The 576,716-nt window shown below is 43.5% G+C and overlaps 2 protein-coding genes and 3 long non-coding RNA genes across 10 annotated transcripts; 3 read left to right on the top strand and 2 right to left on the bottom strand.

The window, feature by feature from the left end:
* Window positions 1-47,757: 47,757 nt before the first annotated feature.
* Window positions 47,758-80,395, bottom strand: LOC129486847 (uncharacterized). Its single transcript, XR_008659117.1, has 3 exons — window positions 78,707-80,395; window positions 48,377-48,473; window positions 47,758-48,057 (listed from the first exon to the last, which is right to left on the bottom strand). It is a non-coding gene; the product is annotated as an uncharacterized lncRNA (long non-coding RNA).
* Window positions 80,396-83,572: 3,177 nt separating this feature from the next.
* Window positions 83,573-97,503, bottom strand: LOC129486846 (uncharacterized). The gene is made up of 3 exons (XR_010121956.1): window positions 95,566-97,503; window positions 87,998-88,091; window positions 83,573-87,862 (listed from the first exon to the last, which is right to left on the bottom strand). It is a non-coding gene; the product is annotated as an uncharacterized lncRNA (long non-coding RNA).
* A 223-nt stretch (window positions 97,504-97,726) lies between these two features.
* LOC134737085 (uncharacterized) lies at window positions 97,727-124,827 on the top strand. Its single transcript, XM_063642414.1, has 3 exons — window positions 97,727-98,086; window positions 121,199-121,314; window positions 124,541-124,827. Exons 1-3 carry the CDS (start codon window positions 97,727-97,729, stop codon window positions 124,611-124,613), a joined length of 549 nt encoding a protein of 182 aa, XP_063498484.1. The 3' UTR covers window positions 124,614-124,827.
* Window positions 124,828-124,943: 116 nt separating this feature from the next.
* Window positions 124,944-135,670, top strand: LOC134737255 (uncharacterized). 2 transcript variants are annotated; one of them, XR_010121955.1, is made up of 3 exons: window positions 124,944-127,488; window positions 128,695-128,743; window positions 130,374-135,670. It is a non-coding gene; the product is annotated as an uncharacterized lncRNA (long non-coding RNA). The 2 variants fall into 2 exon arrangements; XR_010121954.1 differs by having other exon boundaries at window positions 124,944-128,743.
* Window positions 135,671-217,612: 81,942 nt separating this feature from the next.
* ZFAT (zinc finger and AT-hook domain containing) lies at window positions 217,613-453,155 on the top strand. Of its 5 annotated transcripts, none has more exons than XM_055287329.2 (16): window positions 217,613-218,333; window positions 273,592-273,768; window positions 293,750-294,001; window positions 321,169-321,354; window positions 322,968-323,118; window positions 328,901-330,378; window positions 331,188-331,420; window positions 342,190-342,277; window positions 344,140-344,289; window positions 348,270-348,443; window positions 366,871-366,959; window positions 399,950-400,088; window positions 411,945-412,063; window positions 420,416-420,542; window positions 423,296-423,426; window positions 452,222-453,155. In XM_055287329.2, exons 1-16 carry the CDS (start codon window positions 218,315-218,317, stop codon window positions 452,459-452,461), a joined length of 3,753 nt encoding a protein of 1,250 aa, XP_055143304.1. In that variant the 5' UTR covers window positions 217,613-218,314; the 3' UTR covers window positions 452,462-453,155. The 5 variants fall into 5 exon arrangements, with proteins under 5 accessions (XP_055143304.1, XP_055143306.1, XP_063499632.1 ...); XM_063643562.1 differs by lacking the exon at window positions 217,613-218,333 and adding an exon at window positions 218,697-219,082; XM_055287327.2 differs by lacking the exon at window positions 217,613-218,333 and adding an exon at window positions 234,543-234,712.
* Window positions 453,156-576,716: the final 123,561 nt, after the last annotated feature.

The following is a 576,716-nucleotide window of genomic DNA, read 5'->3' as shown; positions in this document are numbered from 1 at the left end:
CTTCTTGGCTTTTTTCTCACCTCACATACCCTCCCACAATTCACACTCCCCTCCACCTCTGTGCCTTTGATAACCACACTTGGAGTTCCTTTCCCCCTCATTTCTGCACCTCTATAACCTACCCCTCCACCTAGACTCAGAACCAATGGTAGTTCTTCAGAAAGCATCCCGCATAGCAAAGACAGAAATAACCAATCTCTTCTCAGCTCTCATGATGAATGAGCTCCCTTATGGCTCTGGGCACTCTCTTCCCTGTATTAGAATCATTTATGCCTGTTACCTCTCCCAATCCCCAACTACCTACTGCGTGGAGCAGCAGGGGCTTGGTAAATATTCATAGAATGAGTGCACAAAGGAAGAAAGGGATAATGTTTACTCTGTGTAGCTTCCAGTTTCCTCTGACCTGTCCCCGTCATCCTCAACTCTGCCCAAACCTTCTTGCTCAGCCAAGAAGCACCATTCACTCACTCTCCTGCAAGCATCTGCAGACTCACTCTCCTGCAAGCATCTGCAGATGTGTGCTTTCAAACCCACTATATGCCAAGTCCTGAGAGGGAGGTTTCAAAGGAGAGTCAAAGCTCCAGCTGGCCTTGCCTGAATGAGAAAGAAGGAGTAGGGCAGAAGTGAAGGGTGCAAATATGTACATTGATGGGTCAGGGAGCTGTCGACACAGGCACAGACTGCAGAAGTTGGAGTAATGGAAAATAAGCCAGAATTGGCTGGCTGGGCCTGGCGCGGTGGCTCATGCCTGTAATCCCAGCACTTTGGGAGGCTGAGGCAGGTGGATCACTTGAAGTCAGGAGTTCGAGACAAGCCTAGGTAACATGGTGAAACCCTGTCTCTACTGAAAATACAAAAAATTAGCCGGGTATGGTGGTGTGCACCTCTCGTCCCAGTTAATCAGGAGGTTGAGGCTGGAGAATCTCTTGAACCCAGGAGGCAGAGGTTGCAGTGAGCTGAGATGGCACCACTGCACTCCAGCCTGGGTGACAGAGCAAGACTCTGTCTCAACAACAACAACAAAAAAAGACGAAAAAGAATTGGCTGACTGAGGTCAGACCATGAGGCCATGAGGCTCTTGCTAAGGAAATTAGGTTATGTTCTATAAACAGTGTGGAGTCCATGAGGATTCATTGGAGATGATTTCTAATAAAGTTCTGAGCATGATGACTGACAGAGAGTGAGTGTTCAATAAATGTTAACTATTATCATCATTATTAATTTAATTGACATCTTAGGTCTAGGGAGGTAGCCATTGGATGCTTTGAAATGAAAATATCCAAGTAATTATACTCAAGTCCTACTTCTTCCCCCAACTCACTGTATGACCTCATGCAAGTCTCTCGACCTCTCTGAACCTCTCTGGGCTCCAGTTTCCTTATCCGTAAAATGAAGAGGCTGCACTTGGTCATCTCCGTCTTTGTGAACACCAAAAATCTGAGACAGGTCTCAGTCAATTTAGGAAGTTTATTTTGCCAAAGTTAAGGATGCACACCCATGACAGCCTCAGGAGGTCGTAAGGACATGTGCCTAAGGTGGTCAGGGCACAGCTTGGTTTCATACATTTTAGGGAGACATGAGACATCAATCAACATACATAAGATGAACATTGATTTGGTCCAGAAAGGCAGGACAACTCAAAGCAAAGGCAAGGCAACTGGCAGGGAGGGGGCTCCCAGGTCATAGGTAGATAAGAAACAAATGGTTGCCTTCTTTTGAGTTTCTGATTACCCTCTCCAAAGAAGGCAATCAGATATGCATTTATCTCAGTGAGGGGTGACTTTGAATAGAATAGGAGGCAGGTTTGCCCTAAGCAGTTCCCAGCATGACTTTTCCCATTAGCTTAGTGATATGGGGCCCCAAGATTTATTTTCCTTTCACATCTTCCTCCTTTAACAATCCCTGATCCTGAGACTCAGCTTCTCCTGCAGATCTCGCTGACCCATCCTTTCTGTGAATACCCCTTCCTGGGCTGTGCCACACACATCTATGCTCTCTTGCATCATTCATCATTGTTCCAGTTTCCAGAGATTCTGATCCACCCAGAAACCACGTCTGTATTCAGATCTTCCCATCAAGACCTACCAAACAACTGAGCACCCAGAACATTCCCAATAGCTATTGATTTAGGACGAGTCACAACATTAGGAAAACGAGGAGTCAAAATTCAGCCTTGTCTTAGCAATAATAATGATAAAAAGGAGGGGGACCAGCAGGAGGAGCTAATACTAAGTGTCCAGCCTGAGCCTAGCTATTCAAAGCATTTCACATCTGTAGCAGACATGGCTGTCAGTCCAAAGAGTCAGATGTGTAAGGTCCTTGGAGCAGGCTGTGCTATGGTCAAGCTATTGTAACCCCTGTGACCCACAGGTACACATCCAGAAAGTCTCCTGGAGTCAGAAAGTCTGGGACAACGAGAAAACCACAAAAGAAGAAACACAGCTAGTTCCTGTCTTAGCTGATCAGCCAACCTTGCGACATTCTACCATTGTAACATGCTCTACCCTAAGTGATCAGTCAACCTCGTGACACTGTGCTCTGTGACCCCTCCCACCTTGTGATAATGTGCCTTGTGACATTCTTCCCCTGCCTGCAATAAAGGGCCCCTAACGGTAACTTTCCACTGCTTACCCCTAACCTATAAAACTAGCTCCAATCCCACCACCCTCCACTGACTCCCTTTTTGGACTCAGCCCACTCACACCCAAGTGAATAAACAGCCTTGTTGCTCACACTTAGCCTATTCAGGTTGTCTCTTCAATTATGAAGGTTGTCTCTTCAATTATGTTATGTTAAACATAACAAGATGTTTAAGAAATATGTATCTTCTTTAAACTCAACATAATTTCAGCATTGTATCCCTATCCCATGTGGGCTATCAGAAAATCCCTTTTTGATCATTTTTTAGGCCCCTTCACTTTTTAAGGTGGACCCAGTCCCAGGAATCCCATGTGGTTCCCACAGGGCAGGGAGCAGCTTCTCCTCCATACTCATTCCTGGTTGCCAATGCCACTCTCATCCTCCAACCATACGGTGGCCCCTCAGAGTCAGGTGGCTGCAGCTGCACAGCTTGGGCATGGGGAAACCTTTGATGACATCAGCACCCCAAGACCCAGGGCCCCATTTTTCAGCATCCTTTCTTGTCATTCTGCTCCTCCTCCTCTCCAGGCTCTGCTTGCACTGTGAGAACACTGGCTGTGGTCCTTCCTTGGTCTCTTTGATATGCTGGAGTCATGGGCCACACCTGTTTTCCCTCACCCTCTAGGAGCCTAGACCCTTAGCCCTCCTCCTACCCCACCCAGCCCTGCTCAGGGAAATCTCTGAGTCTGGCAGGCAGAGTCCTCACCTCTTCTTGCTCCCAGAAATTTCTCCTCCCTCAAGTCCTGGCCTCCTTCTTACTTTTGCACTTTGATTACTCACTACTCCTAGAGCCTAAACATTTTACAAAAAAAAAAAAAAAAAAAAAAAAAACCTTTCCTAGAAGAAAGCCTTCTTCAGATTTCCTAGAGGGTGAGGGGAAAATGGGTGTGGTCCATCATTCCAGCACATCAAAGAGATGAAGGACGTGCCCCAGCCAGGGTGCTCTTGAGGGCCATCTGAGAGCACGGGCCTGAAGCACAGCATCATGGACAATAAAGAAATAGACATGGGTGTGTGCCAATAAAACTTTATTTATGGACACTGAAATTTTCATTTCATGCAATTTTCACATGCCACAAAATATTATTCTTCTTTTGACTTTTTAAAAACCATTTAAAATGTAAAAACAAATCTTAAAAATGTTATTAAAAACAAACAAAAAAGTGCTCACAGGCCTTACAAGAAGAGGCAGCTCAACAGACTTGGCCCAGGGGCCATAGTTTGCCAATCCCTGGTATGGAGGAACGAGCACCGGATATGGAATCCGGCAGCTGTGTTCCATTCCTGCCTCTACCTCATCCTGGCCCCAAGACCTTGAGCAAGTCATTTCAGGTTTCTTGGTTTCTTTTATCCTCAAAAGGCTTGGAATATAATAGCGCACTTGTCATAGGACTGTTGTGAGCTTTAACTGATATACAGTGGAAAGGGCTATTAGGCACAAATACCCCAAGATTATAAAGGCTAAGTTAGGGCAGCAGTGACCCTTTCTTATTATGGAAGAAAAACCTGGCATCTGGAAAGTATGAAATAGCAGGGGAGAAATAGGTTTTGGAATCAGAAAAGTCCCAGGTTCCAGCCCTGACCCAGCCACTTGTAACATATAACCTTGACAGAGTTACTCAGACTCTCTGAACTTCAGTTTCTTCATCTATAAAATATTGTTAATATGCCCACCTTATAAGCTTTTTGGAAGATTATTTCAATGGCATAAAAAGTACTTGGCATATAGAGACAGAAAAAAATCGCAGCTATTATTTATTCCAATGCTGTCTTGATCTTTTTTTAATTTCAAATTTCTGTTTTTCAGAGATGAAGCCAAAGTTCTTTATCAAAAGCATGCCTGCTCCCTGTCTCCAAAACATCTCTTTTAATGGTTCCCCTGGGCTTCAACACAACATGCCCCCTTCCTCCCCAAGGGAAACCTTGTTGCTGGAAAGTGGGTCAGCCCTTTGAACTGGCATTCTGTTTCCACGCTGAGAAATAACACCGGGCAGCATGCTGGGAGTATTTTGTTTCCTATCTCTCCTCCCTGGAGTTGCCCTTTCTGGGTCTGAGGCTGACAAGGGACTGGCAGGGGGAGGGGCTGCCCACTGGCATGGCCTGGGGAGGGGGAATTGTCTGCTCAGGACTCGCTGCAGCTGCAGGGGCCTCAGGGCCCTGCCGGCTTTGGGGTCAGGCTGATTATGTGTTCCAGCCGGCTGTGTCTTTGATCTGACACAAACAGGCCTGGGACGGACCAGGCTTCTCTTCTTGCTGAGAAAGTTTCTGGATGTGTCATTTTGGTGGAGGCCTGTTTGGGGCTAGAAGCTTGACGTGACTAAAGGATTCATGATGCTTTAGTAGAGGAGAGGCTGATGGAAGAAACTCCTGGTTGTCTGATTGTCCTGGTCTTCACAGAGAGATGGATGGGCCCAGGGCTGGGGTTTGCAGCCAAGAAACTGGAGTCAGGATAGAGGCCAGGATCAAGAATAGCCAGAGTGACATGAGCCCCAAGAAAGCTGTGGCCAGAGAAAAACAGAAAGCTGGGCTTAGGCACTGACTCCAATGAATGAGCACAGAGCCCAAGGTCAAGGCAAAGTCCAAGAGTTGGGTGCCTTCAGTCCATGTGGGTCAAGCACCTTCCCTTCCCTAGAGGCTGGGACAGGTCCTGGGACTGTGTGACGAATATGACTTCAGTCACCTGAAGAACTTGCTTTCCAGGCAAAGAGGTGTTCACATGTAGGCACCAAGATGTGTTCCCTAGCCCATCTCACTGTATTCATGGGCACACAGCTAATCCTTGTTCCCTAGCTTATTTGCAATGTGAGCCATGTGACTGAGCTCCAGCCAGTGGATGTAGGTGATGGGGATGTGGTCAGGCCTGGCCCACAAAATGCACCCACAGCCTCTTCCTCCTTTGGTGGCCAAATGCAGGGTCTAGCAGAGGGCCCCCAGGCCCAGGGCGAGGACAGAGCCGCAACATGGGAGGAACCTGGGCCCCTGAATGACCCCATAAAAGACCACCTGTGGCCAGGAGCATCTGCAACAGACTTGGTGAGAATAAGAAATAAACCTTTAACTGGTAAATCCCTGGGATTCAGGGGTTGGCTTGTTACAGCGGTTAACCTATCCTGACTAATAATCATCGTCTAAAAATATATAATAAGAGCCATGGTCATGGTGCTATAGAACAAGACGACTGAAGAGAATAAAATCCACCTCCTTCCAGCTGCAGAGTTTTAAGATTTCAGCATTCTCCAGGCCCTAATCCAGGATGTTCTTGGTCAAACCTGAGCTGCTGCTGGAATTAGTCTCTGGGTACCCCGTATATTCAGCCTGCTGTCCACTCCTGATTCATTCAGCCCCCACAGGTGCTGGCTGCTCCCACAGCTCCTAGAGGTCCTCGGCCTGTTTCTCCAGGGTCTCTGACAACTGTCCATGATGATCTTCCCTAGGCAGAGTTGTGCCTTCTTCACCACGCTGTGATCTCCTTAAGGACAAGGACTGTCTGCTTCTCCAGTATCCAACTGAGAACAGAGAAGAAAGCAAGGCTTGTCTCTCTGCTTGATTAACAAACAGATGGCATGCTTCCATGTCCTCCAGAGCTGACCAGGTGGATGACTATCATCTTGCACTGTTCTCCACATCCTACTGCCTGCCCTGGCCTACCTATCCATGCTGTGGTAGCTTGCAAGTGGCCATGCATTCCCTGCACTTGTGCACATGCTCCTTTGCAATGGGCCTCAGCCACTCTTTCTATCAAATAGTGGGATTTATTGCTCCCACCTTGAATCTAGGCATGGCCATGTGACTTGCCTTAGCCTACAGGACAACAGCAAACATAATACAAACTGACACTTGAAAAGCATGTGTACATTGGGATCTGCTCTTCTTTGCTCCTCAGGAAACTTCTGCCATCATGTGAACAAGCTTGGGTTAGCCTCTTGGAGGATGAGGCACCATGTGGAGAGTCCCAACCATTGCATTAGAATTAGAGACCCTGATAAGAGAGCAAAGCCATTCTAGAGCACTAAAACATAGCCACACCAGCTCAGAACAGAAGACCACCCAGCCAACCCACACAATAATAAAAAAAAGAAGAAGAAATGCTTGCTATCTTCCCTGACTACATTTGGCATGGCTTGTTATGCAGCAAAAGTTAACTGACACACGTGTGCAGTCACCCATGACAGACCTTTTTGAGAATTAGGAAACCGAAAGCTGTCATGGATGAACTCCAGCCATCCCCCCCTAAAGCCCTTCCTTCCTGTGAGCCTGGGAAAATGAAAATGGGAAATTTCCTCTTTTCTTCTACCTGCATGGAGTGCTGTAGGTGAGAACTGCCTTGAGGTGTCCACTAACCCTCGTAGGGTCAGCTCTCACCAAAACCTTGAGTACTGGAAAAGAAGAAAAGGTAACCAGTGGGCTTCCATTTGCCCTGCATACACCCATGCACACACATGCACATATACACATACACACATGCCCATGTTGCATGCACACACATGGACACATGCACACAGTTTTTGCATCACTGGCAGCAGAGCAGAACAACTCCAATTCATTCACAAGCTGGGAGGACCTAAGATGGGAATCAGAGGTGGAAAATAAAAGCAGGAACAAATGAGTTTGTCTTTAAAATTCACTTTCTGAAATCCTAATGCACTGTTCAAACTGGAAAAGCAAACTTTGGAAATGAACACTTTCTCCAAGTTTGTCTTTCCTAGGCAAGAGTCTCTGTGCACCAGCAAATGCATGCCTGGTACTTATATTATACTATATTATGTCATGTTATATTATATAAATTAATAAATATAAGTATAAAATATATTTAGCCTAATTACTTCATGTTTCAGGGCTGTGCTGGGGCCTGTACATAAATAAATAAAATAGAAATAGTCCCTACCTAAAAGAGGTGATTATCTAGTGGCTCTGTAAAGTAGTTCTTCAACGTCCCAATATTCCTATATGTGACCATTATTTATTTAACATATATTATGTGCTACTCCTTGTGATACAGCGAGAATAAGACACAATGCCTGCTCTCATTAAGTTTATATCTGGTGAATATCCTCCGGACCCATATGCCAGTGAGGAAACCCGAGCTCAGAGAAGTGTGATAACTTGTAAGTCACACAGAACAGCTGAAATTCAAGCCCATGTCTCCTGCTTCCATCTGGGAGTGATCATTCCACACATCTCACTGTAGTGAATCCAGAGGGAAGGAGGTCATCCCTGTCTTTACTTTGGAGCAGGTGGCAGAGACTCTCGCTCTTTTGCTTTAGCTATTGGTTGGTGGAATACAGCACTAATGGCAGTTAATTGCATTATAAGGGTGAGACTGTATTAGCATTTTAAATAGCAAGTATAAAACAATGGTGCAAGTTAGACTTTGTTGGTTGCAAGCAACAGAAAGTCCATCTGGCTAACTTTAGGGAAAAAAAAATAAACTCATGGAAGGATATGGAGTAGCTCTAAGCATCTGCAGCAAAGCGGAACAGCCTGCTTCAGAAAGGTCAGCAAGGAGAGCAGCTTCCAGGTCCTGGGCACCACCAGGAGAAATAGCTCTAGCCATTTATTGTTTCCCAGTTTCTGCTTCCTGTAACTCCACTCAAGACTCAAATTCTTGGAGGAGAGAACCTGACTGGCTAAGCTTGAGGTTCCTGCCCACCTTTGACAGTCCCACTGAAACTTCACATCCCAGGGGAGCAACTCCCAAATGGGAATCAGGGTGCAGCTGCCAGAAGGAAGTAGAATGGCTGGTGAGCAGGCAACTACAACCCTTGTCCAAGAAAATAATCACTAGAGACCTTGTGGGTACAGGAGCCAAGAGTCATGCAAATGGTGGGATGTAGATTGTGCTTTCCAAAGATGGTTGCACCAATATAAATATCATCACATATACTTTTCTTACAGTGTGACGCCCCTTCATCAAGGAGGATCTCTGTTATCTTCCCTTGAACCCAGGCAAACTTTTGTAACTCCCTCAACCAATAAAATGTGGCAGAAGTGATGCTGCATAGTAGGTGTCCCCCTGGCTCACCCACTCTCTGTCAGGATGCAAGCCTTTGGGAGCTGTGAGCCACCATGTTGAATAGGACATATGGAAAGGTTATATGGAGACACAGAGAGAAGTCCAAAGAGCCCCAGGGATTTGAGTCTCCCTGGTACTTATATACTCCCTGGTACTTGCCCAGTTACCAGTCACATGCGTGTAGAAGCCTTCAAGATTGCCGTAGCTTCAGCCTATCTGGCTGCAACCTCATCTGATATCTCAAACCAGAACCACCCAGCTGAGCTGCTTCTACATTTCTGGCACACAGAAAGTATAAGATATAAAGAAGGATTATTGCTGTTTAAGCCACTGAATTTTGAGGTGATGTTTTACCCAACTGCAGTAACTGGAACAGGCAGTACTACGACTATTACTTTTTTTTTTTTTTTTTTTTGAGACAGAGTCTCACTCTGTTGCCTAGGCTAGAGTGCAGTGGCATGATCTCAGCTCACTGCAACCTCTGCCTCCCAGGCTCAAGCTATTCTCCTGCCTCAGCCTCCCTATTAGCTGGGATTACAGGCACGCGCTACCACACCTGACTAATTTTTGTATTTTTAGTAAAGACGGGTTTTCACCATGTTGGCCAGGCTGGTCTCAAACTCCTGACCTCAAGTGATCCACCTGCCTCCACCTCTCAAGGTGCTGGGATTACAGGCATGAGCCACCGTGCTCAACAGTACTATGATTTTAACAGTGAGTTAGCAATCATGTTAGGTGATACTCCATCCATTAGTCAAATATTTTACAGTTCATAAGGCACTTTCACATGCATCCTATCACTGGGAGGATCTTCTTCCAAATCCTCCTTCACCAACCATTCTCCTCCACATGCATATTCCAAGTGCTCCCAAGACCAACCCTGGGCCCTGGTCTCTTGTTCCTTCACTCATTGCCTCCAGAGCTCAAAGGGCCTACATTCTAGCATGAGACAGTGATAGCCTGAACCATGGTTATGGCAATGGGATGGAAAAACTTGAACCCATTCATGAGATATGAATGAGCTAGACCCTCATAGTATCTACCAAAGGGGATACAACTAACATTTGGGATAGGACTGCCCCACACATGAAGGAACGTTCAGCATCTCTGACCCATGCCCACCAATTGCTGGTTTCACTGTAGTTTTTGTGACAACCCATAAAAGACCCTCTAGATGTTCCCTGGGTGGCAGCACTGCCTCCCTGGAGCTGGGAGCACTGCTACGATGATCAAAGTTTGGTGGGTGTTTGGGATTCAGAGCTAAAACGTGCTTCCAAGGTTCTGACTTAGGCAACTTGGCAGATGACGATGCTTCTTGCTGAAACTGGACCAGGAAGATAATCACTTGTGGGGTTGCAGTAGCTCACACAGTGCTGGAACCATTCAGTACAGAATTAGATACATGACTCTGAACCATGAACCACTGACTCTGCCAGGCCCTGGTAAACAGGACAGACAAGTCCTCTATGCTCCCTAATTTATATCCTAGTTGGGGAGGCAACAAATAAGAATGTGTCCAAATAAATCAACAAGATCAGATTGTGCAAAGCACTACAGAAGAGATAAAGGTGACAAGCTGGAGCCTCTTCTTTCAATGGTGGGGGGCACGGTCAAGGAAGGCCTCTCAGGGAAATAATTATGGTGAGATTTGAAGGGTAAACCCAGTCATGGGAACTGCTGTGGCAAAAGCACAGGCTAAGGGACCAGCAAATGTGGGGACACAGAGACATGAACGTGGCTGAGACCTTTGGGGACAGAGTTTGAGATAAGAAGAGAAGAAGCATATGAGAGACTCTGGTAGCCATGAAGATAGCAACATTTCAGAAGGACAAAGGAAGAGGAATCCAATCAAGATGGAACTGGGCAGCCAAAGTGGCAGGAAGAAAACCAGAAGTTTACAAAGTCACAGAAGCCAAAGCAGCGGTGCAGCATGAGAAGATAGAGATGGTCATGAGGGCCAAATGCTGCAGGCAGAGACCAAAGAGGAGGAGAGCTGTAGCATCTATTGCTCTGGCCACAACAGGGTCATGGGGGACACTTGGTCCAGCCATTCCTGTGGGTGGTATAAAGAACAGTGGGCAGGAAGACGGACACTTGGTTCTAATCCTGGCTCTGCCTCTAACTCCTAAGGAGTCCCCTCCCCTTTCACAGTCTGGACTGTTATATGGGAGATCCATTCTAACCATGCAGTCCATGATTCTGAGGACTAGGACTCAAGCCTTTCACTTGTATATCCCTCATGGAACAACTTTATTCATGTCCTCGCATACTGGCTAAGCTTGAGGTTGATACCCACATTTGATAGCCCCACTGAAACTTCACATTCAGGGTGAGCAAATCCCAAATGGGAATCAGGGTGCAGCAGCCAGATGGAAATAGAATAGCTGGTGAGCAGGCAACTACAACCCCTGTCCACGAAAATAATCACTAAAGACCTTGTGGGCACAGGAGCCAAGAGACATGCAAATGGTGGGATGTAGATAGTGCTTCCAAAGATGGTTGCACCAATATAAATCTCATCACATATACTCTTCTTACAGTGTCATGCTCCTTCATCAAGAAGGAGGATCACTGTTATCTTTCATTGAACCCAGGCAAACTTTTGTAACTGCCTCAACCAATAAAATTTGGCAGAAGTGATGCTGCATGGTAGGCATCCCCCTGGCTCACCCACACTGTGTCAGGATGCAAGCTTTTGGGAGCTGTGAGCCACCATGTTGAACAGGACATTCAGAAGGATTGAGATACTAGCTATATGACAGGCACTATGATAGATGTTCTCATGCTCATGTTTTAATGCTCATAACAACACCGGGGATAGGTGGCATTATTCTCTCACTGCAGGAAAAATAAAAATAAAATTAAAAAACCATGAGACTCAGACAGGAAGAGATTTGCTAGGATTGATACCCAGGTCACTCCTGACTCCAGAGATCCTAAGTCTTTTTTTTTTTTTTTTTGACCAGTAACTCGACCTGATTCTCTGATGACGTTTCTGTTTTCTAAAAGCACCCCATTTATGCTGCCTAGTGAAACCAGCTGGAGGTAGGCTTGGAAGGCCAGGGATCAGGACCCAGATCTGCCCTGAAATCACTGTACGACCTTGACCCCACTCTGAGACCATTTAATCATCAAGAGGGACAGCAAGCCTGGCTCTGAGACCTTGCAGAGGTGGAGTGGGGATCAGATGTGTTTCCAGATATAAAAATGCTTTAAAGAGGAAAATGGCCCAACCAATATAATACAGTACTTCTCCTGCGTGCATCAGATCTTGCTGAGAGCAGAATTCTAAAACCGTCTGAACTCTCTAAGCATTCAGAACTTGTGGAGAGGAAGAACAAGGTGTATAATTTTTTGTTGTCATTGCTTTAGAAGCTCAAAGTGGGATTGGAAATCGTGACTTCTAAGGCTCACAGCTTTGAGTTTCTGCGGACAGCTGGGCCTGGAGATGATGTCATCTGGCATGAGTGAGAAAGCCTCCCTTTAGCAAAAAGTGATTTGCAGGAAGGGAATTTCTGCACTCTGCGTGTGGGCAAGAGATGACCAAATGTTCCCTGACATTCGTGCTTGATTACCTGTAAAATGAGACCCCATCCTTAACCATCCATGGGGAGAACGGAATATCAAACCACGGGAGACCATGTCCACTCTAACCCCAAAACTGAGATCCTGCATGTGAAAATACTTTGAAAACAGAATATCGAGAAAGAATTTGAAATATACATGAAGATTTACAGGCATGCTCATCATGTCACTGTTTACAATATAAAAAGTAGACAGAGCCTGACACTTCACATGAGTGAATTGATTAAATCAATTTTATGGTATATCCATGTATTATAATATTGAGATGCTACTAAAAGGATGTTTGCAAAGACTTTTTAATGGGTTGAGGAAATGTTAATTATGTTGAAGGTAACGTCAGGGGCCAAAGCTGCCTGAGCATAATGGCTGAGCTCCAGACATACACGAGTAACTGATTGGGATGAGAAAGAACACAGCCAGCAGACAGGGTTAGGGAGGAAACTGACTTTTCATCATTCATCTTTTAGTAACTTTTGAATCTTCAGATGGAGAAGAGCCATCGATGCCTAGCGCAGTAAAGTAAATAAGACCCACATTAAGACAAAGTATTCTAAGATCCTACGAACTTCCACATCAAGAAACAAAGTCATGTACAAAGAAACTGGAATCAGAATACCATCAGACTATTTTCAACAGAAGGATTAAAATAAAGACATTTGCAAATATTTGCAGTCAAGAACTTATCTTTTCTGTTTGTTTGTTTTTAAGAGACAGGGTATTGCTTTGTTACCCAAGAGTGCAGTGGTGGGATCATAGCTCACTGCAGTCTCAAACTCCTGGGCTCAAGCAATCCTTCCACCTCAGCCTCCCTAGTAGCTAGGACTATAGGCGTGAACTACCACAGCCAGCTAATTTTTTTCATTTTTTTATTTTTGTAGAGACAGGGTCTCACCATGTTGCCCAGACTGGTCTCAAACTCCTGTTCCCAAGCAATCCTTCCACCTTAGCCTCCCAAAGTGCTGGGATTACAGGTGTGAGCCTCCACACTCAGCCTAAGAAGTTACCTCGTTATCCTGTATGCACCTTTTTTTGGAAAGCTACTGGAGGTTACACTGGAGCAATACAAGAAAGTAAGTCAAGAGGAATATAGGAAATGTAATGCAGGCAAAGTAAGGATCTAGATAGCACAATATCCAGGCCTGGAGGAGCCCCACTCTACATTGGGGAAGGGGCCAAAACATACCTCGAAGAAGGTCTTCAGGCAAATAAAACGGGTTGAGGGCATTTGTGACATTAGGTCATGTAAAAACGGTAAACAGTAGATCCTTAGAAAACTAAATGAAATACATGACACAATTTTTAACTATAGGAAAGTATAGTACACTCCTTAACTCAGAGTTGGAAAACATCTACAAAGTATCACGAAGCATGTGTTAGCTGCGGTTCTCTGAGAAGTGTATGCTACAAGAGGTAAAAGAGATGTGTTGGAGAAAACACCTGTAAAGGAGAAAAGGGAGGGAATGTTAAGACCTGGCAGTTCTGATATTTTGGAAAAAAAGAAAGTTAACAAGAACATTTTGGATAGGCCAATGGGGAGTCTTCCAGCCAAAGTTCCTCATTAAGAGTCTCACACCTAGAAGAAAGGGGCCAGAATTACTACCCACACATTGGGTACTAATTGACTGGGGACAGCTGTAGGAAGCCTGATGTGGGGCAGTTCCAATAGGACAGCAGCTTGGAACCACAGCAAGAGATTGGAGTGGTGAATCTTCAGGACCACTGTCATGTAAATACTGAGTATTGATATAAACAACTAACACTGAAGGACAGGAGAGGGGAAATTGGAGGTGGTGTTTCAGAGAGAGGGAGCAATCACAAGACTCCTCCAGGTGACCCCCTACATTTCTCAGCTTCACGAGAAGTAAGGGTAAGGCCATTGACAGGACCACAGGCCATGAGCAGAAGTGGAATGTGTCCCTTTCAAGTGAAGGAGATAAGAACCTGAGGGCTTCATCCATCATGCTCTTTCCCTGGGCAGTGAATTTTGCAGCCACATGTTGCAATGGTGATGGCACATGATGGAGTTAAGCTTAGGTCATTCAGTCACTAGAGGGAGGGCAGCCCCTGCACCCAGATGCACATTCATCCCACCTACCTGCCTCCCCAGGACACAACTTGGCCACTTAAAGAAGACCCTGGCACTGCCCTCCTTGCCGCATCTCCTAACACCAGCAACTGTCCTCAGCATCCCCCATGACACCCTCTGCAGCGGGAGCCAAAGCACCTTGGGCATTCAGATTCAACCAGAACAAGCCCAGGTCTGGCCCCCCAGCCACTTCAAGATGCAGGATGAAGGATTGTGCTGAGTCATGGAGTCTTGTTTCTCCATCATCCCCCAGAGCACCTGCATATCACATCCGGAAAGTGCAGAAGAGTTAACCCTCCTGGAGCAAACTTTGACCAATGAGAGGCAGGAGATGAGAAGGAGCTGGCAGCTATATACTGTCCCTTCTTCCCTATGATGGATTGTTCTGAGTTGTGGTACACTAAGGACACCCTACATGACCAAGTACCCGAATGTGTTTTGCTTTTTTTTTTTTTTTTTGAGACGAGTTTTGCTTTTGTCACCCAGGCTGGAGTGCAATGGCATGATCTCGGCTCACCGCAACCTCCTCTTCTTGGGTTCAAGCAATTCTCCTGCCTCAGCCTCCTGAGTAGCTGGGATTACAGGTGCCCACCACCATGCCCAGCTAATTTTTGCATTTTTAGTAGAGACGGGGTTTCACCATGTTGGACAGGCTGGACTCAAACTCCTGACCTCAGGTGATCCATCCACCTTGGCCTCCCAAGGTGCTGGGATTACAGGTATAAGCCACCATGCCTGGCCCCCAAACGTGTTTTCTTGTGGAGTTGCAGTAGCTCCGTGATGCATTCTTGCCTTCGTTTTCTCCCCGTCTACTTTTCTTCTGTTCACACTCTCTTGCTGCCCTGGGCTTGCACCTCACAACAAAGCCCTGGCATGTAAGCATGTAAGCTTTGCCTCGAGCTCTGTGTTCTGTGGCCAACACGCCTTTGGAGGATACTTCTTGGGTCTTTGGGAAACAGGGAGGTTCAAGGGGAAGAAGTGACTGAAGATAGGAAGAGGCCAAGCCCTGTGCGTAGGAGTCAGAAAGCAGAGCATAAAATGGACAGAATTTCTGAATAGCTCAGAAAGGGAATAAAGAACCACAAACCAAGAAAACAGCTGAGATAACAGCTGGGACGGGAGAGTAATGGGAGAACACTGAGCTGTAGGACACCTCATGATGGCGTCTGAAGCAGGACAGCGGATGAGGCCCTGGGCCTGCAGAATGCCACACACCCCAGTGATGAGGACAGGAGCTGCAGTGCCTATGAAGGGCTTCATTAACACTCTGGTATGAGAAATGGCATATTTTCATGTATTTTTAAATAAAAATAAATTTATGTCAGCCTCATCAGCCAAGATTGGCAATGAACCCATTCTCAGATAATGAGTGGAGGGATCTAGGAGAATGCCCATCTCCCTGGAGACTCTGAAATGATGCAAATAGTTAGCACATTATTGAGTGCTTACTGTATACCAGCTGTTGTCCTGCCCACTTCATGTGTATTAACTCATTTAATCCTCATGACAACATTTTGGGTTAGGCACTGTTAGCATTTCCATGCAATTGATAAGGAAACTGATTAACTTACCCAAGGTCAAAGTAGTGATAGAGAAAGATTTCAACTCAAGTATTGTGCCTCTAAATCTCGTTATTAATGGATACACCATAACACATGTGATGTGAGGCTTTCACAGTCAAAAACATGAGGAAGAGTCTCTGGTCTATCAAGGCTGCCGTGGCAGCTCCCAGTTCTCCTTGTCAAGTACTTTAGGGTCCATTTGAAGGGAAAGGCTTTGTTGGGGACCACACTCCCCCTAAACCTGGAGATCTTTACCAGGAGAAGTCAACCAGAGCCCACACCATGGCACAAGTGGGCTCAGTCCACCCAGAACCTTCCCACTGTACCCCATCTCAAGGTCTTACTGCCTCGTCGTCTCCCTCATCCCACCCTCCCATACTCATCCTTGTGGCTCAGGAAGTTCAACGCTCCTTTTCCAGGGTTGAGCCTGTGTCCTTCTCTCCTCTGGAAAATCAGCTTCCACTCCCACCCCAACCAGGAAAGGGCTGAGCCTCCACCCATGGGTCAGTTCCACCCTGGGAAAAGGGAGAGCAGTCCCCCAAAGACATGAAGTCTTCCTCTTCCTTTTAGGAAAAGGAAAATAGTGCTTTGTTTTTTTCTTAAGTGATTCGGGGTGGCGGGGAACTATTGTAGAGGTTTCATACTGTATAACCCTAGAAAATGCTGTTCATATTCACAGTCATCATAGGTGTAACTATCAAGAGCATCTCCAGAAGACAAAAACAGAGTACCTTGAGGGAGGGAAGGACTTTGTAAATTCATAGTGAGGTATCTTTAGGGCTAGAGGTGGGGTTGGGAGGAGTCTATTACAAAGCAAAAGGGGGAAATTCAAAACACCATTAATTTCTCAATAAGACATCCAGTTATGGAGTTAACATTTATTGGGCACCTCCTATATCCAGGTACATCTCTAAGGATTTTCTATTCATTATGTCAATCTTCAAAACAATCCTGTGGAGCAGGCAACATCATCACCACCATTTTACAGATCAGAAAACCAAGAGAGTTGTTTGTCCAAAGCTATACAGCTAAGAAGCGGAGAAGCTGGGATTTGAACCCATGTCTGCCCACCTTGCCAGCCCTCACTCTTCTGTGGATGACAAAGGTGCACCAAGACTCAGCCTTGTGCAAGAAGCAATCAAAGAAGGCCTGCAACAATAGAGGCACATAATTTTTGCATGAAGCCACAGTCTTACCAATGACTCTTTTCATGGGGCTTCTTGATGGTAGGATCATTCATGTGGAGGCTACATGCACAGAAACCTAATCAGAGACCAGTCCTGCCAACCGACATGCATGACTTTGGACGCACTGGTTAACATATCAGAGCCTCAAGTTTCCTTCCCTGCAAAACTGGGGCTGATGCTCGTTTTCTTGCAGTGTGAGGGGGATTAGAAAATGTATCCTATATAAAGTGCCTGAAACTTTAACAAATGTAACTTTCTTTACCATTACCAACTCTCCTCATTCTTAAATTCCCTATCATTGCGTCTCTAAGGAATCTGCCTTTCCAGTTAAATTCCGAGAGTGAGCTTTTTAAAAAGAGAATTGAGCTGGCTTTTATTATCCGATGCTGATAACATTTTTGATGTGTATCAATCATTTTCATTTGTAAGGTGGGTGGATTTTATATATCCATATCTAGCTGCTCAGAGAAAAATCTTTAAAGCTTCAAGATGGGATTTTTAAAACACCTTTAAAAAGAAAAAAAGCAAAAGTTTAACCTTCAAGGAAAATAAAAGAGAACATGAAGTCTATACTTGAATACACACAACATTAAAAAAAAAAAACAAAAAAACCCGAGCCTGAAGTTGCAAATGTATGTCCTTGACACCAATTGTTTGGACAGTATAAAAAGGATGGTTTTCATCTGCATTGGTAAAGGAGGCAGCCTAACACGCTGCATGAGACTATAAATTCTTTCCCTATGGGCAGCATTGCCGTGGGGCCGGAAACGCTGTTATTACAGATGTCCCATTCATTCATTTATTCTTTCTGTCATCTATTCTCCTCACTCATTCTTTCATCTCAAAATCTCTTCTCAAGTGATTACCATGTGCCAGGCACTGTGTTAGCTGCTGAGAGTATGGAAATGACTGACAGTCCCATTATAGATATCCACTTTACAGATAGAGAAACAGGCATGTTCAGATAATGACAATATAAAGTAAGTTTTATCTATGACATGCTAAAAGAGCAGTAAAAACAGAAAAAATAAGACTCAATTCAAAGACAAACACATGACAAATATAATTTTTGTGTTGTGAGGTGTGATGAAAAAGTACAGAATCAAGAAGATTTCACATCGGCTGAGGGTATTAGAAAAAGCTGGGCACTAGGGTCGGAGGGGGTGGGGTGGTCTCAGAGCTGCAATAGTAACTCTCTACCAGACCAGGAAAAGAAAGTGTCCTGGCATTTTTGTCCCCTGGAAAAAGATGAATTATGCTGCAGGAGTAATCCAGGTCATCCCGATTGCCCATTTGTGTACTTGCTTCTGTATTCTTCAGTCTACCTGATTAATTTCCAGGTTAAGGCTGTAAAGGTGTAGAACACAGGAAAGGTTGAAGTGCAGCGTGGAAAAGACCTGATGTGGTGCTATGGTCTGGATATTTGTGTCCCTCCAAATTTCATGTGTTAAAACTTAATCGCTAAGATGATATCATTAAGAGGTGTTGCTCACATAAACAGATGTATGATCATACGATCATCTCAATATACACAGGGAAAGCATTTGATAATATTCAGCACCCCTCGATTGAAACCCTCAACAAAATTATCATAGAAGGGACATAAAGTAATAAAAACCATCTATGACAAACCCACAGCCAACATCATACTGAACGGGGAAAAACTGAAAGCATTCCCCCTAAGAATTGGAACAAGGATGCCCACTTTTACCACTTCTAGTCAACATAGTACTGGAAGTCTTAGCCAGAGCAATCAGACAAGAGAAAAAAAAATTAAGGGAATCTAAATTGGAAAAGAAGAAGTCAAACTGTTACTGTTCACCAATGATATGATTGTATACCTAGAGAAACTAAAGACTCACCCAGAGAGCTCCTGAATCTGATAAATAAATTCAGTAAAATCTCAGGATACAAAATCAATGTACAAAATCAGTAGCACTGCTATACGCTAACAGCAACCAAGCTGAGAACCAAATCAAGAACTCAATCCCTTTACAACCACTGCAAAAAATAAAAACGAAATACTTAGGAATATACCTAACCAAAGAGGTAAAAGATCTCTACAGGGAAAACCACCAAACACTGCTGAAAGTAATCATAGATGACACAAACAAATGGAAACTCATCCCATGTTCATAGATGGATAAAACCAATATTGTGAAAATGATCATACCACCAAAAGCATCTACAGATTCAATGTAATTCTCATCAAAATACCATCATCATTCTACACAGAACTAGAAAAAAAACAATGCTAAAATTTATATGGAACCAAAAAAAAAAAGAGGCTGCTAGCCAAAGCAATACTAAGCAAAAAGAACAAATCTGGAGGCTTCACATTACCAGACTTCAAATTATATTACAAGGCTATAGTCACCAAAACAGCATGGTACTGGTATAAAAATCGGCATGTAGGCCCATGGAGCAGATAAGAGAACCCAGAATAAAGCCAAATACAGCCAACTGATCTTTGCCAAAGCATACCAAAACATAAAGTGGGACAGGACACCCTATTGAATAAATGGTGCTGGGATAACTAGCAAGCCACAGTAGAAGAATGAAACTGGATCCTCATCTCTCACCTTATACAAAAATCAACTCAAGATGGATCAAAGACTTAAATCTAAGATCTGAAACCATAAATATTCTAGAAGATAACATCAGAAAAACTTCCAGACATTGGCTTAAGCAAAGAATTCGTGACTAAGAATCCAAAAGCAAATGTGACACAAATAAAAATAAATTGGACCTAATTAAACTAAAAACTTCTGCACAGCAAAATAAATAATCAGCAGAGTAAACATACAACCCAGAGAATGGGAGAAAATATTCTCAAACTATGCATCAGACAAAGAACTAATACCCAGAATCTACAAGGAACTCAAACAAATCAGCAAGAAAAATGCAAATAATCCCATCAAAAAGTGGTCAAAGGACATGAACAGACAATAAAAAAGAAGAAATACAACCAGCCAACAAACATATGAAAAAATGCTCAACATTACTAATTATCAGGGAAATGCAAATTAAAACCACAGTGAGATACCATCTTAGTCCTGCAAGAATGACCATAATTTTAAAAATTAAAAATAATAGATGTTGGCATGGATGTGGTAAAAAGGGGACACTTTTACAGTGCTAGTGGGAAGTATGGAGATTCCTTAAAGAACTAAAAGCAAAACTACCATTCAGTCCAGCAATCCCGGTAATGGGTATCTACCCAAAGGAAAATAAGTCATTACATGAAAAAGACACATGCACATGCGTGTTTATAGCAGCACAATTCACAATTGCAAAAACATGGAACCAACCTAAATATCCATCAACCAATGACTGGATAAAGAAAATGTGGTATACACGCCCCATGGAATACTACTCAGCCATAAAACAAAACAAAATAATGGCTTTTGCAGCAACCTGGGCAGAGTTGGAGGTCATTATTCTAAGTGAAGTAACTCAGGAATGGAAAACCAAAAACCGTATGTTCTCACTTATAAATGGGAGCTAAGCTAACAGGATGCAAAGGCATAAGAACGATATAATGGACTTTGTGGGCTCAAGAGGAAGGGTGGGAAGTGGGTGACAGGTAAAAGACTACACATTGGGTACAGTGTGTATACTGCTTGGGTGATAGGTGCACCAAAATCTCAGAAATCACCACTAAATAATTTATTCATGTAACTGAAAGCCACCTATACAAAACCTATTGAAATATAAAAATAAAAATACATTTAAAATTTTTTAAAAATGAGATGTTACCTTTAGGAGCTGATTAAGTCTTGAGGGCAGAGTCCTTGTGAATAGGATTAGTGACCTTATAAAGAGGTGCAAGGCCATGGAATGCTATGCAGCCATAAAAAGGCATGAGATCATGTCCTTTGCAGGGACATGGATGAAGCTGGAAGTCATCATCCTCAGCAAACTAACACAGGAACAGAAAACTAAACACCACATGTTCTCACTCATAAGTGGGAGCTGAACAATGAGAACACATGGACACAGGGAGGGGAACATCACACACCAAGGCCTGTCGGCGTGAGGGAACGGGGGCGGTGGGAAGGGGAGGGAAAGCATTAGGACAAATAGCTAATGCATGTGGAGCTTAATGCCCAGGTAACAGGTTAATAGGTGCAGCAAACCACCATAGCACACATTTACCTTTGTAGCAAGCCTGCACATATCCCAGAACTTAAAGTAAATTAAAATTTAAAAAATAAAAATAAATAAATAAAAAATAAAGAGGTGAAAGGGAACTATTTGCCCCTGCCACCCTGAAAGGACTCAGCAAGAGGCCTCACCTGTAAAGCAGAAAAGAGCCCTCACTAGACACTAGATTTGCTGGTGCCTTAATCTTGGAGTTCCTCACTTCCAGAACTGTGAGAAAGAAGGTTCTATTATGTATAAATTACCCAGCCTACGACATTTTGTTCTAGCAGCCGAATGGACTAAGATAAGCATCATCGGCTCTAACCTTGTCTTTTACAAATCAGTGATTTTAGGCCTAGAAAGGTTAAGAGATTTGCCGAACACCGCAAGGCAAATCAAGACCTAGAACACAGGTTTCCCAGTTCCTCGAAGGGCCTCCCACTTGAAAAGCATATCACAGCATAGGAAGAGCCTCACATACCCTGACAGAGTGGCTATTAGTGTCCCTGTCTTACAGAGGAGAATACAGAGGCCTGAGATGGGAAGTGAGATGCCTAAAACCACACAGTGCCAAGTTCCGGGCAGAACCAGCACTAGCTAGAACCGAAGGCTCCACAGCGCTTTCCGTTATGCGACACTGCCGCCTAGGGGCAGTCTAGAGCAAGGGACCCAAGGAAGGCGGGCTTTGTCTGGGCAGGTGGCAGGGCCACAGTGGGGGAAGAGGGATGCTAGAAGCAGCCTCAGAGGCGACTTTCATCTACTTCCGGCCTAGCCAGGGGTGGCCACAGGTCTGCCTCCCGCTGCTGCCCACACATTTAAAACGTCCTGCACACCCCTCCAGGGACACTCTTCTAAGTTATACAATCTAATGTTGCCAAACTAAAATTGAGACTGAAAATAGGTGCAGCTTTCGCTAGAGGGATCATTTTTCATCCACCTCATGATGAAGCATATGGAGCGAGAAAGACATATCCCTTTGAAATAGTTGGCAGCAGCCTATGGGTTCTCACAATGAATCTGTGACTCACGGCATAGGCAAGGTAGTGGTGTTCAGTCCTGCAGGTACCATCACGCAAGAACAGGTACAAGGGAGGTGGAATGCAGCTAATCATCTGCCCTGTGCACAGATGCAAAATGCATTGATCATTTTTGTGTAACATTATACACAATAAGTCTAACTGTTGGTTCCACCACCCTTTTGAATAATGGATCATCACAGAGCAGATAGAGGCAACAGAGGGACCCTACTGCAGACCAATAGCACAGCCTAGTGGCGATCTAAGAGATGGCAACTTCATCTCCCCATCATCACAGACTCACTCATAGGAAGCACAGGATATCCTCATTTTTGGTGGGACATCGAATTCTAAAGAAAGGCTAAGCTACTCAAGCTTAACAGTTCTACCAACATTTTTGTCTTTTTAAAATTTTTTTATTTTTAATTACTGTGGTTACATAATAGTTGCACATATTTATGGGGTACATATATTTTGATACAAACATGTAATGTGTAATGATCAAATCAGGGTAACTGGGGTATCCATCACACCAAGCATTTATCATTTCTTTGTATTAGGAACATTTGAAGTCTACTCTTTTAGTTACTTTGAAATATACAATAGATTATGGTTAGCTACAGTCTCCCTATTGCACTACTGAAGCTAAATCTTATTTCTATTTAACCGTATTTTTATACCAATTAACCATCTCCTTTATATCCTCCACCTCTACTACCCTTCCCAGCCTCTGGTAATCATCATTCTACTCAATCTTCATGAGTTCAATTTTTTTTAGCTCCCATAAATTGGTAAGAACATATGATATCTGTTTTTCCATGTCTGGCTTATTTCACTTAACATAACGTCCTCCAGTTCCATCTATGTTGTTGCAAATGACAGGATTTAATTTTGTATGGCTGAATAATATTCCATTGTGTATATGCACCACATGTTCTTTATCCATTCATTCGTTGATGGACACTTAGGTTGATTCTATGTCTTGGCTATTGTGAACAGTGCCACAATAAACATGGAAGTGCAGGTATCTCTCCAGCATTTTAATTGTCCTGCTCTGTGCCAGACACTGACCCAGCCTTCAGAGAATCAATAATGAACAAAACGTAGTAAGAGATGAGACTCGAATTATTTGAGAAGGATCTGAAAGAAACTAGAAGAGCGAGGTCACAGTGCCTGACCTACTCAGCAGTTCATAATCAGGTAAACAAATCTTTAGCAATTCTGCCCCTTTTTTGGGGGGTCACACATGCAAAATTATCTCCTCTATGTAACAATTCTGAAGAGTAAATTATATACATAAGCGTAATCCTTGATATAATTTTAATTACCTGAAGGAGTTGTCCTTAGCTCTTCTGAAGTCACCTACCCTCTGAAAGTCTGATGAAATCTATGGATTCAGTCCACCAGAAAATGCACCCACATAATATATAGCTAAATGCTGCATACGATTCAAAAGTTTTTCAGAAACTATGATGCTTCTCCAAGCACTCAAGTAACAGTTCCTATTTGAAAGGGTTTTTCTCCCTTGATCACTTGGAAAGCTATGCTTTTTTTTTGCTTTTTTTTTTTTTTTTTTTTTTTTTTTGAGACAGGGTCTCACTCTGTTGCCCAAGCTGGAGTGCAGTGGTGTGATCTCAGTTCACTGCAGCCTCCACCTCCTGGGTTCAAGCAACTGTCCTGCTTCAGCCACCCAAGTAGCTGGGATAACAGGTGTGTGCCACCATGCCTGGCTAATTTTTGTATTTTTAGTGGAGACGAGGTTTTGCCATATTGCCCAGGCTGGTGTCACACTCCTGAGCTCAAGTGATCTGCCCACCTCAGCCTCCCAGAGTTCTGGGATTACAGGCATGAGCCACTGCACCTGGCCTGAAATCTATGCTTAGAGAAAAAATGGCAACATTTTCTACTTTAAAGTACTATGACATTAACTTGAAGATAAGTGTAATTCATTAATTAAATAAGAGAAATTATCAAGCACCTGCAACATACTCAAAGCTACTTGTAGAGTTGGCAAGGGATGCAGAAGTATAACCTCTACGCCCTCCTATAGAGAGTCTGGATAAGACAGATGTTCAGGGCCCAGGCTGTGGGTTCACATTCTTGCTTCATCACCAGTACAACCACTCGACCTCTCTGAGCCTTGGTTTTCTCATCTGCCAATGAAAGTGATGATTACAAGTCCCTCACCAGGCTCTTGTGGGAATTGATGTAAATCACAGTGTCTGGAAGACACTTAAAGCTCAATCAATGGCTTTTTATTGTGAACATTATAATTAAGATGTATTGATGATTTAATCCACCCAATAACAATTTACCTATGGCCCACTGTTTACCAGGTGACTAATACTAAGTGTTGGGGATACAGATTTGGCCAGGTGTCTGATTGCATAGCCAGACCCTAGATTCTGAAGCTTAGTCCAAGGACAGGCACCAAGGTTGTCACCCAGAAGCTTGTTAAACATGTGGGATATCTCAGGCCCATCCCCAGAACTACTGAATTTTAGCAAGATCCCCAGGCAATTCACAAACACTTTAAAGTTTGAGAAATCCTGCAGTAGATCTTGAAAAAAGAGAGACTCCCTCTGAAAAAGTGGCCTTGCTTCCTGGTCTAGATGGATTCAGAAAGAGCTTGAAGGAAATCCTCTTTGTTCTACAAATGGTCACTTTTGTGGCCCCTCTTTGTAATATAAATGTGTCCCTGGAGGAAAAAATATAGCAGGACTATTTGGTGACATCACAAAGGTTGTCTCTCCAAGTGCCCCTCCTCTGTAGACAAGGCTTGAGAGAGATGCTCGTTCGCCAAGAGACAAGGAGACCAGAAATTCCCACACATTCCTTTTGAAGAGTCAATGCTATTGGAATCTCTCTTGTAAACTAAGGTGGTCACAAAAGGTCCCCTGGCAGGAAACAGAACCACAAGGAAGCCCAGCACAAAGAAAGAACTGGGACAACCTGCTCAACCCCAAGGCCCAGGGGAGGTTCTGGATTGAAGGACCATGTCTGAAGAGGCCAGAGGTCTAATCTCAGGCTAAGACAAGAACAATGAGAGAACATGCAAAGTCAGACTAAAGAGAGCATGGAAGAGCATGCTTGGTGGAGCTGTAGGGGGTAGGTCATCTACCTTGTGACACCCTGTGCCCCCACAGAGACCTGGATTCACAAAGAGGTTATTGCAGAAGTGGGCAAGAATATGCCAGACTTGGGACCCACCGGCAGGGTAGCAGGAGCAAGGTAGCCAAATGCCATGGCCCCACTGTAGGTTAATCAGTCTTCAGTTCCCTTTCTAGCTGGCATATGTGAGCAGGACAAGTTCTATGGGAATAAATAAGCACCTGGAGTTTAATCAAATCCAGACTCTGCCTCAAGATCCCATGGTCTAGTGGGGCTGTGGGCATGTGAATACAAAAATGAATCCTTACAACAGGGGCCATTACCCCCATATCCCAACAAGGACTTGCAGCCTGGAAGAGGTTAAAACCCTTGAAGGAGGCCGCAGACAGTGTAGGTGGCAAAGCCAAGAGTGACATGTGAATCAATCCCAAACTCTGCTTTTTACAAACTATCCACCTACTATACAGGGTCCCTCTGCTGAGGAGAAAGCCACAACATTTTTGTAAGTATAAATTCAGTAACCAACAGAAAGACTACCAACATTCTCCAGGAACACAAAAGAGGAGACCAAGCTGGTGTTGGGACATCAGGAAAACAGGCCATTCTTTGCACCATGCCTTGAAGAATTGGAGCAGCCAGGGAAGGAACAGGGAACAGGACTTAAACCCGGGTTAGATCGAGCTGAAGCTTGAGGATGAAGTGAGCATGAGGCTACAAAAGCAGGTGAAGGCCAGATCTCTGAGGAGCTGGAGGACTGTCTTATGAACTTGAGCTTAGTTGGGCCACAAAAGGAAGCAACTGGGGCTTTGGGGAAGAAGCCCTACTTGGGCCTTTGTTTAAGAATGATCTCCCTGGGGGGCCGGGTGTGGTGGCTCACGTCTGTAATCCCATCACTTTAGGAGGCTGAGGCGGATGGATCACGAGGTCAGGAGATCAAGACCATCCTGGCTAACACGGTGAAAACTCGTCTCTACTAAAAAAAATACAAAAAATTAGCCGGGCATGGTGGCAGGCGCCTGTAGTCCCAGCTACTCGGGAGGCTGAGGCAGGAGAATGGCGTGAACCCGGGAAGCAGAGCTTGCAGTGAGCCGAGATCGCACCACTGCACTCCAGCCTGGGCGACAGAGCCAAACTCCGTCTCAAAAAAAAAAAAAAGATCTCCCTGGGGACCACAGGAAAGATGGTTTGAGGTAAAAGAGAGATTGAAAGCAGGAGATTCCATGAGAAGATATCCCCAGGACTGAACTAGACAGTTGAGAAGAGGAGAAACCCTTGGGAGACATTTTGAGGGAAAACAGATAAGCCTTAGTGACTCAGAGGAGAGGAAATGAGCAGGAGGGGAATGAGTATGCCTCCAAGCTTCAAACCTCGTTAGGTTCGAAGCCAGCTGAAGAAGAGGAGCTGTTGGGAAAAAAGGGAAAAGTTCTGAGGGCTGGCCCCTGAAGCACTCTGCCTAGTGGCTTGTCACTTTCTTTCTTTTCTTACGTTGCATTCTCCTGGCAGCCCAGCAAGAAAATACCCTAAAACTTGAAGCACCCAGAAAAGTCAGAGAGAGCAGGCAAAGCCAAACGAGCAGGCATGTTCCATCAGACTGAGACATGAGGTATCTTCTGCTAGAGTCCACAGGAGCAGAAGACCAGAGAATAAATCCATCCTATCTCTGATACCATCTTTATGTGGTTTCAGCACACTTCTGTTCAAAATCAAGCCAATTCAATTCAGCAAACATTTTGAGTACCAGCTATATGCCCCGGCTATGCACTGAGGGTATGCAGATGATAATAAAAAGCTCAGTACAGTAGAATGAACAACGTGTCTGCAAAGTTCATGTCCACCTGGAACATCAGAATATGAGCTGGTATCCTTACAAAAGAAGAAGACACAGAGACTCACAGAGAAGAGACTATGTGAGGATGAAGGCAGAGACTAGAGTGATGCGTCTACAAGCCAAGGAATGCCAGGGATTGCTGGGAGTCACCAGAGCCAGGAAGAAGCAAAGAAGGATCCTCCCCTAGAACCTTCATAGGGAGTGTGGCTCTGTCCACACCTCGATTTAGGACTTCTAGCCTCCAGAACTGTGAGAGAAAGTCTCTGGTTTTAAGCCACCCAGTGTGTGATAATTTGTTTTGGCATCCCTAAGAAATTAATATACCCAGCATATGGAGAGAGGCCACCTTCAGAACAAAGCCAAGAAAAGACATGGAAAGAAAGAGAGCTCTGAGGGCTTCAACTGGACCCCTGGATCTAGCTGTGCCTGAAGCTAGACCATCCTTGGACTCGGCAGCTACAGGAAATGCTCTGTTCGCTTCTACCTATATATTCTCTTAGTTCTCTATCAGGGCAAATCAAAGAGCCCCTATTATTCATTCTTTTGCTCCTACTACTAATGGTTCTGAGAAGCTGAGCTTACTACCAATTTGCCAAGAAAAGAGTCAGCTCACCAAACACTGTGGCAAGCCACATAACATTCCCGCAGTGACAGCAATGAGGTCTTTTGAAAATGTTATCAGAGCCAATTTCTGCCATATACTTACTTCATTCAATTTATTAAACAAATTTTACCATCTCCGAAAAGGGTAGAAATGAATTTTCCTCAGCTTTTATGTTTAAAGTTTGATTAAAACTAAAGTTGTACAACCAGACACCACAAATGTTGTTCTCTAAGAATCTTAACGAGAAGCTGTTAACCCAAATCCTTTTGAAAACTTGAAGTGCTGGATTAACCTTTACCTTTTATTTAGGAAAAAAAAGACAAAGAAAAAGTTTGCAAATATTTATATAGCAATTATTGGAGTTAAGTTAAATTTACACTTTTTTGTAGCTGAGTCATCAGGTTACATTTTTACCTATACATATTTACCAAGGAATATTATTTCCAATATTGATTCCGATAATGATTCCATGGGTCATTGACTTGTAACCTTGGGACTATAAATATTTGTTATATGAAGCTACATGTGCTAGAATGCTTAACTATAGAGAACCATGTTCATTCACTTAAAGCTGTCATCTGTGTTTGCCATAAGTAGGCGAGTCCCGTAAATTGCCATAAATAGGAAAGTCATCCTGACCAACTTTGTGATAGTTAACCCATTGCCTATGACCTCACTCTAGTAGTATAAAGATGATGCAGATTTTATTAGAATTAGGAAAATATCTACAGGAGTTTCTTTTTCTAAAAGTTATCTTCAAGTAAAAAGTGTAATAAATGACCTAAAATATTAACATTCAAACAAGACAGAATTATAGGCAAGACTCAATGAATGCTAAAACTAGTGGTAAAAGTTGAAGGTAACAAGATAATTACCTAAGTTTCTAATAATTTCCCCAGAATAGCAACTTTGGAGCAGACACACTTGGCAGAAATTGCCTTAACCAAGTGATCAAAGTTAACATCCCCAATTATAGAAAAAAACATCATCATGTGCCTTCTGATATGAAGCACAGTGAAGAATAAAGCATCACTTCTGTGGTCTTTTTTTGTCAAAAAGAAACCTTAATCTAATCACAATGAAACATCAGATAAATTGAGGAAAAATCTACAAAACAATTGTCTTGCACCCTTCAAAAATGTCAGTGTCAGTCTGGTGCAGTGGCTCATGCCTGTAATCTCAACACTTTGGGAGGCCAAGCGGGGGGGATAGCTCAAGGCAAGGAGTTCAAGACCTACCTGGGCAACATAGCAAGACTCCTTCTCTACCAAAAAAATTAAAAATTAGCTGGGTGTGGGGGCACATGCCTGTAGTCTCAGCCACTCGGAAGACTGAGATGGGAAGATTGCTTGAACTTAGAAGTTCGAGACTGCAATGAGCTATGATCGCATCACTGTACTCCTTCAGCCTGGGCAACAGAGCAAGACCCTGTCTCAAAAAAATAATCATTTTATTAAAAAAGAAAAAAAAGTCAGTGTCACAAAGACTTAGGAAGTGTCCCAGATTGAAGGAGGCTACAGCGATGTGACCACTGAATGCAATGAGAGATCTGGATTGTATTTTGCTACTAAGGGCATTATGGAGACAGTGGATAGAAGAGTACAATGATAGCGTTGCATCAATGTTAGTCTTCTGATTTTGATGTTTACACTGTAGGTTATGTAAAAGAATGCCCTGATTTCAGGAAATGCAAACTGATATATTCAGAGAGAGATAGGCATTGTATCTACAACTTACTCTCAAATGGGTCAGAAAAAAATATAATAGGAGAGAGGGAGACAGCAAGAGAACTTCCTATATTCAAATTTCCATCTCAAAGCTTGATTCCTAAATGACACACTGCTATTCATATAAGGGGTGATCTAAGAAAGCAGATTCTAAAAGGAAACTTTGAATCTGTATCATCTGCTGGCCAAGAAAGAGGACCCATTGCTGGTAGCAAATGGAACACCCATGGTTTCCTGCAAAGTAGCCAAGCAACTGTGAAAACATTTGCCAAGGGTGAAATGGAATTCTGGAGAGCTGCACCGTTCAATATGGCAGGCAGTAACCACATGCAGCTATTGAGTACTTGAAATGTGGAAGGTGGAAGGAGAAGAAATCAAAAGGCTCGTATAAATGGACATGCTAGAGTATATATACTATTTAAGACTAGAACCCCACCAGATGACTATGCATCATTGGAGGGCCTAAAAGACTCTCCATTAGAGGAACAGCAGCATCATTACAAAGCTCAATGGTGGCTCTCCTCTGTAGTCCTGAAGGTATGGCAGAGGATAGGAAATGCTGTTACATATCTGGGCTCCCTGGCAAAATGGAAATAATAGGATCTTGAAATAACAGGGGCTGGGTGGTTGTACTTTTCCACCAGAAGCAAGTTGAGCACAATTGTCATGATGAGTGGCAAAGTCACATGACAGCCAAGGAGACAACAAAGAATATTCATTACAGATGAAGCACTAAACAAGCAGACAGAATGACTCAGCCCACTGATGTCATTCAGACTACGTTACCAGCCATTCGTTAATGGAACAATGAGTACCTAAGTGAAGCAGTCATGGTGGCAGTAATTATGGCTATGAATGGGCTCAATTGTATCTGATAGACTCACCAATCTGATAAAGACATGGACAACAGAGAACAACATGGAACCCCTGATACATCATCATTCCTCAAGGAAACCAACCAGCCTCTTAATGGCAAATTGACTATATTGGACCCCTTCCACTTGGAGGGAACACCAATTTATCTCCACTGGAATCAACACACATATTCCAAGTATGACTTTACCTGTCCTCATAAGTCAATACCACTCAGCCAATAACACTACATGAGGACTTATAAAGTATTTGATCCACTGGCATGTAAACCTGTATAACATCACCTTGGACCTAAACAGATACATTAGTAGGTACTAACCACAAGATCTGCCAGTCCTATTATATACCACATCACTTTGCAGCTGCTGGTCTGACTGAGCAGTGGAACAGCCCGTTTTAGATACCAACTTGGAAAGAATGTCCCTTTAGGACGAGGCACCATCTCCCAGAATGCAGCATGTACTCTAAATTAACAGTCTTATACAACTGGAGTCCCAAACCATAGGTCTGGAAACCAAGAGGTGGAAGGATGAGTGACCCCACTTACCATCACTCTCAGTAACCTACTGGGGGTTATGCATTTCCTGTTCCCACTGTTCTGGAGTCTGTGGATTGGAGATCTTGTCATTCAGAGAAAGTGCTTCCACCACACAGTGACAGTCTCATTAAATTTTATGATTTGTCCACCACCTAACACTTAATCTTCAACAGGCAAAGAAAGGTGTCATCATCCTGGCAGGCGTGTCATTGGTTATAATCATTAGAAGGGGTAGAGCTGTTGTTATGCAATGGGAATAGGTGGAAGTAAACTTGGCACCCAGATGATCCACTCAGAGTTTCCTTGGTACTCCCCAAACCCTATGTTGATGGTAAATGGTTAACTGTTTATGGTAAATGGCAACAGCTACAGCCTGAAAAGAGCTTGGTGACATGGTGACTAGAAGCTCAGAATCACACTGGTGAGGGTCTGGGTCTTGTTACCAGGTAAGTCATTAGCATACAGACAGAGGGTGAATGATTCTGATTGTTGTGGTTTGGATTTGCATCCTGCTCAAATCTCATGTCGAATTGTAATCCCCAATGTTGGAGGAGCGTGACTGGATCATGGGGACGGATTTCCCCCTTGCTGTTCTGGTGATAGTGAGTGAGTTCCCAAGGGATCTGGTTGTTTAAAAGTGGGTAGCACCTCCCCATTTGCTCTATTCCTCCTGCTCTGACCACATAAGACCTGCCTGCTTCCCCTTCCACCATGATTGAAAGTTTCCCGAGGCCTCCCCAGCCATGCTTCCTGTACAGCCTATGGAAACATAAGCCAATTAAACCTCTTTTCTTTATAAATTACCCAGTCTCCAGGAGTTCTTTATAGGAGTATAAGAACAGACTAATACACTGATTGACATGAAGAAGTAGGCTTGTTCTACTATGGAGGCAGGAAGCTGTGCTTCAGGAATTCATTCGAAGAGGAGGGAGGCAGGTGGGACAATTGGAGGTCTTGGTGCCTCCAAGACCAAGAGTAGCTGCAGAAATCCCACCAACCAAACCCTGATGAGGACAAAGCAACTGAGGACCTCAGTGCTATGGAGATGAAGGTCTGAATCACCCCAGCAGGCTGACTCATATATGGTTTTCTTCACTAATCCTTGTGTATCTTTTTTAGACTTGTCTGGACACCAAGAGGAATGTGGGAGCCTTTGGAATGTTTAGAGCAGAGCAGTGACATGGCCTGACTTAAAATTTACAGGACATAGGTGCTGGTTTACAAATTCACAGAAACTGACTATGGTGAAGAGAATAGACCGGGGGGGGCAAAGGCAGAGGCAAGAGTTGGCTGGGGGCTGTGGCAAGCATCTAACCAGAGACAGTGGCAGATAGCCAGGGAGTAGCAGTGGAAGCAGAGGCAGGAGACTTTCCTGGCCGATTAGGTGTGGAGTGTGAAGAGAAAAGATACAGCAAGATGACCCCAATGTATGGAGCCTGAACAACCAGAAGGATGGTGGTGCTAGTAAGTAAAATGGAGGAACCTATGGGTGAGGCGAGGTGAGGAGGATCGGGAGTGCAGTGTTGGCCTTGTAAAGTCCATGTTACTGGCTCCTGGGAGGACTCCTCCTCTTTTCTGAGTGTTCCTGGTGGGCTCATCAGTCATGGTACGCAACAGCAAAGGCAAATGACTCAGTCTGATGAAGCCTCAGCTATTGGTTCAGAGATGGGTTGCAGCCCAAGTGGGGCCAGTTAGATTCCTCCATGGGGTTGATATGCAGACAGAAAAGTTCTTTTCCTATGATGTACCTAAGCTGAGAAGCCATGAGCCTAGAGCTGCCAAAAGCTGCCTAGCCCGACTCATGGGAAAGAACTGGCCTGTGAAACGAAATCCAGAAAATACAAGTGGAACAAAGAGGTGAAAAGAAGGTTTATTTATTATGTCTTTAAACTACCCTGGATCCAGCCTTACCTGGAGGTCACGAATCCCCACTGATAACTGTGCCAATCATCTATCTATTGCCTTTCAGCATCAAGTGTCTTTTCCATTACCTACTCTGCAAAAATAGACCTGGATCTTTTCAATATCCTTCTCTTTGCCAATTGGTATAACATTAAGATTTATCAGTAGAGGGGGTTGGAGAGACACTACAGGAGGGAGTGAATTTTTTTTTCCTCCTGGTCCCAGGATGCAACTTGGGCCAACTCCTAGGACACACACAGCTTCCCTCTGGGTCTAGCTCTGGCAGCACAGATGGCTCCCCCAGCGCCTGGCTCCTGCAGGGCGCAGCAGCATCCCTTGGCAGCCCTCAGGTGACTTTGCAGCACAGTGCCGCTGGTGAGACACCTCCCTGTGAGCACCTTTCCTTGAACCCCTGAGAGCAGAGATTTCTGACAAGCTCTGGAGGGCTTGTTTCCAATAACACTGGCATGGCAGCACAGCAACTTTCTGCTCTTCAGCAAGCTTCAGCCAAGCCACTTCCAACCCAGTTCTGATCTCAGCCTCAGGAGTGGCAGCTGCTCCTTATATCAGCTAGCGCTATATCCTTTCAGTTCTCTTGTTTTTTCCAAGCCAGTGCCTCATTACTCTAATCCCTTGTTACAATCAACGCTTCTTTATATCAAAGTGGCCCTGTTCATGTGTATTTGTGGATTTCTGTCTCTTTATGGTAGCCTAATGCAACACCATTTACATGATAAAGCCCCTCTTTGCTTAAGCTACTTTATTTCTATCCCCTACAACTGACAGAGTCTGAAAACTGATGCACAAGTAAAGAAACAATTAAAATTAATATTGCTGAGGCCTGGCTGCCATGAGCAGTCAGGGAGGATTCTTAATTCATCTAGAGAAGCTGATGCCTGAGCTGAATTTGAAGGCCACACCACCCACCTCTACCCCCTGTCTACACTATAAAGCCTGGGCCACTGAGGACTAGCTAAGAGGGTGGTTTGCTCCAGAAAATGTTCCCAGGGCTCTCAGTTAGAAGTCCCCCCTCCTCACTCAGAACTTCCCACCAACTTGCCCATGATCCCTCATAGGACACTTGGTCCCTCCAAGCTTGCATCACAGCCGTATATATGCCTGACTTAGGTGGCAGAGACCGCTGGTATGCACCAGCATCCGTGCTCTTTTCTTCTCCCAGAGCACAAAAACTGCATTTCCAACCTCGCTTGCAATTCAGTGTGTTCATATGACTGAGTTCAGCCCACGGGAATATGATCAAGTGAAGTACACATCTGAGTTGACCCACTGTGCCCTCCCATTCACAATTCTGACTTCCTTTCCCTCTTTATCAAACTGAATGGAGAGAATTCCAAGGACCCAGAGAAGAAGGGAGCCACAAGGTTGGAGGAACCTGGGTCTCTGAATGTCTGCAAGGGACCCGCCCTGACACACCCTGCATCTGAAAGTGATGTGTGTGAAAAATAAACATTGGTGGTGTTAAGTGACTGAATTTTCAGTGAGATTTCATCTGTCATAATCACATATCTTTATTTCTCCACTAAGCCAAGAGGTGTTCAAAAGAAAACCCTGTGTTGTACTCACCTCTGGACACCAAGTCCCTGGCTGCAGTGTGTACTCAGCAAATATTCTTTTGGCATATTCCAAGATATCTGCCTTATTCTCAGTCTTTTGAAATTTAAGTGAAATGTGTTTAAGCTTTACCTCCATTGCAATCTCTTTAGGGACTTAGGAGAAGAGTGAGGGAGAGAAGTAAAGAAGAGTTTTTGTTTTCCTCATTGTCCCTGGCTCTAAGTTCTTACTTTCCTGCTTCCTGTCCCTGTTTTATACCCTCCTGCCCTAGATGGGACTCTTGACTCTTCCTCTTGATTTGTACAAGGAAACTTACTTGTATGAGGTATGTGACTCTCTGGAGGAATTTACTGAATATTTGAGGAGAGAAGAAAGGGAGTATTACACACAATGCAAAAAATGCAAGTTAGTTGTTCCTAAAAATTATTTTGGAGGATGACATCAGTGGCAACGGTGAGGTAAGGACCTCAAAAAATCCACTCTTCCATAAAAACCACAAGAACACCGGCAAGAATTGCCAAAATCAACTTTTTCAGGACTCTTAAACAAAGGCTTGTAACAAGCTGGGAAGCATTTACTCAAGTAAAGTGGCTGAATCTTATTATTATTTTTTTAATGTGAGCCATGTAGAATCTTAACCTGCCCTATTTCCATTCCCCCATTCCTGTGCCCCATACCACGCTTGAAAACCAACAGCCCTAAATCACGGTGAAAAACAGTGGCCCGCAAGCCACTGGAAGGCAGTAGAATGGGACGGAAGCTCTTCCAAATGCTCATTTTGAAAAGACTGAGACTATTTGGCCTCTGTGGTATTTCACTGGAAAACTTTATTTGCAGGACTTGTCTTTATTTGACTGACTCAGAGCTTTCCCAGTGGGCATCTGTGAAAAATATTTAGTGGCAATTGTTAAACATGGTAGCTGCGTGAGGCAGTAATCACAGTTGGGACAAACAATAGGGTGACCAACTTAAAAAGGGAAAATAGGGGAATGAGATGTCCAATGGGGGCTTTGCAAAGTTCCTGGGAATCTAGAAGGTCACATGCATGTGTGGGGCTGTGCTCATGCCCAGGAAAGACCCAAGTCGGCCCTAAGCTCTCACTTCTGACTCACATTGAGGTTTTGTGCAAACAGGAAGTAAAGGCTAAGGCAGAATTGTAAGCTACTTAAACGAACATTGAATGCATGTCCCAAACACACAAAGAGCCCTTTGGTATAGTCTAGGAGACTCATTGGTCCCAGGCATTAAAGGAAATAACTCTCCGATTATTCACTGACCACTAAATTAATCAAGTGGAGATGGCAATGGCCACAAACAACAAAGAATAGAGACTTTATATAATTAGTTTAGGGAAGTCACTCAGCAAACCAACAGCAACAATAATAACAATAAACAATAATGGTAGATACAGTGGCTCACGCCTGTATTCCCAGAACTTTAGGAGGCCGAGTCACGCGGATCACGAGGTCAGGAGTTCAAGACATGCCTGGTTAACAGGTTAACATAGTGAAACCCCGTCTGTACTAAAAATACAAAAAAAAAAAATAGCCGGGCATGGTGTTAGGCGCCTGTAATCCCAGCTACTTGAGAGGCCGAGGCAAGAGAATCGCTTGAACCCGGGAGGCAGAGGTTGCAGTGGGCAGAGATCACGCCACTGCACTCCAGCCTGGGCAACCGTACAAGACTCCATCTCAAAATAATAATAATGATAATAACAACAACAACAACAATATGGTCACTAAACAACAACAATAATAAAGTAATTAAACTAATAAGCAACAACAAACAACCCTGGAGAAATGAAAGAACCTGACAAATGACATATTATTTTAAATGTCCGATTTTCAACGACAACAAAAATATGAAGCATAAAAAGAAACAATAAACTATGGCCTACACACAGGATAAAATGTAGTCATTACAAACTATCCCTAAGGAAACCCAGAAGTTGGAATTACTAGAAAAACACTTTAAATCAGCTATTTAAAATGTGCTTAAAGAACTAAAGGAGGCCAAGTGTGGTGGCTCACATCTGTAATCCCAGCACTTTGGGAGGCTGAGGCAGGCAGATCACCTGAGGTCAGGAGTTCGAGACCAGCCTAGCCAACATGGTGAAACCCTATCTCTACTAAAAAATACAAAAGTTAGCCAGGCGTGGTGGTGGGCACCTGTAATCCCAGCTATTCAGGAGGCTGAGGCACAAGAATTGCTTGAACCTGGGAGGTGGATGTTGCATGAGCTGAGATCATGCCACTACACTCCAGCCTGGGTGACAGAATGAGGCTCTGCCTCAAAAAAAAGAACTAAATGAAACAATGTTAAGAACGATAAAGAAAGTACTTAGCCACATCTTGCCAAGTAAGTAGTTTTTCCTTAATCGCAGTTTCGCTTTCTGCAGTTACAGTCATCTATGTCAATTGTGGTCTAAAAATATTAAATGAAAAATTCCAGAAATAAACAATTCATAAGTTTGTTCATCTTTTTTGAGACAGGGTCTCACTGTGTTACCCAGGCTGGAATGCAGTGGCACAATCACGGCTCCCTGCAGCCTCAGTGTCCTGGTCTCAAGCAATCCTCCTGCCTCAACCTCCTGAGTAGATGGGACCACCGGTGCACACCACCATGCCTAGCTAATTTTTCATTATTTGTAGAGACAAGGTCTTGCTATGCTGCCCAGGCTAAGTTTTGTCATCTTAATGTCACCTTTGGTCACAGACTGCCACCAAATGGTATAGAAGTCTTTTAAATAATGATGGTGATGATGATGATGGTGCCTATGTTACTGTGCTATTCATGGAAATACCTTAGGTTTCACTTTCCACAGTTGTAGTTATCCAGGGTCAACTGTGGTCTAAAAATTTGTGAAAAATTCTAGGAATACACAATTTATAAGTTTTAAATTGTGCACCTTTCTGAGTAGCACAATAAAATCTCATGCCATTCCACTCCATCCCACCTGGGACATGAATCATCCCTTTGTCCAGGGTGTCCACACTGTATGGGCTACCTGCCCACTAGTCACTTAGGAACTGTCTCATATATCAAATCGATTCTGACAGCACCATACTGCTTATGTTCAAGTAATCCTTATTTTACTTAATAACAATTCATCTATGCTAAAGAGAAGGTGTATACTGTTTCCTTTAAGTAAAAAGGTGAAAGTTCTCTAATTAATAAGGAAAGAAAAAAGATGTATGCTTAGATTGGTAAGATCCACAATACAAACAAATCTATCCAGGAAACTGTGGAGAAGGAGAAAGAAATTCATACTAGTTTTGCTGTCATACATCACACTGCAAAATTTGCAGCTACAATGTGTGCTAAATGCTTAGTTAAAACGGAAAAAACATTAAATTTATGAGTAGAAGACATGAACAGAAAACATGTTCCAATTAAACATCATTCTCAGTAAACTATCGCAAGGACAAAAAACCAAACACCGCATGTTCTCACTCATAGGTGGGAATTGAACAATGAGAACTCATGGACACAGGAAGGGGAACATCACGCTCCGGGGACTATTGTGGGGTGGGGGGAGGGGGGAGGGACAGCATTAGGAGATACACCTAATGCTAAATGACGAATTAATGGGTGCAGGAAATCAACATGGCACATGGATACATATGTAACAAACCTGCACATTGTGCACATGTACCCTAAAACCCTAAAGTATAATAAAAAAAAAAAAAAAAAAAAAAAAAAAAAAGAAAACATGTTCCAATTGATGACAATGTGTTGTTCCAGAAAGCATTGAGCCTGTACAAAGACTTCAGCAAGGAGGTCCCTGAAACAAGTGGCACCAAGGCATTTACAGCAAGTAAGGGATGGCTACATAGATTAAGGAACATAGAAGGTCAATAGTAGGCTAATGTTACATCTCAATGCCTACATCATTCACTTCACTTTATCTCGTTACATAGGCATTGTATCATCTCATCACAAGAAGTGAGTGAGTACAGTACAATAAGATATTTTGAAAGAAAAAGAGAGAAACCACATTCACATAACTTTTATTACAGTATATTGTTAGAAGTGTTCTATTTTATTGCTGTTGTTCATCTCTTACTGTGCCTAATTTATAAATTAAATGTTACTATAGATATATATGTAGAGAAGAAACATAGTATATATAGTATTTGATGTTATGCATGTTTTTAGGGGTCCACTGTGGATCTTTAAATATATCCCCTGTGAACAAGGGGGGAGGTGGTGTTATTCTATCAAAAAAATGAGATACAAATTATTTTCTTAAAAGAACCAGATAGAAATTTTGGAGATGAAAATGATAATAACTGTCCCAAACTTCAGAGATGTAGTTTAAAAAAACAAAGCAAATGAAATGGAAAATTCACTAGAGGGATTCCACAGCAGATTTGAATAGGCAGAAGAAAAAATTCAGCAAACTTGAAGATGGATCATTTGAGATTATCCAATCTGAGGAACAGAAAAAAAAAAAAAAAGAATGGGCCAGGCACGGTGGCTCACACCTGTAATCCCAGCACTGTAGGAGGCCGAGACAGGTGGATCACGAGGTCAGGAGATCGAGACCATCCTGGATAACACGGTGAAACCCTGTCTCTACTAAAAATACAAAAAATTAGCCAGGTGTGGTGGCAGGTGCCTGTAGTCCCAGCTACTCGGGAGGCTGAGGCAGGAGAATGGTGTGAACCCAGGAGGCAGAGCTTGCAGTGAGCCGAGATTGCGCCACTGCACTCCAGCCTGGGCGACAGAGCTAGACGCCATCTCAAAAAAAAAAAAAAAAAAAAAAGAATGAAGAAAAATGAACAGAGTCTCAGAGACCTGTGGGACACTATCAAGTGTATCAACATGCACATAATAAGAATCCCAAAAGTTAAAGATAAATAGATGAGTGCATTAAAATATTTGAAGAAATAATAACCAAAAGTTTCTCAAATTTGATTTAAATACATTAATCTGCACCTATAAGAAGCTCCACAAACTCCAAACAGGATAAATTCAAAGAGATCCACACTTACACACATCATAATCAAATTGTTCAAAGCCAAAGAGAAAATCTTAAAAGAAGTATAATTAATAATATAATGAATTAATTAATAATTTTACTTCTATTAAGATTTCTCACCAGAAACTATGAAGGCCCGAAGGAAGTAGGGTGACATACTGAAAGAGAAAACTCAAGAATTCTATCTCCAACAAAATCCTCTCATGATAAAAACAGTTAACTAGGCATAGAAGGGAACTTCTTCAACTTCTAAAGGCCATCTACAAAAAGCAACAGCTAACATCATACTTAATGATGAAAAAATGAAAGTTTTCCCTTTAAGATCTGAAATAAGAGAAGAATGTCCATTCTCCCCACTTACGTGAGCATTGTACTGGGAATTCTAGCCAGGACCATTAAGCTAGAAAAGGAAATAAAAGGCATCCAGATTGGACAGAAAGAAGTGAGTCTATCTTTATGCAGATAACATTGTCTTGTAAATAGAGCTAATACATGAGTTCAGCAACGTTGCAGGATATAAGATCAATACAAAAATCAGTTGCATTTCTTTCTATATGCTAACAATGAATCATCTGAAAATGAAACTAAGAAAACCAGTTCACTTATGAGAGCATCAAAATAAATTAAATACTTACGAATAAATTTTTTAAAAGAAGTGCCAGATTTGTAAACTTAAAAATGCAAAATATTGTTGAAAAGAATTAAAGACCTAAGTAAATGGACAGCAGTCCATGTTCTTAGATTGGAAGACTTAATATTGTGAGGATGGCCACACTCCCCAGTAGGAGCATACTCCCCAGAGCAGCCTACAGAGGGAATGCAGCCCAGTTAAATCCCAGCTACCTTTCATGTTGGCAGAAATTAACAAGCTGATCCTAAAATTCATACTGAAATGCCCAGAACCCAGAGTTGCCAAAGCAATCTTGAAAAGGAAGAACAAACTTGGAGAACTCACACTTACCAATTTTAAATCATATTACAAAGCTATAGTAATTAAGAGAGTGTAGTACCGGAATAAGGATAGACATGCAGAAGAATGGAACTCAGAGCCCAGAAACACACTCTTAAATTTATGATCAATTAATTTTCAGCATGTGCCATGATAATTCAATGGGGAAAATAAAAGCCTTTTCGACAAATGGTACTGGATATCCACATGCATGCAAAAGAATGAATGTGGACCTTCACCTTACACATATATAAAAACTCACTCAAAATAGATGAGAGACCAACATATAAGAGCTAAAACTACAAAACACTTGGAAGAAAGAAAGAGATATACATCTTCATTACCTTGGATTAGGCAATGACTTCTTAGATGTGATACCAAAATCACAAGCAACACAAGTGTGAAAAAATTGGACTTCATCAAAACTAAAAACTTTTGTACTTCAAATGACACTATCAAGAAAGAAAAGCAACAACCCACAGAATGGAAGAATATATTTGCAAATCATATATCTACTAAGGGACTTGTATCCAGAATATATTAAAAAAAAAAAACTCTTACAAGTCAACAATAAAAAGATAAATAATTCCATTTTTAAAGGGTAAAAAATTTAAGTAGATATTTCCACCAAGAATATTTGCAAATGGATAATATATACATGAAAAGATAATATTAGTTATTAGAGAAATGCAAATCAAAACCGCAATGAGGTATTACTTCACACACACTAAGATGGCTATAATTTTTTAATTAAAAATAACAAGCATTGGCCAGGAGGTGGAGAAATTACAACCTTCATGCACAGCTAGTGATAATGTAAAATGATGTGGCCACTTTAGAAAACAGTTTGCCACTTCCTCAAAAAATTAAACATAGAGTTGCCATATGACCCAGCAATTCCACTCCTAAGTATACACAAGAGAAGTGAAAACATATGTTCACACTAAACCTGGACAGGAATGTTCATATTAGTGTTACTTGAACAGCAAAAAAGGAAGAAACAATCCAAATGCCCATCGACTGATGAATGGGTAAACAAAATGTGGTCACTCCATGCAGGGAAGTATTACTGAGCCATTAAAAAATGAAGTACTGATCCATGCTAAAACATGGATGAATTTTGGAAACATTATGCTAAGTGAAAAATGACAGACACAAAAGGCCACATATTGGTGATTCCATTCATAATGTCTAGAATAGGCAAATGTATAAAGACAGAAGGCAGATTCATGGTTGCCGGGGCCTGGAGGGTGAGGTGGGGAAATAGGGAGTATTGCTAATGGGTACAGTGTTTCATTTAGAGACACAAAAATGTTCTGGAATTAGATAGAGCTGATAGTTGCACAACTTCGTGAATACACTAAAAATCATTCATTTGCACAATTCAAGAAGGTAAGTTTTTTGGTGTGTGAATTATATCTCAATTTTTTAGAATGTAAGCATAAATTATTTAGTATTTATCTCCCCAAATACTAGCCTCTTGCTGCATTGCCTACTTTCCCCGCTCCGTTCTCTTCTTCTATCTCTCCTCTACCACCAGCAACAACATCAAATAACTATTTCATTCATCTGAGCAATTCATCTCTCTCCAGCCCATACCCCATGACTTAGCTCTATCTGCATACTTGCACCCCAAGGACTCACCAATATGTTCTAATATTATGACCCATGTTCTTCAGTCATATCAGCCAGAAAAGAGGGGTGCAGAGGGCAATTCTGTAATCAGGCACTGTGTTCAAAGATTGGCTCATCCCTTGGGCAAGCTCTTGACCCCTCTGTGCTTGAGTTTCTTCATCACATGGTAGGCCTAATCATAGCAGTATTTCAGTGTTTTGTTGGGCAAAGTAAATGAGATGGTAAGATTAATATCTTACATTTATTTCTTCATGACATGTACTGTTATAGTAATTTAATGCTTATTGGGCTATTCATATATGCCAGGCATTATCATCATTACTCATCACAACAAGATAGCTATTTTTGTTGTTAAAATCCCGTAAGCCATAGTCACTTTCAAGGAAATGGCAGAGCAGGATTCAGACACAGGCCCCTCTTAACCACAAGACAGCATACTCAGCAATTCGGCTAACTCTTGCATCGTTCTCTGTGCACTAAGAACTATTATCCCCATTTGATAGATGAATAAGTTGAGGCAGAGAAAGGCTAAGCCCTCAGGCCTGTAAGCACTCAATAAATGTTAGCTAGCAGCAGCATCAACTCATAATGATTTCTTATTCCAATTCTGTGTGAATTGTTCCACACACACACACACACACACACACACACATCCCTTTTGAAGGCACTACTGGCCAGCCACCTTTGCTTTGGTTCTAATTAATGTTATTCCTCCTCTATTAAACACAGAGAGTAATATATCAGACTCGGTGCCTTCCAGAAGCTCACAGTGTACCCAGGGAAGACAGATGTGTCCTCCCAGATAGTGCAAATGTAAGGCAGGGGCTGAAACATAATATCTGCAGGTCCTGCACATAACAGTTTCTCAGTAGACAAGTGAAAGTTGGGTGGATGACCAACGATAACTGAGAAGGCAGAAGTTATTTCTAGATGGAGATACAGGAGAATATCATGGAAGATATGGTGTTTGCCAGGTGTGTGAATGGAAGGTACATGGAGTGAAGCACAGTAAATATGTTGATTGCTAAGTAAACAGTGTAGAGAACAATGCAACATTCTGTTTGGGAACTACTGGCTTGTCATTTTGCATGTAGCCACTAGAGGGAAGTCCAATACACGTTGGCATTTAGAAGAAAGCTGGTTGTGGTTTTAATCTTGTTTCTTTCTTTACCAGGCCAGATCTTCAACAAGGTCTTCTACGTTTGTAGCATCCAGGGATTTGATTCATTCTGAGCATTCCTAATATCCCTGCACATTAAAGGGTCTTGGCTAAAATGTTCATTTGTGACATTCGTATGAAAGAATGACAAAGATATTTTTTTCTAAGCATGACCTGCTCCCTCTCCTCCCCACTCCCGTGCTCCAGTAAGAGGATCCAGAGCACCTCCTCTTCTTCCCCGAAGCTTTTCTCACCCTAACCAGCTTCTACTCATTTCACTTCCCTATGAGTCTCCTCGAGCAGAGCAGACAAACTTAATTGTTCCATTAATATTTATTACATTGTGCTGTAATTGTATTGTCTTAAGATTTCTTCATAGTTAGAACATTGCTCTTATTTTTGAATGTATCTCATGTGCATTTCACAAAAGGCTGGAGGGCTTGATCTGCCTGTGTCTTTTAGCCATCGGGGAAACCAACTGTCACACCCCTGCTGGCCTGTCAATCGTTTCCCTGTCTCACCCACAGGAGGGGCACTCCTGGAGGCTAGGGGTGTGTTACCCCACACTGCTTGGTATCCTCACTGCTAGCTAGCAAAGTACCTGTCACATGATCAATGCCCCAACACTGTTTGCTGGATAAAGAACAAGAGAATGAATGGAATCGCGATTCTGATCCATGACCAGGGCTCTAGCTGTCAGGACTCACTATCTTGCCATGAGGTTTTTACCTGCTGGAATGCCTAGAACCAAGGTCAAGGGGCTAGTGTCCGTGGAATGGCAGCATCTCAGCAGATCATGTCCCTACTCCATCTTCCAGCCTCCATGGCTTCCTAATACACCTGGAATAAAACTCTGACTCCTCCTCATGATCTACAGGGCCCTACATGATTATTCAGCCTCCTCTTTTATTTCCTTTCCTACTACCCTCCCCACCCCCATGCTCCCAACTGCACGGCCTGTGTCTTCAAACATGCCCTGCCTGTCCTGCTCCTACCTGGGCCTTGGCACACACAGGTTCCTCTCCTTGGAACACCCTTCCTTCCTATGATCCCTGGGCTGGCTCTGTTTTATTATCCAGATCTCATTTTCAGTGTCACTTCTTTGTGAGGTCTCACCTGGTCATCCAACCCAAAATAGACACTCATCATCGCTACTCACAGCATCCAGTGTTAATGCTCTGCATAGCATCCACCTGGGTTTCCATGTGTTGGTTTGCTTATTGTCTGGTGCCCCAGCAAGACAGTAAGATCCAAGACAGCAGGGATCCAAGAGAACAGGGACCCTTCACCGGCACATCCCTAGTGCCCAATACAGAGCTTGGTCCACAGCGGGCCCAGATTTCTCAAACAAATGCTCCCAGGATGAAGCCTGAAGCTTCCTCTGAATCAGTGTCTCTGCCCTCCTACCCCACACCCTGCTGCCTCCAGACCTTGCCCTTCAACCACAACAAGATAAGACACACAGAAGGAGGCAAAGTTTCCAAGAAGAAGTGAGGTTGGGGGAAAGGGTGCTGGGCTGATGGAACAGGGATCTGGGATTTAAGAGCCTGCAAATGCACCTCTGGAAGCTTTCAGATGTCTCTGCATTTTCAGAGGTCAGCCAGAGAGCAACACAGCAGCACAGAGCAGGGGCAAGGGAACTAGAGAGCCTTGATTTGAACCCCAGCTCCTCTACTTACTAGGGATGACCTGAGACAAATTATTTCACTTCCCCATGCCTCAGTTTCCTTGTCTGTAAAATGGAGATGATAATTATAATACTTACCTTGAAAAGTTTTGGTGAATGTCATTTACTTAATGCTTTTACAGATTATGAACAAATTTTAGCTGTTATTATTAATACTTGCCCTATTATATCAAGAGGGCTATTTGTGAATGTGTGTGTCCCTAGAGGAACTGTCAATTCTAGTAGGAAAAGGATGGTGACTGTGTCCTGTTCTTCCCGAGTGCCCAGAACCTTCTACCATGTGTGACACATCCTTTGATCAACGGGTCTCTCTTATCTCAGTTGAAAACCAAGAGTTCTGGGATGCAGGAGCCTTTGAGTCCTCTTGCACCTGGCAGGAGCTCTGTTCTACTTGGACGTGCTTCTGTTTCCTCGCCTTTTAATTTATCTACCTTTAACAAGCCATGGACAAGTTCCCTCATTTTCTAAAAGGAGCCACTTTGCAAGAGTGGGCTGGACCCATATGCCAGGAGATACAGCTATGCCAAACATTGAAATAGATGCCTTTCCTTTCAGGTGATTTCAACTTCCCGCAGCCCCTCTTGAACAGCATCACTCCATCTCAAGACCCCACAGAAAATCTCTCTCTGAGAGGAATGTAATGTATGTCCCATGAAACTGCCAATATTGCAGCCAATTTCCAAGGAAAATTGCCTCTATCCATCAAAGCAGCCCTGAGCCAATGTGCATTAGTGAGGAAGACCCGGGCCAGACTCTCCGGAGGGTTGTTTCAAAGGCAGTGGGAAGAAAGCCCATCGCTTGAATGAAACAAAATAAGATAAGAAAGGAAGGAAAAGAAGAACCATCCCAAACCAATAAAAGTCTCCCCAGGTAGTCCCTTCACCACCCGGGACAAAACCAGGGCCAGACAGTGTCCTACAGTCCAGGCAAGTGGGTTTTTCAGCCACCTCCTCCCAGGTGAGAAACGGGAGTAGTAAGACAGGTCAGGAGTTTAGGAGGCTGCAGGACCATCACTGCATGGGTGTCTGCCCCTAAGCAAGTAGACTCTGGGCCAGGCTCCTGCAGGGAGACCATCCAGACTGCTCTTCCCTCTCCTCTCATCCATCAATTCCAAGCCTGCCAGAGAGGGGCGATGCAGACATCCCTCCAGAGAGATCAATAATGAAGAACACAACCAATAAACACATTCCTCCAGAATCCATTCGGGCGTTCCCTCAGGGTTGATAGGATAACCCAGTGGTAGTCTTGAAACTATGAGACAGCTGAGAGGGGCGCCTGAGCTTCTGTCGCTCACAAGATCTTCTGAGCTGTGAGAGCAGTGACTCTGCCCAGCACCAAGCTAACCCCTTTAACACCTGTCCCTACCCATGGAACCTCACAACCACTTACTTATATTTACAAATGACTCAACAGAGGCTCAGAGAGGCTGAGAAAAGTGTCCAAAGTCTTAGGATTTGTGGCTAAGGTTTGAACCCAGGTTCCCCAGAACCTTTCCACTCCAATGCTCTGGCTCCTCTCTCTGGGCCTCGATTTCTTTGTCTGCACAATGGGAAGAACATTGCTCCTGTCACAGAGTTTGTCAAAGATGATTCAGGTCATGAAAGCATCTGGCAGCTGACATGAGGCTTCATACAGTGTGAATTCAGAAAAGGAATTGTCTTTCATGCTCATGTTGGGCGACTCAGCCACAGCTTAACACAGACAACTCTGCTTTGGATTAACTCTTCCTCTGCTGGGCCAGATATTGTGCCCTCCCTGAGAGAAGATGGCCCCACACTGACTTCCACATCCCTACTACTGACACAGTGCTTGGATACAATGGTGCACGATTACTGTTTCTGGGACTGAATTGCATTCACTGGCCTTAGCCTGAATGGGGAAGATGAAGAGATTGAAATATTTTCCGGTGAGGCTTATAATAAGCAATAAACTCTGAGTCTCCTTAAGCCCAGAAGCAAAATTAAAAGATGAAGCCAAAAAGGATCCTGCTCCTCAAAGCAATCAGTGCATTCCAGCACTTGATCTGTTCAGGTAGCCCAGCCACAGTGGAAGACACATTTTCTTTCTTTTCGTTGAGAAAGAGAGCGGCAATCTGGGCCTTGGCTGGAATGAGGAGCCTCTCCGTTTACATGGCTGTTTGGATGGAAAATTTGGATCAAAGCTGCAAGGCCCTTGCAGGCTACCTCTTGAGTGAGTTGGGAGTTTAAGTGATCAAATGACTTCCAGGAATGGATATCCCCAGTTGGCCAATGATGAAAGCCAAGTGCTTCCTGCAGTCACCCAGAAAAACTGCTGGAAAACAAAAAATCGTATTCACTATTCTCATGTGCACAACCTCAGCTTCATTGAGGAAGCACTTACAGAGCTGACTCTTAGTACCTTCAAGGAACTGAGCTAAGTACTGAAGGGAAACAAGAGGCTGTGATAGTACAGTAGAAAGGGTGTGCACTTGGAACCTAGAGTCTGCGTTTAAATTCTAGCCCTGCCACCTTGCCATAGAATGACCTTAGGTAAGTCACTCCAACTCTGAAGACCTAGTTCCCTCTTTGGCAAAGTGAGTCGGGAAGATTTGGGCAGTCACAGTTAGATATTACACGTCATACGATTCCACTGGAACAGACCACAGACAAATGATATATACTCTCAACTCTGCTCTGCAGATCCATCACAATCTTGGAGAAAGAAGGTGAAACCAAGCAGGTTTGCTGGGCTGATTTTACGTATTCTCATTTCATCAAGAATTGTGTGTATGATAAAGAAGAACCTCTACCATATAGGATGTTCATTTCCTAATCAGCTTTCTCTGACCATTTGCCAGCTGCCTCCTCTTCATTCAGGTTAACCATACCTGGTTCAGCTTAAATACACCTGTCTTAGGTTAACTAAGGAGGCCCTTTTATTCAGAAATATTTAAGAAAATAAAGAAATCATTGAGAATGGCAGAAACTAAGCTAGAATGAAACATATACAATTTGTAAAACAGCTAAAATACAACATACCACCACATTTGGGATTTCAAAATATCAGTACACAGAAGTATTTTGGCAACATTTTGGAAACAGTTGAGAGTGTTCATGGGATTCACTCCAGTGCCTTCTCCCTAGAAGTGGGGAAAGCCTCAGCTATGCAGGAAGATGGGAGATTTTTCTGTCCCTCTCCTGCCCAGCTGCTTTTCTTCATGCATCATGCTATGAACAAGGCAGATTGTTCTCTGAGAGATAGTCTTCTCAGAGACAGCATGGCGGTGAGGCAGCTAGGGGTGTTTGAAAAAACATGAGTGGAGAACCCAGACCAGGGTTTAAATCCACATCACATCATCTGAGGTTGTGTGGCTCAACTTGAACCACAGTTATCACATTTATAAAATGAGAATAACCATACCTAATTCATAGGGTGATAGAGATAATTCTAGGCAACACACTGGTAAAGCACTCAACACACAGAAGCTCCCAATATATGATGACGATTCTTATGATCTCTTAGTGGAGAGTCCTGCCAAGCATATGTTAGTCTATTCAGGATGCTATAACAAAAATGCCACAGACTGAGTGGCTTAAACAACAAACATTTACCTCACACAGTTGTGAAGACTGAGAAATCCAAGTTCAAGGTGCTGGCAGACTTGGTGTCTAGTGAGGGCTTCCTGGCACATAGATGGCCATCTTCTCCCTGTATTCTCACATGGTCAAAAAAAAAAAAAAATGAGATTTCTCTCTGGGGTCCTTTTTCCAAGGGTAATAATTCCATTCATGAGGGCTTCATACTCATGACCTAAGCACCTCCCAGAGGCCCCACCTTCTAATAACATCACATTTGAGGGCCAGGATTTCAACATTTGAATTTTGGGGGGACACAAACATTCAGTTCATTGCAAGGGGATAAGTCTGGTCAGATTTGCAGAGTCAGAAATCAGATTGTATCATCCCATGGAGAGTTTAAACCACACACCTTGAAGCTGAAACAAATAAAAATGTTAATTTACTCATTTATACTGAGAAATCACTGCTCTGGTGTATTAGTTTCCAACAGCTGCTGTAACAAAACCACAAATTTAGTGGCTTACAACACCACCAGTGTATGATCTTACAGTTCAGCAGATCAGAAGCCTGGCATGTGTCTCACTGTTGGCAGGACAATTAATTCTGGGGGCTCTAAGGGAGGATCCCTATTCTTTCTCCTCCAGCTTCTAGAGGCCTCCTGCACTCCCTGGTTCATGGCCCCTTCCTCCGTCTTCAAAGACAGTGACAGTGGGCTGAATCCTTCTCAGCTTACATCCTTCCAACCTCACTCTTCTTCTGCCTTCCTCTTCCACTTTTAAGGACCCTCGTGATTACCTTGAGCCCACCCAGATAATCTAGAATAACCTCCCTAATTTAAAGTCAGCTGATTAGAAACTATAATCCCATTTGCAACCTTAATTTGCCTTTGCCGTGTAACACAGCATAGTCACAGTTCCCAGGGATGAAGATGTGGACATCTTTGGTTCCACCTACCACATATGAGAACAAGAATACTTGAGTCCATTTCACCACTCCATGATTTCCCTGTAGGCAGGCTTACCCACAGGCTTGGTGAGCATGCAACTGGAGCCTAGGTGGTGTCAGGCTTACACAGTCAATGGTATCTACCTCCACCATGGGCATAACTTGACCAATGGACCCAGAAACCAGTATGACTCCCACCCTGATGAAAGCTGGATAGGGTCTTGGCGATATTTATCATTTGTGACTCCCTTTGCCATCCCTCCAAGTCCGACAAACCACCACTGACACCACTAGCCAGTGCCAACTTCTGATGGTCCCACTTTCTCTATTTTTTTTCTTTTTGAGAAGGAGTCTCATACTGTTGCCCAGGCTGGAGTGCAATGGTGCGATCCCCATTTTCTCTTTAAAGGTTAATCCTGTGTTAAGTGGCTGTGTACTAAATGTGTCCCCTGCCCCCTGCCAAAAATTGATATTTTGAAACTATAATTCTCAATGTGGTGGTATTTAGAGATGGGGTCTTTGGGTGGTAATTAGGTCATGATGGTGGAGCCCCAGGATGGAATGAGTGCCCTCAGAGGAAGAGTAGGAGTTTGCTTCCTCTCTCTGTGCCGTCCACCATGTGAGGACACAGCAAGACGACAGCTGTCAGAAAACCACAAAAAGAGCCCCCAACAGAACTCAATCACACTGACACTCTGATCTAGAACTTCCTAGGCTCCAAAACTGTGAGAAATATTCTCTGTTGTTTAAGCCAGCCAGTCTATGATAATGTGTCATAGCTGCCCTGGCCAATCAAGACAGGTGGCCTGAGTGTCTTCATGCTAAAATCGCTACATTTTGCACCACTCTTTTCTGATCCACTATGTGTGGAATTTAAAGTTCAACTCTCCATGTGTAGATGTATGTTTCCCGATTCTTACGAAACTTCTAACTATGACCCCTAAGTCCTCACAACATCATTGATTCAATCCTGTGCATACTCATGGGAGACTTCTTTATGTCAAGCACAGTGATATATCAGGGGGTGAATCAGACATGTCCCCATCCCTCAAAAAGCTCACCCTGCTTTGAGCCACATAGGACTGCACAACACTGATCATACAAGACATACCATATCACAATCTTCAAGAGGGGAGAGACAACTGTAAGCAAGGGCGAGCGGGGAAGAGCCACTAACGCCATGACGTGGCCATTTCAACACTAATTGAGTCATTTGACTGTGGAAGGCTTTGTATTGTGACCCATTTTTATAATGCCCAGATTTCAATTGTGGGCAATTTTCCCTTAATTTTGAATACTAACTAAAAGGAAAAGAACAAATGGTTTGTTCTTAGGATCATACAATAGGTATGAAACCGTATGCTATATTTTTTCAGTTGCCAAGTTCTTAATTATGTTCGTTATGTTGTGCATAATGATGAGTATCTATTGTGTGTTTTTAGGATCACTAGGCAGGTATTATCTTTTATCAGGTACCAACAACAGCTGACATTTACTGAGTGCTTACTTCTTGCCAGGCGCTGTGCCTAGCATTTTACATGTCTCTCATCACTCAATCTTCACAACAATGCTACGAGGTTGTGCTGTTATCTTGACTTTGCATATAAGAAAAACGATGCTTACAGAGATTAAATGAATTTCCCAAGACCACATAGCTGGTCAAGGGTAGAGTCCAAATTTGAACCCAGGAAGTCCAACATCAGAGGCTCTGAACTTACAGACTTTACAAACTCCATGCATCACTTACCCTTAAATATAGGGTCTTACTAACAAAAGATAAACTGGAATATTAAAAAAAAAAGACATGTCAGCAAGGAGGGCTACTTGGAGAAAGTAGCTTAAAGAACAATAAGGCCAGGCATGGTGGTTCATGCCTGTAATCCCAGCACTTTGGGGGGCCTAGGCGGGTGAATCACCTGAGGTCAGGAATTCAAGACCAGCCTAGCCAAAACGGTGAAACACCTTCTCTACTAAAAATACAAAAATCAGTCAGGGGTGGAGGCATTTGCCTGTAATCCCAGCTAGTCAGGAGGCTGAGGCAGGAGAATTGCTTGAACCTGGGAGGTGGAGGTCGCAGTGAGCCGAGATTGTGCCACTGCACTATAGCCTAGGCAACAAAGCAAGACTCCGTCTCAAAAAAAAAAAAGAAAAAAAGAAAAAGTAGGCTTTTTACAGGAGGATTTGCACTACCAGTAGAAGAGACAGTAATCATAGTCTGCATTTATTTATTTATTCATTCATTTATTTTAATTTTTTGGTTTTTTTTGGAGACAGTCTCACTCTGTCACCCAGGCTAGAGTGCAGTGGTGCAATCTCGGCTCATTGCAACCTCTGCCTCCTGGGCTCAAGCAATTCTCATGCCTCAGCCCCCCAAGTAGCTGGGACTAAAGGTGCGCACCATGATGTCGGCTAATTTTTGTATTTTTAGTAGAGATGGGGTTTCACCATGTTGTCCAGACTGGTCTCAAACTCCTGAGCTCAGGCAATCCACCTTCCTTGGCATCCCAAAGTGCTAGGATTACAGGTGTAAGCTACTGTGCCCAGCCATAATCTGCTTTTTAAAATTGTGGTTAAAGTACATATAACATAAAATTTACCATCTTAGCCATTTTTAAATGTACAGTAAATAAATTCACATGGTTGTGCAATCACCACCATCCTTTTCCAGAACTTTTTTCATCTTACAAAACTGAAACTGTACCCATTAAACAATAACTCCCTACTCCTCTCTCCTCTAGCCCCTGGCAACCACCATGCTACTTCCTGTTTCTATGAATTTCACTACACGAGATACCTCATAGGAGTGGAATCATACAGTACATGTCTTTTTGTTGCTGGCTTATTTTACTTAGTATAATGTCCTCAAGGTTCATCCACATTGCAGCATGTGTCAGAATTGTCTTCCTTTTTAAGGCTGAATAATATTCCACTGCACGTGGATGTCACATTTTGGTTATTTACTCACCTGCTGATGGACACTTGGGTTGCTTCCATCTTTTAGCTGTTGTAAATAATGCTGCTATGAACATTCATGCACAGACTTTTTTTGAGATCCTGCTTTCAATTATTTAGGGTATATACCCAGAAGTGGAATTCCTTGATCATACAGTAATTCTATTTCTAATTTTTTTAGTAACCTCCATATTGTTTTCCACAGCAATTGCACCATTTTACAGTCTCACCAACAGTGCCCAAGGGTTCCAATTTCTCCACATCCTCTCCAACATTTGTTATTTTCTTTTTTTTTTAATGGTTGCTTCTAATTGATTGCAAAGTGTTATCTCATTGTAGCTTTGATTTATATTTCCCTAATGATTCGTGATGTTGAGCATCTTTTCAGGAGCTTTTTGGCCATTAGCAATCATAATATTGACGTCCTCATCAACGTCTACAATGAAAATACTGATTAGACACAAACCCTCATTCAGGGCTTCTTTGAGGATTAAATGAGAAAGTAAGCATGGAAAAACTAACATGATACCTGGCAAGAAATGGGTATGCAATGAATGGTAACACTGTATCCGTTATCTGTTGACAGCACAGTACTGCATAAAAATCACCTAAACTCAGCAGCTTAAAAACAATAACCACTATTACTGTTCACAAACTTATGAGGTACCTGATGATTCTAGTCTTGACCAGGCTTTCTCACACATCTACAGTCAGCTGCAGGTTGGACAGGCAGCTCTGATTTTGGTCAGACTCTTTCTCACTTTTGGAGTTTGACTGGCTCTAAGCTGGTCTAATTTCAGCTGGAATGGCTCAGCTCTCCTTTACATGTCTCTCACTTTCTCTAACAGTAGATTAGCCCAGGCATGGCCTCAGGGCAATGTTGGGGCCCAGCAGAAACCTGCAAGCACATTTCTGCTAAGTTTGCCACTTCCCACTGGCTAAAACAAGAGTGGTAGGAAGGATTCTAAGATGAGCCCCCAACGAATCACACCCATGTATAATCCCCTACTCATGGATACAGGTGGAACCTAGGACTTGCTTCTGGCCAACAGAATACAAGGGGACCTTCAAAAAGTTTATGGACACAACATATTTAAGAAAACTATGCATGGACTTCAAAATTTTTGCACCAAAATAAAACCATACTACCTTGTTATAACATGTGAACAGGATTTCATCTGAGACACTAAGAAGGATAAAACATCAGTTTGAAAAGAGCCCCTATCAGAGCAACATGAATTCTGTTAAAAATGAAGCAGGAACAAACATCAAATTTACAGTGAAGCTTGGATGAAAGAATGGTGAAATCATTGATGTTTTATGAAAAGTTTATGGGGACAATGCCCCTAAGAAATCAGCAAATTACAAATGGATAACTTGTTTTAAGAAGGGAGGAGATGATGTTGAAAACGAAAGACCACAGTGGCAGACCATCCACATCAGTTTGTGAGGAATAAATTAATCTTGTTCATACCCTAATTGAAGAGAACCAACAATTAACACCAGAAACAATGGCCAACACCATAGATATCTCAGTTGGTTTGGCTTACACAATTTTGACTGAAAAATTAAAGTTGAACAAACTTTCCATTCAATAGATGCTAAAACTGTTGCACCCAGATCAACTGCAGACAAGAGGAAAGCTTTCAATGGAAATTTTAAACATCTGGGATCAAGATGCTAAAGCTGGTTGGATAAAGTGGCTCACACTTGTAATCCCAGCACTCGGGGAGGCGAAGGCAAGAGTATCACTTGAGACCAGGAGTTTGAGACAAGCCTAGATAACATAGTAAGACCTTGTCTCTACAAAAAATAAACAAAATTAGCCAGATGTGGTGGTGCATAACTGTAGTACAGTCAGGAGGCTGAGGTGGGAGTATGGTTTGAGCCTCAGAGGTTGTGGCTGCAGTAAGCCAAGATCATACCACTGCACTCCAGCCTGGGTGACAGGGCACAACCCTATTTCAAGAAAAAAAAAAAAAAAGACCCTAAAGCATTTCTTTAAAGAATTTTAACAGGAAATGAAACATGGCTTTACCAGTATAATCCTGAAGACAAAATACAATCAAAGCCATGGCTACCAAGAGATGAAAGTTTACAGTCAAAGCAAAAGTGGAGGGGTCAAGACCAAGGGTCATAGCAACAGTTCTGGGTTATGCTCAAGGAATTTTGCTTGACTTTCTGGAGAACCAAGGAGCAATAATGTGCTTATTTTGAGAGTGTTTTGAGAAAGTTAGCCAAAGCTTTAGCAGAAAAATGCCTGGGAATGCTTCACCAGAGAGTCTTTCAATAGTGCTGCTTCTCATTCTTCTCATCAACCAAGGAAAATTTTGCAAGAGTTTTGATGGGAAATCACTAGGCATTCACCTTACACTCCTGATCTGACTTCTTTTTGTATCCTAATCTTAAAAAAATCTTTAAATGGCACCCATTTTTCTTCAGTTAATAATGTTAAAAGACTGCACTGACATGGTTAAATTCCCAGGGCCCTCAGTTCTTTAGGGATGAACTAAATGACTTTTTTTTTTTTTTTTTTTTGAGACAGTCTTGCTCTGTCACCCAGGCTGGAGTGCAGTGGTGTGATCTCAGCTCACTGCAAGCTCCACCTCCTGGGTTCACGCTGTTCTCCTGCCTCAGCCTCCTGAGTAGCTGGGACTACAGGCGCCCACCATCACACCCGGCTAATTTTTTGTATTTTTAGTAGAGATGGGGTTTCACCATGTTAGCCAGGATGGTCTCGATCTCCTGACCTTGTGATCTGCCCGCCTCGGCCTCCCAAAGTGCTGAGATTACAGGTGTGAGCCACCATGCCCGGCCATGACTTTTATAATCACTTACAAAGGTGTCTTGAACTTGATGGAATTTGTGTTGGGAAACAAAGTTTATATTTGTAAATTTGCATCTTTTAATTCCGTGTTTCCGTGAACATTTGGAAGTCCCCTCATATGGTATATAGGTGTTGGAATAGTCACTGTCGTGATCGCATTGTGTTCTGTAAGACTCCATCATGGCGAACGTAAATAAGAGATTCTCCTGCTGGCCTTGAATAAGTGAGCTGTCACAGTGTAAGAGGGCCATGTGGCAAGGAACAACCAGTGACATCTAGGAGCTGAGAGTCGTCCCCAGCTACCAGCCAACAAGAAAATGAGGACCTTAGTGCTATAACTGCAAGGAACTAACTTCTGTCAACAAACGATGTGACCTTGGAAGAGGAACCTGAGCTGCAGAAAGGAAGGCAGCACAGCTGATTCCTTGATTGCAGCCTCGTGCGACCCTAAATAAAGGGCCCCTTTAACCCTGCTCAGATTCCTGACCCACAGAAACTGTGGGAAATAAGAAAGATACGTTGTTTTAGGCCAGTAAGATCGTAGTAATGTGTTACACAACATAGACATCTAATACAGCAGTTGACACTATTAATCCCAGAGTCAGCATGGGAGAGCATTACCACAAAGTAGAATAAAAAGAGGCATGAATAATCGGGGCTATTAATGCAATCAATCCATCATACTCTCTACGCGCTGGTGGTGGGGGCATCCCTTTGTTAAAGCAGCACTGCACCATCATGTTTATATGCTCGACAGACTTGGCATCACTGTTCTCTTTCTTATTTTCCAGCACTCATAAATAACCTGACTATGACAACTGCAGACTCAAAAAAGGAGTGATCTTAGAAACAGAGTCAGTAGACTGCATAGGAGCAAGAACTCTGGAGCCAGATATCATGGGTTCAATTCCCAGCTCTTACACTTGTCAGCTGTGTGACTCTGGACAAGTTCCTTACTCTCACTGTGCCTTAATGGTATCAATGAAAAAAATATTATAATACTATCCACTCTCAGGGTTTTTGTGGAAATTACATAAGTTAATTTAATATATGTAAAACACTTAGAACAGTGCATGGCACACTGTAAATACTACATTTGCCACATTATTCTAATTATTTTCAAATGATTAGCCAATATAACGATTACAGTCACTCCAACAGAATATTCAATTAAGGAGAAACCCTATTCCTTGATACTACGGATGAACACACACATTCTTTATGCACTTCAAAATACAAGACATGGCCAGGCGCGGTGGCTCATGCCTGTAATTCCAGCACTTTGGGAGGCCGAGGCAGGTGGATCACGAGGTCAGGAGATTGAGACCATCATGGCTAACACGGTGAAACCCCGTCTCTACTAAAAAACAAAAAATTAGCCAGGCGTGGTGGCGGGTGCCTGTAGTCCCAGCTACAAGAGAGGCTGAAGCAGGAGAATGGTATGAACCTGGGAGGCAGTGAGCCGAGATCACGCCACTGCACTCCAGCCTGGGCAACAGAGCAAGACTCTGTCTCAAAAACAAAAAAAAAATACAAGACATACAGAAAAATATACAACTAAATTACTTGCCCCTAAAATATATAACCAATAAAATGCCTTATAGAGAAGAACAAAAAATAAACGAGAGCCTACACAATTTTCACAGTAAAATTTTTTTAGTACTGCAAGCCTCATAGAATAATCCTATTTTATTGAGATTTTGGAACTTATCATGAAGATTTACTAACAAATTCTATTTCTTGCCCTTTCATTTCCAAGGAATATATCATTTAAGGCATAGTCTTTATAATGCTTGTAACAGAGCACACAATTGCCTCATTTTTGTAAGTCAAGGTGGGAGTTCTGCATTTTTCCCTTGGAATTAGGACAAGCAGTCAGGATTTGGAAGGACAGGCAGTGCTCTTGGAGTCAAAGAAACTGGAGTCCTTCAGGCTCCACCACTTGCAACTTGAGAGAACTTGGAAACATGGCCAAAGCTGCCTGAGCCTCAGTTTCCCTGATAACATTAACACATCCTGCTTCACAAGATAAGAATCAAGACCAGAGGAGGCAAAAGGATGCAAATGGGGCTTTTAAAACAGCATGTCTAGTTAGGGTCCTATCAGGAGACAGACACTCTACCAGTTATTTTAACAGACAGACCTTGATACAAAGAATCATTTACCAAGTACTGGGTAGAAAAAAATGGGGAGCACTAAGAAGGGTAGTACAAGAGCAGCAACTGTCAAAGCAGCTCCCAACCCAAGGGCAAGAAAACAGAAGAAAAGTTCGGGATTATTAGAATTTAGAATCTCTGAGGAGGGAGGCCCTCTGGAGCTTGAATGCAGATGTCTAAAGAAGGGGCTCCAGCTGGTAGGTACTGGGGGTGCAAGGAGGCTGATCCCAGAACTGTGGAACGCCTGCAACCTGAAACCAAGGGGACTCTGGAGTCCACTGTTGCTGCTGGGGTCATTCTTGGACAGAGGATGCAGAGATGCCCAAGGCTTTCTTCCTCTCTCACACCCCCATCCAAGAACCTAAATTCAGAGCCAGTGGACAGGATAGAAATGTGGTTTGCAGAGTCCCAGCCCCAGCATCATAAGTCAGAGTAGCAAAGGGTGAGTTTGGAGCTGAGAGTCAGTAACTTAATGTCCAACACAAAAAGATAAAGTATTAAACCTGTAGCCAGAGCCAGGTGTGGTGGCGTGCTACTTGGGAGACTGAGGCAGGAGGATCGCTTAACACAATAACCTCATTTTCACAAGTCAAGGTGGGAATCCTGCGTTTTTCCCTTGTAATTAGGACAGGCAGTCAGGCTTTGCAAGGACAGGCAGTGCCTTGGAGTCAAAGAATCTGAAGTCATTCAGGCTGCACCACTTGCAACTTGAGGAAACTTTGAAACATGGCCAAAGAGCCCAGGAGACCAGGGATATAACGCACTATGAGTGCACCTGTGAATAGCCACTGCACTCCAGCCTGGGCAATATAATGAAACTCTATCCCTAAAAACATTTAAATACATGGTCAGCAACCTCCTGGTTACAGTGGCAAGCCTCTGCTCTCTGGGCCACAATTTTGTCTGCAAAACTGGAACGCTGGACTTAGGCACTGGATGATTCATCTCTAACACTGGAGCTTCTGAGAGTGTGACCCTTATAAAAACTTCAACAGGCTTTCAGGTTCTCCATCTGGAAGGGAGCCTTTCCCTGGTTTATTTTTCTTTAAAAGAGAAAGAGAACGAGAAAAAGAAAGACACACAAATGGGTTTCCTGGAGACCAAGCTTGGATCAGAAGAGTCCACAGGTTCCTTGGATCTCAGGAACCAAAGACAGAGCCCATGATTTCCAGGTGTGGGGATCACAAGAAGGGGCCTGGCCAGCCTGGGGATAATCTCCGGGTCTTGTGTGGACGTGCCAGGCTTTCTCAGGGGCTGACCTCTGAAGTCCTCACCTGGACCACTGGTGCCCAACTGTTGTGCTCGTCCATGCTAGCTTCTGACTCCACCCCCCTACAAAATCCAGCCACATGGACCTCCTGCCTCTTCCTTACACTTACGGAGCCCCCACCCACCTCAGTGCCTTTGCACAAACCTTCTTCTTTCTGTCTGGAATGCCCTGTGTCAGATCTTTGCAAGCCTCTCTTATAATTCAGGTCTCAGTTCAAATCACCCTTTCTCTGACAGACACCCACCCCTGCCTTCCACCTCTTTCCTACTCTCTGACATTTGACCTTGCTTCCTTTCCTTCATAGTAAGTATCACCATTTTACATTTATGTAGTTGTTCACTTGTTCATCTTCTATTTTTTCCCATGTAGGATTAAGACACCGAGAGTGAGCCAGACGTGGTGGCTCATGCCTTTAATCCCAGCACTTTAGGAGGCTGAGGCAGGCAGATCTCCTGAGGTCAGGAGTTCGAGACTAGCCTGACCAACATAGAGAAATCCTGTCTCTACTAAAAATACAAAATTAGCCAGGTGTAGTGGCGGGCCCCTGTAATCCAAGCTACTCGGGAGGCTGAGGCAGGAGAATTGCTTGAACCCGAGAGGCAGAGGTTGTGGTGAGCCGAGATTGTGCCATTGCACTCCAGTCTGGGCAAAAAGGGCGAAACTCTGCCTCAAAAAAAATAAAATAAAATAAAAATAAAAATAAATTTTAAAAAAAGACACTGAGCGTGGCAACCTTATCTGTCTTGTTCACAATTCACCGTGTATCTTGTTCACCACATCCAGTACTATGCCTGACTCATGATAGGTGCTCAAGAAATATTTATGGAATGAATGGATGAATAAGTAACATACTTTCAACTGCTTGAAGGTGGGCTCTGAGACCTGACTTTCAAATTCCTGAGAGCATGTAGCAAGGCATTGAGTACACACATGGCACTTAATAAATTCCTGATTGAAGTATTCCATCCAGCAGCTCTCTCTGTCCCTCTGGAACAATGTTGATGCCTTCACAACTTCAGACCAGCCACTCGCTTTGGGAATGGGGGAGGAACAACGAGACCTGATCTCCAGGTTAGGGAAGACAACTAACTTGCAGTCTAGTGGTTCTTACACACGAGTTCACATAGAGTCACCTGAAGGGTTGGTTCAAACAGAAATTGCTGGGTCCCACCCTCAGGGTTTCTGATTCAGTAGGTCTGGGGTGGGACTCAAGAATTTGCGTTGTAAACAAGTGCCCAGGGATGCTGATGCTGCTAGTCCGGGGACCACACTTGGAGAATCACTGTTTTACAGCTCACCAGGTAATTACAGGGGCAGCCAGAGTGGAGAAACACTGCTGCAATTTGCACCTCACAAAATTGTTGTAGAGATCAAATGTAATTATTAGGCAAAGTGTGTAGTGCCATGCCTGGTACCCAGTTAGTGCCAAATGGTGTTCTCTCGCACCCTTACCTCTTACTTGGAAAGCCAAACAGCCTCCCAGCCATCTGTTTGCCTCCACTTTCTTTTTTCTTTTCCTTTCTTTTTCTTTTCTTGAGACAGAGTCTCACTCTGTCCCCTAAGCTGGAGTGCAGTGGTGTGATCTCGGCTCACTGCAACCTCCACTTGCCAGATTCGAGCGATTCTCATGCCTCAGCCTCCCGAGTTGCTGGGATTACAGGCATGTGCCAACATGCCCAGTTAATTTTTGTATTTTTAGTAAAGACAGGGTTTTCCCATGTTGGCCAGGCTGGTCTCAAACCCCTGGACTCAAGTGATCTGCCCACCTAGGCCTCCCAACGTGCTGGGATTACAGGCATGAGCCACTGTGCCCACTGCCTCTACTTTCCTCTGTGCAGTCAGTTTCCTCACAACACCTCCAGAAACATAGTCCTTAAATGCAAATCTGACATAACTGCTCTCTTTAAAACACTGCAATGCTTCCCTAATGCCTATAGATTGAATCCAAATTGAATCCATGAAATAGAAGGCTTTTCACAATTTAGAACCTTTTTCTTCTTCTCAGTAACTCTTACCCAACCAACCCTAATTTGTTGAGAGAAACCTGTTGTGGTATTATCTATCAAGTATTCAGACTGGTATGGGGGAAGGAATGGAAGCTGTGTGGTTAGGTGGCTGTGATTCATATTCTAGCTCTGCCCCTTCTTGCTGTGTGACCTAGAACACGTTAGTTCACCTCTCTGTCCTCCGTGTCTTCAGTCATGAAGAAAGGAGAAGAGCAATCCTTTCCTGGTGCATTGTTAAGTGAAATAATCTATGAAAAGCGCTTAGCACAGGGCCCAGCATGCGCTAAGTATTCAGTAAAATGTTACTATCAGAGAGTGCTAGAAACGGAAAAGATAAAAATGACCACTGATGTTATCAGCAAAGTACAAGAGAAGACTCGAGGTTGGACATAAGAAGGTGGAAAGATCCATGCCTCAGAGTGGATTAGGGCCTTCATCTTCCTCCCTTGGCTGTTACATACACCCCATCCCAGGACAGAGTATCTTCATATACTTTTCCTCCTAGATCTCTCTTGTTCTCTAAACTATGATCTCCTTGTGGCCAAGTACTATGTCTTACTCACCCAAAGAAAGGAAATTTCAAAGAGCTCTCCTGTATGAGAGAGACCACACTCATTCTTTAGCTCCACTGAATGAAAACAAACAAGATGGTTGTCATGGTTCGGGGGAAGGGGGACCTAGGAAGAGTCATCCCCAGCAAGCCTGCTCTCCTTTCCCACAACTTGAGTGGTCTTCTCCCTATTGGCCATGCCTCCACGAGACCCCTGAAGATGAGTGCCCAGTGTGGAACCTGAGAAAATCTTGCCTCTACTCTCAGCCAGAATTTTCCCTACTCCCTTCCCCTCTCAAGCTCTCCATCACATTTCTTTTTTTATTTCAGACAGGGTCTTGCTGTGCTGCTCAGACTGGAGTGCAGTGGCGCAATTATGGCTCACTGCAGCCTTGACCTCCTGGGCACAGACAACCCTCCTTTCTCAGCCTCCCAAGTAGCTGGGACCACAGATGCATGCCACCAGGCCTGGCTAATTTTTGTATTTTTTTGTAGAGATGGGGACTCACCATGTTGCCCAGGCTGGTTTCAGACTGCATTTCTTATTTACACATCTCCCTTCCTAGAGTTGAGGCTGTCTCTATGAAGTGCTATTAAGATAATGTTATCTAACCTTATAACTAGACATAAACAGAAATAAAACAAAAAGTAGTACAAGAAAACACAAGGAGTATTGGTACATAATTCAATATAAGGACAAGCTTGAAAACTGCTAAAGCTGTCAACAGAAGCAAGGATTGTTGTGGAGGGAGTGAGCCCCTGCATTTGGGGTCTGCACATAGAAGCTGCAACCACCTATTCAGAAAGCTCTGCAGTGTCTTCTGCAAAGTCAGATGTCAAGTTGGACTAAGCACTAGATGTCTTCTCTGGCTCTTCCCAGTAAAATATCCTGTGTACCAGGGTGAAGAGTTCCCTCTCTGAATTTCCAGTTCTTTTGTCCACACAGAAAGGGGTAGAGAAACCTGGGAAGCAGCCATCCCAAGTCAGAGGATCCCCAGCCTGGTCTGCTCCACTATCCCTGGATACTGCATGCTGGTCGGCTCCTTGGGCCTGGCTGACCCTCACTCAGGACACAATCCTAGGCCGGCTCCATAGAAATGCCAGGTATGTAATCTCTTAATTGGAAACTTGGCAGAGAATAAGGGCAATTCATTGGCTCCACTGCCTATGCCTACAGGTAGGCAGGCAGGGGAGAAAAGAGTATCTGGCCAGAGCAAGGAATGCCAATTTCCACTTGGCAAAGGGGACAGATATTTCAGAGAGGACCACGGGGCAATTCTAACCAGCTATCACAAAAGCCAGGCATTGTTCTAACCCTTTACCCCCGTGTGAACCCTCTTGTCTAGCCAGGCCAGTCTGACCTGTCCCCTGAACATGCCGTGCTTACCTCTGCCTCCACCCATGCACACGCCGTTCCCTCACCTGCAGCGCTAACAACCCACCCATATCCTACCCATCCTCCAAGCCCCATCTAGAGCCCAGCCCCTTTCTGAAACCACCCAGACCCATCAGACCACAGGGGTCTCTGCAACTCCAAGACCACCTACTGGCTATGGTAATAAGAACAACCACAGCTGTCATTTGTTAAGCTCTTAGTATGTGACAGACGACAACGTGGTGGACACTTTACACACATCTTGCCCATTCTCAAAACAAACATGCAAGGACAAGTGTCCCACTTTAGAGACTTCACTATTTGCTAAGCTAGTACATGGTAAAGCCAGGGTTTCCTGGCCCCAAATCCCATATTCTTTCTATGCCAAAATCAAATGTAATTTTTTTTTCTTATAGGCTCCCCTTGCCCATGGGAAAGAGCACAAGCTTCTTGAGACCTAGGATTATGTCTTCTTGTTATCCAATGTTCCACAAACTGCTTAAAGTCAGGTATGGGTAAAATTTCACCTACAAAATTCCCCTTGCACCTGATCTATTTCAAATTAGATTTCTTGACACCAAAGAGTCGTAGAAAATACAATTTGGAGGTTTACTTCTTACTGTACAGCCATCGATTCTTGAGCAAGAGTGGGCCTCAAAAGGTCAACTAGAGTGAGTAATAAGGCTACAGCCTGGGCATTCTCATATGAAGGAATGGCTGTGTCTGTGCAAATGTCCAGCCCAGGCATTTGAAGGACTTAGGGAAATAAATGAAATTTTCTCAAACTCTTTTGGGAAAGGTATAGAGATATATATTTAGAAGGCATGTTATGCAAGAACTCTCAGGGCAGCTGGACCATGAGAAAACATCATTTTAGTGCCATTCAGACTGCAAGTCATGCAATTAGCCAGACAATGTTGTTCCTCTCACTGCTCCGTCCCACTCTGTGCCAGCCCCACCCTGTGATTGCTCCATACCAAGCCTGTCCAGCATTTTAATTAAGAATCTTGGAATGTTTCGCCTCTGTGATGCACATAAACTGCCTAGCATTATGCCTGACATGTGTTAGGGCCCAGTTGGAGGAACATATTGGCATTCATGTAAAGAGACCTAGAGACCTTGAAGAGCATCTAGAACAAGGTCTAGAAACTCCAAGGTCTCCAGGGGCCTGGTGGGGTTATATAGAAGAGTGAAAAACCACCATACAAGTTCAGTGATGACTGGCAGCTAACTGCAACCTCCGCCTCAGGGAGACCACACTGAGTAATGGGAGCCTCGCAGTGGGCAGCACAAGGGCTTTCCCTAGCTAAGGACACAGTGGCTCCTCCGTCTGCCTGGTAGCTACCAGATAAAGCCAGGCCCAGAGTTGTTGGCCTGACTTCAGGGAAATTTTCAGGGAAGCCATAAATCCTCATTTTTTGTTTGAAATCTGCCAAATGTTTTATATAATTTTTTTTTTTTTTTTTTTTTTTTTTTTTAAGACAGGGTCTAGCTCTGTCACCCAAGCTGGAGTGCAGAAGCAAGATCTCAGCTTACTGCAACATCTGCCTCCCAGGCTCTAATGATGCTTTCACCTCAGCCTCCCAAGTAGCTGGGACTACAGGTGTGTACCACCATGGCCGGCTAATTTGTATATTTTTTGTAGAGACCACGTTGCCCATGCTGGTCTCAAACTTGTGAGCACAACTGATTCGCCCACCTCAGCCTCCCAAAGTGCTGGGATTACAGGTGTGAGCCACTATGCCTGGCCAAAATCTGCCCATGTTTTAATATTGGCAATTATTTAAACCATTTTGTCAATGTTGCCTGGGTCAAACATACCTGATTGTGGGTCAGACCCTGACTGAAGACGGCCAGTTCGTGACCCTTCCATAGATGCAGGACCTGAGTCCGGAGAGGTGAGACAATCCACCAGGCCCACAGCACAGGGCCAGCACAGCACCAGAGGCAGCACAGGGACCAGAGCTCCCGCTGCCAGGCCAGGCCACTTGACACTCCAGCCCTTGCTCTGCAGCATCTCAGCAGGCACAGAGCCCTCACCAGGGTTGCTCCACTGAGACACACCTGAAAGGTCACTAGAAGCCCACACCTCTGCCAAAGTCCCTGAACGTCACCTCTCTAACCCACAACTCTTTGCTTCCTGGAGTCGCACCTAATCTTCCGGGCTGAGCATAGCCTTCTTTCCCTTCCACCATGCTTCCTCCAAGGTCATTATGGAAGCTTTAGAATTTGACTCATTTATCTGGCAACATGTCAAGAGCAGCCAATCTATGCCAGGAACTGCACTCAGCCCTGGAGACACAGAGTGAATCAGACCCAGGCTCTGCTTTGCAGAGCTGTGATAGTTAATTGTTATGTGTCAACCTGGCTAGACTATGGCACCCAGACGTTTGGTCAAATATTGGTTTAGATGTCACTGTGAGGGTATTCTTTAGATAAGATTAACATTCCAATCAGTAGACCTTGAGGAAAGCAGCTTATCCTTTATAATTGGGGTGGGCCTCATCTAATCAGTTGACAGGCTTAAGAGAAAAAGACTGAGGTCCCTGAGGGAGAAAATTCTGCCTTTACGCTGTCTTTGGACTCTAACTACAATATCACCTCTTCCCTAAGTCTCCAACCTGCTGGCCTGTCCTGCAGATTTCAGACTTGCCAACCCCAAGAACTGCAAGAGCCAATTCCTGAATATAAATCTGCACACATACATTCTATTGGTTCTGTTCCTCTGGAGAATTCTATTAATAATATAGAAGTTCATAGTCTAGTGAGCTTCTTTTTACCACTTCTTTTCATCATGTTAAATCATGTTGGATATGAAGGCAGATGAAGCAATGGGTGATTCTTCCCCCCAGACTTGTAAGCAAGATTTTGTGTATCTGTGCTGTGTGGATTTTTCTAAGAAAAGTGTCAAAGCATTTTGAAACTCCACAAAATTCAAGGAATACAAAATTTCCTAGTCTTGAACAGGCCTTCTAGCTCTGGTATTCTGTAATTCTGTGGGACATAAAGTGTTTCTGTGGTTTGTTTTGCTCTTCTTGGCCAAAGACCTAGAAAGTTTTGGTGTTCATTCCAAATAGAACCATTGAAGAAAAACAGAATGAGCCCCATATCCAGAATGCGATGTTTGTGGGTCTAAATTCTATCTTGGCTATTTGCTAGCTCAATGATCCAGGGCATGTCACCTCTCTGAGTCTCAATTTTCTCTTCTGTAGAATGGAAATAATACTACCACTCCACAGTTGCTGTGAACCTTAAATGAGATGGCAAATGTGACTTTGGCCAGCACAGGGTCTGACCAACAAAGGTATCAGTAAATGTTAATTTACTCATTTATGCATACAGATACCTGCAAGTCTTGGGGAACTACCATCCTCAGCTTGCAGCTCTTCAGCACAAGCCCTCCAGGGTCAAGCTGCTGTCCTCTCAGTCATAGACACCCTTGCACCCTGACTGGGTTTGATCCCAAAACCATAAAGAAAAAAACATAATCCATATGCTCTTTTAAATATAAAACAAACTTTCTTCTTGTAGAGGCAGCCTCACTTTTCTTGTCTGTCAATTGGAGATAATCACACTTCCCCTAAAGAATTGTCACAATGCCAGGATGCAAGGTTCTTACAAATGCCTGTGTCTTTCCTTCCGCAAATCCAGAAGGCAGAGAGAGAGTGGCAGCTTGGAGCCTGATACATAGAGAGACTGGACTGTGCCTGACAGCTTTCTGGTTCCCAGGCCCTGGTTTGTCCCTATATAAGACAAGGTTGATAAAACTAGGCACCTCAGTAGCTGAGCTCAGTGGCTCATGACTGTAACCCCAGCAATCTGGGAGGCTAAAGCAGAAGGATTGCTTGAGCCCAGGAGTTTGAGATTAGCCTGGGCAACATAGAAAGACCCTGTCTCTAAAAAAATTTTTTAATACAAAATAAATTAGCTGAATGTGGTGTTGCACATCTGAAGTCCCAGCTACTTGAGAGCCTGAGGCAGGAGGATCCATTGAGCCCAGGAGTTACAGGCTCCCGTGAGCTGTGGTCACACCACTGTACTCTACCCTGGGAAACAGAGACCCTATCTCTAAAAAACAAAAAAAAAAAACAAAAAAATCCAGGCATCTCAGAGTTTGCAAGGATTTAATGAGACAAGTCATTCAAGGCTTAGGGCCCCATCTAATGCAGTTATAAGCAGGATTATTATTTTTTGTTTGTTTGTTTGAGACAGAGTCTCGCTCTGTCACCCAGGCTGGAGTGCAGTGGCGCAATCTCGGCTCACTGCAAGCTCCGCCTCCCGGGTTCACGCCATTCTCCTGCCTCAGCCTCTCCGAGTAGCTGGGACTACAGGCGCCCGCCACCACACCCGGCTAATTTTTTTGTATTTTTAGTAGAGACGGGGTTTCACTGTGGTCTCTATCTCCTGACCTCGTGATCCGCCCGCCTCGGCCTCCCAAAGTGCTGGGATTACAAGCGTGAGCCACCGCGCCCGGCCTAAGCAGGATTATTATTATTATTATTATTATCCTCTGTTTTGCAGGGAAGGTGGGCACTAAATTGCTCAAAGTTCTTGCTATGAATTTATCTTTTGCCTAATCTCTCATGAATTGACATTCTATTACCTGCCACCATGAAAGTCCTGGCAAATGCCTTTTGAAAACATACTTCTCGCTTTACATCTTATTTTTTGTTTTTGTTTTTGTGGGGTTTTTTGGTTTTTTTTTGGAGATAAGGTCTCACTCTGTCACCCAGGCTGGAATGTAGTGGCATGATCACAGTTCACTGTAGCCTCGAACACCTGAGCTCAAGAGATCCTCCTACCCCAGCCTTCCAAGTAGCTGAAACTACAGGTGCATGCCACCACACCCCCACCCCCGGTTTTTTTGTGTGTGTGTTTGTTTTAACACAGAGTCTCGCTCTGTCGCCCAAGCTGGAGTGCAATGGTGCAATCTCGGCTCACTGCAAACTCCGTGTCCTGGGTTCAAGTAATTCTCCTGCCTCAGCCTCCTGAGTATCTGGGATTACAGACATCGCCACCACACCCGGCTAATTTTTGTATTTTTAGTAGAGACAGGGTCTCACCATGTTGGCCAGGCTGGTCTTGAACTCCAGACCTCAAGTGATCCACCCACCTCAGCCTCTCAAAGTGCTGGGATTACAGGCATGAGCCACCATGCCCAGCCCACTCCCTTAAATTTTTTTTTTTTTTCCTGTAGAGACGAGTCTCCCTATGTTACCCAGGCTGGTGTCAAATTCCTGGGCTCAAACAATCTTCCCATCTTGGCCTCTCAAAGTGCTGAAATTACAGGCATGAGCCCCTACACGGGGCCTTCACTTTACGTCTTGGATTATGGAGCTGGGCAGGCAATTAGGTTTCATCTCCAGTTCCAGATGGAACATTTGTGATCCAAGAGGTGAAGCCACAGCTGGGTGGGGCACAGCTAGGAGGCAGTGGAAGAGTCAGCCCCGCCCAGTTGTTTCTGCTTCATCTTGCTGACAGCATGACAGTCAGCAGCAGCAAAGAAACTTGGCAAGAGCTGCTTGGTCAGGGGGTCACAGAGCAGGAGAAGGCATGGGAATTCTATCCTTAATTGTATCCTGTTTGACTTGGCCCTCCCTATAGCGGGCAAAGCCAAACTGCCAGCAGAGCTCTTGCCCCTTGGTGGAAATCAGGAATTTTGACTTCTAATTCTGGCTGATTACTTTGGAGAAGTTGCCTAGCCTCTCTATTCCCACCTTCCCATTAATAAGTCTGGGATAATAATAGCTTCCTCTCTTTGGGGGACATTTCAATGGCTTTTTTTAAAAACAAGATTACATCATTTGTTCTCCTTAATTTGCTGTGTTTGGATAGGCAAGGAATGGTTTGAAGCCAGCAGCCAGTAATCACTAATAACACTGACAATTTGTAAAAAAATGAACAGCTAAATGCATTTCAAGACTAGATCTCTATTTCTTACTGAAACAGTCCCCTGGGAGTGGGTCTAGCCTATGTTCAGTTATGATATGGCTGTGGTAGAGGTTGAACTTGAAGAGAAAGAGCCCCTTGGACGGAGAGTTAGAAATCCCCCAGGTGAGGCTGGGAGACCTTGATGAGGTCATTTTATCAATCTGAGTCTCCATTTCTTCCATTATAAATCAAGAAAGTTGTACTGATAGACTTTAGGGTCTTCCTCAGTGATACTGCTCAGACTTTCCTGTAATAATCATTTAATGAAAGGAATTCTCAGTAGCCCTGGCCCCTCTGAACCCACACTCTTTCCAGTCACCCTCCAGGCAGCTACCAGCACAAATCTCATCATGTCACTCCCTGGTTGAACAACTTCTGATGGCAGAGAAAGAAACATGAGAATCATTGTGTATCCATGCAAAGGTATAATATGCAGCTATTTAAAATGATATAGAAAACAGAGTTTTCAACAATATGAAAATAAAGAGTTTATATCTGGTGACAAAGTCAGAATACAAAATCATGCACTAGTACCTCAATGGTTGAAAATGATAAAGACAACAGCTAGAAGGAGATATCACAAGATGTTAATAGTGGTTCATTGACTCGACCTACTAAGTGCAAAACCAGGACTTGAACCTGAGTCCCTGTTTAGAGAGGATGTGGGTAAGTTGTTCGAGAATTTGCATGTGATAGTAAGTGCCCAAATATCCTGAAAAGTTCAAAGGCAAAGGAGTATTAGAATTGCGACATGGGCCTAGAGAACCTATTTAGAGAAGTCACCTCTACTTTGCGTCCATGTACTTTACCATGGACTTTAATAGTTAATGCCTTTTTTTCTAGATCATTCATTTTATTCCTTTTCCTCAACAATATTTCTGCACATAATAAGGCAGCATGTTTTGTTCTTCCTTTAGACTCATTCTCCAAATATCTGTGGAAGTTGAGCAATACATTTTTGTTAACTTAAGCAGTGAATCTTTTTTCATTAGATAACTATTAGAGATCCTAATTTGAGAGTTCAGACAAAAGTCATGTCCAGTATCTTTGGGCTAGACCACTGTTTTTAAAATTATACTCTCTTTAAAATGACAAGTTATGTATTCCGGTCTTAGCATTTCAGAAAACCTGAGGTGCTCCAGGGCACCAAACCTAACAACCCCTCTTCCGCTAATCACCTATGTTTTCTGGACACAGGAATAATTGTCACACTCATTGGTTGCAGCCATGTCTCTTGGGCTGAGGTTCACATACTAGGCAACAGGGGCTAATATGATCTAGATAAGTATAGTCATAAGAGGTAGGCAAAAATCACTGGGTGTATTATTCTCTTAAAATAAAAAGGTCAACTTTAAACAGACAAAACTACCCCGTTTCATCAGATGATGGGTTACAAGGCCTTGACGCTAGGAAAGCACTTTCACCTAAATGATCAAGGAGGAACCATTCATTCAAGTTAAACAGTACTCTATAGGGTGAACCTCTCAAAACAGAAAAAAACAGGACAGGACACCAGGCAGTATTTTCTTGGAAGCAGCACTGTGTGTGGATTAGGAAGCCTATATTTGAATCCCAGCTCTTATACTTCCTCACTGTGGGGTTTTTGCAAATTTCTAGCCCCCACAAAGCTTCACTACTGCCATCAAAACAAATGGGCTTAACAGATCTAGCACATAACTGGCACTCCAGAAGTGAGTGGAATATAAAATTAAACATGGAAGGAAAATCAATAGCTCTTCTTACATATAAATTTTAAAATATTATATATATTACAATATTGATATTATATATAATTATATATTATATACAAATGTCATATATATATATCCAAAAACTTTCAAAAATAAGAACACCATGCTTATCTATCATTGTACATTACTAAGAGCAACTTCAGAGTTCATGGATCCAGGTGTTGTCAATCTGGGGCCACGCACCTCTTTGGGTTCCATAGATGTGCAGCCTTCCAAGGTAAGATGTTATCTGTATCCTTGCCTTCCCAGTATTTATTACTCTGTCTTACGGTAACAATGGCCTAATTTTCTTTTGGGAAACCACCCCCATTCTGCTCTCCACCGAGATCAACTGGAGCCCACCCACTCCATGTAATAGTGACAAGCACGGGGCCAGCCGAGCGTCCAACCCCCTACCCACAGGGGTTGTGTCAGGGCTGGGCCAGACATTTACCAGGACCATAAAAAAAGGTTGTGCTCTTTCTATTGGGGTTGCTAGGTGGGTAGAATACCAGCCTGTGCTGCTGATGGACATCTTTGCCATCACTGGGAGAGACCCTTCCTAAAAAGAAAGCCAAAAACTCAGAGAGCAGAGGCAAGATAGAGACCTAAGTTCCTCCTTGCATCTCTGAGCTCCCGGTTCCAGCATGTCTAGGCCACTTCTACTCCAGGATTTATGAGGACCATGAACTATTACATTGCTTTTTGGTAGGTGCCAATTTAAGCTGGGTCTCTGTCACTGGTGAAGAAAAGAATCCTAACCAACACAGGAAATTTCATCAATTCCTTGAAATATATGCAAATTTTGCATAAGTATGCTTATTTTCCTGGAGAGAAGGAAAACCCATTCTTAATGGGCTTCTGAACTAGAAAAATTAAAACTGCCTGTTCTAATCCAATGCCCTCATTTTACAGATAAAAAAGCCAAGACTGCGAGAAAGAGTCATTGCCCCAGGTCACATAACAAGTGGGTGCCACGGACCGGAACCCAGTTCTACTGACTGTTGTCCTCACCAGTGGATCCCAACATCGGACCACCCAGCGGCATCACTGGGATGCTACTGACCATCACCTGCTCAGGTTCTCCCCTAGATCAGGTAAGTCAGAACATCTGCAGAGCAGATTTGAGCACTAGTATTCTCAAAATCTCCCTGGATGACTCACATGTGCAGTTAGGGTGAGAACCCCTTCTTAAGATATGAAAACAAAGATGAAGAAACACAATCCAACTGATCCAATACTCAATTAAAATTAAACAAATACCTAACATAAATATCTTATACCACTTGAACACCGAGCTAGGTGTGGGGGTGCAACATTGAAAAGGACACAATACCTGCCCGGAAAATAACTTCCTCTCTTGTGTAAAAGAAAGTAAGAACCATCCATCAAAGAAAGTGCTGCATTTCATCAGCCGCAGAATGGAATTCTTGGCAGCCCTGCCTTCAAATCTCAGCCACCTGCCTCTCTCTTCATCTCTCGAATTAAGTAAACAAGTCCTTTAAAAGACACAGTCAAGTATTTGCGTCTGTTTGAAATAGTCCCCTTTAGGGAATGTAAGGCATTTAAGTATATTTACAAAAATTCCTCTTGAGGAATGCAGTATATAGATAAGTTCATTCCTATATTTTTCTAAGGAGATGCTACTGTCATGAGGTCTTTTTACATCACTCTCCCTGAACTGTCTCACTCTACTTCCACTCCATTTTCCACCTATTATAGGAACTGTCATGTATCAAGACTTCAACCCCATAAGTATTTACGAATCCCCTCCATGTCCCAAGCTCTTTGCTGAGTGCTTGGGGATGGAAAGGATAAACAAGGATACCAAAAGGAAAAAAATAAAGTTACTGCTTTCAAAGAGCTAACAGTCAAATGAGGAACAACATGTTAGTATTCATTTCTAACAAAAGCAAGCTGTGATAAATGTTTAATTATGGTTATAACTCCACTTACCAAGTGTCTGCCATGTGCCAGGCACCTAAGTACTTTACATACCTGATGACATTCCGTTCTTATGACCCCACTGTTGGGTAGCTGTCATCTATCTGCATTCCACAGGTAAGAAAACAGACTTGGAGCCACCTACTCATCTACCCAGTCTCAGCTAGTTCGAAGCAGAGCCATGATTGGCTGTTGGGTCTGCTTAATTCCAAACAGGTCCTGAGTGCCCCCAGCTGAGTACAGACTACATCAGGATCCAGGAAAACCAGGTTCATGATGGAGCCTCACTGCACATTTCTCCATACTGGAATAGAGACGTGAAGATAAGAAACAAGATTCCTGCCCTTAAGGAGTTCATGTCTAGGAGGGAAACTCAAACAACAATTTTAGGGAGTATTAATCACTTTTTAAATCAAAGAATTGGTATCATAGAAAATAACTGGTACTGGGGAAAGCATAAGAAATCGTATCTGGGGAAATTTTTGGAGTCAAGATCAGCAGAAATGGATGAAATAAATAAGGTGAGGGATCTAGAAAGTGGGAGGCGGTTGTAGCTAACAATGCTGATACCTCCCACCTGCAGCCTTCTCCAGAGGATGGCCCTTGGACAAACTGGAGTCATCTCACCTGGAGATCACTTTGGCGCAAAGACAAAAGACACCCCTCCCCTCAACCTATAATAAATACATGACTGAGTCCTATCAAGGTAAAGTAACTTGTCCAAGGTCATGCAATCAATAGATGGTGCACCTGGAATTCAAACTCCCAAGCTGGGCCAGCACTCCTGGGACACATTTGTTCCTCAGCCTGCCTTGTCCCATTGTATTTGATAAAGCCACACTTGAGACGGAGTGACATCATCTAAGCCATGGTAATATTTCTGGAGCCCATGGGAATGCCTGAATCCTGCCCCACCGATTACCCTTCCTGAGTAAGGAAGTCCTGAAAGATAGATCTACAAGAAACAGTGGTCATATAGGAAACAAACAAACAAAATACCTTTTCATTATTAGCTGAGCCAGCAACTGGCACCTGAATTCAATCTTCCTTGGTACAGGTGAATTAAAACACACAGATTAGACCAGAGGCTAAGTGTAGCCTCTCTCGCCCCCACCCCCCGCCCTGGCCAAAAAAAATCCAATTTTGACTCTTCTCACTCTCTCCTCCATATTTAAGGAGCAAAAATGTGGGCTGGTACTACGTTAGAAGGAGCTTAATTAATACTGCTCCCCTAAATGGAAACGATAAAATTTGTGAATGAAGTTGCCTGCCAGCCTTTTCTATCTGGCACAGCTTTGCTGTCCAATACAGGAGCTATTAGCTACATGAAGTTATTTAGATTTAGGCTTAAATTAATTAGAATTAGATACAATTGAAAATTCAAGTCTTCAGTCACATTAGCCACATTTCAAGTACTCAAAAGCTGCACACAACTAGTGCCTTCCATAGCAGACAGTGCAGATGTAGGCAATTTCCACCACTGCAGCAAGAGGACACGAGAGAGAGAAAGAGGGGGGAGAAGAGTCTCAGACCCTCTGTCTCAGAGGGTCAGGCAAAGCTCAGTTTACCCAGCCAGCTCTAGTTGCAAAAGGGAAGTGTGAAGAGGGACATGAGAACCAGTCTCTACCCTTCAACACACAATGAACCCACCCAGTGGCACTCGTGAGTGTAGCCTAATCTGTACTTCAGGCTCCAACCAATAAATGCACATTTCCCCTCAAGGAGGAACAGAGGTAGGGCAGGCAGCAAAGGATCTGGTACTGCTTTCCAGGTGTATGTGACACTCCTATTAACCAAAAAATCAAATTTAAGAAAAAGGAATGATTTGCAGCCTGGAGTAAGTCCATTTGCCATCCAGAATAAATACAAAATTCTAGAGAAGACTGAACTGACTGACCCCGTTAGGATCAGGTGCCCAGCTTTGGATCAGTCACGATGGCAGGGTTTTAAGAACCTGGCATCCAAGCATGTGGCTGTGTGATTGAATCACGGCTGCTATTTACGGCGTTCCCTCTACAACAGGCAGATAAAAACACAGGGACTGCTACACTGAGGCCTTATCCCTCACTTCCCTTCTTATGTTTGTAAGTCAGCCCTGGCTGGTTTTTCCCTGGCCTTTGAGATTTTTGAGGACAAACATTCTGTTTCCTTCACTGTGCCCAGCATAATACCTGACTCGTAGCCCTTCATGCTTCTCAATAAATGTTGAACTGCATGGCAGATGGCATTTACTGAGCCTACCTGAGGCCGGGGACAATGCTTCTGATATGGTATTGATGTGTCACCACCTGAATCTCATCTTGAATTGTAGCTCCCGTAATTCTCATGTGTTGTGCGAGGGAGCCGGTGGATGATAATCGAATCGTGGGTGTGGTTTCCCCCATACTGTTTCTGTGGTAGTAAATAAGTCTCACGAAATCTGATGTTTTTATACTGGGTTTCCCCTTTAGCTTGGCTGTCATTCTCTCTTGTCTGCCACAATGTAAGATGTGCCTTTCGCCTTCTGCCACTATTGTAAGGCCTCCCCAGCCACAAGGAACTGTGAGTCCATTAAACCTCTTTTTCTTTATAAGTTACCCAGCCTGGGGTATGTCTTTATCAGCATCGTGAAAATGGACTGATACAGCTCCATACACATTGACTAATTTAATCATTACAGCAAACCTACGGGGTGGATTTTATTCACCCTCTTTTCCAGACAAAGAAACAGTCTTATCAAGGTAAAATAACTTGCTCAAGGGCACATAACCAGTAAGTGATGAACTTGGAATTCAAACTCACATCTATATGACTTCTCATGATGCTAAATATTTAAAAATGGATGAATGAATATTACCAAAATTGATTTGATTAAATATCAAAAACTACTCATAAAATAATTGTTTAAAATTTTATTCAACTGGGCACAATGACTCACACCTGTAATTCCATAATTTTGGGACTCTGAGGTGGGATGATTGCTTGAGCCCAGGAGTTCCAACACCTGCCTGGGCAACATGTGAGACCCCATCTCTACAAAAAAAATAATTTTTTAATAAGTCAGGCCTGGTGGCACACACCTGTAGTCCCAGCTACTTGTGAGGCTGAGGTGGAAGGATTGCTTGAGCCTGGGAAGTGGAGGCTGCAGTGAGCCATGACTGCACCACTACACTCCAACCTGGGTGACAGAGCAAGACCCTGTCTAAAAAAACACAATATGCTATCAAAAAGTGGATAAATATGAGGCTATGTTCAGAATAACTTTTGAGTACTGCAACGGATGTCTGTTTTCTGTGAAGACAAAGCCATAGTCCTACAATATTTAAGGAGCAAAAATATGGGCTGGTACTACATTAAATACAGCTTAACTAATAATGATGTTCTAAATGGAAATGATACAAATATGAATAAAGCTGCCCGCTGGCCTGTTCTATTTGGCACAGCCAGACTATTCTTAGGCTCTTACCTGTTTTCATTATGTAGTTGACCTCGGAATGTCAATGACTTACGGTATAATTGACACATAATTGGCATCCAGGGTTCCCTTGCAGTTTATATTTCTTTGCTGGAACCAGTAGCTAAAGAATAAAAGCTACCTCTAACTTCTTCAAATTCTTTGTTTCCTAACTCAAACCTTAGCTCCTACAATACTCTTTGACAAGTAGCCTATATTTTAGGCTGCTCACTAGTCCTAAGACAGGTTTTGCACACTCCTTCTTCTATACCTTTCCTCCTGCTATGAGTCCTCACCTAGGACTCATTTAGCCCTATACGTTCTTCAAGACTCAATTAAACCCACACAAAGATGAATGTCAACAGGTTCAAATATTCCTCTCCTACCACTGCCCTAGGGAATATTTAATATTTAACATAGAAAGTGCCAAGTGCTGCAAAATGTGAGCTCTAGTTTCATTTTGGACTTTGTATCAGTCAGCTTTTGCTGTGTAACAAATAAGAACAAAAAAATCTTAGTGTCATATGACAAGACGTTTACACATCTACATGACAGCTGGAGTTCATCTGATCTAGCTGATTTAGATAAATAAGGCATGTTATTCTCATGGCAAAAAAAAAAAAAAACAAGGGCATGAGAGCAAGCCTAACAATACTGGCATATTTGAATCTTCCGCTCATATCACCTCTGTGAACATCCTACTGGCCAAAACTAATCACGAGGCCAAGGCCAAAGTTAGGGAGTATAGAAAGTACTTTCCTGCCACAGGGTAGGGGAAGGAGAATGAATATTTACTGAACAATAATCTAATCTTTACAGACACTATCATATATTTTAAATGTCCCTTTTTTTGCCATAGCAGGCTAGAGAATGCAACTTAAATGAGAGGAGAAAACCATCCAAAGCACTTAGATCTCAGAGAAATAGAGCAGAGCTGCTGCACACACAGCCTTTCATTGGGTAACGAGTAAAGTAGATGAAACACTTGGAGAGCAAGTTGAAAGGCAGCAAAAAGCTTCTCAGCAATAATGAGTTATTAGCAGGGACTTAGAGGGAACCCTAAGCTGGTGGTGCCATACACAGATGATGGGAACATAAATTGATGAAAATATTTTATAGGGGAAGTTGACAGTATGTATCACAATCTGTAAATGCACATGCCCTTTGATCCAGCAATCCCACTGCTAAGAATATGCTCTATGGATAAAATCAAGTAAGTATACACAGATTATACTCGTTTGCTGTAGCAAAATAATTTGAAAATAAAAATTAGTAAAAGCATAAAAGAAAAATTGAGTATCCATCTCTAAAGCTCTGGTTAAATGAATGATGGTATATCCATGCAACATATTATAGTCATTAAAAATAAGTCTATACATGCTAATTTGTTCATTCAAAAATATATTTACTGTGTGCTCACAATATACCAAGTCCTGTTCTTGGCACTTACAATGTAACAGAAAATGAGATATTCAGGATCCTTCTTCTCAAGGAGAGAGAGTAGTGGGAGATGATTAATAAGTCCATACAAAAATGTGATTATCTCAGGAAGTGATAGAGCAAAAATATAACAGGATAGTATGCAAAAGGGAGCCTAGGAGAGAGATCACCTTGAATGGGGGTCTGTGGAAGACCTCTATGAGGAAGAGATGTTTGTACTGACTCCTGCATATCAAGAAAGGAATGCCAATCCCTCCTCAAAGTCCATGAAGACATAGGGGAAGAACATTCTAGAAAGAAGAAACAGCAAAGTCCCTGAGGTGAAAACGAGCTTGTTTTATTCAAGGGAAGGACAAAAAGTTAGTGTGGTTGGAGCAGAGTGAGTGGGAAAAACAGTAGTAAAAGATGAGGTAGGAGAAGAACTACGAGATCTATGTCTCTGTTCCACCGCCTACATTTTTGTCTTCGGTTTCTTCATCTGTAAAATGGAGTTATTAATCATTGACAGCTTTTATCTCTGGGATCTCCACAAGAAGTTCTGTGCAATAGGCAGGGCAGGCATTATCATTCCCACTTTACAGATGAGGAAACCGAGATTCCAAAAGTTTTGTAACTTTGCCCCCAGTCACATCGTTTGTAGTCAGCAGAATCAAGACTCAAATCCAGATTCCTGATGGTTATCACGGCACTCCTTTTGCTGCAGCACAATCTATCCCACCTTGTTTGTGTATTTCAACACACAAAAGCCCTAAATTCGGCTGTGAATCTCTACCATCTCCAATTCTTTTATTTTTTTTTCTTTGAGACAGTGTCTCACTCTGTTGCCCAGGCCGGAGTGCGACGGCCCGATCACAGCTCCCTGCAGCCTCGACCTCCCGGGCTCAAGCAATCCTCCCACCTCAGCCCCCAAGTAGCTGGGACTACAGGAACATGCCACCATGTCTGGCTGTGTGTGTGTGTGTGTGTGTGTGTGTGTGTGTAGAGATGAGGTTTCACTATGTTACCCAGGCTGGTCTCTAACTCCTGAGCTCAAGTGATCCACCTGCCTCAGCCTCCTAAAGGGGTGGGATTACAGGCATGAGCCACCATGCCTGGCCTCCAATTCTTAGTAAGAAGGATTTAACCCCAGTGTTATGGATAAACTGGGTTTTCCCATCTGCAGCTTAGAGTTGCCCATGGGTTTTATTTCCAATACAATTTGTTGCTTACATATTTATCTCTCCTACCAAAATATGAAAAGGCAACATGCTGGAACTGCCCATGTTGTAGGACACAGATGGACAGAGAAGACACAGGGTTGAAGGTACACAGAGGAACACCAACGGTGCCTGCACTATACATCCAAGATCAAACAGCTTCTAAATTGTGGGACTAGGATTTGAACTGCTATCCATCCAAGTCAAAAGCATGTGCTTTTTTCAATCCTTGGGACAAAGGACCATGTGAAGTACCTGATGCATGGAACTAGCTTGATTAACTTTAGCTGCAATTGTGGTATTGCACACTGCTTTCATAGAAGGGTCTCTCCCTGGTCAGCAGTCATCCAGTATGATGGCAACGAATCCAACTAAAGGATCCACGGGATTAAAAAGGTCAGATTGTGTGGATTTCAGATGATTCTCATGCCATCAATCCTCCTGCCATAATTTGCACAAAAGCCTGGCAGTCTTGCTCCACTTCTCAGAGCAGAATCTGCTGGGGACCAGGAGATTAATCAGACTACATTAATTCTGCAAAATAAACCGTGACATGTTTACCCGTGCACTTAGAGGCATTATCATAAATCACCAAAATTAAATCTCACCTGTCTAAGTAGAGGAGAAACCTGCAACAGAAGGTCACAGCATCAATGGCTTCTTGATGGCTTCATTTCTTTCTGGGGCCTTCCCATGACCAGCAGGACCAGCTGCACTGTGCTCCAGTTTGGTCATTAACAGAATCATGAACATTATTAGCCCAGTGGTTTTGAAGAGACTCTAGTGTGTGTGTTTATTTTTGCATAAAGACTAAGCTACATTCAGAGGAGACTAGAATTTTGAGAGGCAATGATTTGTTTTTTCATGCCATAGCTTCTTAAAGCCTGCATATGCCTTGGAGATCTCTAGAACAAACCAGAGGCCCAGAAGAGGCTAGTAATTTGTCCAAGGCTGCACAAGTCATTCATGGCAGGTCTGGGACTAGAACTAGGGACTTCTGATTCTTAGTCTGGGGCTCTTTCCATTCCAATGCATCTGTATAGTGACTTGGGGTAGATAAGAACATATTCGGAAATATTTACTCCCTCCTGGAGGACTACACTGCCTAGCTTTTGTCTTGGCCATGTGACTTCCTGCAGTCAAGGGAATGGAAGCAGACCCACTACAAGCAGCAGTGAGATGTGCTTCTCTGCTTTTGGCATGAGAAGGCTCTACCCTGGTAGGCCCACAAGTCTGAGGAAGATGGAGAACCATGCAGCAGACCCAGACCCAGCTGTGGCTTGGAGGAGTCCAGTCAAGCCCAGCCTAGAGCAGCTGGTCTCCAGTTGACTCATAGATATGGTAGTAAAATAAGTGTCTAGGTCTCAGTTTTGTGGTTGCATAGCATGCAACAGTAGTTGGTTGATTCAAGGCTCATCCTGCAAACAAATGTGGGATTCCTGTGATGTAGAATGACGCATTAGAAGCCTGGGCTTTGGCAGGGTTGAGTTTAAATCTTGGTTGGGGCATTTAGTTGCCGAGAGATCTCAGGAAAGTCACTGAAGCTCTCTGAGACTCAATTTTCTGAACACAGAAATGAAAGAAATAATACTTACCTGTAGAGGGGTGATCAGAATTTGAAATTCAGAATTTTATTGGAATTTCCTAGCCCATTGCAGGTTTTAGATTGCAAATCTCTGGCTGGAGAGTTGGGAAAGATTTCTTGTAACATTAAAAATCAGTAATGTCGGAAGTGCATTCTCTTCTGCCTTGATCAGAAAACCTTGATTTTTAGCTGGATATATGACACCCCAAATAAAAACTATATTTTCCAGATTTCTTTGCAGCTAATGTGATTTGTGAGGAAGTTTTGGCTAAGAAGATGTAAGTAGAGTGTCACATACAACTTCTGAGATATGTCATTAAAAAGAGAGAAGACATCCTTTCCCCCTTCCTCTTTCTTACTGGTTTGAATGTGGACATGATGGCTGTAGCTCAAGCAAACATTCTGAAACATGCATAGGAAAACAAATGCCATTTAAGGCAGGAAGGAGAGGAGAAAAAGCCTAGGTTCTGAAACCTTGGTACTAGGCTGGACTACCTGCCTACAGACTTCAATATAAGAGGGAAAAAAACCTATTATACTAACTTGACTGAGCCCCTATTATTTGTGGCAGCCCTATTCAGCATCACTTGGGAGCTTATTAGAAATGCAAAGTCCCCACTGCAGACCCACTGAATCAGAATCTCAGGTGAGGGGCCCACAAATCTGTGCTTTAACAAGCTCTCCAGGTGATTCTTATGGTCACTAAAGTTTGGGAGCATTGATTTAGAGTTTTCCAGCACATACACCTCACCTGATAACTGATAGAGCCATCTTAAATTGCAGGTTTTGTCAAGAACTTAGTGAAGGTTTAAAAGATGAAATAAAGCCAGGAAGGATGGCAAAGCCAATAACTGACAGTGTCAAGATGGAAAATGATTCTGACAGGGTGGAACACTGGACCAAAGCCAAGCAGATGAAATTTAATGGGGATATATATATATATAAAGCAAATAAAAAGGTTCTTTTTTATTGAAGGAAATATAAAATGTTCCATTCTTTGACTTCTTAAATTAAAAGGAGAAAATGTAAAATTACATATTTTAAAATACAACAAATAAAGCTATAAATCAATCCCAATTATGGCTAGTTAAAGGAATGAGAGGAGGAAGATCAGGAAAGGAAAAGTGAGAAAAACCCAAAGTAATAAAGAGACACAGAGTCAATGACAGAAAGGAAGAGGACTGGGAATCCACTTTTGAATCAATCTGTGGATCCTGAGATGATCTTCACACCTAGAGGGACCCATAATTACAAGTCAGATTTTATTGAGACTTACCATGGGGCCAGGCACGACATTATGTGTGTTACGCACGTTTATCCTGTGAGGAACTCTATTATTATCATTGTTTTTCAGATGTAGAAACTGAAGCCGCCAGAAGTTGAGTATGTTCCCCAAGGCCACACAGCTAGCACAAGTGGAAGCAGGATATGAACCCCGGTGGCCAGATTTCAGGGCTGTGACGTGCAGCTGCCCTGGTATTTTCTACTGTCTGGTGCTGCTTCATGAAGCATGCTTCACGCTTGATACTGATCAGTTTCACAGAAGCTGGTTTTCATAAGAATAAGGAAATCGATTGCCTCACATAACATTAAGTCCAGAGTTAAGAGGCATCCAGGTGCAGTATAATTATCAGTTCAAAGATGTTATCATAGACATGAGTTCTTTCCATTCCTGTACTCTGCAGCACCTGGCTTCATCCTAAGGCTGGGTCCCCTCATAGTGCCAAGACAGCAGCTAAAAAATCCGTGGTCTTAAAGCTTTGTGCTCCATGTTCATGTCAGCAAGGGTGAGAAATCTTTACCTGAAGCATGTAAAATACTTAAGTATATATCCTTTAATTTAATCTTATTGTATCGATTTAGGCAAATGACCATGCTTAAACAATACGAGACATTAAGAAGAATGCTATGAGCTGATTGGGATAGATGACTCAGGACTTAATGCTGCAGTCAGGGATGGGGTCACCAACTGGGGCTCTCTGGTACCCAGAACAGATGGGCTCTGTTACTAGTTATAGCGATTCTCTCTCTTTTTTTCTCCAAAACAAATCAAGTTTCCTCACTTGTTTGAATCCTACAAAATTATCAAACAGTAAGAAAAATCATAAAATATTCATTAGAAAGCACTTTGGATATAAAGCAATAAACCCCTCTTTACAACTCTTCAACAGCCTACTACACCTTTAGAAGTATCATAAGGGAAGATACTTTGGGGCAGTAAACCTTGTGCTTCGCTTTGACAAATAAAATTCTAACTTGTAAAAGGGGCCAGCCTGTAGTGGTGGCAGACGCTGGAGGAGGCAGGCAGTCAGCATTTGCTGAAAGTCTATGTGCCAGGAATAATGCTACATTCTTGATTATTTTAATTATTACAGAGAGTTACTATTGACGCAGGATTTTTTGGATGTCGCTTCACCAGCTGGTGACCTCTGCAGCCAGCGATGCCCCTGCCCAGTGCCACACTTGGCTCTGGGCTCACCACAGGAGGTACTCCACACTTGGCCCGGCAGCTGTGTTTGGCTTGCACTCCAGGCTGTGGGTGGGCCGGGCATGTCTTGACCTGCTCCCACCTTCGGCATCAGCATCTGGACAAGGGGAATATGGTGGCAACTGAAAAACTCCAGGATGCCAGCTACCCCAAAGCCCCTAAGCGGGTATTACAGCATGTTAACAGTTATTTCAGTCCTGCCCCAACAAACTGGGGCATGTGGCACCCAGCAGCTCCCTCTCCCATTGCTTGGCGAGCAGGAGGGGAGTGCTACAGTGTTACAGCTCTGTTCACATTCACCAACTGGCGGCTCCTGAGTTCTTGTCCCACACCCAGGAAGAATGAGGTTATGCTAACAGCTGTTGGGTGAGCAAGATGAAGAGTTTTATTGAGTGATGAAACAGCTCTCAGCGGAGAAGGGGATCTGAGTTGGCCTCCCCCTACCCAAAGTTGGGGAGTCTCACCCACCTGAAGGCGGGAGGTCCTCCAAGTGTGATTGAGTCTAGGGCTTTTATGGGCTCAGAATGGGGGAGTGCATGCTGATTGGTTTGTGAGTATGCAAAAAAAGGCTGAAAAAAGGCACCACTCAAGGATGGGCATGACAGTACAAATAACAAATTAGGGAAGGGTAGGTATATGTAAAATAGGTGAAGGGTGGGGATCAACCAGAGGAAAGCACACCAAATAGGAAGAGAGGATCTCAATCCAGTCTGTGGATTTATCTGAGACTTGTAGCTTGGCTTTCAGGCTTTAAATTCTCTTTGGTTTGAAGGTCCAGTTTCACCAGGGACCTGCCCCTATTTTCCTAGGCATTTGACTGCCTCCTGCCACTATCACTATTATCCCCATTTTATAAGATGAGGGAACAAAGCCTCAGAATTGCTTGCAATTTTCTCATTGTCATTCAGATGGCAAAGTGGCAGAGCTGGACTTCAAACTCGAGTCTATCTGACTCTATGACCCAAGTTCTATCCACCACATCATATTGGCTCCATCCTGGATCCATTCTATTTGCTGAAATTATAAGTATTGAACTTTTAAACTGTGAAATCTTGGCTACTTCTTACTTGCTGTCTGACCTATGTTAGTTACAAGAGCTACTCTCAGATTATAATAGATTTTATTTTTTAAAGTCTATTTATTGAACACTTACTATGCACCAAGAAATGCTTTACATATATAATCTCAATTTATCCTGCCAATAACCTTGTGATGCAGTTTATTACAGAGAATGTTTTTAGGTGATTAAATCGGAAATCAAACTAGTTAAAGTCAGAACCAAGAGAGGAAAAGGGAATTTATTTCTCAGAAAACTGGGAAAATGGGAAAACCAGGGATGCAACAACTTCAAGCATGGCTGGATTTGGACTTCCAGTGGAATTATCAGGGATGTCTCCCTCTGATCTCTCTGCTCTGCTTGTCTTAATTTGGCTCCATTTACATTGGGTCTGGGGACTCCTAGACATCAATCAGGACTGTCTTTCTTGGTTTTCCTTGGCTTCATTCTCCATATAAGGTCTCACTATGTAGTAGACAAGGTGGCTGCCAGAAATCTCAGCATCTCCTCTGCATAGCTGAGCATCCCAGAACAAGAGCCTAAGCCAGTTTTCAGTATTCTTTGAAGTTTGAAAATGCTGAAATCCTAGGGTGTCATTGTTGTTGTTGTTGTTGTTGTAATATAGTCTACTGGTTTTTAAAATAACTTATGTCTTTAAATCAACTATTCAATTTACATTAAAATGTGCAGATTACAAATCTGGACAGGTCAGTGAGTCATCATAGGCAACCACATTGTATATTATCAAGGTTCCATGGCTTACTCTAGTTCGAAGACTCTCCAAAGAAGGACAATATGGCTGTGACAGCATTGAAATTGAGATGTGTCTCTTTACATCAGCATTTTCAAATATCCATGATGAAAAACCTCTGAGAAATGTTCCTAAAAACAAACCTAGAGATTGAAATTTTTAAAAAACTGATGTCTGCCCCTTCTATTAAAAAAAAGTTTCCAGCTTCATCCATGTCCCTACAAAGGACATGAACTCATCATTTTTTATGGCTGCATAGTATTCCATGGCGTATATATGCCACATTTTCTTAATCCAGTCTATCATTGTTGGACATTTGGCTTGGTTCCAAGTCTTTGCTATTGTAACCATCATTCTCAGCAAACTACAGCAAGGACAAAAACCAAACACCTCATGTTCTCACTCATAGGTGGGAATTAAGCAATGAGAACACATGGGCACAGGAAGGGGAACATCACACATCAGGGCCTGTTGTGGGGTGGGGGGAGGGGGAAGGGATAGCATTAGGAGATATACCTAATGTTAAATGACGAGTTAATGGGTGCAGCACACCAACACGGCACATGTATACATATGTAACTAACCTGCACGTTGTGCACATGTACCCTAAAACTTAAAGTATAATAAAAAAAAAAAGTTGTTCAGAAAAAGACCCTCAAAGTTTTCAAACAGGAAATGAAACTGTTTTAAAGTTGAAAATGTCAGGGTTAACTATCTGTAGTCAGCTTATGCCTCTCATTGCCCTTGCCCCAGTCCGTCGATGGGTACCGCAAGAAGTAGCCATCTTAGCTATGTGAACTTTTCCCCCAACAAGTACACTCATGATTCACAGTTGTCTGAAACCCACCCTGGTTTGTAGAATTCACCTGAAATATTTTTTATCTGGAATATATCTGCCACCCCATTTTTCTAGTTTTTTTTTTTCTTCATATTCCCAAATCTCTAAAGATTCTAGAGAACATTTGCTGAGTAGGTTGCATATACCAGGTGCTGTCCCAGGTCCTGGGAATACAGATGTCTTCATCTGTTTTGTGTTGCTAGCTAAGCAATTCAATTCTGTTGAATACCTAAGACCGGGTAATTTATAAGGAATAAAAAGAGGTTTATGGAGCTTCCAGTTATGCAGGCTGGGAAGTACAAGATTCAGCAGCCCATCTGGTGAGGACTTGGTGCTGCTTTGACTCCCGGTGGAAAGCAGAAGGAAGGGGGAGCAGGAGCGTACAAAGACACCAAACACGAGAGGCAGCCTCACTTTGTAACAACTAGCTGTCACGAGAACTAATTCATTCCCAAGAGACCTAATCCAGTCTCTCCAGAGAAGGACACTAATCATCTTAATGACCTAATTAAAGTTTGGTTGAAGGCCTCACCTCCCAACACCCATTACATTGGCAGTTAAATTCCAACATGTGTTCTGCATGGAAACTCATGCAAAGGAAAAAAAAAATAACACATCCAAACTACAGCAACAGATGAGGACAAAATACAGGCATGTCCTGCAGTGGAGGGGAAGACAAGCAGCCTAGTGAGTAGCTCTAACTACCTGTATCATAGAACCTGCAGGATATTGTGGGAGCAAAGAGGAGGGCAGTTCCCAGATTGCTCCCCCAAGGCTGGGCTCATTCTACTTTTCCTCAGTGGTAAATGCACCATCCTGGAGCTGCTATCACTCACAGGACACCACCTCAAGCTGGAGATGTTGTACCTCTGTGTGACAGGGTATTAGGTACCAAGTGGATCTTGTTGTTTCCTCTTTGGGCCCACAGTGGAGAACCCAGGTCTTTAGTACCCCATACTCTGAGTTCAGAGAACAGGCAGAGAAAGGCCTGGTTGCTTCCCTTCCTGCCTTTGCCTCCTGCCCTCCCACTCTCACAAGCCTGGCTGAGCAGAGTCATTTCAGCAAAACCAGCACCCCCACCCTCAAAGACAAAATAAGAAGAGTGTAGGGAGGGAGTAAATCGTTACCGCTAGCTGGAGCTGTGTGAGGGGGTGGTGAGCACTACCCAGTGGATTTCTTCTCCAAAATCAAGGAAAGAATTTGTAAGGTTTGGGGATGCTTTGTCACCCCTCCTGCACTTCTCCACACACGTTCTCCACTGACCTGGAGACTGGTCATCAGTGGTCATCTTTTGGGGGTTGGAGAATGAGGTGAGGAGATGGCACAGTGAGGTGGTGAGGAGGACGATGACCAGGTCAGGACTGCCCCCAAGTTGCAATTCTCAAGACCTACAGGAAGGGGATCCCCAGGGGATTTTGAGCCCTGGAGTTGAAGAGCTTGGGAAAGCAAGTATTTTTGGAGCAATGGCATCCCTAGGGACCCATACAGCAGAAGGGGAAGGAGGACCGTACAAGGCCCACAGAGGAATACACATGGTGCCTCCTGCTGGGGGACCCCAGAGTCTGCTCCTGGTGAGGGAGGCACTCCAACCCTCATGAAGCTCAGTGGACAGGAACAGCAGTCATGGCCACCTAAGGTGAGGACAGCAACTATACCATGGACATCCACGTGAGGGAGCATCTGTCTTGCTTTCTTTCCTCCTCTGGAGGAGTAGAGACAAGTACAGACTGGGCCCCCTCTGCCACTTGAACTTCCTATGCCACAAGTTCCACCTGTCCTGACAGGAATGGAGAGGGTCAAAATATTAAAATAGAGGAACTAGAGGCAACTGTTCCTTTGACCAGAAACAACAGGAAAGTTATGGAATTGAAACCAAAGTTGCTATGGAGAACAAGAGTAGTAGCAACTACTGGAAAAACGAAACCATTTTATGTTTATACCCCCAATTAGTTAATACTCCTCACTAAACCAGGGAAAGTGTTTTATTGCCTTTGCTAAATTTAAAATAGGCTCTTACAAGAGTTACTGATGAAAAGCACTTAGAACCATACTTGGAACATAATAAGACCTCCAAAAATATGAGTGAATATAGGAAGTACTAGCAGTAGTAATAGTAGTAGGGTATTTTCATCATATAACTGGTGTCTTAGTTCAGTCTATCATAATAAAGTACCATTAATTGGGCAGCTAGTGAACAGTAGTTTATTTGTCACTAGTTTGGAGGCTGGTAAGTCCGAGATCAAGGTGCTGACAGATTCCATGTCTGGTGAGGACCTGTTTCCTGATTCTTACATGGCTTCTTCTCACCATGTCCTCACATGATGAAACAGGCAAGCTAGCTCTCTTTGGGGCTTCTCTTATGAGGGGTTTGTGCCAATCACCTTCTAACAGCCTTACCTCCAAACACCATCACATCAGTGATTAGGTTTCAACATATAAATTTTGAAGAACCAAACATTCAGCCTGTAGCAACTGGATAGAATTTTCAAAACATATATAAAGGATTTCCATAACCTCTCTTTCATGTGATCTACAAAAGAACCCAGCAGAATAGGTAAAGAGGGTGTTATTATCCCCACTTGAAGATGAGGGAACTGAGACTCCTTGAGAGTATGTGAGTTTTTTCCAAAAAATCTCATACATATGAACCTAGAATCGAAGCCTTCAGACTCCTATGTTTTTTTCCATGACCAGCTTTGTCAATCACAGAGAGAAGAAGGAGAATGAGATGAAGGAGAATGAAAAGGAAAGATTGGAGAGGGAAGGATGAAGAAAGAGAGCTATTCATTTCATTGACCATGCACCATGAGCCCCAAGTATCCTGGGATTTTCAGATACTCTTTTTTTTTTTTTTTTTTTTTGAGGCTAAGATCACATACATTTCCATGTATACATAGAAACTTGTTGTATTAGTCAGTTTGGGCTGAGTTGTGTTGCAATAATATCCCCCAAATCTTCAGGGCTTACAACAATAATGGCTTCTCTCTGGCTTGTGTTCATGCCCTTTGAAGATCAGCTGCAGCCCTGCTCCATGTTCTCTTTATGCTAGAATCAAGACCAAAGGAACAACCTTGAGCTGCGGCATGCCAGAATCGTGGTAGAGGCACACGAGAAATGTCAGAATCAGAGGATGGCACTTAAAGTTTTTATCTGGAAGCAGCAATTATCATTTTCACTCACATAAAGTGGACCAAATCCAGAAACATGGCTAATAAGCCTGATGTCAATGGAGCAGGAAGAATACCTTCTCACAGGGAGGGCCACCAGGCAGGCCCTAAAAAAAGAAGAGAAACAAAGTTTTGGATAAATAGTGCAATCTACCAGAATTCTGCATCATGAGTCTCCACTTTCCTCTATTTGTAAGCAAAATACATCTATTCTTTCCCATAGGGATGCCAGATTAAATACAGGATGCCCAGCTAAATTTAAATTCTAGATCAACAATGGGTAATTTTTTAGGATAAGTATGCCCAAAATATTGCACAGTGAGATATACTAAAAAATTATTCATTGTTTATTCGAAATTCCATTGTAACTAGGCATCCTATATTTTAATTTACAAAATCTGGCAGCCCTACTCAAGAAAAATAACCTAAAGATTCCATTCGGTTACAGCATCAGGCTTGAATTCCATGATCTCATGGAGTTCTCTACATCAGGCCCAGATGTTCATTCTCTTGAGAGCAAAACCTGTGGATCAAAAAGACAAGTTATCTGCCTCTCTTATGCCCAATGTATCATGGTGAAACAGGATACGTAAAACAAACACTCCCATTCAGAAAGTGACAGGAGAAGAGGAACGCAGAAGTCACTTGTCCATGGCAATTCCGAAAGTCCCTTGGGCAGAAGTTGCAGACTACCTTCCACCGAGACTGGAAACGTTCTTTGATTAGGACTTGATTCTGGACCTAGAACAATAACACTCGATCTATTGTTCTGCATGGTGCTTGGCACTGTCCTCCGGGAGGTTTTTCCTTTTCAATTGTTCTCCTAAAGCATTTTTTGTAAAGGACAATATGTCCTCTTTGGAAGCTGGCCAGGCTTCTCTGTCTTCTTCCCACATAAAGTTGGAAATCCAAAGGTCATTTCAAGTCTCAAACAGTTATAATCTATTTTAGTATGAGCCGGTGACTCTTTTGGCAATATAACTTTCTCACATTCTTATCTATTTGATTCCAAACAGCCTCATGTGCCAATGGCCACATCCGTAATTCTTTTCTAGTTGCGACTTTCCCTCTAGACTTAATTGCAGGTAACTTAAATTTATCTGGCTCCAATGAAAAGAACTACACTTAGAATCTCTTTTCCCTAAGTCATTTTGTCCAACTGGAAGGATTTAATTGGTGCCACTGTAATCAGTTGAGAGGTTTTAATAGAGGAACAATACCTTTGATTGGTCCTTGCCACAAGGCTCAATTTTAGTCAGTCTTTGTCACTTAAAGACATTTCCAGTTTTATCTTTTGTTGTTTGGAAATCAAAATGAATTACACCCTCTAGTCCTCTGAGTTCTGAAATTTCTGGACCCTTTCTACTCCCTTTGATCTCCCCGAAATGGACAATTCCTACCTAAGCTCAACTTTCATATCATTTCACTATGTGCAGCCCACAGCAACTTAGGCATGAGAGTAACATTCCGTTTCACAACTTTGCCTAAAGCCATAAACTCATTTAGTCCATTATCTGTCTTCCTAGGGATTAAAGGTGACAGTTTTACCTAATACCTTGCCACTAGATAACATAGGTTGCCACTTTTCCATCCAACAATGTTATTTTTTGCTTCCCACTCCCAAGCCTCAGAATTCATGCAACATAATTTAGGTTTCCTACTATGGCAGCAACTCATTGATAAGTCTTAATTGCTGTATCAATTAGCTTAGCCTAAGTCGTGATGGAGTAACAACAAACACATCCAAAAATCTTACAATAAGAAAGATTTATTCCTTGCACATGTCCATGTCCTTTACAGGTTGGCTGTCATTTTGTAACATGCCGTCCTTTTCTAGGACTTAAGACTGAAGAAGCCGACATTATCTGCGACATGTTGGCTTGGGGCAAAGTAAAAAGTAAAAAAAAAAAAAAAAAAAAAGGCACATATTCCTCTACTTGGAAATGGCATATGTACTTCTGGCTACATTCCATTGATCAAAGCAAGTCACGTGGTCAGAATTAACTTTTTTTAATTTTTTCCTTCTATGCACTTTATTATTTTTTTTTAATTTTCCCATAGCTTACTGGGGTACAGGTGGTGCTTGGTTACATGAGTCAGTTCTTTAGTGGTGATTTGTGAGACTTTGGTGCACCCATCACCCAAGCAGTATACACTGCACCGTATTTGTAGTCTTTTATCCCTCGAAGATGGGTGAAAAATATACTAGTCTCACAGGGAAGAGTAGCGGGGAGTAGACCCACAGTGAAGGACAACAGACACTTTTGAGCAAATAATAGAATCTACCCAGTAATGTGCTGATAAATATTTAACAACTGCCTCTCTGGAGGAACAGAAGCCCTGATTTGTACATTTGTCAATTTCCATAGTATAAATACTCTCACCGTGGCCAATTTCAAGTCACCAGTGTCATGTCATCAAATGCAAAATTAGGAAGAGACATGTACAATTAGCTCTTGTGAGCCACTATGAGCATGCTATAGCATACCACTGAATCAACCTCAGTTTAAATCAATTATTTGCTAAACATAAGATGACTTATGCCTGTTCCACAATATGAAGAACCCCTGCAGTCCTGCTGTGGATTATAACAAGCGAGGAGACTATTATGTGACTCAGCATAAACCTGCCTTAAACCTAAACTGAGGATTTGCAGTAGGGATGAGGAGGACTAGACAACTCAAAATTAAGTCTTCATATTATTTGCTATTTCAGCATTAATTGGAAAATTCAAGGGGACAGTAAGAATGTGAGATTGAAATAAAAATAGTATTTTGCCTCTATAAAGAAAATTCACCCCAGGCTCCTCTTTTGCAGAAATTCTTATTAAGGACTTGGCTCTCCTCCAAGAAAAATAAGGTAGAAATCATTCAAAACCCTTTACTTCCAAATTATTCCTGATAGGAGCTGCTTGATGAGTATAGCTCTCTAGTTTTGTATGTTTACAATTTTCTAATAAAAGCCTTGTTTAAAATATCCCTGAGCTAGGAAGTAGCTCTTACATACTTAAGTCTTAAACCTTTTTTTTTCAAAAACCATTCCTTTTTTTTTTTTGAGACTGTATCTCTCTGTAGCACAGGCTGCAGGGCAGTGGTGCAAACACAGCTCACTGCAGCCTCCACCTCCCAGGCCCAAGTGATCGTCCTGCCTCAGCCTCCCATGGGAACTACAGGCGCCCACCACCATGCTCACTAGTTTTTGTATTTTTTTGTAGAGACAGGGTTTTGCATTTTGCCCAGGCTGGTCTCAAATTCCTGGGCTTCAGCAATCCTCCCGCCTTGGCCTCCCAAAGTGCTGGGATTAGAGGCGTGAGCTACCATGCCTAGCCCATGTATTCTTTAAGTACACTGACATCATCTCTGCGGGTGGTAACACTGGGCAAGTTGCTTATGTGTACTGAATTTCTGTTTCTCCAGCGATAGGACGGGATAATAACATCTACCTTACAAAGCGATTATGAAGCTTAAATATCTGGCATACATAAAGTATCTAGCAAAGCACTTGCACATGGTGATCACTCAATAAATAGTTATTAGCATTCACTAAAGAGAATACTGATTAGAATTATCATGATTATTACTGAGCCATGAAACTAGAGGTTTTAAGTTACTATTTAAAATAGTGCAAGACTTTATTCAATAGCCTCAGAGCATTTGGCAGGAATAATTTGGCTGTTGATTTTGAGTGCATCTGACAGGAATGACTTTTGCAGCTCCCCTGGATGCATGGATGTTATTGTAATTTAACAAAACTCACCTCTCTAGTTGCTAGTGCATTTTGTCTCTTGGCCTCAAGCTTGGCTCAAATTGTCAGGCCAATGGAAAGACTGAATGCTTTGCCTCCAGGCAAAACTGTGGCCTGCAGAGGGTGGACCCTGCATCGCATCTCAGCGAGAACGGAAAGCTCACTCAGCATGCTGCAGTCTTTCATACTGATTCTGACACAAAACATCAGGCAGAAATTCCACTTCTGACTCTGCAGTAATTGTGGAGGAGCCAGAGGGCCATCCAAACACAGATGTCTGGCATGATGCTGCACGCCTCATGAGGTCACAGGACAGACATTGCAGAGGGATCGTGATGATCATGTATAAAGGAGAGCCCACCATCTTCAGGGGGCAACTCATTCATTCTTCCTCCTTCACTGTTCCTGAGTTACTGTGAATAGTCAAGATTACTGTTTCAGACTTTTTCCAATGTCTTGACTTACAATGGCGAGAAAGATGTTGATGCTGGTAATGATAATAGTAAAAATGGTGAAAGTTTTTCCAGAGTTTCAAATGATGGAACTCTGCATCCTACTATTCTGTAGCATGTGTGAGTACGTGTGTGTGTATGTGAGTACATGAGTGTGTGTGTGTGTGACTCTACATATGTATGTGTGTATTGAGTCCTCCTGACTAGCCCCCCAACCCTTTTTTTTTTTAACTAAGTATATCAGCTTCTGGAACTGCACGTAACAGTTTTCCAGCAGTGACACTCATGCATAGCACAGCCATCAAAGACCTGGAAGCCATGTAATACAGCTGACCTTTGAACCAGGGGAACAACCCCTGTATGCGCAGTCAAAACTCCAAGCATAACTTTTGAGTCCCCAAAAACATAACCATTAATAGCCTACTGTTAACCAGAAGCCTTACTGATAACATAAACGGTCGATTAACCCATATCTTGTTTGTTACATGTATTATATACTGTGTTCTTACAATAAAGTAAGCTAGAGAAAATAGTGTTAATGAAAAAATCATAAGGAAGAGAAAATATATTTCCTCTTCATTAAGTAGAAGTGGATCATCATAAAGCTTTCCATCCTCACCGTCTTCATGTTGAGTAGGATGAGGAAGAGGAGAAAGAGGAGAGGTTGGTTGTTGGTTGTGCTGTCAGCAATGGCAGAGGCAGAAGAAAATCCAAGTATAGCAGCCCAACGAAGTTCAAACCGAGTGGTTCAAGGGTCAACTGTAAAGACTACTAGAGGCAGAGGCTCACTTAATTGCGTGTTCAGAAATTAACAGTTTAACATTATTAGAATATGCAAAGGCATACAGAGTGACATAACGGACTTTATATCATTTATATATAATGGACTCAGAAGCAGGAGGGTGGGAGGGGGGAGCCAGGGATAAAAACACTACACATTAGGTACAATGTACACTACTTGGGTGATGGGAGCACTAAAATCTTAGAATTCACCACTATATAACTCATCAATGTAGCCAAAAACCACTTGTACCCTAAAAGCTATTGAAAAAAAAGAATTTAAATTGTTAGTATGAGCAGCTCCACAAATTTGGGGTGCAAATATGGTCATATTATTTACTTTTCCAATTAATTCACTGAGTAAAGCTTGCTGCTATAACAACAACAACAAACAAACAAATTTTCAGTTATTTCTCACTCATATAACCATCTAAATTAGATGTTTCTGGTTGGAGGGCAGCTTTCCTCTACAGAATGATCCAGGGCTCAAAGCATAATTATACTCTCTTTTCTGGCCAGTGGGGTCTTGCACCCACTCTACTAAGGTAGCTTTCCCTAGGGCTCCCAGGAGACTCCTAAAGAAGCCAACTTAACTTTGTTACGTCTTCTGATAACGCCAGCAGGAAAAAAATATGTAAAAGCTTTATATTCATATTGACTGAGGCATCCTACTATACTGAATTGTCTGAAATGAAAGAACCAAATGTCATCTCCAGATTTTAATAGATGATTGTCTATGAAATAAAGAGGATTTAGAGGCCAGGCACGGTGGGTCATGCCTGTAATACCAGCACTTTGGGAGGCTGAGGCAGTCAAATCACTTGAGGTCAAGAGTTCCAGACCAGCCTGGCCAACATGGTGAAACCCCATCTCTACTAAAAATACAAAATTAACCAGACACGGTGGCAGCGCCTATAATCCCAGCTACTCAGGAGGCTGAGGTAGGAGAAGTACTTGAACCCTGGAGGTGGAGGTGGCAGTGAACCGAGATCGTGCCACTACACTCCGGCCTGGGCGACAGAGCCAGACTCCATCTCTAAAAAAGAGGATATAGAGGACATCTTCATATTATAAAATGGCATAAACTGAAAAAAACATAAACGTAACCTGATATTTTAAAGAAATCAGTTAATGGTGTTTCTAAGATTTGTAGTTGGTGCTCAATACATTTATAGAACCAGGCTTTTGAATCATGCCTGAAACTTAGCAGCTCAATTGTCATTTTTTAGAACAAATAAATGAATGGTAATGACATCAGTCTAATAAGCATTTTGAAACATGTGCAAATCTTTAGATATAAAATTTGTACATTAAAATAAGTTTTTGAGATGACAATTGGTAGATATCCCATAAATGTTTATTTCTATTATCGAAGATATCATCAGTATAATTTAGATTGCCAAAGTAGACAGAGACGCGCCATGTACATGTCACTCAGGACTGCTACATATGTTCATAGAGGTTGAGCACTGCACAGTCCCAGAGGATGCCATTCACAGACTCCCATGCAAATAGCTTCCCTGGGTTTGTGCAGTGCATACTGTGCATGCAGCTGCCTAATCTGAATACATCAGTCCTAACAGGCTGTAAGGGTAGAGCAGCTGATTCACCTTGTTCATCACCAGGACTGACTGAGCTGGTCTGGCTGAGTACCGCGTTCTCACTTCACGTCCCCACTGCTTCCTCGTTTACCACCTCCTCCCACAAGCTTACGTTCTTGGAAAGATATTGGCCTTCCCTGATAGAAGTGCCCTCCTGTCAAGGGTGTGCTTATAACCTCACCTGAGCCCATGCACACTCCAGAGGACTCTCAGTAATCCTGAAACAGGAGAGCCCCTAAGATGGGAACTGAATGTTCTTTCTCTCTTAGTAATAAGGTACTTAAATACACACACGGTGGCATTTTTTTTTAATCCAACTTTTTGAGGATTGCCTATTAAATACCAAGAGACATCTTAGCTCTCTGCTAATTCACAATGTCACTAATTCAAAGATGTTCTCACTGTTTAGCCTCCAAAAAAGCCTTAGATGGGTCCTTCAGATCCCAAAGGCCAATTTTAAACATCTTATCCTTATATGTTCAATATTTATATTCTAAAACATAAAATGTAAGTTCTAAGTCTCTTTAGAGTCTGGGGTGTGTTGAAAGTTGGGATAGATGGGCCTAAGATGAGGCAAAAAGACCAGTTAGGAAGGAGGTTTTGGTAAGAGTCCAGGTGAGAGATACAAGGGCTCACCCTAAGGTAGTGACCAAGGGCGTGGAGGACAGTTAATTGCTGTCACTACCATTTATGACGAAGACTTTATGGGACTTGGAGGCTGACAAATAAAGATAAGGATAAACTGCAAATAACTTCAAGATCATGCTACTGGGCATTTGCTCCTGCCATAGTATGATGAGGGATAAAAGGACTAGGTATGGTGAGGACTTGCACATGGAGAGAGTTAAACAGCCTATCAAGAGGGGAACAATACTGGAAACAAGCATACCACCAGGCTTTCCATTTTTGTGTCAAATTAGACAAAGGGACAAATAGTACAAGTTCAAAGTAAGCAAACGCTGTTTGATTTCAAAATTCCTCTTTGAGCAACATCACTTACATACCTTGGAGTAATCTGTCTCTCATTCTTAACAACATGTGGAAAGCTCTCATCCTAGATCCGTAGTGGCAGCTGTTGAAAACATTACGACTTCTTCCTCACTGCATTTCCTACTTCTGCTTGATGTCTTGTGCTACTGCCAAAGCCTTCTTTCATTGCACGAGTGTGACCACGTAATTTCTGGTGCATTTTAGAGTAGTCCAAGATTTATTGGAAATTCTTAACTTCCCAGAAAATTCCTGGTTTTGAGATATAAAGTATGCCCCTAATAATTTTATAAGATAGGCAGGGAGCTCACTCAGCCATTCTATAGCTAGTTGTTGAGTGGTGTTGTTACTGAGGAACAGGCTGAAAATTCGATGTGGAACTAGATATGGTTCCTGCTATTCAAGAGTTTTACAATCTGAAGGGAAAGGAAAATAAATCAAGCCTTAAAGGAATGGGTAATAAGTGATATATTGATCCATATGAACAGCCAACTCACACATGAATGTTAGAGAAACTTTTTGTAGGTGATAATATGCATAAATAGTAGAACACAAGACTAGAAACAGTGTCTAAAGCAAGGTAGCTGCCAAATGCTGTAGAAAAGATACTAATGTATTCCAACGATGCAGACTACCAAGATTTTTTGGAAGAGATTGCATTTAACTTGGGAGGGTCAAGTGAATAATTCCTGGGACATGGGAAACTTCAGGGCTTATTTAAGATACTGGGTGACATCCTTTACCAAGATCAAGTATAGGTTTGGGGCTACAAGACAGGGAGACAGACACATACTTTTTAAAAAAGTTAACAGCATAGCTAAAATTACATAGTACTACAACATTCAAGAAATACTGCCTGGCATTAAGTGATTAAGAGCTAAATTAGAGGAATGGGCTGGAAGCCTAAGTGTGTCTGAATCCCAAGGTGCCTGCCTGCACAGCCCTGAGGTCACAGGCTCCTTGCCGGCTGGCAAAACCTTACTACTTGGTGGATGCTGGGTAAATGCTGGTTAATTGACTTAATCTTTCTTCAGCTAGTTAGAGACGTGGAGGACCTGGAGCTCCTTACTGTTTACACTTTAACCAAAACTTTAGAAGAAATGTAGGGGCCCCAAGGGAATTGAGGAAAGCACCCCACCTTATTGCTCGTTCAGATGCAAATTCAGAAGCTGAACAACTGCCCTTCAAAAGTTGCACCGAGGCCCTTATGTCCAGCTCTAAACCTTTGCGGGGATGGGAGGGAAGTGGGGACAATCAAGTGATCCACAGATCACAAGCGATGCTCTTTAAGGTGGAAATGTTTTATTACCCCTGCTTAAGCGAAGGCTTTGTAGGACAAAGAGTATTTAACTTGAAGCCTGGGTCTCCACCACTACCTGACCTTGAGCGAGTCATTTAGTTTTTTAATCTCTTTGAGTCCCGTGTTCCCAGTTGTAAAATATGGAGGTTGTGGGCTCCATAATAATAGCTAGGCATTTAGGATCTATAACGTGCCAGGTGAGGCGTTTTCCGTGTTATCTCTTTTGATCCTCACAACCACCTTGGTAGACTTCACTAATCCCATTTTACCCGAGACGTTCGGTTGAGAGCGCTTTGATGGCATGCCCAATATCACGCAGCGAGAATGGCGGATCCAGATTCCACTTCAACGCTGCCTGACCCTAACACTACGCAGACCCAGTTTGATCGCAGGTAACCTCCTCTGAGATTTCCCTCAACTGCCCGCTCGTTTCCTTCTCCGTCTCTCCTCGCTTCACTCGCGTCCAAAGCGCCCCTTCGGGAACCGGACATGCTCAATAGCTCAGGAAGACTTTTCGCTCTGCCTGGGGAAATTTTTCACGCCGCTCCGGGAGCCGAGCCCGCCCCGCCCACGGCTCCTCCTCACGGGATTGGTCAAATTCCGGGAGGCAGCGAGGGAAGGGAGGGAGGCGGAGGTCCCAATTACCTCCCAAACCCCAGCGCTCTGGGCGCGCGCGCCCCGAGAGTGCGTGCATGCGTGCGTGCGTGTGAGTGAGCACGTGAGGGCCCCAGAACGTGCACAGTGGGCGGGGACAGGAAATGGGAAGCGAGGGGCGGGGGTTGCCGTTGCCATGGCAGTGACGTCAGGCGTCGGGGAGCGAACCCGGCCCCTTCCCCACGCGCGCGCGCGCGCGCGCGCACACACACACACACGGAGACATGCACACGCGCGCGCACAGCCGCTCTCCCTCAGACACACTGGAGGGAAAGGTCAAACTAAAGGCGAGGGAGCAGAGAGACCGGAGGGAGCCGCTGCCGCCGCCGCGCGCCATGACGGACGCGGCGGAGGCTGCTTTCTCAGTGCGGACGCCGCCAAGCCCCAGCTCTCGCCGCGCCCCCTGCCCCCCGCCCCTCGCGCGCCCCTCACCCCGGCGCTGGCGCGTCCCCGCGCCCCCTCCCCCGGCCGCTCCAGGCGCGCCTCGGGCCCGGGGCGCCGGGAGCGGGAGGGTGGGGGCCGCGGGGGGCGGGCGGCCTCGTCGCCCGACCCCCCGACCCCCCGACCCCCCGACCCCGGGCCAGGTGAGTGCCTTGGGGCGGGAGAGGGCGTCCGGAGCGGAGAGGACACCGAGCGCTCAGCCCCCCGCCTGACCCCCTTCCGGGGCGCTGACAGGCTCTCAGGACACGGCCTCTGGGGGGCGTCGTGGGGTCACTTGTGTCAGGGGGTGCTTTTTTGGCGCCCCCGTCCCTCAGGGTCGGGCGCCCGAGTCGTGGGGGGCTCGGGGCCGGAAAGTGGGCGCTGCGGTGCGGCCCCGGAGTGCAGCCGCGGCGACAGGGCATGGGGCGGGCGGCGGGAGGCAGGTGGGCCCCTCCCCGGGGCTCGTGAAGTGGGGGGACCGGGCGTGGGGGCCGCGGGAAGCTTTCGGGAAATGTTTGTCCGGCAGTTGCAAGAAACTGCCCTCGGGACGAGGCGCCTTGGTTTTTGCCGGGGCCAGCGAAAGTGGCGGATTTCACAGCAAAACTCGGGTGAAGCTAGGCTGGACCGGCCGGGAGGGAGAGGGGCCGGGAGCACCCGTCTGGATGGGGACCAGAGATGAACGAATCCGCCTGTGTGTAGCACCAGGGCATGATGTGTGCACGTTGCCATGCCAGTGTTTAATGTTTGTTGTTTATGGTTATTTTAGGACTAAATGATAAAAAAGTTACTTGGGAGAGAGGGAACTGCTTGATTTGACATGAGTTTTTCACTTGTGCATGCAGGAAATACATTAATCTTGTACACACACAACTGACTTTATGTCCAGTGGACTTTACAAATAATATACACAAAATTCTAAAGCCCCGAAGCAAGGTGATGTGTGTCTGAAGAGTTTCAGGTGTCAGGCTCCGTGTTCCGTGGGAACAAAATAGGAGGACACCGAAGTACTTGATATACCCAAGCAGTAATCTTTTTGTAATAAGCTTTGGATCCCATCAAAGTGGAGTTTAGTTGTAACTGCCAGGGTTAAGTAATCGCATTGACCCGGTGCCACCCACCAGTTTGGAGCTTCTCTGATAGTAATTTACGAGACAGTCCTGTGCTGATTGTGAATAACCAGCGCTTTTGCTGATTTTTTTCCTTTTTAATTTTACACTGTCATAATGTATGTGTATGCTACCTGTTTACCAAACGTTAGAATGAATTATCCATAGTTAAACTCTCCACTAAATCACTAAATCAGGTACTAGCTGTGGCATGTCTTTAAAAATATATATATTTGAATGTTATCTGGAAATTACCGATATAATGGTTTCAAGCTGATAGGGATTTTTTGAACTTAAGTCTAGCATAAACATTATCCCCAGTGGATGTGTTTTAAAATTTAAATCTCATCTAAGAAAACTTCCTGGTTTGGGAAAGGTGCAGGATTGTGATGACAGCTGAGGAAATGCTAGAGAGAATTTTTGGTAGAGAATAAGAGAACAACCTGTGAATTTGGTGTTAACCAGCAGTCTCAGCATATACACACTTGCTCCTTACCTAAGCATTTCTGATATGTGGGTGCTTTTTCTGTTGATTATGTATCTTTGGTTATTTGTCATTTTCAAAAAGTTTTCTCAACAGAGGACCCTCACTTTGAAATTGAGTCCTTGTGGCATGTAGCCGGGATACCAAAAGTTTTCAGTACCAGATGCAGAGAGAGATCAGTCCGTTTGGGATCTTGTTAATTCTTTCTGTGCAGCTACTTTTGTGCTGTGAGGTCTCTTTTACATCTTGCTCCTATTGGCCATAGCTGACATATGTCTGTATAGAGTCCTGTAGTGGGGTACTTAATTGTTACAACCTGAAAAGATTATTTCTTGTAATATATAAATAAATTTTTATGTTTTTTTCTCTTCTCTCTCTTTCAAGGGAACTGTAGAACTGGACAAATCAACACTTAGCATATCCCCCTCCTGTAGGTCTTGTTGACCTTGGTGGCATCGTGGAGGTCATATGTTCATGGAGATAAACAGTTCTTGAACGGTTTACTCCAGGTGGTAAAAACACATGGGAAAGTGATTTGGGCTGTGCGTATCTTGGTTTTTTAAAAAATCATTTTTATCGAGCGTTTATTGTGATTATGGCCAAAAATAAAATAATTCTTTGACTTTTTTTTGAAATACTATACACACATTTCTATATTACAGTTTTAAGAATTGCTTATTTTTCTATTTTTCTAGTATTTCTTGTATATTCTACCACAGGTGAACAACTCATTTTTTGGGTGACATTGTTAGAGCTTGCTTGAGGGGCACTAGAAAGAAGGGCAGTAATGTGATGTGAATGTTTCAGCTTATGAAAACAGCTGTGCTCTACTTTAAGAAATTTGACATTTAAAAGTGTAAGATTGCAAAACAAATTAATTACTAGTTGGTTATATTACGTGAGAATTTTACAAAAGGGATTCACTGAAAGTTGCTTTCAAATACTTAATCCCTTTAAATGGTATTTATCAAACGTGATTTGATTTGTGAATAATCAGTTGGCATACAACAATTTAGGAACAAATTTTTGGCATATGTAAGGGTTATCAGTGTGTTCTTTGAGTTCTCTCTTTACCAAAAGTGTTTGGGGACAAAGTTAAATTCAGTGTTGTTCCACTTATATGCCTCCTATAATGGTTTAACTGAGTGGGAAAATTGTCATCTGATTTATCCCACATCATTTAAGGCAGCGGTGTCCAATCTTTTGGCCTCCCTGGGCCACATTGGAAGAAGAAGAATTGTTTTGGGCCACACATCAAATGCATTAACAATAACTAATGAGCTTAAAAAATTGTAACAAAAATCTCATCATATTTTCAGAAAGTTTACACATTTGTGTTGGGCCTCATTCAAAGCTGTCCTGGGCCATGGGTTGGACAAGCCTGATTTAAGGAGTACATTGCAGCCTAATTAAAATGCTTTTCACCATTGAGTAAAATTTTAAGATCAGGTTTGTCAGGAACCTCATCCAAGGTAGTTTAGTTAGTGGAGTATCAAAAGCACCTTGTTGTCAGACACTCACTAGAACAGTGGTCCCGCAGCAGAGGCCAACAAGCAGTTATACCCAAACTTCAGCAAAATCAAAATAAATAGATTGGTCTAAAGTCCACGAGCAGTAAAAACCGTTACCTTGAAATTTTCTGTAGGTGCAAATTATTCTTCAGAATTAAAGGCTTGATTTTCCTAAGCTGTAATTCTGTTTGAGTCACTTGTGAAAAATGCTATTTTGGTAAAAGAGCAACTATGTATTCTTTCAAAGGAGTTTTTTTTTCCCTTTGTGTTAATGGATTTGCGTTTATTTGGAATTGCAGGAGATGATGAATGAAGTACTTGGGAAGTTTAATTCAGAACTCATTTTGCTTTGGTTATGTAGAAAAAAAAGGAATGTGAGTTAATAGGAGAACTTATTTGTGGGTTAGTTCGTACTTCATGTGGGGATAAGGAGGAAAGGGAGGAAGTAGCTGCAAACTTTATTAAGGATAACTAATCAAGTTTCATTTGATTTATACTGTTCATTGCCTGGCTTGGGTAACAGTGACGCCTTCACCTTTTCCTAGTTTTCGAGAAATTTTATTCTTAGAGAAGGGGTTTGAAGGATAAGAGCTAAGCATCAGGGCGTACAAGAAGTAAAAAATATCTTCAGAATGCTTAATAGTATTTTGTTTTGTTTTTATACATTAGACAGAAAGCAAGAAATTATTTTAATACTGAATATGGGTCAAAAGCCCAACTTTGGGATACTGGGCACAGTTTCATACCTCTTAGCATAATTGAATATTATAAAAATGGAAGGAACAGCTTGAATGGTGCCATTGATTTTTTTAGTACAGGCTCTTAGTTCCTCAGTTGAACAAATGAGTAAAAAATGAAGATTAAAGAAGAGATGATATTAAAAGAAGTGTTTTCCATTTTTTAAAAAATCCCAAGGGACTGTCTCAAATGATTGCTAATTTCAGAACATAGATTAAAAAGTACATTACATTGATTTATGATTAATGAGGACACAATTACAGTTTTTAAAAAATACATGTAAAAAAGGTGAGTATACTACTTCAGTTTACAAATATTTGTGCCAAGATATGTGAGGCTAGCGGTAATGATTAGAAATTATAATTGGAAGTTAAGACTGATTTATGTTCTCAATTTCATTATTTAAGCCAATGTCACTTTTAAAATGTCACTTAATTTTTCTGTTCCCAATGTTCTTTTCAATAAAATGCAATCATTACTGCACCATACCTTATGTAAACTGGGGTTTCAAAATAATATTAACTAGACTTTTTTTTTTTTATTCAGAGTCTCACTCTGTCGCCCAGGCTGGAGTGCAGTGGCGCGATTTTGGCTCACTGCGACCTCCGCCTCCCAGGTTCAAGCAATTCTCCTGCCTCACCCTCCCAAGTAGCTGAGATTACAGGCACCCACCACCATGCCTGTCTAATTTTTGTATTTTTAGTAGAGACGGGGTTTCACCGTGGTCTCTATCTGCTGATCTTGTGATCCGCCCGCCTCGGCCTCCCAAAGTGCTGGGATTACAAGCGTGAGCCACCGCGCCCGGCCGAGTTCAGAGTTTTAGTCATGGGTGATCCTGTAAATTGCAATTTCTTTTTCTCCCTAAAGGGTTTTCTTTCACTATTACATGTTTGTATTTTCCTGATTCCACTCATGCTATTAGGTGTTGGATCATCTTACCTATAGCGTCAATACAAAGTTCATTTGTAAAAACTGTTCCGTTTATTTTCTCCTAGCTGTTTCATATGAGAAATTGTTTGAACTTCTGTTGCCGAATGTAGTTTAATCGGTTACTCTAAATAGGTTATTGCAATTTTCACAAACTAGGGGAAATATAAATTTATCTTAAGTTTATGAACATTTTTATATTCATGTGGGGACAACTAAGCACAGTATGTATAATTTAATATCTCTATTGGCATTTGTTCTAAGTTAAATTTATTTGCTGTATTGTTAAAATCAATGTAGTAAGGTGTACAGTCTTTTAAAAACAAATCTATTTGTCTGTGGAATATTTTTCAAAAGGACCTAAAAAACATGCCTTTAAATAGATGGAGTGGAAATTTTACTAGTAAATTGAATATATAGTTAAATGTGTGTTACTGGTACTGTTTTGATTGTTTTTATTTTACATGTGAGGATTTTTTACATGTTTCTGTGGAACTACTTTTAAGTAGGTTTTAATTTTGATTTATAAACAAGCTTCTCTAAAAGAAAAAAGTTGTTTTGTTCTTCGTGATTATATGGTAGTCCTCAGACTTTTGTAGTTGAAAGAAGTAGAAATGAGTGATTTATTAAGCTGTTTATCTAAAATGACTAGTTGGAGCATGTGATGTAATTTATTTTTACTATAATGTGCGGAGATGTCCTTATCCCAAACAAATTTATAGCTGAATCATTTGCTATTTTTTGCAAATTTAGGGAATCTGGAATGTGCCCAGAAATGAACTGTTGATTGCCAAGTGTTTGATTGAGTAAATATCATATGGAAATGGTATTTTGCTTGTAATGGCATACTGTTACTGATTAAGGACCATTTCTTTTTTTTTCTTTCTTTCTTTTTTGAGACGGAATCTGGCTCTGTCACCCAGGCTGGAGTGCAGTGGCGCAATCTCGGCCCACTGCGAGCTCCGCCTCCCGGGTTCACGCCATTCTCCTGCCTCAGCCTCCCGAGTGGCTGGGACTACAGGCGCCCGCCACCACGCCCAGCTAATTTTTTTGTATTTTTAGTAGAGACGGGGTTTCGCAGTGTTAGCCAGGATAGTCTCGATCTCCTGACCTCATGATCCGCCCGCCTCGGCCTCCCAAAGTGCTGGGATTACAGGCGTAAGCCACCGCGCCCGGCCTAAGGACCATTTCTTAAGTATGCCTGTAAGTAAATATACTACACATATTGGTCAAATGATGTATTGACAGCTTTAATTTGTAGTGTATGCTTCTCTCACTCCTTTCTCCTTTTAGTAATTGTCAGTAGTTTGTCTTCAGCCGTATTCTGTGAGTGAACTTTTAATGCGCTGATAGAGTGCTCCAGGGTTGTTGTTTTCTAATGTTTTATCTGATGGAGTAAAGAAATAACTATCTGAGATCATTATGTAACTCTTATTGTGTGTTAAACATTGTTTTGAACATTTCTTTTCAATCTGTTGATTATAAAGCAGATGATTCTTTAAAAATTCTTAAGACTGAGTGATTATGTTCCCCACAAATGTTAGTACTGGGAGGGAAGGGGGTAAAGGTAAAGAGAAAGATCATAGGGATTAGTTTAGATTGTATAAAGTAAGTGTAATTGTTTCCTTCTAAAACATATTGAGTTAATCATTGTATGCCTTTTTCCTGGGATTATAACCTTGATTTTTAATTCACCCTTCTCACTGTGAAGAGTCAGGAGTAGTGAATTGTAAGAGAGGCATATGTACCTCTTTAACCAGTTTTATCGCTGGGAATATTAGATGGCAATAGGGAATATAAACAGTTTCACAATGATGATCATTTTTAGTAATCACATTTAGATTTCCAAATTTTGTGAGGTGGAAGAATAGACGCCATAACTATAGTGGAGAAGGGCTTTTAGACAGAAGGTCATTGTTAGGAAAATTCAAGTTTATCAATCTTGGAAAAAAAATTACAGTTATGCCAGTTACATTCTATGTCTTACAGCACTGCACCGTACCAGTTTTGAATATTCTGTGCCCATAAATACACTAGTATTTGTCCAACCATGAATTCTGACTTTTAGGTTAGAAAATGTGTTCATTTAAATTATAGTTTTAACTTGAGTGAAAAAGCTGATAATTTTTATCTTCCTTTTTCTGTATTATAATTTTTTGTCATTAATTTTGAAGATCTCATGCTATGTGATTAGTTTTATATATGACTATTTCTGCAATTGATGGACAACTATTAGAATGAATTATTGTACTTCAGCAGTTAGAATCATGTCAGGAGAGGCATGAAGTAAGTAGAATATATTTGTGTAGAGATAGTAATTTTACTTTCTAAAGCAGTGGTTTTGAAACTCTTCTGCCGAGAGTGTGCTGGAGGAAGTCAAGCATTTCATCCCGGTTTCAACCAGTGCTGTTTTATTTTGATTAATTTTAAGCATGGAAGTTTGCATGGTATTTTAGTTGAGCAAGGTTCTGTTATTTAAAAATACGATAGCCTCTATTGTTACCATATTTGATCTTATCACTTGCCTGCTTAAATCCTTGCTTTTTTTTTTATTGTTATTACGACTGATAAGACTTTTCTTTCCCTAGCTCCAGCTTTATTCTTTATCTCTGATCACTTTCTTTTCCTTTCCATGTAAACCCTGCATTCTAGTTCTACTTAAATTGTTTGATGTTCCCTGAGAGGAAAATGTTATTTTTACATCTGCATGCCTTCGCACATGGAACTGCCACCATTCTCACTTGAGCTAGGCAGCACTCAATTCCCTTGGAACCTTGGTCATCTTTCCATAAAAGCGGTTATTACATTGTTTTGTAACCGTGGCCTCCCTTGAGAGCAGAGACCATCTAATTTATCTTGTATTCATACTACTTGGTGTTTATTCAGTATTCAAATGTCTGTTGAATTATTGCATTTAGAATTTGAGAAGTAGTAAAATTACTTTAATAAACACTAATGTGAATAAAATATCCCAGATCTAGTTCTGTGCAAAAGAGTTTTAGTGACAGTGTCAGACATTACGCTAAATATATAAAAGGCACCCATTTGCACTTATCATGAAGTATAATAAAGCCAAAATATTTTTTAAAATTATATTAGGTTCTAGTGGCTTAAGTGATATCTTAGATTCAGTCATCTGATCTTAAAAGTTGATTGTGAAAGCATTTTAGTAATTCTATACAGCCTTGGCTGCCTGTGATAATATTTCATATGTGATTAAAGCTAATAGACTTAAAGGGGCCTTCAAGTGTCAAGATATATAATACAGCAATACCAACTCTAAAGGTAGAATGAAACCTGGAGCTATCCTGCCTAAATTCCTATCACTCTCCTGTCTCTCAGTAGCTGTGTTGTCTTAGGCAAGTTACTTAACCATTCTATACCTCCTTTTTCTCATCAGTAAAATGAAGACAATGATAATATTACTTTATATGGCTGTGGTGAAGAGTAGCCAGGAATTAATGTATATAAAGCACTTAAAAGAATGCCTGACAGAAAATACTCAATACATGTTAACTGTAATTAATTTGAAGTGGCTAAATCAATATTTATTCTGCATCATTTTCATCTTTTAAAGATAATTGCTTTAATACTTGAGCATCTAATTTTTTTTTTTTTTTTTTTTTTTTTTTTGAGACAGAGTCTCGCTCTGTCGCCCAGGCTGGAGTGCAGTGGCGCAATCTCGGCTCACTGCAAGCTCCGCCTCCTGGGTTCACGCCATTCTCCCGCCTCAGCCTCTCCGAGCAGCTGGGACTACAGGCGCCCGCCACCACGCCCGGCTAATTTTTTTTTTTTTTTTGTATTTTTTTTAGTAGAGACGGGGTTTCACCGTGGTCTCGATCTCCTGACCTCGTGATCCACCCGCCTCAGCCTCCCAAAGTGCTGGGATTACAAGCGTGAGCCACCGCACCCAGCCTAATTTTTTTAAAACTTAAGATTTTTAGTTAGTTACTGTGTTTTAGACTGGCAACTGTTTCAGTACTTTCCAAAAGTACTATCTCTACTGAGGTATTGTCCTGTCTGCCAGTGGAATGTAGGCTGTTCCCGTTGGATGGATTGACATGGGAGATTTGAAACTAGTTCTCCTGATTTCTGAGCTTATCATTGAGTTCCCATGACCTGCACAGGTGTTGGTAGTGTCCACAACAGAGCAGGAAGAGAAATAATACAGAATTCCAGTGGCAAGTTCTTAAGCCTTAACCTGTACTTTAAGTCAGTGCTAAACTTTCATATTCCTTAGTAGAGAACAGAATAGATTTTTTAAAAACCTGAATTTATATTCCAAAAAGGCATGTGCAAGTTAATTTTCCTAAGTCAATGAAGCCGCTTTTTAATCTTACTTTGTAAGATGCATACCTGCAGTGAGAGAAGTAGGTAGGGCTTTAGTAATTTGTGTCAGGAACCATGTCCTATTAAATCCTGTGAAATATGCACATGTAGTACACAAAGAAAAATTTAAGGGAAGAAGAGTTTTTTCCAAGTTATTTTATAAAGTATTCTTTATAAAAGTATATTTCTTGTAATAATCAATCCCCCATCTGTCCTTCTAGCCCACCTTTACTTTCTCACACTTATGCTCTCATAACAATTAAAATATAATCAAAGTTATTTGAGTAACTTAAAAAATTTTCATTATAGGAAGGAAATGTGTTTTGAAAATCAGAAATTTTTCAAATTTTAATAAATTTTAGTGTTTTTTATGCCAGCTGTGAGTTGAAGATGAGGGGCTAGGTTATACAGCTAAATCAGGTACTTATCTTTACTACTTATGACCTACTAGGGTGTCCAGAGTATGCAGAGAACATATGGGAATTTGGAAGCTGGGAATGGAGACTGGGAAAGTGCTGGATTTTGAATAGTGCCAGGAAATAAAGGAAGACTTAGCAAGGGATCATTTTTCAATGCCAATGACATGCTGTGTAATAGTCTACCATGGGAAATTTGAATGCTTATACAATTAGTCGATAGACTAATATTGTCTTGTAATTTGAACACTAAATATTAACAAATTTTTTCTCAACAGCTGTCGTAGGAACTTTTAAAATAGTTTTTGCATTTCCCCTGAAAATGGTGAGTTAGGTCATATTAGGAAAAATAAATTCTAGAATAAATACGATTTTGATTAAACCTGTTTTCTCTGTAAAAACCCAAGACACTGTATCTATCTTTAATGTTATCTATTGTTAAAATTTCATTTCCCTCAACAGCACGCGTTTCCATGTTTGTTAGACCAAACAACTTCTTGTTTTACTTCTTACCTTGGTTCTTCTTTGTTGTTATTTAATTAGAAAAGAAATGCTGTTTGGGCCTTTTCATATGCCTCAAAAATGTTTGGTTACACAGAGGAGTGAGTTAGATTTATAGGACTCACACCCAATTTGATCTCCTCAAGTGCATTTCTAACCATGTTTTCATCCACTTTTCCTTGTTTTAGGTTTCTTATAGAAATAGCTTTTCATTGAGCTAAATGTATTTCCTCTCTTAACTCGTTCTTGGAAATCTAGGACTATATATGTGAAACTTCTTATTCTTGTACACAATAACTCTTAAGTATTTGAAAATGACCGTTCTACTTCAGTCTTCTTTTTTGCCAAACTGAGGGAAAAAATTCTTTTTTTTTTTTTCAAGCCACATGCATGTGACATGGTTTACAGACCTTTCCCCATCCATATCGCTCTACTCATGACAAAGTCTTTGTCAGTTTACCTCTGAAAATACAGTGGCCAGAACTGAACTAACTACTTCCGATGTGGTCTGACCATTGCTGAATACAATGAAGCTATTATCTAGGATACTGTGCTTCTATTAATGTAGTCTGAAATTTGCATTGCATTTTTTTGGCAACCACATTACCCTTTGATCACATTCAGCTTATGATCAACTAAAGCCTTGTCTTTTTTTCATGTGAATTGCTGTAAGTCTAATCTTTGTCACTCTTTACTTGCCAGTTGATGCTTTGAAAGTAAATGCAGGATATTATGTATTGCATTACTATAAAACTTTAAATGAATTTATATATCTGAAGATATCAGCTAACATTTGTATAAAATAGCACAGTTTTCATGGTGTTTTCACATCTATTTAATCTTCACAGCAATCATCTGAGAATCAGAAAAAATGACTTTCCACTAAGTCTAGAATTGGCACATGTAGAACTTCATTGCAAGCTTTTTAATTCCAGATCTCATGCTCATCTCGTTATTCCTTCACTTAATATGCATTTAGTGTGTCCATTCGTATATGGTAGGCACTGTGTGGTGCTGGTGTGTCAGGGGCGAGACACATTACAGTCTCTATCCTTGTGTTTATGATCTGGTGTATAAATAATTACTACCAATTACTAGGCACTTTTCATAAGGAAGGCACTGTGGTAGACTATTATTTCAAAAATATTTATTGCTTCTCTCTATCAGGGTTCTTTGTGTAGTCGGATTATACTTCTCATTCTGTTGACATCAGGTTTGACCATTTGGCTTTCCTTGACCAATAAAATGTTAACAGGAAGTGACATGTCCCACGTTTGAGCAGATATTTTTCATCTTGTGGTTCTGCCAGTGGCCCTTGGCCCTCTGTCATGGAACCAGCATGACTTAGCTATGGCTGGTCCCAGAATAATGGAGCAGAGCTGAAGCCAATCTGTGATAAGTATATAATTGTGAGATACATATTGTGCTGTAAGGCACCATGATTTTGGACATTTGTTACCACAGCAGAATATAGTTCAAGCGATGATACTGGCATCACTCAAGGTGCTATATGATGATGATAAGACTTGGGCATTGTCCTAAAGGAGCTTATAGTCTTGGTAGATGTATTACATTTCCACAGGTTATTGGGAGTTGAGGAAAAGAAGAGTAATATTACGTAAGGATCTTTGAAGTTGAGGATCTTTCGTGACCTCCGTCTCATCCCTAGGCTGAATCAGTCAATATGTTTTAAACCCTGGGTTTGTGATTCACTACTCAACTGTCACAACCTCTTATTGTCCAAAATTTGATAGGCATATTTTCTATGCCCTCATTCAAATCACCTTTTTTAAAACAAACATTTAAGAGGATGAACTTCTACAGAATTGTGATTATGAGCTTCCTTCATAAATCTATTAATCAGCATTTAATAGCAAGCTAAGAATATACCCAGTTAAACTGTTTCTCTATTATCCAGAAAGATATCATGATGTCCTAGATTCTATGTGAATTTTATTTGTGAGCATTTAAATTTCCCATTGCCATGTCTATGTGTGCTTCTCACTGTGCATGGGATTTTAAAGAAACAAAGCTTTGGCTGGGATTCCAAAAGGGATCTTTTCCCCCCCCCCCCAGAGAAGCTAAGGAATACATACATGGCCAGGGTTCAGAAGAGTTTTGAAACCTTTGGAATAATTACATGTAAAATTTTATGTAAATATACATTGTTCTGGTCCCTAGCTTTCATCAGATTATCAAAGGAAATCAAAACCTTCCCTGGAAGGTTGTAAACCCTGTTGTAGAGTGAGACTAGAAGTAGAACAAGGATCTGGAGAGCACCAATATTTAAGGGACAGGTGGAATGGGAGCCCAGAAAGAAGTCAGAGAAGGTGTAGTTAATTAGAATATTTGAGGAGCGGGAGCAAATGTAATGTCAGAGAAGCCAGTTCCTTATTAATCAGAGCTTTTGTGGTGTGTTGGGGGGCGGGGGGGTGGGGGGTAAATCGGGCAGTTCTCATGGCATTTCATTGTGATTCCTTGGAAATTACCAAATCTGCAGATACATTTAATGACCTGGGATAATATTTTTCTTGACCTATAAACGTGAATTTAATTTTTTTTGCTGTCTCCTTCCTATCTTGAACTTTGATTTTTCTTTTAATCCCTATCCTTCACAGATTAAAAGATGATTCTTTTTTTTTCCTGTTTTTTTTCCCTTCACCCCCTTCATCTTCCCCTTCCCATTCCCAGACCGATTCAAGGCAGGAGTAAAACAATTCTTTAGGTTATCTGTTAGCAGTTTTGTTGCAAGTAAGTAACCTGGCTTTTGTTTGTTGTTGTTGAGAATGTATTTAAGTCTTTTTATTGTCCTTAACACTTTTGGCAAGTCTCTATTTTTATTGAAACAACTTTATTGACATACAGTTGTTATACAATAAATGGCATATAATGTGCCGTTTGTTAAGTTTTGACATGTTTTTATCCATGAGACCATCACCACAGTCAAGACACTAAACATACACCCCCAAAAGTTTTCTGATGTCCCTTGATAACCCTCCCCTGCATTCTCTAGGCAACCATTATCTGTTTTCTTTTACTTTACATTGGCATGCATGTCTTAGAATACAATATGCACTCCTTTCGTCTGGCTACTTTCACCCAGCATTATTTGGAAATTCATCCATGTTGTACCATGCACCAATAGTTACTCTTTCTTATTGGTAAGTAGTATTCCATTGTATGGATATACCACATTTTGTGTATCCATTCACCTTTTGATAATCTATTTGGGTTGATTCCAGTGTTTGACTTTTAAAGTAAAGCTTCTATGAATATGTATGTACATGTCTTTGTGTGGACATAAACTTTTCATTTCTCTGGGCATATACCTAGGAGTAGAATGGCTGAATCATATGGTAGCTATATGTTCTATACCTACCTAGTTTCTTCTTAAACTGCCAATGGTTTTCCAAAGTGGCGATACCATTTTACACTCCCACCAGCATTATGCTAACAATTGGTGTGGTCAGTCTTTTTAACTATTGCCATTCTAATTAGTGAGGAGTGGTGGTTTTAATTTGCATTTCTCTAATGACTGCTGACGGTTAGCATCCTTACATATATTTATTTGCCATCCCTTTCTCTTTTGGGAAGCATCTGTTCAAATCTTTTACCCATTAAGAAAATCTGGTTGTTTGTTTTCTTACTGCGTTCTGAGGGTTCTTATGTATAAATCCTTTATCAGATTTATGATTTGCAAATATTTTTCCAGTCTGTGGTTTGTCTCTTCATTCTCTTAGCAATGTCTTTTGAAGGGCAAAGGTTTTAATTTTGATATCTAATTTATCAGTTTGTTCTCTCATGGATTGTACTTTTGGTACTGTATCTAAAAATGTTTGTTTGCGTAATTCAAGATCAATAAAGGTTTTCTCCTGTGCTTTGTCCCTGTAGTTTTAGGTTTTCTATCTAAATATAGTGATCCATTTTGAGTTGAGTTTTGAGTATAGAAAACTTTTCTATCTGGATATTCTTAAAACATCATTTGTTGAAAATTTATCCTTTTTCTATTGAATTCCCTTTTCCCCCTGTGAATAATCAGTTGACTTTATATATGTAGTTCCATTTTGGACTTGATTTTGTTCCATTGAGGTATTTGTTGATCTTGACACCAATGCTACACTGCGTCAATTATTCAGTGTTGAAATCATGTAGTCTTCCAGTTTTCTTTTTTTCAAAGTTATTTTTGCTAGTCTAGGTATTTTACATTTCCTTATGAATTTTAGAATAAGTGTCAGTTTTTTTAAAAAGCTTGCTTGACGTTTTGATTGGAATTGCAGTGAATCTGTAGGTCAATTTGGAAAGAATTGACATTTTAAAATTATTGAGTCTTCCAACCCATGAACATGGTATAGCGCTTGGTTTAGGGCTTCATTAATTTCTCTCAGTAATGTTTGGTAGTTTATAGGATGCAAGTCTTTTATATTTTGGTCTCGTATATACCTCTGTAAGTTGGGTTCTCCAGAGAAACAGAATCAATAAGGGTGCGTGGTGTGTGTGTGTGTGTGTGTGTGTGTGTGTGTGTGTGTGTAGAGTGAGAGACAGACTGATTTTAAGACATTGGCTCATGTGATTGTGGTGGCTGGCAAGTCCAAAATTCATAGAATTGGCAGGCAGGATGGAACCTTAGGCAGGATTTCTCTTACAGTCTTGAGTTAGAATTCCTTCTTCCTTGGGTAATCTGTTTTTGCTCTGAAGGCCTCATTTGATTGGATGAGGCCCACCCATGTTATGGAGGAGAGCTCTTTTTCTTAATGTCAACTGATTGTTATCATTAATCACATCTACAGAATAGCAATAGCTAGACTAGTGTTTGATCAACTGGGCAGCATAGCCTAGCCAAGTTGACACATTAAATTAACTATTAATATCATTGCAATCCCTGAATATTTCATATTTTAAAATACTATTGTAAATGGTATACTTTTTTTTTTTTTTTGAGATGGAGTCTTACTCTGTCACCCAGGCAGGAGTGCGGTGGCGCGATCTCAGCTCACTGCAACCTCCGCCTCCTGGGTTCAAGCCATTCTCCTGCCTCAGCTTTCTGAGTAGCTGGGATTATAGGCATGCACCACCATGCCCAGTTAGTTTTTGTATTTTTGGTAGAGACTGGGTTCCACCATATTGGCCAGGCTGGTCTCGAACTCCTGACCTCCTGATCCACCCACCTTGGCCTCTCAGTGTTGGGATTACAGGCGTGAGCCACCGCGCCTGGCCAGTGGTGTGCATTTTTAAGCTCAGTTACTGATTGATGCTAGTTCACTATTGCTTTTTAAAAAATACTTTAGCCTTCTCTTCATTATTCTTAAATTCATGACTAGAAGCCTTTTCATCTGAAATTAGGATTGCGCTCTATTTTTAGACATATCCTTTAAAAATATGAATTTTTTAAAGAAAAGTCCTAATGTTGTTACTTAATCTCTCACTTTTTTTTTTTTTTACTGGAATCATCTGACAGAAATGGCAATTTCATTTTAAGAGTCTTGTCTTATTTTTTTGGGCCATTTTCTGGTTATTTTTTTCATCACAGGATTGTAACAGTCCTTAAATATTTTAGAGATCAAAATTCTAGGTCAATTTAGAGCATAATTGGCAAAATAGACATGTTACCAAAAACAGAGATATAGGAAGTTTGGGAGAGAAGTTAAGGTTCATATTTTAGGTATCACCTTTATGCTAGTCTCCTTCTTTGATAAAGTCATTTAATTTCTTTGAGTCCTAGTTCCTCATCTGTAAAGTAGAGTAATACCCACTTCCTGTGGAGTTGTCATGAAGTTAAATGAGATGCTTTGTGTAAAGAGCCTGGACTAGTGCTGCTAAATAGATGCAGCTCCCATTACTATTTTTTTATTTGTTCAGTAAATATTTGACACTCACTATATGCCAGACACTGTTCCAGACTCTGGAATTATAGGAGTGAAAAGATAGGCAACATTCCTGTTCTTACAGAGCCTCTATCTTGGCCGTTCTGACAGAAGAGGAAAATGATAAACAAGGAAAGGAATAAACAATTTCAGATTGTAGTAAGAAGTGTAAAGAAAATCAAAGAGTGCGTGGTAATAAAGAATTGCTGTGGTGAAAGCCCACTTCAGACTGAGTAGTCAGGGAAGACCTCTTTAAAAAGGTGACATTTGAGTAGAAATGCCCTTAGGATTTTGGAGAAACTAGGCACGTGAAGATCTGAGTGTAAAGTTTCCTGGCAGAGAGAAAAGATAGTGCGCAAAGCCTCTAAAATGGGAAAAATGTGACAAATTGAGAGGACTGAATGAAGCCTAGAGGCACTGATTGCAAGTAGTGGAGAAGTCAGAGAGGACCAGCTAGGTCTACACTAGCTGGTCTTACAAGCCACAATAAGAATGGATTTTATTCTAGGTGCAGGGAGAAGCCACTGGAGGGTTTTAAAACAGAGGTGTTGTGATCATTAGATGGAAATGTTGCTGTGGTCTTTCGGAAATGAGAATTTAGCTGTGAAACGTTAGCAAACTAAGTACTAGCAACTTGGATTTCTAGTTGCCCAAGAAACATGAGGGTAAACAACTTATTTTCCCTGATAAAAAAATCCCAGCAAGCCTCTAGCAAAGGCAAGTCTAGGTTATCTAGAGCAAATAGCATTTTGTATCTTTTTAATTTTACTAAGACTTGTTATGCACTTATAGATGTTACAGATGTTTTCAAAAATAGTGCTTTGTGGATTGTTTTCCTTTTATGAGTCCATGTGGCAATTGACTAGCATAGCAGTAAAGAGTACAACTGTGGTTTCAGATATGAGCATGATGATTGATCACATAGAAGCATTAAGTTAATATTAACAAGGATCTATTGCCAGAATATATTTCATTATAGGATTATGAAATTATTTAGCTGAATGGACCTTAAGAGTTGGTCTTTTTTCCTTTATAGAAGAGGGAACTTAGATTCAAAGGGGTTAAGTGATTCACATTATTTAAATATTTAAAAAATAAACCTGGATTTTACTATTCGTCTAGTTGTAGGATGACAGGTTCTTGAGGCAAAATGTGGAATGAGAGAAGATAGTGACATCCGTTGCTTTGTATCTGCTGCCTTCTCTGTTGCTCATTTATTTTACGTCTATGCTGTTTCACAGTTATCCTTGGACTTAGGTTATTGGGATGTGTCAAACAGTTGCTCCCTTAGTGTGGAAACAGACAAGTAAACACACAGTTGCTACACAAGTTGCAGGCATCATATGATAAAGGAAAGCTTAGTGTGTTGTGGAGGACGTGATGGGTGTGTCTGTTAAGTGTCCCTGTTTAGAGTCTGTTTACCTATAGAGTTGAATGTCCTTGGCTCCTCATTTCAATTTAATACATATTATATTGCCTTGGCTGTTTGGCCTTTCTTGCACTTGTTTGCCTCCCAGCCATAAGCCAGTTTGAAGGCCATGATCCATCAGGTCTAGTGGGTTAATCCATGTTTGACCAGTAAGACCTACCTATCCTGACAGTCACCATGATGACAGCATGCCTTATTTTAAATAGAAACCTGGTTAGAGACTAATGTAAGAATAGTTGGTCTTGAATAGATATATTCCTTCTCTTAAGCGATGCAGGTTTTATTAAGCCTTGTATTTTGAAAAATCCTGAAAGGAAATTGAGAAACAGCTATCATTTTGTTAATTTTGGCTCCTTTTACTGTATTTTATTTTGAAGTATAGCCATTCCTAAGAACACTAGCACATGAGTTCATTGTTGATGTTATAACATATTCTGAATCTTAAAACAAGGTACCAAAAATACATTCATAGAACAAGTAGATAAAGTAGCACTGCTATAATTAGGGAAAAATGGTAGTTTTCTTGTAAGCCCTTTCTCTTTCAAGAGCTTATAATTTTCTGTAAAAACCAAACATTATTCTTTGGGCACGTGTGTTTTATTATTTCTCTTGATTCTGTGTTATAAAGTTTGATTAAAAAGGAAAGATATTAACTTTTTGTCTCCCACACAAAGAATGTTCATAATTGTAATTTTTGGGTATGACTTATTGCCATACCCTTGAGCCTCCCTTTGTTTAATCTACAAAGAAGTATCTTTGACATATGTGTGTGTGTGTCTGTGTGTGTAAAATCAAAATGGCATACATTTTTGAGAATATTCAGTGATTCCTGAAGACTGTATTATAGTTGTATAAATAATTAGATGGCAGGCTGGGCACGATGGCTCATGCCTCTAATCCCAGCACTCTGGGAGGCGGCTGAGGCAGGTGGATCAACTGAGGTCAGGAGTTGGAGACCAGCCTGGCCAACGTGGTGAAACCCCGTCTCTACTAAAAATACAAAAAAATTAGCTGGGCATGGTGGCCCACACCTGTAATCCTAGCTGCTCGGGAGGCTGAGGCAGGAGAATCACTTGAACGGGGAAGCGGAGGTTGCAGTGAACTGAGATTGTGCCATTGCACTGCAGCCTAGGCAACAAGAGTGAAACTCTGTTTCAAAAAAAAAAAGAATTAGATGGCAATAGTTTTAGCAATCTAATGTGGTAGGTGATCTGGCATTATCTATCTCTTTGGTCACATGAGGATAAGGCTGCCCATCTCGGTTATCCATGTCCTGGGCCTTAGGAAGAAGGGAGCCAGAATCTTAGAAATTTGAACTGAGAAAATTGAACTCAAGTTAGCAGCCTAAAATATAAAACCGATATAAAAATACAACCAGATTATGTATGAATTATTGTTTTCTCATCTTTATTTTGTGCATTGCAGATCAAGAAACTGAACTATGCAAGTATTTTCTATGAAAGGGTGAATAAGCTATCCAAAGTGAGTGATTTTAGCCTGTGTAGAAAACATCTCCAGCTGTATTAAATATAAAGCTGTCAGTTCTTTGAATGTCTCCTTGCAATAATTAATCATCCTTCTCAGTTAACAGCACAGACAGTACAGCACAGGTAAGAGAGTAGGCTCTGGAGCCAGTCTACCAGTGCTCTTGTGATTCTGGGTACATTGCTTTCTGTCTCTCATTTCTCATTTACAAAAAGAGGATAGATAACACTAGTACCTACCTACCAGTGTTGTTATGGGGATTAAATTAGTTAATATATATAAAACACTTAGAACATTGCCTCAGACATAGCACCATGTAAGTATTTACTGTTTGTTGTTGCATATCTGTAATACGATTGATTGATTGATTGATTGATTGAAACAGTCTTGCTCTGTTGCCCAGGCTGGAGTACAGTGGCACGATCTTGGCTCACTGCAACCTCTTCCTCCAGGGGTTCAAATGATTCTCCTGCCTCAGTCACCTGAGTATCTGGGATTACAGGTATGCGCCACCATGCCCAATTAATTTTTGTATTTTTAGTAGAGACAGGGTTTCACCATGTTGGCCAGGCTGGTCTTGAACTCCTGGACTCAAGTGATTTGCCCGCCTTGGCCTCCCAAAGTGCTGGGATTACAGGCATGAGCCACTGCACCTGCCTGTATAATACATTTTAAGTGGCTGGTTTTATTAGTTAAGTTCTCACAGAGAATTTGGCATTTGAACTGGTCCTTGAAGGATAAATAGGATTTGTAAAAGTGAAACATAAAGAATTGAAAATGGTAAAAGCTATGTGAATTAAGTTGTTAAGAGGAAGTAAAGAATCTTTCTTTCCATTTATTGCATACTAGCTATGTGCCTGCCTCTGAGCTTAGCATTTGATGATCATTACATTATCTTATTTAATCCTCATAATAACCCTCCAAGATAGGTATTTTATTTTATTTTATTTTATTTTATTGATACGGACTCTTGCTCTTGTCGCCCAGGCTGTAGTGCAGTGGTGCGATCTCGGCTCACTGCAACCTCTGCCTCCTGGGTTCAGGCTATTCTCCTGTGTCAGCTTCTCGAGTAGCTGGGATTACAGGTGCCTGCCATGATGCCCGGCTAATTTTTGTATTTTTAGTAGAGACAGGGTTTCACCGTGTTGGCCAGGCTGGTCTCGAACTCCTGACCTCAGGTGATCCACCTGCCTCAGCCTCCCAAAGTGCTGGGATCACAGGCAAGATAGGTATTTTAAATTGTCATTTAACAGATTGCAAATAGCCACAGAAAAGTAAAGCCACTTTTTCAAACTCACAAAGTCAAATGTTTGGCCTAGTTCTGTCAGACTGTAAAGCCCATGCTTTTAATTGTTATCTAATACTGCTTTCCTATCAGTAGACTATCAGATTATCATTGCTAAAGATATTTAAAAGAATGAGTGCTCTAGGGTTGGAGTTCAAAACATTAATAGAATTATACTATTAAGGATGCATGTGATCACTTTGCTGCTGTGAGAGACTCTGGATGCTGTGTTTGCTGGTCATTTCAAAGGCTGAAGAGAAACAGACATGCCTGTCCTTGCCAAATACATTGTTTCCCCTATCATTCTGTCACTATGGAAGTACTTGTTTTTTCTGACCTGGGAATAATGGTATTGTGGTTATTGGCGTTTTTGTTATCTTTCTTACTAGAAATTAAGCAGATATCCCCAATTATATCCAGATGCACACCTTAGATTCCAAATTTTGTTGCCTGGGATTGACTGAGTACCCTTTTGAGTTCCCTGCGTCAGAGAGGTGTTTACAGTTGTGCTTCCCAGTCTTCAGCATTTATGGTTTCGTGTTTGTCAAATTTGTTTGAAGTATAAAAACAATAATCTTAATTCTGTTACTGATCATTCCTTCATTCTCTAGCTATTTGTCACATCATCTTTCTTTTGAAATGTTTAGGGAATTAATAAATTAATAATTGCATACTCATTCTTTTTCCACTCACATATCTCACTGGCTTTATTCAGAATTAAATTTTTTTTGGTCCCTGTGTACTACTTCCTTCTATTAATTAACTGACGGTTGTTTCTCTCCTCTGTGTTTTTGATGCCTTTTTTTTTTTTCTTTTACTGTTTAAAACTTTTTCAGAAGATGTAGCTAGTGACTCAGGTGCTAGCTAGTGTTACTGATTTCCCCCCATGTTAGTTAATACCATGTCAAATATAACTGAAGAACTCTGTTGTACTCACAGATTATGCCCCTCATGATCAGCAGACTATTCAGATACAGACTTTCAGGGGAGAAAGTTTTCAAAAAAGTGTGGCTGCAAATCTGTAAATGCTTTTAACATCTGCACATTGCATTACTGTTTTCAAATGTTTTTATACCCACATAATTTTATTTAATATTCACAACTATTCTGTGAGAGCTTTATTCTTTTATGTTGTAGGGTTTTCTCATTTTACAGATTGGGAAACTGGTGTGGAGCAGTTAAATGACTTACTCAAGATTACATAGCTAGTTATAAGTGGAAGGACAAGGATTTGAAGGAACAGGTGTGGCCTCTTCCAGGAAACAGTATAAATAGTCAGACTTTATGAAGGATAAATTGGTAGGAGAGTCATTCATCTCACTTGTCTGTAAAGAGGATTCTTTTTCTCAAGTAGAGCGTGAAGTAGATTATTTACTAGAAAAGCTTGAAAATGCATTTCAGAAAATTAAAACTGCTTTGAAATTAGGTGTATAATAAGAATTGTTTCAGAGCCTGGCATCCGTTGGACATTATACACATATTCTCTGTCAGTGAGGTTTAGAGTTAAGGTCTCTTCAATCCTTATTTTCTGAAATCTCTTTTTGCTTATATATTGAGACTGAAGTTAGCAATTTTCCTCCAGGTGTGGACTTTGAAAATTAAATATACTTATTGAAATGTAGGTTGCATTTATATAGTGCTACCCTCCAGGATTCTTGGAAATTTAAATGTATTATTGTATGTATGAATCATGGAATGCACTCTAGAATCTATAGTGGTTATCACTTTTGTTTTGGGTGTAGTTCATGGTGTTCACTTAAGTCTCTAAAGCAGAGTTTAGAATCTCTGCATTTCAGTTACCTGAGTGCTGTGGGGCTACATACCCACGCAGGTTCTCTTGTTCTAAGTGGTCTTAACACTCAGTTAGCTCTGTGTGTTGGTGGTGACAAATTTTACTATATTTATAACCTAGGTCTTTGAGTGGGCACTGTTTCAAGAATCTAAGAAGGTACTGGCTACTATTCAACTCACTGTCGGTTTCAATTATGGTCAGAGAATTTTGAAAACAAAAACTCTGAATGCCCTATGGTTTAATAAAAAGTAGTTGATCCTTCTGTTCAAAGCACTCTCCCACTTCACTTCCCCTCTAGGTTTGAAGCATTCCTATGCAGACTGTTTACCGACATGATAAATGAAATTATCCATTCATGCATCCTAGGATTTTAATGTTACCATCGCCCTCCACTCAAAATGCTATATGCATTTAGTCCGTAATGGCGTCACTCCATTTTAAGTGAATAGTTGTTTCAGCTTTGATTTGTAATCACAATTAAGGTAAATTATCCTTGCTTGCCTAGGACTGTCCTGGTTTTAAAACTCAAAATATCTTGTCCAAGGAACCCTCTCAGTCCTGGACAAACCAGAACTGTTTCTTAAAATACTATTTAGGACAACTGGTCACCCTAACGGCAAGGCTGTGTTGTTGATTAGGCTTTAGGCATGTTATTGAGACTATAGACTAAGCTCAGATCAATGGTTTTGAAGATTCTGCATGGGTCAGGATTACCTGGAGTACTTGTTAAACAGACTGCTGGCTCCCATCCCCCTAATTTGGATGGAGTAGGTCTGGGGTGGGGGTCTGAGAATTACTTTAGTAACAGTTGCCTAAGCCATGCTGACGCTGCTGGTTAGGGGAGTGCATTGAGAACCACTGGCCTGGATCAGGCTGTGTACTGTGTGAGAATATGATGATGCTTGGTTTAGAATTGTGGAGAAAGGGGAGCTGTGTTTCTCTGCCTCACAGGCCTAAGCACCAACAACACCAAAGTGTATTTGTGTCTGAACTGTGCTCATACAGCACAAGAAGAGACGTGCTCCTGTTAGAGGTGACAGAAGTAGGGGAAGGGTTAAAAACAGTCTAGCTGCCAAATCCTTCATGGTATGGATATATTTTGATTGTTTATAGTATCTTAGGCAAACTTTGATTTGACAATTAATTTGAGTCTTACAGTCACAATATCTGAAATGGATACTTCAGAAAGCAGATATTCATTATTATAGCAGAACTGATTATAGCTGGGTTTAGCAGGGATAATGGTACCCATCTTGCCTACTTCTCAGTTACCGCTATAAAAATCTAGTTACATAAAAGGTGTGAGCATGCTATACAAATAAGATGTCATGGTGATGATTAAAGTGTACTTTGTTATTGGACAGTATGTTTCACAGTGCCTTCATCTTCATGTTCCATTTGGTTGTTTTCAGGTGTCTTCAGAATTCAGGAAAGTAGATGGCACTGCAGACATTACCATTCCCTGTGACTCTTGCTACGATCTTACAGACTTCAGTATGCCAGACTTAGATGTCTTCAGGGTCACCAGGTACTTGGTTGTTACTAGATAGTGAGCCTGCCTGATCAGGATTTGGTATGTTTGCCCACTGAGTTAAAATTGTTTTGCCTAAACCTCATTTTGTGTGTCAAGAAAATAAAGGCAAAAGAGTAAGTGCTGTGCTCCTAATCCACAGCTAGCTGGAAGTCAGCAGCCTGGGAGGCTGAGTCTCTGGTCTCCTAGTCTCAACCTTCTAGGCAGTGAGCATTGTTAATCACAGAACAGGCCCTCCTTGGACTCCTTCGCTTGCTCGTCTTTCTCCCAGGGCCTAGTGTTCACATACATACACATACTACATACGTTTCTGCATGTGTGCATGTGCATGTCAGGGAAACCAGAATTTGTTCTCAGCTCCTTACTCATGTGAGCTTAGCGAAATCGTTTCTCCAATCTGTACCTTCTTCTTCATCTGTAAAATAGAGTTATCATCTGCTCTGCTACTAACCTTGAAAGTAGTTACTGCATAAGGATGAGAAAGTGTATAGAAACACTTTGAAGCTTTTGTTACAAAGGGCAGTTAGTAATAATGAGTAAATGATAAATAAGCCTTATAGAACAGGAAGCCTTTTCATCTTTCTGTCCTGAACACCTTTCTATTTTATAAATTTTTCAAGTGGATTAAGTTTATTAATTTAGATAGTGTTTTCTTTTCCGTCTCTGCTCTGTTTATTTAACATTGGATATATAGAGAATGGTAATTATTATTTAATGGATTGAAAACAAGAATAGAGTCTCTTTGGGAGTATCTGTGTTTTTTTTTTTTTTTTTTTCCATGTAATTGGAGGCATTTTCTGCTCCATGGTCGGTTTCCAGTGGTTTGTGAATTCTTGCCTTCTGCCAAGTGTTTTCTCCCTGTCACCACCTTGCTACTACTCTTTGTGTTTACCTTCCCAGCTGCCCTGCCTTATTTCACAGTTCAGAGTCAAATTGTAGCCAACCATTTCTGAGAGCCTTCCTAGACACCACTGAATTTCAGCTAATAGATTTAAGGGATGCGAAATCTAGGCCAATTCAGAATTTTACTTCATTTGGGGTTTTTTTTTTTCCAGAATATTTATCTTAAGTTACAAAATGTTGTTTCCTGTTAATTGTTTTCTTACGTATTCTGGTAAAATTTTATAAACCCAGTAAAACTCTCTTGTAACAATACTCTTGGGGGATAATGGCTTGTATTCGTTCTGGATTGTCACATAGAAAGAGATGTGTTTAGGTATCTAACTTGGTTTCAGCATTGTACTTGAGACATCTGTGGTAGGACAGAATCTGTGGCAAATGTGGCATGGCATACATTATATATGGATATTCATAAACTGCCTTTGATAGATTGACAAACATTTCCAGTTACTGAACCAGTAGCACTATTTCAGTCAGTAGCTCAGTAATATCCATTTTTTGTCTATACAGCAGATTGTATGTTTGCATGTGTGTTTTGCCCATTTTTATAAAAATGTGTTAAAAGTAAAATGCTAATGCTGATAGAAAATTAACCCTCAAATATGTAATGTTTTTGACAAAGATGGAAATCATAAAGCATACCAAAAATGGTAAACCTTTAGCTTCAGCTATCCTCTCATTAGACTTTGCCTTCTTACTGTGTATTATTACAAAGATTGTGTCTACAAGATATTTTATAATGATAGAAGGTATTTTATAATAGGGTTTCTTATCACATATACTTAATATTCAACTTCTGTACATTTAATTTTCATGTTTCCTCAAGAATATATTATACAAAGTCACAGCATTTGACAAATTCCTTCATAACTCTGAAGAAAATATTCTATGTTTTGTTTGTGTGAGCTAAATACAGTGGCTCTGATAAAAATGTCTTTTGATCAGTCTTTAAAAAAATTAAACTGAAAACAGGAAGGTAAATTAAAGGGGAGATTTGGAGACTTGTGGTAACTGGTTTATTGCAACTTAATGTGCAGCATCCTCATTAGTCAAGTATCATGTGCCTACCTAGGCATGAAATAGCTATTTTTTTCCTAATTTAAATCTGGAAAGTTTCAATTGTAGTACAGTTTGAATAGTTGTTGTTGTAAATAGCCACTGGACTTTTTAAAAAAGTATTTGTCTTCAAAAACAATGAAGGTCGTCTTGTATCCATAGAGACCACATGTACTTTCCTCATTATTTCCAGCATTATTTATATAATGGGTAGAGTTATTTACAACATGAAACAAAAAGTATTTCAGAGAGCAACTGTTAAATATTATCACAGGGTAAATATCAGCAACTGAAATCCTTTTCTCATAGTTTCTTAAAAGACTTGGTATTAGGAAATTAGTAGCCTCTCAGAATTTGTATATTGGTTTTTTCAGTAGTTATTCTGTAGAGTGTGTGTGTACATATGCATGCTCATGTATGTATGTATGTTCATTTCTTATAAATCACTGTGACTTAATTGTGGACTTTAATTGTTTTAATAGTTTTTTTTTTCCCAAAAGAAAGTTACTTTACATATTTTATTTTATTTTTATTTTTATTTTTTTTGAGACAGGTCTCATGCTGTCGCCCAGGCTGCGGTGCAGTGGCATGATCTCAGCTCACTGCAGCCTCCACCTCCCAAGCTCAGGGATCCTCTTACCTCAGCCTCCCGAATAGCTGGGACCACAGGCGTGCACCACCACACCCAGCTAATATTTTGTATGTTTTTAGAGATAGGGTTTCGCCACGTTGCCCAAGGCTGGTCTTGAACTCCTGGACTCAAGCAGTCCACCCATCCACCTGCCTCAGCTTCCCAAAGTGCTGTGATTATAGGCATGAGCCACCGTGCCTGGCAATTTTACATATTTTAAATTAAAGCAAATCTTGGTTTTTGATGGAATGCAGATTTACTTATATTTCACTTAGTCTTTTTCCTTTCTTTCAGAAAAGTGGTGTGGAAACAAAATGGTTTTAGTATATTGCCTTATAAACAAATTTAAGATCATGAGTTTCTTTTATTATCCTCTTTGCTTTGCTCATTTCCTTGAACTGTACATCCCTAACCTAAATCAGCTGGAGATAGGGGAAGAAAGTGTTAGATTCTTACTCAGTTTAGATCCTCTGCCAGGAAAACCCACTCTATTCATTGTCAACTAAATTAACGCTTTTTTAAATAAAAGGAGTCATTTTGAACAATAATGTCCGGCCAACAGGCATCCATGAGATGTATGGTCACTCCGATCATTAGGGTTATCATTCTAATGTGTTTATTATTTTGAAACTCTAGGGAGAAGAAAACAGAAGAAAACTTATTTTGCATATGTTGGAAAAATGTATCCTCATGTAGGATATCAGGGTAATATCTTTAATGTTTCATACTTACCAAGATAAATTTGTAATGCATATTTTCTTTTTAAATTGGATTATTTAGGAGAAATTGCACTTGGTGAACCACTTTTTAATTATTAGCATTAACTTTATCATTTTTATTTCAAGATGTCACAGGTATTGTTCAGCACTAGAAATTATATAAATTATTAGCCAAAGATGATGACTGGCAACATTTATGTCTGTTCCTCCTCTTAAATTTCTTGTTCAGAAAGTCTGTTGTTGTAAACATCCCCGACTGGAAGCTGTAAGACACAGTTAAGCTTTCAGTCAGATGTTTGCTGCTACCGGCTATTCACAGACATCCTCTCGATATAATTCTATCCCGGAGTGGAGTTGAGGAGGCTATAAAATGTGTGGGAAAACCTCAGAAATCTTTAGCTGCATTCTTTTACTGCACTGACAGTGCACGTATTATGATAGTTGAATGTAGGGTGCTCTCCTAATAACAGGATATGCCGTCTCGAGCTTCCCAGACTTAGCGTGCTGCTGCTGGGCCTTAGAGAATTTAGTTAAATAAAAAGTTTCCCCGCCTATTCCTGTTTCTGCCCTGTCAATGAAATTTTAGTCTTTATAACCTTTCCAAGTAGGCTGGAGTTTAACTTCCCAGCAGTTCAGGAGACTGATTTTCTCCATTGTAAATTCTGTAGAAGTTCTGGAGAATAATTTCATCACTACCACCCAGCAGTAAGCAATCTAGAAATTTCAGCTTTCCCTATACTTAAGAGATGTGTGTGCAACATTTTTCTCTGTCCTCTTAGCCCCCCACTTCCTGTTCCCCTCTCCCTGAGTGATGTTACAGCTCCTAATCAGAACTCTCCTCTAAGAAAAACTGCAAGACGTCAAGCCACTAAGCCTGTTTACATTTGCTAATGGGTATGCATGTCTTTTTATATTAATATTTTTCCTAAGTATTTTCAGATTGTTGCTTTCAGATTTATTGCTTCCTCTTTAAAATATAGCTGCCCTGGAAGCAGCTGTATTGTATCTATTTTTTGTGTTTTCCCACAGATCTGAATAATCCAGGGCTTTTCTCACAGATGACACTCAGTGTGGACTAATTGATAATGTATAATTTTATAACAGCTATTTTCTGAGTTTTAAAAAATTGTTATTTTATTTCTGTTAGTCTTTTAGACACTGGAAAACATTTCTATTTTATTAGCATTTTTCTTTTCAATAAAGCATTGGTTTTTTAAATCATTTATTTTTATTAAACTGCTAAACATACTATGTTAGGTTCAGTACATGATTAAACCAAAAGATAAAGGTCTTGCCAATCTAATTTTTTTACATGCTTATTTACTTTGATTAGATTATAAGCTTTCTGAGGTCAGAGACATTAAATCTTGATAATTCTATTTTTTCCTGTTATAAACAGCAAGTAAAGCACCTTGCATGTATAGTACTTTAGTAATGATTTTATATTATCTTATTGCAGCAGTGTCTACTGTTTCCTTTTATCTTTTATCCAGATGAGCAAATGACAGTTTTGGTCATAATGTAGTTACCCCAGATGTATTTGTGCTACAGCTTTTATTTTTTAAATGCTCTTTTGTTAGAGTAGTAGTTTATAAGACTTATTTGGGGATGGGGGTTAGTTGCTTCAGACTCAGGTGGCTTTCCAACTTGTAAGTACAATTTTCAGGCTGGATGATTAGCATGCATCAAGCATCTCTTCCTATAAACTCTAAATAAAGCAGATTTATTGCATATTCTGTGGCCCTCTGTTTTAGCACATTGGAAACCTTAGACTCAAATAGCAGTGAATGGATAGTTATTACTGAGCTCAGAAGTCTTCCCTGCCAAAGGTAGAATGTAATGTGTTCTCTGGTAATAGGATTATTTTGTTTGACCAGGTGACACTGTTTATTTCTTATGAAAAATTTTGATTACAGCTTTAAAATTTAGTAAGATGGATGCATAATTTATACAGTGAAATTTGAAAGGTTTTTCAAAATGATAAGGCCAAACCTAAGCTAAACGAGGGGGTAGGCATTCTTTATAAAAAAGCTGTTATACTCTGCCCAGCTAGGCCAGTTATTCCTAGATGCTGCAGATTAATGGGGCAATCTGTGTTATGTAACATTTGTTCTATATTATTCTGCCTCTAATGAGGCGAATCAAAGACGATGTCAGTTTTAATTCTGGATGCCCTTGCTTCAGTGTAGTATAATACATAGGTACAGCCTTTTTTAGTAGTTTTCAGATGGCTTCTTTATGTTTTTATATTGAAGAACCACTAACTTCCCATTGGCCTATAAGGTTAGCAATTGATTATTTATAGCAAATGGCTTGAGATGTTAGATCATCAGTATTTGTCAATAAACCTGTAATAACTTGTTTCCCTAGCCCTTAACTTAGTATTGAAGAAAAAAATTGTGGTATTCATTGATAGGACTTAGAAAGCACAGAAATTATTATTTAAGATTTGTTCTACCAGTTGATATTTAAAGTAAAACATTTTTAGGTACTGAACACCATTCTGCAAATGACAGTATTTTATCCGGAGTATATGGTCCGAAATCACTTAGGGACAACTTTTTAAAGCAAATAACTAATTACAAAATTCGGTCTTCCAATTTATTTCAAATTACATACTTTTGTACAAATATTCTTAGTTAGAAATAGTCATATAAATACACTGTTGGACATGTTCTCATTGATCTCCACGCCTCAGTTCCTTCTACATGAGTCATGGGCTTGAGGTTACCCAGAAATGGACTGTGAACCTATAAACCCCAGCATGCATGTGGTATTGCATCGAGCATGTTCTGTGATTCCCTTCTACTCTTGTTACAGCTTTATTCGTTGGATCAATGTGCATTATTTGCTGTGTGTGCTCAGGTAATATTTTTGTTTCTTTTTTTTTTTTTTTTAGTTTGAATATCAGTTTGGGCTTAGTTACTTTTTAAAATAAGGCCGTTTCAGATAGTCTCTGCCACACTTTGCCTGGCCTGGTTAATTGTGAGTGGACCCATGCTACATGTTTTGGCATTGCCTTTTTCTTATCTGTACCATATTACAAACTTCCTAGTAATTTGACATTCACTGCTGTCTTTGCTTTAGCTTTCCAACAGATTTGGTGAAACAGTCCATTGCTTTTCAATATCAGCTTGCATCAGAATTACTCGGAGGGCTTATTGATTAAAACACAGATTGTTGGGCCCTGCAAAAAAAGTTTCTGATTCAGTAGGTCTGGGGTGGAACATGAGAATGTGCTTTTTCCCCCACAGTTCCCAAGGACTGCTGATGCTGCTCCTCTAGGCCCATGCTTTCAGAATCACGGAGCTCATCTTACATTCTTTTCTTGCTAGATATTATGCCCAATTAATACATGAAGTAAAACAGAAAAATCCTTAACTTAAAAACATGTATTAATCCAGAAATTTGATTATAAAAAGGTTTGTTGAAAATGTGAGACCATTTTTTCTCCCAGAGAAAAAGTATATTAATTGTCTAGCCGGGAGGGGTCTGTTTGAATGTGTTTTCAGAGAAAAGCAGAAGAAAAAATATGGTTGTAATAGAAGTAGTTAAAACAGAAAAGCAGTATGGTTGTAGAGTGGGTTGGCGGGGAGGTGTATGTGTATTTAATCTTGAGAACCGATACTTCTGGAAAACAGCCCGAAGGGACAAGAGACTAGGTAGAGACTGGCGAGGTTCCTGAAAGTCCTGGGTTGCCTATGAAATGCCAAGGATTTTTAAAGTTTGCCGGCAGTGGTTATTATATGTAGTTTTACTTCCAAATTTGAAGATTTCCTCTTCTTTGATGCAAGTGTATTGGTAGGACCACTGATAATAGTTCGTAGAGATATTTGTGGGAATATATTTTTAATCAGAAAGAATGCAAAAAGAGGGGGAGACATTTCTCTGAGACACCTTAATGACACTGGGAACAGTAGAAGGTGGAAAGAGATCAGAGTGTGGGCAAGATGTGCCTGAGATGAAATTATCTGAATTCTCAATGTGGGGGAGAAGATGAGGAGAGGGTTGAGGGGGAGGAGAGATGACTAAGCTCCTCACAGTGTTTCATTAACTGTCTTTTACCTAAAGGAGGAATCTTCTTAATGAAGATTGGTTGATGCATCATACTGGTCATCAAGTAAGTTCTTATAAATGCAAGTTTGATTGTTTTGAAGGGAAGGATATAGGAAGGCTGGACAATCAGCTACATTTAGATATGGAACGCTACAGGATGTCTGCATTTATTGTTGTAAATTCCTTTGGTGAAAAGCATTATCATTTCTTTGTGACTAGCCTGGGCAATATAGTGAGACCTCGTCTCTAAAAAAAATTTTTTTTTAATAAGAAGAATTAGCCAGGCATAGTAGCATGCCTGCAGTGCCCCTCACCGCCCTGGACACTCCCCCGTTTCCAAAAAAACAAGCACCCAACTCACTTCTGCCTTTTCCTTTGATTCTACACTTTCACCTCAGGATGTCTTTCCAATTGAGTCTTGCCTCATTTATGTGAATGCTGTGCCTGTTCTTTTTTTCAACAGAGTCTTACGTAAAGGACCATACAAACTTAGTACAGAGTTTAAGTCCCGCTTTAAACCAAGTTTCAGTTCATGTAAACATCCTACACTCAGCTGTAATACATGAATTGGCTGGGAGGTGGATGTTTGCTTCAACTGACTTGGAATATCAACCAATTAACATTGATAAAAGATTTGGCAAGAATAGTATACAGAGGCTTGAATTTTTAATGTAATTAATGTAATTAAAGGTTTGTTGGAAATGTGAGACCATTTTGTTCTCCCAGAGAAAAAGTGTGTTAATTGTCTAGCTGGCAGGGATCTACTTGAATATGTTTGCAGAGAAAAGCAGAAGAAAGCATGGTTGCAGTAGGAGTAGTTAAAACAGAAAAACAATATGCTTATAGAGGAAAAATTACCCTAAATTTATTAAAAATTTATTAAAATTCCTTTAAATTTGTTACTCAATTTAAATTTTTATTGTATCTTTTCAATTTTGCTATTGCACTAACATGACATAAGGCTCTGGGTATTGGGACAAAAGAATGCCCTTGTTTGGTAGTTGGGGTCCGGTTTGTACTATTGCAGTGTGCTTTAACAAGCATGGGCTTTGACATCAGACATTTATTGCCATCTGGACTCCACAAGTGAATTAGCTACAGGATTTGGAGGAGGGAAAGGCACTGTTTCCATACCTCAGTGGTTTTCTCATCTGCAAAATAGGTATGGTGGTTGCATGGATTGACTTATATGATGAGTATAAAGTTGTTCATTAGTACAGTACCTGTCATATTAAGTACTCAATAAATGCTAGCTATTATTAATGCTGTGTTTTAGGTGTTCAGTAAATAGTTGCCATAATGCTTAAAGCAGACGTAACTTGTTTTTATTTTAGCAATAAAGATGATGCCAACTTTTTGGTTTAATGGAAATGCTTTGAATCTTTGATGTTATTGTAATATAGTGGCAAAGAATTTTGAAGCCCAGCTTCTGGAGCTCATATCTTGATTCTGCCAGTTACTTTGCTATGTTACTTTGGGGGAAGTTATAAATCTCTCTGTGCCTCAGTTTCCTCAGTTCCACTAAATTGAAATTATGATAGCACCTACCTGATAGGATTGTTGAGACTAAATGAGGTAACAATTTAAAAATAAGCTAATACCTGATAATTAGTTCTATATATGTATTGTTTGGTCTAAACGTTATTTCCATTTTCATGTCTTTACTTAAAATACTGAAAATTAATTTTTTATAGCTTTGTTTTTCAGTTCCATGAAATCAGCCTGCCTTTTCTTTTTTTGGTGATGCATCCACATTCTGTATAGGTAAAAAGCAAAACAAACAAGTATAAAACGAAAATTATGTAAGAAGTACACACATCCTAGCAGCTTGGCAAGTGTCTGTATGCTCTTGCCTGTGCCTAAATCCAGAATTAGAATTCATGTTTGGTGCTCCTGTGGAAGATGTCTAAATGTTATGAGAAATACATGATTAAATAAAAATGTGAAAGGAAAGCATGGAGACTTGTTGAAGGTGAGTGCTGTTTTTCTAATTATATATTTTATTTGTTTAATGAATAATTTGTTATTTTCTTTGTCATTACGAGAGAGCTGTTTTATTCTGTACTTAGGTGCAAAGCATACTATGTTTTAGTGAGCTCCACATGTTAATTTGAAACTTGCCAAATTCTTACATTATTTTATAATTTATAGTACTTTGAGAAACATATTGCAATACATTACAAAGCATATAATATACAGGTAGTTTTATGAAGTGTTTTTCTCCCAAATTAAGCATATTTGGGAATTGCCCATCAATTTGTTTTTGAACCTCAGTGCACAAAATATAGAATTTTTCTTTCATATGCTAGATGTGAAAAATACTCAGCATATGCATGTGGTTTAGGCTACAAAATAGCCTGTAGGTTAAATTCCTAATTCTAGTGTTTAATTCATTGCCTTTTCTCTTCTTGTTTAATGGCCATATGTTTATATCTTTATATTACATATGTTCCTGATTATATAATAGGGTCTTTGATCATGTGGGCTATCAGATTTGCCTCACTTTGTCTCTTAGAAGAAGCTATACCTGAAACTATAGTTGTACTTAAGTGAAAATTTGAGTATTTTTCTTGTTTGAATTGATGCAGTGAAACATTCCACTTATAGTTAGCGTCTCCCACCCTTACAGGAAGGTACGTGCCTTCATTTTTTAAAACACTGTATATTTATTGGAATTGTTACAGAATTTTAGTAAATATATTCTAATCACGTATTTTCTGATTAATGTGTGCTTATCAGTTTTAAATGTTATGAAATCTGGATATATGTTAAAATGTCTCAGTTTTCCCCCCTTGTTTACCATATTGCCATTTGGTATTAATAGATAACATAACGTAAAATTGGATGTCTTTGATAATTTTGGGATATGTTCTGAAATTAAACTTGAACTTTTTTCTGTGAATTTTGAAGATTTGGTATCTTATAATTATTTGGTCAGCATTTGTCATGAATTATTTAGCTTCTCCCGTGTTTATGATTTCTTTCTCTTCTCATCGATTTCCAATAGGAAAATGTTATGGAATGTCTCCTGTAGACTTCAGTAATTGAAAAATGTCAGTTAAGATGGAGGAAATCTGTAATATATAATAGAGTTTATCTTTTAGTTATGTTCATTTCCACTTTTTTTAATGATTTTTTTTTTTTTAGTAAATGTCAAAGTGTTAGTGCAACATATTATGCAATATTATAATCAACTAACCTCTTCATTGATAATGACTTCATGTTGAGAGGTTTTTTAAATCTAGAAATATTCTTGTTTTAAATTCCAGGTTAAAATTTAAAGGTATTTTAATTTTAATTCTTCACAAAGCTACTAGTACATTATAAAACTGACAATTTCACATTTAGAATTTTTATATATATATAAATTAGGATTATTTTTTAATATTAGCCTTAACTTTCTTTAACTTTTATGGAAAAGAACTAGTCCCAAGGGTATTTTTACTATTTAATATACATTATTCCTGTGATTCAAAATCTTAGCAGTAGAACCTGTTGAGCTACTTAACTTTCTGTCTTGGGACTATCCAGGTGCAGTTATAACTGGTTTCAGAGTTGTGACCTTTTCCTTGCTTGTTTCAAAATCATTCCTTAAAATATGTTCAGTATTTTTCTTTTGTCAAAAAATATTTAAAAACAGGATTTGTGGGTTGTTCTGTTTTTTAAAATTAGTTTGAGAAACTTCCTTTGCCACTTGTTTTCTGTGCAAATGTTTTAAGAGCTCAAATTCCCTGGGGGCAGGGAGGACTTTTATAAGGTTTTTTTGGTTGAAGGGTATAAAAGGCACTTAAAAGGTATACAGTTACTTTTATTTAGATATCCCAGTCATTTTGACATTATGATAAGCTTTCCCCACTTTATAGGTTATCTGAAAATTTGGTGGGGGGTGGGTATCTTATTTATACTTAATATAACAAAATTATTTTCCTATGTGTAGTCAATAGCACATACAAAAAATTGTCTCCTGTTTGTAGTCAATAGCACAGTCAGTATTCACCAAAATACTGAGTTATTTTTCAAGTAAAGGTGTGAGTATGAATGAGAAACAGTTTGTGGATTGGGTATTGTCAGTACTTCTTTTTCAGATAACTTTCTAAATGGTCATTCAATCTGTAATCTTACACTTTTTTAATGTTATAAATTCTTCAAATCAGTATCTCTGTATTAAATGCAGTGACCAGACTATGTCTTCAAAACTGATATAATATCATGATTAGATGTGCAGAAGACTATGTTACATGGATGATAAATTAACTTTTAACATATAGAAATTAATATCAGATTAAACTAAAACATTAAGCAAAGTTAATATATGCTTGCATACATATATATTTATTTATTAATGATATATGGAGAATCTTTGTGCTTCATAGTCACTAGACCTAAAGTAGAAGCAGTTGTCAAGAATGTCCGACTGCTATTCATCTTCGTGGCCAAAGTAAATTTCAAATATTTTTTTCATAATGGTTTTCTTTAGTCTCTTTATTAACCCATCATCGTGACAAGCCTGTCAAGTGACACATGTGAAAAGCAGATGTCCTTTCTTATTCCTGGTGCTTCCTGAGGAGGCAGTTCAATGCAGGGGAAGGAACATTATTAGAGATAAAGGAAAAAACCAGAAGTGCTTTCTCCTCTCACATTCCACTCAACACTTCTCTCACCAAATGTGTGTGGGGATTTCTCTCCACCAACAACCAGCCGTTCTTTACTGCAGATTCTCCAGCGGATACCAGCCAGGTGTCCTCTAATCCAGTCAATTTTGACATTATCTACTGGGAGATAGTGTCAGATCCCGCAAGTGGAGGGCTCAGTCCTACAAGACTACCCCTTACTTCGGATGTCAGTCACAAACAGTTAGCTGTTTGTGATTCTGACCAACTGGCTAGAGATCCCCCTCCTCAAGTGTGATTAATTTGCTAGAGCAGCTCACAGAATTCAGGGAAACACTTCATTTACATTTACCTGTTTATTATAAAGGATATTATGATGGATACAGATGAACTGCCAGAAAGACAACGAGCATAGGCAAGATACTGAGAAGGGTCACAGAGCTTCTGTGCCTTCTCCAGGTGCACCACCCTCTGGGAATAGTCATTTCACGTGTTCAGCTATCTCGAAGCCATTCAAACCCTGTCCTTCTGAGTTTCTGTGGAGGCTTCATTATGTTAGGGTTCAGAAATCAATACCCCAAAATATGGGGCTTTGACATGCTGAATTAAAGAAGCAGCCTCAAGGCCTCTTGACCTTCTCCAGCTCTCCTCACCCAAATCCTGTCTCTCCCAAAGCACAGGATGAGGCTGTTCACCAAAGTTCCCTTATTCACCTAGAAACTGGACCTCAAAGAGGAACACAGTTGCCTGCGATTCCGTCCCTGTAATTTCATTAACCAGAGAAGATTAAAACTTACATCACAGAGGAAGAGACTGAAAATTAAACACCACACCTGGAGCCCAGATGACCTGTCCCAATCTATTATCTGTTCGCCAGTCCCATTTAGTTCCCAAAGGGAATCATTACAAACCATTGTCTGATCTTCAGGCCCACTTATTTACAGCTCCTCCTTTTTCCCCAATGAAAAGGATATTTAAGTGTCGGCCATCTATCGGCTCTTGGAGTTTTCACATTTTGTATGACTCCTGTGCACACATATGCATGTAATAACTTTGTTATACTTGTTAACTTTTTTTCATTTTAGGGGTAACCACCATGATTATATATGATGGGGAGGAAAGGGATTACTCCATTTCTGCCCCTGCAGTCTGTAGGCATGATTGATTACATCATTGGTCGCCAGTGATTAACTCAATCTTCAAGCCCTGTCCTGTCCCTGGAGGTTGGAGGGTGGCACTGAAAGCTCCAACCATCTCATCATGCTTTGATCTTTCCGATGACCAGACCCCACCCTAAAGCTATCTACGGGTCCCCAGCAACATTCATTTCGTTATCATACAAATGACATTCTTACAATTTCAGAGATTCCAAGGGCTTTAGGAAGTGGAGATGAAGAGCAAATATATATTTCACAATATCACAAACATACCCTTGGGAATTAGACCTCTGATCTAATCTAGGCTCCCTCACTTGCCATTCTTGTGACCTTGAACAAGTTGTTCATCTTTTCTGGATAGTTCTCTGTTTAAAAAAAAAATTAAAAAAAACGGTGGCTATCAGGTTGTTAGGAGGACTAGATAAGAGAACTATGTCAAGGACCCTGCACAGTGCTAGCAACAAAGTTGTTTAGTAAGTACTGTTTCAATTTGTTTTGCTCCCAAGCTCATGTGAGCTCCCTCGAGTGTGTACCACCAAATCATATGATGTGTATCCCAGTCAAATCTTAAAGGTCATCCACCTTGAATCTTTAAGTTAATTAATGTGTGTTTTTAAAACTGCATTATAAGAATGTTAGGGTTTTTGTTCTGATCCTATGGAAGTTAAACTTTTTACGCAAGCATTCAAATGTTTAGCTTCAAACTGAACAGATAAAGAGTCTGTATTATTTCATTATGTATGAAAAAATGATTAAGCCTGCCTCAGGCAGTTCAGACAAAGCAGGTAAAAGATTATCAAGGAGTAACATTAGAAAACACTAATCAGAGTGCCTAGAAAGCTTTACGCGGTCCAGGTTATACAGGGATGTTAGAACAGTAAAACAAACAAAACATTACAAGGTATGAAGCGTTCGAGATAGGTAGAACAGAGCAGGTTATATTAGAGAAGTCTCTTCTAAAATTGTGTTGGCTAGCGTGGGATTTGAACTTATGCTTTGTATGTATGTCCATGTGTAACAGGTTGAACATGCAAGAAGCAGTGTTCATAAAAGGTGGCAAACTTGTTTTACTTGTTTCTCAGTCTTTTCAGAACAGTGCTTATAAAACACTGATATTTACAGTAAATATATTAAATATTAGCTAACCCTATTAAATTGTGTGTCCTTGTGCTGCAGTCATTTAATGACCTCATTCTTTGGTAAGTTGGCATGTGATTTGAGATAGCTGTAAGTGCTAATGGATTGTTTGAAGGAGTTAAAGGCAAAACCAGGAAGAGAAAACTATTTTTAGGAAAAAGTGATCATACAACAGGCCTTAAATAGAAGAAATGAGATATCTCTATCTTTACTATGTAACCTTTAACTAATTCCTTACACATTTTGACTTCATATTTTTTGTACGTAAATGAGAATTTTATAGTCTTGTAAATTCCTTTTCCTCTGTGACTACATTCAGTTATTTATTTTATTGTGTGTTTGTGCATGTCGGTAGAGCACAGTATTTAGTAGAATGAGTTCTTGGTTAAACCACCTGGATTCATTTGTAAAATGGGGCCACTTATCTCTTAAATTGTAATGAGGATTTGGTTAGATAATCTAGATAAATCACTTAGCACAAGAGTCTCCAGCCCCCGGACTCTTGACTGGTACTGGTCTGTGGCCTGTTAGGCACTGGGCTGCACAGCAGGAGGTGAGCAGGGAGCAAGCTAGCGCTAGGGCCGGAGCTCCGCCTCCTGTCGGATCAGTGGCAGCATTAGATACTCATAGGAGCACAAACCCTGTTGTGAACTGTGCATGTGAGGGATCTAGGTTTCGTGCTCCTTATGAGAATCTAATTAATGCCCAATGAGCTGAGGTGGAACAGTTTCTTCCCAAAACCATCTCATGAAACCCGTCCCTGGTGCCAAAATTTTGGGGGACCTCTGATGCAGCACTCTATCTGGCACATACCAAGCACTCAGAAAATATTCCATTTCTCAAAACTCAGTTCCAGTGTCAAGTCTTAAGAGTATATTGACCTTGGAACTCCAAGGTAGTTGGTCCTCTCTTTGTGCCATAAATGTGCCTTTTACTCAGTAGTGCTAAATTGCTATCACTAGTGCTAAATGTACTACTCATTTATCTGTGTGTCCACTTCCCTTCTTAGATTGTGAGCCCCTTGAGGACAGAGATGGGTTTACTCATATTTATAAATTCATTGGCATGATAAATATTTGCTGAAAGAATAAAATCGTATTCTTATTTTTAAGCAGGGTCCCCTCCACCTCTGAGTGGAAGATAGTCTGGGAGCAAAGGTGACAGGTCTTCTAAAAAATCTGGCCACATTTTCAACCCACCCCACCCCCGCTTTTTTAAACAGCTATTTAGTTGCCGTTGTAATCCTAAGGATTGGATCAATTTTTCACTTCCCTTTTTCACACTTTTTTCCTTTTACTAAGAAAATAAAGTAGTAAAGTGACTGCCAAATGGAGAAAACTGTCCACTAAATATGAATTAATAAGTGCTGTGATCAGAAATTGTGTAAAAGCAACATAATGGCATTATAAAAAGGTATTATCTTAGAATCAAAAACCTTGGGTTTATATTATAGCCCTGCTACTTTCTAGTCATATGACAGTGATCGAGCTATATTACCTCTTTGGCTAGACAAAATAGGGATCATCTCTATTTCTCGCTTGTTATGATTGATGTGAAATATTCATACAAACTACCACTGTGCCTGGTAAGTAGAAGACACTTAAATATGTCTTGGAGTTGCGGTTAATACTGTATCATTTAAATTTGAGAAAAAACAACTTTAAAAAATCACATAGATACAGTTGTTTACTGCTAGAAATTTTATTTAAATTAGTTGATACTCTTGGTTAGGTAATGAAAAACAATGGTTTTATCTCCATTATGCTGTGATAGGGAAGAGTAACAGAGTTCAAATGGCAAAGGCATACCTGACAATTAAGATGCATAGTTAAAGGCTAATACTTCCTGAACACAAGAAGACAAGTCTCTACTTGATACTACTCTCCACAGTTAAGTCATTGATACTTCGTGCCATACAGTGAAAACAGAACCATCTAGGTATTCACGGATTGTATTTTTCCTTATGAAAGGTAGAAGGTTAGAGAAAATTATTCTCAATACAATTAATACAAATAAAATTCGTTATTAGGTGCCTTTTAATTAGGCAGTAAGGGCATATGAAGCTTCATTACTTATGAGAATTTTGTCAAAATTATTTCCCAGTTACCATGTTTTAAAACAACCTCTCAAAATTCCCCACTTCTAATTTCTCCTTTCTATTCTACCAATTTCACACCATACCTTTTTGCTAAATAAACATTTTCTTCCAACTGTGAGTTTGGTGTTGTTTTTTTTTTTTTTTTCATTTGAACTGCTCTTCAAAGTCTATCAGCTAGTGATTGAATTAGGCTGTGGTGTAACAGAGAACTCTAAGACAGTAGCTTAAACAAGATTTTTTTTTTAACCCGTAAGTCTTGCTGCCTTTTTCACAAAGACAAAAGACAAAGCTTTTTCAGAAACTCCCAGCTTATGTCTCATTTGCCACAACTGTGTCACATGGCTATCTTTTAGCTGTAAGAGATGCTGAGAAACAGTTTTTTTGCTGGGCATATTGTCACTCAGCAAAATCAAAGTTTTATTTGGATCATTGTACTTACAATTAACCTTTTGTGGCAATTGAAGTAGTCATTTATCATAGATTGGAGGATTTCCTTGAAGGGTGAAGAACTTCTATATAGGTTACTTATTCTGACTAACATAAATTATCCTACCACTACCATCCCATAACTCTAAACTTATAGAGATGTCATAGAAAACAACAAATATACATACAGCTAGCCACAAAAGAAAAAGGAAATCCCAGCTGCCAGAAGTGAAGAAAAAACAAAGCCAGAATAGTGAACTCAGCAGCTGAAGGTACACTGACCTAGGAGGATGATAGTGTTGGCTGTGGGTCTCACCAATGGACCCTGAGACCTTAACAACAAGAGATATGGCCTGACTATAGAGGGAAGCTGGGACTGAGACCTCTACACAAAGCCAAGACCCTAGAAGGTGCTCCAGCCTCAGGAAGGAGGATGAGCAAAATTCTACACAATAACCCGGGGAAGCTACAAAGTTGTCTGAACCCAAGACTTTAGGGTGGAGAAAGGAAGGTGTCTGTGAGAAAGAGTTGAAGTTTACATTTCAGTTTTTGCTCTCAGAATATCCTTGCTTAGCTTAAAAATGTCACGCACATTAAGTTACTGGCTTTAATAAAGCAATGAATAAGATGTACAGAAGTATGTGTTCTCTTGGGGCCTCTTTTAAAGTCTTCAGGGGAAAGAATTTGCATATATTCAGACACATTTGAAGAACTTATATATTTTTGGAGATGGAGTCTTGCTCTATCGCATGGCATGATCATGGCTTACCGCAGCCTCAATTTCCTGGGCTCAAGTGATCCACCTAAGCCTCCCGAGTAGCTGGGACCACAGGCGTGTACAACCATGCCCAGCTAGTTTTTAAAATTTTTGTAGAGATGGAGTCACTGTGTTGCCCAAGCTGGTCTTGAACTCCTGGGCTCAAGTGATCCTCCCACCTTGGCCTCCCAAAGTGTTATGATTACAGGCATGAGCCACCATGCCTGGCCTGAAGGAAAATTTTAAAACGGAATAAGCTAGAATGCAGCACAGAAGAGGTAGAAAATTGAAAGTAATTCATGGAAGATCCAATATACATATATATTTTAGGAGTTTAGGGAGAAAACAGAAGATGTGAGGCAGTTCTGAACTGACCTAAGAATGTGTAGTATACAGCTCTTGGTAGATAAATGGTATGCACTGAAGTTTTTGAGGCGTGGGGGACAGGAAGCTTCCTTCTCTCACGCGTACTACTGCCGCCAAATTACCCCCTAACGGCTACATTATAATGAAAACAGTTTCATGCCAGCTTCTGTTATAATTATATTAACTGAGCAAGAGAACTGATCTTAGCATGTTCTGCAGGCTAAAGGAAATTGCCCTCGGCCCATTTAGGTGCTCTAACCACTATCTTGCCTGAAAGGTTCCTTTAAGAAGCAGAATTCTATTACCTTAACAAAAGATGTGTTCATGGCTGGACAAGAGCCTTTTAGGGGGTTAGACTAGGACATCATCCCAAAATATAAGGGCTACAGGCCATGCTGGATTCTTATGGCCTCTTCTTGCAATGGTGGTATGTGTTACTCTGCTATTAGTCAATCTGAAAACCTTCAATCTCACCATTGGAGGCCCATTTAAAAAATTATTTTAGCAGGTCACTAATTAATAAAAATTTCTACCATTTAGTATGAAAATCAAAACACTGTATGTTGATCAAGATGCAGTCAACAATACCCACAATAGCTTCCACTAGAGTATGCATTCTCTGATTAGAACACTAGTTCATCTTCCTAGTGAACTGTTCTATCAGGATGGTAGCAAGACTTAAGCGATGACTTTACATAAGTTATGTGTACCACACTGTATACTGGAGTATTTCCATGTGAATTACAGAAAACAGCTATACTGGAAGCAATAAATGGCCAAGAAATTTCCAGAGTTGACCAAAGACATCAGGAATGATACTTGCTTCCAGAAAAAGAACCAATGTAACATTGGCTTAAACTGTTGTGCTTTTGCTTTTCTTTCAGATGTAGGCTGTCCAGGTGTCCAGTACTATAACTCCACAAGATCAGTAGGGCCCCAGGCTTTTTCTGTTCTTTATGATCCACTCTCTACCATGTAGCATTTGTCTTCAAGATCAAAAAATAGTGGCTGTAGTGCTCACATTCCAGATAAGGAAGAATGGGCAAGAAACAAAAGATCCACTCCAAATGTGATGGCAAAATTAAGACTTTTGAGTGAAAAATGGAAATTTGTCTTCAGTACATACACACTGAAAGAAATGTAGAAGAGAGTTCTTCAGGCAGAAGTTGTATTTCTATATATCAGAAACAAATTGATAAAATGATACCATTTACACTAGCGTAAAATAAATACCTACAAGAAATTTTTTAATCATTTAAGAATTTTTTTAATTATAAATATATGGATATACCATGTTCATGACTTCGAAGTCAATTTTGTAAATTAATCTGTAACTTCAATATATGATATTATCAAAATCCCAACAGTATGTTGGAGAAATTAACAAACTGAAGAAACACAAAGGACTGAGAATATCCAAGATAAACTTGAGCAACAAAACTGAAAAGTGTTCACCAACAGACATAAGACCTGTGATTATAGAAGTTGTAATTAACACTGATGTTGGCTGGCGTAAGGATAGGCAAATAGACCAAAGTAACAGACTACATAGAATTCTGTATACATGGTGATCCACACATTTAGTTCATCTGTGATTTATGAGAAAGAAAAACTATTGTAATGGTACAGTCAATTAGATAGCTGTATTGGGGAAAAAAGTAGACCCCTTCCTTGACACCATATATACAGAAAAATCAACTCCATATGGAATATGGTTTAAATGCGAAAGGAAATAATGAAACAGGAGAGTGTCTTCATGCTTTGGGGTAGGCAACATTTAAAGGACATAAAGCACAAAGGAACATTTTAAACTAATTTGTGGTGATAGAATCAGGGTAGAGGTTATCACTCGCCTGGCAAAATTGATCAATAAGAAAAGACAACTTAGCCAGACACAGTGGCTCATGCCTGTAATCCTAGCACTGGGAGGCTGAGGCATGACGATAGCTTAAGGCCAGGAGTTCAAAACTAGCCTGGGCAACATAGCGAGACCTTGTCTCTACAAAAATTTTAAGAATTAACTGGGTGCAGTGGCATGCACTTGTAGTCCCAGTTACTTGGCAGGCTGGGGCAGGAGGATCATCTGAGCCCAGGAGTTTGAGCCTTCAGTGAGCTATAATTGTGTCACTACACTCCAGCCTGGGCAACAGAGCAAGACCCTGCCTGTCTAAAATTAAAAAAAAAAAAGACAACTTGATATCAGGAAAGAAATAAGGCATGAAAATGGATAAAATTAAAATTATTTGATTTAGAAACTGAATTTATGTGAATAAATTTGAAATTTTAGATATTTTTTGATGAGTGTTGCCAAATATGTATTAGTAAATAAGTCTGAATCTGTTTTTTAAAATCTACTCTGAATAATGCACAAGCTCTGGATGGTTTATTAAAATACATTCATTGTGACCAAGTAAGGATTAGATCCATATGGGAGAATGATTTAACACTGGAAACTCTTTTCACATAGTATATACCATGTTAATAGGTTAAAGAGAAAAGGCATGTTACTATCTCAGTGAATGCAGGGGGTTGGAGAGGGAGAACCAGCAAAATGCAAGTTATGTTCACTTAGGATTTTAAAAATAAAACATCCTCTTAATAGATGAATAAACGTATTAGTATGATAAATGATAGCTTACCAAAACCCATAGTTATTGTTACAAGTTAATGGTACAACTTTAGAGATGTTCCTTAATGTCAGCAATAGTACAGGAATGGGCTATTGTATTAATACATCTGTTCCATGTTGCACTGGAGATCTTGGCCAGTGCAGTGGGACTAGAAGAATAAATAATAGGCATAAGGACTGGAAAGAGAGAATCAATTATGGTTAATGGGCAAGATCATTGTTTATTTGAAAGTCCAAGGAAAACTACTAAGTAGCAAAACTAATGTGAGAGTTGAGAGATTTTGGATGTAAGAGCAATCTGCAAGAATTAGTAGTGTTCTTTTCCACTTCAGTGTGTTTGAAAGTGTATTATTTGAAAGAATTTCATTCACAATTAAAACTCTAAGGGGACCTAATAATACATCCAATAAAAATATGCAAGATTTTGTAAAAGTAGACTAAAATGAATGGAGCAATATTTTATGTTAGAGAATGGGAAAAATCAGTACATTAAAGTACCAGTTCTCTCCAAATCTATAAATTCACTGAAGTTCCAATCAAATTCTCAACAAAACTTTTTATGGAATTTAATCAACCTAACCTAAATGTGGAAAGACAAAGCTGAGATTTTTTTTAAAAAAAGGGAAAATAGGGGAGTACCTATCATAAAAGACAGTAGGGCTTATAAAACTATAGTGATAACACAGCCCTTGTGATGCCAGGATAGACATGTAAATCTATGGTACAGAAACATACATGAGAACGTGATACGTGACAGAGTGCAGAAATTAGTAACTTTTCAATAAATGGCACTAGGACAATTGCATGTCTATATGTGAAAAAATTATGTACCTTTCTCACACCATATTTTTAAAAACTGGTAGATTAAAGACCTAAATGTGGCGAGGGGGGAGGGGGGTGGGAATACCATTTTAAATATTTTAGAAGGTAATACAGGAAAAGTTGAACCAATGTAAGGAAGGAGTTGTTGGATGTGACTCAAAGTGGGAACCATGAAGAAAAAGAGTCACACATCTGACTATATTAAAACTAGAAACTTAAGTATGACAAAAGACACTGAATATTAGAAGGCCAGCCACAGACTTGGAAGGTACTTACCTTGCAATTGTCTACCAGTAACTGACAAAGGAAGTGTCCAAATTACATAAAGGACTACTTAAGGGGGGAATAAGTGAGCAATATATGAGACAAAACCAAAAGGCCAATTAACAGAAAAATGTTTTAGCTCACTAGTAGTCAAGGAAATGCCAGTCAGCACAGTTAGATACCATTTCACATCCAGTCAGAGAATATCAGGGATTGGCAAACATGTTGAGAAAATAATTCATACTTTAGTAAAGTTGAAATTACACATTGCTTATAACAGCAGTTCAACATCTGTCTTTTTACAAGACTAAAGTTTTGCATCATATTTAGTTATAGAAATTGTCAGAACACTTAAAGTTTGTAGGCATTTGTTGCAGGGAGACAGAAGACTGAATTGCTTTTTTCAAAAACTGGAAATCACATTGATGTGTTGTAAAACAGAACCTTAGCTTTAGAGAGGGAAAAAAACTACAGTATTTTGTTAAATTTATCTACATTTAAAGATATTAATGAATGCAGTTTGTGAACTACCAGTCTCCTATATTGGTCATATTTTGACAAGTAAGGCTTTTTTTTTTTCATAACGTCGATATTCATACAGAGGTTACAGTTCAGATTAGGAGAACATATGTGTAGTAAAACAATTAGACTAAAAAGTTCTTTTCTCTTTATATGAAATAGCAGAAAAGCAACAGCAGTTTATTGCTTATGACAGAATACATATGATACTCAAATTGAATATTTCTTGAGATCTTTGCTTAAATCTACTAGTATCTAATACAAAATTTTTATGTTTAGTTCCCTAGATTGTAAATTCAGTTTTCTTACTAAGAAAGACTGAAATTTATTAGTAATTTTGGGGTTCTAGTGATTAGCATTAGAGACTGATTTGCTTTTAAAGAGAACCACATATTTTATATATTTCCAATTTTACATACTTCTGAAAGAGCATACCTTTGTCATTGTTAATATATGGCTTATGTATACAATGCAAAATGTACAAGGATGTTTCTTACAGCAGTTATAGAAATAGCAGGAAGAAAAAGGTAACTTAAAACACACTTAGCGCTAGAGTCTCCAGTCACATCTACTCCCTGGCCCCTGAACTAAGAACATTTTTGACGTGTGTATGAAAGGAGTGACTTAATAGATCTGGCGTGTTGAAACCCTGCACCTTTCAAAGAAAGGTCTAGCCCTCAACTTGCTCCTGGGAGGTCACAGTGCTAAGCCCCTGGAATATCCTGCCTGACACAAGGCCTTTGTTTACCTGGGGCCTTGGATCACACCAGATAGTTTATGCTACAGATTTATGGTGAGGGCATTGCACCTTGCAGTATCAATTTAATCTCTGGGGGAGGTGGAAACTGAATAACATCTGCCATTTCTGTTCTCCATGCCTATGTGACTAACACCCAATAAAAACCTTGGACACCAAGTCTCAGCTTCCCTGGTTGATAATATTTCATAAATGACCCACATTCAGAGAGGATTAAGTGCTGTGCATGCATCTCCTGTCAGTTGGGACAACTGGAAGCCTGTCCCTGCTCTCTTCTGAACTCTTTCCTATCTGCCTTTTAAAACTGTACTGATTTTAAACTGTACTTTCGCTCTAATAAACTAATTGTCAACATAACGTTTCTGAGTTCTGTGAGTCATTGAACTGGACAGTGGTCTTGGGGACCCTGCCATAACTGTTTAAAGAACTGTTTTTTAAAAATAATATTTGATAGAGACTGTATGTTCTGCAAATCCTAAAATATTTGCTATTTGGTCACTTATAGCAACAGTCCCCAACCTTTCTGGCACCAGGGACCGGTTTTGTGGAAGACAATTTTTCCATGGACAGGGGTAAAGGGGGAGATTTCGGGATGAAACTGTTCCACCTCAGATCATCAGGCATTAGATTCTCAGAAGGAGTGTGCAACCTAGATCCCTTGCATGTGCAGTTCACAGAGACCACTGCTGATCTGACAGGAGGTGGAGCTCAGGTGGTAATGCTCACTTGGCCATCAGTCACCTGCTGTGCTGCTTGGTTCCTAATGAGCGTGGACTGGTACTGGTCCTTGGCCCAGGGGTTGGGGACCCCTGACTTACAGAATACTTTTACCAACCCCTGCAGAAATATAATGAAAAAATAACTTTGTTTCATACATTGAAAACAGCTAAAATGGATGAAATTTTAAACTTTTAACTGGAGAAAAAAGTAACAGAAGGTTGATATAGTGTATTATTTATGTGACTTAAAAACAATTATGAAAAATGTATATGCATTAAGAAAATCACAAAGGTTTTTGTTTTCAACATATATATGTTGAAAATAAATGTGTGTGTGTGTGTATATATATATATATTTACGTATTTGCTCATAACAATAGTTTGAGGATGTCCACAAACTTAAAGCTTGGGGCAGGGGGCAGAAATGGAATGGATGATAAAACTTACTTTTCTCATTTTTGTTTCTTAAAAAGAGATGCAGGGTGTATTAGTCCATTTTCATGCTGCCGATAAAGACATACCCGAGACTGGGTAATTTATAAAGAAAAAGAGGTTTAATGGACTCATAGTTCCACATGGCTGGGGAGGCCTCATAATCATGGCGGAAGGCAAAAGACACATCTTGCATGGCAGCAGACAAGAGAATGAAAATCAAGCAAAGGGGGTTTCCCTTATAAAACTGTCAGATCTCGTGAGACTTATTCACTACCATGAGAACAGTATGAGGGAAATCACCCCCATGATTCAGTTATCTGCCACCGGGTTCATATCTCAGGGAAAAAACAGACCTTGTAAAACAAACGAAAAGGTGGTTATTTTAATGAATATTTTCATGTATTTCCTTAAATCAACTTAGCTTAGAACTATAGAAAGTCAGAAACAGGCCTTGGTAGGTAAATTGCCCAAGTCGTGGTGAATTCTTAAAGACGGCATTCTATAGGAAATATTTTAGTGCTGGCAGATTTAGTTATTTTGAATGGTGGAAACTTGAGATTTGATCTTTGAAATATAAAGGAATAAAGATATAAGGACTGTACTGTACATTTTAGAGACATCAAGTTCTCTTCATTTTGTGACTCTACGTTGAGAACATTGAGAGATTACATGAGTAACAAGAATGAGAAACTTTCTGAGAACTCAAAGCTACCTCTTTTACAAATAACAAAGCATTGCCTTTGCAGGGGTTAGTCTTCTTTAGGCTTGGGGCAAGACATTAAATCCACCCCTGGTTTACAATGGAGGCAATATACAGTTGACCTTTGAACACCGTTGGAGTTGGGGTACCAATCCTAACCCCCACCCTGCCACCCCCTGAAAATCTGAGTGTAACTTTTGACTGCTCTCAAACTTAACTACTGCTATTGACTGGAAGTCTTACTGATAACAAATAGTCTATTACACACACTTGGTATGCTATATGTATTATATACTGTATTCTTTAAGCTAGGGAAAAGAATGTTACTAAGAAAATTGTAAGGAAGAGAAAATATATTTACACTTCATTAAGTGAAAGTGGCTCATCATAAAGGTCTTCATCCTCCTCGTGTTCACGTTGAGTAGGCTGAGGAGGAGAAGGCAGAGGGGGGTTGGTCTAGCTGTTTCAGATATAGTAGAGGCAGAAGAGGTGGAAAAGGAGGCAAGAGAAGCAAGGCACGGTTGGTGTAACTTTTATTTTTCAAAATCCACATATAAGTAGACCTGTGCATTTCAAACCTGTGGTGTTCAAGCATGCACTGTAACCAACTGGTATTTTCTTAAAAATAAAAAAAATCTTGGTTATTTGTAGCAGCCACAAAAAACAGATCACACCAAGTTTAGTGTCCACTGATATCTGGAAGACTTTAAAGGTATTTCATTTTAAGTGCTATTAGGATCTTGAGTAATCATCAAATAAGAAAATGGGTATTAAAATGCTTTGTAAATTGTAAGTTAAGGTAAAAGTGGTATTCCTGATGTTAACCACTCTAAACTGAACTAGTATATACCAGCTTGGGTGACATAGTGAGACCTGGTCTCTACAAAAAAAATTTAAAAATTAAGCATGGTGGCACATCTCAGTCGTCCCACTTACTCTGGAGGCTGAGGTGGGAAGATTGCTTGAGCACAGGAGATTGAGACTGCAGTGAGTCACAGTCACGCCACTGCACTCTAGCCTGGGCAACAGAGCAAGACCCTGTCTCAAAAATAAGTAAATAATAAGATTTCTAGTATATAAAGTTTAATGACACCTTCCCTACCTGCATTCCAAGAGTTACTAGAAAAATCAGATGAGACAACGTTCAAAGAAACCCCACAAAACCTCACCTTTAAAAATGATAAAATACTATGCAAATTAGTCTTATAAAAAGTATTACTAGTAACCTGACTGTGATGACACTCATGCGGGTAATTATAATTGCAAAGGGAAAAAAACATTACTCACTTTGGTTTCCTGAGACAAGAGGTGAGCTATAAATAAGGAAAAATAACTAATAATCATATAGGTCTTTCCTTGTAGGAATTTGGTAGGTATAGGAAAATAGGCATTGCTAGCAAGGGACAGTGATAGCTAGAGTTACCATTTACTGAGTTACCTGCCTAAGTGAGCCAGTGCGTGTGTCTTGGAAGATTAGAACATTTACACTGGTTGCCTCTGGCAACCATTTGGTCCCAGGACAAGAAATAGGGGCAGGTAAATGGGAGAGTCATTAAGAAAGCATGTAGAATTGAAGATACCTGGAAATAATGGAAGATTCTAGTCATTTTCAGAACTCAAGAACAGGCCCAAGGTCTGGGTAAAGCCTGTAACATAACATACATCATTTTGTAAACACACCACATCAGATAACTACTTAAAGATGTTTTGGACGGCAGCTGATTCTTTAAAACTCATTTCAGAGTACTAGGTATTGGAGGGAGGGAGATGGGGGTTGGAGAAACAGTGGAGGTAGAATTCAGTGGACCAGGATTCTATACCTTTTCCCTTAAGGCAATTCCTGATTATATGTATTTATAAGAATGTATTGAGCCTCAGTCACCACATTTATCCTACCTTCATGGTTGCAGGTATAAAATGATGAACATAAAAATACTTGGAAGATATAAAGATTGATGTAGATGACAGGTTTTATGTTCAAGCAGCGTTGACATTGCTACTGTGAAAAGAGTATAATAGGGTTTATCGTAACATGCTGTAATATGGTTTTAATGGCTTTTTTCTAACTTTGAAAGGTTTTTAAGATAGATACTTATATATTTTTTGTCTTTTGGCAACGATTTTTAAGGAGAACTAAATCATTCTTGTAGCCAAACTTTGCAAATGAAAGAAAACAAGCCAAGGGAACCTCACTTTGGATATAAGACACTCATAAGCAGGAGTGTTGCAACTGCCCAGTTGTCGTGTTTTTAATAACACATTTAAAAAGTATAGACGGTGAATTCCCACTAAGTGTGTATTCTTTGCTCTTTACCAGGGTCAGGAGTGTACATGAGCTGTGAAATAAGTACGTTTCTGCATCTTCAGCCTGTCTGTCCCACACTGTGGTTACCTGTTTGGCAGTTTTGCAACATTTTAACCCATAATCCACCAACCAGTTTTATAGGGTTTTGTTTTGTGTAGTCTGTATTGTTAAGACAGTATGCAGTTTTTTCATGATCTAAATTGTTAATTTTATTATTTTTTCAAACTCATTCTCCTCCTATTGAGACTCACTGTCCTGCGGGGAATGAGGAAAAAAACAAGACACTTTCTTTGTCTCTCAGTCTGTTGAACATCGATTTGAGAATTAGGTTCAGATTCCCTGGCTTAAGCACAGACATTTAATTAAGCCAGTAGTTTTCAAATATTTTTTTACAGTGGAACCTGCTCTTTAAAAGAAATCATTCACCAAAGCCCACCATGTAAAGCACATGAATGTGAACCCACCTGCTAAGCTGATTCCCTGGTTACCCCTTTTAGCACCTGAGGCACACAATTCCAAGACCACTGAGTTAAGCCCACCTTCGTTGTTATCCTCGTCTCTGGCCACTAGCCTGAACAGACTCTCCAATAAAGCCATTTTAAACCACGTTTAGTTCCCACCATGTCCTGTTTGTAATCCTGTGCCTTCATATGTCCAGTGCTTCCATTGCGAATGCTTCCTCATCCTCCTGACACTTTGATATTTAGTTGTCCTTGATATAATCTTTTCCTAGAAATCTACCCTGATACCCTTGTCTGTGCTTCCTTTGCATTCATTTCATTCCTCTATCATAGACTTTGCTACACTGTAATAGGTAATTTATTAGTCACACTCCCCACACTGCAATAGTGTTCGTTTTGGAACATGTTCTTATTCGATATTCTGCCTCCAGGGCCAGGCCCATGGTTGGTAATCAGGTATGTTTGATGAATGGATCGACAGACGAGCAGACGGATGGATAAAGGAATTTGCCAGCAGACCAAGTGAGTGAAGTGTCCCAGTGCCTTGAACTGAGAAAGGACATAGAAGGAATGGAAAAAAGAGAATTCTCTTCATATGGCCGGCTGGATTAGGATTTGTCTGTGGGCTAAGAGTAGACCTGACATACTTCCCAGAATGCAGTCATCGCTGAGTTAGCCCTAGGGAACAGTCCAGCATGAGTCATATGCCTTCTCTCCGTATCTGGTGCCATATATTTATAGCTAATGCTGGTGGGTTTTCTCTTGTTAAACAGCAAAAGAAAAATGATTGCATGAAGGCCAAACAAAAGACTAATGGAAGTGGTTTTAATAATTAATTTTTAAAAGGCTTACAAGTGACAATTCAGCTGGGAAGTTATAGAAACATTTTAGCTGAAATTTCAGCTACAGGATGCAGCTCTTTGGATTGTTCTTCTGAGGTTAAATGGGGGTAATTTGAAAGCTGGCAGGAAGAAGTCCAGTGATACTTGTTTGTCTACATTTTTTCTTTTAAACAGCGAAATAGCTCCTTGGAAAGAAGTGTGTTTTGCATTTGAGTGATACAAGACGGTCAGAGTCACTGAAATGTGGAATGGAATGAACTGGAAGCTGCACTAAATATATATTGATTGTATAACACAGGTTTCAAAATCATTTAGATAATATTTAGGTTTCCTTTTCCTTATACCCTAATTGTCATATTACTGCACCCAGACAATTATCATAGAAGCAGTAAGTTCTATGGAGGTTTTCTACCTAAATTTTCCTTTCTATATATAATTTTATTGAAGGGTCTAAATGAATTCTCAATAAACAGTTGACAAAATTAAATTTATAAGGGCAGCAATTCCCCTATATGAGACAGAGAACAGAACTTGCATTTATATAGTATCTACTATGTCCAGAACACCATTAGGCATTTTTTTATGAGGTATCTCAGGAAACCTTCCCCATTACCCTAAAAGGCTACCCCCATTTTAAGACAGAGAAACAGTCTTAAAGAGGTTAGGCAATGTTCCCATCCACACAGTTTGGCCAAGGAACGTGTGACTTAGTTATCTATTCTTCCTCCTTCATTACCATGTTGTGTTCCAATGGCCATGCAGTAAGAAACCTTATTAACAGAGTCAAGTATGTTACAGGAAGCAAGAAGTACCCTGAGTTGTTAATTTCCTCCCCTCTAATTCTCTCTTTCCTCTTTGGAGAAGATGAGCAAACCTGCACCCCCTGTTCCCTCTTCACTAATCTCTATTCAGTGCCCAGATTGATGTTAGTTTATAAAAGATTACAATTTTCATTTCAGTAGCAATTTAAGAGTTCATAAAAAATTTGCAAAATCTTATTTCATCCTCATTTTACAAAGGAGAAACTAAAAATCAAGATAAGTTTGTGATTTGCCCCAGGTTACAGAACTAATTATTAGCAAAGGGCTTTTCCCCTCCCAGAATTTCTGATTTCACATACTCTTTCTACCGCATCCTCAAATGAGAATATGTGGGGTTTCTCTGTAAGGATGGAAGAGAATTTCAATCTCCAGAGTTCTGTTTGTTTCTTCTTATATCTTGAGAAAAGTTTATCCTTCTAAGGCATGAAATGTACTAAGTACACAAAAGCCTCTCCATATCCCACTGTAATTATCTGAACGTGCAGATACCACTCTGCATCTTGGAAGACTGCACAAATGGGTGTGGGAAAACACATGCAAAAAGTTAACCACTGTTATTCATTCCAAATGATATGAAGGTGGTCCTCAGCACAGTAGAGAAAGAAGGCTTAGAAATCTTCCATTAAAAGGAAGCTTCTAGCGCAATTTTATTCCTGTGGCTTCTTACGTAACTGCTACAAAAGCCCATCAGCTATGCAGGCCTAGCTATTTTCCAGATGTCAGAGCAGGAGGGGGGAACTGTAGAGGTTTTGTTGTCTCATCTCATTTTACTTTAAAAAACAACAACAAAAAACGAAGCCTCGGCAACATGGTGAGACCCTGTCTCTACAAAACAATAAAATAACTAGCTGGATGTGGTGGTGCGTGCCTGTGGTCCCAGCTACTGGGGAGCTGAGGTGGGAGAATCTCTTGAGCCTGGGAGGTCAAGGCAGCAGTGAGCCATGACTGTGCTGCAGCACTGCAGCCTGGGTGACAGAGCAAGACCCTGTTTCAAAGAAGGAAAAGCTTAGGGTGGAGGGGTGACTTTGAAATTGAGCAAGTAAACCGATAGAATAGGAAGAACATTGGCCTTTGATCACAGAAGCTGGAATTAGAGCAGTCTACTTCTTTAAGCCTCATTTTCCCTGTCTACAAAATGGGTATTATAATACCACACAGTGTTCATCATGTTAATCAGATAATATGTGGACAGAAGATCTTCTGTTTTATTTAAGAGGACTTACAGGTTGGAAATGGAAAGAGCTGGAAACAGCATTTACCATAATGCTTCATTCAAGTGTTATAGCTTTGGCTATTATAAAGATGAAGATGGCAGTAACAAGGTGAGTGTAAAATCCAGTATTTCCTTTCTTCCAGGCCATGGATCCTTTCACTTCCTTTTGTTGCCCTGAATATTGAACATGCATACTCTGATGTACAGTTTTTATGCCTTTATTCTATAAAGAACAGTTCTTTATCAAATAATCTCAACTATTATGGAGTCTGGGAGGAAATAATAGTGGGGTTTTCTCTTCCTGGTAGTGGAAGTCTCAATAATTTGGACCAATATTCCTACATCAGACAACCAAAAAACCTGGACCAAATACAAAAATTTTTAAAGCAAAAAATAAAATAGTGAGAAATTACCAACTGAGATCTGAGAAAAGGTGCAAACTAAGAATGATACACCCAGCACTTGCAACCACTTTTGTCTTGGGAGTATTTGCCAAGCTAAAGAGAAACACAAAAGATCAGAGCTGCATATTCATGGCTCTAGGGACAAGGTACAAAGTCAAAAGGTCAGGGCTTACGAAGGTGGGTACTCTCCTTGTTAATTCCCCCATTTTTGCCTGGGACCCAAACCGCAGAAACATGAAGGAACCAGAAATAAACCAGCCATCCTTCTGTTTAACCAGGCTTTATGTCATATGAGTGGCCAAGACAGAAAATCTTGAAATTTGTTAGCACTCTCAGGTGTCTAGCAGAAGCAAACAAAAATCCTTATGCTTCAAATTATTTCTACAAATAAATTTTCAATTGTAATATACAGCACAGAGATAATCAGGCCCTAAGGGGACAAGACAGTATAAGAGAAAATAACAAAAATAGATCCACAGGGACTTCATATATTGGTATTATCAAACACTGAAAACAAGTGGACTGTGTTTTGTTTTTTTTTCTGTTTTTTTTTTTTTTTGTTTGTTTGTTTTTGTTTTGAGATAGAGTCTCTCTCTGTCACCCAGGCTGGAGTGTGGTGGCACGATCTCAGCTCACTGCAAACTGCTTCCTGGGTTCAAGCGATTCTCCTGTCTCAACCTCCCGAGTAGCTGGGACTACAGGCATACGCAACCACGCCTGGCTAATTATTGTATTTTTTAGTACAGACGGGGTTTCACCATCTTGGTCAGGCTGGTCTTGAACTCCTGACCTCAAATGATCCACCTGCCTCGGCTTCCCAAAGTGCTGGGATTACAGGCATGAGCCACCACGCCTGGCCGACTGCGTTCTAAAGAAAGTTCATTGGAAGGGTTTAGCAGCAGATTAGATACAGAGTTGGTGAATGAGAAGATAGGTTAGGAAGAAATTATAGGCATTCTTTGGAAATATTGTGGGTTCCATTCTAGACCACTGTAATAAAGTAAATATTGCAGTAAAGAAGGTCAAGTTTTTTGATTTCCCAGTGCATATAAAAGTTTACAATATACTGTAGTCTGTTAGGTGTGCAATAACATTATACCTAAAAAGTGTACATATCTTAATTTAAAAATTATTGCTAAAAATGCTAACAGCCATCTGCGCCTTCAGAAGTCATAATCATTTTCCTGCTGTGGTGTCTTGCCTTGATGTTGGTGGCTGTTGATTGATCGTGGTGATGGTTGCTGAACGTTATGGTTGCTGAACGTTATGGTTGCTGTGGCAATGTCAAAAGAAGGCAACAGCGAAGTTTGCTGCATCAATTGATGCTTTCACAAAAGATCTCTGTAGCTTAGGATGCCACTCAATACCATTTTACCTACAATAGAAATTCTTTCAAAACTGGAGTTAAGCCCAGGTGTGGTGTCTCACGCCTGTAATCCCAGGACTTTGGGAGGCCGAGGCGGGTGGATCACCTGAAGTCAGGAGTTCAAGACCAGCTTTACCAACATGGTGAAACCCCGTCTCTACTAAAAATACAAAAAATTAGCCGGGCGTGGTGGTGTGTGCCTATAATCCCAGCTACTCGGGAGGCTGAGGCAGGAGAATAGCTTCAACCTGGGAGGTGGAGGTTGCAGTGAGCTGAGATCGTGCCGCTGCACTCCAGCCTGGGCAACAAGAGTGAAATGCCATCTCAAAAAAAAACCAAAAAAAAAACCGAGTTAATCCTCAAGCCCTGCTGCTACTTTATCAACCAAGTTGATGTAATATCATAAATCTTTTGCTGTCATTTCAACAATGTTCATAGCATCTTCACAGGAGTAGTTTCCAACTCAGGAAATCACTTTCTTTGCTCATCCATAAAAAGCAACTCCTCATCTGTTCAAGTTTTATCATGACATTGTAGCAATTCAGTCACATCTTCAGGCTCCTCTTCTAGTTCTCTTGCTCTTCCCATCACATCTGCAGTTAATTCCTCCACTGAAGGCTTGAACCTTTCAAAGTCATCCATAAGGGTTGGAATTCACATCTTCCACATTCCTGTTAATGTTTTGACCGCCTCTCATGAATTACGAATGTGCTTAATGACATCTAGAATGGTCACTCCTTTCCAGAAAGTTTTCAACTTACTTTCCCCAGATCTATCAGAGGATCACTATTTATGGCAGCTATAGACTTACAAAATATATTTCCTAAATAGTAAGACTTAAAAGTCTAACTTATTCCTTGATCCATGAGCTGCACAGTGGATGTATGTTAGCAGGCATGAAAACATTCATCTTGTACATCACCATCAGAGCTCGTGAACAACTAGGTGCATTGTCAACAAGCAGTAGTGGTTTGAAAAGGATCTTTTCATCTGAGCAGTAGGTCTCAACACTGGGCTTAAAATATTTAATAAACCAGGCTGTAAACAAATGTGTTGTCATCAAGGTTTCATTGTTCCATTTATAGAGCATAGGCAGAGTAGATTTAGCCCTAGGATTTTCAGAGTGGTAAATGAGCATTGATTTCAACTTAAAGTCACCAGCTGCATTAGTCCCTAATGAGAGACTCAGACTGTCCCTTGAAGCTTTTTTCTTTTTCTTTTTCTATTTTTTTTTTTTTTTTTGGAATTGGGATTTTGCTCTGTTACCCAGGCTGGAGTGCTGTGGTACAATCATAGCTCACTGCAGCCTCAAACTCCTGGGCTCAATCCTCCCACACCTCAGTCCTCCCAGTAGCTGGGACTACAGGTATATGCTGCTATGCCAGGCTAGTTTTTTTTTTTGTTGTTGTTGTTTTGTTCTTTTTGTTTGTTTGTTTTTAATTTTTAGTAGAGGTGACATCTCACACAGGCTGGTCTTGAACTCCTGAACTCAAGTGATCCTCCCATCTTGGCCTCCCAAAGCACTGAGATTACAGGTGTGGGCCACCACATCCACCCCTTTGAAGCTTTAAAGCCAGGCATTGACTTGTCTCTCACTATTAAAGTTCCAGATAGCATCCTGTTCCAAGAGAAGGCTGTTTTGTTGTTTAATGTAGCCACCTTTTCATCAGTGATCTTAACTAGACTTTCTGGATCACTTGCTGCAGCTTCTTAATCAGCACTTGCTATTTCACCTTGTACTTTTATGGTATGGGGATGGCTTCTTTTTTTAAGCTCTCATTAACAAACCTCTGCTAGCTTCCAACTTTACTTCTGCAGCTTTCTCATCCTCTGCCTTTATAGAATTGAAAATAATTAGGGGCTTGCTCTGGATTAGACTTTGGCTTAAGCGGATACTGTGGTTGGTTTGATCTTCTATCCAGACCACTAAAATTTTCTCCATGTCAACAAAAGGTTGTTTCCCTTTCTTATTTGTGTGTTCACTGGAGTAGCACTTTGAATTTCCTTCGTGAACTTTTCCTTTGCATTCACAAGTTGGCTAACCAGAATGAGAGGCCTAGCCTTAGGCCTGTCTTAGCTTTCAGTATGTCTTTCTCATTAAGCTTAATCATTTATAGCTTTTAGCTTTAAGTGAGAGACATGTGACTCTTCCATTCATTTGAAACCTTAGAGGCCATTGTAGTTATTAATTGGCTTAATTTCAATATTGTTGTGTCTCATATAATAGGGAGTGATATGGTTTGGCTGTGTCCCTACCCAAATCTCATCTTGAATTCCCATGTGTTGTGGGAGGAACCTGATGGGAGGTAATTGAATCATGGCAGGTTCTCCCCATGCTATTCTCTTGATAATGAATAAGCCTCATGAGGTCTGATGGTTTTAAAAAGGGGAGTTTCGCTGCACAAGCTCTCTCTTTGCCTGCCTCCATCCACGTAAGATGTGATTTGCTCCTCCTTGCCTTCTGCCATGATTGCGAGGCCTCCCCAGCCACGTGGAACTGTAAATCCATTAAAGCTCTTTCTTTTGTAAATTGGCCAGTCTCTGGGTGTATATCTTTATCAGCAGTATTAAAACAAACTTAATACAGTAAATTGGTACAGTAGAGTGGGGAGCTCCTGTAGATACCTGAAAATGTGGAAGCAACTTTGGAACTGGGTAATAGGCAGGGATTAGAACAGTTTGGAGGGCTCAGAAGACAGGAAAATGTGGGAAAGTTTGGAACTTCTTAGAGACTTGTTGAATGGCTTTGCCCAAAATGCTGATAGTGATATGGACAGTAAAGTTCAGGCTGAGGTGGTCTCAGATGGAAATGAAGAACTTGTTGGGAACTGGAGCAGAAATGACTCTTGTTATGTTTTAGCAAAAGACTGGCAGCATTTTGCCCCTGCCCTAGAGATCTGTGGAACTTTGAACTTCAGAGAGATGATTTAGGGTATCTGATAGAAGAAATTTCTAAGTAGCAAAGCATTCAAGAGGTGACTTGGGTGCTGTTAAGGCATTCGGTATTGGGGAATCTGCCCCGATATTCACGTAGGTTCTTTTCTATTTTCTTTAAGTGTCAGTCAGCTTGAGAAATAAAGGGACAGAGTACAAAAGAGAAAAATTTTAAAGCTGGGCATCCATGGGAGACATCACATGTTGGTAGGTTCTGTGATGCCTCCTGAGCCACAAAAACTAGCAAGTTTTTATTAGAGATTTTCAGAAGGGGAGGGAGTGTGCGAATAGGTGTGGGTGACAGACATCAAGTACTTAACAGGGTAATAGAATATCACAAGGCAAGTGGAGGCAGGGTGAGATCACAAGACCACAGGACCGAGGTGAAATTAAAATTGCTAATGAACTTTCGGGAACTATTGTCATTGATAACATCTTATCAGGAGACAGCATTTTTGAGATCAAGCGGTCTGACCAAAATTTATTAGGCGGGAATTTCCTCTTCCTAATAAGCCTGGGAGTGCTATGGGAGACTGGAGTCTATTTCATCCCTGCAGCCTCGACCATAAGAGATGGCTATGCCCAGGGGGGGCAGTTTAGAGACCTACCTGCAGGCACACATTCTCTTTCTCAGGGATGTTCCATCCTGAGAAAAAGAATTCAGCGATATTTCTCCCATTTGCTTTTGAAAGAAGAGAAATATGGCTCTGTTCTGCCTGGCTCACTGGCGGTCAGAGTTTAAGGTTAGCTCTCTTGTTTCCTAAACATTGCTGTTATCTTGTTCTTTTTTCAAGGTGCCCAGATTTCATATTGTTTAAACACACATGCTCTACAATTTGTGCAGTTAATGCAATTATCACATGGTCCTGAGGTGACATACATCCTCCTCAGCTGACAGGATTAAGAGATTAAAGTAAAGACAGGCATAGGAAATCACAAAGGTATTGATTAAGGAAGTGATAAGTGTCCATAAAATCTTCACAACTTATGTTTAGAGATTGCAGTAAAGACAGGCATAAGAAATTATAAAAGTATTCATTTAAGGAACTAATAAATGTCCATAAAATCTTCACAATCCACATTCTTCTGCCATGGCTTCAGTTGGTCCCTCCGTTTAAGGTCCCTGACTTCCCGCAACAATTCAGTTTTATGAGGGAAGTAGAACATAAAAGTTCAGAAAATTTGCAGCCTGACAATGCGATAGATAAAGAAAATCCCATTTTCTGAGAAGAAATTCGAGCTGTCTGCAGAAATTTGCATAAGTAAGGAGGAGCTGAATATTCCCCAAGACAATGGGGAAAATGTCTCCATGGTATGTCAGAGACTTTTGTGGCAGCTCCTCCCATCACAGGCCTGAAGGCCTAGGAAGAAAAAGTGGTTTCGTGGGCCAGGCCCAGGGTACCTGTGCTGTGTGCCACCCAGGGACTTGGTGCCCTGTGTCCCAGCTGCTCCAGCCATAGCTGAAAGGGATCAACATAGAGCTCGGGCTGTGGCTTCAGAGGGTGCAAGCCCCAAGGTTTGGCAGCTTCCACATGGCGTCGAGCCTGCGAGTGCACAGAAGTCAAGAATTGAGGTTTGGGAACCTCTGCCTAGATTTCAGAAGATGTATGGAAATGCCTGGATGCCAGGCAGAAGTTTGATGGGTGGGAGAAAGGGGGAGGCAGGGCTCATGGAGAACCTCTGCTAGGGCAGTGCGGAAGAGAAATGTGGGGTCAGAGCCCCCAAACAGAGTCCCCACTGGGGCACCACTTAGTGAAGCTGTGAGAAGAGGGCCACCATCCTCCAGACCCTAGAATGATAGATCCACCAACAGCTTGCACCATGCACCTGAAAAAGCTGCAGACACTCAATACTATCCCATGAAAGCATCCGGGAGGGAAGCTGTACCCTGCAAAGCCACAGGGGTGGAGCTGCCCAAGACCATGGGAACCTACCTCTTGCATCAGCGAGGCCTGGATGTGAGACATGGAGTCAAAGGAGAAAATTTTGGAACTTTAAGATTTGACTGCCCCACTGGATTTCAGACTTGCATGGGGCCTGTAGCCCCTCTGTTTTGGCCAATTTCCCCCACGTGGAATGGGTATGTTTACCCAATGGCTATACCTCCATTGAATCTAGGAAGTAACTAACGATTTTCATTTTACAGGCTCATAAGTGAAAGGGACTTGCCTTATCTTGGATGAGACTTTGGACTGTGGCCTTTTTTGGGGGGTGGGGGTACTTCAGATGGAGTCTTGCTCTGTTGCCCAGGCTGGAGTGCAGTGGCATGATTTCAGCTCACTGCAACCTCCACCTCCTGGGTTCAAGCAATTCTCCTGCCTTAGCCTCCTAAGTAGCTGGGACTACATGCATGCACCACACCAGGCTAATTTTTGTATTTTTGTAGAGATGGGGTTTCATCATGTTGGCCAGGCTGATCTTGAACTCCTGGCCTCAAGCAATCTGCCCACCTCAGCCTCCCAAAGTGCTGGGATTACAGGCATGGGTCACTGTGCCCAACCTTTGGGCTATGGACTTTTGAGTTAATGCTGGAGTAAATTAAGACTTTGGGAGACTGTTGGGAAGGGACGATTGGTTTTGAAATGTGATGACATGAGATTTGGGATGGGCCAAGGGCAGAATGATATGGTTTGGCTGTGTCCCCACCCAAATCTCATCTTGAATTCCCACATGTTGTGGAAGGGACCTGGTGGGAGGTAATTAAATCATGGAGGCAGGTCTTTCCTGTGCTATTTTCATAATAGTGAATATGTCTCATGAGGCCTGATGGTTTTAAAAAGGGAGTTTCCCTGCACAAGCTCTCTCTTTCCCTGCTGCCATTCATGTAAGGTATGACTTGCCCCCTTTGCCTTCCACCATGATTGTGAGGCTTCCCCAGCTATGTGGAACTGTAAGTCCATTAAACCTCTTTCTTTTGTAAATTGGCTAGTCTTAGGTATGTCTTTATCAGCAGTGTGAAAATGGACTAATACAGGGAGGCCTGAGAAGAGGGCAAGAGGTTGGGGAACAACTGGTCAGGGGAGCAGTCAGAACACACACAACATTTATTAATTAAGTAAATTGTCTTATAAGAGTCTGTTTTGTGATGCCTTAAAACAATTGTAGTAACATCAAAGATCATTGATCACAAGTTACCATCACAGATTTAATAATAATTAAAAAATGAAAATGATGTGAGAATTTTCAAAATGCGACACAGAGGCATGAAGTGAGCACATGCTGTTGGAAAAAATGGAGCTTAGAGACTTGTTCAACAGAGGGTTGCCACAAACCTTCAATTTGTAAAAACAAAAAACAGTATCTCCAAAGTGCAGTTGAACAAGGTATGCCTGTATACAGAATGAAGAATGAAAAGACAAAAAGATGTGGGATAGAGAATAAACAGAAGAGAGAGTAAGATCTTAAATAATACAGTGGAGAAGATCTGTTATATGTTTAACTGGAGTCCCAGAGGAAGGAGAGAAGAATAAGGTGGGATCAATTTTGTAGAAGATGATGCCTAAGAGTTTTCCAGAACAGATGAAAGGCATTAGTCCACAGATTCAAAGACCATAGAAATGTCAGGCAAGATAAACAGAAATTTACAACATAGTAAAAATTGTAGATAACTAAAGACAATGAGAACATTTTAAAGGCACAAGATAGTGCTTACCTTTAAAAAAAAAAGTGAGAAATGGACTTCTTAACAGCAAAATCGAAGCCAAAACATAATTTTTGTAGAGACAGCATCCCATTATGTTGCCCAGGTTGGTTTCAAACTCTTGGGCTCAAGCAGTCCTCCCACCTCAGCCTCCCAAAGTGTTGAGATTATAGGTGTGAGCCACTGAGCCTGGCCAGTTGTGTGCTACTTAATAGGTACACCTAAAGCCTGTGTACTAGGTTGAAAGTAAAATGATGGAATTAAGTTATACCATGGTATTATCATGTAAAATAGTTTGAGGCAAATGGCATTACAAAGAGTAAAGAAGCACACTTTGTAATGATTAAAAAGTCCAGATCACCAGCAAAGTATACTAATTCTAGATTTGCATCTGCAAAAAAAGACTCCAAAACCCATGAAGCAAAAATTGACACATCCAGGAGCTGGTTTTTTGAAAAGATCAACAAAATTGATGGACCGCTAGCAAGACTAATAAAGAAGAAAAGAGAGAAGAATCAAATAGATGCAATAAAAAACGAAAAAGGGGATATCACCACCGATCCCACAGAAATACAATCTACCATCAGAGAATACTACAAACACCTCTATGCAAATAAACTAGAAAATCTAGAAGAAATGGATAAATTCCTCGACAAATACACCCTCCCAAGACTAAACCAGGAAGAAGTTGAATCTCTGAATAGACCAATAACAGGTTCTGAAATTGTGGCAATAATCAATAGCTTACCAACCAAAAAGAGTCCAGGACCTGATGGATTCACAGCTGAATTCTACCAGAGGTACAAGGAGGAATTGGTACCATTCCTTCTGAAACTATTCCAATCGATAGAAAAAGAGGGAATCCTCCCTAACACATTTTACGAAGCCAGCATCGTCCTGATACCAAAACCTGGCAGAGACATAACCAAAAAAGAGAATTTCAGACCAATATCCTTGATGAACATTGATGCAAAAATCCTCAATAAAATACTGGCAAACCGAATCCAGCAGCACATCAAAAAGCTTATCCACCATGATCAAGTGGGCTTCATCCCTGGGATGCAAGGCTGGTTCAACATACGCAAATCAATAAATGTAATCCAGCATATAAACAGAACCAAAGACAAAAACCACATGATTATCTCAATAGATGCAGAAAAGGCCTTTGACAAAATTCAACAACCCTTCATGCTAAAAACTCTCAATAAATTAGGTATTGATGGGACGTATCTCAAAATAATAAGAGCTATCTACGACAAACCCACAGCCAATATCATACTGAATGGGCAAAAACTGGAAGCATTCCCTCTGAAAACTGGCACAAGGCAGGGATGCCCTCTCTCACCTCTCCTATTCAACATAGTGCTGGAAGTTCTGGCCAGAGCAATCAGGCAGGAGAAGGAAATAAAGGGTATTCAATTAGGAAAAGAGGAAGTCAAATTGTCCCTGTTTGCAGATGATATGATTGTATATCTAGAAAACCCCATTGTCTCAGCCCAAAATCTCCTTAAGCTGATTAGCAACTTCAGCAAAGTCTCAGGATACAAAATTAATGTACAAAAATCACAAGCATTCTTGTACACCAATAACAGACAAACAGAGAGCCAAATCATGAGTGAACTCCCATTCACAATTGCTACAAAGAGAATAAAATACCTAGGAATCCAACTTACAAGGGATGTGAAGGACCTCTTCAAGGAGAACTACAAACCACTGCTCAATGAAATAAAAGAGGATACAAACAAATGGAAGAACATTCCATGCTCATGGGTTGGAAGAATCAATATCGTGAAAATGGCCATACTGCCCAAGGTAATTTATAGATTCAATGCCATCCCCATCAAGCTACCAGTGACTTTCTTCACAGAATTGGAAAAAACTACTTTAAAGTTCATATGGAACCAAAAAAGAGCCCGCATCGCCAAGTCAATCCTAAGCCAAAAGAACAAAGCTGGAGGCATCACGCTACCTGACTTTAAACTATACTACAAGGCTACAGTAGCCAAAACAGCATGGTACTGGTACCACAACAGAGACATAGACCAATGGAACAGAACAGAGCCCTCAGAAATGATGCCGCATAGCTACAACTATCTGATCTTTGACAAACCTGACAAAAACAAGAAATGGGGAAAGGATTCCCTATTTAATAAATGGTGCTGGGAAAACTGGCTAGCCATATGTAGAAAGCTGAAACTGGATCCCTTCCTTACACCTTATACAAAAATTAATTCAAGATGGATTAAAGACTTATATGTTAGACCTAAAACCATTAAAATCCTACAAGAAAACCTAGGCAATACCATTCAGGACATAGGCGTGGGCAAGGACTTCATGTCTAAAACACCAAAAGCAATGGCAACAAAAGCCAAAATCGACAAATGGGATCTCATTAAACTAAAGAGCTTCTGCACAGCAAAAGAAACTATCATCAGAGTGAACAGGCAACCTACAGAATGGGAGAAAATTTTTGCAACCTACTCATCTGACAAAGGGCTAATATCCAGAATCTACAATGAACTCAAACAAACTTACAAGAAAAAAACAAACAACCCCATCAAAAAGTGGGCAGAGGACATGAACAGACACTTCTCAAAAGAAGACATTTATGCAGCCAAAAAACACATGAAGAAATGCTCCTCATCACTGGCCATCAGAGAAATGCAAATCAAAACCACAGTGAGATACCATCTCACACCAGTTAGAATGGCCATCATTAAAAAATCAGGAAACAACAGGTGCTGGAGAGGATGTGGAGAAATAGGAACACTTTTACACTGTTGGTGGGACTGTAAACTAGTTCAACCATTGTGGAAGTCAGTGTGGCGATTCCTCAGGGATCTCGAACTAGAAATACCATTTGACCTAGCCATCCCATTACTGGGTATATACCCAAAGGACTATAAATCATGCTGCTATAAAGACACATGCACACGTATGTTTATTGCAGCACTATTCACAATAGCAAAGAGTTGGAACCAACCCAAATGTCCAACAACGATAGACTGGATTAAGAAAATGTGGCACATATACACCATGGAATACTATGCAGCCATAAAAAATGATGAGTTCGTGTCCTTTGTAGGGACATGGATGAAACTGGAAAACATCATTCTCAGTAAACTATCGCAAGGACAAAAAACCAAACACCGCATGTTCTCACTCATAGGTGGGAATTGAACAATGAGAACTCATGGACACAGGAAGGGGAACATCACACTCCGGGGACTGTTGTGGGGTGGGGGGAGGGGGGAGGGACAGCATTAGGAGATACACCTAATGCTAAATGACGAGTTAATGGGTGCAGGAAATCAACATGGCACATGGATACATATGTAACAAATCTGCACATTGTGCACATGTACCCTAAAACCCTAAAGTATAAAAAAAAAAAAAAAAAATTGACACATCTACAAGACGAAATATATAAATCCACAGTCATGATGAGAAATTTTAACATTTTATATGCATATAAAGCTGAACACATGACTAACAATCTAGTGGATGTGTATAGAACCCGACAATTGCAGAATAGACATTCTTTTCAAGCACACATTGAATATAAAAACTGATCATATACTGTGCCATAAGTTTCATCTCAGCAAATTTCAAAGTTTTGATGTCATGAATGAAATGAAACTTGACATTTCAAAATTATAAACACAATATGCCCTGGAGTAACTTGTGATATTGTTTGGGGATGAGGAGAGCCATCTAAGTAGTGTTTTAAGGAAAGTATCTATTCATTGATCTGGGGTAACAGGGCAGGAACCATTCTAATGCAGAACCTTTGGCTAAGCACTTGAGCATTCAGTAGTGCATGTAAATTCCTGTGTGAAGGCTGTGGTGTCATGGCTAAAGGCATAGCCTCTGGAACCAGATTGTCTGGGTTCAAATCTCAGTTCTGCTGCTTAACTCACTGTGTGATGGTGGGCAAGTTGCCTAACCTCTGTGTTTCAGTTTCTTCATCTGTGAAGTGGTAGTGTTCTACCTCAAAGCATTGTTGGTACATTAAATGGTTATAATTTATAAATGTATGGTGGCAAGTTCTATAAAAGTAGTTGTACAGCACCACAAATGTCTGCTTGCTCTTGTGGAACCCAGTGTGTAGAGTACAGTAGATGAATGTATCTACTTAGGATATATATGTAAATAATAAATTGAATAAGTGAAATGCCCTGGCATTGCTGGGATTGGAAAGGCAGACAGGTTTGGATGGAGACACGCATGAAACAAGAGGGGCGTGACAGATGATTGGCCATGAGTTAATGATGGTTGAAGCTTTACAATAGGTACATGGAGACTTGTTGTACTGTTTTCTCTACTTTTGTAAACATTTGAAATTTTCCTTATTAAAAATACTTTTTAAAAAACTGTTGGCCTGCAAAATCCAATTAGGAGCTCATTTCAGTTCACCTTTGCATCTGACCATTTAGTTGTCCTGGAGGTTGTTTGCCTCATATTCACATTTTAGAAAGCATTTGATTCATGAAATATTTTCATTCAGTCATGTTAGAAAGGATTTTTCCCAACTCTTTTGGTCTCAAGTTGTGTTCATCATTTTAAATGTTTATTGATAACTGAATGAGGGAGAAAGTAGATAATTGACAATGAGAAGAAAATGTGATTAAATTTCAAGTCAAATGTAGGAAATAGTGTAACTTCTATACAAACACAAAGGTTTGCGACTCAGGTAGAGACAGGGTCAAGGCCTCCAGTGTGCAAATAGCATTATTTATTAACAAATCTTTTAAAGTTAAACAGTAGCTAAAATATCTTAGCTGTCATGTTTAATGATTAGTTTATGTAACCTCACAGCACTAACCTGGAAGCTGAACTCATTTATTTTTCTTACACATTGTAAGCAACAGCACCTGTGGTTCAGGACTGGGATCTCACATGAGGAGTTAATGAAGCTCAATCAGTAAGCAGATGTTTCTAAAAACTGTGCCGTTTCTTGATTTCACACTGTACTCAGGTGCAGGCAGCCATAGACTTTTTTTTTAAACAAAAACATAAGTGCAATGTTGGTGGTAAAGTATTGGGAATTTTATAGTCTAAACGTTGTAACTTACTTCTAATTTTCATCAAAGTAAAGTACAAGGTCTGAGACAGGCTTGGGTCTGAATCCAATTTGCACCATTCACAAGCTGTGTGGTTCTTGGCAAGTTTCATAAGCGTCTGAGCCACATTTTTCTCATTTGTAAAGGGGAGTAATACTAGTCTCCAGTGAACTGGTAAATGTTTAACAATTAGCTGTCAAGGTTAGCCAAAATAGGGTTTGCTAATTTCCATAGTGTAATTATTCCCGCTATGGCCTCTTTCAAGCTACCAGTGGGACATCCCTGAACACAGAACGGGGAGAGAATGGTGGCAGCAGCACACCATGACGTGGGATGTCCACCAGGGAGATACAGTAGGCCTCAGTGACCCCAGAAGCCAAGATGATGGTTCAGTCTAGTGAAAGCACTAGGAAGCAGTGTGTTTTAAGTATTTATTACTTTTAAAAATATATGTTATTTAGTGGTAAGTTTATATAATTTGATTTTAAATAATAATGGGGTATAAAAACCAGCTTGCCAAATTCCTGAAAATTTAACAGTTGGCCCATTTGAGCTGTATACATCCTACCTAGTTCAAGCACATTGCTTTCCATCTCCAGCTCCTGGATTTCTTAAATAACACTACAATGAAGATTTATCCATGATGCATACCCAAATCACAGGCTGTGAGACTGGAATGTGACTGAATATACTGCCATGTTCTTCTCCAGAATGGCCAGGCCAGCTTGATTTCCTACTAGCAGTGCCTGTGGGTTCCCACGCTTCCCTGACGAGGTGCATAGACATATAATAAAGTGTAGATGGACACAGCAGATGGGTGCTGCCATACCATGTCACACTTGAAGCAACAGTGAGGCCTCCAACTTGGAAAGTCCACTGATAAGCATAGTGCCTGGTGATAAAAAGTAAAAGCAGAATTAGATGTATAGTACAATACTGTACATTTAAATGCATACAAAACAATAGACTTATTCAAGAATATTCAAATTAAAAGATGCACATCAGATGTATTTGAATGGTGGCTCATGGAGGGAAGTGATTTATTATATCAATGAGCCACATTCAAGCTTGTATTCCTATTGTCTCTAATAAATCTGTGAAAGTTTACACGTTTATCTAATTTATTTTCCAGGAAAACCACATGGAACCTATATTTACTGTATTTGCATAGTTAAGCAATATTTCCAGTATAGGAGCTACATACAGCAATCATTAAACTTAAAACCATTCAAGCCAATTTATCTGTTTATTGGTAGGATTTATTATAACACTTGCAGAACTACAAGCAATTTAATTTCTGTCTTATGTATATTATCCCACTTAACCTTCAAAACAAAGATTTGAAGTCTAGAGGAGCTAAGTATTTTACCCAGAATGAGAGAACTAGCAAGGACAAGGGCAGCAGCTACTTAGCAAATACGGAAATTACCTGGCAAGGAAAAGAAAGATGGACGTGGACTTTGCCGGGTAAATGTGAGACCACTGGGTTCTACATCTTCATTATTTTCTCAGGCATTCTTTGCCCCAAGGCAGAAATCAAATATTATAACAATGATTATCTTGTAAGTGTGAATTATTTTATATTTATTTAAATAATGGATCTTCCAAGGGCCTTGGAGATTTTAGAAAATCCCTTGCTGTTACATACATGATCAGTATAACAAGGCTTAGAAAATGCAAGTTTTCTAATTTGTCCCCTCTGTTTTGGCCAAAGGTTACACGGAAAATTTTCTAAATATCCAGGACAGGAAACCTGATTTTCTAACTCTCGGGCCAAGTGTGGTTTAATAGAATCAGATAGGCTTTTTAGATTCTGGAAAGATAGGACCATCATCTAACTATAGAGCTTAGACCAGCTGCCGGACATTCCCAAGCCACTGTTTTCTGTCACGCAATAGGAATAATACCTGACTCGGATAATTGCGGCAAAGATCATTCATTCGTGCATTTATGCATTTATTGAACAAATCTTTAGGGAGGCAACTTCTATGGGCCAGGCACTGTTCTAGGCACGAGGACATAATAATGAGTATATAAAAATTCCTGTACTTGAGGAGGCTACATTCTAGCAAACTTATATTCAAATGGCTGAATAAATCAATCTGTAAATCAATCAATCAATGAGTGCTATAAAAAATAAGGCACGGTAACGAAGTAGAGATGAAGAAGGCTGAATTTTTAGTTAGGGAGGTCAAGTGCATGTCTTTAAGAAGGTAGGATTTGAGCTGAGACCTAAAAGAAATGAGGGAGCAAGCCATTCTAAAGTCTGAAGGAAGAAGGATTATGAAAGGAAACAAGAAAAAACTCCAAGGTAGTAATAAACTTGTCTTGTTCCAAGAAGAACTTTGTAGGGGAACCGAATGAAAGAGATTAAGTGTAACAGGAGGTGAATTCAGTGAGATAAGCAGATTACGTTAAGGCCTTATAGTTGATGGTAAATAGAAAACCATTAGGAATTTTGAAAGATAATTGACATCATTATACCTGATATACATTTTTTATTTGTTTACTTTATGACGATATTATTTTTATTTCTATCAGAAGCCCCTTCACATTTCTTCTTTCTAATGCAGAAGACTTTTCAGTCTGATTTACGTTTTTTAAAGATTACTCTGATGAGACTGTAGGGGACCAAAGGTGCTAATAGGGAGACTGGTTAAGAGACTGCTGTGGTAGTCCATATAAAGAGATGGTGGTGGCTTAGACAGGGGAGGTAGTGGTGGAAGTGCTGAGGAGCAGTTGCATTCAGGATCTATGTTGACCTGAGCAATGGGTAATTCATTATCTATTTATCCACTTGGCTAAATGATGCTGCCATTTACCAGAGAAGGACTGGGAAAAAGCAGGGTTTTCAAGGGTAGAGAGGTATGGGTAGGGGAGCAAGTATTCTGTTTTAGACATGTTAGGTTCAAAAAGGTTATTGGATATCCAAGAATAAAGATGTCAGGTACGCAATTGGATATATTTCTCAGTTGCATGGAAGAGGATGAATCTGAAGATATAAATTTGAACATAATCCATGTTTACAGGTGGTAAGTGAAGATACAGATGGCAAGAGACACAAAAACCAAATCCCAAAGCACTTCAACATTTAGAAGTCAGAAAAAGAAAAAGAAACTAGCAAACAATGCTGAGAAGAGGCCAATGAAATCAGGAAAATCAGGAGATGATGGCGTCTGAAACCAAACGAGGAAAGGCTACAAAAAGGGATGAAGAGATCAACTGTGTCAAATTCTCCTGAAAGGTAGGCTAAGGTGAGAGGTGACCACTGGCAAGATAGAAGCCATTGGCAACCTTGACAAGAGTAGTTTCAGCTGGAGGTTGGGAAAGAAAGATGGCTTAGAGTGTGCTGAATGAATGATACTGTGGATACAAGCAATTCTGTCACAAAGATTTTATTTTAAAGAGGTGCAAAGAAGTGGGTGACAATTAAGAGGGGTTTGTAGAGACCAGGAATGATGTGGTAGATTGGATATTGTTCCTAGTTATTTACTGCCCCTCTGATTTGGGTCCTTGCTATATGTGAGAGAGGGTGTAGCATATGTCTCAACCTACTTGATGTTGGACTTAGCTCATGACTTATTTTGGCCAATGGAGTGTTGTAAGATGGGCCACAAACAAAGGCCTTAAATGTATTTGAGAAGTTTGGCTTGGCCTCTTGTGGTCCTTTGGAAAGCACACATTTGCGCGCGCGCACACACACACACACACACACACACACAGAGAGAGAGAGAGAGAGGGAGAGATAGAACTGAATAGCTGCTGGTCCAGAAAAAATGTGAAGACATGTGGAGGGGATCTGGCCCTAATATGAACCTTGAATCAAGTTTAACCAGCCTGCGACCTGAAGTGGAGCTCCCCAAAAGATCAAGGGCTGATAAGTGAGAAAAATAAATGCATATTGTTGTGACTTATTGTTGAAAAATAAGTGCTTATTGTTGTGACTTATTGTTGAAAAATAAATGCTTATTGTTGTGATTAATTAATTAATTTTATTTTACTTTTTTTTTTGGAAATGGAGTCTCGCTTTGTCACCAGGCTGGAATGCAGTGGCACAATCTCGGCTCACTGCAACCTATGCCTCCCAGGTTCAAGCGATTCTCCTGCCTCAGCCTCCCAAGTAGCTGGGATTACAGGCATTTGCCACCATGCCTAATTAATTTTTGTATTTTTAGTAGAGATGGGGTTTCACCATGTTGGCCAGGATGATCTCGATCTCTTGATCTCGTGATTTGCTGGCCTCAGCATCCCAAAGTGCTGGAATTACAGGCGTGAGCCACCATGACTGGCCTGTTGTGATTTATTGCACAGAAAATCCAGATTTGGCTAAGCTCCCCTACTATGTGCTTCCATAGCCCTCATTCTTCCACTGTCATAACTCTAGATGCATGTATCACAAATGCTTGCTCTATCTCCCATCATACCCTCAGTCCTTTGAAGGTCTTGGTTGTGCCTGTATCATTCATAGTTGTATCCTCAGTGCCTCATGCAGTGCTCAGCACATAGTAGGGGCTCAATAGATATTTGTGGAGTGGAAAGGATAAAGTACAATGATTTAAGCTTGAGAAACACCAATCAGCAGGGCTTTCTGTACATACCAGGCTCTTTGTCTCACTATGGAGAGTTGTGTGCACTGTTGACGTTTGCTATAGGGAGTTTGTCTCCTCTAAGATAAAAGGCCAGGAAAGACTGTAGCATGTGATCCCTTCCAGTGTCTGCTCATCCATACTGTCAAAATCCTAACCATCCTTTAAGACCAAGCTCAATTCCCACCTTACTTAGGAAGGAAGCCTCTCCTGGATCCCAGATCCAGCTGGAATTTTTCCCCTTAGTATTTACAGCAGTTAGCACCTGTCTTATAGCCTTGATCAGACGTTTATTTAAAATTCTTGTATGTTCTTATTGTAATCCCATCCCCCTCCTTCCTTCACCAATTAGACTGTTTTTCGAATAGTATCCCTGGAGCCTAGCCCAGTGCTGCACACATAAAACATCTCAATAAATGTTTGTTAATGAATAGTTACTGAATAAATCAATGAATGGATACTTTCATTCACACTTTTATTCTTCCCAGCATTTAGTACTGCTTTGCACATTGTAGGTACTTGAAAAATCTGCACACTCACACCCCCACTCACCCGCCACTCCTGCAACTTCTCCAATATTTGGGAGAGGACTGACAATTTTATCTAGTCTTCTGGGTGATTCCTGAGTGATTCTCCAACAGAGAACAGATAGAAATGAGATAAGTGCAGTCCTCTCTCATTCTAATCCCTTGTAATCTGGGCCTGCCAATAGAATTGTTGTGTTTACCAAATCAGTGGTCTGGTTCTGGTTTTCTTCCCTATGGATGTTCTTTAGCATTTTGCATTGCTTATAATCCATAGGAAGATGTTTGTTTGTTTTTTGTTTGTTTTGTTTTGTTTTGGTTTGGGTTTTTTTTTTGAAATGGAGTCTTGCTCTGTTGCCCAGGCTGGAGTGCAGTGGCGCGATCTCAGTTCACTGCAAGCTCCGCCTCCTGGGTTTATGCTATTCTTCTGCCTCAGCCTCCCGGGTAGCTGGGACTACAGGTGCCTGTCACCACGCCCAGCTAATTTTTTGTATTTTTAGTAGAGACGGGGTTTCACCGTGGTCTTAATCTCCTGACCTCGTGATCCGCCCACCTCGGCCTCCCAAAGTGCTGGGATTACAGGCATGAGCCACCGCACCTAGCCTCTTTTTTTTTTTTTTTTTTTTTGAGATGGAGTCCTGCTCTGTTGCCCAGTCTGGAGTGCAGTGGCATGATCTTGGCCCCCTGCAACCTCCATCTCCCAGGTTCAAGCAATTCTCCTACCTCAGTCTCCCAAGTAGCTGGAATTACAGCGCCTGCCATCACGTCCAGCTAATGTTTGTATTTTTAGTAGAAGTTTCACCATGTTGGCCAGGCTAGTCTCAAACTCCTGACCTCAGGTGATCTACCTGCCTCAGCCTCCCAAATTGCAGGGATTATAGGCATAAGTCACCACGCCCAGCTGGGAAGTTGTTTTAAAAATTCAATTCTAAGTATGAATTCAGTTGTAGAGTTTCCTGAAACTCTTCAGTTTGTTTCTTGATTTTTTTTCCTAAATGAATAATTACGTTCTTTGCCTATGGTCATGTACTAAACCACAACTCTCTTTCAATACCACCATCCTCCCTCCACCAAAGGTTTGATTTGCTATAAACCATCAATATTGAATTAGCAATTTACTACCGTTCAGAATTTTGATGTCCCAGATAATAGGAATCTTGGGGTTCCAGGCCTTTCAGTGGTGGAAGAAGAGGTAACCTGGGATTTACATCAAGGTAGCTGTCTATTCGTGGGGGTCCCAAATCTACCTGGCTGACTAGGAAGAATGTTGGCCCAGAATGAGGCCTGACCCTTCCCTCACTTAATGATTTCTGAATCCCTCTTGCTGGATCTACAAAATGGAAATTCGACTTACCTCCCAGGTCTGTTGTGAGGGTCAAATAAGAACCTGGGTAAGTTTTCATAAACTTTATAGTGCTATACAAATATATAGCATTGGTAAAGCCACCTCCTCTATCAATGAGTCCTGCCTCGTGTCTGAATTCTAGCATTCAAAATTTATACCTTTCCCTAAATAATGACTTTCATGAGTTTTGGCAGACAGTGTTGTTTGTTGCTCCAATAGTTAGTCCCTTCTCCCTTGCTAATATGACTGCTTTTATTTGGTGCATTGACGTGCCGTGGATCATGGATCCCTCATGATTCATGGCACATCATTGCCCCAAAGGTGGAGCACCACGTCACTGGTTCCCTGAGGTGGAGCACCAGTGGCACACCACCTTGAGGTGGACCACCACATCATGCTTTTTTATTTGGGGCAGTGATGTGCCACGGATCAGGATGGATCATGATCAGTATCAGTCAAAGGAATCCTTGATGGAACATTTGCTCTTCCAGCGCCCCCATGCAACTAAGGGTGGTCTTGTAACCCAACCCTGGCCAATGAGATATAAGAACACATTCGCTGATAAGTTGCCAGAGACAAGTTGTCTCCTAGTAAGAGGAAAACCAGCTTTTCCATTCCACGTCTTTCTTTTCTTTCTGTCTTGAACATGGTTATATGTAGACACAATGGCCAGGGCCATGAAAAGCCATTTTGCAAACATGAGGCAACAAGCCCAGGGATAGCAAGCTTAGGCAACAAGCCTTCTCTGCCTTCCCCAAAACAGAACCAAAGATTGGAGCCAGAAAAGCAAGACGCTTAGTGCTCACTCTTAAACCAAGCACAGAGAGGTTAAGTAATTTGCCCAGCATCACACAGCTAGTAGGAGGTAAAGTGGAGAGTTGAACCAAGTGTTTTATTCCCAAATGACTGTTTTGTTTCTTCTACTGCATCTTTTTTCTTACCTGTAGTCCTGGTCTCTTCCTACACTCATCCTGGGTGATCATACACAGGATCATACTTTCTAGCAAAGAACTCCAAATTACATTCCTAGCCCCAGGCTAGTAAGAGCCAATCCCCCTCACATTTCTGCTGGATGGTCTCAGGCTATCTTACTAGTACATCAAGCTCCTATGTCTAAAACTGAACTCATTTATCCTTGCAACTTCAATACTTTTTCCTTCTCTTGATTTAGTTCATTTGAGTTCGTGGAATCTCAAGTCTCCTACTCATCACGTGGTGTTGAGGACAGAATGTAGGTTTTGAAATCAGAAGATTTGACTTCAGATTGATCAGAAGTCAGTTGCAGAATCATTGAAAGGGTTGAAGAAATCGATCTCTGTTGAGCTTCCAGGAACAATAATCAAAGCCACAATGCCGATCTGAATTGCCAAGAGAGCTGTTCCTGTCTCTGGTCCCCTCGGGACCATGACTGTACTAGGGAGAGAAACCAGCATCACCAGGAGGCAGCCACTGCCACTGGCAGCTCCAGCCCCAGGACATATCTGCTACAATTCACCCCAGCAAAACAGGATGGGATGTCTGCCACTTATCCTGAGTCTGTTTTTATCTCTTTCCATCAAATCATTGGTACCCTGCAAAAGCCCTCAATTCCATTTTCTTTTTAGGTACCATTCTTCTCTAGTACCAGAAGTATACCAGGAGACAGGAGCATGTCCCCTGTCACCAGTGTCCCATCCCAATTCACTGCCAGTGACAGCGGGACATTGCCAATACCCCACCCACTACAAGTGGTGGAACCTTCACTGCCAGCTGGCCAGCAAGTAGTTCATCCCTAAAATCCCATTTTAGAGTGTGCTTCCTAGGATCACTTCTCTTACCAACTGCCTTAGACAGGAATCCCTGCAAACAGAATCTAAGCTGGAGAGTGGAATGCAGAAAGTTTACTCAAGTGCTTCAGGAAATATGCCTCTAAAGAAGGAAGGAAGGGCTGGGCGCGGTGGCTCACGCCTGTAATCCCAGCACTCTGAGAGGCTGAGGTGGGTGGATCTCCTGAGGTCAGGAGTTTGAGACCAGCCTGGCCAACATGGTGAAAACCTGTCTCTACTAAAAATACAAAAATTAGCCGGGTGTGGTGGCAGGTGCCTGTAGTCCCAGCTACTTGGGAGGCTGAGGCAGGAGAAGTGCTTGAACCCAGGAGGCAGAGGTTGCAGTGAGCCCAGATTGCGCCACTGCACTCCAGCCTGGGCGACAAGAGTGAGACTTTGTCTCAAAAAAAAAAGAAGGAAGGAAGGTGGGAATGGGCACAGGGAGAAGCTGACTTGTGATTTGGTTGTAATTGAGGCCTTACTCAACCCAAAGCCTCCACTCACAGCATTCCTATCTGCCATAGAGGCTTTACGTACCTTCACATCTGCTGGATTCTGTGGCGAAAGTGGAAGAGCAGCTTGCACAGCAACTGCGCGTGTGGAGCTGCCTCTCACTCCAGGCGTCCCAAACCTGGCAGCTTTCAGGATCCTGCAGGGAGCTCTGGAGCAGTGCTGGCCCTTCACTTGTCCTAAATTGAAGCAAGAAGATCAGTCACTGGCCGTGGGCTGCCCCTTAGAAGGAAGCAGAACTGTAGGTGGGGCATCCCCTGCCACTGACCACAGTTCCCAGAGAGGGGTGCAGCTGTGAAAATCGGCAGGCAGTGTGCCCAGCATCTGGAGGACAGGGCACCAGCCCTGAAGAGGGATTGGAGGTGGAGCACCACAGCATCCACTGCACGTGAGCGTTTCACTCTAAATGAAGGAAACAGCACCATGCTGGAGAATGGGGAGGGCAGTGAGTTTGGCCCTGGGACCTGTGTTTGTGTCCCAGTTCCCAAACTTACTCACTCTGTGACTGTGTTTAAGTAATGTCACATTCCTGAACGTTTGATTCCTCATTTGAGTAATGATTATGATCACAAGAACACCTTGCCCTGCCTCTGCACATGGCTAAAGTCAAACCAAATGAGAATCTGGAGGTGAGAGCCCATGGTAAAATATTGTATGAGTGTGAGGAGTTCTGATTAATAGGGTCTGATTTCAAAGAAGTGTGCACAGGGGATGTTGAGGTCTAGAGCAGAGCTCACTGAGGCTTATGCCAGAGTCTTAGCTGGCAGAGTTTTACAAGGAGCTGGAGAAAGCTGCTTATCTCTGTGCTTCCAGGAAAAGAGGACTAGTAGGGAAAGAGCCCTACAAGAAGGAGGAAACTTGGTGAAGAAAGTAGAATCGAAGAAAAAAGAGATGGAATCCCAGTAAGGAAGACAGAGAAGAAAGTGAAGTCAACATTTGTTAAACAACTACGATGTGCCAGGTGCTAGGCTTGGCACTTGTACCTGCATTATCTCTCCATAAAGGAGGTGATTCTCAGAAACTTTCGATTGCAAGTGAAAGGAAATCCAACTATCTTTTTCTTTTCTTTTTTTTTTTTTTTTTTTTGAGATGGAGTCTTGCTTTTGCTCTGTCGCCCAGGCTGGAGTGCAGTGGCGCGATCTCGGCTCACTGCAACCTCTGCCTCCCGGGTTCAAGTGATTCTCCTGCCTCAGCCCCCCAAGTAGCTAGGATTACAGGCATGTGCCACCACACCCCGACAATTTTTATATTTTTTGTAGAGACATGGTTTCACCATGTTGGCCAGGCTGGTCTTGAACTCCTGACCTCAGGTGATCTGCTCGCCTCAGCCTCCCACAGTGCTGGGATTACAGGCATGAGCCACCGCACCAGGCAGGAAATCCAACTATCTTAAGCAAAAAAGAACTCAGTAAAATCCCAGAATTCACCACTATATAATTCATCCATGTAACCAAAAACCACTTACACCCCAAAAGCTTTTTTTTTTTTTTTTTTTTTTTGAGACGGAGTCTCGCTCTGTTGCCAGGCTGGAATGCAGAGACACGATCTTGGCTCACTGCAACCTCTGCCTCCCAAGTTCAAGCAATTATCCTGCCTCAGCCTCCTGAGTAGCTGGGACTATAGGCACATGCCGCCACGCCCGGCTTTTTTTTTTTTTTTTTTTTTGTATTTTAGTAGAGACGGGGTTTCACCATGTTGCCCAGGCTGGTCTTGAACTCCTGCGCTCAGGCAATCCGCCTGCCTCGGCCTCCCAAAGTGCTAGGATTACAGGTGTGAGCCACCGCGCCTGGCCCCCAAAAGCTATTGAAATAAAAAATGAAAGCAAAAATCCCTCACACTTGCTTAGGTAAAACAAACACCAACAGAAAAAAAGGAATATAAAAGGTAAGGCTGGCTTCAGGAATAACTTGGTTCTGCGATTTTTGCACTATCTCTGAGACCCGCTTTCTCCATCCCCATCTCTTGGCTCTGTTCTTTGACTGTGTGTGTTGGCCAAGATGGAGGTCATGGCAGCTGAAGCCAGTGGCGAAGAGGACTTGCTGCATCCTCTGTCATTGCTGAGATCTCACCCCTCAGCACCTCTCATCAGGTCCCACATCCTTCCTGACCCAGCACCCAAGTTCCTGAGAATATGATGTGCTCATGGGCTCAGGGCCTATTCAGAGCCCATGGGCTGAAGGTTGGTGACAGATGGCTCTTCTGGTGTTTTGGAGAAGGGTGAGGTGGGTGGACAGCTACAGAGGACCACAGCAGAGGCCTCGTACTATTTTACAGGTGAGAAAATTGACAGCAGGCAAGACTGAGTGACTTGTTTGAGACACACGTTGTCTTAATATCTGTTTGAGGGAATGCTTGATTAAGACATAGCTGGGAAGGGGCAGTCCTGGAGTTGGACATGCAGTCTGTGTGACCGGCAGCCCATGTTTGTATTCCCATGCTGTATACTGACTGGAGGACCTTGGCCTAATCCACCTACCCCTGTTGACCTTGGTCCCCTTATCCAGCTCTAAAATTTGACAACTCTCCTTTGAGGAAACTTATTACTAGATGAGCTACAAATCCGGTAATGTCATAACTGTTGCCAAATACCTGCTTCTCTTTTTCCTCGGTATTTGTTCTAAGTGAGGGTAAACACCGTTCTGCTCGGGCATCTTCTGATGGTTTAGGTTCTCTTTGGTTTATTTATTCACAAGGACTCTGTTTCTCATCCTGCCTGTAGGCAATAATGGATGCTTTGGCCTGGAGCGTGTAGTTCATTTAGCAGTTCAAATCCTCTTCCTTTTTCACCCTGCTTCCCCAGTGACCATTGTTCTGGGCTTCATTATAAAACAAATACTTCTTTCCACTATATTGACCCCAAATATTTCATCAATTCACTTGTGTTACTGAAAGCCAAGTGTTGATTCAGGCTGGGACAAACAAAGGCTACTTTGTGAGGCTGTGCTGCAGACAGACCAGCCAGATTACCTTGTGCAGGACTGGTTGTTTTTTCATTTTCAAAAAGGCAGTGTCTTTTTAAGCATAATATCTTAGTGGCACATAATTACGCCACCGTAACAAATAGTCTGTTGTCATTTTAATCTGTATTTACTTCTAGTGTTGTCTATTTTTTCACTGTATTTATATAGTTGTAGTGTTATATAGCTATGCTTTAATTTTTTTTTATTTTACTTCATAGATTTTTCCATTCTGTGAACCTGGACTTCACTCTTTTCATTTTCACTTTATACTCAACAAGCATTTGTTGGTTCATTCAGAAACTCTTTAGCTAATAACTACTTAACTATTCCACTATGAGTTACTTCCAGTTTTTGTCATCATAAATAATGTAATAAATATCTTTGGATGCATACCTCTCCTGATCTTTTGGATTATTTTCTTAGGATAAATTCCCAAAAATAAGGTCATTAGATTAGGGGGAGAATTTAAATAGCTGTTAAAGCTAACAGCCTATCATGTGCGAGTGTGTCAGTGAACCTGTTTCCTCATGATCTTAGTCATTCATGAGTTATAATTCACCTTTTTTTGGTAACTACAGGACCCCTCCATGAACCGGCTTTTGCCTGTCTCTCCCTCCTAATTTCCCAACAATCCCCAACTTTCTCTTCTATTCCTACCACCCTCCCTCTGCCCCCCCAAAATAGATAGGTTTGTTGTTGTTGTTGTTGTTGTTGTTGGTTGGCTGGTTGGTTTTGTGTTGTTTTTTAGAGACAAGGACTCATTCTGTAGCCCAGGCTGGAGTGCAGTGGTGTGATCACACCTCATTGTAACCTCGAACATCTGGGCTCAGGCGATCCTCCCGCCTCAGCCTCCTGAAAAAAATAGGTAGTTTTTTACACACAGAATACCTTGTTTTGAACATGAACTTCCTGATACCATAGGTGCTCTACTGGAGCAGGACACTGGATACCAAAAGTCACGATCAACCATAATCCCTTTGCTCAGTGTTATGGGCTGAATTATATCTTCCCCCACCCCCAAATTCATCTGTTAAAGCCCTAACCTCCTGTGTGATGGTATTTGGAGATGGGGCCTTGTGGAGGTATTTGGGTTTAGATGAAGTCCTGAGGGTGGGGCCCTTATGACTGGATAATAAAAAAGAAACACCAGAAGACATACATGCTGGTTCATGTGCATGCCCTCCCTCTCTGCTATGTGAGCACGCTGCATAAAGATGGCTGTGCACAAGCCTGGAAGTGAGTTCTCACCGGACATCAAACATGCCAGTACCTTGATCTTGGACTTGCCAGCATCCGGAACTGTGGGAAATAAATGTCTTTTGTTCAGGCCACCCAGTCTGGGATTTTGTTATAGCAGCCCAAGCTGACTTACACACTCAGGATCCATCAGTCTTAACATTTGTGATGTTATTAGATAATTAGTTATCTAACTAGATCATTTATAATTTGTTTCCACATTTCTTATTTGCTTTTCATGACAGCCTTGTAAATATCCCCATTTTATAGGACAATAACGGTCAATAGAGACATCTGGAGAACTCTAAGTTGTTCAAGATGGCTCAAGGGCGGGGGTGCCATGTGAGGTAAGTCACTGGACAGAAGAGAGGACTGCAGAGGCTGGCACATGTAGGGCCTTTTGTGGCAGGTTCAGGAGTTTGGCTTTTGGCCCACAGAGGCTGGTGTTTGAACGGTTTTAGGAAACGAGTAACGTAGACTAAGATGTTAGCGAGAGCTCAGAAAGCAGTGTGGGGTGGGCAAGGCAGAAAGCTGGGGTCCCAGCTAGGAGATCTGCAAAAGTGAGCAGTGATGAAGGCCTGAAAGAATGCAAAGCACTAGGAATGAAGGAGGACAAAGTTAAGGGAGATCTAAGAGCTGATCTAGCCTAACCCCCTCATTTGGTAGAGGAAGAAATTGAGGATTGAAGAGAAAAAAATAAATGTGTCCAGGGCACTCCAGCTAGTTCAAGAATTCAATAAACATGTATTAAGTCTACCATGAGCCAGGTGGATTCCCTGGTGTGCAAGGGACATGTTCTCATTTCATAGTTTAATTGAGGGAAATGGTCTTCTGTAGCACTGGGCTTTGAATGAATCAGCTTCCTCTGAAAAGAGCTGGGTTAGGCTAATGCGACCAAACTCATGCTACTTCTCTCTCTCTTATTTTTTCCAGGTCTGAGCTTCAAATCATGTCCAGGCATTTTAAGTTTTTCAGGCAGCCCAGTCGATTTCAATCCCCCACTGTCTTCACATTCCCCCACCTGGTGCTACTTGATCTGTCTTTGCAAGTACAGCCCTGCTTCTAGCTCCTAAAATCAATCCTCATGTGAGATAAGAGATTTAAGTAGCTCCAATTACATCTCTCTGGGTCACTTTTACTATTTTTCAGATTCTGATGTAGTGTTCTGTTCTAATAACTCATTTTACTGTGGTTCCAGTGTTGGTCACAAGTTCATGCTGCTGTCCCAGTTTTGGACTGGGTCTCTGCCTTGTTCTTGTCAGTTCCCTTCCTCCTGCCCCAACCCACGTATCCCACCGGTGTCCTGATCCTGCACTTTTAAGGGTTCTGAACCTGCTGAGGACCTTTGTCCTTGATGTTATCTGTCCATTACATTCCCCAGCACTTGGTGTTGGAGCCGCCTGACCCCACTGAAAAGTGCTTCCAGGATGGGAACCTGTTTTCAGACCACTTGAATCCCAACTCAACTACAGCCTCCTTTCAGCACTTAGAGTGGGAGGGAAGTTTCAAAACCCTGTTTGGTCATTTTGAGTAGGTATATTTCAGGTCCCATCCACCCGTGTTCTGCTCTTTCCTGCTGCAGTTAATTGTTTAAGTCTGGAACCTGAAAAAAAAATGTATTTAGCAAGTGTTAAATAAAAATACATTTATTGAAAATAAATTAATGTGATTTGCCACATTTACATGCTAAAGAAGAAAACTAAATGATCATCTTGGTTGATGCAGAAAAAGCATTAGGTGACATTCATTACATATCTCCTTTGCAGCTAGAAATAGAAACTCCTTTAATTTGATAAAACATATCAACATAAAATTATCAGCAAATCTTATACTACGTAATAAAACATTAGAAGATTTTCCTTTGGTGCATATGTTAATAAGCCTGATTTAGCCGTTCCACAATGTATATATACATTTCTGTTTTTATGTTTTTGACACAGGGTATCGCTCTGTCACCCAGGCTGGAGTGCAGTGGTGCAATCATGGCTCACTGCAACTTCAACATCCCAGGCTCAAGCAATCCCCTCACCTCAGCCTCCTGAGTAGCTTGGACTACAGGCATGCACCAACATGCCCAGCTTTACATATTTCAAAACAACATATTTTAGATGATAAGTATATACAGTTTTTTATTTGCCATTTAAAATATATAAATAATTATTTTTTAAAAAAAGATTTCACTTTGAGATTAGGAGCAAGTCTGTACTTCTAGTCAATGTTGTACTGGAGGGCCTATCCAGTGAAATAAGGAAGACACATAAATCTAAGGCACAAGAGTTGTAAGGAAAAAAACTATCATTTTTCTTAGATGCTATTATATATACATTTAAAAATCCAAAAAACTACAGCTAAACTATTACTGATAACAAAATACCAGTATACAAAAAACATTGTATTTCTCTATTCCAGTAAAAACCCAGTTAAAAGTAGAATTTAAAAAGAGATACCAATCGTAATATAATTTAAAAAGCAGTAATTACTTAGGAATAAATCTATGAAAAGATGCAGAAGGCCTCTAAAGGTGAAAAATTAAAACTTACTGAGAGACATTTTTAAATATCCAAATAAAGGAGTTATACCATGTTCATGGATTAGAAAAATGAATATTTTAAAAATGTTTGTTCCTCCCAAACTGATCTGTAGATTTGACACAACCCCAATCAAAATTCCAATTGATTATATTTTGTAGGATTTAAGAAGCTACTTTTTGAAGAAAAAGAAAAATGTAGGAGGATTTGTTTTATCAGATATCAAGATACATTATAGTATTTTAGTTATCAAGATGATGTGGTATTTATGCAAAGATTTTAAAAACAGGCTGCAAGTAGTTCCTCTAGAGTATAGAAAATGAGGGGAAAAATATAATAAAATAAAAACTGACCAATGAAACAGAATAGAGAACTTAGATCTCACATACATGGGCTTGATCTATGACAGAAGTGGCTGTAGGTAAAGGATAACATTTTAAATAAATAATAATGGAACAACCGGAAATTGTTCATATTGGAAACATTGAGATTTTATTCCTTCCTCATACTGTATGTAAAATCAGTTCCAAGTGGATTGAAGACTGCTTTGGTCTGAATGTTAGTGTCCCCCCAAAATTCATATGTTGGAGCCTGATACCCAATCTGATGGTTTTGGAAGATGGGGCCTTTGGGAGGTGATTGATGAGGGCTTTACCCTCATGAGTGGTATTAATTCCCTTATAAATGAGGCTTAAGCTTCCTTGCCCCTTCTACCATGTGAATACATAGAAGGCACTGTCCATGAGGAACAGGCCCTCACCATACACCAAACTTGTTGGCAACTTGATCTTGGACTTCCCAGCCTTCAGAACTGTGAGCAATAAATTTCTGTTGTTTATAAATTACCCAGTCTAAGATGTATTGTTGCATTAGCGGAATGGATCAAGACAAAGATCTACTGTGAAAGGCTAAATACTAAGCTTTTGAAGGTAGTATAAGAGAATATCTTAATAATTTTGGAGTAGATATCTTATGTAGAGAGAAAAAACACTAAACACAAAGGAAAAGTTATAAATTGGTTATAGTAAAAATTAAAATTTCCATTCTTCAAAAGATGCCACAAAAAGAGTTAAAATACAAGCCACAGAGTGGGAGGACATTTTTGTAACATATAATTTTTTAACCCATTTCCCATTTGCCCTGAGAAATGAGCACTGGCAGTAGGCTGCACTTTTTTTTTTCTAAACAAGAAATAGGTTAAAAGGGCTAGCATACAGAATATACGAGAAATATTAAAAATAAATAAGGCAGAAAACCTGATAGGAAAAAAATAGGCAAAGACTTGAACATGTACCTTACAAGAAGAGATATTCAAATGGCCAAAGAACATAGGAAAAGTGCTCAACCTCAATGTTAATCAGGAGAATACAAATTAAAATTATAACATACTACAACTACACACCTGTGATTGGTAAAAATTAAAAAGACTAACAATACTGCATGTTGGCTAGGATGTGGAGATTTAGAAACTCATAATCCTGATGATAAGAATGTGAATCAGTAAACCTGCTGTGGAAAAGAGTGTCGCGTTGTATAGTGAAGTTGAATATTCCATGTTTTTTAGAGATACACATACGTACTAAGTGTAAAAGGATGTCTAAAGCAACATTTGTTTTTTGTAATTACCAAAACCCAGAAACAAACAAAATGCCCATGATATGGTATATTCATACTGTAGATTACAGCAGGAAAATAAGCAAATCAGTTTTAATGCAACAATGTGATGAATCTGACATGTTGAGGAAAAAAATTAAGTTTCAAAGAATAATACAATACAGTTCCATTTTTAAATAGTTTAGAACCAAGTAAAACAAATACACACAGTTTAGGGATGCATCCTCAGGCAATAAACCTACAATGAAAAGTGAGGAAATTATTACTATAAAAGGCAAGTGGTTACTTCTGGAGGGTGGAAGGGGGGTTGTTATTATAGCAAGGAATAGAGAGAGGACCTCTGTGGTGCTCTTAATGTTCTGTTTCTTGGCCTGGGGGATGATTGCTTGGGTCTTCACTTAACTACCATATGTTAAACTGTACACATAAATTTTATGCACTTGTCCAAGTAATATATCTTAAATTAAAAAATACTTTAAAAACTACAAAAACCCCAGATAGTTCTGAAACCCCAGATATTTCTGATATTATGGACAGATCTAACTAGCTGAACAAACTGTGCACATATATTATCAGAAATAAGCTTTGATTCTTGTTATCCACATTTCATTAATTCTGGACTTCATCAAGACCAAAGCCCAGGTGGCTATTCACTAGCCCAGAGACCAGAGACGCTTCAGATTAATTTACATCTTTGGTCTACTCAGACGGTAATATGATGATGATGCCTTCATTATAATAAAAAAGGAATTAGATACACAAAATTACAGGGCTGTAAAAAAAGGGAGAAAAAGATTATCTCAAAATAAGAACAAAGAAAAACAAGTGGCTTAGATTCCATCACAGCTGACCTGAAGGTCATGATTTACCTAAATTTGTTCTTCACAGTTACAAGTTCTATAAATGTATTTCACAGGCTTGTTATGTGTATTTGGCTATGTTCTGGAGGGATGTGAGTAATAAATAATAGTAGTTAGAGACATTGTTAGGACCTTGCTTATTCGGTATTTCGAATTAAAAGAATAGTGTTAAATGTCTTTAAAAAATCTATTAGGAAAAATATTCATATAAGCCAATTAATAATCTGTATAAGATTTCAGAAAGGATGCTTAAACAAGGTTTTCAAACACTCTAAAGGTCTTTAGAGGCTGAGTGCAGTGGCTCACACCTATAATCCCAGCACTTTGGGAGGCTGAGGTGGGAGGATCATTTGAGTCCAGGAGTTTGAGACCAGCCTGGGTAACACAGCAAGACTTCATTTCTATAAAAAATTTTAAAAATTAGCTGGGTGTGGTGGCATGTGCCTGTGGTTCTACCTACTTGGGAGGCTGAGGTGGGAGGATCACTTGAACCTGGGAGGTCAAGGCTGCAGTGAGCCGTGATCATGCCACTGCACTCCAACCTGGGCAACAGAGCAAGACCCTATCTCAAAAAGAAAAAAAAAAAAGATCTTTAGAGAAAAGGTATATTCCAGGAACAAATTATGATAGTATCAATCCCTGACAAAACATTAGGCTATGATTTTTAACAGATAGTTTATAATCATTAGTAGTGACTAAGAATCAGCATAGCTTTTCTAGGGAAAAATTGTTCATCATTAATCTCATTTCCATTTTAAGGAAACCACTAGGTTCATGAATAAAGGGAATGTCGCAGGCATATTATAGCTCAATTTTCACAAAGCGTGGATTCTAGTTCAATTAAGGGATTAACAATTTTTAATTGTTCAGTTATTTAACTTGTCATAACTACCTTAAATAACTCTACTCTTCAACTCGTCCACTGTAACCCTTGATTGATATCTGGCTGAAGAGCTAGAAAACTTACTTATAAGCTGTACAGATGACTCAGCACTGGGGGAAGAACTAAGACATTGCATTGAAGATTCAGACTAACAAGGATTTGAACATGTTCCAAAAGAGGGCAGAAAGGAAATGAAAACTAGGTTAAAAAAAAAAAAGTTCAGCAACACAAGGTCAGTATTGAGAGGCTGTGGCTTGACATTAGTTTAGCGGAGAAAGACCCAAAGTTTTAGCCAAGTTCTGTTTAAATATGGGCCAACAATGTGATTTGGCTGTTTAAAAAGCTAATGCGATTTTAGGGTACATTAACACAGGCATGGTATCCGTATCAGGTGGGTGATGGTCTTGTGGTGTTCTATGCATTAGGCATAGCACAAACAGTCTTCAATTTGGGGCATCTTGTTTTCAGCAGAAAATGATAAAGATTAACCAGAGGGCGAATAGAATTACAGATGATCAGGAAATCAAGTCATGTGAGGAATGGTGAGAAAACCTATCAAGATTTAGTCCTAGAGGGAACGTGAGAGCTGCCGTTAAACATTTGAGTGTCTTGCAGAAGGAGGAGGTTCTTTTCATTGACTGGTTGGTTGGTTGCTTTTTCAATGTACTGCAAAGAGTGGAATTGAGAGGAAATCAATAGAATGGTAGATTCCAAATTAAAGAAGTTTTACACTCAGGGACAGTGAAACCTGGAAGCGGCTTTCTTGTAAAGTATTAGGCAGAGTCCCAGAGAGCAGGAAGAGCACAGGCAAAGGGGCTGATGTGAAAAACTAAGAAACTGCCTCATAAATGGTAACCAGCAAAGGCTTTGGAGCCAGACAGACTGCAGCCAACCCCATCTTTCTATACTAAACAGCTGTGTGACTAAGCAGGTTACTTAACCTCTCTGAGCTTCAGTTTCCATACTTATAAAATGGGAATAATAATAATAATATACTCATCTCACAGGATGTTTTGGATGAGTAAATAAAGTAATGCTATTATTGGCAACCCTTGAGGAAATCCCTTCAGTGGGGCCTTAATCGCAAACCTGCAAGGCAGCAAGCAAAATCCCGAACCTTGGCTTTTTATGATCTGATAAAAGCTCCTCTGCCTAGAAATCACATTTGCACATGTTGAACATCACTGTGAAACTGGGGAGTCTATGGCACTTTTTGCTAACCAAAATAGGTCAAAGAACATTGTGATTTCATGTCTTCACTAACTCCTCTTTTCCCTTCCTCTGTCATAGAGAAAGTAATAAAGTCCTAACCCAGCTTTGACCATTACCTCTCCCACCTCCTTATTGGAACATTCACCCAGCTGTGGACTCAGGGCAGAACCTTTCTGCATTCAAAACCAAGCAAGCTAGGCCAGCTTTAGGGTCCAGGACTGTCTTAACCATTGCAGAATCCCACCCAGCAGATGGCAAGAAAAGTGCAAGGATACCTGGATCCTGCCTGGCATTGCACGTCTCAAGGACTTAGACCAGGGAAACGTGCTAGACAGAATTCCAAGCTCCTCCACACCTGGCGAACATGCCATATAATTCCCTTCCCTCAAGCGTGAGCAGGGCTGTAAATGTGGTAGATTTCATTCCCACAATTAGGTAAAGGGGTGAAGGGATTTTGCAGATATAATTGATGTACCAAATCAGTTGACATAGGGTTAATCAAAAGGAGATTATCCTGAGCAAATTAGAAGAGCCCTTACAAGACAGTAGGCCCTTCCTGGCCGGGCGCGGTGGCTCACGCCTGTAATCCCAGCACTTTGGGAGGCCGAGGCAGGTGGATCACGAGGTCAGGCGATCAAGACTAACCTGGCTAACATGGTGAAACCCCATCTCTACTAAAAATACAAAAACTTAGCCGGGCCTGGTGGCGGGCACCTATAGTCCCAGCTACTCGGGAGGCTGAGGCAGGAGAATGGTGTGAACCCAGGAGGTGGAAGTTGCAGTGAGCTGAGATCAGGCCACTGCACTCTAGCCTGGGTGACAGAGCAAGCCTCTGTCTCAAAAAAAAAAAAAAAAAAGTGTAGGCCCTTCCTGGAGGAAGAGATTTGAAGTACAAAAGATTTTCCTACTGACTTTGAAGAAGTAAACTGCTTTGTTGTGAGGAGGCCTGTGTAGACAGCAATGTGACAAAGAACTCTTAGCCTTTAGGCTGCGCACGGTGGCTCACGTCTGTAATCCCAGCGCTTTGGGAGGCTGAGGCAGGTGGATCACTTGAGGTCGGGAGTTTGAGCCAGCCTGGCCAATGTGAGGAAACCCCATCTCTACTAAAGAGACAAAAATTAGCCAGGTGTGGTGGCAGGTGCCTGTAATTCCAGCTACTCGGGAGGCTGAGGCAGGAGAATTGCTTGAACCTGTGAGGCGGAGGTTGCAGTGAGCCAAGATTGTGCCACTGCACTCCAGCCTGGGCGACAGAGTGAGACTCCGTCTCAAAAAACAAACAAATAAGAAAACTCTTAGCCTCTAGGAGTTGCTTCCAGCCAACAGCCAGCAAGAACAACAGCCTGCAAGAAGATGGGGGCCTCAGTCATACAGTCATAAGGAAATGAATTCTGCCAACCACCAGTGAGCTTGGAAGAAGACCTTGAGCCTCAGCGGGGAATGCAGCGCAACTACCCCATTAAAATGGTGAGACCCTGACTAGAAAATTCAGTTAACTCATGCCTGGACTTCTGACCCAAGGAAAGTGTGAGATAATAAATTTGTGTTGCTTGCAGTCACTAAGTTTGCGGTGATGTGTTATGTAGCAATAGAGAACAAACGTAGGAGCAAGAAACCTGTTTGGCCTGTCCTTGTCACCATCTCGTGATAGCCACATATTCTATGCCATTGCAATAAGAAACCAGTGTGTCCTTTTGGCCAGAAAGGAAAGGCAGTCTTAATTCTGGCAGCCCTGGGTGGAGATTTGCCTCCCCAGGAGCCTGGCAAGTAGGAAAAGGTGGATAAGTGGGTTCTCTTCTCGCTGTGACTGTGCAGGCTGGTGCCCAGGCTGAGGAGAGACAGACACTTCTGGGGCAAGGCAATCTCCAAAGCCCCATTCCCCTCCCCAGGTAAGACTCTGTGAGGTTGTGAAAAGCACTATTTTACAGATAACCAGCAGGCTGATTACAAAGACTTAGCTGTTCCCTAAAGTGATTCTTCCAAGAAACACTTTGCTGCAATAAGGTATGTCACTGATAACAATAAGTTGTATATATTTTTAAAGTATAATGATATTTTCCTTCATTTATTTATTTTTATTTATTTTTATTTTTTTCTTTGAGATGGAGTCTCACTCTGTCGCCCAGGCTGGAGTGCAATGGCATGATCTCGGCTCACTGCAAACTCCGCCTCCTGGGTTCAAGCTATTCTCCTGCCTCAGCCTCCCAAGTAGCTGGGATTATAGGCGCCCATCACCAGGCCCAGCTAATTTTTGTATTTTTAGTAGAGACGGGGTTTCACCATGTTGGCCAGGCTGGTCTTGAACTCCTGAAATTAAGTGATCCACCCACCCTGCCTCCCAAAGTGTTGAGATTACAGGCATGAGCCACCACACCTGGCACATTTTCCTTAATTTAGATTGGCCTTTGCCACAATTAACCCAAACCAGTGAGGCTTTGCAGTCAATTGTGATGAGACCTGCAAGGGCATAGAGATGGTTTCACCACGTGTTTCAGTCATGGATCGGCCACTTTCTGTGTAGTCTTGATTATGTGTCACTCTTTCACACCTGTCAACTGGGGTGAGGCAGTTGTGACAGCCCGATGGACTTTGTGAATGGGAAAGTCTAACGTGTACCTGAGACAGAGGCACACTTGGGGCATGCACTGAGTGGGTGTCGGGCTCCTGGACCTCTGGGTGAGGTGGTGGCGGGAGGGCCCTCCCCTTAGAGCTTGCTGGAGGGGAGCTCAGCTCCTTAACTGCAATCGCCACCTAGGGCCAGAAGTGGAGAGCCTGATGTGCTATGTGATACCCTAGCCCAGCCCCAGAAGATCTGGGATATGGCATCGGAGCTGAGACCGGAAGGACTAGAGCAGGAGTTAGCTCCAGGAAGAGAGGGAAGGGAGCACAGGGAGCCAGAGCTCACAGATTTGCAGTGCGAGAATGATGAGCTCAGGAATGAAATAAGTGTGTGGCAGCAAAGAGCCAAGGAGCTGGGTGGATGCGAGTCTGGAGAAAGGCGGGAGCCAGGTCCTGGAAAGTCTTGCCACTGTGCTCAGGAATCTGATCAGAGGATAATGGGTGACTTGGAGCATTTTAAAAAGGAGATCAATGTGACCAGATTGAACCCCGAGGACGGTGATTTTCACACAGTTCCCCAGAGCCCAAAGTTTCCTCTGGGGTGGGAGAGAGGAGGGGACGAGGGCTTCATGATGGCACCTGCGGTGCGTCTCCAAAGCATTGCTGCTCTCACCTGGTTGACCCAGCAGTTCTGGGAAGGCTTAATTTACTAAGACAGGTCTCCTTTAAAAATAAAGCTTGATGTAACCTAGATGACGGGTTGATAGGTGCAGCAAGCCACCATGGCACATATATACTTAAGTAACAAACCTGCATGTTCTGCACATGTATCCCAGAACTTAAAGTAAAATTAAAAAATAAAAAAAAATGATCTGAGACGGCAATAAATAAATAAAGCTTCAAAGACCCTTTTAAGAAAAATTTCTCTGGTTCTCCTCTCTAGGGGACTGGATTGGAAATAGCAAGATAGAGGGGAGCAGAGAGAGCTTGGTTAGGGCTGTTCCCATGGTCCCAGAGGAAACAGATGAGGCACAGTTCTTAGGAGTGGGGCTGGGGAGAAGTCCGCAGATGGAGGGGTGTTTAGGAGGGGAACTCTGAAGGACTTACTGATCAGGGAGAGGGGATTGAGGAGGCAGAGAAGTGAAGATGTAACCTTGGTTTTTTTTTTTTTTTTTTTTTTTGAGTGTCTGGTGGAAAGGTATTGCCATTCTACTGGCATCAGGGCTGGAGCATGAGAGGTAAATTTGGTGCAGATGCTGAGTGAGATTTGGGTGTGTTCCTTTTTGGGTGTCAGTGGCACAACCAAATAGGCAGAGTGTATGAGTCTGGAGCTAAGAAGGAAGGTCTGGATTGGGTGTGGCTTTAGCAGGTCTCAGCGTGTAGATAGATGGTAATTGAATCCACGGTCTGTGTCTCTGTTACCCAGGAAGACTGTGTATGGTGAGAACAGAGACATGGGAAAAAGTCCTGGGAAGCATCCACATTTAAGAAACAGCCAGAAAAGAAAAGGCTGGCAAAGCCAACTGAGGTGGACAGTCCAGGGCGTGGAAAGGAAATGTGAAAACAGTGATGTCATGAGAGCCAAGAAAAAGAGTAAAGAATAGAAGAGTATTCATACCCAATAAGAACCCAACACTGCCGAGAAGGCAAGTACAATCCAGACTCCAAGAAGTGTTTATTTAAGGACAAGAAGGTTGTTGGAGACCCTGGCTGAAGCAGTTTCAGAGAAGTACTGGAGCAGAAGCCAGAGGAGAGGATTTGAGAGGTCAATGTGAGCCAATGTGAAGTTAAAAGATCATTCTTTCAAGAACTTTGTCTATGAGGGGTGGGGGCAAGATGGGGAGTAGGAGCAGGACAAGTGGGTTTGTGTTTTTTGAGAGGTAAGAACTTGGGTATGTTTGAGTTCTGATGGGAAGGAGTCAATATAGGTGGAGGGGCTCTGAATTTAAAACACAAATTATAGTATGATTTTTATTGATTCACTTCAGAACTTTCTTGACCTCTTACCCTTTGCAGGGCTTGGGTTCTGTTGGTTATGGTAGAGGGAAAAGGGAGGGAGAAAGGGCGCACATCAAGTTTAATGACTTTCCTACCTGCTCTCAGAAACATATTCAAAGTGGTGTTGACAAGCTGGATCTGGTAGATGAAATGCCACAGCCCCTTTCATCCTATGTTATGGGGCTCAGTCTTCTAGACATTGTCTTACTGATTAGCTTCTTGAGCTTGTTGGTTGGCTGTACCAGAGTAATGAATAGGCTGTGCCTAGCCCTGCTGAGGGAGAAGCACATGAGCTCTGAGTCTTTGGCAAGCTGGAGGCCAGAGGTCCTTCCAAAGGCCAGAACATTCCATGGTTCTGGAAGCCTAAGGCTAAATTCCATGTGAGCGGCCCTTGTGCTTTGTTTTTTCTCTAGGTTGACCTATCCTGGAAAAGACTTGGGACAAAGCACCACTTATTTTGCTTGTGGACGTGACAACAGAAAAAAAAACATGCGTAAGAAGAGAACTAGGTGTTCTAAACTGTGGTCAAACTATCTGTAATAAAGCTTTGCTTGTTTTGTTTAATTTCTAATCTGTTGCAGGCCAATGCTTACTCAAACAGAAAGTTTGAGTAATTAAACCAGTAATTTATTGTTTAGAGACAAGCATTTGTTCCAGGACCACGCTGTGGGTAGCACAAGTTCACTTCCCCTTCCATTGACAATGCTAATTCTGGCTCCATACCCATGTCTAGCACTTGGGATGGTCAAGTGTGTTTGCCTTCAGGCTCTCAGGAGCTCAGTTCAGATGCCACTCCTCCTACGGATTCTACTTCACTCACTCTTCCTAGGAGAGATTGGGTGCCTGCCATCTGACAGTGGATTTCCCCAAGACAAGGGTTTGAGTGTTAGGAGTTTATTGGGAAAGAACCCCAGAAAGTATTGGAAAGGGAGTGGGGAGATGAAATGAGAATGGGAAAAGTCAGTAAGGGATCAACTGAGCAAGTCATCTGGTAGACAACTGACACTTGGTTCTGCTGGGGGGATTCTGAGAAATAGGGTGGAGACACTTACCTTGGAGTTAGCTCCCCCAAGGCATGAGGAAGCTGGGTATTGATACACCATGGTCATTCATAAGGAGACAGCTGCTTAGCAGGACATTAATTCCTCCTCACTACCAGCCTGCAGGGCCAAGTGGTCTCCAGTGGCCAGAGAAAGCCCCCAGGCAAGAAACTGCTGGTACCTTCAGTTGAAATGGTGGGAGTACTCAGCCTCTGCTACAATCTGCCTCCATCTATAGTCCTATCAGACCCTATAGTTTCTTTCTGCTCCATGCCCATCGCATTGCTTTGTAATTATCTATTTCCTTGTTTATTGTTTATCTCTCTTCCTAGAGTCTAGGACCTAGACTGGGAGCTCCTTAAGGGCAAAGGCTATATCCTGTATCTCTGCATCTCATTGTAGAGTGTGGTATTTTTCATCCCAGAAGATGAAAGAATGCATGAATCTGGGCCTTCCAACACTTCGGCATGGACTTGCTTTTATCCTCATTTTAAAAGTTAACAGAATAAGACAGAGAGAGGCTATGACCTGCCCTAGGTTATGAAGCTAACTAGTAGCAGAATCAGAACTCCCAATTCCAAATCCTGGTTCTTCTCATTGATAACAGCTGCCTGCAATTTTCTCTTCCATTTCTTATTCCCATATCCCGGTTCAAGAGCATGCACAAGGACATGTATGTGTACGCACACACACACACATCTCTAGACACACCACTGAGTGCTTCTCTATAGAGATATCTGTAGATACTTGCTGCTTTGTTTTTTCTTTTGGGCTGGTGGCAAGGTGGAATGAAAAAGTGAGAGTGGTCTTCTAATAGATATTTACAAGTTGTAAACCCAGCTGGGGTCTATGGCATTATCCATTCTGAGGTGATATAGAATGGCCCCAGATGGATTCACAAGATAAATGGAAGGGAAGGAGGGTGGCCTCAGCTCTGTCGTCTCAAGCTGACCTTAAACTCTGTCACCTGGAGTCCTATGCCATCCTGTATCTCCTGAAGGTGTTGCTGATTTGGGGTGACTCTCAGCAGCCTCAGCTGGTTTTCCCCTTGAATGGTTTCCTAAAAGGACCAGGGAAGCTTGCTTCCAAGCGCAGGTTCTGTGCCTTGCCTTACCTTCTCCCCATTGTTCTCTGCTCCACAGCCAAATTGGGCTTCTGTTATTTATTATTTCCTTAACCATGCTTGGCTCTCCCCTGGGCCTTTGCACATGCTGTCCCCTCTGCCTGGAATTCAGCCCCTCTGCTTCCTCCTAGTTACCTTCCCCTCCTTGTTCATTAGCTCTGGTGTCCTTTCCTGAGTGTGCCTCCCCTCTCTGCACCCCTACATTCCTCCACCCCCTACACCTCACACCCTCTTACCTGGAGCCATCCCACCTCCTTCGTGGCATTGATTCCAGTTTGCAAGTATACACATTTACTGAAGTCATATCTTTTCAGGACAACCTCCCCTTTTACAGTCTACATTTCTGGGAAGAAAGAGCTGTGTCTGGTTTTGTCTAGTACTTCTCTCTTGTACATAGTTGGTACTCAAATATTTTGAATGCATGAATGGATTAATTATCAAATGAAAAGCTAAGCCTCACAAGCTCCTCCCAAGATAACCCTTACTCATCTTCGTTTATAGATAATGAGATGGAAGCTCAGAAGACTTGGGCTTGCCAAAAGCCCAAGAGCTCATGAGTTGGGACAGCCGCAGAATTCCACCCAGTGCTGCCTGATTTCAACCCCAAGCTTGGTGATATTGGGAGAGGAGGCTAGGTGGGGCCATTCAAGGGAAACTTGAGTCCTATGATATTTGTTTTCTTTGTTGATGCACACAAAATAATTTAGGTCTCGAAATCATTTTATGTGCATCAACACAAAAAGCAACACTAGACTACAGGAACTGAGATGATGACAAGGTGATTTCAGCCTTGGTATGTCAGTCCTCAAAGGGTCGTGAGATGAAGTGAGATGCCCCATGTTTACAATTAAGAGACCTTAATGGTAGCACAATGCAGAGCAATCTCCAGACACAAAAAAGATCTCCTGGTCTTTTTGTCTCTCTCTTGAGGAAACTTAACTTCATTGCTCAAATAATTGATGGGATATAAATTAAGCAGGATTGAAAAACCCACCAATCTCATAGACACTTGGATAGGAGCCAAGAGATAGAGTCTCTGGTTGTAGCTGTATCAGACCTGCCTTATATCGCCACCCATGATGCTACATTCATCAACTGATGGATTCCCAGGTCCATCCTGATTTGAGGTTAAAATTAATTCATTAGCCTTGGCTCCTCACTATCACATTCAGGGTACTCCCCACTGCAACCCCTGACCCAGCTAGGCAGTCCTAAGTTTTACCTGCAATAAGGTCCTAAAGATGTGTCCTGAAAATCAAATGTGAGAAAGGTTGCTGTATAACTTAATTACTCTTTGCTTTGTAGACACATGCTTTGACCTTCCCCACTTTTTGTATCCCTTGAACTTTGTCCTCCCAGCCCCCATGACTGAACACACAGCCCTGGCTTAAGTTTGAAGAGCACCAGCATTTGGGCTTAGGAAGCTGCTGCTTTTGACCAGCCAGCATCTTATATTCATGCCAGTATTTTCATTCCTTCACTCCATTTATTTTCATAAAGTAATAATTGTGGCGAGTATAACAGAACTACATTTTTATTTTTTATTTTTATTTTTATTTTTTTGAGATGGAGTTTTGCTCTTGTTGCCCAGGCTGGAGTGCAGTGGCGTGATCTCGGCTCACCACAACCTCTGTCTCCCAGGTTCAAGCGATTCTCCTGCCTCAGCCTCCTGGGTAGCTGGGATTACAGTCATGTGCCACCACATCCGGCTAATTTTGTATTTTTAGTAGAGACAGGGTTTCTCCATGTTAGTCAGGCTGGTCTTGAACACCTGACCTCAGGTGATCTGCCCACCTTGGCCTCCCAAAGTGCTGGGATTACAGGCGTGAGCCACCACGCCTGGCCAGAACTATGTTTTTACATTTTAAACAAAAGTTGGTCTAACAGCAGAACTTTTTCTTTAAATGAAAGCCTACACAGAACCTCTATATACAAGCCAATAAGAGAAGAATGGCTCAGGCCTGGCATGGTGCCTCACATCTGTAATCCTAGCACTTTGGGAGGCTGAGATGGGAGAACTGGTTGAGCCCAGGAGTTTGAGACCAGCCTGGGCAACATAGCGAGACTTTGTATCTAGAAATTAAAAAAATTAGCTGGGTGTGGTGGTACGCACCCCACTACTCAGGAGGCTGAAGTGGGAGGATCACTTGAGCCTGAGTGGTTGAGGCTGCAGTGAGTTGTGATCACACCACTGCACTCCAGACTCCAACCTGGGTGAAATAGCAAGACCCAATAGAGAGAGAGAGGGAGAAAGAGAGAGAGAATGGCACATGTTGAAAGGCTTTGGGGGACCTGGAGCCCAGTCTAGGCAAACCTGGCTCTGTGCAGCTGTGTGGAAGCCATCACCATCAAATAATACTTAATTTTGCATTCCATAATGTTTGTATAACAAAGATGACATCTTTGTTGAAATGGAGCTGTCAGACGGCAGGCAGGGCCACCATGTCGCACCCTGGTGTGTTTCGTTGCATCCCCGAAACCTCTGATATGTGAACATATCTACTTTGCACATGAAAGGTCATCATGAGGGTCACTTATAACTCATGAAGAAAGGGCCAGTCAGCAGAGGGGAGAATAAACAAGGCCACCTGCAGTAGGTTGCTGGGGTGTGGTCATTTTTATTTATTCTCTATCCCATCCCTTCTTCATTCCCTACATATGTGCTTCCACTTTAGTAACTGGGGCCCATGGCTGGCTCCCCTCTCCCTGCATCTCCCTGTTGATGGACTTCGGTTCTAACATTTGGGACCCACTGAGCCTTGATCCCTACTCCTTGGCCATCTTTTAGGGCTGCTGAGACCCCAGTTTCCCTCCAGGACAGGTGGCTGGGCCTTAACCTTGCCTGCTCACCTCTTTGGAGCTGATGTCCTGCCACTTGAAATGATTCTAAAGTCTATATATCCATGATGGATTTACAGGTAATATTCAATAATGTTAGACTTTTTTTTTAATTCTAAAAAATCCCAACTTGTGCTTTATTTTGCATAACACTAGCATTAGTGAAAAATATATTTTAACCTACTGGGCTCATGGGGTCAGCTTTGCTTGGGTGGAAATGGTATAATAATGTCATAGTGAAGTATAAGCTTATATGCATTTAAATCTCTATTAGAGGCCTCATGAGTGATTTAATTTCCTTTTATAACAAAAACAAAAAATGAAACACAATCCCACTCACTCAGATTGCACTAGTTTCTCAGCATTTCACTTCTAGATTAAGGTATCAGAGGAGTCCCAATGGGAAGTCAAAAAAGGGAATAAAATTGAAAACACACACACCTACTTAAGAAAAAGCCAGTTGGAACAGCTGTTATAATGGAAATACCAAATAGTCAAGTACTGTCAAAGATGACCATTTTTTTCTTTCATTTTGAATTTTTGTAAATAAAGTGTTTTGTAAAAGGAAATCTTCATTTGATTGGACATAGGATCATCTATAGCCTGCCCTCCAATCCCAGTGCTAGCCTCAATGCTGCTACTTCCCATGTATAAGCTTTTGGGGAAAAGACTTCAGTGACTCTTGGGAGGATTTGGCCATGGCTCCAGTGTAAAGGGTCACACAACCCTTTTAGGCTTAGAGGAAAGCTTGGGAGTTCTTGCTAGGAAAAACGCCCAGATCAACAACATTTTGTATATAATTTTGGAGTGTTTTTATATCCCCCAAATCCATGGACCCAGATTTTCAAAACCCTCCTGTAAAATCTTTCCAACATTGACACGAAAAGATTATTAAGGCCCAACTCAGAGTGACATTGGCCTGTGAAGGCACACAGACTGGACAGCCTACCCTAATAAATCATAGAGTAGGAACAGGTGACAAGCAGACACTTGCACCCACACCGAGCACAGAACAAATGGCAGGTGTGGTTCATGGCCCTGGAGGCTGAGCTGTTGACAAACTTGAGAGGAATGGAGCAGCAAGTGTGGAGGCAGGACAGGGCTATGCAGATCTGATAAGAGGATTAGGTTACACTGCCCTTCCACTATTCCTAATGCCCTCAGATTGAGCAGCTGCACCAGCTCGCTCTTTCTCAGTCAGAAAAGTCTCTGTGGGAGCAGTAGCTGTGGGCCAGCACTCCCTGCTCCCCAGCACCTGCCTTTCCCAGAACTCATGGTGTCAGGAATGCCACCCCTCTGGTCCGTTCCTGCATGCTCTGCAAGACAGCTCTCCTCTCAACTCACAGGAGCCACCAGCCTAATTCTGGGGGTGGTAGTTTAGCTGCTTCTCCAGTGCTCCCCTAGCACCCCGCCCACCCCTCTTTTACTGCACCCACCACACTGTGCCACGAGGGTTTGTTCATGCAGCTTCACCAACATAACAAAGACTTGCTCTGTGCACAGTGTCAGGTACACCATGACTGCTTTTTAAATGTTTGTGAAATGCTCTCAACTGTGTGATATATGGCCAACCCACTGAAAGAATGTGACCTATATGATGCATGCAGGATGCAGACACTCTGGGGAGCCCCAACATTCATGAAAGCATCTTTCCTAAAAATAAAGACTGGTCACAAGGGTATAGGAACAGCCTGAAGTGGAGGGAGCAGGCTGAAGCGACAGGAGCCGCCGGAAGTGGCAGGAGTATCCTGAGGTTGTGAAAGCAGCCTAAAGTCGCCAGAGTATCCTGAAGTGGTGGTGGGAGTTCCCTGAAGTAGGGAGAGCAGCCTGAAGTGGCAGAAGCAGCCCACAGCAGAGGACAGACGACGCCCCTACTGAGCATGGAGGCAGAACACTAAGAGCAGTGTCATGGCAAAAACTCCTGAATAACGGCATCCTAAAGCAGGAAGGTAACCACACTCTAACCAGGGTGAGCACTCGGAAGGTTTAAGGGTTTCATCCAGGGACCTCATTTTCAAAATGCATCCCACAGACCTCATGTTTGTTAGGCCTCTGTGCTTTTATTTTCTTTGAATTAAACCTTTTGGCCTTCACCCTGAATGAGAGGGCCTTTGAGGAGCTGGGGTGGCCGCAGGACAAAGCTTGTCCAGTAAACAGGGCAGTCTTGGATGATGGGAAAGGAATGTTCCATGCACAAAACATCCCTCAAGCCATTAAGTCATGTCAGGACAGGTGATGGCACGGTGACCTATGAAGGACGAGACAAAGATGGAAAACTGGGTTTCTCATAAAGGAACTTCAGAGGGACAATCAAGAGACACAGCACTGCCTCCACCTACAAGCAACCACATTTAGCTAGTCATTGTCCTCCTCAGCCTCAGTTTCCCTGTCTGTTAAAGGAAGGCATTAGAAGTTGCACGTGTATTTTACCCACAGGCCAGTTTGTTGGGGTGAATCTTATATGATAAGTACAGTAGGTCCAGCAGATAAAGAAGAAAGATCATAAGTAGGGCCCAGGGCCTAGCCCATGCACCCCCATTCCCTCTCTGGCCTCAACACCCCGGGGGCAGGAAACTTTCTCAATAACCCAGAAAACCATTGCATAAACTGCTCGTTTTACCCCAGGGAGTCTCAAACTCCAATGACTGAAGCCGGATGGTCACATAAAGCATGATGTTGACTCATTTTGGCCATGGAGGACTTGGGGACTTGAGAAGCTGGTACTTCTTCCCCAGGAGCGGTTGTTGCTCGACTCTGGCAGCCCTAGGAATATTGGCCCTATGTTCCCAGACCAGATTTTTGCATGAAGACAGAAATCCAGATTTTTTCCTAGAATCCACCTAATTTTTATAGCATTAGGAGATGATTTTTTGGAGCAGTTTTAAGATTACAGAAAAATTGAGTGTAAAGTATAGAGAATTTCCATGTATGCCCTCTTGGCCTCAGTTTCCCCTCTAATGAACACCTTATATTAGTGTGGCACATTTGTTACAATTGATGAACCAATGTTGATACATTACTACTGACTGAAGCCCATAGTTCACATTTGGGTTCACTCTTTGTGAGGTATCTTCTGTAGATTGTGACGGGGTATACTGACATGTACCCACCATTATAGGATCCTACGGAATAGTCTCACTGCCCTAACAAGTCTGTGCTCTGTGTGCCCATTCCTCTCCACTCCTCACACCAGCCCCTGATCTTTTTGCTGTCTCTATAGTTGTGCTTTCCCAGAATGTGATGTTCCTGGAACTGTAAAGTATGTAGCCTTTTCAGACTGGCATCTTTCACTGAGTATATGCATTCCTTTCTGAAACCCTCCTAATTTTTAACTATTGAGAACTAATGAAAATTGTCACAAGACATTCAAAAGCAGAACTTCACCCTACCCCATTCTCTGAGTTGGATGAGTAGGTACCTTTCTCTTTCTTTCTACAACTGGTATTGGGAGCAGGGGTTGTTGAGGGTGAGGGAGAGAATCTCAGAAGTAGAGTTGGACATGAGGGGCAAGTGGCTTCTAATAGGGGAATGGTCTTAATTTCCCCTTTGGACTGGCCCCTTGTGACAAGCCCCTTCCCCATCAGTCCGCCTGCCTTCTGGCCTCTCCTGGCTGCAGAACCTGAATCATCCAGCAATTTGCCCACCCTTGCTTCTCCCTCTCCCCCTCATCCCCCTATGCTTGCTTCAGTGAGGAAAGCCACAGTAAAAAACCTGCAGAGCAGGCCTATGTCCCAGCTGTGCCCATGGCCAGGGCTTGCCCAGAAGCAGGGGGCACAGCCTAATAAGATTTAGCAGCCCTGGCTGTCAGCAGCAGAAGCCAGTGATAACTGGATAATATTTCATAGTGTGGGGCTCACGGTTTATTTTTATACACATGCAACGTTCATGTAAGAAATGCCATGTTTGCGTTTCAAGCCTGTGGAGGAAGCTTAAGAGCCTGGGGTCAGGATCAGACAGAGCTGGGCTCAGATGGCATTGCTGCTCCTGATGAGATGTATGATCCTGGCTAAGTCTGTACCCACTCTAGGCCCCTGTTTTCTCATCTACAAAAATGAGCATAATAATGCCTTCTCTGAGAGTTATTATGAGGAATGACTGTGACAAGTGCCTTGAATACTGCAAAGACTCATAGGTATGAATTCCCTTTCCTTTCTGGGAGCCGGAGGCCTGAGTTTCAGTTCCAGTTTTGCTATTATCTAACTGTTTTATCTGGGACTAGCCGCTGAATCATAGACACACAGGCCAATAACTGCCCTTCCCCTATTTGTTTTTAAACTTGTTTATTGAAAACCCTTTTTAAAAAATTGAAAACCTTTTTATATACATTCAGAAAGTACACATACCATAGCTGTGCACCTTAATGAATTTTCAAAAACTGAGCACACTTTGTATTCCATCTGCTTTTGTAAATTAAGGTTTTTTGAAACACAGCCATGCCCATTTATTTCTGTATATGTCTATGTCTATGGCTGCTTTTGCATTACAATGACAGAACTGAGTGGTTGAGATGTAGGCCATATGGCCTGCAAAGCTGAAAATACTATCTGGCCCTTTACAGAAAAAGTCTCCTGACTTCTGTATAATATTCCATTGTGTGAATATACTAACATTTATTTATTCATTTTACTGTCGATAAGCAGTAGATTGGGTAGTTTCTAACTTGGGGCTATTATGAGTAACCTGCTATGAAGATCGCATATATGTTTTTGGCGAAAAATACATATGTGTTTCTGTTGAGTCCATTCCTAGGAGTGGAATTGTTGGAACACAGGGAAGATGTCAGTTTAACCTTATTAAAAACTGCTAGTTTTCCAAAGTGGTTGCACCATTACCTCTCCCAGATGCAGTGTCTGAGGGTTCCCCTTGCTCCATATCCTTCGGACACTTGCTATTTTCTGTGTTTATCATTTCAGACATTTTTTCTGCCCCACACTTTGATGCTTCTCCTCTCTCTAAGCTATTTCTGTTTGTGCTTGGACACCTCTGGCAATACAGCACTCATGGCCTCAAGGGGCAACCGTTTCATCTTTGGATACTTCTGATCTCTTACGAGGTTTTCTGCGTATAGTAGCCCTTCAGATGTTTAAAAAATCAGTGCTCATATTCCCACGGAATGCTATCTTCCCCAGGAAAAGAAACCAGAATATTTCTAGCTTCTTTAAAGTTGCTCAAAAGACATGAATTTGCATGCCTTCATCATCCTGGCTGCCTGATTAATATGTTTAGTTTCTCTGGGCTTCAGGTCCCCTGTCTGTAAACTGAGGGAGTTCAATGAAAAGATCTTTAGTCATTTGAACTCCAATAATTTGTGTTAAATGTTGTCACGGGGACCCTTGAAGAGATGTCCGCACACATCTTTAAACAGGAGATCACACCAAAATGCTACTGTTAATGTCTACTGGCCACCTGCTGACAGTAGAGAATGGAGACGTTTATTTATTCATCTTTTCCTCTAACAAATGTTCCTGAACACGGAGGATGTTCCACGTGCTGCCCTAGGAATCCAGGATGATGGGACTGATAAAGGTCTCTCTTGTGACAAATACAACTCTGGCAGGAAGGGGGGGTGGGGAAGTGGACTGTGTGCCTGGGCAACTCTGTAGCATCCAAGGGAGGCTGTAACCGTGCCACGTGCACCTTTAAAATGCGAGAGTCATGGGAAATGTCGAGGTTGATGCAGATCACTGCAAGCTGCAGGGTAGCTGGCTAGCTAGGCGAGGGAGGAGTAGGTTGAGCCTTTGCCTGGTCACTGGGGGCATTTGGCCTGGGGCATTGGGCCTGGGGCATTGCTCCCCCTGGAGATGAGGAGAGTGCAGGCTTCACCCTCGGTATTCCCAGAACTTTCTTTGTATCAAGAAATTCCCGGGCCAGACTTCTCTTCTGCTTTCTCCCTGACACAAGTGGGTGCAGTGCGTAACAACCAAAGGCCAGGTCACCAAATCCAGATGGCAGGCAGACACCAGCCTAATCTAACTGACCCAAACACTGTCAAAACGCAAAGGCAGGGAGGAGAAAATGAAAATATTAGTTAGGTTTGCAAGATGCCATATTCCACTGAATCTAATAGGAGCACAGCTTTGAATATTGTAAAAGAAAAATCCAGTTATTGTATATTAATTCATGTAAGCATCAGGACAAGCCCATGGAGTGGATACTCTTAAGTTTTGTTTTACAAATGGAGAAACCAAGACATACAAAGTTTTAGAATATGCCCAGGACCCAAGCTTGTAACAGCCCGTCAGGATTACAAACTCAAGCAGTCCAGCTTCAGAGGCATTGCTCATAAGGACGATGCTACTCAGGTGTAGTAACGGAGCTGCATTTGGGAAGAAAGCCCTCACTGGCAGTCAGAAGTGGGACCTGACAGCTTGGCCAGCTCTGGTGTTAGAATGGTGAGGTGAGGCCGAGGCGGGCGGATCACGAGGTCAGGAGATTGAGAACATCCTGGCTAACACAGTGAAACCCCATCTCTACTAAAAATACAAAAAAATTAGCCAGGCTTGGTGGGGGGCGCCTGTAGTCCCAGCTATTCGGGAGGCAGAGGCAGGAGAATGGCATGAACCCGGGAGGCAGAGCTTGCAGTGAGCTGAGATCACTGCACTCCAGCCTGGGCGATAGAGTGAAACTCCATCTCAAAAACAAAAAAACAAAACAAAACAAAAGAATGGCTAGGTGGATGAAATCCCAGGGGCAGCCCAAATCCAGCCATCTTCCAATTTTACAGAGGGGCCTAGGAATGAGGGTCCCAGGGTCACAGAGTTTACTAAAGTAAATTGTAGTGTTAAGAGTGATGTAAAAAATCATCCTGGTCGGGCATAGTGACTCCGCCATTCAGGGGTCATGTCTATATAGGCCAGCGTTCTTTACAAAGGTGTTAGTTAGAGATGAAGCTATTAGTTGGAAAAGATATGCATTCTTTCCTGATAGTATAATTCTCCTAAGAATATTTAAGGATTATTTTAAACTTTTGAATGTGACAATTAGTGTATAGTATATTGCCACGATTTCAAAATTGAAAATAAAAAGTCATATATTTTCTTTCACTTTCCATTAAAAAAAAAAATCCAGGATGAGTAACTGGAAAAAAGGAATGAACTCTCCAAAGCATCAAAAATTTACTACAAGAGGAGAGAGATATGTTATGTAATGTATAATTTACTTTAAAATGTTTTACCATAAACATTCTTATATACGTGTGTGCAAACTGATTTTAATATAGACTCTGCAATTTTAACATTTAGAAGCCTTGCTCAGAAATGCAAACTTCAGGAGTGCTGCTATAAGTTATCAAAACTTTTTATTAGATCCTTGGCTAATTTTTCACCAGTAGTAAACATGGTTTGGGATCTGGGGTTGGGTGTGCATCTTTGCAGGCACACGTGTCCTGGCGTGGATAGATGCAGGAGCCCGCTGAGCCCAGCACGCTCACACCCTCCAGAGTGGTGCCCTGGACTTGCAGCTGGGGATTTTCCAGCCAGTCCCTCTAGAAGATTAGCTAAACCCTATTGCTGAATTATGGGTGTATCTGCTTCACATGAACCTTTCACGATTTAGTAGACAGTCTAAAGGGCACAAAGCAGGGCCTCACAGACTTTTAGGAAAAGCTTGCATGCCTGTTTCTATATCTGCTTGCATAGAAATATTTTGCACAATTCCATTTGAGGCTTGCCTTCCCTGTACATGCTACCTAGCAGAGATTGCCAGTGGGGTCTTTCCGGCCCTCACCTTCCTCCCCGTGATCATGGAAGGCTGCCAATAGCCACCGGGACCAGTCAGTTGTGAAGAGTCAACTGGCTTAAGTTTGGCCTTAGGAAAAATATTCCATAAACTTAAAAAATTTAATATTGGAATCTTAAATTTTTAACAATAGAATTGCACCACTGGTAGTATATCCAGGTGAGGTATTATAGATTTCCTGTACTCCTCTGCTCATCACTCACGTTGTACCTGGTACAGCATGTCTGCTCAGTACCAGGAGACAGGGGCACCCAAAAGTGGCCTGTTTGCTTGGCCCATAGCTAGTGCTAAAAGAACAAGAACTGTATTTTTGATAATGATATTCATCATTATGATAAGTAAATTAGGGATTGGCAAACTATAACCTAGGGGGCAAATCTCACTTCCTACTTGGTTCTGTAGATAAACTTTTATTGGCACACAGCCACAGGCTTTTATTTATATTCCCTTTGGCTGCTTTCACGGGGCAGAGTGGAGTAGCTTTCAGTAGACACTCTGCAACCTGCAAAACTGAAAATATTTACTATCTGGCCCTTTACAGAAAAAGATTCCCCACCCCCCGACATAGATGGATAGCCTTAGTTTCTCATCTCGTGACTTCTCAGAAAAAAGCCCTATTTATTTTGAAGTCACAAAACTGGCTTGACATGTAAAATAGGTGGTACTTTAAAAAGCATTATAATTTGCAGTATGTTTTAAAATTTGGTTTTATACTTCAGAGTTTGTAGAAATCCCAAAAGGGCAGTTCCATGAGAGGAGGAGAGACAGGGTCTTCAATGATCAGAGACAGAGAAAGGCAAGTAGAGGGCACAGTGACAGGATCCTTTCCTCTGCCTACGAATGAACCTGCCCCACAGCCGTTCTTCTGCTCCTCAAACACAGCAGTGTTCTGACCTCAGGACCTTTGCACTAGCCGCTTCCTCCATCTAGATCACTTTTCTCTCAGGTGTCCACCAGGCTGGCTCCTTCTTATCACTCAGGTTTCAGCTCAAATGTCGCCGACTTGCAGAGACCTTTCCTGCTCGCCCACTCCAAAGATTCCTTTGCTTCCTGCAGACACATTCTAGAAAACATTACTCCTTGTTTTTTTTTTTTTTTCACTTCGTGTCACTCCTTAGATGAAATTATCTTGTGCTTGTTTAGTGTCAGTCATCCTGTTAGAGTGGGTAGCAAGGCAGACATGAGCAGGGCAGGAAAGAGTCTCTGCAAGGAAGGTTAGGCAAGCATCAGGTGATGGTCAGATGGTTGTTAAACTGTCTCTCTAAAATAATAATTGATCACAGCCAGTGCCAGGGAAAGGCAGTCTCTCAATAGATAGAAAATATCCAGCCCGATGTGGTGGCTCCTACCTGTAAATCCGAGCATTTTGGGAGGCAGTGGATTGCTTGAGCTCAGGAGTTCAAGACCAGCCTGGGCAAAATGGCAAAATCCCATCTCTACCAAAGTACGAAAAAAAAATAATAAATTTAGCCAGGCATGGTGGCATTCACCTGTGGTCCCAGCTACTCAGGAGGCTGAGGTGGGAGGACTTCTGGCTGCTTGAGCCCGGGAGGTGGAGGTTGCAGTGAGCTGAGATCGCAGCACTGCACTCCAACCGGGGTGACAGAGTGAGACCCCATCTCAAAGAAAACCCCCCAAACCCTGAAGCTGGTGATCAGCAACTTCCCAATAAGACCTCAGGAGTTGGACTCAGGACTTGAGTGAGTGGGCTCAAGCACGTGCATTAAGAGGCAAATTGGTGGCGTTTAACTGGTATATATGACCTTCTTCTAGGAACACGTGACTGGTAAGGGGAAAATGCCTCAAGTGAGCATGTGCACAATTTCAGTAAACACACTGCACATGCGGCCCCTCCCAGGTGCTGGCAGGCCACTGCTCATGCAGTCAGCTTGCCCGAAGGAAAAATCAAGGGAGGAGAGATGCAAAACCGTGGAAGCATGCCAAGGCGTAAAACCCCAACTCAAAGGTCAAACAGGGCACTTGAATCTCTCACGTTGCCCACTTGGCCCTCTTCCAAGTTTACTTTACTTCGTTTCCTTTCCTGCTTGTCCTGAGGAAGGATCCTTCCTCAGATGAATTCTTTCCTTCAAGAAGCAAGAATCAAGTTGCTGCAGACCCATATGAATTCCCCACTGTTAACAATTCCAGACCCCATGAAAGGAGGACTCTTGTCTGTTTCACTCATCATTGTACCCACAGAGCCTAGGCAGTGCCTGGCACACCATGGGTCTTAAAGGAAAAGAATGAATTAATGGAATAAGTTAATGGAATGAGTTAAGTCCACTAATTAATTCATTCCACCAATTCATTCACTGATTGAATGAATGAATGAATTGAATGGATTAATGAACAGTTAACCACCACACGGTAATTACTGAGTCCTAGGTCTCTGCTTCTTTCCCCACCCAGCCTGGCTTCACAGTGGTGAGCTGAAGGCAGAGCTTTTCCTGTTTATAGGTGCATAGGACCAATGACTTAATTAACTTACCAAAAAGGGCTCTGGTTTGCCCATGCCACTTTCTTTAACTCCTATCTAGTTGCTTTATTCATTCAATATGTATGGGAGGCCCACTTGATATAATTTGGCTCTGTGTCCCCACCCAAATCTCAGGTTGAATTGTAATCCCCAACGTTGAGGGTGGGACCTGATGGGAGGTAATTAGATCGTGACGGTGGATCCTTTGTGAATGGTTTAGCACCATGCCTTTGGTGCTGTTCTCGTGATAGAGTTCTTATGAGATCTGGTTGTAGAAAAGTGTATAGCACCTCTTCCCATCCCTCTCTTGCTCCTACGCTGGCCATGTAAGATGTGCCCATTCCCCCTTCATCTTCTGCCATGATTGTAAGTTTCCTGAGGCTTCTCCAGAAGCTGAGCAGATGCCAGTGCTATGCTTCCTGTACAGCCTGTGGAACGGTGAGCCAATTCATCCTCTTTATAAATGGCCGAGTCTCAGATATTTCTTGAAAGCCATCTGAGATCAGACTACTACACCACTCTTTGCCAGGCACTTGAACTTGTGCACTGAGGCAGCTTGCAGTTCTGAGGGAGAAAGTAGTTTAACAAGCCATAACGATATGTGGGATGGGGCAGTACAGTGTGCCCAGGAAACAGGCAGGAAGGATGCTAGCCTTAATCTGGGGAAGCCTTCTCTGTGTAGGTTACCTCCAGCCCAGAGAGCTCGAGGGAGATCTGCAAAGAGGAGCAGTGGTAGGAGCAGATGGGGGACTGTTTTCTCAAGCAAGGCCCCAGGGAGGTGCTTTAAAGAACCTGCAGAGGTGCCACTGGAACTGAGCTTGCAGTGGAGAGCACAGGTGGAGAGGTGAGCTTGGTTGCCAAGGACTTCCGTGGGTGAGAACTGCTTGGACTTCAATCAGCAAAGGGAGAAGCGCTTTAACTGGGGAGTGTGGGGTGAATTCCCCCAGAGCCCATGGTGATCTTGACTCTGCAAGGGGAAGGGAGGCGAGTTTCTCCCCCCTTGCTATAGACAGCTCCCGTTTGAGAGCTTCTAGCCTGCACTGTAACCTGACTGGCAGGTACCATAACTGAAAGAATGATACCCAGGGCAGGCTAAAGAGGTTCTGGGACTTTTAGTGACGAAACCAGGAAAGGCCCAGACCACCCGAGACCAGTTGGCCACCTACCAGCAGGGCTGCTGTTCAACCCATATACATGAGTTATGGTCATGGTGGTTATTATACTAATGAAATCTTTCCCTATTTAGTGATTTAGTAAATACCACCTCTTTAAGCTCTGGCCCTGTGTCCCCATACTCTTGCCAGTATAGCCCACTGGCCCCAAACTCCTAGGACCTTCTTTCTCAGGTTCTGAAATTAAAGGAGTAACCCCTGGCACATCAGGGGCATGCGTTCTTTCTGATTAGCCCGTGTCCACGCTGTATCTATTGACAAATGTCACCCTGGGTCACCCGTGTTCCATTGTCCTTCCTTCTGCTATGCCTTGACTGGGCTTGGAGCTCACTGCATCTCCCTGCCTCTCAAGATGCACACCCAATAATTTACAGGGCAGCTGCCATCACCCTCTGGGTGGGCAGCAGGGGTGTGGTAGCCAAAGATGGTGACCAACGCACAGTCCCAAAATTTCTTTACATGTCCACCCTCTGGAGTTCCTATGCAGATGGCACCTGAGCCTGCTTATAGAAACTGGCAGAAGATTCTGCATCAAGAGATGCCCACCAAATGCCACCCCTGACTCCTAAGAATGGAAGTGAATCAAGTCTGGCTGTAAAGTGTAAAAGTAGCCGCGTAGGTTTTTGTCCACGTGGATAGCTTGAGGCAGCATAATGAAAGAAACTAATCCATCACGTCTTTTATGTGAGACACTGTTTTTAAACAATGGGAAATATTTGAGATTTCCATGGACACTTTATTTTCAGGGTTATCAGTTTTCTCTCAGCTGTTACAGCAGCATTTCTCTCTGAGCCAGTTACCGCGGGAACTTCATAAATGTGCTTCTGAAGAAGGGTTCTGCTTGTCCACCTTGTTACAGGTTGAAATGTGTGTTCATCAAGTTGTTCCTCATGCAGGAGGTTAGGGAGGTGACTGATCCCAGAGGCTCAGCCCCCATGGTCCCAGTACAGTGAAGGGGTCCTCAAGGGGTGTCTTCAGGTTGGCTTCAGACAAGGGGAGACTCTGGCAGGAAACTAGAAGGGCAGGAGAGGAGTAAGGTCTGGGCATTTATTCCTCAGTCTCCTTCTCTAAGTCGTAGAGTATTGGTGGTCCGTCTTGCTGAAGGTGGACTCCTTTGCACAGGCCCTGTCCTGGCCCTGGGTTCCAGCGGGCATTCCCTCCGCATGCCATGCCTGCAGGCCTGGGGTGAGGGGAGGATGCAGAAGGGCTGCATCATTCCTCTCTGACCTCCCTAAACCCTGCCCACGCCTTTGTGAAGAGCCCCTTCATTAAATGCTTCTCCAATTGCCCAGCTTGATGGTGACCTCTGCCTCCCGCTGGGGGTCTGGCTGCCAAGGACCCAAGGTGGAGCGATGTGATAAGAGCGAGGTCCCAGGCGATCCTGGGGGATGGGGATGCTAACAGCACTGCCTGCAGTCAGGCAGCTCACAGGAATCCCTGTTACTCCAGGGGCTCATGAGCAGTGTTCACGTCTGTTTCTCAAGGGTTGTGTACTAGGTTTCTGTGACTGCTGTAACAAATACCACAGACTGGGTGGCTTAAGCAACAGGAATTTATGTCCCCACCATTCTGGTGGCTAGAAGTCCAAGATCAAAGTGTCAGCAGGGTTGGTTCATTCTGAGGCCGCTCTTGTAGAAGGTGGCTTGTAGATGGCCACCTTTTCTCTGTGTCTTCTGTGTGTCTCTGTCTGAATTTCCACTTTTTTTTTTTTTTTTTTTTTTTTATTGAGACGGAGTCTCGCTGTGTCGCCCAGGCTGGAGTGCAGTGGCGCAATCACGGCTCACTGCAAGCCCCGCCTCCCGGGTTCACGCCATTCTCCTGCCTCAGCCTCTCAAGTAGCTGGGACTACAGGCGCCTGCCACCACGCCCAGCTAATTTTTTGTATTTTTACTAGAGAAGGGGTTTCACTATGGTCTTGATCTCCTGACCTCGTGATCCGCTCGCCTCGGCCTCCCAAAGTGCTGGGATTACAAGCGTGAGCCACCGCGCCCAGCCCCGAATTTCCACTTTTTATAAGGACCCTGGCCATATTGGATTAGAGTCCACTTATATGATATCCCTTTACCTTAATAACCTCTTTAAAGGCCCTTTCTCCAAATGCAGTCACATTTGGAAGTACTGGGGGTCAGGATTTCAACATACAAGTTAAGGGGGTCACAGTTCAGTCAATAATATGTTGTAAGCCCCTCAAGTTCAAGGACAGTGTCCTTTGCAGCTCTGTCTCCAGGTGCCTGATTCCTGCCCTGTCACTCAATGCTTATCCTGCGGTGTGACCTTAGACAACTCCCTCCCCTCCTCTGCTTCCTCATCTGCAAAGTGAGAGGTGGGCTCTCAGCATGTGCTTCAGTGATTTTGAGGCACTCAAGGTGACACCATGGATCGTTTCTTATTTGCCTTTTGGGCCAGCTGTGTTACATCTCATGATCCAAGCAGCTGTCTTGGCAATGTAAGCTGCCAGTCACGAGGGCCTGGCCAGGTGAGAGCTTGTACACAGTCCTCTTTTGTCTTCGGTGGAGGATGCCGGGAACAACTCAAAACAGCCACCTGAATGATGCTGGCCAAGATAGCCACCCTTGAATGCAATAGGGAAAACCTGGTTTTCTTATACTCTTGCCTCCCCTTATGACAAAATTCCCCTGTGCCTGGCATGCTATTTCTCGCCTAGGCTGTCCCTTCTGCCTGAAGCACAGTTCCCAGGGACTCTCTACCCCTCTGAGGTGTGCCTCCTACATCTTCCCAACTCCTTGGGTTGGCTCTGTCCCCTTGCCATTGCTCCAGAGCTTTTTTCTCCCGTGAGTGGTGTGCTGTATGACACTCACCCTGTTAGGCATCACTTCCTCCACTGGGCTGTGAAATCCGGATCTGAGGACAGATCCTGTGGCCTCACCTGTGCCTCTTTGGAGCATACTTTGGGCACCTGGTGGGCACTCCATAAATGCTTAAGGAATGAATGAATGGCCTGATCCCTTTTTCATAATGAAGTCCCCCAAATGTTATTCAGTGAACTTGCTGACAGTTTTTTAAATTTTCCTACACCAAATTGTCAGTTTCTTACCAACTTCTTCAACCCGTGAGGGCTGAGGTCGTCTGCTGGGAGAAGGCACAGGGAGGTGAGTCCGTCCCTGCTGCTGGCCTGCAGGAGTCCCCTGTTCAACAGAGAACCAAGTATGTTACAAGACATGGTACAATATGTAAGAATCATGGAAAGGGGCTACGGGAGCCATTAACTTGCCTGGGAAGAAGGAGGGTTTCACAGAGCAGGGACATTTAGTCTGAGTTTTGAAGGATGGAAAGGAGTCCAGCAGGTAGAGAAATGTGGGTAAAATGTTCTAGACACATGCAGAGGCTCAGAGTTGTAAGAAGGCTTGGCATCTCTGAGAAATGGCGAGCCATCAGGTGCAGCATGGCTTGTCTGGTTTGAGATGAATCATGTATGTGCACTACAAACACCGGAGTGCAGTTGCCTCTACTCCTTGTCATCCTCTTCCATCAACCTGTGAGCTCCTCAGTTTGAAAGGCATGCATGAGAATTCTGTTAAGACAGGAATCTTCTTCATCTTACAGCAGCATCAGTGGTGGAGGCTAGGCAGAGGCTGGCAGGTGCAGCAGTTGGCACTGGTAGAAGGAAAGCAGCTGACCATTTCACATGGGGCCTGGGTGCTCAGCAGCATGCTGACTGGTTGCTCAGCAGAAACCCTGGGACATGCGGCCCGTCCTGGGTAGAACACAAGCCAGTGGAATGAGTGGGCCAGGCAGCTAAGGGCACAACGTTGTCACAACGGGGCTTCTTTCCTGTGGTTGCTCTCACCCCACACTTCTCACTAAACACACACAGGGCTGGCACCCTCCCTGGACCAGTGGATGGCAGAGGCACAGCAGAAAAGCCAGGATGGATGAGCTCATGTTTCTAGGCCCCAGATTGCCGCGTGGTCTCACAAAAGTCCCTCAGCCCCTTTTGTTCTCTGTTCTTTCATCTTCGGGAGGAGGCTTCTTATTCATGCCCTCCCGGCCCTACAGGATGGTGTGAAGGCTATGTGAAATGAAGGGCATGGAAAACTCTAGAAGACTGGGCCCATACCACCATTATTATTTTATTCCGTTTGATTTTTACTCTCTTTGGCAGCAGCAAGAAGATTCACTCCCATAGCAGCTACTTCTGAACTCTACGGTGTATGTGGTCTGACAGTTGCACAGGTTAACGGAGAGCAGAACAGAGTATTTGCCTTTGGGATTCTTCTGGAAAATGCCTGCTTATTGCCAACTGTGGTACTTTCTGCAAGGTGCCCTCTTGCGGCCAGGCCTGCCCTGGATTGTCCTCCTTGGCACTGTTTGCTTCTGTGGCTTCCTACTTTCAGAAGGGCCTCCTGGCCTGTCTTCCCTGTTCCAAATTCTCATCACACTTCAGATCTCAGCCAAGTTTCTCTTTTTTTTCTTCAGTAAACTTTCTTTGGTTGAAAGACGCTTGGAGTCCAGCCAAAGGTCTGTTTATCTCATTCCCCTTTTGCTTCTGGGGAAGTAAGCTTAAGACTACATCCTTCCCCCAAATGGACTCAACAGCTCTCAAAACCCTCCTTGAAACTGAAAGCCTGGGGAACCAAGCTTAAGACTGCATCCTTCCCCCAAATAGACTCATCAACTCTCAAAACCCTCCCTGAAACTGAAATTTTAGCTTCCCACAATACTAGTTATCTTTTGCTGCCCAAAAAACTACTCCCACACTTAGTGGCTTAAATCAACAACCGGTTATCATGTTTTGCAATCCTATGGGTTGACTGGTTCAGCTGGGTAGTTCTTTTGCACAGTGCAGGGTTGCCAAGGTCACCCATGTGGCTGCATTAGCTGGGGAACAGCTAAGACTTGAATGCCCATGAGGACTTCTATCCTCCGGGTTTTCTCTCCATGTTCTCTCATCATCTGGTAGTTTAGCTTGAGCTTCCTTACAGCATGGAGGCTGGCTTCCAGAGGTGGCGTTCCAAAGACCTAGTGTCCAAGTGCTTATCAAGTTTGTGCTTGTGCTGTTTGTGTCCCATGGCAAAAGCAAGTCACATGGTCAATCCCAAAGTCAGTGTCAGAGGGGATTACACTAGGACATGATTACAAGGAGGCATAGTTCATTGGGGGCCACCATTCTACAGACTGTCTAGGTACCTCTCCTTTCTGTTGGCCTTTACAAAAACAGCTGAAAGAGTGAACATTTGCCTGACACCAGGGGCTGGGTGATTTAGGTAAAGAGACCACCAGTTTCTCCTTTCTGCAACGTCCTCTTCCCCTCTGCACATTTGCAGCTGGAAGCGATGGTTCTGTGCTGCGAACTCCCTTGGGGGCTTTTTTTCTGCCTCTGTTTATTGCTCTGAGTCATTTCCAACCAATATTAAAATCATGTTTTATGTCTGTTTTTAGCTGAAGTGAACCATCTAGTGTAATTGCCACTCCCCACCGATGCCCTTTTACAGATGAAAGAATTGAAATCTGGAGACTTTAAGATCACTTTTTCGAGTTCTGTGGCTGGCTGGCGGCAGCCCTTAAATCAAACAGCACACTGTATGTTGGCTCTCACTCTCGCTGCTGCTGCTGCTGAGCTTCTTTGGTCCCCAAAGGGGCTGAAACCACTTGATTCGCCCCCACCCATGGCACTCAACTGCATTTTCTGGTCCCATTTCCCTTCCACCAACCCCTGATGTGGGGCTCAACACCTTCATTGCCCAGAGAAGGGAAGCACATTGCAGATAAGTAACTTGTCCAAAGTCAAAGCTACTGAGTAATAAAAGTAGGACAAGACCTGGAGATTGGGCTTCCAAATCCTCCCCTTTCTTCTCTGAAAAGGCAGTATATGCATATGGTTAAACATCCCAATATTTCAAAAGGATGTTCAGTGAAGTCAGTCTCCCTGTGAGCCAGATCTCCAGGCCCAGACATTGTCTCCAAAGCTGTCTGATCTAGCCGGTTTCTTTCCACATTTTCAGTTTTTCTGTGCAGGTACAACCATGTTCACAAGCAACAGTGTGCTCCTGATGCTGTCCTGCACCTGGCTCTTTTCACTCAAGGATGCACTGCAGAGCACACCCCGGGTCTCTGCACATGGCACTCTCATTCTTTCAAACTGCCACGTCATATTTCCCCGTATGGCTGAACCATCCCTTTAACCGGCCCTTTAGTCATGGACACCAGATGCCATCCTTTATTTGAAATAGTTTTTCTTTCTTCTGAACTTCCAAAGCAGTGCTGTTTACATGACAGCTACACATAAATGCTTAATTACATATTATTCCTTTTCCTCAATCCCTCACTCCATCTTCCCCTCCCTCTACCCGTTCTCCTTTTCTTCAGCAACGGTTTATTGGGTCCCAGCTGTGCACCCAACAGTGCTAGGCTCTGGTAGCTCTCCTGGTTTTCCTTTTGATTGCTGGGATCCAAACCCCACTCCCTGCCCCTTTTTTCATGGCCCTGTTACTCTTATTCGTAGTTGATTTAAAGAAAATTGATTATAAATATAGTCACCCTTTTCCAAAACTATTTTTTTTTTTTTTGGACAGGTCTTAATCTGTCACCCAGGCTGGAGCGAATGGTGCGATCTCAGCTCACTGCAACCTCTGCCTCCTGGATTCAAGCAATTCTCCTGTCTCAGCCTCCCAAGTAGCTGGGATTACAAGTGCGTGCCACCACACCCAGCTAATTTTTTATATTTTTGGTAGAGATGGGGTTTCATCATTTGGGCCAGGCTGGTCTTGAACTCCTGACTATGTGATCCTCCTGCCTCGGCCTCCCAAAGTGCTGGGATTACAGGTGTGAACCACTGTGCCCGGCCTTTTCTAAACGATTTAAATACAACTGATAAATCAAAACTTAAAACTTTCAAAATAAAATTTTCCTAAACATTTACACAGTCAAATTATCTTGTCTCGATGTAATTGTCGAATGTAACTTCGAAATGCTTCAAATATCTTAACATTTAACACAAAAGTTTTTACTGCACCCATACCTAAACCTACTGCACCCATACCTTAACTTTGTAAAAACAGTTGTTATTACGCTGGACATGGAGGATCATGCCTGTAATCCCAGCACTTTGGGAGGCTGAGGTGGGCAGATCACTTGAGGTCAGGAGTTCGAGACCAGCCTGGCCAACATGGTAAAACCCCTTCTGTACTAAAAATACAAAAATTGGCTGGGCGTGGTGGCGAGCGCTCGTAATCCCAATTACTTGAGAGTCTGAGGCAGTAGGCCTGAATCCTGGAGGCGGAAGTTGCAGTGAGCTGAGATCTCGCCACTGCACTCCGGCCTGGGTGACAGAGCAACTCTGTGTTCAAAAAAAAAAAAAAAAAAGAGTTGGCTGGGCCTGGTGGCTCACGCCTGTAATCCCAACACTTTGGGAGGCCGAGACGGGTGGATCACGAGGTCAGGAGATGGAGACCATCCTGGCTAACATGGTGAAACCCCATCTCTACTAAAAATACAAAAAAAAAAAAAATTAGCCGGGCGTGGTGGCGGGCACCTGTAGTCCCAGCTACTCGGAAGGCTGAGGCAGGAGAATGGCGTGAACCCAGGAGGCAGAGCTTGCAGTGAGCCGAGATGGCACAACTGCACTCCAGCCTGGGCGACACAGCAAGACTCCGTCTAAAAAAAAAAAAAAAAAAAAAAAGTTGTTATTGACTTGACCAATTTCTTTATCATCTCTACAAAACGTATTTTCATACCTTTTCAGGACTGCCCTTATTGGACCACAAAGAGAAAGATGATCTCCTTCCCAGGTGCACTGAGTGGCAGCCTTGGGCCTGGACTGGTGGGTTCTTGGTGGCAGTGGCATTTGCTGGTGGGGGCTCCCTCAGACCATTGTCAACTGTTATGTCAACAGGACTTACAGCAAGTTCTTGCAATCTTCACTCCCATGTGCATGAAGTCTTGGGTACGTGATGTTCTGCCACAGTTTACAATGACCTTCATTATGCATCATTAGCATTTCATTAACATTAGCAGGGCCATATAGCAGTTTAATCTATCAGCTACTCCCTTAGGACATCTGGCTAATCCATTAACTTGCAACATAAATTATCGAACCCCCCTTTTACCTGGTTATTTATGAGACCACTGGTCCTGACCTGCCCTTCCTCATTTTGGCATGGTTCCTAGTCTTGTCTTTGAGTTACTCTTAGTAAACTTATCTGCCCCTTGAAACTTACACAAATATACCATTTCATAAACAGACATACAGAACTTCAAGTAAGAAATAGGACCCCATATCTACCAAACCTGTCTCTTTACTAAAATATCCTATTTTGACACTTTCTTTGAATTGTAACTAGTTTTGTAATTACACAGTTATATGTCTATTTTTGTATACACGATGTTAACTTTTTATCAGTGAAGCCTCATGGCTTAACTTGTAGATCAACAACCATAGATCTACAGTTGTTGTGATACGCAAATTGTCACTGCCTGTTCCTTTGTCCTTTCAGCACTAACCCAGCATTTTTGGAAGGAACCTGGTTTTCTGAGAATAGCAATATGTTTCAGGCCATTCTGATGTTCCCTTACTCCCACACATGGAATTAGCTTCTCTGAAGGGGCTCTGGCTACTGCTAATGAAAACCACTCCAGAGATTAATACTTGGGTACTGAGAGTACACACAGGTGTGCACAGGCAGACCGGGGATGCGATGGCACTCCATGGCCACTGGAAAGACAGGTGGGAAAGATGCTGTTTCCTAAGCTTGTAATTATGTTCATAGTGAGATTGCTCATACAGTTCTAGCATTACTACATCCTTCTCTTTTATATGATTTTTAAGTGGATTATTTTCTACAATGTGCCTATTTAGATTTTTAACTCTTAACCCAAACTGATTATTCCCACCTCTAATTTTATCATTATATGTGTGTGTGTGTGTGTGTGTGTGTGTGTAAATTTTAGGGACAGGGTCTTGCTTTGTTGCTGCCCAGGCTGGAGGAGTGCAGTGGCATGACCACAGCTTATTGCAGCCTTGAGCTCCTGGGCTCAAGCAATCCTCCAGCCTTGGCCTCTCAAAGTGTTAGGACTACAGGTATGAGCCACCATGCTCAGCCAAGATCCATTATTTTGAGGTCACCTGTACGTATCCTTTATCAAAACCTTATTTCAAGAAAGCATCTTGTGAAATTATGTTCTTAAGTTATTGTTTTCATGTAAATGTCTATTTCTCATAAAGATATTGGATATAATGATAAAATTATTGACACGAATATACTCAGTTGTGCAAATTAATTATATTTCTTATATAACTAAATGCCATTTCATGTCAATACATTTATTGACACAAATTAATTCACATACTAGCTTCAAGAGGCCGACTGCCACCAGTGGGCAGCTGGGAAGCTGCTCTCCTCTAGGAACCATCACCGAGGCAGGTTGCCATGAATTATATACTTTTGAGTGATTTACATCCAGTTCCACAAATGTGTCTTCATTAATTGAAGGCATTTTGAAATACTACTGGCAAATAGAAAGAATAGAGATGTTTGCTGATTGAAAATGTGCAAATTACATAGTAAGGCCATGGAAGAGCCAGCTGTGGACTCATCTCTCCATTTACGAACCTGGATTCCCCCACAGAAAGGGGCCATCTCTTAGTCATTTCCATCTGCCTATGGCCAGGACAGTTTCCAGTAATAATAGGTGCTCAGTAACTCTTCTCTGAATGATGAATGGGTAGGAGGAAGAAAATGCCATGGGACTATTGGAGAAAATCATAGCTTTCCAAATAATTAACCCAGAACCATCATCCACAGTCCACAATTTCTTCTTTTAATTTGTCTTCAGCAGTCTGAGGTAATTGGGTTTTGAGACAAATTTTAAATTGTTTCATTTCCAAAATTCGTTTGGTCACAACATCTAGGAGCAATCCATCTGCTAATCAATAAACAACATTTAAATGCTGCTGTCAGAAAGGCAGACCGGCACAAAACCAATACTGTCAGCAACCCAGGACAACTCTAATTTCCTGACAGAAATCGATTCACAGCAAAATAATGATTATTGTAAATATTTATAGTTCTAAAAGGAAACGCTCATCAATGCAGCTTTTTGAGCAGTTCATTTCCAAATAAAGATTCTGATGGGCCCCACCTAGCCATGTATCTTGTGGTGGAGGACGTGGTGGCTGTGCAGCGACTCTGTGGCTGTCTTCTAATTGGCTCTCTTGGAGGCTCTCCTGGAGGCTCTCCTGGAGGCCTGGGGGGCAGTTTGGGTACATTTCAGATGTGGTGGGGGGAAGAACACTGGGCAATGGAGAGGCGAGGTCCACACCTGGCTCTTCACTATTTTGCTGTGTAATCTCAGAAAGCCATTTGACCACTCTGAACATTCCATTTTCTCATCTGGAAAAGAACAATAATCATATTGCCCAACTTAACCTTCCAGATTGCGAGGATGAAATGAAGAAGGGGGGAGGCTATATCTGTGAGCATATATTTAACGGACTGGACAACTTTAGGGTCTTTTCATGGTTCCGTATTTCCCAAGAACAGGGTTAAGGAGCAGGCAGGAAGGCTACTGAGAAATCAGATGAGTCATCCTGAAGCTCAATGCCCAGGGGAGTTTTCCTCCTAAAAAATAAGTGACCCCAGAACGAAGTGTTCATTCAGTAATATGACCATGCAACAGGCGCTGGGAAAACAAAATGAAAAGGACCTGTAAGCACTGCTCAGGAAGCTCGGTCTAGTGAGAACGAAGGCTGTGCAAACAGAGAAGTGGGGGACGGAGCTAGGCCAGTGCGACCAGAGCTGTGGGAACGTGAAGTGTGAGCTTCAGGGCTGCCTGAGAATTTCATGTTGAGCAGCAACCAAAGAGGGTTATTCCAGGAAAAGAAGAACAGGCAAAGACTAGCATTTCAGGGGAACCATGAACACAAATCAGTTTCCCAAACTTCAGTCTCTTGAAGTCTGCTTTTACAGTTTTTTGGGGGTGGGGTGGGGTGGGGCATGTCTTTGCAGCACGTACACCATTTTAAGTTGACTGATTTTTGAAAATGTAAACAATTTAAAAAGAAAACTTTATGACTACTGCAAGTGAAAAACGTTATGTCATAAACAGAAAATGACCTTAGAACATGGACCACATCAACTCATTACTCATGAAATAAATGTCAGGCTCAGTTTGTTTCTGAGGCTAACGGGGTGACCAAGACAGAGGTGAGAGAGGGAGATAATGTCAGATAGGAATGGATGCTACGTAGAAAATATGAAGTGTCTTGGAAGGTTACTTTAGATGGGTTTCGCGGGGTGAGGGTTAGGGGCTGGAAGATATCATTTGAGCCGAGGACTACAGTGTTGGAGCTAAACACCTTCACATCAAAACAAAAACAAGGTCATTAAATTTCCACCAGACTCAGATGCCTGCCGAAGGCTGTGCCACAAGCAGAGAAATGAATGAGCGGGTGTTGGAGGCGCGCACACCCAGCGCAGACTTGTTGCGGGACCAAAAGAGACCAGAGAGGAGGAAGTCGCCTTGTCACGTGTGATCTTGGGCCGCTCAGTGCTCTGTAGCCCCTAAAACCCAGCCGGGTGGCTCAAAGGAAAGCACCCCACGCTTCGAGAAACGCCGCAGTTTTGAGCGGGATGCAGGTTGGGAGCACCCCGATGGACACATGAGTAAACTGAGAGCAAGAAAAGTTAATTCGCTGCCCTAAGTTAGGTAGTGAGAGGTAGAGCTGGGACACAAAGCGCACCCAGAACTCTCCTTGCACGCCCAGACCGGCGGCCCCACATGCCGCGGGTCTAAGGTCGCGCTAGCAGAGGCCTGGCACAACCGCCAGACTCCTGATCCCGAGATCCGCGCTCCGGACCTCCCGAGGGCCCCTCCCTGGGCGTGGCTCAAAACGCGGCGCGGCGGAATCCGCGGAGTGGGATAAAAAGCACGGCCTCCGGCTGCGAGCATGCGCGTTAGCTCGGCCCTGCAGGGCCGCGCTCGGCGCCGGGGGAGGGTCACCCGAGGCGGACGTCCGCTACGCAGGCGTCTGCGCCCCGTGGGGAGGAGGGCGAAGACTCCATCCGCCATGTTGGATGCCGCAGATTCGCCATAACCTCGCCGGCTCTTTTCTTAAAAAAATAAAAATAAAAAGCGAAGCGTCAGCAGGGCGCCCCGCCCCCTCGGCCGGCACGGGAGGGGGCCCAGAAGAGCCCGAGGCTTTTTTTTCCTCCGCGGTGGGGGCGTTGCCATGGAGACGCGGGCGGCCGGTGAGTCGGGCTGGGGGTTGGGGTGAGACTGGGTGGGGGTGGGGCGCGGCGCGGCGCGCGGGAAGCCGTTTCGAGCGTCGAGTCGGGAAGCAGCGCGCCGGCCGCCGGCCGCGGAGGGATCCGGGTCTGGGGAGGAGAGCGAACGTAGTTGCGTCCTGCGGCTCACGTTCAGTCGCTGGGGTATCCCGCCGCAAAAAAAAAGCAAGGAGGGAGCGAGTGAGAGAGCATGCGCCCAGCCGTTTCCACGGCAATGGGTGGCGTCGGGGCGCGCGCCAGCGACGGAACGCAGTGGGCGCGAGGTTCGAATCCCGGCGGTGCCAGCTCTTTGACTGAGTGGACCTTGGCGGGGTTTCCTTCTTGCCTGGTCTCAGATTCCTCCTCAGCGAAATGAGTACCTCCTTGCAGGCTTCCCGGCCGCCGGCTGGACCTAATAGAGTGACAGATGTGCCACTTCACACCCGGTGCAAGTCATTTAACCTTGAGCTTGGGGTCCTTCACCTGTAATTACCACAAGGTTCCACATTTGGGCACTGACTTAACACGTTTTGCTGCTCAGCTGTCTTGAGAACTCTAAATTGTAGGTCATTTATTATGAGGAACAGAAGTTCAGCGAGGTCAACTTTACAGAGTTTAAAAACGACAGATCTGGCGCTTTAAAAATTAACTTCCTCCAATTTGGGCTAAAATCCAAACTCCTGCGTGCTCGCCTGACTTGTACCTCCATCTTCTTAGAACAGGGCTTGGCTCATGTAAGTGTTCAGTATATACTTAGTGAATGAAAGAACGAACGTGCTAACTGATCACGCCTGCCCATCAGTCTGGCTTTTTTTGCTGGAGTCCAAGTGACCTTTTGGAGATGCAAACGTCGTGTCACTGGGACTTACCCTGCACCGCTGCCTCTCACCAGCTTTATCTTCCGAGCCTACCAGTTCATCTACTGAAACATCTGTAGTGTGTGTCCCCATGCTGAAGGAAGTAGCGTGTCCTACCTCTAACCCCCAGGGACACCTTTCCTGACTTTAGTTCAAATAACAGCTTTGCAAGGAGCCCCTCTGCACGCCAGGCAGGGGTAAAGAGCAGTCCCAGTCGCAGTCCTGCCTCCACTTGCTGCGTTGCTAGATGTGGGAGAATGTGTCCTGGAGTGACAGAGGGCCCAGAGCCGAATATTGGGTCAGGAGACCCGAACTATATTAGGCATGCTTTTTTTAAATTTAATTTTTTTAATTTTTTGAGACAGAGTTCCGCACTATCACTCAGGCCGGGGTGCAATGGTGCAATCTCGGGTCACTGCAACCTCTGCCTCCCGACCTCAAGTAAACCTCCCGCCTCAGCCTGCCAAGTAGCTGTGACTACAGGTGTGCTGATTAGCTGTGGTGCCCAGCTAATTCAGGTGTGCTGTCTTATGTCAGCCTAAAATGAGCACCGGAGAGACCTGCTCTCCAAATACAGGTTGAGCATCCTTAATCCAAAAATCCGAAATCAGAAATGCCCCAAAGTCTGAAACTTTGAGCACTGACATGAGGCCACAGTGGAAAATTTTCTATCTGACCTCGTGAAGGTTCTCAGTAGAAATGCAGTTCCATAGCTGGGCGCAGTAGCTCACGCCTGTAATCCCAGCACTCTGGGAGTCTGAGGCGGGAGGGTCCCTTGAGTCCAGGAGTTCAAGACCAGCCTGGGCAGTGTCGTGAAACCCCATCTCTATTTCTCTCAAAAAACAAAACAAAACAAAAAAACAGTTGCACAACTGTAAAGACGATGCTGTTGACACTCAGAAAGAAATGCAGGCTGAACAGCAGACTTAAAGCCAGCCGTTGTTTATTGTTCTGTTGTTTAGCAGCTGATGCATGTGTTCTGGTGATGCTGCTGTGCCGCTTAGGTACCTTGAACACCTTGTTTTTCACTGTATTAATGGTGTGTCGTATCTTTTTAGTGGTAAGGACTTATGTGTAAATAAACGTAAGAAAGTGATTGTCTTACTGGTAGCATAGAAATTCAGAGTCGGGAATGATGGCGATGCCAGACAACCACAGATTGCCCATATGCGTGGCTGAGATGGTGACACCTTTGCTTTCTGATGGTTCATCGTACACTAACTTTGTTTCATGATCAAAATTAAAAATATTGTAAAATTACCTTCAGACTGTGTGTATAAGGTGTGCATCAAACATAAATAAATTTCATGTTTAGACTTGGGTCCCATGCTCAGGTTATCTCACTATGTATATGCAAATATTCCAAAATCCAAAAACATCTGGAATTCTAAAACTTCTGGTCCCAAGCATTTTGGATATGGGATCCCAAAACTGTAGTTTATTTGGGAATAATAGGGGATTGCAACTTAGATACGTGCGCTATGCTGGATCATAGGTACATCCAAAGAAGTTAGGGCAAATGGAAACTTTTAAGACCCAAAAGGGAAGTCCACCTAAGCGGTTTTGAAACAAAGACCATCGGTTTCAGAGGCTTATTGCAGGAGTTGGCATTAGTCCATTGGAGACAGGCGCACGAGGCAAGTGTCCTGTGCAAGCAACAGGCTCTAAGGAATTCCTGGCATAGTTCCTGTCATAGGCATACTAGCATGAGGGCCCTTCCTTCATATCCCCGGCTCCATTTTGTTAGAGTTTGACATGAGTGACTCCATTTTGATAAACGTGAAATATCTTCTCGATTGGTGCCTTCCTTCTCCCATGTTGTTGCTTATATAGAGAGAATGAGTTGCCCACTTCTCCACTTCTGGAATTTACCCAACAGTTTTAAAAAAGAACCCTGGACATATGTTGAAGTTTCCTTCAATTTCCAGCTGTACCAAATGAGAAAAGATCATATTTTCAAACGTGTTACTGTCAACTCATGGTCAGCTAATTTCTGAAAAGAGTTTCCTGTTTTGGTTGATTTAGGAAAGGGAGTACAATGAATGATAACGAGGTGGAGTTGCATGTGGTCTACAGGGCACAGCTGTAGGTGGCAAATGAGCTGAGATGGTCATTGTGTGAATTGGAGCCCTCTTACCACAGTGCTCCCTTCTCAGTGGGCTTCTCATTTGCCTCCGGTGAAAGGATTCCTGTTTCTTTTCTCCCCATACCTTGCAATTTACATAACTTTTCCAAGATAGCTATCGTTAAGTAGAATTAAGCTCTTGCCTAGAGCAAGGGCAGTCAAGAATCAGATATATTAAAAAGTCTCCTTAATTGCATTTCCCTTTATAGATAGTTTCAAGCATACAGCCTCTGAAAAAGTCTGCACCAAGATGGGCTGATTTAATTATGTAAAAGAGATTTAGCCTAGAGTTAAGTTTTCCCTCTCTTCTCAGCTGTTTACCCTGTTAAAGTTTCACTGTTTTTGCAGTTTCTCAAGGGCAGGCATCAACTTTCAGGGCTGGAACATTTAGGAGGGTAGAAAGAGCACGTGCTCTGGGTCCAGAGATCTGCTTCTCACCAGATTCCTGACCTAAGGGAAGTCACAGAACCCTTGGGACCCCAGTCCCTTCACTGGCAAAGGAGACACAAGCCTGCCACAGGTGGCTGCTGATGGCATTCAGGAAATGGGATTTGTCTCTTCCCTTCCCAGAACCAGACTTCGCAGTGTACAGCTCAGTACATTGTCATCCACTCGCTTCTTGAAAGCATTTGTGGATGGAAAGGCAGAGCCTCCCAGGCTCAGGCCATCCTCCCACATCAGCCTCCCGAATAGCTGGGACTACAGGGGTGCACCACCACACCTGGCTAATTTTTGTATTTTTTTTGTAGAGATGGGGTGTCACCAGGTTGACCAGGCTGGTATTGAACTCAGCCCAAGAGATCCACCCGCCTGGGCCTCCCGAAGTGCTAGGATTATAGGCTTGAGTCACTGTGCCCAGCCAAGTAATTTTTTTTTAAATGTCATTTTTTAAATTAAATTAAATTAATTTAATTTATTGACACCGAGTTTTGCTCTTTGCCCAGGCTGGAACGCAATGGTGCGATCTTGGCTCACTGCAACCTCTGCCTTCTGGGCTCAAGCGATTCTCCTGCCGCAGCCTCCCAAGTAGCTGGGATTATAGACATGCGCCACCATGCCCGGCTAATTTTGTATTTTTAGTAGAGATGGGGTTTCACCATGTTGGTCAGGCTGGTTTCCAACTCTTGACCTCAGGTGATCCGCCTGCCTCAGCCTCCCAAAGTGCCAGGATTACAGACATGAACCGCTGTGCCTGGCTGAGTAATTTTTTTTTAAAAGAGAAAAAAAAAAGGCAGAGCAAAACAAAATAGACATTTTAAACATCTTACAGATTTAAAGTTCCCTCCTTTTTTTTCAGGGAACACAAAATATCTAGATAATTGAGTTTACTTATAAAGATAATGCTTGGCATATTAATATAAAAACAGGGACTTAAAATTGGGTAACAATTTTCTTTTTTTAAATTAAAAAACTGTAACTGGACATATTTGTTTCTTTATGGGGTATAATGTGATGTTATGATTTATGAGTATAATGTGGAATAATTAAATCAAGCTAATTAACATATCCATCACCTCAAATAGTTACCATTTTGTGGTAAGTAAACATTTAAAATTTACTCTTAGCAAATTTGAAATGTACATTATTACTATATATTCACCATGCTGTGCAATATGTCTCAAAGAAAAAACTATTCCTCTTGTCTAATTGAGGCTTTGTACCATTTGATCATCATTTTTTCCTACACCCTCAGGCTCTGGTACCCACCATTCTACTCTCTGCTTGTTTGAGCTCCATTGTTTTACAGTTCACATGTAAGAGAAAACATGCAGTGTTTGTCCTTCTGTGCTGGCATATTTTACTTAGCACAGTGTTCTCCAGTTTCATCCATGTTGTCACAAACGACAACATTTCATTTTTACAGCTGAATAATATTCCATTGTGTATATGTTCCACATTAAAAAAATCATTCATGTGTTGTTGGCCACTGAGGCCGATTCCACACTTGGCTGTTGTGAATAGCACAACAGTGAACATGGTTTAGTCATCCCTTTCAGTATACTTGTTTCAAATCTTTTGAGTTCTTTTAAGTCATGTAATACATGGAACTGCAGAAGGTGGAACTCTGGAATCGCGTGCCTTTGTGTTCAACACAGTCTGATCAAGGCAGGATGGGTGGGGTAGGGACCTGGCCTTACAGGATGCCAGTAGAAGCTGCAGGTTGTCTGAATAAGAAAGGGGCAGCATCCCTTACTGGGCAGTGGGGGAAAAGAGGATCAGCTCAGCCATGGGACCTGGAGCCAAGGACCAGGAGAGCTTGGGGTGTCCTGGCATCGCTGGAGGGCATTTTAATTCAGCCCCAAGGCTTCTTGTAGGGCCCTAACTGGCTTCCTTCTTAGTGTTAGATATTCTCCTTGTGTCCCTGCTGGTGGGCCTCTTCAGGAGTTGCTACCATTTCTCTGCCCCTTAGGGTTATTATTACTGCTTATTAATTTTTTTTTTTTTTTTACTATCAAGCTGGTCATCAGTTTACCTAGATGTTTATGCCAAACTTTGTGCTGTTTGCTAGGGATGCAAAGTCCAATATGACATGTTGTTTTCTCTTGAGGATTTCATGCAGTCCTGGTAGTGGAAAACGGATTCCTTTAGGAATGGGGCTAGGTGCTATGATGGAAGTAAGCCTTGAGTATTGAGGCCTTCAGAGTGGGCGCATCTACCCCAGCCCCAGGGATTGTGGGAAGGCTTCCTGAAGGAGGAGATGTTTTGAGCTGGGTCTTGTAGGGTGAGCAGAGGTGCCCTGTAGAAGGGACAGCTGGTGCAGTGACACAGGTGTGACCCACTCTTTGTGACCAGGTGAGCACTGAGTTTGGGGAGGGGCATGGGGTGCTGGAGGTCTGTGATGAAGGGCCTTTGAGTAGTGGGAAGCTGTCAGGACTTTATTTTGGAAACTTTGAGGGACAGGAAGATAACAAGGCTGGCTGTTTAGCCTTTCAGAAAGAAAGATCTCTGGCAACTGCCAAGAGACAGGTTTTTTTGTTTGTTTGTTTGTTTTTTTTTGGGTACTATGTATATGCTGAAATGCATAGACCTTAAGTGTAGAGTTTGACCACTCACATAACCCACACTCCTAACAATATACAGAACTTCTTCATCAGCCCAGAAAGTTTTCTCTTGCCCCTTACTATCCCATCCCTGCTCCTCACCCCAAGCAACCACTAGTCTTTTTGTTTGTTTGTTTGTTTGTTTGTTTGTTTTTGAGATGGAGTCTTACTCTTGTTGCCCAGGATGGAGGGCAATGGCACGATCTCGGCTTACTGCAACCTCCTCCTCCCAGGTTCCAGCAATTCTCCTGCCTCAGCCTCCTGAGTAGCTGGGATTACAGGGGGATACCACCACACCTGGGTAATTTCTGTATTTTTAGTAGAGATGGGGTTTCACCATGTTGGCCAGGCTGGTCTGGAATTCCTGACCTCAAGTGATTTGCCCACCTCGGTCTCCCAAAGGGCTGGGGATTACAGGCATGAGCCACCACTCCCAGCCACAACCACTAGTCTTGATGTCACCATGGGTGAGTTTCTTCTTCTATAGAACATCATATAATTCTTTTGTGTCTGGTTTCCTTTATTCAGCATAAAGCTTCTGAGATTCAGTAGTTTGTTTCCTTCTGTTGTGTGGATATAGCCATAGTCTATTTCCAGTTTTTCGTTATTGGGAATAAAGCTGCAGTGAATGTTCCTGTACAAGCCTTTTTGTGGATATTTATTTTCATTTCTTTTGGGTTAATAAGTACATAGGAGTGGAATTTCTGGGTTATAGAGTAGTTATGTTTAACTTTTTAAGAAACTTCCAAATAGCTTTCCAGAGTAGTTTGTATCATTTTACATTCCCATCAGCAAAGTCAGAGAATTCCGCTCGCTCTCTGTCCTGACCAGCATTTGGTGTTGTCAGTCTTTCATTTTGCCTTCCCTAGAGGATATGCAGTGGTATCTCCCTTAATTTGCATTTCCCTGATGACCAATGATGTTGAGCATTTTTTCTTGTGCTTATTGGTCATTTGTGTCATCTTTAGAGAAATGTCTGTTCAAGTCTTTGGCTTATTTTAATAAATTGGGGGCTGGATGGTAGCTCACGCCAGTAATCCCAGCACTTTGGGAGGCTGAGGCGGGTGGATCACCTGAGGTTAGGAGTTCAAGAGCAGCCTGGTCAACATGGTGAAACCCTGTCTCTACTGAAAATTAAAAAAAAAAAAAAAAAAATTAGCCAGGCTTTGTGGCTCATGCCTGTAGTCCCAGCTATTCAGGAGGCTGAGGCATGAGAATCGCTTGAACCTGGGAGTGGAGATTGCAGTGAGCTGAAATCGCACCACTGAACTCTAGCCTGGGCAACAGAGTGAGACTTGGTCTCAAAACAAATAAAATAAAAAATAAATTGGGGGCTGGGTGTGGTGGCTCATTCCTTCAATCTCAGCATTTTGGGAGTCTGAGGTGGGAGGACTGCTTGAGGCCAGGAGTTCAAGATCATCCTTGGCAATATACAGCGTAGTGAGACCCCACCTCCACAAAAAAAAAAAAAAAAAAAAAAGCTGGGCTAATCAGGAGGCTGAGGTGGGAGGATTGCTTGAGCCCAGGAGTTCAAGGCTTCAGTGAGCTGTGAACATGCCACTGTACTCCAGCCTGGGCATCAGTGAAACAGTTTGTCTAAAAATAAATAAATAGATAAGTAAATACATAAATAGGGGTTATTGTCTTTTTGTTGCTGGAATGTAAGAGTTCTTTATATATTCTGGATATTTGTCTTTTGTTGTATATATATGTGTGTGTGTGTGTATGTTATGAATATTTTCTCCCAATTTCTGCTCACCTATTTGTCTTTTATCTTTTGATGAACAGAAGTTTGTGATTTTACTGGAGTTTTATTTGCCATTATTTTTACAATTATAGGAAGTGCTTTTTGTATCTTCTCTTAAGAAATGTTTTCCTACTTTAAGGTCACCAAGAAAAATCTCCTTTTTTTTTTTAGAGGTTTATATTTCTTGCTTTTGTTAGGTATACTGTCTATCTCTAATAAGTTTGTGTATGGTATGAAGTAGGGATGGAGAATGTTTTTTTTCTTGCATGTGGATATCCAGTTTTTCTAGCCTCGTTTGTTAGAAGAACCTTTTCTTCCTCCATTGAATTACTTGGGCTCTTTTCTTGAAAATTATGCGTCAGTTCACTCCTGAACTTTCTGGTCTGTTCCATTGCTCTATTTGTTTATTCTTTATCAGTACCACACTGCCTTGATTACTACAGCTTTATAGTAATTTTTGAAGTATAAAGAATAAGCAAGAGAACACTTTTTGAAGGGACAAAAATGCAGGCAGGAGAGTTTCATTAGGTGCTGTCCTAGTGCAGTCCAGGCTGTAGGGATGAGAAGGGACAGATTTAGAGAACTAGTTCAGAGAGGAAGCCCCTGGGACTGGTGAGGGCTTGACTTTTACCTTAGGGACCTGCAGGTATTCCATCTGTGTTTGTTTCTAGGGAAAGAGGAATGGTGAACATAACAGGCTCAGGGACACGAAAACTCTGCAGGTTTCCTATGTGCAGCCCTGGGTCTGTAGTCTTCAATTTCCTCCTATGGTGGTAGAGAGAAGCATCTTTTGAATTCTGCCTGTTTTTGTTTCTGAGTTGGTGCAAGGGGCTTGTTCAGGGCTAGCCAGCTTCCTGGAAGCACCTTGGGAAGACCCTTCCTCGGGGAGAGAGCCCCATAGAGAACCAGGCTCAGGTAATGCAGGGAAAAGGGGCCCTGCGGGGAAGCAGAACTGGGTGGAAGTCCCGGTCCTGCTGTCTAACAGCCCCGGGACCTTGGCAAGTATCTTGAGTCACCATCGCTTCCTGTATTATATGAAAATAGTCCCCACATACCTACTCGGTAGCGTGCTTGTGGAGTTTTCATAGAGGAGGATTGGGAACATACCTGGCATATGGCAGGGGACTTTATTCTTTTCCACCATCCGTTTTTTCCTTCTTTCCCTCTCTTCTCTTCCCCTTCCATTCTCCCTCTGTCAGTCTTCACCTTCTTTCCCTGAACATTTTATCACTTTTAATAGTATCTGGGAGGATTAAATGCATGAGGAGGGATTGGATCTAATCCCTCATGCAGTTGCAGGGGCATAAGATAGGTCTTGGTCCTAACTATCATTTCTGTAGACCTGCTCAGTCAGGCGCTTCACACCCATTCTTTAGTTTACTCTTCACAAAAGCTCTGCAAGGTGGGCTGATTATGTCTGCTTTGCAAGCGAGGATACAGAAGCTCAGGCTGGTCCCTGTGGCTGTCCAGCCCCACTCAATCTCTCCCTAGTGCTACTGGCCATCTGCGCTTGCTGATGTGGTCATAAACATCTCTGAAGTGCCTGCTGTGTGTGAGGCCCTATCTGGGCTGCATGCAATGGCCAAGGCATGAGCTGTTAGGTGGCTCCACAGGACTGCTCACATATCCTCTATGGGAATGGTACTCACAGGAGTTAGGCATTGAGGGGTCCTTGAGAGCTGTTCTGAAGGAACTCACAGTCTGTAAGGCAGACAAAACTAATTAAAATGAGCAAAAGGTCTGAAAGATACTTTAACAGAAGAATGTATAAAAATGGTCAATAAATGTATGAAAAGATGCTCAATATCACTAGTTCCTAGGGAAATGCAAATTAAAATCACAGTGAGACACTACTACCTACCCACTAGAATGGTGAAAATTAAAAAGACAATCCCAAGTGCTGATAAGGATCTGAAGCAACTGGAACTTTGATACGTCATTGGTAGGAGTGCAAAATGGTACAGCTACTTTGGAAAATAGTTTGCTGGCTTCTTACAATGTTGAGGGTATACTTATATATTAGTCTGCTTTCATGCTGCTGATAAAGACATACCTGAGACTGGGTAATTTATAAAGAAAAAGAGGTTTAGGCCAGGCACGGTGACTTACGCCTATAATCCCAGCACTTTGGGAGGCCGAGGTGGGCGGATCACAAGGTCAGGAGATTGCGACCATCCTGGCTAACACGGTGAAACCCTGTCTCTAGTAAAAATACAAAAAATTAGCTGGGCGTGGTGGTGGGTGCCTGTAGTCCCAGCTACTCAGGAGGCTGAGGCAGGAGAATGGCGTGAACCCAGAGGTGGAGCTTGCAGTGAGCCAAGATCGCGCCCCTGGGCGACAGTGTGAGACTCTGTCTCAAAAAAAAAAAGAAAAAGAGATTTAGTGGACTCACAGTTCCACATGGCTGTGGAGGCCTTACAATCATGGCAGAAGGTGAAAGGCACGTTTTACTTGGGGGTAGGCAACAGAGAATGAGAACCAAGTGAAAGGGGAAACCTCTTATGAAACCATCAGGTCTCATGAGACATACTAACTACCACAAGAACAGTATGGGGGAAACTGCCCCCATGATTCAGTTTATATCCCCACTGGGTTCCTCCCACAACATGTGGGAATTATGGGGACTGCAATTTAAGATGAAATTTGGGTGGAAATACAGCCAGACCATATCAACTTACCATAAAAGGTAGCAATCCTATTCCAAGAAAAATGAAACCTATGTCTATCTGAAGACAAGTATGCACATGTTCATAGCAGCTTTATTTGTAATAGCCCTGTCTTAGTCTGATTTCTGTTGCTTATAACAGAATACCTGAAGTTGGGTAATTTATAAGGAAAGGAATGTATTTCTTATAGTTCTGGAGGTTGAGAAGGCCAAGGTCAAGGGGCTGCACCTGGTGAGGGCTTTCTTGCTGGGTGGGTACTCTCTGAAGAGTCCCAAGGTGGCACAGGGTATCAATGGCAAGGGGCTGAGTTTGCTAATGTACTATGATCAGGACTCTCTTCCTCTTATAAAGCCACCAGTTCTACTCCCATGATAACCCATTAATCCATTAACTCTTTAATTTATTCATGAGAGCAGAGCCATCATGGTCCAATCACATCTCAAAGGCCCCACCTCTCAACAATGCCACATTGGGGATTAAGTTTCAACATGCATTTTTGGAGGGAACATTGAAAGCATAGCAAGCCCCAAACTGGAACCAGCCCAAATGCACATTAGCTGGTGAATAGCTAAACAAATTGTGGTATATCCGTACAAAGGAATACTACTTGGCAATGAAAAAGGATGAAAAAGTGATGCAGGCAACAACCTGGACTAATCTCAAAGTCATGTTAAAGAAGCCAGACACAAAAGACAACACACTTTGAGGATGGGAGAAATTAGAACCTTTGTTCACTGTTTGTTGGAATGTAAAACTGCAGCTGCTGTGGAAAACAGTATGGAAATTTCTCAAAAAATTAAAGATAGAATTACCATGTGATTCAGCAACTTCACTTCTTGGAATATATTTCCCAAAATTGAAAGCAGAGTCTCAAAGAGATATTTGTATACCCATGTTCATAACAGCATTATTCATAATAGCTAAAACTTGGAAAAAAACCAAGGGATGAAAGGCTAAGCAAAATGTAGTGTATACATAGAATAGAGTATTATTCAGCCTTAAAAAGGATGGAAACCTGACACAGGCTACCACATGATGAACCTTGAGGCCACGGTACACAGTGAAATAAGATAGTCACAAAAAGACAATTACCAAATGATTACCCTTACATGAGGTTCCTAGAGTAGTTAAATTCAAAGAGAGAGAACGTAGGATGGTGGTTGCCAGGAGCTGGGGGAGGAGGCATCCGGAGTTAGTGTTTAATGGACATAGAGTTTTGGTTTTGTAAGATAAAATATTTCTGGTGATGGATGGTCGAGATGGTTGCACAACAACGTGAATATATCTAATGCCACTGAACTGTATACCTACAAATAGTTAAGATGGTACATTTTATGGGTATTTACCATAAACACACATTTACGTGGGGGTGGGGGGTGAGGGCACTGACTGAAGAGGCACCGGGAGCTTGGTGGGGGTGCTTGGGACTGGTTTGTGTCTTGACTGTGGTGATGGCGACACAACCCTGTCTCTCGATTTAAACTTACTCACTTGTACAAGGGTCCCTTGGACAGTGCTAGAAGCTTGTACAAGGTACAGTAGGGGGATCAGTGACATGGTCACTGCCAGTCACTTCTGCCTGGGCTGGGCAAGGGGCTCAGGAAAGCCACAGGGTGATGTTTGAGCAGAGTGACCAGGCCAAGGGGGCACAGCAGGGGGCAAGGCAGGGAAGCATGAGGGAGCCTGACAAGGTACGCAGCCTCTGCCTCCCCCTGGACTGGCCAGAGCTCCTCTGAGGTGGGGCAGTCACAGCCCACAGTCTGACAGTGAACCTCCAGGTCTTTGTGCGTTCTTTGTACAGGGGTCAAGGCCCGAGCTGCCGAGCACCGGGGTGGAGGGAGGGGAGTGTGCTCAGCCGCCCTCTCTCCTGCTGGAGGTGCCAGCACTCTGGCTGAGCCATCCAGTAGCCTCTGGCTTGCGAGGCCCTGCCCACGTCCTGAGTCTCTGCCTCCATCAGCAGGGTCAACTCTTCATTCATCTAGCCTGCCTTTCTCTCCTCTCCTTGGCCTTGCTTCTTGCTGAGTTGGGTGTCTGTGGGGTCCCCCACCTCAGAAATGTGGGCTCTGGGAAATAGCACCGGCTTTGGAGTCCCAGAGACCTAGCTTTGCATTTTAGACCTTGTGACTTCTTTGAGCCTCAGTTCCCATTACTACAAAATTGTAGCTGAACATGTCTTCATCTGAGGATTTTATTCTCTGAAGAACCAAATCAGGTGAGGTACACACTGGACTGGCTGGTGCTCAGGAAGTGTTTTTGAGGTGATCTTGAGAGTTCTTTCTGAGCAAGCCCATGTTGAACTCAGCGCCTAAGACTCCATCAGAGGCAGCTTGCGGCTTTTCAAAGTCTGTCGGGGAGTATCACTGCCTGATGATGCACAGGACTTGCAGCTGTCCTTGGCCCCACTGCCTGTATGCCACTTAGCTCCCCACGGGTGCGTGCCAGCCTTCCGCCTGAGCCAAGGCTTCTGCCCTGGTGCCTTGTCCATCCCAACAGCGTGAAGCTCCAGCACTCACATTCTTAACCACCAGAGAGGTTATCTACCATCATAGCTTCCACCGTGTCCCAGTGCTGTGTGAAGTGCTCTCCAGCCATTGTTCTCTGCCAGCATAACTGCAGTTCTCGCATGTTGGGATATTATCTTTGATTTACAGACAAATAAACGGAGGGGCAGAGAGGTTTGGTCACATGCTGGTAGGTGGTCCAGCCAGGATTTGAGCTTTGGGCTGTCCAATCCCAAACCAAACTGTGCTCTTTTCAGGCTACTGAGTGGACTCCGTCACATTTCTTGAGCACCTGGGCCGTGAGCACTTCCCACCCTACCTCATTTAATTTAATGAGGACCCAGGGAGGCAGATGCTGTTATTGCCATTATACAGATTAGGAAACGGGCTCAGCAGGGCAGAGTCATGGCACAGAGTCCACTCCTCACTAGGAGTGCAGCCAGACTCACCCAGGTCAGTGTGGTCCCAAAGCACAGGTCTTTATACCTGCAGGCCGTGGGTTACCTCCTTTTATTTCCTCTATTGTCATTGCTTTCATGTCTCTGTTCCTTTCCCTCTTTGGGCCTTATTGTTCCTTAGAGATTGATGGAAGCATTTCATACTTTGGGGTTATTAACCCTTTCCTGCCAGAGTTTGCTGTTTGCCCTTGTGGTGGGTTTGACCTCCTCTCAGGTGTGGACCCTGGCTTTATCCTCAGTTCCTTATGCAATGCGGGGAGGGGGTGAGGGGCAATGATTAAGATCACTGGACTGTAGGGAAATGTGGGAATATAGAGATATAGTTGCAGAAATACGAGGTGCCCTGGAACACTAGGCTTTGATTCTGCCTTTTTAATGTTGATCTCACTCTCCTCTTTCTCCTGCTCTAAATTTTTAGAAGACAAAGTAATCAAGAAAAACATTCTGTACTTTTCCTTTTTAATTTTCTTTGGTCTTTGCTGTCTAATAGGAAGACTGTGTAAGAAATGCCCACAGAAGGGCTTGAATTGGGAAAAGAGTTGGTGATGGGAACTGATGGCTAGACATCAGGTAGGCAGGAACATTGATGGGATTTGGTGACTGCTTCTTGGTGCCCTTCCAGGGGAGGAGTCAAAGGTGAGAGGGTGGCCAGGAGGGTGCTGTGCCCTGGATCCCTGGGGGTGTCCAGGAGGCTGGTTCTGTTGAGTGGGAGGAGAGTTCCTCTTTGGGACACAGTGGCTTTGATGGTTCACCTGACCTTCTGATGCTTCTCCAGAATGTCCCAGGGAAGAGGGGCTCAGGGCATGAGCGATTTGGGTGGGGCATGGTGTTTGGAATTCTTGGATGCAAGGAACATAGATATGATCAGGGCATTCTTTATTATTGGTCTTATTATTTTAGTTCAGAATTCCTTAGCAGGCCTACTGGAGTGTCTGAATAGTTGGCTGTCCTGTGCTGTCAGGTTTCCCCGCTCCCTCTCCTGGGCACGCTGTCTATCTCTTCTGCCTTCCCTTTCCTCCTTCTCCTGCTGCTATTATTTAGGTCATTCTTTTTTTTTGAGATGGAGTCTCGCTCCTTCACCCAGGCTGGAGTGAAGTGGCGTGATCTCAGCTCACTCAGCTCCACCTATTGGGTTCAAGCGATTCTCCTGCCTCAGCCTCCAGAGTAGCTGGGACTACAGGCATCTGCCACCATGCACAGCTAATTTTTTTTGTATGTTTAATAGAGACGGGGTTTTGCTGTGTTGGCCAGGCTGGTCTCGAACTTCTGACCTTAGGTAATCCACCTACCTCGGCCTCCCAAAGTGCTAGGATTACAGGCATGAGCCACCGCGCCTGGCCCCAGTTGGGCCATCCTTCTGCGTGTTCCTGACTGGCCCTGGTGGCTCCCTTATCCCAGAGCTTTTGGAGTTTGCTCTGTGTGCAGTCTGAGCAGGTAGGAGGGACTATGTGACATAAGGGTCTGTTGCTCAGCACTGGGCGTGTTAAATATTGTTGTGCTGGCTGGGTGCGGTGGCTCACGCCTGTAATCCCAGCACTTTGGGAGGCCGAGGCAGGTGGATCACTTGAGCCCAGGAATTTGAGATCAGCCTGGCCAACATGGTGAAACCTTCCCCGCCCTTTTTTTTTTTTTTTTTTTTTTTTTTTTTAGTTTTCAGTTTTTTGAGATAGAGTCTCGCTCTGTCGACCAGGCTACCAGGCTGGAGTGCAGTGGCGCGATCTCGGCTCACTGCAAGCTCCGCCTTCCAGGTTCACGCCATTCTCCTGCCTCAGCCTCCTGAGTAACTGGGACTACAGGCGCCCGCTACCACGCCTGGCTAATTTTTTGTATTCTTAGTAGAGACGGGGTTTCACCGTGTTAGCCAGGATGGTCTGGATCTCCTGACCTTGTGATCTGCCCACCTCGGCCTCCCAAAGTGCTGGGATTACAGGCGTGAGCCACCGCACCTGGTCGGTGAAACCCGTTGTCTACTAAAAATACAAAAAATGGCTGGGCGCGGTGGCTCACGCCTGTAATCCCAGCACTTTGGGAGGCTGAGGTGGGCGGATTACAAGGTCAGGAGTTCAATACCAGCCTGGCCAAGATAGTGAAACCCTGTCTGTACTAAAAATACAAAAAGTAGGCGGGCATGGTGGCGGGTGCTTGTAATCCCAGGTACTCGGGAGGCTGAGATGGAGAATTGCTTGAACCAGGGAGGCGGAGGTTGCAGTAAGCCAAGATCGTGCCACTGCACTCCAGCCTGGGTGACAGAGTGAGACCAACGGAGCGAGACTCCGTCTCAAAACAAAACAAAACCAAAAACAAACCAAAAAAATTAGCCAGATGTGGCGGCGGGCACCTTGTCCCAGCTACTCTGGAGGCTGAGGTGGGAGGATCGTTTGAACCTGGCGGGCGGAGGTTGCAGTGAGCCGAAATCGCGCCACTGCACTCCAGCCTGAGCGACACAGCGAGACTCGTCTCCAAAAAAAAAAAAAAAAAATTGTTGGATGAGTTTCCTGACTGAGGGCAGCTCAGAACCTTTAATATGCCTGAGAGAGATATGTAGAGTCCAAGTTTTTCTAGACGCCGGCGCTTCTCGCCTGCAGCCTCCTGGGACTGGAGCGGGCTCCCAGAGACCTAGGAGGGCCCCTTGCTGGGCGGGGGTGGCTACCAGCCTCAGGCCACACCCCCTCGGAGTGCTGGTTGGTCTGTGGATGGTGTCATGTGCCCATTCTGGGCCAATCAGAGCCTTCTGTGGCGGCAGGATGCCCTGTCCCACCTGGGTAGGGCTGTGGCCTTATTGGAGAGAAGCGCGGGTGGGTGGCGCCAGCCAGGGATAACTAGGATGGTAGGACTTCCTAGGAGAGTGTGCGAGTCTGAGAAGGAAGGGTGTAGATGGAGAGGCGGTGGCCTCACCTCTGCATGCTCTGTGGGAAGCAGCGGAGGCGCCCAGCATCCCTCCTACTCTGCCCTTGGTGGAGGTTTACGAGGTAATTCTCCCGATGCGAGTTTCCACTCTGAACTTTCCTGTTGATTCCTGGGTGGCTTCAGAGGTGTCTGGGCTGTTCTCTACTCCTGGTCGCCTATAGCAACTCCTGGCAGGAACGCCGTGCTGCTTCGCAGGGTGGCCCGGGACTCAGGGGCTGTCTTGGTTGGCTAGAGATGCGGCCTGGGCCTGGGGGGCCTCCTTGTTTAGAGATGGCCCGCGCCTGGGGGTGGCACCTCCTTGGTTAGAGATGGGGCCAGGGCCTGGGGGTGGCACCTCCTTGGTTAGAGATGGGGCCAGGGCCTTAGGGTGGCGCCTCTTTCGTTAGAGATGCAGGCAGGGCCTTAGGGTGGTGCCTCTTTCGTTAGAGATGCAGGCAGGGCCTGGGGGCAGCTCCTCCTTAGTTAGAGATGCAGGCAGAGCCTGGGGGTGGCACCTCCTTGGTTAGAGACTTGGGCGTCTGGGTGGTGGCACCTCATTCGTTAGAGATAGGGCTTGGGCCTGCGGATGGGCTCCTCCTTGGTTAGAGATGCGGGTAGGGCCTGGGGGCAGCGCCTCCTTGGTTAGAGATGCTGCCTGGGCCTGGGGGTGGGTGGTGCCTCCTTGGTTAGAGATGCAGGCAGGGCCTGGGGATGGCGCCTCCTTGGTTAAAGACCTGGGTGTCTAGAGGGTGGCACCTTATTCGTTAGAGATGGGACTTGGGCCTGCGGATGGGCTCCTTCTTGGTTAGAGATGCGGGTAGGGCCTGGGGGCACTGCGTCCTTGGTTAGAGATGCCGCCTGGGCCTGGGGGTGGTGGTGCCTCCTTGTTTAGAGATGCAGGCAGGGCCTGGGGGGCGGTGCCGCCTTTGTTAGAGATGGCCCAGGCCTGGGGGGTGGCGCCATCTTGGTTAGAGATGCAGGCAGGGCCTGGGGGCAGTGCCTCCCTGGTTAGAGATGCCGCCTGGGCCTGGGGGTGGTGGTGCCTTCTTGGTTAGAGACGCAGGCAGGGCCTGGGGGCGGTGCTACCTTTGTTAGAGATGGCCCAGGCCTGGGGAGTGGCGCCACCTTGGTTAGAGATGTGGGCAGGGCCTGGGGGCAGCGCCTTCCTGGTTAGAGATGCCGCCTGTGCCTGGGGGTGGTGGTGCTTCCTTGATTAGAGATGCAGGCAGGGCCTGGGGGGGCAGTGCTGCCTTTGTTAGAGATGGCCCAGGCCTGGGGGCTGGCGCCACCTTGGTTAAGGTAATTCTCCCGATGCCTGGAGGGTGGCGCCTCCTTGGTTGGAGATGACCAGGCCTGGGGGCGGTGCATCCTTAGTTACGGACGGAGGGCACGGGCCTGGCAGCCGGGGAGTGCCTCTTGCCTTTCAGAGACAAAGATGGAGAGAGCAAGGGGTGTGGGATTTGCTCAAGAGCGTGGCCAGGTGCCCTACTGGTAGCAGAGCCAAGGCTTCTCACTTCTCAGAGCGTCTGCGAGGGCCTTCCTGGCCGGGGTGCCTCCCGGGGAGGATGTGGACGCAACCCCCTTGCCCTGGGTCTGGAGTGAGCTCCTCCACTGCAGCCTGGGCCATGGTTGCTTTGTCCTCCTCTGGCTGCTGCCTTCTTCTGGGTTCTCTCTGCCTGTCTCCCTCCCCTGAAGCCCTGAGGCCCATCAGTTTGCGGTTCGACCATCCTGCTGTGGGCATGAGAATCCTCCCTTTCCCAGGTGACTTCATTTTCGTGTTTTTTTTCAATGTGGAGATGTCTTTTGAGAACTAATTTTCCAACTTTAAAAAATGAAGACCTTAGATATATAATGAGGCAACATTTAGGGAATTGTAGTTATCACTATGGTATAATACCGTAGTGATAACTACGGTAATGGATTTGATTGCTTTTTCTATTTAATACTCCGAATGTCTTCTAGGCTTTGGTTACATGGACACCTTTTATTCTTTGAGCCAGCTTGATTTGAGGATACCAGTGGGGAGGGGGCACAGGAACACACGAGAGCTGAAGTTTCTGCAAGTAAAAGAGCATGGATCTGGAGCTTCTGGAGCGTTAGAGGCAGGGAAGATCCAGCGATGAGAAGGAGAGGCAAATGAACTAGGAGGATGGCTAAATGGAGCCTGTTGTGTGTTGACCTCTCCTTGAGATGCTCAAATACCGAAGGCATGTTGGATGTAGGGTTTGTTCTCATTTAACCTGTTATTATGACATAATTTATACTTACAGAAGAATGGAGAGAGTAGTACAAAAACGTTTCATATGCCCTTCACCCAGTCTCCTGAGTGTTAGTATTTACCTACATTGCTGTGTCCTCTCTCTCAGCCATAGGGATACAGTTACAGAGCTGATGCCCCTTTGCCTGTTCCTAAGTATCTTTGGTGTTTATTTCCTAAACACAACGACATTCTCCCATATAACCACATTTCAGTTATCAAAATGACAAACAGCATCAGTGCATTGTTCCTCTTGAGATGTCACTGATTTTCCCAGCGACACCCTTTATGGCGGAAGGACACCTCAGCTGCGCTGCGCGTTCCAGCATCATGTCTCTTCACTCTCTGAATGTGGAGCGCTGCCTCTGGCCTTGTGTTCCACGACATTGATATTTTTGTGGCGTATAGGCCAGTTATTTTGTAGACTCTACCTCCCTTTGGCTCTGTGTAATGCTTCCTCATGAGTGGATTTAAATTCTGCACTTCTGGGCAGGAACGACGCAGAAATAATGCTGCGTTCTCAGCACACCATAGCAGGAGGCATGTGATCATGATTTGTCCCATTACTGGTGATGCTACATATTTGAGGAGGTCAGGTTTCTTCACTGTAAAGTTACTGTATTTCCCCTTTGTAATGAAATGCCTTGTGGTGAGCTATTTGAGACCGTGTGTTTATCCTGCTACTCCTCACTCCAAGGACTTCCTTCATTCAGTAGTTTCAGCACCCATTGATGATTCTTGCCAGAGTTGGTTATCATCAGGATGGCTGCTACGTGATGGGTGTCTAATTCCGTCATTTCTTCCGCATTTACTAGTTGTCTTCTCCCACCCCCCCCACCCCGTTTTATTGAGGTGTATAATTAACAAAAATTGTATGTAAGGTGTACGATGTGATGCTTTGATACAGGCATACATTGTGAAATGATTATTACAGTCAGCTAATTCACATAGCCGTACCTCACATTGTTACCATTTTGTTTTACTAGTTGTCTGTGTAAGCAAGAACGTTCTCTTTTCCTTTATTTATATTTGTGTAGACTCGGGAATGCTTATTTTAGTCAGTGGTCTGTAATCTTTTCTCATTGTTTAATTTGGTGCTCAGATTGCCCCATATTTGGCCAGTTGTGTTAAACTGGGCCTTTGTGTTCCTTCAGCATGCCCCCGCTTTTATGAGGACTTCCTTACTTTCTGGTACAAGATATTCTGGGCTCATTTTGTGCTTTCCCTGTTCCAGCTCTGGAATCAGCTATTTCTACAGGGAGACCTGGTTTCTTTTAGTGGAGAGTGGCATTTAGAAACGGAGATCTGGGAACTAGGTGAGCTGGGTGTCATTGCCTCTCCGCCCTCTCAGAAACACAGCTAGGAAACAGAAGTATGTATGTACATATATGAGACATACATGTATCTAAACTCAAGACACACCTACACAATCTGTATTTCCTTCTTAAAAATCATTGAGTTCACATGGATTTTTCCAGTTGTAATTCAACAACACAGTGTATTCTATCCTCTCTCCTTTCCATATTGATAACTCCCTTCTCTGACAAAGAAAAATCTGGATCTCACTATCCATAATATAGTTACTTATTTGCTCAGTCCTGGACTATACTAAAAATAGTTTCAGAACCAGGAAACCATGTCTTTGTGAAAAAGAAGCCCGCTACCTAGAGTTCAGTATTTAATTAGAGCTCTTCTTCTCTTTAGCCCGAGGCATCTAGTGTAAACAGCAGCTTCCAAAGTTACTTGGGTTGATCGTCTCCTATTTCAGTGCAATTATGGTTATTCATTTGAAGTATGGTTTTGTTCATTTGTTTGTATTTTGTTTTAAGATTTCCTCCCATACTTGTTTATTGTATTTACTTTCCTCCTTTGACTAGGTGAATTTTGGAGGTGAGCGTATTTCAGTGAAAGGACTGAGTTTCGCTTCTTTTTGTTTGTGGGGCATGAACAGAGAATGGCAGAGGGCTGAAGGTGTAAGTTTCCAGGAAGGAGTAGAAGTCCTGGGCGGCCGTGGCCCTGAAGGGACTTACCCCATTGAGGTAGGGCTGGGGCGCACCTGCTGACACCTGGATTCTGAAACCCTTCAGCGAGAGTCTGTCTTCCAGTGCTTTGTCTTGATTCTGGTTTCTCTTCCTTCAAACCACCATTCTGATTTGCATTTATTCCCATTTTGTAGATGAAGAGTCAGAGGGTCAGAGAAGTTGTATTTTCTCCTCTACTGGGGATTGGACTGGGGGCTTTCCCACCCTGAGCCTGATCTTTCTTCCTTGGCACACCATCTTCTTTTTCTAGAAAATGAGCGTTAAGAATGACTTAGTTCAGGCCGGGCACGGTGGCTTACATCTGTAATCTCAGCACTTTGGGAGGCTGAGGTGGGAGTTAGAGACCAGCCTGACCAACATGGAGAAACCCTGTCTCTACTAAAATACAAAATTAGCCAGGTGTGGTGGCTCATGCCTGTAATCCCAGCTACTTGGGAAGCTGAGGCAGGAGAATCACTTGAACCCAGGAGGGTTCGGTTAGTTCAGTTAGTTCAGATTATTCTCAGGGGTTCTTAAGTGAACACTCTGGAAATGTTCTGGTCTTCATGATAAAGGAAATGCAGGTAAATATCTTTTATAGCTTTGACATTGATCTTTTAAAGCACTTTACTATATTTTGAATTAAATGATATTGATGATTTTGGAGCTTATAGTCTATTGAGGGAGACAGGTTAAACCAATAAGCACAGCATTAAATACATAATTACAAATTGTGGTCATATTACAAGGCAAATAAGCAGGAGGGAGTACCAGAGACCTCATTAATATTGAAGGGGATTTACAAAAAGTCTCTCTGAGAAAGCTAGGATGGAGCTGAGACTTGAAGAATGAGGTTCCTGAATTAATAAAAAGTCTGAAAACCAGCGAGCAGGTGCTTGCTTACCCTTCCTCCTCACCTTGCAAAATTGCAAGCCTGCAGGCCAGAACAAGCTGCCCTGTGGCCAGAGTTTTTTGTCTTTTATCGCCCCCTAGGGGACATGTGTGTGAATGGACCTGCTACAGGTGGCTTGGGAGACACTGTGTCTGTGGAGGCCCCCGCTGCAGCGGAGACTGGCCTCCTGGCCACCACCACAGTGCAGGCCCCGCCCGAGCATGGGGCTGAAGGGCCAGGATGCCAGGCCTGCAGGAGAGAAGACCCAGGGCCACTGGATAGCTTGTTCAGATGCTTACAGCACTTGGCTATGGGAGGGACTGGCCTTGCCAGGGACACCCTGAGGCTGTACTAGCCTAGTGTGGTGAGAGAGAAGGGGGGCAGCCTTTCTGAGGCTCCCAGTGGTGTAAACATAGGTGGCAGCTGCCCACAGTGATGCCTCTGCATCGAGGGGAGAGCCAGGTAGGACTTTCTGACCTTGTTTAGACACCGGCTGGGAACCGGACTTGGACACTCTGTCCTTTCCAGCAGCAAGAGTCTACAAAACTAAATATAAATAACACCACAGTCCTGTAAAATTATTCTCATGAACAAAATGGAATTGCTTATTTATGTTCCTGGAGGGGAGGGTCTGTGTCTTCCTCATTTCTGATTGCACCTAGCATGGTGAGTGACAGATGTCAGGCATTCATTTAGTGTTGAATTATGAGGCCAACACACATAAATTAAACGAATTCTGCTTTTTTCTCCTAATAAAAACTGAACAGCCCAGACATTTGGAGAATACATTAAATTTTTTTTTATATTTTGGTTACCAGGAAAAATGGGCCAGATCATTTTGGTAGGCTGGGGATGGGTTGAGGGGATGGTTTGGAGAATTCTTCTTTTCCCAGTGACTCTCCTTCCCTAAATTTAAAGCTCTATTCTGGAATTTGAAAAGACCCTAGACACATGTAAATACTAAGGGGAAGTTCTTTCTTCAGGATTTAATTTGAAAATCAGAACATTTTATATAACTGAGGCCAATATAACTTAGGCCAATCTCAGACTTTCATAAAGTGGACATTTGGAATTGAATTTGTATGTTTTCCACATCTGCCTCCAGTTCCTGGCCAGCCTGTTATTTTATCTCCTTGATCAGGACCTCAGGATCCCTGAGCACACAGTCAGCTTTTAAACCTGTGACAATAATAAATGAAAATGTTCGTCCGTCATCTGCTTCTCCTGTAACCGTGCAGACAGGGACTCGGTCTGCAGGTTCTAAGTCTGCTAATTCTTTGTCTCGATTTTCCTAACTCAGTGAATCTCAGAGTTTGAGGGTGGTGGAAGCCTTCTCGTACCCTGCTGGAGGTCAGGGAGTAGAACCTGTGTACTACATTTCTCTCGTCTGCAGGGAAAAAGGTGCCTGGTATTCTGGAAATAATGTGAATACTGGGTTCGTGCCTAGTCCAAACTTTGATGTGCTGTAGGTGAAAAATAACACATTGGCTATTGAAGACTTAGTACAAAAAATTTAAAATTTCTCATTGATCTTTGAAAATGGATTATAAGTTAAATGATTCTATTTTGGATATACTGGGATAAAGAAAGCATCATTAAAATTATTTTTTCTTGATTATTTTTATTTTAATATGGCTACTAGAAAAGTTTAAATGACATCAGTGGCCACGCTGTTTATCTGTTGGAGAGCACTGGCCTGGACAAAGCATCCAACCTCTTGCCCTGTTGCTTTCACAGGCCTGGGCTGGAGTGGGTGTCCTTGTGCAGAGTCCCACATCTGTCTGTGTCCTCCACTCTAGGAGGTGTCCCTGGCAGGGGCCATCTCCAGGATCAGTGCCTAGTACCTTTTGAGAAAAAAGTAGCTGTTGACTGAATTCGGCCTTATATATTGTTTTCAAGCCTGTTTCACCTGGTAGATTGAATACCTTGACCGCTGGAAATTCTACTTGTTTTTCTCTTTCGTGGCTCCCTCTGCTCTCTGTCGTAATATGCGAATCACATCTTCGTTGAATTAAAACATCCCTGAATTAGGGGAAGGAGGCTGAGTAGAGTCAGCATTTCTAAGGACTTGGGTTTTGTCTAGCAGGAATTCTCACCCACCATGGTGTTGATGCAGGGCAGGTTCTTGGCTTCGCTCAGGAGGGAATTCAAGAGTGAGCTGCTGGTGGTCGTGGAAAACAGCTTTATTGAGGCAGTGACAGTGTTACCGCTCCTGTGGAGCAGGGCTGCCCCGCAGGCAGAGCGCCAGGAGCAGCAGTGCTTTGCAGCCAAGTTTATACCCACTTTCAGTGACTTGCTAATTAAGGGGCAGGTTATTCAGAAATAGCTAGAAGGCGGGTGGTAACTTCCGGTGTTGCCATGGCAAGGGGCGGTAACTATTGGGTGTTGGCATCGCAGTGGTAAACTGTCACGCTCTGGTGGGCGTGTATTATGGTGATAGGCAGTGAGAGGTGCTTTAGGCCCCTCTTCCCAGTTCTGGCCAGTCTTCAGTCAGGTCTGGAGTTGAATCCTGCCTGCCTTGTACCTCAGTGTGATGTTGTAAACTGCTGAAACAGGGAAAAGGGCAGGCGGCACCTTCATCTGCTGTGTGCCAGGCACTGTGCTTGGTGCTTCACTGGAATAAACTCCTGCATCTTGAAGACCCCAGGAAGCAGAGTGAGGAAACCATGGCTGGACACGTCTAATGAACAAATGGGTTGAATCCCACCTCCTGCAGCTCTCGGTTCCCTGAGGCTGCAGCAAGCTCTTATTTGGTCCCTTCCTCCTCTTGATGGGTTGAGGATGAGATGGGATAGAAAATGCGGGTAGAATTTGAGGCCCCTGAGGGAGAGGGTGGAGGTCGAAGGTGGCATGTGTGGGACCTTGAACGAGTGTTGTCTTTCCAGAGCTGGAACTGGGTGGCAATTCCCTGCTCCCTCCCAGAGCTCCTGACAGCTCCTCCAAGCACCTGCTGTGGCTCAAACTCTGGAAACCCAAGTCCTGGCTCCTTTTCTTCCTTTTGTTTCCTCCACCTTCCTTCTCCCCTTCCTTGTGGCTCTTTCTCTTCTCAGTTCTTGGGATTTGGATCCCTGATTTCTACTTTCTGTCATTATTGTTGCTGTGTTGTTTATATTGTCTCTCAAAAAGCTTCTGAATTGCCTGTGTCCTTGGTTTCCCGAAAGAAAGTATGTGTATGTTTGTGTGCGCATGTGTGCTGTATGTGCATTTGTGCATGTACACACATGTTTTGTGGGTGCATGTGTGCACATGTGTATGCTAAAGAGAACAGACAATTTTTTAAATCCAGAAATGTTCAGCTGGATAGCTAAAGCTACCTACTGGGTCCCTAGTTGCTTATGCTGTCCGCTAACACACATCTATACAAATACACATACACACACATAAAACATACACATGTGTGTCTGTTCTCTTCAGCATTGACACCATCTTTAGCAGTCTACAAAGCCCTTTTCCCAGTATTCCCCTACATAACACCCCCACCACAAGATTCCCCCCACCGCCCATCATTCTTGCCAGGGCAGCTGTGGTTATCTCCATTTTTGAGTTGACTCCCTACAGATTCAGGAAGGGAAAGGTGGCTCCAGTCACACCGAAGTGGCTGATGCCATGGGGTTTGAACCTAGGGCTTCTGACCCAAGCTCAGTGCTGAGGCTGGCTTTCAGGCAGCCCTTTACTTCAGAAACAAGACGAGAGGCAGGCCGGCCCCACGGAGGAACAGAAATACACTAAAGCAACGCAGACCAGCAGCTGGCAACCCGGATGTGCGGTGGTGATGGGCATTGCTATTTCTCCCCAATACGCTAGAAGATGGGAGAGGATTTTGCTGCTTTTACTTTTGATGTGGAAATGACCACAGAGACTTGGTTACTTAGAGGCATCACATGAGAGCTGTGGGTAGGCGGCTCTTCGGGGCCACCTCGTCAGTTTGCAAATGGGGAGCTGTGCTGTCCAGGGTCTGCAGCGGGACAGGGGATGTTCCTGTACCCTCAGCGCTTCCCACACATCTGCTCTCGGGGTGGGGGGCTGTTCCTGTTTATGTAAAATGATTTGTGTTGCTTTCCTGAGGGCCACATTTTAAAGCTGTGATTATCGTGTTAAATGTGAATATATTCCATTGCCCAGGGGCTCTCATTTTGAGAGTGCTTAAAAATAACTTAAAAGAATTTATGCCAAGTTTCAACATGGAAGAGATGTGTATGCATAAAATTATAATGCAACTGTTGGCCCAGCCTTAATTATAGCTGATGCTGAGTATTTCTCATTTTATTTTGTTAATCCAGCTTCAGCAAAGAAACACCCACGGGATTTCTCTCTTGCGTTTAATAAACACGTTAACTGTGTGAGCTATGGGAGTTGGCATGTTCGTCAGCATTTTATGAGATGCATGATAATCATTTCACAAATTAGGGGTGTGCATTTATTGGAGCTTCAGTCCACTGAGCATCAGAGCTGGAAGGGAGGCACCTTGGAGATGATTTATGGGCAGGGGAGCAGCAGGAGGCAGGAGGGTTGGTTCATATTGTGTCCCTGCAGGGTGGAGGGGAGGTGGGTGCTGGTGGGTCTGCCCCACACCCTTGCTTTGGTTCAAGATGCTCTCTCTGTCTCTCTGCACTTTAGCCTCTGCATAAGGCTTGAAGACTACGTTCCACTTTCAAACACTCCAAGGCCACTTTTAATTTGGGCTGCTCCTCTTTCAGAAGAGACAATGAGGGATAAAGAAATTCAGAGACGTATGCAGAGTCCATCCATTGGAAGTGTGGGAGCCACTTAGTTGCTGGGAGGCCTGGGCTCCTGACCAGGCAGGTACCCCTTATGATGCTTCATGTAGAATGGTGCCTCTGAGGGGCCAGGCACTAAGCTAGGCACGTCGTCTTCGTGATGTCCTGCCGTCCTCTCTATAGCCCTGCGCAGAAGGAAACTGAAGCTCAGAGAGGCCAAGTGTGTGTGCGCAGGGTCACGCAGCTACGAGGGCCAAAATAGTGTTCCAATCTATGTTGTTTTAAATGAGAGGTTCACTTGTGAATCAGAATACCGTTTTTTTTTCTATATCTTTTCCTTTAAAATTTGCTGTTCACATTTTCTTAGATTAACGTGTAACATACATGTAGAGAAGTATGCATAGGATAAACAGCTTAGTGAATGTTTGCAAACTGAACTCACTGCATAACCAGTGAGTAACCAGTATCACATCTGGAAGCAGAACTCCCCTGCACCCCAGAAGTCTCTGGTCCCAGCCCCCAACCCTGGATAACCAGGACTCAGGGCAGGGTGGTTGTGCCTTCCTTGTAGCCATGTCAGTGGAAGCATGCCACCTGGACCCTGGGTTAGCCTTATTCCTCTCCGTGTCATTTCTGTCACATAGAAATGTGGGCATACACGGGAAAGCCCATAAGAGTTGAAAATAACTTACTCAGGTTGAGAATTGGCCAGGTGGCGGCCAATCTGTGGTCAGAGTTGGTCTGAGTTACCTGCTGGGGCTGGCCAGGGCACCTGAGCTGTCAGGGCAGCTGCACCCCATCTGGGGACCAGCAGCAGCAGCGAGTCCACCTAGGAAGGGCAGCAGGGTCTGGTCCTGGGCCAAGGATGTGTGTTTGGGTTGTAGCCCTGCTGTGTGCCCACCTGCTGTATCACCTTGTAATCCCCTACTTGGCCCAGTCAACTCATCTTAAGATGGGAACAGCAGCCCCTCACTTACGGGGTTAATGTGAAGATTAAGTGGGGTGACACGGAAGGCACAGGCCAAGAGTTAGGCAATCAGTAAATACTAGCCATGTTTTTAAAAATTATGGCCTAGTCAGATGTAGTGCCCTGATGGGCCACCGGAGGGTGACGTTAGCACGTATATGTCGCCCTCCCATCGATGAAGGTCTGTGCTTTCTGCCTGACAGTAACTCCCAGTGTTGTTTTGCTAAAAGACTGTCTGCCTCTTACCTGGTGGTCCGCTGTTCCCTGGTTCTGGACCTGCTGCCAACCTGTGCAGTGGGCATGCTCATTAAGTATGTGGTCTGGGGTGGGTTGGTATCACTTACATCTGGCATACTGTTATTTTCCAGCTGTTGCTCCCCGAAATGAATTGCTGTAGTAAATTATAACACAGCAAAGTCCCCTTCTCCATGTAGCTACTTTTCTTAGTTGTAATTAAGCATTTGAAATGTCCCTCTAACCATGACGCTGGCTGTGGGCTGGGGAGACCAAGACTTGCATTCCTCGCAGTATTGCTCCCTGTGAGCATTATAGGAAATAACAAGCGATTCCCCGTAGCAGGGGGAATCGTACTACCAGGTGGGTGGGCAGATGTAGTGGTCGACTTGGAGGGTCTTGGTTAAGTTCTGGCTTTTTAATTGATCTGGCTGGAGGCTCTTTGGCAGCTCACTAACCTGAGCCCCAGGTATCTCCTCTGTAAAAAGGGGATGATGACTGTGGTGGTGGTGATGGGGATGACACCATGTACTCAGCTGTTTCACAGGACAGCAGGGAGGGTCCAGTGTGGTCACTAATAGGAACGTCTGTGTGAGCAACAGGAGGCAGCGTAAACACCTCCTTGCAGCTGACGGCTGGGGCAGGGGAGGGTGGGGGTGCCATGAAGTCTTGATGTCTTCCCCTCCTTCCCATGGCTGACGCGTGGAAACTCCTAGAACACCAGCTCTGGGAGCTCCTGTGCCTTTTCCTGGCTGGCCTCCTCTAATCCTGGTGGGCTGTCTGATCACCTGGGCACTCCTCGCACCCAGCCCACACATTTGTAGCTCTGGAATCTGGCACTTTGAGGCTAGGCTGCCCACACCTGCCACACTCACCAAGTTTCTCGTTGCAATGAATGAAACTTTTGTGCCAAGAATGCCTTTTCCCCACGTAATCTAAATCTGTCTTGCTACTGGTTAAACTAGTTTCCTGTCTTCTTTTATTTTTTGGGTCATTTTATTAATCAAACATACCTTTATTACATAAAGGAAGGGAGAAGTGTAAGACATATCCCTACCCTGTCCAGTCAAACGTCTAATCAGTGTCAAGGAGAAATACCAGGAACCCAGCAGCTGTGTCTAGAGCTGGCGTGTCCCTATGGTGTGGGCAGCCCTGGCCTTGATCTCAGTCTTGAATGAGTGTTTGGTCCTGACCAAGACAAGTTGACGTGTCTGAGGCCAAAGCTGTCTGGGGATCAGTAAGTCTTCCTCCCCTGAGAGGGAGATCTTATTATTTTGTCATTTGCTATCCCTTTATTTCTAACACCCACATAAGTGTTTTTTAAAATTTAATTTTTCTTGGATTACACATGTAATTCCTGTTGTGGAAGATCTGAAAAACTCAGAGAAAATCTCTAAACTAGAAAATTAACACTAATTGTCATCCATCTATCCAAGCCAGGCACTGGTATGGGGTGTTAGGGAGCTGAGTGGATGGGCAGAAGGTGCTGGGTCCTCTTCTCTGTCCCTCTCAATGTCCCTCTCTCTCTCTGTCTCGTGGTCTGTGTGTCTCTGTTTTTTTCAGACCAGTTTCCTTGGCTTTTCCCCTGTAAGTTAACAGCTTTCCCCTAGTCACCCAAGTGGAAAGCCTTTTATCAGAAATTGCAAATTGACAACCTGAGGCCAGACCTAACTTGCAGATTTGCTTAGTTTGGTCTGCAGAGGCTGCAGAGGTTTTTTTGTTTTCTTTTTTTCTTTCCCAGAAAAATCTTATTTGATGGCCAGTGCTTAAAAATCAGGGGACTCCAACTACAAATTCAATATTTGGGCCTCCATTGACTAGAACTGGGAGGCAGCTGCCCCATCAGACAGGGCAGGCTTTCTAAGTGCCCCCACCCCCTGTCTCCAGACCTCCGGGATGGGCCTCCTGCTTGCCGGGCAGGAGCTTCTTGCATCCATTCCTGGCCTGGTACTGGTCTGGGGGGGGCGGGGGGAGCTCTTGGTGGAGCCGCCGCAGCTCTCAGTGTGCCTGCCCTGCCTTTAACCTGTCCTCTTTCCACACTCAAGGCTCTTCCAGCAGGCAAGCCTCTTGGTTCTGCCCCCTCTGGCTGCGTGGCTTCCACTCCCTTCTCCTTTCCTTCCTCCAGCTGTCTGGCCACCTCCTGGAGCAGTTCAACTTCCCCTTTTCTGACAAACCTCTTCCGGGTGCTCCAGCCACAGGGATGTCTGCCTTCTCCACACATGCTCCTGTGGCCTGTGGTTAGTATGTTCATATGTAGATGCGCACACATACAACCTGCTTTCCTACCTAGTTTTTAAGCTCCTTGTGATTCATCAAGTAGCTGTGGAACTATACAAGCCTGTATTTCATTCTTAGGCAAGTTACAACTTTCTCATTTGTAACGTGGGATAATCATATCTTTGTGTCTGACACATTAGCAGAGCTACTGTGTACAGCTGTGCAGGTTACACACTGCACAAAGGAGCCACTTCTTTTTTTTTTTTTTTTTTTTTGTATCCTCCATGCCCCCAAGGGAGCCACTTCTAAGGGGGCTCATTTCGCATAGTGAATTTGTATGTTTATTATGAGTTTTCCACAAATGGCTGCAAAGTGTCTTGTTCCAAGAAACTCAGTATATTATAACCATTTTCTGACAGGGGGTGCTAGTGTCTTAAGGAAGGGTGCGTTTGTCCAGTTCTCACAGAGGTGCCTTAAGGGCAACCCAGCTCATCCAGATCAAATGTGAGAGGGAGTGCGAAAGCTTCTGGTACTCAGGAAATGTTTATCTCCTCTCTCTTGAAAGTAGGGTTGTCATTCTGGCATAGAGGTGAGCTCAGAAGCCGGGCTTACAGCTTGAGTGTGTACGGCGTGCAGAGTAGGGAAAAAGGGCCTCACAGGGGAGGGAGCCGGGGTTGGGAGCCAGGCTCTCCCCAGCTCACATCCAGCCTGCCCAGCTATATGGAAATGTTTCTGAACTTCATTGATTCAAATACTTTTTAATTTAATTTAATTTAATTTAATTTAATTTAATTTAATTTAATTTTTGAGACAGAGTCTCACTCTGTCACCCACAATGGAGTGCAATGGCATGATCTCTGCTCACTGCAACCTTCGCCTTCCAGGCTCAAGCGATCCTTCCACCTCGGCCTCCCAAGTAGCTGTGACCATAGGCAGGTGCCACCACGCCTGGCTAATTTTTTGTATTTTTGGTAGAGACAGGGCTTCGCCATGTCCCTTAGGTGGTCTCAAACTCCTGAGCTCAAGCGATCCACCTGCCTTAGCCTCCCAAAGTGCTGGGATTACAGGCATGAGCCATCATGCCCAGCCAGACTTAGATTTTAGCATCTCTAAGATCAGGAGGTTGGTGTGGTGAGAAACTAGTGTCTCTGAGTTTATTTGGCAGCGTTTTTATCTTTTTAGTGGTATGTAAAATATCCATGCTCCCTAAAGTAGATGTCTTAGATTTGAGGAAATACAATAATAAAACCTATTTCACAGGATTGTCGTGAGAATTAAATAAGCCTCCTATGAGCCTCTGGTGGTGCCAGCTCATGGTGAGGGTTTAATTTAACCTTCGTTCTCATCAGCTTCTTCCTCTTTCAATGCCATTGTTTTGGTTACAGCAAGTTTTCCCTAAGTATGATGATGGTAATGAAGTTGATGACGTAGTTTATTCACAGCTGATTAAAAGTTCTGCAAGATGAGCTAAATGTAAGGAAAATGTTTGTTCTAACCTGAGTCTCTTCCTGAATATATAAAAAAGATATTTTAAACTGTACTGAGCTGCACATATGAGACTTTATTGATTCCGTTGGATGTGGCAGCAATCCGGCTTTATGTTGTTAAAATATTTCCATTCCTATTGGGAAGCTGCTGGCCCTTATTAAATTAATAACTTAAGGGCAAATGAAAAACAAGAAAACAAAAGTATAACTCAGAAAGAATTTGCCACCCTACTCCTCTCCTCATAAGATAGATAATTTAATAGGATCTTAGTTTTGGTTGTTGTACTCTCTCTAAAGTTAATAAATACAAGTAAAAGATAGTTACAAAGCAGGGAGGATGATTTATACTAATCAAGGAGAAGAAGTAAGAGATTTTTAATCTAGAGCTTTTAAACGGAGTAATGTACTAGTCTCATAATGTAGCATTTTGTCTTCTTGAGGGCATTGATAAATGGTTAATCATTTTGTAATAATAAGATCATCTAGTACTTATTGAGTGCCTACTGTGTCAGCAGCATCATCGCTAAGGGGAAGCTGGCATTGGGCTGGTGAGGCTGTCACTGCAGGTAATGAGTACAGGTGGTATGAAAGGCAGTGGGCAAAGGTGTGGCAAAAGCCAGCCCTTCAGACCCTGCCTCTCCCCACCAGCTGGTGTAGAGGGTACTGGGCCTAGGTGTGGGGTCCACAGCCAGCCCTTCAGACCCCAAACCTCCCCACCAGCTGGTATAGAAGGTACTGGGTAAAGGTGTGGGGTCCATAGCTAGCCTTTCAGATCCCAAACTTCCCTCCCAGCAGAGATGGGCACATTCACTGGGCTGCATTCTGGGTGTGTCTCTGGGAGCTGCCTGCCTCTACCTTTCTGAGCCTTACGTGTCTTCCAGGGTAGTTGGGATTGACTGGGATCATGGATAAGCCACCTAGCAGTGTACATGATCTTCTCAAAATTATTGTTTGTTCCAGAAGGTCCAGACTCTTTTTGTATGCCACAGTTATTTTTTTAAATGTGTATTTTGAAATTATAGATTCACAGAAAGTTGTAAAGATAATACAGAAGTCTCACGTACCTTTTACCCAGTTTACCCAAAAGAGGTTTACATTTAAAAAATAAATATAAAATATAAAATATACACAACACAACACAAAATTTACCATTTTAATCATCTTTCGGTAGACAGTTTAGTGGCAACAGGTACATTAGTGTTGTTATGTAACCATCACCATCCTTGATCTCTAGAACTTTTTTTTTATTATCCCAACCTAATGGTTACATCTTATGTAACTAACTATCATACAATATTAAACCAAGAAATTGGTGCCGGTGCAGTGTGTGTGTATAGTTTGAATCCATTTTTATTGTGTGTAAGTTTGTGTCATTACTCCTGCAGTCAAGATGCAGCACTGTTTGTTACCATTTGATCTGTGTGAGCGAAGTGTAGAAAGCTTCCCACCATTTACATCCGTTTACCCTCCCTCATTTTTTTTAAAAGGTACTCAAATATGTTAATTTTACTCTTTCTCAATACACACATTTATTTGTACTGAAAATTGTAAAAATAGCACAAAGTTTCTTTTTTTTACAATCCAAATTTTTGAAAGCCAGAAAATCCAATTATTATGCTCTAGCCAAACTATCCAGTGCTTTCTTTACATTCTTTCCCCACAAGTGACTTTGCTTCAAATTCTTTTTTTTTTTTTGAAGTGGAGTCTGGCTCTGTCACTCAGGCTGCAGTGCAATGGTGCGATCGTGGGCAATCTCCGCCTCCAGGGTTCAAGCGATTCTCCTGCCTCAGCCTCCCAAGTAGCTGGGACTATAGGCATGCAACACCTTGCCTGACTAATTTTTTCTGTTTTTTTAAATTACACTTTAAGTTCGGGGGTACGTGTACAGAACGTGCAGGTCTGCTACATAGGTATACATGTGCCATGGTGCTTTGCTGCACCCATCAACCTGTCATCTACATTAGGTGTTTCTCCTAATGCTATCCCTCCCCCACCCCCAACCCCCGACAGGCCCCAGTGTGTGATGTTCCCCTCCCTGTGTCCATGTGTTCTCATTGTTCAACTCCCATTTATGAGTGAGAACATGCAGTGTTTGGTTTTCTGTTCTTATGTTAGTTTGCTGAGAATGATGGTTTCCAGCTTCATCTGTGTCCCTGCAAAGGACATGAACTCATCTTTTTTTATGGCTGCGTATTATTCCATGGTGTATATGTGCCACATTTTCTTTAGTCTATCACTGATGGGCATTTGGGTTGGTTCCAAGTCTTTGCTATTGTGAACAGTGCTATAATAAACATACATGTGCATGTGTCTTTATAGCAGAACGTTTTATAATCCTTTGGGTATATACCCAGTAATGGGATTGCTGGGTCAAATAGTATTTCTAGTTCTAGATCCTTGAGGAATCGCCACACTGTCTTCCACAATGGTTGAACTAATTTACACTCCCACCAACAGTGTAAAAGCGTTCCTATTTCTCCACCTCCTCTCCAGCATTTGTTTCCTGACTTTTTAATGATCACCATTCTAACTGGTGTGAGGTGGTATCTCATTGTGGTTTTGATTTGCATTTCTCTAATGACTAGTGATGATGAGCATTTTTTCATATGTTTGTTGGCTGCATAAATGTCTTCTTTTGAAAAGTGTCTGTTCATGTCCTTCACTCACTTTCTGTTGGGGTTGTTTGTTTTTTTCTTGTAAACTTGTTTAAGTTCTTTGTAGATTTTGGATATTAGCCCTTTGTCAGATGGATAGATTGAAAAAGTTTTCTCCCATTCAGTAGGTTGCCTGTTGACTCTGATGATAGTTTCTTTTGCTGTGCAGAAGCTCTTTAGTTTAATTAGATCCTGTTTGTCAGTTTCGGCTTTTGTTGCCATTGCTTTTGGTGTTTTAGTCATGAAGTCTTTGCTTATGCCTATGTCCTGAATGGTATTGCCTAGGTTTTCTTCTAGGGTTTTTATGGTTTTAGGTCTTACATTAAAGTCTTTAATTTATCTTGAGTTAATTTTTGTATAAGGTGTAAGGAAGGGATCCAGTTTCAGCTTTCTGCATATGGCTAGCCAGTTTTCCCAAAACCATTTATTAAATAGGGAATCCTTTCCTCATTGCTTGTTTTTGTCAGGTTTGTCAAAGATCAGATGGTCGTAGATGTGTGGTGTTATTTCTGAGGCTTCTGTTCTGTTCCACTGGTCTATATATCTGTTTTGGTACCAGTATCATGCTGTTTTGGTTACTGTAGCCTTGTAGTATAGTTTGAAATCAGGTAGTGATTTCAAAGCCTCCAGCTTTGTTCTTTTTCTTAGGATTGTCCTGGCTATGCGGGCTCTTTTTTTGGTTCCATATGAAATTTAAAGTAGTTTTTTCCAATTCTGTGAAGAAAGTCAATGGTAGTTTGATGGGGATAGCATTAAATCTATAAATTACTTCGGGCAGTATGGCCATTTTCACGATATTGATTCTTCCTGTCCATGAGCATTTTTCCATTTGTTTGTGTCCTCTCTTATTTCCTTGAGCAGTGGCTTGTAATTCTCCTTGAAGAGGTCCTTCACATCCCTTGTAAGTTGTATTCCTAGGTATTTTGTATTCTTTGTAGCAATTGTGAATGGGAGTTCACTCATGATTTGGCTCTCTGTTTGTTATTGGTATATAGGAATGCTTGTGATTTTTGCACATTGATTTTGTATCCTGAGACTTTGCTTACGTTGCTTATCAGCTTAAGGAGATTTGGGGCCGAGACGATGGGGTTTTCTAAATATACAGTCACATCTTCTGCAAACGGAGACAATTTGACTTCCTCTTTTCCTAATTGAATACTTTTTTTTTCTTTCTTTTGCCTGATTGCCCTGGCCAGAGCTTCCAATACTATGTTAAATAGGAGTGGTGAGAGAGGGCGTCCTTGTCATGTGACAGTTTTCAAAGGGAATGCTTCCAGGTTTGCCCATTCAATATGATATTGGCTGTGGGTTTGTCATAAATAGCTCTTATTATTTTGAGATATGTTCCATCAATACCTAGTTTATTGAGAGTTTTTAGCATGAAGCACTGTTGAATTTTGTCAAAGGCCTTTTCAGAGTCCATTGAGATAATTGTGGTTTTTGTCATTGGTTCTGTTTATGTGATAGATTATGTTTATTTATTAATGTATGTTGAACTAGCCTTGCATCCTAGGGATGAGGCCAACTTGATCCTGGTGGACAAGCTTTTTGATGTGCTGCTGGATTTGGTTTGCCAGTATTATTGAGGATTTTTGCATTGATGTTCATCAGGATATTGGCCTCAGTTTTTTATTTTTTTATTTTTTTTTTGTCTGTGCTAGGTTTTGGTATCAGGATGCTGCTGGCCTCATAAAATGAGTTAGGGAGGATTCCCTCTTTTTCTATTGTTTGGAATAGTTTCAGAAGGAATGGTACCAGCTTCTCTTCATACCGCTGGTAGAATTTGGCTGTGAATCCATCTGGTCCTGGACTTTTTTTGGTTGGTAGGCTATTAATTACTGCCTCAATTTCAGAACTTGTTATTGGTCTATTCAGGGATTCGACTTCTTCCTGGTTTAGTCTTGGGAGATGTATGTGTCCAGAAATTTGCCCATTTCTTCTAGATTTTCTAGTTTATTTGCCTAGAGGTGTTTATAGTATTCTCTGATGGTAGTTTGTATTTCTGTGGGATTGGTAGTGATAGCCCCTTTATCAATTTTCATCGCGTCTATTTGTTTCTTCTCTCTTTTCTTCTTTATTAGTCTTGCTAGCAGTGTATCTATTTTGTTGATCTTTTCAAAAAACGAGCTACTGGATTCATTGATTTTTTTTGAAGGGTTTTTTGTGTCTCTGTCTCCTTTAGTTCTGCTCTGATCTTAGTTATTTCTTGTCTTCTGCTAGCTTTTGAATTTGTTTGCTGTTGCTTCTCTAGTTCTTTTACCTGTGACGTTAGGGTGTCAATTTTAGATCTCTCCTACTTTTTCTTGTGGGGATTTAGTGCTATAAATTTCCCCCTACACACTGCTTTAAATGTGTCCCAGAGATTCTGGTGTGTTGTGTCTTTGTTCTCATTGGTTTCAAACAACATCTTCATTTCGTTATTTACCCAGTAGTCATTCAGAAGCAGGTTGTTCAGTTTCCATGTAGTTGTGCGGTTTTGAGTGAGTTTCTTAATCCTGAGTTCTAATTTGATTGCACTATGGTCTGAGAGACTGTTTGTTATGATTTCCATTCTTTTGCATTTGCTGAGGAGTGTTTTACTTCCAATTATGTGGTCAATTTTAGAATAAGTGCAATGTGGTGCTGAGAAGAATGTTTATTCTGTTGATTTGGGGTGGAGAGTTCTATAGATGTCTATTAGGTCCACTTGGTCCAGAGCTGAGTTCGAGTCCTGGATATCCTTGTTAATTTTCTGTCTCATTGATCTAATATTGACAGTGAGGTGTTAAAGTTTCCCACTATTATTGTGTGGGAGTCTAAGTCTCTTCGTAGGTCTTTAAGAAGTTATTTTATGAATCTGGGTGCTCCTGTATTGAGTGCATATATATTTAGGATAGTTAGCTCTTCTTGTTGCATTGATCCCTTTACCAGTATGTAATGCACTTCTTTGTCTCTTTTCATCTTTGTTGGTTTAAAGTGTGTTTTATCAGAGACTAGAATTGCAACCCCTGCTTTTTTTTTTTTTTTTCCTTTCCATTTGCTTGGTACATCTTCCTCTATCCCTTTATTTTGAGCCTATGTGTGTCTTTCCACATGAAATGGGTCTCCTGAATACAGCACACTATTTATCTAATTTGCCAGTCTGTGTCTTTTAATTGGGGCATTTAGCTCATTTACATTTAAGGTTGATATTGTTATGTGTGAATTTGATCCATCATCATGATGCCAGCTGGTTATTTTCCCCGTTAGTTGATGCAGTTTCTTCATAGTGCCGATGGGTTTTACAATTTGGTATGTTTTTGCAGTGGCTGGTGCCAGTTGTTCCTTTTCATGTTTAGTGCTTCCTTCAGGAACTCTTGTAAGACAGGCCTGGTGGTGACAAAATCTCTCAGCATTTGCTTGTCTGTAAAGGATTTTATTTCTCCTTCACTTATGAAGCTTAGTTTGGCTGGATATGAAATTCTGGGTTGAAATTTCTTTTCTTTAAGAATGTTGAGTATTGGCCCCCACTCTCTTCTGGCTTGTAGGGTTTCTGCTGAGAGATCCACTGTTAGTCTGATGGGCTTCCCTTTGTGGCTAATCCAACCTTTCTCTCTGGCTGTTGCCTTCATTTCAACCTTGGTGAATCTGACGATTATGTGTCTTGGGGTTGCTCTTCTTGAGGAATATTCTTATCGTGGTCTCTGTATTTCTTGAATTTGAATGTTGGCTGGCCTTGCTAGGTTGGGGAAGTTCTCCTGGGTAATATCCTGAAGAGTGTTTTCCAGCTTGGTTCCATTCTCCCTATCACTTTCAGGTGTACCAATCAAATGTAGATTTGGTCTTTTCACATAGTCCCATATTTCTTGGAGGCTTTGTTTGCTTCTTTTCACTCTTTTTTCTCTAATCTTGTCTTCTCACTTTATTTCATTGAGTTGATCTTCAATTTCTGATATCTTTTCTTCTGCTTGATCGATTCAGCTATTGATACTTGTATATGCTTCATGAAATTTTCGTGCAATGTTTTTCAGCTCCATCAGGTCATTTATGTTCTCTAAGCTGGTTATTCTAGTTAGGAATTCGTCTAACCTTTTTTCCAGGTTCTTAGCTTCCTTGCATTGGGTTAGAACATGCTCCTTTAGCTTGGAGGAGTTTGTTATTACCCACTTTCTGAAGCCTACTTCTGTCAGTTTGTCAAACTCATTCTCCGTCCAGTTTTGTCCCCTTGCTGGTGAGGAGTTGTGATCCTTTGGAGGAGAAGAGGCATTCTGGTTTTTGGAACTTTCAACCTTTTTGCGCTGGTTTCTCCCCATGTTCGTTGATTTATCTACCTTTGGTCTTTGATGTTGGTGATGCTGATAGTATTCCATTCTGTTTGTTAGTTTTCCTTCTAACAGGCCCCTCTGCTGCAGGTCTGCTGGAGTTTGCTGGAGGTCCACTCCAGACCCTGTTTGCCTGGGTATCACCAGTGGAGGCTGCAGAACAACAAAGATTGCTGCCTGTTCCTACCTCTGGAAGCTTCGTCCCAGAGGGGCACCTGCTAGATGCCAGCCAGAGCTCTCGTGTATGAGGTGTCTGTTGGCCCCTACTGGGAGGTGTCTCCCAGTCTGGATACACGGGGTGGGGAGGTCAGGGACCCACTTGAGGAGGTAGTCTGCCCCATATCAGAGCTCGAATGCTGTGCTGGGAGAACCGCTGCTCTCTTCAGAGCTGTCAGGAAGGGACGTTTAAGTCTCCTGAGGCTCCACCCACAGCCGCCCCTTCCCACAGGTGCTCTGTCCCAGGGAGCTGTGGTGGGCTCCACCCAGTTGGAACTTCTGGCAGCTTTTGTTACACTGTGAGGGTAAAACTGCCTACTCAGGCCTCAGCAATGATGGATGCCCCTTCCCCCACCAAGCTCCAGCGTCCCAGGTTGGCCTCAGACTGCTGTGCTAGCAGTGAGAATTTCGAGCCAGTGGATCTTAGCTTGCTGGGCTTTGGGGGTGGGACCTGCCAAGCCAGGCACCAGAGAAAATCTCCTGGTCTGCCGATTGCGAAGACCATGGGAAAAGCTCAGTACCTGGGCTGGAATGCACCGTTCCTCCCGGTACGGCCTCTCACGGCTTCCTTTGCTAGGAAAGGGAAAATCTCCCGACCCCTTGCGCTTCCCAGGTGAGGCCATGCCCCACCTTTCTCTGGCTTGCCCTCTGGGGCTGCACCCACTGTCCAACCAGACCGAATATGATGAACTGGCTACCTCAGCTGGAAATGCAGAAATTACCCACCTTCTGCTTCGCTCTCACTGGGAGCTGCAGACCAAAGCTGTTCCTATTCGGCCATCTTGCCAGCTACCTCAATTTTTTCTGTTTTTAGTAGAGACAGGATTTCACCATTTGGCCAGGCTGGTCTTGAACTCCTGACCTCAGGTGATCTGCCCACCTCGGCCTCTCAAAGTGCTGGGATTGCAGGCGTGAGCCACTGCGCCTGACTTGCTTCAAATTCTTGATGTTGAGTTTCCTGTCACTGACTTTAGGCTTCTAAAATACATGGGAATACTTACGTCCTTTTGGTGCTTTTTTAGGTCAAATCAGTGAGTAGAGCTAAAATATACTGAGGTTCTTCAAATACATTCAAACTACACAGATCACTTATAAGTAACTGGTATCATGGTAGGAAGGAAAAGATACAAGCAGACAGAACACATCATAGAATTCATTATCAAAATTATTGGTATATAGTCTATTCTAACTATATATCCTGGTATGTAAAATTACCAGCAAGAAAGAAAAGTACAAGAATAAGGTTTACGGCTGAAGTGACTTGGTGTCATAATCCCCGATTCTAGCATTCTCAGAAGGATCCTATTTGTTAAATATGCGGAAACTGCAGCAACATTGGAATGGGTCACTTCTTCATTCATTCTGAAGTCCTTTAAGCTAAGTGTTTGTTAGTTCTCTTTCAAGCCTAGGAACTGTGCTGAGTAATGGGTATCTCAATGTTGCCATTCTTTCTTTCTGCACAGATAGCAGTGTTTTTACTCCTCTCCTCTTGTAAAGCAAGTCATCTCTGATTTACTTGAGGATTGTTGCTCTTGTATACTGTTGTTGGGGTGTGCCTGTAGTAGAAGGGAAGGGAATTCAGTACAAGGGTTGACAGTGAAGTTATGAAGGTTATCAACATCTCAGAGCAGAAGTTTGAGAGGACTCCGTCCCTCATTCATGGTATAATTGTTGTATTTCTTCTACATACGTTGTGAACCACTTCCCACAGAGATAGACTTTTTGTTTCAACCGTCAAACATAATTTAGGAAACTTAAGAAGAAAATCTGGTGTATTTACCCATATTTTTATACTTTCCTTTCTTGTTTCTTTCTTTTTGATATTCTAAGGTTGATTGTTTTTATATTTTCTTCCTGTTTAGGGAACTTCCTTTAGCCATTCTATTAGGTTATATCTACTGGTGACAAATTATGCCAGTTTTTCTTCCTTTGAAAATGTCTTGATTTCCCCTCCATTCCTGAAGGATATTTTCACTGGACATGGAATTTTAGGTGGAGAGTTCTTTTCTTTCAACATTTGAAAAATGTTGTGCCATTTCTTTCTGAGTTCCATTGCGTATGATGATAAACCTGCTGTCATTCACATAATTTTCGTCTATAGACTTTTTTTCGTTACTTTTACATTTTTTCTTTGTCTTTAGTTTTCAGAGATTTGATTATGATGTGTCTTGGTGTGGATTTCTTTTTTTTATTATTATATTTTAAGTTCTAGGGTACATGTGCACAATGTGCAGGTTTGTTACATATATATACATGTGCCATGTTGGTGTGCTGCACCCATTAACTTGTCATTTACATTAGGTATATCTCCTAATGCTATCCTTCCGCCCTGCCCCCACCCTATGACAGGCCCCGGTGTGTGATGTTCCCCTTCCTGTGTCCAAGTGTTCTCATTGTTCAGTTCCCACCTCCAGCTTTATGCCTCCAGCTTTGTTCTTTTGGCTTAGGATTGTCTTGGCAATGTGGGCTCTTTTTTGGTTCCATATGAACTTTAAAGTAGTTTTTTCCAATTCTGTGAAGAAAGTCATTGGTAGCTTGATGGGGATGGCATTGTATCTATAAATTACCTTGGGCAGTATGGCCATTTTCACGATATTGATTCTTCCTACCCATGAGCATGGAATGTTCTTCCATTTGTTTGTATCCTCTTTTATTTCATTGAGCAGTGGTTTATAATTCTCCTTGAAGAGGTCCTTCACATCCCTCGTAAGTTGTATTCCTAGGTATTTTATTCTTTTTGAAGCAATTGTGAATGGGAGTTCACTCATTATTTGGCTCTCTGTTTGTCTGTTACTGGTGTATAAGAATGCTTGTGATTTTTGTACGTTGATTTTGTATCCTGAGACTTTGCTGAAGTTGCTTATCAGCTTAAGGAGATTTTGGGCTGAGATGATGGGGTTTTCTAAATATACAATTATGTCATCTGCAAACAGGGACAATTTGACATCCTCTTTTCCTAATTGAATACCCTTTCTTTCTTTCTGCTGCCTGATTGCCCTGGCCAGAACTTCCAACACTGTGTTGAATAGGAGTCGTGAGAGAGGGCATCCTGGTCTTGTGCCAGTTTTCAAAGGGAATGCTTCCAGTTTTTGCCCATTCAGTATGATACTGGCTGTGGGTTAGTCATAAATAGCTCTTATTATTTTGAGATACATCCCATCAATACCTAATTTATTGAGAGTTTTTAGCATGAAGGGCTGTTGAATTTTGTCAAAGGCCTTTTCTTCATCTATTGAGACAATCATGTGGTTTTTGTTTTTGGTTCTGTTTATATGCTGGATTACGTTTATTGATTTGCATATGTTGAACCAGCCTTGCATCCCAGGGATGAAATGCCTGCTTGATCATGGTGGATAAGCTTTTGGATGTGCTGCTGGATTCAGTTTGCCAGTATTTTATTGAGGATTTTTGCATCAATCTTCATCAGGGATATTGGTCTAAAATTCTCTTTTGTTGTTGTGTCTCTGCCAGGCTTTGGTATCAGGATAATGCTGGCCTCATAAAATGAGTTAGGGAGGATTCCCTCTTTTTCTATTGATTGGAACAGTTTCAGAAGGAATGGTACCAGCTCCTCCTTGTACCTCTGGTAGAATTCAGCTGTGAATCTGTCTGGTCCTGGACTTTTTTTGGTTGGTAGGCTATTAATTATTGCCTCAATTTTAGAGCCTGTTATTGGTTTATTCAGGGATTCAACTTCTTCCTGGTTTAGTCTTGGAAGGGTGTATGTGTCGAGGAATTTATCCATTTTTTCTAGATTTTCTAGTTTATTTGTGTAGAGGTGTTTATAGTATTCTCTGATGGTAGTTTGTATTTCTGTGGGATCAGTGGTGATATCCCCTTTATCATTTTTTATTGTGTCTATTTGATTCTTCTCTCTTTTCTTCTTTATTAGTCTTGCTTGCAGTCTATCAATTTTGTTGATCTTTTCAAAAAACCAGCTCCTGGATTTATTGAGTTTTTGAAGGTTTTTTTTTTGTGTGTTTCTATCTCCTTCAGTTCTTCTCTGATCTTAGTTATTTCTTGCCTTCTGCTAGATTTTGAATGTGTTTGCTCTTGCTTCTCTAGTTCTTTTAATTGTGATGTTAGGGTGTCAATTTTAGATCTTTCCTGCTTTCTCTTGTGGGCATTTAGTGGTATAAATTTCCCTCTATGCACTGCTTTAAATGTGTCCCAGAGATTCTGGTATGTTGTGTCTTTGTTCTTATTGGTTTCGAACATCTTTATTTCTGCTTTCATTTTGTTATGTACCCAGTAGTCATTCAGGAGCAGGTTGTTCAGTTTCCATGTAGTTGAGTGGTTTTGAGTGAGTTTCTTAATCCTGAGTTCTAATTTGATTGCACTGTGGTCTGAGAGACAGTTTGTTATAATTTCTGTTCTTTTCCATTTGCTGAGGAGTGCTTTACTTCCAACTATGGGGTCAATTTTGAATTAAGTGCAATGTGGTGCTGAGAAGAATGTATATTCTGTTGATTTGAGGTGGAGAGGTCTGTAGATGTCTATTAGGTCTGCTTGGTGCAGAGCTGAGTTCGATTCTTGGATATCCTTGTTAACTTTCTGTCTCATTGATCTGTCTAATCTTGATAGTGGGGTGTTAAAGTCTCCCGTTATTCTTGTGTGGGAGTCTAAGTCTCTTTGTAGATCTCTAAGGACTTACTTTATGAATCTAGGTGCTCCTGTATTGGGTGCATATATATTTAGGATGGTTAGCTCTTCTTGTTGAATTGGTCCCTTTACCATTATGTACTGACCTTCTTTGTCTCTTTTGATCTTTGTTTGTTTAAAGTGTGTTTTATCAGAGACTAGGATTGCAACCTCTGCCTTTTTTTGTTGTCCATTTGCTTGGTAGATCTTCCTCCATCCCTTTATTTTTGAGCCTATGTGTGTCTCTGCACATGAGATGGGTCTCCTGAATACAGCACACTGATGGGTTGTGACTCTTTATCCAATTTGCCAGTCTGTGTCTTTTAATTGGAGCATTTAGCCCATTTATATTTAAGGTTAATATTGTTATGTGTGAATTTGATCCTGTCATTATGGTGTTAGCTGGTTATTTTGGTCGTTAGTTGATGCAATTTCTTCATAGCATCGATGGTCTTTACAATTTGTCATGTTTTTGCAGTGGCTGGTACCAGTTGTTCCTTTCTATGTTTAGTGCTTCCTTCAGGAGCTCTTTTAGGGCAGGCCTGATGGTGACAAAATCTCTCAGCATTTGCTTGTCTGTAAAGGCTTTTATTTCTCCTTCACTTATGAAGCTTAGTTTGGCTGGATATGAAATTCTGGGTTGAAAATTCTTTTCTTTAAGAATGTTGAATATTGGCTCCCACTCTCTTCTGGCTTGTAGAGTTTCTGCCGAGAGATCCACTGTTAGTTAGATGGGCTTCCCTTTGTGGGTAACCCGACCTTTCTCTCTGGCTGCCCTTAACATTTTTTCCTTCATTTCAACTTTGGTGAATCTGACAATTATGTGTCTTGGAGCTGCTCTTCTTGAGGAGTATCTTTGTGGCATTCTCTGTATTTCCTGAATTTGAATGTTGGCCTGCCTTGCTAGGTTGGGGAAGTTCTCCTGGAGAGTGTTTTCCATCTTGTTTCCATTCTCCCCATCACTTTCAGGTACACTAATCAGAGGTAGATTTGGTCTTTTCACATAGTCCCATATTTCTTGGAGGCTTTGTTCATTTCTTTTTACTCTTTTTTCTCTAAACTTCTCTTCTCGCTTCATTTCATTCATTTGATCTTCAATCACTGATAGCCTTTCTTCCACTTGATCGAATCGGCTACTGAAGCTTGTGCATTCGTCATGTAGTTCTCGTGCCATGGTTTTCAGCTCCATCAGGTCATTTAAGGACTTCTCTACACTGGTTATTCTAGTTAGCTATTTGTCTAATCTTTTTTCAAGGTTTTTAGCTTCTTTGCGATGGATTTGAACTTCCTCCTTTAGCTCAGAGAAGTTTGATCGTCTGAAGCCTTCTTCCCTCAACTTGTCAAAGTCATTCTCCGTCCAGCTTTGTTCCCTTGCTGGTGAGGAGCTGTGTTCCTTTGGAGGGGGAGAAGCGCTCTGATTTTTAGAATTTTCAGCTTTTCTGCTCTGTTTTTTCCCCATCTTTGTGGTTTTATCTACCTTTGGTCTTTGATGATGGTGACATACAGATGGGGTTTTGGTGTGGGTGTCCTTTCTGTTTGTTAGTTTTCTTTCTAACAGTCAGGACCCTCAGCTGCAGGTCTGTTGGAGTTTGCTGGAGGTCCACTCCAGACCCTGTTTGCCTGGGTATCAGCAGTGGAGGCTGCAGAGCAGTGAATATTGCTGAATAGCAAATGTTGCTTCCTGATCATTCCTCTGGAAGCTTCGTCTCAGAGGGGTACCTGGCCGTGTGAGGTGTCAGTCTGCCCCTACTTGGGGGTGCCTCCCAGTTAGGCTACTCAGGGGTCAGGGATCCACTTGAGGGTCTGTCCATTCTCAGATCTCAAACTCCGTGCTGGGAGAGCCACTACTCTCTTCAAAGCTGTCAGACAGGGGCATTTAAGTCTGCAGAGGTTTCTGCTGCCTTTTGTTCGGCTATGTCCTGCCCCCAGAGGTGGAGTCTACAGAGGCAGGCAGGTCTCCTTGAGCTGTGGTGGGCTCCACCCAGTTCGAGCTTCCGGTGGCTATGTTTACCTACTCAAGCCTCAGCAATGGTGGGCGCCCCTCCCCCAGCCTTGCTGCCACCTTGCAGTTCGATCTCAGACTGCTGTGCTAGCAATGAGTGAGGCTGCATGGGCATAGGACCCTCTGAGCCAGGCGTGGGATATAATCTCCTGTTGTGCCGTTTGCTTAGACCATTGGAAAAGTGCAGTATTAGGGTGGGAGTGACCCGATTTTCCAGGTGCTGTCTGTCACCCTTTCCCTTGGCTAGGAAAGGGAATTCCCTGACCCCTTGCGCTTCCTGGGTGAGGCAATGCCTCTCCCTGCTTCAGCTCACACTTGGTGGGCTGCACCCACTGTCCTGCCCACACTGCCCGACGAGCCCCGGTGAGATGAACCCGGTACCTCAGTTGGAAATGCAGAAATCACCCATCTTCTGTGTCGCTCACACTGGGAGCTGTAGACTGGAGCTGTTCCTATTCGGCCATCTTGGAGCTGCCCCCCTCTTTTTTTTTTTAATTTATTTTACTTTAAGTTCTTGGTTACATGTGCAGAACATGAAGGTTTGTTACATAGGTATGTATGTGCCATGGTGGTTTGATGCATCTATCAACCTGTCATCTATGTTTTTTTTTTTTTTATTTTGAGACGGAGTCTCGCTCTGTCGCCCAGGCTGGAGTGCAGTGGACGATCCCAGCTCACTGCAAGCTCTGCCTCCCAGGTTCACGCTATTCTCCTGCCTCAGCCTCCCAAGTAGCTGGGACTACAGGTGCCTGCCACCACGCCTGACCAATTTTTTTGTATTTTTAGTAGAGACAGAGTTTCACTGTGTTAGCCAGGATGGTGTTGATCTCCTGACCTCTGATCTGCCCACCTTGGCCTCCCAAAGTGCTGGGATTACAGGCGTGAGCCACCGTGCCCAGCCACCTGTCATCTATGTTGTAAGCCCTGCATGCATTATCTGTTTGTCCTAATGCTCTCCTTTCCCTTTCCTCCCAGCCCCTGACAGGCCCCAGTGTGGGATGTTCCCCTCCCTATGTCCATGAGTTCTCATTGTTCAGCTCCCACTCGTGAGTGAGAACATGTGGTATTTGGTTTTCTGTTCCTGTGTTAGTTTGCTGAGAATGATGGTTTCCACCTTCATCCATGTCCCTTCAAAGGATATGAACTCATTCTTTTTTATGGCTGCACTTGGCGTGGATTTCTTTGGGTTTATCCTGTCCGGGGTTTGCTCAGCTTCTTGAATTAGTGGATTTATATCTTTTGTCAAATTTGGAAAGTTTTCAGCTATAATTTCTTTGAATACTTTCCCACTTCTACTCTCTTTTTCTTTTTTTGGGACTCATATCACAAATATTAATCTTTTGTTATAGTCCCACTGGTCCTTGGGGCACTGTTCTTTTCTTTTTCAATTTCTTTTTTTGTGTTATTTTTCTCTCCTTTTCATTCTGCTTTGAGCCCTTCCTTTGAAGGTTTTGTTCTTGCTGTATTTTTCTGTTGTAAAATTTTTATTTGGGTTTTCTCTTATATCTCTGATTTCTTTGCTGAGACACAATGTTTTTTTGCTTGTTGTAGACAGGCTTATCCTTGATTGTGAAGTCATTTTTGTGATGGTTACTTTAAGCCCTTGCCAGCTAATTCTGACATCTGTACCACCTAGTATTGGTGTCTGTTAATTGTCTTTTCTCATTACAGTTGATATTTTCCTGGCTCTTGGAAAATCACGAGGAATGATTTTTAATCGAATCTTGGGCATTTTCAGTCTTATGTTAAGAGACTCTGGATCTTATTTAAATCTTCGGTTTTAGCAGGCTCCACCTGACACTGCTTTGGTGAAGACAAGGGGGTACTGCCTTGTTACTGCCAGTGGGGGGTAGAAGTTTAGGTTCCCCACTCAGTCTCTTTGATGTCTGGAGAAAAGTGCACCTCATAACTGGTGGATGGGGGTGGGAGTTCAGGCTCCCAACTGGGAGCCTGCTGCTGATACCAATGCTAGCTAGGAGGGGCAAGGGCGCCTTAGTACTACCCTCCATGGGGCCTCCAGTGACACTTCAGTGGACGGTGATAGCTTCATTACTGCTGGATGCTGGTGAAAGTCTTGGCTCTGTACTAGGCCTTCTCTGACACTAGCCCAGCTGGGAATGGGAAGGGGTGCTCTGTTACCTGTTGGGTAGTGTATTTTGAGTTTTTACTTGAGGCCCCTGAGACCCTCCATGTCAACAATACCAGCTACCTCCTCTGTCGTCCTTCTGTGTCAAGCCCAGCCTGCAGGACCTCAGGGGAGGCAGAGGGGTATGGAGGGGCACAGGGCTCTGGAGACCCCAGTGGGGAAGGGTTTGTACAAGGTTTTGCTGCTGTGAAGGTGATATTCATCCCCCTTCTCTTGTCCATCTCTCTCTGTCTGTGATGCACAGCAAAAGGTCCGGAAGGATACAGGCACCACACTATGCTCAGTGATGCTCTGACTCTCAGAGGGGATGCTCGGGGGCTGTCTGTATTCTATAGACTGCTGTTCTGTTTACTGTTACCATGAGCATGTACTCCTATGTACATTTTGTAATAAACAATAATGGAAATATTAAAAGCCAGTGTAAGGGCTGGGGGACCCCATAAAGCCTGAACCCTGTCTTGTTCCACTCATCCTGCCCTTGACACTCCCACCAGGTGGATGTACAGAGGACAGCAGCAGCAAGAGGAGGACACTCTGCCTCATGTGCAGGGTGCCAGAGCATTCTGTGAGCTGGCTGGATGTGAGCTGGCTGTGAGCATCCGTGACTCCAGCTCAAGGCCCAACTGACCCTCGTCACCCCTTTCCTTGAGGGCCTGAAAGTTGGGGAGGGGTCCCTCAGAGTAGGCCAACTCCATCTGATCATGTCTGCAGCCCATGGTCAGAGAAGTGGCCACCTCCTGCTGCATCCTGGAACCCTCCCTAAGTGCAAGGGACTCAGTCTTCCCCTCAGGGCCTATGAATTCATATTCCAGTTCTTAGCTGCCTTCTGGAAGGAGTTGGGTCGAAACACCTTGCTTGTCCCAAGGTCCCAGAGCAGGCAGGGAGGTCAGAGGTTGCAGACAGAACCTGGCTGTTCTTGGCTGGGAATGTTTACAAGTCAGAGATCAGAAATGAGGACTTATTAGTACAGTTATTTTAGGATTTTCCATTTTAATAGTACAGAGTAGCTGGCTAAAACCTGGCAAATGGTTACTAGGAATTGAATGCTCAAACCCCAAACTTTCGTGATTTTCTTTGTGCTGAATTTGTCATTTTCCCTTTGAATTCTTTTGATAAGGATGAGTGCACAGTAATTGGGCCTAAAAATGCATCCAAATTATAGCATCTTCATCAGGATTAGCTGACAACATAATTATGAGTATATTTCAGGGTGCAAGATATATTTTTTTCATATTAGTCCACTATAGAAAACAAAAGTGGCTCCTTTGTTGTTATTTTGGCGGATTAACAATTCTTAATATTTGGGGGATGCAGCCTGACCCGGCGCCTTCTCTGTGTGCTTTGGCATTTTGCCATTTATACGCTGCTTTATGAACGTCCCCAACGAGTGCAGCTGCCCTCCCCGTGGGAGGCCTGGGAGGCACTCGTATGTTCTGTTGAAAAGGGAGCACCATGCTCTCTGCTCTGGGCTTTTGGAACAGGCTGCTTTTAAATATGAGATTGCAATGGTAGGAGCAGCACAGAGCCCCCTTGGGGAGCCTGGCTGTCAGGACCAGCCCTGTGTCCAAGACCTCTGCTCCCTTGGGGAGTTTTGTGGTTTTGTGGGCTCTCTGTGGCCATACGTTCTTCACTTGCGCTGACCCTGGACAGGCCATGTGGCACTGTGGAGCCCTGGGCCTGGGTCAGGCAGATCCGGGTTCTGCTTGCCCCTGCACTTCCCTGGCTGAGGGGAGGTCAGCCTCTCTGACCCTCTGTCCTGTACTGTAGAGTGGGGATCATGGGCCGGCCAGCAGAGAGGTGGGGGATTGAATGAGGGAGTGTTCGGAGGGGTGGGGTCGGGGGTAGAGCCCATGCCTGATGCATTATGGAGTCTGGGAGCCCCTTCTGTGACCTCCTGTGCAGGTCTGGCTGCTTTTCAAGATCCATTCAAGTGCCTCCCCCCGTAACTTCCCAGGCACTTCAGCCAAGGCTTTCCCCTTTCCTCTGCTCACGGTCTTCATGATTTGCAGCGTGCGACTTAGCTTCCTCATTAGTTGAACACCTATCATGTGCCAGGCTGGGGACATGGACTTGAATAAGACACTATCCTTGCCTGAGCAGCTTACAGTGGATCCTCCTGAACCATGTTGGATCTGCTGTGTTATCCTTTACCGTGCCTCGCAGTGTTTCCGATTTTTAAATGTTGTTTAGACTCATTGTAGAAAATACAGATGTTATTATTTTTATTATTATTTTGAGACAGAGTCTTGTACTGTCACCCAGGCTGGAGTGCAGTGGCATGATCTCCGCTCACTGCATCCTCCACCTCCCAGGTTCAAGCAATTCTCCTGCCTCAGCCTCTTGAGTAGCTGGGATTATAGGTGCATGCCACCACCCCCGGCTAATTTTTTGTATTTTTAGTAGAGACGGGGTTTCACCATATTGGCCAGGCTGGTTTCGCACTCCTGACCTCGTGATCCGCCCACCTTGCCCTCCCGAAGTGCTGGGATTACAGGCAGAAATTATTTTTTAAAAAAGTTTCACAGTGAAAATTTTGGTATATTTCCTTTAATCCTGGCCAGCTCTCCTTCCTTCCATCTATTCATAAATAATATCTATCCATTAATAACAAAATTGTATTCATACCAAATGGCTGAGTATTCCATTCTTTAAAACTTAGTGTTCATTAGGAGCGTTTCCCTGTGCCATTCAGTATTCTTTGAAATATGATTTTCAGTGGCTGTATCATAATTTGTTTTGTGAGTGTCAGGATTTGTCCACTGCTGAGCACTTCGGTTGCTTCTGGGAACTTGCTTGTGTGTTGAATATCTTAGTGCATAATCCCGGTTCTAGTTTTGGATGATCACGAAGGCAGGATCTCAAGGAGGAAAACCACTGGTCAGAAGTTATGAGCGAGTCTTTGAGGTTCTTGGCCCCTTTGCCATGGCAGTATTCGTTCATGAGAGCAGCAGACTCCACCACCCTTGTGTGTGTCTGTGCGTGTGTGTCTGTGCTGCAGAACAACTTTGTAGGGAGAAGTGGTCGTGGGCATAGGGCTGGTCCCGAAAGCCAGACTCCCTGGAAACCTCTGAGCAGTCCTCTGTGGGCGGATGACCCAAAAGAGGCTGCCTTGCAGGCCAGAGAGATGTGGAGGCTCAGGACACACTGGGCTGCCTCCCCTCTGGCCTTTTCACATGCTCTCTGCACACTCTTTCTGCACGCTCGCCTCCCTGCTGACTAGACCTCTTATTATTTTGTAATTTTAACATAGATGCTGGCCTTTTACTCAAAGGCTTGGAAGTCCTGGAAAGCTGGTGAAAGTCATTTGTCCAGTGTAGCCAGTGCTTGGCGGTAGCCATTGTCACTCAGCCGGCCAAAGGATGCTTCCTTTTGTTAGAGCAAACCTTCCCCAGGCCTGATGAGGGTGCCTACTTTCTGAATATCCCTGCCTTGATCTCAGCCACCTTGTGCGACTCTGTGGCCATGTTAGGGAAATCTCACTTTTTGAGGTTACCAGTGTCTTCCTCTTGGCTAGATCCAGTGCCTGCCCTCCCCATTCTTGCTGCACTTTTCAGGAGCAGCCCCTCTTCTCTTCCACCTTCTCCCTAAAGGCTTTCTCTGTCACTAAGGACTGGGTCTTCTGTTTGTTGCTTGCTATGAGCTGAATGTTTGTTTCCTCCTAAAATTCATAGATCAAAACCTACCCCCTAATGTAATGGCCTAGCAGGTGGGGCCTTTGGGAGGTGGTCAGGTCATGAGGGTGGGGCCCTTGTGAATGGAATTAGTGCCCTTATAAAAGAAACCACAAAGAGCTACGTTGCCCCTTCCACCATGTGAGGACACAGCAAGAAGGCGCCAGCTATGAACCAGGAAGCAGCCATCACCAAGCATTGATTCTGCCAGTGCCTCTATCTCAGACTTCCCAGCCTCCAGAACTGTGAGAAATAAATTTCTGTTGATAAGCCACCCAGTTGTGGCATTTTGTGATAGCTACTCGGATGGACTGAGACAGGGCCTTTGGAAGGATTTGGCTTCTTGACACTTTCCATCTTTAGGCTTGATGTTCCTCCTTGCATGCCGACTCCATTTCTCTGCCCCACTGTAGCTGAACCCCACCCCGTCTTGCGCTGCCTGCTCCTAGTAGGCATCTGCATGCTGATGTCCTGCCCAAAACCACCTGATCCTGCCCATCAGACCTGTCCTTGCTCCCTTGGGAACACATCTGCCTCCCCTGTCTCTGTTGTTGGCCATGTCTAGTCAGTGATGGTGTCATGACTGCTTGGCCTGACTCCTCTGCAGACCTGTGTCTCAGGCCATCATCTCTGCTGTCATCCCTGGATAGGCTGTTTGCTGTCAGTCCCACCCGTCTTGGGCCGATGTACTCCTTCCTTCTCCCTCCCTCTTTCCGCCATGGCCACTTGCTGTCCTCGAGGTGCACCGAGGTGTCCAAGGCTAGCCAGATGCTGTTTCCAGTGACCTCACATTCTAGGGGGAGCCATGTGATGGGGCCATGCGGAATCCAGGGTGTGGACACGCAGAGGAGCTGGCGCAGCTCAGGCACGTGGGGCCTCTCCTTTGGGGCCAGCCCCTTCAGACACAGTTTCTCCTTGCCTTTGCTCTGCTGGCCTACTCCTGGCTCTCTCAGGAGCTGCCAGTGCCTGCCCAGTGACTGTGCTGGGGATCTCTGTCCCTGTGGGCACAGGTCCCTGTGTTGTCAGCAGATCCACTCATTTCCTTACCTCCCGCCTCCACGGCACTTTGTGTGTTTCCTCCCTGAGCCTGCATGTCTCCTGCCCACGTGCCCTTCCTGGGGTTTCACTGCCCTGCAGCACTGAGCTCTGGTTGTCCCTCGGCTGAGAAGCCTCTCCTGTCCATGGCAGCCTGTCCAGATCGGGATCACCCCACTCTTATGGCCCACGTCACGTGGCAGAGCCTTCTGTTATGTGAGAGTCGTTCCAGGTTGCTGTGTTTGTCTCTGTCTCCACCTTGGGAGCTCCAGGTCCAGTTTCCCTGCCTGAGAGAGCTGAGCACACAGACATGTGTTATGCAAATTCATAACAGATGGCCAAGGCCAGGTGCCACCCAGGGTCCTCAGACCTTCAGGTGGTGTGGAATAGCTGAGCAGTAGTTTATTTCCAGTAGTCTCCAACACTTTGTCATATACACATGCAAAATAGTTTTATTTATGTAATCTCTAGGCAGTGCTTTGTGTACCTTTGAACTAGGAGACCCGTTGTAATAGCCCTGTGGTCCCCAGAAGTTCAGCTCTGTTACATGTCACAGAATTCCCATTTTCCTGAGAGCATCCCAGGAACCAAGAATACTTACAGGTATTGGGAAATAATTTCAGTAAAAACCATTACGTGAGATTCTGTGACATGTCTATGAAATAATTTCAGTGCAAACCATTAAATGAGATTGTTCTGTGACATGTCTATCTATTCAGTGAGATGGTGGCCTCCTCTTGTGGCAGGGCCTGGACCTCATGCCTGATTCATCTCTGTCTCCAGTGTCTGGGCCCACCTGTGGTTACTGCTCAATGGATGCTGAAATGAACACATCTGAAGTTGACATGTGCTTTGGGGATTACGCTCTTTGCTCTAATGAGTTTTATTTCAGATGCTGCTGGGTGTAGAGTCTTAAGTATTTTAGCTATAACTTGGAGGAACTCAGCTCATGGGCTGTAGCCAAACATAACTCGTGTCAAATGCAGGTAGGAGAGAATCTGGTCCCTGCCTCTTGCCCATAATGACTTGAGCAAGTTGCTTTTCCTCTCTCGGCCTCAGTTTCCTACCTTTGCACTGGGGATTGCAAACCCCTTTCCGCCTAAATCATTGGATTATTGTAGGATTAGCAGGAAGCACATTGGAAACAACTTGGCCTCCTATGAAGAAAAATGTATTACTCTAATCTCTTCTTGTTCGGGAAGCATTTTGGGTTTCTTAGGAATAGAACGTTTCCTGGAAAAAGCAATATCAATTGGCAGTATCTGTGAGAGATTTTCATTGACGAAGCAATGTTCTGCTTTGTTAAATTTTGATTTCATGTGTTGTTGGTAGGAAAGAATTCTCTTAGGTTGTTACCTCCCTGCTAGTTCACAGAGAAAGTCTTTCTGTGAACCCAGGGAGGGGCTCGCTTCCGGGACTCCAGTGCCTTCCAAGGGCTCCACCTTCATGCCAGCAAGGCTGGGTTGGCCTATTGCCTTTCCTCCTTATTTCCTCTTTCTGGTAGGAGAGTTTTACTGTAAAGAGGAAAGAAATGGGTTGGGGGAGTGGGGATCAGGAGATATTTTCATTTTAAGATAGGAGAATAAGAGTATGCTTATAGGCCAATGGAAAGATCTAGTACAGAGGGAAGAATTGATGACCTGGAGAACAATCATCAGAGAGAGTGAATTCTGCACACACAAGCCATCATGCATGCTTTGTCTAGTAACCTTCTCACACAGGGCTGTGGGGGCATCTTCCTGGGTGCAGGCAATCAGGCATGTGCTATCTTTAGAGAATTTGAAAGTAATGATCACACAAATGAAGTGTTGGTCTGCTTTTAGTATCTCCATGAACCAGCAATTCCAGACAATATCAGAGATATGATAACCCTGCTCTGGGGTGGGCCACTGCCCTCACCCGCACACCTTGTGTCCCCCTCACTATGCCCACCTTCAAGCCAGCAGGAGGGAGGTGGGGAGACAGCTGAAGACGCAGGCGGGCTGGAAGGGGTGGCAGAGGCAGTTTTTTTTCTGGCTGCTTCCAGTGAGATATGAAGCAAGGTCAGCTGTTGAGAGTGAGCAGCGAGGAGGGTGAGATACTTGCTCACCATCACCAGGGAGCACAGAGCTCGTATGATTGCCATGTATTTGTCCAGCATCGCCAGGCAGTAAATGGCGTAGAAGTTGCACGTGATTTCCAGGCAGTATTGAGACTCCCCAGGAGGCTGGTGAGGGGGAGGCCGAGGGGAGCCGCGTGTGGATTGCCAGCCATCCAGCTGCTGGGCAAGGGCATGCCATGGGTGCAGAGTTGTGCCGAGTCAGTGTTGTGCTTTCTGAGTGTCTGCTGGGTTCTTGCTGCTGAATACGCATGTTCCATCCCCAAAGTTCCTATGGATTGCAGCAACTGACAGATGACTGCTTCTCTGAGGTCTCCAGCTTTCCAGCATTTAGGGACGGGTTGGGAATTTAACCTGGGCCTTTTGGCTCCAAAGCCATTGTCCTTTTCAGTGGACAAAGCTACTTCCTTTCAGTCTAAATGTAAAAATAATAATACAAAGATCTGGCTTTTGTTATTGAATCTGAATTTAATATTTTGCATATACCTATAATTATTTTATCAGTCTAAAAAGTGAGTGTTTTATTTCCCTTATTAGGTCTTCCTGCCTAGTATAATGAGATGAACATAATGAACTACTGCTAAATTTTTTGAACAATGAGAATGCTTTAAACAGGAATTCAGTGGCTTTAAAGAGGCAACAAATTCCCATCGTTTCATTGAAAGGTGCTTGGCTCTTGAGAAATGCTATTGTGGTCAATTTTTCCTTGCACCTAATTTGAGAGAATATAGCAAGACTCCTTAATTGCCATCAGTGTGCAGTTCGTTCACTTGAGGGGTAGGATTTAGTTTTTTAAGTTGCATTTTTTTTTTTTTTTTTTTTTTTTGAGACAGAGTCTCGCTCTGTTGCCCAGGCTGGAGTGCAGTGGCACGATCTCGGCTCACTGCAAGCTCCACCTCCCGAGTTCACGCCATCCTCCTGCCTCAGCCTCCCGAGTAGCTGGGACTACAGGCACCCACCACCACGCCTGGCTAATTTTTTGTATTTTTAGTAGAGACGGGATTTCACTGTGTTAGCCACGATGGTCTTGATCTCCTGACCTTGTGATCCGCCCGCCTTAGCCTCCCAAAGTACTGGGATTACAGGCGTGAGCCCCTGCGCCCAGCCACATATCTGTTTTTTACTTAGCTGTACTTATCCCGGAATCTGGGCTGATAAGTAGATTTGGGTAACAAGGAGGTTTATATTAGACACTATCCAGAAGGACTGAGGGTTGAGATACTGAATAAAGAACTTTCTGGCCCCTGGAGCTCCCTGAAGATGAAAGTGAGTGGCCTGCTGTGGAGGTGACTGCCAGAGGGACACAATCTGGTAGAGGCTGGTGATGGCTCAGAAGGGCAGCTTTCGGTATTTACTTTGGCAACTGGAAGTAATAATTGTTTATGTGGAGATGAAATAACATATTTTCCTTTTTTTTTCCTTACAGAAAACACGGCCATCTTTATGTGTAAATGTTGTAACCTTTTCTCACCAAATCAGTCGGAACTCCTCTCCCACGTTTCAGAGAAGCACATGGAAGAAGGGGTTAATGTTGATGAGATTATTATTCCCCTTAGGCCTCTGAGTACACCTGAACCCCCCAACTCAAGCAAAACCGGAGATGGTAAGGGGGCTGGGGGGCGGGGTAGGATACCTTCTGACACACTTGTTGATGTTGATTTGCTCCGTGGACATAGCAGAAACCTAGAAAATCCACATTTCCAAACCAGAAGTCACAATAAGTGTCCAGTTTTAGATATGCTCAAATGAGATTGTGTCTTTGAAATCCCATACCTGGCCCCCTGTAGGTGTCGTCCAGTGTCTGGTTGGCAAATGAATGAGTGAATGAATGAATGAAAGGAAGTGGCAGTATTCAACAGTGTGAAAAACATGAGCTCGTTGTCAGACAAGTGTGGGTTTAACCCAGCCCTAGCACCTACTGGCTGCATTACCTGAAGCCAATGATGTTACTTCTCCAAGCCTCACTTTGCTTATCTGGACAAATGAAGAGAAATATGCTGGTTACAAGGGGGTCTGTGAGGGTGAAGTTAAAGCATATACTTACAGGACCTAAGATGATGCCTGGCACACAGAACATGATAAAAGGAAGCTGTTGTTCTAACATACATGATTAATAAATAAGTCTATAAACAGCATTTTCCAACTATTCCTATAAACCTGGAACAAGGATTCACATTGCAAAGCTTTGATTTGCACAGAATCCTTTGGGTTCACAGTCAATGTGCAAAGTGAGATGCATCTTATCTGTAGTGTCCGGACATCTATCACTGTGTGGTTATCAGATGCAGCAGGTGCACGGATCAGAGAAACCATCCAGGCACTGTAATTAGGTCCCCACAGGCAGAGAAAACATATAGCACATGAGGAACCGCTGCAAAGATCCTCACAAAACCCTAAGATAAAGGACAGCAGCCGGGCACCTGTGCAGAAGCCCAGTGCATAGCAGTCAGTGTCCCATTGCAGAGTTCATCAGCCACACTAATAATTCACTGGCTCTTTCCTGGGAATATTCAGACTGACATTTCTAAATAGGCTGGCTATTCATCATCTGTCGGACACCATTAACAAGGAGAGATTCCAGACAAAAAATGTTTTGGTTAACAAGTCCCTCTGGTCATTCCCAGGGTTCTCAGAGAAACATGCCTGACAGAAGATTAAGTTTTTGGGAAGTTAGGAAGTTCTGAAAGTTACTGTTAGTGGCATAAAGTGAAAAACGAAAAAGATGCAGCACCCGAAGCTAGTGGTGGGTGAATAAGGAGCAGCAGTTAGTATTTCTTTCTTTTGTCACCACCGTCAGCTAATAGGGTGTGTGTCCATGGCATGCTCCGCCCCTCACAGGCCTCATGAGTGGACCTGTCCTCTCCCCATTTAGAGGAAGCAGGAGTGAGGAAGAAAGTTAGATGTAATTGCGTCTCAACCAGTAGCACACACTTGAGACCCTTTGCTTTGGGGTAGAGGAGGAAAGTTTACATGGGGCACTGAGAGTCAGAACCTGCTTGGTGCCAGGGGCCTTGCAGTTCAGCGTCCTCCCTCTGCCCACCCAGGCTGTGTGAGTCCTGACCCCGGCCAGAAGCTTTATGACACCCACACTCTCCATGGCCCACTTCCCTGCTGAGCAGTCAGTGCCTTGCCTTCTAAAGAGTATAGCTTCACAGAGAGGGCTTTAATCAAGAACTGTGTTTAGTCACCTCCGCCTTTTGGGCTCAAGCATTCCTCTCACCTCAGCCACCTGAGTAGCTGTGACTACAGGTGCCCGCCACCACACCCAGCTAATTTTTGTATTTTTTGTAGAGACAGGGTTTTATCTGTGTACCTGCCTCTGGGGTTGAATGTATATGGACTCAGAAAAATGGATAATGTCTCTTGTCCAATTCATATGGCAGATAGAAGCCATGTGGATCAATGTGGAAAGAACTTCTAGACTGGCTCTTGCAAAGCTTTTAGTTCTTTGCTTATTAAGATTCTCTTCTTTCTAAATGAGATGTAGATAAGAGAGAAATTTTAATTTTTAATTTTTTCATTTTCTTTTTGAGACTGAGTCTCACTCTGTTGCCCAGGCTCGAATGCAGTGGTGTGATCTTGGCTCACTGCCACCTCCACCTTTTGGGCTCAAGCGTTCCTCTCACCTCAGCCACCTGAGTAGCTGTGACTACAGGTGCCCGCCACCACACCCAGCTAATTTTTGTATTTTTTGTAGAGACAGGGTTTCACTATGTTGCTCAGACTGGTCTCAAACTCCTAGACTCAAGCAATCCACCCACCTAGGCCTCCCAGAATGCTGGGATTACAGGCGTGAGCCACTGCACCCTGCCTTTCATTTCTTTTATAAATAGGGAATGAATAAATGCTAAAAAAACAGAATTCACATAGAATTATGAGTGTCAGTGTTGTAAGGTGCATTTTCCGACTCCCACCCTTCCACGCCTAACCAGCATTAGTGAGAGACAGTGCCATTCATGTAGGAGCCGGCCCTGAGCTCCTGCCCCTTCCCGGAGATTCACCTCCCTCTCAACCGTCCCCCATGCCCCTCTCCTCCCTCTCGTCACTGATCTATAGCCACGGGCCCCCGGCGGCTGGCGGAGGAGCAACTGAATGCAAAGGTCACCTCTTCCTGGGAAGCCTCTTGTAGGTGTTCTTGCTGGTTCACTCCTGCATGTGGCTGGGACTCACTCAGCTTGGGGTCACCCTGAGGAACACTTCTTTGGCCCCAAGTGGGGCTGCAGGACCTTTCCCTGGGCTCCCAGAACCCCACAGCTAGACTTGTTTCAGTTCTGTCTCACCTGGGTGTACTTTCATTTGTCTCTGTGTTTCTCTTGCTTATCAGGAAATGTCCCAAAGAAGGGATTTGGGCTGTTCAGCTCTTAGCCTCAGGTCCTGGCATGGGGCTACAGCCCCTTCCGTGTGTGTCCAGTGAATGAATTACTTTTTGTTGTCCTTGCTTTCTTGCCTTGGGCCTTGCTGCCCTCCCTCCATCCCAGCTGTCACCCTTTGCTCAAGAAACTTCACTGGCTTTCCCCACCCAAAGCAGGGCTCCTCAAACTCATTTGACTTGGGGATTCTTCTGACTAGTATAAGACCCCTGCCTTCTGTGGAGTGCCCTTGGCAGCATGGGTTCACTGGTGGGGCCGTTCTCTTAGTACTGTAGGCTCCTTCTATAGCCGAACAGCTGGAGGTCTTCTAGGCCCCCAGCTCCCTTTTCCCCTCCGTGGTGTTGCAGTGAACCCACACTTGTAAAACTTCCTTTAACTCCTCCAGGTGGACTTTGGCGCTTCTTCTGGGCAAATATAATATGTGGGTAAACCCATCAAAGCAATTACACTTTTACTTTATACTTTTTTTTCCAATTATAAGAGTAATTTTTTTTTTTTTTTGAGTTGGAGTTTTGCTCTTATCACCTAGCTGGAGTGCAATGGCATGATCTTGACTCACTGCAGCCTCTGTCTCCCGGGTTCAAGTGATTCTCCTGCCTCAGCCTCCCAAGTAGCTGGGATTACAGGTGCCCATCATCACACCCAGCTAATTTTTGTATTTTTAGTAGAAATGAATTTGCCATGTTGGTCAGGCTGGTTGGTCTCGAACTCCTGACTTCAGGTGATCCACTTGCCTCGGCCTCCCAAAGTACTGAGATTACAGGCATGAGCCCCCGTGCCTGGCCCTGAAATCTTGCTGTAAAAGAAAACTAAAGCAATATAATATGGGGAAAGCACGTTTTTCTAACTGCTCTCCAAGTTCTAGAAATAATGGTGCTAACAAGTGTGCTTCCAGACTTTTTCTCTGCATATGTAAACATAAATACACTGTTTGTTATTGCTTTGTTATTTAATAAGAAACAAAAATGGGATCATAATATATGTTCTGCAGCCTTGAAAATGTCAGCAGTATGTACTGGATATTTCTTCATTTCAGTACCAACATGTCTCCTAATTTATTTTTTTAGTTTTATTGAGGTGTAATCAACAAACAAAAATTGTATGTATTTATGATGTATACCTGATATTTTGGTGTACGTATACATTGTGAAGTCACAGCCAAGCTAACTCATTTATCTATCACCCTATGTAGTTAACTTTTTTATGTGTGTGTGTATATTGTGAGAAGATCTGTTCTTTTTCGGCTGTGTGTGATGGCTTACGCCTGTCATCCTAGCATTTTGAGAGGTTGGGGGAGGAGGATCACTTGAGCCCAGGAGTTTGAGGCCAGCCTGGGCAACATAATGGGACTCTGTCTCTAAAAAAAAAAAAGCCCAGATAAAACGGCATGTGCCTGTAGTCCCAGCTACTAGGGAGGCTGAGCCAGGAGGTTGAGGCTGCAGTGAGCTGTGATTGCACCACTGCACTCCAGCCTGGGTGATGGAGTGAGATCCTGTTTCAAAAAAAACCCACCCAAAACCCGACCTCCTCTTTTAGCAAATGTCAAGTACACAGTACTGTATTATTTGTATGTCCTAATTTTTTTTAGTGTCTGTATGGTAATTACTTCTATGGATAATGCATAATTTACTCAACCTTTCGTTTCTTTTTTTGATGACATGTTTTCTCTCTAATTTTGTGCTATTATAAATGTTACAATAAATGTTGCCACGAATATCATTGTACATTGTGCATTCATGTTGGCTATATTCCTAGGACAACTGCTTGTGTAGAGGGTATGCTCATTTAAAAGTTTGCTAGGTTTTATCAGAATGCTCTCTAGAAAGGTTTTATCCATTTATTTTCTCACTAGGATCTAAGATCTTCTGTTTTCCCATATCCACATCAACCCAAGGATATTATCTTATTTTGAAGAGTTTTTGCCAATTTGATAGACAAAAAATGGTGTATTATTCTAATTTGCATTTTGCTGGTCACTAGTGAAGTTGACCATGTTTAATGTTTAATTAATTTACACATCTGTGAATTACTGTTCATATCAGTTGTCTGTGTTTTTGTTTGCTCTTTATTGAGTTGTAGGAGCTCTTTGTATAGAAAATATTAACACTTGTCTTTAGAGCATCTGTATATACTCATTTTAAACCTCACAATGCCTGATAATGATTATTTTATACAGTAAGTGTTCATTTAGATTTAGCTACATATTTACGACTCTCTGGCTCTTCTGTCCTTGGATCTCCATCCATTCCATCTCCATCCATGGATGAGTTTTTTTCTGCTATAGAATACACTTTAGATTTCTTTGTAAAGAAATCTGAATGGAGCTGCTGATCATGAGCTCTCCTGGTTATTGTTTATCTGATGTGGTCCTAATTATTGCCTTTATTGTTATTATTTTGAGACAGAGTCTCGCTCATTTGCCCAGGCTAGAGTGCAATGGCACGATCTTGGCTCACTGCTACCTCCACCTCCCGGGGTCAAGCAATTTCTGGCTAATTTTTATATTTTTAGTAGGGACAGGGTTTTGCCATGTTGGCCAGGCTGGTCTTGAACTCCTGACATCAAGTGATCTGCCTGCCTTGGGCTCCCGAAGTGCTGGGATTACAGGCGTGAGCCACCGTTCCCAGCCTATTGTCTTTATTTTTAATATATATTTTTCTTGGGGATAGGATTTTAGGTTGCCTTTTTTTTTTTTCATTTCAGCACATTGAAATTATTATTTCATTGAATCCCGGCTTTTATTGTGGTTAGGATGCCAGCTGTCAATCTGACTTTAAGTGCTTTTATTCCCTAGTCTCTTTGTTTTTGGTTTTCTAAAGTTTTACTGTGATGCATCCAGGTAGGATTAAGTAAATTTTTACATTGATGTTGGTTGGTCTTCTTAAACCTATAGATTTATGATTTGTATAAATTTTAGAAGAATATAAACTGTTCTGCCTTCTGGTATTGCCTCTGCTTCATTATCTTTCTGTAACTTAAATGTTTGTTAGTCCTTCTCTATACTTTTACCCTAACTTTTGTGTTTTCTTTGCCTTCATATTGTGCTGCATTCTGAGTATTTACTTCTGATGCATTTTCCAGTTCACTATTTTTTACCTGTTATTTTTAGATAAAATTCATATGAAACAAAAGTTGCCATTTTAAGAATTTTAAAATATAAAATTCAATGGTTTTATTATGTTTTCAAGATTGTACAACTTCTACAACTACCTAATTCCAGAACATTTTCATTACTCCAAAAATAGCTCTGTACCCATTAAGCAGTCATTCAAGATTCATCCATATTGTAGCATGTATCAGTGCTTCCTTTTTTATGGCTGAGTGATATTTCATTGTATGCATATGCTACATATTGTCTATCCATTCCTCTTTTGATAGACATTTGAGTTGTTTTCACTTTTAGGCTACTGAATAATGCTTCTATCAGCATTTGTTTACAAGTTTTCACATGAATATTTGTTTTCATTTTTCTTGGATATATACCAAGGAGTGGGATTGCTGGGTCATATGGGAATTCTATATTTAAGTTTTTCGAGGACGGTCAAACTTTTTTCAATAGGAGGTGCACCATTTTAAAACATTTCAGTCAACGACGTGTAAAGGATCCAATTTCTCCACATCCTTGCCAACACTTGTTAATTTTCACACTTTGGTTTGTACCCATCCCAGTGAATGTGAACTGGTATTTCACTGTGGTTTTGGTTTGCATTTTTGATGATTAATGATGTTAAGCATTAAAGTCTTCGATCAATTTTAAGTTAATTTTTGCATATGGTGTGAGGTAGGGTTCCAAATTTGTTCTTTTACATGTGGCTATCCAGTTGTCCCAACATCATTTGTTGACAAGACTGTTCTTTTCCCATTGAGAGGTTTTGGCACCTTTGTCAAAAATCAATTGAGTACAAATGTATGAGTTTTATTCTGGACTCTTAATTCGATTTCATTGATCAATATGTCTCTTCTAATATCAGTACTATACTGTTTAGATGGCTGTAACTTTGTAGTAAGTTTTGAAATGGGGAAGTTTGAATTTTCCAACTTTGTTCTTTTTTATCAAGATTGTTTTGACTTTTCAGGGTCTTTTGCAGTTCCATATGAATTTTAGGATCTGCTTGTCTGTTTCTTCAAAAAAGACAGTTGGATTTTTGATAAAGATTGTATTAGATCTGTATTAGTCCGTTCTCACACTGCTATGAAGAAATACCAGAGACTGGGTAATTTATAAAGAAAAGAGGTTTAGGCTGGGCGCGGTGGCTCACGCCTGTAATTCCAGCACTTTGGGAAGCTGAGGTGGGCAGATCATGAGGTCAGGAGTTCGAGACCAGCCTGGCTATTATGGTGACACCCCATCTCTACTAAAAATACAAAAATTAGCTGGGCGTGGTGGCACGTACCTGTAGTCCCAGCTTCTCGGGAGGCTGAGGCAGCAGAAGAATCATTTGAACCCGGAAGGCGGAGGTTGCAGTGAGCCGAGATGGCACCACTGCACTCCAGCCTGGGTGACAGAGCAAGACTCTGTCTCAAAAAAAAAAGAAAAAAAAAAAAAAAGAAAAGATGTTTAATTGACTCATAGCTCTTTGTTGCTGAGGAGGCCTCAGGAAACTTACAGTCATGGTAGAAGGCAAAGGAGAAGCAGGAACCTTCTTCACAGGGCAGCAGGACAGAGTGAGTGCAAACAAGGGGAAATGCCAGACAATTATAAACCCAGCAGGTCTTATGAGAACTCACTGTCACGAGAACAGCATGGGGGAAACTGCCCCAGTGATCCAGTTACCTCCACCTGGTCCTGCCCTTGACATGTCGAGATTATGGGGATTATAATTCGAGGTGAGATTTGGGTGGGGACACAGAGCCAAGCTGTATCAAGATCCATTTAGAGACTACTGCCATCTTAACAATTTTAAACCTTCCAGTCCATGAACATGGAATATCTTTCCATTTATTTAGGTCTTATTTAATTTCTTTCAACAATGTGTTGTATTTTTTGACGTACAAGTCTTATACCTCCTTGATTAATTCGTAAGTATTTTTTTCTTTTTGATGCTACTGTAAATAGAACTATTTTCATAATTTATTTTCAGATTGCTTATTGCCAGTTTATAAATACAACTGTTATTTGTATATAGATATTTTATCCTGCAATTTTGCTGGACTTGCTGATTAGATCTTGTGAACTTGTTTATTAGTTTTTAAGAAAAACTTTTAAAAACTTGTTTATTAGTTTTTTAGTGTATTCCTCAGGAGTCTATACATATAATCTTGTCATGTGTGACTAGAGATAATTTTACTTTTTCCTTTCTAATCTGGATTCTTTGTATTTTATTTTCTTGCCTAATTGCCCTGGCAAGAAGCTCCAGTACTGGGTTGAGTAGAAATGATGAGTGGATATTCTTGTTCTGATACTATCTTAGAAAGAAAGTATCCAGTCTTTTACCATTAAGTATGATGGTGTATGTGTGTGTATGTGTGTGTGTGTGTGTGTGTGTGTGTGTGTGTGTGTGTGTGAGATAGATGTTCTTCATTAGGTTAAGGAAGCTCCTTTTATTCTTAGTTTGTTAGAGTGTTGTTTATTTTTTAAATCATAAAATGGTGTTGGATTTTGTCAGATGTTTTTTCTGAGTTTGTTGAGATGACTGTGTGGTTTTTTTCTTATTTGTTGTATTAATATGGTATATTACACTGATGTGTTTTTACATGCCAAGATGCATCACTCTTGTAATTTTTGGATAGATCTCATTTGGTCATGTTGCATAATCCTTTTGCTGTGCTGCTGGATTCAGTTTCCTAGTATTTTGTTAAATATATTTGCATTTATATTCATAAGAGATATTGGTCTAGAGTCTTTGATGTCTTTGGTTTTGGTTTCAGGGTAATAGTGGCCTCATAGCATGACTTGAGAAGCGTTCCCTCCTCTTCTATTTTTTGGAAAAATTTTTAAGTATTGGTGTTAATTCTTCTTTAAACATTTGGTAGAATTCACCAGTAAAACTATTTAGTCCTGGGCTTTTTATTTTTTCACTGATTCAATCTCTTGTTATAGGTGTATGCATCTTTGCTATTTTTGAATTAGGTTCAGTAGTTTGTCTTTCTAGGGAATTTTCCATTTTGTCTAGATTGTCTAATTTGTTGACATATAATTGTTCTTAATATTCTCTAATAATTATTTTGATTTTTGTAAGATTAAACGATAATGTTCTCCCTTTCATTATTGATTTTAGCAAATTAGGTCTTGCTATTTTTTCTTGGTAAGTTTAGCTGAAGGTTTGGCATTTTCTTAATCTTTGAAAAACATTGGTTTTGTTGATTTTCTCTTTTCTTTTTCTATATTTTATATAATCTCTTTCCATTCTAGGCATTATTATTTCTGTCCTTCTGCTTGTATTAGATTTAGCTTGCTTCTGTTTTTTTTTCTTAAGTTGGAAAGGGTAGGCTATTGATTTGAGATACCTCTTTTATCTTTCAGATCCTTCTCTTTCTCCAGCTTTATTAAGGTATACTTGACAAAATTGTGTAAGTTTACAGTGATGATTTGTTATACATGCATATTGTGAAATGATACCACAGTCAAGTTAGTTAACACATCTGTTACCTCACATAGCTACCATTATTTTTGTATGTGTGTGGTGAAAACATTTAAGATATGTCTTAGCAAATTTTAAGTATATAATACAGTGTTGTTAGTTACAGTCACCATGCTTTACCTTAGATTCCCAGGATGCATTGAATCTGTAGGTTGCTTTTGTTAGTATGAACATTTTAACAATATTAATTCTTCTGATCCATGAATGTGGGATATCTTTCCATTTATTTGTGTCATCTTCAATTTCTTTCATTGATATAGTTTTTAGTATACGGATCTTTCACCTTGATTATATTTATTCCTAAATATTTTTTTCGACGCTAGTATAAATGGGATCATTTTCTTTTTCAGTTGTTTTTGTGTAGAAACACAACAGATCTTTGTATGTTGATTTTGTATCTTGTAACATTTGTAACTTTATACATTATCCAAAAGCTACTAGAAGTATAACCTTTCAGGCTTTCTATATCTAAGATTATGTCATCTACAGAGACAGTTCTACTCCTTCCTTTTTACTTTGCATGCTTTGTATTTTTGCTTACCTAACTGCTCTGGCTAGGACTTCCAATGCCAGGAAGCATATAAATGGTGAGAGCAGGCACCCTTGTCTTATTCCTGATCTTAGAGGAGAGCTTTCAGCTTTTCACGTTGATTATTATGTTAGCTCTGGGTCTGTCGTTTGTTGAAGCATATTCCTTTATTATGTTGTGGTACATTCCTTGTTATCTAGTTTTTTGAGAGTTTTTATCATGAAAGGTTATTGAATTTTGTCAAACTTTTTCCCATACTTATTGAGATGATCATGTATAATTTTTGTCCTTAATTCTATAAATGTTATATATCACATTTATTTATATGCATATGTTGAACCAGCCTTGCATCTCAGCGATAACACCCTCTTTATTGTGGTGTGTAATTTTTTTAATGTGCTGTTGAATTTGGTTTGTTAGTATTTTTGAGTATTTTTGTTTGTCAGGAATATTGGCCTGTAATTTTCTTTTTTTTTTAGTGTCTGTCTAGCTTTGGCCTTACAAAATGAGTTGGGAGGTATTCCCTCCTCTTTAATTTTTTTGAAGAGCTTGAGTAAAACTGGAATTAATTCTTTTTTAAATGTTTGGTAGAATTCACCAGTGAAACCACCTGGTCCTGGGCTTTTCTTTGTTGGGAGATTTCGATTACTGATTCAGTCTCCTACTTGTTATTGATCTATTCAGGTTTTCTATTTCCTTATGATCCAGTCTTCGTAGATGGTGTGATTCTAGGAATTTATCAGTTTCTTCTAGGTTATCTAGTTGGTTGGCATATAATTGTTGATAGTAGTCTCTTATGATCACTTGTCTTTCTGTGGCAGTTATAATGTGTCCTTTTTTATTCAAAATTTAGTTCATTTGTGGCCTCTCTCTTTTTCTCGGTTAGTCTAGCTAAGGGTTTCTCAACTGTGTTTATCTTTTCAAAAAACAAGCTCTTTATTGATCTTTTTTATTCTTTTTCTATTTTGTTTATTTCTGCTCTACTCTATTATTTCCTTCCATCTGTCCACTTTGGGCTTATTTATTCTTCTTTGTCTAATTCCTTGAGTTGTAAAATTATGTTGTTTGAGATTTTTCTTTTTTTCTAATGTAGGCAATAAACTTTCTTTTTAGAACTGCCTTTGCTATATCCTATAAGTTTTGGTATGTTGTGTTTTTGTTTTGTTCATCTCAGAGTATTTCTAATTTCCCTTATGATTTCCTTTTTGGCCCAATGGCTATTTAAAAGTACCATTTAATTTTCATAAATTTTTGAATTTCCCAAATTTCTTCCTTTTTATTTCTAATTTAATTCCACATACTTGAATGATTTCTGTTCTTTTTTCTTCGAGATGGGGTTTCACTCTTTCGCCCAGGCTGGAGTGCAGAGGCGTGATCTCGGCTCACTGCAACCTCCGCCTTCCAGTTTCAAACGATTCTCCTGCCTCAGCCTCCTGAGTAGCTAGGACTACAGGCGCCCGCCACCATGCCTGGCTAATTTTTCTATTTTTTTTAAGTAGAGACAGTGTTTGACTATGTTGGCCAGGCTAGTTCTCAAACTCCTGACCTTGTGATCCACCCGCCTCGGCCTCCCAAAGTGCTGGGATTATAGGCGTGAGCCACTGCGCCTGGCCCAGTTCTTTTAAATTTATAGAGACTTGACTTATGGCCTAAAATGTTGTCTGTTTTGGATAATTTTTCATGTGGACTTGAGAATACTTTGTATTCTGCTGTTACTGGGTGGCGTGTTCAGCATATGTATTATAATTTGTTGGTTTATATTGAGAATACTTTGTATTCTGCTGTTGCTGGGTGGCGTGTTCGGTATATGTATTATAATTTGTTGGTTTATAGGGTTATTCACATCTATTTCCTGGCTGATGCCCAGATTTTATAATTGAGGAATATGTGGCTTAGAGACTCAGAGGAGTTAAAACAGCATGTTCGAGATTACCTATTTAGTAAGTGAGAGGGAGGGATTTAGGCCCAGCTGATTTGATGTTATTTGCATGTTATGGTGGTAGTCCAGGAATAATCAAGTTCTTATCATTGAGCCTACTTTTATAAATTATTTTCCTTTATTAAATAATTTACTTTTGACAAATTCTTCTTCAATGTGTTTTCTTTTTTGTGTGTGTATACTAAACTACTTTTGTCTGTGTAGTTTAATTTTAAAACGCATTAATTCCTTGGTTAAACTCAGCCTCTTAACATGACAAAAATTTTTAAAAAGTCTTTCATTATGAACTTCAAGTCTTTCCTTTTCTCTTTGTGAAAGTTCATAAAATTTGAGGCTTGTAGAGGCTTAGTTTCTCTCTAATGATTTTCATTCAGGTTTAACCTTCACAATTCATTTTAAGTTGAGAGATACTTGAAATGGTTTAATTAAACCTTTAACTGAGTAGTAATTGATGTATTATTTTGGTCTCTCATTATAATGTGAAGCTGCTGAAATCCTCTGGTTTATTTTATAGCCTTTTAATCTTTTTTGCTCATGTAGGAAGTGGTCTGCAGAAAGACCTTTCATTTTCCATCTCTTTTCCTCATCAAACCTCTGGCTGTGATCCAAGAAAAAATTTCCTAATGGACCAGGCTCATTCTCGTGTGTGTGCTCCCATGTGCGTGTGAGTGTGTGATATCTCTGTGTGTATGTGTATGGGTGTGTTTGTGAGTGCACATGTATGTGTGTATATGGGTGTGTTTGTGTGTGTGCATGTGATTGTGTATATAGGCACGTTTGAGTGTGCACATTGTGTGATTGTGTATATAGATGGCGTGTGAGTGTGCATGCGTGTGATACTGTATGTGTGCACATGTGAGTGTGCATGTATGTGATTGCATATCTGGGCACATTGTGAGTGTACGTGTGTGTGTGATTGTGAATATGGGCACGTTTTTGAGTGTGCTGTGTGTCGTGGGCATATGTGTAAGTGCACGTGTGTGTGGCTGTGGGCACATGTGTAAGTGCACGTTGTGTATGAGATTGTGTATAGTACATTTGTGACTGTGCACATGTGTATGTGGTTGTGTACATGGGTTGTGTATGTGGTTGTGTACGTGTGTGAGTGTGCATGTGTGTGTGGTTGTGTGTATGGGTGCTTGTGTATGTGTGTATGATTGTGTATATGGATATGTGTGTGCACGTGTATGATTTTGTATATGGGTGTGTATGAGCATGTGTGTGTGAAAGTGTGTGTGCACACGCATGCATTCATTTACCCTGATGGAGGCTGGGGCAATTGAGGAAGAATGTACATGGGTCTCCCGAGAGCCTCGTTTTGGCTCTCCCGTCTTCTCTCTCATTTCAGACTCTCTGCAGGAATTCTTCCTTTCTTATCTTTCCTTTCTTCTCCCGTCCCTCTTTCCATCTCTTTAGTCATTAACTGTTTATTGGGTGCCTGCTGTATGTCTGGGTGCTGTGCTAGGTACTGGGGCTGCAGGGGGGGCCCCACAGGCTGTTGACTCTGGCCCCCTAGCTGGTGAATGGCAAATAGGCAAAAAGGAAGTTTCAGTGCAGCAGGGCGAGTGCCTCTGCGCGGTTAAGTTCAGGCTGCTAAAGACGTCCTCTAATGTGAGGGTAAAAGGAGGCTTCCCAGGGGAGGTTGATGTCTATGTTTAAATCTGTATGTTGTCTCTTCTGGGCGTTTACCACAAATCCAGTCATTCTGAGTGCATGTACGAATGTGGAGCACTCTGATCTGCCCTGGTTAGCAGCGCAGTGTAGTGGAAAGGGCACGCGTCTTGGATCAGACTTAGGCTCCATTCCTGGAGCTTTCATGTGATTGCTGGAGCCTTGGCTGGCACGCAGGGACCTCTGTGCAGATTACAAAAGGTGCCCTCATTCTGAGGGGATGAGCTAGTAACAGGAGCTCTTTCTGGATGAACAAACATAAAACGTGCTCAGGGCTGATGGAGCCAGTGCTGGAGCACACAGCTTGGCTAGTGGAATTTGGCCCTGGTGAGTCTTCAATCACCGCCTCACACAGGGTACAGCCTGCAGCACAGCCTTGAGGCTCTGCTGGGGACTTAGACAAGTGGCATGGCTGCAGCTTTTGTCATCTGTCAAAGAGAGAGAAGATATTGGCCTTTTTCATAGGTTCTGAGACAAGTGCATGTTCATACCTGATGCCTTAGTCCATAGTGACTGCCTGATAGACATTGTACCCTCCTGTAGCTTACATCCGTGTACTTTCCAGCCCAGGGAGTGGGGTCACACTGAAGCTTGTCACTGCATGAGACTATCATCATTTTCCTACAGAACTTAGTGAAGAGGTCAAAGTGTGTTATTTCTGTGCTTAGATATTAATTGAATTGTCCAAAGGACTTGCTATGACATGGGTATGAATTTCACTGACTTTGAGGCAAACAGGTCTGTACTCAATTCCTGATTCTGCCATTTATTAATTCTCTGACCTTGGAGCAAATTAGTTAATCATCTTAAGCCTCAGTGACCTCGACTATATGATGGGGATCATACTAATGCCTCTCTTGGGGATTAAATGAGGACATGCATGTGAAGTGCTTAGCATGGTGCCTGAGATATATGTGCTTAATAATGATTAGTTATCACCATTATTTACATGGCATTTCCACGATATGGCTGGTAAAAGTACAAGGAGCAGGCTTGGGATGGCTTCAGCCTCCCTGGTGCCTGGCATTGTGGAACAGGATGCAGTCTGTCCCTGCAAAGGGGTTGTTGCATTCCTCATCAACCTAACAGGCTTGTGTTCCCTTATTTATGATAAATAATTCATTGTCTCCCCTATTACTTCCTGAGCTTTGGAAATAAACGTCAGGGAGATTGACTGTCAGGGCCTTAAAATGTTAGTCTTTCAGGATTTTCCGAAATTCTCAAGTTGGTGTGACTAGAGATTGAGCTGCCCTGTGCGAGTGCTGGGAAGCTGGCCGTATCCAGGGTTTTAGGCATAATAAAATTCGTGTGCCTTTAATTCTACGTTGGACTTCCTGGTGTGAGAGCTATTTTAAAATGAAGAACTCAAGGAAAAAATGCGTATTGAGTCAGAATGAATGAGAATGCATGTACATCAAGAAATCACATTATCTAACTGTGGACCAGGTGGGAGGATAATAGTTTCTTAAAAGAGATATTCTAAGTCAGAATCTTAATGACTATGGCCATAATATTAAACAGTTGGCATTTATCAGTCACCTCCTGAGTTCTGTGCCCAGCATTGTAATGGATTGCTTTTATCAGTAGTGACTGTATAAAATAGAGGCAGTTTTGTGTTTATTTTTCGCATTGGAAACGGAGGCTCAGGGGAGATTTGAACTGAAGTTGGTCCAGCTCCAAGACAGCATTCTCTGCACAGTGCAGATTGTCTCTATTAAAGTGTCTACTGCTGACCTTTTCTTCCCCATGCTTCAAGGGTATATGATTCTGCAGAAACATTTTTGACTGGGAATAAGGAAACCCAAATTCCAGTTCTGCGTGCTCAGCAGCTGGTTCTGGAAAACGTGCCAAGCCACTTGAACCGTTGTGTCCCTTGTTTCTTTTCATACTGAGGACATTGTGTTTGCTACATCCATCTCTTAAGGTTTTTATAAGGCTAAAATGAGATAATAGCTGGGAAAGTGCCTTGCAAACTTGAGTGATGCACAAATAAAGGGCTTACATTATTAAATTTTTGATAACGTTGGGCTATTTTTTTCATAATGTTCATGTTGTGTTTGATCGAGTTAGAAGAAATCCTTTGGCTGATTCTCTGCCCTTTGCCAGATTTTGGCCTTGGATCTGCAAGGATGATTTTCTGACTAAGAGGAAGTTGTCCCCAAACTATGGATTTAGAGCAGGGTTAAGAGGCACTGTGGCTCAGCCCTTTCTTCCTGTTGGAAACTGGGGACACAGGAAATGGCTTCTTTTCCAGATATTTCTTTTCTTATCATCAAACAGTGGATCAGTGTGTACTTATTAATTGTATCTACTCCACATCCAGCTGTGTTCAAGACCCTGTGGGACCCAGGAATTAAAAGGCCAGCTCAGACCTCAGGGTTTGTCATAAAAGGTGGGGAGAAATAGAAAGAATCAGGGAGTGGTGTGGACGCATACGCACCCTACGTGTGTGTGGCTCACACTGTAATCCACAGCAAGCCGTGGGGATAGTCATCCTGCTCACTTAGCTGGTGACACCTCATGGAGGAGGCACTGAGGTCTTAACTGGACCGGACACGTTAGGATTTGAACTGGGGCTGGGTATCTGATAGGTAGTGAAGGAGGTGGTCACAGGTGGGGAGAATAGTACAAGTAAGTGAAAAGAGACAGGGATTCTCTGTGTATATTTGGAGAGGTCTAGAAAATTGCCCTGAGCAGTCAAGGGGGAGGAAGAAGGAAGTGGGGGCACTGCGTGTGTGTGTGTGTGTGTGTGTGTGTGTGTGCATGTGCATATGTGTAGGGTTGGATCACGTGCTAAAGGACCTTGAAGGCCAGGCCTGAGAGTTGTGGGCAAAGTCATCCCAAACAATGGAAGGTTCTAGAGTGAGGGAATGACAGATGAGGGATGGAGGCAGAGAAAGCCCAGAGCAGGAGGCTGGAATCTGGACACCGTGTGCAGGCATCTGGGTGGTGAGGTTGCTGTGTGAACAGAGAGGGGATTTACTGGACAGACATCTTTAGGGCAAAGTCCATAGAGTTTAGTGACAGATTAAATAAACGAATTCAGAGGGAGGAAGAGGAATTAAAGCTACCTCCATTGAAATGTTTTGATTTAGAGGTTACATGATTTTCCTTGCCCAGTCCCAAGATTCTCAGCTCTGCCATAAAATGCGAGTAGTTGACAGCAGCAACTCATTTTCAGGGCTTAAATTATTCAAGTTCATTTATGAATATTTCATTTTTAGCTAGCTAATTGGTCTTGAGGATCTGAATTATGGATGCAGCAAGCTGGAAGATTAGTTTTGTCACCATCATGTTTGAGGTTTTCCAAAGCTTTCAGGCCGATTTTATTTCTTCTTTGCCCTGGAATTAATTGTGCATTGCTCATCAGTTTAATTCAACCAGATTTGCTGGCTGCCTGCTGCTCAGGGCACCAGGTTAGGTGCTGAGGGGGATAAAAAGTAATCAGGACAGGGACTCTGCCTTCGAGGAGTCTCCAGTCTGGGGGAGCGGAGACTCACGATGGCTGCTGTACCGCACGCTGTGCTGTGCTCCAGCAAGTGCAAACACTGTGGCTCTGTGTGCTCCACTGAGTCTGCATGGAGAAAACACTGGCTACCCCGCAATAGTAAGTTTGCCAAACTCAAGCTTAAGGGCACAGTTCTCCTCAAGACGACCAAGTCCACCCAAGACTCCTGATACCAGCCACAAGTTCGGAGGGTCTCCTGGACCACCTTTACTTCTTTCTTACTACTACAGATTTGGAAGGTCCCTGTGGCCTCTCTCAGCTTTGATAATTTGCTAGAATAACTCACACAACTCAGGCAAGCCCTGTCCTCATGATTATAATTTGATTATACTCAAAGGATGCACATCAGAGAGCCAGTTAAAGGGAGAGAGGTGTGTGGGTAAAGTTGCAGACTGGGAAGGTTCCAGATGTGGAGCTTTTGCTCCACCCATGGAGTCCTGAGCAAAGTTACCTCTCTCCCGACTACAACTTAGGACAGCACTCAAGAGTATTTCTCATCAGGGAAGCTCACTCGAGCCTTGGTATCCCGAGTTTTTATGAGGGCCCCATGACACACTGCCCACATGCCACCTTTTAGTCCCTGTCCCTCCTGTAGGTTCTGACCGATGCCTTTTATTTTCCAAAGTTCCCATCATAAATCCCATTGTTTGTCTGGTGGCCAAAGTCCCTGGGTAAACAAAGATGCTCCTATGAGGAGGGACATCCAGGGGCCTAGAAATCACCCCCCTGTAGCCAAGGGCAAAGGCCAGACTTCTCTTTGGGTAAAGTTAATTCTTCACTCACAATCACATCCTCATAGAGTGTTTCAGGGGAGTGGCTTGTGTCTGCGGGATGGCAGAGTCTGTCACTGGGTTTAGAGCTGGGCCGCAGACTTCAATAAACTCTTAGGCACCCTGTTTCTGGAACTCAGCTGACATGACATGAGGTGGGTGTTTTGTAACCTCTCTGCTAATTCTGCTTCTCTGATACGAATTACTGCTTCAGTAGGTTGTGCAAGTACACGTTGTTGTGAAGAAGAATAAGGAGAAAAATTTTAAAGACTCCAAAGGAAATGGTTTCTTACTCTGTACCTTCTATTTCTTTCCTCCCATCTCCCTTGCACACGGGCTGGTTCTCCTGTAAACACGGCCTTTGTTCTCCTTGTTTAAATCTAGGGAGGGCTCCCAGGGCCTTCTGTCCCTTGTTTTATCTGGTTTGCCTTCTTATCATTAAGTACCTTCTCCTCCTTTGTGCTCCCCTGCCCACCATGCCCCAGGGAGATAGAGTGAAGGCAGGAATCTCTCTGGTTGCCCTGGTGCAGGACTCTGGTTTGGATCTTTCAGCCAAGGCTGACCCACTCACCAGTGGCGTTGCAGTTTGGTCGAAGCTCTGTTTCAGCAAGGGCCCTCCTTTCCCAGGAAATCTCTTGCCTCATTCTGGTGCCAGGTTTCCCTGAGGTCTTGGATACCCCATACCAAGGCAGGCTCCTTTGTCCAGATTCCCTGTGGTCAGGCTGTTGTGTCCCTGCAGACTCTGCCCCAGACTGTTCTGCCCATCTCTGCTCCCCTTTGCCCCTGTGGCCTCCCTCTCTGATCTGTGAGCACAAGTGACTTACTTAATGGGTCCTCATGGTAATAGCAGTAGATAAAGTGGCTGGTGTCCTGCTGTGCAGAGCAACAGCTTTAGAGAGAGCAGGAAGGGACCTGAGAGACATTCTACAGATACACATGTACCCAAGATGGTGCCAGAATCTAGGACTCCTCCTCTACCCCAATGTTCAGGTTCAAAGAGGGTTGCTGAAATGCCACGCCTCTGCCAGACAGATGACTGGCATTGGGGATGTCAGCCAGCCTGCTGGTGGCTCTCTGCTTGGTTTCGCTCAGGGACATCTCCCAAGTCTCATCGTCGAAGACCACACCCCTCCACCTTCACCACCTTCACACAACTGGATGAGATGCTCTGCTCCCTGCCCTGCTCACCCATCTTTTTTTTTTTTTTTTTTTTTTGAGACAGAGTCTTGCTTTGTTGCCCAGGCTGGAGTGCAGTGGTGTGATCTCAGCTTACTGCAAGCTCCGCCTCCCAGGTTCACACCATTCTCCTGCCTCAGCCTCCTGAGTAGCTGGGACTACAGGTGCCCGCCACCACGCCTGGTTAATTTTTTTTTTTTTTTTGTATTTTTAGTAGAGACAGGGTTTCACTGTGTTAGCCAGGATGGCCTCAATCTCCTGACCTCGTGATCTGCCCACCTCAGCCTCCCAAAGTGCTGGGATTACAGGCGTGAGCCACCACGCCTGGCCCCCGCTCACCCCTCTTAATTCCCACCTTCATTCTGGAGATGAATGCCTTAAAAATTAACACTAATTGAGAAGAAACACAAGTTGTAAAATGATTTTAAACTTGCTCTAAAGCAGCTTGATCATGCCATTGAAAATCACTAGGTCACTAGGAAATTGGAAAAATATTGTTATTGTCTTTAGTGCTATAATTTTTGGCTTTAGATTGTAATTATTTTTTCTTTTTCTTGCCAGGACAATTTGACTCTAATAATTATGACTCCTTGAAATAATCTGAATAGTTGTGTAACTCATTAAAGGCATGACAAGCTCAGCAGCCTTTGAGAACACTTTGCAAAGAAGTCCCTAAGCAATTTCTGAGAACTGGATTTCAGTGGAAATGGTGCTCAGCAAGGGGCAGGATTTGTGAACGGGGGGTTGACAGCTGCAACTTAAAATCCTCCCAGCATTGCTGGAGAAAGATGTACAGAGATGCTGATAAACTGATTGTCTTGAATCACAACATTAGAAAATTGATTACCCATTAGTACACAGATGCAGTGATATTAGTACCAACAATGATTGTTTGCAGCTGTTAATTTCTGGAATCACCTCAGATTTTTCATTTTTAATAAAACGTGAAACCTGAACATATCCTCACACTTGGAGGGTGAACGTGAGCCCTACACTGCCGTCTCACAAGACTCCATTGTGCCCTCTTGTTTCCTCTGTAGAGTTTTTGGTCATGAAGAGAAAGAGAGGCAGGCCTAAGGGGTCCACGAAGAAGTCCAGCACAGAAGAGGAGCTGGCAGAAAACATTGTGAGTCCGACTGAGGACAGCCCGCTGGCTCCGGAGGAAGGGAACAGCCTGCCTCCAAGCAGCTTGGAGTGTAGCAAGTGCTGTCGGAAGTTCTCCAACACGCGCCAGCTGCGGAAGCACATCTGCATTATCGTGCTGAATTTGGGTGAGGAGGAAGGAGAAGCAGGTAAATGCTGCCAAAGGGCTGAACATGTCAATTTCTTATGAAGAGGTGTATCTGTTAATATCAAGTTTCACTGGGTCAGTTATTACTTGGAAATAGCACATATTTATTCAGCTCTAACCCATCTGGAAAAGTGCTTATTTTCCTAATGATGACTGACTATTACTGTAAGTAGTCTTTGAGGCGAATGTGTCATCTGGGAGTTGATGCCCACGGCATGCAGGTCAGGGGACTGCTTTGCTAGATGCTTTGAGAGTTGCAGGGATGGTAAAACACAGCCTTTGCTGAGCTTATGTTCTGAGAAAGAAGACAAGGTTTTAAATGCATCATGTTAATGGATAACAAATTGTCAGCAGGAGAAAGCATTCTGATGGAAAGTCTGGAGTGAATCTGGTGTCACAGTCTGGGTAGCACTGAATTAAAGGAAGGAAGGACGTCTTAGTGGATGGATGGGGCCATGTGGGCCGAAGTGCAGAGATTAGGATCCTCAAGGCTCCTGTGAGGCACCTTGATGGGCCAGCGTTGGCTGAGGACTAGATTTCGGGGGGCATTCTTGAAGAAAATAAAGACTATCAGTTGCTTCCTTCAGATACGTTCTTGACTAGGCTTCAGCTCTGAAGCAGCTTCTAAAAGAGGCTGACAGGCGGATAAATGCGATCAGGGAATGAAGTCGCTGTGGGGTAGTGTGTCTGCAGATGGCCTTTGTCGGAGGAATGAAATAGCAAGGCTGCGCTGGAGTGGTTAGGGCCTCTGCTGTGGGTTCTGTTGTTGTTGAGTCCTTGCACCATTTTTGAAGCCTTCAAACTGTACTCCATGTTTAAGTTCTTTCTGTTCTGTATTGTGCTAACCATGTTATGTGGGAAGCAGTTCTCATTAAGAACGTAGGCTCTGGATTACAGCTGTCTGGGTTTGCATCCCAGCTTCAGCACTTATTAACTTCATTTTGCCTCAGTTTCCTCATCTGTAAAATCGGGATAAAAGCAGTACTGTCTCCTATGGTTGCTTTGACAATTAAGTGAGATAGGACTTGTAAAGTGCTTCCAGTAGTACCTGCTATATCAGAAGCATTGAGTGAATGCCAGCTATTACAGTGAGCCGTTCAAAACCACATGGATACAGTACTGTTGTCATCCTTCCTGTTTCCTGGATAAGGGCGTTTAGACTCTGAGAGATTAAGTAATTTGTTTAGGGTCCTTTAGTTAGTAAGGGGACCTGGCCTTTGAACCCAGGCCTTCCTACTCTGACCCCTGTTCTTAAATTCCTCACCATAAATGCCTCCCTACAATAAGCAAGACTCTTGGTTTGCAAAACCCTATCATAGTTCGGGTGAATTATTGAGTAACTCATCAACTAATATTTATGGAACATCTAAGTTGGTGGCCAAGGCTCATTGCCAACATCTGTACAAGTTGTAGAAAATACCAGACACTGTTCCTCTCATAAAGAACTCTCAAGGCAATGATGTAAAACCTTGTGGGGCTGCACGGTCTCATGAAAATAACCCATGAGGATCAAAGGAGGTGGAGCTGTCTCTAAATGGAGCCTGAGTAATTGCCGTGTGAGAGCTGTAGGCCGGGAGTGCTGTCATTTCAGAAGAATCCGCATCGTGTTTCAGAACCTAAAGTCCTTTTGGGAAATAAAGATAATTTTAGAAATGAGATGGTTGAAAGAGGAAGGATTAGGATGGACCTCCCCTGAACCCGAAGCTCTGATTTCCAGTGATTTGTTAATCACCGGATTTGGGTTACAGAGTCTTTCCCCCACCCTCTTGTGCGTGCGTGCACACTCTGTCTCTCCTTGTCTCTCTCTCTGTCTCTCTCCCTCTCTCCCTGTCTCTCTCTCTTTCTCCCTCTCTCCCTGTCTCTCTCTCTCTGTCTCACATGCATACATACGTATGCCCCCTGCTCTGGCACAGCTAGGTAACGGTGTTGCATTTTAATCAGTGCTAGCCATCGAGGCAGCTCTGCTGTCTGTAGTTTCTGCACTGCCTGAGCCCTTGAGAGAATCCAGTTCTCTCCGATCATTTTCTGCTGTCTTCTCGAGAATCCCTTTTGTTTGTACCTTCACAGGGTATTTCCTGTCAGGTTCCTTCTGAGACACACTCCTGGACTTTCTCCACAATTATGGCTAGAAATCAGAGACTTCGCTCTTTGGCAACACTAAATTTTTCTGCTTTCCGTTCTTCCAGACCTCAGGTCAAGCTCTGGGTTTGAGGCTCAAAGTCAACAGCACAGACCCTGGAGGCCCAGAAGTTCAATTGGGTCTGTGGCTGCACTGCCCTTAGGGTCAACTCCATAAAACAGGGGTTCCCAATCCCTGGGCCGCAGGCTGGTACCGGTCTGTGGCCTGTTAGGAACCAGGCTGCACAGCAGGTGAGTGGTTGGTGAGCGAGCATGACCACCTGAGCTCTGCCTCCTGACAGATCAGCTGCGACACTCGCTTCTCATAGGAACATGAGCCCTATTGTAAACTGCGCATGCGAGGGATCTAGGTTGCGCACTCCTTATGAGAATCTAATGCTTGAGATCTGAGATGGAACAGTTTCATCCCCAAACCACCCCACCCCACCATCTGTGGAAAAATTGTCTTCCGTGAAACCAGTTCCTGGTGCCAAAAAGGTTGGGGACCGCTGCTCTAAAACACAGTACCTTAGTGTCTCCCCATCACAGCAGAGTGCAGAGTCTTTCCCTGCATGTTCAAAACCCTCACCAAAACCCTCTTTCCATGTGGCTCTGTGGCATCATTTGTCAGTGCCATAAAGTATTCTGTTTTTTGTACCAACCAGGGTACAATTGATGAAAACTTAGGTTTTGATCAGTTTTTCACTGTTGTAAATACTGCCTTAATAACTATTCCTAAATACGTGTGTGTGTGTGTGTGTTAATATGTATACATATTCGTAGACTTGTGTTATGATTTTTGTAGGATAAATTCCTAGAACCAGATTGCTGGGTTGGAAAGTATGTTAATATTGCCAGATTTCTCCCCAGAAAGCTCACATCAACTTAGATTCCAGAAGTGTCTGAGAATGCCTATTGGATATTATTACTTTTGTTTGTTTTAGTTTTTAATACCTATAATGAAACAGAAAATACTAAGAAAGTGAAAATGTTCCAAAATTTCACCGCCTGGGGTCAGTGACTGTTACACTGAAAAAGAGAAGGCCCTCCTCCATTCTTTGTACACCCATATGTATTTTTCAGAACTGAGATTATTCATAATATTCTGTGATCTTTTTTCACTCACTAATGTGGCAGATAAATTTTTCATGACAATATTTTTTATGTAACAAGCTGTTTTCTAGCGCTTTTTTATGCTACAGTTGCCATTCTCAGTGTTTTACAACTGATAGTCATTTTAATTTTCATGGTAGCTTAAGAGGTAGGCACTATTTTTGTTGTTGTTTTTTTTTTTTTTTTTTTTTTTTTTGAGACAGAGTTTTGCTCTTGTTGCCCAGGCTGGAGTGCAGTGGCTCAATCTCAGCTCACTGCAACCTCTGCCTCCCAGGTTCAAGTGATTCTCCTGCCTTAGCCTCCCAAGTAGCTGCAATTACAGGCATCTGCCACCATGCTCGGCTAACTTTTTGTATTTTTAGTAGAGATGGAGTTTCACCATGTTGACCAGGTTGGTCTTGAACTCTTGACCTCAGGTGATCCACCTCACTTAGCCTCCCAAAGTGTTGGGATTACAGGTATGAGCCTCTGTGCCTGGCCAAGGTATGCGCTGTTGTTATTCTCATTTTATAGAAGAGCAAACTAAGGCACAGATGTTTCAGCCGTTTGCTTTGGTCACACAGCCCATAAGTGGTGGAGCTGGTTGTAAGCGAGGTGGGCTGGCTCCAGGATCTGTGCGTTTCACTGCTTTGCTGTGTGTCCTTACCGAAAACAGTGTTGATTGTTGTCATTTTTAAAGGCTGTACAGCATTTCTTCATATGCATGGGCGTACCTCATTTTGCTTCATTGGTCTCTAGTTGATGGGCATTTAGAATTGTTTTAAAATTTTCTCTCTCATCAAAAAGCACTACTCAGGTGAACAGTCCTGAGCATGCACTTTAGATTTACTATTATTATTTTATGCACTTGTGCCATTATCTTAAATGACTAATAATGTAATGCTTGTTAAGTTTTTATGTAACGAGCTGTTTTTTAGTGCTTTTTATTTTGCAGTTGCTGTTTCTCAGTGTTTTAAGCTAATAGCTCTTTTAATTCTCATAGCAGCTAAGAGGTAGCCACTATTGTTATTCCCATTTTATAGAAGAGGAAACAGAGACACAGGTAGTTTCAGCAGTTTGCTTGGATAGATCACACAGTCTGTAAGTGTATCTTTTAGTTTCCTTTGTAGCATTGCTTTTTTTTTTCTTTTGCATTAGGAAAATGGAAATAGGGCATATTTTACATTTTGACACACATACATATTGTCAAACTGCCCTGTAGAATGTGCATATCAATTATTTTTCCGTCATGGGCCATGTCCTCAGATCACCTTTATCCTTTTTATCCTGGGTTGTGTCAGCCTGTGTCCTTGCCAGTCTCTTTTGTGAGCAGTTTGCTTTAATTGTTTTAATTTGCTGCTCCTTGGTCACTAGTGGGCTATCTCTGTTACAGTTACTAGTTATTTGTGTTTTTTGTGTGATTGGGGGCATTCCTTGTTCATGCACTTTACTTATACCTTTGAATGATCATATATGCTGAAAATATTTTCTGCAATTTGTTATTTGCCTTTTAATTTTCTTTTTAGCATTGCTTTTTTTCCTTTTGCATTTTGCTGGAGTTTTAAATTTCTGTATTGTCACCACTGTTTGTATTGTATTGTCAAATGTATCTTTTACATTTTTTGCCCTTTTATCATAGTTTTCAAAATTTACCTCATATCCCCTCCAATTTTAAAAAAAATGCTTCTATTTATTTCTCTGTTATCTGTATGGTTTTATGTATATCTTTGCTTCATTTGGACATTGCATTTTTGTTTTCTGTAAGTTGTGAAGTAAGGCAGTTATATAGTTGACTTTTTAACAACGTGGGGATTAAGGGCACCATCCGACTGTCAACAGTTATTTTCAAGTATAACTTTTGACTCTCCTCAAACTTAGCTAGTAATAGCCTACTGTTGACCAGAAGCCTTACCAATAGTCAATTAACACATATTTGGTATGTTATATACTATTTCCTTATAATAAAGTAAGCTAGAGAAACAAAAATGTTACTAAGAAAGTCATAAGGAAGAGAGAATATATTTACGCTTCATTAAGTGGAAGTGGATCATCATAAAGATCTTCATCCTTGTTCTCGTCATGTTGAGTAGGCTGAGGAGGAAGAGGAGGGGTTGGTCTTTCTGGAGGGGTGGGAAGAAATTTCAGTATAAGTTTACCCTCGCAGTTCAAACCCATGTTGTTCAAGGGTCAACTGTATATATTTGACCAATAAATCTAGGGAAAGGAATTGTCTTAATAAATACAATTCAGTAGATAAAATATTTGAAGTCATAGGGTCCACGGAGAAAATACAGATCTGGCGGTTCAAAGTCTCAAAAACCCCTTAAAAAATAAAACTTTGTGTTTTGAAAGAATTATGAATTCACAGGAAGCTACAAAGGTAATACAGAAGAGTCCCATGTGTTCCTCAGCTGGTCTCCCCCAGAGGCTACACCCTACACAACCCTAGCGCAGTATCACCAGAATCAGGACGCTGGCCTTTGAGTGCGCGTGGCTTGCTGCCAATTTGCCACTCACAAGTATGGCCTGTGCTCACCGCCAGGAGGCAGAACTGCTCTGTTGTCACAGGGCCATGCACCCTGTCCCTCGATTGTCACCCTCGCCTAGCAGCTGCCAACCTGTTCTCCAACTGTGTGATTTTGTCATTTTGGGAACACTGTGTAAATGGACTCACACAGTATGTGACCTTTTGTAGTTGGCTTAAAGAACTCCCCTTTTAGACCTAAGTTCTAATTTTATGACTGAGGAATTTGAGATGCAGAAGTGATGATGATCAGGTCACATGACTCATTTGGGGCTGGTTGGGGCCCGCATCTCCCGACTCCTGCCCCATTACCAGTTTGCTCGATCGTGTCTGTGCCTTAAGACCACTCTCATTTCTACCTCATGGATGGAGATTTTCTCCAGTTCAGCATATCTCTGTCATATTTTTCTCTAACCTTATAAGCGATGGAAGTGGCACCCTGTGTGGATTCCTGATGCTTATTTTCTACTCTGTAATAATTAGGTAGTCTCTTCAGCAACGGCAGACAGACAGAGTCCTTTCTAATCAGATTATTGGCTTCCTCCAGGAATAGCTGTAGAGAAAATGGCCTCCTATTCCATTGATTTGAATGACCTAAATTGACTTTAATTTAACAAATACCAAGTAGAAAGGTAGACGCTCTGGGTGTTTTTTCCTTTCTGGCCACTGTTGAAGCTCTAAAATATGCAGAAATGACCTTATGCCCAGCTGCCTTGTGGCTGGCATCCATGTGATCGCACCGTGTTCCCTAGTTTACCAAGCACAATGTTACAATTTGGAAAATTCTCGAGTAATTGTTTTAATATGTGCTCTGTCAAGAGCAGTCTAGTGACATTTCAAACAACTGACCTTGGCTCTATAGCTTGTTAAAACAATTAGAAGAAAACGAAATAAGCTTTTTCTTACCCTGAACCATGGCAAGTTAAAATAACTCTTTTGATATGTTTTCAACATTTATTTATTTTATTCTGCATTTGAATGGTAGAAGAAACCAGGAAAAGAGATTTTTTTTTTTCCTGTGGTTATGTAGAACAGCTGGTGTTTTTAAAATGTTTTGCAGCCTACAGAAATCAGTATGTCAAATTTATAAAAGTGACTTGTGAACTTTTCTAAGCTTGTTATTTCTGGGGTCATTTTATGCAAGGAGAGTTGTGAGAATTTCCTCTTATTCTCGTTAAATTCTTCCTGTCAAAGACAAGCCATTCATTTTATGGTCTTAAGATCCACCTGTAATCTTCATGATGATTTTTTATTACAGTGTTTCAAGCCTCTGCCTTCTACTGTATTTGTGTTAGCAAAACAGCTGGCTTGATAAATACCTGCCATGACTGAAAATGGTTTTGAGTGAGTCATATTTGAAAATTTGCAGGTGAAAATGTGTTTCCGAATATCCTGCATTTCTCTGTGGAAAGATGGATAGTGGTAATGTCTGTTTCTTTTTGCTGCCTGTAAACTCTCATTTTTTCCCTCTGTACTAACTAGGTGAGTGGAAGCCCAGTGGTCTCCAGCCATGCTTTGTCTTGGGCGTACTTGTGAGTGTGGCTTCTGCATGGCCCAGTTCATGCCACTGCTCCTGCCTGCCTGCTCTGTGAGTGGCCCCTCTTCTGCCTATCGTGTCACTGTCCCTGATTAAGGGGAGACCTGGTTACATCTGATAGCAGAGCTACCCTGAGTGACAGTGGCTCAATATTCCTGTGCTTGCTTTCTTGTTAGTGTTGCAGGTCCTCAGGGGCTCTGCTCACTCAGGGACCCAGCTGGAGTGAGCAGCCACCATCTGGTCGTGCTGGTCATGGTACAGGAGGGAAGAGAGCCCTGGGTGGTTTCACCTTGGCTCAGAAGAGCATCTGTCATTTCTTCTCTGCACTGTTCACTTCCCAGTGTGTTAGTCCTTTTTCACACTGCTATAAAGAACTACCTGAGACTGGATAAGTTATGAAGAAAGGTTTAATTGATTCACAGTTCCACAGGTTTAACAGGAAGCATGACTGGGAGGCCTCAGGAAACTTACAATCATGGCAGAAGTTGAAGGGGAAGCAAGGACCGTCTTCATATGGTGGCAGGAGAGAGAGAGTGAATGAAGGGGGAAGTGCCTCATGCTTTTAAACCATCAGATCTCATGAGAACACACTCATTGTCGTGAGAACAGTAAGGAGGAAATCCACCCCCATGATCCAATCACCTTCCACCAGGCCCCTCCTCCAATTCAACATGAGATTTGGGCAGAGACACAAATCCAAACCATATCAGCCAGCAGGGAATCACATGGCCCCACCTGACTTCAAGGGCCCAAGAAGTGCAGTTCTGTCCCATTCTCGGGGAAGGGGAGCCCTGGAAATGCTTGGTGAACGTCACTAGTGACAGCTGCGTGGTTCTTATCCATTTACCTGATTCTACCACCAGCTGTGTTCTCATGTCTTGCAAATATCTTCCTTGCCCATGTTTCAGTTTGGGTGTTCCCCAGGCAGTTTAAGTTATGCAGCGTGTTCAATCCTAAACTCGTCCAGCTCCCAGCTGATGATCCTCCTCTATTTCATCTTGGTGACTGGCCCGCACCATTCAGCCAGAAACATCCCCGTCACGTCCCGACACTTACCGTGGTCAGTTGACTACCTGCTGAATATCGCTTCAGTCCTTCCCCCATCCCTGCTCTTGTCCTTGTGGGTCCATCATCTTTTCTGTGGACTCTGTGACAGCTCCAGTCTGTCTATTTACCCCAATTCATGCTCTGTGTACACCAGTGGTTTGCAGATATTCTGGGGGATTTATCCCTATTAAATATTTATTTAGTAATAAGTTGCATTTTTAAAATTGAATAAGCATCTATAGTGTTCTATGGGCCTGCCTGTCTTCTGAGTGTCTTACAAATATTAATTCATTTCCTCTTCATAAAAGCCCTATGAGGTTGTTACTGTTTTTATTCCCATTTCATGGATGAGGACACTAGGGCAAGCATCCTATCCAGTGTCACCCCGTAGTAAGCGATGGACCAGGGATATGGACTCAGGCCTTTTGGCTCAGATACATAGACTGCTGTATTAATATGCTATAGGTGTTATAATACACACATAAATGGTAAATTTCAAAGGGATGAGTTAAGAAAGGTAAAGAGGAATTCTTCTTTTTTATTCCCAAATTTCGGTGGATTTTCCTAGGCATCCCCTGGCTGTATGCCTTTCACCTTCCACCTTGACTCCCTAACGTTAAGCATCTTTACGACATAGGAACCCATCTTCTCCTTACTCTGAACGCACCCCTTCGTGACACCCATTGCTGTTCAGGGACAGCCTAAGCTTCTTAAGAAACTGCTATGTCACTTAGGACCTAGCCGCTGCCCGCTCTGCACCCTGACTTCTTACCCTCTCCCACTTTGCCCACCTCTGGATCTGCAGTGAACCTCTGAAAGCCTCCAGTGTCCTGTGCCCTCACCATCTCTTGTACATGTCATTCTTTTTGCTTGCAATGTCCGTTTGCCGTTTTCCCTCTGAATATGCTTAACCTTCAATGATCCTGGCAGATGCACAAGCCCCCTGAGCCAGCAGGGCCCCATCCCGTCATCTGTCCCTTCTCTATGGAATGCCACAACCTTCTCCTGTGCCAGTGATTCCTGCTGGTCTTCAAGTCACAGCTTTATTTCCCCTTTCCAGCACCAGAGTCCCCTCTCTTGCGCTCACCTTCCTAGCAGATCCAGGCTTTTCATTGTGCTGTGCACATGCCTCGGTGTGTTGGAATCGCTGGTTTGTGTGTTTATCTCCCCATCAGCTGATAACTGAGAAGGCAGGAGCCCACACTTGCACCATGGCCTGGTTCCCTGTGGACAGAATAGGGACACATCTCTCTTTTCTTTACCAAAGTCCAGGGCCAGACTCTAGTCCTTGGTGGATTTGGCACAAACAGACCAAGTAACTTGTTCTGTGTGGGTATGTCACTTCCTGGCTCTGTCTCCAGCTTTCAGAACAGTGCCGGGCACACAGCAAGTGCTCAGTGAATATCTTTTGAGTGGAAATACCAATTCTCATAGAGCAGACACAAGAACTGTGCAATATCTAATAGGTGGGAAACCCAAAGTTAATTATTTTATACCTTGCATTTGTATTTCTCTGTGGTGTGGCCCAGTGACTCGGATGAGGCCCTGGGTAGGTACATGTTGTGGCTGACTGGCTGCCATCTATACTTGCTCCCATGTATTTCCGAATCTGAAGCTGCTTTAGTTCTTTTTCCTCCTGCTCTCCTGCTTTTCACATTTCGGCTTCAGCCATCAATTTTTTCACTGGTACTTAAGGGTTATGTATGGAAGTTACCTCTTGTTTGCCGTCTAATGCAGCCATTTGAATTGGAAACCTTGGAGCCATCTTGAATTCCTCCTTTTGTCTCATCTGCAAATCTCTCAGTCCCTAGTCCTGCCAACATTTCTTCCTTCCTCCCATTGCCCCAGGTCCACTGTCATCACCTCTAATGCAGACAGTTTTGCAACAGTCTTCAGACGGGCCGCTCTCCTTCTGAATCTGCTGCCTGTAAGCCCACACTCCCAGAATGGTGTAAAATACATGGGGTCATGCTGCTTCCTGCCGGTGGGCCTCCCGTGGCCTCGCCTCCCCTGCTTTGCTGGGCACGGATGGATCTCACCCTGTCCTGGGACTGCTTTGTCTTGGGCCACTGCCTCTGTATGCCATTGGCCCCACTGGTCTTATGGATTCTTTTGTGCAGGCAGAGCTTTCTTCCTGGAAAGCCCCCTCTACCCTCTAAGCTGGCTAATGAATTCTGTCTCATTCTTTATGGCGTACACAATCCCTCAATGTAGGCAGTCCCGGCAAACATCTGCCTGGTGAAAGTACCTGTGTATGACCTTTGTTACTCCAGTAGCTTCTTATACTTTACATAGTTCAGATAAAAAGTTCAGATAAATGATAGTAAGCTACGTTATCAGAGTTGTTTAAAAGAAGAAAGTGTGGGCCCTAGAGCCTTGAGCCCATGGGGAGCTCCAGCATGCCCAGAGGTGGGCCGGATGAGCAAACTGCAGTGTTAATCAGGCTGCTGAGTTTTACATACTTGTGTTTACACACTTCCAAACTTCCCCAAGCCATCCCCTCCAGAACTTCCCAGAGATCCTTGGAATCCCAGTTCTTGGCTCAGCAGGGATTGTGAAGCTCACCTACCCCAGCTGGGCTCCCCAGCGACGCTGCCTCCTCTTCTGTGTGACCATCTGCCTCTGCTGCCGTGTGGGTCACTGTGTCTCTGCTCTGATTCGACCACCGGGGCAGGGCGCCATTCTCTTTTTTAGATGAAGAAGCTGAGGCTCTGCTAGGTGAAGGAAGTTGCCTAAGCCTAGCTAGAGAGTACCTGTTGGAACAGGGATTCTAGTCCAGGACCCTTGGACTTCCTAGCTCAAGCTCTTGCCACACAGATCCATCAGTCTTCAGGGATGCTGCTGCTGATTGGGTGGTCCTCCGATTTTCCATGCTGCCCTGCTTCAGAGTCGTGTGAATTCAAACCTCCAGTCCTGGTGGCAGTGATGTCTTCTTGAGAGACGTGTCAGATAGAAACAGGGCTGACACTGCAGCCCCCTCTCTCACTGCTGCTTACTGTGACTCTTAATGACCAAAGGGCACTCGGCCTTTTGCAGGGGCAGAATCCCCCGCCAGCAAAATTGTGAAAGGAAGACTTTCTTCCTCAGCATCTCGGAGGTCACCCTGGGGCTGCTGGCTCCCAGGGACTACGTGGTAGGCTGGTGTCTGGAGGCAGAGGGAGTGGCCTCATCCTAGAGTTGCTGTCTGAAGTTCAGCGATTCTCAGTGTGGAGGGTCCGCGATTGATCCAGTGTGATGCAGCCCATGGCACAGGGGGCTTTTGCTCTAATTAACGGTCTCATGGTGACCATGCCCGAGGCTGGAGAAGTACTGGAACGTGTGGCTCACGGCTCGTGCCCAGCAGTCTGTAAATCTGGACATACTGCTGGGGCCGAGGCTTCCCATCTCAGGGAGACTGGCTGAAGCCAAGGGCTGAGTGAGACTCCTGCAGCAGGCAGAATCTCTTCTCTTTTTTTTCTCCTGCTTCCTGAGCTTGTACTATTATTGGGCACCAAGTCAGACTTTGGGGATCGAAGTTGAGTAAGACGAGTCTATTCCCTTGAGCAGCTGAGTGTCTGGGGAGGAGGACAGTGATGTAAATAGACAACTAAATGTGGTAAGGTGAGCCATCTGCAGAGGGAGCAGGGCAGGACCACGCGTCTGCTGGAGCGTGTCCTGGGAGGCTTCCTGGAGGAGGAGGTAGCCCTGAACTCCATCTCTGAGGATGACTTGGGACTGGGGGAGAAGGTGGAGAAGGAGATGGAATAGGCATTTCTCTCATGATGGTTCATACAAAAGCCTGCAGATAGGGGAACGCGGGCACATTTGAGGAGGTCTGGGATGATCACTGCAGTTAGTGTATAAGGCCGCCATGGGTGACCTGTGAGACATGGCCTCGCGCCCTTCACAGGTTTATTTTCCTGGCAGTTTCTCTTTATTGGGAAGAGCACATGCTGGAAGCAGGTGCCTGCCTGTTCTTCCCCTGTAGTAAGAGAGATAGGAGGATGCAAGAAAGCCTAAAGGAAGAGGGTGAGGAAGAGCACATTCAGCAGGTTTGAATCAGTGTGGGTGTAATAAGTGCTTTAAACTGCTTTATTAGCAGTGTGGAGTGAATTGGTGGCAGAGTCCCAGAATATAATCCCTTATCAGTCTGCTGTTCTGACAACTGTTCTGGGCTTTTTATTAATGTGGCTGATAACACTTTACTCTCTGGGGCATTCTGAGATTTAATTAGTTCTTGGGCAATTTAGAATAGGTACTTTAGAATATTAGTGCAGTGTTAATTATAAATGAATGCGTATGAACTAATTTCTACAAATATGTGATTGCATTTACATTCAACTCTTTAGTTGCCTGCTTCCAATTCAACATACTTTGAATTACGAGTTACATGTGAGATACTCTGTTCTGTGGGGAATTCAAGGGTGAGAAATGCAGACACAAATCCTGCATTAACATTGTAGGGCTGGAAAACAAAGCAGGACCCCTCCTTTTTTTTTGAGACAGAGTTTCGCTCTTGTTGCCCAAACTGGAATGCAATGGTGCGACCTCGGCTCATTGCAACCTCCACCTCCTGGGTTCAAGCAATTCTCCTGCCTCAGCTTCCCGAGTAGCTGGGAATACAGGTGTGTACCACCCTGCCCGGCTAATTTTTTGTATTTTTAGTAGAAACTGGGTTTCACCATGTTAGCCACGCTGGTCTCAAACTCCTGACCTCAGGTGATCTGCTCGCCTTGGCCTCCCAAAGTGCTGAGATTACAGGTGTGAGCCATCACGCCCGGCCACAGGACCCCTCCTAAAGAAGCACTTCTAGAAGAGGTGGGATGGTAAACAAAGAACAGGAAGATTTTGAGGTAGAAGGAACTTACTTGAGAGATTTTGTATCAAATGGGCTTTGTTTTTCTTAGTAAGGTGTGGGAAGCTCATCAGAGTTAAGGGTGTGTGTGTGTGTGTGCGCGCGTGCGCATGTGCACATGTGCCTGCACGTTAGGGGCTGAGAAGAATGGGAACTTTTTGAGCCCTCCTGTGGGTCATTCATGAGTGCATCAGAGGCACTGAGTGCCTACTGTTTGTGTACCAGCCGTGGGGTGGTTGCTGACTACAGGATGTTGCATGAATGGAGGTCTGTATGGTAGTTTCTTAGAGTGTAGTGGGCTGGGGAGAAATGACTCCGACACTCTGAGGTAAGTGTGGGGAACAGCTGGTGGGGGCTCCACAGGGTCTTGGGGGAGCTTGTGGAAGGGGCTTCTCTAGCAGCCTGGAGAGCAGGTGAGGTGGGTAGCTCTCTGGTGACTCGCTGGGGCAGAGAGTTGAAGGCCACATAGATGTCGAGCTCTGAAGAGTGGGGCTGGGGGTAGAGGAGGGCAGGGAGAAGAGGGGAGGAGAGGAGGGGAGTACTGCCTCTGCAAGAGGAAATAGCATTTGCTCAGACACAGAGGAGCCACTGGCCACACAGAGGAGGCTGATGCAGTGATCCTGGGAAGTGTTCTGTGGCATCTGAATCCAGCAGTGGGAGTTGAAATAAGGGGACATATTGTGGAGATGTTGAGGAAGTGCAATTCACAGGACCTGGTAGAGTTCGCAGAGGGGAGCTGCCTTGGTTTTGGCTGGTGGCCAGGGTGAATGGTGGCATCCCTGCCAACCTCGAGAGTCCAGAGGAGATGCAGATTTGGAGGAAAAAGGGTGAGTTAGTTGTGGCCACATATTGATCTGGGGGCAGCATGATGCACGGAGTCTAGCATGAGGTCCTCAGTGGAGGAGGGGCATGAGTAGAGACTGGGTGGAAGCAGAAGAATAAACCACCAAGGGCAGCCTCCTAAGGCCCCCGCAGGGGAGTGTCCAGGGATGGAGAGCAGGGAAGGCTGCCTTGAAGGAGGAAGAGGATGGGTTGAGGATGGTGAGTGATGCAGGGAGTTCAGTGAGAGGAAGCTGGAGTGAAGACTCCATTGATTGGGGGTGTGCCTCGTTGCTGACTTGAGTGGGAGCAGTATCAGTGGAAGGGAGTCAGTGGGAGATGCTTGTAGTGGGAGGGAATGAAAATGGGAATGGAGAGAGGAGTCATCCAGAGATGACTAAGAGGATGGCTTGGGGGAGCCATCAGGATGCCAACAGGAGACAGGTGGCATGCTCAAATGGGTGACTTGAGAAGCTAAGACCCTTTGTAAAGGTATGTTCTGGTCTAGGTACAGCATCAAGTCATAGTGTACCTGCGGGACTGAGGGCAGCTGGGAACAGCAGGGTAAACACGCAAGAGGGGAGAGAAGTCACCAGAACACTGAGGGAGAGAGCTGTGGCTTTTGGTAGAGGATGAGGTCAGCTGTGATAACCTGGCAGGGAGGGAGCCTGGAGAATAAACACTGCCCCCCACCCCCCGACTTTCTCCCTTTCCCCCTTTCTTTTCGTCTCCTGCTGGTGCCTCCACTGGTCAAACCCAGTTGGAAGCCACAGAGCAGTAGGACCCACTGTGTGGTCCTTACTGGTCAGCCTTGGGAGCTGGGTGGACAGCGGGGAGGGGTGACCTGGAAGGGCAAGCAGGACCTCACCAGAACTTCAGGGGACTCTGGGTGCTTGCTCATTCCCTGCCCTTAAAAGGGACACACTCAGGTCTCTGTTCCTTAAGTAATGGCCCCCTCCAGTTTACATCAGAACATCCCGCTCCGTGGAGGGGCGCTAGACCCTGTTGTCATAGAAAGGGCTTCAGCCCCGCGGGGCATGCACACCATTTGCCAACATCTGCTTCCCTCTTTAAGGTTTGCATTCCACACTGTGCGATGTCATCGCTTTTTCAAATGCCGTCTTTTCCAAAGGAAATGAAATATAAAGAAGTATGCTAATGTGCTAGGGTTGAAGAGCAGTGCTGCACAGTAACAGTTACAGTTCTTGGAACATCAGCACCTGGGGAAAACGCACAAAGCTAGGTGGTAGGGGGAGAAAGGGGCTCGGTCGCAGCTCATGATTAATACAAACCGAAAGAAACCAGAAAGAAGTCGTCATCCCAACCTCAGGCCTGAGTAGGACTTTCATGTATATAATTGGGCGTGAAGTCGACAGACTGGCGTGCGGCCAGTGTTTCCTGAAGGCCTACTGTGTGTGCTCACCATGTGCGAAGGTTCTGCATCCGTTCCCTCATGTGAACCTTACAGTGACTCATTCTGCAGACGCAGATAAGTTTAGAGTGTTACAAATTCATCCAGCTGAAAGGCAGAGCCTGGATCTTAGCTGAGATGCCTTTAACTCCAAATCTTGTGTTTTTCACCATGCGTTCTCAAAACAGTGACTTTCTGTTAAAGCCGTATTTCACGTAGTACACTGTACCTCTTAATTCAGTAGTTTTAATACTGTTTCCAGGGCTCTTCAGAGATGCTTAGTGGCTGGGGCTAGAAGGATACTGAGGACAGGTGTGGGAGGCTGGCAGGGAGCTCATCCACTTTAATCTGAGAGATTGTACTTTTTTTAGATTATTTATATTGAAATTGCCTAAAAAGCAAGAAAAAGGTCCTGCCAGTTAAAAAAATTTGAAAATTACCATCCCAGTGTGCTGACAATCACAACTGAATTCAGACAGTGATGCTGCATGATGTAAAACTTGATGGACAAGGGGACTTCAGCTAAGGGCCTTGTTTTCTGGAAGAGCACATTTATAAGAGCCTTGGAAAAAAAGTGAACCATTAAAAGACTGGTTAAAAACACACGCCATGTACATAATAGTAGAGATACAGGTGCTAGTTAATGCTCAAGACAGTGCTTTGCAAACTGTCATGTGCCACTCAGAAGATAAGGTATTGTTATTATTATAGTATTAATAGTATAGTTGATCTCCCTTCTGTGATATTGACTAAAGGGAAAATACTAGACAGGCATAGACTGCTGTTAGAAATTTCCATTTATACCCACTGTTGCTGATGGAATTAATGCTGGCCTCCCTTCCTGTGATCTGTCTTACCCAGGGTCGGGCCATAAAGAGCTCATTGGGGTTTGATGTCATCTAGTCTGCTCTTCCTCTTAAGCATCTCAGACAGATTTCAGCTATTGATCTCACTAAAATTACATTCTGTTTTCTCTTGGCTAAAGAGTCTTTTCTAGAGCTCAGTGAAGATATTTTTAAACATTCAATACAATGAAAACAAAATACTACCTTAGAATTAACTGTGTAATTAGCGCATATACATGAAGAAGCAGGATATTTGAAGAGGGTTCATTTTGAAAATGGCATCTAGAGGACGTGGAGTTTGACCTGGGTCACCCCAGCAAGCCCGGAAACCCCTGGGGCTCCCTTCAGTGTCCTAATTTTCCACATTAGGATGTGTTTGTTAAAAGACATCTGCTTGCCAACTGTTCTCTGTCAAGCACCCTGCCTAGGCCCAGGGACTCAACCGGATTTTCTCTGAAACAAGTGTTAGTAAATTATCCAAAATTCCCCGTCAGCATCCGCTAGGGGGCTTGGATTTCAGCGGGGGGTCTTTGACCCCGCACTGTATCCTACCATCTCGGAAGAGTGACTTTTAGCAGCCGTGCTTATTGCCAGAAGGTTCAGTGTATCTCAGTGCAAGGGAGATAGGCATTTATTTGTTGAACAGAACTCTGGCTTTCTTCAGTCCCCAAGAATTGCCTCTTCATAGCACAGAGAATCACTGCAGAGCTGGAAGAGCTGGGCACACCATTGACAAGCCAATAGGGGACTTTAAATGCCTGGGCCTGGATGGCAGGCCAGAGCAGCAGCCTGTTGCACCCAGGAGCCAGCTGTGCAGTTGACTGTGCAGCGTGCCTTCTCAGGCTGGAGTGGGGTGGTTCATCTGCATGGAGTGATTAGGAGCAAATGGCCTCTTGCTGTGTATGGGTGCTTGGCTGAGGGTGCACAGAGCAAATGCCAGCCTTACTTCGTCTACCTCAGCCTTCAGCACAGCTGGGCCCAAGCCCCGGGTCAGAGAGAGGTGGGTGAGAAGGAAAGGAGCGGTGTTTGGATGCTGCGGTGCCTGAGCTTCCTGTAAGCCTTTCACACCTCTGCCTGTGGTGAAAGCAAAAATGCTGTTTATGGAAACCACTTATAGTCCACTAGCCAGGCCCCTCTGTTCTCTCCAGCACCTTAACACAGTATTACACTTTGCCATTTGACCGTCACCTCATCTCATTGTGGAGCCAGGTGTTCGGCTGGCTCGTCTCTACACTCTTTCTAAACTTGCGCTCCTGCAGAGCGTCAGAGGCAGGAGGGGTTGTGGGAAGCACTCACCTTGCAGTCTGCTGGACTTCAATGTGATGCTGGGTGTACCACTCATGGGGACAGTGTCCAGGCTCAGTCACCTCTTCTCCTCACTGAGCTTTGGACTCCTTATCTTTATAAGGGGCTTGGGAGCAGTCCTGCCTCACCAGGATGGTGGAGACTGAGGGAGACCGTGGCATGTGCAGCGTCCTGAGTGGCTGCAAGAGGCCTTCCCTTGCTATTTGTTTAATGACTGGATGACTTTCCCACTTTGTGAGGTTGGAGGCCCTTCCTCTCTTTCCCCACTTTACTGAGTATCTATGATGTTTTGGGCACGGTGGAAGACTTCCAGTGAAATAGGCTAAATCCTGCCAGGCCTTTCTGAACTTACATCCACCTAGGGGAGACAAACAAGAAACAAGTAAACAAATACGTAGACAAGCCACTCACAATAACTGTCCTTATCAGTAGGGACTGTTTGTATGAGATGTGTTTGTTAGATGTGTTTGTTAGATCAGAGCGTAGAGCACTAGATCACAGTTGCTGGTGGTCCACAACTGCAATGGTTGGACTTACGGTTTTTCAACTTTACTATGGTGTGAAAGTGACATGCATTTAGTAGAAACTGTACTTTGAATTAGAAATTTTGATCTTTTGACTCCGTCTCAAAAAAAAAAAAAATTTATCTTTTATTTTTATTTCTATTTTTTATTACCATAAAATTCATATTATTTTTATAAAATAGGCTTTGTGTGAAATGATTTTGCCCAACTCTAGGCTAATGTAAGTGTTCTGAGCACATTCAAGATAGGATAGGCTAAGCTATGATATTTGGCAGGTTAGGTGTTTTAAGTGCGTTTTTAACAATGATATTTTTGACTTAGGATGGGTTTATTGGAATGTAACTCATCGTAAGTTGAGGAGCATCTGTATTTAACAACACAAACTGTTCCTACTTCCCAAAGGCCTGCACTCTACCAGACTCAGGTAAAATGATTAACTTCTAACATACTGTGTGATTTAGTTATTTATTATGTTTTAAACTGATTGTCTCTTTCCTCACTAGCATGTAAACTCCAGCGGGCAGGGCTCTCTCCCTCTTTTGTACACTAAGGTATTACAAATGCTAGAACAGTGCTGACCACTCCATAAGTATCTGCTGAACGAACTGTGGCTGGTAAAGAACAAATAAATGCTATAGTGTGTACATAATTTCCAAGTAAATATTTCTTTTGTGCAGAAATGATATGTTGCTTGAATATGGACACTTAAGAAAATTTGAAAACAAGAAAGTGAGACAGGAAAATCATCTCGTAAGGAGAATATTTTATTTAGTAGTAGGGTATAATTGTTAAACTTTGTATTGGAGATAGAAATTCTGTTTTCAGAGGAGACACGCTTGGTATGAATATTTAACCAAATTGAGGAGAGGGTAACCAGCAAGCAGGCATAGAAACTGAAGAGACAGACTTGAAATCAGACCCAAAGTTGACCTGGCCCTCCCTAGTCACAAGCAGCCACTCTTTTGCAAATAAAAATGCACAGAGACTAGAAACCAGGGGTGTGACTCCCTGCCTCATTCTGCAGCAAACACCACATATACCAGGACAGCCTAAGGTAGGAAGCTGGCAGACACTCAGACAACCCCAATGCTGCACCTCTCTTCTGTTGCCACGACTGCACAAGATGATGAGTGGCTCTGGAGCAGGAATATGGATGTCGCAAAGTGTCCTTCTCTGTTCATGTTCCCTGAAAACTCATAGCAATGAATTTGCTCATAGTAACTGTATTAGTCTGTTTTCATGCTGCTGATAAAGACATTTTTCTTCCTGAGACTGGGAATAAAAAGAGGTTTAATTGGACTTACAGTTCCACTTGGCTGGGGAGGCCTCAGAATCATGGCAGGAGGCAAAAGGCACTTCTTACATGGTGGTGGCAAGAGAAAAATGAGGAAGCAGCAAAAGCGGAAACCCCTGATGAACCCATCAGATCTCATGAGACTTATTCATTATCGTGAGAATAGCACAAGAAAGGCCAGGCCCCATGATTCAGTTACCTCCCCCTGGGCCCCTCCCACAATTCATGGGAATTCCGGGAGATACAATTCAAGTTGAGATTTGGATGGGGACACAGCCAAACCATGTCAGTAATCATGGTTGAGACTATCTGCAATTTAGTGAATCAAGCACATGGTTTACGGCAGCTCAGAGGGCTCTTGTGCATGTGCAAGGTGTGTTGGGCAACGCAGCTTGTTTCTAAGCAGGTCACCATACAAACTGTCTGTTTCGTAGTGGTGAAGTCCCTGCTCCCAGAGTGGTTCACAGGTAGTGTAGACGGCATTCCTTTGAGATGGTTGCGTGATAACTGCCTGATGACTGGAAATTGTACAGAATGACCCCCCCATCATCCCATCTGCCCCTAAAGGCTTGGGGTCCCTGAGTCTACATTAGAACCCAGACTTTCTGTCATGGTTCTTAGTGTGTTGCCATATCATTGTCCAAGAAATATCTAATTTTAATTGTTGTTATTAATACTAGCTGGGACATTATGTTGTATATTTATTTAATTTGCATGGTAAAGATGATAAAAGTCTTAAAAACAAAGCTGAATCTAAAACAAGATATTTTGGGTTGAATGAACTGAAGCACTTCCAACATAGGAGGAGGGCTTTGTTCATTGGGAGAATGTGGAGGTAGGGGTTTTCTTGCGTGACTGTGCAGAGCCATGGCCCCTGCTCCAGGAGTGTGGGTGCATGGGACGCTCTCGTGGCCGTCTAGAACCACCAGATGCTGAGAGCAGAGGTGGGAAGCTCTCCTCAAGATTGCCTCTGACGACTAACTTAATTTCATCTGGTTCTTAGGATTTCTAAATTTGGTGCCTATCAGGGTGGCTGCCAAGACAGGGGAGTGAGAGTAGCTATGGTGTGTGGTTGAGAGAGTCTTTGGGGTGGTGTCCCAGATATGTTTTCAAAAGGCAGAGAAGGTGAACATTGATGAGATGTTTAATAGGTGCCTGGGGTTTTCCCCGTAATTGTGTTCTTCCTCCTTACAGCCATCTTTTGAGGTCCTTATTTATATTTTATTTTTTATGAGTGATTTTAGGGAGATTCATCAATTGTCCAGAGTTCCATTGCAAGTGGTTAAGTTGTATCCTACCCAAGCCTCTCTGACTCCGGAGTGCTACATGCCCACTGCGTCTCTGCAGTGGTTCCATTAACCAGTCCCTGTGCTGCTCAGGCCAGCTGGTTTGTAGCGAGCTCACAGCATGACTGAATACCGCAGCCATGCGCAAGAGGGAGAAGCAAAACCCATCGACAGCTATGGAATTTTTAAAAGGAAAGGAAGCTGGAGGGGAGCATAGGCAGGAAAGAGTAGAAAAGTTTAAAAAGTCAGTAATTCAGAGGAAGCAGGAGACTATTGAAAAACACCTACTGAAAGGCCATGATACATGTGAGCTGAAGATGGGACATGCCAAGCCCTCAGAAAAGCATCATCAGCATGACTTCTAGGTTGGGTCCTCAAGGCATTTCAGTGGACAAAACGCAACTTTGAAAAGTACAAAGATAGGTCAAGTGAGGATATAGGGAAATTGGTGAACAACCAGGTCAAATGGAAACAAGGACTTTGGTGTCCAAAAGGGAGTGGGCAGAAAATTACTAACAAGGCTGTTGTTAAAATGTCTTTCTCTTTTACCCTGTACCCTTCTTGCTTTCCACAAAGAAGTATTGAGCACCTAGTATACACCAGACCTAATGCTGGGGATGAGAAACACACAGTCATGCGGCTGTTGAGAGAGGTGGGTTCAGGGCTGTAAGGAGCATGGTGTGTACAGGAGTGCAATGGAGAACCTGATATTTCTCTCCATGAAGCACCTGCTTTTGTAGGCCAGAGTCTCTGGGTGGCATCTGGGTCTCCATGCCGGTTCTTATCCTGCCTCACCTGCCGCCCCCCAGATACTCGGTGTTTTACCTGGAGTTATTTGCTACTCCCTAAATGCACCTGGCATTCGCCTCTGAGTGAGCATGCGTGTTCTTTTTCGGTGGGAGCCTTGTTCTTTTCACAGTGCTCCAGGCCTCAAGGGATCAGTTAAGATCATCTCCAAGAACCATTTCCACTGCAGTGCCTGGCACCATGGTACCTGAATTGGTTGGAAAGCTTAGTGTTGAAGCTTCTGAAGCTCTCAAGAATAGAATGTAATGTCCGGGGACTGTGGATCCATGTTGCATGAGGCCACAGAGAATTGATGAAGGATGTGGGGGCTTGGAGGTGTGTATTTGGGGCGAGTGGGCAGAGTCTTAGCTTAGGTTCCCCACTGGAAGCAGCTTTGGCTGCAGGTAGTTTACCTGAGTGGTAGTCCCAGGAAGCAGGAGTGGGGGAGTGAGAAGAGTGAGACAGGGAAGGAGCAATGCCAAGGGCTTGTTAGTGGGGTCCCTGCTGTAGGTAGTGGGGATTTGACTCTCAAGATGTTGCCATGGGCCAGGCACAGTAGCTCACACATGTAATCTGAGCACTTTGGGAGGCCGAGGTGGGTGGATCACTTGTGGTCAGGAGTTCGGGACCAGTCTGGCTAACATGGCGAAACTCTGTCTCTACTAAAAAAAATACAAAAATCAGCTGGTTGGGATGGTGCGCACCTGTCATCCCAGCTACTTGGGAGGCTGAGGCACGAGAATCACTTGAACTCTAGAGGTGGAGGTTGCAGTGAGCCGAGATCGCGCCACTGCACTCCAGCCTGGCAGCCTGGGCGACCGAGTGAGACTGTCTCGAAAAAAAAAAAAAAAAAAAAAAAGGTGCTGCCATGGTGACTCCCAGAATTGTCTGCCTGGACGGTGTCCAGAGCACTGATTCCACCTTAGCCGCTACCAGAGTCACGTTTGGGCCATGGGATACAAGGAGAGCCCCACTGTCCCTTGCTGAGGGGAGGACCAGAGCCTGCACTCAGCACGGACTCGAGGCTGGTGTGGTCCAGTGGGTTGAAGGTGCGTGGTGTTCTGTTCCCTGCTCTTTTGTCTCTTCCAGGTTTTTCTTTTACTATCTGTCGTATTTTTCACCCTTTGTCCTTCTTTTCTCCCTGCAACTTCCTTTCTCCTACCTTCTTCCTTATGTAATAGTTCCACCTATTTGTATGTGAGGGCCTTGGAATTTAGAGATTTAGACGTTGTTTGGTCTGACTTCCCATGTGGTTCAGAGTCTTTTCCACAGCATTTCCAATGGTATCTGTGACTTCCTGGAAAACCCTCCTTAGAAATGTGTCTGAAAAACACCCTTTCATCAGACAGCTCTAACTGTTGGAAGTTCCTTTCTCTGCTCTGAGATCTATCGCAGGGGACTCTACCCATTGGTCCTAGCTTCATCTTTTTGAACACAACAGAGCAGGTCTTCTTCATTGTCTGGCTCTAGCCCTCTGGAGGCCTACGTTAGGCTTCATAAAATTGCAAGAAGTCATGGAACCAACCTCCAAGAGGTCACAATATGGATAAGGCATGTCAACAGATAATTGCAAGCAGTGTGGGAAAGTCCAACCATTGGTTCGGTGCTCTGTGTGTGTGTGTAAAGAGAATGGAGGAAGTAAGAAGGTGAAGGATACAGAGTATCACAGAGGAGGGGAAATCTGAGCTGCCTTTTGGCTTGTCACTCAGACAAGCAGGTGTGTGTGGATCAGGACGTTGTGCAATGCATGTCTGTGTGCCAAGGTCCAGGGGCTATAAACAGCACCGGGTGTCAGTCAACTTGTGGTTCAGCATTGTTGGAGCCCAAAGGGGTAGGAGATAAGTACGTGAGGCTGTGTGCTTGCAAGTCATGGCCTTGATGGTGCAGGGATAGTGGGAGAGGATTTATGGCAATTCTTGGAGGACTTTACCTAGCACTTTCTCGTAATGGAGATGGGAAGGAAGCCCGATGAAGGGTTTTAAGCAGGCAAGTGACAGGATTAGATTTGGATTTTTTTTTTTTTTTTTTAAGATTTTTTTTTTTAAGATGGAGTCTCGCTCTGTCACCCAGGCTGGAGTGCAGTGGCACGATCTCGGCTCACTGCAAGCTCCACCTCCTGGGTTCACACCATTCTACTGCCTCAGCCTCTCCGAGTAGCTGGGACTACAGGCGCCCGCCACCACGCCCGACTAATTTTTTGTATTTTTAGTAGAGACGGGGTTTTACCGTGGTCTCGATCTCCTGACCTCGTGATCCTCCCGCCTTGGCCTCCCAAAGTGCTGGGATTACAAGCGTGAGCCACCGCGCCTGGCCTGGATTTTTAAAACAATTCACTCTAGGGTCTAGGTGGAGGAGGATGGTTCAGAGAGTGTGTTCGTCAAGATACTGTTAGCAGAGGCACTGGTTAAAAACGAGTTACTAATGAGAATGTTCTCTCATGTAACCAGAAGTCCAGGCACAGTGGTTCAAGGGCTGGTCCAGGGGCACATCTGTGCCGTGAAAGCCCCAGGATCCACCTCTCTTTTTGTGATGCCCAAGGCATTATCATGGTCTTTCACTTGGCCTCTCCTAGCTGCTGGGTGGTTGCCTCAGTTCTAGCAGTGGACATAGCAATACCCAGCTGAGGAAGAGAGGCAGTACTTTCCTCATGAGGAAGGAAAACCACTCCTGGAAGTCCCTGGACCCTTCTCCTCAGACCCCTGTAGCCCTAGCTGTTCAGACGGAGCAGCATTCCGAGTTCCTGGAGTGGGAGGTGGCAACATGCTCCAGGAGGGATGGGTGTTGGGAATGCGTAGGGTGGATACCAATGATGCACAGCCCAAAGCAGCCATGGGGAAGGAAACTCAAATTGGAGCTGTAGAAATGGTGAGGGGAGAAGTGAGATTCTTGTGCAGTCTTCTCTTCTCCACCAACGCCAGCTCAGGTCTCCATTGGCTTTTAAAACGGCATGGCGCCAGACCTTCACCCACATCCAGCCGCTCGGTTCTGCAGTGTGTTCCTAACATACAATGCCTAAAGCAGAGTCTGGACGCAGTTTATCCAGATGCAGTTTATCCAGACGTAGTTTATCTGGTGCAGAGTGTGGTGATCTCTTCAGCTGCTTCTTATTAGTGTAGGTGAATGTCGTTTGGTTTTTGTTGATTCATGCTGTTCACCTGGGTTGAGCTTCTGGCAAGTTCTAATTCTCAGGTCTTTTTTTTAAATGTGAACAAATCTGTTCCTGGCATATCACCCACATATTGAATTGTATCCCATGGTGAATTCCGGTATAAAGCAAAGCATCATTTTAAAAGCAAAAAATTCTGTAAAATGTTGTTTCTACCTTTTTATAGCATCCAATATATTCTGCTATAGTTATTTATGCGTGTGTATCACCCAGTATGTAGGCCACAAAAAGAACTTCTGTGACTCAGGCAATTTGTAGACCTTTTGAAATGTTTTTATTATAGGCACTAAAAAGTAAAATAAAACTAAAACTGCTGTTAGGCATGATGCAAATCAAGCCTACAAAATGTAGGCACTGCCAGCGACTTTGAGATCACTTGTTTTCCTCATTCTCCGGCTTTATAGGAGTCATCGTGCTCTTCAAGGGAGGGACACGTCTGATGGTCTTGACTTTTTCCGTTTAGCCTTGGAGAGTGATGCAGTTCTGTCTGATTCATGATCTCATCTATTCATTCTTTTTAGCTCAATGTTACCATATTTAGTGCTGATACTAGTTATATGATTAAGGACCTTTTCCAGTGAATGAAAGAACTTCTATAAAACTGTTTCACTAGGTCTAAAAATGGTCCAAGCACCTGGATTGTGGGACAAACACAAAAAAAACTTTATAGAACATAGAAAATTAGAATGTTTGTTTTGATCAGTCTGCCATTAGCCAAGTTTTTTTCTTGCCTGTTCTTGAGTGAGCTTTCCTTGAACCAACCTGCCTCCCTAAGAAAGAATACTCCTCCATTTTATCTTTTCCCTCCAGGCATTCCTTGCTACATTTACTTGGGGAACTGGCTTTAGGCAGAGTTGAAGCACTGGAAACAGACCGCATGGCCTCTGGCTATCTCCCTTTGGTTTCTCCTGTTTCTGCCATATTACTGCATGGTTCCGATCTCACCTCCCTATAACCCGACCTTGCAGCACTTTCTGGACCCCCACCTTGCGCCTGCGCACCCTGCCTCCCTTCATCTGTTTCCACACTCATGGCTGAGAAAGGCTTATGTGGAATTGTTCCCTGTGCATTTGTCATATGTTCCCTGTGCATTTGTCATATGTTCTGAGGAAGTGAATTTTGGGCAGGTTATTTCAGGTTTTGTGGCTCTATTTCTAAGAAAGAGAAAACTCCTTTTCCTCCCTTCCCTATATTTCCTCCTCACTTAGGGATCTCAAATAGTGTGCATTCAAGAGATGGCTCCTTTGTTCTTCACTTGGATATCGAAGCTTTTCTTACCCCTCAGGCTAATGCCAAGGGTAGCCCTGTGGAATTAGCTGTTGTTCTTTCTGTGGCTGACGCGTTCCCTCTTCAGTGTATTTCATCATTTTTTGAACCCGTTCACTTTGCTCTCTGCAGCAGCGGCATAAATGTAATCCAGCCCTTCCCGGCTTAGACACCTGTGGCTCTCCATGGCCTTCCAGAGGCAGCAGGCAGGCCCCAGGTATCGTTTCCCTTCGCTCTTCCATTGTTTTAGGAAATTTTAGACTAGAGTCAGCCTTGAAAAATCAGAAGATTTCATGTAAATCTGGATTTCCAGTCTCGCCGTGAGCCGTCAGAAGACCCAGCAGGCTGGTCCTCTGTGGGAACTTGAGCCTCCTTTCCTTCCAGCTTCTCCCCCTCCCCAGGCCTGACTGGTCTCCATGCACATTGATGTTTCACCTCCGGTTCCCCAAAGGAAGGTTCCAGGCTTCTCATGGCCATTCAGGGCCCTCTGGGGCCCAGCTCTGATGCCCTCCCCTGGTTTTATTTCTATCTCCCTGCTTCCTCATGGAGTTGTCACCACACGGGATACTTGGGCACTGGTTGATACTTTGGCTCTGCCATCTGTCCCTAGATTAGAACACCATCGTTTCCACCACACCCACTCCTTTGCCCCATACCCCTTGCCTGTATTCCCTGACCATTGCTTCGCACATGCTTGCTTTTTATGTGAACTGAGGGTTTACCTCCCCATGAAGTGGAGAATCTGCGGTCCTTTCCTGTAACCATCTCAGACCCTCGTTCATCTCATTTGGTGCGCAGCAGACTGCCTTGGACTGCCTGTGCTGTTTGCATGTCTGCCTCTCCCCCTGCACTGTGGGGCCCTCGAGAGCAGGGTCTGCACCTTATCACTCTTTTTGTCCACTATGCCTGGCACCAGACAGTAGCTGATAACTGTAAGTTGAATAAGTGAATGATTTATTTCTTAGAATATGAATCTTGGAGACCTTATCTTCTCTGCAGTGTTGTTTATTAATGATTCTGAAGCCTGCTAGGCCTCATGAAGACAAGACAAGACAAGAAACTATGTCTACTTCACCCAACAGTGTATGCCCAGGGCCTAGGTGATGGCCTGTGGCGGGGAGCAGTGAACATGTACTGAATCGAGTGAAGGAGTGAAGAGCCACCGTGGTACCTACAGTGATTCCGTGGTCTGCGTGGCACTGCAGACCAAAGAGCTGTGTTTCCTTTACTGTCCCGTGAAAGAGTAATGTTTACCTTCCAACTCTGCCACTGATATAAAAGGATACCTTATGCATCTTGGTATTTGCTCCTTAGGTAACGAGTCTGACCTTGAACTAGAAAAGAAGTGTAAGGAAGATGATCGGGAAAAAGCCTCGAAAAGACCACGGTCACAGAAAACAGAGAAAGTCCAGAAGATCTCAGGAAAGGAGGCCGGACAGCTTTCTGGGGCGAAGAAACCCATCATAAGTGTGGTTTTAACTGCACACGAAGCAATTCCAGGTGACTGCACCAAGCGGGAAAGGACAAGGCAAGACCCTTGGCAAGTCTGTGCCAAGGGCAGCCTGATGTCACAGTCTGAGTCAGAACACAGAGCTGGTGCATTGGTGGGGCTCTCCATTTAATCACCCACTAATTCGAGAGGATGAGACCTACTTACTGCCCAGGTGTTGTGGTTAGTGGATGGAGGAGAAGCTGTGAGGGCTGCTGTGAGGGCCGCTGCTCTTGCTGTAGTCCCACAGCCCCGCGGTGCCGCTCCTGCTGGAGTAGTGGTTCCGGGAGCAGTTTGTTTTCTTCATCCTCTCACCCAGCTCTTCTCCTGGGTGTGTGCCTTCCCCTCCTGCTCTCAGCCATGCTGTCCTGCATGTGAGGCCGGCCCATTCAGCCAGACGCATGCAGGCTGCTGCTCCAAAACCCATGCTAACTCTGCCCACCTTCTGTTTTGTATTTTTTTCCTCTGTACACATAGAAAAGACGTAAACTGACATAGACACCCACTATTTCCATCTCTCAAAGGTTTAGAGTTCTATTCTCATTTTTCTTTTCTTTCAAGATCAAGACAGTGGGAAATGTCCTAAGGTGGTATCCCGGGGTGCCTCTGATCTTTTTTTGTATTTTTAGAAGGGTTCACCAAATACTTTATAATACTAGAAATTTCCATCTCTGTATTCTTTTACATGAAATAGCTGGTGGATATGTGACACTATATTTTTAAAAAAGATTTCCTCTAGGATAGGACCCTTAATAAAAAAAGCAGTTTATAATAGTGTTTCAAAGTATAATATTTTTTTCCCTATGCGTTTGAGGTGATTGCTGTCAAATAAAATTTAAAATTAAGTTTAGGATTTTAAGGACGGCTACAGCCTTTTAAGTGCCTGTTTTCAATGCTAAGAGTAACTCATTATTTAAAATGAAAACTCTGAATAAATTCTTCTTCTGTACGTCACTGCAGACCAAGGTGATTGGTAGAGAACAGACCATATAAAATTGTGTGATTAGAAAAACTTTCTGGAAAGTCACTTTGTCTGCCCTACTCACTTCAGAACAGTATTATTCTGGAAAATAAGAAGCCCAGAAGAGAATTTCCTATTTTCAATTGTTGCTAGAAAAAGTTTCTACAATTTTTCTAAAAATTAGTGGTAGTATTTTGATATTTCTTTAAGGAAGGGTGAAAAGTGTAAATAATTCCTTTGCAATTCCAGAAACAAGGGGTAAATTGGATCTTTTTCTTTAATGCAGTTTGACACGGGTGATCCTGTATAAAACCTTGCAAGTAACATATATATGTATATGTATATACGTATATATGTATGTGTGTGTGTGTGTGTGTGTATATATATGTGTACTTTTTAACATAAGTAGATCAAGTGAAAATATATCTCGAGGACGTTTAGACAGATTATTGAAAAACTTGTCCTTTCTCAAACACATGCACACACTCACACACACACACACACACACAAAGAATTTAAATGTGTGAGCTGAGTGAAAACTATCTTGTGTGGGTATCAGACAGTATAGAAATATACTTCCCAGCACCATCCCCTCTGCTGCGATAGGGTCAGTGCCCACTTTCGATGCCTCTCAATAAGCAATGCCTTTTGCATCAATCTCAGGTGCTACCAAGATTGTACCAGTGGAGGCTGGGCCCCCTGAAACAGGAGCTACAAATTCTGAGACCACTTCAGCAGACCTGGTGCCTCGGAGAGGCTACCAGGAATACGCCATTCAGCAGACACCTTATGAGCAACCAATGAAGTCAAGCAGGTAAAGTGTTTTGTTCTGTGTAACTTCAGCCAGAGGCTGAATGTGAGTGAACTCCACAGAGTGCAGGAAGGATCAGTATGCTTGTTCGTTTGGATTCTGCTTATAAACTTGACTCCTTGATTCAGTGGTAGAATTACCCCTCCATTGCAGCCCTCAGTGTGCTCGCTGGGCCTCTAGTGTGTTGCAGAGTAGCATGCTTTTAGAACTGAGCACCAATCGGCTTAATGAAGCCAGAGCATTTTATTTAAAGCAAACCTATTTTTTACCTTCATAAAAAGAAATAGAAACATAGCTTTAGTAAAGTTTTAGATATTTATAGCTTCACATATTACAATTTAGAAAAATATTTATTTCCTTCCCACTTTCAAAAGTAACACAAGTGTGTTGCAGAAGGGCTCACATGTCCCATATGATGTGGCATTAAAGTAACCTAGAGTTACTCTTTCTAGAGGTAGTTTAGTTCATGTGCTTCTATAAGTTTTTTGAAATATACTAACATATATTTGTTTAACTTTGTTGTTTTTTGCAAATACTAAATACCAAAAGTACTGCTTTCAACTTTTTTTTAAAGGCTTACTACACCTTGAAAGTCTTTCATTTTTAGTACACAGCTTAAAAAGCTGTGTTTGCTATTATGTGGATGTATTTTAGTTTATATAGTCAGTTTTTACTATTACGGACAATGCAGTGATTAACGTTTTGGTGCATACATCTTTCCATACTTCAAGACTTCCTGTGGAATCAATTGCTAGAGTTGAAATTGCTACAGTAAAGGATATGAGTGCCTAGTGCTTCACTGACATTAAAAACTGTCCTCCAGATACACTGGATCAGTTTACCACCCATAGCAAACCAGTGTGTTTCTCTACACTCTCCCCAAGTTGTTTGTCTTTAGCCTGTACCTGCTGAAGTCAGTTAACAAACTCTGATCCCCAGAGGTCTGAAAACATTTCTCCCAGCTAGAAGGAAAGACAAAGAAAATGCCAGTTGCCCGTGGTTTTCCTCTGTTTCTGGAAGAAGAGAAATGGGGTGTTTTTGAGTAGAACATAAGCTTTAGGATGAAATAGACCTAGGTTGGCTCTAGACTATTCTGTATGAGTTCAGCTCAACAATTGAACACCTCTTATGTGCTGGGCACTGGTGACATGACAAAGAATCGGACAGTTGCAGCCCCTGCCCTGATGAAGCTTACACTCCATTGTAACTTGACACACGTTACTTTGCATCTAACATTTGTTGCACAATTTTAAGACTGTCTAATAGAATTTTAGTTTAGTAGTGAGAATAAGAGATAAAATATGCAAAGTGCCTGGCACATGTAGTGCTCTCATTAAATTATATTATTATGTCATGTGGTATGCTTCATTAATTTGTAGCCTCAATCCTCTATTCCTGTAAATGTGAACAATTGAATTTATTGATGAAGTTGTAACAATTCTCATTCCTTTGGTGAATTCATAATAGAATTAAGTCTCTAAAATCATTCTGTGTTTCAAGTCAGGTTGATTTTTAGACCTTAATTAATTATCTTCACAATATTTCAAGGTCTGTTGTGGGGGAGGTTCAGCTAAATGTTAATCTAGTTACAGGTAAATACACTGAATATTTAATCAACAGATCTAGGCTATATTTTTGTTGTCATGCATTCTATTAATATTTTATTATGCAAATTATAAGATAACCATGAAAGAGATGTTTTTGCATAAGGGTTTTACTTTGTAAAATACAGATAAAAACTTTTAGGTTATATAATTCTTCTCTCATAACAAATGATACAGAGTTATTATATAAAAAATTTTGGAAGTTCAGAAAACTGAGGGAAAAAAGTCATTTATGATCTTATTGCCCAAAGATAACCACTTATTATTTTAAATGTGTTTCCTCCCAGCCTTTTTTTCAGCATGTATATTTTATAAAATTGAGTTTATATTTTATATGCGATTTTGTATCTCACTTTTTAAAACTTTTTTTTGTTTGTTTTCTGAGACAGAGTCTCACTCTGTTACCCAGGCTGGAGTGCAGTAGCACAATCTTGGCTCACTGCAGCCTCTGCCTCCCAGGTTCAAGCTATTCTCTTGCCTATTCTCTTGCCTCAGCCTCCTGAGTAGCTGGGAATACAGCTGTGCACCACCATGACCGGCTTTTCTTTTGGATATTCAGTAGAGATGGGGCTTCATTATGTTGGCCAGGCTGATCTTGAACTCTTGACCTCAAGTTATCAACCAGCCTTGGCCTCCCAAAATGCTGGGATTACAGGTGTGAGCCACTGTGCCCGGCTGTCACTTTTTAAAACTTAATCACATTACATTTATATGCCTTTGTACAAATTAGTCACAAACATTTTGCTTTATAGCAACAAGGCATAACTTCATGAGGATATAGTGTTATCAACTCAACTCTTGACATTGGAGCCAATAAGATCTTTTAAAAATGCTCATCTGATTGTTACCCTTTTAGGCTTTGCCTTGCTCTTAGGGGTACAGTTGGCTTCCAAGACTAGCCCTGCCACCTCTGAGCCTTGTACACCTGCTGTGGTTCCCCAGTACTCTTGCTCCTGCCATCTGTTCCAGCCATCTCAGCCTCTTTTCACTTCCTTAGTCTCTTCTTGCAGGCGCCGCTTCCTTTTCCTGGATGCCATTCCTCCCTCTTGCTTAGTTAATATTTATCTGTCTTTTAGCTTTCTGCTCAAATGTCTTGTCCTCAAGGAGGCCTTCCCTGTCCCTAGACCAAGTCAATCTACCCTGACTGGACTCTCGGAGTGTCCGGCCCTTATCCTTCTCACAGGTAGCCTGATGGTCCTTGTCTGCTTACTTTTATATTTAGTACGTGGGCTGGCCTATGGCACTTTCTGGAAGGTGAGCTTCAGAGAGCAGGGCTGTGCTCGTTTTCATTCCCTTTTGTATCCTGAGTACCTGGAACACTTTTTAAGGGAATGAATAAGTGAAGAAAGATAAATGTGCAAACAAACTAGTTCCCTATGTTGGTACCTTCGAACAGCTTCCCGTTCTTAACTGTTGTGGAAAATGAGCCATGAGCACCATCATCTAAATTTTATATTCTTTCTTTTGGATAAATTCCCAGAAGTGGAATAACTGGATTAAGGAGTATGACCTTTTAAAGTTCTGCTGGATTTCTTTTTTCTTTTTTTTTTTGAGACGGAGTCTGGCTCTGTCTCCCGGGCTGTAGTGCAGTGGTGGGATCTCGGCTCACTGCAAGCTCCACCCCTGGGTTCACGCCATTCTCCTGCCTCAGCCTCCCGAGTAGCTGGGACTACAGGTGCCCACCACCACGCCCAGCTAATTTTTTGTATTTTTAGTAGAGACAGGTTTCACCATGTTAGCCAGGATGGTCTCGATCTCCTGACATCGTGATCCGCCCTCCTCAGCCTCCCAAAGTGCTGGGATTACAGGCATGAGCCACCGCGCCCGGCTGGATTTCTTTGTAAAAGCAGTGGTGAGAGTATCTCTCTGAGGAGGCAGCATTTGGAATAAAGTGACTTCATAGAACTCGCATGGACATCGAAGCTCTGGCATCGGTTCACTGTCACAGTCAATGACTTGAACTTAAGGGTCAGATGGAGGCTGTGTAGCATCCTCATCAGACTCACTATCCTCAAGGGGAACCTGGGCACTAAGGCCTTTACCAGGTATTTGCCTAATAATACAAAAAATCAGAGCAAAAGATTCTCCTAAGAACATTTAGATCTTGGAGTAGAGGAGAAAATATGCGAAGTCTTGATTTATTTATTTAATTAATGTTATGAATCCAGGGTTTCTTTCTTTGGCATTCTTTGTGCCAATAATATGTATCACCTTCTGGATATCTTTGTCATTTGAGAAAGATCCAAATTATTTTCCTTAAATTAGTCTTGGGCTTAGCATGCAGGCATACTAGTAACTTCCAAATTTAAATATTGTAATTACATCACGTGGATTGTACCCTCTGGTATTTATGGACTGCAATCCAATTAAATATGTTAAATTTAAAGACAAGGCCACCTGTGTTGATCAGACACAGTTGTTTGGATAGTTTTATAACTATAGACTTTACAGTGAGAGTGGGTACAGTTGAATGGTATCTGGTTAATAGCACTACATGATTATTAGTGTGTTTGAGGTCCTTTTTGGATAACCTGGACACATTGTCCAGAGAAAGCAGTTATGGCTGGAGAAGAAGCCTCGTTTGCCTCCTTAGACTCATCTGTCAGTGCCTGTCCCTGGTGCCTATTGTGGTACTTTGGTGACTGTCATTTGCTGGTTTCAGAAACAAGGCTTGGCCATTCCAACAGCAATGGAAACCCCACACAGGGAGCCTTCTTTGTGGTACAGTCACTCTGGGGCAGGGTCGCTGCGTGTCAGTGATTTCAGGCCGTAGAGAGGATAAGCATGCACATGTAGGCTCTAGAGTCAGAGAGTCTTCCTAGATTCAAGTCCTGACTTCACCACTTACTAACTGTACAACATGGGGCAAATACTCAGTTTTCTCATCTGTAAAGTGAGTATAACAATACAGCTGGGATTAAATACTTAGCATAGAGCTTATCATACTACACATACTCAATAATTATTAGCTGTTATTATTACCATCTCATTCAGCACACACATTACTGTATTGAAAGAGACAGAATTCATGAGGCAGGCGAACCATGCTTTTGTTTTTCACCACATGCATAAAATCTAACGCAGTGTCTGAAACACATTGGCAGGTGTTAACAAATGGTGGCCATTTATGAATAAATGGAATACGAAGTTAATAAACAGCAATCCTATTTTCCCCATCTGCGTTCTAAACCAACCATGATAGAGGAGGAGGAAGACAGAGAGCCACACGCCAGCTCTATTACTGACAGAGCTGTGGAGGAGAACAGTGTGGTACAAGTCAGCAGTAGCCTCCTGTTACTGCCTGCAGAATGAGACAGACTTTCTCTCCCACCCGCAGTCCTGGATCGCTCTGGCCAAGCTCACAGAGGCCCAGTTGGCTAAGTGCCCACTGTGTCCCATGCTCACCCCAGGCAGGCACATCCTCACCAGAACTAGGAAGAGCTCAGCTCGTGACTTAGTCCTGCTCTGAAGTCACCAATCAAACACATTGGTTCTCTTTTCTTGGGAAGAAGTAAGGATATGAAGAAAGGCCAGGGGTCATTCACTAATGGGTGGCCCTCATATGGAAACTTGCAGAAAGGAAAAGAGTCATTCAACAGTTGGTTGAATGAATAGGCAAGTCTGGCTTAACCAAGCTATTGAAAAGGTGGTTGCATCCAGTCTTATGCAGCAGACTGAATTCATTCCATTAAGACTAGTCTTGTTAAAATATCGCAGAATCCACCTAGATCAGCTTGGAACACAGCTGATTATTATTGTGCGTGTTGTGGACAGCACACCTGTCCTTCCTCTTCCGTCTTCCTTCTCTTGCTTCCCTCTTTCCTTTCCTTGAAGCCCCAGTCCAGACAGACATCTCTTCCTCAAGTTTTCTCAGCTACCCTAATCCAGGTTAGAGGACTCTTTCCTTTTTTGCTGTGTGCATATTCCTATCAATACATACCACGCTGTCAGGCAAACATTTGCCAACCTGTCCTCCCTCCCCCAAGACTGTGAGCTCCTGAAGGACCACGGCACACAAGAGCCCTCTGATCCTGTTTGTTGACTGAGTGAATGCACCCATCCAGCGTCTGTCCAGTTTCGTTCACTTTTCAGCCTTTAGTGTTTGGTTCATAAAAAGGATGCAGAGTTCATGAGGAACATTAAAGGTCTCCAGATGTAACCATGCTGTCATCTGTTTCTAGGCTAGGTCCCACTCAGCTCAAAATCTTCACTTGTGAATACTGCAACAAGGTCTTCAAGTTCAAGCACTCGCTGCAGGCCCACCTGAGGATCCACACCAATGAAAAGCCATACAAGTGTCCCCAGTGCAGCTATGCCAGTGCCATCAAGGCCAACCTCAACGTGCACCTGCGCAAGCACACTGGAGAGAAGTTCGCCTGCGACTATTGCTCGTTTACCTGCCTGAGCAAGGGCCACCTCAAGGTGCACATCGAGCGAGTGCACAAGAAGATCAAGCAGCACTGCCGCTTCTGCAAGAAGAAGTACTCTGACGTCAAGAACCTCATCAAGCACATCCGAGACGCGCATGACCCACAGGACAAGAAGGTCAAAGAGGCCTTGGACGAGCTCTGCCTGATGACGAGGGAGGGCAAGCGGCAGCTGCTCTATGACTGCCACATCTGTGAGCGCAAGTTCAAGAACGAGCTGGACCGCGACCGCCATATGCTGGTGCACGGAGACAAGTGGCCTTTTGCCTGTGAGCTCTGTGGCCATGGGGCCACCAAGTACCAGGCGCTGGAGCTGCATGTCAGGAAGCACCCCTTCGTGTACGTCTGTGCCGTCTGCCGCAAGAAGTTTGTCAGCTCCATCAGGCTGCGCTCCCACATCAAAGAGGTGCACGAGGCTGCCCAGGAGGCCTTGGTCTTCACCAGTTCCATCAACCAGAGCTTCTGTCTCCTTGAGCCTGGTGGGGACATCCAGCAAGAAGCTCTGGGGGACCAGCTACAGCTGGTGGAAGAGGAGTTTGCCCTCCAGGGTGTGAATGCACTCAAGGAAGAGGCCTGTCCTGGGGATACTCAGCTGGAGGAGGGCCGGAAGGAGCCAGAGGCCCCTGGGGAAATGCCTGCCCCAGCTGTGCACCTGGCTTCCCCAGCTGTGCACCTGGCTTCCCCGCAGGCCGAAAGCACAGCCCTGCCGCCCTGTGAGCTGGAAACCACCGTGGTCTCCTCCTCAGACCTGCATTCTCAAGAGGTGGTTTCAGATGATTTTTTGTTGAAAAATGATAGCTCCTCCGCGGAGGCTCATGCTGCTCCTGAGAAGCCCCCAGACATGCAGCACAGAAGCTCAGTCCAAACACAAGGTGAAGTGATCACACTACTGCTGTCCAAGGCCCAGAGTGCTGGGTCAGATCAGGAAAGCCAGGTCGCCCAGAGCCCCCCAGGGGAAGGGCAGAACATGGCTGCGCTTTCAGCTGGCGACCCAGATCCCAGCAAGTGTCTCAGGTCAAACCCAGCTGAGGCCTTAGACCTCCTCCCTCCAGTAGCTGGTGGTGGGGACACCATCACACATCAGCCTGACTCTTGCAAAGCGGCCCCTGAGCACCGGTCAGGCATCACCGCATTCATGAAGGTCCTGAACAGTTTACAGAAGAAGCAAATGAACACCAGCTTGTGTGAGCGGATCCGGAAGGTTTATGGAGACCTGGAGTGTGAATACTGTGGTAAGGAAAGGCAGCGCTGGTGCGTGGCCCTGTCCACAACCATCATGCTGTGGTCACCTCGCATTTGATTTGAGCTCATGTCTGTTTGCAAAGAACACCTTCTAAGTGAGCCACCCCCCTCGATTGTAGATAGGAACGGTGACCCCTGTGTGGCAGTTAGCACTTGGAGACTTGTGGAAGTGGCCGGGATGGCTGCACAGTTGACCGTGTTGGCCTGGTCAGGTGTGTGTGCTGAGGGTTACCCATGACCTCTACCAGAACTCTAACCAAGAAGAATCTTTCTTCTGGCACATGACAAGTTTAAAGTTGAGCTTTAAATTGTGGCCAACTACTAGATCAGCCAAGAGAGGTTACAAAAGTGGCTGCAGCTCTCTGTAGGGAGGTCCCAAATAGCACCCTGCAACTCACAATGAAAGCATGGCTCCTGGAACTCCTGGGGAGCTGGTGGTACAGGATATAGATAATCCAGCTCCAGACCTGCTGTCCCAGGAGGGCCGGTAGAACTTAGAGACTTGTAGATGTATGCATGTGCATCATGGTATTTGGCACCATAACTTGTTCTCAGTAAACACTGGCTTCCTCCTCTCCTGGCCCTAACATCATGCAAAAAATAGTAGCACCCTTAATATTTGCAACCTCCCACCTTTGAAAAGTAATTTTCAGACGAAATGTGGTGAAAAGTATGAAGGGTGACCCGGACAAGCGCAAGAGGGAGATAAATATTGTAGATAAAAAATAATAATAATTAAAAAAATTCAAAATCAGTCAAAAAGAAACTTCCTTGTTCTCATTTGAAAATATTTTTTTAGGCAAACTTTTTTGGTACCAAGTGCATTTTGATATGCATGTCCGCACCCACACCCGGGAACATCTGTATTATTGCTCTCAGTGTCATTATTCTTCCATCACCAAAAACTGCCTTAAACGCCATGTAATTCAGAAACACAGTAACATCTTGCTGAAGTGTCCCACCGACGGCTGTGACTACTCGACTCCAGATAAATATAAGCTACAGGCACATCTTAAAGTTCACACAGCGCTGGTAAGTAGCAAGCCCAAGCGGCAGCCCTGTCTCCCCTGGGTGCTCATTGCTCTCTCAAGTTTATGCTTATATGTAGGTGCCTCTGCTGCAGGTCAGCCCTGAAAACATAGGGCGGTCCTTCTCCTTACACAGCTGTGCACGTGACAGAGGCTTCCCAGGTTCCTTTCACAGCAAGAGTCTCTAATACGTTGAAAAAAGAGATTAGGTGGAACAAATTGTTTCCTGTGCAAATTTTTTTAGCATCAGATAAAGTCTACAGAAGAAATATCTATAGAGTAGAAGTAAGGTCCGAATTTCTCAAATGACATTTTAAAGAATAATTAATAGCAGAGATAACAGTAATAGCTCCTACTGAACATGGTTGAGAGGTTGAATTGGATAATGCTGTACAGTGATGAGAACAGTATTTGGTTCAGAGTAAGAGCATAGTAGATGTTGATGACCACTGTTGTCACAGTTTTGTGTTATTTATTTTAGTCTCTGGGAGAGAATGTCTTTGAAGCACGTTTATTTTTAAAAAGTGACATGTTAATTCAAGATGCTGTTAATATTCACAAAGGTAAATTTCTTTAGGTCTTTGGTGGAGGATCTTGTAACACAATGAATGAATGTTCATTTTTGCAAATTCTAATCTAACTCAAGAGGCTGACACCTGAGAGTGATTTGAGACTTCTTCAAGTTATAAAGGAAGCACATCTGGCCCCAGGTGTGGTTCTGTTTTAATTAATGCCTTTTTATGCTACAGACAGCAAAAAGTGAAGCTTCAGACATTTGATGGGCTACCATGGTTTCCTGGCATAAAAATCATAGCAGTTTGTCACTAAGGGTAAAGTCAGGTGTTTGGGTGTGGTGAGTAGGTCAGAGCATGGACTTTGGGGTTGGATACCTGGATTCAAACACTGTCTCCAGCACTCTCACAGGCCCTGTGGCCTTGGGCAACCTGAGGCCTGTATGAAATAGCCTTCTGTGTAAGATACATATTTTTAACAAATCTATTTTGTATACATCCACACACATATGCATATACACACATATATTTACACACGTGCTTATACACACCTACACACATACACTTATATGTGTGCACGCACACACACACACACACACATATGTACAGTACTCTAAAGAACTTGGCACAGTACTTGTCATGTACTTGACTGTGTACCGGCTATTGCATGTCACTTGGCACTTCTCAGTACACACTCTCTCTCCTTCCTTTTCTTTCTCTCTCTCTCTCTTTGAGTAGCATGTGAAGACACATTGTTTGTAATTCCTCATGGAACTGCTGTTACGTAGGTACTGCTTCCAGTACGCTATTATGGCCAGGATAAGTGAGGTGGCAGGGTTCATTAAAGTGATTTTGCTGGAAACTCGTATGAAGTCGGGAGGGAGTGAAGCCAATATGAGAACAAGTTCTTGGGAGAAGCCTTTGAATATGGCAATAAAGACTAGGAAGCAGACTGCTGGGTCTTCACCCTGGCTCCCCCGTTTACCATGTGTTTAGCCTTGGGAAAAGTCATGTGACCTACTTGCCTCAGTTTACCCATCCTCGAGTGAGGATGAAGTGAGAGAATAGATGTAAATGTCTCAGAACAGTGCCTGGCATGGAGCAAGCACTGTGCGTCATGGACTGTTATCATTATTGATTCTACTTCTCCTTTTGGAACTTGCTGCTCTGGGTTTAGAGATTTTGAAACATAGGCCGAAAGAATGACAAGAAAAAGGAAGTCGTAAGTGAGCTTTACCACCTGGGACTGTATGTATTCTTCAGCGCCCAAATCTTGCCTGCCTGTTGTGAGGGACCCACGGTTCAGCCCGGCGATTTTCTTCCCCAGCTGCTGATGCCTGGCCTCCTGGCCACATCCCTGAGCCTCATGATCAGCAGGGGAGTGTCAGGAATGTGCGCTGAGATCTTTGGCCCCAATCTCATCTGCCTTCATTCTTCTTAATAAACCAGCGTTTAAAGAGGTTGCTCTTTTCAGCTTTCTATGGTTATGAATCTTCCTTCTGAGAGGATTATCTCTTCAATGTGAACACGTAGAATGGCATCTGGGGAAATACATGTTGGGGGAAAGGAAAGGAACAGCTGCTGTGTTTATCCTGTGGGTCAGCTCCTTGTGCAGTCTTAATTCTCATACTACTTCTAGGAGTTGGAGTATTTCCTCCACTGGGCAGATTAGGGGCCTGGCATTACAGAGTCATTTGGTAACTTGCTCATGGTCGTGCCATTGGTAAGGGACAGAGACAGAATTCAAGCCCACATTCTCACCACTGCCCGGGGCTGCTCATTTTGTTGTAGTTGGTCATTAACAGCAGCCACATGGCTCTTGGTAGGTCTCTTGGACACTTGTCAATCATCTGAAGGAATGTGGTTGAGGCAGATATTGTGCCATGAGGGCAGGGACTGTGCTGATTCTTTCTGTGCTGTTAAGTGGCAGTTGTGCTTTATGCTACAATAATAAAATTTCTATGCAACTAACTGCAAGAGAAGAGCACTGTGCTGAATAAGGGGGTGTGACTCAGTTGACCTCATAAAAAAGATATGCTAGCCTGCCTCTCATTAGCTCTCACGTTTTCTTAGAAGTTGTAAGTTTAACTTCAGTCTTTTCCCTCACTGATATTTGCAGTTCTTCCAGCTGAAACGCTTTTAAAGGTGAATGTGTTGCTGCTGCTTCCAAAGCCAGCCAGCACTGGCTGGAGGCCCCCTCCTCTACGTGTCAGGCATTGAGATTTTCAAGTAAGACCTGGTCCCTGCCTTCAGGGTGCTCTTGGTTTTGTGAAGGGGGAGCTAAACAAGTAAACAGTAATGGCAAAATGGCAACGTGAGAGGGACAGTGATGTCAATACAACAATGTACTCCCCCCCAAAAAAAATTTGCCTGGAAAGGGCCTGGGAGGAAGGGTTCCGAGGGCTGTCTGGAGGAAGGGGTTCTGAGGTTATGAGTAGATTTGGGCCAGGAAAGAGAGTGAGGAGAAAATTCCCAGCAGAGTCAACAGCACACACCAAGGGGAAGCTTTTTGTATTTACTCCAGGATATTGAATTACTCAACATTTTCCATAAAGCAGGTGGACCATATTGCCAACATAGTAAGATAGCATGATTTATGAAAACAGGTTCCAGGATTTTTAGTTTAGACAACATTTGTCTTTTGAGCCTGCAAATTATTTTTGTAATGAAGCCAAGGGTACCAAGAAAATGTTGATACAGTACAAAAAAAAATCTGCTTTCCCAGAATGAAGACTCTTTTGATCTGATAATAAAGTTGCTATTGCAAAGTGTTTTAAATAGAATTCTGTATTTTCAAGGACAGTTAAGGTGGATTTTTTTTTTTTTTTGGTAACAGCTTTACTTTATCAAGATATATTTTACATAGCATACAATTTGCATATTAAAGTGTGAAATCAAATTTTTTTTTAGTATATTCACGGAGTTGTGCAACTATCACCATAGCTAATTTCAGAGCTTTTTCATCATCCCATAAAGGAACCTGGTACCCATCAGCTGCCATCCCTTGTTCCCCTCCCTGAGCCCTAGGCAGCTACTAATCTACTTTCTATATCTGTGGATTTGCCTGTTTTTTCTTTCATATGAAATTTCTTTCATTTCATATGAAAGAAATCATAAAATATGTATATTCAATATACATTTTGAATATTGACTTTTGTGACTCATTTCTGTCACTTAATTCATCCATGCTTTCGTTTTTATAGCTGAATAATATTCCATTGCGTGGATACACTGCATTTCATCAGCTGATGGCATTTTTTAGTGGTAATTTCACCAAGACAGTACCTCCCAACTACAGAGTGTTTTAAGTCCACAGGATTCAATCTAATTCTTTGTGAAATCACCTAAGAAAGCATGGAGGTTAATTCTAGGAGGTTAAGTATTAACCTTTCCTTAAAAGGGTTTTCAAAAATTATGAAGCATCTAAGAAAAATTATGAAGCATCTAAGAAAAGTTATTTTATTTGACACCCACCAGTATTTAGCCGTGTCATTGTCACTGTTTTGACACTTGTACCATTATTGCTGCCATGAAATGGATAAAACTGGGAATTTGGAGTTACGGGACAGGGCTCTCTGCCTGTACGTCTGTGGACTGTGCAGACTGCTTGGTCTTTATTTCCCTTTACCTGAAAGTGGAGTGAAAATACTTCCCTGCTTTCTCTGGATGGTGGCAGTGCTCCAGTGGGATAGCGTGATTGTGCTTTGTGATGTAAAAGTGCCTTGTGGATGTCCATGTGGTTGATCTTAGGACTGTGATCATGGCAGGGTCTAGCTGGGTCAGGAGAATCATGCTGTTCTAATCAGGAAATGCATGGGACCTGGGGAGAGACCTTGCACCAGCGTGGGGCTTAGTTTCCTTACCTGTGACCCTGGAGATGGAAGCAGGTATTATAATTCTGGCTGTCTGGCCTTCTGCATTAGTTTCAGTGTTTACTGCTTTCAGCACAGATTCCCATGAAGAACAGAAACAAAGGAGATTAAAAGTAGCCATCTCCCCCACCTGCCCCTCAAATGGGCCCATATCCAAGTTCTTTCCAGTTGTATCAGGACTGTAGGATAATCTGGCTGAGTGCCTGTTTCTGTGACTCTTACAGCCATTTATTAGCCAAGGATAAACCTAATGATTGGAAAGAATGTGTACATTTAACAAAGTTTCTTCCCACTACCTCCTTCTTCCAATTAGTAACTAGATGATGTCAACTTACAGTCAAAGATGTCTTGGCATTGAAGAAATATGGGGACCTAGTCAAGAGAGTTAGTCAGTGACATTTCTGGAGCAAATCCACTTTTAACAGCACTATGCAAACTTTATAAAGGGGGCACTTGAAACGATTTTAGTAGGATGAGAGGAGGCTTTAGGTTCTGATGTGCCCGAGTTCAGCCCCGTATCTGTCTCTGTGATTTGGGTCAAATCCTTAGCCTCCTTGAGCCTCAGTTTTCTCATCTATAAAAATGGAGATAAAAAGTACTTTCCTCTGCCTCTTTGGGCTGTGAGGACTGCATTATAAAATATGTACTGTACAGAACACCCAAGTCAGCATTCTCTCTCTGTCTCTCTCAAAAAAAAAAAGATCCATTAGAAGGCTGTGAAATCAGTTTAGTGATTCACAGCTAGGATATCTTATAAATGAAACAGAATAAAATAAAATAGAATTTGTCAGCATTGTTCACCTCTACCAAGGGTAAGTATTATTTTCAGAGACCTTTGTTTCAGTGTTTAAATGTTTATCTGTCAGTGTGTGTGCATGAATGTGCTGGGTATTGCTGTCAGATGGGTGACCCCTGTGGGTCACCTTAAATACATATTTAGTGGCCTAAATCACATAATTCATGACCTCCTCAGTCAGAGTCTCATGGGGATAATTGTTATGAATGACATTCCTGGGCTCCTGCCTCCACCATAATTTGAGGTGGGATCTGAGAATCTGTTATTTAAAGTTCCTTCTGACACAAAAGTGTGAGGCAGCAGGAAGTGGAGCATCTGGTGGATGTTTATGATATGCCAGTTTATTCCCTTTATTTCTAGCCTGTGTTGCTTCTCAGAAAACCTCAAAGATACCCGATGCTAAGGGTCTTGTAGCAGTTACAGCCTGAGCTTGAGAGTTGGTACATTTGATGTTACTTTCTGACTCTGGGACTTAAAAGTGGTGTGGCTCCATAACCTAACAAATCCACTGGAAATGAAGACAACAGGACCCACCTCCATGGGAGTTTAGCAAGATCATGTTTGTAAGGGACACAGCATATAGGGAGGGGCCTGTCCAGAGTAATTCATCCTTCTAATCCTCCTTTTTAGTAGGAGGAGGAGGAAGAAGAGGAATGGTAATAGTGACTGGTGGTGGTGCATCTACTGAGTCTGATGGTCTCTCAACAAATGTTTAGAATACTTAACCTTTGTCATTGAGAAGTGCATAGTCTTTCTTTGGCTATCAAGGTACACATATTCAAAAGAAATCTTACATGTACTTTCTGGAGATAAGCTAAAATAATATATTGCCAAGAAAACACTGAGAAGGTAGAGGAAGCTACTTTCAATCTCTTTCTGAAAATAAATGGGTACACCCAGTCAGTATGTGTACTTTTAAAGTAGAGGACATGTTATTTAATTAAAATGATTGTACATAATGTTTTCCCTTCCCAAGAGCTATAAGAAAATGGTCTTTTCTTACTTGATCACAAAACAAGGTTGTTTCTGTGTTGCTCCATTTAGGTGTATTATCCACTGTCCAGGAGACCTCAGGCTACCAGAGCATGTTGTGTATAGATCAGCTTCATTTCAGCAAAAACTGAGATTCTAAATTGAAAGGGCATCACGTGGCAAAACAGAACTATTTCCAGTGGAAAGGAAAACGCTTGAGTTGAAATCCTAAATAGAGCACGTTCTGGCTTTCTTCTAACTTGTTCATATCAGTTGCAATTTCAGCATCACTTTTCCTGTGCTTTGCTGCACTTTCTGCAGACATCCTCACTGATGGTTGGGTTCCACGTGTTGACACATCTCTTTCTTGATGAGCATTAGAGCGCCTGAGAGTCTCACACCTCTTCCTCAGTGTAGTGCCTGACACATAGCAGGGGCCCTGTAGCAGTTGAGGAATGAATGAATGAGTCCATGGGAGAAAGCACATGCCCTAACTGTGGCCTTTATTCCTGAGAAATGGTTGAGTAGAAACCCCCACCTTTATTTTTTAAAGCACCTGCCGCTAAGGCATAGACCAGATGAGGTTTGCCCGGAGCAGAGAGCTGGGCTGTGAGCCTCAGGCTTGGGGCTGACCCTGCACCCCAGGCCATGCCATGGCTTGGTGCAGCATCTTCCTTCTTTCAAAGGGTGCTGATTGCTTTGAAGGCCATTTCTGTCAGAGCAAACAGACTCCAAAAGCTGGGCTGTCCTACCGTCATTAAGGCACGGGTCTCTCAGACTCTCCATCTCTGCTGGGAGCTCTTTTAACCACCACTCTTTTTACGTTTGCTGTGTCAGTCTGAGTTTTCATCTCTAGTATGGAACTGAGGTTTTGAAAAAGAAGTCAGTGAGTCCTAAGAGTTCCCCCCACCACCCCCGCCTAGTACCCTTTACCACCATCTGTGTCCTTCTGACAGTCTTCAAAGGCATCAAAAAATAAGGGCCCTGATAAGCTCTGAGATAAATTGCTTTCTGACTATCAGAGATTAAAAGAAAAAAAATCAAATAGCAGAGGCTCAGGGGAGATCACTGTAAACTCCTTCAAAGCCCTTCTGAACGCCTCCATCAACTCTGATGATGGGGGCACCGAGAGGCAGCCAGGGGTGGTGGAGGTCTCCTTCAGGATGCCCGCCTGATCCGGGGCATCTTGCCCAAGGCCAAGGGCAGAGGAGGACAGTGACAGGAGTACTCTGAGGAGCCCTGAGCCTCTGGTGTAGCCTGTGTGGGGACCTGTGGCATTGCCTGGCCAGAAAACTTCGGACAGTTTCTTAAGAGGTGCCTGGATCCCTTGGACATGTGCGCTTGGCTGGCGTTGCTTGGTATTCAGATGTTTGGTAGGAAGTGCATCGAAACCATTTGGTTGTTCAGAGGGACTTTTGGTTTGGTTTGGTTTTGGTTTTTAATGTAAAGTACATTTTTTCTAAGTGTACGCTGGGGAGCACCAAAGGAGGTGGAGGGTGCTCATTCAGATCCCACTCTCAGAGACTCCCAGGGAATATTAGCCCATGAGGAGGGCTGCTGTCTCAGGCTGAGTTGCGTGATAGCAATGCAGGAACCACAGCAGCAAAGTCTTTCAGATTTATTGAGCACTCACTATAGGACAGGCTCCATTCTAAACACTCTATGTCTTTTTCATCTCCCTTATCCTTCTTGTGACCCTGTGAAGGAGGCCTTGTTTTTTATTTCCATTTTACAGACGATGAAACGGAGGCACTGAGAGGTTAAATCATTTGCGCAAAGTTCTACAGCTAATAAGGGGCAAAACCAAGATTTGAACCCAGGGCTCTGAGCCCTGAACCTGTTCTGCTAGTCAGGGTCTCACAAGAGCATGAGCTCTGGAGTCCAGCTCTGCCCTCGGTGTAGTGTGAACCTTGGGCAAGTTTCTAAAGACCTCATAGGATATGGTATGTAAAGCACTTCGCATCCAGGGAGTTCTTAAGAAGTGGTAGCTCTTTTGCTTTTTATTATTTAGAGTAGGAGTAGACTGCTCGGCGGGGAGCACAGTGAGGAGAGCATTCATCACACAAGGCGTGGAACACACTTGATGCCTTGTGGAGCTCACAGTAGGGGCTCCATAAGTAGAGGGAATTAGTCCTTCTGTAAATCCAAGTGAGCGTGGAGTGGATTAACCTCCCCAAAAACACACACGGCCCAAAACATTTCCTTGCAGTGGCAGTTCTGAATTTTTTGTTTTTACTTTTTATTCAGCTGTCTGCTCAGAGTCCTCCCTACCAGGGTTTGGCTCTCTGTAAGCTATGGGTTTGGTAAGCATGGCAGTCAAAGTGCCACATGCTGGTGGTATAAACAGCAGATTTTTACTGTCACACTGTTCTGGAGAGCAGAAGGCAGAGGTCAAGGTGTTGGCAGGGCCGCTTCCTCCTGAGGGCTGTAGGGGAGGATATGGTCCGTGCCTCTCTCTGAGCTTCAGGTGATTTGCTGTCTGTCTTTGGCATTTCTTGGCTGGCAGATGCATTGCTGTGGTCTCTGCCTCCATCTGCACATGGTGTTCTCCCTGTGTGCAGCTCTGTGTTCAAATTTCCCCTTTTTATAAGGACACCAGTCACATTGGATGAGGGCCCACCCTAGTGACCTCATTTTAACTAGATTTCCTCTGTAAAGACCCTATCTCCAAATAAGGTCACATTCTGAGGTATTGGAGGTTAGGACGCCAACATGTGATTTTTTAGGGGATACAATTCAACCAATAACACCCATGCTGGGGGAAAAGATTGATATGAAATTGCCCTCAAGTGAGTGCTGAGAGCAAAGGGAGGTGAGCAAAAGCCGTATCTTGGTAATTCACGAAAGCTTCTTCCTAATTGAGAATGTTACACCATGGTGGCCCTGGCTGTGAAGCTGCAGCAGTGCAGTATGAACAACCTACCTGCAGCCTCAGTGGGACACTGAGGGGCAGGAGGCATCCTGGGTGGCCACCCACACACTCTGCTTCCAACACTGGCTCCTCTTGTCAGACTTTGGGCTTATCTCCTGGGCCTCGTTTTCTTAATCTGTAACATGAGCGTGAACTGTGCCTATCTTTTGTGAGTGGTTGTGAGTCTCAATAAAATCACTTGCCTGTGCAATCCCTGCGTTGAGTGCTGGCGGACGTAATATGCTCTTGGGTTATAGAGTAGCACTGGTCTGTGTGGTAGACCTGCAGCCTTGAGGTTGAGTACCACCCACCTCCACAGAACTCTCCCCTCTAAGCCCCATCCCTTCCTTCTGAAATGGGGCTGATGCCATTCCCCCATTCCCCTACTCTCGAGCTCCCCAGGCTGTGCAGCACCCGGTAGAGGCTGTATGTATGTGCTTGGAAGGATGTACTTTGTCTGGTTTTGATGAAGCTGATGATAATGATGGTGCTGATGAGAATGCTAGTGTTGATGATGGTGATGGGGGTCGTGGTGATGTTGATAGTGGTGGTGGTGATGGTGGCAGTGTTGGTTGTGATGACTGTTGATAGTGCTGGTGGTGGTGGTGATGATGGTGATGGTTGTGGTAGTGGTGATGGTGGTGATGACTGTTGATAGTGGTGGTGATGGTGGTGATGATGATGGTGATGGTGGTGGTAGTGGTGATGGTGGTGATGACTGTTGATAGTGCTAGTGGTGGTGATGGTGGTGATGACTGTTGATAGTGGTGGTGATGGTGGTGATGATGATGGTGATGGTGGTGGTAGTGGTGATGGTGGTGATGACTGTTGATAGTGCTAGTGGTGGTGATGGTGGTGGTGATGATGGTGATGGTGGTGGTAGTGGTGATGGTGGTGATGACTGTTGATAGTGGTGGTGATGGTGGTGGTGATGATGGTGATGGTGGTGGTAGTGGTGATGGTGGTGATGACTGTTGATAGTGGTGGTGATGGTGGTGGTGATGATGGTGATGGTGGTGGTAGTGGTGATGGTGGTGATGACTGTTGATAGTGCTGGTGGTGGTGATGGTGGTGATGATGGTGATAGTTGTGGTAGTGGTGATGGTGGTGATGACTGTTGATAGTGCTAGTGGTGGTGGTGGTGGTGATGATGGTGATGGTGGTGGTAGTGGTGATGGTGGTGATGACTGTTGATAGTGCTAGTGGTGGTGATGGTGGTGATGATGGTGATGGTGGTGGTGATGACTGTTGATAGCACTAGTGGTAGTGGTGGTGGTGGTGGTGGTGATGGTGATGGTGGTCGCGGTGTTGTTGATGGGGTGGTGATGGTGATGTTGGTTTTGGTGGTGATGACTATTGATAGTGCTGCTGGTGGTGGTGATGGTGATGGTGATGGTGGTCGTGGTGTTGATGGTGGTGGTGACAGCGTTGGTTGTGGTGGTGGTGATGACTATTGATGATAGTGGTCATGGTGGTGGTGATGATGGTGATGATGGTGGTGGTAGTGGTGATGGTGGTGATGACTGGTGATAGTGCTAGTGGTGGTGATGGTGGTATTGATGATGGTGATGGTGGTGGTGCTGATGACTGTTGATAGTGTGAGTGGTAGTGGTGGTGGTGGTGGGTGATGATGGTGATGGTGATTGTTATTTTTTACAGGCCACAGATTTAAATGAGAAAGTCAATTGATTATGTTCTCTTTCTATTAAGGACAAAAGGAGTTATTCTTGTCCTGTTTGTGAAAAGTCTTTTTCAGAGGATCGATTGATAAAGTCACATATCAAGACCAACCATCCTGGTAAGATTGTGCATTTTAGAGTGGAAGATTAATGTTAAAAATGCTTATGTTTATTTTAAAACAATGTTTTACATTAACTGCACTATATAGAAACAAAAACGGATGAAGCTGTGAATGCATTCATGGGAAACAAACATCTTTATTCAATGCTGGGAAGTTGATGTGATTATTTATTTCCTTTTGTTCTTTTATCTGGTCTTCAGATGCATCTACCCTCACCCCTGCAATTTCAGTGATACCCCCGGCCTCTTTTAATGGGAACTTTGCATGCCTTTGGATGGGTTGCATATGAGGCAGGGTTGTTGTCATAAGCTTGTGTTACCCAGAGTGGTGGTTTGTAAGGGGTGTTGGCTCCTGCCCAGGCTGAGGAGCATCCTTGAGTTGGAGAGACCATCACCACGGGTCTTCTCATATTCTACACTGCTCAGGTGCATGAGGCATCAGCTACCTGGGTGTTCATACCTTGTCATTTCTGTTCGTGCCACCTGGAACATTTTCCCTTCTGCCCTGCCTGGTTAATTCCTGTTCATTCTTTGCATTCTTCCTCAGAGCCCTGCCTTTGGGGAGGCTTTTGTAGCTTCCAGCCTGGCTGAGGGTCCACCCCCCACCCCTGCTAACATCACACACGGTGCACTGACCACTGTGCTCCAGTCACTGTGACTCTCCAGCAGCTCCCATGGGCTCCCTGAGGCGGGGCTTATCCGCAGATTTCCAGTGCCTCCACAGGCAGGCCCAAGAAAGCAGACAAGGGTGTTGTGTGTTTTATGAGGGAGTAACAGATACTCCTTCTAAATGTGCCTCTCCCTTCGTATGTGTCTCTTTTTTCCTGTTCTTTATTTTGTATCTGCTCTTGGTATAAGGGAACTGACTCATTGATTATAAATGGAGGAAGATAAAGAAATAATAGAAGGGCACTAATACTCATGTTTCAGCTGGGAATGGACAGAGCTGTGAGGCCTTCGTCTGTGTGGGCTATGTGCTTCTCTGAAGGCCTAGCTCTGTCCTTCTCATGTTAACTCATGTCCTAAGTAACATGGGATCCAATGTGAGCCAAAGTTATTCTTAAAACAGCTAGCCTTTGCTGATGAACAGATGTAAGACATTATTTTGTTATTATTTTAAACTTTTTATTCCAGAAAATCCCAAAATACAAGAGCACACAGAACAATGCCGGGAACCTCCTGTATCTGTCACTCAGCTTCCACAGTTACCCACATTTTGTCAAACTCTTCACATGTATCTACCACACACACTTTTCTTCTTCTAGGATATTTTAAAGTATATTCCAGACAGTGTGTAATTCCTCCATAAAAACCTTTAAAATGCATCTCCATCTAATAAGGATTGCTTTCAACATAACCACCATGTTACCAGTAAAGCAAATAGGATCAACTGTCATTCATTATTGCCACCTATTATCAATCTGTTTAAAATTTCCCCAATTTCCCCAAGATTTTTCTTTTTAACTGTTGCTTCGCTTGAACCAGCATCCATGCATTTGCATCTAGTGGTTTAGTTCCTTACGTTTCTGTTTCTTGTTTCCTCTAGTGCCCCGCTGTGCTTTTTTCTATGACATTGACTTATGGGGGAAACTGAGTCACTTTTCCTTTAGACAGTTTCTGCATTTGTGTGGTAATTGCCTTGTGATGTTGCTTCTCCATTCCTCATATGTGATGTTAATAGATACTGAGATCTGAGACTCGATTTGGTTCTGGTTTAACTTTTTAGGTGAAAATTCTGTCTTTGGACACCATGAGGCACACCTTGATTCCTCCTGTGGTGCTGCTTAGCAATGAGGTTTATTTATGTCTACCTTCCCCTGAGGTGCTCTGACTCCTTCTGACATCCTGCTTTTCTTCTAGAGGTCTCCATGAGCACCATTTCTGAGGTTCTCGGGAGGAGGGTTCAGCTGAAAGGGCTAATTGGAAAGAGAGCCATGAAATGCCCATATTGTGACTTTTATTTCATGAAGAATGGCTCAGACCTTCAGCGTCATATTTGGGCCCATGAAGGTGAGTATTCATCTTTCCAAATTGGGCACCTTTCTAACTTTGTGCTTCCATCCTTCATTTTGGGAGTACATTAAGAGGAAGCCATATATTCACATCCCTGCTGTTAGAATTTCCTTAGCACAATGAGAGGTGTGTCCATCAACCAGCTACAAACAGTAATTTAAACCATTATTTAATTAGTTGCAATTGCAATGAATCGAGGTGTGCACTCCTTCATAGGTCTCATTGCAATTGTAGTGAAATAAATCACCATGACTCGCCTGCTGGAAAGTAGGCACCTTGAGAACAGGAACACCAGAGACTTATTCATGGCAGGAACTCCAGTGCCCACCCTGTGCCCTATGCATAGCAGGTTTTCCAGAACTGTTGGTATTATGAATGAAGGAAGGAGGGCAGCAAGTAGTTCTCCCATTCCAGCAGTGTGGAGTGTTACCATTCAGGCTATGGAGAAGGAATTCAGAAGGTGGAAGGGCAAAATGGAGATGAGGAAATGGAGAGAAGAAGGTAGGCTATGCTTTTTGGTTGCTTGCCAATGAAGGGAAGTGTGGGGCCACTCTCAGGGCTTTGGGAAGTTGGAAGTGAAGATTCTGCTAGGGCAACAGACCATCAACTTTGTTTTCTCCCCCTGGATGAGGACATGGCCCTCCTAGGGATTAGGGTAGGAGCCAAGGGGCCAGAGAAGGCCCTTCCAGACACCTGCATCAGGTCCCTGCCTGTTAGTTAGGAACCTGGAATGCTGCAGATAGGAAAACAGGACTCGAGGGGGGATGAAGGATGAAATATTTTCTAAAATATGGGATAAAATGACCTATTTATAGGTCCCAGGGAAGGAACTATTAGGGAGAGAGAGACCAATGGTTCAGTAATGAGAATCATAACTGACAGATTGGGAACCTGGAGAAGGCAGAAGGAGCTGAAATTCCAAGGTTGGAAGCTACTTTTTTGTTTATCAGCATATAATGAGCACCTACTAGATGCCAGTGCTCAGTGTTTGAACTCATGTTATTGGAGTCAGTATTCTCAACAACCTTAAAGGCGGATGCTGTTACCATCCCCATTTTACTAATGAGGTAAATGAGGCTTAGAGAGGTGAAGTAATTGGCCCAGGGTCACACAGCTAACAAGTGGCAGAACTGGGATTTGAACCAATGCCATCTGATTCCAAAACCCTTGCTCATCTCTTCTGAACTGACTTGTTTCAGGAGGAGGAGGCACCTCCTACACTGAGACAGGAGTGAAGGGCGTGAGGGTGGTAGCAGGTATGTGTATATACACATGTTGTTTCTTTGTTATGAAGTTGAAGACATTCATAGCTGATGGTCACAGTTTGCTCAGCAAAGAATGCCAAGAAGGCAGGCTTGGAATGGCGTTCATGGGAATCAGCAGGGAGCTGACCCTGATGGAAGCACAGAGGGCCCAGCAGAGGCTGGAGACCATGGGCTTATAAAGGCATCAAACTGTAATTGTACTCACATGAGAAGAAGTGAGAGAACTGGGTTCAAATCCCACCCTCACCATGTATGATGGACAAATAATTCCATCTCTCTGAAACTCAGTTTGTTTATCTATAATGTGATCTGCTTTGGGATTTGTTGCAAGGATCAACGAGATAATTTATGTAAAACCCTCAGTAGAAGGCTTAGCACATATTGGGTACTTAATACATGGCTGATGCTATTGTGTTAAGTAAATACTTGTGATGATGCAGTAATGTGGCATATTTGCCATTTGAAAGTAATCTAATATTTTAAGTGACTTCAGAATTGATAAAGATTTAGAAAGCCAAAGGCTGCTGTATCCTGGCATCTTTTTTTTTTTTTTTCTAATTTATGACTTTCTCTATAATGAAGGAATCACAAAGGAAACAGGATATCAGTACACACACTACATTGGGGTTCTTTGCAATTGATCCCCTGTACCATAAAATGTCCCTTGTCTCCGTTTACTCTCAAAACATAGGACAAGAAAAACAAATTTAAAAACCCAAAAAATTAAACTGAAAAAAGAAAGAAAAACAGAAAATACAGGTATTGATTGTAGTCACAGAAATTAACCATTTGTGTAGAACTTTGTGCATACCTGCGACATTTGTTGCTTAGAGGACCTGCAACTTTGTTCAAGGTTTCCTAATAGTCAAGCAATGGACCTGGGACCCATCCACTATAGCAGTTCTAAACACTGGCTTTTAGGGGAGAATTTAGAGTAGACAGTGTCTTGGTATATCGCCTTGGGCTGAATGCCATGTTGTGGATGATCTGGAGATCCACAGCTGGTTAACCTGCACCATCTCATGTTCCACGACCATATGTCACAGAGTCCACAGAAGTGCAGAGCTGTTGAAGTGACTCCCCAGGGTTCCACAGCCGGCCCATGGGTGGACAAAGATGTTAATGGAAATATGTATACTTCAGTCTCTGTGTTGCTTTGCTTGGTTCTTCTCCTTCCAGTCATAATGAGGAACAGATATTAGGAATTTGGCTTCTCCAGGACTGGGAGACAGTGCATGTCTTCATTTTTGAGTTCTTTTAATGTTTTAGAAAAACACCAGGTCAAATAGTGCCTGAATATACTCAACTGTTTACACATTTATAAAGGATCTAAAGACAGCAGGGATGCCCCATGTTCCCTCTTCGTATGGTTTGTGTGGGCTTCTCCTCTGTGGTGGTGGTAGTTCTGAGCCATCTGTAGCTTTGACTCGGGATTGAAATGCCTGCTGAGGGTAATGTGAGATACAGAAAGATGCTGCTTGACCCAGGCTAGCACCACGGCTGTGGCCCTGCTCTTGTGAGAGTGTGTTGTAAATGACCAACCCAGAGCGAGGGATCTGGTGTCCTGAAGGCTTCTTGGGAAGTGACTCCTGCTCCTGTCATTTTACAGAGATGAGAACTATGATCCAAACATAAGTTCAAGGGCACACAGCCTGTTGACACTTATGATTAGATTATTACTTCATCTCTAGAAACCCAGGCCAGAGCTGGGCTTTGCGTGGGCCCTAAGGCACATCAGACCCCAATGTGCAGCTCAGCTCTGCGCCCCTGGACATTGCCCTCAGCCTCTTTAAGCGTTGGTTTCCTCAACTGCAAAGTCATAGGTAATCTAGATAATGGGTAAAACCGTTTGGCTTACTAAAAATTGTCTGCTTCATTACTATGTTCAGGTTTGTTCCCCGCCCTCTTTCCCCTTCTCCCGGGCCCCAGCCCCTGTCCCTATAGCACATCACACCATGTTGTAACGGCCTGTTTACCTGTCTGCATCTCCCACCAGACAGTGAAGGCTGGGATTCACTCTTCTCTATAAAATTTCCTACTATGAAAATAGGTCCTCAGTAGACACTTGGTGAATGAAGGAGTGGTGAATGCCAAGATGCCCCTACAGTCAGAGTCATCAGCCCATCAACCAACAGTTGGTAAAGCTCGATTTGTTTTACAAAGTAAATGTGCTTCCACATTTGGTCCTGGTGCCTGATCCCATTGAGTTTTTGCAAAGGGCCTTGGTGCCTTTGTGTTTAGTTTAACTCAGTTCAATTGAATTTAGTGACTGTCTGCTCTGCAGGTTGCTCAGGATCTCTGTCCTCAAGGAGTTCCCAGACTATGGGGAGAGGGCAGATATGAAGGACTCACTGTAATGTGAAGTGAACGTTTCAGCTAGTAGAGAGTTACAGGAGTTGGGAACATTGATAAGGAGGTAGGGAAATCTACCGGGGAAGGTCAGAGAAAGCTGCAGGGTGGAGGCACTTGGTATACCAGGAGGCAAGGGCATCCCAGGAGGAAGGCACAGCCTGGGGAAGAACCTGGCGTGGGAAGTGTGTGGTGTGTTAGGGCTAAGCAAGTATACTGCTGTGTTCAAAATGGATGTTTTATATATACATATCTGTAAGTGTATTTAGATATGGATATATCTATTCCTTCAGATTCACACACACATATGCATACACATACGTAAATATATAGAGATAGATATATACATTTTTCCCTTGGCAGGTGTGAAGCCCTTCAAGTGTTCTTTGTGTGAGTATGCAACCCGTAGCAAGAGTAACCTCAAGGCTCATATGAATCGTCACAGCACTGAGAAAACCCACCTATGTGACATGTGTGGCAAGAAATTCAAATCAAAAGGGACACTGAAAAGTCACAAACTCCTTCACACTGCAGATGGTGAGTAAATGGCCCAAGGTGAACTTTCCCCTCTAAATGTGTGGTTTGAAGCTGATGTTCCAGTTGGTCAGAAACTTGCTGTACCAGAGGCAGGAAAGAGCACATCCCCCACTAGAAGGAGCTTCTGGAAGAGCAGTGAAGACCAGGCCTGACTTCCTCCCATTCCTGTGCTCAGTGCCTCACTTCCAGCAGGTGCAGGATAAACACTTACTGGGTGTGTCTGTGCCAGTGGTGGAGGTATGCAGGGAGGGAAGCTGCTTCAGGAAAGGAGGTGTCTTCAGGAAGCCTTGATCCATGGTTCCGAAGTTTCCATCCTTTTTAGCCCTCCATCCCCACCTGGAGCTCAAGGATCTTGAGGGGCAACCTTGATCACACCTGGCCTGGTTTTTCAAGTGAGGCTCTTATCATCCAAGCTACCTCAGTGGTGGAACTAAGTCTAAAGTAAAACCAACATTTGGGCAGATTTGATCTAGATAAAGTATACTTAAGTGGATTTCTAATTTCATTCATTCATTAAGAACCATTGATTGAGTTCTTGTATGTGCTAGCCATGGAGGTAGGTTCTAGGGATACCAGGTCAAATAGAGACCAGTTCCTGCATTCAAGGAATTCATAATCTAGAAGGCAGGGCAGAAGAGCAGGCAGGCCATGGTAAAGGTAAGTGTGGTGATGGAGGGGAGCTCGGGAGCCCTTGGAGCAGGGCATGGGTCGAGGTGAGCGGGGAGCTCGGTGGGCGGTGGGCACAGTCTCCCTGACACAGGCTGGATAGAGGGAAAGAAGATCTGTTCTAGGAAGACAGGCAGCTAAACCATAAGAGACTTTTAACATTTTTTATTTTACTCAGAAAGACAGGTTGTGTGAGGGACTTGTAAATACTTCATGTAACAAGATTAATAAACTTTATTTATACATGTATTGTTATTTACCAAAATTATGTATAAAAATTGGAGTTTACCATAGAAATCAAAATTATTTCAACAGTGATTTTTAATTTCAAAATTTAGTGGATGATATAGCTCTTAAGTTCTATCTTTATTTTAAGATTGTTCTGAAAATCAATCCTGTTGTGTGTGTGGGGGTTGGGCCCTCGGCCAGAATTCAGGTGAGCTCCAGGGACTCAGTGTAAAGGCTGAATGCTTGGCTGGGATTCATCAGAATTAAGGATCAAGGGCTTGCCTAAGGCTGAAAAAGAGCCAGAGCCATAACTATTAAAACTTAAGCAGTATTCTCTCTAAAAAAAAAAATCCAAAATCAAAATTAAAAATACAATGACAGTAAAGCAGTCATACTTGAATAATGAAAGCATTAAAGTCACGTAGTTTTTTATGATTCTACGCCTCCACAAACAATAAGCCTTACTGTCCGCTCAGCTGCCTGAACATTTAGGCAAGAATTCCATTTCTTAAGATGATAGCACATAACTACTGCAGTCCTTCAGTAATGAAGAGCAGCTGTCCCCAGCGGCAGGGAAGCCTGGAGTATCCAGTAGGCCACAGTGACAGAGTCAAGAAGATGTTCACAGGCACTGAACAGGGTTCTGTCGTCTCATGCCTGGTTCTGCAGTCTAGGCTTAGCCTTTGAGCAGATAGAAGCCATTTAATCTGGCAGAGCCTGGACCAACTGATGTGGAGGGATGGGGTCGGTGTGAGTAGTTGGTGGTATCACGGGTCCACAGCAGCACACTCTGCCTATCCTCTCTGTCATGATTCTCTGAGTTCTTTGGCAGGAAAGGGAGTTCAGATGGACAAAAATGTCTTGTTGTCAAAGCAGGAATGCAACTCCTGAAAAGGAATGGTATTCAAACATGAAGTATTTTCTAACAAAACATTGGAAATTTGTGTTGTTTCTCTTTCTTTCTTTCCGCTGACATTTTTGGGAGGGTGAGGTATTTGTAAAGTCATGTCTTAGTTTTCAACACTTTTCAGTTGTCTGGGAAGAAGGGCATCAAGGCCGGGCGCAGTGGCTCACGCCTATAATCCCAGCACTTTGGGAGGCTGAGGGAGGCAAGTGGATTGCCTGAGTGAAGGAGTTTGAGACCAGCCTGGGAAACATGGTGAAACCCTGCTTCTACCAAAAATACAAAAGATTAATGGGGCGTGGTGGCTCACACCTGTGGTCCCAGCTACTTGGTAGGCTGAGGTGGGAGGATTGCTTGAGACTGGAGGCAGAAGTTGCAGTGAGCCAAGATCACACCACTGCACTCCAGGCTGGGTGACAGAGTGAGACCCATTCCCCACACGCCCCTCGCAAAGAAAAGAAGGGCATCAGTCATCAGGTTCAAGGAGAGGACCACTGGAACAGGTAGCTTGCCTCAGTGCCAACTTTTTCTACTACTTGGGTCTCAGTTTTGTCATATCGCAAAATAAGGAAATGATACCTTTACGTTTCTTGGGTTTCTTTTAGCCTCAGTTCTCTGATTCTAGGAAGAAAGAGATAAAGTAGAGCTAAAGGGATGGAAATAGGAGGTGCCGGTACAACTTTATTTCTAAATTCCGGATGATTGCTTTCCCACAGGGCTGCTGTACTTCATTATTTGTGTTTCTCTTTTGACACTTACCAGTCTCATGTTTTGCCTGGGGCTGGTTTGGTAAACAGAGTGTTGAGTCATAGACTCCTTGTTCTAGCTCCATTGCTGATCTAGGATGTAGCTTTAATTAAGCTATAGGTAAGTCTTTTCCTTTTTAATTTTCTCCCATAACATGTCTATTATAGAAACTTTGAAAAAAGTTAATTTACATCTCTTACTCATTTCTGTAGTGCTCATATTTTATCTTGTTGATGTCTTAGAGCTCTTTGTATCTTAATACTTTGTCATCATTTGCCTTTATGTTTTGTTTATGGTATCTTTTTATATACAAAGTTAAATAACTTTGTTCATTTAAAGTTATTTTCCTTTATGTTTTCATCTTCCATGATTCTGTCTGTCAAAAGAAACCTTCCTCAGTTTGGGGCAAAATTCTTTTACTTTTTCTTTGAGTTTTATTTTATGATTACATAACATTTATGAAATATAATATTCTTGCAGTTTATTTTAGCATATGGTATGTGGTTGGAATCTTTGTTTCCAAACAGTTAACATCGACTCAGTATATTTATAGAGAAATCAGACCTTTCAATTTTATTTTGCAGTGCCAGAATTTCCCAAGATATTGGGTCTAATTCTGAGATTTTGGTCTGTGTCAGTGATTTTTATACTAGTACCTTATTTTTCAAGCTGTTCTAATAACTAACTTTATTGTTATCCAATAAAGTTTATTTTTTTATGAAGATTACATAGTTTTTCTCATTTAGTTATTATTCCTTTGGATAAACTTCAGAATTGTTCATCAAGTTAGGACTATCCCTGGGGATGACCCTGTGAGCTGTTTGACGATGTCTGTAACATGATTTGAATCCCATTGGTCACTTGTGCTTGTACAGGTGCCTTGGTTGTCTTGATGAGGCTCTTAGCCTTTAACCATAGAATTAGCTTTTTACTTAGAAGCAAAGATTGCCTTACAGCCTGTCTGGAATTATTTGGTTTTAGTTGCATTTGTGGTATGAGTAATAACTCAATAGGTTGTTCTGTAGAGAAGCTGTGTAGAGTAGGTAGAGCTAGAGAGGCTTGGGTGTGGGTCTTTTTGCCCCTTCCTGGTAGGGTGATTTTGGTCAGATTACTTCTCTGAACCTCACTTTCCTCATCAGTAAACTGGGATAGGTATACCCTCTTGTTGAGTGGGTCTGAGGATCAAAAGACAGGAAGTGCACCCCATGTTTGCCTGGCAGCCTCCTGCTCTCCTGGCTGCCCTTCCTCGGCATCCTGTCCTGGTTCTGCCTTAGCTTTCTGATTACCTCTCGGAGGCCATGGGGTTCAGCCTGTGGGCATTGTTCTTTTTTTTTTTTTTTTTCTTTCCCTGTGTCAGAGTCTCACTTTGTCAGCTAGGCTGGAGTGCAGTGGTGCGATCTCAGCTCACTGAACCCCACCTCCCAGGTTCAAGTGATTCTTGTGCCTCAGCCTCCCACCATAGCTGGGATTACAGGCATGTGCCACCATACCCAGCTAATTTTTGTATTTTTGGTAGAGATGGAGTTTCACCATGTTGGCCAGGCTGGTCTTGAACTCCTGACCTCAAGTGATCTGTCTGCCTTGGCCTCTCAAAGTGCTGCGGTTACAGGCATGAGCCACCATGTGTTCTTTTGTTCCTCACACCTTAGGTGATCCCTCCAGTCTTATGGCTTTAAACACCATTTAGATAGAAGATGTATGGTTTGGCTGTGTCTCCGCCCAAATCTCATCTTGAATTGTAGCTCCCATAATTCCCATGTGATGTGTGAGATCATTGAATCATGGGGGCAGTTTCCCCCGTGTTGTTCTCATGGTTGTAAATAAGTCTCACGAGATCCGATGGTTTTATAAGGGATTTCCCCTTTATCTTGGCTCTCATTTTCTCTTGCCTGCCACCATATAAGACGTGCCTTTCGCCACGATTGTGAGGCCTCCCCAGCTACATAGAACTGTGAATCCATTAAGCTTTTTTTTCTTTATAAATTACCCAGTCTCAGGTATGTCTTTATCAGCAGTGTGAAAACGGACTAATACAGAAGGCTTCCAAACTTGTATTTCCAGTCGTCTTTTTCCTCCCAGCCTTGGCACTGCCCTGTCTGAAACTGCCCACTCAACATCTGCACTTGGATGCCCACCTGGCCCCCCAGGCTTAGCGTGCTCAACACTAAGCTCCCAGTCTTCCTCCCTAGACCTGGTCTCTTATGGCCCAGGGGTTGCCAAAGTTTGTAAAGAGATTGTAAATATTCTTGGCTTTGAGTCCCACATCCAGTTTTCTCTTTTTTGTTGTTTTTATTTTTACGAACTTTGAAAAGTGTAAAAGCTAGGCTTTTGTACAAAAGCAGGAAGCAGGCTAAATTTGGTGCTAGGGCATAGGCTGCCAACCCCTGCTGTACCCCATCTTGGGAAATGGCTACTCCTTTTCCTTTGCTCAGGTCAAAAGCATTGGGTCAGTCTTGACTGTCTCATTCATACCCCACACATGATCCATTAGCAAATCCTGTGCGTTCTGTCTTTAACATGATCCGGAGTTCTCCCGCTTCTCAGCACCCTCATGCCATCCTTTTTGTACAGGCCACTGTCATCTCCTGCCTCCAATCTTGCAGTAGCCTCCTAACTGCTTTCCCTAGAACCTCTCCTTGTCCCCACAAGTCCATTCTCAACAAAACAGCCAGTGATCCTGTGGAAACAAAGGCCAGGTCATGCCACTCCTCTGTTCAGAACCCTCCTGTCTATCTGCTGTCATTCTGAGTGGAAGCCCAATTCCTCACCGTGACCTGCTTGATCCCCCCATCTCTCTGATGTCTTCTCCTTCTACTCTCCCCCAACTGGCATCTCTCCAGACATACTGTATTCATTCCTTTTTTTTTTTTGGAGATAGAGTTTCACTCGTCGCCCAGGCTGGAGTGCAGTGACACGATCTTGGCTCACTGCAACCTCTGCCTCCCAGGTTCAAGCGATTCTCCTGCCTCAGCCTCCCGAGTAGCTGGGATTACAGGCACCTGCCGCCATACCTGGCTAATTTTTTGTATTTTTAGTAGATATGGGGTTTCACCTTGTTGGGAAGTCTGGTCTTGAACTCCTAACCTCAGGTGATCTGCCCACCTCAGCCTCCCAGAGCGCTGTGATTACAGGTGTGAGCCGCCATGCCCGGCCTATCTTCATTCTTGTTCCTCACATCTGCCAGGTATGTGCTCATCTCAAGGGTTTTGCTTTGGCCCTTCCCTCCGCCTGGAGTGTTCTTTCCCCCTGTCTGAATGGACACCTCCTTCATGTTCTGGAGGTCTTTACTGACAAGTCACTCTGAATGAGTCTTCCCTGGGTGCTCACGTATGGAAAGTCTCCATACCCCCACCAAGTAATCCAGATGCCCGTGGCTTCCTGTGCTGCTCTCCTTGGCTTATCTTTCTCTAGTGTATTATATAGTTTCCTTATTTACTACTTTTTTGTCTCTGTTACTGGAACTGTCCCACTAATTACTTCATACTCTCTTTCATGTTTTTTACTGTTTCTTTTTAAACCAACCCTTCTCCAATGTACTGTATAATTTCCTTATTTATGACGTTTCGTGTCTTCCACTAGATTGTAAGCTTCACAAGCAGGGATTTTCAACTTACTACATTTATTTTGTATCCTCAGCATTTAGAACAGGGCTTGGCTTATCATAGGCACTCAATAAGTTTGTGTTTATTGAATGAGTGGAAAATGTAAAGTGCCTTGCATAAAGTGGTTGCGATATAGTAATACTCACAAAATGTCAATTATTTTCTCCGTGTCTTCTTAGATAATTCTGTTAAATCAAATGCTTGTGAATTAGGTGTTTTAAAATATGGTCAAGGAACTCCCCATTAAATGAATCTTCTTGGGTATTTTTTAATGAAGTAAAAAGGGATTGAGTAATTACAATTACCCTTTCTTCTAACTACTTGTGAGTCCAATTTTTCATATTTGCTGGCTTACTTAAAGTGATAGATCCCTATCTGGGGCATTCCTGTTTCCCAAAGGAACTCATTACTGTACCTTAGAAAAGATAGCTCATTCTGGGTGAAGGTTTCAGTTAAAAAGGTTTGCCAGTCAATATGTACAAAGAGAGAAATTGATCTATAAAGGGCCCAATTAAACCCTTTGTGTGTATGCCAACAGGATGTAAGAATTTAATGCAAAGATCATGCTGTAATGTAGTTCCCCACTTTTGACTTTAAAAAGGCCTAGACATGATGTGCTATCTGGAGGTTTATACACGATTCTGCCCACCCATAGCAGATGGGGAAGGTTAAGCTGTACAGTGCCTTTATGTTATGTAATCAAACAGGAATCCTTAAATTATGAAATAAAAAAAGTCTTTGGAGTTTATTTCTAATTCCTTTGGGTCTCTCCCCTCCCCCGATCCAAACTGCCCCTGTACATTTTAATTAAGAAGTTTTTGGGTAAAATTTGAAAAGAATTATCCAGGCTTCAAGCACTCTTGTAATAGACAAGTGGAGAGTTGAGTATGGAAATTAGGTCTGAGTGGAGTAAGTATCCTTTTTTTCTGTCCCTTCTTCAATTTATGATAAGAGATCTCATGGCTGCAAATTAAAATATTCTAGGAGATCTAAGTACGGAGTTTTGTTTTGTTTTCCTCCCCTGTCCTCTAAAAAGCAAAGCCGCTCTAGGATAAAGTAGCTCCATGGCCTTTTGCTTCTAAAAACAGAGCCAGGAAGTAAATAGAAAATGGTCCGTGAGCACCTAGCTGGGTTGATCTTACAAGGTTAACTTGCGAGACTTCAGTGAGACTGGTCTTTCCACTGCATCCTTGTCCCTTTTGTCCTTCCTCCTGCTTGTCCTTGGAGAAAAGGTGAAGGTGCAGGTGTGGAAGTGTGGCTACTGGATGAACATGGTGGATTTCTGTTGCTTATCCTTGGGCTGGAGTCTGGGTGATGGGCCGGAGAAGGTAGGGCTACTTTCAGGGCCCACAAATACCATTTAATAGGTTCACCCTGTTGGTGTTCATATGTAGCTCTTTTTCTCAGGTTTTTATAAACCACAAGATCCACTGGGAATAAGTGGGCCCATACTATAAAGTGAACTACGCAGCTTACTGAGCAATTAGCCTAGATTGATATATAGATTTAACTTTTTAATGAGGCTTGGCCGCCTAAAACCTCACCAGGTAGAAGGGTCTCAGCTGCAAATGTCTGGCATAGTGTCTGTAACTTTCATCTAGCCCTGGTGCTGTGCTCTGTCCATTATGTGGCTTTGTGCTGCGTTTGGTTTCTTTCCACCTCTGTCTCATGCCAATCCATCCCTCCTTATATCAAAACTGATGTACTAATTACAGAGAGTCATCAGGCCCAAAGTCTGCAGTTGCTTGAAGTTCAGCCTTTAAAGTGCAGAGACTTCTTTAACTGTATTTTTATTGCTGTAGCTATTTCTGTTCTGATTTGCCGCTGCATAAATCACCACAGATGCTAGAACTGTGAAGATGTGTGCTTTGCAAAACACTTGCTGCAAAATGCCTGTTATGCTTCCTGCAGGATGCTTTTCTTACATGAGCAGCAAGCCTCTGTGTGCTGGGCTACATGGAGAAGCGAGGGAGGTAGAGTAGGGAAAACCCTAGGCTCCAGAGGCAGGCCCAGACTGGAATCACTTCTTGCCTGAAGAGTCTTGAACAGTGATCCCCATTTGTAACATGGATGTTACATGTTTCCTGTGACTCCTGTAACAAATTACCACAAAGTTAGCGACCTAGATCAACACAGATGTATTATGTTGCAGCTCTAGAGGTCAGCAATCTAAAATCAAGGTGTCAGCCAGGCTGCATTCCTTCTAGGAACTCTGGAGGGGAACCTGTCTCTGCATCCTGTGGCTTATGGACCCGTTCCTTCATATTCAAAGCCAGCAGTCCAGCATCTTCCCATCTCTTCTGTCCCTGCTTCCATCACCACGCTCCTTCTCTGACTTCAAGCCTCCTGCCTCCCTTTTATAAGGACCCTTGTGATTTCACTAGGACTACCTGGATAGGCCAGGCTAGTCCCCAGCTCAAGATCTTTAGCTTAATCACATCTGCAAACTCCTTTTTATTTTTCTTTCCATATATGATAGCATGTATACGTTCTGGGGATTAGAAGCTGGATATCTTTGGGAGGGCCATTATCAACCCACAGCATGGGGTTGCAGGAAGATTAATTGGGTTCATAGTATGGATATCAGCTCGTGTGCCCATTCGTCTGGTGCATGAACCAGTAGCTCTTAATGACACAGTATAAGAATGGATATCTGTAGCAGTTAATTTACATCATTAGGAAAGATTAAATCACTTTTTTTTTCAAATATTCTCCTATTAGGAAGGCACAGTGCAATAGTTAATATTTAAAGAGTATCACTGTTGAAAAGGGTAAAAGTCAGTTTTCTGAAAAAATGGTAAAGTCAATTTTCTAAAAACTCTTGAAAATTTACTTATGTAAAATACCACCTTTTTCGGTAAGACTGGATAAACAGTCATGAGGAGGCATTTTTACTTTTATGCCTCTAGAATAGTATTACTAATAACAGTTGAGATTTATAGAAATTCTTTCCTGTAAGTACTTTAGAGCTCCTTCAGGTTTGAGGTGCACATAAAATTTGATTTGGCAAGGATGATTTAATTTAGCAGATACTTCAAACAAGTTGCCTTAAATCCCAAGGAATTTTTCATTGCTGTCTCTCTCTGTGTTCTGATGGAATCCGAATGCCAAAAGCTGAAGGTGACGTTTTAAGTTTTTTTTTTTTTTTTTTCCTACCATTCCATTCCTTCTTAGTTTTATATAGAACTCTATTTAAAGTAAGCAAGCAGCTGGAGTCATCCTCAGGGAAAGTCACCAAGCGGATGAGACTGTAGTAAGAAACAAAGGGAACAACAGGTGCCGCACATACTGTTAGTGCCAAGTCACCAGGCTGGGGCTTCATAGATCCCACGGTGGCCTGCCCATAGCTGCCGGGAGGCAGGGAGTGATTGCCTTTCTTCTCAGGAGCAGAGAATGGGAGCTCCGAGTGTGGCTCCCTTGCAGCCGAGCTTCAGAGGTCTAGGGCGACATGGGTGCCTTTGTGCTTCCATGTCCAGCTGGGAATAACTTCCTGCTTGAGCCCAGGGGCTTCAGCAAGGCAGGTACCCTGCTGGCTCCTCCACCTATCACATTGACATCCCCCTCTCCTTCCATGTGGAGAGTCAACAGGAAGCGAAGTTCGAACTCTCTTAGGTTTGGTGGATCACATCTCTTTATCTAACCTGAGGCAGGATAACAAGTATTCCTGTTTCTTCTTTCCTTCTCCTATTTTCAAGTCCCCTCTTCCCTTTCTAACAGGATAGCCTGGGTAGTGTTTTACCTGGGTAAGGCTGGAGTAAAGAGCAGAGCTCAGATTCTCTGACTCCAGACCCTGTGCTGGTTTTCACTGTCTGGTGATCCTTGAATTCAGCCAGCATCCAGTTGCCAGGCCCAGGCAGCGCTCCAAAGGACAGAGGTCAGCTTTGCTTCATCAGTCGTGGACATGCAGTCCCGGCACTCATGGTTAGGCAAAGAAAGAGGCTCCTTCCAAGAGAACACTTGAAAGTGGAGAGAGATTTTGCAAAGATGTGCCTCACCTTTGGAGAGATGAACAGAAACAATGGAAATGACATTTTCATGCCTGCATCCCCATCTTTGAAGGAGAGTTCATCCAGATCACACATTTTTGAAGGGAAATGGAGCTGCTAGTGAAACACTGTGTTTCCAGAAAGAGCTGCAGTGTCTGCAGTGGAAACCTCCAGCAAGCCTGGTACTCAGAAACATGTCTAACTGAAAACTACAGGGACAGGAACAGTGATGAGACCCCTTTCCTTCCACCGGCAACATCAGCCTGCATAAATCCACAAACCGCCATACAGTCTTCAAAGTTAATCTTTGAACTACACGACACATCTTTCCTTTCTTAAACGAATTTGTTGCCAATTCTCAAGAACCTTCCAAGGAAGGTGGCCTGTTTTGTTGTTGTGTTATTTTTCTTTTTACATTTTTTAAATTAAAGTAACATGTACACACACATGTGCACACATACACAGTTCAGAAGTGTACAGCTCAGTGGATTGTTACAAAGGAGGCACACCTGTGTAACTACAGCCTAGGAGAAGAAACAGCACACTGCCAGCCTCTTGGCAATTTCTTCCTCCCGCAACATTATTGCCCGTCTCTCCTCCCCAGAGGTGACTACTTACTGGCCTGACTTCTAGCACCGTAACTTGCTTTTCCCTGTCTTTGAACTTCATAGAGTTGATTCAAACAGTATGTGTTCTTTTATGTCTGGCTTCTTCCTTTTCATATTATGCTTGTGAGATTCATCTAGGTTGTTATGATTTTGAGTTTTACCATTTTACCATCTGGGCCTGTGGGTCAAATAAAGAATTTCATAAGGAAATGAGATTCTAAATTCTGTAGTTTCTGACCAGGAAGTCTTTGTTCCCACAGTCAGCTTTTTTTTTTTTCCCCCACTGTGGCAATATTTTTGCAGTCAGCTAGGAGTGTGTGTTCTCCAAGAGTGTTTCTCCAAAAAGTGGTATGATTCAGCTTTGCTTTGTCCTGATTTACAAGACGTGGCTCAGAATGACATTTGACTGTTTACAGAAATTAAATCCTGCCCCAGAGGAGAAGAAGTGACTATTCCTGAGATTATTCGCAAAATTAGGCCACTGGCTCTTTTTCGTGAAGAAGAGGGAGAAAGATGCTTGGTCAGAAAGAGCACCCGTAAGTCAATGCACAGCCAATCAAGGCTGGGGTGCTGTTTTTTAAGACAGTGAACTTTCAGGTTCAGAAGCCATTGGTATCATTTTATGGTTCTGCGTTGAAATATCTGTCTTCTGGTTTGTGTGCAGTAGCAGATGAAACATCTCAGCCTTTCAGAGATGGGTGCTAATTATCTGAAATGCTTTTCCGTTAAAGCGCAGACAACACGAAAACAATGTTCATAAAAATCCAACCGCTTCCTATAAGTATGCCCACAATTCTATCACCTAACAAATAAACGATTCTTTAAAAATCTTTATTCATGCTTATATGGAATGGCTGTATAGTCGTAATGAAAGGATATCATTCTTATAGCCTTGAAATTAATATTATAATAATTCTTCGTTGCTGTGCAGTTCATTAATAACAAGTTTAAGAGTTGTATGATGCACTAAGGTGATCCACGAGTTATATAACCATTCCCTTGTTTCTGGACAATGTGTTATTTTCATTTTTCCTCCTATTATTTTAACTTATGTGGCAGGGGCTTCTTTCTTGCATATAAACTTTTTCTTCTTTTGAATTAACTCCTTAGGACACATTTACAGGAGCGGGATGGCTATTTTGTTTTGGTGGTTTTAATTGTGCATTGCACTGCCAACTTCCTTTCCAAAAAATTGTATCAGAAATAAGAAAGTGTCCCAGCTTAACTCTTCCATTTTTAACACTTTGTTACTAAAAATGTCTAGTTTCTTAGCTTAATGGGTGGGTATCAAATCTTACCATGTTATTATTTTTATTTATATGATAGCTCATAAAATCAAACAGGTATTGTGACAGTTAAATGAGTGAATGGTCATAAAGCATTTGTAGCATTGGTTCATAGTGCTGTGTAGGAGAGTGTGCTGTCATTGGACTTTTTTCAATTAATTAAGTCTGATTCTGTCCTCTCTAGAGAACACTGTTTGGTCAAGCCCTATTTTTGCCTGCTTTCTGGTGTCTTGGTGTTTCCTAGTCATACATTCACAGCTATACTTCTTGGACTCTTGGTTGCAGTTGACAGAAATTCATTTTGGTTGCAGTTGACAGAAACTCATTTGAGGTCACAGAGGTCGCCACCGGGCATTTATGGTACAGTTACCTGGGATCTTACAGAGACTCAGGGCCTTTGTGTTTGAGTTCCTTCTTCCCAGGGCTGTGTTTACCTCTTCCTCTTGTGGCTGGTCCTCCTCATCCTTCCATCTTAGTGTGACATCACTTCCTCACAGAGGCCTTCCCTGACGGCCTGGCCACATGGCCACACCCCTTCCACACTCCCTCTTGCTCCACCATGGCCCCTTGCCTTTGTCCTTCGTGGCCTGCTGCAATTGGTAATTATTTGTTAGAATACTTGCTGGTTGTCCATTTAGGTGATGAGTGCCAGAGGCAGGGCCTTTGCTGTCTTGTCCACTCTCATCTCCTGGGGTCAGGCGTGGTCCTGGCACCCAGCGGCCCCTCCGTGAATGCTCGCTGAGTGAATGGACACAGCCAGCCAGGCGATTGTCTTCATCCTCCACCTTTGGTCCTCTCTGCTTCCTTACTCCATTCTGATGTCCTGTCTCTGTCTCTCTTCGCTGTGCTCTCCTCTCACCCCCTGCAGATTGTCTTGCTTACTTGTTTCACCCAGAGAGTGAAAACCCAACTCCCATCCACTCCTGAGTTGCAAGCTTCATGTCTGGACAGTTCCGATTCCTGGCTCAGCTACAGTCTCTTGTCCACTGTGGTCCAGTCTCCTATGACTTTGGATGGGGAGATGGTGGGTAGGACCACATATCACTGGCCCTTGTGATGCCTTGTGTGACCATGTTGATTATGGGGAGGGGAGAAAGGGTGGCTGAACAGACTTCTGAATGGGGTGCTCCTATAAATTAACTGCTAGCCTTACCTCCAGGATGCAGTCACCTCCAAGCACTGAGGACATGGCATGAAAATTGCAGTCTTGTCTCAAAGTACCCACAACCTGCAAGGGTGCCAGACAGACCAACCAAAGGTGAATCAGTGCACTGCTTCGGTGATTGCAACCAAAGCCCAAACCCAAAATCTCCACTGTCATGAGGCAAAAATTCTCATGAGTGAGATGGATAACAAACACTATAAATCAGTAAAGTGTGTGGTATATTACAATGGAAATATGAGGACATCTAAAATATTATGAAAACTGAGAGATGAAAATAAAAATATGAATAAGAAATGATTCCATTTCAGTATGAAAATATAAGCTGAGAAGTGCTAAAAATGAATCAGTAAAGGGGCATAGGGACTGTGATTTTAAGCAGAATGATCTGAAAGGACTCAGTGTGAAGGTGACATTTGAACAGAGACTTGAGGGAGATGAGGCAGCAGAACACAGCATATCTGGGATGGACACCCCGGGCTCTGGGAACAGTAAGTGCAGAGGCCTGGAGGTGGGTGAGTGGACTGTCTATGGAGTGGAGAGAGGTGAAGGCAGTGCATGAGCTCCAAGAGGTGACAGGGACCCACACACCACTGTGCCCTGCAGCCACTGCGAAGCTCCTGGCTTTTGCTGTGGGTGGAGATGAGGCCAGATAGGGTGCTGGGAAGAGAAGCAGGAGGTTTTCTGTAAACTCTGCTGTTATAACTGCTTACTTACACTTTGATATAGTTGTACAAACCTTTTCCTTTGCTCTGTTTTTATGCTTTTTGTTTTAGGTATGTTGATTTAGGCTGGCTTAATTAGAACTGAATATTTGGATTGTCTCAGGGAGTGTCAGGGAGGTACAGGTCTGGAGGGCACTGCACTCAGCTGAATGGTTCACTGCAGGGTCACCTGTAGGCACCGCCAGCCTCATCCTTCAGGGGGCTGCTTTTCAGATGCTTGCAAGCCCAGTCTCTGAGTCCATCCTCATAGCAGATGGGGATTACCTCCCCATTTTTCTAATGGGGCCTCTGAGTAGCATAGAAGAAAGAACCCAGGGTCACTCAGGGTGAGCAGGACAGGGCCAGAAAGAGAACATAGTTCCCCTGCAACTGGCTCTTCTTGGGCAGTCCTTTCTGTTGGGTAGTCACCTTCTGATGGGCAGTCACCTTCTGATGGGCAGTCACCTTCTGATGGGCAGTCACTTTATGTGTTAGTGGCATAGATATGCCATTGCTGGTATAAATTCCTTCTTCCATTTGGGAAATTGTATCACACCCTTATTAGCTGAAAAGATTATTATATGGCTGTGAATGGGGGTGTTGGGGTCAACGGACTGGGGGCCACATCTGGGCTCTGCCACTTACCACTTCATGATCTGGCAAGTTACTCAGAGTCTTGATCCCAGGTCCTCGTCCATGAAAGGGTGACACTGCCTGCCTCCTGGGCTCTTGGTGCGTGGTAAGATTGTGCACGTCATGCCCCAGCACAACTCATGATGCCTAGTAGTCCAGTGGGTAGACCTAGCCAGGTATATTTTGGGGAAAAGGAATTACTTTTTAACAGTCAATCTCTTTTCTTTGTAATCATTCTTTTCTTCCCCTGGGATTCTGGGAGATTCGCATCCACATACAGCCATTCGATGTGCATCTCCCAGCACTCTGAGGTCAATCTCACCTCGAGTAAATACTAGGTTTTGCAGTTGACTCTGCCTGTAAGTCTCAGAAGTCTCTCGATAGAAAGCCACCTGATGGTCTCGAAGTATTGCTCTTTTATGATTAGTCGTGAATCTGCATCCCATTATTTTAATTAGGCAGCAAACAATTATGTCAGGTGCCCTCCCAGGCCTGTTTGATAGGTGCTGGCAGTGGTTGCTGAAAACATTGGTAATATTTATTGCCAGGGCTCTGATGCTTCAGTAAGGGATGGCTTTTAGCTGCTGCCTTCTTTTCTTGTCTCTTGCAGAGCCTTGGAAGTACATCCATAAAAGGCTGACTCTTGATTTCAAACGAGGCAATTCCATTTATTCATTTTATGGTTCTTTTTTAGCACTTAATCTGTTACTCTTTGACCCAAGTGTTTGACAATGAATGACAGAATATTTATCAACTTAGAGAATGGTTCCGTCAGCTCTGCTTCCCCCACTCTAGTGGTGAAGAACACAGCACAATTTTGCACAGGCTGCCCAGCATAATGATGCTGTATGCACATGAGCCATGTGTCAGTGGAGAAGTGTGTTTAGCTGAGATTCGACTGGAGCTGTGTAGAAATGTATGGCCCTATGTTTGAAAGAAGATGTTACTGTATTTTTTTTAAGTTCTAATTGCTCTCTAATTGTAACTTGTGTGACTTACAAGTGAAAAAGTTTCCTTACACTTTGGGCTTGCAGAATTAATAAAATTTAGAATTTTGGGGTCATTCACCTGGAATAATAGATACAACTGTGGTATTAATATTTGTTTCCTTTTGCTGCTGTTATTGAGAGTGATGTTCATATAAGATGTATAAAATTTTCACTCAGTTCAGTTTAATGAAATGCATGGAATATATTCAGTCTGTGTGTGCACTTGTGCCCTGGGGTACCAAGATGAGTAAGATGTGGTTCCTGCCCACGGGCAGCTGAAGGCAGCCCCTGCCTTGTACAAGGCTGTAGAGGTGGGGCATGGACTGAAGCAAGTGGACAGTGTGTAGGGGGCCTGTGGAGGGCTGCCTCTTGGCCCAATTACTGGAGTGTTCAATTTGAGTTCTGAATTAACAGGAAGAATGACCAGATGCTGCGAGACAGTGCATTTGAGGCATGGAAAATGTTAGCAAAGGCTCAGGGGTCTGAGATTGCAAAGGCAAGGCAGAAAGTTTAGAGAACTCAAGGACTTCAGTGTTATGAGCCTAAATACAGTGGGGACAGGCACAAGACAAAGTCAGAGAGAGGGGTGGGGTGGGTTGGGGAGAGTTGGTTCTGATTCTGGAGGGCCTTCTCTGCTGTGCTCTGGAATGTCAACTTTGCTCTGAAGTTGGGGCCATTGGTTGATTCTGATGGCTAGACTGTGGGATGGTTTATGCTGTAGATCATTTGGATAGAAGATGATGCATCAGGATGCATGTGTGGATAGATGGGTGGATTGTGGTTGATGGATGGATGATGGATGGATGGATGGATGGATGGATGGATGGATGGATGGATGGATGGATGAATGGATGGGTGGATGGATGATGGATGGTAGGGTTTTACGAAGGCAAGGAAACCAGCTTAGGGGCTTTTGCTGTTGTCTAAGAAAGAAATGAGGAGGACCTAAACCAGTGTGGAGGTATTAGAAATAGAAATAGACAGACATGAGAAATATTTAGGAGATGAAATCAGGTGCTGAAAAAATGAGGTCAGTGTAAGTTAGGGCCAAAAAGATGTTGAGGAAGGCTACTGGGTATCTGATGTAGGTGATCAGATGGATGATAAACTGGGAAGGCTGGAGGTGGAAGCCATTTGGTGAAGAAGATGTGTCCAGCTTAGGACATTTGGGACAGCTAAGTGGCTGGTCCAGCAGGCAGTTGGATACTCAAGTCTCAGATTCAGAGAAGAGATCAGAGTAGAAGCTGCTGATTTTGGCATCAAAGATTTACAGAAGTCTGAAGGGGTCAGTTAGGGTCAGTTATATGCAAGGATGCTTGTAGAGTTAGAGTTAGGAGTGTGGGCTGGAACACTGTGGAACATCAGGGCCTAATGATAGCTGCCCTGGTGAGAGGGAATGCCTCAGGGGTACTCAGAATGAATAGAGAAGCCCAGAGAGGTGGTATTGTTGCGGAGTCAAAGGAACAGAAGATTTCCAAAGTGTGGACTATTAATGGAGTCACATGCAGTAGAGTCATCCAGTAACATACAGACCAAAATCTGCCATTGGCTTGGCATCATAGTGAGAACAGGTTTCCAGGTGAGCTGGCAGTGAATAGAGGGGAGGGGGAATGTCTAAGAGGGAAAGGTGCAAGAGTGCTGTAGGAGGAGCCAGTACTTCTGGGAACTCAGCCACAGTGGCTGTGGGTGTAATGCCCTGAGGAGGTTTACACCATTAGAAGCTGCTTGTTGAATTCTTTACTGCTATATGAAGTAGGCCACATTTACATTTGGTTATACATGTTTGTATTATTGCTTGTTGAGGTTTTATTTATGCTAATCAGAGGCAAAATGTAGTGTACCTCATACATCTATTAATTTGTTTTAACATATCCCATTATTAAATGTTTAAATATTGCTAAAACCTTAATCTTTTCTTTTTTTTTTTTTGAGATGGAGTCTTGCTCTGTCGCCCAGGCTGGAGTGCAGTAGCGCGATCTCAGCTCACTGCAAGCTCTGCCTCCCGGGTTCACGCCATTCTCCTGCCTCAGCCTCCCAACTAGCTGGGACTACAGGTGCCCGCCACTATGCCCAGCTAATTTTTTTTTTTTTTTTGTATTTTTAGTAGAGATGCGGTTTCACTGTGTTAGCCAGGATTGTCTCGATCTCCTGACCTCGTGATCCGCCCGTCTCGGCCTCCCAAAGTGCTGGGATTACAGGCATGAGCTACCGCGCCCGGCCTAAAACCTTAATCTTTTTAAGACCAGTAGTTTACATTTCCCTAGTTTTCTTTCTAGCATTCTCCCCAAAATGTCTTTGGCACTCCAACCAGAGTTAGGAGTTCTGCAACGCAGATCCTGCACTTTGCTAGCCATCATCCTGCAGACACACCTGACTTTCAGGGTTATGTCTGAGGTCCTTGTGAGATGGTCCAGACCCTTGATAATTCTGGGCCAGCAACCTCTCCGGCTCAGCTCTTGACTTTCTGCAGACCTCACACTCCAGGAAGGAAGATGCAGCTGCTCCACTCCAGGAAGGAAGATGCAGCTGCTCCACTTTCCTGAGCACCCTGTGGTCCATTCCCCTGCAGTCTCATCTGTGTGCACCCCTCTCCCTCGATGCCCTTCTCTCTGGGCAGCTGGACACACCCTTACTTTTTCTTTAGGAGCCTGATCGAATGTCATTGCTCATGGGGCCTCTCCAGGTGGAGCTGGCTGTGCCTCTCCCTCCCTGGGGAGCGCCTCTGCACTCCCACCTGTTGAAGACTGAGCATGCTGCATTGTGCCTGTGCACCTCGTCGCTGTTCCCTTCTGAGATTCTGATCCTCACATGGCGAGGAGCACCTTTGTGTAGCTGGCTGCATGCCTGGCACTTCATTCACAGTGGGAGCTGTTGGCCTGGCGACGCTCACCTTGTCCTCCGCTTCTTTCCAGGGAAGCAGTTTAAGTGCACGGTGTGTGACTACACAGCGGCCCAGAAGCCACAGCTGCTGCGGCACATGGAACAGCATGTCTCCTTCAAGGTAAGAGGGCTCTGGAGAAGGAGGCAGATGTTCAGGCAGGAAAGGCGTTGCTTTTCAAAGTGAAGATGGAGAGAGCATTCTTTCATTATTTGTTGGTTTTACCTTCGCTTTGGGGCCCCCTTAGCTGGTACACATGGAGTCTGAGGCACAGTGCAGCTTATTTGTGCTCTCTCGTTCCAGAAGCATAGCATTTCTCTGTAATTTGGAAACCAAGTCAAAGATGTGTAAGAGGATGCAGACAGAAGAAAAGGCACAATCTTTGCATAAAAGCACTGGAGTGATTTAGAGGAAGGCTTGCAGTCTTTAGGGACACTTATCTTTGCTTTCAGATCCTGGATTGCCGCAGGTGAGTCACCTGATAAAGCAGGTGTGATGAAGCCCACCCGGCAAGCAGTTGTAAATACTGGAGACTGTGTTCAGGAGTGTCCACCACAGTGCCCAGCATGTTGCAGAGGCTCAGGAGATGGTGGCCCTTCATATTCTTTTAATGCCTCTAATTGGTGTTTCTTCAGTGTAGGTGATAATGCTTGCTTAGCCACTGCTTATGATGCAATTATTGACAACAATAACTAGGGTGCAGGAATGTGTTCAGTAAAAAGTTCTGCTCAGCACTTGGGGAAACTTGACCCTTAAAATTACTGCTGTTGCTGGCACAGCAACATGACACACGTGGCACACATGGAAATGAATCATCAAGATTTGTAAACTTGTTGCTCTAAAATGATTTTTGAAATTGTGTCTACCATTACATCCCAGAGAATCATAGAACATGGGAGGGACTGCAGGGCATCTGTTTTGTCCCACTGGACTTGCAGCTGGAATCACCCCAAAAGTGGTGGCAGTGGAGTTCCTACCAGGCAGTGCCCCAAACCATCCTGATATAGGGCCTGTTGGGATTCCAAAGAAAGAAGCACTAAACACTGGGGTGATTTGTTTAAAGCAATTACTAAGTCCTTGCCACAGACAGCAAGGGGACAGGGCGTGGGGTGTTCTACTTGGATATGTCCACAGCGAGGTGGTCAGGGTATGGAGTTGTATGAGCGTTAACGGAATTTGGCTCAGGGCCAAGGCTAGTTTCTTTCAGTGGTGTTTTGGGCAACAATCTAGATACTCCTCTTTTTTTTTTTTTTTGAGAAGGAGTCTCACTCCTCTGTTGCCCAGGCAGGAATGCAGTGGCACGATCTTGGCTCACTGCAACCTCTGTCTCCTGGTTTCAAACGATTCCCCTGCTTCAGCCTCCCAAGTGGCTGGGACTACAGGAGGTCTCAGGTAGCCCGCTGCCATGCCCAGCTAATTTTTGTATTTTTAGTAGAGACAGGGTTTCACTATGAACAACCTAGATATTTTTATTGATGCCTGAGAATGTTCGAGGCTTCAGTTCTGGTTCGAGCCTACTGGGAAATCCTGCAGCTGGCTGGCTCACAGAACAGTCAAGGCACCCTGACTTTTGGTCAGGACACAGAAAGAAAGCACTGGGGAGCTGGGCGACCCTACACCAGCACACTGCTAGCTTGTGTTTATTGCACATCCATTGCGTGCAGGCACTGTACCAGGAACTGCATGTTCATCATCTAGAATCTCCTTCATGGTACATATTATCTTCCGTCTTTGAAATACGAAGATTCTAAACCTCAGAGAAGCTAACTGATCACCTGTCAGTCTTTTCTGCCATAGCTATATCCACTGACTTCAGTCATCATGATGCTATTGACTCACCTGCATTCAGCACTTCTGAGGTGACGAGGACCTTCCCCACTGGCAAGTTAATTTTATGCTCAGAACAGCCCCGTGGGAGGTGAATTTTCATGGTTCCCCCTCTTGTAGTTGAAGACATTGAGTGTCAGAGGGAGGCTCAGAGGGATCTGCTGGTATGCCTTCAATATCCAGGAAGTGAAGAAGCTAAAACATGGACTTCATCCTTTCACTCCTAGTCCTGTGCTTTTCTCACTACATGTTCTCAGTTACTTGTTGGGGGCAGAAAGGGAGAAATTGGAGAAACTAAGGATGTTGAAAGGTGTTGCTTATATAGCTGCTTTTTAAAGCCACCTGTACTGACCGTGAGTTTCTTAGGTAGGACTCATATGTCGCCTAGTGGGATTGTGGCAGTGTCTGAATCAAGAAGGGTCTTTAGTGTTATGCATATTTGTGTACATATTTAAAATTAAGAGCTTTATTTCACATTTCACAGCATATAGGTGTCCTTCTTTGGGGGACTAGTGCAATTATTGTGCTAGAAAATAGAGAACTAAGGCAAATTTGACTTTAGAGGTGAGAAAATTAGACCCAGCGAGGTTCATTATTTTCCTGGCTTTTGCAGCATTGCTACTAGACTTTTCAATCATTCCTTGGTTTTCACTGTGAAACATTTTCCTTCCCTAATCAGACCTAGCTGAAACAGCCTTTTTGCCCTGAAATCCTTACTGGTTTTTATTGTTGTTGTTTTGGTTTGTTTTTAAGATTGTGGACTATCTGGTTTATGTGCAGAGGAAATGGATTTGGGGGTGGTTTCAGTTAAGGAATCACCCACATATGTATTATTAACTTCTGCCATTACATAGTTGGTGTCCGGTGCTGGGCCTCAGGACCTGCTGCACTGAGCTGGACCTGGGGTCATGGCTGGTTTCCCTTGGGCTCCCTGTGGATTTTGGCTTCCTCCATATTGAGTGGTACTATAGATGGGAAAGAGATTCAGACCTGAGTGAGAAACAGTAAATCCAGCCTTAGTTTCTCTCATCCCACAACTTAGGGTATTCATCAAATGCATGTCAATTTAGGTAGTGTTTCTCAATTAATTGGGACTGACAAAGCAAAATGAAATTGCTTCATGCCAACCCCTCATCCAAATAGTGATAATCACTCTCTCCCTGTCGTCTTCCCTTCCCACTCTATGTGTTAATTTCCTATTGCTCCTGTAACAGATTACCACCAATTTGGTGGCTTAAAATAGCTCAGATTGATTATCTTACATTTCTGTAGTTTGGAAGTCTGTCACACATCTCACTAAGATAAAATCAAGGTGTTGGCAGGGCTGCATTTTTTCTGGAGGTTCTGGGAAAAAAAATCCACTTCCTTGCCTTTCTGGCTTCTAGAGACGACCTGCATTCCTTGGCTCATGGTCACTCCCTTCATCTTCACAGCAGGCAACATGGCATCTCTCACCATGTCTCCTTCTCTGACTCTCCTCTTCTTCCTCCTCTTCTACCTTTAAGGACCTGGTGGTTACATTGAACCCACTGAGATAACCTACAACAATGAATGTCCTTATCTTAAGCTCAGATGATTAGTAACCTTAATACCGCCTGCAATCTTAATTTCTTTCTGCCATGCAAGGTAACATATTTATGGGTTCCGGGGATTAGGACATGGACTTTTTTGAGGGCCATTATTCTGGCAACCATACTCCCCGACTTTTCTTCCTTTTACATCTACTCGGTGGTAGAGCATTTTCAGCAAGATCAGAAAATATATTCCAATGGCAAACATTACAAAGAAATCAAGTCTCTCTTTTTTACTAATCTTAGATTAGAGCTCAACATCCTCACACAGATGCTATTAATCAATTGCAATTGGCTTATAAGATGAAACCGATTTGCTTTTCTAGATGTAGATGTACGATTTACAATATATGACTTGTGTCAGGAAATACAGGGCAAATTCCTATATTGCCTTTTAAAAGTACATATTTCTTATTTGTATATTTATTTCAAAAATAAAATTAATGTGTTCACTAAATACAATTTGGAAAGTACTTGTTGATTCCTTTCCATATGGAATTTTTTTGATATTATTTAGACATGGTTGAGGTCATATTATAAATGCAGATTTGTTTTCTTTTTGATGGAAATTGGTGCCTAGGTTTACCACTGATAAAGCTCTATTGGAGAATGTGGCTTAGATGGCTGGCCTGATGGTTTGCTGTTAGGGTACCTTCCCAGTGAAAGGCAGGGCCAGAGAGCTTATATGCAATTTTTAATATTGCCTTTTAAATCAGCATTTTGTAGGTGTTTTCCATTTTATGAAAATGTATTTATAAACTAGTTTTAATGGCTGCGTAAGGATGATTATCATAGTGTAACCATTCCTTTCATAATTGGATAGTTTGGTCATTCCCAGTTTCTGTTGTTATAAGTAAGCCTACAGTGGATATCTTTATGCCAAAAGCATTTCCATGTCGTCCTGAAATCTAAACAGCTATCAAACGCTGGGTGAAGCCCATCAAACATCTGAGAATTCACAAATAGTAAAGATGTTATTTTCTCTTCTTGCAGATGCAATTAAAATGCATTCCCTAGGGTGGAACTGATATTTTCAACCTGAAAGAGGTGCCAGAGAAGATACTTAGACAAGATGAATGTTGCTGAGCCAGGACTCTCTAAACAGAAATAGGCTTATTCCTTCCATCTAGCTATTCGACTCTTTGCTTTCTTCCAAATCCTTCCATCTAGCTATTCAACTCTTTGCTTTCTTCCAAATCCTTCCATCTGGCTATTCAACTCTTTGCCTTCTTCCACATCCTTCCATCTAGCTATTCAACTCTTTGCTTTCTTCCAAATCCTTCCATCTAGCTATTCAACTCTTTGCTTTCTTCCAAATCCTTCCATCTAGCTATTCAACTCTTTGCCTTCTTCCACATCCTTCCATCTAGCTATTCAACTCTTTGCTTTCTTCCAAATCCTTCCATCTAGCTATTCAACTCTTTGCTTTCTTCCACATCCTTCCATCTAGCTATTCAACTCTTTGCTTTCTTCCAAATAAATAAGTCCACGTATCATTACGTAAGGCAGTGTAGTTAGGAGGCAGGAATCACCTTGTGGTGTTCTCTCTAATTTGGCTCATTTGGGCCCCTAACTCTGTTGATAGAAATGTTCCCAATGACAGAGCTGATTCAGTGGCATTCTCCTTGCACACGAATCAAAAGTGAGTTTATTTTAAAATAAAATTTGATCTTTTCATTTAAAAGGGACACTCATTTTCATTTAAAGAGGATCCTCTTTGTGCTAACCTTATATATATATATATATCATTCTATACTAAGTTTGAAAGTTGTCATCTGTTGAGTTCCTGGGATTCATAAAACCTGTGAAAACGCTGTCATGAGAGACATTGAGTTTAGTACGGGTGGTGTCAGTGATAGAGAGGGAGGGAAAGAGAGAGAGAGTGAGAGAAGAAAAACAGATGAACATGAGAGGAAAGTCTTGCTAGGGCTTACATCACAACCCCATGCCAAAATGGTTTGTGAGATCTGCCATTTTAGCTGATCTTGAATCTCTCTGCCTCCCTCCCCAGATAGTTTGGTAGATTGATTGAGTGGCCCATTCATTCTAGGAAACTATGCTAGATTTCTCTTAGCATATTTGTTAGATATCAAAGCCTGAGAATGGATTTTAAGATAATACTTTCAAAATCCAAGAAAAAAATATTGACTGGACAGCTGGAATTATTTTTTATTTTCATATGATATTAGCTCTTTAATATTTGTCTTATTTTTATGAATATCTCATATTAAAAATAAACTGCTACCAGTAACCCAGTTGAAAAATAGGCAAAGGATATATAAAAAGAACAGATCACAAAGAAGGGAATAACTTTGGGTATATGACAAGTTGTCCAGCCTTACTGATAATTAAAAAAAAATAGTAAAACTACACTAAGATACCATTTTTCACTTATCAGATTGGTAAACATTCAGAAGTTTGCAAGCATGCTCCATTGATGAGGCTATGAGGAACAGCCATTCTCATACATTGCTGGTGGGAGTGTTAGTGCCTTTGATCCTGTGGAGGTCAGTTTGGCAGAATCTGTCAAAATTGCAAATGCATGCGTTCTTCGACTCACCACTTGTAAGATTTTATCCTACAGATATACTTGCAGATGCATGAAATGATTACTGTGCAGGGTTATCCATTAGAAACAACTGAAATGTCCATGAATTAGGGTAAGGGTTAAATAGGCAATGGGGCACACAAACAACAGAATGATGCTTTGTGGCTATAGGAAAGAATATGGGATCTCTCTACTTCTATAGAAAGATTTTAAGATGTACGAGGAAGGGCAAAAAATAAGATTAAAAAAGGCAAAACCATATTTATATTTACTTATATTTGCTTTCAAGCCTTTGCAAGAATACATGCAAAATAAACAAAGAAACATAACCTGTTGCAGGTGGGTGAGGGTTGGAACTGGGTAGACTGAGGGACAGGGCTGAGAGTGAGACTTTTCCCTATATATATATTTTAACCATGTCAATTAATTGCTTTACCTATTCAATAATTTAAGTAAAAAACAGCAAGATAATAAATAAGAATATTATCCTAGAAACTATCTAAAGTCAAAGCAGAATGTAAACATGTTTCTCATCCGTGATACCATCCTATGAAGATAGTGCATATTGCCTTTGGAATTTCATTGAGATTCTGCTTATGAAGATAGTGCAAATTGCCTTTGGAATTTCATTGAGATTGTGTTTGGCATTTGAAAATCTCTGAGAGTGATGAGATCTCACAGCAAAGCACAGGATTTAGAACCAGGCAGATGACGTTTCAATTTCTGGCTGCGCCACTTGTAGGCTGTGTTATTTAACAAATTTTATGATCTGTAAAATGCTGATAGTGATGTTTGTCTTCTGGTGTTGGAGATATTAAAAGCAATACCATTTTTTATGAGTAGTAAGTATGGTACATGGTACCAGGCAGGTGATCAAAAATTGTTGGCTCTTGTTTCCTCCCCTATCTCTTGAAAATGACTCTAGTTCTCAAAAGAACCACAGCAAGGAATATAACCCAGGCTGATCGTGGTTTATATACTTTTTGGTGAGATTACATTATGTTTAAAAATAGCTCACTCTAAATATTTTTCTAGGTGTTAATTGTATTTTTTATAAATTTTTAGATATTGATGTTGCTTTACTTTTTTCTTGTTGTTTGGAATTGTTGGGTTAGGCAGATTGGGGCCAAAATGTTGGTGCTGCTGCTTACTAATTAGTTAACCTTTGGGAATTCCTTTACCTTTTTGAGCCTCTGTCTTCTTATTTGAAAAATATGAACACTGATGTGATTATTTCAGAGGCTTTGAAAGAGGAGTTGCTTTGAGGGAACAGACCAGAAGGAATGTCTCCACACAGCTTTGGGAAGGCTTGGCCCATCAGCCCTGCCAAGCCATTCCTGGGGAGGAAGTGCTGGGGTGCTGGGGAGGACCTCAGGTTTGCTCTCTCATGAAGAGAGTTAGGGGGCTTTCTTCTTACAAGGAGAAGCTCTGGCCTCTTGCCACCCTTCCTGCAAGATTGACTTTTCTGTAACTTTAGTCAACATCAGAATTACCTTGGGATCTTGATAAATGTTCACATAATGGGTTTCTAAACCCAGAAGATGCTTTCAGTAAGCCTAGAGCCTAACCTAGGATCCTCGACTTGAAGACTTTCCTGCGAGGTTCTGATGCAGGGGCCCCACAGCCCATAATCTGCTAGACAGTGCACTGGGTTTTGAATTCTGCAAAGAAAGGCCCTATTCAAATATTTTTACTTAAAATGTTTTCCTGTAAACAGCACACTGCTAGTTCTTGTTTGTGTCTGTGTGTGTGCCTACATGTGTGTATGTGAATTATGTACCTGTGTGTAACAGGGTGACAATCACTGCCCTTTAATTGGAGTGCATAGTGCATTTACATATAGTGTAATTATCAACATCTTTTAATTTAAGAGCATGATCTTGGTATCTATTTTCTATGTGTTGTATAAGTTCTTTGCTTCTCTTTCCTTCTTTTCTGTCTTCTTTTGAGTGAATCACGTATTTTTTAGTATTCCATTTTATCCCTTGTATTGACTTTTTATTTTAGAACAATCGTAGATTTATAGAAAAAAATTTGACTATAGTACAGAGAGTTTCTATATACCCCACACCCAGTTTCCTCTGTTGTTACCATCTAATATCAATACGGAACATTTGTTGTAACTAGTGAGTCAATATTAATACATTATTATTAGCTAAAGTCCACATTTTATTCCGATTTTCTTAGTTTACACCTAATGGCCTTTGCCTATTTCAGGATCCCATTAGGATACCACAGTACCTTAGTTCTCATGTCCTTTTAAGGATCTGTTTGGATTTAACAGTTTCTCAGACTTTCCCTGTTTTTGATGACCTTGGAAGTTTTGAGGGATACTGGTCAATTATTTTATAGAATATCCCTCAGGTGGGATTTGCTGACCTTTTAACCATACTTTTTCGTGTTCCTCTTGTTTTAGTGGTCGCTGTAGACCTTACCTTATCTTTATTACAACATATTCTAGTTTCAAATATTATATTATTTTATGCACAATGTAAGAAGCATAAAACACTGTAATTCATTTACTCTCCTCCTACACTTTGTGCTCTTGTTGTCACACATGTTCATGTTATGAACTCCTCAATATAGTGTTATTTTTTGCTGTAATCAGTGAATATTTATAAAATATTTTAAAAATACATAATGAAACTAAAATTTTAAAAAGATTTAAAATTAAAAAATCATTTAATTAAAATATTAAAATATTTTAAAAGGGTAAATATACATTTACCTGCATAATTCACCTTTCTGGTGTTCTTCATTTTCTCCCCGCAGATCTGGGCTTCTATTTGATACACTTTTCTTTAGCTTGGAGAGCTTCTTGTAGCATTTCTTGTGTGCTGGTATGCTAGAATTGAATTCTCTCGATTTTTGTCTGTTTGAGAATGTCTGTATGTGGTCTTCATGTTTGAAAAACATTTTGATAGCCATAGACTTCTAGGGGGACATGACTCTAAAAATGTTCCATCCCTTTTCATCGTTTCTTGTTTCTAACCCTTATCATTGTTTCTCTATGTGTAATGAGTCTCTTCTAGCTGGCTTTAAGATTTTCCTCCTTTTTTTGGTTTTCATCATATTAACATCAGCAAGTCTAGGTGTGGTTTCCTTTATATTTACCTTACTTGGGGTTTGTTGAGCTTCTGTGGGTTGATATCCTTCATCAGTTTTGGACTATTCTCAACCATTATCTCTTTGTTCCTTCTGCTTCATTTGTTCTCTCCTTTCCCTCTAGGACTGCAATACCACATATATTAACACATATATATGAATACATATATGTGAGGCACTAATAGCACCTCACATTCAGGTGATCTCTCTCTCCCTTTGATTCTTCTTTTTATGTTTCAGTTTGTATAGTTTGTATGATTTCTATTTGCCTTTCCTCAAGTGCACTTATCCTTTCTTAGGATATATTAAATCTGCTATTAAGACCACCAAATGTGATGTTTTAATAAAACTTCTAGGATCTTCATTTGGTTCTTTTTTCTTTTCCTTTTCTTTTTCCCTCCCTCCCTCCCTCCCTTCCTCCCTCCCTTCCTTCCTTCCTTCCTTCCTTCCTTCCTTCCTTCCTTCCTTCCTTCCTTCATTCCTTCCTTCCTTTGTTCCTTCCTTCCTTCCTTTGTTCGTTCCTTCCTTCCTTCCTTCCTTCCCTCCCTCCCTCCCGCCTTCCTTCCTTCCTTCCCTCCCTCCCTGCCTCCCTCTCTCCTTCCCTCCTTCCCGCCTTCCTTCTTTTTGTATCTTGCTTGAGCTCCTGAGCTGCAATGATCCTCCTGCCTCAGCCTCCCATGTAGCATTTTTTTTGTAGTTTTTGTTTCTCTATTACATTTTATCATCTGTTCACACATGTTTTTTATTTTTTTCTCCTAGAGCTTTTAACGTATTTGTTCTAGTTACTTTGATGTTTTTGTTTAATAATTTTAACATCTGGGGCACCTGCACATCAGTTTCTATTGACTTTTTTATCTTTTCTTTTTTCTTTTTCTTTTTTTCCCTGCAGGGCTGCAGAGATGCTTTTCTTCTTGATTTGAGGCCATCTTTTCTTGCTTCTTTGCATGCCTCGTAATGTTTTAATTGAATGCCAGACATTATATGTGAAAAAATAGTAGACTGAGGTAAACAATAGTTGGCCTTGGGAAAGTATATGTTATTAGTATGGGGGATTGTGCAGAAAAGAGTTAATATAGCAGGCTTGGCTGCTCTCCTTTGAAAGACCTGCTTACAAGCTTGAGCTGGCATCTGAGAACATGGACTTCCAAGACAGTTCGTAGCACCTCACTGTTAAGAGGAGCTAACACTTTCTTAAGCATTTATACAAACAATGTGATTTATGCTGAATACCTGCCTTTCTTCTGGGAGTATGGAATTTTGGTACATGCTAGGCAGAGGGTACTTACATGATCAGCCATCACTAAAGTTTCTGGTCACTAAGTCTCTAACGAGCATCTCTGGTTGACAGCATTTCATAAGTATTGTCACAGTTCCTTGCTGGGGAGATAAGCATGTGCTGTGTGGCTCCACTTGGAGAAGACCCTTGGCGGCTCACACCTGGTTTCTCCCAGCCTTCACCCCATGTGCCTCTTCCCTTTGCTGATTTTGCTTTGTATTCTTTTACTATAATAAATTGTAGCCATGAGTATGACTATATGCTTAGTCCTGCAAGCCTTCTCAGTGAGTCATTGAACCTGAGGGTGGTCTTGGCAACCGCCAACTCAAGAATGAATAAATCTCATTTGTAGTCGAGCTGGGTCTGGGTCTGGGCTCCGAACAGCTCTAGAGTTGGTTTTCACTGTCTTCAGATATTCTGAGAACAGGATCAGGACTTTGCTTTCAGCAAGGTTGAGCATCTGAGCACCAGTGAGATTCCAGAAATCATGTGTTTTACAGCCCAGCGCTGGCCTTCTCAGTCATACAGGCTCTCTACCAGCTTTACAGGTCAGCTGCCAGCATTTTGGGATGCTGCAGAGTTTCTGTCTCTCTCCAGCTCCACCCGGGGCTTTCTGTTTACTAGGCATCTCTCTCCCGCTTTGCCCTGCCCAGGGAACGCTTTGGACAGTCGGCGGTGCACTTGGTGAAGGCCTCGTGTACTTTGTAAGGGGCGGATTTCCTCTCCTCTTTCATCTCTGGCCCCAGCTTCAGCCCCTAACCCTCTTGCCCTTGGTGAAGTTCTCCATTTCACAGGGAAGAGGTTGATGGGTCACTATGCTGGAGATAAAAGTAGGAGAAAAGGAACTGGTGGGTACCTTGGTCTCTAGCATAGCGACCTATCCACCTCATGTCTTTTTCTAGAATTAGTTCACTTAGGTTTCTTTGTATCCTCGGCATTCGGATAGATCTGCCAAGTTGTTAGTGTAAGAGCAGTGGTCTCTTGTGGTTTTCTGCATCCTAGCTGGAAGCAGGAATACTCCACCCCTGTGATTCTGACAGTGCCTGTCAGTGTCTGCACAATGTGGGTGCCTATCAGATGTACCTATTGCCCCTGCTCCAATACACACCGAACTTGAAGCTGGGAGTAAGGAGCAAGGAGGGTGAGTGAGACAGCAGACTGTGGCTGATGTGAGTAATGTGGGCGGGTGCAGAGTCACGAGGAGAGAGTCCTCTGCCAGCTGTCATGCAAGGGTATTATCAATGCAGCATTACCCGTGGGTAGTTCAGGAAAGACTTGGAGATTCATGGACCCTTGGGACTGTCCCCATGGGAGAAACAACAGTGTGCGGGTTTGATGGAAGGCCTGTATCCTACAGCACAAGACCTTCCTTTTTTGACATTAGAGATTGTGGCTCTATGGTCAGACTATCATAGAATGCTGGCTCCCCACTTATTGCCTGGGTGGCCTTGGGCAAGCAATCTCCCCTCTGCAGCTTACCTGTAGCACAGAGATAAAAGAAGTACCTCTTCTTGCCACTGTACACATTGTGATTAGTCAGGAAGTAAGTAAAGAGGGCTTGTCACGTTGTTCTCAAATGTTAGTTCTGTAGAGACTCCATCCTGGTTTCTTCCTTTTTTCATCACAGGACTGTCCTGACTCTACAGACTTCCTTTCTTTCATGACTTTGTTTAAGATTCTTGGTGCCCGTGGCATGTTCTGTTTGTTCACAGAGTCATATTCACCTAATTCCACTAATGGGGCACATTCTTTCATGATGTACCTGACCACATAAATATGTCACTGAGACAGATTCTCACTCTGTCACCCAGGCTGTAGTGCAGTGGCACGATCTCGGCTCACTGAAACCTCTGCCACCCAGGTTCAAGCGATTCTTCTGCCTCAGCCTCCCAAGTAGCTGGGATTACAGGTGCCTGCCACTGCACCTGGCTAATTTTTGTGTTTTTAGTAGAGGTGGGGTTTCACCATCTTGGCCAGGCTGGTCTTGAACTCCTAACTCTTGATCCACCTGCCTCGGCCTCCCAAAGTGTTGGGATTACAGGCGTGAGCCACCGTGCCAGCTGAGAAGCTTTTACCAGGTGTGTCTCCCACACGGAGTTCTTAATAAATGGCCTCCTTCTAACAGCAAATGTCTCCTCAGTGGCCCTGCCCTTCACTGCTGGATCTGCTGCCTGTGCTTTCAAAAAGTGTGATTCTCCTGCAGAAGGGCCTTGCCCTGCCCTTGCCCCACCATTCTTTCCTCGTCACTACCTCTCACCAGTTTTTTGCATCACACAGGACATGCCACAAGACCCCAGCACTGGAGGAAGTTTGCTCTTTGGCTCATTCCTCTGTGAAGCTCCAGGTGCACCAAGAGCTTTTCCTGATTTATGGAAAGCATGTCAAAATTTGGTGTGTGAATGCGCAAGTCCACAAAAAAGGAATTCAGGTCTGAAATACATAGTTTTTGAGATTTGTGCATTTTGGAGATTTTTCAGTATGACTTCATGCTGACCCTTCCTTCTTACTTTAGACACTTTTGCTTCTGAAATGGAATAACCCTCTCTGCTGTTTGACAGATAGCTCAGATCACTCCTCTGTCCCTGACCTCCAGAAGGTGAGACTGGCCTTCTCTTCTGTAGCCATCAGCCTTTTGGTATAGATGAGTATGCTCTTTCACAAGGGAAACCATCCACGCCATCATCTTGAAAAGACAGTATTTAAAGTTTATGTTTGATGTATCTCTAAATGCAATTGAATCTTCAAAAATGTGCACCGTGAAGCCGGAGAAATCTATTGCCTGTTGTCAGCCTAAAATTTGTATAACTAAAAGTATTTTCATAAAACTAGTGAGAGGCAAAGGAGATCTCAATCACTGATCTCATTATCATTGAGAAACTTTTCCTGAGAATGCCATTTAGAATACATGATACCATGATTTGACATTCAGAATTTTAAGAAAAAACATAAGTACAAAATAAAGTACTATATTCATTTGGTTTTTTGATGCAAAGCATATGAAATGTTTACTTATGTATTCAACACATTTTTTTTTTCTGGATACCAGGCACTTCTATGTCAGGCACCACAACAGGGGCAGAGGATTTCAGGATGAAGCCAGGCCTCTGGTCTGCCAGGGTTACAAGTCTGGGGAGAGCCAAATAGACATCAAAAGTAACAGCAAATATGTTAAGTGCTACAAAAAGTTATGTACAGGGTGCTGTGGGGACCCAGAAAACCAGCAAACTAATTATTCCAACTTTATCAGTTTTTAAAAATTATGTTTTAGTTGGATTAATATATTATCCTGTTGTGTAAAACCTGTAGCTTAAAAAACCTGTAACAACCGGAAAGCTCTCTGATTGACTGATACCCACAAGTCAAAGGGAACTAGTATAACCTCTTTTTGCATTCCTGATGATGAAATAGGTCCCGAAGGCCTTTATAATGTGTCGGTGTGAAAGGGAAATGGTTGTATGTACAAAATACACGAGGCATCTGAGCACCTAGAATGTATAAGGGGCTTGGGTGCTCAGTTGCACGAAGGTGATGTTTGGATGAGGTCAGCCGAGGATGTGGCTGTGTAATTTGTTCCTAGTTTCCAACCTAAACTTTGTCAGCAAGGAAGTGAAAGCAATAAAATGATCTCAAATAAGCAGATTGTTTGGAAGCCACACATTTATAAATAGTTCAAAGTAATCGCTTGAGAGTCTCAGTACCCCCTCAGAATGCTGAGTCATCTGGCATTGCTTATGGCATTGCAGTTTTATTTATACTACAACTCCTCCTGTTACCTGGAAGACGGTTTCATCTTTCCACAAGAAAGTTCCATCACAAGGTTGAATGTTTAAATATCTAGCATTAGAATGAATAAGACGGGTGGGCTGGTTTCTTTGTAATAGCCATGTGCTTGGCATTCATTACATAGGTGTTTTCTGTGCATTACCTTAGTTTGCCCTGAAAAACTCTACCAGGTAGGTAATTAACATCTCCGTTTTACGGATGAGGACACTGAGGCCCAGAGTCTAGTTTAGTACTGCGCTCAGGAGTAACACAATTTCTGTGAGCTAGAGTTGGGATTTTGATCCATGTCTCTGTAGTGAAAACTACTCTCTGCACGTTAGTCCACGCTTTCTCATTTTCAAGTGAAGCAGAAGAACTTATTTACCCCTTTGTCCTTTTTCCCCTCACTGCTTTGCCTATTTAAGCCTGCAGTTGTATGTTTAGCTATCAAGACTCGAGCAAAATCTTCAAACAAAATGCTGATAGAGTGTAAAGTTAGCAGCCAGAACATTTTCCAGGTTCAGTGGAAACTACTGAACCAAGGGGCAGAGGGAAAGAATTAAAGCATAGAGTTTCTGTTGGTGGTGTCTGTCTTGCTTTTCAGTTCCAAATTTGCAAGAAAATGAGGAATCTGAGATTACACATGGTTTTCTTGTTAATTTTGAACGTGGCGGGTGGGGTTGGGAGCGGGATGCGTGGCAGGGCCATGTGGTGGTGGTAACAGGGGCCATTTATTAAATTGGCTTGAAATGCAAAGTCTCTGCTAAAAACCTCTCAGTGCCATCTTCAGCTTCATTCTATTTTAGATGTTTAAAGCACCTCTGGAAAAAAAAAGGAAATTGGATTGTTTTATGTTAAATTAAAATCCTGTCTAAGAGTGTGCAGTATATTCTCTGGAAATACTGCATTTTTGACACAAGTGATTACAAAAAAATCAATAATCAGAGAACGCTAAAGAGTCTTCTAAGCTTGCACAAAAGGCAATTAGTGTGGATTGACTTACTGTTATTTATTGTGATGAGATAATTGCCTCAACACAAGCCATTTTTGAACTTGTGGTATGCCACGATTTTAAAACATTTATTCTCTTAAATTGTTTAATTGGTCTCTGGCCTTATTTTAAAACCAAGATAGCTTTGTGCTTGTTAAATGATATGAAGACCTGGCATTTTCTCTCTGGATCTTTACCCTGTGCTGTTTCTTTTTTTGTTTTTTGTTTTTTGTTTTTTCCATTGTGACCAACCCTGGATGGAACGTAAGTCCCAGCCTCATGTTCTCAGGTTTGTAAATCCTGAAGAGATGAGGCAAAAAATATATTAAAAGATTTTTCTCTCCCAGCGTGGATGGTGTCTGGTGGACTCGGCCTTGAGCCTCTCCGCTTTCAGGAAGACTTGGATTGAAGACTTGGATTATAGACCAGAGTGTGACCTACCAAATCTGCCTGAATTATACTTGGCCACTGGGAAAAGGAGAAGGGAATGATGTTCTCATTCACCTGATATCCTGTAAACATCAACATTGCTTTGAAATCTTTAGTACAAACTTCTTTACATGCTAACGTGAGCCCATGAAAATCTGCTTCCCCCGCGCTCCTTGGTCTGAGGGCCTCTTCCTTTCGGGCATGTGTCTCTTGATATCTCTTGGCTTCTGCCTCTGTATTTCTTTCCCCTTGTTTGTCTCCCGTGACTGTCTGTGGGTCATGGGGGTCTGGGTGTGTATGTTTGGGTCAGGTGGGGTGCACCGGTCCCCCACATTGTCCTGCGTACACGTGGTTCACATTCCCACTGAGCTCAGGCTGGAGAAGAAGGTGAGCATTCTAGGTGCAAATGTTCTTTAGGAATTTTCCTTATGAGCACCACCATGTATCTTGTAATTTACAGTCTTGGTCCTTTGTTATGAATATGCATTTTTTTCGAGTTGCCCACTGCCCAGTCTAGGGGCGCAGATCTTTGGCCATTGGCCTGGTGATCAGTATTCTTCTTGCTGTGGGGTGGGGAGCATTCATGTAGCTCTGCTGCAATGACTTTCAGGCACTGAGCAGCCTCTGGGGATGAACTCGTATTTCTTCTTCTTCTTCTTCTTTTTTTTTTTTTTTTGAGATGGAGTCTTGCTCTGTCACCCAGACTGGAATGCAGTGGCGTGATCTCAGCTCACTGCAAGCTCCACCTCCTAGGTTCACGCCATTCTCTTGCCTCAGCCTCCCGAATAGCTGGGACTACAGGTGCCCGCCCCCACGCCCGGCTAATTTTTTGTATTTTTAGTAGAAACAGGGTTTCACCATGTTAGCCAGGATGGTCTCGATCTCCTGACCTCGTGATCCACCTGCCTTGGCCTCCCAAAGTGCTGAGATTACAGATGTGAGCCACCACGCCCAGTCTGAACTAGTATTTCTATGAAACATTTCCGTCTGTCAGCCTGTGTCATCATCCAGAACATTCTGGAAGAGTCACAAGCTTTACTGGGTGACCCTGGGTAGATAATGGGCCTTAGAGTTCAGAGATTCAATGTGATGGAATTCCTCTGAGTGGAAAAGAAGTTTCTCATGGGCACAGTTAACATGGAGTAGCGAAGTGAGTCCGGCAGTCAGCCAATCAAGCTTTTGTTTTTGCATGTTCCGTTCTGAGTCTCTAGTGCCCAGTGCTCCACTGGCTGTGGTGGAACCCAGCAGTAGCAGAAGACATGGGTTCTGTCCTCAGGAAGCTCAGCGTACCTAGGAGACAAGATAGACCCTCCCTGGAAGAGGCCGTAAGTCAGTGTTTTCCACGGCGTGCTCTCTAGAACACTAGTTCCCTGGGATGTCAGTAGGTGTTAGGTGGTGGGGACACAGCATGCAGTGATTTTCAATCTCATTTGGCTGGAGAAGTCCCTCTCCTCCCATTTTTCCCAAAGTGCCTGCCAGCACTTACATTTTGTGAAACAGACTTTGGGAAACACTGGTTATCAGAGAACCCAGAAGTAGAGAAAATAGTATAATGAACCCCATGTATGTTTGTCACTTCAGTGGCTTCTGGTCACACTCAGAGTTAAAGCCGAAATCCTACAGGTGGCCACAAGCACCTGCCCTGCCTGGCCCCTGGTTCCCGCGCTGCCTCGCCCTCCACCCTCCATTGTGGACGTGGCGTGTCCCACTCCATCTCCGTGCTTGGTTACACCTGCTCTTCCCACTTCTCACTCTGCTTTTCTCCCAGGCAGCCACATGGGGCTTCTCTCACCTCCTTCAGGTCTTGGCTCAAATGCCTTATTTTTATGTGTTTAACAGCATCAACGGGTTATATATTTACTTGTTCATGATGCTAGAAGGTAAATTCTTTGAAGCTCTTTGTTTAGTTTTTGTCCTACTCCCAGCACCTATGCGGTGCTTAATAAATATTTGCTGAATGAACAAATGAGTAAATGAATAGGTTCTGTAGAAGTTTAATGTGATAGATTTGTCATGGCCAACTTCCAGGTGGAGGTAGGACTCTGAGCTCCTTCAAGGGCTTGGAGCCACAAGGGCACAGCGTTCAACAGATCCTCTGTTTCTGGGCCATGCCTGGTCCTTCACTCCATTCTGTGGCTTTCAGCTCTCAGTTCTTCCCTCCTCTCACAGCTGCCAGAGGCCTCTTGAGGTTAATACAAGATAAAACATGTGTAAATGCTTTAGAAAGGAGGTGCTCAGCCCAGGATAAGTAAACATGGTCCCAAGGCTCATGAGATTCTTCACACTCACCAGATGCAGTGAGCCAGGCCCTGGAGGATACTGAAGGATAACAGCAGAGGTTCACTGCAGCCCACCAGGAGCCCTCCTGTTAGCAAAGAGCAGGTTTACTATCTGTAAGTGTATTGTTTTCTTATGTTGAGCACAGCAAACCTAACTTCATTATTGTTATGTTCAAGAAGCCTCAGTGGAGATTCCTGTAAGAGGGAGTGCATGTAATCTGTTTCTGGTGTGTTCTTTGGAAATCTATGCACATGCATTTATAATCAATCTTCACTACTGCAGTGGTGTTAACTCTGACCTGCAGTGTTTGGTAGTTTTGTGGGCAGTTCAGATGGGGGTCTGTACAGAGCCGGGTCCTGAGGAGGGAATAGAGAGGAAAGGGGAAGAAATGGTGAGAAGGTTTTGCTACTAGAACTTTGGGAGCTGGAATTGCTGCTGTGAAAACAGCACCATCTTGTTGATGCTGTGATTTGAAATGCAAAGTTATCTGCAAAACTGAAAATACAGTATAAAAGCAAAAGTTGCAGAAATCATTCATTTGATCCATTAGCAGGAGAGATTATTGCTGAAGTGAAGCTTGTTTATGGTGAGCTTTGGTGATCAGTGCTCCAGCAGCCAAGGAGACTGAGGCGTGAACATTAGGATCTGACAGACCTTAGCTAGAACACTGGTTTGGCTGGTGACTAACTGCATGACCTTCAGCAAGCCGCTTAACTTCGCAGGGCCTTGTCTGCAAGATGAGAATGTTAATATCTCCATCTTTACCCTAGGTGACTGAGACATGTAGTAGAAACTCAGTGACGGCTCTCATTATCTGTTGTGAATTTGGGGTCCCCTCCTTAAGCTTGTCTTCCTCTATTGCTGCAAATGTAAACAGGAAGTGCTCAAACTGCAAATGCACGTTAAAAGAAATACTATTTGTTCTGTTCCTTTAACTGAGGCGTTTCCACTGTTCTTTGTGTAAACTGTCAATGATAATAATTTGATGAATATCTCCATGCAGACGGCTCTGTTTACATTAGCTCCAGTCGTTGCAATAAAAGGAGCAAACATTCTCAAAGTTGCAGAGCTGTTAGGCAGTAGAGCTAGATTGAGGTCTGACTCCAGAAACCTCTGCCAATTAGGGGTTGTGAGAAGTGTCACAGGCCACAGACCTCTCCACTGTACGTGGTGGGGAATATTTCTCAGAAGTATCTGTTCTGGTTGTTTTTTTCCCCCAGAAATAAAAGAGAGGTAAGACTGAAGAAGCTATCACTTCATCCTTTATGGGCTCTGATTAAATGAAATTGCTTTCTAAGTCTCAGAACTAACTGAATTAAGTCTGAATTCAAAGTTCTCAAGAACTTGGGATCCCGCCCTCCCCCAGCCCAGCTACACACTTCTCAGGGTGACTTGGTGCTAGCTTGCGTTTTAGGGGATTGATGGCCACCCCAGACATTAATGAAAAGAACGTCATCTTCCTGTCGCATTTCCTCAGCTGCAGAAGTGCTGTTGTAAATCTTATAGGTGTCCTAACACCAAAACCCCTCGGGAAGCACTTGCATGATCAAGACCATCTCTCCACCTGGGTAACTTGATTTAAGCTTGGCAATGCCAGAGTTATAGTTAATATTTCCTCAGGCCTGTCACTGGGTCTTTAGAGAGAAATTCCTACTATAGCCTCCTTTTTGGAATATGTTACAGTATCAATGCAGTTTTTATCACACAGATGAAAGAAAATAAACCTAAAAATCACTTTGCATGTGCTGCAATAAGTGTTGTTATCGTCAGTGTTATTAATGTTAGTAATAACTGCCAGTTGGGTGGTATGTATCATTCTAGGCATTTAATGTAAGTTCTCTATAATCCTCATAAAAGCCTTGTGAAGGAAGCCTCTGTTGCCTATTTACCCATTTGATCATTACATTTCCTTTTACAGTCTTTCTTTCTTTACTTTTCTTATTGTGAAATAGAATGTATGTCCAGAATAGTACATATGACATGAAGATGTGGTGTGATGAATAATTATGAAGTGAACACTTGCATAGCTGCTGCCCAGAAATAGACCATTGCCAGACACTCTCCTGTGGGGTCTTCCTGAGCCTACCCTTTCTCTGTCCCAAAAGTCACCACTGTCCCGACTTCAATGACAATTATTAGGTTGGTGCAAAAGTAATTGTGGTTTTTGCCAGTAAAACACATGCTAAAGCACCTCGTTTAGAGATGCATACATGGATGGCCTTACTTTTAATGGCAAAAACAGTAATTGCTTTTGCATCAGCCTAATACTTTTTTATTTCATTATAGTTTTGCCAACCACGTATGCATCTCTAAACCACGTCAAACTAATTTTTTTTATTACTTTTTGTAGAGACAGAGTCTCACTATGTTGCCCAGGCTGGTCTTGAACTCCTGGGCTCCAGGGATCCTCTCACCTTGGCCCCCGGACTAGCTGGTACTACAGGGTGGACATGTGCCACCATGTCTAGCTAATTAAAAAAATTTTTTTTGTAGAGACAGAGTCTCAGTATGTTGCCCAGGCTGGTCTCGAACTCCTGGGCTTAACCATTTCTCCCACCTCAGCCTCCCAAAGTGCTGGGATTACAGGTGTGAGCCACTGCACCTGGCCTTGTATATTTGTTTGGAAGTTTACTTCTTTACTCAGAGTTACATTGGTCAGACTGACCAGTTCTCACGTGTAGCCCTAGTTCACTCATTTCCTTGCAGTACGTATGCCATTGTGTGAAATATGACTCCACCATGTGAACCTAGCATGATGTAATTATTCATTCAATTGCAGTGGATAATTGGATTCCTTCTGTTTTGTTGCTTTTATGAGCTCAGTTGCTGTGGACTCATGACATGTGTGTCCCCTGGTATGCTTGTCCACCAGTTTCTCCAAGATACATACACCCACAGAGGACTTTGCAGGCCATGGGATGCACAGCTTCAGCTTTGCTAGGTGATGCTCAACTGTTTTCCAGAGTGGTTGCACCAGTTTGCAGCAGCACACATTAGCCTCTATTGGTCCATATCTTGGTGTGAACATTCCGTGTTGCCAGTCTGGTGGCTGTGCAGTGACCTTCTATGTGGTTTTACTTTTATCTTCATGATTGTTAATGAGGTTGAGCCCCTTTTCATATTTTTTTAGCTGTTTGGATTTCTTTACTTTCTTTTACTATCCTTCCCTCCCTCCTCCACCTTTTCTTCTAGTAAAGTATCTGTTCAACTATTTTCTCATTTTTCTATTGGGTGATTTTGTTGTTATCTTACTTGTCTTCAGGAATTATTTATCTCTTTTAAGTGTGGGTCATTTTTAGTTATATGTTAGGAATATAGTTTCTCCTCATTTGGCTTTTCTTCACTTTATGATGTCTCTTAAAGTTCTTAAATTTAATTTTTTTTTTAAAACCATTTTAACCAGATTTTTAGTTTTTTTCTTTTGTTATTGTTAGGAGGCTTTGCTGGACTAACTACATGTGAATCATTAACAGAGGCAAGCAATCTTCCCTTTTTCTTTAAGCCACATAACTGTATTTGAGCGTCTGCCTGTGCTGGGCACTGCACTGGCTGCCGTGGGAGCATAGGTGAGCGGGTTCTGATGTGGACTCTACTCTCAAAGGATTTGCAGCCTGTGGACGGCAGACCTGGAGAGGCAGGTGGCAGTTACACCATAGCAGGGTTAGTGCTTTACCAGGTGTTGGGGGACAGATGAGAAGAAGAACTTACATCTTCCTGGGAGAGTTAGAGAAAATTTCAGGGTGAAGGTAGGGGTAGTAAGAAGTGAGCTGAGGTATGTGAAGAATGGATGGGAGCCTAGCTGATGAACATTCCCACTCTTAGTACCACAAGACAATGGGTAGACGTTTTTAATAACTTGGGGATAAATAAAATGTTGAACTCATCAAGTTTGGCTCAAATCTGTGAAGCATAATAATATTATCTTCTTTCAACGCATAAGAGGGGGCATTGTTTTAAATGGGGAGGGTGGGTATTTATACAGTGTCATCCTACGATTTATGCTTTGGGGATCTAAGTCTTGATGCATTGCTTGGAATGAATGGGGCAGCGTTGAATCCAACATGATCAACTTGTTCATTCAGACAAGTTTGCCGATTTTCACAGTCAGTGGCATGTTTCACTAGATGACCATAGCCCCTTCTCACTTTGGTGTCATCTAGTATTAGAATCAATAGATTCTTTCTCAAGGATATTGAGGGGAAGATACAGAGAGCCTGACCCAAGGAACTCAGTAGAATAGAGCAATATCAGAAGGACAGAAGTGGATGCCTGCATACAACAGTTGCGAGATCCACTAAGGGGCAGGAACAGCCTCCTGTGTGCTGAAGTTGTCCTGAAGGTTTGTGAAGTAGAGAGAGCAGGTGGGGAGTGTTCTCAGTGAAAAAGGAATGGCTTGAAAACATGAGTGGCAGCTGCAGGAGTGAGATGGTTTGGAGCAAGCTCCTGCACATCTCCCGCATGTGCCTGGCTGACTATCAGAGAGAGGTGTGGGCAGGTCATCTGGAGATTTGTACATTACCCCATCTCTTCTTCTGTGCAGTAACTGCATGTGTCTGGCTGAGTGTCACAGAGAGGTGTGGGCAGGTTATTTGGGGCTTGGTACATGCTCTCCTTCCCCTGCCCCCCACCCTCACTTCTGTACAATACCTGCATGTACCTTGCTCACTGTTACAAAGAGGTGTGGACGGGTCATCTGGGGCTCTCCACAGGCTCTGGCAGACCTTGAAGGCTCTGAGCAGGGGGCTGATAAAGACACTTGTTGTGTGAGATCATATCCTATGCAGCAACATGGATCAAGCTGGAGGCCATTATCCTAAGCGAGTTAGTGCAATAAAACAAAACTGTAAATACCACATATTGTCACTTATAAGTGGGTACTTACTGAGTACACATGGACACAAAGAAGGGAACAGTACACACTGGGGCCTGCTTGAGGGTGGTGGGAGGAGGATGAGGATTGAAAAACTACCTGTTTGGTATTATGCTAATTACCTGGTAACAAAATTATCTGTACACCAAACCCCTGTGACTTGCAATTTACCCATGTAACAAATCTGCACATGTACCCTTTGAGCCTAAAATAAAAGTTGGAAAGAAAAGAAAGACACTTGTTGTAGAGAGAATGGCAGGATCAAGACTAGGGTAAGAAGGGCAGTTTGGAGACTTGACTTTGGTCCAGGACACAGCGCCTGAGGGAAATCTGCTGATGGGGTGTTCTGAATAGAGGGAGAGTGAGAATGCAAATGAGAAAGGAGCCAATATGATTCGAGTCTAGTGAACGAGGGTGACCATGAAGAGGGATGTGGTCAGAGAAGTGGGCAGGTCTGGATCAGGCAGGAAGGGAAGAAAGTTACCAGCTGGCCTGGCCTTCCGGGTCCTGGCATCTGGGAGGGAGGAGGTAAGATGTAAACACTCAGGACCTCCAGTAGAAGGTGGTGAATGAGGTAAGAGGATTTAGTGGAATGCCTGTGAGTGTGGTGCCAGCCACCTCCAGTTCCTAACATATTGCTTGGCATGTAGCAGATACTCAGCAGATACTTTATTTATAAGTAAAGATAAGAGATCTTTTTGTAAAGAAATGGCAGTATGATTTGGCATTTAATTTTTATGTGAGGTGATGACATATTTTGCCAATTTTTCTTATCTTTCAGTGGATCATGGTTGATTGATCCTGTGATTGTCATTCCTCACTGGCATTAATTTCTCCGTTCTCTTCCCTTCCCTCTCTCTCCCTTTTCTTTCCTTTTTTTCTTTCTTCCTTTCCTTCTTTCCTCATCTCTTTTTTTGTCTGTTTCTTTACTTGTGGTAAATGAAGATTAACTGATGATTGGCTTGTATTAGTCCATTTTCTGTTGCTTATAACGTAATACTTGAAACTGGGTAATTTATAAAGAAAAGGAATTTATTTCTCACAGTTCTGGAGGCTGTGAAGTTCAGGGTCAAGGGGCTGCATCTGGTTGAGCGCCTTCTTGTTGGTGGGGACTCTGCAGAGTCCCAAGGCAGTGCAGGATATCTCATGGCGAGGGGGCTGAGAGTGTTCGTTTGCTAGTGCATGTCCCCTTCCTCCTCTTAATAAAGCCACCAATTCCTCTCCCATGACAACCCATTAATCCGTCAATCCTTGAATGGGTAAATCCATTCATGAGGGCAGAGCCCTCATAATTCAGTCACATCTTAAATGCCCAAACTCTCAATACCCCTCAATACTCAATAATATTAAATTTCAACATGAGTTCTGGAGGGAAAAATATTCAAACTGTATGCATGGCTATCTCCAAATCTGAAGTCCAGATTTCCCTTAAGGTCACGTGAGGAAGCGCTGACAGAGCCTGCTGTCCTGGCCAGCACATGGAACCCAGGGCCCAGAGTCCTGCTGGGTCTACGAGAACTGGCCCCTCTCCCCTCTGGTGCCAGTGGGCAGGGCCACTTGATCCACGGAACCCTGAGCACATTTTCGTGAGCCTAAAAAATGACCCCAAACTACAGGAAAACTACAAAATCAAGATGAACAAATGCCTACAGACCAAAGTTAAACTTAATTGATGGTTAAATATAGTTCATAAAAATTTCATGACACTTGAAATCTATTTTTTAGGTTAGAGTTTTTTCACTTTTTCAGAATTTCCCAGTGCGCTAGATGGCCATGGAGGAATAATGGCATATGAGAGTGATGATTAGTGTTTCTAAGTGGCTTAACATGCAACATTTTAAAGGTCTTTTTACTTACATTTACAGGACTGAGTCCAGGGCAGTTGGTGTATAAGTAGGTACAGTTTAATAGGGTCATGGTGGTGTAGGTGGGACTTTCCATAGCCTTTGAAGGTGGTGGAGGGACTCTGTGCCTCCATACTGCAGGCAGGCAGGCTCCTACACAGAATCCCAGGCTACATGAAGAGAAGAGCTTCACTAGAAGGGAAGGGAATGTTCTTGTCATGGGGGAAATTGGGAGGACACCCACCAGGAGGTTTCTTGGAGCCTCAGATGACCACATTAGACAGGGGAATAAAAATACGTGAATATGTTAAAAGAGAACATTTAAGAGAGATAGAGAGGGTAAAACCAGCCAGTCCTGAGGGCTGAGATGATGTGAGAGGGAGGAGATGGAGTTCCAGACTCCAGAGTCCCCTGATCCTCCCACCTACTGTCTGTCCTCTCTTGTCCTTCTTCCGAGCCCATCTCCTTTTGGCTGCCTGCCCTTGCATCCCAGGGTGCTGTTTCAATCCTGCTTCTCTTCTCACTTTATACACTCTCTTTCTACGGCTGCATTCAGTCTTAGGGCATTTGCTAGTTGCCTGTGCTAATATGCTAATGAACTGATTAAAGACCACAGTAGTGAGGCCTATGGGGTTTTATGATTCTTAAAGCACAGTCATACTCTGTGTTTTTGGTGGCCCATCTAATCTCCGTCAGGTAGGCAGGGAAGGTTTGCTCTCCCATTTCACAGATATGGAATCAAAAGCAGTGGAGATGTAATGACTTGGCTAGGGTGACTCCACTGTTAGTGGTGGGCCTAACACCTGACCCTCTTCTCCTGCTCCTGGATCATTCATGCTCCCGCACTCTGCTCTTCTACCCTTGCTTGACATAGAACGCAATCATGTCCTTGAGAAGGTCCTTCTGTGTTGTAAAGGTCCTTCCGCATTTTAAAAACACCACGTCTATCAGCAGTGTATAAATGGTCTTGTACCAACCAGTCCACTTCATGTAGGTCATAACCATGACATGGTTGCACAAATTAGACTGCAAAAACCTTACCTGATGACAGCCTTCTTGCTTGCTGCAAATCGGAGCCAACAGAGCAACTCCTCCTTTTACCAAAAAGCCGTCCTGTACATTGCAGTCAGTTGCCAATGTCACGACCTTGAACATTACCTCATCACCAGCTTCTCATCTGCTTTCAAACGTTCCTCTAGGTCCCTTCTTTGGTGCCGATGGGAAATGTGATCACTTTGATATAGTTAGAGGTTTTCAGATGTCTTCTAATCAGGTTTTTCAGAACCCAGTTTCATGTGTGAGATATGATTCCCTGTCCTCTTCTATTCTCTTTCTTTCTGTTTAGAGAACCAAAACAGCAAATTCTCAAATTATGAAAATGTGTATTCTACCTGCTTTTTATTTTTAAGAGACAGGGTCTCACTCTGTCACCCAGATTCCTACTATGGTGGTGACATCTTACCTGCTTTCTCGACATAAAAATAAGGACTTAAAGAGTTTCAGCTTTAACACATTCAATCTCGTTTTCTTTCAACTCAAATTGTAAATCTTCAATGTATCTCTTTTTAATCTTTATCTTTTTTTTTTTTTTTTTTTTTTTTGCGACAGCGTCTCACTTTGTCACCCAGGCTGGAAGGCAGTGGTGCAATCTTGGCTCACTGTGACCTCTGTCTCCCAGGTTCAAGCAATTCTCGTGCCTCAGCCCCACAAGTAGCTGGGACTACAGGCACGTACCACCATGCCCGGCTAATTTTTGTATTTTTAGTAGAGAAGGGGTTTCGCCATGTTACCCAGGCTGGTCTCGAACTCTTGACCTCAAGTGATCTGCCCGCCTCAGCCTCCCAAAGTGCTGGGATTACAGGCGTGAGCCACTGCACCTGACCCAATGTACCTTTTGAGAAAGAGTTTTTTGATGCCACCTTTTGGAAAAAGGAACATGACCCAAAGCCCAGTTTGCGCTCCTCGTCTTTTCTCTTTTGACTTGCCAAAGCCTGGCTTTTGTCTTTCTCATGCTGCTGAACCTCTTCTTGGTAGGTCACCGGTGCCACCCCCTGATTGCCAGGTCCAGTGGACATGGGGGAGGCCCCTTCCTGTTGGATTTCTTAGAACACTCAGCTCCATTTTCCTCCCCTACCTGAAGGACCTTATTCCTCAGATCCCATGATTCCAGACTCCCCTGATCCCCGCACCTGCTATCCTCTCTCATCCTTCTTCCAAGTCCGCCTCGTTTTGCCTACCTGCTCCTGTGTTCCAGGGTGTTGTTCCAATCCTGCTTCTCTTCTCACTTGATATACTCTTTCTATGGCCACATTCAGTCTTAGGACCTCTGCTAGTTGCCTGGGCTCTGATCTGTATTTGCAGCCCAGAGCTATCCTCTGAGTTCTAGACTCACCCTGTGGGATGTTCAGAGTTCTAGGAATACACCCTCTCCCTCCCATTATCCATATGACTTCCGTTTTGCTGGTGGCCTTCCTTGCCTTCTGTCATCCATGCTGGAAGTTTGGGAGTCATCCTAGAGACTCCATCTCCTCCCTCTCACACATCATCCCAGCCATCAGGTCTGGCTGGTTTTACCTTCTTCACCTCTCTTAAATATTCTCTTCTTTTCCCATATTTTTATTCCCCTGCTTCATTTTAAGCCTTTAGTATCTCTCGTCCATACCACTGCAGTTAACTGGATAATTGGTTCCCTGCCTCCAGTCTTGTTCCTTTCAAGTCCATTTTCCATTTAACTTCCAGGTATCCAGAGTGATATTTCAAAATGGGAAGTTGGCCATTGTCCCGCCTGACACCTACCAGGGGCTCCCATTGTCTATCATTACTTTCCTGACCCAGCACACAGCACACTGTGTTGACCTGGCTGGTATCGACCCTCGTCATCTCCCCTGCCAAGTCCCTGCCTCCTAATGATAGCCCAGTAACTGCCCACATCTCTCCCCGTCCACCGTGGGGTTCCTCGGTCTAGAGGTTGATACTTAGATCTGGGCCACCTTATGTCCAGGAGACCCAAGAATACCAACCTGTGCCCCTCTCAATTGTGGTTTTAGGGAGATATATGCTAGGGAAAAAAATGGCCAGTGGAAAGCCAAATCATCTCTTTATTGTTGGCTGGGCCTGGGGCCCCAAATCTGATGCAAATCAAGTAGCCAGGCTGGGAGACTGTGAAACTTTGGCAAATCTCTAAACCATTCTGTGTCTCAGTTTCCTTACCTGTAAAAATGAGGATAATAATTGCACGTACCGTATGAGCTTGATGTGAGACTTATAGGAATTAATCCATGCAAAACATTTAGAGCTATTTGGCATATAGTAGCTATCAGTAAAAATTAGAGAAATCAGTAATATTTATCATGTTAGATCTCATTACTTTGGTTAAGAACTTCTGTGCAACATTGAATAATAGCTATGCTAATGGACTCCCTGTCTTGTTTTTTGGACCACGATAAGAACTTTGATGTTGCATTCCAAATGAGCTATGGAGCCAGTTTATATCTTCCTCCCAACTCTAGGCTGGATTCTGTCCTGAAAGCTCTGAATAAATAACTTCCCTTTTGAGATCTAGTGTCATTTGTTGCTTGTGAGTTTCTGACTTAGAAACCAAGTTCTATGATTTACTTTGCCCAGATAGCATTTAATCTTTGGAGTTGATATTTAAGTCCCCAAACCTGTATATATTTAGGGATTCACAAATCTGCCACATTTGCCATGTATCCCTGAGGGTCAGAGGACAGTCAGAGGTCAGTAAATATATGCTTCATAAATGAAACCTTGAGACTTGCAGTTAGCGATGCTATTCCCTCCCTCTGCCTGTCTCCTCCTCTGCATCAGCCCGGGGAGAATTCCCTGCTGGCCTGTGGCAGTGCCTCACAGGTCAGAACTTGTTTTGCTTGAAGAGCCTAGATGAGGCTCAGTTCCCACACTTCAGGCGAGAAGATCCCCAGCAGAAAATGGGTGGTAATTTGTTGCAGGAAGTCAGGGACCCGAAACGGAGGGACCGTCTGAAGCCATGGCAGAAGAACTTGAATTGTGAAGATTTTATGGACATTTATTAGTTCCCCAAATTAATACTTTTATAATTTCTTATGCCTGTCTTTACTGCAATATCTAAACATACATTGTGAAGATTTCATGGATACTTATCACTTCCCCAATCAATACCCTTGTGATTTCCTATGCCTGTCTTTACTTTAATCTCTTAATCCTGTCAGCTGAGGAGGATGTATGTTGCCTCAGGACCCTGTAATAATTGCATTAACTGCACAAATTATACAGCATGTGTGTTTGAGCAATATGAAATCTGGGCACCTTAAAAAAAGAACAGGATAACAGCAATTGTTCAGGGAACAAGAGAGATAACCTTAAACTCTGACCACCGGTGAGCCAGACGGAACAGAGCCATATTTCTCTTCTTTCAAAAGCAAATGGGAGAAATATCACTGAATTCTTTTTCTCAGCAAGGAACATCCCTGAGAAAGAGAATGCGCGCCTGGGGGTAGGCCTATGAACGGCTCCCCTGGGCATAGCCCTCTGTTATGGTCAAGATTGCAGGGGTGAAATAGACCCCAGTCTCCCATAGCACTCCCAGGCTTATTAGGAAGAGGAAATTCCCGCCTAATAAATTTTGGTCAGACCGGTTGATCTCAAAAACCCTGTCTCCTGATAAGATGTTATCAATGACAATGGTTCCGGAAAGTTCATTAGCAATTTTAATTTCGCCTCGGCCCTGTGGTCCTGTGATCTCGCCCTGCCTCCACTTGCCTTGTGATATTCTGTTACCTTGTAAAGTACTTGATGTCTGTGACCCACACCTATTCGCACACTGCCTCCCCTTTTGAAAATCCCTAATAAAAACTTGCTGGTTTTTGGGGCTTGTGGGGCATCACAGAACCTACCGACATGTGATGTCTCCCCTAGATGCTCAGCTTTGAAATTTCTCTCTTTTGTACTCTGTGCCTTTATTTCTCAAACTGGCCGACGCTTAGAGAAAATAGAAAAGAACCTACATGAATATCGGGGCAGATTCCCCGATAGTAATTGACTTCATGTAGAGGTTCTAATGGATATGAAGGATAGAAGCAAGACCAATGAAGGAAAGAGTCTGGGAGGTTTATCTTCCTAACTCCCCCTGCACTGGTCAGCAGTGAAAAGGCTGCTGGGGCATGTTTTGGACCCCCTGCATCAAAGCAGAGGCTAAGTAGACAGCAGACTGCTGGAGAGGCTACAGAAGAAAATCTTCCATGGAGGGAAGATTTCGCCAGGTGTTTCTTTCAACTCTCAGAATTGAAAATTTTGATAGAAATTGCTAGCTCAAGAGCCTGAATCCTCATTTGGGCTCACACATACATTTTTTGCCAATATGCTTACATTTTGGCAATTTTTCTTCTCATTAGCAATTCTGCCAATGGATGGGCATGGGGAAGAAAGCGAGCTGAACTCACAGGAAGCTGTTTATCTGCTTTGCTGCAAGAAGGGTGAAATTGGCTCTCGAGTCTGAAGCTAGGTTTGCAGGACCATTTCTTATTTTCATCGCCCTTTTTCTTCCTGCCTTTTATGCCCACTGACTGCCCGATGCTGGCAATATAGCATTTTCACTTTTTCTTTTTGATTTCTGTATAAATGCTAACATTCTAAAAATAATATCTTCATGTTATTTGCTTATTTAGAGATGAAAGCATTTGAAAATGGTTTAGCTTTTATTTTAACTTTGCAGTAATCATATATTAGAATTCTAGACCTTTTGTTCTCTGCGCACTAGATAGAAGAGAAAGCCCGACAAATTCTGCCTTTGTTCCAGGTCCTTTTGTTTAGTAAATGCCATGGGCCAAACTCCAAGGATTCCTTACCCAGGGACTTAATGTAGAAACGCAGCACGTACGGTGTGGCACAAAGCATCCGGTAACCAGAGTGTGGCCTTGGTGTAGGACGAAGTCCCTGGGGAATGTTTTAGAGCAGGTTGACTGACCAGATTAACTGCCCTGTGTCTTTCCAAGAATGGCCCTTCTGGGGATGGCAGTATTCCCTTCATAGGCTGGGAGGGTCTCCTTCTCTGTGCTGGAGAGAGAGAGAGAGAAGGACAGGGGCCCTCTGGAAAGGCTTCCCAGGAAGGCTGGACAAGACTGTGATCAGTTGAATAGTAAGAAAGAAGGAAAAATGAAAGATGGCTGTGGGTTTCTGTCTTTGATGACTGATTTTACAGAAAGATGTGAGTCCAAAGTTTAAGGTGCCTATAGAACATCCCTGTGGAGATAACTGGAAGGCAGTTGAAAATTCCTGTGTATGGTTCAGGAGAGATGACCCAACAAAACATATAGATCCACCAATCAACAATGCAAAAATGATAATTGGGACCAGAGCAGAAGAACAAATCCAGCCCAAGGCCAGCACCTTAGAGAGATCCAGCATTTCACATTAAGCCTGGCTTGCAGATCTTGTAAATAAATCTAGAAAGTTGAGAGTCCTGGCAGAACCTGGGGACAGTGGCATGACAATGTCACAACTGTCATAGTGGGATGGGGCAGCCAGCCTAAGGAGATAGGATGGAGAAGCATGAGGTCTGAGCAGGCAGCACCCCCAGGAGTTGTTTGCTGGGAGATGGCAGAAGCCTGAGAAAGGGAGGTGACAGCATGAAGTCAGAAGGGGGAGCTGCTCTTGGAGCAGGTGGTGGGCAAGGTGCCTACGAGGAAGGAGTGTGACTTAGGCAGGGGCTGAGGTGGAAGATTTTCCTTTCCTCCCTCCTCTCTCACTCTCTCCCTCTCTCCCTCATCTCTCTCTCTTTCTTTCTCCCTCTCTCCCTCTCCCTCTCCCACTCTTTCCCTCTCTTTCTCTCTCTCCCTTCTGTCCCTCTCCTCGTCTCTTTCCTTGTCTCCCCTCTCTCTCCTCCTCTCTCTTCTTGTCTCCCCTCTCTCTCCCCTCTCTCCCCTCTCTCCCTCTCTCCCCTCTCTCCCTCTCTCCCTCTCTCCCCTCTCTCCCTCTTTCCGCTCTCTCCCCTCTCTCCCTTCTCTCTCTCCCTCTTCCTCCTCCTCTCCTTCTCCCTCTCTCCCATCTGCCTCTATGGGGATACTTCGTCACAGTTTTATACTTGAAGGGAAGAAACCTTGAAAACGGGGCTGATCTAAGCTTCAAAGATGAGAGGACATTTTCTCCCTGTTGGTGCACTTCACATTCAGACATTGCAGTTGCTAGTTTAGGTCTTCTGGGCAACAGTGGTGAAAAGATTGATGAATTGGACAGTCGAGGAATAAAGGTAGTGTTTGAGGTCTTAATAGATGCAGTGGTGCATTAGCTTCCAGATGCACAGTAAGAATTGTGATAGAATTGCTGATAAAATCAATAAGAAATGCTTTGAACAGCATTTTAGGTATCAGTTTATATGATACCATTTAATTCTCACAACAACCTTATGACATGGGTATGATCTTCATTTCCCTGATGAAAAGATCCATGCTAAGAGAAGTTTCATGACCTGCCTGAGGTTCCATCATTGGTCAAGGCCAGAGGTGTGGCTGGACTTGCTCCATCTGAGTCCCCTCCACCAGGCAGAGTGCTGCTCCCATTGTGGCTGCTCCATCCTCTTCTGCTCCTCCTGGGCTAGAAGGTTGCTGGGTCATCAAACAGGCCCTGAATGACCCTGGAGCACTGTCAGAATCATACAGCACGTGGATTACAGGGGCATGCTGGCAGCTCCTGACCAGGGGCCGTGGCATGGAATTTGATAGTGATGGAGATGCCCATCCGTCGACCAGCCAAAGGCCAGGTCTCACTGAGCTTCCCCAGGGGCCCAGCAGGCGCCTCTTTCCCCAGCCCCACTATTTATGCAGCCTCCGAAGCATTGTGCAAGAGGAAAGGCAAGACTGCATGACTCATATGTGGCCTCATCCTGAAAGTGGCTTGTCTTGACCAGGTGGGCCTGAGAAATAGATTTTACCTGCCGGACTTCCCTGAGGGTTGACACTTGTGTGTGCCAGTGCTTGCAGGCAAATACTGCGGAGGAATTCATTTAGCTAAAGAAGCAAATACAGTGACGCATCACTGAATGGCAGGGATACGTTCTGAGAAATGTGTCCTTAAGCAAATTCTTAGTTGTAGAACATCATAGAATGTACTTACACACATGTAGAAGGTATAGCCTACTTGCACTTGCAGGCTGTATGGTAGAACCTATTGCTGTGACCACTGTTGTATTTGCAGTCTATAGTTGGGTGAAATGTCATTATGTGACACCTGACTGTATATCAGGGAACTAATTGTAATGAGAGCTACTTTTAATGTCATTTACTTAAAAAAATGATAGATTAGTATATTGCTTTTTTTGTCTTCTTGAACAAAAACTAAATTCTGAGGTGGATGAAAAAAGAAAAGAAGTAACAAAAGCAAATTCACTTAGTAGAGACAGCTCCTCCTCTGGGGCACCTTGTCCCGGTCACTTGGTTGGTCGCTACAAAGGCAGGTCTCAGCATTCCTGCCCTGGTGGTTTTCCCTAGGACATATCACAGGTGATGGGGCCTGCTCATATCAGGCTTTTGGGGTGTCAGATGCTCACCAGGTGGGAGCAGCAGCAAAGGCAGACATCTGGGGCTCACCTTTCCTAACCCCTCCTCATTGTCCCCGCAGCCTTTCCGCTGTGCCCATTGCCATTACTCCTGCAACATATCTGGTTCTCTGAAGCGGCACTACAACAGGAAGCACCCCAATGAGGAGTATGCCAACGTGGGCACCGGGGAGCTAGCGGCGGAGGTGCTCATCCAGCAAGGTAGGCGAGGGGCCAGCGAGCTGGGGCCCTGCCCACTTCCTTCTAGGCCAAGTCCCCCATTGGGAAGAGCTGCTGACATCCTGCAGTTCGGTTCTGATACATAAATGTGCCAGTGATGTTCATTCTTCATCGTCATAATTGTTGTCATCATCGTCCTTATCATTGTTTGTCAGCATTACTTCTTGCCTGGTTAATATTACAACAAGCTTAGTGGAAGTCTAAAATGACAGAAGTAAAAATTCACACACAAATTCTACTACCCCCATCAATGCTCATTTGTCAGCACTGCGTTCCATTCTTTGTCTGTGCATAAAGTTCGCAGAGATGAAAGTTCAGTTGTCTTTCTTCACGTTAACAGGAATATGTTGTTTTTCTTTGATATATTGTCTTCCTAATTATGATTTCTAAGGGCTTCTTGTCGTTCAATGTTGAATGGAAACACTTTAACAATTCTGTTATTGAACATTGTGGGATTTTTAGATTTTTCTTTCTTTTCAATTATACCTAATGCTATTGTAAGCATATTTATAGGTGAACTTTTTTGGATTATCTAAAAATATTTATTGAGTAAGCTTGTTACTTATTCATCCTGAAAAGAAAAAAAAGATTCTAGAACATTTAAACTAATGAGAATTGAGGAAAACCTCTTTTCATTTTAAACTATTAAAACTTTGTGGGGTTTTTTGTTGTTTTATTTCAATAAATAAGCACATTCCCACTTGAGAGGGCTTAGCTTATGTGCTGTTACCATACAGAGAATTGTGTTGTATTTATATCTACACTTCAATACTTCAGCTAAAAAATGATTGCAGCACACAGTTAGCTGCTCCTCTTTCCTAAGTCCTGTGACTATTTGAAGCTGAAGACAGATTTAGGAATCTGCCCCCAGTAAACAGAGATGTGGAATTGCAGACTGCTGCAGCTGGGGATGCTTGGAGTTTCGTTTCAGCGCGAAGCTCCGCTCGCTGTAATAGCCATGAAATGCATCTTAATGTAAAACAAATGAATTGACTATATCCTTCAGCACTTTCAGTGACAGGGCTGATGCACGGAAATAGATGAGCAGCACAGAAAACTCAGGATAATTTTAAAGCCATCCATCTGGGGTAATGGCGAGCATGTGCCTTCGTTTTCTTCATGGCAGTTTTATGGAGCTGGGGAGCAGGATATGCAGTGGGAAGGGCCCTGGCTCCAATCTGCATTCTTCTTTCTTAGCTGTGCCATCTTGGGCATGTTACCAAGCTCTCCCTCTTAGGCTGTTCACCTGTAGAATGGAGTTCACAGCAGCCATCTTCCACGATGGTTGAGAGGATTAAATGAAAAAACACGTGCATGCAGCGCATGTTCAGTCCTTGCTTTTGTATATTTTTTTTGGAACATATCTAGGACTTGTGGAGCCATCACATTGTTCTTTATGACCCACGCCAATGCCCCATGTCCAGGAATCACAGAGGGGACAATAGATTGGCTTTCAGCCCCAGTAAATAACTGGAGTTGGAGGTTAGGGTTTCTTTTTCACATCCTTCACACTCTTGGGTTGGATTGCCAGGAAATAGATGTTTACTGTGGCTGTTGGGACAGGCGTGAGGATCTGAGTGATGATACCATCATTGCCCTGTGCTTCCAAACTTTCGTCATTGCCTTGGAAAAAATGTGCTGAGATCGAACTGTTTCATGCCCTAAGTTTCCAGTTAACTTCCTAAGACTCTCTGTAATCAGTCGGCATTCCCTGGCAGGAGCGGGGTTTTATATTTTATCTTTGCAGGGTTGCTTTTGGTTCCTCTTTCAGAGATACACACACAGACACACAGACACACACAGATATATATTCACAGTTGTTCCTAGGCATCCATGGGGGATTGGTTCCAGGACCCTCCGCAGATAACCACAATCCGCAGATGGCTCAAGTCCATTAAATAAAATGGCGTGGTGTCTGGATATAGCCTACACACATCCTGCTATGTACTTGAAATCACCTCCAGATTACTTATAATAACTAATACAATGTAAATGCCATGTGAATAGTTATTATACTTTGGTTTTTAATTTGTATTATTTTTTTATTTTTGTATTGTTATTTTTTATTTATTTTTCCTGAATATTTTCAATCTGCAGTTGGTTGAACCCATGGATATGGAGGGCCATCTGTACATATATATATATAGATGTAACATTTGCATATGCATATGTACTTGTATGCATATGTGTATATATATGTTTATCCTCCCATTCCCTTCAAGGGGCGTGTTGAAGAAGGAGACAACCCAGCATCTCTTTACTCTTAAGAGGCCATGCGCCGTTGTGCTCTGGCAGGAGAACAGTGTCTGAAATCAGATGGCTGGTGGAGTATGAACACAGTTTAGAAATCTCAGAAGCACAAAGTTCACATTGTTCTTATGTCTGGGAGAGGGGAGCAGAATGAAAGAAGAACATGAAACCAGATTAAATTACTGTTTGGAAATGTTGAATTGTTTGGAAGCACTGGAATTTTTCATTTTCCTTTGATTAATTTCAAGTAACTCTCTCCATCCCCATTTGGTTTTATTTTCCTCTTCTACTCCCCCGGAAATATCCTCATGAGACTTTATAATTTCATGTTTTGATATAGAGGAAGATGTCTTAAAATAACATCGTAAAAAACACAAATAACATGTATTTTTCTCAAAAGGATTTTACAGTCTCCTTTAAACCACGTGCAGGGAATCCTTGTGTATCAGCTGTGTTAAATACTGTCACACTGTGACATGTGCAAAGCTTTTGATTCCTAGGAAAGACCCTCCTGCCTGCTATGCCACAGGGATCCTGGGATTCCAGGGGGGGGTTCAGTGCACAGTGCTGCAGAGGAGGTCAGGAAAATGGCCTAAAAGGAGCTGAGAGTTCCTACATCAGATACTTCGGTTCTGTGTGGGTTTCTAAGGGAAGGTACTATGGCGTTCTCCGTGGAGTTTGGGTGGTTTACAGTGTGTTCCCAAAGCTTGCTGGGAAGGGCCGCTGCTTAGGCTCTTCCCAAGTAGGAGGGGGAGGGGAAACCTGACTGGTAGAATTTGCCAGTTTCTGTAGTGTAAATACTTCTACCATGGCCAAGTTTAAGCTGCTCACATGATGTCCCTCAACGTGGAGCTGGGGGACATGTGCACATTTGGCTTATGAGCTTGCGTATCTTGGTTCCCACGTACCTTTCACCCTGAGGGCACTGGGTGACATTGCCAGGTCTCTGCCACCAGGGCTCGTCTGGATGCACTGATCCCTCAGAACTCTGATGCTTTGTAGTAATTAAGGTAGTACTGAGCACTATGTAAATATTGTACTCCTGGCTTATATTTTATGTGCATCTGATGCTTTGAAGACAGATTCCTCTTAGCCATCACTTCTTCTTTAATATGGATTTGAAGCATTCTCCCACACAAATGCACATTGCATGCTGTTTAAGGAAGAAATACTTGTATTGCTTCAGTGGGCCTGCCCCTTTCCTCCCCTTAAAATACGCCTGATTAAGCTAGCTCAAGAACTGGTTCGGTAAATCACAGGCTATGAGAGGCATCAGATACTTTGGTGCTAAGCTTTACGAACCTTTTGCTCACTCCTAGAGCTTGTAGCAGGGTGAGGATGGGGTTTAGCAGGCTTTCCAGTGGCTTCCAAGCCCTCCCTCAAGTCTCTCTAGGTTATTGGAGTGAACACAGGCTTGGGAGTCAGATGGACCTGGGCTGGGATTTCTGATCACTGTGGACCTTGGACCAGGTACTTAACCTCTCTGAATCTTGGTTTATATACCTCCAAAGAGGAAGGCTCATAACCTACCTCCACAGCAGTTGCAAAGATTAGCTATCATTCTCTAAGATTCCCAGAGAATGCCGACAGTAAGTTCTTGATGACTGGCTCAAATCCACTATTATGTTTATCTACGTATTTCTACTTTGAGCATGTATCTCTCAGGCGCCTACAGTGTGCCTGGCACCATGCTAGGCACTGGGACTTGGTGTCAAACAAGGCAATCGTTAGTGGTATTATTGTTATTCCTGCCCAGGTTGGGGACCAGGGCTAGGCAGCTCCCGCCAAAGCTCTATATTCTAATTACAGCAGAAGGAATACATCCCCTTCAGCTTGCCCTGGAGCAGAGTTAGCTGCTTCTCCCAGGGGGCTGTGTCCCCCAGTTTTAGAGAGTCATTGAAGTGTAAGGGTGGGTAACTGGAGCAAGAGAAAGCAATAAGAGGAGAAGTGTCAAGGAGACGTCTTAGTATTTGGCATCTGCTGGAATCTCTATGTTACTTTGAAGTGCTATATTAGAAAAATGTAAATATGTATGCGTGTGTACCTTGGATGTATATTCGTATATTAGTTTTTTACACCAGATTCAGGGAAAATAGCATATCAGGAAATCCAGAAACTGTGAGGTAACCCACAGGTGATGTATTTGATTTTTAGACATCTTAATTTTAAAATTGTTTTTTATTATGGCTCAGATTCAATAAGTTCTTGGCACATGCTTCTAGTGATGTAATATAATGCTGTGTTATTGATTGTTATTTTATGTGTTAATTTATCTCTCACAGTGGCCCTGTGAGCTTGGCACAATCATTCCTACTGTAAAATAAGGAAATGAAGGGAGTGCTAATGACTGACCTCAGGTCACACCGAGTGAGCAAGTGGCCAAGCCAAACCCGTCTCCTGATTCAATGTCTGTGCCTTTGTCACTCACATGTTTGATGTCCCCTAAAGTTCGTAGATGTTTGCACTTATTAGAGAGGAGGAGGAGAAAGAGGAGGAGAAGGAAGAGGCATGGTCATCTCTTAAGCAATTGGGCCGTATTTGCTGGTAGTTTGCGGAAAAATCACACACATGGGTACTGTTTATTTTCTCTTATTTCTTCATCCCTGAGGCTAATTGCTAATCTGACCCAAGACTGACTCTGAGACCTATGTCTTTCCAAGTCCTTCCCTGTGGTTATCCAGAGTGTCTCAGATCCCAAGATTTGGGAGCGTATGTGAGAGGAAGGGGTGGATGGGAAGACCTCGCTTATGCTCCTCTGCCAAGTGTTTCTCGTTGGGTTTGGGATATCAGCTTGGCTGATAATAAAATGCACTTTGTTTCTTCCGCTGCATTTTCCCTTTTGCTCTTTTTCTTGAGGATCCTGTGGGAAGAGGGGCTGGGATTTAAATAGGATTCAGATAGTCCCAGGTAAGATCTAATATTGCATGCCATGTCACCAGGAGCGCTCCACCTCAGTGCTTGCATGTGACTTCCGGTTAATTTCTACCCTGAAACATTTCCTAGCTCTGAACTGGGGCTCTGGCTGGTCCCTAGGACAGACACTGAGTTAAGAGACAACAGGAAGGGAAAGTGTCAGCAAAATTCTATTCCATACTTCACTTGTTAATCTGCGTAATACAATTATTCCATAGCCACTTTCCTTGGATGATTTACCTGCTTTTGTTCCTTGTCCTTATCCGTATTCGTATCCGTCAGTGCCTGTGTTAGCTGTCTGTAGCTACTGTAACAAGTCACCACACACTTCGTAGTGGATTAAAACAACACAGATTTATTATCTTAGTTCTGAAGGTCAGAAGTCCAAAATGAGTCTCACCAAGTTAACATCAAAGTGCTAACAGATATTTCTTCTGGATACTCTAGGGGAGAATCCCTTTCCTGGCCTTTTCTAGCCTCTAGAGGCTACCTACATTCCTTGCCTTGTGACCCCCTTCTCCATCTTGAAAGCCAGAAATGGCCAGTGGAGCTTCTCTCAGATTGTATCTCTGTGCCCTCTCCTGCCTTCTTCTTATAATGACCCCTGTGATAGCATTAGGCCCACTCGGAGAAACCAGAATGATCTCCCCCTCTCAAGATCCTGAACTAAATCACATCGTTTTTGCCATGTAAGGTAACATATTCACATGTTCTGGGGATTAGGATGTGGCTGTCTTTAGGGGCTCATTATTCTGCCTACTACACTCAGTGCCTTTTTTAAGAATAGGAACTTTAGTGCAGTGGCTCATCTCAAAAAAAAAAAAAAAAAAAAGAATATGAATTTTAGCATCTTCACCTTAGTAGAAGAGAAAACCAAGACCCGAGAGTTTCAGGAAGCTTTGGCTCAACTGAGAAAGTGCCAGATTCAGGTCTTGTGACTGCCCAACCCAATGTTGTATGCCATTCTGGGAGTTATATTATTGAAAATGAAATTGAATTTTCAATAACATCAAGCACCACAAAGGAGCAGAGATATTTTACTGCCTGAAACTGCTCCACAATATATTGCATTCCAAAAAGAGCAAAGGGTACCATGATCAGTTTTTTTAAGTTGCTCTTGAAATTCTATATTTTTACCTGATTAATCAGTCCATGGGGGGAAATCGTGATTTGAGGACTCCTGGTTTTTATGGTGTGCACTTAATATCAGTGCCATGAGTAAATTCACCAAGTCTTCCGTTGACCTTTACTGTGGATTGCCTAAGAATTTAATGAATTTAAATAGAAATTAATTTCTCTCAGCTTTGATGTCAATTAACTGGCATAGTTATACATTCAGTCTAGATTACGTATTTTCATTTGTTGTTCTTTAATTAAAGTCACTGTGGCAAAGGCTGAAGTTTTAATTAATGTGGGGGCATTATCATATTAAGTTTAATTTAAATATAATATAAGAATGTTTTCCTCTCTGAATTAGTTTCCACTAAAGAATACCCCAGAAGGAATCTTTAATTTCATTTTAAAGCCTAAGTTTAACCTTTAAAAGTTTGCCTTTGTTCATCATCACATATTAAGTCTTTATAGGAGAAGCAGCATCAGCTTAACAACAACAACAAAAACCGTAGAGGTCTTCATACCTCGGAGGTTTTTAAAATATGATTGAAGGAAAAGACATGATTTTATGTGATTTAAAAAAGCGATAACAAAGGACGTTAAAAATGAAGTTTATCCTCTGGGCAAGAAAGAAGCTCATTTGTTCTTGCCTGAAAAAAGAGCACAGTATGTTTGAGTTTCAGAAAATAAACATCCATCTGAGCTGTCTTTTCTGCAGAATATTCTAGAATTTAAGAATTTGGTGTTTGTTGCCAGTCTTTCTGCTGACAGCGGGCGCCTTCTGCGTCGGTGCCTTCCTCCGCCTCCACCAGGGTTGGGGCCGGGAAGCAGTGGGCAGAGGTGCTGGGGCTACATGTGGCTGGCAGGTTGGCCTCTGTACTAGTGACTCTTTGGAAAATCACCCACAACCTCAGCTGATAGAACAGAAACTCCAATAATAGAACACTGCTCTGTCTTGATTCCACTGACATGGAATTGATTTGGAGATTGAACACATCAAAACCGCATCTGGGAGATGATTAAATGTGGGCCACATCCCCGTGAGGTTTATCTGGTATAATTCGTCCAGACAACCTTGATATCAGGACAGAATTCCTCCATTTCTTCCCTAGTACCCTGATGAGCAATACATAAACATAGCAGCCTGAGGTACACTCAGTGGTCATCTCAGCTCTTTCGTTGCCTGAGTATAAGCATCTTAGTGGTTTGTTCAGCTCACATGTATATTGGGGAGGTGGGATACTTTGGGACATCACTGGACCTGCATATCAGAGATATAGAGGGGACTGTTTGTGAGGCTTTAGGACCCCCACACAGAGGATGAGGAGGCTGTACAGGGATTTGAGTTGGAGAGGTGCTTGATAGAAGAAACAGGAGTGAGTGGTGTCACAGAAGCCCCAAAAGACTAGATCTTGACTGGAGAATGTGGTCATCATGGCCATATAATGCAGAGAAGTCACACTGGACAATAGCAAAGCCTGGGATTAAGGATGTGTATTAGATTCACTTCTTAGCCTTGCCAGTGTGACCTCAGAAGGGTTACTTCACCATGCCAAGCCTCTGTATAAAACAAGCTAAGCATGCCTGTGTCATTGGGCTATTGGGAAGAAACTGTGACTTGATGTATGAGGTGCCTGATGCATGGTAACTGCCCTGTTAGTGGAAGACACATGCTGTTATCTGTTATTAGTGGTGTTGGTGGTGGTACTAGTGATAAGATAAAGAGTGAAGAGTATTCATTGGATTAACCAGTGAGAATGTTAGCTGATCCTGACATGTGCAATGCCAGGAGAGGACTGAGTGCAGAAAGCAGCATGCTATGGTGTGAGGCAAGGCTTCTCAACCTCAGTACTGCTCACAGTTGGGGCCAGGCCAGTGTTTTGTTTTGGGGGCTGTCCTGTGTGTTGTAGGGTATTTAGCAGCATCCCTGGCCTCTATCCACTAGATGCCCTGGGCACACCTCAGTTGTGACAACCAAAAGTTCCTCCATACATTGCCTCTCTGGGAGGAAAATTGCCCATAGTTTAGAACCACTGGCCTAAGTAATGAAGAAAGACAGGGAAGTGATGACTTCATATTATTTTTCTAGTTTAAATTTATAATCGTAATTTCAGTAATTATTTTGAATAGGGCAGTTACTCTCCCATGGAATAAAATTTGAAAGATGGAGGAGATGTGAATGCTGGCCTCCTCCACTTGCATCCCAGCCTGTTGTCCACCCCAGGCATCACTAACAGCACCTGTTTCTGGTGAGTTCTTGGAAGTGGAGACTCCACAGAATCCTGGCTGTGAAGGAAAGGGGAAGATAGGGCCGCACCGAGGCAGGCCCTTGGATAACACTGAACACACTTATTTGGTGAGGGGACAGATGTGTACAGAGGAGAGGTGTAGAAGTCCAAGGAGAGCAGGGGGATGGTTGGAGAAGGAACTAAAGAAAGAAGACGATTTGCCAAGACCCAGAGTCAGTGATGCAAGACAGAGTGATTGAAGAGAAGCTAGATGCTGGGTGCTGGGACTTGAACAGCGAATAAGTGGATGATGCCCCGAAGTCCCCGCTCTAGGAAGGTGCCACTTTAGAAGGGAGGGAGGACAATGAAGATGTGTAGGAAAGATACTAATACAATGTCAGACTGACAGTAGGGAAATCCGTTAGAGAGTTTTGATGGCTCTATGTGTTTGGTGGGGCTGCTTTCGCTAGGAGTCCCAGGAGGGCCTTTCTGAAGAGGTGGTGCCTAAAGATGAGGAGAAGGTCAAATGGAGATCTTGGGGAAGAGTTTGTGAACCAGGAGGCACAGCAGTTGTCCCAGGAAGGGAATGAACTTGGTCAGTGCAAAAGACAGAGAAGGGAGATAATGAGGGAGAGAGGGAGGGAGGCGGGACTCGCAAGCCACAGGGAGGAGTCAGGATTTTACTGTAGGTGAGACAGAAGACCATTGGAAGGGTTTATACCTCTGAGACTGTGATCTAGTCTGCATTTTCAAAAGACCATGTTGTGTGCTGGGTGGGAAGTGGACCATCAGTGGAGGACAGACAATAACGCTGAGAGAGCACTTAGGAGCTGGTTGCTCCCATCTGTACAGAAGCCTGCAGTGGCCTGGCCAGGAAGCGTGGGAGACACTGGGATGCACAGTCCTGTCTACCTGTGGGGAGGCATCCCAGGCTGGAGTTTAGGACAGGAGTCTGGACTGGAGCTACAGTTAGGAAAGTCATTAATTTGTGGATAATATATGCCCTGGGCAGGAGGAAAAGCCTGAAGAATGTCTGGATACCCAGCCTAGGGCACATGGGACAGAGTAGGAGGGCTCAGCCACCCAGCCATGGGACAGGGAAAGCAGAAAGGTGTGGACGCTGGAGGAACACAGTGTTCAGTGGAGTGGTACTTGCACCCATGCAGGGTTTCAAAACTTGAGGGGCTTTTAAAAAACTTCAGGATGATGGAGGAATCTTAAACTTTGTTGTAGAAAGGGGCATTGAGTCTAACAGGGCTGAGGATCAGTGCTCTAGGAGGAGGAGAAAGGGGTCTTGGAAGGCAGAGGGGAACTCTCACCCACAGCTGGTGTCAGGCCAGGCATAGGCAGGTGCAGAGGGACAGAATTGTATAGTACAAGAAGGTCTGGAAAGTTCTTACCTGATATTCCCATTATGAAGCAGGAGACAAGAACTGAGGCTGAGATTGAAAGAGGAAATCAACAATAATGTAGGGGACTTAATGAGATGGATGGAGAATTGCAGTTCTTCTGGATAATTGGACAGAGTTGACTAGGGAAATACATGAGGTTGGAAGTGTGGCCATAAGAATAAATAATGGCTTTGTGATTTGTCTCAGCATCCCAGGGTCAGAGCAAGGAGGGCTGGGGCTTGGATTGATGCTGGGCCGTGGATTTGCCAGGCGGGTTTGAGAGAAAGAGAAGTGGCTGAGGACGTGGAGGGCCTTGCCAATAAAAGTTATAAGTTTTGGGCTCTGGAGTGTGCTCTTTGGAGAGGGGAGCATAGTTAGGGGTAGGTTGAGAGAAAATGGGAGGGGATGCAAACTGAAGATCCTCCAGAAATCGAAGAATAATGACAGTGAAAGTAAGAGAGGGCCAGAGGGCCGATAGTCATCAGAGTGAGATGCTTGGATTTAGCCCCATGGGTGGTGCTGAATAATCATATGGGTGACTGAATGAAACTCCACAGATTGTGAAATGGTAGGGAAGGTTCTTGGCCTTAAAGTCAATGGATATTACAGTATTTAAGTGAAGAGGGCCAGGTGCCAAATTGTCTGATGGATCTGGCACTGTGGGTAGCAGGGACAGGATGGGGAAATGCCCCCACTCCACCGTGGAGGTGGCACTGCTGCCCTGCCCGGGCCTGGCATCCTCCTTACCTGGGGCTCAAGAGCGTGAGCAGCCTCCACCTGAGAGGACTTAGCAGAGAGTGTGGTCAAAGAAAGAGAGGGAAGGAGCACGCTCTCTGGCAAAGTGAATATTGGGGATTTTGTTGGCCAGAAGGTCTGAGATTGCAGGGTGCTGTGGAAGCATTGGCATAGAGGAGAGACCATGTGGACCACAGAGAAGACATGGCAGAGAAGGATGGGAGGCCAGAGTTTGCCACTAGGAATGACCTGCTGGAATGTCACAGTTCTGTGAGCTGTCTACTGCTGGTAGCTCACAGTTCCAGACAGCTGTGGTGTTGGGGATGTTGGTGAGAGGGCTCATTCCCCTGGCCCAGCTCAGGGTGGCAGCCCGGTGGTGCCAGCATCAGCCTGGCTCAGGCCAGTAGACTACAGACCTGGCACCAGCACTACCCTTAGTCTCCTGAGGCTGGAGTTTGCTTCTGAAGGCACTATCTGTTCAAAGAGACTTTTGTCCAGGCTGCAGTTTAGTTGCTGCTTCTGATATTATTGTAGAAAGATATTCTTTTGTGTGACTCTCCAGTTTTTTTTTTTTTAAAAAAACCTAGAGTTGTACATTCTCTTAATTAAAGCATCTAAACACTTCCTGGAACATGTGCAAAATTTAATGAGTTCAATAAATAATGAGGTTTCAGGATGTGACCAGCTTTTAAATTTGTTCTTTACTGAGAAATTCGCATGGGAATTTATGCTAATGACTTAGCTTCTGACGTGAAGGAAACTGAGAATCTGGCTCCTGGTCTTAGTGTTTTGGGACAAAGGAGATTAAGAAAAGCAGACACTCCCTTTCCATTGTTCTCGTTTTCTAAATTATTTGTTACTTACAAGTGAAAAAATGATAGAATGATTTAAGCCACTTACCCACTGGCCAAGGGAATTATGTTACTTATCTTAGTTCTCTCTGGCATTTAAACTGTTGGGCACATATTAGGCTGTCTGCAAAAGCTTATTCAACAAATAAAAAAAGTACATTAAGTTTTAAAATCTCTGCCTTGAAAAACATACACTGTTGCTATTGTGTTCCAATACTAAGGTAAGCTTGAATTGAATATAAGTGCTGGAGACAAAATAATACTTACTAGATTTGAAGCATTTGAACAGGAGGAGGAACTGTTGCATTTTTCTGTATTATGAACACATTTTTTTTTAACCTCTGTCTGTGCTTTCAGGTGGTTTGAAGTGTCCTGTTTGCAGCTTTGTATATGGCACCAAATGGGAGTTCAATAGGCACTTGAAGAACAAACATGGCTTGAAGGTGGTGGAAATTGATGGAGACCCCAAGTGGGAGGTAATTTTTTTAAGTATGGTATTAATCTTGACATTTCTAAACACAGATGACAAACCAGGCAAGCCCAAATACTGGGCATGGACAGTTATTCCTCAGAACATTAGATTTTCTGTTTGGGGAACTTCTGAAACTTTTTCAAATGATGTCTCACATCTGAGGGGTATAACTGGGTTAAGATCTGGGCCAAGCCTGTGAATTCTTGTTCTGGGTTGAATGTAGACTCTCTTGTGAAAGTTTGTGTTGACTTCCTTGACACTTTTACTTATGTTATTCACAAATCCAGAGTTTTAGGTGTTGCATCTGGAAGAATGGAAGGCAAGGATTCTACTGTATTGCCATCCTCTCTGAGAGAATTGGAAAAGGCTGCATTTCCTGAATCTAGGCCCTGCTCTCTTTCAGTGGAGAGCTCATGCTCCTAGCTGCTTTTTTTTTTTTTTTTTTTTTCCCATAGGAGTTGGAACCAGTCACCTGCTGAAAACACACCTTTTTTATAAGAGCCAGTAACCATCTCTCTTTTCAGATACTAGGTATCACCACCACGGACTAATTGTAGTTACCTAAGGCAGGGTTTCTCAGACTCAGCGCTGTCAACATTTTGGTCTGGACAATCCTTTGTTGTGGAGGGCTGTCCTGTGCCCTACAGGCTGTTTAGCTGCATTTCTGGCCTCTTCCCACTAAGTTACTAGTAGCATCATCCCCCCAACCCCATCCCCTGTTGAGATAACCAAAAATGTCTCCAGACATTACCAGTGTTCAGCGTTTCCTGGGGGTAAAAATCACCCTCACTTTATCTAAGGACTTTACAGAGCATCCAGTGGTTAGGAGAAGGCTTTTTAAACAGAATCCACAACATATGAAAAAAATAATACATTATGACATTGTGGGGATTATTCTGGAATGCAAGGCACGAGTGGTCTCATGGAAAGGCAACATGTTAACATCCATTATAATATGAAACAGTCATCTTCATAGATGCAGAAAAGGCATTTGACAAAATTCAGTGTTCACTGATGAAAAAGAGTAAATAGAATTTGATGGATACATCCTTAAGATGAAAAAAAAATGTGTGTCACCCAAACACAAGCAGCTTACTTCACTGGGAAACACTAGGGTGTTTCCACTGAAGTCAGAAGCAGACAAGAGTGCCTGGTGGCTCTGCTGTTCTTTAACAGCATGTGGAGGCATCAGTCAGTGTGGCTAGACCAGACAAAGCAGATGGAGACCTAGAACTGGAAGGAAAGAAATAAAAGTATCTCTCTATGCATATAATAGGATGATATTTTCAGAAAATCCAAAAGAATGAATGAAAAGCTAATACAAACAAAAAGCAGCAGATTAAAAGATCAACATACAATTAGTTGTAGATACATGTACACCTACACATATGAATGTGTATACACACGTGTAAATATAAGAATATGTATATGCTAATATATGCACACATATATATATATAATCAGTTACAATGGAAACAAAACCCCCATTTGATACAGGAAATAAAACCAAGATAAATCTAGGCATAAATCTTATAAAAAATGCCCAAAATGTAAATATGGGAAACTATAAAACACTTCTGAAAGAGACATAAACCTAGAGTTGAGCAAATTAATGGGAATACTCAATATCATAAAGATGTTAATTCCCCTGAAGGTAGTTTATACAATAATTTATCAATGTAATATGATCTATTACATATTACATGTAATCTAAATACCATTAGATTTTTTTCTGGAGCTAATCAAGTTGATTTCTAAAGTTCATTTGGAAGAGTAAGTACAATTAGCTAGGAAACCCTTGGGAATAACAACCATAAGAGGAGAATCCTACCAGATATTAAAACATATTATGAAATCTCTCTAAGACAGTGTGCATGAATAGATGGTCTAATGGAATCGAACAGAAAATTTAGAATAGACCCAATGACATATGGAAATTTAGCATATGATAAAGATGGTGTCTCATCTTGGTAGGAGAAAGGTGGGCTTTTTGATAAGTGACATAGGATAACTAAATAGCTATCTGAAAAAAGATAAAATTGAATCTGTTTATTATAACATAAAGTTATATGAGACAAATTTCAAAAGGATCAGATATTTAAATGTAGAAACAGTAATATTTTACAAGTACTAGAAGAAAACATACGTGAATTCATCTATAAACTGAGAGTGTGGAGAACTTTTGTAACTATAATTCAAAATCCAGACTCAATAAGGAAAAAGGTGTCTTAAAAATTAACTGCATAGAAAAACTTTAAAAGTCTTATGGAAAAGAGCTTATAAATAAGTAAAAAGATAAATGATTAAAATATTTTTTGTCATGTAGAAAAAAATAATATCTTTATAAAAGGCCTATAAAAATAGTGATGAGAAAGATCAACCCTTTAGAAAAATGGACAAGAGATAAGAAAGGTTCAGGGAAAAGGAAATGTAAATAACCTTGAATATCTGAAAACATGATCAGCCTCACATGTAAGGAAAGAAATTTTTATTAAAATTAGCCCGGGGTGGAATTTCTCACCTACTAGCTTGACAGAGATCCGAAAGTTTGACATTATCTCTGCTGGAAAAGCTGTGGGGAAATCTGCTCTCATACGTTGTTGGTGGGAATGTAAAATGGCCCAGCCTTATGAAGAGAATAGCAATATGTAACAAAATTACATATGCATTTATTTATCCATTAACTCAATAATCCCACTTTATCCATTAACTCAATAATGGTGTTAGGAAACCATCCCAAAGTTTCACTGGGACACTGTGTCCATACTGACATAAATAAATGATTGAATAAATGTGGGAGAAGGAACTATGCATTTCCTCCAAAAAATAATGATTAATAAATGTAGAAGGAATGAGGGAAATAGAAAATTACTATTAGAATACCACAGGAACAATCGTAGCAGGTGAGATCCATTAGTGAGTGCTAAAGTTAGTAGGCAAAAGTTTAAGGAGAAATGAGATATTCACATAAACTCTGAATATCTCCTTCCAAATATTTATTAATTACAAAAGGCAAAAATGGGAACTTTACGGTGGAGGCACCACCTTCACCAAGCAATAGAGGTTGGCATCATCAGTAATGAAGCATGCTGACATCATGTGTCACCTGATACCATGTGATCAGATGAGAAGACACTTCATCTCATGGTATTCTTAACTAAAATCTTCAACCTCAGCCTAATTATCAGAAACCATCGGACAAATCCAAATGATGGGTGTGGTCAAATACCTCATCTGTACTCCTCAAAAATGTCAAGGTCATGAAAGATACAGAAAGTCTGAGGAACTTTCACAGCCAGGAGGAGACAACGGAGTCATGATGGCTAAATGTGCTGTGGGATGCAAGTTTGGATCCTGAAACAGAGAAAGGACATTAATGAGAAAACTGGAGGAATCTGGAGAAAGCCTATTGTTTAATTAGTAATAGTATCCCAATGTTAATTTCTTGTTTTGATCATTGCGCCATGATTACAAAAGATGTTAAGATTAGGGGAGGCTGAGTAAAGGGTCTCCAGGAACTCTCTGTTGCAGCCCTTTACGTCTTTGGAACTCTTGTGTAAGTCTAAAATTATTTCAAAGCAAAGTAGTTACAAAAAATAAGAAATGGGGTCATTATATGTAGGGAAAGGAGGCAGAGAGCAAGATGGAAGGGATGGGGAGATGCTAAATTTCTCAAAATACCCTTCTGTGTAGACTTGACTCTAATTATATAAAATATTGTAAAAGTATTTTATATAATAATAAAAACAAAATTAAACTTAGGAAGCAAGTCTTAAACATTGTGAGTAAAATGAAATAAATGATTCTAACTGTATATCAAATTGGTGACATAACTACATGGAGAGGAACAATTTCAAGAGACTTCAAAACAGTTATTTGATTGGGATGTAACCTAAGGGCAAAACAAACTGCAAAAGCTGAAGTTTTCAAGTATTCTACTGTTGGTAGTAAGGATGATATTGTGATTCTGAGGCTGTTACTAGTGTTTAATAGTGACAGTGAAACACATACAATATGTTTAATTCTGTAAGTTTATAATGATATTTGGAAAAAACAACTCAGTCACCTTTGTAGAATGTTAGAGAATCAACTCTTTATTTTGAAAATTGGTAAATTAAGACCAAGAATCAAGCAATTGTTCTACCTTTATTTTTTAATTTTTTTTTTTGAGAGATAGGGTCTAGCTACCCAGGCTGGCATGCCATGGAGCCTCCCTTCACAGCTCACTGCAACCTCGAACTCCTGGGCTCAAGCAATTCTCTTACCTCAGGAGACAGTAGATACTCCTATCTACCATCTTCCAAGTAGATAGGATTATAGGCAAGCACTATGCCTGGATAATTTTTTGAAAATTTTTTGAAATAGAGACAGGATTTCTCTTTGTTGCCTAGGCTGGTCTCAAACTCCTGGCCTCAAGCAATCTTCCCACCCTGGCTTCCCAAAGTGTTGGGAATACAAGAGTGAGCCACCATACCCAGCCCTATTCTACCTTTAAAAACAAAACAAAACACAACAAAACAAAACCCTATGTAAACATAACCAAACATTTGATGAGGGGAAGTTTTTTCTTTTGAAATATTTCAACTAACACATGAAAAATTAGAATATTACCATGTTGCAACCTTCTAATGATGTCATGGGTTTAGCAATGATCATCAGTTACTGCTGACATTACATAAAAGAGACCACTGTCCAAAGCGTGTCTCCTGAAGGAACTACCCAATATAACCCATGAAGCATTCTTGGCAAAAAGGGAACCTGAATCTAATTAAGCTTTTGTATTTATATCCAGTGACCAATTTACAGAAAACACCATGGATGGAGGAACATTGGTCAATTCCATGGTGATGCAATCGGCGAAACTTAGATTGCTGACAGCTTTGTAAGGCAAACACCCTGCTGTCTTCAACAAATAAACTACAAGGGGAGAAAAGCCAGAAATGGAGGAAGAGCATATGGGTTTTAAGTCTTATGAGACATATTAATCAGTTCTAATGTGTGAACCTCACTTAGATTTGATTTGAACAAACCTAAAAAATGAGGTAATTGGGGAAATTTAAACATTGTCTAGACCATTGATGATGTTAAGGATTTATTGTAAAGTTTTTGAGTGTCACAGGAGCATTGTAGTTCTTTTTTGAATGAGTTTTATTTTTTAGAGACACAGTATGAAATATTTATAGGACAAATAATGATTTCAGGATTTGCTTCAGAATAATCCTGGGGCAGGGCATGGAGTACATGGGAACATAGTCCAAGAAAGTCTGGCCATGATTCAACCTACAGAATGGGAGAAAATTTTTGCAATCTATGCATCTGACAAAGGGCTAATATCCAGAATCTACAAGGAACTTAAACAAATTTACAAGAAAAAAAAAACCCCATCAAAAAGTGGGCAAAGGATATGAACAGATACTTCTCAAAAGAAGTCATTTATTCAGCCAACAAACATATGAAAAAAAGCTCATCATCACTGACCATCAGAGAAATGCAAATCAAAACCACAATGAGATACCATCTCACGCCAGTTACAATGATTATCATTAAAAAGTCAGGAAACAACAGATGGTGGAGAGGATGTGGAGAAATAGGAATGTTTTTACACTGTTGGTGGGAGTGTAAATTAGTTTACCCATTGTGGAAGACAGTGTGGTGATTCCTCAAGGATCTAGAACCAGAAATACCATTTGACCCAGCAATCCCATTACGGGGCATATACCTAGAGGATTATAAATCATTCTACTATAAAGACACATGCACACACCTATGTTTATTGCAGCACTATTCACAATAGCAAAGACTTGGAACCAATCCAAATGCCCATCAATGATAGACTGGATAAAGGAAATGCGGTACACATATACCATGGAATACTATGCAGCCATAAAATGAGTTCATGTCCTTTGCAGGCACATGGATGAAGCTGAAAACCATCATTCTCAGCAAACTAACACAGGAACAGAAAACCAAACACCACGTGTTCTCACTCATAAATAGGAGTTGAACAATGAGAACACATGGACACAGGGAGGGGAATGTCACACACCAGGGCCTGTTGGGGGTGGAGGGCCAGGGGAGGGATAGCATTAGGAGAAATACCTAATGTAGATGATGAGTTGATGGGTACAGCAAACTACCATGGCACGTGTATACTTATGTAACAAACCTGCATATTCTGCACATGTACCCCAGAACTTAAAGTATAATTAAAAAAGGAAAGACTTGCCGTGATTGATAATTGCTGAGATTGGTTAATGGACACGTGGAGGTTTATTAGACCCATCTCTCTGCTTCTGTGTGTTTAAAATTTTTTTATAAACATTCTTTTAAAAAGTAAGAGTTTTAGAGTCTGACAGACTTAACTTTGAATCCTCTGTCACCTATAAACTGCTTGCCCTTGAGCCATTGTTTAACCCTCATGGCTCAGTGTTCTTCTCTGTACAGTAGGCTGATAATCCCTGAGAGCTCAGAAGCACTGAGAGAAACCATGTGTAAAATGCTGAGGCCTGAATGAGCCCCTGGAGGCCCTCAAAAAATGGCAGCTGCTATGATTATTGCGGATGTTGATGATGATCACTTTTACATCTTCATCTATGCAAAAACAATTAGTCACCTAGTGTTTCAAGTATTAGTACGTACTGGAAGAATTTACTCTTCATTAACAAAATAGACACTCGAGTGTCAATTACTGATGTAAAACTCAATCCATCTTGTCAGTCGGTGCTTTTATAAAAGCATGCAGTAAGACCTCGCTTCCAGCTGATGCTAGCACCTTATGCAGAGCCGTGAACCCAACAGAAATAGTTGACATAAAGCTGGGTAGTTGACTCCATACTCATCTCCATGAGATGGTGAACAGCCAGGAAGCTGCCATGCAGTGGTCACCGGTGGAGTAACAAGCCACCTCTTCCAGCAATGTGTGTGGCACCTGGCTCCCAGGAATGCCTTGCAACGAGCACCAGCCTTCCTGACAGCAACTATGACATGCTTTCCCCAGAATGAGGAGGAACCTTTCAGGTTGCTTCCTGTCCTTTCACGGGCTCAGGCATTGCCTGGATCTACTGTCGGCTAATCTGTTGCCTCATGGTACTGAGAACAAAATGTTCTTCTTTTTGTTCATTTATGCATTCATTGAATATTTTGGGGTGTCTACTATATGTCAGGATGGAAACACCTAAATGGACTTGGCCAGTTGGCTGTGAAGGAATATTATATGCTATTCTGAACCTCTATGTCATTTACTGATGTGTGCTTATAGAGCATAACTTGACACCTGTAGATTTTGTCTGAAGTCCTTCTTTTTGTTCTTCTTGATTGGTGACATTCATGCATCCAGCCTTATAGTTTTGCCTGCACTCTCTGTCCCTTCCAGAAAGAGATAATTATTAACATCTGGTTCTGTAAAAATTCTGTTCCACCTCTTCTCTCTTTGAGGCACGAGGTACCTGTGAATGCCACTTTAACTCCTCCTACCCTCACAAGTCCTGATTTTGTGCAAATATATTTCTTGTAGTCAGTTTTATTTCTTACACCTTCATGTTTGAATAAGAATGGCACAGCCAAGCGTGGTGGCTCACACCTGTAATCCCAGCACTTTGGGAGGCTCAGGAGATCGAGACCATCCTGGCCAACATGGTGATACCCCGTCTCTACTAAAAATACAAAAATTAGCTGGGTGTGGTGGTGCGTGCCTGTAATCCCAGCTACTCAGGAGGCTGAGGCAGGAGAATCGCTTGAACCTGGGGGGCAGAGATTGCAGTGAGCCGAGATCGCACCACTGTGCTCCAGCCTGGATGACAGAGCCTGTGCTCTCCACGTGCTGTGTAATCACTGGTCCTCTCCCTTCCACCATCAGCTGCCCTATGGCTGTGCCCCTTTCTCTGTGTAATCACCCACCCTACCTCTTCCACCGTCAGCTGCCCCGTGGCTGTGCCCCTTCCTCTGTTGGCCACATGGCACCCAGTCCCCAGGGTAAGGCACAGATTAGAGGTAGTGTTGGTAGCAGTGGGAGGAAAACAGAGGAGCCGTTAGAATCTGAGTGTATGTGAGAATATCTGAGCTGGTCAAATCTCCGGTTGTGAACAGCATACATACTCTGTTTCCCACCACAAAAATGTACAGCAGGGGCTTTTTACCAAAGCTGGTTTTTAAAGGTCTTGGTCCTCACAAAGAGAAGTTTTCTCTTTGGGAAGTGTGTTTATGGAAGCAACTGGTTTCTCAGGGGTGCCAGGTAAACGAGATGTTGCAATGTATTGCTTGTTTGTGTGCATCTGTTCTATCTTAATATGTTATCTTGGAAGTTATGGGCAACAGTCAATCTTTTAAGAGATGACTTAGGTATTATGTTTTTATTTAGACAGCAACAGAAGCTCCTGAGGAGCCCTCCACCCAGTATCTCCACATCACAGAGGCCGAAGAAGATGTTCAAGGGACACAGGCAGCGGTGGCCGCGCTCCAGGACCTGAGATACACCTCTGAGAGTGGTGAGGACGCCTGCTCTTCCTTTGCCATCTCAGAACTGTCTTTCCTAGACGTGCTGAATGAATGCGTTTGCAGATGAATGATGTCCATCAGGTGATCTACTTCTGAATCCCTGACCCAGCGTTCAAAGCAGCCCCGTTGCCAGCCCCCAGAGATCTCTGCCTCCAGAAATGCTCTAGAACAGAGCCAAAGCAGAGGGAAGGCCTTTAAACAGGGCCACAAGAGTCCCCCACATCTTATCACATTTAATTCTCTGAACCGCCTTGTGAGGGGAGGAGATCTGACTATTCTCACTTCACATATGCGGAAGGTTGCTTTTCATTGTTAATGGTTGATAGTTGTTAGTGGTTGACTGAGGTCACCCACTTTAGGGTGCTGGAGCTCATCCTGGAATCTGGGTCTCCTAACTTCTTGTCATGGCATCGTCCCATTCTATGCTTCCTCAGGGACATCTCCTCCAGGGCCTACAGGGGCCAGGAAGGCAGTGGCAGGAGGTGGTGTGGGCTCAGTGCGTGGTAGAGAGTGGCAGAGACTCTGGCTTGCGGGGGGTCACTTTGCAGACCTGCAAGACCAGGATCGCTCATTCTCCAAGTCCTTCCCAAAAGGCGCAGTCAGGATTTTTACATCAAATGTCGTGCTTTTCAAATGTTAGATCAGTTCTAAAAAAACAAGCCGCTGTACCAGCCTAGTGGCAGTTGGGGCATTATGCTTAGAAAACAGTTTTTCTTGATGCTCTTTTTAAAAGATGAACAGAACACAAGTTAATGTTTCATACCACAGCCCTGTACATATCTGGAGGGCAGTGGTCAAGCAGGTTGGGTTAAAAGGGAAGCATTAGGTGAAATGAAATGGTGATAGGAAATAGGAATTAGGAAGACACCATTTTTACCCAGTTCTTAAAACCCCAAACTCCAGATTGTAAGAAAGCTGCACAGAAAACTCCTGTGGGCCAGTTGGTTTAGGGAAGATTAATTGACAGGGCTGTGTTCACTGCCTGCTGAGCTGCAGGGAATTCGGGAGGCAGCGCCTCCACTTCTGCAGACGGGAGAGTCAAGGCCCAGGCTGTTAAACGTGGCTGTCAGCACTGAGGTTCTGTCAGAACTTGAGTTTTCTTCAGGGCTTGAGTTTCCTTCCATGATGTCCAGAAACATCAGTGATTGTTCAGGACCTACAAGATGCAGCCTGTCTGTCTTCATCCCCTATGAGCACACACACACTTGCGCGTGCACGCACACACACACACACACACACCCCACACACACACTCACTCTCAGACTCACTCACTCTCTCACTCCTTCTAAGGCCCTCTGATGTCTCTTCCTATCTCTTAATTTTGCAGCTGAAAAGGCCAGGCTCAGCTTCTCTGGCTCCTGCCTGGCCTTGTCACTGTCTCTTGCCACCCCATCTCTGGGCTGTGCTGCCCTCGGCCAGATCTGCAGCTCTCAGAAGGGACACACACTCCAGTGTTCCCTGGGGTATGGCCTGGTTTCTTCTCCCTCACAGCCTTTTTCTGCCAAACTCATCCTCATCTGCAGTACTCAGACTGCAGGTCACCTCCTGAGAACCCCCTCTCTTTTCTGCACTGTTTCCTAATTGCACTCCTGACATGGGACCTGCCAGGTGCTGTAAGGATTTGCTTACAGTCTGGCTTAGGAGCCTGTGAGCCCTGGGAGGAGTCGGGGTTGAGGGGGAAGGGGTAGGGCTTTGTCTTTATTCTTATCAGGAGCAATAGTCCTAGGGCTTGATAAATAGGTCATTGAGGGAGTCCGTGGATGCGGAATTAGAACCTCGCCTCAGTAAGTTGCACAGGTAAATGTTTTCGTCCTTGCATATTCAGAGTGGTTGGCTGCAAGGTACATTTGCACCATTTCCTTTAAGGGGCATGTGTTTGGGGGGTGCCGGGCGATGCATTGTAAATATAAGCCGGCCACTGCCTCAGCCACCGGCATGTCCTACCTTCTGCATGAGACACGTTGAGTTCCCCTTCTCTGATCTCTTATTGATTGACTCACATTGGAACATGGCCCACAAAAAGCTGCCCATGAGGATGAAAATGTTGGCAGATAATATTATGCTAAGGTGGAGATCAAGCAGTCATTTCTTTTTTAGTAAATTAATGATCAGGGTCAGGGTGTGCACACTCAGGATGGTTGCAGATGGCCTGGCAGATGGTGGGAGCAGGCGGGGATACTAAATAGCTGCCCTGATGATACAGAATCCCGTCTTTAGAGATGGTTAAAATAGAACCCCCAGCTTCAATTGGTCTGGAGTTCTGAAGCCCACTGGTTGAATAATTGAGACATCCTTGGATGTTTTGCCTATAACTTGTGAAATTTCTTGGCACACACTTTCATTGAGTCTGCAGCTGAACAGGCTGGCTGGCACTTCTCAGGAGTTCAGCTTCGAGGGCAGCCATGTGTCCGCATGTTAGGACTCAGAGCACGTGGGTTCGAGTTCTGGCTTTGTGGTGTAACTGACTCAGTGGCCCAAATGAGGATTCTACAAAATGCAAATAACGTCTCAATGTCCCATCCTCACAGGGTTGCTTGGAGTTTTGAGATGTTCTTATAGAAAATGCTTTGTAAGCTATAAAGCACTGTACAGATTATTCCTGTTGTAAAAATGAGCGATTACGGAGAGCCCTTGCATCCTCTGGAGAAGGCGTCACCCGAGAGAACAGACAGGCTGGTTTTGCATTCCATGTCCTTCAGCACCAGTGGCCTGAATGGTGTCCTCTTTGCTTCTTCCTCTTAAGGCGACCGACTGGACCCCACGGCCGTGAACATCCTGCAGCAGATCATTGAGCTGGGCGCCGAGACCCACGACGCCACTGCCCTTGCCTCGGTGGTTGCCATGGCACCCGGGACGGTGACTGTGGTTAAGCAGGTAGGGACCCTCCTTCTGTAAGTATTCATCTCTGTGTGTCTCACAGTCAGGTTCTCTCCTCCTCCCTGTGTTTCTAAGTCTTTAACTTACCTGAGGTAGAACTTGGAATGAAATTGGCCTAGTCTCATACCTTTTCTTATTCTACCTCTGATCTCATGGGAGTGCTTCTTCAATAACTCTATATGTGGGAGGTGTTTGGGGGAGAGGTACAGTATATTAAAACAAAAAATTGTGGAAACTCTCCATTCATTTTCTTTCAAAGAATCCCAGAGTGAAAATGAGCATGATGTGGACCATTGAGACACATCTCTGATGAAAACAGCTCTCAGTGCCTAAGGCCCCATCAGTAAATTGAGCTAGTAGGATGCATGGGGGTAGCTGGAGAAGCCAGGAGGATATCCCAGTGGACTGGCCTTCCTAAATAGTAACCACCCAATCAGATCAACACAGGCTACTCCTCTGGTAGGAAGAGATGATCAGTTTGGGAATAAAGGTTACTCCACTTACTTAATCCTTTATCTGCTTGGCTCATTTCCTTTTCTGTCCTCAGTGGAGACTTTACCATCTGTTAAAATGCAATGTGTTTGATAATTAGGTCATCCTTTTTATCTGTTTATACCTATGTCTCTGTCTGCTACCTCCTGTTTCATTTTACAAAAGATTTCAGCTGGCTTACACAAATACTTTAAAAACAGAAAACCAAAATAGTAAATGCATCAAAACCAGGGAAATATATAATCTGAAATCAAAGTTCAAGTTCACAGAGAAAGTAGAAATGCAAACCATGGAGTTTCTGACATTTAGCCACTCCTATATTGATTCGTTTGGTATTTATTGAGTGCCTCCTGTTGTCAGGCAGAGTTCCAGTTGCTGGGATCTAGGAGAGAACTGGTGTCTGCCATCATGGTGGTTACTTTCCAGTGGGGAAAAGAATAAAGCTCGAATAAACCAGTACGACATAAAGGATGTCAGATGGTGAACAAGTGCCAGAAAAAAGTAAAGCAAGGGAAGCGGGAGAGGAGTGGGGTCCAGGAGTGTGGGTTGGGGTGATTTTGTAAAGGGTTGTTGGGGAAGATCTGTGACATGTGAGGAGAGACCTGGAAGAGGTGTGTGTTACTAGAGCTGTCTGAAATTGACTAAATTTGTTACTGAATTGTATAACAGAAAACAAAAAGGAGACATTAAACAGTTGACTCAGGAAGGGGATTAGCTTTTCTTGGCACTAACAAATAAGATATTTCTTAATGAGGCACTCACATAGGGACACCTGAGTGATGTATCCCTGGTGACCTGATGAGCCAGGAGGGGACATCCCAGTGCTGTCTCCACAACTGTCCCCTGAGTGTGCCCAGGGCACAATGCAAAGCATGAAATTCAGGCCAAGTAATTCTCTGGGGGAATTAGTAAGTACATTCGGGTTCAACTCTTGGGTTTCTTGACCTACGGACAAGACTTAGCATATCCAGATGAATGTTTGGATCACATGTCCTAAAATCCCTCCGCTACGGTGCGGTTTCTCTCAGGAGTCGAGCTGGAGAGTAGGCAAGGGGATGCTTCAGTCTGTAGCAACCTGGTATCTGCATTGGCTGAGAAAAGATTCATACACTTCCAGGCTAAGTACCTTTTTAGCTTTTCTTGATGTTTACTAGATTGCAATCTTCAGATTGTCTTATAAATATCTTCTGAAACTCCTCATTTGCATCTTGACATGTGGAGTCCCCAGCTGGACCTGGTACTTTAGGAAGGGTCTCTCTGGGATGGTATCAGGAGGACTTTGAATGTCTCATATACGTGAAATCCTTTTGAGAGTGCAGGAAGGTGCTTCTGATTGTGACTTGTGTCTTGTTTCTAAGAACTAGATTGATTTGCTGCTGCTGGGAGACATGATTTATTGAGCCTCGCAGGCAATGCAGTGATACACGAGGTCACCGGGTTTGGGTTACAGCTTAGATATGCTTCGAGGCATTAGACTGACAGCACAACAAGGGATGAGGCAGATAAGCATCCAGAACGACCAGTGTTGACAAGCTAAATGTGTTTGCAGGAGGAGAAAACAGTGCCGCACTTCCGAGGATCTTCTTTCTTATTGCAAACGCAGCAAAGAGTGGTGCTGTTGAACACAGTTGTGGGGAACTACATTTGGAAATGTTCCCCAAGAAGGTGTATGTCCTGGCCATTATCTTGTCTGCCTGGCCCCGCACCTCGCTCACGGCGGCTGTTGAGAAACGGCAGAGAGGAGAGTGGGTGGACAGACTGATGGGCGGGTAGACGCTAAGCGCCACTCCTATAGCAAAGGAAATGAAGTGTTTCAGGCTCTCCCAGGTGAAAGGATGCCCTCTGAATTCCATTGTCCTATAGTTTAAATTGAAATATAGCAGTATTTATTAGAAAAATTGGTTTCAACCTTTTTCTTTTAATTAAACTCTGGTTTAGGATTTTTCAGTCAAGAAATTGTATCTGATTAATAACTGTGCTGAAGCACTGAAATATGAACTCTGGTGCACCAGTTGGAAAGAGGAAAGCTTTTCCTCCCGTGGGAGGCACCTTGATGTCGGGGCTTTCTCTTGCTCGAACCCAAGACATCACACATAGTAGTTGCTCAATAAATGTTATGAAGTAGAATTGATTATGTTGTAGGTTTTGACTCTTTAATTGTATCCTGTAAATCAGTATTGCTGGAGAGAAAAAAGCAAGAATTCCTCATCATAAAGTATGTGATGTATATTGCAGAACAATGTTTCAAATTACTATGGGATAGCATCTTTTGAGATCTTTTTATATCTATTTTATATACATCTTCCACAAGAGCAAAAACAAAACAAATTCTACATTGTACATAAGTTGCTTCTGGATGGTTAAACATTTCAAAATTTATTTCTCATATAAACACATAGATATATACTCTTTATAATTTTTCACGATTTACTAATGTTAATTAAAAAGAATCTTATTTATCAAAATTCATCAATAATCACTGAAAGGGATTAATCCCAAGTCTTTTGGGGTTTTCAGCTTCTGGGATGAAAGTAATGGCAGGCCTGGTGCGGGGCTGGCAGTGTTGGAGAGAAGAGAGCTGGGAAAAAACTGTTTGCTTCTTGGTCTTTAAAGAGACAAGGAAAAGATTTTGCCCATAATTGAGACCATTTAAATTCTCTGTTGGATGCGGAAATCTGTCCTCAATGACTTCTCGTCACTTTCTCTCTTTTCTTGAGTGTCGGCATTAAAAATAGATTCATGGGGCCCGAGCATCTCCAAACGCTCAGAAAGAATCATGCTTGCGTGCCCCACTCCAGCCCGGCAGAAGGGCCCAGATGAGGACTTGAGTGCAGCTAAATGTGTGTTTGTTAAACCTGACAGTTTTCATTAAATAAGGTGATTCCTTTTGTTAGTGTTGTTAAATCTTGCATTAAGGTTTTATGAGGAGAAAATTTGTATTCGATAGATAGAACTGCCTAAGAAGGTAGATGGAAGACAGCTAGCCGCACAGGAAATGCTATCGTGAGCATCTCTGAGTCAAAATTAGTTATTTAAAGGAAAAGAAAAACCGAAGAAAATAACAGCAACAGCCATCACCAGTGGCTGATGGCTTAAATCACTCGTGGATGTTCTTATGGATTAGATTTTATTTTAGACTCAAAGTAGCATTGTATTTATGGTTGACAGGCACTCATTTAGCAGGCATTTACTGAGCAACCACTGTGTGTTCAGTCTCTGGTTGTGTTAATTTCCTATTGCCACTGCCACAAATTACCACAAATTTATGGTTTAAAACAACACAAACTTATACTGTCTTACAATCCTGGAGGTCAGAAGTCTGCAGTGGTTCCTGTGCTAAAATCAAGGTGTCGAGAGAGCTACAGTGTTTCTGGGAAAGATTTCTTTCTTGCCTTTTTTGGCATCTAGAGGCCACCCACACTCCTTGACCCGAGGCTCCCTTCCTCCATCCCCAGAGCCAGCAACAGCAGGCTAAGGTCTCACATCCACTCACTCTGACCTCTGTTTCCAGGGGCAAATTGCCAGCCTTCCTACTCCCTTTTTTAAGGGCCCTTCGGATGACATTGGACCCACCCAGATAATCCAGGACTGTCCACCTGGGATGGCTTCTCCATCACCAGCTCCTTAATGTGATCACATCTGCACATTCTTCTTTACTATGTAAGGCAACATATTCAGAGGCCTCAAAGATGAGGACGTGGACATCTTTGGTTGAGGGGCGTGGGCATTACCGTGCCCACCACACTGGGCTACAGAATTAAGATAGTTCCTGCTCTCAAGAGGCAAATAGTCTAACAAGGGACATGACTTATTTTTTCATACAGCAAATACTCCTTGAGCTGCTTTTACCAGCCAGTCACTGTTCTCAGCACTAGGGATATTTCAGTGAACAAATCAGATGGATGATATGGTTGAGAAGCTTATGTTTTAACTGGGGTAGATAGCCAATCCGTATACATGTAATAAGTAAATTATAATAGTACGTTAGAGGCAAAAAGTGCAATGGAAAAAAGAACAGGCACAACTGGTCAAGAGGTATGGGAAATGCAGCCTTAAACAGGCAGTTCCAATCGAGAGTGATGAATGCTTCAGGGAGGTGGCCCAGGGACCCAGGAGTGCTGTGGGGAGCACCAGGGACCCATGAACCTGAGTCTGTGGTGGGTGCAGGTGCTGAGCAGGGAGGCCTTGTGAGTGTAGGGTGGGAGCAGGGCTCCAGGCAGGGGTGGGTACAGGAGCTGGTGGCTGGTGCCAGCTGGGTGACTGGAGGCAGAGGTAGGGGTGGTGGAAGAGGCCCTGCATAGAGTAATGACTTGCCTGGTTGTAACATGGGCCAGGGATTCCAAGTCTCGGAAGTATCTCAGCCTGGTCTTTCACTTCCGCCTAGTTGTAGTCCAAACAGTTTGTGGCCTTATGGCATGTCCTAGGGCATAATGTCCTTTGGCCATGGGCTTCCTGACCTATGCTACCCTCTTGAAGTCATGTTGGCATTTTTAACAAATGACAATGTCTTGGTTCTTGCAAATAGTGAACCTGCACTGAGCATTCCTGCCCTTTGATATTTAGCAGAACAATCGGTGCCTGTCTAAGACTGTCACTGACATTTGTCTTGGCCTCTGGTTCCTGGGTCCACCAAGCCAGCTACTGCACCATGTCCTTTCTTTTTTCCCTGGGGGTGTTTTAAGTAATAAGTACACCTTATGATGACACAGCATCTTCTTTTTAAGAAGGTCAGGATGATTGAACAGTTCGCCTTTACGATAATCTTCGGTCTTTCTGAGTTTTGTGTTTTTAAATTTTGTATTGTTTTTACTGCTGAGGGTTTGCCCTAAACAGCAGACTAGGGGTGCTGGGGCATTGTGGGGTGTCAGCCTCTGAGGGTGGTGGAGAGATTTGGGCTCTCAGTGAAGTGGTGTGAGTCATTTGTTCATTGTACAAGTTGCTTTTCAGTCAATGTGCATGTATGAATGGCCAGGACACTCCCCTGTGTACAAGAGCTTACCTGATGCAGTCTCATCCAAGTGAGGCTGTCCAGCAGCATGCACTTTACCAAGCCCGCTTCTCTGTGACTCGGCCACCATTCCTGTTTTACTGAGACCTGATAAGAAATACATTGTGTTTGTCAGAGTTTCTCAGAGAAACAGAATTCATAGAGGTGTGTGTGTGTTTGTGTGCCTGTGTGTGTGTGTGTGTGTGTGTGTGTGTAAAAGAAGGAATTGGCTGATTTGACTGTGGGGGTTGACAAATCCCAATGTCTGCTGTCAGCAAGCTGGGGTCCCAGGAGAGCCAATGGTGTGACTCCAGTTTGAAGGCTGGCAGGCTTGGGATGCAGGAAGGGCCAGTGTTTCAGCTAGAGATCAAAGGCAGGAAAAACCAGTGTCCCAGCTTGAAGGCTGTTGGGAAGAAGAATTCCTTCGTTTTCAAAAGGGGAGGGTCAACTTTTTAATTCTATTTAGGCCATCAACTGATTGGATGGGCTCCACCCACACTAGGGAGGGCCATTTGCTTTATTCAGTCTGCCAGTTTAAATGTTAATCTCATCCAAAAACACCATCACAGCCATACCTAGAATAATGTATGACTGAATATCTGGGCACCCATGTCCCAGTCAAGTTGACACATGAAATGAACTATTACACATGTAAGAATATGTTTCAGGGTAGGAATGTCTCTTTTGTCAGTGAAAAAGTGTTATTTGCTTCAAGGGTGAAATTCTCAGTTTCACAGAGACAATTTTGGTGGACAGATTTCATGGTGATTTAGTAGCTTCCAGAAAACACATCCATTGGCAGATCCATATTTCTATCACAGTTGAGATTTTGGTTCAAGGTTCAGGAATCAGCTCCATCCTGCATATCCTTGAGAGAGTCACAGCTGAGGACTGTGCCGGCGTGGCTCCCTGACCCCCAGGAGTCCTCCGTGGAGCACCAGCACTCCACTCAATCCTCCTGGCCGTGAGCAAGCAAACCGTTGTTGCCGCTGCCCCCATGGGAGTAGAAGTTCAGTAGGAACTAGTGTTAGTAGCACTCTATGTGGCAGGCCTGTGTCTCTGTCCACATCGGGCATTTCCCCTGCAGCCCAGGAGTTGGCTGCCCCTGGCTTATGAGCCTGGGGTGGGGATGGGGTGTCACATGCACTGCCTGCCAGTTTTAGTGCCTCCTGGGGTTGCCCCTCTCTTCTGTTGGTTGTTTTCCTGCAATGTGCTAGATGCTTCCACACTGTGTGCTGGGGCCTCAGTGGGAAGGAGCAATTTGGACTGCCTCAGACCCATGGGCACCTGCCTCTTCCCCATGCAGGACCTTAGCCGGGCACAGCACAGAATTATTCTGCCTTAATCTTGTTCAAAATCCCAAGTGCTCCTCCGACATGCTTTAACCACTGATCAAAACGAAACAAACAGAAAACCAAACAGGAACCCCAGCTTTGCCCAAATCACCCCACCTTCTTCTCCCAACTGCTTCTACACAACCTTTGCCACCTTCAGCCTTCAGGTGGGTCCCCGTGATGGTTGGCAGTGTTGGGAGAAGAGCAGGCAGAGACCCCACCCTGGGCTCAGCATACAGCGTGAAGCCTGAGAGGGAGCTTAAGTAGCAGTTCTTGCTGGAAGACATATGTTGGTTGCCAGCCAGCGTTGGAATTGCTGTTTGTTATTTGCAGTTCATTGTTTTTTGCAAGAAAAGGCCCTCTACTTCAGTGGAGACCACATACACCAGTTGCCTGTTTGCAAGGAAGTGCATGTCCAATCTGTCATGTTTTAATTTAAGGCCCTGAGTAACGTGGTCCCCTGACCCCTTTCTCACTGCCCATCTGGACAAGGGCTCCTGGTAGGGAGAAGCCGCTCTGCAGAAGGGACTTCTGAAGTGCAGCCTCTGGCTTGAGAGAAGCCTGGTGCCCTGTGGGCCACCTGAAGGGATGCTCAGACCGGCCTCCTCCCATCAGGGGGTAGATGTTGAACATTTTATAAGACTTGTGGCAAAATAATGAGGAGGGGGATCTAGAAAGTGACTTCAATGAGGCTTCAAAATCTATTTTTATTTTTACTTTTAAAAACAAGCGCTCTATTCTACAACTGTGATTGTAGATACACAGCAAAAGATCTGACGGAAGAACCGCATTGGTGCAAGATACTCTTCTATCACTTTACAGATTGTGGTGTAAGAGAGCCTGGCCATCTGAATTGTGTTAAAGTGGGACCAAGATGAGATCTCTTCTCTAATCCTAGCCACAAAAAGGATTGAGTGAAGTCCATCCCATTTTTCTGTTATCCCTCTAAGCTCAAATAACTGGTGAGTTAATGGAATTTTCCTTTTCTTGTTCCCACAGAGGCACTTTTTTGACTTCTACTATAAACAAGTCTCTCCCTAACTTCAACACAATTCTCGCAGTGCAGATAAAAGGAGAGTCACTGGCTGGCCTTTCTCTTACTTTATTTTCCACTCACCTTTCCCCTTCAAAGCCTCCTTTGACTTCATTTCATCTTGCCTATGCATGTGTGGTACATTACAATAGCAGACCTGCATTCTCTCACGCTGTAATGGAACCCTAGCATCTTCAGTTGTATCATTTACTCCACTTTCCCGTTACAGTTTTTTTCTGTCATTATTGTGGCTCATCTAAGGAATCAAATCCTTCCAAGAAGATTAAGAGTATGTGTAATTGTAAAAGAATTGATGGTAACAGCAATTTCCATCTGCCATAACTGCTTGTATTTTCTGTTACTCTTCATTGTATTTGGATGTCACACCCACTCCATCCTTGCAGACTCTGTAGTGTAATCAGTCATGATGGATTCAAATGCCTGTGGAAGACCCAGGCAAGAGAATTGCCTGTGACCTCTGTAGGCAGTCAAATTGGTTGCGTATCTCCAGGACGGAGAGCATATGCACCCATGTGCTTCTTAGGCCTCAGATTATCTAATACTAGATTCTTAGGCATATGCTCAGGATTTCTAATAGATACCTATAATCTAGGTTTCACTTTTATCTTTTAATCTTTTGATCTTTGTAAAATACTGAAGTCTCACTGATGACTTTGTTTTTTTCCCTGTATCGTAGCCCTTACTATGACAGCCACTTTTCAGCTGCACGCTTTTGTTGGTTGGTGAGGTTAGGCTCCTGCCTAATGAACTCTGCAGTGCAATTTATTTGATCCGGGGCCTCTGCCAACTTTAATTGTATGAAACTCCTAATTATACATGCATGTAGCCTCTTAAAAGTGTTCTCATACTTGACATTCCTTATAGAATGTTCTTTCTGTTGTTGCGGAATGGTGACCTTTAGCATGTAGATTCAGAAACAAAAAGTCCATTCAGAGTCTTGGCAATGGGTTACCCTCCCTTGTCACTTAATGCCAACTCTTGTCCTTTGTAGGCCTTTCTTAGTTCTCCTGTGGTCGTTTGAACCTTTTCTTTTTCTTTGTCTTAACTAAAACTTCTTTCAGAGTCTTCTGCTTCTGGTATGACTTTGGACGGCTGCTACTCTACGTTGCATCCTCTCCCAAAGCTCTTTTATTACCTGCTGAGCTCTCTTACACCATAGTAGTTAATGGAAAATTCCATTTCCTTGCGAAATTTTTAAAGTAAAAATAAGCCCCATGATATATCTGTGGCCATATGAGAAATGGTCTGAAAACATAGAGTGCAAAGGTTATTCTCTGTTTCATTATGATGCCTTTTTCCCATACAAGCCATCCTTAGCTAACCTGAGGATGCTCATCTATCCAGCTTCGCTTTTCTTCCTTTTCCTAAGTCCCCATCTTTCTGCTATTATGCCCGAAGAAGCTGCAGCCTTGGTTGGTGCTATTTGCAGAATCCCACTTTATTTGAGTTTTAATACTGCTGAGTTTATTACTGTTTGCTTGGTGCCTGTTTCCTGACCCATGTCCTTAGCCAAAGCAGGTTGGTTTTAATTGACATCTCCCCTCCAGGCAGCTTCACCCTGGGAAGTTGTCCTTGCTGGCTGAGATCACTTGGTCTATTTCAAGTTTGGAACCAAGGCCAGGCTGTAGTATTCCTGATGGGAGTGAGCCAGAGCTGTCCCTCATATGGAGGAGAGCGCTACGGGCCCTCTCTAGACTTGTCCTACCTCAGGCTGGCCCTTGTTTTTCATTCCCACCAGAACAGTAGTCTCCATCCCGGCTGGAGGAATTCCCGGATGTCAGCACATGCGGTGGCCTCCTGCTTCACAAGGGGCCTCAAATAGTCCCTCTGGCTCCCAGCTACCACCTTCATTTAAGCCCTTGCTACTCAAAATGTGGTCCCCAGGCCAGCGGTGTCAGCATCAGGGGGCTTGTGAGAAATGCAGAATCCCTGGCTTCACCGCACCCCTCCCAAATCAGGCCCTGTATGTAACCAGCAGCGGGAGCATCCCAGCTCCACCCCAACCCTACCAAATCAGGCCCTGTGTGTAACCAGCAGTGGGGGCATCCCAGCTCCACCCTAACCCTACCAAATCAGGCTCTGAGTGTAACCAGCAGCGGGGGCATCCCGGCTCCACCCTAACCCTACCAAATCAGGCCCTGTGTGTAACCAGCAGTGGGGGCATCCCGGCTCCACCCTAACCCTACCAAATCAGTCCCTGTGTGTAACCAGCAGTGGGGGCATCCCGGCTCCACCCCAACCCTACCAAATCAGGCCCTGTGTGTAACCAGCAGCAGGGGCATCCTGCACATTAGAATTTTAGAAGCCTGTTCTCAGCTGTCAGTCCCCCTCCCCTGGCTCACAGAGGATGCTGTTCTCTTTCCATCCTGCTGCTCTGAGATCCAGTTTTCACATAGAGGCCAGGGCGATCTTTTTAGAAGTATCATTACATCATAGCAACCCTTACTTTAAAATCCTCCAGTAACTCAGAAAGTCTCCAGTAAACTTAGAATAGAAGCTCTCCATGGCCCACCAGGCCTGACAGCAAAGTGCCCGCCTCTCTCCCTCCATTTCCCTTCTTGCTTCATGGTGGATGTTTCAAGAAGATCCACCTCGCCCGTGCTGACAGGAAGGCGCAAGATCCGGGAGCAGCTGCTTCCGCATAAAAGCAAACACTGCAAGAAGGAGCACGACCTACGGGGGGATCCCTGCATGTCAGGATAACCCCTGCCCATTAGGACACATCAGGTTAGACCCTGTGGTCAGCTTCAGCTGTCAGATTGTCAGGTCCTTCCTGCCCTGAGGGGGCAATTAGGAAGGGAATATTTTCAGAGGGGCAGGTGTTCTCCTCCCTCTCCAGGCAGTGGTGAAGATGGGGCCACGGGGGAGGAGTACCCTCCCTCACCCCGTCACAGTTCTTAGGAACTGTATCACAAACCATATCTAGTGTGGTTGGTTATACACATGGCTTTTCCGCCCAGCAAACTGGAAGCTCCATAACAGCAGGTGACAATTTGTTCTCACCCATCTCTGGGATCTCTAGCACTTGGCTTAGGGCCTGGTACATTTTAGAGGCTTCATACGCATTCAAAACCGTGAATGCCGGATCAGATGTTGGGAAGCTGAGCTAGTGGGGCCCAGTTGCCCTGGGTGTGACTTGTGCTGAGCAGTCTCATGCTCTCCAGGCTGGCAGTGCATACCCTACCACAGGAGCTTCAGGCCTCTGGGACAGAGCCCCCCTGCCCCAGATGGACAGGACAAGGGGGTATCTCTGGAGAAGCCCGTTTCATGGGAGTCACCCCAGCTCATGTCACAGTGGATGGAGGAGCCCTTGGCACAACCAATGGTGTAGCAAGGGTCTAAAAGACAGCCAGACTGCTTGGGCTGGAACCCTGGATCTGTCACATAATAGTGTGTGACCTTGGACAAAACACTTCTCTTCTTTGAACTTGTGTTTCCCCATCTGTATAATGGGAAGATCATGGAACTTACTCCAAGGGGCTGTTGTATGCATTATACCTAATTATGCAAAATGTCACCAAGGCTGGAGTACAGTGGTGTGATTATAGCTCACTGCAGCCTCAACCTCCCCAACTCAAGTGATCCTCCCACTCCAGCCTCCAGAGTAGCTGGGACCACAAGTGTGAACCACTGTGCCTGGCTAATTTTTGTATTTTTTCTAGAGACAGGATTTTGCCATGTTGCACAGGCTCGTCTTGAGCTACTGGGCTCAAGTGATCTGCCCGCCTTGGCCTCCTGAATTGTTGGGATTACAGGTGTGAGCCACCACACTGTGCCAGATACCACTTCTCATGGCAGAGCTTGTTGCTTGGTTCAGGGAGGTAAACACATAGTTACACAAATTAACATGATTGTGGCTCCAAATCATTTGACCGCTTACAGACTCCAGTTGTTGAGTCATTGTGAGTAATTCCCTTAGAGGAGGCCCTGGGGGAGGCATTATGATGAACTGAATGCTCGTGTTCTCCCCTAAATTCATGTGATTGAAATATAATCCCCAAAATGATGGTGTTTGGAGGTGGGTTCTTTGGGAGGTGATTAGGTCCTGTGGGTGGAGCCCCATGAATGGGATGAGTGCCTTAATAAGAGGGGAGAGAGCTTGATCTCTGTCTTTCCACCATGTCAGAATACAATTACAGGTCAATAATCTGCCCTTGGAAGAGGGGCCCACACTGTAACCTAACCATGCTGGCTCCCTGATCTCAGACTTCTAGCCGCCAGAACTATGGGAGATAGATTTCTGTTGCTTATAAGTCACTCAACCTGTGCTGCTTTATGACAGCAGCCTGAGCTGAGACCAGGCTGCTTTGGAATTGCGGATACTGAGGGACATTGCCCAAAGTCAGGGGAGCTGGGCAGGAGGTGGTTCTGTGTGAGAGAGACTTAAGACCAGGCCAAAAGAGAGTTGAATTAAGTTGATCTTCCTACTCTGAGAGAGAAGTACATGGGTCATGTGGATTTGAAGAGCAGGAGCTGGTGTCTCTCTGGGGTTTCAGCGTAAGATCGGAGACTGTCATGTCACCGCCAGTAGGGTGAATGTCAAAGCTTCACTGGTGCTCACAATAAGAAGAGATAGTCAGTTTCTTTTTCTGTTCTTAGATCTGCTTGCTACTAATGAACTTACCTCAATAAGTTTGATGAGTGATTTAAATGGTTTGTGTTTTGTTATGATAAACATATTTTAAACAAAAAATGAAAACACTTTATTCCTGGGAGTTTGGTTTTTCTACCTTGGGCAAGGACTGTTGCTCTGTGGTCCTCCAGGGAGGAATACGACCTGGGTCCTGCCAGCTCCATTTTCCTTCTCTGCTCGGTTATCAGCAAGGCCCTGGTGGGGTTCTGTGGAGGCTTCAGGTCACTCGTGTCAAAGTACTGGGAAAGAAACTGCTAGTGGAAGCAGATTGCTTAATTAGGGGAAGAGTGTACGTCAGCTGAGGAAAGGAGCCAAGCACTTCCCCAGCAGGCACCAAGACAGCGTCCTCAAGGTGGCCCATGAAAGGGCAGCGGATCAATCCTGTCCCCGCAGCTTTATCGAGCACCTGCCCTTCAGGTTGACAGAGCCACCAGCAATGAGAAAGGCCGGGGCCTGCAAGGATGGTCACGGGGGTGATTTTGTGAAAGTCAGGCAGGTAGAAATGTACTAGGGAAACTACTCCTAAAGTACAGTGGAGGGGACTTGGGTGAGAAAAAATCTGAAAGGTTTGCCCAACCCCAACAGCTGCACAGCTGTGCAGGGATCACCAGGCAGGGGTGTGGAGGGAGGAGAATGTGTAGGGAAGAGAGTGCTCCCTGTGTGTGGACTGGGCAATACTGTAGAGCTGCCACGCCAGGCCTGGCACTAAATCAAATAGTGATTCAGTGTATGTACACTTAAAGGGGAAGAAAGTCAAGTACTATGCACAATAAATGTGTCTACATATCAAAAGATATTTGTGAGGAGGGAGAAGCTCTGCCTGCCTCCTTCCCTTTCATGGTGAATCTGCTCTGAACTGTTTCAGCACAGCTTTGAAATATCTCCTGGGGTCCACATTTGAATAATTCAATTCAGTGTTTATTGAGTGCCTACTATAAGCTGGGTGCCCTGTGGCCATGGCATGATAGTGTGGAAGGGATGTGTGAAGCGCACAGGCAGCAGCTTAAGTGCGTGGGAGCTTGGCTCAGCTGGGGAGGGGAGGGGGCGGCAGACCCTTCCTCCAAGGAGGGCCGGCATCCAGAAGCAGTCATGAGTGCGATGCCTCACGCACCTGCGCTGTGCCAGGCACTGCCCCCAGCCCCGCCGTCTCTTCATTCCCACTCACTCTCTCTACCATGTGGATCTCTCTAGTTTCCTACAATTTACGAGAGAAGGTTTCCTTTTTTAGTCAAATGATTATTCAGACCAAACTAAGCTACGCCTAGACTGCCGAGACATGCAAGAAGTACAAGATGTTCTAGTCATGGGCATCCTCTTTCTGTTGCCCAGTGAGTTGGTTTGGCCAGTATGGAAACCTTTTCATCCTCTTCTTACAGCACTGAGGCCAGGAAGCCTGCATTGCCCCTCTCATCCTGTTTCGAAGGCCCTTCTCTCTCAATGAAGAGAGCTGGCCCTTCCTGTTTCCCTCAGGCCCGGGGACCTGGTGGACAAGTCCGTGTTGCAGGTGGCAGCAGAGCTTTCCAGTGCCTGGGGCTTAGGAAACAGGGTTGCAGCTGTGTCGGCCGATAGTGGAGTCTCAGTGTTGCAGAGACCCAGGCGACACAGGAGATGGGTGGTGACTGCCATTAGCAGGCGGCCTTTACAGCTTAGGCTTTGCACTGTGCATGGGATTTATACTTTCGGGAAAGAAAATGTGTCCGCTGTCTACTTACAACCAAGAGAAAAATAGGGTGGAGAGGCAGCATTATACTGTCTTCCTCCATGAAAGGTGTCTAGCCTGACAATGGGATGAATCACCGCCTTCCTCACTTCCTGTGCATTCTTACCTCCTTAAAAGGCTTTAAATCTCCATTGATGTATGGAATGTTTTCTTCCTGCCTGTGAATATCTTCTGATATTTCCACAAGTTTCTTGCACATAATGCCCCCTCAGAACACCCTTCTTTTTGTCCTGTATAGATACATATTTCTGGAGTTAGGGATTTATGATGTTTTTTACAAACCACATTCATTGATGCATTTTCTTTCCTCTATAAATTCAGGATGGTGTTTGCCGTTTCCCTTTGTTTCTGACTTATACAGCTCCACTCTTCACCTAGGGTTGTGAAAGCAAATGTGCTTACTTGTTAACCTTGTAAAATGGTCCTGCCAGTCCCCCTTTTGAGAATGAAAAGGAAGCTATTGCTTGGTTATAATTTATGCAGTGAGTGAAGCCCTAATCACTGGAAAAAATAAGGCTTCTTCCCCAGAGCTTAAACACACACAGGGGAATATTCTACCTGCAAGAATTGACTGCAGTGTTCTTTTTTCATTCTTGTTGTTGGGTTGTATTTGGACTTTTGTCTGCAGACCTCTAATTCTTACCATAATATGAAGTCCGCGAATTTCTGAGTGGAAGTGACCATAGAAGATGTTGGCCATTTGGGAGGAAATAATGAATTGCACCCTTTCCTTTGATCTCGAGGTGTGGAAGCATCTGAGAAACAAGACATGAGTGAATCAGATGGTAATGAGAGCAACAGGAGAGGAAGAGGAATTGGAGACCAGTTGAGCCATCTAGTCATAGGCAGGGCTGGGAAACAGCAGGGCAGCTCTTCCTAGGAGGGCAGTTGCTTGCCGTAGCACGTGGAGTCTCAACCCGATGGACCCGGGACTCCCATTGATTAATGACTACCTTTTAACACTCCTTTTACTCTCCTGAAATGAAATTCATAGATTCCTACACATGTATGACTTAAAAAAAAAAAAAAGAACCTCTAATGTTCTAACCGAAATAACAAGAAGTAAATGATAAGTTATTAATTATAAAATAATAAATTGAGTATTTTAATATTCTTGGCAGGACAGTGGTGCCCCAGAGATGTCCACGTCCTCATCCCCAGAACCTACAAATATGTTAGGTTTTACATGGCAAGTGGGAATTAAGGTTGCTAATTAGCTGAATCCAAGATGGGGAGATTATCCTGGATTATGCACATGGGCTCAGTGTGATCACACGTGTCCTTAAACGGGGAAGAGGAAGGCAGTAGGGTCAGAACCAGAGAGATGACATTGTAAGAAAGACTCCGCCAAATGTTGTTGGCTTTGAAGATGGAAGCAGGCCACAAGCCAAGGAATGCAGGGGTCTCTAGAAGCTGGGAAAGCCAAGGAAATGGATTCTCTCTTAAAGTCTCCAGCCGGGATCACAGCCCTGCTGAAATGTTGATTTTAGCTCAGTGAGACCCATTTCAAACTTTTGAACTCTAGAACTGAAAAATGATACATTTGTGTTGTTTTAAGCTGCTAAATTTCTAGTAATTGGTTAAAGCAACAATAAGAAAATGAAATAAAAACCTAATGATGTGGTCAGGTGCCTTCTCCTAAGCGTAGTGTCCACTCTGGGTGCACCAGCCACAAGCACAGGCCAAGAGCACATTGTGACTTGAGGGTGAGGCTACTAGTGTGAGCAGCATCACTGATGCTGGAGGGCTTTCCTAAAGCAAATGAAGTACAGTCTTCCCTTGCTGGAAACAGCAGTTTTATTTCTAGAAGAATGCAGCACACAGACTCAGTACTCTGTGTTTGCATGTGAAACAGTTAGGTTCTAGGTTCAGATCATAAATAAGGTTGTTGTTATTGTTTATTTTTATCCTTGTGACTGTTTGAGGGGAAAATTTAGAAGTCTTGGTGAGAACAGAACAATTCTTGGTTGTGAGGGACATTCTGACGCATTGTTGCCCACACCTGCAGCTTTCTAAAAGATCTCTACAGGGTGTGGAGGTTTCTGCCGCTGAGGTGCACTGGCTTCAGGCATGGTGGAGGAGGAGAGCTCTAGGCAAGGGGAGGACAGCAAGGCAGACAGGAGGCCAAGCCACCGGCTTGCATTTCTCCTCCAGGCCCTCTGAGGGAGGTATGTGAGAGGGCAGCGGGGAGGCAGGACTTGTCTGTCAGACTTCTGAAAGGGTGGGACTTCCTGCTTTATGGACTTAGGAATGCAGGGAGGGGTAAAGGGCAGACTCTCCTATTAATTTCAGTGTCCATCCTGAGGAAGAATCCAGCCTGATGGTCTTGGAGCAGCTATTTGCATAACTTTAGCAATGGGGAGCTGGTTATATCAATTCCAGACAGCAGCCCACTGTATTCCATAGCCCCTCTGTCAGCTCTGGCCCCCGCCCGAACCAGCAGTACATCTGATGGCCCCTCATGTGACAGCTCCTTGTGTATTTGAAGGCACAGGCATCGCCAAGTACCCCAGCCATTTTTTTCTAGAACTCGTCAGCCTTCTTGGAATGTTGACTGATGAGTCTTTAGTCCTCTTCGTGGTTGAACCCAGGCATGGACTCCAGGGGAGCTCTGAAGCTGACAGCAGTTGGAAGAGATTGGGATGGGACTTTGTCCCTCTTTTCAGTGAACTCTAAACTGCCTTTACAGTGACCACGCTCACCATTCACTCACCTTGATCTTGGTGTCACCTCAAACCCCTGGATCTCTTTAGCATGTGCTACTCTCAGATTCCGTGTCTCCCGTCTGTGTTTGTGGCATTAGGTGGTAAACTGAGGCATAGATTTTTATGATGATCCACATAATTAAAAAGTTGCTTAAGGGCTTTTGTGGTCAGACCTAGGGTGAGAAACAGCGTGGCCTGGCCGGGGTAGCCCTGTGGGGAGGGGAGGACTGGAGTGCTCTGGCCTGCATTTCCCAGTGGAGCTGACAGGTCCCGCAATGCTTTGGACGTGAAGTGTGTGTGAGAGCAGAATCTGGGCTGATGCCTAAGCCTTTTGATTTGAGAAGAGGGTGGATGGTGGTGACTTCTACCCAGAAGAGGACAGAGGAGGGAGGAGCAGCTTGGGTGGGCAGAAAGTGACTAGTTCCATTTTGGCTTTGTTAACTTGGAAATTACTATTTGACACCCACATGGATATGTCTAGTAGGAAATATGCTATGCACATTTAAATTTCAGGGGAAGGGTTTGGTCTAGACACACATTTGGGAGTTGTCAGCCTGAGGACGATATTTGAAGCTATGAGCCTGGCTGAGATGATGGAAGGAGGGGATGCGGAGAGAGAAGAGCCCTCCTGGGGCTGAACGCCGGGGCCCTATACCACTTAGAGGTCCAGAAGTGGAGACAGTTGCGGCAGAGATGGAGAGGAAACAGCCAGAGAGGACGGAGGATGCTGAGCAGGGAGCTGTGCTGTGGGGCAAGTGAAGAAAATGGCCCAGGAGAGGAGCGGGGAGGGCTGGAGGCTGCAGAAGGTGAGCAAGGTGCAGACTGAGCTGTGAGGATCGGACCGGCCAGGGTGGCAGTCACTGCACTCTGGAACAGGGCACGTCCGGGGAGCAGTGGGCCTAAGATCCTCCTAGAATGGGTTGAGGGGGGGTGGGCAGGGCTCAGATAGACCACAGAGGCTCCTCTGCTGGCCCCCATCACTGCACCCTCTTGCCATGTTCAGGCCCATCCTGTTCAGGGGATACCAGACTGTCCCTGGCCTCCCTACCTGGAGGCTTTCTGCCTCCTTTTCCCCATAGTCCCCTCCTACACCTCAGGGGAGTGAGCTTGGGGGTCTGATCAGATCAGGTCTCTGCTGTCTAATAGAGAGGCGCCCATTAATTTTAGAGTAAAACTAAAACTCCTATAAGATCCTTCATGATCTGGGTCCTGGTGGTCTCTCTAGTCTTTTTTTTTTTTTTCCTCTTTGTTTCATCTCTTCCCCACCCCCATCCTCCACTTGTTCTGTGCTCTGGCTATACTGAATTTCACTGCATCTTGTTCTGTGCTCTGGCTATACTGAATCTCATTGTGTCTTGTTCTGTGCTCTGGCTATACTGAATCTCATTGTGTCTTGTTCTGTGCTCTGGCTATACTGAATTTCATTGCATCTTGTTCTGTGCTCTGGCTATACTGAATTTCATTGCATCTTGTTCTGTGCTCTGGCTATACTGAATTTCACTGAGCATTGTTCTGTGCTCTGGCTATAATTGAATTTCACTGCATCTTGTTCTGTACTCTGGCTGTACTGAATTTCACTGCATCTTGTTCTGTGCTCTGGCTGTACTGAATTTCACTGCATCTTGTTCTGTGCTCTGGCTGTACTGAATTTCACTGCATCTTGTTCTGTGCTCTGGCTATACTGAATTTCATTGCATCTGTCCAGCCCTTGGGCTGTTGCTACACCCTTTGCTCTGCCTGGTGCTTTTCCCCATCTCTTTACACCTCCTCCCATTCTTCAGACTCGTAGGAATCCCACAGTGTTACAGATCAGGGTCATCATCTTCAGGAAAGCATCCCTGGCCACCGGCTGCTTCCCACCCCACCTTCCCCTGACCCTGACAACCCAGGGCAAGCCCCCTGTCCTTTTCTTCCCTGGACTGCAGCCTGTTGGGGGCAGGGACTGCATCTGGCCTCATGGTTCTGTTTCTAGCCTCCACCAGAGCATCTGACACATGCTAAATTCTCAGTGGACAGAAGAGAGGGCCCAGAAGTTGTCTGAAGTATATGTGGGAATTGAACACATGAGTCCAAAGCAGAGAGTGGGTGGCTTTCAGAGATGGCTTATTCAACAAATGGCCCACCTCTTAGCGGTGTCTAAACACAGAGGCCACCTCGATTTTTCTGCAAATCTAGTGCTGATGTTATGTAACTGCACATTCCTAACTCCACCCAAGGAGAGTGGCAGCTTTCCAGTCTAGCAGCTCAGCACAAGCACTGGCCTTTCACACCTCTTCCCCATGTTAGCCTTGTTTTCTATCCATCTTCTGCTTTCTCAGTCACTTCTGGCCCCAGCAAACTTGCACCAACCTGCCCGTCTGCCAACTTCATTAGCAAAGGGCCGCCGAAAGCTCAGCATGGGGGAGCTGTTCACCTATACGAAGGCCCCACTGAGCAGCATCTGGGCCGTGAGGGGCCTCCTGAAGTCAGGCCTCCACTCTTCCCTAGACGTCCCCCTGGAACCGCAGTGCCTGAGCTGCCCCCACCTGGGGCTTGCTGCATTCATTCGCTCTCTAACTAACACTCTCTTATTCCTGTCGTTGCTCAGTACAGAGGTCAAGTCCTGGTGGGGCGTCTTCCCTCCTCTTCAGCTGTGCCTCATCTGGTGGTGATTTGAGCAAGACTTCCACTCTGCACTCTTTATCCCAGTGATTCATTTGAGAAGCAGCATTCACTGTTCACCTTTGTGCCGGAAAGGCGAGGGAGAGCATGACACAGGTTGCCTCCTCAGAGCGGCATAAAGTGCTAGCTGGGATCCAGTGCTGCTGGTGCTTAACAGGAGTCAGCACAGCATTGTAGGGCACACTGGTGGAGCTTCCTGGAGGAGAGGGCATGGACCTGAGTTCTCAAGGGCAAGAAGGGATCTTTGGGAAAAGATGGTGGACCAGCACAGCTGGAAGTTCAGAGGCGAGAAGACATGTGTGTTCCGGGACCAAAATTGATTGTGGGGGGAGGAGTCAGGCAGGGAGGGCCTTGCCTGTCCAACAGGGGAGTTCAGCCTTTGTTTTGAAGGTTACAGGAAGCCGTGAATATTATAGAAAGGCTGTGGGCTTCGGAGGTTTTTCACTTGGCTTCAAATTCCAGAATCACCTGTTACTAGCTGAGGGCTCACATCGACTCTCTGAGCCACCCCTTCTCAAAGGGATGCGATGGGAATCCCCTCACCCTGCCTTCCTCACAGGGCTCCATGAGAATTACAGGAGATATAGGATCCACAAACACTCTGTAAACTGGGAGGGACCTACCTGTTCAGGTCATTATGAGAAGTGACTGTAAACCAGGGGACAAGTAGTGTCACAGGCTGCAGAAGAGAAAGAAGGAAAGGAAGCATGAGCGAGGAGAGATGTCTTCTACCTGCAGGCCTTTGTTGAGATTTAAAGATGGAGATACACAAGTGTAGCAATGGACACAAAGCCATGCCCATACCCGCATACATGTATACACACATATCACATTCACGTATGTGCACAATATTCATGTACTCACACACCCACATAAGCATGGATATCCATGTAGACATATGCAAATATATGGACACATACAGACCCATATACATGCACATGGACATATACACACATGGACACACACCTGTACATACAGATATATACATGGACACACATATGCGCACATGCACACCCATGTTCCTGCACACAGGCATGCACGTGTACATAGCAAACCCTCGCACACACCCCTCACCCCTATGCACATTGCCTGCATCTCGCCTTCGATTGGCTCCTGTCTTTGCATCATTCCTCTCCCAGGCCTGATCTTGTCAAGTCCTGCTCATCATGGTGCTCACTACATTCTCTGTGGTGATGATCTTGACAGTGGCTGTGTTCTCCTGGTGGCTTTCTGCGTTCCGTCCGCCTCCCCTGAAGCAGGGAAGGCTGGATCTGGATCTGGGGCTACCTCCGAGCAGGTTCTGAGAACTGATCCTGAGAACAACAGGAGTGCCAACAAGAGGAGAAGAAAGAGTGGCTTCTCTGTTCATTTCCTGAGCTACAGCCCCAGGTGCTTTCCCTTTCAAGGACATTCATGACATCTGCGAGAGGGCTGTTCTCCAAGACATGGTTTAATAAATAGGAATCTGATTCCATTTATTTAAAAATGGATCGGAAACATGAAGGGTGCCTGAAGCAAAACGACCTCCTGATGGTGGTGGCGACGGTGGCAGAGATGTCGGTGGAGTTTCTTTCCCCTGAAAAACATAAAGGATGATTCCTGTCCTAAAGAGACCCCCCAGCTCATCTTCCTCCCAGTGTCTGACGGAGGGCACAGGCTTGCGGGAGGGCACCGGGAATGTGGGCAGCATCTAAAGGCAGCTGCGTTGGCGGCAGCTTTGTTTCAAAGGGATGCAAACCCAGTAAGAGGTTCACTGATGCCATCCCACTGTCATCTGGTTTTTCATTTTAGGGCCAACAGGGGTTTTATTTTAAATTCTTTTATTCATCACTTATTTATGTGTTGAGAGCTAAGTTCAAATAATTTGGTAGGTTCTGCATGGTCTGATAAAACCCTGGAAATTCCAATCCCCTGTCAGGACTGAACAGGAAGGCGGCCCCAGCCCCTCCGCACAGGCGTGTGGGGAACTCGGGCACCAGGAGGTTCTTCGCACCGTGTTTTGAAAGCTGTGATGCGAATTTGTGGTGTTTATCATATTCCACCAGCAGTTTAAACAATTGTTACTTTAAATACCCAGCTAGTAAGAACATTTTCCTTTTCTGGTTGCCTCCTCTGTGGGATTCAGCCATAAGATTCAGCTCTCTCTCCTCTTAATGAGTCTTTGTTTGTCATGTTTTGATGTCCTTGAATGTGTCCTGGGGCTGTTTCAGTGTCCTGGGGAGGGGTGTTGGTGCAGCCTCTGACACAGAAAGACCTATGTTAGGGGATTGGGTTTCAGAGGCTGTGGGCCAGGTTATACACTAAGGCCAAGTGTCTCCATGGGCCACTGCCTTCCCTACAGTCTTCCTGTTTGGCAAGACACCTCCCCATCAGTGTCAAGGATTCCAGAAAACGTGTGTCAGATGAGGAGGGGTTGTCCTTCCTGCTTCAGCCAGCCTCCAGGCATTTTTGAGACGTGTTTCCCAGGCAGAGGGTACTTTCACAGAGGAGTCCATCAGTGCCTTCTCATTAGAGAGGAAAGAGAGGTATGAAAAAAGACTGTGCTAGGGTCAAATGCAGGAGGCCAGTGGGAGAATCAAGAAGATTGTGTGGACCCTGACACTGCAGCCACCTGCTTGGCCAAGCCCAGAGCTGTGCACAGTGGCCTGGCTGCTGCGACCATCAGGCTCAGAGGCCTGGAGGAGCAGGGGGAAGCAACTATGTAACTCCCCAGGACCCAGTGGGTGGGCAGAGCCCCCCCAGGGCAGTTTGTCATCCTCCCCTGTGTCCCCCTCTCCTCTAAAGCTGGGACACTAAGACTTCTTAGGGTGCTGTGAACACTAAGCACCTAATACACGTAAACTCTTCACATAGCACCTGACCCACAGCAAGCACTTCTTATCATTCCAGATTGTAATCTCAGAGCCCTAGATCTGTCCTGATGATGATGTTTCCATCATCATCATCATTGTGTGTTTACTGCTTTCTTTGTTCATCCAGGGATGGTCCCAGCTACTCTGGAAGCTGAGGTGGGAGGAACTCTTGAGTCCGGGAGTTTGAGGCTGCAGTGAACTGTAATTGTGTGACTATACTCCAGCCTGGGTGACAGGATGAGACCTTGTCTCAAAATAATAACAATCATTACAACTATTATAAATAATATTGTTATTCCAGGGAAAATCTACTTGGCGTTCGCCCCTGCCCAGGTGCCATGCTGTACATTCTGGCTGTGTTCTCCCAGTAACCAAAGTGCTTTGTGGCTTGGTGTGAAGTTGCCTTGTGCAGGCTGGGGAATTTTGCAGACCAGAAGTCAAAAAATCTGTGCTCTATTTCCAGCAGTGTGGCCCTGGGCAGTTTATTTTCTCTGAGCCTTGACTTCCCTTCCATAGAATAAGGTGATTGGACCTTTGGGACTTTTGGAGCCAAAAGGGACTCTCCTCCATAGACAGTACACCGTCTTCCCTACTTTCAGATCATCTGGGGGGCTCCTGCCATACAGAGTTTGAATGAAGGGCAGGCAGCAGCTAGCCCTGGAGTCCATGGCTGCTCCAGACAATTCTCTTTATCGTCGCTTCCAGGTTCTACACATGGGCAGTTCTACAGCTATAGGTTGGTACAAAAACTGCAGTTACTTTTGCACCAGCCTAAATCACCATCACCTACTATGTGCCTACCAAGAGCGTGGCACTGGACTGGTCACGGAGGAGCCAGTGCTGTACTTGCTTCTGGGGAGATCTGTGCAGAGGTGGATTGTAAAAGCCTTTGTGCACTGGCTCCTCGGGGCACCCTTGGAGCACTGTGGGAGCAATGCAGGACCCACCTTCCTTAAGGAGGGTTTCCTGAGCTAAAGGAACTTCTGGGATTTTCTTAAATGTTGGGGGAAGAAAGCTTAACCTGAGAGGAATGGGTTTTACAAAAGAAGTGAGGAGAGGAGCTAGAGGAGAAGGAGAAGGCAGAACAGGCAGGGGAGTAGAAAAAAAGCAAGACAATGAGGCAGCCAGAGCCATAGCCACTGCCTGGCGCACAGTGGAGTATCCATCGACGTTTGCTGGATGAATGGATGATGACGGGTTAAAGCCAAGGAAGACATGGGGTCTCAAGGGGAAGCTGCCCTTCAGCACGAAGAGAGCCCAGCAAAGTGCCGGTCCTGACAGTGATCTTGTCCAGACTCCAGAACACTGGAGACAGCGGAACAGCAGAACGCAGTGCCTGATTCAGTGAATAATCTCTGCATCCCAGGGGTTAAGGGTTTCTGTCAAGCTCTCTATGCTGCTGCTAATTTATCTGATAGATGTGTTAGATACGGCATTTGGGGAAAATGGAGTACTCATCTCAGGGGATAATGACACTGTGAACGCCATATTATTTCTGTGGTGAAGAACAATTTTAAGCCTGTGCTAATAGATTAAGCTACTAGAGTGATTATTTTGAACAAAGAGAGTGGTTGAGAGTTCTACAGCCAGCCTGAGACTAATCAGGAGGAGTAAAGAGTGATAATTTAATCATCTCAATCCATAACATGGGATCCTGATAGTGGCTGTCACACTATACCAGCTGAAGGAGGTCTCTGAACCACCCAGACTAAGTTCCAGCTTTTGCTACTTTGTGGCTGTTTGACCTTACATAAGTCACGAGGCCAGGAGGAGCTTCAGTGTCCCCATTTGTAAAATGGGAACACAAATGCCCAAGGCACAAGACATTGTGTGTAAAGAATCGGGACAAGGCATGGGAGAATGTTCAGTAAACTGCAAGTGGCTAGGTGGATATTGGGTGCCGTGGGAGCAAGGAAGGAGGTGCATGGTTTGTAAAAACTGCATAAAAGCAAACAGAGTGTGATCATATACCATGAAATGCACAAAGGAGGTGCGCTCTGCAGAAAGCCTTATGAACCCCTTCTGTAAAGCAACCCACTCTCCCTCCTTCATCCTCGCTACACATTAGCTTTTTGTGATGTGGACATCTGTGTGGGCAGCGTCTGCAGGGCCAGCAGAGCCACTCATGAACACTGAGGAGAGTGTAAAGGAGGCCCAACAGCAGGCTGCAGGGGACCTTCAGGAACCCTTCGTGTCTTGGATGCTCAGTAACACGGCAAGGCAACAGCGTGCCCCCCTGTCACATTTGTGCACACCAGGAAGCCTGCTCTTTGCAGGACTTGTGAAATATACATCACCATTGCCTCCATCGCTTTTTCTGGTGAATTAAGCCCAAAGGATGACGTTGGGACACTTTTTTGTACTATGATAATTAGCAGTGGGTGAATTTCATGGGGATTCTGTTGGACAAACCCTGGAGGCTGAAAATTGAAAAAACAGAACAAAATGAATGGAGAAAGGTTATCTTTAAATAGATTTAATACTTAGAAAAGATACTATGGGCAAATAAATATTTAGAGGGATAATGAGAGAGGCATACTTCTCAGAAGGTCTTCTCATGTTAGGCAAGTTTTGATTCATAAATGTCACAGATTGGATGACGCAGGGCCCTTCTTTGAAAACCTTTTGTGCCTTCCTTTGTAAAATAAAGGCTCAATCTGTCAGCTGATGACCAAGGCTTTTCAAGATCCGCCTGCGAACTTCGTTTCAGGCCTCACCTGCTGCTTCTCCCTGAAATGCCTTCTCTCCTGTGACTTTTGCACAGCCCTGTTCACGCATTGTTTGACAGACATCCCTGAACGCCTCCCACTTGCAGACGGAGGTATGATCTGGAGCTCAAGAGTGGTGGCTGGAGTCTGGCTCAGCCGGGAGTGAAAGTGCCTGGGGGGTCAGAGAAGAAGTCAAGGTGGGAGGCCCAGGAATCCTCCAGGCTTTGTGATGGGCAGAAGGAGAAGAGCAGTGAGCGACCCTGCAGTCTGGGAGAGGGCGCGGAACAGATCCCAGTGCTGGGGAGGAGAGTGGTGAAAGCCTTGAAGAGCGTCTCATGCCGGATGGTAGAGAGTGCTCTGGAAGAGTGAAAACGGGACACTGCCCAGTGGGTTTGGTGACTGGGAGGTGGCCGGTGGCCTTGGCGGGGCTGTAGGGCACACGCCTGTTCTTTGCTCACTCTCTTCTCTCGCCTGCGATGTCCTTTCCCACTACAGACCCTCTGTGGCCAATGCCACCTTCCAAGAAGTGGTCCCAGGTGCTGCTGCAGAGTTACTAACACATCGTTTACCTTCAGGTCAGGCACACTGGCCCCCTCTGCGGCGTCTATGGGCAGCAGCCGTTTCTAGGCCAGCGAGGGACCTCCTGCTTCCTCCTGGCTGGTCCTGTGAGAACTTGGAGTCTGTCCCCTGTGCTGCCAGGGGACAGGCGGCTGCAGCCTCTGCCCCTAAAAGGCCCGGCCCTGGCATGGTTCTCCTTGTCCTTGGCAGTGATTTCAGCCACTGTCCATACTTGGGCATTGTGGTGTTAGTGTTTTTAAAGGGTGGGGGTTTTTAGCCAGTGGAAAATTTCCATCAGTGAAGGAGTCACTGTCCTCTTTAGGGTTAGCTTCGGTGGGAGTCACTATGTTCACAGAATGGTGCCATGACCCAGAGCCGTGTTAAAGCTCATGGATGGGTTTGTCTCCCTGTATTGTATGTGGTCTGTTTACCAGGAGTGTGGAGGGCTTGTTTGCACATGTGAGGCCCTGGGGACCTGGGTGTAAACCATCCCCATCCCCTCACCCTTTCTTTTGTGTGGCATTTACTGACAGGTAAGAGGAGAAAAGATTAGCTGCATGTTGCCTCCCCTTTCCCAGTCTTCTGTCAGCTTCTCTCTTGCAAAGTGAAATACATTAATATTTACTTCTAAAATCCTGGTTCATGGTACATTTTCCCAGTTAAATGAAATTGAAACAAATGGGAAAAGATGAAAAAAACAGATCTCAGTTCACTCTAAAAAAACAAATCAGTCTAAATGTATTGAGAGTTTCCACTCAGAATAGCTCTCCAGCTCCGGGTGGATTCCATCAGTCCGAATCAAAAGTTCCTTCCAATCCATAATTTTGGAACCTCCGGAGCTCACCCCAGAGGAACCCTTTCCATTTTTCTCTCTGAATTAAACATGACCCACCTGTTGACACAGCCCTGCTGACTCATGGAGACTGGAATAATCACAGGGTCAGGATGAGACCCTCCAAGCCAGTTGGGCCCTCCCCAGAGAGAGTGCAGAGTCAGAAGAGGCGGGGAATAGAAGGCCACCCAATGTCAATTGCAGGCCAAGAAAGGACCCGGACATGTCGTGACTGGGACCTCATGGAGGCTGCCCGAGCACACTTGCTGCTCCCTACACCTCCTGGGAGTCATGGCTCCCCGGTCCCTATGCCCATCCCTATGCCTCTCCTGGGACCCCAACACCGGCACAGGCTGCCCCTGGAGGAGCCCAACTACTCCACAGCACAGTCATTCACTGTGCCCTGTGCCTGCACCATGAGACTCGGCTTCCTCAGAGGACTGGGGGTTTCTAGCGTCCAGCGTGGCATCTGACACCTAGTGGATCATCAGTCAGCAAATATTGAGCACATGCTGTGTGTCAGGCATTCACCTTGGCTCTGGGGAAACAGTTGTGACCAGGCAAACATGGTTCTGCCCTTGTGGAGCTTGCAGTCTACTGGTAGCTGCTCAGATGACAAAAGTTCTGTAGAGTGAGAGAATGAGTGATTGACATGCTAGAATACCTTCCAGGCAGCAGCAGGTATTTAAGAAAGTGTGGTTGAGGCCAGGCATAGTGGCTCATGCCTGTAATCCCAGCACTTTGGGAGGCCAAGGCGGTGGATCACTTGAGCTCAGGAGTTTGAGACCAGTCTGTGCAATGTGGAGAAACCCTGTCTCTACCAAAAATACAAAAATTTGTTAGGTGTGGTGGCACATGCTTATAGTACCAGCTACTTGGGAGGCTGAGGCAGGAGGATGGCTTGAGCCCAGAAGTCATAGGTTGCAGGGTTGCAGTGAGCTGAGATTGCACCACTGCACTCCAGCTTGGGCAACAGAGTCAGACCTGGTCTCCAAAAAAAACAAAAACAAAAACAAAAAAGTGTGGTTGAATGAATGAATGAAGGGATTAAAAGCTCAGTGCTGTTATTGAGTACCCACTTTGCATACAGAATCTCCTTCCATTCTCCCAGGAGTCCTCTGAAGAACACACTTTAGTCCCTGTTTTACAGATGAGTAGACTGAAGGTTGTGGGCAAAAGTGTCTTGCCCAGGCTTCATAACTTATAAATGGTGGAGTTGATGCTCAAAGCCCGGTCAGTGCAGGACAAAGCACGTGCTCTCTCCACCTTGCCATTCAGACTCATCTGGAAATGAATGGGTGTCCCTGACACCCCTCTGTAAGTCTGAAGACTCTGTTATCCTCCAGCTAGATAATTCCAGGCCCCTTTGCTTTCCTCTTGTGCCTGTTTTCTAATCCTTCACTCATTTTTGCAGCTCTAAGGTCTCAACTCCATGTCTTTTGTTTCTCATCTCAAGATCAAAGACAGTGGTTATTTGAAAACAGCCCAGAGCTGGCAGCATGAGGGATGTGGGGTATTAGCACCAGCTGGCATTTGGTCTTCCCTGGAATCTGGCAGCTTGGAGCTTCAGAGAAAGGCCTGGCCATAGAATCCATGAGGTCGCTCCCCTGACGGATACCCAGAAGGCTCTCCTGTCCAGCCCTGTGGCAGTGAGTTTCCACCAGCAGGCCTTCCCCCAAATAGTTAAGGCATTAGTGTTGTTGGACGGACGACACCTGGGGAAAATCAGGCCTGCCAGGCGTCTGCTCCTTCCTAGTGGGATACAGATCTTCACACAGAGGCAAGCTCCCTGAGTGTGGAAACACAGAGAGCCCAGGATAGACGTAGTGCCTTTATCACTGCCAGATGGACCAGCTATACATTTCCAGGAGCACCCCCAACCCCTACCGCTGACACCTGCAATAAGTAACCCCCACCATGCCTTCCAGCTCTCATTCTCTAGGTAACCCCACACCTCCTGGAAGCCCCGGGAAGCAGCTTGGCATCAGGAAACAACCTTGGACTCTGGGTTTGAGCTTGGGTTCCACCATTTGCCACAGCTGGGGACCCTGACCACGTTGCCCTACATTGCTGAACCTCATTCTGTTCATCTGTAAAATGGGCATGAGAGCAAGCACAGCCTCGTAGAGAGGATCCGTGGAGAATGGACATGCTCTCGCAGTGCACTGGTTGCTCCTAAACTGTAGTTGTGACTTTGTTGTTACGCTGGACCGGGACGTAGGCGCTGTGTGACCTTTCTCTTGCCTCCTCCCCCAGGTCACCGAGGAGGAGCCCAGCTCCAACCACACGGTCATGATCCAGGAGACGGTCCAGCAAGCGTCCGTGGAGCTTGCCGAGCAGCACCACCTGGTGGTGTCCTCCGACGACGTGGAGGGCATTGAGACGGTGACTGTCTACACGCAGGGCGGGGAGGCCTCGGAGTTCATCGTCTATGTGCAGGAGGCCATGCAGCCTGTGGAGGAGCAGGCTGTGGAGCAGCCGGCCCAGGAACTCTAGAGGACATGTGGCATCGGATGGCCACAGGGCGGGGCCACCAGGCTCTGCAGGCACCCAGGGTGGGGAGGCCACCCGTCCTGCCCTACCCACAGAATGGTGCTCTCCTTTGCCCTCCCTGCCCAGCAGCCTGATGGGACTCTTCTAGTCCAACTTGGGGTGGGCAAGGCAGTCAGCATCACCAGCAACACCACAGGACCCTGTCCCCAGCATAGACACACCCCCCCTGACCCTTACCATCTGTTTCCTGAAAGACTTTAGCATCAGCTCCCCTACACATACCCCACACCTTCACCCCTTGCATCAGGATTCAAACAGAGACTCCCAGTCCCCCTCAGCATCTTCCCTGAATCACAGCCCCAGCTTCTTGACCCCCATCTAGGTGCCAAATGTTCATCTGCAACCGCTATGCAGTCTGGTGAGAGGGAGACAGCCATCACATAGAAAGTGACCTTATGGGTTTTTAATCACTGCTGGGTGGGGTGGGGGTAAGGGGATTGTCCTGGCTTTGTCGACGAAGTCCCACTTCCCCGAGTATTGAGGGCCCTTGGTATCAAGTGAGGTAAATTCACCCGTCACAGGGTCTCGCCCTACCATCCTGGAATTATTTCACTTTTAAGATAAATGCACTATTTCACTGTTCGCTTCCCATTCTAAGGAGGTGAGGTGGATGGAATAAAAACAGTTCCTGTCTGAATGCTTTGGTTCCTCAGGCGGGATGGCTTACATTTCCCCTTCCCAAGTTGAAATCTTGGATTTGGGGCCCACCCAGAAGGACCCCATCCAAACCCAGACACTTAAAATGCAGATGATGATGCTCTTTCCTCTGCATTTAGGTTTGCTTTGGAAACCTTTTGAGGTTAATGATCTCACCTTCCATTTCCTGGCACCCAGCATTTGATTTGCTGCCAGCCAAGAAGTGGCAGTGCCCTCTTTTCCACTGTGTATTTGGGAGGAACAGTGCAATGACCATCAGAGGTGTCATAACACAGGACTATGTGACCAAGGTTTCTAGTCTAGGTGCTCAACACGGATTCCATATGTTTGGAACTCCTGCTCTGTGCACAGCATTGTGGGGGCATTGACTTGAGTCCTGATACACCCAGCCCAGACCTGGGGTGTCTTGACATCTTCAACATCTGACACCCTCAGGTCAAGGTTTGTTTCCTCCAAGAACCCTTTCTTGCAATGAAATCTGATGCAGGTTTAGAAGCAAATAAAAGAGTAGCCACCCTGTTGAAGAGGGCAGAGTTCACTTGGCCCTCCCTCTTACCAGCCTTCTCCCCTCACCCCAGCAGGGCCTGAGGGCACCTCCTGGGAGAAGCTTAAAATCTGCTGCTCTGACTCAAGTAGAAAAGTGACTCCTTGCCTTAAGCAAGGAAGAGGGAGAACGCTGCTGACTTAGGATGAGTTAGGGAAAGCTTCATGGTGGAGGTGACCTGTGATAGGGCCTGGGAACCTAGATGGGCTTTGCACCTCCAGGGATTGGGGTGGGAGGGAGCGGGAAAGGAATTCCAAAGAAGAGTACAGCGCCCCCTGGGGCGGGCAGTGTGGGAGATGGACTTGAGCCATGAGCATTTGTGTTTGGCTGGGAGCAACTCTAAAGGGAAGGGCAGAAAGATGAGCAGAAGCCAGATCCTAGAAGAGTAGGGATGCGAAATGGTGGATGTGGATTTTACTACGTAAGCTGTGGGGCAGGCAGTGGCATTTGATAGAGGAGGGGACGGGTGAGGAGGTCAGGGTGGTTCTCCAGAATGAGACATCTTGCCCATGCATCCGTGTGGTCTGTGTTGAGATGGGTGAGTGCCCAGCTCGCAGGCAGAGGACCTGGGCTCAAACCCTGCCCTGTCACTTACCCACGTGACCTTGCCTTGCCACCAGACCTCTTAGCCTTAGTTTACCTATGTCTGAAATGGGTCTGAGGATAATCGCTGACTCCTGATGATTAAAATGATTAAATGAGTGAAGCCCCTGAAGCTGTTAGCAGTGTCCTGGTCCACACCCTGGAAACATCACAGATTGCTTGTATTCCTGGCATGGGGGTCTTAAACATGAGTATCCCTCAGACTCCTCCCTCAAGGGCAGAAGGTAGCGGGAGAGGGGGGGCCATGAAGGTGGCCTGGGAGCACTCCCAGGGTGTGCTCCGTGCTCTGCGCAGCCTGAGTGCGGAACCTGCCCTGCCTGGATACACAGACCCTGTGTACCTCCCTTCCCTTCCTGTCCTCTTGGATTGTGAGGAAATGCAGGAAGCTGAGGTGAGGCATTGCCGGTGGTCCTGGCTGACCAGGCCTGGTAGGTGTGTGGGTGGGGCAGACAGGAGGCCTGGTTCTCCGCGGTTCTTTCCTGGGGAGCTGATGCTGGGCTCAGAGGGGAAGCTTTCAAAGCCGGTGGTCCGTTTGTGTGACTGTGAGATGGAGCTTCTCACTGCTCCCGACCCCCTTGGCTATTGTTCTCGTGTGCTTTTTGACTCCACATGTTTTTTTGTGTCAGGCAAGGTAAAAGCTTGTGCTAAAAGGCTGAATTCTCTACCTCCCTGTTTTAGAATGTGTGTAAAGTACCTACTGTGTGCCAGATACCATATGAGGCCCTTTCATGGGCATCTTCCTATTCAGACTTCCTGTCCACCTGTGTCTTCCTAAGACTGAACACTGGTGCTTCTATAGAGCTTACTGTATGTTAGGAGTATGGATGTTCTCATCACAGCAACCCAGTGAGTTTGGTGCTATTGTTAGAATTTTATTCATGGGAACTGTTAGCACAGGGGAGTTAAGTAACTTGCTTGAGGTCACACAGGAAGTGGCAGAACCAGGAATTGAGCCCAAGCAATATCTGCACTCATAACCAACGTGCCTTCTGCTAACTCTTTTCTTGCTTTTACAGCTGAGAAGATGGTGGCTCAGTAAGTAACCTGTTTTGGGGGACACTTGAAAGGGATGTGTCTGGGACTCGAACACAGGTATGAAGTTCTTGTTCCCCCAGGTACTTTTTGCCCTCCCTGTGCCGTCCTGTCTCCCTGTCAGCCCTGACAACAGGTAGGCAGTGCAGGCCCAGGACATGGAGGACAGAGGCGAGGTGCCAGGTTGGCTACAGGGAGCTGAAGTCCAGGGCCACATGGCCAAGTGTGAGCAGAAGTCATTGCAAGGACAAGAGACCTAGGGCTGGCCCAAGGTCAGAGACAGGGTGGAGGCAGGAGATGGGGCCCAGCCCAGAGTGCTCTGTAATGCTTGGGCTGGGGAGGAGGCGGAGGCAGCATTCAGCTGGCCTAGCCCTGGAAGAGCCCTGGCACTTCCCACAGATGCATCTTCACAGACGACACCCACCTCTCACGTGGATGGGCTTTGCCTCTGTCGTGTGAGCTGGCCTCCATACTCTCATCTACTGAGGAAGGGGAGAAGGGCAGTCTTTAATTAAAGAGCTGAAGCGCAGGCAAGACAAACCTGGCCCAGCCTCACTCTTAGCAGGTGTGTCAGTTTGGGCAGGCTGGGCCACCTCTCCCCCATCAGCAATGGGGGTGATAAGATAACAATTGCTGAAAGGCACGAACGCTCCTTGTGCGTCAGGGACTTGCAAAAAATTTTCTGTTCCTTGAGTATTTGCTTCTCAGGACAGCATTGGGAGGGGTGGGTGTTCTCACCCAGTGCATAGGTGTAGAAGTTTATCAAATAACCGTAGTGTTAGAATTAATGGGACAATATTTGTGATGGGCTCAGCACACTCTGGGGTGGAGGAGAGGCTCCTGCCCCACTTAATAGCGCTCAAACATGAACATGACCTTGCGACCTGGCTGTGCAACAGCAAGTTTGATGTGTTAGTTGCTCTGAATTTGCATTTTTGAGGAGACAGTGACTCATTGTATAATCTGTATCTATGGGGCTAATTTGACAAATTAATTTTTCTTGTAATAAGTATTTAAAATTCATTAACTGTTGTCACTGATGATTTTCCCCTTGTTCGTCAGTTCCATCTTTCAAGGCTGGAGAAAAAAGACCATTTGATTCCAAATCCATCTCCCCTCTCCACCCCTTTTAAAATTCAAAATGAACTGTCCATCCTGCCCTTGGATAAAATCCAGGATTCCATCAGTCTCCCCACAGTGGGAATAGTTTTAGGTCATAGTGGGAAATCTTTGGGAATCAATTAACTGACTAATACTCTGCTGGAGGAAAGGGACAAAGTGCTGAGGGGAGACTTAATTTACCATGCATCACCAAATTTTCTAAGTACATTATTTTCAAGTCAGCTCAGCCCTTCTCTTAGCCATGATGGGGACATGTTTGGGTTTGATTTTTAAAATTCTAATCTATCACTGTCACCATTCCTGCTGCAATTTAAGGCTTCGGTGGTTTGTGGTAGATAACAGTTGTTATACTTCCTGCAGGCTAAGAAGGCAGTGATGGTTTAGTTTATTAACTATCACAAAGCAGACGAAAGGGAGAAGAAAGGTCTGTGTAGACAGAAGAAGATTGTGTCAGACCAGCGGCCATGGGGGAACCAGGCTGGAGAGAGGGGCCCCAGCTGCCTCCCCTCCTCCGTTCTGCACCTCTTTCCTGAGCATCCAGAATCAGACCTGTGGGTCATAGAGAGATGCCCCAGACAGCAGCCCTGGCCCCAGGGGATTGCCATGGGCCAGGTGAAACTGATAAAGGAGCTGCAAGTGTTAGAACTGCCTGCAGTGAACACGTAGGTCACATGCAGGTACCTAGAGGGCAGTTGGCCTCAAGAGACAGATTCTGCAGGGCCTGGGGGATGGGTGCTCACCCAGCTTCTGTCCTGTGTAGGTCATAGTTATAGCATTATTGACTGTAATAACTAATAGAGTCTACCCAGTCCAGGCATATCCAGAAGGCTATCAGCTGGCACTCTGTACAGAAGAAGTGTGGATAATCCCAGCACTCTGGGAGGCCGAGGCGGCCCTCAGAGGGTAGGATGGACAGTTCATTTTAAATTTTAAAAGGGGTGGAGTGGGGAGATGGATTTGGAATCAAATGGTCTTTTTTCTTCAGCCTTGAAAGATAGAACTGAAGAACAAGGGGAAAATCATCAGTGACAACAGTTAATGAATTAACCCAAAGAGGGTTAATTCATACAGTCCTTGTGAGTATTATCATTTGTATTCTATAGTAACCAAGGTCAAGATTTCAAGACCAGCCTGACCAACATGATGAAACCTTGTCTCTACTAAAAATACAAAAATTAGCCAGGTATGGTGGCACGCACCTGTAATCCCAGCTACTCAGGAGGCTGAGGCAGGAGAATCACTTGAACCAGGGAGGCGGAGGTTGCAGTGAGCCGAGACTGCACCACTGCACTCCAGCCTGGGCAACAGAGCGAGACTCTGTCTCAAAAAAAAAAAAGAAGTGTAGATACGTCGTGAGCGACTGAATCGTGGCCGTGTCTGAGGTCAGAATCCCAGGTTGGAGTCATCGGTTCACCCCGTAAGAGCTGGGAACATCACATGTTCTTTCTGAGCCTATTTTGCCATTTCTAAAATGGGGATCACAGTAGCACTTTCCTCATCAAATTGCTGTGAGCCTTCGATGAGATGATGCATGTCAATTTTCTGGCATGCTCAGGCACCCAAGGAGGGTTAATTCTTACAGTCCTTGTGAGTATTGTCATCATTTGTATTCTGTAGTAACCATGTTGGATGCATGAGTGGCAGAACAACCTGGAGGGCAAGTTCCCTTGCAGGAGCCCTAGAGGCTGGGGGAAGCTGGAAGGGACGTCTCCATTTGCAGTGATCAGGAGCGACCGTCAAAGAGCGATGTGAATGCAGAACAGAGACTATGAAGCAAGGCCAGAAGGCCAGGGCTGGAGGGACTGAGGGAGACAGTCATGCTGCTTCATTTCACAGATGAGCAAACTGAGGCTCCAAGAGGGAAAGGGACTCCCCTGATGGCACAGAGCAAGTGACTCTCTGAGACACTCCTGCTTGGCCCCATTAGTGAGGCGTGTGTCTTCAAGGGTCTGAGATTCCTGCCGCAGTCCTGGGAAGGCTTGTCCCTGGTGCTCCACCCTCTGAGAGCAGCCTCCTTCCTGGCTGTTGCTGACTCACTGCCCAGACCTTTCAGAGAGACACCTAGGAAGGGGTCATTACAAATCCACCCCCACTACAAGGACAAGCCCCTCCCACTGTGGGGTGCTCAGAGTGGTTACAGCCATCAGTGAGAAGGAGCAGCAGTCACTTTCATCCTGAGCCCACTCAGTCCTCCCTTCAGTGTGATTCGGACACCAGGTGTCTGCAGTGTTGGGAGCTCTGGCAGCCTGCAGAGGGAAGGGACCCTGAGCCTTGGACCCTGTCGGGCCAGAAGTCCACCTGGCCCATCAGAACTTTAAAACCTGTCCCAAAGTGCCTTGTTTCTTTGTGATAAGCAAAGATTTCCTTGGAATATCTACAAACCTAAAGCTATTTTTTTCCTCTGTTCTTCCCCTTATGTATCCCTGACATTCCTCTGTAAGTCTTTAAAGTGGGAGGTTGATACTGATCTCCCAGTAGAGGGGAAGGCTGTATGAGAAACACACATAATCACACTGGCAGAGGATGTACACCTGAGCCGTAGCAGCCGCCAGCATCCCACTGCTGGTGACAGAGCCATTTCTCAAATGGGAGCTGATCACATGGAGGGCTGAAGCACCTGCGCCCCTCATGTGGCATCCCCACTCCAAACTGCTCGGCTCCCTAGGTAACACAATGTTTGCGGCATCGCTAGAATTTAACACGTCTCCTGGAGGTATTTTCACGTAGCCAAAATCTACAGGTTGAGTGCAGTGTAACTGGGAGATGTTCTTTGACTGAAGCCCTAGGAACTGTCAGGCACCTTGAGTGTGCAGAGGGTGATCACACCTGCTGCAGGCCATACAGAAAGATGAAGAGGACCAGTGTACACACTCTGCCTTTCATGTTCAGGTCAGGTCCGTTAACTGTTTATTCTTCCCTCATGACGCCTGGATTCCAGAGGCTCAAAAGATAAAGCTTGTGCCAGTCACAGACCTTCCACCAAATCCTAGATGTCAGAGAGGGAGGACTGGAGGAGGCTGTGGTTGGGAGAATGTTCTGGGCTAAGGGGAACAGGGACGAGGAGAGTCCCACAGACATTGGAAGCTAATGTGCTGGGCACATCTGCCAAGAACCCTGGATCTGAACAGCAGCTCTTAACTTTGTAGGGCCACTCAGCTCTGCGGGTTCTGATGAAAGCCATAGACCTACTCCCCAGAAAAATATGTACACACACAAAACTTGAGCACAGTTGTAAGGCGTTCATGGGCTCCAAGTGAAGGATTTTTGTTCTAATTTAAATTAGTTGTGCAGCTTTGGGCAAGTCATTTGAGCTGTTGGCACTGCAGTTTCCTTCCATTGAAGGATGACAATGACAGTGTTCCCTGAGTGCTGATTACGTCAGCCTCAGCCGCGGGGGCCCCCCACCCAAGCCGACCTACCCCAGCTGGGTGCCAGCAGAAAGTGGATGTGGGGGACTCGTGGACTGCCCTGAAGAGCAGAGGTGTGTGGCCCTTCTCTGCTTCTCGGATGGCCCCACTTTACAGCCTGGGCGGTGAGAAGAGAACACGTTTTGAACTCAGAGGAACCTACATCCATCCCTCAGCTCTACTAGCTGTGTGCCCTGGGACACATCTTTGATTTCAGAGCCTCAGTGTCTTCATCTGAAAAATGGGGGTACTAAGATGCTTGCAGCTGTTGTATAAGATCTGTTACCTGCCTAGCACCTCACCTGACCCAGAGCAGGTGCTCACCTGAGTGTGATGGCATTTTGTAGGGAGCCAGGAGCTGTGGTCTCTTTCCCCATCTCTGCCATGGACTCTCTGAGTGACCTCGCATTGTTTGGGCCTCAGTTTCCCTGGCATACAGTCAGGGGTTTGGGGTTGGAGGATCTCCGAGGTCCCACCCAGCTCTCATGCATTGTGGGTTGGTGTTAGCCCTGGAGAAGGAAGGTGTCAGCTCAGTATGGAGGAGTCTGGGATTGGGGTGATGGATATGGAATGAAGCTACTTTCCCCAGCTTGCTGGCTCCACAGCCTCAGGCAATTGTGCTCAGTCTCATTGAGCTTCAGTTAGCTCGTTTATAAATGGGGATGTTTGCACCATCTGTAGGGTTGATGCAGTATTCTACACCTTGTCATCTAATATACTTAGCACACAGCATGTACTCAGTATTTGGTAGCTGATACTGCTGTTTGCTCAAAGACAGTGTTTTAGTTTTTCTATCCTTTGAGGATTCTTGATAGAGTCATGGCCTTCTGCAACCATGTAGGGTTTAACAAATGTTTTTGGTAGAGCCAGGTAGACACTTTGTTTTGTTGGCCATATGGTCTCCACTGCAGCTATTCAGCTGCACCATTGTAACATGAAAGCAGCCACAGATAGTATGCAAATGAATAAGTATGGTTGTGTTTTAATAAAGCTTTATTTATAAAAATAGGTGGTGAGCCAGATTTGGCCCATAGACCAAAGTTTATTGACCCCTGTCCTAGATGCTCTGATCTCCAGGGCCAGACTCACAGAAATTTCCAGGGCGTTTGTGTTTTATTTTGATTTCCACCAACCAAGCACTTTTACACTCATAATCAAATTTAATTTTTACAAATGGCATGCCATTTTAAAGAAGAATAAACCGAGGTCACTGGTTGAAGAGTAGAGACCTTTCTGCTATGATGGATGGGAGATGGGAGGGGATGGAGTTAACCAAGATCTTATTCTGCCCCCGCTTCTTCATGTAATCCTGGAGGCACCCCTCTTCGCTCTGGGCCTCAACTTCTACTGTGTGGAAAGGGCTTTGGGATGTGGCCTCATCCTCTTAAGCACCTTTGTATCCTGAGATTCCAGACCAAAGTCTCAGGGAAACAGCTACAATCCAATCAGCTTTAGCGGCTTCTAATTCTTTTAAACCTGCTCTGAGGAAATGAGACATTATTGTAAGGGGGAAGATCCTTTAATTAAATTGCTGGGAAATTAGAAGGATTGAGTGATTGAAATGCAGGGTGAGGCCGAGGCCAAGACTCTCTCTGTGGATTAATTAAAAGACCGCTGTGTTCCCTGCTCTCCCTGATGGTGGATACCAGGGGTCTGACCCCCAGGGACATTCAGCAAACCCTTTGATGGGGGGCTGGGAGAGTCTTGTCTCCTTGCAGCAACCACTCCCCACTAGGTCTCCTTTCTCTCCCCTACTCCAAGCCACCCTCCTGTTACTGCTGCGCCCACAGCTGATGGATGTCCTCAGGATGGGCCAATCTTAATTAAGTTGTATGATTTTTCACAAGTTTGCAAAAGCAATTAATGCTTCCTGCCCCAGCCAGGGGTGGGGACTCTGGTTCAGCTGCCTTCCTGGCGAGGCTAGGGAATGTCCTAAAATTCAGACTCTATGTTGGTATTTCTGAGCTCCACAGATCCCACCCCTCACACTCCAGTAGGTCCACTCAACCCCCAGCTCCCGTCAGGGTGGGCTGTGAATTTCGACCCAGACTGTCCTGTCCCTACCTGTGGCATCCCAACCTCAACACAGAGCGCCTTGCCTTTGTCCTGTCCTGGCTGTGCAGTGGTTGCCTCCTGCAGGTGAGACACTCTACACTTCCCCAGGCGGTGGATGGAATATTCTACTTAATGTTTTCCTCACTGACTCCAGCACATTCCATCTAATTTTTAAAATGTACCCAGTATTTACTGAGAAATTCTTTCCGGAGACTTGGGCACCTAGAGCTGAACATGACTCCATCCAAGTCCTCACACAGGCTCCCAGATCACTGGGAAATGACAAAACCGAGTAATGCCTAAGGGTTTCTCCAAGGGCTGTGGCAGCCCTAAGGAGGGTCAGGCGAAGCTTCCTTGGGGTGCTGGGCCTTCCCAAGCCAAGCCCTCCAAGTTGTCCAGGATCGAGCAGATGAAGGGTATGGCAGGTACAGAGACCTGGAGGCCAGCGAGAGCACGACCCAGGGGAAACAGTGAGAAGGAAGGAATCAGCACAGGCCTGAAGAGGCAAGAAAGAAGTCAGACCAGGAAGGCATGCAGAGAAAGGGGAGAAGGGAGGGCGTGGGGGAGCTTCTTCAGAAATCCAGAGTGACTGTGGGGCTCGGTATGTCCCAGCTGGGTGGCTCTGAACACAGCACAGCCTGAGTCTCTGCCGCTTCCTTCCCACCAGCCCCCAAACACCACCCACACAGCCACTCTCCTTGGCCCATGACTGAAGGTGGACTGCGAGGCTGCTCAGGGGAGCCTGAGGCCTAGTCCCAGGTCACAGACCATTTGCTTCCATCTGTGGTGAGAGGAAGAGCTGCTCCAGGCCAGAATGAAAATTGGCCTCATCACTCAGAGTGCTGTGCATTCGCGTGAGAGAATTTCTGTGGGTTTGTTTTGTATTGAGACATTCTCAATGAAGGAAGCAGGGAAGCAGTGCATGGGTTTCTATGCTTCTCTGTTGTCACCTGCGCCCTGTGCCCTCACGGCCTGGTGGTTTGGGTGGCATTGCCATAGGGGGCTAGTCAGATGTTTCCACACAACCTGACTGTTGGCCTGGCAGTGCCTCCATCCCCTTAGGAAGGGCTGGTGGGCGAGCTCACTCCACCCCTGGCCCTTCGTTCCCGCTGGTCCCCCTGCCTGGAACACTCTGCGCTCCTCTCCCCTGCCCCACCTGCAGTTCCCAGTTACCCCAGTGCAGACTCCTGTGAGTTCCCAGAGCAGTACCACCATAGGACTTGTTACAGTGAATTATAGTGGCCTTTTTCTAAAATGTGTAGTAATTTCATAAGCAATCAACGATAACCTTCTCACTGTAGACAGTTTAGACTGTAGAGATAGGATTTCCTTTAACCACCTTCTAGAACAGCCCCATGAAGCATCTATCGGATGTGGTTTACTATATTATATTTATTTATTCCTTTAATAAATACTTATGCAGGACCTACTCTATGCTGCCATTACTCTGTGTCCTAGGGATATGACATTTTATAACACTCAAAGGGTTTATAGACTGAAACTAAAAGCAAGCATGCCGATGAGATTAAAATTCATTAAATGATGATTTGCGCTTTATTGAAAAGTAAGGTGAGGTGAGAAGAGAGAAGCTGCTGGGGAAGAAGTGTTATTTCAGACGGAATGGTCAGCCATGTCTGCCTGGAGAGAGGGCGTGGGCAGACACCTGGCCAGGGGCCACCAGGTACAGGCACCGAGGCAGGGACAGGCACAGCCTGCTCATGGGGCACTGGGAGGTGGGTGGCTGCACACACACAAAGGGAGGGAGAGACAGTGGGCAGCACAGTCAGGTGGAGAGTAACTGGCGAGAAGATCAGAGACTGTGTGTTTGCTTCCCGGTGAGCTGGGAGCCTGTGCAGGGTTGGGAGTGAGGAGTGGCATGAGCTGACTTATGTTTTGAAAGGAACGCTTGGCAGCTCTGTGGGAAATGGACCTCTTTACAGTGCATTTTATGCCTACATGTTTTATATATACGTATATTAAATATAAATACACATAATCTTTGCATCTTTCTCAAACATCAACATTGTCACTCAATGTTGCCCGGCAACCTGCTTTTCGACATCCATATATCTTGAAGAGTGGAGAGCTTGCTGCAGGGCGTATTCTTTTTAAACTGTTGCATGCTCTTCCACAGACTCTTTGGAGTTTAGTTAACTCCTCCCCTATTGCTGGATATACATTGGGTCATTTATTTTTATTTTAACTCCTATAAATGATGAGGTATCTCCTCAAGGCAGGGCCTTGCCTGTGGAGGGAAGTGGCCACCAGTCACCATGTTGTGTCATGTCCGTTCAGCTGCAGAGCCTTAGGACCAATGACCATTTTTGAGCACTGATGCAGTGAATCCAGGCAGCTGTGTGCATGCAGAATTCAGTTCTCCACCACAAGAAACAGTGGCATCAAACCCAATCCAGGAATAGACTGCTACTGTATGTTAATGACCTGCAGAGGGAAACGGGCTTTGGAAGTCTCCCAGACCAAGCCCATGCTTCTCACATGAGGAAATGGAGACCAGGGGGTGGTGTCTTGCCCAGGGCCACCGATGAGGTAGTAGCAAAGCCAGGTCAGGAAACTGGTCTCTGCTTTCTTCTGCACCCGGAGTCAGTGCACGAGGTGGGGTCCTATGCTGTCATCAGGCACTGTGTCATCCTTTCGGACGGTTCTTTCCCTCCCTTTCCCATGTGCATGTGGCCATCAGTACACTGCAGGATGATTACTCCAAGGGGTTGTGTGCATGTGCTGATCAATACTCCACAGGGCGAGTACTCCAGGCTGTTGTGTGCATGTGCTCATCGATACACTGCAGGCTGAGTACTCCAGGGCGTTGTGTGCATGTGCTGATCAATACTGCACAGGGTGAGCACCCCAGGGTGTTGTGTGCATGTGCTCATCGATACTCCACAGGGTGAGTACTCCAGGGCGTTGTGTGCATGTGCTCATCGATACTCCGCAGGGTGAGTACTCCAGGGCGTTGTGTGCATGTGCTCATTGATACTCTGCAGGGTGAGTACTCCAGGTCGTTGTGTGCATGTGCTCATTGATACTCTGCAGGGCGAGTACTCTAGGGTGTTGTGTGCATGTGCTCATTGATACTCAGCAGGGCAAGTACTCCAGGGCGTTGTGTGCATGTGCTCATTGATACTCAGCAGTGCGAGTACTCCAGGGCATTGTGTGCATGTGCTTATCGATACTCAGCAGGACGAGTACTCTAGGGTGTTGTGTGCATGTGCTCATTGATACTCCAGGGCATTGTGTGCATGTGCTCATTGATACTCTGCAGGGCGAGTACTCCAGGGCATTGTGTGCATGTGCTCATCGATACTCTGCAGGACGAGTACTCCAGGGCATTGTGTGCATGTGCTCATTGATACTCAGCAGGACGAGTACTCCAGGGCATTGTGTGCATGTGCTCTTCGATACTGAGCAGGGCGAGTACTCCAGGGCATTGTGTGCATGTGCTCTTCGATACTCTGCAGGGCAAGTACTCCAGGGCATTGTGTGCATGTGCTCATTAATACTCTGCAGGACAAGTACTCTAGGGTGTTGTGTGCATGTGCTCATTGATACTCCAGGGCATTGTGTGCATGTGCTCATCGATCGATACTCTGCAGGGCAAGAACTCTGGGGTGTTGCATGCATGTGCTTTTCGATACTCTGCAGGATGAGTACTCCAGGGGGTTTTATTAATTTTGTATTGCTGCCATCACAAACTACCACACACTTAGTAATGTATACAACACAAAATTATTATCCTGCAGTTCCCTAGGCTAGAAGTCTGATGAGGTCTCACTGGGCTGCGATCAAGATGTCTGCAGGCTCTGTTGCCTTCTGGAGGCTCTGGTGGAAATCCATGTCCTGCTCACTTGGGTTCTTGGCAGAATTCAGTGACCTGTGAGATCCCCATGTCCTGGCTGGCTGTACATGGCAGGCCTCCCAAGGCTGCCTGTATTCCTCCTCATGCCCCTTCCTCCATCTCCAAGCCAACCATGGTGGCTGAGCACCTCTCACACTTCGAACCTCTCCTTTGTCTCACTTCTCAGACCCAACTGGGGTCAGATAATCCAGGATCATCCCCCTATTTTAAGGGCATATGATGAGCAACCTTAATTCCCTCTGCAACTTTAATTCCCTTTCGTTATGGAAAGTAACCTGTTCCCAGGTTTTGAGGATGAGGATGTAGCCATCTTTGGAGACCATTCTTTGGCATCCCACAGCGACTCTCGGCAGATCTCTGGGCTTCTGCCTTTGTACAGCCTCCTCTTCCCTGGTACTCTGTCCTGCGAGCTCTCCTGTACTCTCACCTCTGCCTCTTCAACTCAGGAAGTCTGTTGGGTTCTGCCTGCCTGCCCTGACTTCCTGCGGTGATTCCCTCTGCCATCCCCAACAGGGCAGGAGCTGACTGCTCTTCCATTCCCATCTCTGGGGCCACACAGCTTTCCACTGTCAGCACACTGCCTTCTCACAGCCCTCCCATGCCCTGTGAGTGTGACACAGGCTGCTGGGTTGGGGTTGGGAGACTGTCAGGATCCTTTGTCTGGTCTCGAATCTGCATCTTCCCTCGGTGCCAGCTCTTGTCACAGAGCCCCGAAGCGCTTGCCGCCTGCCTTGGCTTCAGTCCCTCCCTGGTCCTGTGGTCCACCTGGAGGAAGGCGGGAGGCGAGGCACTCATTCCATGATTGTCTGGGTCCCCCTGCAGCTGGGTAAGAGCTGCCACAAGAGTGGTCAATGCTCAGATTTGGGGTTTAGAAGCCGTGCCAGATTGGGGAGCCCCAAATGACCAGCTGGGGAGCCAGAAGGAAGGAGTGCTTGGCATCCCTTTACTCAACACCTTTGTGTTTTGGTTGTTGACTCCTAGGCTAACATCTGTTGACTGTTCTCCATGTGCCAGGCACGTTTCTAGGCACTTGATGTGCGTGGTCTCATCTAGACCTCATAAAACCTGTCCCCAGGGGAGGAAAGTCACCTATGCACATGCCGTGTCATACAGCTGTGCTGACACGTTGCCGGGCAGCTGGGTCCAGGTTCCATGCTCTTCCCCACCACTTCCCATGTGCCAGCACCGGGGACCAGAATGAGCCCAAGCCAGGCCCCTGGACCTCTCTGGTGTAGGATGGAAGAATCAGCCAGTCTGCACAAGCCGGTGATTCAGATGAGCACCAGGGGTGGAGGTGGGCAGATGGGTATGCAGTGGAAAGACCTGCTGAGCAATGATCAGTGGCTGATAAGTGGATGCGGGGGGATCCACTCTGTGGACAAGGCAGTCATGGCCCACCCAGCTCAGCCTGGCCTTTGGACAGTCAACACAGGCCGTCTAGTCGGCCATCGTCCCTCAGAGACAGTCCGAGGGGTCCCCAGGGCAGCCACTGCAGATGTGGCTGGGTCATTAGGTGGCTTTGGTCTGACCCCCATGCCTGCCATCCATCTGGCTCACCAGCGCCCAGCCCACACGTGGCACAGCACACAGGCAAATGAGGAAGGGGAACCAGATGTGTGCGTCGCCACTGCCGCCTGGGCCAGTGCTGGAAACCCATGTCCTTATCCCACACACCACACATACACATCAGAAACACCATATGCCACACACACGAAACACATTCCATACATACACATGTACTATGAACACCACACACACACACCACACCACACACACTACACATACACGTCAGAAACACCATATACCACACACATGAAACACATTCCATACTACACACATACTGTAAACACCACACACTATATGTCACACATAATAACTCCCCACACATACCATACTGTACACACCACACATACCACACATCATAAACATCACACACCGTATTCCACACAAACAAAACATATTCCACACCACACATACCACACCTCAGAAATACCATATGCCACATACAAAAAACACATTCCATACATACATACTACAAACACCACACACATCACCCATGAAACTACACACACACCACACATGGCACAAATACCACACATCGTGAAATACCACACACCACACACGAAACACATTCACACATACCACAGACACCACACGCACACTACACACATTACATATACAATTCCACACACACACCACATGCAATACATTACATACACAACTCCACAGGCACACCACACCGCACACACTACACATACCACATGTCAGAAACACCATACACCACACATGAAACACATTCCATACAAACCACAGATACCACATACACACCACATACAAGACATCACACATACAACTCCCACATTCACCACATTACACACCACACACGCCATACACATACACCCCACAGAACACCCCACCCTCCGGCCGGGCGCGGTGGCTCACGCTTGTAATCCCAGCACTTTGGGAGGCCTAGGCGGGCGGATCACGAGGTCAGGAGATCGAGACCACGGTGAAACCCCGTCTCTACTAAAAAAAATACAAAAAAAAAAAAATTAGCCGGGCATGGTGGCGGGCGCCTGTAGTCCCAGCTACTCGGGAGGCTGAGCCAGGAGAATGGCGTGAACCCGGGAGGCGGAGCTTGCAGTGAGCCGAGATCGCGCCACTGCACTCCAGTCCGGGAGACAGAGCAAGACTCCGTCTCAAAAAAAAAAAAAAAAAAAAAAAGAACACCCCACCCTCCCACACCGCACACACAAACACACCAGAAACACCACACACAGACCCACCGTAAAACACCCCCACCTTCTTGCATATCACACACACCACAAACGCCACATAGAAAACACACTCTACACATAGACCTGTACCAGAAACGGCACACACAGCACACAAAATACCACACATACAAAAGCCCCCACACATTACACACATACCACAAAACACTCCAGTCCCCACAAACACCACCCACAAAACACATTACATACATACACACATACTACAATAATATAACTCACATATATACTACACAGTATATCACACATACACTCAAAAAAAACACGTGTCACACAGCACACACATGGCTCACACACTCCCACAGACACAACCCGGCGCACACACAGGAGCAAGAGCACCGCAGGCTCCCGGGCAGCCCCCAGCCATGGCTTGCTAATTGCCTCTCTTCCTGCAGGCCTGTTTATCATCTTTCCCCAGTGCTTGGGTACCAAATGAAGATAGATTCCAGGAAGCTTTGAAATGTTCCGATTGCAGAAGCCTCCAAATCACATGCTTTGAAGATTAGAACCAGGTTTAATTCTCCTCCTCTCAACCCTGGCTTTTGAATTATTTTTAAATTATTCCTCTAAAAATGCTCCGTATCCCATGATTTTTAAGAGCAACACTGGCTCATTGTGAGAACTGTCATTCATTCGGCTCTACTATGTGCCCGAGTGTGATACAGGCTCACCTGGGCTTCCTCCTTGTGTCCTGGTTGCAGCCCTAGAAGGGAGGCTTGACTTTATATGCATAGAATCCCTACTTCATAAAACAGGAGAGAGAGGCCCAGAGAGGCCAAGGAGTGGCCACAGATCAGCGCAGATCATGGGCCAGGGGTGATTCCAGGCTGTGCAATCTGGAGTCCATGTTTGTAAACCTCAGGCAATAATGGCTCCTATGAATTGTAGGTAATTTGCAATATACAGCAAAGAACAATACTTCTAGAAAATTCTACTGTTGACATTTTTGGTGGATTTATTTTCAATTTATTGATATAATTATAAACGTATTTTATAGAATGGGTTTACATTATCTATATGATTTTCCTATGCAGCTCTTTTTCATGAAATGGTTCATTTTCTGAGACTTAAAACCCAGGGAGGAGGAAAGAAGAAATGAGGAAGGAACCACAGAGGAGTCTGTCTTGAAGTCAGGAAAGAAGTTGAGCCCAGAGGTTTGCAGGCTAGTGGTATTGCCTTTCTTTCTTTCTTTCTTTCTTTCTTTTTTTTTTTTTTTGTTGAGATGGAGTCTCACTCTGTTGCTGAGGCTGGAGTGCAGTGGTGCAATCTTGGCTCACTGCAAGCTCCACCTCCCGGGTTCATGCCATTCTCCTGCCTCAGCCTCCTGAGTAGCTGGGACTACAGGCACCCATCACCATGCCCGGCTAAATTTTTTGTAGTTTTAGTAGAGACAGGGTTTCACTTTCACTGTGTTAGCCAGGGTGGTCTCATTCTCCTGACCTCGTGATCCGCCCGCCTTGGCCTTCCAAAGTGCTGGGATTACAGGCATGAGCCACCGCGCCCGGCCGTGGTGTTGCCTTTCTACGGACCAAGAGAGAGAAACCAGACATTTCTTAGGGGGAAAAGGAAGTGGTTTGGAGTCAGATGGCCCAGGTATGGGGCGTGATTTCACCCCTGCCACTTCCTGAGGACAAGGACTCTGCAGGGCTGTCTGTGGCCACCATAGCTGTCTAGGATGTCTGTGCACTCCCATCTGTCAAGTGCAGCTGGGGAGCTCCAGCTCACAGGTTGATGCTGAGGACTCACACAGGGTATGCATGCCAAGGGCTTGGCCCTATGCTGTACATGGGGGCTCAGTAAAGCTTCCCTATCTTCTATACATAACCCTTCGAGAATAGTAGAAGTAATATCTCACCCATGTCAGAGCCTGTCCGGTGCATGAGGGCCCAGGGATTTCCTTACTCTCCACAGTGGGAGTGAGTGGTGGGGCAGCAGGCAGCCCAGTTCTTCCAGAATGTGGACATGGATTCTATTGAGAGGAAGGGCAGAAGCCTCTTGAAGAGGGAGCCTCTATTCACCCCACATCCGGTCCCTTGGCAAACACACATCCACACCTGGAGCAGCATCCGGAGGCCACCCTTCACACCTTCCAAACTATCAGCCAGCTCTGAGCACCATCATCGCTTGGAGGTTAGCCCCTGGCTGGCTTCATTGTTTCTGCCTTTATCCCTTACAGTCAGTCATCCACAACCCAGCAGCCAGGGGGCTCCTGGGAAAGCCTGATCAGGTCAGGTGGCTTCTCTGCTCAAGACCCTCTCCGCCTCTCCCTCAGGGGCACAAAGTCCCTACTGTGTCCAGCATCCCTGCCTCACCTGGCCCGGGACCTCTCTGACCTGTCTCCTGTGCCCTCCTCCCTCCGGCCTCCCAGCTCCCACTGTTCCTTGGAGCCCTTCCTCACCTGCCAGCCATAGTGCCTGCTCTTCCTGCCCCAGGCCTGGTTAACTAGGCTGCCTGATCACCTGCAGCTAAACAGCAACACCCTCCCCCCATTTCTCCCCACTCCTTCTGCCTGATGTATTTTCCCATCGCATAATGTTGAGTAGTATCTGTATCTGCATCTACCTCCACCTTTACCTCTCTCTCTCTCTCTCTTTCGCTGTAGCATAATTGCATAATTGCCCCCACCCACTGGAACGTAATTTCTAAGTGGGCAAGGAGTTTATTTGCTCACTGCTGTATCCCTAGTATTGGGTACAGTGCCCGTCATAAGGTAGGCGTTCCACAAATATCTGTTGAATGAAACAAAAGAACACCAAATGAACAGGGAGGCAAATGGAGAAAGAACAGTGGTACTACAAAATGAATATACGAAGCTCTGTGGTCTGCTGTGTGATGTCAACCATCTTTCCTGGTCTCTTACCACACCTGCAGGAATGGATCTGTTTCCCACCTCTGCCTGTGGCCTTGGTGTTACTGGTGGCTGCACTGACATTCCGAGTCCCACTTCCGGGTGGGTGCGGGCTGGAAGAGAGGCTTCCTTGGGGCTGCCGGCATTTCCCCTCCCCAGAGTCCAGATCTCTGTCCCGTCCCCCGTGGGGACTGCATGACCATCCCTATGAAAGCCAGTGCTAATTTGAGAGAGAAGTGGATGGAGCCGGGACAGATGTTCCCTACCTCCCTTCACCCAAGGAATGGAAAACTCTGCCCGGAGATTTGCTGGAACAAACAGTGTCAAGGGTCGGGCTGGGGGGCAGGCGGGAGGAAATAATACACATTCATCATTCCCCTTTGCAGCCTGCCCAGAGGCTTCACGCAGCACCTGGGATTGTCCCAGGGGATAACGTAAAGCCTCGCAGCTGATAGGTTGCCGTGGGCGGGGCAGGGCCAATCAGAACTCAGGCCTGTGTCCCAGAGGCCCGCCCAGCTGGCCCAGTCATCTGAGGGCAGGGTCCTGAGAGCATAGTGGGAGTGTCAGTCGCCACATTGTAGCTCGTTTGATTTTGGGTGGGTTGAAGGAAAAACCTGAGACGGCATGTCAGCCTTTGTCAAGGGGATGTCAGCCTTTGTCACGAGCATGTCAGGCGCTGCATGACGCGGCAGGCAGGCGCCTCTGGTTCCAGGCGGAGAGAGAGGGACTGGCAGTCCCCCAGAGGGGTCTGTGACAGGGCGCAGGTGCTGGAGCCGGGGGCTCCAACTCTCGTCATTTAGCTGCTGCATGAATTATTAATGGATGGCTATAAAACACACACACAGAGCTGAGCATCATTTTGCCATCATTCAGCTCTGTACACTTTTCTGTACTGTGAAGATAAAGGTTCCTTTGATTATGGACAGGAGTGGCACTGAGATCCTGCCACTTCACCTTCATAGTCTCCAGAGATGACAGGGGCACCGCCTGTGGTTGGCTCTTAGCAGTCCTCGGTGCTTTTATGTAAATGCTTGGCCCTCTTCCCCAGCCCTTCATTCCTTTTCCTGATTTTCCTCTTTTTTCCCCAGCCATTCTCTGTGCCTGAAGGAAAGGTTCTGTCTGCCCTGTCACTATCTGGTGCCCCTGCCCCTTGCAGCTCCCAGGTCCCTGGCTGCCTCTGGGTGGAGGCTTTCTACAGCCCGGGATGCAGCATCTGGACCAATAGCTCCTGCACCAGGGGGATTTGCAGCTTTCATCTCTCCAGATGCGCTGTCAGGAAAGAGAAAACTGAGAAAGAGAGCCGAGTTGTTGGTTTTTTTTTTCCCCCAGCACTGCCAAAACAACAACAACACGTACATACAAACCCAGCAAGGTTAGAGGGCAGGCTGTTCTGTAGGCAAACATTCCAGAAAGTTCTGAAGCATTTGGGGCTATTCCTGTGAATGGCGGATCCGAAGCTGAAAGATTCCCATTAGAAGACTCAGTCTCCTAAGCGCCTGCCTTTCCTCTTGCCTTCAATATGCTGAGACTCTCCTGAGACACAGACATTCTGATGGCCATGGCTGCCAGCCTGCCGGGCCACTTTGCACCTGCCGGCCCCTTCACGTGCAACCCTATTTCCCTCATCACTTTCTTTTTTTTTTTTTTTACATTTTCTTTTTTATTATTATTATACTATAAGTTTTAGGGTACATGTGCACAACGTGCAGGTTTGTTACACATGTATACATGTGCCATGTTGGTGTGCTGCACCCATTAACTCGTCGCTTTCTTTCAAAATCCCACTTTCCTTGTCAGGTACCCGTCGTGCCCTCCCTTCTCCGTGGGGTCTCTCCTTACCTTCCTAACTGGGGTGTGCCTTTCTGGCCACCGTTAATTTACATTTCATGGGAACTGTATCTCAAACTTTCCCGGAGCCCAGTATCATTTCCCTATTTTATGGCTGAGCCTCTCCAAGCTTCTACTTGGACAAAACACCCAAGGGCACTTAGTGACACACCCAAGGGCACTTAGCTACTGAAAAGCCATCACAAATACATGGGAGCATACTAGAGTTAGGTGTGCAGGGAAATGTCACATCTGTATTTCCTAGATTTCCTCCCAAGCCCACACCCTGCTTGGAGTGGAGGATTGGGCTCCTCAAATTGCCAATTTACAGTGTATTTTTGCCTTATTTTCTTCCGTTTAAAGGAGGCTTGTGTATTTATTCTGCCTCCTCCATGTACATTTTCTGCTCTTCGGATTTTTCTCCTTCCCCAGTGTTTAGGGTGTTAATGATCTTGTAGTAACAGGGTGGCTGGAGATCTGCACATGGTGCTGATGGCACCTAGTTAGATCCGAGCTTCCTCTAGAGACATGTGGCACCCTGGGTTTGGCCAGAGAGGCAGCCACTAGTCTCAGTGCTCCTGTGGTCACCTGTACCTTTCTGGATATCTCCATGCCCCCCTTCATGAGCTGTGGGTTGAAGAAATTAGGACTCCACTTCTGACCTCAGACTCTCTAAACCTGATTCCCTGACATCCTTCCTGACCTACTCTTTAACATGAGACTCCCCGCAGGCCGGAATGCTTCCCTCTGCCTCCTCCTCTCCAGAAAGAACTGTCCGTAGGTCAGATTCTTCTTCCAGGTTGCAGGGTAAGAAACCGGCTTCTAGTATCTGTGAGTGCAGGTGTGATTCCATGCTACTCTAGTTCCAGGCTCCAGCCTAGGCCTAACACTACAGGGTTGTGATCAGGAGCATGAGTTCTGCAGCTAGCTAGGCCCAGCCTCAAGTCATAGCCCCTCCATTCATCCGACTGTCAGCTGGTTTCTGTCACCTCCTCCCTGCCAGGCTCTGCACCAGGTTTCACTCCCTTTTGGGAATTGCAGCACTGGCCACTTGCTCTGCTGCTCGTGGCCTTATCTATAATATGCAGGGAAGGCACCGAACACTTGAGCTTCTGTGAAGATGAAATGCTGATTGTTTACCAAGAGCCTAGCACATAAGATCTTCACGTTACCCGCCTTTATTAGTTTTGGATCTCATTTCCTCATCTGGATGTGGAAAAAAAATCTTCTCTGAAAGATGATCATAACATGTAATTGGAATAATATATTTACAAATTCTTGAGAAGAATATAAGATAGATAGCATGGGTCTGATTGTCCTAATTCAGGCCCAGGAGGCTCTTGCCACAAGAAGAATGGCACTGGTGGAGGCTCAGCTCCCCCTGAGTGACAAAGAGCTCAGGCTGCACCCAGGAACCTGCAACACCCAGAGGCTTCCTGCAATGCATGGCATCGGGTGGCATCACTGGCTGGATGGCTCTGTGGGGCCTTGTATCCAATCTCCCTATTTAGCAGTGAGGAAACAAACCCAGAAAGAGGAATCAGCTCAGCTAAGGTCACCGCACAGATGGAGGCAGAGCAGGCGCAGAAGCCAGACCTTCCCAGGACCGGCTCCAGGTGCCTCTGATTTAGCCTCCTGCCACCCTGCCTTCTATCAAAGTCCAGATCCTGTACAGGACAGACTGGGTCAGAGTGAGGCCAACCCAGCAAGGCCACTGGAGCAGGTTGGGTCCCAGAGACCTAGGGGGCAAGGTTCACCCTTTGATTCTTTGGTGGACAGAAGAGGGGTGTTCAGTTTCCAGGGCTAAAAGGCCGTCTCTTCTTGGGGAAGCTTTATGTTTCTTTACTCTCAGGTTGGTCTACGGTAGCACTGGGAACACATGGCTCAGAATGGCACTGAGGAGAGATAGGTGCATGGTGAACTGATTCATTTCCTGTGCAGCAAACACCTCCCGTCCTTGGTACCATGCTTCTTGTTCACCCTTTACAGTGCTATGACGTTTATTGAGAACATCCTAGCTGCCAAGCACTGTGCCCAGATCCTGTGCATACGTTTCATTTCGTCTTCAGCACAACCTAGAGTTGGTATGATTATCCCCATCTTACAGTTGGGAAAACTGAGGCTCAGCGAGGTTGAGTGACTACTCTGTCCCCACCCTTTGCTCAGGGTGCCAGCTGAAAGAGGACGTTTTCCCACCAGAACTACTCTCCTTCTCCACTGTGCTCTGTGCACCCAGGAGGCTGAACTACACTATGTTAGGCAGAATAATGGCCCCACAAAGATGTCATGTCCTCATTCCTGTGAATGTATTACATACATGGCAAAAGGGAATTAAGGTTGCAGATGGCATTGAGGCTGGAAATCAGTTGATCTTGAGACGGGGAGATTACCCTGGATTACGTGGATGAGTTCAATGCAGACACAGGGGTCGTTTATAGTGAGTGGGAGGCAGCAGGTATCAGACTCAGCACGATGCAGTGTGAATGTGGGTGGCCACTGGAAGTTGGGCAAAGTAAGGGAATAGATTCTACCCTGGAGCTGCCAGAAGGGATGCAGCCCTTCAGCACTTTGACTTTAGGCCATTGAGACTCGTTTTGCACATCTACGTCTGGCTGCCAGAACTGTAAGATAATAAATTTGTGTTGTTTTAAGCCACCAAGTTTGTGGTGGTTTGTTGCAGCAGCAAGAGGAAACATGTAGATACAAATCGCCTCCACTGGTGCCTTTGTGCTCTGCTCCCAGGAATTTTGGCCATTGGGGAGCAAGAGCAGGAGATTGGCAGGAGGAGGGAGAGGGAGAGAGATTGAGGTGTTGACTCCCCTGCTACCTCCCTGTATCATCACTGAGGGCTGGAGCTGTCCCTTGACTAAAGGTCCTAGCTCCTGCCCGGCAGCCCTCCCTGCACAAGCCCTCTCTGCTTCAGTGCCGGGAATGGCCCTGCCTCTTGCTGTGTGGGGCTTCAGGGTAGTAACTCTGCTCCCATGTAGCCCACTCTCCCTGTGGTTTCTCCAGACTCTGTATTCCCTCTGATAATTCCTGTATGTTAAACCCTCCTCAGGTCACCCAGTCATCAGTATCCTGCTGTGATCCTGACAGATACCAATGGCCATGCCCACTGCTGCACCTTCTATGGAGGGGCAGCCCCGCCAGGGGGTCCTCATCCAATGCTCAAGGACGTCTCATGCAGTTGTGTTTTCCTAGGGTCCCTAGCACTCTCTTCACCTTCTATCCATAGCAATCTCACCCACCCCTGCTTCCTTTCCCTTTTTGCCTTCAGAGGTCACCTCTTTTGGATAAATCAAAGTGTCTCCTTTGAATCAGAAGTACCTTTGATTCTCCTTTCCCTAGTTCTGCCTGGCAGAAGCAGCCTGGTTTGACATCACCTAATGGAGACTACTGGGGTTAGAAATGGCTCAAGGAGTGGGCTGCCTGCCGTGGGAACACATCTGAACAGGATTGCCCAGGGGCTTGGGCTGCAAAAGACCCACCTCAAAACCATTACACACTAAAGGGTGTTTGTTTACACACATAAGAAGGGAAGCCTGGAGGTAGAGTGGTCCCAGCATCAGCTTATTTGGTTCCTTCACTCTTTGTCCTTGACATTTCAGCTTGTTCTTTTGGTCAGTTATGTAGTAATAAACAGCCTTGATAGGATGCCCAATTGAGGCATCATGTGCTTTCAGCAAAGACAAAAATGGGAGTGTTTTCTGCTTGGCATTTCATCAATGGAGAAAATCTTTCTACAAGACCTGTGTCTGACTTCCCCTGCCACCTCACTGGCCCTGGCTGGGCCAGTCACTGTGACCACCCATGTGAGTAGCCTCCACCCCAGCCTGAGTAATATCTTTCACATAGATCAATTTACTTTCTTCAGAACATGGATCACACCTGCTATCATCCCATTTATTGATCATCTGTGTCCTCTACTGGCGTGAGAGCTCTTTGACAGCAGGGACTTTGTCTAGATCACCTGTGCATCTGTTTGCAGTTCCTGGCCCTGAGACCAGAATAGTAGACCTTCAGGCAATATTTGATGAATGAATGAGTGAGTGAATCCTTTAGAACCCAGCAAGGCACACAAGACTGACAGCACACCCCTTCCTTATATGACGATAGATGAAGGATGGGGATGACATTGTGGCGCCAAGTTCTGGTAGCCCCAAGGCTGGGCGCTTTGCAGGCGTCCTTGATCATCTCCACATGCTGTTCAGGGCTGATCCCAGAGATTTTGCAGGAGCTTCCTAAAGCCTCTTCGATGGGATGTTCTCTTCATTTTTTTTTTTTAAACAAAGGAAAGGTATTTATGTGCAAAGCTACTTATCTTTGTAGCACTTGCAGATAAATCTTCTAATTTACAGGGGAGCTGACACCTTCTGAGAGCCAAAATCAATGTGTGTCACTGTAAATCCCGGCTGGGCCTCAGCCTCCACTCACACTAGCTGATTGATGGACTTTGCTTTTGTGCCAGGCCTGGCTGGTGGAAAGATGGGGCAGATGCTGGTGGCAGGCTCATGGAATCCTCCTTCTGGGCCAGACCCTGTCTAGGGACACCTCAATTCTTCCCAACTCTCATGTTCCCACATTACCTCCAGGGCCCATGTGGCTAACCCCTCCCGTTTGGTTGTCAGTGCTCAGCTCATTCTTCAAGCCCAGCTGAGATGCTACCTGCTCCTGACTGCCCTCTTGGAGTGGCCTGCTTGGAGTTAACCTCTCCTTTGTGTTTACCTGGAGATGTGTCTGCAAAATGCCACTATGACAACCAGATTGCAGCTGCCGCTTCCACAAGCTAGGAGTGCTGTGAGCAGGGCATTCCAAGCCACCATCCATTCACTGAGCACTGACTGCGCCACTCACTGTACTTTAGGTCCAGGGATGGATAAGACACAGGCCCTGTCCTGGAGGGTACTCATAGTCTATTCAGATTAATCAGGAAGACCAAGAAGAAATTAGGTATCACAAGGGCTCCAGGATAGGGTGAAAGAGGGGTATGGGAACATAGGGTCAGCACACTCGGATCAGACTAAGAGGTCAGGCCAGCATCCCCCAGGAGGCTGTGATTGTACTGAGATCCAAAGGTGACTAGGAGTTGGTCAAGTAAACAAGTAGGGAGAAGGATGGCCCAGGCTATGCAGGTGGGTTCTTTTGGTTGGAAGGTACCAAAAGTCATTTTGAAGCAGGATATTTCCCTGACCCCTTCATGGGCAGAACTGGAGTGCATGGGCACTAGAACTAGCTGGCTGCTTCGGTGCTGGTGGGGGTGGACTCCACTCACTTGGTCCTGCTGCCCTGCTGCATTCCACCCCTCGTAGGAGGGAGACTGCAGATGAGTGGGTGCAGCAACTGGGGTGAGTGCTTTTGGGCACTGGCAGGAGCAAAAGTCCGTGCAGGCCCCACGGCAGCATTTAGGGTGGTGCCTGCAACCCCTGAAGCCCCAGATGGAGTGTTACAGTGCCCTTTTACCTTTGCCATCTGCAGACGGCTTAAGTGTTAGCAGCTCAGGGGAGGGTCAGTGTGACAACGTTTTGCAACCACACTTGTGGCACCCGAGTTCTTGTCCAGTGTCCAGGAGGAATCCGGTTGTATGAATGAATTGGGAGATGGTAAATGTGGGGGATTTTATTGCCAATGAAAGTGGCTCTCAGTGGGAAGGGGAGCTAAAAAGGGAATGGAGCGGGAAGGTAATCTTCCCCTGGAGTCCACCCATCCCTGGCTGGACTCCTCTCTGAAGCTACATCATCAAGCTGTCCCTCTGAAGTCAAGCTGCTTCTCTCCAACATCCAACTGTAGTCTCCTAAGTCCAGCTGCTTCTCCTCTCTGCCGGCTGAGTTCTGGGGTTTTTATAGGCAAAGGATGGGGGATGGGGTGGGCCATGGGTTGTTTTGGAAAAGGCAACATTTGAATGGGAAACAGGGATGTCAGTTCTCATTTTGGGCCATGGTATTAGGCTTTTCAGCCTGAGGGTGGGGCCCTCGCCGGGGACCCCCCCTCTTTGGCCCAGAATTTCTCTGCCTCCTGTCCCTATCAATTTGGGCCACCTTAGGAAAAGGTGGGGTGAGGGAGATATGTGTGAGGCCTGAGGTGGGGTGAGAAGCTCACTGACTCTGTCTCTTTCTGTCACAGGCCATGTGGCCTTGCTCCGGCAGTGTGTCTGCTGTCTGCTTCCTTCGTCTTCTGACTCTAAGTGCCTAACTGACCTGATCTCCACTCAGCACCTCTTTGTCTAGAATTCAAGGCTTTTGCTTGCTTTTTATTTCCTGCTTCCTCATAGCTTCAGTGTAGGCAAGGCTCAACATGGCCTCTCCAATCATGACCTTTCATCTGGGCATTGTCAGAGATGAACGTCTTGTCATTGTTCATGGAGCAAATCAATGGCCACACTTCCTGGCTAAGAATCCTGGGTTTCAACTTCTCTCCCAGCAGACGGGGAATCCCTGAGCCAAGCCTTAAGATAGAGGAACTGTCAGAGTCATTTGAACCAGAGCAACTCCATTCTGAATAGGGGCTGAGTAAAATAAGGCTGAGACCTACTGGGCTTGCATTCCCAGATGGTTAGGCATTCTAAGTCACAGAATGAGGAGATCAGCACTAGATACAGGTCAAAAGACCTTGCTGATAAAACAGGTTGCAGTAAAGAATACTGCCAAAACCCACTAACACCAAGATAGCGACGAGAGTGACCTCTGGTCGTCTTTGCTGCTATACTCCCACCAGTGCCATGACAGTTTAAGAATGCCATAGTAACATCAGAAAGTTATCCTATGTGGTCTAAAATGGGAGGGATGAATAATCCACCCCTTGTTAAGCATATCATCAAGAAATAACCATAAAAATGGGCAACCAGAAGTCCTTGAGGCTGCTCTGCCTATGGAGTATCCATTCTTTTATTCCTTTACTTTCTTAATAAACTTGCTTTCACTTTATGGATTCGCCTCAAATTCTTTCTTTTTTTTTCCTTTTTTTATTTTATTATTATCATACTTTAAGTTTTAGGGTACATGTGCACAACGTGCAGGTTTGTTACATATGTATACATGTGCTATGTTGGTGTGCTTCACCCGTTAACTCGTCATTTAGCATTAGGTATATCTCCTAATGCTGTCCCTCCCCCCTCCCCCCACCCATCTCAGCAAACTATCGCAAGGACAAAAAACCAAACACCACATGTTCTCACTCATAGGTGGGAATTGAACAATGAGAACATACGGACACAGGAAGGGGAACATCAAATTCTTTCTTTCATGAGATCCAAGAACCCTCGCTTGGAGTCTTGATTGGGACCGCTTTACAGTAACAGAACTTCCTTTAGGTCCTGAAGTCCTTTTTCTTTCCAACAATCCTCATTAGAACACAATTGCTTCTGGGACATGGAATAACTGGTTTGTTCCAATCATTTAATACCTTAAGGCAGGACCAGTTGTCCCTTGGCACCCCCTTTCCCCTTGGCTCGGGTTGGGTTCCTTAGAAGCAGAGCCTGAGGGGAGGATCCAGGTGCATGCGATTTAATGAGGGCAGCTCTTCAGGAAAAGCCTGTGAGGTGAAAAGGGTGGGCTCTGGTGAATTCAGTGTGTCTTGGCCAGGCTCTAGTACCCACTAATTCCATTAAACGTGAATCTAGGTGTTGCTGTGAAGGTATTTTGTAGATGTGGTCAACATCGACAACCAGTTGACTTTAAATTTACTCCAGGTAATCTGGATGGGACATCATCCAATCAATGAAAGACGTTAAAAACAAAACTAAGGTTTGCCTGAGGAGAAGGAGACACTACTGCTGACGGCAGCACCTCCTTCCGGAGCACTTGCAGATTTAGACTTGCTAGCCTCCGAAACATGTAAGCCAATTTTTTGAAAACCCTAGAGAACCATGACTAATACAGGTAGGGTGGGGAGGGAGGGGAAAGTTGAAAGTCTAGCTGCGGCCTGATGCTCAGAAGGTCTCTGGAGGGTAATCCCAGCATCCTTGTCAGGTGGAATTCTCCACAGCCCTTCAGCAGCTGGGACTTGTGTGCACCGAAGGTACAGAGATCCAGCTGGGCCCTGACTCATCTCTTCCCTCTTGCACCCCAGAGGCTCTGGAAGGTGGAAATCATCCCTCTCCCTTCACAGATGAGGAGCCTGAGGGCTGCAGCCAGAATTCAATCTGAGGCCTAATGCCAGAGCCAGGTGCCTCTTCAGGAGGCCGGAATGAGACGGAGCTTAGCCCCTCGAGTCTGCCCTGGCCACCCTCCCACCATCCCCTCCTTCTCAGTGACAGAGCCTGGACACATTCATCCTCCTGGGCAGTTAGCTCTGTAGCAACATCTTTTGGCCCACAGCAGTTGTCATTGATGTTGAAGGCTTCTGTTGGATGAGACATGGCTCCACACATCACCAGGTCTCCACCTGGATGACCAGGCTCAGGTGCTTTCAGTGAGGGGCTATATAAGGCCCAGCTCCTAAAGGAAGCCTGGGTTTTACGTAGCCCCCTCTCTCACCTTTCTACACAGGAGTCTGTGATCCACAGCAATCTTCCATGGGCCTCTCTAGGGCACAGAGAGGCGTCCTCTTTTTCTTATCCTTAGAAAATAAGTACATAAGGCTCCTCTTCTGGGTAAGTCCTTCACTATCAGCATGAAGCCTGGAAGACTGGAAGGAAAGACAGCACGCAGGGTGTGTGTTTGTTTTGATTCTGGCTCTTTCTTCAAACTTGGTAAGTGTTTTAACATCCCTAAGTCTTAGCTTTCTCTCTGTAATAAGGATAGTGTTATCCAGCTCACATGGTGTTGAGGGCATTACATGTACCGTATATATTATGGTAAGCTGAATCTTTGACCCCTGTTCTTCGCCCACTGCTGTATCCGGAAGTACTGTCGGGCAACTTAGCAATTCCTCTCACAGAAAAACAGAGGAACGTCCCCACCATTTGACCTTGGGTTCGGCCATGTGGCTTATTTGGCCCAGTGGAATATTGATAGATGTGACACAGGGTGCCCACACAGCAGGGCTTGTGGTCTTCCACCCCTGTTGTCACCTGGAGAAGAACATACCCTGGCTAGCCCATTTGCCCAGGAGAGTGAGAGACATGGAGCAGATCCAGTAGCACATGTGCAGACCTGCAGCTTGAGGAAGAGCCTCCAGTTCAAGCCCTGCCAAGCTCACCTAACCCCAGGGTATCCCTACGATGTGTGACAAATGCTTATTGTACATCAGATTTTGTGGTTGTTGCACAGCAATAGCTGACCAATACATAAATAAAAGCACCTCACCTTGACACAAAGTAGTCATTCAACAGAAATTGACTGATATAAGAAGGTATAGAATACATATGGTGCAAAGTTCTCAGTTTTCACAAATAAATGAAGCATGAAGGGATTAATGGTATGATTCAAAGGCATTTGGAAATGTTGCTCTAGGGCCAGGCATGGGGGTTCATGCCTGTAATCCTAGTGCTTTAAGAGGCCGAGGCAGGAAGATCGCTTGAGTCCAGGAGGTAAAGGTTACAGTGAGCTATGATTGCACCACTGCATTCCAGCCTGGACAACAGAACAAGACCCTGTTTCTTTTTTAAAAAAATGTTACTTCAGAGAAGAATCACTTTCCCCAAATAGGGCATCTCTTCTTTGCTTAAGAAAATATTAGAAGTGATATTGGACCCTTTCAATCTAACCCTGGTCAGGTGCCTTCTTTTAACCTCTATTTAACAAACATCTACTTGTGCCATTTAAATACAATTACTGTCTCCTCCACTAGCCTGTGAGCCCTGAGGGCAGAGATTGAGTCTTTATACATCCTTGGAATCCCTACAATCAGGTAAGCCCAGCAGAGTACTGGTTCTGTGTGTGTAAGACTACTGAATTGAATAGTTCAGTGAAAGCATTTGTTTTAAAATCTCCCTGTGGTCTTGTCCTTCAGGAAAGTGTCACCAGTAATGCCAACCTCTTTGAGGGTTAGCAATGCTAGATGGAGCCAGTAAGCCCTGGGTCTACCTTGAATGGGGCTGGCCCACAGTTGGATGAAGGAGAAGGTGTGGCTGGCATTGCTGTGCCTGTCCTCTTGGTGGTTTTCTCCTGCTCCCCTTCCCTCATCATTAGCCACAGACAGGCCTTGGCTTCCCTGAGAGCCCAGCCCTGCAGCAGTAGCTGCCTGCCTGGCTTCACCAGCCCTGCTGCGGGTCAGCCTCAGGCTCAACACGTCTATCCTCAGCCAACCTGGACCCAGCTGGAGATTATCAGCTTCCACAGGCAGTGGCAGGTGGGGTCTGGGTCTGGGAGTCCTCAGTGCACCCAAGCCCAGCATCAGGTGTGCTAGGAGTAAGCCTGGTACTCACAAGCACACCACCACTACCAAGTTTTATGCTTTGTCCCAAGGTGCGTGCTTTTTTGTAAATCTGGGTTTTGCCTTAGTTCTCGTCTTTTTGTTTTTGCCAATTTTCTACTTTATCTGCAGTCTTATGCTGAACCTCAGCAAATGCTGCAGAGCCCTGACCACCTGACTAGCCCTTGAAGCCCAAGTTCTAGAGATTAGACCCCTACTCCTATAAACTGTGGTGACACTAAGCTGCCATTGTATCCTCATCTCCTGGCCTGGTACCCTGGCCCAATATGTGTTTGTTGAATGAATAAATGAAACAAAATAGAAGTCTATGGCTTCTAGGACTGCCACAGAATGGGCTGCTACTTGCCACATTCAATTCTTCAGTATATCAGCCTTTATGTGACTTAAAACTCAAGTTCTCCAGGCTCCTTGGATACTAAAAATTGGATATCTGGCTATCTCTAGCGACCAGCTTTAAAATGGGGCCAGTACATTCAGTTCCAGTCTCCTGCCTTTCCCAAGGGCTTGTTGCCGAAGTTCGAGCCTGCCCTATGCCAATGGAGCTGTGTTGTTGGTGCACACGAGGGCCTGGGAGCAACTGCGTTGCCCATGATTTAATTGCTTCTAGGGCACCAAGGGTATGTTATTTCCCAAAATGCCAGTAGGAGAGCAGCACATACTCAACATCATTCAAGGTCTTATACATAACAATTTTTCTGTGGCAGTATCACTTCAGGCCTGTTTCCCTAGCATAATTAATACTAGAATCCCCCTTCACTTTCATAAGTGCTTGTTTCAGATGATAAATTATATTGTCATCAATTTTATCCCAGTATGCTAGAACATTTTTTGCTTACAAGAATATATTTGCTTGTTCTAAGAGGCTCCAAACTATAACATTCATTTATGGCCTCTCCCAACGCTGCCTCAACGTCTGTGAACTTTCCCAGAGTCAATAAAGGCATTAGCAATGTCTCGAGGGTGGGGAGATGATTTCCCTGGTTTGGAGTAAAGGTGCACAATTCTCCCACATCCTTTGATCTCTGACTTTCACGAGCAGCCTCAACAGGCGTTTCTTGTAGCATCAGGCTGGACAACAGTCAATAAGCCATTGATTACAGCCATGTTACAGCTGTACAAATCAGTCCCTGAGATCCTAACATTTGTCATTTAACTTAATTTAGCAAACATCGATTGAATACCTGGCTTAAGCAAACACTAGATGACTCTAATGGTCCTTTTCCAACTTGAAGATTTTTTGTTTATTTGAACTTAAGCTACCATAAGAGAAAGTGCTGTAGTTCTATTAACCCATTGCACTAGTTACCTATTGCTGAAAGTTGGTAATTATGTATGTAATTATTCTGGGAATTATGAAGTCAATTCTACTAAGCCAACCCTCTTGCCAATAACAATTACTCTTGAACAAGGAGGTTAGGGGTGTTAGCTCCTTATACAGTCAAAATTCTACGTATTTAATAACTTTTGACTTCTACAAAATGTAAACTACTAATAGCTTACTGTTGGCCAGAAGCCTTGCTCTAACATAAACAATCAGCACATATTTTGTATATTATATGCTGTATTCTTATAATAAAGTAAGCTATAGAAAAGAGTATGTTGTTAAGGAAATCATAAGAAAGAGAAAATGTATTTACTATTCATTAAATGGAAGTGGGTCATCATAAAGGTCTTCATCCCCATCAGAAGAGGAGAGGTTGGTCTTGCTATCTCAAGGGTGGGAGAAGCGGAAGAGGCGGAAGAGGTGAAGGTGGTGGAAGAGGAGACAGGAGAGGCAGGCACACTTGGTGTAACTTTATAGAAATATATCATAATTTCTGTCCTTTTTCATTTTTTTAGAAATGTTTCTATTTGGTGCCAATTCTTCCACCATTTGCTTTAGCGTCAGTGCCTAGAACATAAAAGCGTTCATGTCATAAAAGAAGTCAAAAGCAGTCTTGAGTAATCGGAATCCTTCTGCCAGACTGTCTAATGTCACTTTGTTTTCTAGCACTACTGCTTCTGTGTCATCTTCCTCATGATCTGGCACTGGTTTGGAAACACTCGTCTCCATCAAGTTGTCTTCTGTTAATTCTTTTGGTTTGGTGTGCATAAGCACTTGAATTTCTCCAAGATCCATATCCTGAAACCCTTCACCCTTGACTTTTTTGGACAAATTCACAGTCTTTCTTGATTTCCTTGATTGGCTCTTTCGTAAATCCTGTGACATCATGCACATCTGGACACAGTTTTCTCAAACAGGCATTTATTGTTTGGGGCAGGCATGATGGCTTTCATGGCCTTTTCTTGAAAAATGATGGCTTTGTCAGTGGTGTAATCCCTTTAGACTTTTGTGATGTTCTCTCTATTGGTGTTCTCTTCCATAGCATTGACAGTCTTTTTTCATAGAGTACATATGTGATGAACTTTAAAGGTCCTTGTGACCCACCTGTCTAAAGGCTGAATTAGAGATGTTGTGTTTGGCTGTAAGTAGACCATTTCAATGCCTTTGGTGATGAGCTTATGGGATTCTGGGTGGCCAGGGGCATTTTCCATTTTCAAAAGAATTTTAAAAGACAATCACTTACTGGCAAGGTATTTCCTGACTTCAGAGACAGAGCATTGATGGAACCAATCTAGAAAACTGGTTCTCAATCAGACCTCCTTCTTGTACAAAAAAAAAGCTACCAGCTGGTGTTTATATTTTTCCTTCAAGTCTCAGGGGCTAGCATCTTTATAGATAAGGGCAAACTTGATCATAAACCTGACTCCATTTGCACAAAACAGTAGAGTTAGCCTATCTCTTCCTGTCTTAAACCCTGATGCTTGCTAGCTCTTCCTTACTAATAAATGTATTTTGTGGCATTTTCCCTCCAGATTAAGGCACTTTCATCTGCATTATAAACCTGTCCAGGAAGATATTCTTTCTCTTCAATGATTTTCTTAATGACTCTGGTAACTCATCTGCTGCCTCTTGGTCAGTAGCATCTGCTTCTCCTGTTATTTTGACATATTTAAAGCCAAACATCTTTCTAAAATTATCAAACCATCCTTTGCTGGCATTAAATTCTCCCATTTTGAACCCTTCACCTTCTGTTTGCTTTAAATTGTCATGTAATGACTTCACTTTTTCTCAAACCTTACTAAAATCTATAGGCATGCTTTTCTTATAGTGATCCTGTACTCACATAAAATCTGTATTTTCAATATAAGATAAAAAAAAGTATTGCACAAAAAGTGCAAGACTTTTGTGCCTGCTGGTGTAGCTGCAGTGACAGCTTTGCAATTTTTTTTTTCTTCTTCTTTTTTTTTTCTTTTTACAATGGTCCGTGGGCTGGATTCAGTTATCTTGAAATGGCAGGTAACCACAGTTGCAGACTTCAATCTAAGGTATATATCAAGCTACTTAACTTTTTCTTGTAAGTCATGACTTTTCTCTGTTTCTTGGCAACACTGCCAGCATCACTAGTGACATGAGTCCCATGGTATTATTCAAAGTTTATGGTATTGAACTAAACATGATGAAAAATAAGAACTGTGAGAGATTACTTTTTACTGTAATACACAATTTGCTGAAGAGATTAACTGCTCATAGGGAGATAATTAGTGACACATGGCATTTTCTGTAGATATTTGCAACACTCAAGCTCACTGAAATAGCAATAGGAGGTGGCTACAAAATTATTACAGTGGTAAATTACATACTACAGTTGATTTTATGTAGTTACGATTTAATACTGCATCTTTATATTTGTTTACATTTCTCTTAAATAGCACCATGTATGGTCTGTGTTTGTGATGTGCAGATTTGTTATATAGGTAAACTTGTGTCATGGGGCTTTGTTGTACAGATTATTTCATCATCCAGATACTAAGCCTAGTACCCAACAGTTATTTTTCTGCTCCTTTCCCTCCTCCCATGCTCCACCCTCAAGTAGGCCCCTGTTTCTCTTGTTCCCTTGTTTGTGTTCATGGGTTCTCATCATTTAGCTCCCACTTATAAGTAAGAACATGTGGTATTTGGTTTTCTGTTCCTGCATCAGCTTGCTAAGGATAATGGCCTCCAGCTCCATCTATGTTCCTGCAAAGGACATGATCTCATTCTTTTTTATGGCTGCATACTATTTCATATTGTATATGTACCACATTTTTTAAATCCAGTCTACCATTGGGCATTTAGGTTGATTTCATGTCTTTGCTATTGTGAATAGTGCTGGAATTAACAATTGCATGCATATTTTTTCTTAATTTTTTGATATTTCTTACTTGGTTTATCTGCAAGTTTTTACAAATTGTCAAAAATCTCCAAAAATTCTTCACTATATTTGCATATAATTGGGTCTGTACAGTTTAAACTTGGGTTTGTTCAAGGGTAAATTGTAAAACTCTGAACAAAATATTTTTTAAATAACAATGTGAAGGCCTTAAAGAGTGACAAAAACAGGCAGAAATGACAGGGGATTTCAGAAACCTGGAAGAAGAAATCAGCTGTGACCATGCTTTTCATTTCTATAGCTTTGAACCCACAGATTCCAGCTGTTGCTCCTCAGGGTCACAGAAGTTTAGATACATACCTGAAGCCTTGCTTATTGAGGGATCAAGAAGAAGGAGTTTAGGACCACTACTACATATCTAAAATGATAGGCAAAATCCTGCAATGAAGAGAAACACAAAGAGGAAGCCCAGATTCTGTGTATAAATTCTCCCTGAATTTATGGCTTGAACTATGCAGACTTAGGGCAAATTACAAGTAGTCCAGCTAAAATGAAAATAATTGGGTAGAAATTTCACTGCTGCCTGCTGAAGGGGAGACAGACTTTGAAGTTTGAGTTCAGCCAAGATAGCTGCCTGCCTAAATGAAAATCAATAATTTTGAGAGGAACATAACAGAATCCAGAATCCATATGGTGTATCTTCTATAATGTCCAGGATATAATTCCAAATTACTGGATATATAAAGAAACAGGAAAATGGGACCCATAGTCAAGTTACCTTTTGCTAGAGTCTTGTGTGGAATAACTAATCACAAAATCTTCGTAGCATATGACAATAAATATTTATTTTTGTTTACGTGTCTATAGGTCAGCTGACTGGTTCTGCTGATCTTAGCTGGGCTTGGCTGGGCTCACTCATACTTTTGTGGCCAGTTGAAATTTGGCGAATCTTGGCTGAGCTCTCTCACATGTCTGAGGCTTCAGCTTGGGCAATAGTGCTGGGTTGGCTTTACTTCAAATGTCTTATCCCCCATCAAGATAACCAAGTGTGTTCTGATGGTAAAGGATTGAGAGAGAGAGTAAAAGTGCACAAGGTTTCTCAAAGTCCAGGTTCAGAACTGGCACACTGACCTTCCACTGCATTCCATTTCTGACCTTCCACTGTATTTCACTTCTGACCTTCCATTGCATTCCATTTCTGACCTTCCACTGCATTCCATTTCTTTCTTTCTTTCTTTTCTTTCTTTCTTTCTTTCTTTCTTTCTTTCTTTCTTTCTTTCTTTCTTTCTTTCTTTCTTTCTTTCTTTCTTTTTCTTTCTTTTTTTGAGATGGAGTCTCGCTCTTTCACCCAGGCTGGAGTGCAGTGGCGCAATCTCAGCTCACTGCAAGGTCCGCCTCCCAGGTTCATGCCATTCTCCTGCCTCAGTCTCCCAAGAAGCTGGGACTACAGGCGCCCGCCACCACGCCCGGCTAATTTTTTGTGTTTTTAGTAGAGATGGGGTTTCACCATGTTATCCATTTCTGACCTTCCACTGCATTCCATTTCTGACCTTCCACTGCATTCCATTTCTGACCTTCCACTGCATTCCATTTCTGACCTCCCACTGCATTCCATTTCTGACCTTCCACTGCATTCCATTTCTGACCTTCCGCTGCATTCCATTTCTGACCTTTCACTGCATTCCATTTCTGACCTTTCACTGCATTCCATTTCTGACCTTCTACTATAATCCATTTCTGACCTTTCACTGTATTCCACTGACCAGAGGAAGCCACAGGCCCAATGGGAGGGGCTGCAAAGTTATATTTCAAAGACTTGGATTCAGAAAGAGATGAAGACCTGGGACCATTTTTGCAATTCATCTATTACAGCCATGAAACTGATTCTGCCATGGCTCGACAGAAGGTGATCCCAGGAAATACTAGTAGGGGAATAGGGAAAGTGAGCTAGCAAAAAGAAACAAGCTTTTCTATCAACTTGTGTTGAGCAGATTACTGATGGGGACAAGTGGCATGTGATTCTTCTGGGATGCACTACCAACCATGCCTCATCCAAGGGGTGAGGAAGCTAGAGTATTTTTCCATGTAATCCCATTATTTATGAGGATTGCTCCATGGGCCATGAATTTCTCACCACATTTTTTTTTTTTTTTAACTCTAGACATTTGGCTTGGTGGACTCTTTCTTGGAAAGGAGTGGCTCCAGGCAGGCCAAAGCTGAGCCAAGACAACAGGAGGGAGAAGGAAGTGGGTAGAGTCGACCAAGATGAAGACAGGGCAGGATTTATTGAAGCTCTAGGGAGACCCTGGGTACACATACTCCATGCAAAGGGAGGTTTAAACCAAGTTTACTTACAAGTTTAAGTGAGAAAAGCCCTGAGTACATCTGGGTTTATAATTCTAAGACAGCATACTCAATAGAGGTCATGGAGAGGCCTGTAAATCTTTTTGGATGAGTATTTTCTAAATATACATGTCTGCCCCATATTCCTTATTAATTAGATCTAATTCACTCTTTTCTAAAAGTGTGCTGGTGTTTAACAATTGGCTCTATGGGAAAAATGATGCATACATATACATAAATAAGCTCATTATAAATTTTACTTATAAAGGATATGGGCACACAATTTATAAAAATAAGATGTATAATATTTTTATTATAAATTCCATATAGCCAAGATTCTCACAGAATGCTTTAGTTGATTTTTGCCGGTTTTGTTGATTTTATCTAGAAGAAACCTCTGATTACAATAGATAAATGAGCAGTTTCAACATGAACGCCAGTTGATAGTTTTGTTTATGCTAATGAGTAACATGAATGTGAAACAATGAAATTGTGTGTCCAAACTTTGCTCCTTTTTCAATGGTATGAACAACTTCTTTGCTGAGTCAGCTAGTAGTTTTCGAATTCTAGACTGTTTTCTTATATAGTGATACTCACAATGTAGTGGCAAGACATAATACACTTTTCATTTAATCTGCAGTATTGACATTTTCTTCATCTCTTAAGCTTAGACAATCAACAATCAGCCAAGCACTGAGTTTCAGAGTTTGCGCATCACTGTAGTGTAAACACTCCTAACACACTGCCTGTGATGCCCCTGACATGGAGCTGGGAAGATACGCTCAGTAGCCACCGCTACACAGTGTCTCCACCATATAGATTCAACAGGTGCAGAAAGCCGTCCCAACATAGATTCAGTAAACTATAGTAAAATAATTAGGGTGCGGCAAGTTTTTAGGATTTATTATGTTTGTCATTAATTTATTATAAATTTATATAATTTAATTTTCAATAATGGCTGGATTTGACAACCACATGAAAAATTTCTGAAAATTTAATAATATGCTTCTGTGAGCCCATATGAGTTGGCTTAAGTGTAACACTGTGACTTCTTCCTTTTTCTTCCCCCAGTTAGGAATTTCCAGAGATAATGAATTTAAGAAAGAAATGTATCTGTTTTCTCATCACTGTATACCTAGTACTGGGCCCAATGCTTGGCACAGAGAATGCCCTCAGTTAAGGTGTGTTGAATAAATAAAATCCTGGGCTTTTTTTGTTACCCAAGAGCCCATGACTCTAACAGATGATTCTTCTACCACCACTACTACACTGTGAACAGTGTGAGAGAACGTTTAATGTTGCCCAAATTTAGATCCCAACTCTGCCAATAACTAGCTATGTGACTTTCAACAAGTTATTAATCTTCTTGTGCTTCAACTTCTCTTTTGTAAAATAGTCATAATGGTATTTCCCTCGCAGGAGTGTAATTATGAGACTTGTAAGAGTAGATATGTTTTGGCACCTGGTACCTATAGACCCTACGTTAGTATTAGCTGTTATTATCAGCTATATTATTTTGGGCATCTATTACATGCCAGGCACTCTGCTAGAAGCTTTCCTTGATTTCTCTGTAATATTTTAAAGATGAGATCACTGGGGCCCAGGAAGACATTGTGATATGGCTAGTTGGGAGCAGAGCTAAAAATGAGACCTAGACTGTTGACTCCAAAGCCCAGACTCATTCCGTGAGGTTGGGAGTTCATGAATCTAGAATACTGTGTTTCTCTGTGTGTCATTCAAAATCAGGGTGGACTTGTTCCGTGGGGCCTTCTTTGACTCTAGACACAGGTGCTGGCATATTTGACATGAGTTCCCAGTGCCCTGCAAGTGGCAGAAGCCATCAGTTGTCTCCCAGCCTTTGCTGCCCCCTTGCAAGGGCAAGTCTTTGGGGTGGGAGGTGGGGAGATTGCTGGCCAGCTCTTTTCTTCATGATTCTTTATTTGTATTTATGAACTTGTTTCAAGCATCCTTTGTTTTACTCTCTTTGATTTAGGTTGTATGTGTGTGGATGTGGGCGTGTGTGTGACATTTTTACCCTTCACCTGGACAATGTTAGCATTTTGTCATATTTGTTTCAGGTTTTCTACATAGAAACATATTTCTGATAAAGTTACAATCTACTCTGCTTTTCTTCCTAGGTAAGTTCTCTTCATTTTCTTTTGATATGGTTGGATGGTTTGTCTCCTTCAAAACTGACATTGAAACTTAATCCCTGATATAACAGTATTAAGAAGTGAGGCCTGTAAGAGATGACTGGGCCATGAGGGCTCCAACCAACTCCATCAGGACATGCATTGGTTATACTTTTCAGAGATACAATCAGCAGGCTTTGAAAAACAAATTACTTCCTCTTGGGAAGACAAGGCAGGGCTCCACAGCACAGTGGTATTGAAGCTAATTGTGAAAGATAAATAAGGTGACAACAGTTCAAAAGTGGGAAGGAGCCTTCCTGAATGAGGAAGCATGACAGACAAAAGCAGCCCTCATGAATGGATTAATCCATTCATGGTTTCATGGGTTATGATAGGAGTGGGTCTGTTATGAAAGCCAGTTTGGCTCTCAGTGAAGACCTTCTGCTGTGCTATGATACAGCACGAGGCTCTCACCAGAGAATGACCAGATGCAGTTGCCTGATCTTGGACTTCCCAGCTTCCAGAACTGCAAGAAATAAACTTCCTTTTTTTTAAAAAAAGTAAATTATCCAATCTCAGGTGTACTGTTATAGTGACAGCAAACAGACTAAGACATCTTTCAAGAGCTACCCATTGACCTCACAGAATTTAAGAACACAAAAGGATTTGAAATAGTCTGCTGTTTGCAGATGAGGAATCTGAGAGAAGGGAAGTGATTTGCCCACAGTCTGATGCTCAGGCAGGTTGAGGTGGGGTTCAGCCCAGGGCATCCCACATTCAGAGTACCATGATGTGAGGTACAGCATGGGGCCAGGCATTGGGGAACAACAGTGCATGAGATGCTGCCTGGGCTTTCCAAGCATTCTCTATCTTTAGGAAAGACGTGAATAAGCCGCAAGGACCCCAGCTCCTTCATGGTTCAATCTTGGCATAGTGTTGAATTTACAAAAGAAAGAAAATCTCAATCCAGTGTCCTTAATAATGGGAAAGAAGCTGAAATCTCTATGGTGATGTTTCCAAAAAATACCAAAGAGATAATGCACTCATAAGACACAACAAACTTTTGAAAGTGCTTCCATCTTTCTCACACTAAACCCCAGGTGCAGGCCACTATCTCCTGCACACTCTGTCCAAACCCTTTGTCCTCCCCAAAGCTCTCACTCATACAGCCCCACTTTTTGCTCCTCCTTTCCCCCTTCTCTCTGGGATCAGCTCTTTACAAAAACAAACAACAAAAAAAAGCTTTATTGAGACACAGTTCACACGCCATACAATTCACCCCTTTAAAGTATGTACAATTTAATGGTTGCTAGTATATTTAGAGATATGTACAACTGTTACCATAGTCCATCTTAGAACGTTTTTATCATGTCAAAAAGAAACTCCACACCCTTTAGGTGTCACGCCCCTGTCTCCCCAGAGTACCCCACTGCCCTAGGCAACCATAAATCTACTTTCTGTCTCTCTAGATTTCCCTGTTGGGTCTTGACTCTTTTTCATGTTATCAGCCAGTTTAGCCAGTGCATTTTCTTGCCCTTCTCTTCACTCAGAGTCTACATGACCTGCAGGCTCAGGGACTAACACAGCAGGCAGGCTTCCTCTCTTCCTAGCCAATGAAGTGTGGTGGGAGTGAGGGAGCTTGCAATTTAATAGCTTTCCCTTTTTCATTGTCAGCCATATAAATAACTAGCTCCATCAGGGCACACATTGAGTTGCGTGCTCTCACAGAGGTCTAATCAGCAGGCTTTGAAAAAGAGATTATTTCCCCTTGGGAAGACAGGGCAGGGCTCCACAGTGGAGTTGGATTGAGCTAATTGTGAAAGATAAATAAGGTGGCAACAGGTCAAAAGTGGGAAGGAACCTTCCTGAATGAGAGTGCATGAGGGACAAAAGCAGCAGAAACTTATCTTAGGGCCATGTGAGAAGCGCCTATTCTACCAGGAGGGGAAGGAGGGATGAGGTGGGAAAGCTAATGGGAGCCAGTACTTGTTGTAGTATTTTTTTCACCCTTTATTTCATTATTGTCCCCTTAAGGAGTAAAATTAAATTTGAATTTAGTTTCTCCCTAATGAAAGAAATGAAATAGTAAGAAACACAATTTTGTTGAGTAGAGTTGAACTTTGGTAGGCCACAAACTATTGTAATATTTAATGTATTTTACCTCCCAAGAATCAGTTTTCACCCTTTGGAGGTTGGGCCCCACTGGGAATGCCTGGCTTAATGCACACTAAGGAATCACTTTCAAGTTGCATTTAAGTCTCAGCTTAGCTCTGTGACATGGGCACTAATATGACGATCCCTGTTGTAAGGATGTGGAAACTGAGACTTAAGGAGTTTGAATGATTTGCCCAAAATCCCACATTTAGTGAGCAGCAAGCCCGGATTTGGCCCCAGGCAGTGCAGCTCTGCAGCACCATTTCTGAACCACATGTTGGACTCTGTCTTGCATCTGAACCATGAAGCGCCTTGAACTCTGAGTCAGGCCTTCTGTCCTCTGCCTCGGGCAGGGACTGCCTCTGTCCACTGTGTCTGAGGATTCAGCCAGGTATTCTAGGGCCTGGCCTCACCGTGCTGCCGAGTGGTCCTCTAGCAAATGCTCAGAAGGAAGACATCAGGTGGCAGAATGTTCTGGAAAGATCATGGTCTTTGAAGTCTGGCTAACTTGGGTCCAAATTTGGTTCTGCCACTCCCTAGCGATGTGACTTTGGACCATTTAGCTTGCCTGAGCCTCTGTTCTGTTATTGTCAGGGTTACTGTGACTATGAAATGACTCATGCAGCCGCTTTACACACCGAGGCGTTCTGCAGGGGCTAGAGTCATTCTCCATGTGGTGCATCTGATCCTCTCCTTGCTCTCCTGCTGGGTGTGGGGACAGAGAGGCCAGGTGGGTGAGCAGCTGGGTCAGAGGTAGAACGTGATTGCTTGTTCAGTGGAGGACAGCAGGGTGGAGGAGTCTGCTCCCTGCAGGGGCTGCTAATGAGATCAAGGATCCCAGTTTGTATGGCTCTCACCCAGCAGCAGGCTGCAGGTGCACCCTGGGGCTGGTCAGGCACAAGAGCCTGTTCTCTCCATCTTTGTCCTTGGGGGTAGCTCCCCTGGGCAGCCCAGCCCTGTGACCCATCCAAACATACCCTGGTGGGCAGTTGGAAGCTAGCCTAGAATCCTCAGGTCATGGCCTGCGACCTCTCACCAGCTCTCCTCCAATCTGTACCTTTCCAACTGGCCTCATTTTAAAGCAAAAACAATCAAAACCACATTAAAAAAAGGAAAAAGAAATCTGTGCCTCAGCCAGCCCAAGAGAAGCTGTTGTTTCCCATGACAACTGCAATCATCACATTAGAGAGAACACAACAGGTTTCCTCTGACCCTTCTTCCTCCTGACCTGGCTCTGTCCTGGGAAATCATCTCTGACCCCCTGAGACAGAGAAATCAGGTGTGAGAAAACCCAGACTGGAGGGAACTGCCATGTTTGCTGCACTGATGGGGAGGAGGTGCTGGGACTTGGGAGGTGCACTGAGATGATGGCCCGCATCTGCAAGGAGGAGCCACAGACAGGCTCTCCATCCCGGTCACCTGTTAGAATCACTCTGGGAGCTCTGAAAATTCTGCAAGCCTTAGCCTTGATCATTTATGGCAGAATCTTGAGGGACTGAGCCAGAGTCACTGGAATTTTTTGAAGTCCTGCAGGTGATTGCAATATGCATCCAGGGCTAGACTGTGGTAAGAGCATAAGCTTTGGCATGAACCAATCCCAGGGACAAATTCTAATGCTGACAGCATCTCACTTGACTCCCATCTTCTGCTCCTCCTCGGAGGCCTCATCTCATGCCTATCTGTAAAGACAGGGGTCAGTAAACTCCAGACTGTAGATCAAATCTGTCCCAGAACTTGTTTTTGTATTCAAGCTTGTTTGTTTGTTTTGGAACTGCGATACACATTTATTTATGTACTATCTATGGTTGCTCCTGGCCTACAACAGCACATTTGAGCGGTTCCTGCAAAGCCAAAAATGTTTCTTGCCCTTTATAGGAAAAGGTTGCATGCCCCTGCTTTAAAGCATCTCTGTCTCCTAGAGCTCCACTCTGTGCCCCTTTTCTTTCCCTTCTGTGCTCTGTCTGGGTAGTAAGTTCGTCCAGTCCTACGTCTTCATTATCATCTGTGTGCACAGGATTCTTGCATTTCTGGGTGGCAGGATGGTTTGGGATGGGAACTCAGGCCCTTCTTCCATGGTTTCTCCTTCTCCTGCCCCAGCCTCTTCTCCACCAGCAGCAGTCAGTGCCTCAGGGGGTGGATGACAGCCAGAGAAACAGAAAGGACTGTGGATTTCCAAAGCCAAGGCTTTTGAGTTAAGGTGGGGGGTGGGATTTCACAGACCTAAGCTGAAGAACTCCAGGTATACAAATGTATGGTGTGAAGGCCGTGTAAGAACAGGGAGGGGGGCAGACCTTGCCATCCTCAGATAAAGATTCTATAGACTCAGCAAGGAGAGCAAGATGCCAAACACCTGCTTCATGTCTGCAAGCCCTGGGAACGGGAGGGGAACAAAGGCTCCAGACTGACTGCAGGGAACGTAAGGTATAGAGGAGCTGTGTTATCCATTCCCAGGGACAGTGTGGGAATATGGCAAGGCATAGAGTTTCTACTCAGCAGGGGCTGGAGCAGAGTAGAAATGGTTGACACTGGTGTCCAGACAGACGGGCCAGACACAGCTCTACAGGGTCCTCATTCTCCCAACAAGGCTTAGAGAGCTGCAGCAGACTTCTCATCCCCCTAGAGCAAGGGCCTGAAGAGGCATAGAGCAAGGCACAAAGCTACCTGTGTGGGCAAAGACCACAGCTGTTTGGGACCAGGAACTTAGAAACAACCCCTGTGGAGAGAGGAAGCCTAGATTGCATTGCTGCTGCCCTGAAAATGGAGGCTCATAATAGGAGGTCAACTCGCTTATGGAATGATGAGGGAAGTGCCATCTCTTGGGCAGCCAAGTTTCACGATGCATATCTCCAGGGTGGACAGTCTTCCTGAGCATCAGATGCATCCAGGCGGCTGTGTTATGCACATCTCCACTTGGAGGATCCCCAGGCACAGCAAACCTTCCCTGAAACCTGCAACTCCTCCTGTCCTGCCTGTCCCAGGGAAGGGCACCCCTATCAGCCTGGTCTCCCCGAGAGGCATCCTCCTAGAACATTCACTACATCACCTCCTTAGAGCACGCCTTGCTGTTCTCATGGCTTCCTTTGTTCTGACCTCTGTTCAGGATCTCATTGACCTTTTCCCTGGAATCCAGCCGCTTACCCACTTCTATGTCTTCTGCAGTAAATCTTCTGCACTGTCATCAGAGAGGACTTCTGCAAATGAGTGAAAGCTTGATCAGGACAGCCCTGGACTTTCAAACAAAACAAAACCCTAAACCTTCAGTGGCTTCAGTTGCTCAAAGCACTGAGTCCTGACTCGCCAGCCTGGGCTCTCCTGGTGCGGCCTCCATCTGTCCGTCTCCCTTCACCTCTCCTAGATCCACACAGGAACATGCAGTCTCGGGTCCAGTGTGGAGCTTTATGTCAATCCCAGAAAATGACACATTCTCCCAAAGCTTCCTGAAGACTCATTCCTTGGCTTAGAGAGAGTGCCCTTCTCAGCTCTCTCCTAGCTTGATATCCCATGCTCCTTATATTTTTCTCTTTTCTTTCCTCCTCCTTCCTCTCATTGCCTGCTCCAACCTCTGCTGAATGCTTGTTCTTCAAGTGCCCCCGTGCTAGTCACTCTCTCCCCTGGAGCTCCTTAACGCTTGTGTGTTCTTCTGCTTTCATAGCCATTATCTGTTCATGTCTTCCCCTTTGCAGGCTGGTAATAACAATAATAAAAACAATAGAACTATGGTTATTAATAGCTCTCGTTGATTGGCTGCTTGCTAGGGGCTAGGTGCTGTGCTAATTGCTGTATGTAGACTATCTCACTTAATCGTCATGTCAACCCTAATTCAAAGACACCATTATTCTCCTCATTTTACAAATGAGGAAAATCAAAGTCAGGAAGGATGAGTTCTTTGTTGAAGGCTACACAGCAAGTAAATGGCAGGGAGGGATCTGAATGAGTCTCCACTCACAAACTGTGCTGTGAACTCTGTTCTCTCATCTCATCACTTGGTTCAAAACCTTTTTTGTTTGTTTGTGACAGGGTCTCGCTCTGTTGCTCAGGCTGGATTGCAGTGGTGTGATCACAGCTTACTGCAAGCTCAAATTCCTGGGCTCAGTGATCCTCTTGCCTCAGCCTTTTGAGTAGCTGGGACCGCAGGTGTGGGCCATCATGTCTGGCTTTTAAAAATTTTTGGTAGAAATGGAGCCTTGCCTTGTTGTGTGGGCTGGTCTCAAACTCCTGGCTCAAGTGATCCTCCCACCTTGGCCTCCAAAGTGCTGGGATGACAGGTGTGAGCCACTGCATCCAGGCTCAGAATCTTTCTGATGACTGTATCCATTTTTATGTACATCTCATATTTCCTTCACTATGTCTTGCAGCATAACCATGTTCTGTGTGGCTATGGGTGATACCACATGAATCTTTGTATCTCGTTACCCTCATTGAAAGCTGATACCATGTGAACTGTAAGTACCTGATGGCCACTCATCTGAATTGTTGAATTGGATGTTGAAGTAGCTTTTGCTATTTTTTTTTTTGAGGGTGGAGGATTCTCAAGTCAAAATCACTAACAGAGAAAGAACTATATTTTCAAGGTCATACCCTGTGCCAAAAGTCTTATTATATCAGTAAAGATGCTTTGGGTAGCATGTATTGGAAACTATGACTTGCTCTGGCTTACTCAACACAATTTATTGGCTTTTAGCCGTGGAAGCCCTGAGGCAGGGGAGTGTCAGGGCTTGTCAATAGAGGAGCTCAACATCATCATACGGTACCTGAATGCTTTCTTTCATTAGTCTCTGCCATGTGCAAAGTCAGCTTCCTTCTAATGGTAGCTTTTTGTAGTGGCTGCACAGATGCAGGTAGCAACAGGAGCTACTTGCTTCCTCATTTGCAACCAAGGAGACCTTGGAACCTCAGTGTGGAACAAAAGTCTAACCCTTCAGTCTTATTGGACCGTGATAGCTTGAGCACAGTAACAGTATTTTAGGGGCCATCATACACGGTGTGAGTTAAGGCTGGTTTTCTATTATAGCAGTGGTTCTCAAACTTAGTGTGAGTCAGAAGCTCGTGGGGAGTTCATCAAGAACACAGGCTTGGGCTCAACGATGAAGAATAAGTCTTGGACCTTTGAATTTTAACCAAGCTCCCCAGATGATTCTGATACTGAACAAAGTTTGAGAAGCCTTGTATTATAGGAACATAAACCTCCGTGCTTCTTGGCTATATTTTTCTGGCAGGTATGCTTTGTCTATTTGATTTATCTGTTTCTTTTTTCTTCTTCCTTCTGATATATATATGGATTATGGGCTGCTCTACTTACGTATCATCAGTGGAGGGTTTGAGGCTTGGATCTTTACTTTTTTCCACCTTAGATCAACTATTTGTAGGGCATTCATGCAGGGGAAGGACCAAAGTCGTGCCCTTGGCTATTTAGAATATTTTCTTATGACCTAGGGTTTTGTGTGTATGATCACTTAACCTTCCAGTGTTAATGAAGACAGGCAGTTATTTTGTTCTATTGTTTTATCGCAACGCAAACCTCTCTTCTCTTGTGCTGCTGCTATACTACAGAGTGCTTCCTGCAAATCTGTCTTCAGTATGCCTCTTGTTTAGCTCTGTGTCTGTGCTTTAAATCAAACTTGATGCAGGGAATTTCCTGCTGCCAGCTTATCCCCCCTACCCCTCTCAATGAATGCATTTTAGACAGGAGTTTTTATAGGTTTTACACTCCAGTAAGTGCCCCTCAGCTGGCTTTTTTTGAAGACCTGAAGAGGAGGTCTTTTTTTTTTTTGGCATTCTCCTGCGTATCTGCCTATTTTTGGAGACTCCCACCCATTTTGGAGCCTGGAGTTTTAGCCATATCCTACTTTTATAATGCAGTACTCACAGTCTTAACATGTTCTACGGTGTCCTGCTGCTTCACCCCTGCTTACCTCTCTAGCCCCATCATGCGCCACCCTCCCACTCACATGCTGTGTGTCAGACACACTGGACTTCTTTATATCCCTCTAATACTCTGAGGAGCATCATGCTGTCTCCCGATGCAGGACCTGTGCACATACTGCCTGGATCAGTCTCTTATTCTTGCTCACGATAACTCCCTTTGCTTCTCTCATCTCAACTTAGCTGTGCTTCTTTGCCGGGGACATTCCCTGATTTTACTGCCTTGGCCAGATGCTCCAATTATACACTTTTAATTTGTCTTCCTTCTTCATTGAACTTATCAGAGATATTATTTTGCATTCATCTGTGATTATTTATATGTGTGCGTCCCCATTTCGATATAGCCTATGTTGCATACGGATCTATTCCAAGTTATGAGTACCTTGTACATGGTAAGTGCTCAAAACATATTTGCTGAAAGAAGGAAAAAAATAGAAAAGAAAGGAAGAAAAGAGAAGAGAGAGAAGGAAGGAAAAAAAGAATGAAAAAAAAGAAAGATAGCTAGGTAGACAGACAGACAGACAGATAGGTTAAATGGCTTACCAGTGTCACAGTTAGTAATGGGTGGAGCTGGAACTTGTCCCTGAATCTTCAGCCTCCAGAACTCTTGTTCTTTCCCCTCAATAACAGCTGCTTCCTAAATCCCAGTTCTTCAGCCCCTGGCCTAGGCCTCCTCTGTCGTTTATTTGATACTGGCTCCCTCCGCTGCGGTCCCTCAGATGGCACGTGAGACTGTCACTCCTATTTATATGGTGCATTTTCTTTTTCAGCATGTTTCTACTGCAGATGATACTTGATTTAATAATTTTAAACAAGAAATTAATTGTATTCTCCCAGGGAATTTTCTAGAAGAGGGTGCAATTTTCTGAGCATCAATTAAGTGAAGGAAGGGCTAAACTGAATCTTGTACCTGGGAAGGTGGGCTCAATGTCCACACCAGGGACAATGATGTTTCTATTCATTCCTAACTCCGCTAGCCTTGGGAGCTTGCATTCCTGTGTTGCTTGAGTTGTGATTGAACATGACGACAGGATTTGATGGCCTCATTCTCTGCCAAAGCATAGCCAACTAGTTATTTGCTACTTCATTCAGTTGTATGCAAAGCACAAAGCAATTTGGATTGGTCTGTGTTCCCCTGCTCCACCCCTCTGCCTTGGAGAGGGAAGGTGCTCTAGAGAGACTTTGGATTGCTCCAGCTGTGGGTCTGCCACCTGCTCCACCCCTCTGCCTTAGAGACAGGTGGCACTCTACAAAGACTTTGGATTGCTCCAGCTCTGGATCTGCCATCTGCCAGCACTGTGACCTTCAGCAGGTTACTCAGCAGTGTGAACCTCAGTTTCCTCACCTGTAAAGTGGGATTAATAATGACTACTTCTGCCAGGCACGGTGGCTCACACCTGTAATCCCAGCACTTTGGGAGGCCAAGGCAGGCTGATCACCTGAGGTCAGGAGTTTGAGACCAGCCTGGCCAACATGGTGAAACCCTGTCTCTACTAAAAATACAAAAATTAGCTGGGTGTGGTGGCAGGCGCCTGCAATCCCAGTGACTTTGGGAGGTTGAGGCAGGAGAATCGCTTGAACCTGGGAGGCAGAGCTTGCAGTGAGCCAAGATCACTCCATTGCACTCTAGCCTGGGTGACAGAGCGAGACTCCATCTCAAAAAAAGAAAAACAAAAATGACTACTTCTTGGTTGTGATACTGAAATGAATAACAAAGGTATTAGAGTAGCTGCCTCAATATTTGTCCTGAATAATGAGTTTTACATGTTTTCCCTATATCATCATCAAAGAAGATGCACATAATATGCCACAGCAGATTTTGTCACTCACCAGCTAGGTGACCTGGGCATTTATCATGTATCTGTCTCAGCTTCCTCATCTGCGTAATATGCTTAATAATTCCTGTTTTTACCTAATTCAGTGAGTTAATATGAGGTGATCACATCCAGGAATAGTTGTGAAATTGTTTTGGAATGCACATTTAAGAAGTGACTGCTGATTTTCAACAGTACGAGGCTGTTGTTTCTATAGATACTGGATCATTTTGGTTACTTACATAAAAGTGTTTTCCAAAGTCCTTTTGAATGGCATCCCTGAGGTAATGAAATTATATATTCTGCTGTAATTCACTCAAGGAACCTTTATGGATTGCATGGTGTGTCCCAGCCACATTGGTTTGCTTCATATTCCTTAAAACCGTAATCAATAAATAGCCTTTGGAGCATTTAGTAGGAATTAGACGTGGAGAAATCATGTTTCTACTTCATTGAGGACTTCATATTGTCCCCACTGTGCTCTAACAAGCTGCCATTGGGGATCATCACAGGTTGCTTGAACCCTAGAAGGGCGGGAGTGCCTTAGTGTGGCCTCATGCTCCCAGCATCACTTCGCTGGCTTGCGTCACGGATCAGCCGCTCACATTCAGCTGCTCACCACCTCCATCACCCCTATGTAAGCAAACACTGCAGTTGTTTCTGAGGGGCCTGGGGGATCTCACAAGTTCTCAAGGGCAGTTCCATATATTACTCTACCCTAGCTGTGGTCTCAGCCCATTGGTTTCCATTGCCAGAGCCTGCTATGAAAATACGATGCCAATGCTCCTGCTGTGGGCAGGATGTTCTGTTGTCTTCCAGGTGCCAAAATGGCATCACCCCTCTTCCAGAACCACAGTGTGCCTGGGCGGGAATTCTGGCTGGGCTGGCTCTTTCATGCATCCACAGTCAGCTGGAGGGACGGCAGCTGTGGCTAATGACATGGGGCTGCTTTACATGTGTCATTCTTTCTTATTCTCACAATTCACAACAGCCCTGCAAGCTGGATATTTTTATTATTCCTCTTTTACTAATAGGGAAACAAAGACTCAGAGAGGTTCAGCAACTTGCCAACATGCCTCACTTAACAGTCAAGCTGGGATTCCAGCCCAGCTGTCTCCAACTCCTAGTCTTCTGGGCTTAACTTGTATTACACCTACTAGTTTAGCCAAATAAATTCAACCTTTTCCAATGACCCCATAGTTGTCTCCATGCATAGTGTTCATGTTTGCATGAAACATTCTAGAGTGACTGCCTGGCCCTGAAGTGTGGGCTTCTCACAGCAGTCCTCAGAATCAGGTCTGCGTTATTTCTCCATGTCCCAGATGCACCTTCAGGCTGCGAACGGATGGCTGGCTTTGTTAGCGTAGCCTCAGGTGTAAGGTAGTGAGAGGCTCTTCAGTGTCGAGGATGTGATCCTGCCTGATGCCACTTTATTAAAGCCAGGACTGGTTCCCAACAGTCAGAGCCTGTGATCTGAGGCTAGGGAAGTGAAAGCCTCAGCTGGTTCTGAGTTTACAATGAATGCGTCAAAGCAGAATCTGGGTTCTTTCAGTAAATAGTGCCTTTTGGCTTCTCCCCATTTCCGCTTCTCTGGGGAAAGATTAAATTGATAGATCCTCTGAGTTTTTCGGCACTTATCTATTTCAACACAACGAAGGGAACATTTAAATCTGGCCTTTGAAAGTTTACCTCCAGGCTTGGAGGAATCCATTTTTACTTGTCAATTAATTCATTAAATCATTCAAAACTATAGCAACTGGGTACCTGCACTTGTTGTGATAAGGGAGACAAAGATTAAGTATTTCAATTGTCCTTTCCCTGGATGTATTTCTGGATCATTTTATTTTAAAAATTATCTGTGAGGGGCCTCAGTCCAGCTCTGTCTGCCTCTGAGAGTCTGAGTAATGGGACCATGGTCACACAGAGAGCAAGCAACACAACTAGGACTGGAATCCAGTTCTTTTCTATCACAATTCCAAGATCCCCCTGCCTCAAGTTTGAGTGTGTCATCTTACTATGTCAGATACTTTCTCATTTTTAGATTAAAACTACAGAACTGGAAACCCTTCAGTTTGGAGAAAGGCAGTAAGTATTATCTGTAATTCATCTCCCTCATTGTCCATGCAGCCTTTGCTGATTGAGCACTCATGAGGGCCGGGCAAATGCTGGAACCAGATAAGGCTGTGCCCTTGAGGAGCCCACACTGTCCTGCAGACAGACAGAGGCAGGACAGAGCACAGTTACAGGAGCTGAGCAGGAGGCATGCGTGGCATCATAAGGGCTTAGAGGAGGAGGACCTACCCCAGCTGGGCAACCCTGGGCAGGCTGAATGGAGGGCGGACCATGCCAGCTGAGCTCTGAAGGGAGAGAAGGCAGGTCAGGCTGATTGGGAGGAGTTGAGGGGAGAGACCAACATATGCAAGGGAGTAGAAATGTGCTAGATTCAGAAACGAAGGATGATGAGCTCAATCAGACTCCAACAAAGCCCCCTTGTTGGGAAATGGTGAGAAAGGCTGGAATTGTGAATGGCCTTCTATGTCATGGCAGATAATTTAAGCTTGAATCTGCAGGAGAAGAAATTTTAAAGGACTGTAATCAGGACCAGGTATATGTTTTAGAAAAGCTACGCTGGGTGGCAGTAAGGATAATGAATTGGAGGTGAATGGAGGAGGGCAAGAGTGGGGGAAGTGGGATGAGTTAGTTGGCTCCCAGAGATATGTAGCAGCTTTTGTGTGGCAGGACTCTGAATTCCTTGGTGTCGTCCTATTATCCTCTAACGAACTGGACTTGGAGAGCATTACCTTAAGACCCTATAGGCACCCCTTGCCTCAAGCTTTCCTATAGGAACGCCCTCTTTCTAGTGAGAAAGATAATCTCATTATTTCGGTACCAAGTGCAGAATGTCTCCTGGACTCTTATAATGCATGAGGGAGGCAGGCGGCAGGTATGGAACTACTTGAGGAAATCAGAATGCTCTCACGGGATGTTTGGGGTGAGCTTTAAAGAATGAGTAGGGTTTGGGATGATGAACCATGGACTGGGAAGGGGATTGTGGAGAAAACTTTGTAGGCAGGGGGATGACATAAGGGTCATAAATAAGCTGGGGCATAGCTCATGTTAAATTTATAGACCTTTTCTTTCAATTGGATCTGCATAAATTAATTCATTCTTGATTAATTGAAGTCATTAGTGATATAAGTTCATGTTTATTAAGTGCTGCGTTTTGTAGAAATGCCAAAAAGCCATGTTCCTCAAGGTTCTTTCTTGGTGCATTAGTTCTACAGGATGTTAATTAGTGTCATATATTAAAGGGTTCCTAGTTAAATATATTTGGAGGAATGTTGGTATTCCTGACATTGCCGACAGGATTATCTGACAGTGAAACTCATGTTCTGAGTCATTGGGATCAAATAGGTTTGAACAGAGGTAAGAGGGAGCCTTTGCCAGATAGAAAGGTCACATTCCCAAAACCGTATTCCTTCACCCCAATCCCCTGCAGAGGTCACTATGCTCTGTGTCCCAACTAGGCCTGTGAAGATTGACATTATGGCACCAGAATATTGCAAAGCATGCATTTGCTCTCTCCAGTTCCAGATTGGCAACTACTTGAGGACAGGAACAGGCCCCTCTTTAGCTCTGATTTTCCAGTGCGGAACTGGTTGCCTGGTGTTGCCACTTTGCCCATCTCTGACTATTTCCAAGGTCTGGAGTGTCCCTGACCATAGCATGGCCCTAGGCCATATTGAATTTTCATTCACTGGTATCCCTTCAACACTCTATATGGCCCTTGCTAATGACCATTCCCCTCTGTGTCCACCCCCACCTCTGGCACAATATCTCCTGATCTGTTCCTGCCAACTCCCTGTTCTCTCCTAACTGTGTGGACATAGGATCCAAGGGTCCAGCATGCCTCAGGATCTATCCCACTTTGGTTATGAAATTTGTGGTAGAAACTAAAGTCAGAGGGAGGTCTTTGGGATACAGAGGGAATGAGAACCCAATCCTTTGAGGGCTTCCCAGAGCCCTTTGTGGAAAGCACAAAAGAAAGGGCATGTGAACAAGATTCTGGGTTGAATGTTGTATCCCTAAAATAGCTGCTATAATAACACTGTGCTGTGATTATTGAAAGCTTGAGTTAGCAATTGATTTCAGGCTGAGAGATCAATGTGAAAAGAGATTGCAATGCAGGATTATGAAGAAGCCATCATGACCCCCACACTCATGAAGCAGCCACATCCACCTCTTCCACAGCCCTTATCACCTTAGTATAATTGTGTGTCTATTGTGCCACTGTGAACTGCCAGAAGATGGGGCCATTCCTGGATTATCTTCAACAGTGACTGGCTTATAGTAGGTGCTTGATTTATAATGCTCACAGCATGACTTAGTTAAAGTAAAGAAGCAAAGCAGTTAAATTACTTGGCTACAAAATTAATGAGGTAGCAGAATAGGGCTCTGAACCCAAGTCAGTCTCATTGCAACGCCCACATCTAGAACAGTTAAAAAGAGTCTGTACATGTGAGTGCTAGCTGTATCAATATATTATCAATCAACTCCATAGGTAAGTTTTGCCCCAGGATCTGGGCAGCTCTGGTGCCCTCTGGTCCTGGGGGCGTTCTTTGTTATGACCTAAATCCTACCAGGTATCATTGTCCCAGCATAAGATTCTCATAAGATCTTATCCAAATCCTCATATATCTCCATTCCATTGGCTACTGACTTCTTTTGCAGAGTCCTTGCTACAACAAAGCTGTTAGTGTTTTCTGAGCATTACCAGGTCTAGGGGAACATGAAAAGGCAATAGGAAAGCATGGATGGGGGACAGCTGGCCTGCTTCATTTGCACACAGTGACTTGCTTCCATATGCAAAGTACTGTAATTCAAATTTAAGTTTTGGGAAGGTAAATATTGTCTGAGGATTATGACCAGTGAGATTGTTCCTAAATAATTGACACAGACTATCCATGTTGCCTCTGCTGCTCATGAGCTTTTGGACACCCTAACTCTATTAACTACCTTACAAATGATACAGGAAGAAAGAGAATAAATCTGAGTGGATACTTGGTATTAGAGAGCGGATCCTGGACCTGAGTTCCAGCTACACTCTTTACCCACCATGCTGCTAAATCTCTTGGCATCTCAGTTTCTTCATGTATAAATGGGCTTCATGGATACTTCCTTTTTCACAATTTCCCTTAAAAATGCTCTCGCTCATTCGATAGAAATAGTTTTCTCACTTGGTTCACAATATAGCTACCGGTAGATGAGCCACACTTGTCTAATTTAACTCACAATTATTAGTGTGTTACATAAACTGATTTAATCTCCACAACCCCGTGAAGTGGGTACTATTACTATCTCTATTTTACTTATGAGTAAAAGACATAGAGGTTAAGTAACTTGCTTGAGATAATAAAGCAAGAGAAGTGGAGCCAGAATTTGAACCTGAACCAAATACGAACCATATTACAGTACACGGTGACATTCTCTGCTTACTCTTTCTTCATTGTTGATTCTCTAGGGCAGCCATCAAACCCAAGCTGACCATTCAGAGTTTTTTCCTCAGGTTTGGAATTGGATTTAAGAAATTATTTGTTTTCCCTAATTTCTACCTCCTATCATTTTACTTTTACACTTTTATAGCAACTGCAACAATTTCTCAACTACATTAGGACTTTTAATCCATTGATCATTTGAGTCTCACCAACCTTCCCATGTGAAAGTTAATTGCAAAAAGAATGGGATCCTAAATTTTGAATGGGGACATCTGGTTGAACCCACATGAAACTGCCCATATTGAAATCCAAGTCAGCTTGATCTTCTCTTGCTAGTAGAAGTAGCTTGCCCTCCACCGTCTCAGAAGATTAGTCTTTTGTTGCTTGAAAATCAGCGGTAACCTCACCTAGGACAGATGCTAATTCTCCTCAAAACCCACAATAGCAATTCCTTATTTCTAGTAGACCCAAAATAATATTAAATTATGCTTTGGAGGGCAGATGCACTCTATGACTCAGGACAAAATAGCTTATGTACAAAATGAATTAGAAAACATTGCTAATATAGTGAGAGTGGATTCTAAGGATGTTAAATCAAGGAAAACAGAATATAACACTATATTAGACTGAACTAATAGATATGGGTACGCTTTCTGAAGATTCTGAATTTAATGTATTATTCATGAAGTGGGAAATGGCTCTGACAGCTTACTGATTGGTTGACTGGAACTTAGACTTAATGGTGGGATATATTTCAAAACATTGAGATGCCAGAGTTTCCCTGACATGATATGGAAGAGAAAACAAAGGATTAGGAAAAAATAAATATTGGAGTAGAAGTATCATGTGTGGCCTGTGTACTCACCTCCAACTATGTGGCACAGTTGTGGTATGAAGGCATTCCCTTAACTAAGGTGTTGAGGGGAGCACCTATCTCCTTAAAAATCTCTGATTTTTCTTAGTAGGCCAAGTGTGATAATAGGGTAATCCTATTGAGATGGACTCTTTGATTTCATTTCAGGTTATAGGAATCTGGAGTAGTAGAAGTCAAGAGCACTTCCTGGAAAAAAAAATAAGATGGGTGCATTTACCATAAATGCAACACTGACATTCACAAAGTCTTGGCTTGTAGGTACCGTTGGGCATTGTTAATTGATCATCGTGTTCCTAAAAATCTAGGAATGAAATAAATGGCCAGAATACTAGAGTACTGCAGGATCTGTGTAAAGAAACACACGCACACACACACACACACACACACACCCACCCTGAAACTCAAAATTCTAGGTCTGATAGCCAATAACCTAATTTTGAGTTGTCATGGTAGAGAGTTATGGCTTTTCACCCAGGTTCCAGGTTAAGACAGTTCACAAATCTAAAGCACCTTGAATAAGGGGGACACCGGATCATTTTGAGGAAGGATCCTGCAACATTGCCACAAGTACATAATGTGAATCTTCCTCCAAGCCTTCTTCAAAGGAATGTATGCCTATTTATTTACCGGGGTGACTATACACAGAGAAAAAAGACTGCCCAGATCATTTGAGGATTTGAGGCTTTGGCTCTGAATTTACAGTAACTTCTGAGAACCCCAAATGTTACTGTGGCCCACCAGTCAAAGTGGGGATTTATAGCAGTCAGGTGATGAAGTATTAACTCACATCCAGTTCACAGTGTGTCCGGCTGTTTCATGGATCTATCCTGTGGTCATGTCTCTAATTCTTCAGTGTAATTGGAATAGACATTTGTAGCAATTGGAAGAATCCCTGTATTGGGCCTCTGACCCAAGGTATGAGGGGTTTTCCAGTAAGAAGGGCTAAGTAAAGATCCTAGAAACTTCCAAGCTCCGTTCTACCAAGATTATAAACCAGAGCAATACTTTATTCATGGTGGAAATTTCAGAGTTTAATGTCGCCATTAAAGTCTTGAAAGGCACAGAAGTGCTGATAGCTGTCACTGTTCCACATAACTGACCAGTTTAGTCTATCCAAAAGTCAGACAAATATTAGAGAATGCCTGTAGACAATCATAAACTTAATTAGATTGGACTCTAGTTGCAGTTGCTGTTCCAGATGTAGTATCTTCACTGGAGCAAATTAACATGAGCCGTTACACTCATTAGGTAGCTATTGACCTAGCTTATATTTTTCCATACCAATTTTTAAGACCACCAGAAGCAGCCTGCTTATACGTGGCAGAATCCAATAGTACTGTGTCACAGATTTGCCCTCCTCCCACTGTCCATCCTCCAAAAGGCCTCAGTGTGTGTTGTTCCCCTCTATATGTCCACGTGTTTTCATCATTTAGCTCTCACTTATGAGTGAGAACATGCAGTGTTTGGTTTTCTTTTTTTTTTTTTTTTTTGAGACGGAGTCTCGCTCTGTCACCCAGGCTGGAGTGCAGTGGCGCAATCTCGGCTCACTGCAAGCTCCGCCTCCCGGGTTCACGCCATTCTCCTGCCTCAGCCTCTCCGAGTAGCTGGGACTACCGGCGCCCGCCATCACGCCCGGCTAATTTTTTGTATTTTTAGTAGAGACAGGGTTTCATCGTGGTCTCGATCTCCTGACCTCATGATCCGCCTACCTCGGCCTCCCAAAGTGCTGGGATTACAAGCGTGAGCCACCGCGCCCGGCCCAGTGTTTGGTTTTCTATTCCTGTGTCAGTTTGCTAAGGATAATGGCCTCCAGCTCCATCCATGTCCCTGCAAAGGACATGATCTTGTTCTTTTTTATGGCTGCATAGTAGTCCATGGTGTATATGTACCATCTTTTCTTTATCCAACCTCACTGATGGGCATTTAGGTTGATGCCATGTCTTGTTATTGTGAGTAATGCTGCAATAAACCTATTCATGTGTCTTTATAATAGAATGATTTATATTCATTCAATCATTCAATGATTTATATTCCTTAGGTATATACCCAAATGGGACTGCAGGGTTGAATGGTAATTCTGTCTTTAGGTCTTTGAGGAATCACCACACTGTCTTCTACAATAGCTGAACTAATTTACACTCCCACCAGCAGTGTATAAGCATTCCTTTTACTCCACAATCTTGCCAGCATCTGTTATGTATTGACTTTTATTTATTTATTAATTTGAGACAGAGTCTCCTGTGTCAGCCAGGCTGGAGTGCAGTGGCGTGATCTCAGGCCCAGTGCAACCTCTGCCTCCCAGGTTTAAGCAATTCTCCTGCCTCAGCCTCTTGAGTAGATGGGACTATAGGCACCTGCCACCACATCCGGCTAATTTTTGTATTTTCAGTAGAGATGAAGTTTCACTGTGTTGGCTAGGCTGGTCTCAAACTCCTAACCTCAGGTGATCCACCTGCCTTGGCCTCCCGAAGTGCTGGGATTACAGGCATTAGCCATCACACCTGGCCTATTTTTTTTTTTTTAAACTTTTTAACAATAGCTATTCTGACTGGTGTTAGATGGTATCTCATTGTAGTTTTGATTTAGATTTCTCTAATGATCAGTGATGTTGAGCTTTTTCTCATGTTATTATTGTGCACATGTGTGTCTTCTTTTTAAAAGTGTCTGTTTATGTCCTTTGCCCACTTTTTATGTTTTTTTAAATTGTAAATTCATTTAAGTTCCTCATAGATGCTGGATATTAGACCTTTGCCGGATGCATAGTTTGCAAAATTTTTTTTCCCATTCTGCAGGTCATCTGTTTACCTTGTTGGTCATTTCTTTTCGTTGTGCAGAAGCTCTTTAATTTAATTAGATCCCAATTGTCAATTTTTGCTTTTGTTGCAATTGCTTTTGGACTCGTCATCATTAGATATTTGCCCCTGCCTATGTCCTGAATGGTATTGCCTAGGTTGCTTTCAAGGCTTTTTTTTTTATATATATATATTGGGTTTTACATTTAAGTTTTTAATCCATCTTAATTGTTGTATATGGTGTAAGGAAAGAGTCCAGTTTCAATCTTCTGCATATGGCTGGGTAGTTCTCCAAGCACTGTTTATTGAATAGGGAATAATTTCCCCATTGAGTAGCAAGCATTTTTGATGCCTTAGAGAGATGTGAGTGAATTAGAGGGTAGAGGATAAGCTTTCTACAGAAACTGAAGTCCTTCTACCTCAGATGAGTTTCTTAAGAATGTTATTCCATGGTCTTGAGAATGCTGAGATATCATCTCCAGATGATGAGAGGCATTTTGCTGTACCACACAATACCTGCCTTTGAAAAAAAATTTTTTTAAAGCATGTCAGGTCTTTTTGGATTTTGGAGGCAACATATAATACAGTCGAGTGTGCGACTTTGACACATTGAGAGTTATTGCAAGGCTGCTGCTTTCAACTGGAGACCAGGGAAAGAGAAGCCTCTTGCAGCAAGGTAGGCTACAGTGCAACTTTCTCTGCCACTGGGGTCTCATGATCTAGCAGATACAATGATATTTAGAGTGTCAGTGAAAATAGGGAGACTGTATGAAGCCTCTGGACCACAACAACAAAAGAATTGCAGTGCAGACCACTAGGACTTTGGAGCAAATCCATTCCCTTTTCTGAAAGTAACGATTTTTCTTTTGAGAGATACATTCTGGCTTGCTCCTGGTCCTTGTGATTGCCTAACCATGAAACTCCCGGAGACCATGTGGGCTGAGTTTCACATCATGTATTGAGTGTTTCTGACACACTGTGGGAGTACACAGCGGTGATATATCATCTGGTGAAAATGATACGTATGAGACAGCTTGGCCAGGTTTGGAAGGTGCAAATAAGCTGCATGAGCAGATGGCTTTGACTCCTTCTACACTGTTGCATTGCCTCCTTTCCCTCAACCTGTGAGCTCAGCACCATGGACCTGCTATTGCCAAGACTGACCTGGCTAACACTACTGCTAAGTGCCTAGTCTTCCAAGTGTGGAAAGCAGCAATAAGCACTGACATTGCACCATTCCCTGGAGGATCAGCCAGCCGCCAGGTAGTTTGTTTATGACATTGAACCTCTTCCATCATGAAGAGGATAAAGATCTATCTGCGCTGAAATAAACATATTCTGGGTATAGATTTACCTTTTTTTCTCACAGTGTTTGTGCTGACATCACCACCCTCACACTCATAGAATGCCTTGTCCAGCGTCGTGCCATTCTGCATAGCATTGTTTCTAACCCAGGAACGCATTTCCTAGCCAAAAAATGTGCAACAATGCACTCATCACCATGGAATGATCAGGTATTACTACGTCGCTCAGCCAGAAGTCTCTGATCTAATCAAAATGCTAATAGCTTACTAAAGATGTACTTACAGTTCGGAGACAACTATTCCCTGGAGTAATGAGTTGGCAGACAACTGTAAGTACATCTTTAAAACTTGGGATTTTGTATTACAGGATGTAATGTATGTTTGGCCATGTATGTTTTGAATCAGAGACAATTACGTATCTTTTCCATAGCCAGAATACATGGGTTTAGAAATGAAGGGGTGAACTTGAGACTGCAACCTCTATGTTAATAATCCACTTGCAGAGATTTGGTTTTCCATCTCAAGAATTTAGGCATCTGATGGTCTAGAAATCTTAGTCCCCAAAGAGAAGGATGATGTCACTACGGGACACAAGAATTGGACACAACAAATTGTGGTGAGAAACAAAATTCGGTAATGCAGAATACGCTACAATTGTGTGGGTAGTGTTATCTAATTCCCTTAATATGCCTTTACTATGAATGGCATCAACTGGTGCCTGATACTCTCCAGGGGAAAATAATGTCACAGAAAAAACTAACCACACACCTGAGGGACACAGTCACTATGAAAGAAAGACAAGAAAATGAGATTCAGCTACAGTATACAAATAAAAATTAATGGTCTAGATAGGTCATAAATTCAAAAGAAGCATAATAAATTTTCCCACAGAGATAAGACAGGATAGGAAGCAGGAGCAAGGAGTTAATAAAACAGAATCAAATTGAAATGTATGGTGGGAAAAATATTATGTCAAAATAAAGAACACAATAGATAGACTACATGGCAGAATGCCTGTAGTCAAAGAACAAATTACCTAGAAAGCCAGTCTGAGGAATTCTCCCAAAGGCATCAAGAAGGGAGTAATGAGTTGGGGAAATGTTCATCATCTTATACTGGAAGTCCTGGAAGGAAAGGCAAAAATCAATGGAAGGGAGAGAGTAGTGGAGGAAAAAACGACTTAGAATTTTTCAGAATTAAAGAATGATCACAACTCTTGATTATAGTTATGTGCAATATGGCATGGTCCTGTTGTTCCAGCTACTCAGGAGGCTGAGGCAGGAGGATCACATGAGCCCAGGAATTCAAGGCCAGCCAGGGCAACATAGTGAAACCCTGTCTCTAAGGAAAAAATTTAAAATTTAAAAAACCAGCTGGGCACCTGTAATCCTAGCACTCAGAGGCCAAGTCTCATGCCTGTAATCCCAGCACTTTGGGAGGCTGAGGCAGGTGAGTCACCTGAAGTCAGGAGTTCGAGACCAGCCTGAACAACATGGTGAAAACCCTGTTTCTATGAAAAATACAAAAATTAGCCAGACGTGGTGGAATGTGCCTGTAATCCCAACTACTTGGGAGGCTGAGGCCGGAGAATAGCTTGAACCCGGGAGGCAGCGGTTGTAGTGAACTGAGATCGCACCATTGTACTCCAGCCTGGGCAACAAGAGTGAAACTTCTGTCAAACAACAACAACAACAAAAACTCTCTCTTGATTGAAAAGCTTTATTGAGTGCAAGACAGGGTGGACAAAGAAAAACAGACACTTTTTACATATTAGAGAAAGATTTAAGTCTATCAAAGAAAAAGAAAATCTAAAGATGATAACAGATAACATTTATCCAGTGCTGCTGGCAGGCACTGCCTTAAGTACTTCACATGGGTGAACTTATTTAGCCCTTAGGGCAGTCTTAAGATGTGGCCATTCATATTATCCCCATTTTACACATGAGGACATTGAAGGACAGGGAGTCTAAATAACTTGCCCCAGATCTTATAGCCAGGACATGTGGCAGCTGAGACCTGAAGCCCGCAATCTCTTGCTCCAGTGCCTGGGATTTTAGCCACCAGAGACTCTTGCTTCTTGAAAAGTTGAGAGAAAGAGAGTGTGAGAGAGAGAAAAAATTACCCACTAAAGAACACAAATCATCTCGGCATTAGACTTCACAACGGTAACAGTTGAGTCAAGAAGACAGTGGAGAAATAATTTAATAATGTTACAAGGGGCCCGGTGTGGTGTCTAATGCCTGTCATCCCAGCATTTTGGGAGGCCAAGGTGGACAGATCACTTGAGGCCGGGAGTTCGAAACCAGCCTGGCCAACATGGTGAAACACTGTCTCTAAAAATATAAAAATTAGCTGGGTATGTTGGTGCATGCCTGTATTCCCAGCTACTTAGGAGGCTGAGGCAAGAGAATCACTTGAACCCAGGAGGCAGAGGTTGCAGTGAGCCGAGATCATGCCACTGCACCCCAGCCTGGGTAACAGAGCACGACTCCATCTCAAAAAAAAAAAAAAAAAAAAACTATAAGAAAAATGTGTGGCCGGGCGCAGTGGCTCAAGCCTGTAATCCCAGCACTTTGGGAGGCCAAGGTGGGTGGATCACAAGGTCAGGAGATCGAGACCATCCTGGCCAACATGGTGAAACCCCGTCTCTACTAAAAATACAAAAGAATTAGCTGGGCGTGATGGCGGGCACCTGTAGTCCCAGCTACTCGGGAGGCTGAGGCAGGAGAATGGCATGAACCCGGGAGGTGGAGCTTGCAGTGAGCCGAGATTGCGCCACTGCACTCCAGCCTGGGCGACAGGGCAAGACTCCGTTTCAAAAAAAAAAAAAAGAAAAATGTGTAATGTGGAATTAGCTAAACTAGATTTAAACAAGTAAATTGCATGAAGAAATATGTATGATAAGGGACGAGGCATTCTTGGCTGTGGTCCATTAATCTCTTTCCATACTGCCACTGTTAAATGTTGGGGAGAATTGTGACTTTGACAGTAATTTTCTCTGAAAGTCCAATTGACTGCTTGGGAAATAGGGTGGAGGATAAATGATGGTCTAGTTCTAGTCAGGCTCAAACTTTTATCCTTTCTGCTTGTGAGAGCTGCCCAGCTGGGGCCATGGGACCAACAGCTGATGCCATCACCAATGTTAGATAAACTCAGATGCCTCCTCTCCACATAGGCTGGCAGGCAGAGATTAATGCAAGAGCAGATCATAGGTGTTTGTGAATTTTATGATGTAATTTGCAGGCTATAAAATGGACAGGATGAATATTCTAGAAATACTGAGATGATTAGTAGGTGAATGATTAGGTTTCATTTTTACTCCAGCTAAACATACTCAGCTGGGTTTATGCTGAGCAGTCTTGACATCAGACTTGTACAACTTTAGTCTTTGCATTAAGGATATGTCATTTAAAAAGTTATTCAAGGGCAAGTTCCCTTTATTCTAATATCCACTAATGGTTCACCATCATGGAACCATGCCACTCTGAAGTTAGGTAAGGTTTTTTTTATTAGGGTTCTTAATTTTTTTAATAATAGATGAGGAAACAAAAACTCAGAAGAAACATGCGATTTTTCCGAAGGTCATCCAAATAATAAAAGAAAGCTAACACTTGAACTCATATCCAGTGATTCCATTTATATTTATTTATTGAGAACCTACAGTATTTGTCAGAAAGTATTCTAGGTACGGGGATAGAGCAATGAACAAAATAGTCATGGTCTCTGCCATCAAAGAGTTTATATTCTAGAAAAGACAGTAAGTACAGGTATAAACCAACAAATATAATGATAAAGATGTGATAGGTGTGGAAATAATAGAAGAGAGTGGTGACGTAGGAAGTGGTGGGGAGGGAGGAAGCTACTTTAGACTGAGGAAGAGGGAGGACTCTAAGAGAGGTATTATTTGAATTAAAATTTAGCCATCTGAAAATGTAGAAGCTGATTGTTCCAGTTGAGAGAAAAAAACATTGCAATGTCCCTAAAGAAGCAGCAAACTTGGCAAGTTGGAATGAAAGATTAGTAGTAGTTCTAGAAATAAACCGAGGGAGAAGAAATGGCATAAGAGGGATACACTTGGGCTAGATTGTGTAGGGTCTTATAGACTATGGCAAAATGTTTGCACTTGATTCTGGAGTCAATAGAAAGTTACTGAAGGGTTTTAAACTAAGTGGGGTTACAGTCGATTTGCATTTCCCAGCAAGATCATTCTGGCTCTTGTGTGGAGAGTGAATGGTGATGGGACAAAAGAAGATTCAGGCAGACCAGTTAGGGGGTAATTCACTCAGCAATACAGACCATGTAGCTAGCCTCTGTAGTTCTTCTGAATCCTATTATCCCATGATGGCATGAGATTTATCTAAAGAAACTCAGTATTTTTTTCTTACCTGAACCAAGTTTCAACCATCTTTCATGGTACTGGAAGAAGTGTGTAAAACAAAAAATGTTAATTTTAATTGTTCTTCTACACAATGAATATTGCTTGTGTTTCTAAATGCTTGTGCATCTGTGCTATGCCAGACAGTCTTGACAAAGAGAGAAAAGGCATGGTCCTTGCTGCCGAATGTGTTGGGGAAGACAGACTGGTTAATGCTCTGTGCAGAGAAGACTCTGAACCTGGCAGCAGCCTGGAATACTGGCAAAGCCAGGAGTACTGACATGGAGATGTGACTGGGAGACAAAAGATCACATATGAGCCTTAGAAATGCTTTTGACTGAGTCCTGCATGTTAAATATGAGTGCATCAGTGCAAGAAAGGAAGGAAACTTTATGTAGGCAGAGAGAGCGACATTTGCAGTGGAAGGTAGATAATAGAATGTAGGGAAGGTTTACATAATTGCCAGTTGTTCGGTATGGCTGGAGCATAGAATAAGGGTGTGCAGGGAAATTATCAGAAGAGGAAGTGGAAGAAGTTAAAATGTATAGTAGGAACTATGCTTTGAATCCTGGATTACAATCTAGGTGTCCTTGGGTGATGCAGAGTCACGACTCTTCGTTGCAAGAAAAGAGGCTTACCTAAGCAACTTAATCACATGGGGACATTTGTCATCAAGTTTCATGGCCATGTCGTGGGTTCTAAAGGAGGAGTATAGCTGGACCCCTGGTAGGAGCCCAAATTAGTGTTTGTAGAACTGTAATAAATTGGAAAGGTTTTCCATTTTCTATCTCTTGTTTCTTTCTGTGTGTCTATTGAATAATTCTCACTGCAGGCTGATTTACCTGCTTCTCAGTACTCAGGAGTACAAATGACTCCCTAGCTTACATTGTCTCTCTTTAAGAGACAGGATGAGGCAAGAATAATGGATTCCAATCCAATTTCTGAAAAGAAAGCACTATTATTAGATCAATTTGAGTAAGTACTTCAATAATCTTTTTCCAGGAGGGTCGGGCAAGCTTTGTAACAAGTTCTGGGAGCCACCCTTGTGCTCATATGGTTCCTGAGCTAGATTTTATAATATTCTCAGGAGTGTGCCTGAGAATGTGGGATTGTTTCATAAATGTTACTTAAAAGAGGTTAGAGATGTTGGTAGGGCCAGTATGTGAAGGATTGTGTAAAGGTCTATTTACGTTTGAAACAATGCCTAGCACACTGTCTGGCGCAGCATAAAGAATCAATAAATGGTATCTGTTGTTATTATTGTGTCAAAATACCCTGCTTATGTTTTTGTCTTCCCCACTATCCTGTTAGTTTCTTGGCTACTAAGACTGAGTTTGATACGTGTTTGTATTCTCAGCACCTTGGACAGCTCTTGACCAAACTCCTGTACTGACACCAATGCTACTAACCACTGGCTAGGGCCCTCTTTTCAAATGAACTCTCCATTGGCTCTTATATCCTCCCCCTACAAGTCTGGAGTTTCTGGAGCACTACAGCCAGGCCCAACTAAGACTTAGTACACTATTCCCTTGAATAGTTTGTTTTGGGCCACTGGAACCCACTTCCCTTAGGATCTGAAGCCCTTCATCCCCCATCCGTCACATCCTTCATTTTTAGCTTTATTCTTCTTCCCACCAACCCAAGTCAGCAAGACTCCAGCATGCTTTGCAGCTGACAGTGCCTGAGTTATCTCACTGCAGAGGCGCATTTGCTAGTTAGCACATTTGCTGCTTTAATTAGACTAGTTTTGACAAGCTCTGAAACTTTGTTTTTGGTTTTGATCTTTGGGATGATTTAAAGCACCATAAAGCTGTGTAATTGTTGTGGGCAGGTCACATATCCACCAACATCCATCTGCTTCCTCAGAAAACTGACTATCCCAAGCTTGGAATAGAGCATGGAAAGCACACAATAAAATGAGATTGCCATAGGTTAATGCTATTTCTCGTAAAAAGCAGTTTTCCTTTTCTATCTTTTGTGTTCTTGGCACTATTATTAAGTCACCATTTTGACCTTCCTCTTAATTTCAACCAATGCAAAATAATTAACATCTTGATATTGCTGGGTTGTTGCTTTTAGAGAAGGTGAATATGTTTGCATGGTGCCTGAGAGTTTACAAAGAAAACTCCGGTGAATTATCTCACTTAAGACAATCCTGTGAAGCAAGGCATGATGGCAATTATAGGTACTATTTTACAGATGAGAGACCTAGAGCCTAACAAGGTCAAATGCTTAGAGCAAGATAAAGTTAGCTTAATAAAATAAGTCTTTGTTACAATCCACTCTTTGCAGTGGGCAGTGAGACTATGCCAAGCACAATAAAATATTACTTTGAAATTCTCGATTGTCTAGCTTCTTGCAACCAGGTGTTTCCCTCTCTTCATTCATGTTAATTTTAATTTTAATTTTGAAACAGAGTCTCACTCTGTTGGCCACACTGGAGTACAGTGGAATGATCACGGCTCATGGCTCACTGCAGCCTCTGTCTCTTGGGAGCAAGTGATCCTCCCATCCCAGCCTCCCACGTAGCTGGGACTACAGGCTCACACCACCATGCCTGGCTAATTTTTTATTTTTTGTAGAGAGGAGGGTCTTGCCAAGTTTCTTAGGCTGGTCTCAAACTCCTGGACTCAAGTGATCCTCCTGCCTTGGCTTCCCAAAGTGCTGGGATTACAGGCATGAGCCACTGTGCCCAACCCATGTTTATTATCACTGGAATTTTGCCTCATTAGAGCATTGCATTATATGCAGGCCACATGGAGGTTTCGCCTCTCGGGAAGGGAGGTTTGGAGTCGGTGAAGTTGGTTCTTTTCTTAGTCACTTGGCTGTTAAACTCTGTTTCCACTGCAGGCACTGAAGAGACCAGCCCTATCCTCTATACAGTTCCACTTTTCCAACACTTATTTAACCCAAACAATTCCTAGGATCTACCCTTCTTTTCTCACATGATGAAGAAAAGTATTTATCTGCTCAGGAGTGTTCATTTTGAACTCTTTGACAAAGAAGAAGCAAGCTTTGGGAGTTGATTAGTAAAGCCTTTGCCCACCCTGATAATGCACTGGCTACGGGCTTGCTGCTTATCTCTCATCCTCAGCTTCTGGATAACATTCTCTTAAGATCATAATGAGTAATAAATATGATTTCATATAGACACGATCCCAAACATGTCCAGGCCACTTCCCTGTTAGTTGATCTGCTGTTTACTGCATCTCCAGTTTATCTCATCCCATTACAAAGCCTTTACTCTTCAGTTCTCCTTTTTGAAATTAGCCACTGAAATTCTTTCTCCCTAGAAGTATTCCAGTGAATATAAATACATTGGGAGGATTATTTCCCTTTCTCTATTGTGTGTAAAGCTTTGGCATCCCTCATCAGCCCATACGTTCAGTCTGACACTGATTCACATGTTCTTCCAGCTGGCTCGTCTGGGTTCTGGACACTAACAAACAACATAGGATGAAAATCGTGACTCTACTGAGCTTTCAATGTATGACCAGCCACAACACTATGGAGGGGCACTTATGGAAGGTAAAAACAGGAAATGAAAAATGTCCCCTTGGCTTCTCATCCTTTCATGTCCACTTAATGTTTCTGCTACACTGATCTGCCTCTGGGCCTTTCCTCAACCAGTTCCTTTTGCAATGTCGCACCTTCTCCTCACCTCCACCTGTGAAATCCTGTCCATGCCTCAACATCTACATCAAATGACAACTCTCCCGTGAAGTGTGATGTGACCTCTCCCTGTTCTGTGCAACCACAACATTAACAGATATTGCTTCATTAGTGTCTCATCCAGGTTCCTCAGAAGCTGAATCTGAGAAGTTCTCACACAGGTGATTTATTAAGGGACCACTCAAAAGAGACCTAGGAGGGAGGAAGGGAAGCAGCATGAGTCAAGAAAAGAAGGTAGGAAAGAAAGCTAGGCTTCTGGGGAAGTCGGCCTTGGGCAGATTCCACTGGGGGCTCAGGAGTGTGAGTTGCACACAGCAGTTGCCTTACCCAAATAAGAAGTTACCATATAACCCAGCAATCTCTCTTCTAGATATATATGCTCAAAGGAAATGAAATCATTATCTCATAAAGATATCTGCACTTTCATGTGCCTGCGTTCATTGCAGCATTAATCACAATAGCCAAGAAATGGATAAAGAAGCTGTGAATAGGCCGGGCACAGTGGCTCATGCCTGTAATCCCGGCACCTTGGGAGGCCGAAGGGGGTGGATCATTTGAGGTCAGGAGTTCCAGACCGGCATGGCCAACATGGTGAAACCCCATCTCTATTAATAAAAAAAAAACAAAACACAAAAATTAGCCAGGTGTGGTGGTGCATGCATGTAATCCCAGCTACTCAGGAGGCTGAGGCAGTAGAATTACTTGAATCCGGGAGGTGGAGGTTTCACTGAGTCAAGATCAAACCACTGCGCTCCAGTCTGGGTGACAGAGGGGAGACTCCGTCTCAAAAACAACAACAAAAACAAAAATAACACTCAATATATATATTTATTTATATATAATATTATTCAATTTTTAAAAAGGTGGCGATCCTGCCGTTTGCCACATAGATGGACCTGGAGGAGGACACTTTGCTAAGTGAAATAAGCCAGACACAGAAAAATATTGCATGATCTCACTTATATGTGGAATATATATATGAAAGACCAAATATACAAAGACAGAGGGTACAATAGTATGACCAGGGTCAGGGTGGGAAGGAGAAAATGGGGAGATATTTTTCAAAGGATATACAATGGCAGACATGTAGGATGAACAAATCTAAAGGCCTAATGTACAACAGGAGGACTGTAGGTAATAATAGTGTCATGTAGTCAGGATTTTTGCTAAGTGAGTAGATTATAGCTGCTCTTGCCACAGGGAAAAGAAAATGGGTAACTATGTGAGATTATGGCTATGTTACTTTGTCTCACTATAGTAACCATTTTATTATATATATATGTATCTCACATCATGTTGTATGCCTTGAATATACACAATAAGATTTATTTTTTTAAAAAGGTAACTGCCAATCAGCCATTGCCTATGAGATGTTCTATGCTGTGGCAGAAAGTATACCCTCCAGGCATTTCCAGGGGAATTGCTCTGATGGGTAAGCCAAGGGATAGCCTTCAGAGAAGCGTGCAGCCTGAGCCACTAGCAGCAACACCAACAGCTGGATAAGGGGGTTTTGGGCAGGAACCAATACCATCTGCTAAAAATACTCAATTAGGTAGTTATTACATGTCTTAAGCATCTAATAGACCTCTATTACATCCTAGGCACTTTCTGGGCAATTTGAAATCAAAGATGGATGAGTTGTGTCTGGGCAAAAATTTATTGAAGGTGAACTTTCAAGCACAGGATTAGTGAGACAGGATCCCGGGACCCGCAACTGGAGTCCAGGTATTTATAAGAGCAAGGCTAAATTTCAGTTATTGAAACAGGTCCAGGCTGGGATCAGCAATATGTAAAGTGAGGTTATTGGAGATTTTGAATTCTCATTCCCTGATTCCCCGGCTAGCCTGGGGAAGAGCAGGCTCGTTCCTGGGCTACATCAAGGATAAGCCTGAAGATTTGAGTCAATGGGGGGAGGTGCTGGTTGAGGGACAAAGTGCCCAGCACTAACATTAAGTAGGAGGCTGATCAAACCAAGTTAACAAAAAAAGGGGCAGTTTACTGGCTGATGGCAAAGAACTGGGGTTAGAGCTAACTTCAGTTAGGGCAGAATCAGAAAATTATGGATCTGTCCTCAGTCCCTCTTGCTCCATCTCTGAGCTCTGCCTCCCTCTGTGTTGTCTTTAGTCTTAAGCAGCTTCTTTTCTTGTACTGGGTCAGAGAAGCTCCTGGTTATATTTCATCAGTTTAGTGATCTACAGGTAAAAGCCTCTTTCTCAGTGGTTCCACCAAGCATCAGGATTAACTTCACTGGTGGATTTGAGTCCTGTGATCAAAACCAAAGCAATTCCTATTGCTGGCAGGTGGAATTTTCAGATTGGATGGGCTAGGCTACATGCTCACCGGGGACCCCCAAGTGAAGCACAGTTGCTGACAGGACAGAGTAAAGGAAACCCTTTTTCTCCAGGAAAGATATGCAAGGAAGGCAAAACCATCAAACATGTTCTACTGCAGCTCTCCACAATTAGGTTTTTACATTGCTGGTGTGGGGCCTTATTGAGCTTACACATGGCAGACTGCAGGGCCATGAGGTCATTGCCATCGGCAAGCTCAGGACACAACTGATTTGACAAGTCATATTTAATACTGGGCTTGTAAAGAAATTTCTCATTTTCATCTGACAGTTTTTATGATGGAAGTCAAGCTCACTAGCTTATAATTGACAGGATTTTTATGCATTTTGGAGAAGTTACAGCATCCAGTGGCCTACAGTTTGCAATCTATACAGACATTTCTGTTAACCTTGCAAAGCTTGAGAACTTGGCTTTGACGTTTTGTCACTGATCTTGTCAATTTCTAGACAGGTGACTTCACCCCAATCTCTTTGGGTTGTTTCTCTCCTTAAATTTAAGAGTTATTTCCTTGGGCAAGGCCAGTGCCAGAGGTTTGAATATTGTTGTTTGTTGACTTGTGTAACTTCTTGGAAAATGATTTTCTTGCTGTGATGTGAAATTGACTTTTCGTCTTTGGTGGCAAAACACTCTTGCTCACATTTCCTGTGTTTGGAGGCGCACAAATCTATTAAGGGGATATGCATGGGCTTTGAAAACAAAAACTGCTTATGCAGGGAATTGGAGAATGAGAACTGATCTCTGAGACGGCTTTAAAAGAATCATTCTAAACATTTTTACTTTTGCTTAATACTTTATGATTTTAGGGCGCTGCAATTTAAAGACTAGGTTTTTGTTTCCTAATACTGGGGAAAATATTTCTCAAATATTCCAAATATTTGAATTTTTCTAAATATTCCAAATATTTGAATTTTTCTAAATATTCCATTATGTTTCTCACCATAGCATCCTACAGACCATCCTGGGAGTATTCACGTGTCCTACTTTCATGCTAGTCTAGATTACGGGTTTGTCAAGGGCATGACTCTTTCACTTCACTATGGATCTGGTAAGCATGTTTAATTTAAGCTTGAGTAACGATAACATGGATGGTAGAATAGTTTTGAGTGGTCCTTTGGGTGTGGAGTAAGGATGTGTGTTAGATTGAGTTCATTCATTCATTTTGAGTTCATTCATTTGAACTCATAAATGAGTTTATTCATTCATTTATTTTTCTTCAGCAAATATTCATTGACCATTACCAGGATTAAGACATCGTTCTGGGCTGAGGATACAGAAGAGAACAAAGACAAAGCCCTTGCCTTCATGGAGCTCACATTCCACTTGGAGAAACAAATAATAGACAAGCACCCAGATGAACATGTAGTGGGTGCAGCGGTGACAAGAACTCCAGGAAACAGCACCCAGGGCAGGGGGAAGGGGGGCTGGAGGAAGGCATGGGGCTGTCTAATGTAGGTTGTTAGAGGGTACTCCTCTAATCAGGAGGAAACAAAAGAGGCCAGGGTATTATCTAGGAAAAGAATATCCTGTGCCTGGTGAACTTTAGGAAAAACAAAGAGGACAGTGTGCTGGGGTGGAGAAGGCAGCAGCGGGAGATTACATCAGAAAGTGACAGGAGGACAGGGTGTGTAGGATGTTGGAGGCTGTTGTTAGAACTGTCTTTTACTCTGAGTTAAATGGGAAGCCATTGGAGCATCTTGAGCAGAGGAATGAACTAAACAAGCATGTTTTGAAAGGATTCTGTCTGTGTCAATTAGTTGTTGCTAGTGGCTCAGAACAGCGGTGGTTTATTTTTCTCCCTGTCCTGTGGGTTGACTGGGCAGTTGTCTGCTGGTTTCACCTGACCACACTTATGTGGCTGCATCAGCCAAAGGACTGGCTAGGGGCTGTACTCTGTTGCAATTGCCTGGACATCTGGCCCCCACTCTCCATGTGGACTTTCATCCTCAAGGAGGCTACACCAGGTTGGGATTGCTTCTGTGATGCTGGCAGCATTCCTGGAGAGCAAGCATTTCTTAAGCTTCTGTTTGCCTCATATGTGCTAAGTCCCAAAGTCAGCCCAGAGTCAGTGTGAGACAACGTGGGTGTGGATACCAGAAGGCATGGTTCACTGGGGAAAATTAGTGTAGTCAGCTACCACTCTCTAGCTACCCTCTTGAGGGCAGACTTGGTGAGCAAAGAATGGCAGAACAATAAGGTCAATTCAGAGGCTATTGTCGTAATCCTTAGTGGTTTCTTGGTGCAGGGTGACAGCAGTACAGTGGTAAGAAATGATCCAATGATGATCATATTTTGAAGATAGAGGCTAAAGGGCTTATTGATGAATGATGCGTGAGATGTGAAAGAAAGAGGGGAATTCAGGATGATCTCAAAGTTTTTGTCTCCAGCAATTCCAAGGGTGGAGTTGCTATACACCAAGAAGAAGAGACTATGGTGGGGGGCAGATTTTTTGTTTGTGGGTTGGACAAAGTAAGAGGGTTGTAAGAATTCTGCTTTGGAACTGTTAAGTTTGAGATACCTGTTAGACATCAGCTATAGTATTAAGGATTTAGAGGGATGAGTCTGGAATAGAGAAACAAATTTGGGAATTGCCAGCCTGTAGATGGTGTTTAAAATTCTGGATGAGATTGCCAAGGGAGTGTGTAATTCTAGCTCTGCCATGTACAGAATGTAGGTACTTTGGGTGTATGCAAAAGTTTGTTTCTCACTTGTAAAATGTTGGTTAATAATAGCAGGTTCTTCATAGGGCCAGTGTGCTAGATCAGTGAGATAATCCACATATAATGATTAGCACCATGCCTGGCATGCACCCAATAAAGTTAGCTATTATTATCAGTGTTCTACATGTGGAAAAAGTTTATTTTATTGACTCATTCTTCACTGGGAGGGACACTGATTACAGGAATAGGCTAAGAAGGAGAGATTTTCTGTTTCAGAGACACTTGAGAAGAAAATGGACAAATAACCCATGTAAGGGGTTTATAAATGCCCTTGATTAATGGCAGAAGGTCCATTGACCAGTTTTTGGTCATCTAGCATTAGAAAGTAGGTGCTGGAATCCTGAGTCTATCACTTTTCTGATAATCTCTCTAAGCCAGTGGTCTCCAACCTTTTTAGCATCAGGGACTGGTTTCATGGAAGACAATTTTTCCATGGACCGTGGCAGGGTTGGGGTATGGTTTCAGGATGAAACTGTTCCACATCAGATCATCAGGCATTAATATCTCATAAGGAATGTACGACCTATATCCTTTGCATGGGCAGTTCATGCTTCTATGCGAATCTAATGCCGCCAGTGATCTGACAGGAGGCGGAGCTCAGGCAGCAATGCTCAATCGCAGCTTACCTCCTGCTGTGTAGCCCAATTCCTAACAGGCCATGGAACGGTACCCAGTTTGCAGCCCTGGGGTTGGGGACCCCGGCTCTAAGCCTAGATTTTATCCATCTGTAAAGTGGGCATGCAATAGTACTCACTCTGTATGAAATCAATTCTTGTGATAATCTTGAGATTGTAGCATTAAAACCAGCTGTCATTAAATATCCACTGGGATGACGATGATGATGTTGATAAGGATCTTGTTAGCATTCAAACATCTCTTTTCTTTGCATCAATATATGTGGAAAGAAAGATGCTGCTAGTCATTCATTAAAGTAATTGAACTGTATTGAATCTCTACCTTATGGAAGGCCATGCCTTGGACCCGTGTGATCAGGATGCCTATGAGGGGGATGATGGAAAAATCTCTTCCTTAGCCTGGAAGGATAGTTTTGAAGCTTCTAAAGATGAAACTGTGTGTCTGAACTCCAGTTAAAATTTTACATTTGGAAGTCAATCTTCCAGGACAAGGTTGAGGCAACTTGGCAGCTCTGCCTCTAAAAACCTGCTTTGCCATCTCTTTGGTTAAATTTATTTCCTGCCTAAATAGAAATCTTCAATCTTTTATACTTTTTTAGCTTAGCAGTAATACATTCAGCATCAAGAACATTTATTTGCAAGAGTGCCCCTGGTTTGCTGAGTTTGCAGAATAGAAAAAAAAAAAGGAACATTGTTTCTATTTGCCTTTTTTTGCTGTTGTTTTTCATTTCTAAATATGAATAGTAGAGACCCCACCTACTCTTCACTGTTTGTTCCTTTACTTTTGTACATTTTCCACTTTTTCTTCCTTGTGCTGGGTCCCTCAAATTTAACATGGCTTCATTAGCCATACATAATGTGTATTTCACATCCTCTCTGTCTGTTAAGGCATTTTCTGTGTGTATTTCACAGCAGATTCTGATTGTAGATTGGTTGTAGAAACCTCATTGACTTCCTGTCTGTGACATTTCTGATGGATGGTCCCTATTTATACAGAACAGCACAGCATGTGCAAAGTTACACGGCTCCTCGCCATGCTTAATGGGTTGGAAAGAGACAGCCAGCAGTCCCACTGTGTAGAGAATCATCCACTTCCTTTTTTGTGCAGCAGTCAGAAAAGTCTAGCGTGGAACACAGGCTGTGAAAGGCTTATGCAGCTGACTCAAGTCCTGGCACTTCTACAAAGCCTTCCTGAAGAACAACTCAGTCCTGGAAATAACACTGGGGATTGCAGGGTTAAGAGCATGGCCACTGGGGTAGACCCACTGGAGCCCCACCTGGGTCATTTGTGGTGGGTGTCCATGTTAGTGTCTTCATCTGAATGGGGAGATGGAGGTGACTTGTTCTGTGGGAGTGTCTTAGTCTGTTTGGACTCCTATAATAAAATATCATAGACTGGTAGTTTATAAATAACAAAATTATTTCTCACAGTTCTGGAGACTGGGAAGTCCAAGATAAAGTTGCTGGCAGATTCAGTGTCTGCTGAAGTCCTGCTTCCTGGTTCACAGATGGTGCCTTCTTGCTGTGTCCTCTCATGATGAAGGGGGAAAAGCAGATCTCTGGGGCCTCTTATATAAGGACACTAATTCTATTAATTGTGTGATTAACTCTCATCATCTAATCACCTCCCAGTGGCCCCACCTCTAATACCATCACATTGGTGATGAGGTTTCGACATATAATTTTTTTGGTGGGGTGATACAAACGGACCATAACAGGGAACTTTTGTGATTTTGGCAGGTCCACTCACCTCTCTACCATTGCCCGACTGACTAGATTCATGTTACCTGATTTTCTATCCTCTGACTCTTGAATTGATCCCATCAACAGTATTTGCATTTGTAATCCCTTAGTACTTTGTCAGAATTGAGTATGGATATGTTTGCTTTCATGCACTTGGAATAAGCAGAACTTCATAATAATAATGAGGAATGGGAGTCCCGCTCTCCTTCCCCAGCTCCCTTATTGGCGAGGGATGGAGTTCCTTCTTCTCATTATGGGGCAAGAGGAGAACACAGTTGCATACACCTTCTCTTTGGGGAAAGAGTAGAGAGGACCCTCCTGAGATTCCCTGCCTAGAAGGAGACTGCACAGATAAATAAAAGAGGCCATCCACAACCTCCATGAGATTTAGAGCTCTGCAGGATAAGTGCAGCTGAACTCAGGGGAGCTACTCAATAAAAAGTACTGTGGTGCTCAGTTGTGATCTGTCTTGTTTCTGAGTTATAGGAAATCCTCAACTTCCATGTTTTCTTTCTTTTATTTTTCAATAATTTACAATTTTCATATTACATTCTGACGTCCCCAAATAGTTTTCCATGCACTGAATTAGGCCTTTTAGTCACTACCTCCTAATGATGATTTTGAGATTTTAGGGAGTAAGGGCAGCAAGATGCTGCTTGCCAGTGGCCACGTGATGGAGAATCGGGTCTCTGTTGACTCCGTGGCAGTTGGTGGTGCATACCCTTCCTCCACATTAGACAGAGAAACAATAATGGTCCCCATTTCCCTAAACCCATTTCTCTTCAATCCAGGTGACAAGGGGCACCAGTGAGTCTCTAGACAACTGAGGTCCTAGAGTCTGTTCTCCTGGACGAATCTCCTCTCCAAACTCCTTGCCCATCAGACCATGTTGACTTTACTACATCCTTCTTCTGTGAAGGAAGGCTGTATGGTATGCATGGGTGTGGAGACTCACCAATCCATCATGAGGATTTGTTTTGCAATGACAGAGGAAATCTACCATTGTGTATTGGCAAGGGTGGGGCCCTGAAAGTTCATCCAGTGATCTTGGATATCACTTGTTTTTAAATAACCTTTTTGTTGAAGCATAATATACATGCAAAAAGTGCACTAATCATATGTGTAGAACCTGATGAGTTTTTACAAAGTGAACACACCTGGGTGACCAAAATCACTATCACCAAAAAATTAACCACTATTTCTATTCGTCATCAAATATCTTCACCTTTTTTTTATTCTATATAAATGAAATTATACAGTATCTACTATTTTGGGTTTAGCTTTGGCTTAATATTGTGTTTATGGGGTTTATCCATGTTTTTTCATGTAGCAATGGCACCATTTCACTGCTGCATTATTTGCTGCTATATGAGTATGTTACAATTTATTTATTTGGCTGCTGTTGAACATTTTTGTCCAATACCAGGCTATGGTGAATAATGTTGTTTTGAACATTCTATTACATGTCTTGTGGCGCATACATGTGTTTGTTTTTTGGATCTATACCTAAGCATGGCATTTCTGGATCTTAGAGTACATGTTTGCTTTTGTAAGTACACCCAAACAGTTTTCCAAAGTGATTGTTAAACCCACATCAACAGCCATGTAAGAGAGTCTCAGTCGCTCTACATTCTTGTCAGCCTTTTAAAACTGTTCTGGTAGGTGTATAGTGGTACTTTATTTTGGTTTTAATTTGTATTTTGGTGTGACCAATGGTGTGGAGAATCTTTTCACATGTTTGTTGATCATTTTGATATCCTTTTTATGAAGTGCTTGTTTTGAGTCTTTAAATCACAATCAATGGGTTATCTGTGTCTTTCTTACTGATTCGGAGTTTTTTCAGTATCTTGAATATGAGCTCTTTCTTGGATATATGTACTGCAAATACTTTATCCAGTGGTGACTTCAGAATTTAAAAAAGTTTTACATCTTGAAAAAGTCCAATTTATCAATTGTTTACTTAGTGATTAGTGCTTTTTTGTCTTGTTTAAGAGAAGAGGCCATGTTTATATTGTCACCTAAAAGCTTTATAGTTTTTTTTTACATTTAGATCTAGAGTTTATCTGGAATTGATTTTTGTCTACAGTGTGAGATGTGGTCAAGATTTCTTATTTTTTTCCCACAGGGATATTCTATAATCTCAATATCATTTACAAAACAAAACAAAACACCTTGTTCCTATGGCTCTGCCGTGTCACCTTGGTCTTACATTGAATGACTTTATCTGTGTGTGATCTATTTCTGGATTCCCTATTCTGTTCCATTGGTCAGTTTTCTATCCTTGTACCAATATCGTACCATCTTAATTACTATAAGCTTGATAATCTGTAATCTAAAATCTTCAACTTTGTTTTTATTCAAGATTTTCTCGTTTATCTTGGCTCCATGCATTTCCATATAAATGGCACAATCAGCTGTCAATTTCCACTGAAAAACCTACTGGGATTTGGAACAGCTTTAAATCTTTAGATCAATTTGGAGATAACTTACATCAGTAAAATCCTGAGTCTTCTGGTCAGTACTTTCAACTATGTTCCACTTGGCTTTCTAGCTGTTGGCCTTCTGTCTCCAGGAATATACCCAATTATTATTTATCATTTAAAAATAAAATAAAATATAAAAGAAAGGGAGCCTCCTGGGTCTGATGAGGTTGAGAACCACTGGTTAGTGGTGCATTGTATGTCCAGCTTCCTTTAGGGCTTACCTTTTGAAGTAAAAAACAAAAACAAAAAAATTCAAAAAATTTTTGCCAAAGCCCTTAAAAGGAAATCATTTTCTTTATGGATTTTCAAGCTTCAATGTTGACTTCCTTGGCAGTCCCAACCTCAAATTTTAATCTCTCCAGCCTGTGAGATGACAAAAGCTCTTCTGAGAGCTGCTGTTTCTTAGAGTTCACTTTCTCAGTTTCCCCTCCCCATCCATGCCAAGAATCTGCAAACATTCCCACATGAAAAAAGTCATGTGCCAATGTTGAGTCCATCTCAAGCACTTTTCTTCTCTGTAGCAGCTTGGCCACATGGTGTCCTGCCTGCCATGGCAGCTTTCTGATGCCTTCAAATAAGTTTTTTCTTTTTTTTTGTAAATTACCCAGTGTTTCTAGTTTTTTTGGCCTGCAACAGACTAATTCATCACAGCTGAAAGCCAAACTATCCTAGTGATCTCACTTATATACCTATCTTTCTTGGTCTGAGGGAAGATAAATGCTTGGATGAACAATATGTAAGGATGTTATAATAGCATTCTAAGGAAGGAAGTGCTGTCCCCAAAGCCTGCAGTTTTACTGTTTGATAATCAGAGATTGGATTTTTAAGATGTAAGTTGTTGGGTGTGGAGGCGGAGGGCCACTTTTATGTAAGCCTACGTTTGTCCTGGTCATGAAAACAGCTTGTTAGCTCCCCTTTGCATCTATATTTTATAGGGAGATGGTCAACAAACACTTATTGAATTGGACTGAACTAAAAACAGAAAACTTTGCAGGAGGAGGTAGTTCTGCAAGCAAAATCAGAAAGCGTGACTGAATCTAAGATAGACAGTGAAGGTAAGGTGGGTTGTAGGAGGGCTGTGCTGTTGTAACTAGGCTGACCTGTGTTTGAGTTTTGGCTCTCACCTGCCAACTCTGTAATTCTGGGTAAGTTTAAGGAGTGTGAGGCTTGTTTGAGTTGGGAAGTGCAGTCAGCAGTCAGCTAGATGATTCCTAGGATAGGGATTGGTAATTGTGATCTGTGAATTATCAATATGCAGTGTTGAATGAGGCCATTGGGACAGAAGTGGGATTAGAACTCCCGTAAGAGTATGTGAGGAAACTGGAAAAGAAGACGCTGGGGAATACTGAGGCAGTAGAGGTGTCTTTGAAGAAGATTAGAAAATGGTCAGAGAGGTAGAAAAGTATCTGGAAAGAGTGGAGTCAAAAAAGCTGCGAGCAGAGAGTTTCAAGGGAAGGAGTGTCTGTCCTCTCTGGCTGAGGACGCACAACACTCCAGCTGTGCTGGGGGTGCTGGCTCCCCGTGTGCTTCCCTGGAGGGTGGTTTTGTGCATTCTTTCTACATCGCTCAACTCTGGGGCTAGGTCAGGCCAGGTATCTCACATTCCAGGCTTCCGGGAATGAATCTGTGAAAGACCACGGGACCCCACTATCTTCTCATTCATGCCGCATCTGAAGAAAAGCCTGCCTGGCTTTGCTGCCTGTAGTTCTTCCTGGAGAACACCTGAGTGTCATCTTTCAGAATTCAGAAGTTAAGCTAGTAACAACATTGAAACCTTTAAGGTGAATGCAATCTGTAGGTAAGTGAATGTGACACGGGGTTCTGGGAGCTCTGAGGGGTGTTTTTGAACATTTCCTTGTGTCAGGCATTTTACGTGCACCATCTCTATCATCAAAAATGGTCTTGCTTGGGTGGTATTATTGTTTCCATTTTCAGATTGAAAAAACTAGGGCGTAGGCAAGTTTACCAGCTCACCCAGAGTCAGACAGTGAATGGCAGAGCTGAAACCAAACCCATGGCTAACTATGAAGTCAATGTTCAGGGTACTCCACTATGCCTCGTCATATTTTTACAGCAGGGGCCTTTCCTCTTCTATCAGCTCCTTATGTCTGACATCCTGAAAGTAGACATGTCTCCCTTATTGGCCCTTCCTTCACTGGCATAGTGAACTCTACGAGCTGGCTTTAAGAGAGAATTTTGGGCCGGGCGCGGTGGCTCACGCTTGTAATCCCAGCACTTTGGGAGGCCGAGGCGGGCGGATCACGAGGTCAGGAGATCGAGACCATGGTGAAACCCCGTCTCTACTGAAAATACAAAAAAATTAGCCGGGCGTGGTGGCGGGCGCCTGTAGTCCCAGCTACTTGGAGAGGCTGAGACAGGAGAATGGCGTGAACCCGGGAGGCGGAGATTGCAGTGAGCCGAGATTGCGCCACTGCACTCCAGCCTGGGCGACAGAGCGAGACTCCGTCTCAAAAAAAAAAAAAAAAAAAAAAAAAAAAAAAAAAAAAAAAAAAGAGAGAGAATTTTGAGGGAACCGAATAGGAAGTCTCTCTTAGCATGTCATCATTGGGGTGGTAAGGTATGAGTGGAGGGACAGGTCTCCACTCTGTTTTTATTATATATAATTATAAGACAGAGCACTGATGACAAATCCATTTTATGAAGCAGTTAGGTAGAAAGGGATTTTCCAATATATACAAAAAAGCCTTAAGTGTGTGTATACCCTTTAAATCAGAGGTTTCAATTCTAGAAGTTTAAGGATATGTGTATAAAGAAAATTTTATAAGTATATAATTTGTATTGTTGTCCATAGAAATTAAACATTTGGGCCCGGTGCGGTGGCTCATTCCTGTAATTGCAGCAGTTTGGGAGGCCAAAGTGGGCGGTTCACAAGGTCAGAAGTTTAAGACCAGCCTGGCCAATATGGTGAAACCCCATCTCTACTAAAAATACAAAAATTACCCAGGTATGGTAGCGCGCACCTGCAGTCCCAGCTGCTCGGAAGGCTGAGGCAGAAGAATCGCTTGAACCCAGAAGGCGGAGGTTGTATTGAGCCCAGATCACACCACTGCACTCCAGCCTGAGTAACAGAGAGAGACTCCATTTTAAAAGAAAAAGAAATTAGACATTTGGAAAGATCCAGTGTCCATCATTGGGGATCAGCTGAAGCAGTGAGGGTGCAGCCAGACAAGACTGCTATTCATGGCTGATTAAAACTGACAAGTGGATGAATAACATGTGGTATATTCATACAGTGGAATGTTATTCAGAATTAGAAAGAAATGAAGTTCTGATACATGCTGCAACATGAATGAACCTTAAAAACACTACGCTAAGTGAAAGAAGCCAGTCACAAAATACCACATATTGTATGATTTCATTTATATGAAATGAACGGAAGAGGCAAATCCATACATAGATTCTTTAACATATACATTCCCCATGATATTTGTTAACAGGAAGTCATGGATTTTTAAATGGTACATATGTTATTCAGTTTTTGGTAAAAAAAAAAAATCTTTTGGAGATGTCTTACAATTACAGTGCCTCTGCCTAAGCTAGGAGTCATCTGCATTAATATGTATTTTCCTTTGTCCTCTGAATTTAGACACTGTTGTAGACATTGATCATTCTGCATTTACTTCACTAATGAATGGTGTATGGATTCTCCTGGGTTCTTGGTTACTTTGCTGATGGTGATGTGGAACTAGAGAGATTTTGTGCTGTGTATCAGCCTAAACCTTTGAGCTGCTGGAAACTGCCAAGAGCCTTGTTTGTATAATGTTGGGAAGCATCTTGCATCAGTAAAATTGCCTAAGATTTTGTGATCCAGGTTGTTCTTTGTCCTATATTATGCAGTACCTCAAAGATCACAGATTATGAAAAGGTGAATATATAGTATCAGCTATGTATGTATATATAAGTATGTTTATGTGTGTGTGTGTGTAAAATTGATATTGCACTTTCTTCTATATACTTTTTGATATGTCTAAACCCATAATCTTCTTGAATTATTTTATAATTAGAAAAATTGAGCTAATTTCATTTTGGAGAAAAATCAGCTGATTCTATCGATAGAATGGGACAAGGAGAAACTGTATCTGAATTTACATAGTATTTTATAATTTTCAAGTACCTTCTTTATGTCTTTGTTCCATTTATTTATTCATTTTTTGGATACGTATGACCATGGCACAGAATATGCAGACATACCTCAGAGATATTTCATGTTCAATTCCAGGACACCTCAGTAAAATGCGTATCACAATAAAATGAGTCAGAAAATTTTTTTGGCTTCCCAGCGCATATGGAAGTTAGGTTTGTAATATATTGTAGTCCATAAAGTGTGCAATATCATTGTGTCTAACAGTGTACATACCTTAATTTAAAAATGCTGTACTTATTACTAAAAAATGGTAAGAATCGTCTGAGCCTTCAGTGAGTCACTCTTTTCACTGGTGTTGCCTTAATGTTGATGGCTATTGACTGATCAGGTTGGTGTTTACTGAAGGTTGTGGTGGCCATGGAAATTTCTTAAAATAAGACAGCTATGAAGTTTGTCACATCCATTGACTCTTCCTTTTTCTGTGGCATGTGATAATGCTGTTTGATAGTATTTTACCTACAGAAGAACTTTAAAACTTGGAGTGAATTTTCTCAAGCCCTGCACTGCTTTCTCAACTAAGTTGATGTAATATTCTAAATCCTTTGTTATCATTTCAACAACATTCATAGCATTGTCACCAGTAGTAGATTTAGTTTAAAATACCACTTTCTTTGTTCATCCATTAGAAGCAACTCCTCATCCCTCAAGTTCTAAGAGATTGCAGCAATTCAGTCATGTCTTCTAATTCTAGTTCTCTTGGTATTTCTGCCACATTTGCAGTTACTTCTTCCAAAGAAGTAATGAACCCCCCAAACTTATCCATGAGGGCTGGAATCAACTTCTTTCAAACACCTGTTAATGTTGCTATTTTAACCTTCTCTCACGAATAACACATATTCTGAATAGCATCTAGAATGGTGAATCATTTGCAGAAGGTTTTCAATTTACTTTGCCCAGATTCATCAGAGAAATCATTATCTATGGCAGCCGTATAGCCTTAAAAAATGCATTTTTTAAATAATGAGGCTTGAAAGTCAAAATTACTTCTTGATCCATAAGCTGTAGAATAGGTACAATGTTAGCAGGCATGGAAGCAACATTAATCTTCTTGTATATCTCCATCAGAGCTCTTGGATGACCAGGAGCATTGTCAATAATCAGCAATATTCTGAAAGGCATGTTATTTTCTGAGCACTAGGTCTCAGCAGTGGGTTTAAAATATTCAGTAAACCATGTTATAAACAGATGTGCTGTTATCCAGGCTTTGTTATTCCATTTACAGAGCTAGGCAGAACAGATTTAGCATAATTCTTAAGGGCCCTAGAATTTTTTTGGAATGGTAAATAAGCATTGGCTTCAACTTAAAGTCACTAGCTGCATTAGCCCCTAACAAGACAGCCAGAAGCCAGGTGTGGTGGCTCATGCCTGTAATCCCAGCAATTTGGGAGGCCAAGGTAGGAGGATCTGAGGCAAAGAGTTTGAGACCAGCCTAGCAATTTAGCAAGCCCTCATCTCTATAAAAATAAAATAAAAATTAAAAAAATTAAGAGAGTCAGGCTGCTCTTTGAAGCTTTGGAGCCAGGCATTGACTTCTCTCTATCTATGAAAGTTCTTGATTATATCTACTTCCAATAAAATACTGTTTTGTCTTTATTGAAAAATCTGTTGTTTAGTGTAGCCACCTGCATCAGTGATCTTAACTAGGTCTTTTGGATAACTTGCAACTTCTCTGTAGCACTTGTTGCTTCACCTTGCACTTTTATGTTGCAGGGATAGCTTCTTTCCTTAAAACCTCATGAGCCAACCTCTGCTAGCTTCAATTTTTTTTCTTTCACAGCTTTTTTTTAAATCTCTTTTATGTTTCATAGAATTAAATAGAGTTAGGACCTTTCCCTGGATTAGGCTTTGGCCTAAGGGAAGGTTGTGGCTGGCTCAATTTTCTGTCCAGACCACTACAGCTTTCTCAATACAGCAATATGGTTGTTTGACTTTCTTATTCATATGTTTACTAGAATAGCACTTTTAGTTTCCTTCAGGAAATTTTTTTCTGCACTTACAACTTGGCTCACTATTTTGTACAAGAGGCCTAGCTTTTGGCCTGTCTCACCTTTTGACATGCCTTCCTTACTAAGCTTAATTATATATAGCCTTTGATTCAAAGTGAGAGACACGTGACTCTGCCTTTCATATGAATACTTACAGATCATTGTAGTGTTATTAATTGGCCCAATTTCAATATTGTTGTATCTCAGGGAATAGGGAGGCCTGAGGATAGGGAAGTAGATGGAGGAAGGGCTGATTATTGGAGTAGTCAGAACGTTTATTGATTAAGTTTGCCATCTTATGTGGGTGTGGTTTGTGGTGCCCCTCCCTCCCAAATTACAATAGTAACATTAAAGATCATTGATTACAGATTCCCCATAATAATAAAATGTTTGAAATATAGCAAGAATTACCAAAATGTGACACAAAGTAAGCGCATGCGGTTGGAAAAAATGGTGCAAATAGATTTGCTCAATGCAGGTTTACTACAAACCTTTAATTTAGAAAACTCGTAGCATCTGGGAAGCACAATAAAGTGAAGTGTAATAAAATGAGGTATGCAGTGGTTGGTTTTCCTGATCTGCAGGGCCAGTTACAGCGATCCTAGGCACAGGCTCCATGCAGCTGGGGTTGTGGTATTTGTGGTATTCAGCCACCTGTGTGGGCTTGGTGGTGTGAAGATGGAGCCCCAGTGCTGAAATGGTGCAATGGCTACTGGCCCCAGAGGAGGCCACACTCCTGAGATGGCTTCAGTCTTAAGATGGCACTGTGCTGCAGCAGCTTGGCTCATGCAGAGGTGAGTGGTGGGTGGGAAATTCATCTAATGTGCTCATAATCTGGCCAATGCCAGTGCATGAATTCCTGGTAGCTCTACAAACTGGGCACATGGCCTGTGAGGACTGTAGAATTCTCCTGTAGTAAGGACTGTAGGTACGTGGTGGCAATTGGAGCTGGTGGGGTTGTTCTTCTGCTCACTTTTTTCCCACGAGGGAGAGTCCCTCCTGACTTCAGGCAGATCCAACCTGGGTGGGAGAGAGGGTACTGCAGAGGCTTGGCACACCCACCCTGCCATCCTGAACTTCCAATTACCACAGGTGTCTCTCCACTCCCCTGCTGCACACCAGTGCTTTCCCTTTGACATTCTTCCTACATCTTAGCTGTTTATTCATTGCCTTGGTCCTTTCTTGCGGGAGAAATGAGTGCCAGGTGTCTCTGGTCAGCCATCTTGCTGATGTCACTCTCTCTCTCTCTCTCTCTCCTTTAGGCAGGCACTATAGACAATAAGCATTGGTGCCACAGAAAGAAAGAGTTCCCAGACTGAGGGCATTTCTGGGAAGGGAGTATGAAGCAAGCAGTGGAGTAAGGGAACTGGAGTGGGGAGAAGAACATGGCAAAAGCAATGTGAAAAAGCATAATTTTTATAATTTTGCAATATATTAGCTTTGGCTGTTTCTTTTTTTGGCTGTGGGTTATTAAGAAAAATGAGCTACATTTGAGTCTCAGTTCTGTTGTGAACTAATTATGTGGTCTCCAGAAATTCAGAGTTCTTCCCTGAGTCTTGATTTCTTCATCTGTAACATGAAAACGATGCCACATTTCTGTGGGTTGTCATAAAATTCAAAGGTAACAGCAAATTCCCAAGTGCTCTGTAATTAAGAAGCTTATGTATTTGCAGGTTTTCTTATGCAAACGACCACATGACATTGTCTCTTGGATACTACTTGAGGTTTCATCTTATATTTTGTGGTGTGTTCTGTTTAATATCCCGTAGATTCTTTCATTTGTTACATGGAAAGTGTTGGTCAGACTCAGCTGTGATCCAGAGTCCTGTGATTTGTGGTTTCATGCTATTTCTCTCATATTAAATGGCTTTTCCTCCAATTTTGTCACTTTCAGAAAATGAAATGAAAACACGAGGCAATCCTCTCCACCTGGATTTTGGCACTTCGTCAAGGTTGCTATCTCCTTTGGTAAAAATTAGTTTTCTGAGTACTGGACTCAGATTTCCCTTGGGGCTCCTGGGGCTGTGTACACTGAGTGGTGCTTGAGGACCTGGAGATGTTAAGCAGAGCTTGAGTTGGGCTTGGCTCAGGGCCTGGGACTAGGATGTGTGGAGGACATTTGTCTTTAGCCTCATTTACCTCTCTTTCTGTGTCCTCTTCGACCTCTTACAGTATTCTTATAGTGTCCATCACCCACTCTTTGAATAGTATCACCCTCTGAGAGCCCAGAATCACTGACATCTCCAAAAGGTACCTTAGCTGCATTTTCAATCTATAGGGTGACATTTCCCAAATTGCATTCTGCAGAACATAGTTCTGTAATCTGCTCCATGGTACAAAGGTTCTAGGGTCAAATACATTCGGCAGATTGTGCTTATGCTGTTCTTTTGAATATTTTGTAGATTTCTTAATGCATAGCTTATTAAGCGTTCTGGGAATTTCTGCTTTTTACCTATTGAACCATTTCTCATTTTCTTCTCTTTCCGGGACTCTTAGTACACATGTGCTATTGTTCCACTAGTCCCTGAGGAGGTCTCTGATATGGTCCCACATATCTCTGTTCAACCCACTCCCCAATCTTTTTTTCTCTGCTCCTCAGCTTGGAGAATTTCTGTTGATTTACTTTCAAATTTATTGACTCACTCTTTTGTATTTTCAATCTGTTGTTAAGCCCATTCGATTACTTTATCTCAGTTTCTAATTGCAAAGTTTCCATTTGACTCTGTAATATAGCTTCCATTTCTTTGCTGAGATGCCCTATCTGTTCACTCATTTAGATCACATTTTCCTTTAAGTGAACGTTTATATTAGCTGCTTCAAAATTTTAATCTGTGAAATATTACATCTGTGCTAGTTCAGGTTTGGTTTTCAATTGATTTTTTTCTTCACTAAGTGTTATATTTTTATATTTTCTATTTCCATGCATGCCTAATACTTTTGAACTTCCACTGAACAAAATAGATAATGTAGATTGAGGTTGTTTATTTGGAAGTGGTTCAATTAATAGTTGATCACCTTGAATTTGTGTTGATTTGGTTTTGTGCTTTGTAAAGATTGATCTGGAAAAACCTATGGTGTTTCTCAAGCCCTATAATTTGGGGGATCCAATCTCTAAACTCTCTCTTGTAGACCTTATCGTAATTTTAGCATCTGTTAGTGTGTGTCTAGTGCAGGCCTTCCCGTAGCCTATGGTCTTTAAACCTAAATCTGGACCCTTCTGTTTCCTCTATTTGCTGACTAGGTTGTTAGCAAGGTGTTAATGAGGTCTTGGCTTCTCTCTTGCTGGACCATAATTTCAACTTCCCAGGCACTGTCCAGCCTGCAGTGTCTCTGTCCTACTGACGAGGGTAAGCCTCTGGTAGTCTCACCTTTAGCTTGCGCAGCCCACCTCTGAGTTAGTGACTCACAAGTGACTTCTCCTTTCACAGTATGTACAGCTTTGTGTCCTCCAATACCTGATTCCCAGATTCCAGCCCCGGCGCACATTCGTCAGTGAGTGTATTAGTCTGTTCTCACACTGCTAATAAAGCCATACCTGAGACTGGATAATTTATAAAGAATAACAGGTTTAATGGACTTACAGTTTCACATGGATGGGGAGGCCTTCCAATTATGGCAGAAGGCAAAGGAGAAAGAAAGTCACATGTTACATGGCAGCAGGCAAGAGAGAGCTTATGCAGGGGAACTCCTCTTTAGAAAACTATCAGATCTCGTGAGACTTATTCACTATCACTAGAACGACCTGGGAAAGACCCAACCCTATGATTCAATTACCTCTAGCTGGGTCCCTCCCAAAACATGTGGGAGTTGTGAGAACCACAATTCAAGATGAGATTTTGGTTGTGACACAGCCAGACTATATCAGTGAGGTTAGTATGCTATGCCTGGACTCCAGTGAACAGCTGGGAAGTTGTCCCTTGCAGAGAGCTGGGCAATCATGAGGCTTACCTGTGAATTTCTCGTCTCTTGAAATTTCAGTCTTCTGTAGCCTATTGTCACATGCCTGAGAAGAGTTGTCTTATTTCCTTTTTTTTAGTTTTATAGTTATATATGGCAGGAAGACAAGTCTGATACCAGTTGGACCATTACATCTGGAGGTTCAGAGGTGATCCTTTAAGTCATTTTTGTCGTTGCATACCATGTAACCTATGTTCAAATGGTAATGTCCTTGTCCCTGCCTCCAAACCCACTAAGCTCAGATAACAAATCTCAAGTCCCCATCTTTAAGTCTTTGTTTGCTTCCAAGTTTCAAACAAGTAGATGTTGAATACAGCAAATATGTATTTTAAGCAGACAGGCATTTAGTATAGGAATTCAGTGCTAACAAAATCATTGAAAGGGATCACTTTCAGATCAGCATAGAATTGATTCACAGGGGAGCTTCTATTTCTGAGGCTGCCCAGGGCAGTTTCTGGCATCCAGGATCTCAGCTCTCATTTCAAATACCTGTTGGGGCATAGACCAAATGCTGGAACATAGACTTTGAAATGTTAGTGTGGAGAAACTTCATATTCTTAAGACCTTCTTCACTAGCAGAAACCCAACTCAAAAAGAGAGAAGATAGAGTAGTTTAGCTTATTTATGCCTTTGAACTCTTATATATCTAATTGGTAAAATCTAATTTGTGTGCAGATCTTAGCTGCAAGGGAATCTGCATAATGTGGACTCTACCTTTCCAGTCTCCCCTAGAAGGATGATAGGAAGGAGTTTGAATGAGCTGACACACAAAGCACCAGCATGCGTGTTCTCTGCTTAGAATTCCTTCCTCATCCTTCAAGACTTACCTCCGATGCCACCTCTTCCTTAGTGCTTATTTGTTAATCTCATGTCATACACCCATTATAATGTTTTCCCAAATAGTTTTTATAATTTATTATGATTCTCTTTTCCCCATTAGGGAAAAATAAAGCTCTTTGGGTTAGAGACTATGGCTTGTTCATTCTTCAACCCTCGTGTCTAGTACAATGGCTGGCATCTATGGCTCTAATACATGTCTACTGAATGAACGAATGAATGAATCATGAGAAATAGTGATGATTTTACATCTATAAATCATGTCATATAGAAACATGCCCTTGGAGCTTGGAATGACCTTGAAGACAGGCTGACTTTTGCTTCACTCCTTCTTAGATTCTATGTGAACTAACTAGTAAAGATTGAATAATTCTACTCAACCAATTATCTGGGGCTAGAAAGAGGAAATAAATGGCTCTTTTGACCGAATTCTACAGATCTTTTAAAATTAATTCAGTCACAGTGGTTTGCATGTGTAACTGCATTCTTGAGCCCAGGGAGACCATTCTGAGACCTGGATCCAGGCTTTCAGAGGTACTTAATAAGTCACTCACCACCTGAACATTTCTTATCTGTGAGTTGGAAGAGGAAACTCTCCCTTGGTGGGGGTAACGTGTGCATGTGCCAAGCAAACGGCTTCCCTTGCAGTGGCTGAGATGAATGATTTGCCTCCTGGAGGCAAACATTTCTCTCCCCAGTGGAGTCCTTCCCACTCCCTGGCCCATCATTAAATCTAGCCCATTAATAACATTGGCCCGAATTCTGCCTCCTAGAACTCAGCAATTGTATTAGAGCTTGTTTCAGTCCTGGCCCAGCTGGTTGGAATTTGTGACTGGCCCTGCATACAATGGGGAAGCTTATGTTTATGTGAGCATATTATGGGCCTCCAAAAGCCCCATCTGTTCTAACACAGAATTTTAGCCCTGAGAGGGACCACTCAGTCCTAAGAGGGACCTGGGAGAACCTGGGTTATTAGGAAGGCACAAGGCTGGGTACCAGAGAACCTGGCTCCTGTTTTTCAGCTCTTCTACTGAAGATGCCCATTGGCAAAGCACATCACTTCTCAGTTGGGAAAGCACAGCCACCTAACCTACTTGAAGCTGACTTGGCCTATGTATGCAATAAATGCTAGGGTTTGTCACTGAGGCATTTTGGTAGATTGTTCTGCAGCATTATTGTGGCAATAGATAACTGACACTCCACCCAACAATCCTCTCATTAATAATGATCATATTATTTGATAAATATTTCTTTTTTTTTTTTTTTTTTTTTTTTTTTTTGAGACAGAGTCTCGCTCTGTCACCCAGGCTGGAGTGCAGTGGTGCGATCTTGGCTCACTGCAACCTCCACCTCCTAGGTTCAAGTGGTTGTCCTGCCTCAGCCTCCCGAGTAGCTAGGATTACAGGCTTATGCTACCATGCCCAGCTAATTTTTTTATTTTTTATTTTTGGTAGAGATGAGGGTTCACCATGTTGGCCAGGCTGGTCTCGAACTCCTGACCTCAGGTGATCTGCCTGTCTCAGCCTCCCAAAGTGATAGGATTACAGGCATGAGCCACTGTGCCTGGCCGATAAATATTTCTTGATCACTTATTTCACGCCAGGCACCATCACTTTCTAAATTTTCCAGTCATTGGAGGGAAAACTCTACAACTGTAAAGGATGTGCTAGAATTCAGGATTATTTGTAACTGTGCATTTGCTTTAATGTGTGGTGGGGAAGGGAGGGAGCATGTTGGTGTGAGTCAGTCCCTGAGAAACTGCTCAGTCCTGGGAGTGAACTCCTCTAAATAAAGTTCCTATACCTGCAGAGGGGAACCAGGCCCTGGATTAGGTGACTCCACCTTGTGCATCTCAGCCACCTTCTACCCCAGCACAGGAGGTTTGACCTGAGTGAGCCACATTTGTTTCTAACTGGAACCAAACCATTAGAGTAAACATATGGGAGAATATAGTTAAGTTCCAAATACGCAGTACGGAGAGGATGTTCTGTGGGAGTAGAGGAAAAGGAAAGGTCAGCAGATGATAGAGGTTTGACTTGGCAGGTAATCAATGATGGTCGACTATATTTACATATTATAGTGAGTTATAGTTCACATTATCTTAGGGATGTTTATAGAGGTACTGCTACTGTGATTTCTTGGGCTCCAGCCATGTGCCAGTCATGCATTCAGCACTTTATGTACATTTTAAGATTTAATCTCACAATAGCCCTTGCAGTAATCGGTAGGTGCTTTTTGTATTCCTATGTACAGATGAGGATACTGAAGTCCAGAGAGGTTAAATGACTTGTCCACGGTCACACAGCTAAACAGTGGCAGAACCAAGATTCAATCCACCTCTTTTTGCCTCTAGACCATGACCCTGTACCACTTCTGGGTGCACTTGGGCCTTTCCTGATATAATCCTATGGGAAAGAAAATTCACATAAAATCTTTAAATCCTCATTTTGTAAATAAAGAAGCCAACTTTCAGGAAAGCTACAGAATCCTTCCAAGGCAAATTAACGAGGCTTACTTACTAATTAGTAGCACAGCCAGTTCGGTCCATGTTTTTCATATATCCCATTGTAGTTCAGTTTTTAAGGGCCGGAATATACATTCAATGACAGCTTCTTTGGGTGACCATTAGGATAGGAGGGGAGGTGGCCAAAGGTGATAAACAAGCCCATTCTTTGGTCACGATTTCCTCTCTTAAATCTGAGAGTGAAGACAGGTGGGCTCAATATTTGTTTTCAACTGAGTGCATCAAAACAAAGCTTGGAAGTCTTTTTTCTCTTTTGCTGCTGTGGACGAGTGGAGAAAGTGGCTGAAAGAACAGTTTCATGTGTTGGGGCTTTGACTTTTGAGAGGACCTGTCTGGACTCCTCCTCTGCTGCTGGGGCCATTTAGAAGCTCATTTGCTCTGGGCTCACTCCAGAGCCTGCCCTTCTGGCTGGCTGTGACCAGTGTGTTTCTCCCTTAAATGGAACAAGCACCTTTCAATATCTTTATCTCTTGCTTCCCGAGACATGAACCAAGATACATACTCCACAGATGGCACAATTAAACCCGGAGAACCCCTGGACACCCTGCTAGACAGCCAAGATAAGAAAGCTAATTCTTTTCAGTGGACTTTTTCTAAATTAACAGAACCTGAGTCTCCCCTCTTGTCTAAAAAAATATTCTTACTGAATTCTAAAAGCAAGAAGGATTTTCAAAGGGAAAGTCCAATATCCTTCCAGTGGCTATTTAAAACATTTATCTTGTTTTTCATTGATTTATTCAATGTGTGTGTGTGTGTGTGTGTGTGTGTGTGTGTGTGTATGTATGTAGATACATAGATACCTGGCAGGCACAATATCAGACACAAGGAGCAAATTTACATGATGTAGCCAATATAGTGAGGGAAATAAAATAAATTATTGCAAATTAAATATATAACCACAAAGTATGCTTCATGCTATCAAGAACATAAAGGATCTCTGAGATTATGAAGTGGGTTGCCTTCACCTGTTTAGTTAGGGCCAGGAGCTCCTCTGGGAGGAAGTGTTTTTTTATTCTGAGATGAGAACGACTGGTAGGTAGGAGGCTGCTGGGAGAAGAGCGGTGCTGGAAGTGGGTGGGGAGCAAGATAAAATTTGGGCAAAGACCCCACAGGCATTGAAGTTGTGAGTTGGAAGGGAGTGGAGTTTTCCATGTTAGAGAAACGTGAGTAAGCTAGCAGGCTAGCAAGTGGCAAGGAGAGAAGAGGGCCGAGAGGCGAGCTGGCAGTTTTAGAAAGGAAGCATATCTCACAGGACCTGTGAGCCACATTATGAGTTTTACGGATGAAGTTCACAAAGCACAAAAAACCCCTGGACAGTAGGTTGGAGAGTGGATTGGGGATAAAGTGTTCAGAGAAGCTCCCTAGGAAGAACCAAGGTCAGTGGCAGATGTTGGCCTGTGGACTTAGAAGACTCATCCTGGAGACAGGACAATATTTATTAAGACCCACATTTCTTTGAGCAAGTCTGCTGCTCTGGTCTTTAATTTACTGACTCTGTCAATGCAGAGACTAACACCCACCCTGCCTGCTGCAGAGGGAGGGAGGGAGGAAGGAAGGAAGGAAGGAAGGAAGGAAGGAAGGAAGGATACCTCCCATGAATGAGCTCTGGGACGCACATGAACCCAAAAGAGTTTCCAGTAAAAGTAAGATGTGGGCACGCCATGATCCAAGAGACCTAATGCTGTGGGAGCTGAGTAGGAGATGCCACTTCCAGCTGGAGATGGTGGGGACACAGCATGTGAGCTGGGCATTGTATGTCAGAGATGGTTTGAATGAGAGAGGTGGGGATAGGAGATGTCCTGGCCCGAGGACAGAGACTGGGCCAAGGCAGAGTGGTGGGATTCTACAGGGAACGAGAGCAGGTCAGGGTGGCCCCTGCTGCTGGAACATGTTTCTGGCAGGAGGAGCCCTACGCTCACAGGGTTTTGTGCACAGCCTGCGCTTGCATCTTCTGCCTCTGCCTCCCGTAACTGGGTTCCTGTTTCGTTCCTCTTCTGGGGACTGGAGAAATAAACATCTTACTGTCTAGAGGATGGCTACTGAAAACAAACATAAGTGCTCACTCTCTTAATTAAAAAAGCAAAATCCCCTCATAAATGAAGGTCAACCATTTCTACAGCTGCTCATGTTGGTTCCCGGGGGCCCCTGGCTGGTGCACAGTGAATAGAGGTGCTGAGGAAGCCTTGCAGCAGTGGGGAGTGGGGTAAAGCACTTCAATTTGGACTTCTCGCCCTCCATGCGTGGCCCCACCTGGCCCTGACCTGCTGAGCTCAGCACTGACAGCTCTAGAGATGGCTTTCATCCTGTTCTGCTCCATTTCAGCCTGAAACACAACCACTGAGCCCCCACGGAGCTCTGACCCACTTCCCAGCTTGTGCTGTTGAGAGGGGTAGCATGAGGGTGTGGGAAGAGTGGAGAGCTACAGCACGTGGGATTCCTATTGAATTTCCTCCTGCTACTGAGATCTGTTTCTGCACTTTTCTAAGAGATGATATAATTCAGCTGTTAGGAGTATGGGGCCCGGATGGCTGCCTGGGTTCAAATCCTGACTGTCACATGCTCGCTGTTTACCCTCTCTGTGTCGGTGTTTCTTCACATGTAAAAAGGGATAAGAACACTCATTTTCATTAGGTTGTTGTAAAAATTAAAATGTTTAATGTATGTAAAGATCTTAGAAGAGAGCCTGACACAGAGGAAGCACTTTGTTCACTGTTATGGCCCAAATATTATCTTTTTACTTGGGTGAAAGTTTTTCCCTCTTGGTTAGCTCATCAAGTTCAAAATTCCTTTTTTTTTTTTTTTTTTTTTTTTTTAGGACAGAGTCTTGCTCTTTTGCCCAGGCTGGAGTGCAGTGGTGCAATCCTCAACTTCCGCCGCCCGGATTCAAACAATTCTCATGCCTCAGCCTCCCGAGTACCTGGGACTCCAGGCTCCTGCCACCACACCTGGCTAATTTTTTGTATTTTATTGTTTGTATTTTATTTCACCATGTTGCCCAGGGTGGTCTTGAACTCCTGAGCTCAGGCAATCCACCCACCTCAGCCTCCCAAAGTGCTAGGATTACAGGCGTGAGCCACTGTGCCCAACCCAAAATTCCTCTTTACAGAATTGTGCTCCCTTTTATATTAAACAACATAGTTAAAACAAAAACAAAAACGAAAAAACCCAGAAGAAATCCCACTGCTAGCCAAGGCTTGGTGCTTAAAAGAGATTGCTTCCTTGGATAAGTGTGGCTGTGCTTCCCCTTTAAGTCTCCAGGCCCATCCTTAATCTCCACGTCTTCTCTTCCTGGGCCTGAGCACCAATGAATCGGGGTAGGTTTTTGAGGTAGAGACTAATGAAAACTAGAGGAGCACATGACACAATAAATAGATGAAAAGCCAGGTGTGATTTCCCAAGGACAAGGTTCACTCGCATCAGGTCATAGATCATCTGCTCTGAGATTCTTCACTCCGTACCCTATGCTCTTAGGATGTCCAAGCTCTTCCCCGATGTACTGACACAGCTTCCAGGACATCTTGTCCTGGCTCCTGATTCCTCAAAGATCTGGGTGATGAACTAGTTACTTAGGAGCGACCTTCCTTGCTGCATGCAGGTGTAGAAATTTAACCCTGACACCATTCAAATAGTATCAAACCTCAATCACATAACAGCCATAAAGTGCACATCTTGAGAGTTACATAAATTCAAATATGGGGATTGTGCCCAAATACTGCAATATTTTCAATTTGATAAAAAGAAAAAGTGGGTGAGGTACTTCACAAAGCACTTAACTATAGGGTTGCCCTGAAGGGTCCTCACTCAGCATCTCTGACTGTGTTAGGGCTTATGTTCTTTCTGATGTGAGCTTTGGAGACTACATCATAGGTGAAAGCTTCTTGATTTCTCATGAAGAATCACAGCTAATACAGAATTCTTCATTTTGATTCATTTGATCATTCAAGCTTGATAGATTCCATTTATTGAGCACTGCCATGTTACAGACATCGAGTTCAATGCTTTACCTACCTGATGTCATCTAATCTTCACAATGGCCATGCAGGCTAGGTATTTTTATCTCCATTGTATAAATAAGGAAAGAGAAATTCATAGACATTAAATAACAGATTAAATAATACACAGATTAAAATCACAGGGAAGAGGCAGTGTTACTGACAGCGAGTCCATTAGACTTTCAGTAGCCATCCTCTAGACAGCAGTAACCTCAATTCTTGCCTCCTTAGAAGAAAGAGTTTGACTGAGGGGCATAAGGAAGAAGGAGAGACTCAGGCAAGTTTTAGAGCAAGAGTGAAAATTTATTAAAATGCTGTAGAGTGGGAATGAAAGTAGGTTAAGTGCACTGCAGTTGGAAGAGGGCCAAGCGGGCTGCTTGAGAGACGGCCTTTGACTTGGGATTTTATACATTGGCATACTTCTGGGGCCTGTTTCCCCTCTCCCCGATTCTTCCCTTGGTGTAGGGAGACCCCTTGAAACTATTGCTATGGAATAAAAGATGAAATGCTCCTGATTATTGTAAATACAAAATTGCATGCAGGATTGTGTAAAGACGATGCCAGGTTGGACTGCCAGAACGAGCCAACAGTGTGTGATGTGCTTCCCCCTGCAGAGAGCCTGTGAATGGACGTGCAGTCAGGGAGGTTTCACATCACCAAGATTCCTATCCCAGAAAAGCAGATGTTCATAGCTCTGGGAATAGAACGCGACCCTTGTGGAGAGCCTGTAAACGGATGCATGGGGTGGCGCCTGTCCATATGGATAAGATAGGGCTATAAATACCCTCATCTTGCCATGGCTCTTCTAGGCCTCTTTAGGGTTAAGGCATAGTCCCTTCTGAGAATTTCTGGTCTAACTGGTTGTCTAGCTTCACGTCCTGTTTCTGTGGATTGTTTTTAACCAGCTTTTGCTGCAACTGTTACTGCTGATTAATATCTTGCTAATCATAGGTTATGGAAAGAGTGTGTTTCTGTTTTAAGGCTCTGTTAGAAATGACTGATGCACACACTGTATTGTATATTCTTATCCCTGTATACTGTACTTCTGCATACAGATGTTATGTTAAAGAATTACTTCATCCCCATGTGCCCATCTCACCTCACAATCAAATGACCCTAAATCACTCACTAACCTACCCCTGCCCTCACTAAACTTAATAATAAATGCTGGTATATCCAGTGCATTGTTGGCACTGTGGGACCAGAAGGTGGTGACCCCCCTGGACACAGCTTTCACTATCTTGTGTGTGTCTATTATTTCTCAACCTGCCAATCTGCCTGGGAACAAAGAGAGAGCCCCGTTGCATGGCGGGCTGTTGGCCAAATCCTGCAATACCTTGGAATGTGCTGTCTGCGTGCATAGTGGCCTGCTAGCACTCAGGAGAGGCTGCATGCACAGTGTATTTATTGGAATTGTACACATGCTCACTTGAGGCATTTTTCCCTTACCAGTGGAGTGTTCCTGGAGGAAGGTCATATACCAGTTAAATGCCACCATTTTGCCTCTTAATGCATGTGCTTGAGTCCACTCTCCCAACTCCTGAGTTCTTATCAGGAAGCGGCTGATCACCAGTTTCAGGTGTTTCTGTTTATTAGGAGATTGCCTTTTCCTGGTGCTGGCTGAGCCCAACTATTATTTTAGAGAGACAGATTATAACCCCCTGACCATCACCAAATGGTCGCCTGACATTCCTGGTGGGACGCTCTCCTGCCCTGCTCATGTCTGACTCGCTACCTACTGTCAGAGTAGCAGAGCCTGAGTTTAGACTAAGACTTCCTGAATCGCAGTGAAGCCTCTCTCTCACTGTCCCCAGGACAATCCTGAGCAGGGTGAGGTGCAGGTCATGCAGTTTAATCATGGCACCACATGTTGAAGGGACCTTCACCCCAAGCATCATGATGTCAGGTGGGGGTGTATGGAGAGGGATAAGACATAGTCCTCATCTTCCACCATTTTCCACCATAGCAGTCAATTTTGGGGGCATTCTGGTGTATCCCAGCCTCATCAAATTCAGTTTATATACCCATAAGTTTCATTCACTTCTTCCTTCAGACATGAGTTGAGGACCTGCTGTGTGCTGAGGAGACAAAGTGAATACACCTGGTCCTGTCTGCAAGGCGCTCACAGGCTAGAGGGGAGGTGAGAATAGAAAGCATTGAATTAGACTCAAGTCTGAAGTGGTGTTTGCTGGCAGGGGACCTGTACTAGGGACAGGGATGCAGGTGGTAGAGGGTGGGAGAATATGAGGCTTGAACGAACAATCTGGGCATGGGGTGAGGGACCCAAGTGTCCTGTTCATTCATTCATCTATTATCCCTCAACAATATGAAACCACCAGAGGATTTTCAGTGGGGGAATAACACAGTTGGCTTTGCACTCTAGAAAGATTCCTGCCAGGAAGTAGGGAGAGATGACACTGAGTCAGGAATCCAAGGCTAGAGGTTACCTCAAGAATTGATAGGGCACTCTGGATCTCTGTGTCCCCAGGTGGGGGAGAGGCCACACTCATTTTCAGTGGGAAGTTAGGGTGCATTTGTTAGTCATCAATGGGCTTGACTTTGGTTTCTTCTTTCTCAAGTCCATTTGGCAGAATCCTTGAGAATTCAACCACACTGCTTTGGGGAACTTGAGGCCAGTGCTTGATAAGAAAATGAGGCAGAAATGGGCCTGTCAAGGGGACTGGACTGTGTGCTGTGAGCTGACACCCAGCCAGAGTTAGGAATGTTAGAGATGACCTGCTCTGAACATAATTAATGAAGCCCACATACAGCAAAGGCAGGGGTGTTCTGAATCGATTCTGGCATTTCCTCAGGTTTCTCAAGATGGCAGTTTCAAACTCCTCAACAGTCTCCTGGTTTCTTTTTTCTTTTTTTTTTTTTGAGACAGAGTCTAGCTCTGTCGCCCAGGCTGGAGTCCAGTGGCATGACCTTGGCTCGCTGCAAGCTCCACCTCCCGCGTTCACACCATTCTCCTGCCTTAGCCTCCCGAGTAGCTGGGACTACAGGTGCCCGCCACCACGCCCGGCTAATTTTTTTTATTTTTTTTAGTACAGACGGGTTTCACCATGTTAGCTGGGATAATGTTGATCTCCTGACCTCGTGATCCACCTGCCTCGGCCTCCCAAAGAGCTGAGATTACAGGAGTGAGCCACTGTGCCCGGCCTGGTCTCCTGGTTTCTATCCTACCTCCAATCCCTGACCTGCACTCTGAGCAGTGTCTGTGTCCTCTGCCCTCCGCCCAGGACACCCAAACCTGCACAGCAGTTGGATACAGTCACCGTTTGCTTCAAGGACATTGGAGGGAGATGTGGAATAGCCTTTCTCTGGGGCCTGGATAGGGGAGTTTAGGAGGATGCTGGGACTGCTGGGTCCCCTGTGACTGATGCCCCCCCTGTATTCTTTAATAAATCTATTGCTGCTTACATATGTGGTATGTGGCTCCACCTAAAGAATGGTGAGATCAAGGAAGAGGACCTCTTTTGCCTCGGTCTAAAGGTAGTACTGCTGGAAGGGTCTACCCTCCAGTTTCAAAAATTTGGTACTTGACCACAAAATGGTCAGTCGGTATATTATAGCCTCTTGAAAAACATGACTTTTTCAGGGTTGGCTCATGACATGACCATTCATATGACCCTGAAGTGTGTCTCTGTTTCCTTGTAGGTAGGAGGACTCTTGATTACCTTTTAATATTGGGGGGAGGTGCCAGCTCTTAATAAGGAGGGGTAGGTCATTTCTCAAGGTTTGGGGTATTGCCCTTTTATCCAGGTATCATCCATTCCATGCATTAGAGGCCCATTATTTTGCAATCAGGAGTCCGTCCTTGGCATGGCAGACTTGGCTTCACTGGAAGCTTAACCGTCTTTGGAGCTTAGCCGTTCTGATAATTCAACCTGGGGCCTGATTCTCAGCCCCTTTACCACAGGAGAGGACAATCTCCCTACATACTACGAAGGAAGCCCTCTGGCTCTCACACTTTCCTTTTAATCACTGTTTAATTACTCTCAGCTGTTCATTAATTTGTTCCAGAATCTCCATAAAAACTTAGCAAAGGCACTCAATTCCACTGTCCTTATAGCAATTATATCCCCCATATTTCTCAAATATGTGATACATCACCTAGATAAGTATACATTTTTCCTTTCATTATCCCATCCTAGTTCACAATTAGTGAAAGTTTTAATGATTGTGATGTCACGCTTCCAGAGACCATGTGTCACCTCCATAAGTAAGGGGGCCCAACTGATGGCTGGATGGATTTAGCTTCAAATTCCCAAGGTAATATCTGCTTTCTTGGATTACTCCAAGTGCCAAATGTCAGAAGCTGGATTTCCTGGGACCCAGACTCTGACTTGGAGATTTACATGTGGGATTTTTATTACGGGATGCTTTTGGGATGAATGGCTAAGAAAGGGAAGGGGAGGGGAGGAAGGGGAGAAGAGGGAAGGAAGGGGAGGGGAGGGAAGAAAAGAAAGGAGGAGGAGATCAGAGGGAGCATGTCAGCTGTGAGGCAGCCCCAGTGGAGCCCTTACAACCCCACGGGGGAACTCTGAGTCCGAAATGCCTTTTCAGTTGCTCTGGGTTTGGGACCTTTTGTGTGAAACATTCATTGATGTGGGTCACCCTGGGAAACAGTCCAGATCTTGGGTGAGGTTGCTCTCTTCAGCTGAAACAACCCTGATGTGGATATTTTAAGTTAAATTTAGAATAATTAAAATTAAGATTAGAAATTCAGTTGCACTAGCCACATTTCAAGTGCCCAGTAGCCACATAAGGCTTGTGTTATATTGAACAGCATAGATATCAGACATTTCCACGGCTGCAGAACATTGTATTGGATAAGCACAGCCAATCAAAGATGGGCATCAGCATTAGTGACAGAAGGCCTGATTCAGGTGTTCCCCAACTCATAGGGTTCTGTCCTTAGGGGGTCACAACTGAAAACCTGGGATGCATAACCAAGAAAGCTTATTCTTTGCTCTGAGTTCCAGTTTTCCTTCCCCAGACTCACAAAGCCCACTGGAGTTTTTGCTAAGCATCTTATCCTCTGAGACCCTATGTTCAAATCAGCAAATGAAATAAAGAAAAAGTGGCATATAATGTTGGGCTCACATTTCTATGCTTTCCTTCCTCTTAGAATCTTGGTTCCTGTGCTCTCACTGACTGAGTAGTTTCCGACAGACTTAAATTATATTTTAAAAAACACTTTTTTTCTAATTTTGCTTTTGATTTGCTTTATTCTTGGCAGGAGTATTGAACTGCCATAAACCTGTTACCTCCAGCCTGGCACTGCCTGGATTTGCTATCTATTGCCTACTTTAAAAATTTATATCCCAAGTTGGCTACCATGATGTTTTAGCCTGTTTGGGCTGCTACAACAGAATACGATAGACTAGGGAGCTTATAAACAATAGACATCTATTGCTCACAGTTCTGGAGCCTGAGAAGTCCACGATCAATGGTGCTGGCAGATTTGGTGTCTGGTGAGGACCTGTTCCTCATACAAATACCTTCTTCCTGTCTCCTCACCTGGTGAAAGTGGCAAGCCAGCTCTCTGGGGTCTCTTTTATAAGGGCAGTAATCCCATTCATAGAGCCTCTAATCTTGTGATATCATCACCTCCCAAAGGTCCCACTTCTTAATACCATCAACTTGGGGGTTGAGATTTCAACATGAATTTCAGGGGCACACAAACATTCAGACAACAGCATGTGACATCCCGCAAATGATTTTCTTCTGCCTCATTGCCTCCGTCGCATTCTCCCTTGCTGGCTTCCATTACTTGAAGTTCTGCTCTTGGCCCTCTTCTTTTTATCTTTCAAATTTCCTCTTGCTAAAATCACTTACTCCCATGAATTGACTGGCTATATGCTGAATGCTTCCCCAAATTTATATTTAGACCACAGCAAGTTCAGTCCCCTGCTCCATGTTCCCATGTCATCCCATAATCTTCCAATTATAATGTTTGTCACATATTAGCTACAAATAATCAGTAAATGACTTGATAGTACCACCCAGATTTTGGGGTCAGAATTGCTTAAAGTAGGTCAGGATTTAACTAAGGACTCAGTCATGACTGGCACTACTGAGGTTCAAGAAGCTCTTGATAGGAGAGTAGGAACCTAGTAAAGCTGACACTCTGAGAGCCCTGGATTATTTATAAACACATTGGAGAAACAACTGAAGTGGTTCCACAATGAAGTGCAATGTCTTCAGTGATGAAATGCTATTGCTTGTAATCCCACATGCGCCAGCTGTGAAAGGCTATTTATACCCTTGGCTCTATGACTTCCTTTGCACAGCTTATGGCCTGGTTGACTTGCTTCATTCCTGGGGATATCATGAGGACAAGCTTAGAAATATTTCTTTGGCAGAATGTGGCTTAAGTTCTCTGTGAATGCTCAAGGTTGGGATTGGTAAGTAACTGTCTGAAAGCCATGGTGGTGTTCTGGAACCAGAAGTGAATTAAAAGGCAGGAGACCTGGGTTCAAATCTGGACTCTGCCACTGAAAGCTTGAATAAGGTTGTTCTTTAATTTCCATGTTTGTATAATTAATTTATCTCTTAACTCCTTTCCCAGAAGACCATGTCTGTATAAGATAGAGACCAAAAATGTGGCCTTTGCAAAAGCCAGCATCTTATTGACTAGGGAAACGATAGAGTCCTGCTCTCTTGATGAGAGGAGCTTCAGAGTCACATTGCAAGAGAGACAAGTACAGGAACCAAAACCTTTTTTCTTGCAATCCATCAGGGAGGATGGAAAGGTGTGCTCAGGTAAGGCCTCGCTGGGAAGATTACATTTGAGTGTATGAAGGAAGAGATGGAGTAGTTACTCCTTTATAAATGCAAAGGTGAGGCAGTAGCATGTGTAGTATGCTTGAAATAACAAGAAGATCTGGGAGAGGGAGCAGAAGATAGAGGCGAGAGAAAAGATTGAGGCCTCCTAATAGAGGACTTGTAGGATGCAATGAAGAGTTGGATTATGAGAAACCGCTGGAAGGTTTTGAATGGAGGTGTAAGATGTTTTGACTTCCTGATAACTTACTCTGGCCACTGAGTTAATAGTAGATTTGGGGGTAGCGTAGGTTGACATAGGGAGATCTACTAGGAGACTTGTTGCAATCGTCCAAGGTGGTAGCTATTGGAAGTGGTGGTAGCTATTGAGGTTGAGGTAGCTACTGAGAAGTGGTAGGTTTCTGGGTGTGTGTTGATAAGATAGACATTTGCTGACTAGTGGATGTGCATGAGAGAACAAGAAATGTCAAGGAAGGATGAAACTTTTTTGTCTTGAATAACTAAAGGGATAATTACCATTCACTGAGATGGGGAAGACTACGGAAGAGCAGGCTGGGCCCTGGTGATGAAGATCAGAAATGTGGTTTTGGACATCGTAAGCCTGAGCTGTCAATATCCAATAGCAACATAAATAGGGTCTCACTCCATGTATTCTTTTGTAACCTGACTTTAACACACAAGAGAACGGAATTCTTTCCCAGCTCTGCTACATGCATATTGTACATATTGCCCAACGTTTACTGTGTCATATATCTTCTGTGTCTCCGTTTCCTCCTCAGAAAGACGGCAATAATATGACAGAAATGTTCTATGTGATTCCATTAGTCTTTTAGAGAATCAATAAAATGTGTGTAAAAGAATATTTTACTAATTTATTAACATGTTGAGTTTGCTACTTTGACATTTGACCCCGAGGTTTCACTAGATACAATGATTTGTACCTTTGCTGAAGTAAGAATCAATCACAGGAGCAGCTAGGTTGGGGTACAGAATGAAATCACTGAACAAATGAGTCTGTTCATTCCTTGGCGTGGCACTCCTATCTCAAACCACCATAATTCTTTATTATTACAGTAATATCTCCTAATAGATTTGGAAAGGTCTCAGGCAAAACCTCTTGAATGGCCAAGATATTTGCAAAAACTCTCCTTGGATCTCGGCAAACAGGAGGCATTGAATCAAGTTAACTGAGCCTGGTTCTGAGCCAGGTGTTGTTGACAACACAGAAGGAACACTGGGTAGTTATTAAGTGCAGAAAACTGTGCCAGTAACTCTTAATTTTTTTTTTTAAAAGTATTGTGTATGCCTTGTAATCATGAAAATATGTGTTCCCAGGATAATGCCATATCTGAGATAGGAAACATTGTTTTTTATTTTTCAAATTAAAAAATTGTGAACAATCAAAACATAGAAAAATTAGACAACATTACAGACACTTATCTATCCATTTTCTATACTTAACACAGGTTGATATTTTGCCATAGTCTATGTTTTAGTCAACTTCAACTGCTATAACAAATTAGCATAGGCTCCATGAGTCATACATTCTTTTCTCACAGTTCTGGAGACTGGAAGTTCAAGATCAGGGTGTCAGCATGGTCAGGTTGTGGTGAGGGTCCTCTTCTAGGTTACAGACTTCCATCTTATTGTATCTTCCCATGGTTGAAAGGAGGAAAGAGTGTTCTTCTCTTGAGTCTTTTACAAGAGCACTAATCTCATTCATGGGGTCTCTACTCTTGTGACCCAATTATCTCCCAAAGGCCCCATCTTATACCATCATGTTGGAAGTTTGGATTTCAACACATGAATTTTAGGGGGACATAGCCATTCAGTCCATAACACTGAATGTTCTATTATTCTTTAGCTGCCTTATTAAATTATGTTTTACCTAACCTAAAATTCACCCATTTTCAGTAAATGAATTGTAATTCATTTATTTTTAGCGACTGTACCAAGTGGCACAACCATCACCATAAATCAGTTTTGGAACATTTTCATTCTCCCAGCAAGATCACTCATGTTTATTCATAGTTAATCCTTGTTCCCATCCCCAACCCCAGGCAACCACTAATCTACTTTTGTCTCTACAAATTTGCCTATTCTAGACATTTAATGCTGTACATATTTTGGTTTAGAGGTAAATCATTTGGCTGATGTTTTCTGTTACTCCATTGATTTTTCCATTGCTTTTACTTTCACTTTTCATTTTTCTATTAATAGGTCATTTTAGCCTTTGTGTTTTTGTATTGCCCTTGATTGTCTTGTATATATTGAATGCTACAAGGAAGTGCTTCTTAGGTTCTAGGTGGAGGCATAAATTTCCTAAGCTTCTGGTCCAAGCTGGCCCCACTGACTAATGTTTATAGGTCCATTAGAGCAGTAACCAAAGGTTGCAGGTTAATTAGACTAGAGAAGAATGAAAGCAGAAGCAATTGGTCAACATTTGCCTTGAGTCCCTCACTAAAACCTTCATAAAGATGCTTCTTGTGTGGTCAGATTGTAATATAAAAGTAGTGCGGTTCCTTCTTAAGCTCTGCTTCATTGAAAAACACTTCATAGGCACACGTTTTTAACCAGTTGCATTGGCGTATTTTTCTGTTTGTCATTGGCTCATCTATATCAAAATCAGAGCCTCCGACTGCAGAACCCCTGCTTCCTAAGTGTTCACTCACTGCAGTCCTCATTCTTACACCTACTGATAAATGGTCACATTTTCCTAAGGATGAATTAGAATTCAACTGCAACCATGGAGACTTTCGACATGCCAATAAACCATAGGCTTAATGGTAATTCTAGAAGAGGACAGATATACCAACCAGTCAATGGCTAGCTTTCTTTGACTAATATTCTGAGACTTCAGAATGAAATACTTACTTTCAAATAATCTCTCTTAAGGACAAAAACCAAAAACGTAACTACTTGCCCTGGAACTTTCTGAAACCTCTCTCCCTCTCTCTTTCTCCCATCAGCTTTATTATCACCACCCACTTACACGCCTTTTATCTTTTTCTCTTTCATCTAACTTCTTTAACAAGCTACCCTCCTCTTAGTTTTCCCCCAACTCAGGTAAAGAAAAAGCACATTATACGGTGCACCCTTAAAATTGCTCTGTCAGGGTCCAGAGAGGACTGGAATTAGGTATTTTCCAAATTTTCAGGAAAACAGACAGAAATCTGCTATAAAATGCAATATTGTTAGGTATTTATTATCCCAGACTTTGAGTTTTGTTTCAACTATTTCACTTACTTTGTTTGCCCCTTGGATTGGGAAAATGCTTCAAAGCCATAGGACTAGAGTGTCCAAGAGGATTTGAATAGCCTGGCTGTGCATGATTACAAAAATAAAGGCCTTTAAGAGGCATAAAATGTAGGAAATGTTTTTCATTTCCCCTAAAAGTTGTTTAGACAAAGATTAAAAGTTGTAAGCAAAAGAAAAACAGAAATCTATGACATTTAAAAAGCACATGCTATGCTGACCCAACAGCTTAGGTAAAGGAAGCCTTGTCTTGACTTTCTGTAACATTTTTTGTCTGGCCTCTGACATGAAATTAGAGACTTAGGGAAAGAAAAAAAAAAAAAACCCAAAAAACAATTGACTCCAGAATGGTGATGAAGTCTCAATGTAGCCACAGTACCCGTCTCTGCTGCCTCTCAATAGGCTCTGCTCTCGGCAGAGAGTCAGCCTGAGTGGAGTCCTTGGGGTGAAACAGGGCATGTTTCAGGACTTGAAAGAGCACTGGTGTGGTGGGTCCCCAGAGGGATGTTTGCTGGAGGAGCTGAGGCTGAAGAAAGGCAGTGACTCAGATTGGTTGGACTGTGTTCAGTCGTTTGCTTATCTACTCTTGTTTGCATGTACAGAGCTCTTGTGCAATAAGCAGGTCATCCTAGACCCAGTTCAGTCTGCAGAGCGCTAGCTATCTGGAGATAAAGGGGGATCAGTGAATGAGGGGCATGAGAGAGACAGACGAAGAGGAAGAAGAAGAAGAGGTAGGGAGGAAAGAGAGAGAAGAATTAAGAGAAAACAGGGAGGAAGAGAAAGAGGTAGGAAGGGAAGAAAGGAAGGACACTAAATGAAACCAGGCCCCAAACAGATTGAAAAGCTAAATCTAATGTTTAGAAGATTGAAATGACAGTTTAAGAACAAAGTGGCTGGGCATAGTGGCTCACACCTGTAATCTCAGCACTTTGGGAGGCCGAGGCGGATGGATCACCTGAGGTCAGGAGTTTGAGGCCAGCCTGGCCAACATGGTGAAATCCCATCTCTACTAAAAATATAAAAATCAGCTGGGCGTGGTGGCACACACCTGTAATCTCAGCTACTTGTGAAGCTGAGGCAGGAGAATCACTTGAAACTGAGAGGCAGAGGTTGCAGTGAGCTGAGATGGCGCCATGGCACTCCAGCCTGGGCGACAACAGCGAAACTCTGTCTCCAACAATAACAACAAAAAGATGAACCAGATTAAGCTGCATCCTTCCTGGCTGATTTATCTCTGAGAGAGTAGAAAGGGCCTGGAAATGCCTGGGCAACTTGCTGTAGACATGTCGCTTGGTGCAACTTCTCTCTGCAAAGTCCATTTCCTCTTCACATTGTAGACAGTTGTCTCCTGGACACTGGAGCCATCATGGTGGGGCAGGGACTATTCTGCACTGACAGCTCCATCTCAAAATAATCTGTCACAAGCCACCTCCCCCTGACTTTCTGCCTTCAGAATGTAGCCCCTGCTGTGCCCTGCCTTTGACTTGCTCACCTAGCTCTCACTATGGGGGAATGGGAGCCGTTTGCCTGCATCAGAAAATAGAATTTAACCAGTGGGACTTAATAAATGCCCCAGCCACTGCTGCTGATCTGTCTGTTAGAACTCGCAGCCATCCTGCTGTGCTGGGAGCAGTTTGCAGGGCCAGCTCCGCCTTTGTAAATGTCTCTCTGGTGGTGTCTTGGAGGAGTGTTCTTCCCTGCCTTGGCACCATAATATGGAGACATACTCGTAGGCAAGGAACTGGAATCAGCATGGGAAATTAAGGGATGGGTCCTCCATTGCTAGGGCAGAATTGAAAGCTGTTGTGTACAATGTCTGGAAAAGTAAATTTTGTATCTACTTTTTATCAACCTTGCTGGAAGGCCATATATTGAAGTGGCTAAGAGCATGAGCTGTGAAGCCAGACTGGGCTAAAAATCTGGCTTCAACATGTACTAATGGAATGGTTTCAGGTAAATTACTTAACATCTCTAAGTCTCAGTTTCCCCTCTTGTAAAACAGGAATGACTATAGTTCCTACTTACAATGTTGTGAGAACTAAATGAGCTAATACTTATAAAGTGCTTAGCATCATGGCTGGCATGTCCTGAACACTCGGTACATGTGGGTTCTTACTGCTATTATTAGTGAGCCCTCTCAAATTATGTCCTGCAGGACAGATGCACGACACAACTCCAGAGGGCACCATCACATTGTCCTCAATGTGGTCCGTGCAAGTCACGCTTTGGAGTTGTGCCATGAGCTGGCAGGTTCCTGCTCATCACCAGCCCTGCTTATTCACTGGGGCGTTCTTGGAAACCCACTTGGGAATCCTATGCTCTCCCCATGCATGGCTGGGGCTTATAAATCTCCCTCCATCTTTAGTGTCTTATCCCAGCCATAGCCCTGCCATCTGATGTCCCTGCTGCCCCTTTAAGCTCTTCCACCTACACTTCTGATCTCTCTAACTAGCTGGGACTACACTGCTGACTTTCTTAGAATCAAGGACCAAAGCAAGAAAGGGAATAGGTCAGTCACAAAAATCAAGTGAATGTAAAGGAACGGTATCTCTAATTTCATAGCAAAAGTGACATTTAAATTGCACTTTGATCCAACTAATTACATCTTTCTATGGGAGCCCTGAGTGACAGAGTAGATGGTAGATTTCAGTTTTCTGCATGGAAAATGCAGATTCTAGGGTCAGAAAATGGCTTCTCATAATAATAAAATAAATGGCTTCTCTGGCCTCTAGAAGTCAAAGCTGCCTCATTGATGGAATCTAAAACACTACCAGGGAGACAGTGAAGGAGAAGACTGTTAAAAAGTTATGTGGTACTTCTGTTCCTTCCAGGTGGACAACAGTCCTCCCCTGGGTCACATCAGACTGGCAGAGATTTGGGGGTTTGGAACCACAGGATATTAGATCCCTGCAGAATTTGCTTTGTCTGTACTGTGTTTGGTCTGATGCCATCAATACTTGGGGTTTAGGAAATGAGGACCAGCCACAGGTTGCTTGCCAATGAGCCAACTGTAGGCCTAGGATAATGATGCTGGTCTTCACAGCATGTTGGCTTATACTTCTGAGGATCTGGAGGGACACACCTCTTTGTCCCAGTGCCAGGTATGATTGAACGTCAGGCTGCTCTGCCTTTTCCTTATGGATGTACTTATTAGGGACCTACTGTGGACCAGGAGGTCATGTGGATACTAGAGTAAGTAAACAAAAGACATAGTCTTTGTCCTTCATGGTGCTTCGTGTCTATGGAGAATACAGATATGTAAATAATCACATATTATAACAGCTGAAGAACATTTTGATTTGGCTTCCAGGAAGCTCAAGCTGGGCACAGTGGCTTACACCTGGAATCTCAGCACATTGGGAGGCTGAGGTAGGAGGATCACTTGAGGCCAGGAGTTTGAGACCAGCCTGGGCAACATAGCAAGACCCTGTCTCTACAAAAAATTTTTAAAAAGTAGCTAGTCATGGTAGTGTGTGACTGTGGTCTCAGCTATTCAGGAGGCTGAAGTGGGAGAATTGCTTGAGCCAGCAAGGCTGCAGTGAGCCATAATCATATACCACTGCACTCTAGCCTGGGTGACAAAGTGAGACCCTGTCTCAAAAAAAAAAAAAAAAAAAAACCAAAAAACCAAAACCAAACAAACTCAGATCTAAATTTGTGGCAAGTGTGTAAGTCATTAGTGACTGCATATTCAGCTATATTCATGGTACCATGTCATTCCCACCTTGTTATAACTTTCTTCTTTCATTTTAAATTTAAACTATCTTGTAAGCTGCCTTAAATCTTGTTTGGAATAAAGCAAGCTATGCATTTAAAAATAAGTATATAGAAACCTGGTGAAAGCCATTTCATGGGAGTGGCTCTAATTTTGCCTGCCTTTTGTCCCATTGGACAGATAAATGAGGCTAGGATGCAATATTTTCTCTGCTGAAAGATAGATGGTATGATTCTTATGCTCCATCCAGCACTATTGGGTGGTGGCTCAATACTCATCTGGGAGAGAGCATATGTCTGTGCTGTTCATCACTGATTTCTCTGTGTCAAGTACAAGCTTGGAATATAATAGCTGCTCCATAGATGTCTGTTGAATGTTCAATGAAGCAGTGGTGTTATTTAGGACATCATAATTTATAATGTACTTTTCTCTCCTTCTTTCCTTTAATCCTAGCAGTTACTCCTATAAAGTCTGTATTAGGATAACGTTAGCTGCTATAACATATGGACCCCAAAACATATAGTGGCTCAAATACAATAGAAGCTTATCTCTTGCTCCTGGTTGGTGGTTGGCTTTACTTCTTGTGAAGACTTGTAGCCCAGGCTCTATTGTCCTCTAGAGTCTTGCCATCATTTGCATCAAGCTTGTGGATAGGGGAAAGAAAGAAAGAAAGCCTGTTCTTCTAAGCCTTGGCCTGAGCTCAAACACATTGCTTCTGCTTCTATCCTTTGGTGAGAATTAGCTTCATGGCTACGTGTAAGTGCAAGGGGTCATGGATAGGAGGTTGGGAAATAAAGGGCTGGAATGATAATCTGCTTTCCAGAGACAATGCTGTCTTCCACAAGGATGAATATATTTTAGTGTGGAGTTAGCCATCTCTTCCACAGGCTTAAGGGCCAAAAGTGCCCATTTTGTATATTAGAAAAATAACTAAACAAGTCTGGAAATCCCCAAATCAGAGGGATGGTTTCCTTCTTCCTCAAAGTGAGGACCAGCAGGACTCTGACACCTAACAGGACAAATCAAGTCCAGATTATAAAGAATTGCCTCGTTTCAGCCACAGGAAGATTCTGTCCTGTTGCTTATGCAAAGACTAAAGAAAATAGCACCTGTGCCTGTTTACATGTCCAAGTCATTTCTCTCTGTAGGACAAACATCCTTGGTGTTTCTCTTCTCTCTGCCTTGATGTTGCTGCTGGAACACCTGCCTGAGCTTTCAAGGCTCTGTACGAACATATCCTGCACTTTTCTGCTATTACTCCTCATGGATCCCTTCTGTCCAATTGCATCTATCTTCCTCCCTGACGTGGTTTGCCTGTGTCCCCACCCAAATCTCATCTTGAATTCCCACGTGTTGTGGGAGGGACCTAGTGGGCAGTAATTGAATCCTGGGGGCAGGTCTTTCCTGTGCTGTTCTTGTGATAGTGAATAAGTCTCATGAGATCTGATGGTTTTAAAAATGGGAGTTTTTCTGCACAAGCTCTCTCTTTGCCTGCTCCCATCCACATAAGATGTGACTTGCTCCTCCTTGCCTCCTGCCATGATTGTGAGGCCTCCCCAGCCATGTGGAACTGTAAGTGCAATAAACCTCTTTCTTTTGTAAAGTGCCCAGTCTTGGATATGTCTTTATAAGCAGTGTGAAAATGGACTACTACACTCCCTTCCTGCTCCTTTGTCACTGTCCACATGTACCTTCTCTAAGAGGCTACTCTGATTTTACATGTTAGAATAAATTACCCCTAGCCCTTCTTCTTATTCATCTAGCGATTTGACTTAAAGGTCTATTCTTCTGTTGCCTCTAACAGATTGTAAACTTCCTAGGGGTAAGGGATGGGGAATGTCCCAGTTAAAATACTTTTGGATGGCCCTTCACATACACCATCTGCTTCCCATTTAGGGCTGATTGCCTTGGGCATTGCTCCATTTGAGCTGGTCAGCTCAGCTGTTTACTTGTGGGGCGTAAATTGATCAGGTGTGACTGAATGGATCAGCTGCTTGGCTAAATGGACCCTTCCTTTCCATTCATTAGAGGATTTGATATGATTGTGGACAAATGCAGACTGTGTCCCAGCTCTGTGCGCCTCAAAGTTGATTGTGCTTGCAGATCATGTGGGGATCTCGTTAAGATGCAGACTCTGATGTAGTCGACTCTGGAGCGGGAGCTGCGATTGTGCATTCCTAACAATCTCCCAGGTGTTGCAGATCACCCTGTGTGTAGCAAGGACCTTATGTTTTGTAAAGAATTGGCTTTGAAATAATTCAAAAGTTGCTCTTTGAATGTGACCCACTCTTTTGTTTCCTGATAGTTTTTAATCTCAGCTGCTTTTGCTAGAGATGCACGTATCTGGCTAAAAAGGAGAAAATCCAGTCCATCTTTTTTTTGTTTTATTATCCTTCTGCAGTGCTCACATAATAGACTAGCAACAATAACAATGGTTATAATAATGGACAAGATTTATTAATCACTTATTATGCAGTGAGCATGCATTCACTTATACTAGCCTCGTGGCAACAGTATTGGTTACTATTCTCACTTTGCACCTAAGGAACCTGAATTTAGGAAGCTTAGGAAAATTTCTGAGGAACACATAGTCAGTGTCAGAGCTGGGATTTGAGTATAATTGTTTGGGATTTGAGGGAACTGAGCACTTATAACTGTTCTCTCCTGCCTCAGTTGTCCCACCTCTTCTGCAGATGTTTGATTTATTCCATTCTGTGTGCTGTCTTATGCGCACACACATGCACACACACACACACAGAGCAAACACTTAGACAGATGCCTTGATCCCTCCAGATGCTTGGTGTCAAGGTAGAATAAATATCCGGGTAAATAATTCTTCTCTGCCAGATGCCATGAGTCTTCTTCCTCCCTCTCTGTTTTGATTACAAACTGTGTTTCTCTTGGATGGCTCCCTGCAGACTTTATGGACCTTTTTCACCTTCACTCACCAAGGTTCAGAAACTCATTGGTCATGTTACCCAGAGTTAATTGCCTTATGGGGAGATTCTCTCCTGCTTGGACATCTCCATGTGCTGAATCACACTTGGAGTTCCTATTTCATCGGGGATGTTTTTTACCTGGGTTGGTGTCATTCAACATTAAATCATCTCTCCTCAGGAGTAAAGGTTAGTTCTCTCACATTTAATTTATAGTCCCAAGTAGGAAATAAAAGCACGATAATGGGTTTTATTACTTGCCTTGCTAATAATTCTTCAGCTTGTTACAATTTTAAATTAAAATGATGATGACCACAATAAAAAGACAACAAATAATAAGTATTACTAGTAAAAAACATCAGCAAACCCCTTATATTTTGTTGTGTATAATTATTGACTCATTGACAATGTATGTTCATATGTGTTGTTATCACTGTTGATGCTATTATTATTACTACTACTGTTTTTTAAGAACCCAGGGAAGTTGGCAGATGTCGATCAGGCAGCTTCCCAGCTGCAAATCTTGGTGAGTGGCAACATTAAGGTCATGCTGTTCAATCCCCAAATTGGGCTGGATGAAATACTGTGATCTGGAGGTGAAAGACACAGGCAAGCCGGTGTCTGAGTTCCAATTCTGCCACTTACTGATTGAGAGAGTTTGGGCACAACATTGAACCTCTCTAAACTCAATTTCTGCATCTCTAAAATGGGGAAACACATAAGATTCTTTGCCTGGATGAAGTAAATATAAAAAGTATAAGTAAATTGTGTAGAATATAGAAGCAATAAACAACAGCCACTAGTGTGACTGGCAGGTGGCTGTAAACCAGGCATTGCCCCCTCACCAGTGGATGGGGTGGAGAATCGCCGTTTCCCCACTAGACTTGGATATCCACAGAAATGCAAAGGTAACTTCAGCATCCCTGCAGCGTCTACTCTGCACGCTCAGTTCCGAAGACTGTCTTCAGTGTTGGTATTGGAATGAATATCTGTCCTTTCAAGCCACAGCCTTTTAAAGGAGATTTTTGAGTCCCATAAAATTATTGTCAGCCTTCTAGGATGGGGATTAGGAGTGAGCATCAACGCGTGTGTGTGGCAGGGAGCACCTTCAGTGGGCACACAGCTTCTCCACGACTGACGCTGTTTCACCCCTCCAGCCTCATCCTGTTGTACTTCCTTTCACTCTTCACTCAGGCTACATTGCTCTGCTTGCTTTTCCTCAGTGGCCCTGGCCACTTACTGCCTCCATGCAGTTACTCAAGGTGACTCGTGCTTCTCTGCCTGCCTTTTAAAAATCTCTTTAGCTCTTGACGTTCAGATCAAGCATTTTCTCTTCTGTGAAGTCTTTCTTGGAATCCTCTTTATAAATGACCCCATTTTTCCTTTGGGCACCTTGTATCATGGCCCCTAGAAAAAGTTTTTGCTTTAATTTGCATATCTGACTATCTTCTGGGTTAGGTAATGATCTCCCTAAAAGAGACACTGGGCCTTGTTCATCTCTGTAATCTAGCTCAGCCTGGGAGAGAGTAACTGACTTGCCACAATTTGTTGAATAAATCGTAATTGATTCCAGCTAATAGCTGTGGATTCGAGTAAGTCATTTAGGGGAGACAGGAGCCATGGGCTTTGCCAGGACACCAGCCCAACAGGCTGGGGTTTGGGGTAGAGAGGTGCATTAAAGGCTATTTAGAGTGTTGACCAGGGAGAGTGTGAAAGTAATCAGTCATGTAGGTCAAGCCGGATGGTGGAGGAGGAAGGAGAAACTGCTTCCTTCTGACATACCATGTGGGTAGTGGGTGGGTACCACTCATACCACCATTTTTTTTTTTTTCAATATTCAAACCCATGATGAATAAACACAATGCCTTGATAACCAGTGGGGATCAAAATTTCAAAGTAATAAAGTTACTGTAATTCCAAAAATACAGGGCTTTGCTATAGACAGGCAGAGAAACACAGTAAACAAGTAGGCAGACACATACACAAAATAAAAACAAATGATAACTACCATGAAGGAAGCAGGGCTTTGGAAAAAAAAATCACAGAAATTCACTTTAGATTGGAAAGGCTTTGAAGTCCTCCAAGAATTTGATTTAAATTTCAGCCAGAAGATTGGAAGGAGACAAGCATGCAGATAGTAGCACAGAGTGCTTTACCCCAGGGGTTCCCAAGTCCCCAGCCATGGACTGCTCACAGTGGGAGATGAGCACCTGGCAAGGCAAGGGAGAGAAGCTTCATCTGTGTTTTCAGCTGCTCCCCATCACTTGCATTAGAGCCTGAGCTCTGCCTCCTGTCAGATCAGCAGTGGCATTAGATTCTCATAGGAGCACAAACCCTACTGTGAACTGTGCATGCAAGGGATATAGGTTGTGTGCTCCTCATGAGAATCTAATGCCTGCTGATCTGTCACTGTCTCCCATCACCCCCAGATGGGACCATCTTGTTGCAGGAAAACAAGCTCAGGGCTCCCACTGAGTCTACATTATGGTGAGTTGTATAATTATTTCATTATATATTACAATGTAATAATAAAGTGTACAATAAATGTAATGAGCTTGAATAATCCTGAAACCATCCCTCTCTATACCCCCGACCCCTGTCCATGGAAAAATTGTCTTCCATGAAACCGGTCCCTGGTGCCCAAAAGGTTGGGGACCGCTGCTTTAGAGAAAAGAGACATCATGAACACAGGTCATGAAGCAGTAAAGGGCATGGAATAGTTAAGCAGTGGGCCATTGTGCAGAGACTGCAATTAGGTGCACATCATCTGATAGTGTCTTTGCTGTAAATCTGTGTATTCACTTTCTATTGCTACTGTAACAAATTACCATTGATTTAGTAGCTTAATGCAACACAAAATATATTCCCTTGTCTGTCTGGAGATCAGAACTCTGAAATCAGTTTCACTGGGCTGCAATTAAGCATCAGCAGGGCTGGTTCCTTCTGGAGGTTTTGGTGAGAGAATCAGTTTCCGTGCCTTTTTGAGCTTCTGGTGGCCTCCCGCATTTTTCAGCTTGTGGCCCCCTCCTCCAGCCTCAAGGCTTGCTTCTGTTATCGCCTTACCTTCTTTTCTGTTGTCAAGTCTCCCTCTTTCTCTTTCTTATAAGAAAATTTGAGATTATATTTAGAGCCCACCCAGGTAATTCAGGATAATCCCCTACCTCAAGATTCTTAATTTGGTCACATCTACAAAGTCAATTTTTCCATATAAACTCACATTCACAGGTTCTAGGGATTAGGGTGTGGATGTCCTTAGAAGACCCTTGTTCAGCCCACAGCACTCTGATTCCAGCCGTGGCTTCTGTTATACTTCCCGTAGGCTTTAATTTACTTCTTCTTGTGGACAAGGTCTTAACTTAAGGGCCTGTGCCATGTGCCTTTTCTTTCTGTTCTGAAGTTCTCTAACACCACAGCAAAGAATTCAGGTGCAGTTCACAAGAGCAGAGGGAGCTAAGAAATTCTTGGGCACCTTTAACCAAGGGAGGTGGAAGCTGATGGATACATGCTTCCCTGTGTCCATCCTTGGACAGAAAATTCTGAGAGCCGTTCTTTGTGTTGAGCAATCCCAGAGGGACTCAGCCCCAGTTGTCCATAGCAGTGTTGGCTTGGATAATTGACTCTTCTGTTGATCTTTCTTTTTTTCCTGTTTCACTCTCCCCAGTCTCCCTTGCTTGTTCCACGGTAATACTTCCAGAATCATCCACCTACACACAAGTCCTAGGTTCTGACTCTGCTTTTGAGGACACTAGGAATTCCCCTAGAGGTGGATGCTCTGGGTCACTCACTGGTGATGTTAAGTGGAGTGTGGATAATAAGTAGCATGCTGTAATATCGGAATTACTAAAAATTTCAGCTGGAATGAATGAGTACAGGTTGAAAGTAAACCATGATATTCTGATTATGTAGTAACCCTAGTACGTGAATGCCACAGGGCAATGGTGATCATAAGGATTTAGAAGTTGGCTAGATTCTGTTGACTGCTTTGAAAGCTTTTAAAAATTAAAAATGGTAGGCTCAGATCAGGTATCAACTCATGGCACAATGTAGAGTCAGAACGCTTCTATAGCATAATTTAAAGATACACTCAACTCCAGCAGCAGCAGGAAAGAGTATGTAGAAAGTCAAGCCCAGGATGTACTTGTAAGGGTGGCAGAGCTGCGAAAGAGACTTCAGCATGCATCCAGTGTCAATGTCAGTGCCCTGATAAGGAAAGAGTGATATCCTGAGAGCTGAGATAAGGCATTTGAATGGAGTGTCTTAGTGTTATGGGTACCTAGATTCCTTTGAGTCTTCCAGGTTGTTAGAAGCAGTTCCTTTCTCTCTGGTAGAGGAAAGAAGCTTGCTCTTGCCTAGAGACCTATGAAGAGACTGGGAGGCAGATGAGTTGGAACATGTTTTCTGTTCCCCTCAAGATCTGTGCCATTTCTCCTTGTTATCTTCATACCAATAAATAGAGTCAGGCCTCAGCAGAGTCTAAACAGGGAATGCAGTGCCTGCTCTCGGAGGAAACCACTTAGTTACGTGGTTTTGCAGGATCTGGATCATACGCATGTGCTAGAACCACAGCAACACAGGCAAGGGTGGTTCTGGAGTGCACATGGCTGGATAGGAGGAAATTTGTTAATAAAGGAGCATTCTCCTATTATTCAAGATTTAATGTCCTGGCAAAGACACCTTGGAGCCAATCCTAATCTTCTATTGGGATGACTTCCTGAGACTTGGAAACAATGATTGCTTAATGAGGTGGAAATGCCAGAACAATCTTAGCAGAGAAATAAGGAGGGAGTCAGATGCTTGAAGGGATGGGAATAATAGACTGGATTTCTTATGTGAGTCCAGAAAGCACACTGTATAATTATGTTTCCTGGGAAGGTGCATAGGCCAATAAGGAATCCACCATACACTGCTTAGAGTGGAAGAGAGTCTTTGAAAAGCTCAATGTTATTTATGTGTTCACATTGGATGATGATGCTTTTGGACTGGGCAAAATAGTTTCTAGACTAACTGAAGCCTGGTGTCAGCCCTTAGCCAGCAGAGTTAGGAGGATATAATTAATATATGGGCACAGCAAGGCCAGAGGGACAACCAGGGTGCCCTGGACTTTTACAGGATCTAAATCAGTGGCTGATAGACCGTGATGTTCCAGGGAGCAATAGAGATGTGCAGGTAAACCTATGAAGGCATAACTTGGCTTATATAACTGGAAAAAATCAAAAGATGATGAAGAGCGGGCTGAAGCCAGTCATTGCAATGTAAAGATGGTGGTCTGTCACCCAGTTTCCAGCTCTGAAATAGTTCTCATACCCTGAGCCCACTGTTTGAAGGGAAGATGGCATTTCTCAAGGAAGAAACCTGCAAAACTGCAGCAAGCAAATGTAGTAGCAATTGCCCGCAATGTTTCTCCAAGCAAATTGAGGCCATTTACCAGGGGAAACATATGCTGCAGAAACTAGACCTTTCAAATTCCCTACCATTGGCTGACAGGAGAGGTAAGACATGGCTCACCTATTTAATAGGTGGCTGTGAACTAAAAATACTGCTGCCATACTGCAGCCCCACTCATGGGTGGCTCTAAATGGTGATGGAGGAGCCACCCTCCAAGCAGGCAGAGCTGCAGTGGCACACTTGACCATTGACATTGTGTGGAGGGAGAGGGAGCTGAGGTAAGAAGTAGACTCAGACACATGGCTAGATGGTCAGGGACCCAGATGGAGGAAGATTAGGAGAACAGGCACCAGGGAACCTGGGGAAGAGGCTTGAGAAGAGTCTCTTGGAGGCATGTACCAAACGTGAGAATCTTTGTGTTTCTTTTTACTGCCTGCTTGAGGGCATTCACGGCAATGACCTCAACAGCAAGTGGACCAGAGACTTTTCTGTGCATTCCAGTGTCTCTTCTCAGCTGCTTCAGTACATTTAACACCAAATAGACCATGTATTTTGTTTACTGTCTGTCTAGAATATAGGCTATGTAAGGTCAGGGATTTTTGTCTGTTTTGTTGTTACTGTTATTCTTATTAACTAGAACAGACCCAGGCACATAGTAGATGCTTAATAAATATTTGTGAAAGAAATGAATACAATATGCATGCATCATTTTCTTTACATATCTGAAATTTTTCTTAGGATGGATTCCTAGAAGTGTATCTGATAATATATTTTTTTCAAAGTATAAATTTTATTGTAATAAATTGATGTTAATTGGTATATGTTTACCTGGGTATTAAAATTTTTAAGAACTTGTTACATGTTGCATGATTGCTTCTGTACTGATTTGTAATTCTACCAGAGTTTCTAACTCAACAGCACTGATTTATAAATATTTTCCAGTTGGATAGGTGGAAAAATGCCCCCATATTTGTTATTATTTGTGAAATTTAACGTTCATTAGCAATTTGATTTTCTTCTCCCTGTTAATATTATTTATTCATTTTCTAATTAAGGATTCATCCATTTTAATGCATTTTAAAAAATAAAAATATTAAACTCTCGTGTGAGGAATTTATGAGGTGTGTTTTGTTCAGTTTTATTACTGTCCTTTAAATTTTGTAGGCATTTCTGTTCTATAGATGTTTACTTATGTTTTAAGATAGCATATCCTTCAGTGTTCTAATTTGTGACTGCTTCCATTGCCTTTATGCTAAGGAAGTCTATCTTCTTCTGTAGAGCAATAAATATTCTTATGTTTGTACCTACTTTCTTTATATATCCAAATCATTAATCTAAACAGGATTTATTTTGCAGTCTGGTGGTGAGAATCTAAATTTGATGTACTTTTAAAGAAAAGGCCACTTTTTACACTATGTCTTGAACAATCCATTGATCCTTGATATGGTTTGGCTCTGTGTCCCCACCCAAATTTCATCTTAAATTGTACTCCCATAATTCCCACGTGTTGTGGGAGGGACCCAGTGGGAGATAATTTAATCAGGGGGCAGATCTTTCTCATGCTGTTCTCGTGATAGTGAATAAGTCTCATGAGACCTGATGGTTTTATAAGGTGGAGTTTCCCTCCACAAGCTCTCTTGGCCTGCCGCCATCCACGTAAGAAGTGACTTGTTCCTCCTTGCCTTCCGTCATGATTGTGAGGCCTCCCCAGCCATGTGGAACTGTAAGTCCAATTAAATCTCTTTCTTTTGTAAATTGCCCAGTCTCAGATATGTCTTTATCAGCAGTGTGAGAACGGACTAATACAATCCCTATTTAATTGTTATTCATCCTTTATATTAATTCTTGTGTGTGTGTGTGTGTGTGTATGTGTCTGTTTCTGATCTATGTGTTGTTTCATTGATACTACTACCTAGCCCAGAGTCATTAGTTGCTAATTGACTTAAAAATGGCATTACTGAGATATAAGTCATATGCCATAAAATTCATCCTTTTAAAATGTACAATGTAGTTATTTTGCTGGGCAACCATCACCACTATCTAATTTTAGAGCATTTTCATCACCCCGAAAAGAAACCCTAACCTATTTACAGTTATTGCCTATTTTCCCCACCCACTAGCTCTTGATGGAGGCACTAATCTGCTTTCCATCTCTGAGAATTTGCCTATTTGGGACATTTTATGTAAATGGAATCATACATTACTTTTTGTGTCAGTCTTCTTTCACTTAATATTTCGAGGTTCATCCATGTTGTATCATGTATCTTCCATTCCTTTTTATGGCTGGATAATATTCTATTGGTTGTTTCTTCTTTCTTCTTCTGGAATTGGCACTACTCATAATTTAAAGCTTTGTCTTACACATTAACTTTCTTTCATTTTAATTTCTTATTTCTTTTTCTGTCTATTCTGAGATGAAAGCTGTAGGTTGTTCTCTACACTGCTTAATTTTTTGCAGTGTTATATCTGTTTTACTCTCTTGCATTACTGATTTTAATAATTATTGTATTTTTAGTCTCATTGCAGTTTTTCCTTATGGGAGTCAATTGTCATCTTTTCTAGTACTCTTTTTAATGGCTTCTTGTTTGTCTTTAAAAAAGTGTTTTGCATATTATTGAGAAACTAAGCAAATGTTTATCAGTTCATTTTTTGTTGCATTGAGAAATAAATGCCACAAATATAAGCGTCATATAACAGCAAAATTATTACTTCTTACTCTTTGCTAAGTTTGTTGGATGATTCTTCTGCTCCAGGTTGGCTTGGCTGGGTGCAGGTGGTCTAGGATTGCCTCACGCAATTGTCTGCCAGTTGACAGGAAGGCTATTCTTGGAGGCCTCAGCTGAGACATGTCTTTTATACTAAGGTAAGATAGCTCAGGCTTCTGCATATGGCAATCCCAAGGTTCCATAGAGCAGCAAGAGAAGACAAGCACACATACACAAATACTTTTTAAGACTTGGCTTGCATCACATTTGCTAAGGTCTCATTAGTCAAGGCTAAGTCCAAGGCTAACCCAGAATTTAGTATGGAAAACTACCAAAGGGAAAGGATAGAGAGTGCAAACTAATATGGGTTCATGTTTACAAACTTCATGTATTGAATATTTTCTTTATTTCTTATAATAAATAACTTTCAGAGTCAAGTTTTTCCTCCAACTCACTGGGTTAATATTTCCATGATATTCTTCTTGAGTGTTCTTTTCATATTGGTTTTGGAATGTTTGGTAGTTTTTTGGTTTTGGGTTTTTTTTTTTTTGTAAGGAAGATCTTTCTGAACATAGTGTTTACCTCCATTTCACCTTAGTCTTGTTCACTTTATCATCAAAGGGTGGTATATAGCAGGCATGAAGCATGGTCTTCTCCCCTCCTTTTTTGGTCCCTTGACTGCCTGATAGTGGCTGTACTGCTCTACCTTATATGACAATACATAAGTAGGTGCCAATTATAATATCAATTAAGTTTCACATAAAACTAATATAAATTCCATAAATCCTGTATGAATAGTTGACTGCTATCTTTGGCTTTAAAAGGGGCTTTGGCAAATGTGAAAGCAATCCTAAGCAAAACGAGCAAAGCTGGAGGCATCACATTACCTGAGTTTAAATTATACTACAAGGCTATAATAACCAAAATAGCATGGTACTGGTATAAAAATAGGCACATAGATAAATGAAACAGAATGGAAAACCCAGAAATAAAGCCACATACCTACAACCAACTGGTCTTCAACAAAGTCAACAGAAATATACACTGGGGAAAGGACATCCTATTCGCTAAAAGTTTTTCCTTCAATTTGACCTTGGAGAATCTGATGATTATGTGTCTTGGGGTTGATCTTCTCATGGAGTATCTTACTGGGGTTCTCTAGATTTTTTGAATTTGAATGTTGGCCTGTCTTGTTAGGTTGGGGAATTTCTCCTGGATGATATCCTGAAGTATGTTTTCCAACTTGGTTCCATTCTCCCCATCTCTTTCAGGTACCCCAATCAGTTGTAGGTTCAGTCTTTTTAAATAATCCCATAGATTTTGGAGACTTTGTTCATTCCTTTTCATTCTTTTTCTCTAATCTTGTCTGCCTGTCCTATTTCAGCAAGATAGTCTTCAAGTTCTGGCTAAGCCCCTGGTGGGAGGGGTGGCTGTGATCTCCAGGGATCAGCAGACTTAGTCTTTCCCTCTGCTGGCTCTGAGGAATCCAGGCAGCCCAGACAAGTGGGATTCTACCCAGCGCAATGCACCCCCGCTCCCAAGGGGGCAGACACACTGCTTTGTTAAGCCTGTCCTGGATCTCAAACTTACTGACTGAGTGAGACCCCCCAACTGGTGTTGTCAGACACCTTATACAGGAGCATTCCTGCTGGCATCAGTTTGGTGTCTCTCTGGGAAGGAGCAGGCAGTCATCTTTGCTGTTCTGCAGCCTCCACTGGTGACACCTCCAGGTGTGGGAAGGACCTAGATGAATAGGGTCTAGAGTGGAACTCGTGCAAACCACAGCATCACTACGGGAAAGGGGCCTGTCTGTCAAAAGGAAAACAGAAAGCAACAACAACAAAAACAGCATCAACAAAAAGGTCCCCACAAAAACCCTATACAAAGGCCAACAGCCTCAAAGATTGAAGCTAGACAAACTCATAAAGATGAAAAAGAATCAATGAAAAAACGCTGAAAACTCAAAAAGCTAGAGTTCCTCTTCTCCTCCAAGTGATCGCAACACCTCTCCAGCAAGAGCACAGAATTAGATGGAGGCTGAGATGGATGAATTGACAGAAGTAGGCTTCAGAAGGTGGGTAATAATTAACTTTGCTGAGCTAAAGGGGCATGTTCTAATCCAATGCAAAGAAGCTAACAACCATGATAAAACATTACAGGAGCCGTTAACCAGAATAATCAGTTTAGAGAGTAACATAAACCACCTAATGGAGCTGAAAAACAAAAGAACTTCACAATGCAACTACAAGTATCAATGGCTGAATTGACCAAGTGGAGGAAAGAATTTCAGAGCTTGAAGACTATCTTGCTGAAATAAGACAGGCAGACAAGAATAGAGAAAAAGGAATGAAAAGGAATGAACAAAGCCTCTGAGAACTATGGGATTATGTAAAAAGACTGAATCTATGACTGATTGGGGTACCTGAAGGAGATGGGGAGAATGGAACCAAGTTGGAAAACATACTTCAGTATATCATCAGGGAGAAATTCCCCAGCCTAACAAGATAGGCCAACATTCAAATTCAAGAAATCCAAAGAACCCCAGTAAGGTACTCCATGAGAAGATCAACCCCAAGACACATAATCATCAGATCCTCCAAGGTCGAAATGAAGGAAAAATCTTTTTGTTAAGGGCAGCTAGAGACAAAGTCCAGGTTACCCAGAAAGAGAAGCCCATCAGACTAATAGCAGACCACTCAGCAGAAACCCTACAAGTCAGAAAAGGTTGGGGGCTAATAGTCAACGTTCTTAAAGAATTTGCAATCCAGAATCTCATATCTGGACAAACTAAGATTCATAAATGAAGCAGAAATAACATCCTTTTTAGACAAGCAAATGCTGATGGAATTCATCATCACCAGGCCTGCCTTGTAAGAGCTCCTGAAGGAATCACTAAATAGGGAAAAGAAAAACTGATACCGGCCACTACAAAAACACACTGAAGTACAAAGACCAATGACACTATGAAGAAATTGCATCAACTAGCATGCAAAATAACCAGCTAGCATAATGATGACAGGATCAAATTCACATATAACAATATTAATCTTAAATGTAAATGAGCTAAATGCCCCAATTAAAAGACACAGAATGACAAGCTGGATAAAGAGTCAAGACCCATTGGTGTGCTGTATTCAAAGGTCCCATCTCACATGCAAAGACATACACAGGCTCAAAATAAAGGGACGGAGGAAAATTTACCAAGCAAATGGAAAGTGGAATAAAGCAGGGGTTGCAATCTTAGTCTCTGAAAGTAGACATTAAACCAATAAAAATCAAAAAAGACAAAGAAGCACAATACATAATGGCAAAGGGATCAATGCAACAAGAAGAGCGAAGGATCCTAAATATATATGCATCCAATAGAGGAGTACCCAGATTTATAAAACAAGTTCTTAGAGACCTACAAAGAAACTTAGACTCCCACGTAATAGTAGTGGGAGACTTTAACACCCAACTGTTAATATTAGACAGATTGAGACAGAAAATTAACAAGATATTCAGGACTTGAACTCAGCTCTGGATCAAGTGGACCTGATAGGTATCTACCGAACTCTCCAACCAAAAACAACAGGACATACATTCTTCTCAGTGCCATATGGCATTTATTCTAAAATCAATCACATAATTGGAAATAAAACACTCCTCAGCAAATGCAAAAGAACTGAAATAATAACAAACAGTGCTAGACCACAATCAAATTAGAACTCAAGATTAAAGAACTCACTCAAAACCACACAAGTGCATGGAAATTGAACAACCTGCTCCTGACTGACTCTTGGGTAAATAATGAAATTAAGGCAGGAATCAAGAAGTTCTTTGAAACCAATGAGAACAAAGAGACAACATACCAGAATTTCTGGGATGCAGCTAAAGCAC

The sequence above is a fragment of the Symphalangus syndactylus genome, chromosome 7, assembly GCF_028878055.3.
Source record: "Symphalangus syndactylus isolate Jambi chromosome 7, NHGRI_mSymSyn1-v2.1_pri, whole genome shotgun sequence".
Lineage (NCBI taxonomy): Eukaryota > Metazoa > Chordata > Mammalia > Primates > Hylobatidae > Symphalangus > Symphalangus syndactylus.
Note: the sequence above shows the minus strand (reverse complement) of the source record. Positions and strands in the feature narration are given on the sequence as shown.

Excerpts from the sequence above, each read along its gene's own strand:
- LOC134737085 (XM_063642414.1), top strand. The coding sequence starts at position 97,727 with ATGCACACGCGCGCGCACAGCCGCTCTCCCTCAGACACACTGGAGGGA. Across the intron at positions 98,087-121,198 it reads ACCCCCCGACCCCGGGCCAG|GTGTCTTCAGAATTCAGGAA; the intron begins GTGAGTGCCTTG and ends GGTTGTTTTCAG. Across the intron at positions 121,315-124,540 it reads GATGTCTTCAGGGTCACCAG|GGAGAAGAAAACAGAAGAAA; the intron begins GTACTTGGTTGT and ends TTGAAACTCTAG.
- ZFAT (XM_055287327.2), top strand. The coding sequence starts at position 234,568 with ATGGTAGGACTTCCTAGGAGAGTGTGCGAGTCTGAGAAGGAAGGGTGT. Across the intron at positions 294,002-321,168 it reads TGAGGAGGAAGGAGAAGCAG|GTAACGAGTCTGACCTTGAA; the intron begins GTAAATGCTGCC and ends TTTGCTCCTTAG. Across the intron at positions 342,278-344,139 it reads TATCAAGACCAACCATCCTG|AGGTCTCCATGAGCACCATT; the intron begins GTAAGATTGTGC and ends CTTTTCTTCTAG.